This window comes from Pristis pectinata, chromosome 15 (assembly GCF_009764475.1).
Source record: "Pristis pectinata isolate sPriPec2 chromosome 15, sPriPec2.1.pri, whole genome shotgun sequence".
Lineage (NCBI taxonomy): Eukaryota > Metazoa > Chordata > Chondrichthyes > Rhinopristiformes > Pristidae > Pristis > Pristis pectinata.
Genome location: NC_067419.1, coordinates 37,327,966 through 37,904,681, shown reverse-complemented (window position 1 = coordinate 37,904,681; position 576,716 = coordinate 37,327,966). Strand labels below are relative to the sequence as shown.

Below are 576,716 nucleotides of genomic sequence, written 5' to 3'. Positions count from 1 at the left end.
GGGACTTGGTGTGAGTCAAGACATTGGCATTGATTTCAAGTTTCCGGAGAGCAGAAAGAAGGTTGGCCTGAGAGGATGTTGGAGAGACTCAGAACAGCATGTGATTATACACATAGGATAATGTTTAGCATGGGGTTGTCAGCTGATGGTTGTCAGAAATGACAGGATCCTGCAGTAACAGTGCATGCACTTTCCAGATGCCTAAAGATAGCTCAGCTTTGGGAACCAATCACTGAAACAGTCTTAAAGAAAAATTACTTTTATTTATCAATTATTAGGAAGCGTTGTATCACTATTACTTTGGTTTTACACCAGAGAACGGGTGAAGTAAAATTGCTAGCTTTTGAGCTGCACACTCCTTACAGTTTCCAAACATGTCATTCATATCTAACATCTAATTTAAGGTGATTGGTGTTGAAGAGGTTAATAGAAACCAAATTATTTGGGAATGGCTACAATAGGGAGCAGCCAGTCCATGAGCTGCTTCAGTATTATATCTCCCAGATAAAAGTGTAGCACCATATTTCAATACAACATTTGAAAGATTCCAGACCTTGCAAATGCACTGAAGGATAACAATAGACAAACCCTATTCTGTTTTTGACCCACAGTGGAACTGCAGAGTTATTAATGGAGACACAAGAGACTGCAGATGATGAAATCCAGAGCAAAAAAAAAGCTGTTGGAGAGAGACAGCAAGTTGAGCAGCATCTGTAGGGGGAAAGGAATTGTCAATGCGCAAGGACTGGTCCTCATACCTGAAACATCAACAATTCCTTTCCCTCAACAGATGCTGCTCAACCCACTGAATTCCTCCAGCAGTCTGTTTTTTTGCTGTAGAGTTATAAGTGTTCTATTGATCAAAAGGTTTTGGCTCATTTTCATATTATCGGCATTTCCCCAAAACAACCCAGATTATACTTTTAATTTATAACTACATTTTAATCCAGACACTTGACAATGACAGTTGCTGAAGTTTAAAATGAAACCTTCACTTTTGAGGTCTCTTCATCGTTGAATGTTTTTTTTTGAGTTGCAATCAGAGCCGGCAGTAGAGTGATTGAACAGAACATGAGAAACAGAAGCAGGAGTAAGCTATTCGGCTTCTCGTGCCTGCACTGCCATGCATTAAGATAATGGATGATCTTAAGCACCACTTTCCTGCACCAGTCTCATATCCTTTGCTTCCCTTGATATCCAAAAATCTTTCGAGTTGCAGGTGAGTTACAGCACGAGAATGAGGGAGGGCAGTGTGAGGCACAATGGTCATATTTCTGAGGCCAGAGAGGCAATTTCAAATCCCAAATGGGAAATGAGGAATTTAAATCTGGTTAATTAAATAAATCTGAAATTTAAAAAAAAGGTTGGCCATAAACAAATCATTGTTCATTCATTCCCTTTAGGGAAGGAAATCTATCATCCTGTCTGTGATTTCCATTGAATCTTAATTGGTCTTTGAAATGCCACTCAGTTTGGGCTGGCAATCCCACGTCCCACCAGTGAATAAACCAAAACTGTCTCCAGTTTCTGCAACATTTGTGATCCATCTGACACCGGAACAAGAATGTAAAAGGTAGGTTTTGGGGATAAATGGTTACTGGAAGGTGGGACTGCTCAGGGAACCAAATAGTCCACTCCTGTTCCTGTTGTGTTCTTATGTTACTTGACACTGTATGTTAACTAGTTAAAATTATATTTGTTATATACACCAGGAAGAGACTCTTTGAAGGACCTATATAAGTAAACACCACAAATATTGAAAATCTCAAATAAATAAATAGCAGGAATATTAAGATTGGACACAGTTTATGATAATTCAGAATACTTTCCATCAAAACTCAGAACTGTAGGGATTTAGTTTGCAGCTACAGACCCAAGACATCATAACCTCCTTCTCTCTTTACAGATGTTGATTGGCAATCTTATCACTCCACCCATTTTCTATCCCCATCTAAGTATTGTTTGCTTACTCTGCTACATCCTTCAATATGTCAGCGTTCCCAAAACTCAGCTCTTTTTCTTTCCTTAGATGGATATAATTCATCACTACACCTTCTGTTGAAAGCTGTGCTGGTAAAATTGGACTGTAAAAGGTTCCTGTTCAATTTGAAGATGGTGGTGGAAGGATTTACTTTATAATGCATTAATCATAGGAAAATCAGGTTGGTACTGGATCCCAAGAGAAGGAATTTGTAGAATGCCTATGAAATGGCTTTTCAAAGCAGCTTGTGGTTGAGCCCTCCAGGGAGAAGACAATTCTGAATTTGGTGTTGTGCAATGAACCAGATTTAATGAGGGAGCTGAAGGTAAAGGAACCTTGAGGAGGCAGTGATCATAACATAATGGAATTCACCCTGCAGTTTGAGAGGGAGAAGGTAAAATCGGATATATTGATGGAGTAAAGGTAACTACAGAGGCTTGAGAGAGGAGCTGGCCAAAGTTGATTGGAAGGGGACCCCAGCAGGGATGATGGTAGTGCAGCAAGGGCAGGAGTTTCTGGGAATAATTTCCAAGACACAGGATCAGTTCATCCCAAACAACAAGCATTCTAAAGGGAGGATGAGACAACCATGGTTGACAAGGGAAATCAAAGACAGCATAAAAGCAAAAGAGGGCATACAATATTGCAAAAATTAGTGGGAAGCTAGAGGATTGGGAAGATTTAAAAACCAACAGAAGGCAACTAAAAAGCAATAAGGGGAGAAAAAATGAAATATGAAGGTAAGCTAGCCAATAATATAGAAGAGGATTCCAAAAGTTTTTTTCAGATATATAAAGAGTAAAAGAGAGGCAAGAGTGAACATTGGACTGCTGGAAAATGACACTGGAGAGGTAGTGATGGGGAACAAAGAAATGGTAGACGAACTGAATAAATATTTTGTGTCAGTCTTCTCTGTGGAAGACACCAGCAACATGCCAGAAATTTGAGAGAGTCAGGGGGCAGAAGTGAGTGCAGTTGCTATAACTAAAGAGAAGGTGCTTGGGAAGCTGAAAGTTCCTAAGGTGGATAAGTCACCTGGACCAGATGGACTACACCCCAGGGTTCTGAAAGAGGAAGCTGAAGAGATTGTGGAGGCATTAGTAGTGATATTTCAAGAATCACTAGAGTCAGTAATGGTTCCGGAGGACTGGAAAATGGCAAATGTCACTCCACTCTTTAAGAAGGGAAGGAGGCAAAAGACAGGAAATTATAGGTCAGTTAGCCTGACTTCAGTAGTTGGTAAGATGTTAGAGTCCATTATTAAGAATGAGGTTTCGGGGTACTTGGAAGCACATGATAAAATAGGCCAAAGTCAGCATGGATTCCTTCAGAGGAAATCTTGTCTGACAAATCTGTTGGAATTCATTGAAGTAGTAACAGGCAGGATAGACAAAGGAGAGTCAGTGGATGTTGTTTACTTGGATTTTCAGAAGACCTTTGACAAGGTGCCGCACATGAGGCTGCTAAACAAGATAAGAGCCCATGGTATTACAGGAAAGGTACTAGCATGCTAGCATGGATAGAAGATTGGCTGATTGACAGAAGGCAAAGAGTAGGAATAAAGGGGGCCTTTTCTGGTTGGCTGCTGGTGATAGGTGGTGTTCCACAGGGGTCAGTGTTGGGTCCACTAAATTTCATGTTATATGTTAATGATCTGGATGATAGAATTGATGGCTTTGTGGCCAAGTTTGCAAATGATACAAAGATAGGTGGAGGGACAGGTAGTGTTGAGGAAGCAGGGAGTCTGCAGAAGGACTTAGACAGGTTGGGAGAATGGGCAAAGAAGTGGTAGATGAAATACAGCGTAGGCACAGCCTCAGAATAGAAGGACATCCCTTGAGGAGGAATTTCTTTAGACAGAGGGTGGTGAATCTGTGGAATTCATTGCCACAGACGGCTGTGGAGGCCAAGTCATTTAAAGCGGTGGTTGAAAGGTTCTTGATTAGTAAGGCTGTCAAAGGTTATGGGGAGAAGGCAGGCGAATGGGGTTGAGAGGGAAAAATAAATCAGCCATGATCAAATGGTGGAGCAGACTCAATGGGCTGAATGGCCTAATTCTGCTCTCATGTCTTATGATTTTGTTTATTTGTCTAGTAAACCAGATCCTGAAGCTGATTAGGAAACATCATTTAACTTTACAAATGAAAATTTTACTTTCCTATGGTTTATAAAACTCTAGTAGCAAGATTTTCTTTAAACGAATATACGACTGAAAATCATTAATATGTTTCTTAAATCTGTTAATAGCAAAATGGAGGTGTTGTAGGATTTTATCACAACTGCAGGTAGAGTGGGGAACTATAATTTCTTGTGCAAAATACCAAAAGTAATGAGGGATACCCTCTGTTACCTCTGAGTACCCATCACCTCTGCCTGTGTGAGTTTAATCTTCCACTGGGAGCCCAGCTCAGTGACAATACGCAGCGCAGTGTGGTGTCTGTCCAAGGAAGGCTCTGATTGCTGGTGAGGGTCTGCTGCCGGGCTCACCAGCTGTTAAAACTGTCACTGATATTGAATGCTTTCGACATTCACAAACATTCAAAGCCTGTTAGAAAAAATATTTCCAAACTTAAAACCACAAGCACACACGGTTGATTAGGTCAATGAAAAACTTTAGTTCCCTTGCTCCCAGTGGCAGATTTCTCCCATTTGTTTCATAGACCCATTATATTTGGGTTCACTGGGGGAGCTTCCCAGCCTGAGGGCTGGGAAAGCTGTGGGAAATTCCCCTACCTCCTCAGATTTCATGAGGAATTCAGCAGCTTAGCGCAGGTATCCCAGGGCAGTGAGTGTAAGGTTATGCAGCATCCTCTGCTTGACGTCTCTTCACCAACAGACCCACATGGATCTCAGAAGGAAAATGAAGTCCATTCTCTTGTACTGCAATTTCTGTGTTAGTGACAGTATCACGTGTACCCCTGTATTTTATCATAACCTAACTGGCTGGTGAAATCCCTCAGAGGTGATCCTGATGTATCGCTGCCATTTCACTGAAGTATGCATGAAAACCCACTCACCCAATCCTGGGTGGTGCAGTGGCACAGCTAGTAGAGCTGCTGCCTAACAGCGCCGCAGACCCCAGTTCAATCCTGACCTCCGCTACTATATTTGTGGAATTGGCACTTTCTCCCTGTAACCGTGTGGGTTTCCTCTAGGTGCCCTGGTTTCCTCCCACATTCCAAAGTTATGCTGGTTGGTAAGTTAACTGACCACTGTCAATTGCCCCTAGTGTGTAGATGAGTAGTAGAATCTGGGAGTTGGTGAGACTGTGGGGAGAATAAATAATGGGATTAATGTAAGATTTCAGTAAATCGGTGGTTGATGGTCGGTGTGGACTTGCTGGGTCAAAGAGCCTGTTTCTGTGTGTATGAGATTCCTAATGCTGCCCTTCTAACGCTATCAATAATGGACAAAGGATTCACTACTGTTCTTGTAAATTGTGAATAAACGTTCAGACTCCTTTGTAAAAGAGAATGCAACTGATATAAGGTGCCTTAACATTGCTTCTAACTTTGTAGACAACTACAGCTGGAAACATGAAACACAGCTATGTATGTGTATGGACCATAGAGTTTAGACCATACTTCAATCAAATTGGTACAGGAACATCAGATGGATGCAGCAGGTTCCAAGTAAACCCCTACTTCTATCTCATCACAAGTCCCCATTCCTGTTTAGAGCAAACATATGTCAATCATTGATTGATTGCCACTCTTAAATAAGGGGTAGGCCATTTAGAATTGGAAGTAGGAGAAACGTCTTCGCTCAGAGAATGATTAATGCTTAGCATTTCCCTGCCCCAGAGGACTGAAGAGGCTCCGTCACTGATTGCACTCAAGACTGAGATTGAGATTTTTGGATATTAGAGAAATTAAGAGATAAGAGGATAGAGCAGGAAAATAGTGCTTGAGATTGAAGATTGTTCTTATTGAAAAGTGGAGTAGACTCAAGGAGCTGAATGGCCTACTCCTATTTCTTATGTTCCTATAATCACAGCACTTTACATGCTTTTATCATGTTCCAATCCTGAGTTCCCAATGCTGTTCCTTATAAAACAATCAATAAAAGACAACAGATCTAATTCATTTCCCTATTGTTTCAGGTAAACAGTCAGACTGCTTTATATCCAGAGAATGAAATTGATATAAGTGGCCTCAATATTGATTTTAACTTTGTAATTGAATGCAATTGGAAACATAAAACACAATGGAAAACTAAATTATCAACCTAAACTGTGTGTAGGAAGAGCCATCATTTAAAAAAATCTAAGAGGAAGCAGTAAAGGATAGAGGGAGAGATGAAATAGTCTCATGGGGAATATAAACAGCAACAGAGACCAGCGGGGCTGAATGCTCCAAGTAAGATCACAAAAAAAATTTAAGAAGTAAGAGCAGAAGTTGGCCTTTTGAACCTGCCTGGCCTTCAATAAGGCCAATGGTTGATATGATCTTGGTCTCAGCCCTATTTTCTGCCTGTACCCCAAGACTATTAACTCCCTGACAGTCCAATGGTCTCTCTATCTCTCTGTTAAATATATTCCATGATTCATCCTCTACAGCTCCAAAGATCAGGGAATTCCAAAGAAGTTCCTTCCCATTTCTGCCTTATATGGGTGACTCCTTATTCTGTTAGTTGTAGATTCTCTAACAAAAGGAAATATCATCTCAGCATCTACCCTGTCAAGCCCCCTCTGAATCAATACCTCTCATTCCTTAGTGTCTTCCTCACAACTTGCAATCCCACTTATCTTTGTACTATCAGCAAATATGACTTGGCCATTTTATCTAACTCATTATTAAGCTTTGTAAATATTTGAGGCCCCAGCACTGATCCCTGAGGCATCCCACAAGCACAGCTTGCCAACCTGAAAATTACCCATTTATTACAACTCTTTTCCAACAGGTAAACAATCCTTTACCCACAGGATCAGGAAGCATCTATGGAGGGAAATGGACAGTCAACGTTTTGGGTCAAGACCCTTCATCTGGACTGATGACGAATCCATTTCCTTCCATAGATGCTGACTGACCCATTGAGTTCCTCCAGCTCCTTTGTGTGTTGCTCCACATTCCAGCATCTGAAGTCTCCTTTGTCTCAATCCGTTATCTATGTAAACACAATCCCCTCAATGACATGAACTCTTACCTTGTGCAGTATTCTTTCATATGACACCTCATCAAATGCCTACTCGAAGTCTAAAAACACAACAAATAGTGGAGACACAAGAAACTGCTGATGCTGGAAACTGGAACAAAAACGAGCTGCTAGAGGAACTCAGTGGGTCAAGCAGCATCTGTGGAGGCAAGGAGATGATCGACATTTCAGGTCGTGATCCTGTATCTTTACATTAGCTCATATCTCAAAGCAGTGACCATGCCTTTGCCTCCACAGATGCTGCTTGACCCACTGAGTTTCTCTATCAGTTTGTTTTAACTACAAATACTGGTTTTCCTTAGTGCCATTAGTTTGTCTTTTCCCTTTTCCCTAGTGACTGTAATTGTTTTCAGTTCCTCCCTCCGTTCTCTGCCCCTTCTCCCCAATTTTCAAATATTATTGTGATGCATTTGTCATCTTTTGCCATGAAGCCAGATACAAAATATTTTTCCAAGATCTCTTCCATTTCCTTATTTCCCATTATTAACTCCGCAGTCTTATCTCTAAGACACCAACGTTCACTTGTAAATGCTCTTATATAATAACCTGCTCCATCACGGGCACAACCCTCCCCATCATAGAGGACATCTTCAAGAGGCAGTGCCTCAAGAAGGCGGCATCCATCATAAAGGACCCTCACCATTTGGGACATGCCCTCTTCTCTTTACTACTATTGGGGAGGAGGTACAGGAGCCTGAAGACCCACACTCAACAATTCAGAAACAGCTTCTTCCTCTCTGCTCTCAGATTTCTCAACAGTCCATGAACCCATGAACACTACCTCGTTATTCCATTTTTTGTTGCACAAATTATTTATTTCTGTAATTTATGCCTTTGCACTGTACTGCTGCCACAAAACAACAAATTTTACATCATTTAAGGTAGTGATATTCTGATTCTGACTTATTTATTTCTATTCCTGCTATCAATTCATCTATCTTTTTGTCTTTTTACCATTTTCCCCTACTGATTCTATCTGGATGTTATGTCCTTCATGATACACTCTTGTTACCATTGTCCATTTTCCCACCTTGGAACTTCATAAATTTTCCCTCACCCAACCACTCCTCCACTGCTTAATTTAAAGCCCCATCTTTACCGGTACTTATTCCATTTACCACAACATTGGTTCCAACACAATCCTAATGAAGCCCGTCCCAAAAGAACAGCTCTGTCTCCAGTTATGGTATCTGTGCCCCATGAATTGAAACCAATTTCACCCACACCAGGTTTTAAGCCTTCAACTTTCGGATCTTCTGGACCCTTTTCCAATCTGCATATGGTTCAGGCAGTAATCTGGAAATTAATACTTTGATAGTTATGGTTTTGTTTAAATTTGGACCTAGCTGCTGATATTCTCTGAGCAGAATCTTTTTCTTAGGTACAGACACCATAGGTAGGACAACATGAACCATGACAACTGACATTTCCTGTTTAACTCTGTTCCTCTCCAGCCCTGAAGAGATGTCTTTAAATTCCCTATTAAATAAATCCAATTGAGTGAATTCTACCTTCTCACTTCAGATAATGATAGCTTTACTGAATTCCCTGTTTGATGTCCTGATGACTATATCATATTGATTATCTCTAGTTTCTGCTCTTCTTATAGTAAGAACACCACCCTTTTCCTGCAGTATGAAAACCTTTCATAATTTTAATAATCTTAGTATCAGGTCCTGGGAAACTGCAGCTTGCCTGCTAGATTTCCAATCTTATCAGCTACTGTCATCCCTGTGACTGATGACACCAGGTAGTTGGTAGGATCAATTAGAAATGAAGGAACAATTCAGAAACTCATACAGACAAAAATTTTAAATACTGAAGCGTCAACTTCACTCCTTTCTTCATGGATAGTGCCTGACCTGCTGTGTATTTCCAGAGCTTGTTTTATTTCAGTTTTCCAGCATTTTGCTTTTAAATACTGGAATTGTAGGACTGTAGGGATGAATATATAAATAGTTGGGAGTGGGACAGAGGGAGTATTTTTGGGAGGAGGCTCCTTTACAGAAAATAATGAAACAGATTCCCTCTATGCATCAAGAAGTAGTTTAGTTTAAAGTTCTTTGGATATTCCTAAAGACAGTTTACACATTCTGTTAAGCAGATCAATGAAATATTGAAAACAAACACTTGAAAACTAGAGTTGTGTAGCTGATTCACAGAGTGCAATTAGTAGCCTGCAGATGTACTGAATAAACAATTTAAATAATCTTTCCTTCAGGCACTGACCTCATCAGTTCTGTCAAAGCAGCTCTTTGTGCATTATTCTCTTATGTCTTTCTGTCTTTTGCTAATAACAAGTTTAAAGGAGTAAATGACCAAGTGTTGAAATTCAGCATTGTTATGGTTTCTATAACACAATTACATGTAGTGACAATCCTTCAAAGCTGGAAATGATTGGGTAATTTCCCCTGTCAATCAAGCCTGGTATCTACATTACTACATAAGAAATAGAGTGATTTTGCGTGCAAAAGTTATATCAAACTATCCTCCACTCACTGTATTTTTCTGGAGAAATTACCCTCCTTTTACTGAGAGATGTTGCTGCAGTTTGTTTTGTCTGATCTCTAAGTAGACTGTTCACTTTGCCTACTGTGTCAAATGATTCTCTTCCTCCCAGTTCACTTGTTGACATGTGTTGACAATAAGTTTTGTGACTTTATAAATCTCTGCTGTTAGTGGGAAGTCTTGCTTGTCAGTGGAGCAAATCGGAAGTTCAGATGTATACGTATATGCCCTGCTGGCCTGCGTTAATAGCCTAGACTTGAGAGGATAAGGCAGAAACTGTTAGATTGCAAGCTGCTTTGAGAGAGCAAAGGGTAAAGCTCTCTGGTCAAAGCCCACCCTGAATGATGTATGGAGTACTAGCCACATAATTATAAAACATCATTAAAAATATCTACTCAGCTGATATTGATCTGTCACCATTGATTTGGTGGAAGAGAACTGGAATAACCAAATAGACCTATCCCTCTTCTGTTCTCATATATCTTTCTTCATGATTTCCTAATACATAGAATGAGGCCATTCAGCCCATTGAATGTATGCCAGCTCTCAGAGCATCCCCATCACTCCATTCCTTCATATTTCCCTGTAAACTTCTGTCTCACAGGCCAATAATTCCCTTTAGATCCCCCTGCCAACTACTAGGGTAGTTTACAGTGGCCTGTTAACCTACCAGCCTCTATGCCTTTGGGATGTGGGAGGAATCCAGAGGGCCTGGGAGAAACCCACATAGTCAAAGGGAGAACATGGAAACTCCACGCAAATAGCACCGGAGATCAGGATTGAACTTGAGCTGATGGAGCTGCATGGCAACATTATAGTTATGCACTGTGGCTCAGAGGAATGCATAAAGTAATTCCCAAGTATTGGCAGTTCTTTATCTTCTGGTCCATGGATTGGATCCTGTTGTTATAAGACTATTGAACTAACCCCTTGTACGCTAAAATGGACTCTTGACCTCACAAGCTACCACTTCATGGCCCTTGTACCTTTTTGTCTAGCTGCACTGCACTTTCTCTGTAACTGTAACACTATATTCTGCATTCTGTTCTTGTATTTCCTTTTTGTAGTACTTTGATGTACTTATGTTTGGAATGATCTGTCTGGATGGCATGCAAAGAAAGCTTTTCACTGTATCTTGGTACATGTGACAATAATAAACCAATTACCAGTGGATATTGGCAAAGCAGAGTGCTGTGTACATGAAATTGTTTCAAGCATATTTTCAGCACTTCATCTCAGATTATTGAGAATAATGGAAGGAAGAGCCGTCAATTATTACCAATTTCGTCTGCCTTTCAAGGTCAGCCAATAAATGTCACAATAAGAAATAAGGCTTGGACCCGGCTGGGAAATGCTGGTAACTCTGCATGGAACTGCTAGCATTTCTCAGGGTAAGTGTTTCCACTCCTGCATGATCACAGAAGACAAAAATTTACTGGCAGAGTTTTGATAGCATTTCCCAGTTGCACTCCATGGCATCGAGCAAATGAGTGGAGGCCTGCTGACAATTTCCCATCTATACACTGGGGATTCTGCCCTCAGATCCTGTGCAAGTGGGATCTCACAGGATCTACGAGCCCACTGATAGAAATGGGGGCTCTCAGGCTGCAAGGAAAAAAATGGGAAATTAAGTTAAAAAAAACAAAAAGCAAAAAAAACCCGGCAGAATCTGAAACAAAATCTGCAACTGCTATAACACTCAGCAGATCAGATAGTTGCCGTGGAAAGAGAAAAAGAGTTAATGTTTCAGAATGAAGACCGTTCTTTTTTAACTAATTGTATTTTGCTTAATATTCATAATTGTTTAAGTGTCGAAGTGTTTTCAGTTGACTTGAATTATTTGATTTATTTTTAATTACATTTTATTTTTTAATTATGTTTTTAATTTCTTAGATTTCTTTACTAATATTTTCAAATTATTCTGAATGCCCAATTCAGAAATATTGTTAAAGCACATACAAGTTTGACAGCAGGCAATACTGGGGCAGGACATTGTTGACTGTTAAGTAATTCCAAAGTAGCTTTATGGTTGTGGCTTCCTCTGTTCCTCTATCATCACTCCATTACACTGTTTGGGCCCTGTCGTCACTCAAGGCCTCATTGCTTAATGCTGGGACCAACTGGCCAACAAAGTCAGTCACCTTGATCTAGTTGAGGTAAGATCTAGTAAATAGTGACAGAGATTGTGATAAATTAATCTAGAGTGGTCTTAGTCATGAGTGATAGAGAGCTTAGGAAACAATAGATCAAAATATCTTTCTTCCAAACATGCTACACTTTGCATATGTCATAAATCAAACAACTTATACTTTATCCAAAATTATAATTTTTGAATGCAATCCATTTAATATGTATTTGATTGAGTGACCCTATTCTGAGAGTTGAAAAACTTTTGGATTCTGAGTATTAAAAGATGGGTTGAGGATGATTTGACCAAACAACTTCTTGAGCCTGGTCCAACATTCGTGTAGATCTGATCTTGACCCCAATTTCACTTTCCTGCCTCTTTCCAAAAACCCTTGATACCTGTAAAGACTAAAACTGTGTCTCATCCATAAATGTACCGAATAACTCAGCATTTACAGTTCTCTGGGGTGCAGAGTTCCAAAGATGCACAACCCTTTGAGAGATGAAATTCTTCCACACCTCAATCTTAAATGGATAACCCTTATTTGCCACAATGCTCCCTAATCCTAGATTCCCACACAAAGGGAAACATCCTCTCACCATCCATCCTGTCAAGCCCCTCAGGAATTAACATGCTTCAAAATAATCATTCTTCTGAACTCCAGTGAGTATAAAACTAATCTGCTTAATCTTAGAACATAAATCCTTCATATCCAGAATCAATCAAGACAATCTTTGGTACAGTTTCTCCTGGGCAAATAAGAGGACAGAAGCTGTGCAAAGCACTTCAGGTTTGGTCTCACCTTTGCCCTGTATTTTTGCAGGAAAGGAACATTTGGGATGGTACTGAGAACCATGAGGCAATCTACTGGGAGCACGCAGAAGCCACCTGAATGACTGAAGGAGCACACCACCTCACAAACTATACTCGCCCACAATCCCCACCAAACCTAAGACCTGTCACCTCCTCCTGCCCCACCAATGGGAAGAGTCTGCAGTTCCCACATTGGCCTTGCTAGCTACCTTAGAATCCACAAATTTAGAGTGGATGAAGTCCTCCTCAATCCTCCCTATGCAGAAGGAAAAAGTATTGTAGCAAAGCTTTCTTCCATTTGTGCTTCACTCCCTTCACAGTGAAGGCAGAATTATAATCTTCCAAGTTTGACAAAGTGGGAAGAATGGCACCAAAGGACTCTGGTAATTTAAAAGAAGAACATGTACCCTAAAGAACAATTCACTCCTTGCTGTAGAGAGAATCCACACTTCTGTTGTTTACTTATTGGGCTGTGAGTGATAGTCTTTCAGTAGCTTTGAATCTCATTAGTACCACAATAGCCTACAACATTAGACATCATTCTAAATGGCTGCAGTGGAAATAATTTGCAATAGTGTTGTCATACTGTCACTTTCACAAGTCCAACAGAAAGCCTGAACTCTCATTAATTCCTAGAAGACTAAAAGTGAAGCCATGCCAATAATCCATCATTTGACATAGGACTGCAACTCTTGGTACATTTCTCCATCTCTGCAATTTCCAGGATTTTTTTTCCCCAAGTGAATAATAGGAGCAATGTTAATGTGTAATAATGACATGACTTCCTGACACTCAGTTGCTCCCAGGTCACAACATCTGCTGTGTATGTGAAAGTCTGGCAGATGTAAACATGAATCACAGCTTTTGTTTTCCACCAGAAAACCATCAGAGTTCAGATATTATCCCAATATCAGCTCCTTGATCCAAAGACGGTATTCTTTGGGGTCTTGATAGAGTAAGTGTGCTGGGAGGACGTTTTCCTTCCTCAGAGAGTCTCGGAATAAGGGGAGGGCTGAACACATTTAATACTGAGACGAGGAAGAATTTCTTCTCTTGTAATTGCTTTACCCAGAAAGCTATGGTGGCCAAATCCCTGACTTCAAAACTGAGATAAAGATATTTTTAATCCATAAGGGAATCAAGGGTTATGCAGCTAGAACAGGAACCTAAATCAGCCATGATCTTATTGAATGGCCAAGCAGCTGAATGGCCTATTCCCATTCCTACTTCTTTTGGCAGAATATGCTGCCACACAAGGTTTTAGCTTTCTTTGATCCTTCCCATTTTCTGGGATCGTAAACCTTGGGAGAACAGAGCAGGATATGTTGATGTTATGACCCTTAACTTGCAAAGGTGTTTAAGTGGGAAAAAGTCTGGGCTTATCAGTACTTTGAAAAAACTTGAATGGGATCCATTTGCAACAATTTTAGCACTAATATTTCCAAATGTTTTTGTGGATAAATATGGACTTGGTGGAACCAAGGTTGTTGCTCCTCTGTGGATTTGTAAGTCCCATGGACAAAGAAAGCACAGGGATTCAGAAAGGGAAACAGTTCATTTCTGAGAGCACATAATCTCTTTTAAAAGTTAATTTAAAATCATTTGGATTCGGTATGGTGTGCAGAGTTAGCAAGCTTTGTTGATTTTTAGTCAGTCCTGATTTATCACGAGTTAAATGCATTCATGCTGCAAATTTGGCTACACCCCTGAGTTTTCAGAAATACATCGTAATTTGTGTAATTTTTCCTCATGATTTGATTTGTGTACTTCAATTTAAATTTCTCAGCTGCCATGGTAGGATCCAAGCCCAAGTCTCTGGATCAATAGTCTGGAATTCTGGCTGCAAGTCCAGGAATTTAAATACTATGCCTGAAGTAAATCAAGCCAACATATCATTCCTAGGCCCAGAAATTCCCCACAATATTTTAGGTGTACCCAAACACAGTCTGACTACATCTTCATAGCTTCTATCCATTTATATTATAGAATTACAACACAACATTCCATTGGCCTTTTTTTCCTGTACCTGTTCATGTCAGTTTAATGATCTATGAGCTCCCTTTTTGACCTCCATTGTTTCTAACATCACCATTTAGGAACTATTCTGCTCTGTTCTTTTTATGTCCAAGGTGGATGACATTACATTTGCCTACATTAAAATTCTCTTACACAGTTTGACTTCATTATAACTCCTCTCTCTTTATAATTTTATGCTTCCATATACACTGCTGCCTATTTTTGCATCATCAGTCAACTTGGCTGTCTATCCATCATGAAAATTGTTTATAAATATGATGGAAATTTACAGCTGGAATATAAATCTTTGTGATGTTCCACTACTCACATCCTGCCAGTCTGAGTGCCTCCCCATCATTCCCATTCTATGCTTCCTGCTCCTCACCCACTTTCCTAGTCAAGTCAATAATTTACCTTCAATTCCATGAGTGCCAAGCTAGATGGCTTTTTAAAATGGACATAAGTAACTTCCTGTGCTCAAATTTCAACCATATTCATCAGGCAAGATCTTCCCATTATGAATACAAGCTGGCTCTCTTTGATAAATTGAAAAGTTTTCAAGCTGTCAGTCACAATATCCTGAATAATAGACTCCAGTAATTTACTGGCAATAGTTCTTAGTCTAACCGATCTATGATTCCTTGATCCTGTTCTTTCAGCTAGTGTAAATAGCAGAATAACAGGAACAATTGTACAATCAAAAACAATAATTCCCTGGTGGAGGGAACTTTTGAAAGTTATAAGGAAAGATACTACAATCTTCTCACTTACTTTAAAACTCTGTGATAGAAACCATCTGGTCATGTGGATTTTCCACACTGCACTACTCATTATTATATTCATTATTATTTTTCTTACATTAATTTGGCAGTTCTTGAACCTGATTCAATGTTGACTGCCTCAAGGTGCCTGTCCTCCATATTTTACTGTTTCTCTGTTGGTACAAATTAACCATTCAACATAATCTTTATTTGCTTTTTTAAAATATCAGTGTTATTCATATGTAAGTGATATACATGATTCCTTACCACCCTCTATGCTTTTTTGTTTTGATAGGATACTTAGTTTAGCTAATATTCATTTAGCTAGTGCCATTTAAAATATAAAAGAACCATAACCAGTTGCCAAATAACAGTCATTTACCTAAAAATAAATGACTTAAATTTATACAATACATTTACAACTGTAAAATAACCCAAAGCATTGAGACTCAAATGAGTTCTTTTGAAGTGTCTCATTGTTATATGAGGAATACACACAGCAAGATCCAATGATGGTGTCTGGACAATCTGCTTCAGTGATCTTGGCTGTGATTTAAATATTGTCCAGAATACCAGGAAGAACTTCCTTTTTTTTTCATTGCTGCAATCCCATTGCTTTTTCTAGAACACCCTCAAAGGGCGAAGACTTGTTTTAATAACATCAATAAAAATCTGGCAGTACTCTCTCAGTGCTTCACTGGACTATCCGCCTAGATTTTGAGTGTGGGTCTTGACGCAGAAAAAGAAAAGCTACCTTGTGTGAGAGGCCATTAGTAAAGGTACCTTCCATGCCTAGAAGAGAACAAGTCTGTGATCACAGCATCTACTGTGCTTGGTTAATGACTCAATATCACCAGGAAACCATCACATCCCAGAAAAGCTCCTGGCAGCAAATCCTTGATTTTACTTTTTTTCTAGATTTGCAGCTCCACCTGCTTCAGTGTTTGCTTCTTATTCCCTATTAGTGTGAACAACAAGTTGCCTTTAAGTAGGATCTTTAATGCAGCAGCTTCCCCAGGATGCAGCATAGGTGCATTATGAACCAATATTTGACACTGACTCACAGGAGGAGAGTTGACAGATAGCATAGAGGTGGGTCTTAAGAAGCATCTGAATAAATCAGAGATGATACATTTTGGTAAGGGAAACAATACAAGAAAGTACATGATAAGTAAGAGGGTAGAAAGAGATGTAGATGAAGAGAGGTATTGCATTGAGTTTAGGTAAATGAGAAGAAATTTCATTAAAACATATATAACTATGACAGCCCTTTATCATAATTGTGTACATGCCATCTGACTGAGAGCTCTAGAAGCTGAGGTCACTGTCTCAGGATGTGGTGCAAGTTATCTAGGCCTGAGATGAGATGAAATTTCTTCACTCAGATGGCGGTGAAATTCTCAACCACAGAAGGCCAAATCACCAAATATATTGACATATAAGATAGACTTTTACATACGTTCCAAAAAAAAATACACAGCAAGTAGTGAGTGTCTGGAACTCAGTGTGTGGAAAGGTGCTGGAGGCAGAAAACCTTGCCATAACAGTACCTAGATGAATCTTGAAGAGAGCTGTGAACTGAAGCCTGGGAATTAGGATTCCCTAAATTCTACATGTATCCAGCATGGACACAGTGGGCTAAATACCCTCCTTCCAAGGCAAAAACCTATATTAGTATTGGCTTATTATTGTCACTTGTTCCAAGATACAGTAATGCTGCTATGATTAAGAGAGGAGACCAATATACAGAGGCTTAGAGGCTAAAATATAGTTGTCAACAGAATAGAGCTCCAAAGCTGAGCAATTTACAAGTCTCTGTGTATCAAAGTAGTCTCTCAGTTAAGTTTCATGAAGGAAGACTTTCACTAACACCGTCAAGAAAGCAGCTCTGAGGTGTCACTGTTCATTAGCATGTTGCCCTGTCACGCTCCAACTCCCTCTTTCACTTATCACCTTGATTTCCCTGGAAATATCTGGGGATCCCAGAAAACTCATGACGATGCAGTTAACTGGAAACTCCTTGTCAATTTTGCCTTATTTGAAGAACTGAAATTGACAAACTGCCTTGCCTGAGGGTATTCCTCTCCTGCAGCCCTTAGCTGATTGAAGTTAGGTGCAGAGATTAGCAGGTGGGACTGCTTTCCGATATGCTATCAATTTCCCCGGATTTAACCTCTGCTCCTGCTCTCTCATGAGCCCATGCACACCTGAGCATTAATATTCACCTCACACCCCTCTCCCACTGACATCTTTCTTTCGAACAACCTTCTCCCCTCACTTCACAACCTTCTTCCAAATCACACATTGATCCAAGAATGAAATGCTACAGATGGAGAAAAATAGAAATAAAAAACAAAATAAAATGTCGTAGGTACCCAGCAGGTCAAACAGTACCTGCAGCAAGAGAAACAGAGTTAACATTTCAGTGTCAAGGACAGATGCAATTAAAGGTGGCTTACTTTTCATTTCTTTTCATATTTTGATGTAATATCAGACAGAAAGGTCGGTGGATCTGCTCTGTACTCTCGATTGTCTCACACTTCTCCCTTCACGTGACTTACATATACTGCCAACCTTTTAAATACTATTGTTTCACCTCTTTTAATTGGACTGTTTAACACCGTGGATAGAATTTTACTCAAATTTGAAGAATGGGATCTCATTTGCTCAGCTGATTCGTAAAGTAACCAATCCGTGAAAATAACATGGCTTCCCTAATGCTATCTAAATGGCTGAGAGGTAAAAGCCAGACACAGTACAAATCAGGTTCCTGAGATTTTCTGAGCTGGAGCTCTTACTAATGGTACAAGTACAGGTGTTACCCAAATGCCTGCAAGAGAGAACATGATTATAGCTTTCTCTTTGAGTAGGAAGAGAAAAAGTCCATTGCCACTTAAAAGTAATGTCACAGTATCTTCTCTGAGCCTGAGCTATTGGCTGTTTCAAGTAAATGAATCACTCTTACCGGAAGGCTATCATGAATCAGGAAATTGAGTTGCCTTACTGGATATGATGTTCTACATGTTTCAGATTTCTTTGTATTTTACTAATTTTTTTCAGTCTAATGTAATGAAGCAGCAAATACAACTTGCATTGACTTTGTTCAGAAAAAAAAGTCAGAAGCCCTACAGCATAGAAGCTGGTTGACATTACAATACCAAGGAAGTTCAAGGTTGAGTTTTTTGTCATAGGCATACATACCTAGGGTATAAATGCCACAAAAATTAGCTTTTTGCAGCAACAGTACTGTACATCACAAATGTAAGTAAACATAAATTAACATAAATTATATGACTAAATAGACATAACGACACCAGTGCAAGTTGAGAGAGAGTAAAAGAAATATCATCCGAGGAGGTGTTAGGATTTTTCAGGTCGGTTCAAGAACCTTATGGCAACATGTCAGGTACACACAGCCCCATAACGAGGTCCAAATCACTGAGTTATAAAATTAGATGCCCAAAAACATCCTGGCCTCAGCTCACCTCACCTCTAAATCTCTAACCCATGCCTTGGTTACCTCCATATCTGACAACTCCAATGCTCTCCTACCCTTTTATCCTCCTTCTGCTTTCTCTAAATGAGGCCATCTTTTCTTTATGCTCCAACTCACATCAAGTCCAAGATTAGCATGTACATGCTGTGACGTCTTCCTCGTTAAGCAATACCTCAATTTTAGCATTCTCATCTCTGTTTCCAAATCCTCTGCAACATTGTCCCTCCCTATTTCAGTAATCTTTTCCATCCTTGCAACCCTCTGATTCATCAGTGTACTTCCAGTTCTGGTTCAGTCTCATTCCTAGATTAATCACTTCAACATTTACTGCCCATGGCTTCAGCTGCTAAGGGGCAAAATTCTGAAACTCTTCCCCTATAGCTATCCCACTCTCTACCTCTCTTTTCTGGTTTAAGATGGTAATTAAAACCTGTCTCTTTGACCAGTCTTCTGTTCTAATGTCAACTAACGTTTCAATTGTTCACTTTCTGATGAATCTTCTAGGGATGCACCAAAACATCCTAAGAATGGAGCAACATACAAGGCACTGGAGGAACCCAGCAGGTCAGGCAGCACCTATGGAAAGAAATAGACAGTTGATGTTTCCGGTCGAGACCCTTCTTCTGGATTCATCCCTCCATAGATGCTGCCTGACCCGGTGAGTTCCTCCTGCGCTTTGTATGTTGCTCCAGATTCCAGCATCTGAAGTCTCTTGTGCCTCTATTTTAAGGAATGGGATTAGATGGATTGCTCTTACACAAAGCAGGCATGAACTCGATGGACCAAATGACCTCCTGAGCTGTAACTATTCTGTGATGCTGCAGTCAGCACTCCATCACAGATGGTCCATTTATTCTCTCCACCCTTTTGTTTGAAACAGGGAGCTCATCTGACATTCCAGGGGAATTACATTCAAAATCCCTCCCTACTGGGGAGTGACCTCTCATTCTCCCTTTTAGAAAATGGGGTGCACATGGCTTACAGAAATCATAGAATCAATGGCATAGAAAGTCGGTGCTGATTGAAGTCCTATTTCTCAGCTCTCCATCCTCTCTCATGTAAGCAACAGTATATCAAAGGCTCTTCCAGGTGCTTCCTAAATATGGAGGTGGCCTTTCCTTCCAATAAAAACACAGAATGCTGGAAGAACCTAACAGGTCAAGCAGAATTAATGAAGCAAAAGGTGCACGTCAAGATTTCAGGTCGAGACCCTATATCAGGACTGACCCAATGAATTCTTCCAGCATTGTTTTTGTTCCAGATTCCAGCATCTGCAGTTTCTTTTGTCTTCATACTCTGCCTCCAACACCCTTTCAGGAAGTGAATTCCTGACCCTCACTACCCTTTGTGTGAGAAAGAGGATTTCCCTCTAATCCTTCCATGAAATTGCCTTTATCTATGTCTTCTAGTTAATGACTTCTACGCAAAGGGAAATTAGTCTTCCTAATTTATCTGACCTTGGCCTCATAACTTTATAGATCTGGACAGGCATGTTAGTGTAGCGGTTAGTGTAACACTTTACTGCGCCAGCGACCCGGGTTCAATTCCGGCCGCTGTCTGTAAGGAGCTTATATGTTCTCCCTTTGTCTGTGTGGGTTTCCTCCGGGTGCTCCAGTTTCCTCCCACATTCCAAAGACGTACGGGTTAGGAAGTTGTGAGCATGCTACGTTAGCGCCGGAAGTGTGGCGACATTGCGGACTGCCCCCAGAACACTCTTTGCAAAAGATGCATTTCACTGTGTGTTTCGATGTACATGTGACTGATAAAGATATCTGATCTGATCTGATTAAATCTCTCCTCAGCTTCCTCTGTTCTGAAGGAAATAGCCTCAGCCTCATCAGTTATTGATAAAGTCTCCAACCCCAGTAAATCCTCATAGATCTTCCTGCATCCTTTCTTACTGCCAAGTCATGGAGTCATACAGCACAGAAACAGGCCTTTTGGCTCACTGAATCCACTCCAAACTTCAAGCACCCATCTCAGTTTATTCTCCCAACAACTGGCCATCCCTCCAGATTCCACCACTCACCTGCATGCTAGGGGCAATTTGCAGTGGCCAATTAACCTACCAAACTGTGCATCTTTGGGATGTGGAAGGAATTCTGAGCACCTGGAGGCAACCTGCACCATCACAATGAGAATGCGCAAACTCCACACAAACAGCACTGGAGGTCAGGATTGAACCTGGGTCATTGGAGTTGTGAGGCAGCAATTCTACTAGCTGCAACATTGTGTCACCGTACTCTAGCTGCAAGACTCCCCATTCAAATATTTGGCTCCTCAGCCAATAAAGTATCTGATATGCCTCCTTAATCACATCACCTATCTGCTCCACTAGCTTCTGTAATCTATAGATAGCAACTTTGTGGCACTTCAGTTCATCTGCACCTCGCCATTACTAACCATTTACTGTGTAGTCACTTGTTTACAATCTCCAAACAGATTAACTCACATTTCCAAAATTACTGTTGTTATTAATGAAAGAGAAATGAAGGTAAGTTCTAAAATTAGATCAAAGTCATATTTGATCACGTGTAGCCTCTCAGTTTCTTTAAATCAGGTTTGTTCCTATAAATAAAAAATAACCTTAATTAAGTTATTGCACACAACAGGAAGTATGGCCTCTTCTAGTCATTCTAGCATTCATAACAAGGAAATAATCGCTAAGGTGCGGCTCTTGAAATTACTGTGGCACAGTAATCTATTTAATTATCGATTCGAGAAAGGTTTCAGGGCCCTTGCACAGCATACATTTCAATTTTTGCCACTGAACAACAAGTACGTGTACTTGCATATCAGCTTTAACTCTGAAAAATACCCCGGAATGCTTTGTTGAAAGCATAATTACAAATAAATTGATGGGGAGGTATTTGGAGGGGAGTTAGGATGTTGTCTGGTCCCAAAGTTTTTGTTATATTCCAGTGGTTTTTTTTTGTTATATTCCAGTGTTTTGAGCTATTTTGTGATATCACATGGAGTAAGTCAACTTGATTGACTTCTGTGATAGTGGAGAGGCCAGGAGGAATCCATGATGGATCATTCACTCAGTACTTCTGGCTGAACCTGGTTGCTTCAGCCTCATCTTTAGCACTCACATGCTGGGTCCTGCCAGTGCTGAGGATGTGGATGTCCTTAGGGCCTCCTCCTGTGAACTGCCCCATTGACCACTATCATTCATGATTAGATGTGGCACGACAGCAGATATTTGATCTGATCTGCTGGTTGCTTAGCTCTGCCTATAACATGCTTTTTGTGAACAAATCATACCTAAGCAATCTTCCACTTTCTCAAATGTGTTGTAATTGTACTCAAATAGCTTGGCTGGAGCTACAAATAGTTGTGATGCCATCTGATGTGGAAACCATGTTGGATATAGAAACATGAATCATAGCCAGCAGTCTCTGGTTGAAATTCTAGAATGGCACAATTCAACAAGGAAATGGTTGCAATAATGTAACACAACAGGAAAAGAAATTACAAACCATCAATGCAGAAAAATATGTTGCTTTCCCTCTGAATTTCTAGGCCCGTAAATCTTATAGGTAAAATTAATTCTAATGGCAATGAACTGTGAAGATGAAATAATATTAGACTGAAACAGACCACTATTATCTCACTGTGAAATAAAAACCATGATTCACAGGATTGTGCAGTATATAAAATTAAAGAGTGGTTTGGAGAGAGTAGGTGGTTGCAACTTATAGAGCATTACAGAGGATTTCAAAGTCTAATAGGAAATTATTTCTATGTTAGCATGAAATGATTGGGATCTCTAAATCTCCACTGAAAATGTTCTCATTAGTTAGACAAAACTGTCATGATCATTCATGTCTGTATTTCTTTCCTTAATACACTCTCAGTTCCACGCATTGAAGGCTAAGGCAACATTTATTGTCAATCCCAGATTGACACTGAAATGTCAAACTTGCTAGGCCACTGTATTGGCCATTTAATAGCCAATTGCGTCGTTGAGAGTCTTGGTTACATATGTGTCCCTTGAACACCTGGAATGGTGATTTCCATCCCTGAAAGTCATTAATGAACTAGGTGAGTTACTAATAATAATTCAATGGTTTCATGGTCACTATCGCTGAGACTAGGTTCTATACCAGATTTGATTAATTACTTGAATTCTCCAGCTTCCATGGAGGGATTTGAAACCATGTCTCCAGATCAATAGTCCAGGGCTTCAGTCTAGTAATTTTAACACCTTGCCACCATATCCCATGCTGCAGCATTGCTGAGATAAAGTTCAGGCTAATTGAGAACAAGCAATAGCAGTCACCTCCCAGAATTCTCTCACCACACTTTGTATATTCAACAATAGACACAAGATTTCTAGCAAAATATTATTTTTCACGAGCAGAATCAAAGTTTCTTTCAGGAAGAAAGACAAATTTGCCAATCATAATTGTACTTAATAGTAAATCATTAAGGAAGTTCCAGTTCCTGATTGTAATTCCCCTGATTCCCCACAATGGGGAGATACTCACAGGGACCAATGATACCTATAAAGTAGGACTGAGCTATGAAAGGTGGTGAAGTTGCAGGCTCAATTGCTGGCCTTTGTTGCTATTTGTCCCAATTTTGGCTACAGTCTTGGGTGTCTGAACTCACATTATGTCCTATTTACTACCACACCTCATTTTGCTAATCTGATTCCAGGACAAGGAGCGATCACCTCTAGTAGGGAGAGAAGAGGAAGTAAAAAGAGATGAGGGAGAAGAGAGGAGACAGAGAATAGGGAAGGGGACGAGGGGGAGAGAATAGGAGGGAGAAAGAGGGAAGGGGAAGAGGAGGTGGCAGGGGAAGAAAACACCAGGTTTGAGACAATTCTCCAAACATTAGGAATGGGTGGAAGTCAGTTTCACTCTGGATATGCATCTTGGCCTGGATCCAGATGTGATCCAGCACACACCCAAATCCTTTGCATTGCCCTAAAACTGATCACAGTTCATCTCAACCTGGCTTGCTCTTGATGCTCAGGAGCAAAGAGGAGTCAAAACTAAACTGGACCCATCCTCACTAACCACGTCTCCTCACTTGTCTCACCAAGCTCCTCAATCTTCATCTCTTATAGTATTTTATTCAGAAAAGCAAATCTCTCAGCTTGAATGCCAAGCAGCGAGTTTAACCAAGTTATCTGATAACTGGCCACATATTTGCCCACGGTGGGATGAGCAAATTAGGAATGTGCAGACATTGAAAGAATACAGGAATTCAAAGGTCACAGGACTGTGGCCAATTGCAGGGATAGTGGGAAACCCACAGTGAGATTGGTAAATTAATTGCATGTTGTAAATTGCCCATAGTATGCAGGTGAGTGGTGGAATCTGTAAGGGAGTTGATAGAAATGTTAGGAGAATAGGTGAGTGCAAAATTAGTGGAGGATGGAATTACTCTGAAATATCCTCCTTCTATTTCTTAAGGAAATATGGCAAAACACAAACACAATGCACATTTTATATCATAAATATAAATGTATTAATTAAAGGTATAGGCTTATTATCCTCCACTGAACCATTCAAAAATATCGGTACATTGAGTCCCCATTTTCCTCTCACTGTCTGTGAATCCACATACTCATGAGGTCAGCTGTGTACTATTGGGAATGTTGCCAAACATCACATGTTCCACTGGATTCCTTTCTTGTGGTGTCCATTGAACCATGTTTGTCATGAGATGGATTGAATTTCATCGAATTTGATGCCTTATTCTGGCAAATAATGAAATGCAGTAGTGAGTGTGAGACCGGAGGCAGAGCAGGGTCAGGAACACTGGGAGTGCAGGTGTGCGGAGTGGTAAAGTCAGACTAGGGTTTTTCCTTCCCCTCTTGGGTGTTGCTGGTAAAGTTGCATTTACTGCCCATTTCTGAAGATTCTTGTGCACAGTCAGGGTGGGGATTGGGAACTCCAGGGTCTAAAATGCAGGCTGGGTGAGTGGCTGGACTTGGGATCAGGAATTAGAACATAGAACCATACAGCACAGGAATAGGCCCTTCAGCCCACAATGTCTGTGCCAACCATTATGCCAACCTAAGCTAATCTCATTTGCCTGCTCATGGTCCATATCCCTGCCTATTCAAGTACCTGTCTAAATGTTGCTGTCATATCTGCTTCCACCACCTGCCCTGGCAGTGCATTCCAGGCACCTACTGTACCCTGTGTAAAGAAACTTGCCTCGTAAATCTCCTTTAAATAATTCTTATATGCGTCAGTTTGTTTTGAAAAGCTGAAACGCCAATTGAAACTTCCAAAGAAGTTGTTATATTCTTGGACTGTTATTGAAGCTCAGTGTTCTTAGTGGTATCCACATATCTATTGATCAGTGCCCCTTTCCCTTGCAAATAATTATGCCTTAGTGTGTTCTATTATTGTGTAACAGTGCAATCAAAACCATCAAAAGCTCATGATCCTTTTAGTTGCATGATTAATTGCAATTGAGTATTTTTAGTTGCTCAACACCTCTTCATAACACATTTTGGTCAACCTGCCTTAATATCTCCTTTAGCATGGCATCAATTTTTGTTTGATAACCATCTCCTGAAGCACCGTGGGGAGTTTTGTTACGTTCAAAGCATTAAATAAATGCAAGCCATTTTATTTTGTTGATGAAATACATTTGACCTCTATGTCACTGTAGGGAGTGCAAAAATCCATCAGCATGCATACAGCTCCCTCTGTCATATGCTTCACTTGGGTCTCCTCCCATCCTACATCTAACTCAGTACTGTCTTAAGTATTTGACATGATATCATCAAATCTTCCTCTTATTGGGCAGGAAAGAAGGAATGATATTCTGACTCAGAAATCTGTTTTATTTTGTTCTCCCGATCTGCTCATTTATATCTGAAGTGTCAGAATGTCCTTTGTGCATTGTGGTTGTATTAGCTCTTTACCAGATGATGATTGTTTTGTGGGTAGTGGGGCTGAATTCAAACTTGTGTTACAGCTACAAACTGAATCTGTTAAGCTACTTATTGGAGTGTGTAATTCTTATATGAGCTTTTGAATACGTAGATTGACAATTAATGTGCTTAATCACTGCTGTTACTTCTTCTGTCTGTGCATAACAGAATGATTTTCCTTTAAATGTATCTTAGCTGTTGAAGTTTTAAGAATTTGTTCTCAAACAGGCTCAGGATAAACTACACAATTTATTGCCTGTAGACTGCATCTTGTAATGCAGGAATTTAAAGTTAGTGAAAATGAACAATTGTAATTGCTTACTTAGCACTCCAAAATGGCTGGCTATTTGTTTGTGCTTGAGAGGGCTCGCACAGTTTTCAAATGACAACCAAAAGAAATGGATAGATAAGTAATTTTCCTAAATTAAGCATACGTGCATTAAAATAAAGAGAAGGTCCTAACAATATATATATCCATGGTAAGATTGGTAGATGGTAGGACTTGGGATTGACAATAATGAACAACAGCAAATTATAATATAAAAATAAGGATGAAATTCTGTTGATAAGCTCTAGGGTTAATGTTAGTGGTCCACATTCCAAACTTCTGATTTGTCTAGGTTAACCTATTACAATACCATTCAGGCTTGCATCAATTTTGTTTTATTCACACTGTTATATGGTGGTTATGTGGAATGAGCTGCTAGAGAAAGTGGTAGACGCAGATACAGCGTTTAAAAGGCATTTGGATAGGTATTTGGTTAGGAAGGGAAGAAAAGGAGTAAAGGGATATCGGCCTAATGCAGGCAAATGGGATTGTCTTAGACAGGCCTCACCATTGACATGGACGAGTTTGGCTGAAGGGCCCATTCCTGTGCTGTACAAATCTATGACTGTTCCTATATGTTGCCTCCAACTCTGATGTGATATTTTCTCTATTCTCACAATGAAACAGGAAAACTAAATAAACAGCAGGAAAATGGAGACCTTTAACTTCATGTACTGCCTGCAAAAACAAAGAGCTGTTATGGTAAAGGTAGAATATTCCTTGCAAGCGACTGGCTGATCTTTTATGTCTTTCCTGTTTTCAACATCTTGTCAGATCAGGAAAATACAAAGTTTGTGGGGGATGAATACCAGTTCGTTCACCCTCACTTCTCATGGCAGTAAAGTGAGTAGAGAAACTCTGGCAAGGCAGTGTTTAAAAATTAAATGGATAGAAGAAAGAATAAACTTCTATATATCACCTTTCACAGCATCTGGCCTTCCTGAGGTGCTAAACAGCTAATGAAGTAATTTTCCCCGGTCCTCACCTTCTATTTTACCACCCTCCGCATTCAAAGGATCTTCCTGCACAGCTTTGGAGTACAGGAAGGAGATAGAGAGCTTAGTGACATGGTGCCATGACAACAACATTTCCCTCAATGTCAGCAAAACAAAACAGCTGGTCATTGACTTCAGGAAAGGGGGCGGTGTACATGCATCTGTCTACATCAATGGTGCTGAGGTCAAGAGGGTTGACAGCTTCAAGTTCCTAGGAATGAACATCATCAATAGCCTGTCCTGGTCCAACCACATAGATGCCACGGCCAAGAAAGCTCACCAGTGCTCTACATCCTCAGGAGGCTAAAGAAATTTGGCATGTCCCCTTTGACACTCACCAACATTTATCGATGCACCATTGAAGCATCCTATCTGGATGCATCATGGTTTGGTATGGCAACTGCTCTGCCAAGACCATAAGAAACTGTAAAAAGTTGTGGACACAGCCCAGCACATCACGGAAACCAGCCTCCCCTCCATGGACTCTGTCTATACCTCTCACTGCCTTGGTGAAGCAGCCAGCATAATCAAAGACCCCACCCACCCGGGTCATTCTCTCTTCTCCCCTCTCCCATCAGGCAGAAGATACAGGAACCTGAGGGCACATACCACCAGCCTCAAGGACAGCTTCTATCCCACTGTGATAAGACTATTGAACAGTTCCCTTATACAATAAGATGGACTCTTGACCTCACAATCTACCCTGTTATGACCTTATTGTCTACCTGCAATGCACTTCCCTGTAGCTGTGACACTTTACTCTGCATTCTGTTATTGTTTACCTTGTACTACCTCAATGCACTGTGTAATGAATTGATGTGTATGAACGATATGCAAGACAAGTTTTTCACTGTACCTCGGTATTAGTGACAATAATAAACCAATTCCAGTTTCTGCCACCTTCAATGAGATTTCATCATTATCTTCCTCTCCCATTCAGTTTTCTGAAGCCACTGTTCCCTGTGCCACTCCCTGGTCTGATCTTCCATCTTCACTAACCTCTCTTCTTTTCACGGTACCTTCCCATGTAACCACAGGAGATCCAACACCTGCTCTTTTACCTTGTCCATCCACACTATCCAGGGACCCAAGCAGTCCTTCCAGGTGCAGCACAGGTTGCATTTCTTCCAAACTAGTGCATTGTGCTCACAATGTGGTCTCCTCTACATTGGAGAAACCAAATGTAGAATGGTTCAGTCTGCAGAGGCAAACCTGACCTTCCAATTACTTGTCACTTTAGTTAGCTATTCCACTCCCATTCTCTCCCTGTCTGTGGCATCCTGCACTGTTCCAATGAGGCTCAATGTAAACTTAAGAAACAGCACCTCATCTTCTATCTGGGCACATTGCAGACTTCAGGATTTAGTATCGAATTCAACAATTTCAGTTAACACATATTTTCTGTGTGTATCAGAATTGGCCAGTTTTGCTGAGAGATTATCCATCCGTGACATTATCTCAGTTTTTCTCTTTCCAAAGACACTGCTTGATCTGCTGGGCATTTCCAGCATTCTTTTGGTTTCTGGCTCAGCGTTAGCTCTGACCTGCATTTCACAGTTTTAACATGTCCCTTTGTTTTCTGGCTCTCTCTCTCTAATCACACTCATTAACCTATCAACTGGATGATTTCATCTACAATTTGTCACCACAATAATCCTGGTTTTATCCTATGAAGATATTCACTTTGTCCCATCCATTCCTACAATCTAAAACTAACTTGCTTTTTCACTTTCCCAGTTCTGACGAAGCATCTTCGACCGCAAACATTAACTCTCTTTCTTGTTCTACAGATGTTTCCTGACTTGCTGAGCATTTCCAGGTTTTTCTGTTTTTATTTAAATATCACTAGAGTTGTAGGTCCAGCAAAGTTGCACAAACATTAAGTAATAATAGTGGAATTGTTGGAGGAAGGCACGTTGAACAGAACACTGGGCAAACTTCAATGCTCTTCTTTAAAATAGTACTGTGGGATCCTCTGCACGTACCTGAGAGGATAGATGGAATCCTGGCTTAACGTCTCATCTGAAAGACAATACCACTGGCTGTGCAGAATTCCCCTAGTGTCAGCCTGGATTATGGCCTTATTTCTCTAGAGTGGGACAAACCCACAATCTCCAGACTCCTAAGCAACTGTGTGACATTGGTATCACACTTGATGTAACACATTTCAGGTTGTTAGTCCAGACCACATTTTAGAACATTCCACCAATTTTACCACAAAGGGTGCATTTACATGGTTTGTGATGATGACTTTGATCATACATTTCAGGGAGGTGCAGTAGTGTTGAGGAATTTGGGGTTATGCTGCCTCACTTATTTGACCTCAGTGACATATGTTGTCAGTCCCTTATCCCAATTACTTTGTTTATTTAACTCAGTCGCTTGCAAGATCTCTTCAGAAGAGTTGGTTTAGAGTTACATGTACAGTAGATGAAACTGAGCAAGAGTGACATTAGAGAAACAGAAGGGATTATCTGGTAAGCAGCAATTCAGTCTCCCATTTTCTTAGTTTGTTGTCATGAGATGATGAATCTGTAATATCTGGTCACAAATATAGTAAAATAATCTCCATTGCACCACATAATTTTAATCCTAGTTTTTTTGCGGAAATCCTACCATAGGCTCCCATACCAATGAGCCTATGCCCCTGTATCCTGTGTCATCATTTATCTTTCTTGCAATCCCATCATCAGTGTTGTGGACTAAATCATTCCTTTGAATATTACCATCAGGTTTACTGGTTTATTCACACCTCTGAGGAAAGTGTCAAATGCACTCCTTATGAATGTGCAACATAAAAATTATAGATTTCTAATTTATAAGATACCTATTGTATCCCATCAGTGGGTCTGCTTACATCACTAATGCAACAAAGAGCACAGTCCAGAGCATGTGTTTCCTAGTAAAACACTTCAGGTGAGGACTTTGTTACAGTGAAAGTGATTTTGTGGTTTGCCTTAAAGTGAAGCTATTAAGCAGGATTGTCCTTGACCTTACCTGCTGCTCAGACTGGTCACCCACAGTACCCATCTCCCTGCACTTGCCCTTTCTGGATGCAGAGGGCAGAATGAGCAGATCTTTTCCACCTGAGACTTGACGGATGAGGTGAAGCAGGCTCTAAGAGTCGAGTAGTCCTCAGACAGAGTCAGAAGGAGACCTATTCAAATAGATACAAATGATTCAAAAATAAGATTTATTAAGAACATTTAAAAAAAATTCAAACACCATAGAATATAACAAAAAACACTGAAACAAAATAAAGTAAAATAATACAAACACTGAACTAATAGAACCATAGAACAATAGAGCACAATACAGGCCCTTCAGCCCACCATGTTGTGCTGACCTTTAAACCATGCCTAAGACTATCTAACCCCTTCCTCCCACATATCGCCCTACTTTAAATTCCTCCATATGCACTTATTTTTCCTCATACAGGTTGGTCCACAAACCAGCCCTCCCTGGTGTAAAGCTGAAGGGCAATGCAAACTGCATCCAGACCTTCTCTTCATTGCTCCACTGCTGAGCTCAGTGTTGTAGTACCAGCTTCTGACCAGCCGTTTTACTTCTGGTCAACAGAGTTGCTCAGTTTTGGAGGATGCCAACTGCCTTTTACACGGTTTGTGGCAAAACCCATAGTAATGCACTGATTGTACACCTTAGCAAGGTAAAGCTTTGCTGAAGACACTTGTTTAAGATTCTTCTCCCTGTCCAGCTCCTAATGCTAGTGTCAATTCCCTGTTGACATGACCCCAATTGACTCAAACCCAGAAATTTATTTACATTCTGCTTCACTCCAAAAACAGCAACAAGGGCAGTGAAGGGGCAAAGGCAGGAATAAAAATTAAACCTGTGCTTCAGAACCTGCTGTGCCCTTAGCCCAGCAGTTTCAGTATAACTACAACACTAACCTTTACCTAAAATTATGCAAAAGTGCCTGTTATGTTCTGTACACAAAAAGAATAAACTTAATTAGCCATTCACTACCTCACCAGCATCCTCCCAATTATCAGCAACTGCTGGAAAGTGTAATAGATTGTGCTATCAACCAACACCCACTCATTAAAAACCTTTGATGTTCCCTTTGGATTCGAGGAGCACCACTTGACTCTGACTCCAATTACAGAGGACAAAAGATTTACATTCCAAAAGCAGTTGAGAGTGACTGCCCTAAATGATCAAGCAAGGAGCCAAGGACTCCTTGTAAAACTGGTGTCAGAGGAAATGAGGAGAAAAGCACTCCATCGACTGGAATCAAACCTTGAACAAAGGAAGGTGGTTTTGTTTTTTGACATCAGTCATTCTGGCCCAAGACATCACTGTAGGGGTCTTTTATGGAAATGTTTGAGGTCCAACCATCTTCCGTAGAATTCCCCCTATCATATTAGAACTGAGGATATTCGTTGATGATTCCATAGTACTCAATTCCATTTGCAAGTTTTCAGATGATATACCCAGACGCAACAAGACCAGAAATGTTGCTGGATCAGTGACAAATACATTGCAGTTGTAAGATCAGGCAAGATGTTGTCGATGCAGGGAGTGACACAATTCCTCACTCTCTAGATGCCTTTTATCATCTACAAGGCGCAAGTCAGGAACGCAATGGAGTATGCTCAACTTTCCTGGATGTGCACAGTTCCAAAACACGTAAAGTCAACACCATCCAGGATAACCCCAGCGTTAACAATCCGTTCACCACTATACATCTGCTCCCTACATGACCAGCACAATTTAACTATAATCGTCAATGGGATGGGCTATTGCCACTAATCTGGTCAGGGAGAAGTGCTTCCCATGAAGGGAAATAACTGACAACCTGCTGACCCTTATCTCCAAGGTTTCTCTCATTGTTTCCCACACCTATTATAAGTTGTAGACCTATCCAGGAGCAGCTCACATAAGGGACACCCAAAGGGAAAGGAAATGAGCCAGAATGGGAAATAAAAATCTTCTTTGTTAAAACTCATCTCCAAACTTCTAGACCTGGGACTCAACACTTCCTTTTGCAAATGGATCCTTGACTTCTTGACCAACAGACTGCAATCAGTGAGGATAGGCAGCAATACCTCCAGCACAATTATTCTCAACACTGGTGCCCCTCAAGGCTGCATCCTCAGCCCTCTACTCTACTCCCTATACACTCATGACTGTGTGGCTAGATTCTGTTCTAACTCAATCTGCAAGTTTGCAGAAGATACCAATGTAGTAGGCCATATCTCAAATAACGATGAGTCGGAGCACAGGAAGGAGATAGAGTCATGAAAACAACATTTCCCTTAATGTTAGCAAAACAAAAGAGCTGGTCATTGACTTCAGGAAGGGGGGGTGGAGGGCGGTGCATATGTTCCTGTTTACATCAACGGTGCTGAGGTCGAGAGGATTGAGAAATTCAAGTTCCTTGGAGTGAACATCATCAATAGCTTGTCCTGGTCCAACCACGTAGAAGCCACAGCCAAGGAAGCTCACTAATGCCTCTACTTCCTCAGGAGGCTTAAGAAATTTGGCATGTCCGCTTTGACCCTCACCAATTTTTTCGATGCACCATAGAAAGCATCCTATCTGGATGCATCACAGCTTGGTATGGCAACTTTTCTACCTGTGACTGCAAGAAACTGCTGAGAGTTGTGGATACAGCTCAGCACATCACAGAAACCAGCCTCCCCACCTCCCCATAGACAACTTCCCACTGCCTCGGTAAAGCAACCAACATAACCAAAGACCCCACCCACCCCGGACATTCTCTCTTCTCCCCCCTCCCATAGGGCAGAAGATAGAGAAGCCTGAAATCACATACCACCAGGCTCAAGGACTGCTTCTATCCCGCTGTTATAAGTCTATTGAACGGTTCCCTGGTATGATAAGATGGACCCTTGACCTCACAATCTACCTCATTATGACCTTGCACCTTATTGTCTACCTGCACCATACTTATTCTGTAGCTGTGACACTTTATTCTGCATTCTGTTATTGTTTTACCTTGTACTACCTCAATGCACTGTTGTAATGAATTGATCTGTATGAACAGTATGCAAGACAAGTTTTTCACTGTACCTTGGTACATATGACAATAATAAACCAATTTACCAATTTAAATTATTCAGCCCAATGTGAGGACAGGTTTAAAATTTTAAAAAATCTGCCTATTAAATCATAGCTTTTACAATCTTTTAACACAGCATTCCTAAAACACCTATAGATCTTTAGATTTTCTCAGAATCAAGATCTCTGAAAAACGTGGGCAGTAATACCTCAATCAAATGCTGGATAAGAATGGAAACATTAAACTGAAGGTGGTGTTAGAGCTCATTGTTTATGGAGAAATTAAATAGCGTGAATAGTGAGGTGGATCATCTGTTTCTGCACAATAATGAACTTTGACTCCAAAATCCTGTTGTACATAAAACACAACAGCAATCATTGGAAGAGTGAAAACTGCAAATGCACCAAATGGCTTTGGAAATAAAATAAATTGCAACCAATACTGATTGACAAGAGGAAAATCAGTTTAAGATGCTTTAAGACTTGGGAAAACTCATCTCTCCAGACAATTTACAGACTGTCTTTTCATGGTGAATCTAGTTCAAAAGCTGATATTGAACAAGTAGAGTGCAGCAAGTTGATTGAATTCACTTCAACAACATTTTCATTTGTTCTGTGTTTGAGAAGATAGCATCAGAGAGAGGCAATATTTTCAATATCAAAACCACCATTGCCATGAGATATTAACTTATGTTTCCTTTTGTAATTGTTGTAAAAAGCACAAGGCTCAAAATTCTGAACATCATGTACAGTATTACATCTATCTATAAACAGATAAGCTTGTGCTTATGAAACATGCTTCTGAATTATATTAGGTACACAAAGTTCTTTCAGGAATAACTCTTTTAAATTTGGAATCTCCTGAGATTCTGCACAAATGCAACTTTATTTAGATTGCATTTCTCTGGTATTACAGAGGTTCATGTGGATGATCCAAATGATTAAAAATAAACATTCCTTCCAAGACCTCAAGAGGCTGCGGGAACAATGCAGGGCCTGCAATGGATCAAATCTATTGTGTTCTTCTGGGTGGAAATTTCCATAACAGGCAATTGTATCAGAAGTAACTCCAGAAACAACTCCCACTCCAAGTTTGTCAAATTCCATGCAAAGAACGTAATTGAGTCAGAACATTAACTTACGTGTTATTCTAAATTTTATTGCGTCATTTTATGGTGAACAGCTAGAGATATCTATTCCCATATGCTTTAAAAAATTCCAGTATCAGAACCAACTGGTATATTTCCATTCTGAATATGACACACACTGGGGAGTATAATTCACAGTGCAAGTCCAGAATGTGTTCTGCAGTTCCATTTCATAATTCTTTAGTGTAATTAATATTAGTGCAACAAAATCAAAATAGATTAAAAGAAAAATTTACAAAAGAGATGGCTCAGTTTAATATTTTTAATTCTAATGCAAAATGTACAACAAAGTTGTCTCTTGAAACATGTGTTTCAAATTTAATGTTCTTCCTGAATGCCTCCTTTATTACAGTCATTGACTCATTTCTGCCATGTGACAAAGATGCACAATGGAATTTGACACAAATATGTTTGGTTATATCTGACCAGGTGAAATTAAAACCTTCAAAGCAGAGCAACTCCAATTCTCTATTTATTGATCCATCCACCTAACTGATCTATTTATGATATTCCCTCTGGTACATTTTTTTCAGCTGAGGTTGGTATGACATCCTGTTCCCAGCTCAATGAGTGCATCTCTATAGCTAGAAAATGCAACTAAAATATACACAATGAGTTTACCCTTATTTACCTCATCTCAGCAAGTTAACCTGCTGATCAATAACAGGGAGAAAGTAAAGGAATAAACCTATAATTCAATAAATTGCACTCTTGTAGTTTTATATTTTGCAAGTATTAGAGCAATTTAGCAACAATCTATTTAAAACTTAAGCTAGAGGTTACTAACAGCAAATTACTGACCTAGTTAAGTGACTTGTTAGGAAGAAAACGATAGAGGATAATAGAATGTGTGGTAGAATTGGAAAGAAATGATTAGCGGAGTCTCATAAGAATCTGTGCTGATGTCTCATCTATTTACTCTGTTTATTAATGACTTGGGTAACACAATAGAGAACCATAAATCCTAGCTGTCAATGACACAAATTTTGGTAGTTTATTAATTAGTGTGGACAGAGCTATAAAATTATAGGGCAAGATTAATAGTTTAATTGATTGGGTGAACTGCAGCAGATTTCAGTACACTTGACCTCATCCCTTTTTGTTCAAAAAGAAAGGATCAATCCAAGCGGTGTTTAAGTGGCAGTAAACTATGAGCAGCGGATATCCAAAGTGGTTTATGCATACAAATACACTGGTTACAAGAACGCTGTAACCGTGTATAAACAGATCTAATGGAATGTGATCCTTTTTAACCAAAGGGCAGAGTTATAATAGAAAGGAACATTTATTACAGTTATACATTGCTAGACCACATGCAGAGTGGCACTTATAGTGCATCCTAGAATGAATACACTGGGCTTGGAAATGGAGTTTCATGTTAAAAGGGCTCCAGCAAATAGATGGAAGACTACATACACCAGGCTTGCATTTTCAAAAACATGGAAGGTTTGATCAGTTTCAAGAATTTTCAAAGGAAATAATAGGGTACATAGAAATAAACCTGTTTCTGCTGGTGAAAGGGAAAATAGTCTTAAAATCAGTCAAGCTGTTCAGGAAAAAAATAAGTTGTACTTCATCATGCAAAGGATGATGGAAGTGTGGAATTCTCTCCCACAAAAAAACACTAAATGCTAGCTCAATTAAATCAGAGGTGGATGAATTTTGCTATTCAAAGGGGTAAAAGGATATGAAGCCAAACTGGGTGGATTGGTGAATTTCAGATACAGATCACTCATGTGGGAGGAGATCAAGAAAGTAAGAGTTAAGGAGGAGATAGTTGTGGCTCAGGATATGTTAAAAATTGTTAGTATTGAGGTATTAGAAATGTTGGCTGAAGTTAAAGTAGGTAAATCACCAGGATAGGATGGATGCATCCTTGGATTTTGAGAAAAATACAGGAGTAAATCTTCCAATGCTGTTTGGATATGGGATGGTTCCAGAGAGTAGCAAGCATTACTCCCTTGCTCAAAAAGGGGAGAAAGGATAGGCCTGGTAACTATAAGCCAGTTAGATTCACCTCAGTGGTAGAAAAACTTTTAGAAGCATTGATTTAGGACAAGACAAATTGTTGCCTGCAGGATTATGAATTAATCAAGGCAAGGCACATAAATGTTTTAAAGAGAAATTGTGATTAAACAATTTGTTAGAATATCTTGTTGAGTTGATGAGGGTAATGCAGTTGATGTGGTGTATTTGGATTTCCAGAAGGCTTTTGATAAGGTGCCACATAACAGGTTTATCAGCAAAGTTGAAACACATGGCATAATGGGACACTGATAGCAAAACTGAAAAAGTAATGGACAGTAGAGACCATGCTGGATATTGTATCTCAGACTGGAGGAAGGGTGAACTGTGGTGTTCCCCAGGGTTAGTGTTAGATCTGTATTAATGACCTAGATTTGGGAGCACAAGCCACAATGTCTAAATTTGCAGATGACACACAATTTGACAGACTAATGAACCATGAAAGGGAACACAGATAGATTGCAGCAGGGTAAAAACAAGCCACTAGAATTGGCAGACACAGGGCTGATGAAGTTTAATGTGGAGAAATGTGAGGTGATGCATTTTAGTAGGAAGGATGAGGAGAGGCAATAAAGAATAAAGGATGCTGCTTTAAAAGGGGTGTAGGAGCAGAGAGATGGGCATGGGGTATTGGTCTGAGTGCACATGTTGTTGGAAGTGCTAGGACAGGCTGAAAAAGTGGTTAGTAGGGCATGTATCATGGCAACCTTTATCAATAAAGGCTTAGAGTATAAAAGCATAAAATTATAAAATACTGGAATATTGTGATCAATTCTTGTAGTTATGTTATAGGAAAGATGTGAAGGCATTAACAAGGGTCCGGAAAAGATTTATGAGAATGGTTCCTGGGTTGAAGGACTACACTTACAGGAGTAGATTACTGATGCTAGAATTGTTCTGGGGGAAAAAGAAGGCTGGTAATAATAATTCAACTTGCCTTTTTATTAAGTAGTTCCATCCTAAAGCCACCATGTTTCTGGAAAGAGTCCTGAATCAGGCATCCAATCTTTCATTAGCATATGCAAGGGACCTAACATCTCTTTTAGCTGTCTACTCTAGTAGCCTGAAAGATGACCGAACAAAGTTTTTCAGGCATTTTTGAGCCACTGAAAATCACACTTAATATCCTACCCTATTTGTATTTGCCTTATGCCAATGTATAGGTACAGTAATGTCCAAATTTTACCCATCTGTGAGAACCATACAGGTTATTCTGAATTCACACAATTGTGTAACCCAACTTTTGATGAAACAGGATGAATGATACATCATTCAGCACCGATGTAACTGCAGATGTGAGTTGCTAAGCTTTTAACCTGTGTGTGTACCAGACTCAATTCTGTTCAGTTTATTTTTTTTTCAATAATAGCTTATAGATGATCATAGATTAGGGAATCTTACAAACTTTCAAGTGTAAAGGAACTTATCATGACTGTGCCAATCAAGTAATACCTGGAGTATCTCTTTCATAAACAGTGCCAATATTTTCTCCCAAAATTAAAGTGAAAATCAAAGCTTTAAATCTTCTGGAAGCCAAAGTGTAATCCTATATCATAACTAATTGCACCAGGTAATGGTTGAACTTACTTCATTATTAGGCTGGATGAGCCTTGCAGAAAGGTATGTTTCCAGATAATCTTTCAAAAGCTGCATAAGTACCTTGGAGAACTGTTAAAATATAACTTGGGTCCTCGCAGTCTCAGGTAATTGCATGCCACCTTTTAATCTGCATCGTGATAAGAAAAATTATAACTTTTTACATGCTTCCTGGGATTTGATACAAGTGCTGAAACAATATTGCAGTAAAACTCCAGTAATTGAGCACCCTTGGGAATTGGTGGGACTTGCCAGACTATTGGCTGTCACTCCTATTAATACCCCAACTCACTTTTAATTCATATTTTTTATATGTTGCACAGCAGTATAATAATTATTTTAGTGAACAAGGTGATTTTAAAGAGTGCAAGAAACAGGACTGTATTTAAAAGGAGGGTGGAAATGGGGCCCCAGTGAGTTTAAAAGGAGCATGGAAATGGGGCCCCAGTGAGTTTAAAGGAAGCAGGGGAAAACACCCAATGAATGAAATGTTGACACATCAGGATTCCTGATCAATCAAATAACAGATTATTAGAGTTTTACTGCACCTAGAAATTGGGCGTGGTAGCCCAAGTTTGTCATGACATAAAATTGATTTCATGCAAGTCAAATTGCTCTTGTGATCATTTCAGAGCTTATGAGTGGCCATTAGGAAATGGTTGTAATTCAGCTGAGCACAATAAACATTTGCCCAACTTTGGACGCTGATCAAGTGATGTCATCTGGTGCACCATGCCCATTTCTGCGATAGCTGAGAGAAACTGTCTGTTAAGGATATGATCACTCACAGGTAGGCAAGGAGCAAACCCTGCCACAAGTTGGCAAAGAGAAACAAATTATCCTCACTGAAACGTCAATGTTTTACCCTCAGTCTCTGCTGGAGTCATTTTCCTGCTCTCCACTTCTATCCACAATCAACACATACAGCATCTTGGTTGTAAGCCGTGCAGTACAAGATGCTGCAATCACTAATCACTAGCAGTACAGGAGTCTGTCAAGCCAGACCATTGTGTGGAGGATGCCCAGGTGTTCCCCCTCCCCTTCAACCCCATTTTTCCCTCATGTCCATGGCAGCATTCTATGCTGCTGTACTGCGGCTGCCATCAGAAGTGTTCTTTGAGGTTTGACTCACTTCCCAGCAGTCAGTATGGCAGTGCTTCAGCAGTGAGTAGCACTGCCAGCAGCTGCCATCAGGACCAGTGCAGGTGAAGGTTCTAACATCTAGCACCATTTTAATTGGGCTTTCTTGATTTTTTGCAAATCACTCAGATGGGAGGTGGTGCCTCACATGGTACAATGTAATGCAATAAAATTCTAAGTATTAGGCAAATATCTTCAAAATACAAGATGCCTCTATTAACTGGCAGGAAATTTGGCAATAAATCTTCCCATGGGATTTTAAGAAACATCCTCCTCGAATTCAACCAGGATCATAACCTCTGATGAAATGGGAATGTCTGCAATCAGATATTTTTTGAAGTTGTCTGCAAAAAATATGCATGTTTGGCTCTATTTATACTGGTTTGAGTTTTATATATCTTGGTAACTACAGTGATATTGTTACCTGGCAAAACTCCAGGGTCAAAATATAAAAATGCTACTTGAGTGCAAAAATAGAATTAAACTGTAGAGTCTTTTTAAAAAATGCTGAAAACCAATGGGGATGATCTGAAGAGCGAAACATTTTACAAACATTAAGATCTTTATTGGCTATAAATAAAGCTGTGGGAATGGTGTTGTTGCTTATTATGTGTACCCATGAATCCCAGAACTGAAATATAAATGGGAAGATGTACATCTAGATGTAGTAGGATTCAAAGGAAGACGTTCCAATATCGTTACACATATGTGAACAATGAATAACCCCCAGAGTGAAGTTATAATTACATTGAAGGTTAGAATAAATGGTTCATGATGCTTCACAATACCTCTGATTCATAAGTAAAGGATGTAAACGTTTAGGTGTGGGAGCAGACTAGCACTAACAAAGTTTATTGCAAGGAAATGGATGACAATTATTATTGTGTGTCTAATTGTTAGTGCATGGGTTACCACACTCCAGTCTGGTTACAACTCTCTTTACTTTCTTTCTGAAGCTTAAAGAGAAGTGTTTTTCATCTGGAGAGAATAATTAACAAAAATCAGGGCAATAGATTGCTTTATTTTCTGCTTCATTAACCCTGACACTCAGGAAAATAAAATGAACAGCAAGATGTGATGGGTAAAGAGTGAGATGTGAGAGGGTGGGGGCTAACAAAGACCAGAGTGGCAGTAGGAGGAATGATGAGTAAAAAAACTGGAGCTGAGCTAAAGGGAAGCAGAAATAAAAGGAATAGCAGGGGAATGAGGGAGGGTGAGAGAGACATCATGATAAGCCATTTCAATAATCAGATCAGGGATTCAATCAGGTAGAGTGGCACGGTGACATAGAAGGCAGTGTTGCCAACCTGAGTTCAATCCTGACCTCCAGTGCTGTCTATGTGGAGTTTACACATTCCCCCTGTAACATAGGTAGGTTTCCTTCCACATCCCAAAGATGTGGTAGTTGGTCAAGTTAGTTGACTACTGTAAATGGCCCCTGGTGTAGGAGGGCAGTAGGGGAATCAGGGTGGAGTTAATGGTAATTGAGAGAAAATAGGTAACAGGGAAGTAAGCGATGGAATTGGATTGATGGATTCCTCTGTGAGCTGACACAGACTTGATAGGCTGAGTGACTCCTTCTATGACGTAAGGAAATATGAATATATGAATAGGAAGAATATATGAATAATCTGAAAATTGGATGTGTTATACCTATGCATGGACTTTCAAAGCAGTGTATGAGGAATAATTATTTGATATCTGGCCTCCCTCACCTGAATACTGTATTATATTGTTGTAATTGGAGTGTTGTAAGTCACTTGGTTTGTTTGGGGAATATTATTTTTCAGGCTGCTTGTGAAATTTGTCTCTCCATTCGAGATTTCCTTTTATCCTGCATGACCAATGCCAACCTCCTGTACATAACTGGGAGATGAGGCAGTGGATGCTGAACAGGGACAAGTTCCCAGGAAGGCTTCTTCAATCTCCAGCTCCCCTTGCTCCTGCTCACTCAGGCCTCAGCATCCAAGTCTCCTCACTGCTCTTCCTCTGCCACGGGCTGCTTCCTTCAATTGGCGAGGTTGTACAGCATGTGGTGCATGATAACCAAATCTCTGCTGGGGCAGGCAACAGCTATGAAGGGAGAAAGATTTGATATTTCAGGAAGATGACCTTTCATCAGATACTACCTTTCAGCATTTCCTGTTGTGATTTCAGATTTCCAGCATTTGCTTACTTTTTGATGATGCCTCCACATCTCCAGACCAATGCAGGCAACGAAATTTAATCTTCAGGAGGCACGTGGCATTTTCCACTGCTACCCTGGTACCTGTGTGGATCTCACTGTATCTGTGCCCTGTCACTGTTGTCAATGAGCACAGTGGTGTGAGCAGGCAGAGCAGTGGAGGGTATCCCTTGACCCCGGTCCATCCCGCTGGCAGTGCAAGCTGCTGGAAGTGTCTGGCAGAGCAGAGTGCCTCAGAATGAAGGTCCCATGTGGTTCCTGAAAATATGGCAATCACCACAACAAAATGCTTCCAGTCGTCCACAATAACCTGTGCATTCAGGAAGTGGAAATCTGTGCTGTTCTTGGAAAGGTTCATGTTATTGAAGGGGAGCCCTTATGGGCACAAGAATGTGGATAATGAGTGCCTGCTTTTGGGAAGCCAGAGAGATGGAAATGCTAATGTCTGAGATGCTATTTTGGAGGCGTGATAGAAATATGCTGCAGCTACCTTATAATTATGCATTTGGAAAGCTGAGAGTCAATGTGACCTTGACCTGGTCCTCTTATATCTACCTCCCTTGATTATTCTGCTATTGTCACTTTAGTATTTTGTTGCACTATTTCAGATTGCAGTACTGGCTTTTTGCCTTCAGCTGCTTTGCACTCTTTGTCGTATTTATTGTTGTATTTATTACTACCATGTTCAGTTTACTCTGTGAGCTTCATGCGAACAAAGAACTTCATTGCACCCTGATGTAAATGACAATAAACTAATTTAATCTAACATAATTCAGGCATGAGAGTGCAGCCACAAATCTTCCCTAACCATGTCACAGATCTCAGCCTTGGAAAACGTGAACCTGCAAGTACATTGCTCATCAAAGAGGTCCAGGTTAGGATGCAGAAGACTCTTTGAGAGTAGGCTCTTTGAAAATGGACATTTCTTTGTCTTCTGCCCTGAGGTCCCCAATCCACCCTGAGTGGCCAGTCATGACCATAGCCATGCCTCCAGTAATGGAGAGCTGCCAGAATTATCACGACTGAAGCATCCATGCAACAAATATCTCTGTGCTAAATGCTGGAGAAAATACTCACTGTTTGTTGCAGCATGCTTGGTGGACTTTGGAAAGTGCTTGATCAGTCTGCAGTTAGTTCTGAGGTTGTCCAGTCAGGTATCCCGACATCAGCTGAGTGTCTTGGTAAATAGCCTGAAAAGCAGTAACACGGTGTTTCACAAATAGTAACATCATTCGGTAGGCATCTGATGCCAGGGAAAAGTCAGATGCTATAGCAGCCAGAAATGGCCAGTGCAGTTTTGCAGATGAAATACTTCCATCCAGAAAATTGAATTTGGATTAATTCCTTCTTAATAACAGGGCTGTGGGTTTTATGAAACCATACTTAAATGTCTTGGCAACTAGGACCTCCAGGTGGTCGCCATGCACATGATTGATTGGTTGGCTGGTTGATTTCACTGGCAAAATAAGGAAGGAGAAGTTGTTTCCACCTGCAGAAGGGATGATAAATTGAGGACTCAGCAGTCTGACAATTGCAAATCAGATGAGAAAACATTGTTTCGATCCAGATTGTAATTTTCAAAAGTGAGTTGTATACAGTACAGGCATCCCCAGCTTATGAACACCCATCTTGTGGATATTCCTACATACAAAGAAGCTCCCATAATACTATTAAATTCAAAAGCCTGATGTACATACATACATTCTTTCCTATTAATGGCAGAACTAGTTTCCACTCTCTCGCCACTTGTAGTAATTGTTCTTCCTTAACAATTTTATGTGTTTTTGATACCATTCATTGCAATACTGTGGAGGTACGGTTACTGTATCAAGTGATTTTTGTGTACTTTCCGACTTACGGACAAAATCGTATCAGTTTGTTACCGAAAGATGGCCTGTATGTAGAAAATAATTGCAGAGCCATAAGGAAATATTGGCAATGTTGGATTCATTTGATATCATTTTCAAGGACCTGTTACAAGCTAAATGACATATTTGTATGCTGTAAAACTTTCCAGCCTTGCTTTGCTCTGAAAGCAGTGTCTCAAAGAAGGTACCTGTCATTGTCACTGTCTCCTCTAGTACAATGCTCCTGTTCGTAGCTGACAGTGGTGTCATTGACAATGGATCATCCAGAACTTTTGACTAGAATCTGCCATTCACATCCAAGCCTAGCTTTCAATCATCCTGGTAGAGTTCTGCCAAAGTTATGGTCAGAGTATACAAGAATATGTGAGAATCTTAGGTCCCATCCCTTTCTGGATGAGGAAAGGAGTTAAATGCATGTAACTGGCTGTGAAGTGTTTTGGGAGTGATTGATTGTTATCTTTATTTATTCATATTTCTCACTTCTTTTATTCCTCTGCTCTCTCTCCCTCTCTTCCACCAACTTTACTTCTTTCTTTTTTAAATGAATTATTTTACAATTTAAATTTTACAAAGCATGCAATAGTAAAGTCATACTCATCCTTCAACTACAAATAGATGAAGACAAACCCAAAATCCAAGGTTGCTGGAAGTCTGAAAATATGAACAGAAAATGCTTTATTCTGTTTATATTTTTAATTAAGTAAACTAACCAATCATTTGTTGTTGGCAGGACCTCGCTATATGTGAATTGCTTACATTTGCCAACGTAACATGCTTCAAAATGATTAACATGGTTTGGAATATCCTGAGGAGCTGAAAGCTGCTATAAAAATTCAAATTCTTTGTTTCTGTAGATCACTAAATTGGACAGAGTCTGAAAAGACCATCACACTATAAATATAGGACATGTTCTATTGTTCTGCCAATAGAAATTCACTCATTTGGAAGTAGTCTCAGGTGCAGAAACCGCATCAGATTAAGGGCATTGGTTCCTTACAATGAACTCCAATGGCAATAACTAATAATGAAAGTAAAAGTCAAATGATACTATAGGCTAAAACAAAATTGACGGCTGCTTAATTATTTATGTTTGAAATAAGTGCTTCTCAGCAATTTTTAGGACAGAGGTGGTGTTTATTTTCTTACTGAATATACTTAGCCACTTCGTTAAACTGGATTACATATTTACAGTGGAGAAATAAACCTACATGTACTAAATATTTTCAAGATATTTCCAATAAATCAAGTCCAACCAGTAACTTAAGTAACTTAGTATGCCTGAAAGCATAGAGATTGCAAAAGTATGTTCTTAAATAGGCATTTGTCTTTACAGGAAGTTAATACGTATGGTCAACTTGGAAACAAATGAAAGCATTAACTGCAAGTCATGGACAACCATCTTGCAACTTTATCGAGTTGCATTTAATGCTTACCTGGAATCAGCTCTGAAATTTTTGTGAAAACGGAAGGGGAGGTAGCAACTCAATACTCTCGAATGATGTGTTTTATTTCATCTAATAACGTAGAGCAGAAAAATAAGGTAAAGAGAGAGGATAAATATCCTTTATTTTTAGAATTGATTAAATATTCATTGTTTGACAAACAACCAATGTCAGCAAAGGTGTTATTATCAAATTGAACATAGAACATAACTGCACAGTACAGGCCCTTCAGCCCACAATGTTGTGCTGACATTTTATTCTGTTCTAATATCTATCTAACCCTTTCCTCCCACATAGCCCTCCATTTCTCTATCATTCATGTGTCTATCTAAGAGTCTCTTAAATGTCCCTAATGTATCCCCCCCACAACCTCTGCCGACAGTGTGTTCCATGCACCCACCACTCTCTGTGTAAAAAACTTACCTCTGACATTCCCCTTATACCTTCCTCCAGTCACCTTAAAATTATGCCCCCTCGTGTTAGCCATTTTCGCCCTGGGAAAAAGTCTCTGATTGTCCACTCGATCTATGCCTCATCATCTTGTAGACCTCTATCAAGTCACCTCTCATCCTCCTTCTCTCCAAAGAGAAAAGCCCTAGCTTGCTCAACCTATCCTCATAAGACATGCTCTCCAATCCAAGCAGCATCCTGGTAAATCTCCTCTGCGCCCTCTCTAAAGCTTCCACATCCTTCCTATAATGAGGCAACCAGAACTGAACACAATACTCCAAGTGTGGTCTAACCAGAGTTCTATAAAGCTGGAACATTACCTCATGGCTCTTGAACTCAATACCTCAATGAAGGCCAACACACCATATGCCTTCTTAACAACCCTATCAACCTGTCTGGCAACATTAAGGGATCTATGGACATGGAACCCAAGATCCCTCTGTTCCTCCACACTGCTAAGAGTCCTGGTATTAACCTCGTATTCTGCCTTCAAATTCGATCTCCCGAAGTGTATCACTTCACGCTTTTCTGGGTTGAAATTCATCTGCCATTTCTCAGCCCAGGTTTGCATTCTATCAATAACCTGTTGTAATCTACAGCAACCTTCTACACTATCCACAACACCACCAACCTTTGTATCATCAGCAAACTTACTAACCCACCCTTCCACATCCTCATCCAAGTCATTTATAAAAATCACTAAGTCCCAGAACAGATCCCTGCGGAACGCCACTGGTCACAGACAAGACCTGGGGATTGATTGATTGAAAAGTCACCCTGCAATATTATCTCTGTTCTCTCACCATAGATACTGCCTGACCTGCAGAGCATCCCTTTCTGTTTCGAGTTAAGAATGATGAGAATTTACTGCCGAGAGAATGGGTATGCCTGTACAGTCTTAACACTCTTACCACTGAGCCACAGATTGCATGTCTGCCCCATTCCAGAGATTTGTCCAGGTGATCCAGACATTTTAATGAGGCACTAAACTGAGGCTTTGTTTAGGTAAACGAATAAGATGCCACAACACCAACAAAGAAAGTTGGAATTTCTGGTCAACATTAATCACTCAACCAACATCTCAGATAGACGATCTGGACATTTATTTCAGAGTGCTTTGAGCTTCTCCTTCATTACAACAGCACTTAGGGTCTCCTCAGATCATGAAATGATCTATTTTAATATTCCTTTTACCAAGAGAACCGAAAATTTTGCATCGGTAAAGTTGTACCAGAAGGGAAAACTTGTGCTTCCTTTGTTTACTTACATGCAAGCAGTGAGTGTATTGTGAATGGTCAGATCCAGTCATCTCCTCAGGATACAATTCAGTTTCAAAAAAGGGTTTTAAAGATGTGAAAATATGTTAGCATTTTTGTTTAATCTATTTAGGAAATGGTGTTTAGTCTCAAATCCATTTTTCAGGAAATGGTGGTTTAGCTCTGAATCTTTGGCTGATTTCTGCAAAGAAATGAAATTCATAAAAAAACGTTGAAAGGAAAGCATTCCTTAGATACCATTCTATACAGATCAGAGGGTGTGTTGCAATGCATTCAGTGAAAAAATATCTTTATTGTGGTATTCTGCATCTGGGATGTCATTCATTCATAACGTGAAAATAGAGCATGAAGATTTTTCATTCAGAAATCTGGGTTTCATTACCTGCAGCTGGCTCAGTTTATTTCAATTATAACATCTGGGTTAGGATCACCTGGCAATTGTTTATCTGAAGAGAAAAGCCACCCTCTTGTTCTAGTCATTGCCTTCCATATTTATTGTTTTAATTTCCGTTCAGTAAGCATGTTGGCTCAAATTTGCTTGCAAGTTCTGGCAATGTTGGGAATTAAAAGAAGATTACCAACATTTTTCAAAGTGGTTTTTGCTTCCACTGGGTATTCACTGCAATGATGTCCCAGTCATAGAGTCATGCAGCACAGAAACAAGCCCTATGGCTCACCTTGTCCATAATCCATTGCACTAATCTATACTTGTTGGTTTTACCTGCATTTTGTCCGCAGCATTCTATGCCGTGGTAATTCAAGTATTTGTCTAAATGCTTCTTAAGTGTTGCGAAAATTTTCATCACTCCCTGGAGCTTCTGTCAAGAGTGCACAGATACTCCTAGTAAGTTACTAATATCATTGATAATATAGTTATATAGAACATAGAACAGTACAGCACAGGAACAAGCCCTTCAGCTCAAGATGTCATGCCAAACTAATCAAATGCTCAGCTAAACTAATCCCTTCTGCCTACACAATGTTCATATTCCTCCATTTCCTGCACATTCATGTGCCTATCTAAGAGCCTCTTGAATGCCTTTATTGTATCTGCCTCCACCACCACCCCTGGCAGTACATTCCAGGCACCCACCACTCTCTGTGTAAAAAACTTGCCCCTCACATCTCTTTTGAACTTGTCCCCTCTCACCTTAAGTGCATGTCCTCTGGTATGAGACATTTCAACCCTGAGAAAAAGATACCGGCTGTCTACTCTGTCTATGCCTCTCATAATCTTATAAACCTCTATTGGATCTCCCCTGAGCCTTCGCCGTTCCAAAAAAACCCAAGTTTGTCCAACCTCTCCTTATAGCACATGCCCTCTAATCCAGGCAGCATCCTGGTAAACCTCTTCTGCACCCTCTCCAAAGCCTCCACATCCTCTCTGTAATGGGGTGACAAGAACTGAATGCAATAGTCCAGATGCGGTCTAACTACAGTTTTATAAAGCTGCAACATAACTTCCTGGCTCTGGAACTCAATTCCTTGACTAATGAAGGCAAACATGCCATATGCCTTCTTTATTGCTCTATCAACCTGTGCAGCCACATTTTGGTAGCTATGGACTTGGGCCTCAAGATCCCTCTGCACATCAACACTGTTAAGGGTCTTGCCATTAACAGTGTACTGTTCCTTTACATTTGATCTCCCAAATTGCAACCCATCATATTTGGCTGGGTTAAACTCCATCTGCCATTTCTCCACCCATATCTGCAACTGATTTATATATCCTACTGTTTCCTTTGGCAGTCTTCTACACTATCCACAACGCCACCAACCTTCGTATCGTCTGCAAACTTACTAACCCACCTATCTACACTTTCATCTAGGTCACGTATATACAGTATATCACAAACAGCAGAGGTCCCAGTACAGATCCCTGCGGAACACCACTAGCCACAGACCTCCAGCCAGAATAAGTCCCATCGACCACTACCCTTGTCTTCTACGAGCAAGCCAGTTCTGAATCCAAATGGCCAATTCACCATGGATCCCATACACCTTAATCTTCTGGATGAGCCTTTCATGAGGGACTTTGTCAAACGCCTTTCTAAATCCATGTGGACAACATCCACTGTTCATCAAATAGAACTATTATCAGTTATATTAATAAAATGCTTATATATGATCAGAGTGCCATAAAGCTTAGATGTGCTCCCAATCCATCCAAGCTAATTAGTAGCTAGATAAAAGAGGCATTGCTTTTGACAATTGCTACCGGCATCAGACAAGTTTGGGGGAAATAATTTAGAGCTTGCAGCTATAGAATCTCTGTGAGCTGTGGGTTTGTTACCATGCATATTATTGCCAGATCATCAAGCACTTTTCAGCAGAAATTATCCTGATGTATTGCATCTCAGCCTGGTGTGACAACTGCTCTGGAGCGATGGATCCTGCAGAGAGTGGTAAATATAGCCCAGTCTATCTCACTTCCTTCTATCCAGTCCCTATTCACTGTGCATTGCTTGAGGAACACTAATAGTATCATCAGGGATGCCTGCCACCTTGGCTATTCCCTGTTCTCTCTTCTACCTTCTGGATCAAGATACAGGACCTTGAAAGCCCAGATGTCCAGACTGAAGAACAGCTACTTCCCCACTGCTATCAGACTTCTGAACCAATCACCTCTTTCACATCCCCTTCCTGGTAGTACAACCACATTCTTGGGTTCTTAATTCTAACTCTCTTGTTTAGCATTTCTTTTTGCACTACTTCAGATTGCACTACAATCTTTACACCATTCTACTGTTTTGCACTCATTACTGTATTTATTGCTGTGTTTATTATTACCATATATACTCTGTGAGCTTCATGCAAGCAAGGGATTTTATTGCACCCTGGTGTATATGACAATAAACTGATCTGATCTGACCTGACCTGGTTTTCAATTCTTGGAATGAAAGAGCTCTGGCTCCACAGGATATGCAATGCAACCTTCTGTACTTTTCCATTAAATCAGAGTGTGGTTTTTATTTAAAGCTGTACAACAAACTATCTATTGTTTCCAAAGGGAGTTTGCATCTGTAATAAGAGTATCCATGACTGCACGCACTATTCATTCAGCAGTGGCCTTGTCATAATCATGTGCCTTCTTTCCAATAACAAAAGAGTGAGTGCATCATTCTGAAAAACAGTGATATTGGATGCAACCCTTTAAAATCACCTCTGCCAACTAGTTATTTTCCATCCATTCACCCAGTTTTCCCTGCCTCTGAAAGCTCTCAATAATGCCAGCCAATCCTTTGATATGTCACCAAGGTGCTGGCTTCTGCACTTATCTAAACATTGGCTGTCAGTTTGATAGGAGGGGCGCCACTGAGATCAATCCTGCCCGTGTCCATTGTGCACTGGATAATGTTAAGAAGCAGGCTAATCGCCTTTATCTGTTCATGATCCCTGAAGCTTTTTGCAACATATCTTTCACCTCTTTTGCAAAGATCAGCTTATGGGCAATATGTTTAACAATTTTATTACAAATTATATTTTCTTTAATCAAAAATTATCCTCACAGAACATCCAGTTGACTCACAAATCCTGTTCAATAACCAATATGTGTATATTCTTTAATAAAACTCAGCTAATTTGTAGAATAATTTAACAATAATGCCCAGATATTTTTCCCACATCAGCAGCTCTAGACTTTCTATATAGTGATGGCGCAGAGTTGTATTCTAACTCCAAATTCCAACAGAATTGTGTTTCAAAGGCAGTTTACGATATATGGTGTTTTATAAAGCCACCAGGGATAAATTAATATGTATAAATATCACATGATGAATATTTCCAGAGTATGCAAAGTTTATTTAGTCAGTGTAAAAGTTATGAGAAATGAAACTGTGGTTGACTCTACACTTGTCTTAAATAAATATTACCTTTAACTCGGTGCCAATGGTTTCCAATTCATTCTCCACAGATTATCATAACATGCCAAATTAACAGTAAAAAAAGAAAGGAAGTAATGCATTTATATAGTGCCTTTGTAAGTATTTCTTGGCCACAAAACACTTTGGTATACTTGAAAGGGATTAAAAAGTATATTCACTTTTTAGACAATCTGCATTAAACACACACACCTACAAACTGTAGTTTCATAACCAAATCATTTGTGATATTGGTTGATGGTAAATATTGACCGACATACAGGGCATAATACCTTTGCCTTTGGAAAAAATGCCAAGTAGTATTTTACATCCATTTGACTGAAGTGTTGGCCCAGATTCTTTGCTGTGAAGACTCTGGAATGCTCTTTTGCTCTCAGATCTTGCCCTTGGAATCTTCTGACTAAGAGTGTTAGCAACTGAGCTGCAGCTGACACGTTTTAACTTGGTCCAACAACAAGTAGGTTGGGCAATTTTAAATCTACATGTGTTTGCATGCAGATTACCATGAGTACTGAAGAAAACTATTCACGATAAAGGAGTGGCACAGTTGCTCAATATTCTGGGTTTCCTCCAGGTGCTCCGGTTTCCTCCCACATTCCAAAGACATACAGGTTAGGAAGTTGTGGGCATGCTATGTTGGCACCGGAAGCATGACGACACTTGCAGGCTGCCCCCAGAACACTCTATGCAAAAGATGCATTTCACTATGTGTTTCGATGTACATGTGACTTTCAACTGCTCTGCCCAGGACCGCAAGAAACTGCAGAGAGTTGTGGACACAGCCCAGTGCATCATGGACACCAGCCTCCCCTCCTTGGACTCTGTCTTTACCTCTCGTTGTCTTGGTGAAGCAGCCAGCATAATCAAAGACCCCACCCATCCGGGTCATTCTCTCTTCTCTCCTCTTCCATCGGGTAGAAGATACAGGAGTCTGGGGGCACGTACCACCAGACTTAAGGACAGCTTCTACCCCACTGTGATAAGACTATTGAACAGTTCCCTTATACGATGAGATGGACTATGACTTCACGATCTACCTTGTGACCTTGCACCTTATTGCACTGCACTTTCTCTGTAGCTGTGACACTTTACTCTGTACTGTTATTGTTTTTACCTGTGCTACCTCAATGCACTCTGTACTAACCCAATGTAACTGTACTGTGTAATGAATTGGCCTGTACGATTGGTATGCAAGACAAATTTTTCACTGTACCTTGGTACAAGTGACAATAATAAACCAGTACCAATACCAACACCAATATTCTACATAAGATGAAAAGATAGGCATGCCAAGTAAATGTTTCATGTGTCATAGAACATAGAACAGTACAGCACAGAACAGGCCCTTCAGCCCACAATGTTGTGCCGACATAGCTAATCTCGTCTACTTACAGAATGCCCATATCCCTCCATTTTCCTCTTTCATGGGCCCATCTAAGCCTCTCTTAAAAGACCCCAATGAATTTGCCTCTACCACCCTATCAGGCAATGCATTCCAGGCATCCACCACTCTCTGAGTAAAAAATGTACCCCTCACGTCTGTTCTGATCCTACCCCCCCTCACCTTAAATGCATGCCCTCTGGTAGTGGATCGCTCATTAATGGGAAAAAGATATTGCTTGTCCACCATATGCCCCTCATAATTTTATACACTTCCAACAGATCACCCCTCAGCCTCCACCGCTCCAGAGTAAAGAGCTCAAGTTTGTCCAGCCTCTCCTGATAGCACATGCCCTCTAATCCAGGCAGCATCCTAGTAAACCTCCTCTGCACCCTCTCTAAAGCCTCAACATCCTTCCTCTAGTAAGGTGACCAGAAGTGTACGCAATACTCTAAATGCAGCCTAACCAGAGTTGTATAGAGTTGCATCATAACTTCTTGACTCCTGTACTCAATGCCTCGATTATTGAAAGCAAGCATTCCATAAGCCTTCTTTACCATCCTATCTACCTGTGTAGCCACTTTCAGCGAGCCATGGATTTGCACCCCCCCCCCCCAAGGTCTCTCTGCTCTTCAACACTGTTCAGGGTCTTGCTCTTTAGAGTGTACGGCCTCTTGACAGTAGTACCACCAAGGTGCAACACCTCACATTTACCCGTGTTAAACTCATCTGCCATTTCTCTGCCCACATCTGCAAATGAGCTATATTACGCTGTATCCGTCACAATTCACAATTCCACCAATCTTGGTATCATCTGCAAACTTACTAACCCATCCATCAACATACTCATCCAGGTCATTTATGTACATCACAAACAGCAGAGGTCCCAGTACAGATCCCTATGGAACACCACTACTCACAGGCCTCCAGCCAGAATAAGTCCCTTCAACCACCACCTTCTGTCTTCTGTAGGCAAGCAAGTTCTGGATCCATACTGCCAATTCTCCACTGACCCCATGCATCCGAACTTTCTAGATTAACCAACGATGTGGGACCTTGTCAAATGCCTTACTGAAGTCCATATAGATGATATCCACAGCTCTACCTTCATCAATCTCTCTCATCACCTTGTCAAAACACTTAACCAGGTTAGTGAGACACAACTTGCCCTACATAAAGCCATGCTGGCTTTCCCTAATCAAGCCATGGGATTCCAGATGCTCGTATATCCCATCTCAAAGAATTTTCTCCAGCAATTTCCCTACAACTGATGTGAGACTCACCAGTCTATAGCTCCCCGTATTTTCCCTTGTCCCTTTCTTAAATAGAGGAAAAACATTAGCCACTCACCAGTCCCCTGGGACCTCACCCATGGTCAAAGAGGACACAAAGATACTGGTCAAGGCCCCAACTCTCTCGCCTCCCTCAGTAACCTGGGGTATATCCCATTGGGCCCTGGGGACTTATCCACCTTAATACTATTTAGGAGACCTAACACTACCTTCTCCTTGACATCAAAATGCCCGAACATGTTTACGTTCTCAGTTCCAATTTCTGCATCCTGCATGTCCCTTTCCTGGGTTGATACTAAAGAGAAATACTCACTCAGAACCTCACCCACATCCTCTGCCTCCAAACATAGATTCCCTTCTTTATCCTTAAGTGGTCCTACCCTCTCCCTCATTATCCTCTTATTCCTTACATAGGTATAGAATCCTTAATCCTACTTGCTAAGGACTTTTCATGGCCCCTCCTGGCTTTCCTAATTCCTTTCTTGAGTACATTTCTAGCTTCTTTATAGTCCTCATGTGTTCTATCTGATCCTAACTTCCGAAGCTCTACATACTTGTCCTGTTTCTTCTTGACTCAGTTCATCACTTCTCTGGACATCCACGGTTCCCTTATTTTGCTATTCATGTCTGTCCTTCTAATCGGGACATACCTAGGCTGTACCCTTAAACACTTTCCACATGTTCAATGTGGACTTGCCAGCAAAAAGGTGTTCTCAGTTTACTCTGCCTAGTTCCTGCCTTATACCTTCATAATTAGCCTTACTACTATTTAAAACCCTCCTGCTAGCCCCATACCTATTCTTACCTATAGCTATCCTGAAAGTTAATGAACTGTGGTCACTGTTCTCTAATTGCTCACCCACTGACAGGTGAGTTACCTGACCAGGCTCATTATCCAACACCAGGTCCAAAGTAGCCTCTCCCCTTGTTGGACTGTCAACATATTGATTTAAAAACCCCTCCTGGATACAGCTAACCCATCTACCCCATCTAACCCCCTTGCACTAAAAAGGTCCCAATCTATATTCAGGAAGTTGAAGTCCCCCATGACCACAACCCTGTAATTTTTACACATTTCCCTAATCTGTTTGTATATCCATTCCTCAGTGTCACAGTGGCTATTGGGAGGTCTATAGTACACCCCCAAGAGAGTGATTGCACCCTTCCTATTCCTGAGTTCTACCTATATAGACTCTGTATCCGAGCCCTCCTTAATGTCTCCCCGGAATGCAGCTGATATATTATCTCTAATTAGCATTGCAACTCCTCCCCCACTTTTACACCCCCCTTCTTCGTAAAACTTCGAAACCCTGTTACATCGGTCACCCATTCCTTCCCCTCCCTCAACCAAGTCTCTGTAGTGACCACGACATCATAGTTCCATGTACTGATCCATGCTCTGTTCATCACTCTTGCCCACAATACTCCTAACATTAAATGTGTCCTTAAATGTTCTTGGATATAATCAGGAAGATTATATTCTGACGCTCATGTTATTTCATGCCATACATGTTAGGCACTGCAAGCATATTAAATGCCTGTGCAAACAAATTAATGTAGCCTGAGACCAAAACTTTAGTTTGACTCCAGTGCAGAGTTAATCATTGCTACAGCTCAGAGAACCAGCTATCTAAATTCACATCAAATTCTTCCCCTTAATTTGAGTCATCACATGAAAGCTTGCCTCAAAATATTCCCTGTGGTACACTTATCTGGAATCTGAGAAAAGCAGTGATTGAACTATTTAAAGGGCAAACAAATACCATGCCTAGAGGCAGGAGAAGGAGGAATGTGGTGATCGACTGATGGCTCACAATGGTCCCTTTGACATGAAAGTACTAGGGATCCTGAAGAAGAAGTAGTGCCATATGAGGAGCTGAAACCACCAAGCGGTAGAAGTGCAGTTCAAGCTGCATGGAATAAGGTCACCAACCAAATCAATGCTGCCACTCTGGCAGCTCACAAGTGAAAATGAATAAGGAAGAAATCTACTGATAATCAGAAGAATTTACAGTATATGTTTTCGCACCTCACATTTTGCCCATCCAGTTCTGCGGATCTCATCCAGCAAAGAACAAACCAAAATTAGCATCGGGAACATTTTCTAGAGAAACATTTCAAGAATGCAAACTCTATTGTCATAATTATGGACTCTGCCAAACTCAACAGTGAGTGAACCCAAGACCAGTTAATTATAAAATTATAAGACTTACATTTTTATAAGCAGCTAATGTTTGGTAAGTATAGATCTATTATCTTTAATAAAAAGTATTTCAGTCCTCTGAAAGTTTGATCATTTTTTCCATGCAAAGTTACTGATATTTAAAATTAAATTCTGCCCTTATTATTCTCCACCTCAATACATTTTTCTTGAGGTGAAAAATAATCAGATTTCCACCCAGATGCACTCATCTCCTGTCCTTAAACCATTCTTGCCTTTACACCCCACCCTCATTTTCAACAGGTGTGATGTGCTATGTTGGCGCTGGAAGCATGGTGACACTTGCGGGCTGCCCCCAGAACATTCTATGCAAAAGATGCATTTCACTGTGTGTTTCGATGTACACGTGACTAATAAAGATATCTTGTCTATCTTATCTTATGAACTTTAAGGTTCAAAGCAAACTTTTATGCAGGTTTGCCTCTCATGCTTCCCTCTCCCTCTAAGACAATCCTTCCCCAGACTCATTCTGCCTTAGCTCTAAACTTGCACCTCCCTCCAGTTTGTTTCTCCCGTTTCCCTTCAGCCTTGTGAAGCTTATTCTATCCATGAGATATCCATCTGTTGCTTCCATGATTCCACTAATCTACTGACCACACAACTTCCTTCCTCTCTGCCATGCTCAAAGACATTATATTTTCTCCTCAGACACCAACCATCTCTGTCAACACTACAGTTATCACCCTCTCCTCAGTCAAATGATATTCAGTGCTCTTACTTCATTTCATCTATATGGCTACACTCTTAATCTGCATCAGATGATTTTCAGCCAACTCAGTACTATACATAATTCCCACAGATTTCAATTTAGCCTCAGGAAGATGTCAGGGGATTAGTGCAGACAATAATTTTGTCAACCACCTCAAAGTCAAATCTGCCATTGCTGTCATTTGAAGATCAGAATTAAGGTGAGAATGGAACGGATTGGAGGCATACTCTAAGTGATCTTGACCATATCTGATCAGTTATGATCTTCAAACTCTCACTGCTGCAGTCAGAGGTTCCCACCTGCTTCAAAAGGGCATCAATCACACTGGTACCCAAGAAGAGAAGGGTGAGCTGCCTCAATTACTATCGCCCGGTACCACTCACATCTACTGTGATGAAGCATTTAGAGAGGTTGGTCATGGCTAGAATTAACTCCTGCCTGAGCAAGGACCTGGACCCGCTGCAACTTGCCTACCACCACAACAGATCAATCTCACTGGCTCACCACTTGGCTTTGGAGCACCTAGACAACAGCAAAACATACGTCAGGCTGCTGTTTATTGATTACAGCTTGGCGTTCAACACCATCATCCCCTCAGTACTAATCAACAAGCTTCAAAATCTGGGCCCCTGTACCTCCCTCTGCAACTGGATCCTTGACTTCCTTATCGAGAGACCACAGTCAGTGCGGATCAGTAATAACATGTCACCCTCACCTACAATCAACACAGGCGCACCTCAAGGATGTGTGCTTAGCCCACTGCTCTACTCTCTCGACACTTATAACCGTGTGGCTAGGCACAGCTCAAATGCCATCTATACATTCGCCAATGACACTACTGTTGTTGGCAGAATATCAGATGGCAATGAGGAGGCGTACAGGAATGAGATAGATTGGCTGGTTGAGTGGTGTCACAACAACAACCTCGCACTCAACATCAGCAAGACCAAGGAATTGATTGTGGACTTCAGGAAGGGAAGTCAGGAGAACACACACCAGTCTTCATTGAGGGGTCAGCGGTGGAAAGGGTGAGCAGCTTCAAGTTCCTGGGTTTCAACATCTCAGAGAATCTATCTTAGGTCCAACACATTGATGCAATCATGAAGAAGGCATGCCAGTGGTTCTACTTCATTAGGAGTTTGAGGAGATTTTGTATGTCAGCAAAAACTCTTGCAAATTTCTACAGATGTACAGAGCACTCTGACTAGTTGCATCACTGCTTGGTATGGAGGCTCCAATGCGCAGGATCCACAGAGGCTGCAGAGGGTTGTAGGCTCAGCCAGATCCATCACGGACACAACCCTCCCCACCATCGAGGACATCTTCAGGAGGTGGTGCCTCAAGAAGGCGGCATCCATTATTATGGACCCTCACTACCCAGGACGTGCCCTCTTCAAGTTACTACCATCAGGGAGGAGGTACAGGAACCTGAGTACCCACACTCAATGTTTTAGGAACAGCTTCTTCCCCTCCACCATCAGATTTCTGAATGGTCCACGAACCCATGAACTCATTATTCCCCTTTTGCATTATTTATTTATTTTTGTAACTTATAGTAATTTTTATGTCTTGTACTGTACTGCTGCCACAAAACAACAAATTTCACGACATATAAGATAAGATAAGATATCTTTATTAGTCACATGTACATCGAAACACAGTGAAATGCATCTTTTTTATAGAGTATTGCGTAGGGCAGCCCACAAGTGTTGCCACGCTTCTGACGCCAACATAGCATGCCCACAACTTCCTAACCTGTAAGTCTTTGGAATGTGGGAGGAAACTGGAGCACCTGGAGGAAACCCACGCAGACACAGGGAGAATGTAAAAACTCCTTACAGACAGTGACCAGAATTAAACCCCGGTCGCTGTCACTGTAAAGCGTTACGCTAACTGCTACACTACCGTGCCTGTCAGTGATAATAAACCTGATTCTGATTCTGACCTCTGGAATATTCATGGTTATGTATTGCCAAGACTGCCAACCTCTGATGACTTTACACAATCGATTCCCTTGTTCCCCTGTTTGATACAAAATTAACAGGAAAGATTGGAGTATTATTAGTTAGTGACTTAGTGATACTTATCTAGTCTGTGGTTCTTCAAGGTGCTACCTTGAATCTGTTTACTAAAACTTTTCATATTTCCTCTTATCCTTGTTATATCAGTTAAACACAGTATGCAATCTAAGCAGAGTGCCAAACAGTTGCTTCCTCTGTCTCCCTTCCAGATTTGTTTTAAATGTGCACACATAATGTGCTTGCATAAACAGCAACAGATAATCAGATAAACTGAAGGCTGCAGACGGCAGCAGTGCAGGTGTTGCAGCTGCCTCACAGCTCCAGTGACCAAGGTTCAATTCTGACCTCTGGTGCTGGCTGTACGGAGTTTGCACATCCTCCCTACACCAACATATGTTTCCTTAGTTTCCAATATTGATAGACTTTCCAGATATCACCTCTGCTAAAACCTTACCAAGTCTTCCAATGTTTTTGGATTGTTTTCTTTTGGGAATCTTCAGCCAATGTTATGTTCAAATGCCTTATTAGCTAAGTCTGAATGAATCATGATTGATGACAGATCAGGACCAGACGATACTTTACTTTTGTTGCTTCGATAACTTCAAGGACAGTTCTAGTAGCCAGTGAAGGAATTAAGAGGTGGGAGTTGCAGTTCTACGTCCCTTCTTCATGCCTCCTCAGAATTCCCTCGTCTTTTTGCATGAGCAGACGTAAGCTTGGGGCTAACCTCGTGAACAGTTTGTTCCTTTCACCTCAGTAACTGAAGTTTTGGGCCTGCCCCATTTGGTAGCATTCTTGTCAAAAGTTTGAGTCCAGTTTTAAAGACCAATCTAGGCTGACTCACCAGTGCAATACTGAGAGCATGTTCAGGTGACCATTGAAGATAAGGCTCTCTCAGCTGAGTTGAAAAAGATCTCATGGCAATAGATTTCTCATACTTTCATACAACATAGAGGGGGGCTATTTGGCCCATTGAGTCTATTCCAGGTCTCAGTACAATTTCATGAATCCTAGTTCCCTGCTTATTTCCCTGTAACTTATTACCTCACACATTCATATTAACACCCCCCTCCTCACAGATTCCTCCAGCAATCGTCCAAGAGAGTGGTGGGTATATGGAATGAGCTGCCAGAATAGGTGGTAGAGGCAGGAACAGTTACAAGACTTAGAAGTCATTTGGACAAATACATGGCCTGGAAAGGTTTAGAGGGATAAGTGTCAAACATAGGCCAACAGGATTAGCATAGGTAGGCATCTTGGTCGGCATGGACAAGTTGGGCCGAAGGGCCTGTTTCCATGCTGTATAACTCTATGAATCTATGAATCTACGGCACCAGTGGTCAGAATCAAACCTTTGGCATTGGAGCTGTCAGGCAGCTTCAGGACCTGCACTACCGCCATCTGTTGCTCTTCAGGCGAGCTCACTGTGTGCATGTTCATGGCTGGACTGTCCTTTGGGATGTCCAGAGACAATGAAAGGTGCTTTACATATGCAACTCCTAACTTTTATTTCTCCACCTACATCAATGTGAGAGTTTGAAAAGACACTTGCACTGGAGTAGCCCTCAGATGGGCGATCTGACTCAAAATGGCGCAATGCAACTGATAAGTAAATTGTTGACCTTGTCCAGTTAGATTCTTGATCCACAGCCAGAGGGTCAAGAACAGGACCGTAATCAGAGGAATCTGAGGGGCTGAGGAAAAGGTGCAGCCTAGGCTATGCTAATGTATATACTGTAGCTTATAATAAAGGAATAAATTTGAAAAGGAGTTGAGATAAAAATCTGACCTTTGTCTCTTGTGCTGAACTATCTATGCAAGCTGACTTTTTCTTTTAAAATTCAGTTTCATTTAAAATTCAAAGAAATCATGCCTTGGAAGCCCACATATGCACCAATATAATATAACCAAGGACACATTCCTACCTGGATATGTCTTAAAAGAGTGGCTGCCACATTAAAGTGGTTGGATAATTCAGCAACCCCAGTTTGCAAAACATAGACCATCACATCTTCACCTTGGAGTTTTCACAACTTAAAGCAGAGGGTCTTTATATTTCTGGAATTTAAAATGAGCAATTTTAGACTGTCATTGTATACGAATGAGTATTTCCTTTCTCGTTGTATCTAAAAAGATTGTGGAGGGCCCAGGATAAGTTTCTTGAACCATCAGATGGGAGGCATAACTGGAAGGATGTGTGCAGTGCAGGAAAAATTTCGCTGACGTTACCCAATGAACAAAAGTATAAATGATTTCTCTATTTGTCTTTTCCACAGATCAATGCCATGCTGTGCCAGACTGCTAAACCCAGCAGTCAAAACCTTTGCCTCCAAAACTGCAAATACTTCTCTTCCAATCAAACCACTGCACCAGTCCTCCTCCTGCTTTTGGACACATGGTAATGACCTGCCATTGTCCCTGGGATTGACACACACTGTGTTCTGCCTTTACTTGCCTATAACCAAAATACATTTTATTGTTCACACTCCGTATTGAATGTTTTTCTTTTCTCACACTCTGTCACTGCCCATTGTTCTTCACATAAGCTTGCTGTGTGTACATTCATTAGCAGGACTGTCCTTTTGGATGTCCCCTTATTATGTCACCTAACTATATCCCTTTATTCAAGACTCTCCCACTCATGGAAACATCTCAATATCTACTTGTCATGTCCCCTCAGGATCTTGGCCACTTAGGCCAACTATCATGTCTATCTATGCTAATCCCACTTGCCTGCATTAATTCCACATCCCTCCATGCCTTGCTCATTCAAGTTGGACACGTTGTCACTGTTCCTGCCTCCACCACCTCCTCTGACCACTCATTCCAGATACCAACTACTCTTTACGTGGAAAATTTACCCCTCAGATCCCCTTCAAGATAAGATTATCTTTATTAGTCACATGTACATCAAAACACACGGTGAAATGCATCTTTTTGCGCAGAGTGTTCTGGGGGCACCCTGTAAGTGTCGCCACGCTTCCGGCTCCAACATAGCATGCCCACAACGTCTTTGGAAACTGGAGCACCCGGAGGAAACCCACGCAGACACGGGGAGAACATACAAACTCCTTATAGACGGCGGCCGCAATTGAACCCAGGTCGCTGGCACTGCAATAGCGTTACACTAACCGCTACACTACGATGCCTGCTAAAAGCCTCTTCCCACTCACCTTAAACCTAATGCCCTTTAGTTTTAGACCCCACTATCTTGGGAAACAGACTCTGGCTTTCTACCCTGTCTACGCCTCTCATAATTTTATATACCTCTATCTGTCATCCCTCAGCCTCCAGGGAAAATGGACTATCCAATCTCTCCTTATAACCCATGCCCTATATTCCAGGCCCCATCCTTGTGAATCTTTTTTTGTATCCTCTCTAGCTTAGGCACATCATTCCCATAGCGTGGTGACCAGAACTGCACAAAATAAGATAAGATCTTTATTAGTCACATGTACATCGAAACACACAGTGAAATACACCTTTTGCGTAGTGATTTTGGAGGGCAGCCCGCAAGTGTTGCCATGCTTCCGGTGCCAACATGGCATGACCATAACTTCCTAACCCGTACGTCTTTGGAATGTGGGAGGAAACCAGAGCACCCATACTCCAAGTGTGGCTTAACCAACATTCTGTACAACTGTAACATGAGTCCAAACTCTAATACCCAAAACTTCAGCCTATGAAGGCAAGCATATCATATGCCTTCTTCACCACCCTGTCTACCTGCGTTTCCACTTTCAGGGAACTATGTATTTGTAACCCTAGGTCTCTCTATTTAACAACACTTCCCAGGGCCCTGTCGTTTACGGTGTACATCCTGTCCCAGTTTAACTTCCCAAAATGCATCACTTCACGTTTGTCTGAGTTAAATTCCTTTGCCTATTTTCGCTGTTGATCAATATCTTGTTGTAACCTTAGACGACCTCCTTCACTGTCCACTATACCATCAATTTTGGTGTCATCTGCAAACTTACTGATCATGGCACCTATGTTCTCATCCAAATTATTAACATTTGTGATAAACAAAAGAGGACCCAGCCCTGATCCCTGCAGTACTCTCTCAGTACAGTGTTAACAGGTCAGACCAAGTTTTAGTGCTAAACAATGCAGTAGTTAATTGCAGTAGCGGTGAAATCAATGACTTTTTTTTTCCTGATTTTTATTAGTGGAAGTGAATCCCTGCCAAACCACAGTTCCTTAAAAATGGGAACTAAAGTGGGTTGAAAATCAAAATAGCTGCAAAGGTCAGATATCTGAAATAAAAACAGCAAACACTATAAACATTCAGTCGGTAAGGCAGCATCTGTCAAAGAGAAACAACGTTAACGTTTCAGTTCAAAGATCTTTCATCAGAACTGAAGTGGGTACTCTGCAACCTCATCTGGCAAAGAGAGCCTGTTGCCTAAGGCATTTGGGGCTGCTTAATTTAGTTGACCGCTTAACAATCTTCAGAACTCCATTGAATTCTGCAGCAAGCACAGGAGGAACTGTATAAGGAATGTTAATAAAATGAATCTCAGTTGGTCTATAAACAAATTAACTGCAAAGACGTGCAAATATTCATATTTACATTTGAAGAATACAGCTCTTGTGCTTCTGCTAGTGCTGACCCATACCTGTGGGCGATAAAGTCGCATAGTGGTTGTATTATTGATTGAACAGGCACGGTAGCATAGTGGTTAGCATAATGCTTTACAGTGCCAGAGACCCGGGTTCAAATCCGGCCACTGTCTGTAAGGAGTTTGTACGTTCTCCCCGTGTCCGTGTGGGTTTCCTCCGGGTGCTCCGGTTTCCTCCTACATTCCAAAGACGTACGGGTTAGGAAGTTATGGTCATGCTATGTTGGCGCCGGAAGCGTGGCGACACTTGTGGGCTGCCCCCCAGTATCACTACACAAAAGATGTATTTCACTGTGTGTTTCAATGTACATGTGACTAATAAAGATCTTATATCCATTACCCTGGATAGATCACACTGCACACAACCAGTCAAATATTTAGCCACAGTTTGAAGCAGATAGTATTGGTATATTAAACAGACAGCCTGATGCATTGGAAGAGATCATGAGAGTGAAATAAGACTCATGTGGAGTACAAATGTTGACAAGGACAAGTTGGTTGCATAGCCCTATTCTGTGCAAGGAATTCAAGTATGTAATGTCATGTAAACAAAGACTCTGGAACATTGCCAGAACCCCTGGCTATATGTTTGACAAGTAGAGCTAAGTTGGAATCTGTGCACCCATTCTCCCCAAGTCTGAATCTCTATTCCAATTTATGAGGTTTTCTTTCCATTCATAAATAAGTAAATGCTTTAATATAGTGAAATGTTTTGTCATTCCTTCAACTCTCTTGTTAAGACCGGGTAATTCTCTTTTAAGCTTGTGCCTGTTCTCTCACCAATCAGAAGCAGAAGGGAAAACCTTAAAGTAAATAAACATTTGCATTTCTCTTTTCAAATTATCAAGTAGAGTAGAAGACTGAAAAAGAACTCAGTCACTAAGATGCTTTAAAATAAAGAAACTAGTTTGTAAAAAATCATTTATTTGATTTATAAAGTTAAAGTACTTTTATTTCTATAATCACAAGAAGTAGCATTATGGCAAAACCCTACCTTTTATTACCCTGGATACTTGTCCAGAGGCAGGATCATCAGAAGCAATGGCCAATCAACCTGGACCCTCAAAAGCACTTTGGTAGGAGGGACAAAGTGATGCATAAGAATTTAGATGAGAATGTGCCTGCTTTTCCTTGCTACCAATCAGCAATTCTCCTGCTACTATTGGAGAGCAGTGTCCAACATTGGTTTGCTTCTGTGTATGTTCTTTTGCAACAAGGATGTCCATTGAGTGAGTTAGCACCTGAAGTGTGACTTGACACAGCCTATGAAATATGGATGCCTGGACATGCCAACCACAACGTGTCTGTCCAACACTAGCAGCAGAGGCTAAGAACATTAGAATCTTTAGACTTGCCATCTGAGTTAGTTGGTTTCCCTGTACATTATTTTGTTCCGTGCTATTTGTTGCATGTTTATGGTAACAGCGAGTGAAGATGTGGCCGTTATTTATTATGTCATGCGGCAGGATTGTTGATATGAGGTTATGCTGTTTATTCATGGCCCTTCTTTTTAACCTCCATTCCCCAAACCATCTGTGTAATTCACACTTTTGCATGATTCATAGAAGTAGTTTGCAACGAAAAGTTTGAGCACAAAAGCATATTAAAAGAACTGAAATTAATGTGCTGGGGCATTTACATTCACGTTCTAGAAACATACAAGAACAGTGCATTTTAATTATCTTAGAGCAGATAGTTCCTATCCATCCCACGTTGATAAAATTCTGTCTTTTCACCGCTAAGCTTGATGGCTCTGACCTTAATATCCCACTGAGAAACATAATCAATATTCTGTTCAAGTTTTGCATTGTCATTGATGCTGAAGACATTAGATTGAAGATCCATCTGCATGATTGTTTCTTTAATTCATTCATTTTTCAGGTTACGACATCAGTGGCAAGGCCGCCATTTATTGCTTGATTGCTCTGAAGAAGAGTGAGCAGGCTTCCTGAACCACTGCAGTAAATCAGGAGAAAGTGCTGTTGTTGGGAAGAAAGTTCCAGGATTTAGACTATCACAGTATAGAAATGGCAGTTTATTTCTAAGTCGGGATGGTGGGGAAGTGAATATGGAGGTGGGGGTGTCTGGGTGCATCTGAAGGTCTCATTATTCATGGCATACATGCAGCAGATCTGTGAGGTGCTATCAATATAGTCTAACCAATGAGTTAGCCAGTGATTGGGGGATTGAATGTTTACGAAGGGGTACCATTCACATTGACTGCTTTTTAAATTCAGGTAAAGTTCATGAGGTTTGTTGGTCTATAGGGGCAATCAAGAGTTTGGGGGAACAAGCAGGAAACCAGAGCAAAGGCTGTGATCAGATTAGGTAGGATTTTGTCGAATGGCAGAACAGAGTTGAGGACCCACAAGGCCTTTGCTCTTATTTCCTTTATTCTTCCATTTTATAATAGCAGTTCAACAGATTTTTGGTTACCCTTCCTTCTGCCAGCTTTTTTGTTGCAGATTTATTTAATCAATTGGATTTTATTTTCCTGAAATTCATGGTGGAGTTTAAACACAAATTGAACAAATAATTAATCACCCATTTGCAGAAATAAACAGCATTTATCCTTGTGCAGTCATCTAATTCCTGAGCTTCAGGTTACTTCCTCTATAGTTTGAGAGGTGAGAGATTGCTGAGGACACTCTAGACCTCTAGACCACCTTGATCACCTGTGGATCTAGAGTCACAGAGACATAGAGTAATACAGCATGGAAACAGGACCTTCAGCCCAACTCATCCATGCCAACCAAGATGCCAATCTAAGCTAGTCCCATTTGCCAGCATTTGACCTGGAGGACTCTAGTGCAGATAACACCATTGTAGTCCAGACTGAGGCAGTTGAAACCACAAAGATGAGGAGTTGGCAAGTAAACAGTCTTGTTATTCAAAGTGCGAGCAGCAAATTCTTCTCCCATCCAGTCAAGCCCACGGCCCTGGAGGACAGTGTTTTTCTCCTTCTTCTGGAGAATAAAGTGCTGTTGATGTGTTGACCCACAAGCCATCAAGCCCTTGGACATCAGATGACAGTGTCTGAACCCCTGGGACAACACTAGCCCATCAAGATCTGCACCCAGATCCTCTGGAGCAGAGTCAATATGAAGCCTTGTCTTCCAAGCAACTGGAACCTGTGCCCTCCCATTGAATTGCCTTAGATCCTGCACGGACCCCTCCTCTAACTTAATGCCAAGTCAATGTCAAAGCCGATAGTTTTGAAGGTAAAGTAAAGTGACAATGAATCTCTATGTTACCTCCACTCCTCTACCTCCACTGACTGAGGACATCTGCTTCCTCAATTAAAAATGGGATGTTGTTGTATGAGGGAGAGCAAAGACGAAGGAATGTCCGTTGAAAGCAACAGCAGTTTGTCAGGCAGATTGTGTAAGGTGTGGAAAACGTTGAAAGCAAGCAGGAAGGTTTGGTTTAACGTTACAGATTAGGTTACTATTGGTGAATGTCCCTTTAAGACATTGCATGGTAGTGTGTGTGTGTGTGTTTGTGTGTGTGTGTGTGTGTGTGTGTGTGTGTGTGTGTGTGTGTGTGTGTGTGTGTCGTGATTATGATGTTTTTTTGGCCCAGTCAGTCAGAGAGAAGGAGAGAGAGAGACACTGCCTTCTGGTCTCTGTATCGATGGATGAAAAACAATAACAGTGTCTGTCACTACAATCCACATATGGATTTTTGGAATAATCCAGTGGAGTCCACTTTGTCATTAACCTGTGGAGGGAAACAGGTATTTGTGTGGACGGCCACGTCTCGAATGTCTTTCGGGGTGGCAGATACTTCGGAACAAAGGAATGGAGATCATCAGTGATTGAGGTGTCGTATGGGTTCCACTGTGGAACATTTGGATTTCGTAATTACTCTCTATTTTCTCTCTACATTTCCTCTTCAGTCAACGGCGGTTTTGCAGAAGCCTTTGCTCACGTTTCACCTTACGGCTTGCTGAACTGAACTCTGAGAACAATTCCTGGACTTGGAGTTTGGGAATTTGCCACACACTTCGAGTTTAGTTTTTGGTGTTAATGCTTAAGATCTAACATTTTTACTTCTAACATTCTAACATTTCTACTTTTATTTTTCTTATTATCATAAGTAGTTATTAATAAAATAGTTTTTAATACCTATCCATGACTCGGTGTGTTTCTTTTGTTGCTGGTACGTGACATTAAATAAAGTTGTTCAGCACATCCTCCAGTATTGGAAGTGGCCATGGCCTTCTCTCTTGCTCAGTGTGGTGGGCATGGTCAGAGGGAAGGCTGTTCTAAGATAGAAGAGCATAAGAAGTGGGAGCAGGAGTAGGGTTGTATGAGCCTGTCCAGCATTCCATATGTTCATGGCTGATTGGACCTTGTCCTCAGCATTACTTCCCTGTCCTTGATCCCCATAGTTTCCAAAAATCTGTCTATCCCATTTGTATACTTAATGACTCAGCAGTGCTGGTTCACTAGGTAGAGAATTCCAAAGATTCACTGACCTCTGAGAGAAGAAATTCCTTCTCATCTCCATCTTAAATGGGTGTCACTTGATCCTGAGGCTATGCCCCTGAGTTCTAGACTTCCCAGCAGGGGAAGCGTTCTCATATCTGCCCTGCTAAGTCCCTCAGACATACAGTATATGTTTCAATAAATTCATCTCTCATTCTTCTGAGCTCCAGAAAAAAATTAGACCCAATCTGCTCAATCCTTGCCTATCAGACAGCCTTTCATCCCAAGGTGAAAAGAGGAGACAGAGAGGTTGAACTCTTCAGCCGTGATGAATAGGCACTTGAACAACACATCAGTGTTACCTTGACGACTCCAATCAAATCACTGAGAACTCTTTTTGGCATTGTAGCCAGGACATTATTCCTGGCATTGACTTCATTTGGAATCCCCTTTCATTGTTTCCTCATCTGAAGCCAGAAATACTTCCTGCTCTCTGCAAGGGAAGAGAATGTCCTAATTCCTCTCTATATAACTCTGGCCTTAGTTCCTAAAGCCACTTCAATACCTGGAAATAAAGCACTCAAAATACACTTGCCTTTAAGAACATCTTGCTGCCTGAAAGTAACACTGCAGTGTTCTAGTACTGCACCTCACTCCCCAGTCCTAAACCTGCTTCCACTGCCCTCCAACTTCATACATGCAGCCAATGAACAGTGTGTAGGTGACTGCACACAGCAGTAATGAAAGTAAGCATGCATCAGAGATTTTTCTCAGTTGTTGTGAATTAACTACAATCCAGTTTCCAAGCCTGTACCTCAGAATTCCTTTGACAAACGGCATCACACAAATCTGCTACACTAAGCTGAATTTTATTGATGGATTCATGACTCTAGTATTGCCTTAGAACAAAGTAGGGTCAAGAGGTCCAAACAAGAGCAGTGCGTCAGGATGTTAGCAAATAATCCGCCCCTCTTCCCAATTCAATAACCCATTGATTCCCTAAGGGATACTCTGCTAGCTCATGAAAAACAATTTTCACAGCAAAACAAGCACTGACGTCTATTAACATCGTGAATATGGAATACACAGATCAAAGAAATAATCCATCAGTAGTGGCTTTCAATAGTTGAACCCTGCTACTGATCTCCATGTAAATGATTCAAAGGAGAAAAAACAGGGCATATAATGCAAGATGTTGAATTTCACGCTCTCACAGTGTACTTCTGTATCTTATTGAGGTCAGACAGGATCTTCAAGGATAATTTTCTGGGTGAAAAAACTGTTGTTTACTAATATCTTTCTAAATGGAGCAGACTTGAGGTATTGAATGAGCTTTCCTTTCCCACCTTCCTAACAGGGGCATCTCCACAATACTTGTGGACATAGCAGGTTGTGCTTTAAAGGACAGTCAGATTGGAATAAATTCTGTTCTATTTACCTTATGTCAAAAAGAAAATTGCCTTCTATTTGAAAATCTATTTTCCTCCTGCATAAACGTTGACTAAAAGTCAGGAATAAGAATACTAAATATCAAATGAGAGACAAAAGAGAGACTGAAGATGCTGGAAACCTGGAGCAATGCACATAAAATACTGGAGGAACTCAGCAGGTCAGACAGCATCTATGGAGGGAAATGAACAGTCAACTTTTCGGGCCAAGACCCTTCATCAGGACAGTCCAGCATTTTGTGTGCATTGCTACATATCAAATAATTTCTGTTAGTTCAACCTCACTGGGAGCATGATTTTTATGAACCGAATCATTCAGCCCACACAGATCACATAGATTGACCTGAATCGATGGAAGGTATATCGAGTTACATTTGGACAGAAGCCCATAGGCAGGCTAGAGGCACTCCTACAGAAAGAATCACATTCACTGTACTGTATCTGGTAAATTACTCATTGATTTTTTGGATTCAACAAACTACTTTTTGATGGTGGAGTGCATTTTTTTGGGAACAGCCCAAAACATGAAGGAAATAGTGCTCACCGACTATTGCTGAGTCTGTGGTTGTAGAAGATGGGGATAGCATCAAGCCTGATCGTCCTCCTCTCATCTCCCTTCCTCCTCTCACAATCTCTTTTGATTTACAAGATATGGATTGTGTAAGCAGGCATCACTTAATTTCCCATCACCACCTCACCACACACTTGTGTCTTTCCCCTTTCACACAGACAAGAGCTACAAGTTAGCCAAACGTGTTTTTACACGTACTTATTTTGAGGATACAGGCATTTCTGGCAAAAGAATTTAATGCCCATCCCTAAGTATCCTGAGGAGGTGATGATGAGCCAGCTCCTTGAACTGTGGCATTTCTACAAGTGAAAGTGCTTCTACAGTACCATTGGGCAAAACATCATGGGCGAGGTGTCAAAATCAGGGTCACAGTCTCAAGGCAGTGAGTCAGTCATTCAGGACAGAGATGAGTAGAAATGTCTTCAAGCAGTGGGTGGTGAATCTTTGGAATTCTCTATCCCACCTAAGAGGTCGTGGAGTCTCAGCCACTAAGTATATTTAAGACAGAGATCAGACGAATTTTCAGTATTAAGGTAATCAAGTGAAATGAGGTTAATGGAGGAAGAGGTTGTAGGGGCAGATACATTAGGGACATTTAAGAGACTGTTAGACACATGTATGATAGATAAATGGAGGGCTATGTGGGAGGGAAGGGTTAGATAGATCCTAGAGCAAAATAAAATGTCGGCACAACATTGTGGTCCGAAGGGCCTGTACTGTGCTGTAATGTTCTATCTTCTATGTTCTATGAAAGTGGCACTGAGGTAAAAGATTTGCCATGATCTCATTGACTGGCAGAGCAGCCACAAGGAGCAGTATGGCCTAATACTGCTTCTATCTCTTCTGTTCCAGGATTAGGCCCAGTGGAATTGAAGGTGTGGTGATATACTGCAAGTCACACTGTACGGCTTGGAGTGGAACCTGCAAGTGCTGGCGTTCCCGTGCCCTGATCCTTTCTGGAGGTGTCAGTGTAGCCTGGGTAAGTAACAATGGTGCATTTTGTAGACAACACACAATGCAGCCCAGATGCACCAGTGCTGGATAGGATGCCAATCAAGCGGGCTGCTTTTTCCAGGTGAACGTTGATCCCCTTGTGTTTTGTTAGCTGAGTGCTAATGAAACTACGTGGTCATTTGTTACATCAACGACAGCCACCAGCTCAGATCTGACACTTTTCATTCTGCAGAGGTTAACTAAGAGATGGAAGCTGCATATGCTGAATCATAGAGAATAATTGGCCTGCAGCCATGGTAGGATAGGTTAGCGGAAGTACCTGATTCTCACAGGGTGTGGGCATATTTGAGTTTGAAGACTCAGATAAGAATTTCAGTGAAGCAGCTGGCATAATAAACCTGATGCGTATACAAGATGAAAAACTTGACAGACCTGTCAGAAGGTCTATTCAATATCACAGAATGTGGAGGTGCCCAATACTAAGCTTACACAAGGCTTTTTCCAGAGCAATGAGCCCAATCTTTCTGGCCAGGCGATGGTGGGTAAATCTAATCGCCTAATTTGGAAGCAAGCCATGATGCAGTACTTTTTGGGGATATCTCAGTTTCGAAGAAGCAAATCATGAAGGCAGCTGATTAATGGTCTCAATCTTTGTGACAAATAATGCGGATAATTTCATTATATTTCATTCCTGATAATCCCACTAATCAATGGTTCCTCTGTACATTTTCTTGTATTACTGCAAAAAGCTGGTTATTAAATTATTGTTTGTTTAATACAGACAAGTGCAAGGTGATGCATTTTGGGAGGTCAAATGCAAGAGACAAGTGTCCATTAAGTGACAGGACCCTTTGGAGCATTGATGTACAGAGGGATCTTGGCGCAAGTCCATAGTCCTTGAAAGTAGCAACACTAGTTGATAGGGGGCAAAGAAGACAGCCTGCTTGCTTTCATTGGTCAGGGCATTATAAAGGTTGGCAAGTCATGTTGCAGCTGAATAAATTTTGCTTAGGCCACGTCGTGTGCAGTGCTGGTCATCATACTTAGAAAGGATGTGGAGACTTTGGAGAGGGTGCAGAAGAGATTCACCAAGATGTTGCCTAGATTGGAGTGCATTAGCTATAAGGAGAGGTTGGACAAACTCAGATTGTTTTCTCTGGAGTTTTGGAGGCTGAGGGGTGACCTGAGAGAAGTATATAATATTGTGATAGATAGCCAAGATCTTTTTTCCCAGGGTGGAAATGTCAAATACTAGAGGGCATAGGTTTAAGGTAAGAGGGGAAAGTTTAAAGGAGATATGCAGATCAAGTTTTCTACACAGACAGCGGGAGGCGCCTGGGATGCTTTGCCAGGGAAGGTGGTAGAAACAGCAATGTTTAAGAGGCATCTAGGCAGATGCCTAGCAGGGAATAGGGGAATACAGACCATATTCAGGCAGATGGGATCAGTTAGATTGGAATCACGGTCAGCACAGACATGGTGGGCTGAAGGGCTTGTTCCTGTGCTGCACTGTTCCAAGTTCTATATTTTATGTTCTCTGTTCTAAATTGAAAACTAGTTTGATATAATTACACATTCCTTTCAAGTCCCTTTAACAAGTCCAGAATTAAATCAACCCCCTTTATTTACACAAGACTTTTGTCAGTAGTGATCTGGCATATTGTTTTTTTTTCTAGAAAACATGGAAACTCAATGTACTGTTGACATTAAGCAGCATTATTGTTTGCTAATACTTGAAAGCCTCAGAAATTGTGCCAAAGCTAGAGTTAGTGCCCGTCAAAATGATGCAGATAAACTTAATCAGTGTTTAATCGAAGGTTGTACTAGTTATGTGTTTTTATGATGTGTAGGAGTATAATAAAGAATGAGAAGGAAATGTAACTGCATAAAGTTCAAACAACAAATAAAACCGGATCATGGTATGGTATGCATTGTTTGCACGGCTTTCCTGTCTAATGATATGGCTACTGGTGTTCTGTTATTATCTCAAAAGTCCATTGCTGTAAAACAAGGAAAACTTTGACAAGCCAAATGAAACATGCAACATAGTTTTTTATGAATTAAGTCAACATATCTGTGAATATTCATATAAACACAGTGAGGAGAAAGGGGAGTATGTAGAATTAGGTGATAGATCAACTCTGATGTCATGAAGAGTGAACAGGGTCAGTATGTTGAATCACCTACATCAAAGTTTCTGGACAGAAGGGCATAACTTCACACCAAACTGTTTAACTTACTCAATGAACAAAAAGTGCTGGAGGAACTCAGCAGGTCAGGCAGCATCCATGGAGGGAATTAAACAGTCGACGTTTCGGGCCGAGACCCTTCATCAGGACAGGAAAGGAAGAGGGCAGAAGCCAGAATAAGAATGTGGGGGGAGGGGGAGGAGCAAACACAGACAGGGGATAGGTGAGTTCAGGTGATAGGCAAGTCCAGGTGAGAGGGGGAAGGTAGGTGGGTGGGGGAGGGGGCGGAGATGTAATAAGCTGAGAGGTGATGGGTAGAAGAGGCAAAGGACTGAAGAAGAAGGAATCCGGTAGGAGAGGGCAGTGGACCATGGAATAAAGGATGGGGGAGGTGAGGAAAGGAGATGGGCAGGTCATCAAGGTGGGGGAAGGGAGCCGTGGAATAAGGGGTCGGATGGAGGGGAAAGAAAAAGAAGGGGTGGGGTTACCGGAAGTTAGAGAAATTGATGTTGAGGCCATCAGGATGGAGACTCCCAAGACGGAATATGAGGTGTTGTTCCTCCAACCTGCATCTGGCCTCAACGTGGCAGTAGAGGAGGCCATGGATAGACATGTGAGCATGGGAGTAGGATGTGGAATTGAAGTGGGTGGCCACCAGGAGGTCCTGGCTGTTGCGGCGGATGGAGCAAATGTGCTCAACGAAGTGGTCACCCAATCTGCGTCGGGTCTCACCGATGTACAGGAGGCCGCACTGGGAGCACCGGATGCAATAAATGACATCCTCAGACTCACAGGTGAAGTGCTGCCACACCTGGAAGGATTGTCTGGGACCCTGAATGGTGGTAATGGAGGAGGTGTAGGGACAGGTGTCGCACTTGGTGTGGTTGCAGGCATAAATGCCAGGGGTTTATCAGTGGGGAGGGACGAGTGGACAAGGGAATCACGAAGAGAGCAATCCCTGCAGAAAGCAGAGAGAGGGGGTGAGGGGAAGGTGTTCTTGGTGGTGGGATCCCATTGGAGGTGGCGGAAGTTGCAGAGAATAATGTGTTGGATACAGAGGCTCATGGGGTGGTAGGTGAAGTCAAGAGGAACCCTGTCCCTGTTATGTCGATGGGGGGAGGGGGTGAGGGCAGACATGTGGGAAGTGGAGGAGATACGGGTAAGGGCAGCATTGATGGTGATGGAAGGGAAACTGCGGTCACTGAAGAAGGAGGTCATCTCTGATGTCCTAGAATGGAAAGCCTCATCATGGGAACAGATGCGGCGGAGGCAAAGGAACTGGGAGAAGGGGGATGGCGTCCTTACAAGTTTCAGGGTGAGGAAGAGGTGTAGTCAATGCAACTGTGGGAGTCAGTGGGTTTGTGGAAGATGTCTGTGTTAACCTGTCTCCAGAGATGGAGACGGAGAGATCCAGAAAGGGGAGAGAGGTGTCGGAGACAGACCAAAGTGAATCTGAGGGCGGGCTGGAAGTTGTGGGCAAAGTTGATGAAATTGACGAGCTCAGCACGGGGTGCAGGAAGCAGCCCCAATGCAGTCAGCAATGTAGCGGAGAAAGAGTTGGCCGGGGGGTGGGGGGGGATGGTGGTGGTGAGGAGGTGGTTACCGGTGTAGGCTTGGAACATGGATTGTTCCACGTAGCCGACAAAAAGGCAGGCATAGCTGGGGCTCATCCAAGGTACCCATGGCAAACACTTTTAGTTTGGAGGAAGTGGGAGGAGCCGAAAGGAGAAGTTGTTAATGGTGAGAGTACCAGTTTCTGCCAGACACAGGAGGGTGGTGGTGGAGGGGAACTGGTTAGGATCTGTTATCAAGAAAGAAACAGAGAGCCTTAAGGCCTTCCTGATGGGGGACGGAAGTGATACAGAGACTCGCATCAGTGGTGAATAGTGAGGCGGTCAGGGCCGGGGAACTGGAAGTTGTTAACTTACTCAACGTTATGTGGTCAGTTGACCCAGTTGTTACTCTTCTCCATCCCCATATCAGCGAGGAAAATCTTTGTTCGCATTTATGAAGATTTTTCAGGCATGTCTAACACTTCCGGCTTATTGAAGGAACACTCTTTATTTTATTTGAATTGTTTACATGCTCCAGGACATAATTTCTTTTATTTTTCATTAACATTTGGGATGAGGATAGCATTCTTCGTCCATCTATAATTACTCTGAGAAGATTGGCCATTAACCTATTTCTTGAACCCCTGGAGAGTGGTGAAGGAAGTTTTTACTGGCAAAGAATTGCAATGTAAATCCAAAGTCAAGATGGGGTGTGTTGAAGGGAACTTGAAAATAATGGTGTTCCTGTTGTCTTGTTCTCCATAATGGTGACGTTGAAGACCAGGTGATGGCTGTAGCTTATCCTGATGATTGTATATACTGTGACAATGGTGTTCACAGGGAGGAGTTATGGGTGGGGAGTATCGGAATGGGGTAGTTGGTGGGATAGTGATGGGAGGAAATTGTTTAGCCCAATCAAGGAATCTGCATTGTCCTAAAATTATAGAAGACATTTTATCGTGTATGTGATATGATACACGTTTCACAATACATAGAATATTACAAAGATCATGCATAGATCTTACAATATATTACAATCTTTGTAATAGAATATTACAAAAATATCACAATTTAACTCATTTATAAACACAAGCCAGTGTCTAGCCCTGATTAGAAGATACCAAACTAAATAGATCAACAAGATAATTATCATTTTAGTCAAACTTATAAGGGTGTTTTGATGTATATATAGTTTTATTCTTTACTGAACACTAATATTGTAATATAAATTCTGTAAATACTGTAAAGACTTGTAAATATAGAAGTGTGGAGTATCGTATTGGTGCAAGTTGAGAAGAACCATCACTCTGCACTGAAGATCAATTGCCCTGAAAACTAAGCAAATACTTCCTCAGGTTTCTCTTACAAGCCAACTCCATTCCCACTTCCTCTCCTCCCTACAAGCATTTACCGTCCTGCATAGTGTTAAATTCAGTAGGTGATTTCTGAGAGGGCCATTCATTATCTGTGGCCAGTGGCAATCAGTGTTGGCAAGTTAAGATCCTGTGATGACTGAACAGTCTGCTGGCAATAACAAGAACATAAGAAATGGAAGTGAGATCAGAGTCAGAATCAGATTCATTATCACTGACATATGTCGTGAAATTTGTTGCTTTGTGGCAGCAGTACAGTGCAAGACATAAGTACATGAAAAATATAAGTTACAAAAGTAAATAAATAGTGCAAAAGAGGAATAATGAAGTAGTGTTCATGGACTATTCAGAAATCTGAGATACAATACAGTAGTGGTTAAATTAGTAGATTTTTTTATTGATGCAAGGGATGTGGGCTTCACAGGATGATCCAGCTTTTAATTGCCCATCCCTAATTGTCCTTGAGAAGGTTGTGGTGAGCTGCCTTCTTGAACTGCTGCAGTCCTTAAGATGTAGGTATACAAAAATGCTGTCGGGGAGAGAATTCCAGGATCTTAACCCAGCAATAATGAAGGAACAGCGATATGTTTCCAGGCTTTTGCTGCTCTTGTCCTTCTTGCTGGTACAGGCCCTGGGTTTGGAAGGTGCTGTCCAAGGCGTCCTGGTGAGTTGCTGCAGTGTATCTTGTAGATGTACAAACTGCTGCTATAATGCGTCAGGGTGGAGTGCGTGAATGGTTGTGGATGACATGCCTACCAACCGGACTGCTATATCCTGTAAGTTGCTGAGCTTCTTGAGTGCTGTTGAAGCTGCACTCATCCAGGCAAGTAGAGAGTGTCCCTTCACACTCCTGCCTTGATCCATGTAGATGGTGTGTAGATTTTGGGGAGTTAGGAGGTGAGTTACTCACTGCAGAATTCCTCGCCTCTGACCTGCTCTTGTAGCCACATTGTGTATATGGCTACTCCAGCTCACTTCTTGGTGAATGGCAACCCCCCAGATTATTGATATTGGCGGATTCAGTGATAGTAATGTCTTTGAATGTCAGGGGACAATGGCTGGATTTTCTCTTGTTGAAGATCATCATTGTCTGGCACTTGTGTGGCCTGAATGTTATTTGCCACCTACCAGCCCAGGTCTGGATATTGTCCAGGACTTGATGCATTTGGATGTGGGCCGATTCATTAACTGTGCAATCATCAGTGAACCTACCTTTGACCTTACGATTGAAGGAAGGTCATTGATAGTGCAGCTGATGACGGTTGGGCCTAGGACACGAACCAAGGATTTCCTGCAGGGATGTCCTGTGGCTGAGATGATTGACCTCCAACCACCACAGACACCTTCCTTTGCACTAGGTATGACTCCAACCAGCAGAGGGTTTTCCCCTGATTCCCATTGACTCCAGTTTAGCTAGGTCTCCTTGATGCCATACTCTATCAAATGCTGCTTTGATATCAAGGGCAGTTACTGTCACTTTACCTCTGGGGTTCAGCTCTTTTGGACCAAGGCTGTAATGAGGTCACAAACTGAGTGACTACCAGTTATTGTCCTAGATTGTTGATCTAAGGATGTAAGTTCAAATCCAGACATAACTGGTGAGGAATTTAACTCCAAGTAGTAAAATAAATCTGGAATTTTAGAAAAATGCTAGCCTCAGGAAAAGTAACCCTGAAACTATCAGATGTTTTAGAAACCTATCTGGTTTGATAATACTCTTCAAGAAAGGAAATTAGCTATCCTTACACAATCTAGCCTTTCTGTGGCCCCAGACCCATCAAAATGATTGGCCCTTAACTACAACTATCAAAGAACAGTAACTGCCAGCCTTGCCAATGATGTCCACATCACATAAATGAATAAAAATCAGTTGGCCTCATAAATCTTCTAGCTTGATCCTCCATTCAATGCCATGGCTGATTCTGAAGTTCAAGTTCACCTTCCCCCTAATTTTGTTTGCATTCTTGAATCTATTCAAAAGAATTAAAACTACAGACCTTTGAGCTTGAGAAATCCAAAGATTTACAGCTCTGTGTGTTAAGAAATGGCTGACCCCTTCTCTTGAGGCAGTTTCTCAGCTGGGGCTTCTGTCCCAGTATGTGTGTATGTTGTCGGGGTTGATATCTGAGAGTAGTACTTGACGAACAAGTGCCATGCTGTCAGTGGTGCTGCTTTTCAAGTAAAGTATTCAACTGAAGCTCCATCAGTTCTTGCTGGTGGATGCAAACTTATCCAATGGCACTATATGGACATATGGGCGGCACAGTGGAACAGCTAGTAGACCTGCTGCCTCACAACACCAGAGACCTAGGTTCAATCCTGACATTCTGACTGGTTGCATCACAGCTCAGTATGGAGGCTCTGATGCACAGGATTGTAAGAGGCTGCAGAGGGTTGTAGACTCAGCCAGCTCCATCACAGGCACAACCCTCCCCACCATCAAGGACATCTTCAAGAGACGGTGCTTCAAGAAGGTGGCATCCATCATTAAGGACCCTCACCACCCGGGACATGCCCTCTTCTCATTATTACCATCAGGGAGGAGGTACAGGAGCCTGAAGACCTACACTCAACGATTCAGAAACAGCTTCTTCACCATCAGATTTCTGAACAGTCCCATGAACCCATAAACCTGACCTTATTATTCCTTTTTTTTTGCTCTATTTATTTATTTTGTAATTTCCAGTAATTTTCTGCTTTTGCACTGTACTGCTGCCACAAAACAACAAATTTCACATCATAAGACAGTGATAATAAACATGATTCCGATTCCGATCAAGCACCTGCCTAAATGAAGTTTATGCATTTTCTCTGTGACTTCATAGGTCTCCTCAGGGTGTTCCAGTTTCCTCCCCCAAACCAGAGACATGTGTACTGGTAGGTTAGCGAGCCGCTCTAAGTTGCCCAAGTATGTAGGTGAGTGGTAGAACTTGAAGTTAATGAGAATGTTGGAAGAATATAAAAAAATGAGATTTATGTAGGATTAATATAAACGTATGGTTAATGGTTGGCATGGTGTCAGTGGGCCGAAGGGTCCGTCTCTATGTTGTATCTCTCCATGACTCTATGAGCTAGTGAAATGCAAAGTCGCCTACTACTACTAACCTGAAAAGAGAAGGTGCATGTCTTATTTCTCATGACTATAGAATATTTCCAAATGGCTCTTGTGTATTGATGCTGAAGTTAAATGTTTGACCTAACTAATCAGCTGGCACTGAAACGTTAATAATACGCTTTAAATTACATAACCTTTCTTTCAATAAATCCATATTACATGATAGAAAAAAAGAACTCGCAATTACTTTTGAGAATTAGTCAATTATAACAATTTGACACCATCAAAAATTTCCATCATTGGAAAGGCTTATACTACAGACCTAACATCACATTTATGCAACAGAAATTTCCTGCATACTGCTTTATTGTTTAGTTGCAATAAATTGTTTAGTTTTAAAATAAATTACATGATTGGAGAAGATTTGCAATATTAACTTGATCTCTCTAGCAAAATAAACACAGCCAATAGATATATCATTAGGACATGTGTTATAATACATCATTTTTCCCCAGATGTTTGGGAGAAAAGGCGCTACAAAATATCACACTAAAGGAATTCCAAATAAAGAAAGGAAGTTAAAAGCATCACAGTAATTTGCAGTCACAGCACACATCTTTGCAAGAGTACCTGTGAAATCTATTGTAAGAGTCCTTGTTATCATTTTTCTTTTATAACAAGTACATTCCTTTGTTCTTGAAGAGCACAAACCTTCCTGAGATGGATGTCTAATAAGAACTAGTTAGCTAGCCTCAGTAGGTTTGCATTGATTTGGCATGACCACACATTAATGTTAAGCAATGTAATATTTGGTGGCAATGGAGTAATATATCGCAATGGAAATAATACTTCATTGATGCAAGGTTAAGCTTATGGAGGCAGGATAACATTGTTCTGATCAGAGGCTCCTTGTGGGGTTTCATCCAGGATGAAGGAAGGGGCTTTAATACTCACAAATTGAGCTGTGGCCTGACTTGATTGAATTGGCAAATTAACTTTACGTAGTTTGCATTAAGCAGAATATAGACATACTGTTGCCAGCTGAGTATCATAAAATTACAGTTGCATTTGCATTAATAGTTAGACTTCTTTAACATGATGAGTTGCAATACCCAAGTGAACTGTTGGGCATCACACTGAAGTGCTTCACTGAAAGAAATGCTGAGAACCTGCAAGTGTTTTGCCTTGGGTTCCAGTTTACACCCATCGAAGTTAGAGTGGCCAATGGCAGAAGCTGTAAAGATTTTGTAAATTGTGTTCTTACAGAAATTAAGATTTTGGGAAACAGTGTATGATTATTTGAAACATAATATATGAGTGCAACTTGTTTGGCAGGAAACAAAAATGACTTTGGACATTTAGAATGAAAAGAAAGGAAAACAGCAGCTTTTATATCTCCACTGGAACATCCCAAAGCACTTATACCCAGTGAAGAATTTTTGAAGTGTAATCACTGCTGCATTGCAGGAAACTCAGAAGCCAATGTGTTCCCTTCCAGCTCCCACAAAGACAAATTCAATAATAATCTGATAATGATTTGAAGATAAATATTGGTCAGGAACCCAGAGATAACTTTTTTTCAAAATGGCATAGAAATTTTTATATCTATCCAATTGAGTAAACAAAGTTTAATGTATGATTGAAAAGACTATACCTTCAACAGCACAGACAACTCAAGTATCAGCCTAGGTTTTTTGTGCTCTTTTCTCTGGAGCAGCACTTAAACAAGGGACCTTCTGACTCAACAGCAAAAGTACTACCCATTGAGCCTTGGATGATGCTCCATGAAACTAAAAGTTGATCGCCACTTGTTGTACACTAAGTGATGGAGATTGATAGCTATGATTAGATACCAATGTTATTATCATTGCATCATATGACAGCCAGAAGCATTTTTCTTCTGTCAAACAATTCCCATGTATCTGTGTTTAAATACCTTTGTTCTAAGAAAGTATGGAGCAAAACAGGAAACATAAGATATATAGGTCATAAGCACCTACTTCACAAAATACCCACCACTTGGAAAGTTTCTTGGTAACCATAAGATACAATAAGCTGAGGAGCTCTGTTTGATTTTAACAAGAGGATTGTTCTAGAAAAATTGTTTTTCCAACTATTACCTGCAACATAGGTAAAGGTAGGAGGTAACTCTGAAGAAGTTTTCACGTATGCATGACCAATTTAACCAGATTATGATTGCATAAATTGCCAAAAGCACTGCAGCTATGCCGAAAGCTATGTTCTTTTCCCTTGCTGAGGTACAATTGGTGCCTGTGGCATTAACAGTGGATTGTTGCTCTTTTACAGTCTATTTACCACTGTGTCACATGATAACTGAAAGGACTAAGTTCTCCCACTGGCACAGTTAAAATAGTTAAGAATAGTTGGACTGTTTCATTATATTAAAAGTAAAAAAATGGCTTTGCTTATTAAAAAGGTCACCAATAAGGTTGGGGTAGGCAAGTTCAGCCAAAATGTGCAGGAGTGAAAGAAAACGTGAAAGCTATTTTCAGACTTCCAAACTGTTGTCACCCTCTGCTTATATCAATACTTTCACCTCTGCTCTACCAATAGTATCTTACGTTTTATATAAAATGTCTTAGAAAGTTTTTCAGTTTAATTAACATAGAGAAACATAGAAACATAGAAAACCTACAGCACAATTCAGGCCCTTCGGCCCACAATGTTGTGCTAAACATGTCCCTACATTTCCCCAAATTACTTTGAGGAAATTGAATGGTAAAGGTATGTTTAGGGAGGGGAGACAAGAAAGGTTCTTAAAGTATATGATGGTTTTACTTTATTGAGATTGACTAAAAAGATCTCTGTTTAATGTGGACTGAGTTCAACAAGTCTCTTAACATACTTTCAGTGACTAAATTCAACAAGATCAGACAATTAGATATATGCGATTTGATCTGAGGGTTTTGAATTAGTATTAAGACATAGAAAGGATATCTTTAACAATAGAAACATTGTCTAAGTTGTTCAATTTATAGAGAGTCAAAATGACAGTTTTATACAAATGTCCTCCGTCCCCTTCCATACTGCCATGTGACTTACACAACAGATGCCTGAATCATTAGTGTTTTCACTCCCACATCATTCTCAAATCCCAAGTGTACATTCCTGTGTGGTTTACAACTAGATTTATGCATAATACATCCCCCACACTTCCAGAAATATGTTCATTAACAGTCTGGAGTTTTGTTATTGTTTTACCGCTGTTTAAGTTTTTCAGTGGTTAACTCGGGTGCAGAAACTGATTGACACTTTACCAGCTAATCCAAAGTATGTGCTAAAAAGACAAATAATCCTCAACCCACTCATTTTGGAAAGGGTGTTGCCACAATGAGAGGAATCTTGTGATTAGTTGACTAGTGCAGCAGAAAATAAAATGTCACAATAAACACTTGAGAGAAAAAATTTGCACTACTTTTTTTTTACAAAGTGGAAGGAAGTAGATGTCAGCCCCCTTTTCCAAAGGTCCCCAATATTAGTTGGGTCAGTTACCTCTTGTAGCAGCAAACTTCCATCACTAAACTAAAAAGCCTACTCCTTTTATGTTTAAAGCACATTTATATGCCTTTATTTTTTTTTGTGTACATCAAGCTAAGGAAGAGATTCTTCCCATTGTAAGGACCTACTCACTACATTTGGAATTTGCAGTCTATTTAAATCGATATTTAAATAAATTTAATTCATTCATAGGATATGGCCTTGTTCAGCAAATAATTATTGCCATCCCTAATTGCTCTTAAGGTGGTGGAGAGTCAGCACTTGACTTGTTCTGTCCATGGGCTGAAGGTTCTCCTGTAACGCCATTGGGCAGGAATTTTGAGCCAGTGAAGGTAAAGTATTTTTATATTAGGAGGGTAACTTGCATTTGGTGGTGTTACCATCTTTGGGATATCCTAACAAAAAATGTTGGTAAACTGCATCTCATAGGTGCACCCTGCACTTCTAATGTGGAGGGTGTGAACTTCTAAGATGGTGGATAGGGTGTTAATCAAGTCAACTGTTTTGTCCTGCATGTTTCAAGCTTCCAGGGTATTGCACTTATTCAGCCGGGTGGAAAGGATTCCATAAGAGCATAAGAACATGAGAAAAAAGGAGTTGGAGTAGGCCCCTCAGCCCATCAAGCCTGCCCCACCATTCAACATGATCATGCTGATCTGCCGATGTCTTATCTCCTTTTATATGCCAGTTCCCTCAGTTCCATGACCTGTCAAAAAGGTATCCACTTCCTCTTTAAATACCCCCAATGATCTATCTCCACAACCTTCTGGGGTAGAGAATTCTAGAGATTTACTACCATCTACGAGAAGAAGTTCCAACACACCTCATAACCTTGTAACCATGTCCCCCTGTTTGAGGTTCTCCCACTAGTGGAAACATCACAATATCTATCCTGTCATGTCCCCTAAGAATTTCAACACAATCACCCCTCATTCTTCTGAACTCCAATGAATATATGTCTAATTTCTTAGCTGCTCATTTCCAGTTATCACTGAAGAGGACTTTGGAGGGAGAACTGTTTTGGGAATGCCTTTGTCATATTAGTGCCTAGAATGATTTTGGGTGGGATATCTCACTTTATTCTTATTTTAGTTTACAATAGAGGTTTGATACAACAAAGCAACCACTTTAGAGAGCAGTTTGGAGGAAGCCACATTGCAGTGCATCTGGGATCATACAAAACCCAGACCCAATAAAGGTTTCCTTTACTAAAGAGCATCAATAACAGAGATGACCTTTTTTTTCAACAATCCAATAGTTCCATAGTCTCCATCATTGACAGCTACCAATGAATTCCAAAATAAAATTAACTCAGTTTGAATTCCACAATTCCATTAATGAAGTATGGAATGCACATTACATGTCTAATAATGTAACCACTATGCTACAATCAGAAATATTCCTTCAACAAGTTCCTTTAGCCCTCGACTTTAGAAAAGCTCTCCTAACTACATCAGTATGATAGATGAGGGGAGGCTTGGAGGAGGCTCATGTAGAGCATGAACATGGTCATGGGCCTTTCAGGATAAATGGTTTGCTTCTTTTCTGTAAACTTTATGCAATTCCATAGACTGTGGTAATTTCACTTTCTTCATATTGGCCTGTTCTAAGCTCAACTGTCAGTGTGCACTAACTTAGGAACAATTCTTTGTCAAGGGAGTACCCTCACTAGAAGTTGGATTCAGGGTCATTTTACATAGGACCTTTAGAAAACGCTAATAAGAGATGTTGATTGGTCCAGGCAGAATGACAATTTAGAAGACACTTGGATCGGTATATGGATGGGAAAGGTTGAGAGGGATATGGGCCAAATGCGAGCAATTAGGATGAGCTTAGAAGGGCATATTGGTCAGCATTGATGAGTTAGGCCAAAAGGCCTCTTTCTATGCTGTATTACTCTATGACTCTATGATAACAGATTCAGACTCCCAGGGCTGCTGTAGCTGGCTAGAAGAAAACTCTAAACTGGATTTGAAACTAAAGTTCTAACATCAGTGTATAACCCAATGCAACAGGTACTTCCACAGCCATTCTTCCAATGAGCCTTGCAATAATCAGTTTCACTGCAGAGATCACTACTTGCATTAACCTCTCCTAGTTTTGTGTTCTCCTGCATTTTCCAGTGAGGATCACTGAATCAGGAATGTGAATTCTTGGTAAATGTTTTGTCCCTCCTTGAGTCAGTGATCTGAAACTGATTACGCTCTGCCTCCCAGCTATTGGCCCAGTTTAGACCACTTAACTTAATATTCAGATCTAGGCCCATCTGGTCTGTCTTTTCCACATAGCCCATCTGGAATTCAGAGTGCTCACTATATCTTTTACCTTTCAGTTTAAGTTCAAGTGTTTCCATTTGCATGCAGCCAAAGTGATTCAGAAGGCAGCTGATCACAATCTCCTCAATGGCAACAATTCATGTTAAGTAATGCGAACCTGGCCAGATATTCCCAAATCCGATAGATAGATAGTAAACATTTCAAAAATAGAAATCATTCTACGTCATTCCTATCAGCAGGCTACATATAGTTAGGTCAGAAATAGAATTAGACTGTTAAATATAATAAATTAAATGTTATGGTAATCAAGAAGTTCTGACTGTCCCACTGGTTATATTTTTATGGCAATGCACACAAACCACAATTTTGCAAAGTAGGAAAAAAACTGCAGCTTCTTGAAATCTGAAATAAAATCAGAAAATGCTGAAAATACTCAGTAGGTCTGGCAGCATCTGTGGAAAGAGAAATAGTTAACGTTTCAAGTCGAAGACCCTTCATCAGAACCACAGTTTTGCAGTTTATCTATGTGTGCTCATTTGTCTACTTTTAAATAGAAAAATAGGATCAAAAGAAAGGACTTTCATTACCAATGAAACAAATTCAGAAAAGCAAAGTGACTTATTTAATGAATTAGAATATCAAAAATATTTGAGCACGAATGTTGAGCTAAGGACGGATCTAGAAACATTCTTACATTGAGTTAAACACAAAGAACAATTTTCTTCAACCAAATGTAAATCCAAATATTTCTTAAGGTCACACAACAGTAAGATCATGAGACCAATACAAATCAAAGCAATTGTTAAAATGATCATGTCAGCTAAAGATACTCACTTCTGTTAAAACTGTCCTCTACTGGCAAATTTAGTAACACACAGTTGAAAAGAATAAATTTGATCTTCATCGAATTTATAGATCATTAGTTCTGTGGTAAAATATATAGTCTTTAAATATTATGTCTCTGCTCGTGTATATATGAAGTGAAACATTTTACCAATCATAATTTAATGCTTCGAAATAATTGACAAAGTGTACAACTTCACTTTAACAATCCCTAAGATCTCGTCAATATCACTTTATTCCACATCCCTGATCATTCTTATATTTATCTTTTTTCTGTTCAGAATGTCGACTGAAATCACTTTCCCACCAGTAAGAGGATTACAATGTAATACTTCATATTGAATTATGGTCTAGTAAATCTGAACTATGGAAGATTAAATAATGTAGCAGTTCATGTAGAAAATTGATGCAGTGACTTTCCCCTATAGAAAAGTTTACTCTTAACCAGAATTATGCTGGAAATTGAGATATTGTTCAGTAAGAAAGAACTGAACTGTACATTGTAAGCAGAATTGTGGAATTGTTATGAAACAGAAGAGTTTATTAGGTCCATCTAGTTTGATCCAGCTCTTTTTCTGAACAATACTGTTAGTCTCATAGGCAACCTCATTGCAAACAGTGACACTCAAATTCTATGTGACCTTCAAATGCTTCCCCAACCCATAAATTCCTCGGCATTCTGATTTTAATGACAACTATTTATGCGACCATTTCAGTGTCTTTTTTTTTGCATTGCTTTAAATAATGTTTTTCCTCAGCCCATCTACACCTAAAGCTGGAGTGTCTAGTGATGAGAAGGCACAGTATGTATCATTTTCTACAATTGGATGTTATGACCATGGATTAGATGCATCTTTTGGTTCTGTGCGTCTTTGGCAGGATTTTTTCAAACCTTCCAAATTCAATCATTGCGCATATGACTTTGGATTTTGTTTTATTTACTTACAGGGTCTGGACATTGCTGGCAAAGCCACCATTTATTGCCCATTCCTAAATGCCCTTGAGAAGACGATAACATTCTTATTTGGAAAGGTAAACAATACCAAGCAAGAGAACCCCAAAATAAAATGAAATTGGTGAAAATTACCTTTAAAAAAATCATCAGGGTGATTCACCAATGTTTCCTCAATGCCATTTTTCAGCGTTAAAATAGGGCCTGCACGATTCCCAGCCACAGCGACCGGACCATTGTTGCCAAGACCCATGGGAAGTGATAACCTTAAAGAAGCATCTCCACGGCAACCACAGTAGTTGAACAAAAGGTTGCCATTGAAATGAAGGAAAAGAGGGAGGATACACAAGACAGATGCTGGAACCTAGAGCAATAAACAATCTGCTGGAGGAACTCAGCGGGTCGAGAAGCATCCGTGGAGGGGGGCAAGGAATTGTCGATGTTTCGGGTCGAAAACCTGCATCCAGGTTTCGACCTGAAGCGTTGAAAATTCCTTTCCTCCCATAGATGCTGCTCGACCCACTGAGTTCCTCCAGCAGATTATGTGTGACACATGGATGGAGAAGACATGTAGTCAGGGTGCATGACAATACCCATTTTACCCAGAACCCCTTTAGTATTATTACTGATCTTTCCTTGTGCTGCAGAACACAGACCCATAAGGGTGCAGAGATCAGAACATGTAGTAGGTTGTGATTATGAGCATTTATTACAATGATTGTTTTTCAATATAAGGAGCTGCTCCAAATCAAGCAGACAAATGCATAGATTCAAATTAGTGATGTCTCATTATTAACATTAACTTGTCAACTTTCTACATGGACATGGTTTGATCCTTGATTTATTAGGGGTTAAAAGTACAGGTCTGAGGATGCATAGACCTGCCCCACTAAAATTGGTAAGGTAGAAAGGAGCGTTATGTTGTCAGCACATCATGAAAATATCACTTGCTCCTGGGAAAATTGCACAGGGAAGGTTCTGGTCCAATTTCCCAATGGGCACAACTGGTTTAAAACACTTACAAAACAATTTCCAACTACATTTTTCACATTAAAAAATAACGTAAATGTATCCAATTCTTTCTTTGATCTGTTGTGAGTTTTATCACAGCCTTCAATGCAAAATAAATTTAAGAAGAATTTGAATAATGCAATACTAATGCCTTATCATTTGCAATGTAATGAAACTGTTTCAATGAGCATTAAACCTAATAGATCCTTGCGTAGTAGTGTCTGTAAATGTAGCCTCATAAATACTCCAGTAAATTATGGTTGAATTATTGCCACCTCTTTCATAATGATGTTAATGTTTTTGTATATGATATGAAAAATAGAATAATGGTGAACTCAGATCCAGATCCAAAATTTATTTCATACAGTTCTAAATCCACCATACAAATTTCCAACTATACCAGATGCATCATTAGTGTGGGGCCAGTGGTTAGTAATTTAAAGGTCAGATCTATGTTATTAACCTGAGGTATTTCCCATTTTAATCTTAACAGCTGTGTGTCGAGAACTCAATAGTATTTCCTCCGGATGTCACTGTAACTGTGTTTCTACTTCACATTAATGGTGTTTCCTGATGGCATCTAGCATCAATAAATTCTTTTAATTAGCTTTTCATACACATATTGAATGATAACAGTATGAAAAACAAGGAAATACAAGTCATCAGACTTTAGGTCAGTCTCAGATAACACAAAAAATTATGCATTTGCCGTGATATTCTAAGAAGGAGCTATTTGATCAGATCATTGGAATTGTAACCAAAACAACCAGCATTCTCCTTTATGGCTACCGCACTGAAAACTATATTTTATTGCTTTGACAGAGATTCTGTCATGTATTTCAATTATTCTCCATAGATAGTCATGTACTTATTGTCGGATTTATTAAATTCACTCTGGGGCTCTGTAGCGGAGGCAGCTTTGAGAAACCAAGCACAGACTAGGCGACAGCTTTGCCAAGCACTTGCACTCTATCCACCCTGGCCTTCTGGAGCTCCCAGTTGCTAGGTCTTTTAACTCCCCTCCCCATTCCCACACCGACCTGTCTGTCCTCAGCCTCCTCCATTGCCAGGATGAGGCCAAATTCAAACTAGAGTAACAGCACCTCATAATCCACCTGGGTAGTCTACAACCCAATTGCATGAACATTGATTTCTCCAATTTCAGGTAACCTGCTCCCCCTCTCTCTCCTCTTCCAATCTACCTAGTTCTTCTCATACCCTTCTTTCCAAACCACTCCCCCCCAAGACCCCACCACCCAGTTTCCTTCCCCTCCCTCACCCCACTCCATTGGCCCATCACCCACTACTCCTCTCCCACTGGGTCCTCTCCTGTGACTATTCCCATCTACCCACCCTTCCTCCCTCACTGGTTCCATGCTCCACCTTTCTTTCCTATTGGATTCCATCATCTGCAACCCTCTGTTGACTCCACCTATCACCTCCCAGCCTGTCACTATTTTCACCACCTGACTCCCTCGACCAATCAACCCCTCCTCACCTGGATCCACCTATCACTTGCCATTCCTTGCTCTAACCCCTCCCTTCACCTTTTTATACTGGCTATCTCCCCTCAACTCTTTCAGTCTACAGATGCTGCCTGACCTGCAAGATTCCTCCAGAGGTTTGTTTTATATTCCTGCTGCCTTCTTGACTAAATGTTCCACATCTGCAACCTTCTAGATCTGTGGAGAGTGAAGATGTAATATCCCCTGTGAGGGCCCCAGCAATCTCCTTCCTTGCCTCATAACAGCCTGGGGGTACATCTCATCAGGCCCTAGGAAGTTATCCACCTTTAAGCAGGCACGGTAGTGTAGCAGTTAGTGTAACCCTTTACAGCGCCAGTGACCCAGGTTCAATTCCGGCCACTGTCTGTAAGAAGTTTGTACGTTCTCCCAGTGTCTGTGTGGGTTTCCTCCGGGTGCTCCAGTTTCCTCCCACATTCCAAAGTCGTATGGGTTAGGAAGTTGTGGGCATGCTATGTTGGCGCTGGAAGTGTGGCAACACTTGCAGGCTGCCCCCAGAACACTCTACGCAAAAGATGCATTTCACTGTGTGTTTTGATGTACATGTGACTAATAAAGATATCTTATCTGATCTAAAACATCTAATATCATATTTTTAATTACATATTCTAGAATTACACTGTTCACCTTCCGGAATTCTTCAACTATAATGTCCTTCTCCTTTGTAAGAACAGATGAGAAGTTTTCATTTAAGACCTCATCTATGTCCTCTGGCTCCAAGTACAGATTGCCCTTTGGGTGTCTAATGGACCTGCTCGTTCCCTGTTTACCCTCTTGCATGTGCTTAAAAAAATGCTATGGGATTTTGCTTAATGTTGTCCACCAGTGATGTTTCATGCCCCCTCTTGGTTCTCCTATTTATATTTACATACCTGCCCCTGTACTTTTTATACAACTGATGGGTCTCCTCCATTTTCAGTTGCTTCCTTTCTGTTCCTTATCCAGCCATGAGTATCATGTGACATCAGTGTTCCTTAAACTTACTGCCCTTACCTTTCATCCTTCTGGCTACTCTCACTATTTTACTTTTAAATAACTCCCACTTGTCTGAAGTAGACTTACCTGAAAGTAGCTGCTCCCATTCATGCCTTATGATACTGAAATTGGCCTTCTCCCAATTCAGAACTTTAATTTCCGACCATCCTTATCCCTTACTATAACTACCTTAAAGCTTACAAAGTTACAGTCACAATTTCCAAAATGGTCTCACTCTGACATTTCAACCACTTTCCCAGTTATATATCCTGAAGATTAGATCCAATGCTGCCCCTTCCCTCGTAGTACTATCTATCTCTGTACTGCATGAAAAAGCTCTTCTAGATTCTCTTTAAAAATTCCAACCCATCAAAAGGCAATCCCACTTAACATAGGGGGAAGTTGAAATCCCATATTGATAAAACCCTATTATTTTTACACTTCCATGCAATTTGCCTATATATCTGCTCCTCTGTCTCTTGTTGGCTGATAGGAGGCTTGTAGTACATGTCCAGCAATGTGATTGCCCCCATTTTGTTTGTAATGAGAAGACATTGGGTCAACCAATCTCATATTAACTGGAGTTAAGAGGAATGAGAGGGATTTCATTTGAACAAAATTCTAACAGAGTTAGCCACAATGGTCACAAGCTGAGGGGTCAAGAACAAGGGGTTACAGTCTTGGGGATACAGGGTACAATATTTAGGAATGAGTCAAGGAGAAATTTCTTCACTCAGAGAGTGAACTTTTGGAACTCCGTACCACAGAATCAGTGTCAGCCAGGTCACCAAAAATATTAAAGGAAGAAGTAAATAGATTTACAGATACATGGGAAAAGAACAGGAAAATAGGTTCAACCATAATCACACTGAGTGGCAGAGCAGGCTCAGGGATGGAATGTTTCACTCCTTCTCCTATATTCTATATTTCTGTTTCATCCAAATCATTATTAAAGATTGCAAAAAGCTGGGTCCCAAGCACCAATCTGTGTGGCACCCCACCAGTTTCCCACCCAAAAATGAACAGTTTATTCTTACTCTGTGACTTCTGACCATCAACCAATCCACAATCCAAGTCACTCTATTGCTCCAAAACCCAGTGCGCTCTAGGTTTATAAGACGTGCAGATAGGATAGGTGAATTGGCCACTGTAAATTGCATCTAGTGTGGAGGTGAGTGGTAAAATCTGGGATGTTAATGATACCGTGGGAAAATAAAAAGGAATTAGTATAGAATATGTGTAAGTGGGTGTTTGATAGCACAGACTCGATGGGCAAGAGCTCTGTTTCCGTGCTGGGTACCAACATAAATCTATGAACCTCTTGTATGCCATTTTATCAAATACTTTCTGAAAATCCAAATTCACCACGTTTACTGATTCCTTTTGCTAGCTACATCCTTTAGATTTTACTATTCTAACTTACTCTTGGCCTGCTTCAATCATTCCATTCTCTGTAAAGTTATGCTCATCCAAAATTTTGCTGCCCATATTCTAAATCACATTGTTCACTCATCACACTATGCTTTCTGACCCATGTGGTCTTTGTACTATGTGAAACCTTGATTTAAAAATGATCACCCTTTTCTCCTGGCTTCACCCCTTCCCGTTTCTGTAATCTTCTCCAACTTTTGGCTTCTTGATCATCCCTGAATTTAAGAAATCCATCAATAGTAGCTATGTCTTCATCTGCCAAAACATCAGTCTCTGGAGATCCTTCCTAAATCTCTCCTTCCCTTTATTCTTACTCTTTTAAGATGCTCTTTCAAATCTAACATTGGAACAAATTTTTGGTTACCGGTCATCTTCCCTCATGGATTTGGTATGAAATTTTAGGAGGTTTTTCTAAGTCAGAAAGGCTGCATAAATATTAAGTTTTGTTGCTGTTGTTGTTTAGTTATTGCCTCTACAAATGTGACACCTCTGTGAAAATCCTTTTCAAACAGGCAGAAGGAAAACAGAGCTAAATTTTCCAGCTGCACCTGGTACAGATATGAAAGAGACAAATTATCAGAAATGTGTCTATGTTTTGACTGTAATGTCTTGTCCACAATTTCTGTGGGTGCATGCAGTGCATCTGGTATTTTCCAATAACTTGCTTGCAGAGTGTAAGAAATTTCCTCACAATAAAACTGCCTGTTGAAGCAATTACCATGTTTTCCACTCAGTCTTCTGGTATCAGAAGTCTAAACTCCAGTTTTTCCTGCTACCCAGTTGCCATTATCCACCCATTACTGATCAAGTACATACAGGATAAACCCAGGGATTAAAGTAGCATAAATCTCAAAAGAATGCATTTTGCATTTGCTCTATCACCTCCACATTTCAAGGCTTCTCCCAGTCCTATGTGAAAGCAGAACTTTCACCTGATGAACCACTGTCTTTCAACTCAATCTATCACATTACCTACAACTTACAAAGAACACTTTTAAATCTTATTTGTAATTAAATAAAATCATCCATTTTCTGCTATCTTAAATCACATGGGATCCATGGTGAATTGGTAAGTTGGATAAAAAATTGGCTTGGTCATAGATGACAGAGGGTAGTGGTAGAGTGTTTTTCTGACAGGACATTGGTGACCAGTGGTGATCCACAAGGATCAGTGCTGGGACCTTTGTTGTTTGTATTGTATGTAAATGATTTGACGGAAAATGCAGGTGGTCTGATTAATAAGTTTGCAGACAACATGAAAATTGGTGAAGTTGTGGATCATGAAGAAGGTTATCAAAAGATACAGCAGGATATAAATCAGTTGGAAATTTGGGCAGAGAAATGGCACTTATGGAGTTTAATCCATACAAGTGTGAGGTAATGCATTTTCGGAGGTTAAGTCCAATATGAAAGTATACGGTAAATGGCAGGATCCTTAGAAACATTGATGTACAGATGGATCTTGGGGTACAAGTCCAAAGCTCCCTGAAAGTGGCAACACAAGTAGATAGGGTGCTAAACAAGGCATGCAGCATGCTTGCCTTCATCATTTGGGACATCGAGTACAAAAGTTGGCAAGTCAGCTGTATAAAACTTTGGTTAGGCAACATTTGGAGTATTATGTGCTGTACTACCTCTAGTGTAAGAATCACACTAGAGGATGCAGAAGAGGTTCACCAGGATGTTGCATGGATTGGAGAGTAATAGCTACATGGAAAGGTTGGACAAACTTAGATTGTTTATTCTGGAGCGTCAGAGGCTGAGGGGTTGACATGATAGATGTATATAAAATTATGAGAGGCAGAGATAGGGTAGATAGTCGGAGTCTTTTTCCCAGGGTAGAAATGTCAAATAAAAGAGGGCATAGTTTTAAGATGAGAGGGGAAAGTTCAACGGAGATGTACAAGGCAAGTTTTTTTTACACAGAGAGTGGTAGGTTCCTGGAATGAGCTGCCAGGGAAGCTGGTAGAAGCAGATAGATTAGGCAAATTAGGGAAAGGTGTAAAAACAATAAGGTTGTTGTAGTGGGTGACTTCAACATCCCTTATATAGACTGGGACCTCCTTAGTGCAAGAGGTTTAAACGCGGCAGAATCTGTTAGGTGCATCCAGGAGGGTTTCGTAAATCAATATGTAGATAGTCCAACAAGAAGAAAGGCCATACTGGACTGGCATTGGGTAAGAAGCCTGGCCAGGTGACTGACCTGTCAGTGGGAGAACTGCTATGGAAGTGATCACAACTCCTTAAGTTTTAAAATAGCTATAGATAAGGATAAGTATGGACCTTGTGGGAGAGTACTAAATTAGAGCAGGGCAAATTACAAGAGTATTAGACAGGAACTAAGGAGAATCAACTGGGAACAGCTGTTTCTGAGCAAATCCACATCTGACATGTGGAGGGTGTTTAAAGACCAACTGTACCAAGTACAGGACAGGTATGTTCCAGGAAGAAGGAAGGACAAGGATGGCAAGGTAAGTGAACCTTAGATGATAAGAGAGGTGGTGAATTTAGTCAAGAAGAAAAAGGAAGCTTGTGTAAGCTTTAGGAAGCTAAAACCAGACAGAGCATTGACACATATGTTTTGGTCCTGTCCTCTTTTGGAAAAATATTAGAAAGATATTTTTAACATTATTTCAAATGTATTGAAGATTGATTTACAACCTCATCCTATCACTGCAATTTTTGGATTACCAAGGATAGAGTCTGGCCATCTATCTGCCTCTGCTAACCATATGATTGCCTTTGTTACCTTAATGGCCAAACGATCCATTTTGCTTAAATGGAAGGATCCAATATCCCCTACTACTTTTCAATGGTTCTCTCAAACTATATCATGTTTAAGCTTGGAAAAAATTAGGAGTGGTACTGTTGATCCTTCGCTTAAATTTGAGGAAGTTTGGAGTCCATTTATTCAATATTTTCACATGATATAGATCCCCTTGTAATAACCTTTCAACTTAGAGGAACGGAGTTGATGACATAATATTGCTCCGTTTCTACTGAGAAATTTTAGTCCTGTTTTTTTTTCTTTAGCTTAGTTTGGTTTGATATACTGTTTGTAAATTTTCTTATTGTTTTGGGGATTTTTTTTTCTTTCTTTTATATTTTATAATAAATCTTTTTCTTTCCTTTCTTTTATATTATATTAATTCACAAAGAGATTGTTGGATCTACAGATTTTTTTTATATACTTTATTGTTTTTTGTGATTATCCATGCCATGATTGTTCTTCTGATCTCTTTGTATTACATGTACAAACATTGATGTTATATATTAATCTGTATTAATTTGAAAACTAATAAAAAGATTGAAAAAGTAAAATCAAATGGAACCCTTGAGGGTTATAAAGAAGCCAGAAAAGAACTGAAGAAGGGAATTAGGAGAGCCAGGAGGGGCCATGAAAAGCCTTTGGCAAGTAGGATTAAAGAAAATCCTAAGGCATTCTATACATACATCAATAGCAAGAGGATAACTAGGGAGTGGGTAGGACCACTTAAGGATAAAAGAGGGAACATGTGCTTGGGGGTGGAAGATGTGAGAGAGGTCTTAAATGAGTACTTTACATCAATATTTACCAAGGAGAAAATCGTGGAAGTTAGAGAGATCAGTGTGGAGCATACTAATATGCTAGGGCATTTTGAGATAACAAAGGAGGTAGTGTTGGGTCTCTTAAAGAATATTAAGGTGGATAAGTCCCCATGGCCTGATGGGATGTTCCCCAGGTTATTGAGAGAGGCAAGAGATGAGATTGCTGGGGAATTGCCCAAGATCCTCATATCCTCTCTCTAGCCACAGACGAGGCCCCAGAGGACTGGTGAGTAGCTAAGGTTGTTCCTTTATTCAAGAAGGGAAATAGGGATAATCCTGGAAACTATAGACCGGTGAGCCTCACGTCAGTGGTTGGGAAGTTACCAGAGAGGATTCTTAGGGATAGGACTTATGAGCATTTGGAAAACTATAACCTAATTAGGGACAGTCAGCATGCTTTGTGCAGGGCATGTCGTGTCTCACTAACTTGATTGTGTTTTTCAAGGAGGTGACAAAGGTGATTGATGAAGGTGGAGCTGTGGATGTTGTCCACATGGATTTAAACAAGATCCCTCATGGGAGGCTCATCCAGAAGATTAAGATGTATGGGATCCATGGCGAACTAGCCATTTGGATTCAGAACTGGCTTGCCCATAGAAGACAAATGGTAGTGGGAGATGGGACTTATTCTGGCTGGAGGTCTGTGACCAGTGCTGTTCTGCAGGGATCCGTACTGGGACCTCTGTTCTTTGTGATATATATAAATAACCTGGATGAAAACATAGATGGTTGGGTTAGTAAGTTTGCAGACGATACAAAGATTGGTGGTGTTGTGGATAGTGTAGAAGATTGGCAAAGGATACAGCAGGATATAGATCAGTTGCAGATGCAGGCAAATAGATGACAGATGGCGTTCAACCCAGCCAAATGTGAAGTGTTGCACTTTGGGTGATCAAATGTAAAGGGACGGTACACCTATAGTGGTAAGACTCTTAACAGTGTTGATGTGCAGAAGTCCATAGCTCTCTGAAAGTGGTTACGCAAGTTGATAGGGTGTTAAGAAGGTGTATGGTGTGCTTGCCTTTATTAGTTGAGGGACTGAATTCAAGAGTCAGGAAGTTCTGTTGCAGATTTATAAAACTCTAGTTAGGCTGCATCTGGAGTATTATATTCAATTCTGGTTGCCCTATTACAGGAAGGATGTGGAGGCCTTAGGGAGGATGCAGTAGAGGTTTACCAGGATGCTGTCTAGATTAGAAAGCATGTGCTATAAGGAGAGGTTGGACAAACTTGGGTTTTTTTTGGAGCGGCAGAGGCTGAGGGGAGATCCCATAGAGGTTTATAAGATTATGAGAGGCATAGATAGTGTGGACAGCCGGTATCTTTTTCCCAGGGTTGAAATATCTAAGACCAGAAGGCATGTATTTAAGGTAAGAGGGGGTAAGTTCAGAGGAGATGTGCAGGCCAAGTTTTTTACACAGAGTGTGGTGGATGCCTGGAATGTGCTGCCAGGGGTGGTGGAGGCAGATACGACAGAGGCATTCAAGATGCTTTTAGATAGGCACATGAATGGAGGGATATGGACATTGAGTAAGCAGTAGAGAATAGTTTAGTTTGACATTTGATTATTAATTTAATTAGTTCTGCACAACGTCGTGGGCCCAAGGGCCTGTTTCTGTGCTGTACTGTTCTGTGTTCTATATGATAGCAACATTTAAGAGGCATTTAGGCAGACACATGAACAAGCAGGGAATGGAGGGATACAGACCATATGCAGGCAGATGGGATTAGTTAGACTGGCATCATGGTCGGTACAGACATGGATGGCCCAAGGGCCTCTTCCTGTGTTGTACTTTCCCATGTGTCTATGTATGTTCCATGTTACACAGTATTTTCACGAGCATGCAAATTAATTTTTATTTCAATAAACCAGACAACCCAGGGCAACTTGTCTTTGCACAAACATACTCAGATATTAAATCAGTAAGACTATTTGCTCATTATGATAGGCAGTTCAGGTAGCCGAGTTTTAATCTCATTCAGATGGATTAATTGAAACTACTAAATATAATTAACTTATAATCATGTTATGGAAAGACAGTGCCTTGATAATTTCCAACAGATTTATGTGTGTTGAATAGTTGACTGTGAATTCAGTTAATAGGCATGCTCAACCACTTCACAGAACACTTTGATCCCTTGTGCCCCAGCAGCCAAGAATTTACTTTTGTCTGCAGTGTAAGGTCATCATTTAAAGCAGAGATTAGAAGCAGAGCAAAGTTAAGCCCATGTGGCAGGTTTTAGTGTCAGAGAAGCCTATCCCCATGTTTGTATTTGAGCAGAAACAAAGGGCACCGGACCACAAAATCAGGCAGCATCAGTTCTGCCTAATTCTAGTCCATCTTAACTATTCAGTCGGAGCCTTCTTCTCTTAAAGGCATATGGAATGCTTGCTTTCATTAATTGAGGTATAGGAGTCAAGAATTTGTGGTGCACCTCTATAGAACTCTGGTTGGGCCGCATTTAGAGTATAGCATGCAATTCTGGTCACCAAACTATAGGAAGGATGTCAAGGCTTTAGGGAGGGTGCAGAGGAGGTTTACTAGGATGCTGCCTGGATTAGAGGGCATGTGCTATCAGGAGAGACTGGACAAACTTGGGCTCTTTTCTCTGGAGTGACGAAGCATGAGGGGTGATCTGTTGGAAGTGTATAAAATTATGAGGGGCATAGATAGGGTGGACAAGCAATATCTTTTTCCCATTATTGAGCGATCCGATACCAGAGGGCATGCATTTAAGGTGAGGGGGGTAGGTTCAGAACAGACGTAAGGGGTAAGTTTTTTTACTGAGAGAGTGGTGAATGCCTGGAATGTGTTGCCTGATAGGGTGGTGGAGGCAAATTCATTGGGGGCTTTTAAGAGGGGCTTGGATAGGCACATGAATGAGAGGAAAATGGAGGGATATGGGCATTCTGTAGGTAGGAGGGATTAGCTATGTTGGCACAACATTGTGGGCTGAAGGGCCTGTTCTGTGCTGTACAGTTCTATGTTCTATGTTCTAAAGCAACACTCAAATTCAGAAGAAGGGCTTGCAGGACATAACTCCACGCTATAGTCAGGATGTAAACTGAAGTGTTCGGACTGATTTTTCTTCAATCTAATTTATCTAACATGGGATCTATCACACAGCCAAACAGGCCCTTCAGCCTATTGAGTACATGTGGACCATCAAGCACCCCTTTATACTAATCCTACACTAATTCCATTCTCCCTACTTTCCTGTCCACTCCGCACCCCCCCCTCCACCCCACCACGCCCCCTTTAGAACAGAGATGAGGAGAAATTTCTTTAGCCAGAGGGTGGTGAATTTGTGGAATTCATTGCCACAGACAGCTGTGGATGCTATGTCATTGGGTATATTTAAGGCGGGGGTTGATAAGTTCTTGATTAGTAAGGGCATCAAAGGCTATGGGGAGAAGGCAGGAGAATGGGGTTGAGAGGGAAAAATAAATCAGCCATGATCAAATGGCAGAGCAGCCTTGATGGGCCAAACGGCCTAATTCTGCTCTTATGTTTTATGGTCTAATTCACTCTGCTCACATCCAACTGTATTTTGAATGCTCCTGGTATATCTGTCCTTATTTTATCTGTCAGGTTGTTTCAAATGTTTATTGCCTTTAAATTTTTAGCATACATTACAATGTTAAATTTCCTTTCCATGTTTTGCTGTGCTCTCTGTCTGATTAATATTTAAGTATTTTTCGTGGCATACATTATCCATATTATTTAATATTTACCCAAACCAATGAGGCCACATTTTGGTCACCATCTTTCGCTACACTAAATGCTTTAGTCCCTTGTCATAGCTAATCCTTTTTAGCTTCTTGTTCTTCATCGATTCAGGTGGGGTCTTTTTTATAATGTGGTAACCGAGCTTGTCTGTCCTACTCCAGGGCTATGTTCTCTTAAGAACTTGAATCAGCAAGATGACATTAGGAAAAGGGGAGGTGCGGGTCTAAGCCTTCATAGTGCACAAAAGCTAATGAAACAGGAACTGGAGTCAGCCACTCAGCCCTTCTAATACCCTCCTATGTTCTGTAAGATCATGGCTAATCTTATATTTCGACTCCTCATTTCTGTATTATTCATAGTCTTTGATTTTTAAAAACCTACCAGCTCCTCTCTTAAACTTCAATGATTGAGCATCTACATCCTTTTGGGGTAGAAAATTCCAAACATTCAGTGCTAAATGGTGAAGCCCTTAATCCGGACTTGGAATTTGGAATTTGGAATTGCTTTATTATCGCCACATGTACCGAGGTACAGTGAAAAACTTGTCTTAGGGAAAACTTGTCTGATGACATGACCCACAGTTCTTCCGGGTCAAGGGAAATACCCACCCAGCATCTATCTTATCAAAACACAATTGGAATTTTATGTATTTCAAGCAGATGTCTTCTTTCTCTTCTAAACTCGAGGAAATAAAGCCCTGGTGTTCTCAACACACCCCCAGTGTTCTCCTCCCACACACACTGCCCTATCCACCTAGTTTGCTTCTCCCTTTGTTAGCCTTTCCCATTCACACACCCTCCAAACCTGGTTCCATCTGTCCATCATCCCTTCCCCATTCAGTTCCACCTATCACCTCCCAGCCTCTATCCGAAACCCATCCCCCCTCCCCTAATATTTCCGTACACTGGCAATTTTTCCTATTCCTCTCAGTCCTGACACAGGGTCTCGACCCGAAGAATTGACTTGTTTATACCTTTCGTCTCCACAAATGCTGCTTGACTTGCTGAGTTCTTCCAGTGTCTCATTTTCTGGTCTAGTCAATCTCTCTTTATAAGACAATCCTCCACATCCCAAGAATCAGTCCACTGAACCTTAGTTGCAGCCCCTCTAAGGCAAGTTCTCTACGTAAAGAGATCAAAACTGTGTAGATTGTTCTAGGTGTGGTAGCATTGAGGTCTTTTGAGGAGTCATATCTTGGTCTATTTAGTTAGTTTGGGTCCTGTATTCAGGGTTAATCTGTTTTGTGAAAAATGGAATTCCTTGCATCAATATGCCAGTTTCAGTATAAGCAAGCCAAGTGTGGTCTAAACAGATTTTATGAAGTCTTGGCACAACCCAGAAGAACATGGATTTCCTCTTCATGTCCAAGATAAACATTGCTTCGCAGGCACAAAGGAAGAAAAAGAGCAGAAATGAATTATATGTGGCACCTCCTCACTCCTGCATCCCCACACATCCCACTCTCTCCTACACCACCCCAAGCTCTCAATCCACCATCGACACTAACTTTTCTGTGGATTTCTAAATGTAACTGCTCCTATTTTTCAGACGATAAGGAGATGGGAGAGTGCAATTTATTTTGCATTATATTACTGAACAAATATTCCTTATCTAACCTCATGGGAGATCTCTGAAAGAAATTCTGCCGAGCAGTTAAATTTCACCTACTTTTGTTGTGGCTTTTAGTGCAAACACCCATTTGGATCCCTAGACGAAAAGTCATGAAATTGGCTAACAAGACATTTGAAGCAGTGCTAGGGTGGTTGTATGTAGAAGCATGTGCTAAAAGTAGACTTGTGTGGTTCCCAACGGAACTACACTCAACTGAATGATTGAATGATGAATGATTCACTGCAGCTGCCACCAGTTTGCAGCACAACAATCTGCCAGAGAGGAGCAGCACACATTATAGCAGAGAAAGGCTACAAGGGAGAGGGAGAGGAAATCAAAATTCACTGAGAGGTACTTGAAAGTTCTGGTTATTGAAATGTATGCCTGGGGGAAATTCTGGTGCATTGAGTCATGTGTATGTGTGAGTGTGCGTTTATGCATGTGAATATGTTTGCTTCTGTATGTGTGTGTATATATGAGTGTGTGTTAATATCCGTATGTGTGTATAAAGTTTTTGTGTGTGTATGTGCTTGTGTCTGTATCTGCATGTGTATTAGTATCCATATGTGTATAACTATATATATATATAGAAAGTATGTGTGTGTGTGTGTGTGTATATATATATATATGAGCATGTGTTTGTATGTCTGTATCTATGTGTGTACATATGAGAGTGTGTGTATGTTTGTGTGTGTGATGAGGAGAGGAAGGTGGGAGATGGAGATTCACCAGGATCATAATTAGAAGAGCCATACAGGAATTGGGTCATTTTATAACTTCCAGGAGTGAGAATTCACATAGAACGAAGCAAAGTTGTAGGAAATGTCATGCTCTCATAGGGTGTATTATGGTGAGCTGCTCAGCACTAGAAGTCTGGACTTTTATCCACTTATATACACACTCACACACATACACTCACACACGCACACACACACTCACACACACACACACACACACACACACACACACACACACACACACAAACACTCACACACATACACACTTTCAATCACACAACTTGTCAATCCATCCACACCACGTATACCCCACCTTCAGCCCACCATTACCATTGTACCTCACACAGATGTCAAGTCTCCAAATTTAGATTCTTAAAAAGGTCACTCAGACATGGTAGTGTAGCGATTAGCGCGACACTATTACAGCGCCAGCGATCGGGGTTCAATTCCCGTCACTGTCTGTAAGGAGTTTGTATGTTCTTCCGTGTTTGCGTGGGTTTTCTCTGGGTGCTCCAGTTTCCTCCCACATTGCAAAGATGTACAGGTAGGTTAATTTGTGTTTAAATTGGGTGGTGCGGACTCTTTGGGCCGGAAGGGCCTGTTACCAAGCTGTAAATAAATTTTTTTTTTAATTTTAAAAATTTAAAAAGATTATCATCTCCTCTATTGAGGTTAAGGCAACAATGAATAGGATAGAGGTCATGATTGGTTCTTGAGTTCAGTCTCACAAGGCTGGAAATCACAAATTCTCCTCCACTTGGGCAGAGGGGCCAGCTATGTCCAAGCCTCCTCGAGTGCAAGTGAGAAAGGCAAACTGCCAGGTATGCTCACTATCATTATTTAATTGTGATTGCTATATTCACTTTGATTTAATCAACAGTAAACACTGTATTTACCAACTGCACTGCTGCATGACTAGAAAGATGTTATGTCCATAGCTTCCATTTGCAACCAACTACTGCTTGTCTTTGCGTGGCATCATTAACTACATTCTCTGGTCTCCACTGCTGCACCTAGATTTGATGACAGGTGAGTGACTGCTCAGGGTAACACTGCGTTCCATACAGAGTGGGCAGGGCAGAGAATTCAAGAGCAAAGACAAAGTTCAGAGGGCCAAGCAACACTAACCTTACATTGCTGCCAACACAACTCACACCTACAATTTCCATGGCTACTTCATCTAATGGGAACAGAGTATGGATAGATGGTATCCCTCCTCCTCTCCATGCTTGCTCCCTGTTTATAGTGTGCAAGCTTTTCCTGGAAAAGTGAAGGGAGAGTGTGCTTCAAGCTTATGAGTAACTGTGGATCAAGTATAATAACGTAGTACATCTGTGACAAACTGAAGTATTGTGAGGACTGTAGTGAACAGTGTTAGTTTGTGATTGTCGTAAAGCTGTTGTGAGAACAGTAGTGTAGCAAGTAATAGTGAGGAGAGAAATGGAGGTTATTGTGAAGGCATTGTGAAGGAAGCTGTGTAAGGACACAATGAAGAGATTTTCTGAGGACAGTAGTGAAGAATTAATTGTGATGACAACACTGAAGAGGTTGCTGTGTGTCAGTAGTAAGGAGGTCATTCTGAGGACAGTAATGGGAGCTTGGAAGGATTGTTTATAAGATTTACTTCCAAAAGATATGGAATTTCATTGCAATGATGTATTGTTCATGAACTACATCATTGCCAGTGAGAGGGCTTTCCTTGCCTGACTCAACAAGGTCATAATAGCAAGGTTTTGCAAAGAAGTGTAATTTAAAGCTTTTGCCACATGTTCTAGGAGTAGTTCGTTTCAGTTGCAATGGTTTAGTTGACTGAGGAAAGATGGAGATACTGGGGATATTCAACAGCTCCCGAAAATTAGCGGGAGGACGGCAAATAACCCTGGCCCATTCACTGAAGTGCAGGCAGCATGTCTACTTTGTCTTGCCTGCTCAATTCAATGACAGTAGCACAAGCCAGCATTAACTGCCCTGACTATTAGGTGGACACATCCTCATTGAGGCAACGTTGTGAATGGCCAGCACCAATTAGACTGCATTACTTTATGCCAGCCTGGATCTTGTGCATTAAGTCTGGAACTGGTGCTTCAAGCATTCAGGAACTGAAGCTGTTGGGTGATGATGCAAACTACCCCATCATGAGAAAATGTGAGCTCTACAGTTTTCAGACTCTTTACTGGAGGCCTTGATGGAGGAGACTGAAAGGAGGATATCTAATTACTTTTTTTAACTTTCTTTCCCAGTTCTGGTGAAGGGTCTCTGACCTGGAAAATTAACACTGTTTCTCTTTCCACTGATGCTACCTGACCTGCTGAGTGTTTCCAGCATCTTCTGTTTATTATTTCAGAATGTGTCTGCAGTTTCTTTGATTTTCTGATATCCAAGGAGGCTCTCAAGACACACACTCAGAAGGCAGTGGGAACAAACAGCCATTGTGGTAAATGATCTGAGTCAAACCTGAGGAACTGTATACAGTGATACAAGACCTCACATAAACAGACAAGGCCAATAAACCAGTCACCAACAAATGTTATACCCAGCCACTATACCATTAATCTTAGTCACTGCTTCATTCATCACAACCCCATCATTCAAATACTGACAATCGCACACTGAAACACTGGGAAGTCTGTCAGAAAGCTTCCATTCTCTGTCAAGAACATGGAAGGGTCCAGCACTGACCTGTCATGGGGCTTTTAATGATGATGAGGTACATGAGCAATGATAATATTTTGGAACGTTGAGAAAAGAAGGATGAAGCAGAGACCTTAAGGAGTTTTAAAATAATTCAGCAGGGGGTTGAGCACAGCAACATAGCATTAAAAAGGGAAAAATAACTTGTGGAAAGGATTGGGAGAAATAAATAGCACCAGAACAAGAAAATGAGAACTATTGGACAAAGACTGACTTTGACAGAGCAGATGAAATTCAGTGATAGGTTGACAGTGCATATATGACACAGGAAATATAATTATCAAGGTTGTTGAACCACAGATACAATTAACCATGTGAGATTACGATGTATTGGCAATAGCGGAGATCTGACTGAAAACAAGGGCAGGAATAGGAATAGGTAAGGAGTATAATGTGGAAAAACATGATACGTTCCATTTTGGTAAAAGTTAAATAATAAGTATATTGTCCAAATGGTGAAAGAATGCAGAGCTCTGAGATGCAAAGGAAACTGTCGTTCCCAGTGCATAATTTATATTATGTATGTATGTATGTATGTAAGAGATAAGATTTCTTTATGGGCAAGTATAGCAAGTAATTGGGAAAGCTAACAGAATATTATTGCTTATTTCTAGAGGAACTAAATATAAAAGTTGGGAGGTTATGTAGGTCACTGGTGAGACTACATCTGGAAGGCTGTGTACCATCTTGGTCTCCTCATTTAAAGAAGAATATTAATCAATCAGAAGCGATTTAGAGAAGGATTACTAGACTGATATTTGGAATGGGCAAGTTATCTTATGAGGAAACATTAAACAGACTAGGCTTGCATCTGCTGGGGTTCGTTGAAGTGTGTGAGATCCTGATGGACTTGATGGGGGAGATGTGGAGAAGATGTGATCCATAGAACCAGGAGAGAGGCAGTTTAAAAATAAAGGGTTGCTCATTTATTCAAGATAGGGTTGAGGTGCAAATTTTTCTCTCAGAGGGTCATGAATCCGTGGAACTCTCTTAAAGGGCAGTGGAAGCAGAGTTTTTGAATCTTTTTTCTTGATAAGCGAGTGAGTAAAAGATTACCAAGAATGGAGAGGAAAGTGGAGTTGAGATTATAACAAATCAGTTTATCAAATGGTTAAGGGATCTCAAAGTGCTGAGTGGCCTATTCTGTTCCTTATTTGTATATTCATATGTAAGGGAGGAAAGAAAGGGGAGTGGCTGCATTGCTTATGGTGAAGAGGGAATGTCCTGGGACAATCAAAGATAGAATCTCACTGTCTGGAATTCAGAAGCAATAGGCATGCAGTACTGGGACTACTGGGACTATTCTATAAGTCACCAGTTGCAGGAATGATATTGAGGAGGAAACTTTCAGGGAAATTGCATGGGTGTGTAAATACCATACAGTAGGAGATAATCAGGAACCTTAACTGTCCTAATAGAGACTGGAATAGCAATAATATTAGAGTCAAAAAGGAAGAGAAGTTTCTGAAGTATGTTAAGGGGAATTTAATTGATCAATAGGTTTCTTACCTGAGAAGGAAGGACAACTTGTTGAAATTTGTTCTGGGAATTTACACACAAATATCAATAGGGGAACATAGAGGAAACAGCAATTATCATATCAAAAGGTTGAGAATAGTCAAGAAAAGGGTGTAGACCACTCCAAGGTGAAAATTGGAGAAGGGTGAGTTTCAATTGATGAGGAGAGGTATATTGAATTCAGATCTTTACAGGCAAAAATATTTTAAAAATAGGAGGCTTTTAAAGTGGAGATGTTTAAGCTACAACCATGAGGAACAAGAGTAGGGAAATTGAAACATGACCTGAACCACCTGTATTACAGAGAGTAAAGCAGAGTAGAAAGAATGAGCACATGACAGATGCCAACATGTTAACATATGTGATAAACAGGCTCATTACAGAAAGTTCAAAGGGGAAATAAGAGAAACTTGGGGAAACCACGAGGAAGATTGGCAGCAAACGTAAAAGGAAATGCAGAAATATTCCACAGGCACGTGAATAGGAAAGGATTTCTAAGGGAAGAAGTGAGGCTGATCAGGGACCAAAAGCAAATATACCTGTGGAGGCAGAAGGCGTGGCTGAAGTACCAAATGAATATCTTACGTCAGTCTTTAACAAGAAGGGAGATGCTGCTGGAGTCTCAGCAAAGGAAGGTGCAGGTGAGCTTCTGGATGGGCTAAAAATTGATGAAGAGGACATAATAGAAAGGCTAAAATAAAAATAGAAAAAGCTGCAAATACTCAGTAGGTCAGGTCACATCTGTGGGGAGAGAAACAGAGTTAACACTTCAGGTGGAAAACCCTTCATCAGAAAGGCTAGATACACTTAATGTCTTCAGCCAGACAATAGTGAATCTACAGAGTTCATTGCCACAGAGGCCTGTGGAGGCGAATTCACTGAGTATATTTAAGGCAGAGATTGATTTGTTCTTGATTGGTAAAGGGGCTAAAGGTTACAGGGAGAAGGTAGGAGAATTGGGTTAAAAAAAATCAACCATGAATGAATGGTGGAGTAGACTCAATGGACCAAATGGCCTAATTCTGCTCCTATATCTTATAGTCTTCTAAATCACCAGATGATACGCGTCCCAGGTTGCTGAGGGGAGGAAATTGCAGGGGCCCTGACTGTAACCCCAGACATCTATAGATTCAGGGTGGAGCCAGATAATTAGAACATGAACAGAAAATACCAGAAATATTCAGCAAATCAGGTAGCAGCAGAGCAGAACTTCTTCAGGGTTGGCGTTCCTGGAAGAGAATTGGCAGTGAACTTAACAGTAAATGAAAATCAAAAAAAATGTAAATGTTGGAAATCAGAAATAGAAGCAAAAGGTGCAGGAAACATTCAGCAGGTCAGACAGGATTGGAAATTACAAACGTTATACACTTATTCAAAAAAGAGTACAGGTCCCCCCAAGTTACAGCAGGGTTCTGTTCCTGTGAACCATTCGTAACCCAGACAATTTGCAAGTCAGAAAAGTGGCCGCAAATTGGGTTTCCAAGCAGCAGATGTTGTCTGCAGTCCTGCAGCAGCCGGCAAGTTCATCCCACTGGTCTTCCAAATGCTCATTTGTATATACAGAATGTACATACATTGGGCATTCGTAACCTGGGGTGGGCCTGTATATGGATAAACCCAGCTACTACAGACTAGTCAGTTCATTAATCAAGAATCAGGAGAATAATTAGCAATCACTTTGTATTGGTATTGGTTTATTATTGTCACTTGTATCGAAGTACAGTGAAAACCTTGTCTTGCATACTCTTTGTACAGATCAATTCATTACACAGTGCATTGAGGTAGTACAGGGTAAAAACAATAACAGAATACAGAGTAAAGTGTCACAGCTACAGGGAAGTGCATTGCAGGTAGACAGTAAGGTACAAGGTCATAACAAGGTAAATTGTGAGGTCAAGAGTCCATCTCATCGTATAAGGGAACCATTCAATAGTCATCACAGCTGTCCTTGAGCCTTGTGGTTTGTGCCCTCAGGCTCCTGTATCTTCTGCCTGATGGGAGAGGGGAGAAGAGAGAATGACCCGGGCGGGTGGGGTCTTTGATTATGCTGGCTGCTTCACCAAGGCAGCGAGAGGTATAGACAGAGTCCATGGAGGGGAGGCTGGTTTCCGTGATGTGCTGGGCTGTGTCCACAACTCTGCAGTTTCTTGCGGTCCCGGGCAGAGCGATTTCCATACCAAGCCATGATGCATCCAGATAGGGTGCTTTCTATGGTGCATCGATAAAAGTTGGTGAGTGTCAAAGGGGACATACCGAATTTCTTTAGCCTCCTGAGGAAGTAGAGGTGCAGGTGACCTTTCTTAGATATGTGTGGATTGATTCAAGAAAGTCAGCATGGAATTGTTAAAGGAAATTGTACCAAACTAACTTTATAGAACTTTTTGGTCAAATTTAATGAAATTTAATGCTGAAAGATGTGAAATGCTACATTTTGGTGAGAAAAATGAAAAGAAGCAATGTATAGTAGAGGACGCATTTTTCAAAGGGATATGTGAACAGAAAATTCTGGGCACATATGTGCATCATTCATTCAAAGAGCCTGGGCAGTTGAGAAAGTGGTTCAAAAACATACAAGATGTTGAACTTTATGGAAAGAGACAAAGAGCAAAGAAGTCATGATGAACTTATTTAAAACAGAGAACATATATCATAGAACATAGAACACAGAAACAGGACGGCACAGGAACAGGCTCATCAGCTCACTATGTCTGTGCCACCCATGATGTCAGTCTAACTAATCCCATCTGCCTGTATGTGGTCTGCACCCCTCCATTCCTTGCCTGTGCATATGTCTGTCTAAATAGCTCTTAAACGTAGCCATCATATCTGTTTCTACCACCTCTCCTGGCAGCCCATTCCAGGCACACACTACTCTCTGTGTAAAAAAACTTGCCTTGCACAACTCCTTTAAACTTTCACTCTCTCACCTTAAACTTACGCCCCCTAGTATTTGACATTTCCACCCTGAGAAAAAGAATCTGACTATCCAACTTATCTACGTCTCTCATAAGAACATTGAACATTACAGCACAGTACAGGCCCTTTGGCCCATGATGTTGTGCCAACATTTTATCCTGTTCTAAGGTCTATCTAAGACCCTTCCCTCCCACATAGCCCTCCATTTTTCTATCATATCATTTCTATCATAACCAAAAGTGAGAACCAAAAGAGACACAAGGAAAAATGTTTTACACAGTGACTGGTTAGGGTCTGGAATTCACTGCCAGGAGCAAGTAGTGGAGGCAGATTCAATTGCACTGTTGAAAAGAGATCTGGACAAATAGCTGAAAGGAAAGAATTTGCAAACTCATGTGGAGAAAGCAGGAGGAGTGGAACTAGCTCAAATGCTCCCACATGGAGCTAGTATTGATTCCTTTCATGTTGGAATCATCCTGTGGTTCACACAAAGGGAAATGAATGTGCAGAACACAGCGTAGGATATCAAAGGTGACAAATAGTTTTGGCAAATTCAAAATCGAGCTAACTTTGTTTTTAGACAGATGAACCAATTGGCATTATGAAATAGGATATGGTATCAATGTGTGACTAGTTAAATAAACTACAATAGCCTTTTCTGATCCTATATATTCTCATGTACCTATTAGAAACAAGCTCTCCTGCAAATAAAATTTTGTTTCAGCTAGTTCATTCACAGAGAAGAAAAAGTTTTTTATTATTTTAATGCCTTGGCACTAATCAATGAGAGTGGACTTTGATCCACACGTTTCAAAGAAATGAAATGTGTGCAGATTCTGCAATGGACTTGGAAATCAGTCCATCATTGTATGGCAACAGGTAAAGCTGCTGCCTCACAGCTTCAGCGATTTGGGTTCAAGCCTTACCCCCGGTGCTGTGCATGTGGAGTTTGGGTTTCCTCTGGGGGCTCTGGTTTCCTCTCACATCCTGAAGAATCGCAGGCTAGTAAATTAATTTGCAGTCATAAATTACGCCAATATGTTGAAGAGTGATAGACTCTGGAGGCAGCTGATGGGAATATGGGGAGAGTAGTGTAGGATAAGTGTAAATAGGTGCTCGTTAAATGGCAAGGACTCTGTAGGCCATGAGGCCTGATGCTCAACTGCAGATTTAACCCTCAAAAGTACTCCATTTGCTATGGGAAATCTGTGTCTTCTTCCTTGATACTTAATTTCTGTTTAGTTAGTTTGTATTGCCAAGAAACACCAGCATTAAATACGTGACACAAGTTGCTTGCTAATTGTCTCTTCCTGCATCTGGCTGTATAGCAGAATAAATATGTGGGTAAATTGAGTTGATTTTCTCAGTTAATCCAAAGCCAAACAAAACTTAACATCACTCATGTTCAACTGTTTAATGGGTAATAGGATAACTGATAAATCCTCTTTAATTTAAAAACAATTTCAAGCTGGGTTTAAATGAATGGCAATTCTGTTGAAAATATGATGGTTTCAAATGATCTTGTGGTGCCTTTAAATATGATTACTTGTACCAAGAAAGACCAGATTAGGCTGTAAGATATATTGTTCCATCAATTAAATCAGTGACAGGTAAAATACTGTTTCTCTTAGAGTTTTGTGAGCATCTTTAATTTTTTTAAAAGTCACTAACTTTTATGTACTTTGTATTAATCAAGGAAAAATCATCTGTAGAAATAAAATCATAATTGCTGGAAATGCACAGTAGGTCAGGCAGCATCTGTGGAGAAAGAAGTAGAGTTGATGTTTCAGGTCTGAAACTGGAGAAGCAAAAAAATGTGTTTTAAGGTGCAGAGGGGGAAGCAGAATTTCAATGATTGGGAGAAGGGAGGAGACTAGGGTTGTCTGGGAGGCACAATGCTTTTGGAGCTGCCTAAATAATAGATGGATAAGAGCAGTTACAAAGAGAATTAGGATAAGATAAGATATCTTTATTAGTCACATGTACATCAAAACACACAGTGAAATGCATCTTTTGCATAGATTGTTCTGGGGGCAGCCCACAAGTGTTGCCACGTTTCCAGCGCCAACATAGCATGCCCACAACTTCCTAACCCGTCCGTCTTTGGAATGTGGGAGGAAACTGGGAGCACCCAGAGGAGAGACACAGGGAGAACTTACAAACTCCTTACAGACAGTGGCCGGAATTGAACCCGGGTCGCTGGTGCTGTAAAGCATTAAGCTAACCGCTACACTACCGTGCCTCATGTGGTAAAGTAAAGAACATGCTGCAACAATGAGAGGCAGAACATAGCAACCTGAAACATAAGAGAATGCTGGAAAAACTCAGCAAGTCAGGCGGCGTCTGTGGTGAGAGAAAAAAGGATAACCTTACATCAGAAATGGCCTCTTCTGAAAGAAACAGGAAGATCTGATTATGTGAAGTTGTTGAATTCAATATTGAATCCCAAGGACTGCAACCAAGATGAATGTGTTGTTCCAAAGGGCTTTGTTGGCCACAACACAAGAAAATAGGAATAAGAGTAGGCCTTCAAGCCCTTCAAACCTTCCCCGCTATTTAATACGATCATGGCTGATCTATGCTGATCTCAACTCCTGTTCTATGCCATTTCTCTATGCCCCTCTATTCCTCAACCTGTCAAATATTTATCCACCTCTGCTTCAAACACTTCTAATAATCAAGCTTCCTCCAGCCGCCATGGCAGAGAATTCTAAAGATCTGCCACCTTATGTCAGAAGAAATCTTTATATCCCTCAGTCTTAAATGGCTGGCCCCTTATCTTGTAATTATGTTGCCTATTTTGAGACTTACTCGCTAATGGAATCATCCCAGCATCTACCCTGTCAAGCCCTCTTCGGATCTTATATATTTGAATAAGATCACCCCTCATTCTTATAAACTCCAAGGAATACAGGCTCCAACTATTTAGTCTTTCTTGGCAGGACAACCCTCTCATCCCAGGAATCAGCCTGGTGAATCTCCTTGGCAATGCGTCCAATGTTAATGTATGTTTTTAGGTAAGCAGGCGAAAACTGTATGCTGTATTCCAGGTGAGACCTCACCAACACCCTGTCCAACTGCAACAAGATTTCCCTATTTTTAAATACCAATCCCTTTGAAAAATGCCATTTTCCTTCCAGCTTTTAGTGGTGTGTGCACCGGAACACTTAGATCCCTCAGTACTTCACTGATTTGCAGTCTCCCTCCAGTTAGATAATAATCTGCCCTTTGATTTCACTTACCAAAATGCATGACCTCACACTTCCCCACATTAAACTCCATTTGCCAGTCTTTTGCCCACTCACTCAAACTATCTCTATTTTGTTGAAGCATCTCAGTATCCTTATCACAACATGCCCTTCCACCTCCTGTTGTATCATCGGCACATTTGGATATCTTACATACTGTTCCTTCCTCCAGGTCATTAATGTAAATAGTGAACAACTGCAGGCCAAGAACTGATCCCTGCAGTATTCCACCAGCTACCTCCTTCCAGTCTAAAAAGGACCCATTTATTCCAACTCTCTGTCTTCTATGAAACAGCCAGTTTTCAATCCATTCCTCTAATACTATGGGATTTTAATTTATGCACCAGACTCTTATTCAGCACTTTGCAAATGTCTTTCGGAAATCTAAGTGCACTACATCTACAGGTTCCCTACCTACAGTCTCCCTGTTATATTCTCAAAGAATTCGAGCTAATTTGTCAACCATGATTTACCTTTCATAAAACCATGCTGACTAGGTTTAATCATATGCAACATTCTTAAGTGATTAGTTATTTCCTCTATGATTCTTGACTCTAGCAAATTTCCACTAATAGCTGTTAAACCAACTAGCCTGTAGTTTCCTGTTTTCTGCCTATCTCTTTTTTTGAACATGGGAGTCTCATCAGCTGTTTGCTGATCTTCTGGTACCCTCCTGGAGTTCGACAATTTATGAAAATTTTCAACCAATGGGTGCGCTGTCTCTGAAGCCACTTCCATTAAAACCCTAAATTGCAGTCCACCGGCTCCTGGCAACTTGTCCACCTTTAGCCCCCTGAATTTGTCTAATAATTTATCCCTTGTAATTGGGATTTTTGTGAATTCTACCATGTTATTTGAAGTTCGCTGGTTTGATATCTTAGGGATATCAGCAATGCTTGCCATGGTGAAGAATGATGCAAAAAATTCATTCAACATATCTGCCATTTCCTTGTTTCTTGGTTATTAATTCACCAGCATCACTCGCTGCTTGTTTTTGTGTTACATGCAAGTTTTCTCTCAAAATTCAATTTCTCCCTTCTTATGAGCTTTTTAGACTTCTGCTTCTGGATCCTAAAATCTTCCAGTCCTCTGGTCTACCACTAGCCTTTGCCACTTTGTATAACCTACTTTTCTATTTAACATTATTCTTTATCTCCTTCATTAACCATGGACTGTGTATCTTTCTCATGAAATCCCTCTTTTTGATTGGGATAAACTCTTGCTGAGCATAATAGACCAGCCGTTCGAATATCTGCCACTGTTCATCTACTGACCTGTCATTGAGCTTGTTTACACAGTTCACCGTAGAATCAGTGTGGAAGACAGAGAGGTCAGAGTAGGAGTGGGATGCAGAATTAAAGTGACAGGTGACTGGAAGCTGATGGTCACCCTTTGGAACATTGTACAAATTGTACAAGGCTCTTACAAACTTGGGTGCATACTATTACCAGTTGAAAATATTTACATTTTAGTATCTTATTGCTTATCAAGTGAAACACCAAGACTTGATCATCATTACCAAATGTTTCTAATACATTTTCAATTATCAGCCAGCAAAACACACATAGTGGTCTAACAAGCCAATCATAAGTTTATCATTGACAGAAATGGTGTTAATTTATCATGTGTATAGTCTGAATCATTGAGACATGCAAGGCATTGCATCCTTTTTTAAATGTTTATGATACCAGATACAATAAACACTTCTATCAAAGACCTCAATGCTCTCTAACACTTGGTGCAACAACCCACCCTGGTATATCAAAATACCACCAAAATAACTATAAAATAAAGAGAGTTCTTGACTAAAGTTGTAAACCTGCTTCTCTCATTCCCTTTGTTTCCTCCTGAAGTTCTTCTGTGTTCTCAGATACATGAATATTAATCGCATTCATCAATACGTCTCTCACTGGCTGGCAGCTCTTTCAACATTTTCCTTTTCATAATCTTGACCACAAATCCCACTAACTAGACATTCATTATCTTAGAAAAGCCTTTAATTTTCTTTTCTCTTTTGTCCCACACATAATATTATATAATTGGGTTTTAATGAAGTTATTCTCTGCCTTTGACCTCTTGGACAAAGAGCATAATTCATCCCAAATGTTGAAAGTCTCTTCATTATTGGATCCATGGAAGATTCTTGGTAACCAGCAATAATACAACAAATAATCAAATTTCATGAATTTGATTATTAAGCTTAGATTACTACAGTAGACCTAAGTACAAACAAAATGTCAAATGTATAAAGATTCTGTAGTTGTTTTTGTATATTTTTAATATACTGTATATTAGGTGTATTTCATTAGATAATTGTATTTTGATATAAATAATATTTAGAACTGGACCCATGCCAAAGCATTCACCTTCACCCTTACCCCACAACCATCCTGCATTGGGAGCCAGGGTAATTATGACAATCTCACTGTCTCTCTATATATACTGTGTAGGAAGTGCAGTCAAATTTAATTGGCTCACATTGTCCACCTCTTTAATCTACTGATCTGCAAAATGATAGTCTACTGTGGGATGGCATTAAGTTTTACTTCCAAGTGTATCTGGTTAATTATCAGATTTCTTTTGTTTGCTATAGAACCAGAGTACCTGCAAAAGGAAAACAAAAAGATGACTCTGGATTCTACATTCAAAATTAGAAGAATCCATATATTGAGATTTACTTAAGAAAAATAATTTACCTTCCAATATATGAAATAACACTATGAGGCATATTATGCCTTGCTGTATGCCTCTATCTCTACTGGGCAATTCATTTTGATTAGATTTTAAATTACTGGTTTAATATAATTTATTGATCATAATATAACAGTGCTCCAACAAAGTTACTGACGTTAAATTGAATTAGATATTATGGGGTTACTGGAATTACATTATTGTGGGCTTCCAAACACTGTCAGTCCATATGAAATTGTTAACGCAAAATACCACACTGTGAAAATCGTTGAATTATCAACATACCTGCTATTGAATTTGGCAGATCAGCTTTTTCTTGTTTATTTATGAATAGGTTACAAACATGTTGTGAAACTTTTGTTTAGAGACTATAGGTTCACTAGTAGGTCAGTAAAACCTTAGCTTGCAGGACAAATGAAGCCATTGACACCTTACATCCCCAATGTTTGCATTTAAATTTAAAAAAGAACTGCAACAACAACTAACGTGTCCCAACAAAACAATATAATTCATGTGAGTGGCAGAAGCGTCCATTCTTTAGTTTAGAACTTTGGCTTTTCATCTAAAAGTTATCCGATTATTTCTGTCCCATAAACAACCATCAGCATTTTGTGCTGATTTGCATGAAAAAGAACAAACTTTCCACTATACAGTTCATAGCAATCAATGGTGTGTGTCTGATAGGCCAGGTTTGTTCTGGTTTGCTTTAAGGCTTCTCCCTTCTTACCTGTAAAGTCTTGCTTACTGTGCCTTCTTCATGTCTTTTGATTTTATCCAGATCTTCAGAAATGTAAAGTCACAAAAAATTACTGTTTTACTTGCCTTGCTTACTGTTACTAGCTGACACTACTTGACCTGTACTTTGATGAACATCTAATAAAACAGCTGTAACCATAAGGTTTGCGCCTCATTCTTGACTTCTGAAGAACCTTCTGGACAACATAATCTCCAGATCTAACAGAGGACATTATAAAAGACAAAAACAGAGATACAGAGTTTGGAAAATACGATCAGGACAGCATAAGCAATTCAATGGTTTTTTATATTTTATAATTATGGATCATAGAGTTAAATGTACAAATCTTAAATATTCAAATATTTCCAAACGCAAATTTAGATCTGTTGGTTAGCTAGTAAAACTGTCTCTCATGGGACTGTTACATTTAACTTCACCTTATTAAAAGCAGTAAAATAATGAAAGAGATTTAATAACTGTTAAGTCAGCTTCACCAGTTATTAACATCACAGAGAGACACAAGGGACTGCAGACACTGGAATCTGGAGCAACAAACAATCTGCTGGAGGAACTCAGTGGGTTGAGCAGCATCTGAGGGAGGAAAGGAATCATCAACGTTTCGGGTCGAAACCCTGCATTACAACCTCAGTTTTTCCTCCAGTCTTCCAAAATTTTATTTTTTTTATTTGATCCTTCTTTATTTATAGATTCCTAAAGTATTGTAAAGATGAATAGTTGAACACATTAGATTATAAAGAGCAAATATAAGCAAACAAATAAAAAACTGCCAGTCAAGTATAAAGACACTGGTCTATTTTGCAAAATTATGAAATACATTTCCAGCCAACAATCTATCCAGGTCCTTATGTGGAACTAAACAACATATACACAATAATTTTTTATATTATTTTCAAAGATATTAATTAACCTAATGAAATATTTACATACTTAATTACATGCATTTAGTCCCAGGTGGGAATTCCAGCATTTTTATTAAATGACAATGTTCATGAGTTTGAAGACAAACCTTCCACTAAGTAGAGGAACAAGAAGAGGAATAGATGGTGGACTGTAAAACGAAGGGACTTTAACTGCACGAGGGAATGCGTCTGTGATTAAAACTGGTCCTCAGGAGTCTGGAAATCCACACAGACTCTCTGCCATAATAATTATACATCCAATGACATTTACAATGTGGTATAGCATTATAGCCATACAGAGTGCTGGTGTATAAGACCTTCTTAATTAATGTAATGAAAACACAAGAGTTGCACCTGAAGATGGAAAACTTAGTGTTGTATTGCACATTTTTTTTAGAATGTACACTTGTCAAATTGCTGCACCTGTGAAAACCATGAGTTTTACTGGACTTGTGGTTTGGAATACTTTAGTGTTGCTGAGCTAATCTTGCCAGAGAGAAGATTGAGTTTGCAGGATAGAAGTCTGAACTTGCATTGCATCATCGGCCTCTACTTGTATTGCACTGGAGAATGAAGCGTCACCCATTAGACTATGCATTATGGTCGGATGGGTACTAATGAAGCTGGTCACCACTTACAGGTTGAAAAGAACGGGTTTGCTCTCACTTAAAACCCTGCTTGTCATTGGTATTGGTATTGGTATTGGTTTATTATTGTCACTTGTACCGCGGTACAGTGAAAAGCTTGTCTTACAAACTGACCGTACAGGTCAATTCATTACACAGTGCAGTTACATTGAGTTAGTACAGAGTGCATTGATGTAGTACAGGTAAAAACAATAACAGTGCAGAGTAAAGTGTCACAGCTACAGAGAAAGCGCAGTGCAATAAGGTGCAAGGTCACAACAAGGTAGATCATGAGGTCAGAGGCCATCTCATTGTATAAGGGAACCGTTCAATAGTCTTATCACAGTGGGGTAGAAGCTGTCCTTAAGTCTGGTGGTACGTACCCTCAGGCTCCTGTATCTCCTACCCAATGGAAAAGAGAGAATGTCCTGGGTGGTTGGGGTCTTTGATTATGCTAGCTGCTTCACCAAGACAACGAGAGGTAAAGACAGAGTCCAAGGAGGGGAGGCTGGTCTCCGTGATGCGCTGGGCTTTTAGCACAACTCTCTAAAGTTTCTTGTGGTTCTGGGCAGAGCAGTTGCCATACCAAGCTGTGATACATCCAGATAGGATGCTTTCTATGGTGCATCCGTAAAAGTTAGTGAGAGTCAAAGGGGACAAACCAAATTTCTTTAGCCCCCTGAGGAAGTAGAGGTACTGGTGAGCTTTCTTGGCTGTGGCATCTACGTGATTTGACCAGGACAGGCTGTTGGTGATGTTCACTCCCAGGAACTTGAAGCTCTCAACCCTCTCGACCTCAGCACCATTGATGTAGACAGGCACATGTACACCACCTCCTTTCCTGAAGTCAATGACTAGCTCTTTTGTTTTGTTGACATTGAGGGCAAGGTTGTTGTCATGACACCATTCCACTAAGCTCTCTATCTCCTTCCTGTACTCCAACTCATCGCTGTTTTAGATAAAGCCTACAACAGTGGTATCATCTGCAAACTTATAGATGGAGTTAGAGCAGAATCTGGCCACACAGTCATGAGTGCATAGGGAGTAGAGGGCTGAGGACACAGCCTTGTGGGGCACCAGTGTTGAGAATAATCGTGCCGGAGGTATTGCTGCCTATCCTCACTGATTGCGGTCTGTTTATTAGAAAGTCAAGGATCCAGTTACAGAGGGAGATGTTGAGTCCTAGGTCTCATAGTTTGGTGACAAGCTTGTTTGGGATTATTGTATTGAAGGCAGAGCTGTAGTTAATAAACAATAGTCTAATGTATGTGTCTTTACTATCCAGATGCTCCAGAGCTGAGTGTAGGGCCAGGGAGATGGTATCCACTGTAGACTTGTTTCGGCAACCTATTGGACCTGTTGGACACACCCATGTTCCTTGTCAATGCACATAAGTTTTACACCAAAGATTTAATGATACATACAGTATCAATCAACCATCTTCCGTCGCCTACCCTATCAAAGTTCTTGTGTGAGTCATCTGTAGAAAATCTCATTTCCAAATTTGCCTCAGGAGAAATGTCACTTGTGTTACATTTTCCTCCACCCTTGCTGCAGACTATTCATGTCCAGTGTCTCAACATGTGCCAACTACGAAATTATGTGCAACATAAGTATGTGAGTGGAGGGCTATGATGTGTATGCACCTTCAACACCTTCCACATTGCTTTATCACTGCTAAGAGTGCTTAGCTATCTAAAAGGAGAAATATTCAAGAGTAAGTTTGTGGTGATAGCACATGGCATACCCTACACATCAGATTGTGCAGGAAGTATAAATGGTTCTGAGAAGGAAAATTAGCAATAAGATTGCTGTAAACTTCTATGGTTTCAGTTCCCCTGTTCACCACAGTGATCACACTAAAGATGTAAATAATGTTACATCAAACTGCATTTGCCTCAATTATCAGTGAGAACTGCATAATGTATCAGGCGACCTGACTGCCATAAATGAATTGTCACCAATGTGCGATGTTAATATAAGAATTCCATCTGTGTTAACTGTGTAAGTTGAGTTAGTCCAATGAATATTTGGTATGAATCCTGATTGATCAAGATTATCGAGCACATGTTGAGACACTGACCATGAATAGTCTGCAGCAAGCATGAAGGAAAATGTAGCAGAAGTGACATTTCTCCTGAGGCATGTTTGGAAATGAGTTTTTCTGCAGATGACTCAGACAAGCACTTTGACAGGGCAGGCTACAGAGGACGGTTCATGCAAATATACAATGAAAGTCTTGGTGCAGCAGCACACCTGGCGCAAAGCTTGCACGCAATGTCAAAAAGCATGGGGTAGTCCAGCATCAACTTTAAGCTCAGTTCTTATAGAGTTCAGAGCTCAGTCTTTCCAGCCTGTAAGTGGTGAGAAGCTTCAGTAGTTGATGGGAAGGAGAGGTGGTATATTTTCTTTATTATTCATTCATTTTTCAGAGGTGGGGATTGCTGGCATCTGTTAGTCTTGAGAAGATGTTGATGAGCCATCTTCTTAAATTGCTGCAGTTCATTGATCTCTCCCATCCCATGCCAACTCAACTACAGAAGGTGCACCACCTATGCTTTTACCTCCTCTTTTCTTGCCATTCAGGTCCCCACTCTTTCCAGTTGATGATGCAATTTACAATTCAGCCTTCCAATTTAGTGTATATGGCTCACTATGTGGTCACTTATGTTGGAGAAACCAAACTCAGATTGGGTGACTATTTTGCAGACAACTTTGATTTAGTCTGCAAAGGTGACTCTGAGCACCCAGTTACCCTTTATTTTAATTCTTCAGCAAAAAACTGCGGATGCTTGAAATTAAAAACAGAAAATGCTGGAAACATTCAGCAGATCAGGCAGCATTTGTGGAGAGAGAAAAGAAGTTAAAATCTAAGGTCAATAATCATTTATCAGATACAGGAAAAGTTAGAAAAGAAGTATGTTTCAAGTTAAAACCATGTTTTAACTTAAAATATTGACTCAATTTCTCTTTCCACAGATACTGCCTGACAATAAGACCATAATATATAGGAGCAGAATTAAACCCTTTGGTCTTTTGAGTCTGCTCTGCCATTCAATTGTCTGATTTTTTGAGTGTTTCCAAAATGTTGCTTTTATTGCAAATTTTCATCATCTGCATTACTTTTATGCTTTTCTATTCCAGTTTTGTATCTCACATCCCAGCATTATTTCTCTGTGTTTTTATCGTAATTTCAGATTTGAATCATACTTTCCTTATTCATTAGCTTTCTCCACTGACCTCCAGCCACTCCACCACCACTTCTGTTGTTCAATCTCCACCCTATCGTAGCCCTCCCCTTTTGTACTTACTGTCACTTCCACTTTCTCAGCAACTTAAAACCATTTTTCATCTCTAACTTTCCCAGTGCTGTTGAAGCCTTGTTTCTCCATCCACAAGTTCTGACTTGTTTCACCATTTCCAGCCCTCCCAGTTGTTCTTTCTGGAATTTGGCTTCTGACAGTTTAAACCAGTTTCTCCTTGTTCTGCTCCCAGTAATTAAAATAATGTCCTGGTTTATGTCTTTCTAGAACCCTACAAAATCACCTCTTAGATCCATTCTGTCCCTGTTAACAATCCTGGTTCTCCATTCTTTCATCATAGCTCAGATCACAGACAGCAGACACAACTTTATGACATCTCTTATACTGGCTCATGTGTTTAAATTTCTCTTGTTTCATGGCAACTACATCAGCATACAAGCTGATAAAAGATCAACAATGTTTAACCTCAGCTAAGCACAGAATAATATTGTTTCCGTTACGCAGACCAAATGTCTGTTGGGTTTATTGACATTGATCTGGGTGGCTGATTTATCACAGTATTTCATAAAGTTGCCATGTCTTTTCCTATTGCCAACTACTAATATCTATGGAGAGAACATCACCTGTCATTGACTTATGCAATTACATATTTTTGGTCTCAGAAGGCACTGGTAATGCCAGCACAGAGCACTCATAGCATTTGTAGATATATGAAGATTTTAATAGTTGTTTCAGAGATTCTAGCAGGTACAATGCAGTTCAGGGCTCCTGGCTTAATCTGAATTATACTCTGATAGTGAATAAAGGGAGAATTTCATAGCAATTGCAATTAAACTATTTCATTTCCTCCTAACTGTGCATTATTATTTCCAACAATTCAATTTCTTAAAATTTGCTATTGAGAAGTGGCATAAATTGTCCCATGAAATGAATACGACAAGGAACTGTGTTATACAATGAGTGGGCCATGCAGAAAGCAGCATGGATTAATGCTCACAAAGCCAGCAATAATAGGTGGCTGAGATTAATCCAATTCATTGAGAACATGTGATTGCTGCACAGTTTCTAAGGCAAGGTACTTATCACCTGAGTTATGCTGGTACAGTGCCCATCAGCAGAAAATCACATGCACAATGTTATGGGGCAGTCTAGACATAGCCAAGTTCTGTATGTCTTTGAAGTCCTGATATTATTCTTAAGTGCATACCACCATGAAGTGTTAGGATAGTACTTAATGGAATTATGCCATTCTAAATAAGGCTCAGAATATTGACAATTCCAACTAACCATGATCCTAATAAGGAACAAATTGTTCTGCAATGCAGAAAAGGTAGTAATCAGCAATAAACTAAAATATGAGTGACCTACAACATTCCGAAGGGACCATTATCTCCGGGATGCTCAAGGTCACTCTTCCATCTCCACTATTACCTACTCCACTTCCAATGGCAGCTTGCTATGCAACCACTGGCCTAACCCCTACCCTTTTACTTCCTTCCTCTACACCATCCATTGTCCCAAATATTCTTTCCACATTAGCCAACAATTTACCTCTTTCAATTTACTATACTGTGTCCATTGCTCACAATCTGGTCCTCTCTACACTGGAGGGACTCAAGGCAAATTGGATGACTCTTTATGGAGCTGCTTCATTCAATCCACAGTCATGACCCCAAGCCTCCAGTTGCATGTCACTTTAATTTTCCATCTCTCTGTTATTCTGACCTGGCTGTCCTCAGCCTCAAACACCATTCCAATGAAGTGCAATATTACCCCTAGGAACAGTAACTTATCTTGCAACAAGGCAATCTGGATCCAGCACTGAGTTCTGTAATTTCAAATAATCGGTATTTCTAGCATTTTTATTTCACATTGCTGATATTTACTTTACATTCCTTTAGAATTTTCAAAAAATTGTTCTGCACTTTCCCCTGCTTCAAGCTTTTGTTCCATACAACCCACCTTCTTTCATTTTAAACCCTCACTACTTTTGTCCTTCCTGCCTTCTGTTTTTTAATTCACACATTTTGTTCCCTTCACCCATCACTTCTCTCTCTGGATCTTAAAACTTGTTTTACCTTTCACTTTTCCCAGTTCTGAATCTTCTTCTTCCTCTCTCACTGTTCCTCATCGGCTGGCATTTCCAAATTTTATCAAATTTTGAAAAATCTGACTCAAAATGCAGCTGGTTTATAAAGTCCTGATGAAGGATCTCAGCCCGAAACGTCGACTGTTTATTTCCCTCCATGGATGCTGCCTGACCTGCTGAGTTCCTCCAGAACTTTTCGTGTATTGCTCCAGATTCCAGCATCTGCAGAATTTCTTGTGTCTCTAGATTATAAAGAACTGCTTTTGGATTCATGATGATTGTGCCAACATTTGTAAAAGCTTCTGTGAGCCATGCTAACATGACCCAGGTATTTTCTTTTCTATGGAGCACAAAAACTAAAGCATGAAAATAGGAGACAGACCTGAGTCATTTCCAAAACTGTGATTTATTTAGGAAAATACTTCCATTCTTAGCATTAAAAAAACCATAGCAACAAACAATCTGCTGGAAGAGCTCAACAGGTGAGCAGTAGCTCTAGGGGAAAAGGAATTGTTGATGTTTCCGTTCGAAACCCTGCATCAGGATTTATTTTCCTTTCAGGGATTCCTTGCCCCCCACAGATGCTGCTCGGCCTGCTGAGTTCCTCCAGCAAATAATTTGTTGCTCCAGATTCCAGCATCTGCTGTCTCTTGTGTCTCCAAAAGTAACTATATCCTGGCCATCAGGTGTGATGGAATGAATTTTGCAACCATTTCAAATCTGAATTAAGTCATTTGTGATCACACGAAATAGGAATAGCTAGATATCAAATGACCAAGCTCCAATAATTGGTCTTGTGGTAGTCATACAATACAATAATAATGTAGCTGTGACACTTTACTCTGTATTCTGTTATTGTTTTTACCCTGTACTACCTCAATGCACTCTGCGCTACCTCAATGCACTGTGTTGATCAATTGACCTCAATTGACCTGTATGAACGGTATGCAAGACAAGTTTTTCACTGTACCTCGGTACAAGTGATAATAATAAACAATACCAATGTCAATACCAATGATAATGCAGTTGCTGCCTATCCATGGCTATAAATTTAGTCTATATACATGGACTACATTACACAAAGAGACTCAACATGGTGTTAAGTTTGAAAACCATAAGACAGCATAGTGTGTGACTTGGATGCAACTAAATGAGGTCCAGAACCAATAATGAGAATTTTACAGTAAATGAAAAATCAGAACAAAATGTAGATGCTGGAATTCGGAAATGAAGACAGAAAATGCTGTAAAAATTCAGCAGGTGAGGTTTTTGTAGGAAGAAAAACAGAGTTAACAGCTGTCCGAGGATAGGTTTGGTAAAGATCACCCGGGAACCTTGATGAAGGAGTCTATTGATTGAGTTATCTGCCGTAATTTTGTCCCAACTTAATATTACAGAAACCAGTGTCACAATGGTTAAGTCATCGACTGATGTGGAGCTGTGGAATTTAAAATCAGGTAATTAAATAAATCTGAAATTAGTAAGCTATTACTAACAATGGTGACCATGAAACTATGAGATTGTTGTAAGAGTCCCCTGGTTCACTAATGCCCTTCAGGGTCTGTAACTCTGGTACAAAATAAGGGGCCAGTCATTTAAAACTGAGGTGTGTGGAAATTTCTTCTCTCAGAGGGGAGTGAATCTCTGGAACTCTCTGCCCCAAAGGTGGTGGAGGCCAAATTGTTAGATATATTCAAGGTGGGGGTAGATAAATATTTGAAAGATTGAGGAATTAAAGATTATGGGGAACTGGCACAGAAGAGGAGTTGAGGCCAGCATAGATTAGCCATGATGATATTGAATGGTGGGGCAGGTTTGAGGGGCCGAGTGGACCACTATTGCTCCTATTTTCTTGTATTCCTGTGTTGTTGTGTGTTCTCTGCTGTTGTTACCTGCTCTGGCATGTATAAGACTTCAGTCTGACCAAAATGGTTAACTCCTAAGTTAGACTACTTTGGTGAATTGGGGGTGAGGAATAAATAGCAGTTATGTCAGTGGTGCCCAATGAATAAACTGAAGAGTAGTTTGCAGAGTTGACCAACCTGACATTGCCTAAGTCTTGTCCTGGTATGGGGTCAAGGCTGATGACCTATGGCCGTGGTGAGACACAATTCAAATTATATCAAGAGATAAGCAATTGTTTCTGTAACAGCCATGATTGAAGTGACCATCACGAAAGGCAAATTTTCACCAAAGGATGTTCAACTAGTAAGGAGGTGGTCAAACTGAGTTTGTGAATTAAAACATTAGTTAGCCAGCGTTTAATCTTTGATGCCGTCTTGGTAAAGGAGTTGAAGTCAGTACCAGTAACGGGTGCTTGTGAGCTTCTAAACTTAGTCACCAAAACATGTCCTTGCTACTAAACAAGAAACCACATGGAATTTTGCTAGCTAGTGCTCCAAGCATTTCCTTCTCTCAACTGTGACCAGCAACATGCATTATTGTCAACTCCAAGTACTACTGAAAGGGATATGCTCTGATTAAAGGGATGCTCACCATTGTCATTGTTTCTGGAGCTGTGAAGAAGACGTTTGAAACACGTCATAAGAGTTTCTAGGACACATATCAAGACTTGAGTAAAACTTATTCTTGAAATTCTGAGGGCTTCATCAAACACTTCACATTATAGGTCATCTAGTAGGTGATAATGTAAGAAAGGAATTGCTTGGCCTGAATGAGGAATGGGAAGAGGAAATTAGACCTATCAGACAGCACCAACTACAAGGGGAAATGAGGGCAATAAGGCAAGGAAGGAGAGATGTTGCCCATCCTCTTTATGATTACAGGACAGCACCTCACCACCAGAAGTCTTTCTAGTGCCATATCTGGGAACCCCTGATCCAGCCTGCAATGTGCCTACTGCTTACCACCTAGAGCACTCCACTTCAGTGGAGGTGAGTGCAGAGAGCTCACATACACTCTTCCACTTATTGGCTTGAGTGTAAGACCTGCAGGTGTGAGAAGCTGGGATCATTAGCATGTTTCCTCGGGTGCTTCAAATGACAGAGCTCCAAGATGTCATCTGTTCCACACATGCAGATTTGTGGGGTGAATCATGCAGACGCCAGTCTGGCAAGAATTATTCCTGCAGTGAATATCCACCAGAAGTGTTTACATCAGGCAGGTGATATGTCAGGCACAATGTGGATTTGACATCATCACTGCCATTTCAGAGAGTAATGTTCCAGTAAATGGTGACAAAATCAAGGCTTGAATCTACAGGCTTTTGTTTTAGTCTATCTGAGTGTCAAGTTATGAAACTTAGTAATTAGGATGGGTGATGGAAGGACAGCTCTAGATGAACTGCCAGATATCATACAGTTTTAATTTGTGTCCAAGCCAAGATTGAACTTTATTCTCAGTAGTTCATCCCTCTACCTCTATGACCCAAAAGCCTTTGGTATATGTCATTTGGTAAATGGCACTTTATCGAGTCAGATTGTTTTTGTTGTAACTGCTTGGACAATAGCAAATGAATTTAAAGCAGGAACGATCCTTAGTGTACAGTACAAATGTATTTGTTTTAATACAGTAAGCACTTCCTTTCACATCAACAGCTTACTTTTGCATAGATTCCATCCAAAAGCTGGTGATAGAATTATGCCCCATCCCCTGCCTTATAATACATTAGGGGTTTCGCAATGACCTTTAATGTGTTGTGTTATGCATCACAAGCTTGGGAATAGAATAGCTGGCAGTGAATGGAATACCAGGCTATCTCTAAAGTTCATGGCTGATTTCTGAAACATTTGATATTTTTGATATGTCTGAACTAATAATTTAGGATTAGCTGGGATTAAACCCTTCATTAAAATAGCACTTTACGTTTCAGTTTGTATTTCTATTCTCAACTAATAAAGCTATTACTTTAAAGAAAATTATAAAATGAAACCTTTCCAAAAGCATGATTACAGTGATTAAAGGGGTCTTACATAACTGATGCCTTCATTAGTTTTGAGGCTCTGAATTATCAGTCTGGGTTGCATGTAGCTTTCACCATGGTCACTCTGCCTTTCTAAGTGTCAGTCTTGTGGAAATGAAAATGCTTGGTGTTTCAGTAATTAGGAGAGGGGGATCTTAAGGAAGTGAGGGTTTAGGGGAGGGGGCTGAGTGAGACTGATTGAGGGTGCACATTCTTATCTGAGTGTGGTTAGTGTGTGCATGTGTATGTTGAGTGGGCATCTGTGTCTGCATCCATTATACAGTATGTGTGTGCGTGTGTGTGTGTGTGTGTGTGTGTGTGTGTGTGTGTGTGTGTGTGTGTGTGTGTGTGTGTGTGTGTGTGTGTGTGTTCCATTCAAGCAGAGCCTACATCTCCTTGCCACTGGACCAAGACCTCATGCGTTCACGTCTGTATGGTAGCTGCTCCTTAAAGTCACCCCACACTAAAAGGCATCACACACAGGTGTCTTGCACTGTTAAATATGACGACTGAGACATGGAACATCAACATTAACACCATCATGGACAGTTCCAACAGCCTCAGACATGAACGTCACACTGCTGTCATAGCCCTATTTCTGGCAAACAGTTTCTTGGCATTTGTTAATTAACAATTGCCCAAGATTTCAACGTAACACAAAAGAGCTTGCCACTAGCATGCAAATGAAAGAAATCTCCAAATTAATCCAGATTCACTGGAAGGCCTCTGTGCACTTACTCTATAATTCTTGCTGATCTTTAGTTACTATGTCTTTAAACCTGCGTTATTTGTCAGCCATTGATCAGTTTGCAACATTCTTGTCTTAGAGTCAGAAGGTTGCTGATTCTAGTCTCACTCTCGAGAACTGAGCACAAAACTCCAGGATAACACTCCAGTGTAGCACTGAGGGTATGGACAGAAGAGAAGAAAATCCAAGGGCTTTGCTGAATGCAAAAGAACCAAGGCTGGGGAGTTAACCATGATGTCTAGGCCAATACTTCATTTTCAACCAATGGGTCTAAAATATAAAATAGCAAGTCAGTATTTCAAATTCCAACTGTCTTAGCTTTTCTATTTCGGATTAATTATACAGATTTACAACTGAGCACAATGGTAATATGGTTATTTCTTTATTCAATGCCTTGATTGCACTTAAAAATGGCAATGCTGCAATACAGAACTATTTTTATGCTATACAACAAAATCAGCATGCAATAGACAGAGCTAAGTGATTCCAAAACCAATAGATCAGGTCAGAGTTCCCACCACAACTAATCTTGAATGGTGGTGAACTATTAAACAGCTAACAGGGGAGGAAAGCTTTGAGTACATCACCACTTTTATTGATGCTGGGGGCCAGCTTGTGAGTGCCAAAGACAAGACTGAAGCATCTGCAGACACATTCTGTCAGAAAATGCCAGGTGGGTGATCCATCTCACCTTCCTCCTGATAATACCACCAATCTAGAACCTAGGCTAAGGCAAATTTGATCCACTGCACATGTTATCAAGAAACAGATAAGGACCCTGGATACAGACAACATCTTGGTTGGAGTGCTCAAGATTTGCAGTCTGAAAGTACAATGCCTCCAACCAACCTATTCCAAAATTATTCCAATGCTGGCATCTACCTGATAACATGGAAAATTGCCCAGTTATTTCCAGTCCAAACCAAGCAAAGCAAATCCAGCCTGGTTAATTACTACCCAATCAGTCCACTCTCAATCATCAATAAAGTGCTCATCGATGACAACGGAGCTATTAGGGGTACATATTCATCATAGCCCACTCACCTCTGCACAGTTTAGATTTCACCAAGACCATTTTACTCCAAACCTCAGCCTTGGATCAGTCATGGATAGATATCTGAACTCCAGAGGTTAGGCAAGAGTGACTAACTACCCTTGCCGTCAAAGCATCATTTGATTTGAGTGCAACATCAAGAAATCCTGTAAAACTGAAGTTAATGAGCTTCAAGGGGAAAACTCCAATAGTTGGAATCACATCTGGCTTGAAGATAGTTCTGATTATTTGAAGTTAATCTCCTCAGCTCCAAGATATTGCTCAGGGCCAGTCCACCAAGTGAAGCTGTACATACTTGCAGAGAGAGAGAAAGTAAACTATCAGGCATGGGCTAATAAATGGCAAGTAAGATTTGTGCCACAAGCAATGACCATGTCCAACAACAACCACCTACACTTAACATTCTATGGCATTAACATCATTGACTCTCTGACCATCAACCTCCTAGGGAATCATCATTGACTGGGAACTCAACTGAACCAACCACATAAAAACTATGCCTACAGTAGCAAGTCAGAGGCTGGGTTTCCTGCAGTGATTGACTCACTTCCTGACATTCAAAGCCTTTCCACTATCCACATGACACAAGCCAGGAATGTGATGGAATATTCTTCACTGCCCTGAATGAGTGCAGCTCCAATGGTAATCATGGCGGGAGGGGAATCATCACTCGGGGATGATTGGGACCTCTCTTGATCGGTTTCATTGGAGAGGGGTAGTATTGTCAGAGATGTGATCAGAGTAGGGAGGGTGTCAGCCATGGTGAGATCACATTGAGGATCAGGACAAAGGCCTGGTTTTGGGGAAGGCCTGAGAAGAGCTGCCATGGGGGGAAAGTTTTTAACTTAAAGCAAGATCCCAGATCTGAACTCTGACCTTTGAATTTTCAGGCAGGTCCCTTGATGTTATGATATGTTATTCATGGATGTGACATCTGTCCACCATTGGATTGTGCAGGTTCAGGGACACTGGGGCTTCCAGGACATGGAAGGGAAAATCATGGCTATCGAAGAAGGCATGTTTATCACTATTAACATCTCATAATGGATTTTCCAACAAAATTGTATCACATAAAAGTTGTGTAATACGACACAATTTCTAGGCCAGTATCTTTAGAAAGAATAGGGCGAATAAAAGAACCTAGTAGAGAAATAACGGAATGAATTAGAATGATCAAAACGTAAAAGATGACGATTATTGGTAGAGCAGATGCCAATGTTATTAGTTTTGTCCACTTCCTTCCCCGCCTGTTCCCTGGTACCATATCACAAGCTCCTTTTCCTGTTTTCTGTTCTTGCTTCCTGAGCCTAGGTTGTAAACGCTAACTGGAAGTGGTGGGACATAACAACCTCATTTTATCCTGTTCTCATCTGAACTCCTTTCCAGCAATGTCACTTTTAGGTCAATCAAAGGGAAATATCCCTGCCTGCACTTCACAGGGTGAAATTGTCTTTTTTTTTACCAACAGGTTTTACTACTTTGACAATTGCAGAGCACAGAATGTTATCTCCCCCTCTCCCAGGGATAGGAACTCTTCCTTTCACCTCTCCTCCAGCTAAAGGAACTGATGCCTATTGCTTACTGCCTGTGATCTCATCACACACCAGACAGCAGGCTTCCCATTTGATTGTTTTCACCAACCAAATGTGAGCTAATCCGATTCATTTAATTGGGTTTATTATCTGCATCCTTGTTTGCACTTGTTTCTGCTTTTGTACAGAGATTAGCATTAGAGTTGATTCTCAGGCCTCTGTCATTACCAAGATTTTGCTAATAAGTGAGAGCAGACTGAAATGTTTCTCCTGTGTTCTTCTTTCTATGCGGTGAGATGCAATAATTTCCTCTCAGTCCAATGATTAATGCTCTGGAACTCATTAATATAGGCATTGTGAGTGTGAATCATAGCCCAGTTCACTATCGCTGTCATGCCTCATTTTGCACTGTCAAGTCGTTGCCTAGTTAATGCAACTCTGTTGATGCAAACTAGCTTGCATGCTCAAAAGGATTAAGTACAACAGTCAAACAGAACTGTGAGCTCTCACAGCAGAAGGGCCATGGGACCAACATCTGTCTCCCTCAGTAGCTCTAGGTCTTCATCTGGAGTCACAATCTGCCTCTTGGATTCTCAAAATGGAAGACCCAGCTGCAAGGGAGAAGCAGCTTTGCAGGAGGCACTGCTGTCAAAGCCAGCTGCACTGATTTATCTGGTTACTTTTACTCTCCATCAGCAGATCAAATGCACTTGTCGGTTGGCTTCTTGAGGGTGAGGCACTCATCACTCACATGTTTCTGTACAGTGAACAAGAGAGAGAGCTGGATTAGGATTTAAAGAGACCACCATGCAGTGACACAAAAAATTACAAGGAATGCAGTAGAATTTCTGATCCCGTGCTTGCTCAAATACAGCCAGCAGCATGTTTGTGGAAAAACTTTCTGGTATCAGTTCTGAAAGGGGTATGAGAATAGAGTAATCTGGGGATATATGTCCAGAGTTTGTTCAAAACAAAGTAGGTTGGGAAAGTGGTTAAAAAAAGCAAAGGAGATCCTGAGTTTTAACAATAGAAACAGATTCTTTTCAAATTTCAAAATATAGTTTATTCATAATTTGCACAATGAATATTGGCATTGGTTTATTGGTATTGGTTTATTATTGTCACTTGTACCGAGGTACAGTGAAAAACTTGTCTTGAATACCAAAACTTGTCTTGCATACATACAAATGCATATAATCAATGCATGTCTTGCTATAAACACTTTGTACCATCAATTCAATGCATCCTCCTACAATGCATCAATGCCACTCATTTTCACTCCTTAAACAATATTCCACAGCTAGGAAGTAATGATGAACTGTTATAAAACACTGGCTCAGCCAAAACTGTAGTACTTGTGTCCAGTTCTAGGTGCTACACTTAACAAAAGATGGTGTTAGAGAGTGTATAGAACATAGAACATTACAGCATAGTACAGGCCCTTCGGGCCACAATGTTGTGCCGATATTTTATCCTGCTCTAAGATCTATCTAACCCTTCTCTCCCACATAGCCCTCCATTTTTCTATCATTCATGTGTCTATCTAAGAGTCTCTTAAATGTCCCGAATGTATCTGCCCCCACAACCTCTGCCGGCAGTGCGTTCCATGCACCTACCACTCTCTGTGTAAAAAACTTACCCCTGACATCCCCTTTATATCTTCCTCCAACCACCTTAAAATGATGTCCCCTCGTGTTGCAGAGTTACTAAAGGAGCAACACCAGGACAAGAATCAGGCAGAAGATACAGGAGCCTGAAAGCACTTATCACCAGACTCAAGGACAGCTTCTATCCCGCTGTTATAAGACTATTGAACAGTCCCCTAGTACAATAAGATGGACTCTTGACCTCACAATCTACCTCATTATCACCTTGCATCTTATTTTCTACTTGCACTGAACATTCTCTGCAACACTTTATTCTGCATCCTGTTATTGTTTTACCCTGTACTACCTCAATGCACTGTGTAATGAATTGATCTATATGAACAGTATGCAAGACAAGTTTTTCACTGTGCCTTGGAACACCTGACAATAATAAACTAATTTGACCAATTTGATATGGATAGACTGGAGAAACTAGGCTCACTTTTCTTCGAGCATTGGATGTTGGGAGGGGTACTTGATTGAGGTATTTAAAATCATGAAGGATAGAGAGAAACTGCTGTCATTGATGGAAAGGTCAAAAACTGGAGGGCACAGAACAAAGGTGATTGAACCAAAAGTCACATTAGGAAACCTTTCTTCACACAGTGACTGGTTAGGATTTGGAATGTTCTGCCAGGGTTAGTTGTGGAAGAAGATTTAATTGTATTCTTTGAAAGGGAGCTAGATGGGCATCTAAAAGAAAAAAAAATTGGTAGGGTCATGGGAGAGGCCAAGTAGATTGGACTAGCTGTATTACTCTTGCATAGAACCAATACAGACACGATGGGCTCAGTGTCATTCATCCATGCAATAACCATGTGTGAATCAGCCCTAGAATTGCTTACATGGCTTAATCCTGTGTTCCTCATGGATTAGTATACTGTAATTTTCCAAATCTATCTTTCCATACAAGTTATAACTTCCATAAATCCATAAGGTCCCCTTTCAATTGGCTGCTTTCAAGGCTGATTTTTTTTCATACTCTTTATCTTCATTTTAAAGCTGAAAATCCACACTGCAGCTCCTCAAGTGTTTGAATATTGTCTTTGTTTTATTCTCTTAACTCTTTAGTATAGTTAGAAACAAAATCATCCAAAACTTTAAAACTTTTCTAATGGTTTTATTAACATTAATACAGTACATGTATAGATAGAGAGAAATATACAATCTTTAAATCAGTTCTACAGTTTGAAACTCAGAAGGGCTGTTACCTAAGGTCAATTTTCTGCTAATATTTTCCAAAGTAAGAGGTTAATAATCCACCGACATCTTGCAACACATTTTACTAACATGTCTGTGCGTTGAGCACTGGTCTGTCTCTTTTTTTCATTTTAGCTGATCAACCTCTCAGTAAATTTCCACTGTCCCTTTTCCATGGCCACATATACTAAAACAGCACCAAACTGTGCCTAGTGTCTGTGATGGATTTAAACAGTTTCTCTTTCTCCCTCCTTTATCTGTAGCCTTCCAGACAATCTGCAGAGCATGCCTGGAGTTTGTTCAAGCTTTCCAGCATGTCCTTTTGACTGGTCACTTTAAAATTACTTTTAACTAAACCCCCATTCCTTAACAAGTGATTAATCCACGTAAGGTTCACAAATCTTGTATTTCATTGTGTCTCAGTACCAGAAGTGGGCAGAGCACTCAAGATACATTCTAGTCAGTACCAAGTTCTGTTTGTTCACACAGTTCTTTGCTATTACTCTTCTATCCTGGCTATAGTTCTAACTTTACCTAAAAGACTTGCCCATTCTGCTGTTACTTTCCACTATTTTTAGTTTTTGTTAACTTCCATCATTTACAGAATATTTTAAAAATATGTGTATAAAAATACAAGGAAAATCTATATTATTCAGAAAGCAGTTATGATCTAGGACTCATGGTCTGCAGGAGTATCATTAATAGGGAATTAGACAGGCAGGGGAGAGAGAATAGTTTGCAGCATTAACAGGATTAGTGAAGGATTAGTGTAAATGGGTGCAGACTTGGTGGGCTAAGGGTCTGTTTCCATGCTGTATGACTCTCTGACTCAAACTGGTGAATGGGACTGACAGAATTATTTAACTAGGAGCCACCATTGTGTCAAAGGGCTGAATGGTCCAAGTCAAAACTGTAAAAATACAACGATTCCAATCCTCATTTTTGTTTGAGATATTGAACGTTGCCAATACTTCAGGCTTGACCAGGCATTAATCTAAGAAAAAGAAAATCATATGGTCATTAAAATAAATTATCTTAGCTCCTATTAATTATATCAAATTATTGGAGATGAAGGAGATGGAGGAAGGCTCCCCATATGGTTTGGCCTTACTAAGTGGTTGGAGATGGGAGATCATCTCCTAACACTTTGCAACAGATGCAGTCTTCTCCTAAAAGTTGTACACACCTAATCCACTGTGTTGCACATTCCAAGGTGATTGTACCAGATCTTCAGTTTTGGGTTTATGGTTTCAAACCTGGTGCATGTTTTGGTTAGATAAATATGCCCATATAATTGGTGAGGGAAATAAAATCCCTCAATGATTTTCACTTCAAAATTGAGACCAAAAGCAAGCCACACCTCCAATCCATTTCCAACCAACAAGGTTTGCTAGAAAATTTTTGCAAGATGATGACGCGTTGTTAAACCTGTCAAATCACTCTGAATTGGAGTAAGATTCATTTCTCTCTCTGTATGGCAGGTCCACATGATTCAATGGGTTTAAAACTTCTAAGAATTTATTTACAACACGGTAACAGGCCCTTCCGGCCCAACGAGCCTACGCCACCCATTTAAACCCATGTTAACCTACTAACCCGTACGTCTTTGGAATGTGGGAGGAAACCAGAGCACACAGAGGAAACCCATGCAGACACAGGGAGAATGTACAAACTCCTTACAGACAGCGGCGGGAATCGAACCCCAATCACTGGTGTTGTAATAATGTCATGCTAACAGTTGCACTAATGAATTTTGTTTGATTTCACTCCCTCCCAACATTTCCCTGATGAGTTCATTCTGGTACATACAAAAACAGAATGTTGAAAGAACTCAGTGGGTAAAGCAGCATCTGTGGAGGCAATAGTTGTACATTGATGTTTCCAGCTGAGACTGGGAAGAAACAGGAAAGATTGCCAGTATGTAGCAGTATTAAGGGGGGGGGGGGTGAAGAGGGGGCAGAGGCTGACAGGTGATAGGTGGAACCAGATGGGGAGGGGATGATGTACAGATGGAACCAGGTGGGACAGAATCTGGTAGGTGATAGGTGGAACCAGATAGGAAGGGGATGATGTACAGATGGAACCAGGTGGAGGAGGGGAGGGGAGGTATGAACAAAAGGAAAAGAAAACTAGGTGGACAAGTGTGTGTGTGTGGAGAATACTAGGGGCGTGGGATACCTTAAACGCATATCCATAGCATTGGGTTGTACCACTACCATCCTCTGTCCCACCCTTCTACCTGAAACGTCACCTTGCACGTTTTATCTCCACAGATGCTGCTCGACCCGCTGAGTTCTTCCAGCATTGTTCTTTATCCCCCCTCGGTTCCAACGTCTGAAGTGTCTTTGGTTTAACACTCTTACTCAGGTCTCTGACACAGTATCAGGTGCGTAAGATCACACACACACACACACACACACACACATAAACGTTCACACCCTCCGGCGGGGTTTGGCACAGTTCCCAGTTACGGGAAGAGCCAGGACAAGGAGTGAAGAGGCTTGTGTGTCATGATTACGTATTAGATGTTCCAAGGGAATCATTTTGGCATTTTTGTTTTGAGTGTATGACTTATAATGCAAGAGTTCATATTCCTAATAGCAGATTAAACAAAAACTTTAAGGTTAGATCCCATTTCTCCCAGGCAAAACAAAAATAACCCTAATTCAAATTCCTCGCAGCAAAACTAATCGTGGTGCCTTTGATAGGAATATTTCTGTTGTGTTATTGCTGCCTAGTTACAATGTTACGCTGGAAAATCATTTGCATTATCGATGTACGAGCAGTACGAGTTGTGCGACCCCTCACTCGGTTACAATTATTATAAATGTCAGGCAGTTGAACGCCTTGCTTTGCTAGTTCGGCGTGTTTTTTTAAAAAAAGAAAACCTTTTTTCATCTCTGGTATATTTAAAGACTTTTACACTTGACCAGATGTACACGACTCCGCACCGTTGTATATATTATAATTTGCGTCACCCGTTCCAATGAAAGATTTGCTCATATCCGGATCAACCTTGATGATTCAATCTACCTTGTTCCTGTCGTTTGGTTCGGTCCGGTGGGGATTTAATGTAAATTTTCGTATATTTTTTTCAAATCTCTGGAAGGATATATAGAAATAACAAAAAAACTAAATCCACTCTCAAAGAACTGCCTTTTCAATAACTAAAGCAGAGCTTGCATTCAGTTGTAACCCTTTCGTGCTGAACTCTGAAACGCCGCTTGCATCAGAAATTAACATAAGGGTATTCTTATTAAAGAAGTGAGATGGAACTATTACCTAAATTTGATATTTACACATACAAAGTCCCAACGTTTACCTTTCTAGTCGCAACCTATACGTATCACATTTTATATACAAAATATATATGGATGGATTTATTTACAAACATTGAAATTAGACGTGCTCGATTTACAGTGGGTGGGCGGTGGCAGTTCCCGCTCTAACGATGGCGAAAAGAAAGCGCCTCCCCCTTCCTCCCTCCCCTTTCTGATGCAACATGAACTACTCATATATCAGTGGAAACACATTTCAAATCGAGACGGCATACACAGAGGAGTGGGATAGGTCGAGTTATCGTTCTGTGAATTATTGGGATATAATCTCAGTTTAATAAAAATATATCTGTACAAGCATATATATATATATAAATATATATATTTCAGTTGGACGAGTATTCAAAGGAGGCTACTTTAGAGTTAATCTTCTCAAAACAAGCCTCTTGAAATATATCGACCTCTGCTGAATTCTGCCTTCTTTTCTACTCGACCTTTTTGGATGTAAATAACGATCTGTTATTTTAAACGTCGGACTGAATTGTGATTGAAGATCAAAAATAAACCACGTCGGGAGATTATCGTCTGGGAAGAGGTGAGCGATATATTGAAGCCACTGTCTATGTAACGCGTTTTTTCCTCTCATTTTATTATCGTAGAAATGATTTGGTGTATTATCGACATTTAATATGGATATTTAATTTAGATAATATTTTATTCGTGGTGAATTCCCAACGAACATGTATTGTGATCGCCAGCACAAGGAAGATGATGCAACTGTCTCAATGACGCCTGTGCATTATCCAAATATTAGAATTTCCCATCAATGATCAGACTGCTTTTGTTTGAGATAATAATTCCATTTCGTATTTAAGATGAATGAACAAATAATCCGATTTTACTTCAGTCTGTACATCCGTTGTTTTAAGTAAATTGGAGCTTTAATCGGGCATGTAGAAAAATTGCATTCGATTCGTGTTGTCGTCTCATGACTCATTCAAATGTCGCCCTTTCCCTGGCGGGATTAACAGGGCATAGCAGAAGCGATACTGTTTTGGTCGCAGTGTATAGCTATCCCCCCTCTCGTCAGAAATTAAGAGCAATGTGAAGAATAGTATAAGATTTTAATTTATATAACACATATACAGGTTGTGACTGGAAAGATAAACGTTTGGGACAAATGAAAATGGAATTATCAGATTTGGGCAATAGTTCTAACACATATATAAAATAAGAATGTCCTTTTATTAATGTTTAATGCGGGCTACTCTGGTTTGAATGCATTCAAGGTTTTTGCTGTATCTGGTGATGGTACTGTCGTGCGTTGACAGAGACGACAGTATTTTTCCATTCGAAATCAGTGGGTAGCCGATACCCACGGCAGGTCACGTGAGGAGAGACAATTAAGGAGGATATTCTGCCAGTTGCATGGTTATTGACATTTCACTATTTCCTTAGGGACCACCCGGATAAAGCTCGGGGAAAAGGCACATCACTGGCAGGAGGCAGGCGGAACGTACACACTGCCGGCCGGCTACAACAAAAAAACAACCAAACACAAAATTAGAAGTGTTTCACTAAAATCGTCTGACCATGACGATAACGGAGATGAACAGATTTAACATCACTCCTGATGATGACACCAGCAGCACCAACAGTAATGACTATCCTCCCAGTAAAAAGATACCCATCAATAGGTAAGGAATATCTGCTAATTTCTGATGATGAGAAATATTAGTTTAATTGAATAACATGCTCTAATTAATAGAAAGCTGTTTTGTACCATTCTTACTGCATTATAGTGCATCACATGGTTTAATGAATAATTCAAATCTCTCAACTCGTGATCCGAACCATTAAAAATTAATGATTTGCATTTAGTATAAAAGAGTATACCAGCAATTCAGCTTTGTATAATCCGCAATTTTATTTTACTTTTGCAGTCAATATGCCGATAATGATGCAGAAAGTCAGAATTTTCTGCCAAATTTATACTATGGGAAAAAGAAATTTGAAGAAGAATATGTAAGTACTCTATACTCTTATTCTGTTTTGTGTCTCCATTTAGAAATCTGCTCCAGCAGCTGTGACTCTCTTAATATGTTTATTATTTTCTTTCTCCAGAGGACGGGAAATACCTCATTTGGAATTTCTGCATTTAACCTCAGCAATGCTATTATGGGCAGTGGGATTCTTGGACTGGCATATGCCATGGCTAACACTGGAATCGTACTTTTTGTGTAAGTGTTTAAAAGATGGCAAAACAAAGAGCATGTGCTTTGTAGGATGCAGTTCCTAACCTGCTGACACTGCAGTGCAGCACTGACTGCAGCAGAACCTAATGCGGTCCTTTGCTGTATGCCTTACCTACTGTTTAATCACGTGACAAAGGGGGAGGAGTCAGAGCAGGTTTTTAAACTGTAATTTTAAAAAAATTGTGCACTTTCAATATACACATGCGAATTGACATTTGAAATCATCGCAGATAAATACACTAGCAACTGCAAATGTGGGATTGAGTATATCTTGGGGTGGAATTAATCATTGGTAGCTTGGTATAAAACAGCTGATAAAAGCTTCCACACCATTAGTATCTGCAGACAGTGAAGTAACAATTCAGTACGGGGCTGCAATTGAATGTGAAAACTGCAGGCTTTATCTTAGTACATGAGAAAGACAAGGCATTTTCATCATTCTTTTACTTTAACCTCTCTGGGTCTTAGATAGCTTCAGTCTTTTAATTTATCCTGAACTGGCACCTTAACAGAACAGACTCACTAACATAATGAGTGAGGGATCATCTACATCTGTTGCGAAAAATAGGCTGAAGGAGCATGGAACAGTTCAGATTAGATTGTTTGAGATAAATATTTATGGGCCAGCGAATGGTTTCCTTCTGTACTCTCAGTCACTGGTGAAGATGACCTTGAGTAATAGTGCAGTACGGGCTGAGAGAGGCCTTGTAATGCTTTCATAGAAAGGGAGGGTGCTAAAGGGATGTTTACAAACAAAGGATTTAGTGGCAACCAGTTGGATTCAGTTTTCAAGCCTAAGGAGTATAGATATGTGGAATATGATATGATTATCATGCTGCAGATCTTAATCTTCATGCAGCAGATTATATTGTAAAAATGTGTTTATCATGTGACACAGAACAGCCAGCAAATGAAAATGTGCAGGCCTTGTGTGATTTACATGATGTCTTTCTAAGCCATAAATGTGTTTCATATACTGCTTGTTAACAAGGGAGACTATTTAGAATGATTTCCATATAACCAATTTACAACGAAGAGGCATTTAAAATATTTGGCCCTGGGCAGCTGCTTATTTAAGAAAGGTTGTGTTTCTTTGATGAATCAAAAAAAATAAGGGCACTCTTAAACTTCCAGATTAAGGCAAATAATCTTGTGACTAACTGAATGAAAAGGATTGTTTCTCCCATAGATCTAGTCATGCCCACATAGCAACAAGGGTGTTGATTAATACAATGCAGTGAGTCATCAGTGAAAAGAACTACATTTTTGTGACAGTGATGTGCATCTGTCCTCAATAAAGCAAAATGAAAGTTTAGAAACTGTAAGTGATGCTGCTGTCTCAGTGTGCTGGTATATTGCAACATTTGCTTAGAATGAGTTCAAGGAGATGTAAAGGGCTGTTCTTGCAATATGGGAATAAAAGTAAAACAAAAAGAGACATTTATTTACATGTTCTTATTAATGTTATTACCTTGTAAATCTAGGGTTTTCTTTACATTTAATAGCCTTCTTATAATGCAATGTTGTACAGTTCTACTGCTTAACCTGAAATGCAATCAGGGTCGCAACAGAAAAGGTTAACGTAGATTTAAAATGGAGTAAGTCATCAATGAAGGAGGTAGATAGGATTTTTGTGTGTTCCTGCAGTGACTTGATAATATAATGAGTAGTTGCTATAATGATCACTTACTGAAATTTTATTCCTACAAAGCATCTGAGTAAGCAATGTGATTAATCTTGGTATGATGTACATAGTTGCCATACCATCAGGAAAGAATAAAAAGTGTGTGTAACATTGGATGGAAATGCAATGAGATTACAGTACAGTGTAATTACTAAAATAGATACTTATTGTGAATGTGCAGCATTAGTTGATTTAGGTTAGAAGCTGCTCTGAGGGATTGATCTTGCATTGTTTAAAACAACAGAAACCAGGAAAAGATTGTGAAGGAAGTATCTTTTGATGTGTGGAAACTCAGCACTGCACCCAAATAGTTAACCTCATGGTGAAATGATGGAAGTCAAACAAAGAGATCACTTCAGCATTTTAGGCACAACCGACAATTTCAAATGGAAAAAAAACTGCTGAGGCTGGAAGTCTAATATTTCATATATAGTGGATTCTGCTACAAAAGCTATTCCATTCTCAATGACATTTCGATTATTTAAAGAAAAGCTAGCTTACAAAACTTGTTTTCTACCCAAAGCTAAACAGTTAACATTTTAAATTAATATGGAATTTTTAAGTTTTTAACTAGCCAACCAATTTGTTTTTAAAACAAAATGATGGCAGTTTACAATAACTTGATTCTCTGACAACCAAAGACTTATTTGTTAATGGTCAGGTGCTTTGATTTTAATGTAAATTATATTCTAAAACATTATTGAAAAAAATGTATAATTCATTGTAAAGCATCAAGTAACAGCAATGTTACCACTTTACATTTTTCCAGGATCCTTTTGAGTGCTGTATCAATCTTTTCACTGTATTCTATACATCTCTTATTGAAGACTGCAAAAGAAGGAGGTAATGAACAAGCTTATTTGCTTAAGTGCATATTTTAATCTACGAATTGGAATTAACCATTTTCATATTCGTGTTTATTAAACTTTTCTTTTGTTCCAGGGTCACTGGTGTACGAACAACTTGGACTGAGAGCATTTGGGTTGCCTGGTAAATTGGCAGCATCATTTTCAATCACAATGCAGAATTTTGGAGGTAAGGTACCAGTACCTCCATAAAGTAGTATTTCACTTAGAAGAATAAAGCATCAAGGTGTAGAGGGTCTAAGTTATTTATTTTTCTTATCAGTTTTTTCTTTACCTTTTCTCTTACTACAGCTACATCAAGCTACCTTTACATAGTGAAATATGAGCTACCAATTGTTATTCAAGCTTTCCTGGGACTTGAGGAAAAGACTGGGTATGTTGACTTATATTTTAGGTATAATATGCTAAAACGTGTGCCAGGGATTTCAAAACATTTCCAGAAACATTCATCTTTTTTCGTAATCCCTTTAGTATTGATAATCACCACTGCAGTTAAAAGCATTGCGTTAAATGACAGAAAAACACACAGGCATGGATTAGTACACAAAGTGACAGTATTTAGGGATGTTCAAAGTCCATTGCAGAAGGCAGCTTTGTAACAATTACTTGTGTCAGTAGAATGCTACATTTGACTAAAGATAATAAATATTTGATGACTTATATTCTGTTGGCTATCACTATTCTAAGTACTTTAATCCATTCTAATGTGGAGTTTTTCCAGCATTTTCTATTTTTTTGTATCAAAGTCCCATTTCATATCTTACGGAGCCCATGCTTTGTGAAAGGCTAATTTTAGTTTGTGTGTTTCTAGCCACACTATTCGGCTGTGATGTGCACCCATCTTTGAATTTATCACCCAATGGTTAGTTTCCATGAAAGTTATTAGTCAGCCAAAACATATTTTAAATAGAGTAGTTGGAGGGCATGGCATGTTCATTTCTCTATTATAGTTTGCATGTGCAATGCCACACACATTGTTTTGATCTTGCTGCAGGAAGTGGGAGTAAACAGTGTGTCTTTGTACAGTTGGCATATACAAAACAGAATGCTGGAATCATCCTGTATAGTGGACAGCTTTTGCAGATTGAACAGACATGCTTACACTTAAGGTGTAAAGCTTTCATTAGAATGTTCCCAATAAGGTCATTTATGATTTCCTCCCACATCCCAAATAAATCCTGGTAGATTAATTGTCCAAATTACCCCTAATGTAGGTAAATGGAAAAGGAATCAAAGAGGTGTAGGATGGCCATGTGAACTTCAGGTAAAAGTAACAGCAGGACTAACAGTGATATGCATTATTAAAGTGTAATTGGCCAGCAACTTCAGGAGACCAGTTGCTCTGCTACTCCAGAAACTGAACCACTACAGTATCTGATCCAGAGCCTCTGCATGGTAATACATGGTGGTATAAAATTGGTATACTTTCATGAAATATACCCAGTTGATTCCTGAAAAAGTTAGGACTTGTCCATTTCAGAACACGTACCTTTTTATAGTTACACCAAGTTGTATTACTTTAATTCAATCTTACTGGTAAGGAAAATTTACTCCAATCTGTATGGAGACATTTTCCTTCAGATTTGAATTATTCTTGGAGATTAAAAGGAACGTATTTTTTAAACTTTTCCTGCAGTTATATCTCTTAATCTCATCTTTCATTCCCTTTATTTTGAGTCATTTGAATGATGTGTCATTTATTTAAATATTTACGTTAGTGTTCCTGGTTCAGACTCAGTGTTACTTGGCAACAGTTCTTCAATCTGATTGGTACAGGAGATAAACAGGTGCTTAGCCTGTTCACACAAGTTCCAGATGCCATTTTGAGCCTCCCGCACTGAAATAGTTTTCTAATCACCATAAGCTGCAATGCAAATATCCAGAGGAAGTAAGAACAAAAGTAATAATCAATTGGTACCATTAGTTTACCTCACTGATTGTAAAATCCAGTACATTGTGCCATCAACCTGGAAGTCATTCTACAACGCAAACAGCAAAGAGAAACTTGCAAACAATTTAAGCAATATAGGGTTACATAATGCAGAAGTACAGCAATGACTGGGAAAGCCACATTACACAGCATACTCTTGTTTCCAAAGTTTTTTCTATGTGGCATCATCTAATTACTTTAGAAAAGAAAAGCTAAGAATAGAAATGAAAGCTACGTTTAGTTTTCAATAAATACTTATAATTGTTTTACAAAAAAGCTGTCAAACAGTAAAGAGTGACATTGAAAAATTTTATTAAATAGTTTACTTTTTCATTTTATTCACAACATGACAAAATCTGTTCACCTCCCCAACTCCAATTCCCTTCACTCCATTTACAGAGATGACTAAGTTCTGTAAATACATTTTACTTCTGAGTTATTTGATGTACCCTGCTACAATGATGAACTAGTCAGTTGACACAAAACATGACAAACAAGCACACATGAATATAAATTATATCTCAGATCAAATAAGATGATAGTTTGCACTTGATAGTTTTTGAAAAATAAAACTTGCCTCAATAGATTAAAAATATTGTATCTCTGTATAAAGTTCTGTAGTTTGAGAACATGCATTGTCATATCACCCAGAAGCAAAAATTAGAAATTAGAAATTAAACTCAGAATACAAAAAAGACCACTTTTAAGTAATTTTAGTGGAAGGATTAGTATAGAAATATACATGCATAAACAATACCAGTAATTAATAATCTATACCTGGTTCAAAATAACATGCAGCACAGTGAAATTCTTTAATTGTATAATTTAGGTGTATAAAATAATTGCTGCACTGACAACAGATCAAGGAAGGCCTCAAGCAAACCTATGGATCTCTTGTGACCTTTATTTATGGTTAGATGGCAATGTCACCAATGATGAGTGCCCTTTGCCATTAAGGAGTGTGCCACTGGTAACGGACCTATAAACTTGAATCAATGAAACAATCTTTACGGCAGATATATGTGACAGGCATTGATTAGAATCAAGCCAAATAAAACCTGTTTCTTGTTTTAATGCAGCTTTGTAGCTACCTTTGTACAAATATTTAAATATATTCAGACCGTATGTTTTAATAATAAGATGCAACTGTTGAGGTAAATAGGAGCGGTGAGATGTATTTATTTTAGGATTGAGAAAAGATGGTGGAGTCTTTCAACTCCATCAGGATTGGTTACAACTTGTTTTCCCAGCTTGTTCCAGTTGGTCTCAGGTGTCATGTGGCTAATGAATGTTTTGAACGGGTTTTATCTAGTTCCATGTTGTGTGTAATTTTGTTTGGGGTAAACCAACAATCTGGTTCTAACTGGTTCCATGCTCCAACACTTTTCCTTTCTTGGAATTTAAAGAAACCTAATCACAGCTGAATAGCTGGGCACTAACATGAAATTTAAATTGCAAAATCAACTTCAGCCTCTAAGCAATTAACAATTCTCAATTTATCTTACAGGTGTAAGACTCTACCATGTTTGTAAGCAAGATGTTCAATAATAAAATTAAGAAGTCTCAGTTCTAATGTTCAAAATAAGACTAATGGCATTTGTTTTCTTTTTCAGACAATGGTATCTGAATGGTGACTACTTGGTCCTTTTGGTGTCTTTTTTCATAATTCTTCCTTTATCCCTGCTGAAGAATTTAGGTAAGCTATTTACACTAAAAGCAGATGACAATAAGAATATACTTTAAAAATCCAATACTTCTTATAGGCATCACCTATTCAGTTTTGAAGTAGGAAGTTTGGTTTTGTGAAAGTAATTTGCCTAGAAATGTCAAAGTTTAATTTTCACAGCAAAATTAAACTTTGAAAAACCAAAATCCCTATTTTTTCTCTTTATTCAATGTGTTGTGATTATACAGCACCTAGTTATTAAGAATAGGGTTGCCTAAGATGATTCATCATCAGGAAAGTGAACAGCAGAATCTATATCATGTACATCCAGATCTTCCCACCCCCTCACCATACTGCCCGCTATTTAAATTTGAACTTGATACAAGGCTGTCATTGAATATCACACAACTTGGGGCTACAGAATTGCACAGTTAAAGTTAAGGATTGATGTTACTAGTCAATTAGTTTTTTCAGACCTGTCTCTATCTGTTCAACGTTGTAGGGACTATGTGAATGTAGATATATTAAGACCATATTTCCTTTCTTGCAATGTATAACTAAATTGAAAATACCTCTAGGAAGAATAAACTTCCAATTTTACTGTCAAATAATTAATGCAAAAGTAATTGAAGATTGTTATTGACACCTACAAATTTCTTCTCTTATTTTTCAGGTTACTTAGGCTATACCAGCGGGCTGTCTCTTCTCTGTATGCTTTTCTTCCTAATAGTTGTAAGTATGAAATTGGACTTGTGTTGTTAGAAAGAACTACAGAAAAAGTATAAAAGTATTGAATGCCACAATTACTTTTTCAAAGTCTGTTACTGGCTTTGATTTTATCCTCATTGTCCTACAACTTAGCTTTCTTTTAATGAAGTGGGAGGTAGGTGTTAACCCATGAGTGGTCACATTGCAGAGGTTATTCCCTTTCTCAAAAACTCAAGATCCCATCTCCCCTAAGTGCACCGTTGATTCTCCAGCCCACTAGTGTTTTTCTATTTTAATCCAGTGACTGCCAAGAGGCTGATTGACTATGGCAGAACCAGTCATATTGGCATACTATACTTTGATGTATCCCTGGGCTTTGTTAGCTGAGATAACTCATACAGCAGATGTGGAAATTTCATGTTCTGAATGTTAATGTTAGGTAGCAATGCTAAACCAGCGAGTAACATTGGATATGGTTTCATGCGAATGTTACCATTCACAGTTAACTACAGCTTTTTAAATTCATTTTGAGTAAAGGGCATTGCTGGCAAACAACATAACATTTTTTCCCCATGGTGGGAGGTAGATGTTTGCCCATTTAGTGTCCATCCCTAATTGCCCTTGAAAATTTGGTGGTGAGCCAGCATCTCTATCAGCTGCAGAGCTCCTGTTGAGGGTACTCCCAGGATGTGTTGGATAGAGCTCCAGGACCTAGATCCAGTGACAACAAAGGGCTGATAGGTCCCAGGTTAACCTTGAGAATGAGCCTCTTGTGGCTATTTTCTGACAGAAATGTGCATTGTTCTCATAAGAATTCCAACATTTAAATGATTTTGGTAGCTATTTTCTTTTCTCCAAGTAATGTCAATGTCAGTTGTTGTAGCCCTCTGGTCCATTTTTGAGGTCCATTAGACACGAGATACATTGAACTTGTAACCTTTCTGGCATAGGTCACATTAAATAGACCATCACTGACACTTGAGGTTGTGAAGGGCAGGAGAATTAAAATGGTTTATAATGTATTTTTTGACTTCAAGGAAATGTGTTTACTGTTAACAATAAACACATTTCCTTGAAGTTTCTCAGCTGTGGTTATCCATTTTTATTTTTCTCTGTCTTAATTCTCACTTTACAAATACTTGCAGGTAATTATTAAGCACTCTCAGATCCCTTGTCCATTGCCACTTCTGGACCAGGAGCTAGGGAATGCAACACTGAATTTGACCATAATGATGACTGCAACGTCTGCATATGAAGCAGTTGCCAGCGTATCAGAGCCCAGTTTAGTGCACAATGTAACAGATGAAAACATCTGTAAACCACAGTACTTTGTCTTCAATTCACAGGTAAGAATGATTCAATTGTAAAAATGTGCTTTAACATCGACACAAAGGATCATAGTTTTTTTTATGAGATTCATTACATATTTGTGACACTGTTAATCATGATACCTTGCAGTACAATGATTTTACTGGCAAGAGGTAAAGCGAAAATCGCCAATGCCTGATTTTTATTCTGATAATTAACAATGTTCCTGCCTTTGAATAGTTCTGCTATGATAAATATAGTCCATAAGTGTAAATTGTTGATATTGATCTTTCCATTTTCCTTTGTATTTCAGACCGTTTATGCCGTACCAATTCTGACATTTGCATTTGTGTGTCATCCAGCTGTACTTCCCATCTATGAAGAACTCAAAGAGTAAGAACCCATTTTTATTATATTGCACGTAGCATGTCAGGGATTAGAGACTTTTTCTGATTCAGCAGATGAATGCTCCATTACATAAGTTGGAGGCAGTTCTGATCCAGTTCATAGACTGTAGTTGTCTGCAGGTAAAATAGTTACTTACAGCTAATGAGAACAGAATATGTTCAAAAGAGACTTTTCAGCAGTTAGTATTGAAGCATGTCACTGGGGCAGATGAGAATGTACTTTTCTCTCTGTTTGCACCAAACCTTGCGCTATCTGATGCTAACACTAGGTTCCAAGATTGGAAAAAAAACATTCTGTTCCCCAGCATGCTATTACTCATCAAAATCACCAGTAAAATTCACTAGAAATGTGATGCTCCTGTTGATTTCCTAGATAAAATATTCAGTGTCATATCTTGAAGCAGAAACTTGCTAATAAGTTGTTGAAATTGATTATGGTGAATTTATTAATTTCTGTCTTTTTTGTGTTGTGCACTGGAATGAACTAATCAAAACAATATTTTCTTTCTCTTTTAGCCGATCGCGCAAGAAAATGCAGAGAGTTTCCAATGTTTCATTCTTTTTTATATTTATTATGTACCTGTTGGCTGCTCTTTTTGGTTACCTGACCTTCCTTGGTAAGTTTCACTTGACATTGTTTGCCTTTCATCCCCTTACCCTTTATTTTGTTGAACCAGTGTCTGCTCCTCATTTACAGTTCCCTAGGCATGAGAGCATCATTGGAGTTAAATAGCCATTCTCATGTAAGGATAGTGCTTAAATCCATAACCTCCTAATTCCAGCTGTGCCATCTTGAAAACTATTTGTTTTATTTGAGAAGAATCAGTATACAACTTCAGAAGAATTGAATTTTCACAAGATTTGGGTAATCTAAAAGTCTGAAACATAACATTCAATAATGATATTTGTTGTGGTTTCAAAATTTATCATTAATACTTTAGATATGTGCCATGACTCAGTTGGAAGTACTTTTGCCTCTGAATCAGAAAGCTATGGGTCAAGAGGTTGGAGCACATACTGATGCTATTATGGTATCAAGAGAGTGCTGCATTGTAAGCTGTCTGTCGATTTTTTTTTTTTGAGACCTTAAAGCTAAAACACATCTGGTTTCCAAGGTAGATGTGAAAGATGGTTGCAGTATTTTGATGAACTGGGGAATTATCACCAATTGAAATGGAAAAAAGACTGCAAATGCTTGAATTATGAAGTAAAAACAAAGTGCTGGGAATACTCAGCAGGTCAGGCCGCATCTATGGAGAAAGAAATAGAGTTAATATTCATTAACTCAGTTATTCATTATTATTCATTAATTCAGTTCATTAATATTCATTAATTCAGTTCATTAACCCTTGATGAGGCATTTTTCTGAATGTCTGCTAATTACTCCAATTTAATATAACAAAATGACTCGATTTTTTTTTAGGATTTTAGACCAAGGTATTTCTTTCATTATAGATTTAAAAAGAAAGTAAATCGGATTTTAAATGAAAACTCATGATCTTTTCCTTTTCTACAGGGGAAGTTGAGCCAGAGTTACTTCACACATACTCAAAAGTGTACCGATTTGATATTATCCTCCTTATTGTTCGTCTGGCAGTACTTATAGCTGTTACGCTGACAGTTCCAGTTGTTCTTTTTCCAGTAAGTATACTCAATACCAAGAAATCAATGTCAGAGTAGAAATATGCCTTCGGTTACACATGCTAAATGTGTGATTTTGTAGCTTGTGTGCATTGCTCTCTGCTTCCCAAATATGGTTTTGTGGAAACCCATGGAATCAAATTTCAGAAGCAAAGCATAAAATGTGTGGTGCACATACAACCAAGGACAAATTTCTATCACTACTTTATCCCTGATTGTTTACTTAATAAGTATTTCTCATAGTGTAGTTATGCATGATGTTAGTTCCTGCTTTAGTTCAATAGATTGTTCTAAATACAATGAATCACATATCATTTAAGTAAATCAAAAATGTATGAACCTGTTTGATTGTCAGTCAAAATTATTCCACAATCTAATGTAGATATAGGTTAATAAAGCTTTATCTGTATTAGATTGTGGTATACATTTCCACCCCTTGTCTGAATTGAAGCCTGGTTAAAAACTTACATCCTTTTATTTTATAAGTATGGATCTCTATTGCAGGAAATATTTATTTTGGTTCCCTTGGGTAATCACACTCAATGAACTCTCTGCTTTGCTCCCAAATTTCCATCATCCACAGAAATGAAAGGAAAATATCATTAATAGAAATACAAAATTATTGTTCAAAGAGTTGCATCCAAAGTATACAGATGCACTTCTTTACCCTATCATGATCAGACAGCCCTCTTATTCCAGGACTTAGGCTGGTGAATCTTTTTTGGACTGCCTCCAACGCTACTGTATCCTTTCCTAAATAAGAGTAACAAAACCGTGTAGGATATTCTTAGTGTGGTCTCACCAACACCCTCTATAATTTTAACAATACTCCTATCTCCAACCCTCTTAAAATAAAGACCAAAGTGCCATTTCCCTTCTTAACCACTTGCTGCACCTGCTTGCAGACTTAGCGCGATTCATAGAAATCTTCCATCTGGTCACTTACAGGTCAGGTCTGATAACATGGCTTAGATGAAAGACAAACCTTGTTATGTCCCAAATTGAGAAGAAAAACACTTATTGCATCATTGTGATGCTTTTATTTTTAAGGCTATCTGTCTTTGTGACCTGAATGAGCCTTAAAAATAAATGTGATGGTGTGGTGTAATGTCAAGAGTGATTAATTTAAGTCTGTCAAGTTAGCCTTCCTTTGAGCTACTATTACTTTAGGGAAGTATCTTGGATAGCTAGTTTTATCTATCCATCACTTCTTCATGGCATAAAATTTACTATCTCCATTTGTTAATGCTTTAGTAAATGTGGTATTGGATGAACAATGTGAAATAATGTTACCTTTTTCCCATAGATTCGTACCTCTGTTCAGCAGCTGCTTTTCCCCAGCAAAGAATTTAACTGGATACGTCACATTATAATTACTTTTGTGATTCTGGGCTGCATTAACTGCCTGGTCATCTTTGTTCCTACCATCCGAGATATCTTTGGGTTCATAGGTGAGTGTGTGCATAAAATAAAATGCTTTCTGTAATGCCCGCACGTGTTAAGCAAATGGATGGTACTTAATGGAAATTAATCTTTCTTTCCGTATTTCTTTTAGGTTCCTCCGCCGCTGCTATGTTAATCTTTATCCTGCCTTCTGCATTTTACCTCAGACTTGTAAAGAAAGAGCCAATGAAATCAATGCAGAAAATTGGGGTATGTTGATAACCTAATTTTAAAGTGCAATAAATAAAATGTTGATAAGGACAGACTTCTATCATTTCAGCTCATACTTAGAGACATGTAAATTCCCCAAAGCTTAAATTTTTGTTTTGTTTTATCAACTTAATATATAATCATGTAGTGATTATTTTGGTGCATGATGTATCCTCATATTTTCTATGTACAAAGAGTCCAGTTGGATTTTATAGCTTCTCTAATAATATACTGAAAGATACTGGAAATAACAACACTTCATTGAAAAAGTAAATAAGACAGGCTGCATAGTGGGAGGCTGTTTGTACTCCCCTGCCAAGATTAAACCTCTTCAGCCAACTTCACAAGCACACACGGTTTCATCCAACCGCACTTAAAGTGATTTAATGTCCTTCCCTTTTTAAATGGTTCTGAATTGGAGAAGGATATTTTACAGAACACACCGATATAAATCATGTGAAAGGAAATACCATATTAACTAGTTTTCTTTTCTCTCCCAGGCATTAATTTTCCTGATCAGCGGCATCTTTGTTATGTTTGGAAGCATGACGCTTATCGTTCTCGACTGGACCCACAATGCATCAACGAATGATGGCCACTAAACTGCTACTGAAGTAAACCACATACTCAGCTGAACAGAAATGACCATTCTTCTGAAGAACACTATTTATTTTCCCCGGCTTCAAATTTCTAAGAACTTGGAAAGGCATTCATGTTTGCTGTCTTCCTAGAAGTTAGGAATAGTTGTCCAAAAGATTAAACTATTTATATTGTAATCGATTATTGAGTAATGTTGGTCCGTGCAGTAATAATACCATTCCTAGAGAATGGACTAATGGGTGTACAGTATGTATTTATAAGGCCACTTATGTGGTGGAACAAAATGTTATAAACCCTTAGAAAATTGACTCTTGTAGATACTGAATCTAAATTCCTAGGGTGTGGCCATATATTTTACTGTATATTAATAGATTTAACAAATAGCATGTCAATATTCAGTATTTTTTGACCTTTTTTTTAAACAGAACTCTGTTGTGGATACAGACTTGATTATTTAATTTCAAGAGAGCAATCTGAATTTTTAGTTGAGAGTTGTGTAAAATCCTGTTCAAAATATAATGTTGATAAAGATAACACATTGTCAGATGAGACAGGGTGGAACGTTTCTACTCTAAAGTAGCCCAGTTTACCTTACAAAAGAATAGTGTAGGTAAGCATCAGAGTCAGCATGGATGAGGTAGGCCAAAAGGGCCCTTTTCTGAGCTGTATGATTCTATTCCATATTATTTATTTTGCCTTAACTTTGAAATTTTGAAAATATTCAATATATTCTGGATAAAAGGACTTTGGATAAAGAAAATGACATCCAGTGGGATAAAGAAATCATGCAGAACAGAGGTCAGTTCTTGGCTGGAGTTTGTGTGTCTCAGTAAAAGCATCAGTTGAGATTTGCAGTTGTCCTTCACATCCCTAGAACAGTGGAACCAGTCAACTACAGGTTTGGTCTCCTTTTATCTGGAGTGTTGGATGAATGAAGGATGAGATTCAGCCCTGATATACCTTATTCCAAAACTGTTGAAAGAAAAGGTGATATTGGGCAGATTTCAGTGTGGATTTGACACTAGTCTAATTGTAAAGTACCTCTGGCACAAGGGGAACAAAGGGTGACAAAAAAAAGCATCTTCACCAGCTCCGCAGCTTTAAGGGTTATTACCTGTTTGCTGAGAATGTCTCCGATTGTTGTCAAGGGAAGGTGTAAAATGATTGGAGGACAGGGCGGTTACACAAGTAGAGGCACTAGCTCACAGTACCAGAGACTCAGCTTCAATCCTGACCCCGGGTGCTGTCTGTGTGGAGTTTGCACATTCTCCCTGTGACCATGTGGATTTACTCCAAGCGCTCCAGTTGTCTCCCACATCCCAAGGACATGCAGGTTGGTGGGTTAGTTAGTCATTGTAAATTGTCACTAATGTGTTGGTGAGAGGTAGAATCAGGGAGGAAAATGAAAATGGGATTAATATTGGATTAGTGTAAATGGGTGGTTAATGGTCAGCACAGAGTCAGTGGGTCAAAGGGCCTGCTTCCATGCTGTATCTCTCTCTTATTGTAACATAGCGTAATTGGCTGATCACAGGTATTTGGAGATTTAGGAAACTTCACACTAAACTTGCAACTGCGTCTTGTCAAAGAATTTAGCATGTTTAAAGCATTTCTTTGAAACTGGGTTTTCTTGTATAATAATGCTGTTTTTAGTGATGTATAATAATTGAGAATATTGCATCGGAAACCATTTCATAGATAATGAGCCGATTGAAGTAGATTTTACAATTTTTGGGATGTTTTGTACCATGTGTTGATTACAGTTATGGCATTTGTTCACATCTGCCAGCTGTTCCACTTCTTGAAGCCTAATCTGTGAATGTGCAGTGTAAACAGGAGAGCAGTGTCTATTTTGTTTTTGCAGAGCCATTTTCTTTTCTGCTAGTAAACATCAATAGTACACTTTGTAGTGGCTGCATTGAACTCTTCACAAAGTGCACTCATGATGATTCATGAGCAGAAAACAAAACACCATTACATTGTCCCTTCTGTATCACATGTCTGAAGCCAAGCAGCAGTTGTTGGGAGCTGAATTTGTGTGATTGTAATGAACAATATGGTACTTAGAACTAACACTAAAAAAACCAACTAAACTACTTCCTTTGTGTCCCTTTGCCATCTGTTGCCACTACAGAGAATTGCTGTAGTTTTCAATGCTGTTGTCAGTTATCTAAGTGACAACAAGTAGTGGAATATGACAATAACAGAATTGAGAAAAGGAGATCTGAAAGGAAAATATGACATTGCTTTAAAAGTAGTGTGCATTCAGTATTTACCTACCAAATTTTACTGATGTTCTGCCTCCTGGAATTAAAGTGTTATTTTCTGCTGTTCCCACTTGGTTACTTGAAAGAAAACTTATATATTGTGCTTCCTACGACAGTTCAACCTGCTGCAAAATGTTTTGTTTTAATTTGCTCTTTGTCATGGAATATTTATAACCTGGAGGAAATCAGTATAATTTAACATATTTATGATGTAAATAAATGTACATAATCTTGGATTAATTGTAAATACATTGTCAATATTTAAGAGGTATTATTGTTCCTTTAAGTCCTTCTGAGACAATTGCTGGACTTTCTTCAAAGTCAGAGTTAAAAGCTGCAACAATGGCTGTTTGAAGAATTTCCACTGACTACTGGTAGTAAGAACTCTGTTTCAGTGCTTTGTGTTTACTTTGTCCAATATAACTTGTGTAACACAATATCAAGTGCTAAAACAGTGTGGCATTGCCAAACCAGTAAATGAACTGGCACAATATAATTATTTGTACTGAGTGACTGAACATTCATCAGTTCTGGATTACTGGTTGTTGCTGTCAAACAGAACCTCAGTTGTTCAACCTTGAAACCATATCTAATTTGATGCAAATTTTGTTAATTATTAAAAATCAATAATATTTTAAGAGTTCACTACTAGAGAAAGCTTGAATCATTGCTGGTTGTAAAATTGCAAAACAATTATAATTTTTAATTCGCTTTTTCGTAACATTTTTACAAAGAATTATGATAAACTGTGACTTACAACTGAAGTTCATGTTTCAAAAACAATCACCAGAGCTTTAAAAAAAGCTTGTGCATTGATACTACTTGTATAATTCACTCTAAATATTTGTACCAGTGAAAGCATGCAGTACAGGAAGCTTATAAAGCATGACTGCAGCCTTTAGCATATCCTTTTAATTAATGTGGGTAGAATGCCTTCATGTTTCATGTATTTTCTGATACTATTAAAAAGGCTTTCCCTGACATTATGTAAAAGTTATCATGTATGTATATTTCTATACCGTTAACTGTGAAAGGCTGACAAGTTGGATGGAGAGATTTTGGTTGTTAGCAAAGAGAGTGCATTATTAGCAATGCTACACTCTTGTTTCAATGAAACATTCATTGTATTGTACATATTGTAAATAAAGTTATACTCTTAAAACAGTTCTTCCATCGATGTGTTTAGATATTGCTACAAATTCCAGTCTGCTCTGGTTTAGTGACCTCACTTACTCTTTGAAATATCTTATATACAAGATACCAAGGGGTGTAAGAGCATTGCCCGCGATGGCTTGTACAAAGTAGCACTTGCATTTCTCAAAATGTTCAAAGGCAGATCTAGCACATTAAAAAGACAAATATGACACAAATCATTAAGTTATGCTTGTGAGCTAAATTTCACTGGAAACATACAAACAAAACAAAACAGGAGCAAAATAGAACTTTCAGCCCTTTAAGCCACAACTGATCATCTGTCCCAGTACAATATTCCCACTTTCTCCCATACCTCTTACTGTCTTTTGCATCTAAAAATCTATCTGTCTCTTTCCTAAAAATACTAAATAACTTGGCCTCTACTGCCTTCTGTGGTAGAGAGTTCCATGGTTCAGATACTCCGAGTGAAGGCATGTCTCCTAATCTCGGTAGTAAATCCCTTGCCCTGTGACTCCCTATTCTACATCCCTCAGCCAAGGGAAACATCCTCCCCACATTTTACATTGTTCAATTAAATTCCCTCTTGATATTCTAAGCTCTCGTGAATAAAAACCCAGTTAACCTCTCATCCCAGGAATAAGTTTGTGAACCTTCACAGCACTCCCTCTGTGGTTATATATGTATTTTTAGTGAAGGAGGACAAAACTGCACACAATACTCCAAATGTGGTCTTACCTAAACCCAACATAATTGTGGCAAAATATCCTTGGTCTTGTATTCAAATCCTTTTGCTGCGAAGGCCAATGTACCATCTGCCTTCATAACCATGTGCTGTATCTGCATGTTTGCTTTCAGTGGCTGGTGTACAAGGAGACCCATGTTTCTTTGTACATCAACACTTTCTAACCTGTCACCACTTAAATAATATACCACCTTTCTGTTTTACCTACTTCACATTTATCCACATTAGACTGCACATGCTATGTTTTTGCCAACTCAATCCAAATTGCCTCTCACAATTTACATTCCCACCCAGTTTAGCATCTATGGAAAACTTTGAAATGTTACATTTGGTTCCTTCATCCAAATTATTGTCAATAGCTGATGCCCAAACTCTGATTCCTGCTGTACTCCACCTGTTACCGCCTGCCACTGCTCCTGGAAGTCACATAAGTAAGGGTTTTAAAATACAGGCATGTTCAATATCTAACAAATACGTGGTGCAGACAGAACATGGTGTAAAACTATCAGCCCCGGTTTGGAACTCAGTGCTCTGAATAATGTCCAAACATTGACCCAGTACAATAAATAGCATTGTGGCTCAGTAATTCGACAAGCAATCAAACTTCTAGCCTATTGACACAAATACAGAAAATACTGGAAGATCTCAGCCAATCAAACAGCATCTGTGGAAAGAGAAACCAATTAACGTCTCAGGTCAGAGACCATCAGAACTGGACTATGAGAATGAGGCATGTAGATAAATGGGATTAGTGTAGGCAGGTACAATGGGTGGCATGGGCATTTTTGGGCTGAAGGGCCTGTTTCTGTGCTGTTTGACTTTTTGAGTTCAAATCCCACCATGGTAGCTGGGGAGCATAAATTCAAGTGATTAAATAAATTTGGAGTTAAGAAGCCATGAAACTTCCAAATTGTCACTTGATAATGATCTGGTTCACAAATGCCCTTCAGAGTAGGAAAACCCTCCTTACATAGTATGGCCAACATGTTACTCCTGTCTCATCAATGTCACAGCCTTTTAACTGCCTTATGACATGGTCTAGCAAGACAGGGCTGGTGTGGTAGGGACAATTATGGAAGAACAATAAATACTAGCCGGGCCATTGGTTTCCACATCTTGTGAATATATATATAAAAACACAATTTCTCTTTAAAGAGAATATGAACTGCTTACAAGTCAGTTGCTAACAGATTCATTCTGGTTGCTGCTGTTATATTTTCCACAGTTGTTTCAAATTGCAAAATCTATATGGAGTGATGCGGTACCTACTGAAGGGATTTTGTATCACCTCAGACCATCTGCATTAATGAATGTTCCCAGTCACAGATGTCAGTAGGCATTCTACTTAGAATGCCTCATATCTGGGAGAAGGAACAGTGGGCATGCAGAGCTGGACGTATGGTTGGAAGAGAGGGGTGGATGAATGTTAGGCGGATGGTTAAATCCACCCAACATATTCAGAGAGCAATTCCGCTGCCTAAATTTCGTCAAAGAACCTGTGAGACTGAACTCACTTAAGAAATTTGTGAGGTGTGACAGCTTTTGATGCAATCTTCAAGCACGGCAATGTTATCAAAGTGACAATGGCAATCAACTTATGACTGTGGGGAGCTGTACTTGTCGTATCTCAAAGTTTGCTATCCATCGTTAATCACTGGTCACTGGGTCTCCATAATCAAATCAGCTCCCTTGCTGTTCTCCCTTACTAAGGAACAGGAAACTAGCCCACTTCTTTCCAAAGGCCACAGGATGACACCAAGTGCAAGCACACCACTTTGTGAGTAACTCATGCCAACATTGTACCCCATTAGCAGTCCGAAGAGATTTCTACACACAAAGTCATTGAGTTATAAAGCATGTAAACAGGCCCTTTGGCCCAACTCATCCATGCTGACCGAATTGTCTACCTGAGCTAGGTGGTGTGCAGTGTTAGGTCAATGCCCAGTATGCTGGTAACCAACATGATATAGCAATCCATTTTGACAACCACATTGGGGTTGACAAGACAAATCAAGCGTGGCTACTGGATGACAAGGGCAATCCACTCAAGACATGATCAATAACCTCCTACACAAGTAATTACACCCTGGCACATGCTTCCAAGCAATGAAAGCCATGTTGCCATGTGAAATGAGATAGAGCAGACCACTGGTGTACCAAAACAATTCTGTCACCTGCAGAGTTCCTGTCAAGATTCACGATACAATGCCTCATGCTGCAGAACCACAATATCATTAGAGTGCAGCCCTTTCCATCAGGATAATGAGGAAGAAGGGTGGAAGGAGAAAGCGAGGAGGAGGAGGAAGGGACGAGATAAACTAGAGATATTGTAGTCATCACATTGTCGCTAAGGTGCAAATCCTTAAGAATGATCTCCTGTAGCAGCAGAAAAGACTGTCATGGAGATGAGGATAAACACAGGGAAATGGGGACATGTGCATCCAGAGAGTGTGGCCTCAGAAGGGGTCATTCAGTCATGCCTACAATGTGCCAGCTCTAAGTGGTGGCTCAGTGAGACATTCAAAAAAGGAGGGAGACCGGAAGTAAGACACTGCTAGGCCTATTTGCCCCTGTGGCCATTCCCCTCGAAAGTAAGTATACCATTTTGGATACTTTTGGGGGGAATGACCATTCAGAAGACAGCAGCAGCAGCAGCCAGGTCTATGGCACCTAGCAGGAAAAGTTGAAGGCAGACAGGACTATAATGATAGGAGACTCAATAGTCAAGGGGCAGACAGGAGATTCTGTGGCCGCAAAAGGGATTATAGGATGCTGTGTTGCCTCCCTGGCGCCGGTGTCAAGGATGTCTCAGAGCGGTTGCAGAACATCCTCAAGGAGGAGGGGGAGCAGCCAGAAGTCATTGTGCACACTGGCACAAATGACATAGATAGAAAAAGGGATGAGGTCCCGCAGACTGAATTTAGGGAGGTTTACTGCATTTTCTGGGAAGGTTATAAGCCCTTTCCAGCAATTTAACACCACCTTTAGCTTCACAACACCCTTGGCTGGACCACTTTTCCTGGCTTATAAAAGAAGTTAAGGATAGTATTAGAACCAAGGAAGAGGCACACAAATTTGTGATAAAAAGTAGTAGGCCTGAGGATTAGGAACAGTTTAAAATTCAGCAAAAAAGGTCCAAATATTTGATTAAGAGAGAAGAGGTGAGAGGATCAAAGTAAACTTGCAAGGAACATAAAAGTGGATTGTAAAAGCTTTTACTAGTGTGTAAAAGGAAAAGAAAATTAGTGACGACAATTGTTGGTCTCTCACAGTCAAAAATAGGAAAATTTATTACAGGAAACAAAGAATTTGTAAATCAGTTATATAAATACTTCAGATCCACCTTTGCAGAAGAGGACACAAATCACTTCACAGAAGTGTTTTGGAACCTGATGCCTAATTGAAAAGAGGAATTAAAAGAAATTAGTATTTTTTTAAGATAGAAGTCCTGGAGAAATTAGTAGGACAGAAAACCAGTAAATCTGCAGAGTCTAATAATCTGCATCCCTGAGAAGTAGAAGACATAGCTATAGAAATAGTGGATGTATTGGTTATCAGCTTCCAAAATTCTATAGGTTATGGAACAGTTCCTGCAGTTCAGAAGGTGGTAAAAGTAAGCCCACTATTTTAAAAAAGGATGGAGAGAGAAAGCAGGGAACTGTGGACTGGTTGGCCCAATATCAGTAATAGGGGAAATGTAATAGAGTCCATTATAAGAGATATGACAACCAGAGATTTGGAAAGTTTGAACTGGCTTACAAAAAGGCAATGTAGATTTACGAAAGGGAGATCATGTTTGAGAAACCTATTGAGGTTTTTATAGTTGTAACTGGTAGAATAGATAAGGAAGAACTGTAGATGTGTTACATTTGGATTTTCAGAGGGCCTTTGATAAAGTTCCACTTAAGAATTTAGCATGCAAAATTAAAGTACATGGGATTGGGTGTAATGTACTCGCTTGGATTAAAAATTGGTTGAGAGACAGGAAACAGAGGGAAGGAATAAATGGGACTTTCTCCGGTGACTGGTGAAGTACTTTAGTGGTTGGTGCTCAGCCCCAAGTAATTCAAAATATGTGATTTGGATGAGGGAAACAAATATAATATTTCTGTTTGCCAACAGCACTACAGTGGGTGGGATTGTGATTTATGAAGATTGAAAGAGGCTTCTACATCATTTAGACAGGTTGAGTGAGTGGACAAATACATGGCAAAGACAGGTTAACATGGTTAAATGTGAAATAAGTAAGTGCTGGAACACCTCAGGCAGTATTTGTGGAAAGGGAAACAAAGTTAATACTGTAGGTTAAAGACCCTTTCTCAAAGCACTTCTGTTTCTCGTTCCACAGATGCTGCCTGACCTGCTGAGTGTTTTGAGCATTTTTCTGCTTTTCTTTCAAGCTTCCAATATCTGCAGTTTTTTTTGGATTTTCATTTATGGTTAAGTGAGAAATTGTCCACTTTGAAAGGAAAATCAGAAAGGCAAATTGTTATTTAAATGATGAGAGATTAGGAGGTATTGACGTGCAAAGGACTCTTGATGTCTTATATGCCAGTCACTGAAAGCAAACGGGTGTGGCAAGCAGTTAAGAACGCAAATAGTATGTTCGCCTTCATGTAGCAAGAGGTTTTGAATATGAAATCAAGGACCTGTTTCTACAATCATACAGGACCATGCCTGGAATATTGCATGCAGTTTTGTTTTCTTTACCAAAGACAATGCTTGTCAGAAAACACAGCAGGAAATGTTCACCAGATGGATTCCTGGGATGTAGAAATGTCATATGAGGAAAGATTGGGTCAACTAGGTCCGTACTCACTGGAGTTCAGAAGAAAGAGAAGGGATATTATTGAAACTCACAAAGTTCTAACAGAGCAGACAGGACGGATGTGAGAAGGATGTTTCCCCGGCTGGAGAATCTGCTACAAGAAGTCACAGTCTCGCAATATGGGTAAGCCATTTAGAGCTGAGATGAGGAGAAATTTCTTCACTTAGTGGATAGTGAACCAGTGGAATTTTCTTCTGCAGAAGTGGTGGAGGCCAAGTTGCTAAGCATATTTAAGAAGGAGGATGTATAGATTTCTAGACACAAAAGATATTATGGAATATGGCAAGAGAGAGCATAAGATCATGAGATATAAGAGCAGAATTAGGCCATTCAGCCCATCGAGTCTGCTCTGCCATTCATTGCTGATTTTTAACCCCATTCTCCAGCCTTCTCCCCGTAACTCAACCCCCTTACTAATCAAGAATCTATCAATCTCTTCCTTAAATACACACAATGACTTGGCCTCCACAGCCCTTTGGGGCAAAGAATTTCACAGATCCAACACCCAATGCCTGAAAAAGCTCCTCCTCATCTCAGTTTTAAAGAGATTTCCCTTTATTCTGAGACTCTGCCCTTGGACCCTCGTCTTTCCTGGTAATGGCAGCATCCTCTCCATGTCCACTCTTTCCAGGCCTTTCAGTATTTGCAGGAATATGCTAACGAAATAGAAGACCAGCCACGATCGTATTGAATGGTAAAACAGGCTCTCAGGGCTGAATAGCTCATTCCTGTTCCTATTCTCCATGTTTCCAACTCTGATACATTCCATGGATTCATCCTCCACAATATAGTTTGCTCAGTCTATGTGTTGATTAAAGTGCTCCATGATCATTGCATCACGCTTGTTACATGCATCTCTAATTTCTCGATTTATTTAAAGGCTGGAAGTCTACCTCAAACTGCCATCACTATGACCTCGCCCCGTTGCTTCTTACTTCCACCCCAACTATAAGTAGTTCGTTTTTCAACCTAAAATTATTTCTCTCAACTGCCTTTATCCTATTGGCTAAAATCAGATCCACTCCCCCTCATTTTCCAGTTTGCTTTCATCTTCAAAGTAACTTCCAACTTCAGTCTCTTCACAAAATTTTCCCTTGTGTGCTGGGGGATGCCGACCGACGTGACGAGAGCTTTGCATTGGGTGACTGTGTGTGGTTCTGCTATCGCGAGTTCCATTGAGTTAGTTGCATAGAGAAACTTGAACAACGACTGAAGACTTTTATTCATCTACACAACCTAACGGCACATCCGAAAGTAACCGTCCCGCCAACATCTGATTGGAGTTTCATTCCCTTCACTCAGTGCAGTTGGTTCAGACAGAACCACACAACCATTTTACAACGTGTTCGCACCCATCAAAACGTGTTCTGGGGGTGTGGAGTCGGGGTTTCTTTACCCTTCAAAGGTAAATGTCTTAGCTTTTTACATGCTATCTTGAAGTCTGAGTGTTTGATTGTACTGTGTATAAAATCTAAGGAGTGTCTGGTTGCAATGATAGATTGTGAATTAAATTATTGCTTTTCAATGGAAGTCTGCAACTCGGGGAGAAAATTGTAGCATTTTAGAAAATAGACGCTGGTTTTTTGCCACATGTTGTTTTGATGTGTATTTCTAGGAATACATTTGGTTAACGTGCAATAAATCAAAACCAATATATTAAGAATATATCTGTTGTAAGAGGCGGGCTTTTTTTTGTCTGAATACCAAGAAACTACGTCTTTCCGGAGGTTGTGGCATCTTTTGACACGCTAAAGCATGTTTTAAGTGGATTGTTTGAGGGAGACTCGGCTGTTTTAACATTGGGCATCACAGCCAAGTGTATAGCGGAATATTCCGTGGGTACCCGAGAATGGGGGAAATTCAATTCATCAGACAGGCTTTGCTCGGTAATTCCAGTTACTCATAGATTATTTTTTAAATTCTCTTGAGGACTTTTTTTTTTGTAAGCAGATCGCCATTTAACGTTTACAAACGTCTGGGTCTCACTGCTCCCTATTATGAAGGGATTCACTGCAGTGTTACCAGGGATAAAAATCTGGAGAACATAAGAAGCAGGAGCAGATGTGAACCAGACTGATTCCCCCCAATTCACTAAGATCATGGCTGATCCAGAGTTGGCCTCAGCACCATTTTCCCCACTCTCTCCCCATTCTCCTTTGCTCCCTTGTATTTCAACTGTCAGTCTCTACCTTGAATATATTCATTGATTCCAATTCCACGTTGCTGTGAGGTAGAGAATATCAGTGTCATGACCTACTGAGAGAGTTAATTCCTCCTCGTATCCATGTTACATTGGCAGTCCTTTATTCTGAAACAACACCCCTTGGTTCTAGATACCCCCTTTGGGGGAAATTTCCTCTTTACATTCACTTTGTTAGTCCTCCTCACAATCTTTTTTGTTTCAATACGATTACCAACATTCTTTTAAATTCCACTATTGGCTCAACCTCTCTTCATAAATCAACCCCTTCATCTCAGGAGCCAACCAAGTGAACCTTCTCTGCAGTGCCTCCACTGCAAGTATATTCTTCCTTAAATATAGAGAACAACATTGTGCACAGTTCTCTAATTCTAGTTCAACCAACACACTGTGAGGTTGCATCAAAACTTCCCTAATTTTATACTCTGTACCCCTTGCAATAACGGGTTACCATTTCATTAGCCATCCTAAATACTTGCTGTATCTGCATGCTCTAGTTTTGTGTCTCATATACAAGGACCTCCGGATCCCTTGGTACCACAACATTTGTCGTCTCACTGTATTTCACTAGTAATTTCCTTCTCATTCTTTTTTGTTCCAAAATTTCCCATTTTATATTCCATCTGCAAATTTCTTGACCTCAGACTTAACCCACCTTTATCCATTTGCAGGATTTTTGTGTCCTCTCACAACTTACAAAATCACCCATCTTTATATCATTGGCAAATTTGGCTAAGTATACACACAGCTCCTTCATTCAAGTCGCTCATGTAGATTGTAAATAATTGAGGCCTCAACATTGATTCCTGTGGCACCTCAGTAGTTACTGATTGCCAATCTGAAAATAAACCATTAATCCCAATTCTCCGTTTTCCATTAGTTAGTCAATGTTTTGCCCATTCCAATATACTATCCCCATTCTCACCTTATTAAGTAACCTTCGATGATGGTAGTTTATCAAACACCACCTAGGAATTTAAATACACCACATCCGCCTTTATTCCATCCTGTTTGCTACATTCTAGCTAGCCTAGTGATTTCCCAAAGTGAATAGGATAAATGACTGAAAGGAAAGAATTCTCAGCACTGTGAAGAAATGCAACATGAAAGAGATGGGTTAAGTGACCTCTTTCTACATCGCTTCATTCTACGATGCAGTAGTCAGCAGTCAGGTTTAATTTTGCTTTGCGTTGACGAGGAATTAGATTTCATTTGAAATGTGTTGCAGTGTTCTTTATGAGAAGGCAGGTAGATAAGTATAACTTGTCATCTCACTGAGGGATGTTGTGCTTTGATGCCGAAGTAGCTTTAGATTTCATAATGGCAAATTGCACGTGTTTCTTGCTGAACTCTGCAATGGATACAAAATTACCCGGATTTCCCCCCTCGTGTGAAAATCCGGAAATTGCTGATGTTAATATGGGGGTGTTGCAGTCTTCCGTGTTGCAATGGTACATCGCGGGCAGGGGAAAGTCAGGGCGGGAGATTTCCACAACAAGGCTGACAACAACTTTGACCGGCACCTGAGCCACCTTTCCTGGCTGAATGCTTCCCAATCTTGAATAAGTTCAACAAAGAAATCCTGAAACACTCAAACACACGAATATAAGATCTACATTGGTTAGTAAATGATCCAGCGTTAAAATGAGCAGGGGTAAGTTGCTCGCTGTGTCCAGCCTAGAGGGGAATCTGTGGGTGGGTGCTCCACAGTAAATGACGGGGAATCTGTGCCCCCACACTGAACTCTGGCGATCTCAGCATCCAGGGGTGAGCCCAGTGTGTTCAGTTTTGGTCACCCTGCTATAAGAAAGATGCCATTAAGCTGGAAAAAGTGCAGAAAAGCTTTACCAGAATGTTGCCAGGACTCAAGAGGCAGGGTTAAAGGGTTATAAGAGGTTGGTCAGGCCAGGACTATGTTCCTTGGAACACAGGAGACCGAGGAGTGATCATATAGAGGTGTATCAAATCATGCGGGACACAGACAGGGCAAATGCACACAGTCTTTTTCCCAGGGTTGGGGAATCAAGAACTAGAAGGCACAAGTTTAAGATGAGAGGGGAAAGATTTAACAGGAACCTGAGGAGCAACTTTTTCACACAGAGGGTGGTACATATATATAAAGAGCTGCCAGAGGAAATGGTTGAAGCAGTTACAATAACAACATTTAAAAAACATTTGGACAGGTGCATGGATAGGAAAGATTTAGAGGGATGTGGGTCAAAAGCAGGCAAGTGGGATTAGTTTAGATGGACATCTTGGTTGGCATGGATGAGTTGGGCTGAAGGGCCTGTTTCAGTGCTGCATAAATCTATGACTCAGTGCAAACTGCTGACAGCAACCTCCCAATCACAGGGACCTTTGGTTTCATGGGAAACACAAGTTAGCTTGAACAGGTTTAGACAATAGACAATAGGAGCAGAAGTAGACCATTCGGCCCTTCGAGTCTGCACCACCATTTTGAGATCATGGCTGATCCTCAACAATCAATATCCTGGTCCCGCCTTGTCCCTATATCCATTGATTCCCCTACCTATAAGAAACCTATCTAGCTCCTTCTTGAAAGTGCCCAGAGAATTGGCCTCCACTGCCCTCTGAGGCAGTGCATTCCACAAATTCACAACCCTCTGGGAGAAGAAGTTTTCTTCACCTCTGTCCTAAATGGCCTAGCCCTTATTCTTAAATCATGCCCCCTGGTCCTGGACTTCCCCAACATCTGGAACATATTTCCTGTCTCTATTTTGTCCAATCCCTTAATAATCCTGTATGTTTCAATCAGATCCCCTCTCAATCTTCTCAATTCCAGCGTGTACAATCCCAGTCTCTCCAACCTCTCAGCATAAGACAGTCCCGACATCCCCGGAATTAACCTCGTAAACCTACGCTGCACGCCCTCTATAGCCAGGATATCCTTCCTTAACCCTGGAGACCAAAACTGTACACAATACTCCAGGAGTGGTCTCGCCAGGGCCCTGTACAAATGCAAGAGAATCTCTTTGCTTTTGTACTCAATTCCCCTTGTAATACAGGCCAACATTCCATTAGCCTTCATCACTGCCTGCTGCACTTGCTCATTCACTTTCAGTGACTGATGAACAAGGACTCCTAGATCCCTTTGTATTTCCCCCTTACCTAACTCCACACCATTCAGATAATAATCTGCCTACCTGTTCCTGCTCCCAAAGTGGATAACCTCACACTTATCTACATTAAACTTCATCTGCCAAGTATCTGCCCACTTACCCAACCTATCCAAATCACCTTGAATTCTCCTAACCTCCTCTATACATGTCGCACTGCCACCCAACTTTGTATCATCAGCAAACTTGCTAATGTTATTCACAATGCCTTCAATGTTTGCCAACATTTCACTCAACAACTGATCCATGATCTGTATACGTCAACATTTTCAAGTCATCCAATTTTTGCTTATTTGTTAAATATGAAAATTCTTCCCCCTTCCTCCTTGAAAGAAGTGGACACTCTGCGTCTATTCTATTTCCTTTGGAGACCACTTTTCTCTGCACAATGGAGACACAAGAGACTGCAGATGCTGGAATCTGGAGCAACAAACAATCTGCCGGAAGAATCCACCAGTGCAGTCACCTGTTGTACACATAGTGACACACTCACTGGCATCCTTTTCTCCCTCATGTATGAGAAAGCAAGTGCATAGGCCAATTGTAGGAGATCCCTTCCAGTCTCAGAGACTGCCTTGGCTAGTCATGACGGACTCGCAACATTCCTATGGATGGGTGGAAACCATTCATCCTAACGGTTTGAACAACAGCTACCAGCCTGATCATCTTCCATCTCACCTCATTCCACCCTGTCCACTACCTGTGTCCACTGACATCCATCATCAGTTGTACTCGCCCTCCCTTCAACATTATCATAGTTACGAGACACAAGAGACTGCAGCTGCTGGAATGTGGCGCAAAAAAACAAACTGCTGGAAGAACTCAGCTGATCAAGCAGCATCTCTGGAGGCAAAAGGCTGGTCAAAGTTTCGGGTTGATACCCTGCATCAGGACTGAAAGTGTAGAGCAAGATAGCCGATATATGGAAGTGAGAGGGATGTTGAGACAGAGGCTGGTAGGTGATACGTGGAGACAGATCAGACAAAAATAGGCAGATGGAGCTGGGTGGGGGAGGGGAGAGGGAAGGATCGAGACAGGTCGGGAGGTGATGGGTGGAACAAGAAAAGGGAGGGGCGATGGGCAGATGTAATCAGGTGGGGGAGGGGATAGGAAAGGTGAACCAAGGGAGAAGAAGCCCAGGTAGATAGGTATGTGGGTGATGGGCAGGTGGATCAGTGGGGGGAGGGTAAAAAGGAGGAGGAGGGATGGAAAAAGTGAACAAACAGAGATCCTGCATGGACTGGTGGGAGTGGGAAAGGGACCCAGGGGGAGTAGGTCACCTGAAAATAGAAAACTCATTGTTCATTTCATTCCATTGAGCTGTAAGTGGGATATGAGGTGCTGTTCTTCTAGTTTGCATTTGACATCACTGTGAGAATGGAGAAGGCCAAGGACAGACAGGTCAGTGTGAGACGGGGAATTGAAATGCAATAGCCCAGGTGGGAGGCGTGAGAGGTACCCTGGATGTAGGCGGGAAGGGACGAAACAAAGGAAGACAGGATAGAGTCAAGGTATGAAGAGGTAAGTTCAATGGGGCAAGAGCAGGCAGTAATAATGAGTCTACCAAGTCAGTCCTGTTTGTGGATCTTGGGTAAGAGATGGAAAAGAGCAGAGGGGTTGGGATACTATCAGGTTGGATGCTGTGGAGAGGAGATTTCCTGATGTAATGGTCCAGGAGATAGTGGCCTGGTGTTTATCCAGGGGAAGATATGAGGAGGTGTCCTAGAGCTGCTGTAATTTGCTCCTTTATCAATGGAGATTCATAGGATATTCCAGCTGCCAATCACGCTGCTTTGCCCCACCTCCACCTCCAAACTGCCATGAAGACTGACTCAGTCTATTTCACGAGGAAGGCGCTCTATCACTACATTTGTCATTCCCACCCACAACTTCAGATCTTGGCTCCTCATGAATTGTAGGGGACATGGGAGAAACTCAGGGTTCACATTGTGGGATACTTGGCACCAGTACAATGGGGCCAGATGCAGGGGCTGGTGTGCCAGTTTCCCAAAGGGTAAGGTTATACACCAATTCTGTTCCATAAAACTCAAGTGAAGACAACAATAGAACAGCCTACAAGAAAAGGCTTAAGCTGCTACATGTGGAGATCCTTTGCGCAATGTCCAGCCTGCCAGAAAACAAGCGAGGGATGTTAGGAAGCATGGGGTGATCTTTCTCCAATCTTTCAAAGGGCTGAGTCTAGAGCCCATCGTTCACAGCTTGGAAGCAGTGGGAGCTCCATGGGGAGGAGTGGACCCAGATATCACAGATCTTAACAGTGCTGCTGTGGAAACAACTAACGCTTGTTTCCTATGAATTACCAACAGAGAGGTGAAGCAAAAATTTCTCTTTGTGCACAATACACACAATCCAACTGCTTCTGGTCAATTTTTACTCACTTGACTCGTAAGCAGGTTGCACTTGAGTTAGTAAACTTTTAGGTAAAAATTTCTTCCACAAAGAAGGTAGTATTGAATGGAACATTTTTAAAGTAAGACACTGAAACAAGGTCAAAGAACTGCTTTTCTTGGATTTATAGTTAGAGCTGTGACTTCATATATAGGCTATGCAAACATAGAGAGGTGAGATACTAGGATTACTACACTGGAGCAGAGAAGGAGAAAAGAAAGATTTGATGAAGATATTTTTAAATGCAGAATTTTGATAGGATAAAGAAGGAATGATTATTTTCTTTAGTAAATGAGACAATGACAAAAGGGTGATATATTTAAAAGGTTAACAAAATTTGATGTTAGATGAAGTTTATGCAGCCTTGTTAAGAGCAAAGGAAGAAGTGAAGCAGAGGAACTCGGGGAAAAGGAATACAAATGTTTAAAGTAAAGGCTCTGGAAACAACATTTAGTTTTAGTTTTCGTTAGTTGCAGCAATGAGCTTCTGTATTTATGCTGTTAACATCTGGGATTCTACACTTAATACCACAGCAACTCTTCAGTTTGTCTCTTCAAAATGTAATTCCCCATTGCCAGTGCAGAATAAATGGCTCGTGCTTGTGAGCATTGTAGTTTCAGTGAAAATTTCCATACCCCTCCACACAGTACAGTCCCCTGCACTTGACTTAATAAACAGTTATTACACAATCAAATAACACATTTGGCTCAGACGAAAGTCTTTCATCTAGCTTGTTTCCAGTACACATCAGTGTGTCGTGTACCAGTGTAGGCGCAAACTGGAGAAAAGAAGCCAAATGATTTCTGCTTTCTTGGATCCTGATAACCCTCATTCACTCCCCAGGGAAAACACCATTGATTTTCAAGGAATAGTCAATCAGTAGGAAATTCCTTCAAACTCATAATGTGTATATTTTCCCACAGATAGTCCCTAAAGTGTGATTTTTAAAGAGGCAGTCTTCAACTTTCCAGTTGAACATCATAAATAGGATACAGACTAATGACTCTTTGTGAACAGTTCCTCTGGAAAGTACTGTTTAAACTCAGATCCAATCTCCTGGGATCCCCACCATCATAGAAGCCAGTTAATTTGATTCACTGCATGTGATGTTAAGAAATGACTGGCAGCACTGAATACAGCAAAGACGATGAGATCAGACGACATCTGCAGTACTGAAGATTTGAACTCCAGAACTAACTATGACTCTGACCAAGCTGTTATACCATGATGCAGCCAACAATATAGAAAATTAGTCAGGTATGTCCTGTTCACAAAAAGCAGAACAAATCCAATCTAGCAAAGTCTTAGCCAATAAGTATACTCTTAATCACTAGCAAAGTGATGGAAGATAAGATATCTTTATTAGTTACATGTACATCGAAACATACAGTGAAATACATCTTTTGCGTAGAGTGTTCTGGAGGAAGCCCACAAGTATCACCACGCTTCCGGTGCCAACATAGCGTGCCCACAGCTCCTAACCTGTATGTCTTTGGAATGTGGGAGGAAACCGGAGCACCCGGAGGTACCGGAGCACACGTAGACACGAGGAGAACGTACAAACTCCTTACAGTCACCCGTGGGAATTGAACTCGGGTTGCTGGCATTGTAATAGCGTTATGCTAACCACTACATTACAGTGCCTCAAGCACCACTTATTCATCAGCAACCTGTCCGCTGTTGCCCAGTTTGGACCCTGCCAAAACTACTTGGCTCCAGACCTCATCACAGCCTTGGTGCAAACATGGACCAGAGGACTACATTCCAGAGGTGAGGAAAGAGTGACTGACTTTGGTACCAAGACATTATTTGACCAAGTATGATATCAAGTATGCTTGTTTCAACTGAGGTCAATGAGCATGAAGGGGTTGGAGTCATACTTCACACACAGGAATGTAGTTGTGTGGCTGTCGGAGATCAACCATCCCAGCCTAGGACTTCATAAGAGGGCAGTGTCCTAGGCCCAATCACCTTCAGCTGCATTTTAAGTCAGAAGTGGGGATATTTTCTGATGACTGTACGATGCTCTAAATTCCATTAATAGCTCCTCAGCAATGAAGCAGTCCAAGCCTTCATGAGGCAAGACCTGGACTACATGCAACAGGAGCTGATGTGGCATGAAACTGTCACACCACAAAAGTGCCAGGCAATGACCATCTCCCAACAATAGAAGGTCTAACCACCTACCTTCTGTATTCAATGGCATTACCATCACCAAGTCCCCCTTCATTAAAATCTTGAGTGTCACCGTTGATCAGAAATTCAACTGGAAAAGGTTGGGAGTTCTGCTGTGAATAGTTCATCTCCTGGCATTGTTAAACCTTCCCATCATCTACAAAACATGTCAGGAGTGTGATAGAACCGTCTCCACTTGTCTACATGATGGTAGCGCCAACATCACACAGCACCATCCAGGACAAAGACCCATCAAGTAAAGCAGCTACCTGATTGGCCTTCTATCCACCACCCTAAGCATTCATTTTCTCCACCATCTACAAAATGCACTTCTGGTACTTACCTGGGCTGCTCCAATAGCACCTTCCAAACCCACATCCTCTACCACCAAGAAGGATGAGGGCAGCATGTGCCCAGGAATACCACCATTTGCAGGTCCTCTTCCATGTCACACACCATTCTGTCTTGAAAATATTGACATTCCTTCCTTCCTCTGGGTCTAAATCATGGAACTTCCTAACTAAGAGCATTTTGAGAGTACCTTCACTCAAAGGACTGCAATTGTTCAAGAATATGGAGCATCACCAATTTAGGATAGGCAATAAATGCTGGCCTAATCTGCAATATTCACATTCTGAAAAATTAATTGAAAAATCAGTCATGAAATTTATTTTGTTCACTTGTGCAATTATTCATATATTGGAAATTTAAAATTCACTATTAACATTTTTCCAAGTTGGCTCTTAATTTTTCACTAATTTTTCCCAATAATTACTTGATCCACTGTGAAGCTGCATAATAGTCATTCAGTATTTAGCTGATCAGGCAGCATTGATGAAGAAAACTAGTGAGTTGAATCATGCTCACTTTGGTCCACTGTCTGAACTTGTCTCTGTATTCCCACAACCCTGTACTAATCTACTACGGACATGGAGGTTCAATCATCCTCTGCTTCCCGATTCCAGAGTTGGGGAGTGAGATGTAGTTTGGCTGCAGCAGCAACTAGGACCCAGCTAGTGTACCACTGAGGACTCATCCCCCAGAGCACTTTAATGGCCTTCACAGTAGTGTAGTGATTAGCATACGCTATTACAGTACCAGCAACCCAGGTTCAATTCCTGCTACTGTCTGTAAGGAGTTTGTACGTTCTCCCCGTGTCTGCATGGGTTTCCTCCGGGTGCTCCGGTTTCCTCCCACACTACAAAAAGACGTATGGGTTAGGAAGTTGTGGACATGCTATGTTGGCGCTGGAAGCGTGGTGACACTTGCAGACTGTCCCCCCCAGAACACTATGAAAAAGATGCATTTCACTGTGTATTTTGATGTACATGTGACTAACAAAGATAACTTAAAATCTTTATCTCTGTCAAAAACTTTGGTACAATTTAGAAATTTGCACACTGTTGGACATGAATGAGTATATGTAGGCACCCTTGTGTGTTAGTACATCACATGCATAGCAGACCTGGAAGCAAAATCATAAACTTTGACATTACTATGGAAGTCCCAAGTTATGTTTAGTGATCAATCCTTCAATGACTTTCTGGGGCATATCACATTACAAAATGTTGCAACACATGATGGAATTTCTAACTCAATGTATTTAATTATTTTGACTGTGGAAAAACCATTAAAATGTCACACTTTGTTACATTAGGTGTGAATGAGATTTTAATGGCTTCTTGAAACATAATTAATGCTTATCAGGATCTCAAAGGTTTCTAAAAGTTTTGTCTATGATACTTCAGTTTCAACTATAATTACAGTGTATGTTCTGATCTTGATCTTGTGCTTTGTAAAATGTTCACAATCATAAAATGGAATCAGGAGTAGGCATTATAACCCTTCAAACCTCACCTCACCATTCAATATCATCGCTGACCCTATGCCTCCAGTCCAATTTCCCCGTATCGTCTGACTCCCTTAACATCCAAAAAAGATCAGTCTCGATTTTGAATAAACTCTGAGCATGCAGAACCTTCTGAGGTGGAGAACTCCGAATATTTACAACCCTTTGCTTCAAGAAATTCATCCTCACCTCAGTCTTAAGTGGCCAGTTCCTTCCTTGAGAAGAATCAACATGGATTTAAGAAAGAATAATTATATTTGACTAATCTGCTGGATTCTTTGAGGATGTGACTTATAGAGTAGACAAGGAGGAACCGGTGGATGTAATGTATTTGGATTTACTGAAGGCTTCTGATTGCTCCTACATAGAAGACTGGTCAATAAGGTTAGTTCATGTGAAATCAGGGGTAATATACTAACATGGATTGAGAATTGGTTATTGGAAAGGAAACAAAGTGGGAACAAATGGATCATTTTTGGGTTGGCAGGCTGTGATCAGTGGAGCACCACAGGGATCAATGCAGTGAGCCTGAGCTATTGATGATCTATAGCAACGGTTTGGCTGAGGGGATCAAAAGTCATATTTCCAAGTTTGCTGGCCATATTAATCTCAGTGGGATTGTGAGTATGGAAGAGGATGTAAGGAGATTATGGAAAATCTGAATGAGTGGGTGAGAACATTGCAGATGCAATATGTGGAAAGCCATAATGTCATCCACTTTGGTGCACATAACAGAAAGGCAGAATATGTGTTAAGTAGTGAGAGATTGGGTGGTGCTGATGTTCAAAGGGACCTGGCTGTGCTTGTACACAAGTTACTGAAGGCCAACATACAGATGCAGCAAGTGATTAGGAGGGTAAATGGTATATTAGCCTTTATTGGAAGAGAAGTTGAATACAAGAATTAGGGAGACACGTGAGACTGCGGATGCTGGAATCTGGAGCAACTAACCAAATGCCAGAGGAATTCAGTGGGTCAGCATCTATGGAGGGCAATAGGCAGTGAACATTCCGAGTTGAGACCCTACATCAGGACCACACGAAGGGTCTTGATCTGAAATGTCGACGGTCCATTTCCCTCCGCAGGAATTGTGGAGTCTTATTGCAATAGTATAAGGCCGTGCTGACACCTGCTGTAGTGTGTAGTTTTGGCTTCCTTCCCTAAGAAATGATATAGTGCCATAGAGGGAATGCAGTGAAGATTCACTAGACTCAAAGGACTGAATAGTCTACACCTGTTACATTTTCCCATGTTCTTATTCTGGGATGGCAATCCCCAATTCTAGACTCTCCAAGGTAGTGAAAATAATCTCGTAGATTCTTATACATATCAAGGAGATCATGCTCATTGTACTACTCATCAATGTGTACAGGGCGATCTTAACCTTATGTCATTAGACTATTCCCCCACCACTGCTCCAATCAATGTAGTTCCTTGTTGCAGCACTGACTCCAAGGCAAGCATACCCTTCCCTAGGTGCAGCGATAGAAACTGCACACCTGTACTCCAAGTATGTCTCACTAAAGCCTTGGAAAATAACAGTAAACCTCTCTACTTCTGCACTCCAACATCCATAAAATAAGGGCCAAATAAAAGTTAAATATATTTATTGAAGTATAAAATGTCAGCTGAAATCAATGGATTTTCTAACCAATTTTGCAGATTGTGGGCATTTTTCAATGTGATTATCTGCTTAGGCAGCTTCCCAGTAGACCCCCTGAACTGATGACTGCCAGCAGTCAAACAGAATAGAAGTTTACTATCACAGACTTTGTTGAATATGCAGCTTTCTTTGAGATTAGTGGTAATTTGCATCATTTCACAACTGACCACCAAGTCCAGGATGTTAACTTGTTTTTTCTCTACAGATGCTCTGAGATTTGCTGACTGTGTCGGCATTTCCTGACTTCATTTTCAGTGTTTGTTATCTACAACATCTTGTTTTTATTTCAGGCCGGAGATTGTGCATTCTAAGTTTTATCATGATCCCATTATAAATGTGACAGTGTTTTGCCCTTTTGTCCAATATTGTTCCCTAAGTGCAACAGAAAACCCTTAAGCACTTCACAAAACTACGCATGAACAATTAAAAGCAACATATTTGATAGTAATATATCTCACACAAATAATCAGCTGAATGACTTCCTTTTGCAATTTATGATATCTCCCCCATCTCATGTTAGGGGGAAGTTATTGTAACTATTGACAGGAATATAAAATGTGAGGTATCTATTGAACTATCCATTATACATTCCACTTGAAATTTACATTCAATGATTTGAATATTCAGGTGTATATTAGTGCTGGTGCATCTTTTAAGAACAAGTTAACATGTAATATGATTTTGACACATTGTTGTACCAGACAATGTTGTTGGTTGAGAGTTATAGAGTCATAGAGTCATGCAGCAGGGAAACAGGCCCTTTGACCCAACTGGAGCTGTGATGGCCTTCAATAAAGGATGTTTAGTTGGGAGCTTATCCCCGATACTTGCCTTAATAAGTCACAATATTGAACAACCTATAGACACTAAAAATACATTTCCCTTCCTTATTTTCCGTGGTAGATTTGTACTTTCAGTACCAATGCAGCAGGCATGTTGCACTTGTGGGTCTCTGAGACTGCAGTTTTGAAGTGGGAAAGTCAGTGTTTTAAGATCTGATGATGGAGACCACCATCATTGAGACATAAAGCATGAACCATTTCTGTGCCAACTGCCATGTAGCCATCTACACTAATCCCATTGGACAATCTAGTGCAGCACACTTCACGATCCATGACAACATTGGTAGAAGTGACCACTGGACAGTTCTTGTGGAAACAAAGTCCTATCATACAGTGGACATACTCTATCGTTCTAATGTGTTGGTACCATGATCTTGCTAAATGGGATAGACTCATAACAAATCTGACAGCTCAGAACTGGCCAGCCATGAGATGCTGTGGACCCTTGGCAACAGCAGAAATGTACATCCCTACAATCTGTAAACTCTGGCCCAGCATATTCCTCGCGCGATCATTATTATCAACTCGGGCAACCGTTTCAATAAGGATTGCAGAACAGTATGATAGGAGGAACACCAAGTGTACCTAAAAATGATGAGATGCAGTCCAGTGAAGCTGAAACAAGGACTGTGTGTGTGCTAAGTAGCATGCCATAGGCCAAGCTGAGTGATCCCAGAACCAATGGATTAGATCAAAGCTTTGCAGCCTCACCACATCTGCTCATGAATAGTGGTGAATTATTAAACAGATGTAATTACTCAGCCAAGCCACTCCAACACCTCCCAAACCTATGCCCTCGATCCCATGAAAAACAATGGCAGCAAACACTTGGGAACACCATTGCCTGCAGGTCACCTGTCCTTCTTTGTCACTGGGTCTAAATTTTGGAACTCCTTCCTCAACGGCACTGTGGGAGCACCTTCACCCGAAGGTCTACAGCAGTTCAAGAAGGTGGCCCACCACTGCCTTCAAGAACAATTAGAGCTGGAAAACAAATGCTGGATTACCAGATACTAAATAAATTAAATTTTTTAAAAAACCTGACTGACTCTAGATGTAATGGCTGAGCTCTGTAAAAGTAACACCAGGCACTGAATTTTTATCAATAGTGTCACACTGCATATAATGTTGAATCAAATGAAATGCTTTTGCTCTATGTATTTTTTTTCTGTTGTAAATATTGCTAGTTGCAGACTGATATTGATATGGGTATCATCATTCATCCTGGATAATGAAGTTCTCCAGGAGTAGAGTGAAACTGGGTATCTATTCATGTATTTATCTATCATAAACAGTTGGTAGCAAGAGCAATAACGCAACGTCTTTCTGCACTGGTTCAGTAGCCAACACAGGCTGTCACATTTTTTTTTGGATACTGACAGAGGCAGGGTAAAGATTAATGCTCCTATGATATGACTCTTTCTCACATGTTTTTTTAGAGGTTGAATATTCCCTACAGTCAATGCTCAGATGAATTGTCTAAAACAAGTCTCCTACCCCCAGCAGAATGGTGACCTGTGCCAGGAAATTTTTTTGCAGGAAATAAGTAATTTGAGCAAGATAATATCATCTAGATTTCACTGCTGATTCTGGTTTGCTGAGTTTGAAAACAATGGTGATATGACTGAATAGAATTATAGAGACATACAGCATGGAAGCAGGCCCTTTGGCCCAACTCGTCCATGCCGATTTGTTGCCCAGTGAACAAGTCCCATCTGCCCGTGTTTGGCCCATAGCCCTCTAAACCTCTCCCATTCATGACCTTATCTAGATGGCTTTTAAATGTTGCTAATCTGCCCACCTCAACCACTATTTCTGGCAGCTCATTGAGCATGGTATAATTTGTGGAACAAGCTTTAATTTGCTTGACTTTGCGTTTTTTGCATTGTGGATATATTAGCTTAGAATTTACAATTGTAATGTCAGGATTCACCATCATTACTTTGTAAGACAGACAGCAACCGTTCCGTTAATTTTGAAAATTCTGAGATTGCAGTAAGTGATCCCATCCTCTATCACAGAATGGATTTTCACAGTCTTTGCAGAGGTAATCAACACAGAATCCATGGATTGACATGAATATCAACTTCCATTGACTTCAATAGAATGATTTTCAGAAGCTGTGTATAATGCTGATATTACTGAACAACCTTTCTGACTCTCAAAATCTAATTTGATATATATGGGCTTTTACCTCACATTTGAAAATTTCATACTTTTTAAAACAGTATATATTAACTATGCTTTTAAAATCACTTTATGATATTTAACCTTATTCCAAGTATATGTTCCAATTGTTATTTAACTTTAAGATACTTAAAAGGTTATAAAAATAGTCCTTTATAAGATAAGATATCTTTATTAGTCACGTGTAGATCAAAACACAGTGAAATGCATCTTTGCGTAGAATGTTCTGGGGGCAGCCTGCAAGTTTCATCACACTTCCAACGCCAACATAGCATGCCCACAGCTCCTAACCTGTACGTCTTTGGAATGTGGGAGGAAACCAGAGCACCCGGAGGAAACCCACGCAGTCACAGGGAGAACGTACAAACTCCTTACAGACAGCGGCCGGAATTGAACCCAGGTCGCTGGCGCTGTAATAGCGTCACACTAACTGCTACACTTGACCAATTAACTAGATTACCTCACTGTTGCTGGATAAGGCCCATCGCTTCCAGATAATGCCAGATCATAGATCTCCTCAGAACAGTGGAAAACCATGCTGTTCATCCTGTTTAATCTCTGTCTGAAGCCTTTTCAGTGTCAGTAGCAGACATCTACCCTTCATTGTTAACTGGAAAATCTTTGTGGTACGTCATCTTTGAAGGCTGTAGTAGTGCCTACAAGCTGGATGCTAGAATTTGTTTTGGTCTCTATACCAAAAGACGAGGTATGGAGATTTGTAAACCCAGCTCAATCCATCACGAAAATCAGCCTCCCCTCCAATGACTCTACACTTCCTGCTACCTTGGGAAAGCAGCCAACATAATCAAAGACTCCTCTCACCCTGGTCATTCTCTCTTCTCCCCCTTCCATCAGGCGGAAGACATAAAAGCTTGAAAACATGTACCACCAAGCTCAAGGACAGCTTCTATCATGTTGTTATAAGACTCTTGAATGGATCTCTTAAGAGTTCAAAAGATGAACTCTTGATCTCTTAATCTACCTTGTTGTGGCCCTTGCATCTTACTTGTCTACCTGCACTGCACTTCCTCTGTAACTGTAACACTATATTCTGCATTTTGTTATTGCTTTGTACTACCTCGATGTACTGATGCTTTGGAATGATGGATGGCACACAAAACAAAGTTTTTCACTGTATCCCAGTACATGTGACCAATTACCATACTTGGAATCAGTGCAGCACATTTCTATCAGATTTCTTCCTGGGATGAGATGGTTGTCTTAATAAGAATGAGCCAGTAAGATTGGTTCATGCTCACTGAAAGTTAGAAGAATGAGAGGTTATCTCATTGAGACATGCAAGTTCTGAAAGGGATTGACAGGATAGGCATAGAATCAATGTTTCCTGTTGAAGAAGAGCCCAGACTGTGGTGTATAGTCTCAAGATAGGGATCAGCCATCTTGTAAGATGATGAGGAGAAAATTCTTTTCAAGGAGGGTCATAAATGGCCAGAATTCTCTAGCTCTGAAGGCTGTGGCTACTCAATCATAGAGTATATTCACAGCTGGGAATGATGACTATTTAGGCACTAAAAGAATCGCAGCATTTCAGAATCAAGCAGCACAGTAATAGAACATGTAGAACAGTACAGCACAGAACAGGCCCTTCGGCCCACAATGTTGTGCTGACATAGCTATTCCCTCCTGCCTACAGAATGCCCATATCCTTCTATTTTCCTCTCATTCATGTGCCCATCCAAGCCCTTCTTGAAGGCCCCCAATGAGTTTGCCTCCATTACCCTATCAGGCAATGCAGTCTAGGCATCCTCCACTCTCTCAGTAAAAAATGTACCCCTCACATCTGTTCTGAACCCACTCCCTCTCACCTTCAATGTATGCCTTGAGGCATTGGATCTCGAGGCAATGGATCAGCTATGATCTTACTGAATGACAGAAAAGATTAAAGGGGCCATCAGCCCAGTCCTGCATCTAAATATTATGTTCTTAAATCAATTTGTTTCTAAAGACTAGTTGCTATGTATCCTTTATCCAGTAGCATCACTGAGATTATTTTTCCTTCATATCTGTTAACTCCGCAATGTCAATATCCATAACATCTCACTCCTCTTTGCCATCTTGATTATTGTTTTGTTAACTGCAGACCTTCCTCTCATCCAAAATCTGATCTAATCCCAACACATCTGCGGTGTCCAGGTCTGACAAAGTGTCTTTAACCTGAAACGTTAACTGTTTTTCTTTCCATAGATGTTGTCCAACCTGCTGATTGTTTCCGGCATTTTCTGATTTTACTTCAAATATCCAGCATCTGTATTTTTTTCTATTCTTTGCTAGGCAATATGTTTCTTAGTGATAACAACTCTGAACAATAAATGCAATGGTGAATCCTGTTTTAATGTTTTAAGGGAAATTTTGCTTGTGTTGGAAAGTAAAATTGTAATATGCAATAGGTCAAAAGAATTCTTAATATTACAGATATGAATTCCTAATGGAAAATCAAATGCAAAGGATTCATCCAATTCAGATACACAAGAGTAAAAAGTATGCGGCATGGAATCAGTTGACATTCAACTGTGGGCATACAAAGAAACATTGGTCCCATGGCAACACTTGCTTTGACTGTGGATGGGAGTGTTTCCATGCTACTATTGGTTGTTTATGAATATATTTACAGCCTAAAATGAGGAGACTCTTATCTTCCTTGCTGCCTATACTGTACATATACATAAGCTAAGGAATTGCCTGCATCTGCAAAATTCATTTATATTTTATGATTCATGAGTCAGAATTTCCTATACAAACATGGACATGATTGCACTTTACTAAGGTGGCAAATAGAAAGAAATTTTGAACTCTGCTAATAGCTTGATACAAATCACACACTAGCAGCCACATTTGAATCCTAAAGCAAAGTATGCTAATTTTTGGTACTGAATCAGCATCAGAATCAGGTTTATTATCACTGAACTATGTCGCGAAATTTGTTGTTTTGCGGTAACAGTGCAGTGCAAGACATAAAAATGACTGTAAGTTACAAAAATAAATAAATAGTGCAAAAGAGGAATAACAAGCTAGTGTTCATGGGTTCCTGGACCATTCAGAAATCTGATGGTGGAGGGGAAGAAGCTGTTCCTAAAACATTGAGTGTGGGTCTTCAGGCTCCCGTACCTCCTCCCTGATGGTAGTAACAAGAAGAGGGCATGTCCCAGGTGGTGAGGATCCTTAATGATGGATTCTGCCATCGTGAGGCTCCGCCTCTTGAAGATGTCCTCAATGACGGGGGGGGGGGGGGGGGGGGGGGTGGTTGTACCTGTGATGGAGCTGGCTGAGTCTACTATCCTCTGCAGCCTCTTTCAATTCTGTGCATTGGAGCCTCCATACCAGGTGATGATGCAACCAGTCAGAATGCTCTACGCCATACATCTGTAGATATTTGCAAGAGTCTCTGGTGATGTACCAAATCTCCCCAAACTCCTAATGAAGTAGAGCTGCTGGCGTGCCTTCTTCATGATTGCATCAATGTGATGGATAGATCCTCTGAGATATAGACACCCAGGAACTTGAAGCTGCTCACCCTTTCCACTGCTGACCCCTCAATGAAGACTGGTGTGTGTTCTCCCAACTTCCCCTTCCTGAAGTCCACAATCAGTTCCTTGGTCTTGCTGACATTGTTGTTGCGACACCACTCAACCAGTCGATCTATTGTATTTCTGCCTCCATATTTAATATAACAAACAAATAATCCAAGAGTAAGTGTTGACTATATTCAGGTATCTAAATAAGAGAACATACATTTGTATATAATGCTTTACTTCATCTCTGACAAGCCCAACTATGGAGACTCAAACTGAATAGAGTATACCACATGTGACTGAACCAATGTTTAGATAAATATAACATCACTTCCTGCCTTGGTATTCTGTTTCTCAAAAGTAAATCCTTATTCTGTTCCCATCACCCAATGTGTTCCTATTAATCACAGCCCTGGCCATTTTTATTACTGTAGCCATCAATTACCAGGATGCTACTTAAAATATATTAATAGCAGTGACTATTTTGTGTGGTTCAATACGTAACAATTTAAAAGCTCTGCTGATTTCACATAAAGTTGGGTCTAAATGGCAGTTTCAATTAGCTTTGGAATTGTTAACAACTGTGGCAGTTATTCTTCATTAGAGCTTATTTTACTTTAAATGTATTTCGAGGGTAAATGACATTATCATGAATACAAAGCAGTGGACAGCACGGCAATACTTTGTCGATGATGCAGGGTTTCATCACAAAATGTCAGCAATTCCTTGCACCCCCCCCGCCCCCACAGATGCTGCTCGACCCCACCCGCTGAGTTCCTCCAGCAGACTAGTTGTTGCTCCAGATTCTAGCAGTTACAGTCTCTTCTGATACATTGATGCATGGCCAGAAATTTTTGGTACTGTGTTGACTTAAAGATTTTTAAACTTCTGCACACCAATTTTCTTCGGTGAAGCATGTTACTCGCATGCCTATTTGTGAAAGGTTGAAGTCAGTATGACTAAGCAGTCATGTTTTAACGATCAGTCCATCTCTTCTAAGTGCGTCATTTTTGCTTTCAATAATTAAATGTACCCTTTTGGCTCTTACAGGCATACTTGATACATTTGATATTTGAGATAACATTTGAAGAATTTTTCTGACTACTTCCGCCAATCACTGAACTGGAACTTGCGATGGCAGATCTGGAACTTAAGGCCAGCACCAAATTTAATGGACCTGAAACTGAAGCTGTAGAAGGTGGAATGAAAGGGTATGTGGAAAATATCAATTCCATACATTGCAATATAATGTCCACATGTTAGAGAATCATTAAAACTATTACATGCTCTACATTAAAAAAGCTGTCTATCAAGTAATATTTTGTAAGGAAGAAATCTGATGTCCAGAATTATGAAAATCCACCTTTGATTTTCAAGAAAATTAATTTCACAAATTGGAAGCTTTAGTGAAACCACTTTGTTACTATATCAGGAGATTATTCATGGTAAGTGCCTCCCCTGGAAAACACATTGGGCCAGATTGCACAGATAGCTAGCTGATATTTCTATAGGGAGCTGGCTGCATGCATTAAAGGGACACAGTGGTACAACAGGTAGTGCTGCTGCCTCACAGCTCTGCAACCCAGGTCCGATCCTGACCTCTAGTGCAGTCTATGTAGAGGTTGCACATTCACCCTGTCACTGTGTGGGGTTTCTCCTGGGTGCTCTGGTTTCAACCCAAAGCTGTGCTGTATGATATGTTAATTGGCTACTATAAATTGCTGCTTGTAAAAGGGTGGCAGAAGAATGGGGGAGTTGGCATGTGAAAGAGTAGGTTACAGGGAAATGTGAGACTGGGATGGATGGGATTGTTCACAGGGCTAACATATACTCATTGGACCAAATAGCCACTGCCTATGTTTCTAAAGAAATATGAGAAATCTGATCTCTGGAAATACGCATCTGTGCACTGCACCTCAGTATTAGGAAGAGCACTAAAGGTCAGAGGAAGGCACATCCAACCTCTCACTCTACCAGGGAACTCAAGTCCAAAAGCATTTCATAATTTACTAAGTGGAGATGCCAGACAAGGTTTGCATCTGCCCCTGGGCTTTATGCTAGCTATTGCTGGCACCCCTAGCATGATCCCAATCATTTGAATGGGGTCACCAGCCTTCACTTGAAAGATATTTAGGTTATTTCATTGTGTATTTATGATTTTAATTAAGGGTAGTTTAAAGTGTTTTTATATCTTTCTATGTTTTAAATTTTTTGTTTCATAATTTGATTTTTTTAAAAACTATCCAAATTGATTTCAGCTGTTTTGAATGTCACCGGACAGGTGTCAGAGCAGAGCTGGGTGGGGGCCTCAGGATGTGACACAGGCTAGGTCACTACTCATGACCTCATAGACATGAGGAAAGGACACAGAACTGGAGCACAATAGGCCCAGTAGTTTAATTGATGTTGAGGATTAGAAAATGGGCCACAAATTGAATGATGCTTTATACTATTTCATAGGCATTTTTTTACTCTTAGTGATAAAGAGTATTTACATTGATGATGTAAATATATTTATGAGAATTGACAATTTTAAAGTAAATAATGTTACACAGTTCTTATTAGTCACTTAATATGTAACGAGGAAACAACATCGGATGTTGAAATAAAGCAAAGAATAATCCCAATAAAGTTATAAAAGTGGATTTAAATGATACTTGTATTCTTGTTTTCCAGAAAAAGCATTCATAATGATGCCGTTGAGAGCACGAGTTCCCTTCCAAACAAGGGGGAGGTAAGTAGCCGCTGGTTTAATGATGCTGAATATCAGAATGTATTTATAACCCTACATATACATATGTAAGGTTATAAATGTTTATACATATACATTCTATATGTATATGTATAGAGTGTATCTATAATGTATTTATAGAGGAGGTAAGATGTAAAGATGGGTTGGAAAGAAATTGGGAGATGGTTATGTAGCCCAGAAATAAGCAGAGTGGGGATAAGGGAGCAGGCGATGAACCCAGGTGAATGACCCACATGAGACCAGAGCTGTAGATATAAAAGGTCTTAATTCAGCACAAGCAGATCATCAAGAGGAGACCTGGTGGATGAATCTCCTGGAAGAATCTCTCTGCACTCAAGGTACACCAAGGTTCTATACTCTTGAAGCATAAAGATGATAGCAGGTGATTAAATATAGTTTCAATAATTACAGTTACATAGTTTACTTCAATATTTTTGGGTGTAGACAAGTGGTTCCATAGAATTACATGTTAACAATCGGAGCACATCTCAACTGACAGAACACCTCTGAATATTCAAACAGCTTTGTTGGGAATCAAGGCACCCAAAACAGCCTTCTTTAACTACTGTATTTTGAGGGATATACAAACACTCTAAATATTAATTGACAGAACAAATATGATAATAACCATGTGTTAAGTGGCAAGATAGCCATTCTGGATCGCTTGTTCTCATCCTGGGGGCTTTCAATGTAATCCAATTAACATAGACATTTATCTATTGCTTCCCCATATGATTTACAATGGTGCAAAATTCAGGATGTCACATGTCTTACAGTTACAGTTGAATAGTCTGAAGATTGATTCTTGTTTGTATTACTGGCTGCTACCTCCATAATGCTTGATTAAAGTTGCCTGACAAGCCCTAACACCAGGGAAGTTCTGCTCATCATAACAGCAAAGGATCATTTAAATAAAAGCATATAGAATCCCACTCAACAGTTGGTCAGGTTGACAGGCAGTCATGGGTGGGAGGCCATAGCAGACACATAAGGGTTATGACCCTAGTAGTTAGTGGGAGATTAACAGGGCAGCATCTAGCCACAAACAAGCTCTGTGTAAGTTTAAAGGTCCAGGCTGCTTTCTCCATGGTAGAAAGTAAAAGTGGTAGAGTGGGAGGCTCTCTATGTGATCCCAGGGATGCATGATCAGGGAGAAGGGGAGGATTTGTGTGTGGTCAGAGGTAATGAAGGAGCCTCTGTACCTGACTGGGGAGGAGGATGCTCTCTACACAATCCTAGGGTGGAGGAAGACAAACCTTATTCATGGGAGAGGGAAAGACTGAGTCACCCCGGGAAGATGGTTCGAGAACAGTCAGCCAGTAACATAACCTGTATGCTACTCTACCCCCTATACACTAATATTATGACAATTGGATTGCTTTAAAAAGACTTATTTAGTTATATGTTAAATGTGTAGCCATTTAAAATTCTGATGATCACTAGCTTTGCATGCAAGGTGACACCACTGAGCTAAAGGCTTATGAAATAATTCCAAAACTATCTGTTATGCCTGATTGTCAAAGTAACATTATTTCTCTATTTTGTTCAGCATTCTGGATCTACCTCCATGAAGATGTCCGTCTTTAACCTGAGCAATGCCATCATGGGCAGTGGGCTCTTGGGTTTATCATATGCCATGGCCAACACTGGGATTATACCATTTATGTAAGTTTCGAAGGCAGTTATGACAGTAGTGTTATGATTCATTGCTTTCTGCTGTGAATGCCATCAAAATCGAAGCCTATCCCCTTCAAATATAATATCTCGCAGCCTTGTCCAGTAAAGAGGTAATTGTTTAGGAGGAAGGATTTTCAAATCTATGTAGTGGCTTTCACAACCTTGCAACATCCCAAAGTACCATAGAGCCACTAAAGTACTTTAGAAATATATCACCATTCTATTATAGCAAATGCAGCAGATGGTTACTTTGCACCTCTCAAAATTCCACAAGTAACAATGTAGCATTGACAAGTTAGTCTGTTCCAGTGATGTTGATTAAAGGATTTAGGCTGGAACACCAGCGATAACTGTCTGCCTGTTCAGTTTAGTCCCATTGGATCTTTTGCATTCACTAGGAGTACAGATATTGTATTACAGATGCTCCCAAAAGTATAATAGGGTTCCGTTCCTGTGAACTGTTCATAACCCGAACAGTTCACAAGTCATAAATGTTGCAATGAACCAAGTTCCCACATGGCAGAAGATGCCTGCAGCAGCCGACAATTCCATCCCCATCCGTCCCGCAGGTCTCCCAGACACTTAATCATATGAACAGACTGTATGTAAGTTGAGTGTTCATAAGCTGGGGAGTGTCTGTATTTGGTTTAACATCTCATAGTGCAGGCCTCCTTCTGCTCTGCGATGGAGTGCCAGCCAAGGTTGTTCTTCCCAATCACCAAAGTGAGATTTGAACCAACAATCCTCTTTGTCAGAGGCACAAAGGCTACCAACTGAACCACGGCTGATGTTGTCGCCTGATTTCTGGTGCATTTTTATGTGTTTGAAACTTTCAAAATTTGCTTATGCATTTTCAGATAATAATACAATGACTAACACATTCACAACTGCATACTGAATTTATCCTTTTACTGCACTTGTATTTAATGAGAGAACGTTGTGCAGTGATAAAAATTAAGTATTGGGAGTAATCAACAGGTTGGGCAGCACCTGTGGAGGGAGAAACAGGGTTACTATTTCAGATCTTCAGAACTGGAAAACTGAGAAAGTGACTGTGTTTTACGTTGCAGAAGCGGAGAGGTGGAGAGAACAGAGGGAATATCTGTGGCAAGTCACACAATGCTTTAAAAGACTTCAGTCAATAGATGAATGAGGGCATTTATAGAACATGGAACATTACAGCACAATACAGGCCCTTCGGCCCACGATGTTGTGCCGATATTTTATCCTGCTCTGAGATCTATCTAACCCTTTACTCCCACATAGCCCTCCATTTTCCTATTATTTATGTGTTTATCTAAGAGTCTCTTAAATGTCCCTAAGGTATCTGCCTCCACCACCTCTGCTGGCCGTGCGTTCCACGCACCCACCACTCTCTGTGTAAAAAGAATTTACCTCTGACATCCTCTCTATATCTTCCTCCAATCACCTTAAAATTATGCCCCCTCATGTTAGCCATTTTTGCACTGGGAAGAAGTCTCTGACTGTCCATCCGATCGATGCCTCTTATCATCTTGTATCACCTCTCATCTTCCTTTGCTCCAATGAGAAAAGCCCTAGCTCGCTCAGCCTATCCTCATAAGATATGCTCTCCAAACCAGGTAATATCCTGGTAAATCTCATCTGCACCCTCTCTAAAGCTTCCACATCCTTTCTATAATGAGGTGACCAGAACTGAACACAAGTGCCGTCTAACCAGAGTTTTATAGAGCCGCAACATTACCTCATGGCTCTTGAACTCAATACCCCAACACACCATACGCCTTCTTAACAACCCTATCAACCTGTGCGGCAACCTTGCAGGATCTATAGACGTGGATCCCAAGATCCCTCTGCTCCTCCACACTGCTAAGAGTCCTGCCATTAACCTTGTATTCTGCCTTCAAATTCAATCTTCCAAGGTGAATCATGTCACACTTTTCCTGATTGAACTCCATCTGCCACTTCTCAGCCCAGTTCTGCATCCTATTAATGTCCTTTAGTAACCTACAGCAACCTTCTGCACTATCTACAACGTCACCAACCTTCGTGTCATCTGCAAACTTACTAACCCACCCTTCACCGCCCTTATCCAAGTCACGTATACAAATCACAAAGAGCAGAGGTCCCAAAACAGATCCCTGCAGAACACCACTGGCCACTGACCTCCAGGCAGAATACACTCTATCTACAACTACCCTCTGTCTTCTATAGGTGAGCCATTTCTGAATCCAAACAACCAAGTTTCCCTCGATCCCATGCCTCCTGACTTTCTGAATGAGCCTTCCATGAGGAACCATATCAAACACCTTACAAAAATTCATGTGCACCACATCCACTGCTCTACCTTCATCAATGTGCTTTGTCACATCCTCAGAGAAGACAAAATAACAGAACACACTGGATTTGTGAGTTGCAGAACACAGCAGTTTCTGAAAATTTGAAACAAAACAGAATGCTAGGAATACCTAACATGCAGCATCTGTGGATTGAGAAAAGCTGAGTTAATGTTTCAGGTGGATGACTTTACATCAGAAGGGTCATTTAACCTAAAATGTTAACTCTATTTCTTGTTCCATTGGTGCTGTCTGACCTGCTTAGTATTTCTACTACTTTATGTTTTTATTTCAGATTTCCAACATCAGCAAATTTTTTTTTAGAATTTCTACTTCTGCTGTTTGGGGAGTAATTCTATATGCATGGGAATATAGAAGTGTCTTAGATATGAGCATATACTGCTTATATAAAGGGTAAAGTAGCATTATTTTTTATAACTTAAAATTAGCAATAAAAAAAACAAGAAAGATATATAAATGCAAAGATTCAACATTGGTGAATTATATGATGCGCCACACAGTACATCAGAAATCCAACTAAACTGAGGTAATTAAATATAAAAAAAATGAGATTAAGATGAATTGAAGGTATGAATTTTGATTTGCATGTTGAGTCATTCAATCAAAACTGATATTTGAAATTTGCTGAATTGATCTGTTGGTGTTGGTTTCATTTATAAAATGTTCATTAATTGAATAAAATGACAGGAATGCCTGTAAGCATATAGGAATCAAATGGAGATTAATGGACACTTCTAAGTTAAATGAATATTGAACAGCTCATTATGTAGCATTAAACTCAAGACCAGACTCCATTCAGGCTCTCAAATTTAGCAGGTGCATAAAATGAAATCGAGAGGCTGAAGTCAATATTTGCCATATGCCCAAGCAATTGATGTTCAATGCTCTTAATCATTCACAAGGAAGCTGGATTTTTTTTTCAAGAATTATGGAAATTCAAAGGAGAGTTTAATATCTTTTCACTTTACAAAGGTGCTTAATCCCCGATTGGAACTAATCTCTTAAAGTTACTGCAGGGTTGTTGCTTTAACAGTGAGAAATGACAGGTGGAAAGGACTATTCAACAAATCTATTTTGGTTCCTGGAAGACCTGCACTGAGCAGTTTTTAAATATCCATATCCTAGTGAGTATCCCACTATTTTGAAGAACCAAAAGATAACCTGCTTTCCTTTTAATTTTTTGCCAAGTGCTATTAAACTGCAGTTAATTCAATAAATGATAGAATCAAGAACTTAAATCCTTTTAGTAATTTCTGTTCCTGATCAGTTTGCAATTTTGATCCATCGTTTGTCCACTATAATGTTGCACAAAACATTGTGGTACACTCTCAGCTCTGTGCCAGTATAATAACATAATCGTCAGGTTACTGGATTAGCATCCAGAAACATGAGTTCAAATCCCACCATGGCAGCTGATAAATTTACATTCAGGTAATTATATAAATCTGGAATTAAAAATGTAGTATAAGTAAAAATGACTATGAAACTACTGGTCTATTGTAAAAGCTCATCTGGCTTGCTAATGTCCTTTAGGGAAGAAAATCTGATATTATTACCTGGTCTAGCCTATAAGTGATGTCAGGCCCATCAGTGTTGATGTTTAGCTGTATTTAGGGATGGACAGAAAATGTTGGCTTTGTTAGTGATTTTCCACAGCCTGTGAATGAATACATTTAAACAAACCATTACATTTCTTCATGACTTAGTGATCATAAGCCTAATATAAATCTCATTGCACAATTCCTTGGTTGCTCTTTTGTGAACTGGTTTCATATAATTTAAGAATGTAGACCGTACTTGCTCTCACTACTATGACTTCACTGCTATCTAAGGCAAAAAAAGCCTGCCCATCATTTATTCTTGAATCTAAGTACATGCCCCTTTATTATCCGCCTTTGCATCAGTGGTTTTATTTGATGACAACAATTGTGCAAAGTATTGAAACTAGATAACTTTCTTGTCCGGAATAAACATTATAAAAATGTTCCATTTGGCTTTGCTATTTCTATGTAAGTACAAGTCTGTTGCCTTTCATATCTTTAATTACTGTTATGATTTTCCTGCCTCATTGCTAAGTGATAAGGAGTTTATGAATGTTCTACTGAACGTTTTGCATACAGTCTAAAGTTAGGTGTTGTACTTTTAGTACCTTTATCAATATTATTTATTATTATGCTTCAAGAGATTACTGTTACCATTATCAACTATCACTTTCACTGGTTTTGGTCACTAATCCCATTTTTGCTATGCTCTTTAAATGTTGAATTGCTTGTTTATATGGTCCATGGCCTTTGTCCTACAAGTGTTCATCTAAATAGTTAACAGCTCTGTGGAAGTGACTTTACACAAAATTAATACTTTCAATCATGTGCAGTTCCACTGTAAATTGATTGCAAATCTGACTGCCCCAGTGAGCAACAAACACTGGAAGGAATATTTCTTAATAAATTCTGCATGCTCACCCATAGATTTCTGAAGATAAGCCTGACATGATGCAACATTTGTCCCTCCCTTCTTGGTGTCAGATCATATAGTCACCTCTAATTGATAAACTGCACTTCCTTGCTTCCTTCATTCAGGCATGCAAACCAACTGCTATTTTGTTATTAACCTCTACATCCACAGCTATCTTTCTCACATCTGCTATTAAAAGATTTTGCGTTGAATACTTTTAACTTGAAGTTTCTGTCTTCCTACTTTTAAAATATTCTGTTTTCCCTTTTTTATTTCTTTATTTCATCTCAAGGTGATTAAATAAAGGTACAAGGTGTTGATATTCACCAGTTACATTTTAGGACACATTTAATTTATGTTCCAACATATTCTTGTAAGTTGGAGAAACTCAGAGCTGTGTCTGTGGAGAGAGGAACGGAGTTAATATTTCAGGTTAAAGACCTTTGATGAAACATTTATGAAAGGTGAAAATCAAAAAAAAAGTCTAGAAATAGCAAATAAAAACAGAAAATGCTGGAGCACTCAGCAGATCTGGCACCTTTCTGGAAAGAGAAACAAAACTGTAAAGTTAACTCTTCTGCCACGGATTGCTGCCTAACTTGTCGTACTTCAGCATTTTCTGTTTTTATTATTTATGAAAGTTATTTGAGGATTTTAATGAGATCAGCATTTGACGGAATGCTTTTCGCTATTTTGCTAAAGACGGAAGTCTTTTTCACTATTCACAGAAATACTGGTCCAGGCAGGTTAACATAGGTTGGCTATCTGGGAATAAGTGACATACCTCCTGACTCCCAAAGCCTTTCCATCTACAATGCTCAAGTCTGGAATACTGTCCAGTCGCCTGGATGAATACAACTCCTACAATACACAAGAAGTTCAAAACCATCCAAACAAAGAACCCTGCTTGACTGGCACCCAGTCTATCATCTTAATTATTAAATTCCCCACCATGGATGAACCATCTATAAAACCGCAGTGCAGTAACTCAGCGATGCTACTCCGACAGCTGTTCCCAAACTTCCGATCTCTTCCACCTGGAAGGGCAAGGGAAGCAGGTGAATGGGAACACCCCATCAACGTGTTCCTCTCCAAGTCACACACCACTTTGAATTAGAAATGTATCGCCATTCCTTCATCTTTGCCAGATCTAAATCCTGGATTTCCCTCTGTGGGAGTCCCTTCACCAGAAGGACAGTAATGGTTCAAGAAGGTGGTTCAAGAAGTTGGCTCACCACTACCTTCCCAAGAGCAGTTAGAGATGGAGAATAAATGATGTACTTGCTGGTAGTACCCAGATCCCAAATAATAACAATAGTGTCTGATACTCAGTAGATCTACTGAAACCCAGACTGAGCATTGGTGAGCAGGTTATTGGTGAGTAAATGCAACTTGGTTGCACTGTGAATAATACTTTTCACTGCTTCTCAAGGACAATTATTGATGGGCAATACTTGCTGGCCTTGTTGGTGTGCCCAAATCCCATAAGTAGATTAAAAAAAAACATTTGACTTGCACACTTCCAGTTAGTGAACATGCATTACTGGAAGGTGTTGCTGCTTCTGACCCTGTTTATAATGTTTGTCCGTGTCTGTTCAGTTTTCTTCTTTATAATCCTTTGCCACTTAATGAGAGTTGTTAAACCACAGTTAGAAAACCAGTCTCAGCTATTATTTCACAACAGAAAATTGACCCCTGGCATAGTAGGCCTCGGGGAGACTTCTTTAGCATAAAAATTTTGATCATTTTGTGCAGCCCTGACCCATGATATTTCGGTTCCCATCTCCACCCTGGAATTCATTTTGAAAAAGAGTTGGCAGATGAGTTTAAGGTCTGACTTTGATTCGCAAATTTGCTGCTTTCTCTCTGGGGAAGAGGTTTCCAATTAATTATAGTATTTATTCCACTGAAATGAGTGTACAATAAATCTTTGTGCTTTACCACTTATGTGGTGAGGATTAAAATTTAACCTGCTATTTCCATATTTAAAGACCTTAATGTTGCACTGCAATTAACATGGTGACTACCAGCAGTTTATGGGATTTAAGATATTCAGGTCATTTGTCCCATTACCCCAGGGAAGATACCAGTATTTCCTCTTAATCATAGGAAGAACCTGGTCATCAGGTGTGAAGTGCTCTCAGTGTTGCTATACTTCGCTCAGGTGAGGCACATATCCCGCAACTGCACCCTGACAGTCATCCGGTTACCTTTCCCACTTTATCTGGAGCTCAAAAGGGATCAGGCTTGCAGAATCTCAATGTGCAGTCTCCAGAAAATAACTAGAATCTGTGCTAAAAGCCTCATAGACTGTTTTCTGCAGGTTGTACATGCATGATAAACTGACGTTATGCTAACATTTAGTAATTGAAATAATATGAATTGTGATGAAAACATTGACATGAGTGCTCTCATATGAAATTATATGTGAATAAAGTATATTTGAAAAAAATGCCAAGTTCTTACCTGAAAATTATAAAACATAAACAAAGCATCAGATTTTATCATTGTTTCTTATCATGTATAATATAAATTCTTAAGGAAAAAACATCTGAATATAGCTTTGTGACAATAAGTAAAACACTTTGCCTAATAATACTTCCATTTTTTGATGAAGTTAATTAATAGATATGCATGAAGACATTCAAATTCACATGAAAATACAATTTGGCTTCATTGCTGGTTACTTCATATGGTGATTAGGCAGATTGTTAAAAGTTCACAAGAGCGCATAATAAGTCATTTTAGAATCATCAAGATAAAAATTTATTGGCTTCGTATGATAATGTAAAGGAACCAATAACAATTCACCTGTGTGTCATTTGATTTGATCTCTTTTGATTTTCATTTCAGACAGATGTAAAACAAGCTGCTGAATTGATGGCTCTGGTTTTACACTTTTCACCCAAACTTACACTTATTCTGCAAGTCTTTCTCCACAGCTATGTCTTTTTTTTTTCCAAACCTTAAATAAAAATTAGGCAGAATAAATCTGACAAAGAACAATGTTGCTATTTTCAGCATAGATTACATTTCTTTTATTTTTTGCAGATTCCTTTTAGTTGCCATTGCACTGATGTCACTGGTATTCAATTCACCTTTTGCTGCAACACTTCAGTTGAAACGGGTAGATAGCATGTTTTTTTCAGAAGCACCTGAATTCATTGTCAAATTGTCCAGTCCTTTTAATGCTTCACACTTAAGTAAACAACCAACAAACTAATTTTACTTCTGCATTTGAAACTAATAGTTGATCTTAGTCACACTATCCATGTTCACATATTGTCAAAGAACACATTGCGTGTACATTAGATTTGCAAACTTCTGGTATTTTTAAAATCAGAGCCTAACCGTCTTAATACTTTCAAATATTGCTGTCAGTGGTTTTCCTATTTTAGCTAGACATTATTTTGTTTTTAAACAGAAGAGTTTAATGTACAGCAATAAATACTTAATTTTACAAAAACCAACCAATTAAATTTACCTGTTGAAGGAAAGAAAAAAGCAAAAACTAAACAGAAGCTAGAGGAATGATAGGAGTGATCTGTGTTAAATTATTCATTTGTTTTAACATGGCTTAAAATAGTAAGTAGTAACTGAATGACCAGAAATAGTAGCATAGTGATTAAGTTTCCAAACTAATATCTTGAGGCCTAACTATTATTGATCCAGAGACAACGGCTTAAGTCCCACCACAGCAGCTGGGGAATTTAATTTAACATAATTCAAGTGAGTGAATATCAGTAACCATGAAACTATTAAATTGACTCTGACACCATCTGGTTCACTTGAACAATATGTAACTTCAGACGCTTGATTGTTTTATTAAATAGTGTAGCTCAAGGGCCAACCAAGGATGGGTTATAAATGTGGTAACATCTACTTTTGAACAAATAATGAAACATAGGTGTGGACAGTATCAGTTTTATGTATTTTAAAAACCTATCAATTACGTTTCTTCAAGCCTGTGGTTTTCTTAGTACTTTATCCACAACTTACTTGGAATATCAGGATCCAGATCAATAATCCAAGACAAAAATACTCTTTCAGTACAGTCCTCAGATATTGATGAGAAACTTATAAGATCAAACAATTGAATTGAAAGTCAGGAACTTGGATATCAATTACACAACACCGTTTAAGTGATATATAGCAAGACATTTAAGTAAACAGAAAACCCAATATTAAAATAGAGCCAATTTAATTACTTGTTATATTTTTCCATGCAATCCTGGGTATATATTTGTTTTCTAAAAAATGTGTAAAGGCTTGCTTTCCACTGATATTGATGAAACTGTCAATATTCCATCAGTAAAGATATATGGAATATTAATCTTTCATAGTTTTTCAAATCAGATATTATTAGTGTAAATGAAAGTGCAGCAAATCTATCAACAATTTCACAGCATTTTAAGCAGAGAAAGTATCTGAGCATATTGAACTTTTAAATTAAAAGCTTAATGTTTTAATCTGTAAAGCTGTTCTTGCATTTAGGTTCCATGGTTTATGAAACACTTGGTCAGCTAGCATTTGGTAAACTGGGGAAATTTGCAGTTTTCGGATCAACATCTTTGCAGAACATTGGAGGTAATGTGCCTTGAATTTAGGACTTTATTCTCTCAAGTATAAAACTGGTATTCAGTTCATTTAGTTTTGTTTAGGGTTCAGGCTGTGAAAAGCATGACTGGACAGCTTGTGGAGTAGTGAACGAGCATGAGAGAAACAATAAAATAAAGTGAAATAGATGGCAGTGAATGATGTTTAAAAACTTTCCTCTATGTTTTACAAATGTATTTCTGACAAATATCAAAAAATGTCACTAAATTAAATACTGATTTAAAACTTCCAATTTCTTTTGATACAACATTGAACATTTGTCTTGATAAAACAAAAATCTCATTCTTTGTGCTACTGGTTTCAAAGAGTCTGCAACAAGCAGAATCAAACATGCACATCTACTGATATAGAATACCTTTCCTGTGAACGTCACACTTAATTTCCAGTAATTCTCACTTGGTCACGCTTCGCTGAAGCCTCTTCTACTATAGTAATTGGCAACTCATTATGAACAGTTCCACAGAAGATTAGTTGGAACATTGTTTACATTGGGTGGCATTCTTGAAGGAAGGTCAAATATTTGTTCAGAAGAAAAGAAAGAATGCATGTTAAAGTCGTCTTCTCTTTATTTTAGCTATCTTGAGTTATCTTTTAATTGTCAAGAATCAACTGCCACATGTCATCCAGTCCTTTACATACCAAGAAAATTCTGAGTAAGTGTCATTATTTTGTGAAAGTATTTGTCCATAATATTGAAAGATTCCAGAATGTCCATCACAACTATTGTGGAAAAAAATCTAGAATCATTGTAGAGCTTTCACTCATAATTTATTTTGGCAAATAAATTAACATAAATTCATACAAAAACATGATAATTGGCATATTAAATGGGGATCTAATAACTATAGGGTCTCATTTTGTTCACATCTTGTAATCAAAGGATGGGTAGGATTTTCTTCCTGTGCAGAAAAATACCAGTCAAATAATTCTATTTCAAAATTTATCTTTTAAAATACATTGATACATCTCTTTAGAGTGCCACAACACAAGTGCTTTTCTCCATATGAGCCACCTGGTTTAATTCCACACTTGCTCATTCTTCATATTACACAATTTTGTCAAGTAAATGCTCAAAATTCTTTTATAAAATAATTTATAGATTCTACTCCAAAAATGATGTTGTGCGGAGAATTCCCTACACCAACCATCATAGGATCTTAGAATAATGCAGCACAGAAGAAAGCCATTTGGCCCATTGGATCTATGCCAGCTCTTTGCTGGAGGTGTCCAATCAATCCAACTTGTAATTGCTTTCCCTTCAAGTATGTATCTAAATCTTTTTGAATGATGCCACTGAATATATTTCCATTTAGACTGTGCATCCTGAATCACAACAAGTTGCTGCTTCAAAAAGCATGTCTCTTTCTTTAGCCAATTCCATTAAATCAGGATCTTTTGGTTTCTGCCTTTCTGACACTGAAGTTGGCTTCTCCTTATTCATACACTGAAATCTGATCATTAATTTGAACATCCTATGAAAATAGTTTAAGTGCAAACGAGCTACTAGGAGACATAAGAGACTGCAGATGCTGGAATCTGGAGCAAAAAATAAATGGCTGGAAGAACTCAGTGAGTCAAGCAGCACCTGTGGAGGCAAAGGGATAGTCAACATTTCAGATCAAGACCCTACATCAGGACTGAGAGTGTAGAGGGAAGATGGTCAGTATATAGAAGTGAGAGGGAGGGGTGAGACAGAAGCTGGTAGGTGATGTGTGGAGCCAGATAAGGTGGGGGGAGGGAATGATGAACAGATGGAGGCACGTGAGGAAGGGGCAGGCCATAGTGTTGAGGTAAGAGGATAGGAGGTAATAGGTGGAATTAGGCAGATGCAGCTGTATGGGGGAGGGGAGAGGCATGGGGAGAGACAAAGGTTGATAGGTGATGGGTGGAACCAGATAAGGGAGGGGTGATGGGCGGATGGAACCATGTGGGAGATTCTAGGTAACGTGAGGGGGACAGATGGAAAAGGTGAACAAAGGTAGAGAGACCCTGGGTGGACTGGTGGGAGTGGGGAAGGAACACAGGGGGATTGGGTTACTTGAAATTGGAAAATTTAATGTTCATACCATTGGGCTGTAGGCTACCCAAGCGGAATATGGGGTGCTGTTCTTCTAGTTTGTGTATGGTCTCACTTTGGCAGTGGAAAAGGCCGAGGACAAGTGGTGGGAAGCTCAAATGGCCATTGTGGACAGAAGCAGGTGCTCTGCAAGTGGCCCCCTCATTACCCTCCCCCATCCTCGCTTCTATATCCTGGCAATCTTCCCTCTATACTCTCATTCCTGATGCAGAGTCTCCACCTGAAACATCCACCATCCCTTTGCCTCCACAGATGCTGCTTGACCCACCAGTTATTTTTTGGTCCAGATTTCAGCATCTATAGTTTTGAGTGTCTTCTAGCTACCAACTGTTCTCACGTCTATCTCAGTATGTTTTCTAAAGAATAAAGGGTTGTAGTTGATTCTTCTTCAGTTGTAATTCATTTTTCATCAGTACAGATAATAAAGCACATTTCCCATTTCTTTTCAGAGTGTGGTATTTAAATGGCAACAGCCTTGTTATATGTGTGACTTTAGCCATCATCCTGCCTCTGTGTCTTTTCAAGAACTTAGGTGGAGTATCTAATGTTATTTAAGCAATATACCCTAAGAGATGTCAGCAATCATAAATACCTTATATTGTTTAATTCATTGTTTGGGATCTGGGCAGCACCAAACCAGAACAGCATCAGCCACTCATTGCCCATTTCTAACTTCTCTTAAGAAGGTGGTGGTGAGCCACCTTCTCAACCATTACAGTCTTTCCGGTCAAGGTATTCTCAAAGTGCTGTTGGGGAGAGAGTTCCAGGATTTAGACTCAGTTTGATTATTGGCAATTGGTTTATTATTGTCACATGTACTGAGATACAGTGAAAATCTTTGTTTTGCATGCCCATCCACACAGATCATTTGACAACATAAGTACATCTAGTTAGTGCAAGAGTAAAGCAATAACAGAATGCAGAATATAGTGTTACAGTTACAGAGAAAGTGCAGGGTTCAGGTAGAACAATAAGGTGAAAGAGCCATGACAGGTAGGACTGTGAGGTCAAGAGTTCATCTTATTGTACTAGAGGTCCATTCAATAGTCTTGTAACAGTGGGATAGAAGCTGTCCTTGAGCCTGGCAGTGAGCGTTTTCAAGCTTTACTATTCTTTATGGAGGGGGGAGAAGAGAGAATATGTGGGATGGGTGGGGGTCTTTGAGTTATGCTGGCTGCTTTACCGAGGGCAGCGAGAAGTGTAGACAGAGTCCATGGAGGGGAGGCTGGTTTCCACGATGGACCGAGCTGTGTCCACAACTCTCTGAAATTTCTTGCAGTCTTGGGCAGAACAGTTGCCATACCAAACTAAAGTGTATCTGGATAGGATGCTTTCTAAGGTGTATCTGTAAAAATTGGTGAGGGTCAACGGGGAGATGCCAAATAAAGGACTGAGATTATTTCCAACTCAGGATGGATGTGTAAGTTGAAGGGGAACCTGCAGGCGCTGATGACCCCATGCAACTGCTGCCCTTGTCCTTCATGATAATTGGAAGTCATGAGTTTTGAGAGGTGCCATAAGATGCGCCCGGGAAGTAGTTAGTGTGCATTTTGTACTTGATATACACTGCAGCCACAGTAATACTGGTGGTGGAGGGAATAGTTGTGTAGAGTGATGGATGGAATTCTTGTCAAGTGCATTGTTTTTGCCTTGAATGGTGTCAGTTTTCTTTGAGCATTTATGGGGCTGTATTAATCCAGTGGAAAATATCCATCACACTCCTGACACTGTACCTTGTAGATGGCGGAAAGGCTTTGAGGTTACATAAGATGAGTCACTCACCTGCTCTAAGTAGCCACAGTATTTATGTGGCTGGTCCAGTGGAGTTTCTGGCCAGTGGTGACCCCCTAGGATATTTGTTGCTGGGGTACTCGGGTGATGGTAGTGCCACAGAGTGTCAAGGGTAGGTAGTTAGACTCTCTCTTGTTGGAGGTGGTTATTGCCTGGGTAGTTTTCTGGTGTGAATGTTTGCTTGCCACTTAACAGCCTCTGCCTAGATGTTGCTTAGACTCGGCTGCATGCAGCATGGTCTGCTTCACTTGTTGAGAGGTTGCACATGGAATTAGACTTTGAGCAGCCATCAGCCAAACATCCCCCACTCCTGACTTTATGATGGAGCAGCTAAAACTGATTGGATCTTAGTCATTGCCCTGACCAATTCTGCTGCAATATCCTGGGGCTGAGAGGATTGATCTCCAACCACCCACAGCCATTTCCTTTGCGTGATTGTATTTTCTTTGCCCATTGGCTTCAGTTTTACAAGAGTTCCTTGATGCCATACACTAAGTAAAATGCTGCCTTGATGTCAGGGCAGTCACGTTAACCTCCCCTCTGAACTTCAGTTCTTGCTCTGTATCTCAGCAAAGCTGTGATCATATCCGGAGTTGTCTTCTCCGGCACACCCAAACTGGGCATTGCTGAGCAGGTTATTTGTGGAAATAGTTCCCCTTGACTTCATTGTCAACTACATCTTCCATCACTTTAGTGACGATTGAGAGTGGAACTGATTGACAGTAATACCCCAGACTAGATTTTTTCTGCTTTTGCAGAAAGAGGACGGTGGCCCATCTGGTAGTGTTGCCTGCCTCACAGTTCCAGTAATCAGGGTTCAATCCTGACCTACAGTACTGTCTGTGTGGAGCTCACACATTCCCCTGTGACTGTGTGGGTTTCCTCCGATTGCTCCCATTTCCTCCCACATCCAAAAAGTTAACTGGCCACTAAAATTGCCCTTAGTGTGAAGGGGAGGGAGTAGAATCTGAGGGGAGTTGATGGGAACATTGGTAGAAAAAATAGGACTCAGTGTAAATGGCTGCTTGATTGTCAGGATAGGCTCGATGGGCCAAAAGTCCTGTTTCCATTCTCTCTGAGGATACAATGGCTAACTTTCCATTTTATATGTTAAGGCCAGTGTTGTACTGGAACAGCTTGGCTAGAGGCTAGAGTTCTAGAGCACAGGTCTTCTGTATTACAGTTGGAAATTTGTCTGGTCCCATATCCCATTTGCATCCAATGCTTTCAACCATTTCTTGATATCATGTGGTGCGAATCTTGTTGCCTGGAGACTAGATTCTGTGATGGGGATCTCAGGAGGAAGCCTAAGATGGATCATCCATGTTTTCTCAGGATAGCATGTATATGGAAAAGGAGGTTTCTTTTAGCCACAGTGGATAAACAACGGTTCAAAATCTAGCTCTTGTTAGCAGAGCAGCTGGGAGCACAGCCTCACTAATCTCAGTCCCACAGAGTAGAGAAAATTAACTCAGATTGCTACTCAGTAACATGAGCTAGATTTAGTGTAACTGCATTAGCTGTAATATTCTGGTCAACCTCTTCATTATCAATCGCTTGTTAGTTTATTAGGATAACTTTCAGTTGATATTGGAATTAGAATTGGAATTGGAATTAGTTTATTATTGTCACTTGTACCGAGGTACAGTGAAAAACTTGTCTTGCATACCGTTCATACAGATTAATTCAGTGTATTGAGGTAGTACAGGTAAAACATACAGAGTGCAGAGTAAAGTATCACAGCTACAGAGAAAGTGCAGTGCAGGTAGACATAAGGTGCAAGGTCATAACGGGTTAGATTAATGAGGTTAAGAGTCCATTTTATCATACTAGGAAACATTCAATAGTCTTATAACAGCAGAATAGAAGCTGTCCTTGAGCCTGGTGGTACCTGCTTTCAGGCTTTTGTATCTTCTGCCTGGTGGGGGAGGGGAGAAAAGAGAATGTCCTGGATGGATGGACTCTTTAATTATACTGGCTGCTTTACCGAGGCAGCAAGAAGTATAGACAGAGTCCCATGGAGGGGAGGCTGGTTTCTGTGATGTGCTTAGCTGTGTGCATAACTCTCTGCAGTTTTCTTGCAGTCCTGGGCAGAGCAGTTGCCATACCAAGCTGTCATGCATCCAGGTAGGATGCTTTCTATGGTGCATCGATAAAAGTTGGTGAGTGTCAAGAGGGACATGCCAAATTTCTTAATCCTCCTGAGGAAGTAGGGGAACTAGTGAGCTTTCTTGGCTGTGGTGTCTAGGACAGGCTATTGATGATGTTCACATCCTAGGAAATTGAAGATCTTAACCCTCTCAACTTCAGAAGGGGTACGAACACAGTGCTTAGTCTGATATCAGATACTGCCTTCAAAAGAGGAAGTTGGCAGAGAAATGAAGCTGACCAGTTAATTGGTTAAGAATGGAAGTGATGATACTTGGGTTCCTGAACACACCACAGGAATATGTGCAGTCTTGTATTTGCTTCAAAATGATCTCTGTCCAATTCAACAAACTTAAGGAATTTCAAAGGGAGAAATTCAACATCAATTTGATGAACACTTAAGGCTGGAGGATAACTTTCAGATTGTGATTTGAGCAACTGAGGGTCATGGCCCAATTCTAAGTGTATTCCTCAGGTGTGTATCTCACTGCACTACTAACTGCATGCTAAAGGCTGATGGAAGTTTACACCTCCCCATGAGAAGAAATGGCAAACAAGATGGTGCACCTCACTTAGTAAGAACTAAAAGAGGAAGTGTTTGTTATTGTGTTAAGCATGACTAAAGATCTGAAGATCTAAAAGGGACCTGAGGGGCAACTTTGTCATGCAGAGGGTGGTGAGTGTGTGGAACGAGCTACCAGAGGAAGTGGTTGAGGCAGGTACAATAGTATCATTTAAGAAGCACTTGAATAGGTACATGGAGGAGTGGGGCTTAGAGGGATACGGGCCGAATGCAGGAAATTAGGATTAGCTGGGGGGGACCATGGTTGGCACGGGCTGGTTGGGCTGAAGGACCTGTATCCGTGCTGTATTGCTCTATGACTCTATGACTTTGAGGTCAAGTGTGTGGATAAAATATTGAGTAAACATGCCAATGAAAGAGCAAAGACACCCATCAAAATTAGAATGACAGTGAACCAAGAGCATTCTGGTCAAATGATCCCAACATTCTTTATTTTAGATTTTATTTTATATTTTGTAATTGTTTTTGTAAAGGCTATTATATGGTTCTATTATGAGAGGACATGGCTTTAGGGTGAAAGGGGAAAGGTTTAGGGGGAACACTAGGGGAACTTCTTCACTCAAAGAGTGGTGGGAGTGCCATCTGATGTGGTAAATGCAGGCTCACTCTTAAGTTTTAAGAATAAATTGGATAGATACGTGGACGGGAGAGGTCTGGAGGGTTATGGACTGGGTGCAGGGAAATGGGGTGAGCGGAATAAAGTTACGGCACAGACTAGAAGGGCCGAATGACCTGTTTTCTGTGCTGTAGTGTTCTATGGTTCTATATTCTTTATTCCCAATCCCCATCTCTGAAAATATAAATTGTGCTTAACTAATTAGTCTTAAACTTCCGCCAGTGTGCTTATACAGCTTTACCTATTTATTATGGTGACAACTTTTCTGGTTTTAATTTCCTCTGAGCGGAGCTGATTATTCACTTTGGAGGTAAACGGACAGACCATGTTTTCTTTTTGTATTGCTGTTCTTACCACTGTGATTGTACTATTTCAGTAAGGGTACACTTTCAATCAGTGCCAAGGAATCTTTCTGAGCTGACTGTGGAAATCCCCTCTCGTCTCTTTCTAAAATAAACCACCAGCCTAGCTCTTCTGCTATGAGTCAGATATGTACGTTTTCATGTTCCACTCTTGTTTTGAGAAATGCACTGGCAGACAGAGAGGTGCAGTACTGAGAGAGCTCTTCTGTTGAAGGGGCTACCTTTCGGATGAGGTGTCAGATAAAATGGGCTTACAAGATCTCATAGATGTGCTGCACAGCATAATATGTAGTTCTCAAGATGTTGTAAATTATAATAATACTTTCACTTAATGAAGGATAACTTTATTCAATTCATTATCTTCTCTGAGGTTACGCTGTGAGGAAATAGCTGCTGAATCGGAACTGCGTTTATCAATTCTTCTGTCCTTTGACATGAAGCTTTCAGTTGACACTTCAGATCTGAGCTCACTGTGTCGTCTTTTCATTTCCTCCTGACTCCTGCCAGATCTTTTCTCCCTTCTGTCTCTTGTCCTGTCTTTGCTTGATGTGATCTGGCCAGGTCGACTCATGGAAGACTAAAGCAGCTGTGCAACAAATACACTCCAATTTAAAGAAATGAACATGAAAAACACGCTGATGCTGGAGGAACTCAGCAGGCCAGGCAGCATCCAGAAAGGCTGCCTGGCTTGCTGAGTTCCTCCAGCATCAGCGTGTTTTTCATCTAGATTCCAACATCTGCAGTCCTTTGTTTCTAAAGAAATGAACACATTGGCCAAAGCAATGGAACAGATTTAGTAGGCTAGAGTAAATATATTTTTGGTAATGAATCCATCAACGGTGTGAGAGTGGAAGTGATTAAGCAGACTAACAGATCATAAGCAGCAAATGCTGTTTTTTGCAAAGCAGTGCCATTGGCTGGATGCAGGGAGGATACTTCTCCCTGCTGAAGGTCCAGAACCAGAATTCACAGGTTCAGGATACAGGATAGGCATGAGATGAGGAGAAATTCCTTCACTCAGGGAATGGTGAAGCTTTGGAAATTTCTACCACAGAAGGCTGTGGAGCCAAGTTGCTGAATATATTGAAGAAAGAGACAGATTTCTAGACACAAAAGGATCAAAGGGTATGAGTAGGAATATGGTATTGAAAAAGAAGATGAGGTATGATGACTAGGTGGCAGAGCAGGCTTCAAGGTCAGAATGGCCTACTCCTGCTCCTATTTTTTGCTGCTTCTATGTATTCAATAACTTCAAATATCAAAATACTGGAAACGCTCAGCAGATCAGGCAGAATCTGTGGAGAGGGAAAAAGATAATGTTTCAGTTTGAAGATCCTTCATCAGAACTGAAATGGGGAGAAGATAAGTTAGTGTTAGGAGCAAAAAACAAGCTGCTGAAGGAAATCAACAGGTCAGAAAGCATCTGTGGAGGGAAATGGACAGTCGATGTTTCGGGTCAAGACCCTGCATCAGGACTGAGAGTGCAGAGGGGAGATGGCCAACATAAAGGGCAGGCAGGCAATACATAGGACCAGGTGAGGAGGGAAATGATGGGCAGATGGAGCCAAGTGGGGGGAGGGGAGGGTGAAGGTAGATCCAGAGGCTGGCAGGTGATATATGGAGGCACAAGAGGTCGCAGGTGCTGGAAACTGATAAGAAATGAAGGTGATGAGTGGAACCAGATAAGGGAGGGATAACAGGCAGATGAAACCAGGTGGCGGAGGGGAATGAAACTGGTGGGGAGGGAGTGGAACCAGAAGGAGAGGGAAAGGAATGCAGGGAGTGTGAGATACCTGAAATTGGACCATTCAATGTGCATATAAGTTAGTATTAGGTTGCAGGGAGGGGGTTATACTCAATAATTTCAAAACCACTTGAGATTTCTTAAGGTTAAGATTTGATTAATTGAAAAAGGACATTGAGGTGCAAAGGATGAAGGTCAACGATTCCGCTTCATCCAAGCTGAAGGAAATAGCATCAATATTCAAGGTAACAGTTTACTCATCCCTTTTACAGGATACCTTGGATATACCAGCGGATTATCACTTTTCTGTATGATCTTCTTTCTAATTGTAGTAAGTATTCTTCATTTATCTTTCAGTCAAAACAACTGCATTGCTATAAATATAAGCGTCATTGTGTGGTGAAAATAAACAAGTGCCTAGAAATTGGATAAGGTGGTGTCATGTTTTTCTGCACTATGTAATTTAGTTTCAATGAAAATCAAAACATAACTGAAAGTCAGGGTCTTCATGCAAGTTGAACAAAGACTGTGATTTTCCTTTCAGGTCCTCCATACATCTGATGCATGAGAGTGTAGAGGAAGCCATGCATGTGCAGTGACATGCATCCAGATGCAATGCAGGCAGAGATATCACCTCTGGAATTTTCAGTTGTATAGTTCTTCACAGTGCTTGAGTGGCTTTCTTTGGCTTCTTTAAGGTTGGGCAGTTCCCTGTCCAGCTCTCAGAACCCAATTCAGGCAGGTTACCCCAATCCGATGACCCAATTTTTCCCACCCAAATTTTCAATTTGACAATCTGATCTGCCATCACTTGATCACAAACACACAACCCCAACAACTGACCACACCCCTTCACTACAAATCATGTCCTCCACAACCAAAAATTTCCCCCCTCACCCATCTACCAATCCCACCCCTGACTGCCAACCTTGCTGGGCTACTAACCCAACAGCCGACCAATCACCACCAGCCGAGCTCCATCCTGACGATGCTGCTCATCACTCAGCCCCAGTCTCTTACACTTCCGATTTCCAACCTTGTGCCTCCCCAACACCAGGGATCCGTTCCCTGCACTGAATCTACCACCACCCCCTCCCCACCCCAGACCCAGACCCACACTTACATGATCTGCTTTGTGCAACTGTAAAGGAAAGGGCTGGAGCTTGCAAGGCCATCTCAGTGGGATTTAAACCCTTGGATCTCACAATTAATTTCACTGCAGCAACCTGATGAAAAAAATTGCTTGTTAGCCTTCCACAAACCAAATGCTTTTGTCCCTTTATAGATGGTGCACAATTTCTAGGCACAATGTTTGCCAGTTTTCATATAATAGATAAATGTGGATTAATGGCATGTAGATTTGAGTGATAATGTTTGTAAATGATTAAGGAGAGAAATGGAAATTGCAGTTTTTGCTTGTCTTTATTTCAGGTCATCTATAAAATGACACAACTTCCCTGTCCTTTGATATCAACTAATCCTTCAAACTTTTCTTGCACAGACATGTGCTCACCCAAGTACTTTGTCTGGAATAATAAGGTACCAATCTATGTTTCATTAGTAAACGATATTGTTTTAAATTGCAGATGCTGGAAATCTAAAATGAAAACAGAAAATGTTAGAAACACTCAGCAAATCAGCAGAGAAACAGAGGTAGCACTATATGTGTTTATCTGCCTACCTGCTGAGCGTTTCCAGCATTTTCCTTTTTTATTTGTTTCAATATCAGTGTTCTATATGCCAACTGTTTTACCGAAATACTCACATGTTATAAGGCATTCCCAATTCTATTAACAAGGGATAGAAATTTGTCCTCAGTTGCATGCTATAAATCTGCAATATAATAGCCTAGGTGTTGTAATGTGCTTCCATTGAAGTCAAAGGAAATGAATTTTCAAAGTCATGTGTAATGCAGATATGCCACTGTATTGCATATGCAACCAGAGACAAATGTGTAACTCTACACCTCTGTGTCAGGAAGTTTTGATTTAATAGATGTGATTGTAAAATTTAATTCTACATATACAGTGATATAGAGACGGAGAAAAATGAATAAGTACTAATTCATGCCCTTTAGCCATCGGCTGGAAACACCCAGGGACTAAAAATAATATGTCATGCAATAAAACCCTCCTAGGGAGAGTAGTTTTAGAAAAAAAAGATGAATGTAATAACATAACCACATAGACTGTTGTGTTTTATTTTCTTTTTGTAATCGTATATGTCCCTGACTCTTCAACCACTGAAAATAGTCTGCCTGCCTTGTCCAATCCTAATTTTCAAATTACCCTATAATCTCTTCTACTTTAAGGAAAACAGTCTTCAAGTCTTTTCTTTCTTCAGCTATTTCTTAATTTTGGTTACATCCTAGTGAATCTGTATAGTATCCTTTCTCGTGCCCAACCTTCTTCCAAAAGAGTTGTGAATAGATCTTCAACTGCAGATTTATTAAACTTTTGTATAGATTCACCATTACATCTCAGTATCTACTCTCTGTTTTTGATAATAAATCCTAGCATTTCATTAGAGTTTAAATGACAAACATTTGAAATCTTGGTTTTATTGTCTTGTGGACCTGAAATGCAAATCACTCTTTTCTTCAACAACACTCATTCAATGAATAACCACTATGAACCTTTAACCAAAATGGACCATTGTCTCAGCCCTGCAACCATTTATATGCAAATGTACTTGCTAGTTTTAGCACTACCTGACCACACTTCCATCTCTCTTCAGATCTTTTGGCCTCTCAGAGAAATGGTACAGTTTCCATTTCGCATTCCTGCGCAGAGCAGTTCTGAATGGCAGTGGAAACTGAAACTCTCATATCATCTTGCTGTCACCTGCTATGCATTTGTATATGTATGATAACACATACAAACTCAATGAATTTGTTATTGCAAGCATAATCAGTAAAGAAGAAGTTAATCCAGCTCCATTTTTCCATGTGGTGAGAGTAACTGTAAAGCCAATCTCACTGTTAGATTTATTTTCTAATCAACAAATCTGTAATAGAAACCCCAGCAGTCTGTAGAATTCTAAAGTAGAATTCTGGAGTAATTGTCATGTAACTTCCTTTTCCCCATTTGTTTTAACACACAGACTCACTTTTGGCCAGTTATGTACATAAATTTGGAATGAAAAACAATGCTTGTGTCATCCAAGGGACTATGAAACCACTGAATGTCATAAAATTCCATTTTGTTAACATTAGGAATAAAAACCTGCTAAATCTAGTCTCGATATGATTCCAGTTTTACAGCTTTGTGGTTGCCACTTAACTGCCCTCTGAAATGACCCAGTAAACCACCTGATTCAGGGGCAGATAGAGATGGGCAATAAATGTTGGTCTTACCATCAATCACTGCATCCTGTGAATGAAACAAATTAAATCTGATTGACTCTGAGCTGTTGACTCCTTCTACAGACTGTCTATGCATTGCCCACTGTGGCCTTTGCTTTTGTGTGCCATCCATCAGTATTGCCCATTTACAGTGAACTTAAGAAGTAAGTATGCTCATTTTAAAACATTATATACAGCATATTTGCAGCTGTTGTGAGTTTGAGTTCAAACTGAACAATCTTTCTCTTTCAGTCACACCTGCAAGAAAATGCGGCTGGTTTCAGTTTATTCCTTTGGATCAATGTTTATCATGTACCTGTTGACAGCAATCTTTGGATACCTTACTTTCTTTGGTAAGTGTAAAGAATATTTAATCCTTTTCTGTCCAGGTTCGGGTCCCTGATCTTAAGTTGCTTTGCAGCTTATTGTTGCTATCTCATGAGGTTTAGTAAGGTAGTAAACACTAGCAGGAATTACCGCCACCAATATGATAAGTATACTACAGGCCTCCTGTCAGTGTTAGAGGAGTCAAAGAGGGGTGTAAGAATAACAGGGTTGTATATGGGATTCAACTTTCCCAATATTAACTGGAATTACCTTAGCGTGAAAGGGGAAGAATTTTTAAAGTGTGTCCAGGAAAGTTTTTAAAGTCAGTATGTACCAGTGAAAAGGCAGCACTGTACATAATCATCAGGAATGGTAAAGAAGGCATATGGCATGCTTGCCTTCATTGATCAGGGCATTGAGTATAAGAGTGATGAAGTCATGTTGCAGCTATATAAAACTTAAGTTAGGCCATACTTGGAGTATTGTGTGCAATCCTGGTCATCCTATTACAGGAAGGATGTGGAAGCTTTAGAAAGGGTACAGAAGAGGTTTACCATGATGTTGCCTAGATTAGAGATAAGGTATCTTTATTAGTCATATGTACATCGAAACACACAATGAAATGTATCTTTTGCGTTGAGTGTTCTGGGAGCAGCCTGCAAGTGTCGCTATGTTTCCGGCGCCAACATAGCATGCCCACAACTTCCTAACCCATATGTCTTTGGAATGTGGGAGGAAACTGGAGCACCCAGAGGAAACCCACGCAGACAGGCAGAGAACGTACAAACATCTCACAGACAGCAGCTGGAATTGAACCCGGGTCACTGGCACTGTAATAGCATTACACTAACTGCTACACGGCTATGAGCTATAAGGAGAGGTTGGACATAGTTGGGTTTTTTCTCTGGAGCATCGTAGGCTGAGGGGAGACCTGACAGATGTTTATAAAATTATGAGAGACATAAACAGGGTAGACAGTCAGAATCTTTTTCTCAGGGTAGAAATGTCAACTACTAGAGGGCATGTATTTAAAGTGAGAGGGGGAAAGTTTAACATAGATGTGCTGGGCAAGTTTTTTACAGAATGAGTGGTAGGTGCTTGGAACGAGCTGCCAGGGATAGTGGTAGAAGCAGATACCATAGTTACATGAACATGCAGGGAATGGAGGGATGTGAATCACGTGCAGGCAGAAGAGATTTAGTTTAATTTGGCACTGTATTTGGCACAGACATTGTGGGTGGAATTGTCTGTTCCTGTGCTGTACTGTTCCATGTTCCATGAATGCAACTGTGCAAGCGTCAGTTGGAGGTGGTGACCATAACTCTGTAAGTTTCAAGTCAGTTATGGAAAAGGTTGAGGATGGACTGGAAAATAAGGTCCTAAATCAAGGAAAGGCTAATTTCAATTTCATGAGACAGGAATTGGGAAAATAGAATACTTGCAGTTAAGTCTATATCTGACAAATGGAAGTCATTCAGAAGTGAAATCTTGAGAATTTAAGGCCAACATATTCCCATAAGGATAAAAGGTAAGAGCCACAAGACCAAGAAAGCCTGGATGTCAAGGGACACTGAGGGTTTGCATAAAGGAAGAAACGAAATATGTGGCCGATATAAAGAACTGAAAACTGGGGAAGGCCAACCGGAGTATAGAAAATGTATGACGTACCTGAAAAAGCAATCAGGAGGGAAAAGAGGAGACATGAAATATTACTGGCAGACAAGATTAAGGAAAGTCCCAAAGAATTTTATAAGTATATCAAGGCCAAGAGGGAAAAGAGTATGGCCCATTGGAGACCAAAGAACCTGTGTTTGGAGCCAGAGGATACAGGTGAAGCCTCAAATGAATACTCCTTGTCAATAATCATTAAGGAGGATAACATTGTGGTTGAAATATTCAGGGAGGGTGATGGACAAATTCTAGAAAAACTTACCATTAAAAAGGAGAAGGTTTTAGATATCTCAGTGGGCATATATATGGATAAAGCCCCAAGATCTGATGACATAATATCCCAGCTACTAGTGGAGGGAACGGAAGAGATTGCTGGAGACCTGAAAGAAAGTTTAAAATCCTCACTAGCCACAAGTGAGGTGCCAGATGACTGGAGGACAGCATATGCAGTACCTGAATTTAAGAAGGGCAGCAAGAATAAGCCAGGTAATTAGAGGTCTGTGTGTCTAACATCAGTGGTGGGGAAGTCATTAAAAAAAAATCTGAGAGAAAGAATTAGGGATAAGTGAAAGACTGGGAGTTTGATTACATTTTTTCAAGAGGTAACAAAGTGTACCAATGAGAGCAGTGCAGTTGATATAATCTACATGGACTTCAGTAAAGTCTTTGACATGGTCATACTAGGGTGACTGGTCCAAAGGTTAGAGCTCATGGGATAAAAGAAAAGTTGGTTTAGTGATCAGAGGTTGAGGCTGATAGTGGAGGATTTTTTTAGTTGGACTATTGGTGTACAATGGGGATTGATGCTGCGATCCTTACTGTTTGTTATGTAGATTAACAATTTGGATGTTAGCTGAGGAGATATAATTAGTAAATTTGCAGATAACATGAAAATTGGGAGTGTTGTTGAGAGTGAGGAGGATAATCTTAAACTACAAGACAATGCTGATCGGTTGGTAAGACTGGCAGAACAATGGCCGATGGAATTTAATCCTGACAAGTGTGAGGTGCTGCATTTTGGCAGGATTAATAAGGTTTGGACATCCAGAATCAATGGTAGAGCCCTAGGGCGTGTTAAGGAACACAAGAACCTTGGCAAAAAGTCCAAAGGTCCCTGAATGTGGCAACACAGGTGGAAAAGGCAGTGAAGAAGGCATATGAGATAGCTGGGATATAGAATATGAGAACAGTGAGGTTAAGGTACAACTTTAATAAACATTGGTTCAGCCACATCTGGAGGACTGTGTGCCAGTGTGGTCACCACACTATGGGAAGAAAGTGATTGCACTAGAGAGGACACAGAGAAGGATCATCAGGATCTAGGATGGAGTATTTCAGTTAAAAGGAGAGACTGAATAGGCTGCATGGAGGGGGACCCGATTGAGGTATACAAAATTAAGGGGACAGATAGAGTGATAGTAAGAAACCTCTCCCTGTGGCAGAGGTAGGTGAAGCAGAGAGCAAAGGTTTGACGTTAGGAGTAAGAGGCTCGGGGGGGATCTGATGAAGAATCTTGGGTAGTTTGAATCTGGAACCACTAGCTGAGGGGGTGGTGGAGGCAGAGACTCACAATATTTAAAAAGTATCTAGATGACTACATGAATCACTAATAGCATGGAAGGCTTTGGACCAAATGCTGGAAATGGGATTGGTATAAAATAGGTATCAGTAGTCAGCATGGACATAGTGGGCTGAAGGAACAGTCTCTGTGCTGTATGATTCCATATCAGGGATTGATAGATTTTTAGATATTAAGGAAATCAAGGGAATTGGGTAGGTGTAGGGATGTGGTGCTGAGGCAGTAGATTAACCATAGTGTTATTGCATGGTGGAGTATGCCCAACTTTTGCTTCTGTTGGTTAGGTTCTTATCTACTATTGGTCAAAGTCAATTCAGCGATAGTCAAGATGACAATTTACCTTCCAGAGAGAAATTGGAGCAGAATCAGCAGTAGCCAGAGAGCAAGCACTAATATAATTCATTACTATCTCCACCTATATTATATTCACTTATTTTGTTGAATGATTCAATCTTTCAAGTGGTGAATTCTGCAGATTTTAACCAAAAGCACATGCCTTTTACTGAAACCAAATACTACAAAGCAAAACCAGATTTAGCATCAAAATTCAGATGCTATTGTGCTCATTCATTCGGGGTTAGAGAGAAGAAATATTAAGATATATGAATATGCTATAACTGGGTTTGGGGAGGCCAATGCATTAAATAAGAAATGTTGCAATTAGAAAATAGTCATTTATCTTCAAACAACAGTTTTAAATTGAACATTCTTTAATATCCCCAAATGAATGCTTCAAGCATCAGATCTGTTATTGAACCAAATTACTTTATATTTTTGTATTGTAAAGGGAATTAGTAATTAAGTTAGATGACAGTGATAACCAGAAACATAGTCAAGAGTTTTCAATGGGCTGCCTAATTGAGCTGCAAGTCTCAGTGAGTTCTGGGCTTCCACTCTTATGCACTGCAACATGGAAGTATTGAATGAGCTGGAAGTCAGATGCCAGTGCGTTTGACCTCCCACTGCACCACTGGGTCCAGGAGTGGGGTCCTACGTTGTCTTGAGCTGAGGATCCAGATGAACTTTGTGTATGGTGTATCAGCTTTACAACACTTAATGCTGCCGCATCTAATATGTCTCCTTTAATCTGAATGAGGGCACCTACCTTTGGTAACAAGGTAAGTGAAGCTAAATAGTTGCTTTCCTTTTCCTTTATATTTATGTTAATGTTAAGGCTTTTAAATAATTTACAAAAATTAAATGTTTAAGTTTTTTAAATGTAATTTATTCAAATATGTCCAATGATCAGAGATATTTCTGGACAGTGCATGAGCTGCCAAAGAACTATCATGATGGTCCATTGGTGGAGCCCCATGTTCCACTTCCTGAGGCCGAGCCGTCCTTCAAAGCCCACTCCAGTTCATGAAGCGGCTTTGGAAACTGCACAGAGAACATACTCAAGACTTAGGCTGTCTTAAGTACAATATGGGTCTATATTTCTTTGAAAATTGATCAAATGCTAATGAAAAAAATGACAACTTCTGATTACTTTTTCCTTTCTTCACACAGGCAATGTTAAAGAAGAGCTGCTTCACTCTTACACTGATCCCAATGACAGACTTATTTTGCTAATTCGTTTGGCTGTAATTGTAGCAGTAATACTGACTGTGCCTGTCCTTCTGTTCACTGTGAGTATCGCGATTAATCTTGAGTCCGTTAGTCAATTTGTTTTACACGTTTGCTGCAAAATCAATAGAATATACACCATTGCATATCCTCCAATCCAATAGTTTTGCCCCTGCATTTTAACAGAAATCTGTTTCATGAGATGAGTTTAGACTGAGGTAGTTCAGTTCATTAAATGGCACCACTTCATGCATTTTCACAGTTGGTAAATTTACCACCTCCATTGCAACAGAGTGGAGACAAAAGAGAGTGAAGATTCTGGTATCTGGTTTTCTATGTTTTCTATAATAATTTCATGTTCGGCACAGCTTTGTGGGCCGAAGGGCCTGAATTGTGCTGTAGGTTTTCTATGTTTTCTAAAAGATAGAACACCGGAAGCATTGACACACTGAGTTTTTCCAGCATTCCATTTGTTGCTGTGGATATTGATAGCCGACAGGTCTGCTCTTGGAAGAGGGGACAATCCAGGGCAAAGTCAGGCCAGGCCACTTTTCCAGCTCTTAGCAGCCAGTAAATGCATGGCCAGATGTTAGTAATTTACGTAGCACTCCTTGAGAAGGCACACTAGATTTTCTGCTGTACAGATCTAAGTGCCAGCAGTTATCTGGTTCCTTGTGTTTTGTGTACTTGTCTGTTATGACATTCTCTATTGGAATGTAATAAGAAAGTAAGCATCTACATTTAATGGAGTTTGTTTTAAAGTAGTAATTGGATAAAAGGAACATTTAATTCCAATAAAGAGAATATGTCCATGTTCTGTTTAGATCCAAGTTATCTGCTTCTGTAATTGTCAAACTCAAGATATTGTCTGACAAATATAATAGTGAAGGTTTCACCTCCATTTAATGGTGTTAGTTTAAAAGTAGCAATGTGATAAAAGGCAGTCCTAATGAAGAAACTATATGTGCGCTCTATTTAGATTTTCTATCTTACATATTTATTCAAGTCATTCTAGTTTTGAGCTTGGGAATAAAAGCACTTTTTAAAATTATTGTAGGTTAATTATCAGCATTGTATAAACATGCTGAATATGTTTATACAACGAGTACAACACACTGAGCTTGTATTTCTCTTGTCCAACTCGGTTTTGCACTAACTCTGCACTAAATTTGTATTTTGTATATACTGTTTTTTGCACTATTTGTACTTGCACTATTTTTTTTTGATTTTTTGCTTTTTTGTTGTGTTTATTGTATGTCTTCTGTTCTATGTACGTCCTCTGTTGTGTGAGTCTGGGGGAATCGACATTTCGTTCCGCCATATGTTTTTATAGCATGGATGAATGACAATAAAGTAACTTGAACTTGAAGGTAGCTTGGTGGAGGAAATTGGTTATTAGGTTTGCCATTTGCTTATGCCTTTCTCATTGGGTACCTCTATATATTAGACAGAGCCATCAGGGCTGAGTAATTACTTGGTGCTGGAAAGGCGAGCTCAATTGGCAGTGCACAGCAAGCCAATGATTGATTTTCACAGGAGCCCACCACAGCAAAATTCTGTAGCAAACAGGGTCCAAGATATTGTGCACTATAGAAAATCCTTGAAGTATAAATCTGGTGCAAGCTTTTCCCGACTCCTTCTGCTACTGTGGGGCCTGTGAAGGGAAACAAATAGATCATGGATCTGATTTGCCCCTGGATGGAGCCGTATTGGGGTAGCAGCCATGGGAGGGGAGTGAGTGAATGGGATGGTGGTGGGGATTTCAAGGATTGAGTGGGGCACTGGGAGTTCCTATGATTAGATGCCTGTGAGAGAGTTGAGGTAGAGATACGGAGTCATAGAGTCGTACAGCATGGAAACAGGCTCTTCGGCCCAACTCATCCATGTCAACTGTATCGCCTAGCGAGCTAGTCCCATCTGCCCATGTTTGACCCATAGCCCTCTAAACCTCTCCTGTCCATGTACTTATCTAGATGGCTTTTAAATGTTGCTAATGTGCCCTCCACAACCACTATTTCTAGCAGTTCATTCCAAATATGCACCACATGAAGAAGCTGCCCCTGATGTCCCTTTTAAATCTCCCGCCTCTGATCTTAAACCTATGCTCCCTTGTTTTTAGCACCCCCTCCCTGGGAAAAAGACTATGTGCTTCCACCCTGTCTATGCCCCTCATGATCTTGTATACATCTATCAGGTCACCCCTCAATCTCCTATGTTCCAGGGAATAAAGTCCTAGTCTACGCAACCGCTCCCTGTAACTCAGGCCCCCAAGTCCAGGCAACATCCTGGTAAATCTTTGCTGTGTCGGGGGGGGGGGGGGGGGGAGCAAAGTCCTGAGGACTACCGTAAGTTTTTTTTTAATATATACTTCATATATTAAATTTATAGTAATATAATACAGTAACCTCCGTTCCTGTAACAAGAAATTTAATCCATTTCCTTATAATATGTTGATATCACTGATGTTTCATTCCCAAATTATGCATCAATGAAACATTTGAGAGGCTATTCCACAGGCCTCATCACTCACGTCCGCTGCCACCAGGCTCTAGACTGTAGTCTTTCCCCTATAGTTTTTGCGGTGGCTGCATCAGATTTCAGTTCCTCTCTCAGAACATGTTCATCTTAACGTTAGTTGGTTTATTATTGTCACATGTACCAAGATACAGTGAAAAACTTTGTTTAGCATGCCATCCATACAGATCCTTTCAAAACAATCAGTATATCGAGGTAGTACAAAGGGAAAAGCAATAACAGAATGCAGAATATAGTGTTACAGTTACAGATAAAATGCAGTGCAGGCAGACAGATAAGGTACAAGGACCATGATGAGGTAGACTGGGGAATCAAGAGTCCATCTTTATTGTACAAGAGGTCCGTTCAAGAGTCTTATAACAGTGGGATAAAAGTTGTCCCAACAATGTGTGTTTTCAAGCTTTTGTATCTTCTTCCCCATGGAAGGGGGGGAGAAGAGAGAATGTCTGGGTAGGAGGGGATCTTTGATTATGTTGGCTGCTTTCCCAAGGCAGCAGGAAGCGTTGACAGAGTCCATGGACGGGAGCTGGTTTTTGTGATAGACTGAGCTGAGGATACCCTTTAGATGGGTTTCCAAAGCTGGGCACGGCCACATACAGTAAGCCCCCTTAACTAACAGTGGAAGCAAACCTTCTTGTGGACTGTGCATTTGTCAAGAAGAAAAGGATGCAGTGATCCTTGTCGAGGTTCATCCAGATCAGCTGCATAACAGAGGACTCCGGGATCTTTGGCTGTTCCCAAGGATGCACATTAAGGCAAACAAGTTGCTAGAAGATCATCAACTGTGTGAAAGACACATTTTGATCTGCCCAAAACTTGTTGGTCTTCCAGTGTGAGGAGATATCCACAAACGACTGACAAGTTCCAAGGTGCAAGAGCATGTGCTGAGGGACGCACTGAGCTCAGTGTAGCCACTGCAAAGGCTCTGTTGGGAAGGAAAACAGTCTAGGGTCCTGCTACCAGTGGACACTGAGGGGCTGGATCCTGTGTAACACTCTCAAGCACTTCATGGGTGCATTATTTAAGGAGAAAACGTGAGCTGGGCTGATGCATGATAAGGGAATGCTATGAATTGATGGTCAACTGAATATAGAGAAAGACGTGTACCAATAGTACTTCTGTATATATTATGAATAAAATATATTTTTGAAATAACAAAGGATGCAACACATAAGTACTGTGAAAGCTTTCTGCCGCTTTATCAGCTCCCACTGTCCATGGGATACTCAAGCAGGGACAACAATCATGTAAAACACTGGCACAGATGCAATGGGCTGAGGTGAATTATTGGTATAGGATCTTTTCCAAGGAGACAAATGAGCATAAAGGAAAAGTATCAAGAAGGGTTTATATCGCATTTGATGATAACCAGTCATTCACAGACAAGTTATTATCCCCAGGTAGATTAGGAAGGCCAATGATCCGGTGGCCTTTTTTATGACACAATTTCAGTGCAGGTGTAAAATGTCTTAATGCAGTTCTACAGGGCCTTGGTGAGACTGCAGATGGAACAGTGTGTACAGTTTTGGTCGCCTTACCTTAAAAAGTAAATACTTGCTATAGAGGGAATGCAGTGAAGATTCACTAGACTGGTTCCAGGGATGGCAGGTTTACTGTATGTGGAAAGATTGAGTAGACTAGGCCTATATTAACTAGAGTTTAGAAGAATAAGACATGATGTCACTGAAATTTACAAAAATCATACAAGACTCAACAGGGTGAATGCAGAGAGATGTTTCCTGAGCAGTCTGGAAACAAAAGCCACAGTCTCAAAATATGAGGTAGGTGACTTTGAAAGGAAATAAGAGTAATTTCTTCACATAATGGGTGGGATTCCCTACCCTGGAAGCTCAGTCATTGAAGTTATTCAAAGCAGACATCAATCGATTCAGGATTTAAAGGAATCAAGGAATATGGGGATAGTCCAGGAAATCAGCACTGAGGTAGCAGATCAGCCATGACCTAAGTGAATGGAGGAGCAGACTCGAAAAGCCAGATGGCCCACCTCTTATTCAATTTCTTATGTTCTTGCATCCAATGGAACTGAATTTCAGAAGCACAATAGGCTGATGTGGTTACATAATGCAGTTAACACTGTCAATCAGGGATGCATTTTTAGGCATTAATGGGAACAATTTTTTTAAATCAAAAATTAATTTTATTTATTTGAACTTCTAAGGAAGATCTTTTGTACATCTGGTCTTTCTTGAAGTTGTGTGTGTATGTGTATGTGTTTGTGAACTTGTCATATTTGTATAATTGCCTGAACTATTCACATTGAAAATTATTATGAAATATGCACTCTAAGGTAGATTTGTGTGTAGTTATAGTGTGGTGGTGATTAACAACTGTAAGATTTGTTAAATACATGTTTGTGACTTTTATTTGTATAGGTCCGCTCTTCAATTGTCTTGTTGTTGTTCAAGGCACAATTCAGCTGGATTCAACACATTATAGTCACAGGCAGTCTGCTGTTTGTTGCTAATCTTTTGGTAATATACATCCCAACGATAAAGGATGTATTTGCTGTCATCGGTAGGTTGCAGTATTATTTCTGTTAAATATTTGTTACAATATCCTTTCCATTTAATTTTTGTTGTGCTGTGATCAGCATCAATTTCAACTGTGTATACCTCTGTGTTACAGGCTCCACTTCTGCTAATATGCTGATCTTCATTCTTCCTGCCTTATTATACTTAAAGCTCGTAAAGAATGAGTCTCAAGGAAAATGGCAAAAAATAGGCGTAGGTACCTTTTTATTACATCTAATCAATGTTATTAATTCTGAATGTGAACTTTAAAATCTAGTTTTGTGTTGAAGGATAACACATTTTTATGACTTAAAAAAAATTCTTTTCTGTGTGTCCTATGCAAAAATTGATAATAATCGACAAAGACTGTTCCAAAGCTGGAAATTATGCAAGACTGGGCAATTTATTCAGAACTACATATCTTGTTTATATGTCCTTGACCCAGCTTGTTTATCTTCTTCGTGCATTACGTCAGAATGATGCACTGACCAGCAGGCCTGTTTATTATGCCTTTCAAACAAGGTAGTTGCATAGGGAAAAGAAGTGCTCAAAGAGTAAAATGAAACACCAAATTTATGTGAATTGATTGGTGGAATTCTTCTCTGAGTTAGAAGGTTGTAGGGTTCATATGTCAGTTCAGACATTTAAACACAAAAATATAAATTGACATATTAGGGCTTTAAGGACAACAATCCCATTTTTCAAGCCATTTTTGCTATACTTCTGACAGCATGCTACTAAATCTGCAATGTGTCATTATTGTTTGAAATCTTTGAAGTGAACTGCAGATAGTAACTGTGGATTTAGGAAGATTTGATATAAATTCATCATTATTTCAGAAAGTTTTATTTTGCATTTCTCGACATAAAAGCCCTGTATTTCATGAGATCTTTATCAATGCCTTTGACCATTTGCAATTGTATTTCTAATGTCCTGTGAAACTGAATCCCTGAATCAATCTGCTCTCCTACATCACTCATTCAGAAAATAATTATTACTAATATTAACCAAAATGCTCTGCTGTGATCCTTTACTGTTAACATTTACTCTGATCCTTTTATCCACATTCCACTGAATATCGCTTTTTCCTTGTAGCATCATTTAGCATTCAGAATTATTTATTGGACTTCCTATTTTAGTTTTGCCTTGAAATTTGTCTACTGCTGCTTCTGACCAAATAATTGAATATATTTCTGTTGTATGGTCTGAGCAACAGAGGTACCTGCACAGTGCTCCACTCTTCACTTCATAAATATCTTTGCCATGTCCGTTCATCACAGTCTCACCTTTATATGTGGGTTCAAGGCTAGAGTCTTGATCACAAAATCTCAGTCGAAACTTCCACGCTAGCACTAAGAGAGGTCCATCATTCAGGTGAGATATTAAACCAAGGCCTTATTTGGTCTCCCATGATCTCATGGCACTACTTTGAAGAAGATTTAGGGAATTATCCCGACTATCTGGACCAATATTCAGCCCTCAAGTCCGTTTCAGAAGCAGATTGCAACATAATATTTTTGAAAGCTTGGTGGGTGAAAGTGTCTGCTTCATTTCCCAATCTCCAGTCAAATGCTTTGGAATATCCTGAGGTTGGGAAAAGCAATACGTATTGCAATATTTTTAGAAAATATTTCCACACTTGGTGCAATAAACACTGTTATATAATTAGTGATAACTTATATTGTCTTTTTCACATGTTTCCAGTACTCAGGAAACTTGTTGTTTAGGCCAAGATATGTAAAAGTTGCAATTTTTAGCATTTTGAAACAACTGAGTGTTTTGTCTTTGTCTCTATCAATAGAGGTGCCTAGAAATTCACCTGTGGCCAGCAGCGCTGTAGACAATATCAACATGTTGTATATTGCTTCCAAGCTTCATTCCATTGACTTCAATGGACTGAACTTTGGAGGCAGAGAATTAACTTACTTATTACGACACAGGAGACTATTCGCCCAATTTGGTCCATGTCGTCCGCAAGCAGAGCAATCCTAGCAGTCTTATGCACCTCTCCTTAATTCCCTGTACCACTACAACTTATTTTCTCTCATGCCCCTTTGATTCAATTTGCCAGTTACCTACACTAAATGTTAATTTACAGTGGCCAATTACCAGCACATCTTTGGAATGTAGGAGGAAACCAGGGCACCCAGTGGAAGCCCTCACAATCACAGGGAGCATATGCAAACTACATAGACAGCACTCAAGATCAAGATCAAACCCTGGTTCTTGCAGCAGTGAGGCACCAGTGTTAACTACTGAGCCACGCTACAATGAACCACTGCTACTATTGAGCACTTTTAGCCCTATTGATCAGGGATAAATTTCTAGGCATCTCTTTACAAAAATATCTGTCAAATCCCACCAAACTGAAATCACCTGTAGTTTTCACTTATTCTACTAACAGAGGGGTAACTCATCTTCTAATTTATTTTTTTCAGGCTGTAGCATTTCTCATTGTTGGGATAATGTTTATAATGTTTACTGTACCACTGATCTTTGTTGAATGGAATGAAAGACGTGGCAATTACACAATCATGAAAAGCTGCTCAGAATGATGGTGACACTGGTAACAGTCTGAAGAAAATGACAAGGTTTGTTTGCCAGTCCAGAGTGTTCAGTGAAGCATTATTCAGTCAGAAATTTGTCTCGTTAACCAAGAAGTGTCGCACCTGGTAGCTTACCTGCTACAATTTTTATGATAATACAAACAGACCGCTTTGGACCACAATGAAGCTGCAACCTTAACGGATGTATAATCATAACTAGATTGTTTTAAAATTTTCTCTATTTTAAACAAAACTAGTAACTATTTGTCCATAATTACTGATAGATAAAAATTTCTGGCAATTTTTTGGTACTGAAATTCTAGCTTTTGATTACTTAAAGCATTTTTCATCCATTTTGCAAATTATTCCATTTTAATTATTTAAAAGACAATTACGTTCCATAAACCACTCCATACCTTATAATCTTTTCCCCAATCTTCTTTGAAACCTATTGTAAAATGGCATATTGTCATCCATCAAGGTAATTACTTCTACCTCAATTATCAAAGGTCTCAGTTATAAAATTTAATATGAACAGGGTTTGAAATATCGTCATGCAATGCAAACAAATGAGCACTTAATGTATTCCTTTTACTCGTTTCAATGTTGATAAATATAAGTAGTGCAGGAATGACCTTGTTGCTATATTATACAGGTAAAAATGTGTATCAAAAGTATGTAATTTGAGATTGTTATTTGATTATTATGTATATACCCCAATGTTCCAAGGCCCACTACCTCACTTAAAACAAGTATTATAGTGCAGACACAGCCACAAAATGTTATCTCTAAGGTTACATGATATTTTAATATAGTTGTACCTTGCTACAAATAGTCCAGGCTGATGGTTCATGGCAGCACTTGAGGCATGCTACATTCTCAAAGATGCTTAATCAAAGTCTTCCTATTTGATTATAAGTGATGTTATGCACTTGTGTGTAGATTTTGTGAGCTTGTTATGAGCTATAGGACTTTGAGCATGGAATGCAGAGGATCCTGTAATAGTGAGCTCTTTGCCCAAATTTCAATGATATCTTCTCCTTGTCAAACATTTTTAAAATGGAGGACGCAATGGGGCTATCTTTGACTTTTTGTACAATATAAAATGAGCAACTGCAGATCCAATGGTCGGTTTTACATCTGTTCCAAACTCCATTTCTTTTGGAGGATGGAAAACAATCTGTTCATTTGCTATCAACAAAAACAACTTGTATTTATATAGCACTTTTCGTGTGACAAAGCATCCCAAGGCATTTCCCAGGTATATTGCCAAACAACATGTGGCATCATAGCATCTCACAGTAGAAAAGAGATATGTGGAGATTGAGGAAGGGAGTTCCAGAAATTGGACCCTTGACTGCTGAAGGCACAACTGCAATGGAGAACTACAAAGATCTTGGATGGTTGTAATGGGGAGAAGATTACAAAGATAAAATGGGGGAAGACAATGAAAGGATTTTAAATCAAGGGTGAGAATTTGAAAGTCAAACTACTGCTTAACCAGGATCCAACATAGGTCAGCAAGGACAAGGAAGATGAGTGAATGGGACTTAGTGCAAATTAGGACTTGAGCAGCATGGTTTGGATGACCTCAAATGTATGGAAGTTTGAATAAGTGGTTGGCAAGGAATGCATTAGGATGATAAATTGTACTGATAACAAAGGGACAAAGGTAGGTTTCAGCAAGAGATGAGGTGATGGAGAGACAGAATTTAATAAGTACCCTTCCAACTCACCAGGGCCTCATGTCCCATGCTCCTTCCACTCACCGCAGCCCCATTTGCTGCCTTCCCTTTAAACTCACCAGATTCACATTATAACCCAATGTAACATCTAAAACAAATGAATTAAATATGTGTTGGTGTATTAATGTACATAACATCCAATAGTCTGGAAAAGCTGCTAGTCCAGCACCCACCAAAGTCCCAAGCATGCCAAATTATCATAGCTTTACAGTCCTAATCTTGCACTTTCTTGCTGGTAGATTTTTTTTCAAAAAATTACGCAAAATGGCTCCGGTATAGCAAGAAAATACTTTGTTTTTGAGAGTAGGCAAGCTTTCTGCAAATGATTTAATGAGATACAATTTGAATGAATTTCTATTGGTAGCAGATTTGTAACTGAAACCAGTACATCCCGCAGTTTTCAATCTGTACGTATCTTACAATAGGAAATAGAATTTTGATCTCTTTTAATGGTATATAAATTTGCTTCTGTGAAATGCTTTCATTTATTTTAGTTTGGATTACTGCTTTGTAAGTCTGAATGCTTTCTTTTAATAAAGTTGGAATGTTGTCATATACTTGCAATTCAGGAAACAATTGCACTGATTATAGACAAAAATTCTGGAATTTTGCATCCACAATCATGTTAAAAAATTTGCTTTGCTGTTAAAAATACCGTTTCCATTATCTATGGAAAGGAAAATGTACTGCACATATCAACTACACTAATTTTAATATTTGAACTTTTTGGACATATATCAGAATCAGATCTATTATCACTGACACATGTCGTAAAATTTGTTGTTCTGTGGCACCAGTACAGTGCAAGACATAAAGACATAAAATTACTTTAAGTTACAGAAATAAATAAATAGTGCAAAAGAGGAATAATGAGGTAATGTTCATAGGTTCATAGACTGTTCAGAAATCTGATGGTGGAGGGGAAGAATCTGTTCCTGAAACATTATGTGTGGGTCTTCAGGCTCCTGTACCTCCTCCCCGATAGTAGTAACGTGAAGAGGGCATGTCCCGGGTGGTGAGGGTCCTTAATGTTGGATGCTACCTTCTTGAGGCACCACCCCTTGAAGATGTCCTCAAAGGCGAGGGGGTGTTGTGCCCATGATGGAGCTGGCTGAGTCTACAACTCTCTGCAGCATCTTTTGATCCTGCACATTGGAGCCACCATACCAGGTGGTGATGCAACCAGTCAGAATTCTCCCCACTGTACATCTGTAGAAATTTACAAGAGTCTTTGGTGACATACCAAATCTCCTCAAACTCCTAATGAAGTAGAGCCACTGGTGTGCCTTCTTCATGACGGCATCAATGTATTGGGCCCAAGATAGATCCAAGAGATGTTGACGCCCAGGACCTTGAAGCTGCTCACCCTTTCCACCACTGACCCCTCAATGAAGACTGGTATGTGTTCTCCCAACCTCCCCTTTCTGAAGTCCACAATCATTTTCTTGGTCTTGCTGGTGTCGAGTACAAGGTTGTTGTTGTGACACCACCCAACCAGCCGATCTATCTCACTCCCGTACACATCCTCATTGCCATCTGAGATTCTACCAACAACAGTGGTGTCATCGGTGAATTTATAGATGACGTTTGAGCTGTGCTAAGCCACACAGTCATGAATGTAGAGAGAGTAAAGCAGTGGGCTAAGCATGCATCCTTAAGGTGTGCCTGTGTTGATTGTCAGCGAGAAGGAGATGTTATTACCAATCTACACTGATTGTGGTCTCCCCGATAAGGAAGTCGAGGATCCAGTTGCAGAGGGAGGTACAGAGGTTCAGATTTTGAAGCTTGTTAATTAGTACTGAGGGGATGATGGTGTTGAACACCGAGCTGTAATCAATAAACAGCAGCCTGACATATATTTTGCTGTTGTCTAGGTGCTCTAAAGCCGAGTGGAGAGCCAGTGAGATTGTGTCCGCTGTAGGTTTGTTGTGGCGGTAGGCAAATTGCCGTGGGCCCAGGTCCTTGCTCAGGCAGGAGCCATGACCAACCTCTCAAAGCACTTCATCACAGTAGATGTGAGTGCTACTGGGTGATAGTTGTTGAGGCAGCTCACCCTGCTCTTCTTGGGCACCAGTATGATTGATGCCCTTTTGAAGCAAGTGGGAACCTCTGACTGCAGCAGTGAGAGGTTGAAGATGTCCTTGAACACTCCAGCCAGTTGGTCAGCACAGATTTTCAGTACCCTGCCAGGTACACCGTCGGGGCCTGATGCCTTACGAGGGTTCACCCTCTTGAAGGACATTCTGACGTCAGCCTCCGAGACAGACATCACAGGGTCATGAGATGTTGTGGGGATTTGCACAGGTGTGTTATTCTCCCTTTCAAAGGAGATGGGCAGCACGGTAGTGTAGCAGTTAGCATAACGCTATTACTACGCCAGCGACCCGGGTTCGATTCCGACCACTGTCTGTTGGGAGTTTGTACGTTCTCCCCATGTCTCCGTGGGTTTCCTCCCGCATTCCAAAGACATACATGTTAAGAGTTGTGGGCATGCTATATTGGCACCAGAAGTGTGGCGACTCTTGCAGGCTGCCCCCAGAACATTCAACGCAAAGATGTACATGTGACTAATTAAGAAATCTTATCTTATACATGCATGTACAATAAAGAAATATTGTGTATTTCAATTGTATAAAGATCTTTTTTTTCTCGTAATAAAATTGCCTTACTGTTGTCTTGCTGTGTTCTTAGACACATTTCTGTCATGTGATGGGTTACCTTGATGGTGGGCCGAAGGGCCTGTTTTGTGCTGTATGGTTCTGTGGTTGACTGTTTATCTTTGAATTTTTGATGAAGCTACTTATATTTTTTCATGTCCCCCCTTTGGGTTCACAAAGCTATCTCAAGGTGATTGAGAGGGCAGTCAGATTAATGATCTTGTTTCTACATCACTAAAAGTGGAAACACTGCAAGGTACTGAAATAGCACTGTCATGTTTTAGTGCAGTAAGTGATCCAGCTTCAATGAAATGTAATTGAAAATTGGAGATTTCATGCAGGTTGTATAAAGTACTCATCCTCCGTGTCCTCCATGTATCTGACACACTAAAGCATTTCCATAATTTTCTGGTACACATATGTGGCCACTGCTGTCTATAGAACACTTGTGAAGAAGCAAACATCCATGCAACCTTGAAGCTTCCCTCAGTGTGATTTAAAGGGGATCTGCCTGACTAGGTCCTAGGCTGGCCCTATTCAAGTAAAACTCCTTCCAGGTAGCCGCTTACTGGTTCTTCTCTGGGCTACCTGTCAACTCCTGCCCATGGGGCAGCCAACATCACCTCACCAGATTTGCTATGCTTCGGGGAAAGAGGTCAAATAATAATGTGGTGCTATTTTATGGAAGCGGGGTTGCAGTTCATGTCCCAGTCATACCTTTCTCTTAGACAGTCCCACCGGATCAAGGATGTCTATCTTCCACTTGAGGTTCGTGGATTCTGACGTGACTGATGAGCCCAATGTAGGAACAGCAGACTCTTTCACAGATAGATCAAGAGGTGTAAGGCCTATCCCCTCATATGCTTCAGTGAGAGAGTCAGCACTGGAGCTAGGTCTCTGAGCATGTGGACACAGGCATCATCTACATACTGCAGCTCAATGACTGGGGTTCAGGTGACCTTGACACTAGGGAGTAGTTACTGTCGGTTGAAAAGTTTCCCATTATTTCTGAAGATTAGCTACACTGCTGTGGGAAGTTTATTGGAGATGTGGTGCAACATTATTGCAAGAAAGACTGAGATTAGTGTCAGGACATTGACGCAGCCCTTTTTGATGCCAGCCTTTATTGAGATTGGCTTTGTTGTAAACCCATTAGTTGTGATCATCACTTGTGTGAACCAAATGGAAGATAGAGATGAACTTCTATGGGCAGCCAAACTCAAAGAGGGTGCACCATAATGTCTCCCAGCAGATAGAATCAAAGGCTTTAGTATGGTCGGAAAATAGATAGTGGTTAGGGCTACTTACTACATTTCTCTTGTCATGTTGTGATGATTTTTGATGCACATCTAGAGGAATGGAGTCAGAATATAGTCCATACCATGATTGCAGGAACAATGCTTCAGCCACTAGGGAAAGGCAGCTAAAGTGGACCTAATAATGGCAGATGACAGGGAGACCCCTCTACAGACTTGTCTTCTTTTTAGAAGATGGTTATGACTTCAGTACCTCTGAAGTTCCCCTGTATATCCTCCTCTTCCCAGATGTGAAGGTTAAGATTGTGGATTCTTGGCTGAAGAATCCACAAGAAGTGCTGATGTTTTTTCAAGAGTGACTTCAGCGAAGAGGATGAGCAGTGGTAAGGTAAGATAAAGTAAGATCTTTTACTTGTTTGTGGAAGTTGAGCTCCAAATCTTCATCAACTCAGTCACTAAAGTGAACAAGGCAACAGACCATGCACTTAACATTTATAAAATAAGGGCCACTTACCAACCTGCCTTATTGTACAACTGATTCTGGCTTCTGCCCTCTTCCTTTCCATTCTGATGAAGGGTCTCAACTCAAAATATCGACTGTTTATTTCCCTCCATAGATGCTGCCTGACAGTAGGTCAGCAAAATGCTGAGTTCCTCCAGCATTTTGTGTGTGTTGCTCCAGATTCCAGCATCTGCAGAATCTCTTGTGTCTCCATTTAATTGTACAACTCTATCCTCCAACTATTAAAGTCCATAATAAGACTGGAAAACATGGACCATATCCCAGACATCAGCAGTGCTTAGTGAAGACAGACACCAATAATGAAATCTATCAGAGGACCAACATAGCCTTTGGCCACTTGAAGAAAAGAACATTTGAAGATCAAGACCTCAAACCTGGCACAAAGCTCATGGTCTTTCCGATATTTACAATCTGCCTTCATGCTTCTGATACAAGGCATCTCAAAGCAATGGGTAGATACCAGCACCTCTGCCTCTGTAAATTCCTTCAAATCCATGGGCAGAGTAAGCTAACAAACATCACCATCATCTCCCAGGCCAACATCCCTAACACGAAAGTCCTAATTACCCTCAATTGACTCCATTGGCCAGTCTGCATTTTTGCCCAACACCAGATTCCCAAAACATATATTCTATTCCAAGGTCAGTAAAAGCAAAAGGTTATTAGGTAGACAGAGGAAAAGATTCGAAGATCTCCTCAAAACCTCCATGAAAAAATGCAGCATTCCCACAAATCCACAGGAATCCCTGTCACATGACTGCTCAAAATGGAGAAGGACCATTTGGGTTATTACTGAGAACCACAAGACCACAGGTTGGGAGCATACAGAAGCCCATTGTAAATGGAGCGCATGGCCTCCCAAACTTAGCACCCACCTCTCCCATCAACTACTCCTACACCACATGTGGTTGGACTTACACATCTCATAGGCACCTCAGAGCCCACAGAGCTGGAGTGGAAGCAAGTCCTCCTCAATCCTGAGGGACTGTCTGAGAAGAAGAAATAATTGCACTCAACTGAGGAGGTTTGGGTTCATTTGTTAGCAGCTGCACAAACTCATTGTCAAAGTTCACATTAAATAGCTGCCAGTTGTTCAAGGTAGTAGCAAGTGACTGGCTTTTGTGGAATTATTACCCAGCAAGTAGGTACCCCTTTCAAGTCAAGACACTGCTATGACTATTCGCCTGTCTTATATGGAGCACAAACCATTCTCCAGCCTACTCTATGCTCAGTTTGCTTTGTTGACCCTGGTCTAGACCAATCTGATGTACCACTAGCTGCAGTGGTTTGTATTGGAGGCAATCTTTCAGGCTCACAGGAAGCACATCCACTCTTTGACAAGCCGTGTCTCCAGTCCTGCTGGATGCCCATATATTAACCTAACCCAGCCAGCCCAGCTAGGGGCATTGGTTTAGTTACTGGCAACCCTACCATGTAGTAGACTTACTGGTTTACATGGAGCCACATACCAGACCAAGAGAGGCCTGGCCTGAAACCTTTCCCTTCTGGGACAAAGATGCAGTCTGAGAAACTAAAATGTGAAATACAATTATCATCAACCTACATTTGACTTGGATGAAATGCCCACAAAAAATAGTGCAGTCTGTAGTAAGAATTTATGTACTGCGACAGGCCAGAACAATATGAAATTAATGGGTCAACAAGCATGATTGTTTCTTACAATCTAATGAAGGTAATTTGCAAACCTTTCACTTACACTATCTCAACCACTCCCTTAGACTGCAAAACCTTATAAAACACTGCGATTGTCAAATAGGTTTCTGAGCATTCGTTGCAGGCAATGTTAAAATATCAGTGCTGTATTAAATATTCAGTTATCTATCCAAAGCAATCTTACCTTCATTCATCCTAAGGGTATTTTTTTTTTAATCATTGATCAATGGTTACAACAGCACAGCCACAACCCAACTGTTCATCTCTCCTGGTCAAGTACAATGACAGACATGGGAGTCTCCCCATCTTTCCCAAAGCAAATGTTGCCTAGGAAACAGAAATAGATATTGGGTAAGTGAAAAAAAATGGTGGAGTCGATTGTTTTAAGTAGTAGGGATGTTGGAGAGTAAGGAGTACATTTTAAGGAAGACTCTGTTTATCAATTGATGGATTCTTTTCCAGGGCCATCAGTTTTTTTACTGCAAATCCATCAGATCCTAGAAAAACAACCAGCTGGACTAACAAGGAGCAGTCAATATCTTAGTTCTTCCTGTCTCAGTCTCAAAAAACCTTGCTAAAGTCTGAAGGTCTCATGACCCTTTAAGTGGCATCTTGGGGCCCAAGTCCCTAGCTCTCTGAAAGTGGCCAGACAGGTAGATAGGATGGTAAAGAAGGCATATGGCATGATTGCCTTTATTGGCAGGGGCATTGAGAATAAGAGTAAGGAAGTCATGTTACATTTTGGTTAGGCCACATCTGGAGTATTGTGTCCAATTCTGGTCCATGTACTGTGTGCCCCATTACAGGAAGGATGTGGAGGCTTTGGAAAGGGGGCAGAAGGATGCTACCTGGATTAGAGGGTATGAGCTATAAGGAGATGTTGGACAAACTCAGGTTGTTTTCTCTGGAGTATTGGAGACTGAGGGGAGAGCTGACAGAAGTTTAGAGTCATAGATAGGGTAGACAGTCAGAATGTTTTTCCCAGGGTAGAAATATGAAGTACTAGAGGACATGCATTTAAGATGAGATGGGGAAAGATTAAGGGAGATGTATGGGGCAAGTATTTTATAAAGATAGTGGTAGGTGCCTGGAATTGTCTGCCTGTAGTAGTGGTGGAAGCAAATATGATAGTGGCATTTAAAAGGCTTTTAGATAGACACATGAATATACAGGGAATGGAGAGATATAGACCATGTGTAGGCGGGAGACGAGGTTTAAATTGGCATCATGTTCGGCACAGACATCATGAGCTGAAGGGCCTGTTCCTGTGCTGTACTGTTCTATGTTCTAGGTTCTATGTAAGTAGCTCCCTCCTGTTCTGTAGCACTCCTGGGATTTCCTTGGTTGGAGTCATCCATTTACTTCTTTGGCACCAGTTCTTCCAAGGTGAACCACCCATTGAATTTAGGACAAACCATTTGAAAAGATTTACTACAATTGTTACTATTGATGTGCTACTGAAGATTTTGTTTAGTCTAGATTTCATGAGACATGTTTGTGTGATTCCTCGTTTTCCAGTGAAAGCGGCTGAACATCATGACATCTCACTGGGAATGTGGTGGCACACTGGTGCTGCAGGTCATGCTTCTCCACAGCTCCAGGGATCTGAGTTTGATCCTGACTTACAGTGCTCTCTGTGTGGAGTTTGTTCATTTTCCCTGTGACCATTTGCGCTTCCCCCATGTGCTCTGGTTTCTCTCCACATCCCAAAATCATTCTGATGAGGAAGTTAGAATCATTAAACCATAGAAAACTACAGCACAGAAAAACAGGCCATTCGGCCCTTCTAGTCTGTGCCGAAACATTATTCTGCTAGTCCTATTTACCTGCCCGCAGCCCATATCCCTGCAGACCTGCATGTATCTATCCAATTTACTCTTAAAAGTTAAGCGCGATCCTGCATTTACCACATCAGATGGCAGTCCATTCCACATTCCCATCACTCTTTGAGTGAAGAAGTTCCCTCTAATGTTCCCCCTAAACCTTTCCCCTTTCACCCTAAAGCCATGTCCTCTCATACTTATCTCTCCTAATCTAAGTGGAAAGAGCCTACTTGCATTAACTCTGTATATGCACCTCATCATTTTGTAAACCTCTATCATATCTCCCCTCATTCTTCTCCGCTCCAAGGAATAAAGTCCTAACGTGCTCAATCTTTCCCTGTAACTCAACTCCTGAAGACCCAGCAACATTCTAGTAAATCTCCTCTGCACTCTTTCAATCTTACTGACATCCTTCCTGTAGTTCGACGACCAGAACTGCACACAATATTCCAAATTTGGTCTCACCAATGACTTATACAACCTCATCAAAACATTCCAACTCCTATACTCAATACTTTGATTTATAAATGCCAGGATGCCAAAAGCCTTCTTTACAACCCTGTCTACCTGTGACTCTACTTTCAGGGAATTATGTATCTGAACTCCCAGATCTATTTGTTCCTCCACACTCCTCAGTGCCCTACCATTTACTGTGTATGTCCTCCCTTGATTTGTCCTTCCAAGTTAATTGCCCACTGTAAAATACCCCTAGTGTAGGTGAGCGGTAGGGAATTAGGGGAGTTGTTGGGCATGTGGGAGAGAATAGGTTACAGGGAAATAAGTGAGGGAATGAGATCAATGGGATTGCTCCGAGAACCAACCTAAACTTGATGGGCCAAGTGGCCTGCTTCTATGTTGTTACGAACTATGATCTGTTAAAACTAGGTCAGCACTGCCAGGTACCTCAAAGTAACAAAACAACAGAGCTGAGGTTCTCCGACATGAAAGGTCTGATGTTTCTCATCAGCACATGTTGTCTAACAGCTGGATCAGTTAGAAGATGAAAGGTTCAGGCCAGGACATACGGGGAATGATAATTGCTGCAGTAGAATGGTATCATAGAACAGGGAGATAAAATGCATAAAACAGGGAGATAAGAGTCAATTGCATGCTTGCAAAGTCTCCTCAATCTTTTGCCTCAGTGTCTCTGGTTTCCCTTTGGGGTGTGGATAGTCCTAGCAGGCTGCAGCTATCACTTAAACCAACATCGACGAATGGCTCTTTTCAAAAGAGCCTTGCAGAATTAGGAAGTGACAAAGGTAAAAATAAACCAGTTGGACAGCATGACTAAAATAAGGTGCTCTATTTAACTGTATTAGAAATTTTCTGATTCTGTAAAATGTAGTTTCTTAAAATAAGTGTCTGCACAGAATAAGTGTCAATAAAAGTGCAATGTTGTCATATCAAGAGCCGTTAAAGATTCAAAACTTACAATGGCATAAGGCTTTTTTATATCAGAAGGTATGATTTAAGTTCATACTTTCTAGCAAACATCAATAATACTGTGAACACAAGGGAACTGAATGGTGGTTGCAACTTTTCAATCATTTGAAATAGACTTAAAGTTTACAGCTCATAACGGTTTTTAGCTGTACAGAGGTATGTGATATCTGTGGTAGGATATGCAGGAAGTTTGACATGTGAGGGTTGACAAGCTTTAACCAGTTGGGTTCCTAGTAAAACCATTGATTTCAAAGAAGTGACAAATATTCCTCTAAACGCAAATCTTGTTTTCCAGCCAAAATACGGAGGTACCTTTTTTTTATTCTGAGAATTAAAAGGCTGAGGGGAAAAGTGTTAGCCTCATGATACTGCTAAGCCACTGAAATGCATAATAGGTGATCCATATTCCAAATCTGTTTGCCTCCCTTTGCTCTTTATGCACTGTTCCTGACGGATAGCCAACAGTTTTGAAGGCAACCATTGCTGTCAACCATTCACACTTCAGGAGATCTTGTAATTCCAGAGCTACGCAGTCAAACACGGGAGTCCAGGACATGCTGAAGGTCAGACACTGATGCAGATGTCTGTTGAGTTGTTTAACTCACCATTGAGCCCAGGGCCAGAGCAGTGACATGCTGAGGCAAGGCTCCAGATGGGCTTTGCAGCCACCTCTCAGCCTCTTATCAAAAAGAGCTGATGAATGAATAGAGACTTCATTCATTTGAATGGGGTCATGACTGTGTTCAAAAAGGTAAGCATGGCTAAACGCTTTACTTATTTTGTTTTAATATAAATGTTTTTAATTATGCAATAGTGCATTTTAATAATAGTTTTTAATCATTTAAATCTACTTGAATTATATTTCAATGCCTCCAATCATTGGAGACATTGAACTACTGTTATAAAGCCAGTGACAGCTATCAAAGTCTGTCCTGTTGTTCTGGGGCAGGGCCTCAAGGTATTTCATCTGAGGCCAACTCACCATTCCACCCCATTTTGTCACACATGCTGCCTCCTGAGTGTGAGGATTCAGCTCAAAAGGTCTTCTGTGTCCAGATGAAGTAAGTGACACGTAGGATCTGCAGGCTCCAAGTTTGAATCCACGATGAACTGGTACATTAATTACAATTTTAACTTGCTCTGCCTGCAGCCGCTTTTTTGAAGGAGATAGTTTCAGATTTCCATTGCCCTTTATGTGATGATGCTTGCTGATATCACACCAGTGAACAAGCCTAATTTGACAATAATATCCCTTTCTTCTGGAAACACCTCCATGAGCTTCTTTACCTATCAAATCCTTTAACCATTTTGAACTCCAGCTGTGGCCAGACCAGGGTTTTGTGGAGTTGTACCATGGCCTCCCTGCTCTTACTATGCCCCAAAGGCTCTTTCAGATTGAGTCATCAAAGGCTGGTAAGAAAAGATTCACAAATATGTTGCCTAGACTGGAGGGCTTGAGTTATAATGAGAGAGTGGATAGGCTGGGAATATTTTCCCTGGAATGAAGGAAGCTGAGGAGCGACCTTATAGAGGTTTATAAAATTACGAGGGCCATAGATAGGGTAGATGGTCATAGCCTTTTTTCCCCAGGGTAGGGGAGTCTAAAACTAGAGGGCATAGGTTTAAGGGAGAAATTTAAAGGAGATCTGAAGGGGTAAACCTTTCTCACAGAGGGCAGTGTATATATGGAACAAGCTGCCAGAGGAAGTGGTAGAGGCAGGTACAATTACAGTGTTTGGACAGATACATGGATAGGAAAGGTTTAGACGGATATGGGCCAAACACAGGCAAATGGGATTAGCGTTGATGGACATCTTGGTCAGCATGGACGAGTTGGGCCGAAGGGCCTGTTTCAATGATGTATAACTCTAAGAGTCTATAACTCATTTAGATCACTCTATAATCTGCTCTATTCCAACACATACAACCCCTGTCAACACATCCTATTCTAATCATACAGCCCTGGCATGCTTCTAGCTGATCTGCACTTCCTCTGAAACCAGTATTTCCTTTAATTCTGCATGGTACCTAGAATTGAAAACAGTACTTTGGTCACAGTCTTTTATTACATCAATCATGTAAATTTAACCCATTTGCATTCCAGTGCACTTGATTTAAAACTAAGAATTAATTTGTAAATTGCTTTTTTAATGACTATTCACCAGTTTTTGGTGGTTTCTGTACATGGGCCCTCAAAACTCTTTGCTCTGCCACAGACCCTAGCTTCTTATCTTAAGAAAATACATTGACCTCTTCTTAGGTGCAGAATGATTGATCTCACACTTCCCCACATTGAAAACCAACTCTGCTAGAATTCCCCACATGCTTAATCAGATACGGTCTCTTTGTAATTTTAGTCTCCACTCTATACTACCAATTCAGCTTCAACAATAAACTTGGTTCTAAGGTCCTCCATTCCTTCACCTCTGTTATTGAAAAACTGAAGGTCTGCTGCCAATTTCTGGAAGGCACCACTGCCTAGAAACTGGATTGCTCCTGTTTTTGGTGGACTACAACATGTTTACAATGTGTAATGCAATGCAATGAAAAGAAAATCACTAAATTAACCAATATACATAGAACATAGAACAGTACAGCACAGGAACGGGCCCTTTAGCCCACGATGTCTGTGCTAAGCATGATGTCAAATTGAACTAATCTCTTCTGCCTGCACATGATCCATATCCCTCCATTCCCTGTGTATTCATGTGCCTATCCAAAAGCCTCTTGAATGCCACTATTGCATGCAGTGTTAGGATGGTGTACACCCAGAAACAGCCTGTGCAATTTCTGATGGGACCTCATTCATCTCCAACAGTTAACTACACAGTATCTAAAGAAGGGTGTCAGCCCTTAAAGGCACACTCCCTCCAGTAGTCACACAGCAGCAACATGCGTTTTGGTTGCTATGGAATAATGAGAGCCCACAGGAAAAACGCGGACAGCTCCCACATTTACTTAAAGGACTATGCAAGTTGTAGTCAACAAGGTATGTGTCACAAGGAGGGTCCTGTGTGCCAGAGGAGCCAGGAAACCCACTAGGCCTACCATAAGAAGAGCCTGACCAGAGATGGCTACAATGGTCTCTTCTAGGAGGTTCCCACACCATGGAAAGAAACCTCATGATTTCACAAAGTATGACAAAGTGATTTGTACACCACTATTTACACCAGCACAGTGACACAGCGAGTAGACCTGCTACCTCAGAGACCGGAGTTCACACCTGTTGTCTGCGTGGAATTTACATGTTCTCTGTGACCGCCTAGGTTTTCTCTAGTTGCTCTGGTTTTCTCCCACATCACAGAGACATAAGGTTGGTAAGTTAATTGACCACTATAAATTGCCCCTATTGAGTAGGTGAGTGGTAGAAACTGGAGGGGAGTTAATGAGAATTTAGGAAGAATAAAAAATGGGATTAATGTAGGATTGGTGTAAATGTATGGTTTATGGTTGGCATGGACTCAGTGGGCTGAAGGGCCTGTTTCCATGCTGTAACTGTCTATGATTCTCTGCCTATGACCTTCAGAATGGATATTCTCACAGAAGATGTATTTTATACAGCAGTCTGAATTCTTTAAGCGAGAGGCTACTTATCAGGAAATACAGAGATGTAGTAACATATCATTTAAGTAATTGGAGCAAGGATTCATTCAGTGATTCAAGTGTTATATTCAGTACAGGTAGACCTCCATAGAAGGATGTCAAGGAGTTTTATCCATTATCTGACCACTCTCAGCTGACTATTGGTATACTGCATCAGTGTTAAAGTTTGAAGAAGAGAAAACAATCATTTTGTTCACACTGAGGAATTTTAGTTTGCTATCTCATTATGAAAATTGTCCCTTATATTCCATGAGGCCAAGATCTGCCTTCTCAGCTGGGAATAGGAATTTGTTGCTGAGCATGAGACACCCTTAGATGTATTCATAGAACATAGAACATACAACAGAGGAAGCGGTCCTTCTTCCCACGATGTCTGTGCCAACCATCAGGACAATTTTAACTGGGCATCTGCCTCACATGGTCTATATCCATCAGTTCCCCACCTGTTCATGTGCCTGTCTGAATGCCTCTTAAACATGGCTTTCGTATCTGCTTCCACACCTCCTGTGGCAGCCTGTTCTAGTCACCTACCACTCTCTGCCTTAAAAACTTGCCTCGAAAATCTCTTTTAAACCTACTTCCTCTCACCTTAAAGCAATGTCTTCTAGTATTTGACATTTCAACCCTATCTGCCCGATCTATGCCTCTCATAATTTGATAAACCTCAGCCTCCGACGCTCCAGAGAAAACAACCCAAGTTTGTCCATCCTCTCCTTATAGTTAATACCCTCTAATCTTCTTGCTCCTGCTTTTCAAGCTCCATCTCATGGCCCTCAGACTCCAGGTCTTCCCACTGCTCTTCCTCCAGCAGTGGCTGCTGTCTTTAGTTAGCAAGATGGGTGCAACCTACTGCAGAAGAGAATAAAGTCTCCACATCTCCAGGGCATGTACTGCAAGGCATCCCCAGACTGATGCGAGCATTGAAATCTCATCTTCAAGAAATCTCATCCGTCTGCTATAACAGCCAAGATCTCCCGGTGGCCAGCCATTTTAATTCCACTTCCCATTCCCACACTGACATGTCTGTCCACGGCCTCCTCTACTGCCAAGTTGAGTCTAGATGCAGATTAGAGGAACCACACCTCATATTCCACCTTGGTAGCCTCCAACCTGACAGCATCAACATCGATTTCTATAACTTCCAGTAACCACTCTCTTCTGCCCCCCCCACTTTGTTTTCCCGTATCCCTCTGGCCCCATTACCCCTTCTCTTTCCCCTCTCCAGTCCTCATGAGCTGTCCATCACCCACACCTTCGTCCCTCTAGTTCCCCACCTTCCCTTTATTCCATGGTCTATTGTCCTCTCCTATCAGATTCCACTTTCTTCAGCCCTTTGCCTCTTCTACTTATCACCTCCCGGATTCTCACATCATTCCCACTTACCCTCTCCCCCACCTACCTATCTTCCCCTTCTCACCTGGATTCACCTATTACCCACCAGCTCGTGCTCCTCCCCACCCCCCATCCTTTTATTCTGGATTCTGCCTTCTTGCTTTCCAGTCCTGATGAAGTGTCTCGTCCTGAAACGTCAAATGTTCATTTGCCTTCAGAGACGCTGAATTCCTCCAGCATTTTTTTTGTGTGTTGCATTTTTCCTGTAGTCTTTCTTGTGTCTTCAAGAGATCTATGAAGTTTTCCACTACTGTCCTGGTACATCAGTGCCTCTCCTTGTAATTGTACTGGTTGCAGAGAACATTAGTGTGAGGAGCCAGGAAACCCTTCCAGGCAGTTCCAGCCACTGAAAATGTCTGGTAGTGTGGACTCCCTCGGGAGTTCCTCAGTTCCGAAGGTGTCTTGTCTCCCAATGTCAGCAGAATGTCCCTTTAAATGGCACGCAGGAGCAACAAACTAGCACTTGGATGATGGTCATGGTGCTCCAACATCTGTTAGTAGGATGAAAATATTTTGACGTAAACAGAGGATATCAGTCGCCAGGGTTCCCCAACACAATCTATTCCAGGCAGTACACAATCCAGTTTGTATGCTCACAAGTCACATATTGTTAATTGGATTGCCTACCCATTATCTTGGTCAAATACTTTCTAACTCTTAACCAATTTCCTAATCACATCAATAAATTGACTCCAGTTTCATTCACTTCAACTGTTTTCTAATAGCTCCTCCTATATGACATCTGTAGTTTTCCTCCCAAATAATATCTGTTGACACTACCTTATCTGCTGCATTAGCTAACTTGGCAAGGTTAGTTCAACATGACTTTCTCATTGCTAATCCCTGTTGGCTCTTCCAGATCAGTTCCTATTTGTCCAGTGTTCAGTCACCCTGTCAGATTGAATCTTCGTTCTGTATTCTTCTGTTGCTTAGCAATAATAATGTAAAGTCAATCAGTTCCACATGTGTTATGGAAATCACAAGTTTATTTTGAAAGGTGTTAAATGATTGGGGCAGGCATTTCTGTTCCAGTGCCTGAGACTTTTGAAATTCATTGAAGTGGCAAATGTAGGTAAATCATAGAGGAACACAAGCCCATGAGAAGACTTGCTATTGTTTTAGATTTCTGTGGAGGTAAACCAGGTTATTTCTATAGAGTGTTTTTTCCAGAATGATTTTTCCTGTATTGATTATACAAAAGCAATTAAATAATTCAGGGAAAATCAACATGGTAATTCAGGTAATCCCTTTGCAACTGCTCTCTCCATACCACCTTTAGCCTTCATTATCATGTGATTTCTACCCATCGCCACCCTGTGCCACCCCGCCTCCCCTCTTCTGTCCACCTATCACTGCTCTGCTTTTCCCTCCTATTTATTGAGCTTCCCCTTTTCCTATCTTCAGTCCTGAAGAAGGGTCCTGACCCGAAACATTGACCGCCTGCTTTTCTCCACGGATGCTGCCTGGCCTGCTGAGTTCCTCCAGCATCATCGTGTTTTTCATTGTCACTGAGTTTGTTGGCGCCTGTTCATCCTTTCCACATCTTTTCTGCCCTAACCCAAGCCAAGTTCCCTGGTTATCTGTGCCCCAGGTAACAGTGAAGTTGCACCTTCTTCTTGTTCCTCTCCTGTTTTATCGCTTGCCACTCCTCAGTCTATTTGTTCATGACATCCACATTCTGCTCCCCGTCCTTTTACCCACTAACTCATGAGTGTTGCTGGCAAGGCCAGCATTTATTGCCCCTCCCTAATTTCCCTTGAGAAGATGATAGTGATCAGCCTCTTTCAAAGGCTGCACTGTATTCTCACACCATAGTTGGCGAGGGAGTTTCCAGGATTTGTTGATACTTAAGGTGCTGTGACAGGATCGATGCAGAGTTGATCCTTCCTTTGGCGGGGTGTCCAGAATCTGAAGTCACAGTCTTAAAATGAGGGATCAAAATTGAGATCTGAGTTGGGGGGAGGGGGTGGCGAGGAAGCGGCAGCAACAGGTAGTGCCACTGCCGTACAGCTCCAGTGACCCAGGTTTGATCTTGACCATGTGGAGTTTGCACATTCTCCCTGAGACCAAAGAGGTGCTCTGATATCTACCCACATCCCAATGAGGTATTGGTAGGTTAACTGGCTACTGTGAGTTGCCGCTATAGTAAGGAGGATGGCAAGAAAATTAGGGAAGAGTTGATGGGCATGTGAGAGGTTATCGGGAAATAAGTGGGAGAATGGGGCTGACGGGATTGCTTTGAGAGCCAGAATGATCCTGAGGAGCTGAATGTCCTCCTTCCATGTCATAAGAAAAGATGAGGTGGGAAGAAGTTTCATTGCTCAGAAGGTAATGGATCTTTGGACATCTTCACCCAAGAGACTCAGTTACATCAGTGATCGAGATTGATTAATCCTTGGATATTAAGGGAATTGAGTGCTACAGGGTTAGAGCAGAAAAGTTGCACTGAGGTAAAAGATCATTCATGATCTTATTTAGTAGTGGAACAGGCACAAGGGACCTCATTATTTCTTGTGTTTCCACGTCTCACTACTAACTTACGTGAACGTGAGCACATCCAGAATTCTGCTGCTGAAATCCAACTTGCCCAAAATTCCGTCAGACTGTCTCTCTTGCTGCCCCTGATCTACAGTGTCTCCCAATCTATTATTGTGACGGTTATAAAATCCTGATCATCATTTTAACCAACCCCACCAGAATGTTCTGCAAACACTCAGTGATATCCAGGGCCCTAACACCAGGGAATTAAACTATCAGTCACATCTTTAATCACAGAAACCTCAGCCTGCTCCCCTTACAAAAGAATCCCCCATAGCCATTACTCTCTTGACCTCAGTCCTCCCTCTATGTATAGCTGAACTATTCATGGTGATATGGTTTTTGGTTTGGCTGCACTCCTCAGGAATGCCCTCTCTCTCATTAGCATTTAGATCCAAGTACTAGTTATAAAGCAAGAGGCCCTCAGTGGTTTCCTGAACTACCCACTTGTCCTTTTTCTGCACATCTGGAAGTCACCCAGGTCCTCTTTTCCCCCAGTGCTATCAGATGCAAGGAGAAAGTTTCAGCCTTGCAGTTGGATTGCACTAATGTTAGCTGTTGCTCGAACTCCAAACCCAAAGCTTATGCTCCTCTGTCTGAAGACTTTGCACTTGTGGTTGTCAAGAACATAGGAAGTATCCTGGAGTTTCTACATGCACAAGATTCCACCACTCTGAGGTTCCCTGCCAATTCTCTATTTATTGGGTTAATTCACTTGGCAGAAACAAAAGGAATTTACAAAATAAAAGCACTCTCAAACAGCCCACCAGTCATCTCCTTCCCCTATGCCATCCTTGAAGCCCATAACCACAAGGATGGATCTTGAAGTTAATTTGCCCTGAATGATCAAACTGAGAGTGTTTAAGAGGCTCTTAGATAGGCACATGAATATGCAGAAAAACCAGAAGGGATTAGTTGTCATTAGCTTAATTAGTTTGGCACAACATCGTGGGCCGAAGGGCCCGTTCCTGTGCTGTATGTTCTATGTTCTATGGTCTGACTATCCAAAGGTATGTTCAGGAGATATAAGCAAAGGGGTGAAATCTGATTTGGGAGCTGCATTCCCCCAGTGTGCACTGCACCCTCCCACCTGTAACTGAACCCTGAGAGAGTGGATGAAATTAATATAATAACTTGTGTGAGAATTTAGCAGTTCGTAACAACCATGTATGGGTATTGATGTGACATGAGACAGCTTTCTCTCCGCTGCAGAAGGAAGGGCAGTCATCTGTTTACAAACCTGCACCTGCTAGTACTGAGACAGTGAGAAACTTTAATGTTGTAAGCTACTGCTAAAGCCATTCTGATGGACTTTAATTGCAGTAAAGCCATTGTAACTATATTGACACAGCTAACCATCCCAAATAACATTCTCTCTTCTCTCCTCTTCCATCAGGTAGAAGATACAGAAGCCTGAGGGCACGTACCACCAGACTCAAGGACAGCTTCTACCCCACTGTGATAAGACTACTGAACGGTTCCCTAATACAATGAGATGGACTATGACCTCGCGATCTACCTTGTTGTGACCTTGCACCTTATTGCACTGCACTTTCCCTGTAGCTGTGACACTTTACTCTGTACTGTTATTGTTTTTACCTGTACTACCTCAATGCACTCTGTACTAACTCAATGTAACTGCACTGTGTAATGAATTGACCTGTATGATCGGTTTGTAAGACAAGTTTTTCACTGTACCTCAGTACAAGTGACAATAATAAACCAATACCAACAGATAAATCCTTACTCTCTGTTTTCTGTCTTGTAACCATTTTGCTCTCTGTCCCACTTCTTGTCCTTAACTCTGTGTGTTCAGAGCTTACTTGTGAATGTACTGTACAATTCCGAGTTGAACGTCTTTTAAAAATCCAAACACATTACATCCACTGTATAACAGTCTATTGTCTATCCAAACTTCTCTTCTGAAATCCATGTTATCTCCTTAATATTATAATTTCATCTTCCTTATCTATGAAATTCAGCTAATTGGTCCGTGATTCCCCAGACGTTTTTCACTTCCCTTTTTAAAGATACAAATCACATTAGCTCTTCTTTTAATTCCTTAATTATTTGGTTCATGTAAAATTGTGCTTCTGCTATGTCTCATCATCTTCAAAATTCACAGATGTTATGCAGTTGGATTGGGATTTCTCACATCTCTCCATGTAGTTCGCTCATAGAACATAGAACATAGAACACTACAGCACAGTACAGGCCCTTCAGCCCACGATGTTGTGCCGACATTTTATCCTGCTCTAAGGTCTATCTAACCCTTCCCTCCCACATAGCCCTCCATTTCTTCATCATTCATGTGGCTACCTAAGAGTCTCTTAAATGTCCCCAATGTATCTACCCCCACAACCTCTGCCGGCAGTGCATTCCATGCACCCACCACTCTCTGCGTAAAAAACTTACCTCTGACATCCCCCTTCCTCCAATCACTTTAAAATTATGTACCCTTGTGTTAGCCATTTTCACCCTGGGAAAAAGTCTCTGTCCACTCGATCTATGCCTCTTATCATCTTGTGGACCTCTATCACGTGACCTCTCATCCTCCTCCTTTCCAAAGAGAAAAGCCCTCGCTCATTCAACAATCTCTAGTTAAAGTTAGTTAAACTCCTCTGCATCTTCTCCAAGGCTTCAATCCCTCTGAAGCATGTTGCTTAGAACTGGAGATGATACTGCAACCAAAACCCAAACGGTCAGTGATTTACATATTGGTAATGCCTTTGCATTGACTTTAAAATGACTTCACATTAACCTGAGCACAGCAATGTTATTACATTGCATTAGTTTGGCGGTGCCAAAGGCAAAAATAATTTTGCTTGCACACTGTTTCCTCATTTTGCACATATGAACGGAATTTTAAAAGTAATTTAAATCAAGATAATAACTACCATATTGTAAAAGCTAGGTTAGATTTTGATTTTCACAGCTGATGTATGCATTGTTTCCCATTTTTTAAGATATCAATATTTTATGAAAGCATTTAAGTTAATTCAACATTGGATAACATATACACAATAAAAATATAATTATATAAAATGAATCATCATAAAGTAATATCACCAATGCTAATGACCAATATACTGTATTTACACAAATTGAAACAGAAAGACTTGAAGAGTTGTCAGGATATGGTGGAGAAAAGGGTTTAACCCTTGTCACAATTCAGTACATACTCTCAACAGATCCTATTTTCATTGCACGGTAGTGTAGCGGTTAGCGCGACGTTATTACAGCGCCAGCGATCGGGGTTCGACTCCTGTCATTGCCTGACACGTTCTCCCCGTGTCTGCGTGGCTTTCCTCTGGGTGCTCCGGTTTCCTCCCACATTGCAAAGACGTACGGGTAGGTTAATTTGGGTTTAAAACAGGCGGCGCGGACTCTTTGGGCGGAGGGGCCTGTTACCATGCTGTAAATAATTTTTTTTTAATTTAAATTTTCCAGAGAGAGTCTGGGATATAAACAAATTAATGAGGTTTGTCAACACTGCCAAATCTCATCAAAGCACTTGCCTTTCTAAAGTTTTTGCCATTTCAAGGACACTTTGATCAATTGCTCCATTTTGCCATATGAAAGACCCTATTCTGAACTATTGTTTTGTTCTGTAGGTTTCACCATGAGCTTCAATAACTTTAAAAGTTGCTCAGTTTTGCAGAATATCTGGTTACAATTAATTTAATTAATATAATTAATATGCCTTATGGAACTGTAGATTGACTTGCACTTAAATGGTTTGATATTTAATGAAGCTTTTACATTGGGTTAAAATTTGCACAAACTAAATGGCATCACTTTTGGTGTCTACATTTTAACAGTTATAACAATTCCTCCCTCGAATTGCAGCTAATTTCCAAACATAAACTTTTTTTCTGATATTGCTATGGACGTTAGCATTGAGGCTGTTTGAAGTTGTTACGTTGATGTTAATGTTCAATTGTGTACCTGCAAGTAAGTTGACATTTGTTTGATGTTTTCATTTGTCTGGACAAAATTATTCTGCTGAAACAGGACAATATTACAAGAGTAAATTGAAACAGAATTTCCTTTTTAACTCTTACTGATGGATGATTAGGAAATGGAGGGTAGCATTGTTAACTGTACAATTATCATTTCTGGTCTTGCCATCAAATTAATACTCTAAACAAATTTGGAAGCAAGCTCTGTTCTGATTTTTGTGGCTATGGCGGGAAAAAGAGACATAAAATGACTGGCTATCCCTGGGTAATGAACAGTTTCCATTGTTGCAGGCATCCATAAGTCAATTTTGTCCATAAGTCGGAAAGTACACAAAAATCGCTCGATACAGTAACCGTACCTCAACAGTGTTGTAATGAATGGCTTCAAAAGCATATAGGGCTGATAAGAAAGAACAATTACTAGACTAGAGAGAGGAAACTTATTCTGCTGTTCGTAGGAAAGAAGGTGTATGCACGTACCACAAAGACACAAGAGACTGCAGATGCTGGAATCTGGAGCAACAGGCAAGACGCTGGAGGAACTCAGTGGGTCGAGCAGCATCTGTGAAGGGAACCGGACAGCCGACGTTTCGGGTCGAGACCCTTCATCTGGACTGAAGGATAGAGGGGAGATAGCCAGTATAAAGAGGTAAAGGGAAGGGTGGAGCAAGAGCTGGGAAGTGATAAGTGGATCTACATGAGGAGAGGTGATAGGCACATGGAGGAGGGGAGAGTGGAAATAGCGGCAGAGGCTGGGAGGAGATAGCTGAGGGCAACAGAGGGCTGCAGATGATGGAATCCGATAGGGAAGGAAGGTGGAGCATGGAACCAAATAAGAGAGGTGGGGAGGGCAGATGGGACCCAGTGGGTGGAATATGTGGGTGATGGGAAGATGGTGTGGGTGGGGGAGGGGAAAGACATGTTTGTCCATCAGACTTTTGAATTTCATAATATTATGGGAGCTCATTCATACCGACAGGTGTCCATATGTTGGACATTGGCAACCCAGGCAGAGCTTTTAATGTAAACCAAGCTTCAGAGTAGCAGAAGTGTAGGTTCTAAATGTGGCAAATTAAAATTGATGCTTTGGTAAGTTGGTGTATTATTGTCACATGTACCGAGGTACAGTGAAAACTTTGTTTTGCATGCCATTCATACAGAGCATTTCATCACATCAGTACATTGAAGTAGTACAAGGGAAAAGCAATAACAGAATGCAGAATATAGTGTTACAGTTACAGAGAAAGTGCAGTGCTGGTAGACATTAAGGTGCAAGGCCATAACGAGGTAGATTGTGAAGTCAGGAATCCATTTTATCGTACTAGGGGGCTGTTCAATAGTCTTATACATTGGGATAGAAGCTGTCCTTGAGCCTGGTGATACATGCTTACAGGCTTTTGCATCTTCTACCCAATGGGAGGGGGGAGAAGAGAGAATGTCCGGGGTGGGAGGGGTCTTTGATTATGTTGGTTGCTTTACCGAGGCAGCGAGACGTGTAGACAGAGTCCATGGAAGGGAGTCTGGTTTTTGTGATGTGCTGAACTGTGTCCACAACTCTCTGCAGTTTCTTGCCGTCTTGGTTAATGTTGGGTTGATAAGGAAGATATATTTGGAGCTCTCAGGAATGTGTGGCAAAAAAAAGATTTTCCACAGCCTCTGTGGGAAAAAAACCCAAAAATAAATGTTTTCAAATGATGACTGTTTGGCTGACTCAAACATTGTTTTTGGGAGTAGATTCTAATGATAAGATGGGTATCCAACTTCTGAAAGCAGGTATTAATCTGTCCTCAAGATCATGCCCACAGCACAGTAGCTCATCAGTTTGGAAGGAAAGCAACATATATAGTAACCCAAAAATCCTGGTCACACACTGCCATTATGATTATTGCACCATAATTTCAGATGCAATTCTGATGCTTAGAAAACATATTTAGAAACAAATGACACTTAATTGATGCCTCCAGAAAGCTCAGAATTTGAGGTCATAAGTAATTCAACAAGAATTCACAGTATCAGTAATAGAATGAAACACTTTTGTTATTTGTAATCCACACAGAATCACAAAGCTGTTTGGAACAATTTATAGTCTCAAATGTTCTTGCTGCTATAATGCAAGAGAAGGCAACAACCAAGTTTCCTGGATTAGCAAATGAAATTTAGGAGAACTTTTCTTTATAGAGTGAACTGAAGTGCTTGAACTCAAGGCTGAGTCTCAAGGGCAGTTGCTGATTGGGCTGAGGACTGTTTTGACTTGAGTTAAAATGGACTTAACATCATCTGGTCTCTGTCGTTGTATCTGAGACTCCCAACTTCTTCCAGGTCGGTCCTCTTCCAAGTGGTTTCCTCAGATGATTTTGCTAAAATCCCTCAACTTCACAACAGGTCATCAGAATGCGGAGTGAGCACTGTACACTGTGTGATGGACCACTGGAGTGAACACATAGTCTGGGCTGTAGACTACCAGAGTGAATGCTTAGTCTCATAATGAACCACTAGAACAAATACACAGGTTGTGCAATGGACCACCAATGGACAGCCATTGCAATGGAACAAACATACTGACTTCACTGTGGACTGCCAGGATGAATGCATAGTCATGAGGGTCGACCAGAATGAATACACATTTCATGCTATGGAACAACAAAGTGAACAAATCATTGTGTCCAGATGAAGGATTTCAACCTGAAATGTTGACTGTCCATTTCACTTGACAGTTGCTGCCTGACCCACTGAGTTCCTCCAGCAGATTGTTTGCCACTCCAGACTGTAGCACCTGCAGCCCCGTGTGTCTTCATTAACATAATTGATTGTCAGAATGAGCACATAGTCTGTGTAATGGCCACCAGAGCAAACTGACTGCTCCACAATGGCCAGCCAACACAAACACATCGACTGCACAACAGACATTGTGGAGACTGCAGAATGCAGACTACAAAACACGTGCATAGTCTGTGCAATGAAATGCCAGTGTGAAAGCAGAGGCAGTGTGATGGACCACCAGAGCAAATGCTTACACCTTCAGAGTAAATGCAATGTCTGTGCAATAGATTACCAGAGTTAATGAATAACCAGCACGACGGCCATCAGTTTGAACACGTCCGACTGGTGTAGTGAGTGCACACTTGGTGGAATGGACCTCCAGAGGAAGTTCATTGCCTGTAAAATCGGCTGCCAGAGAGAAGGCATAGACGAGGTGAGGGATCACCAGAGTCAACGCCATGGACCACCAAAGCAAATACATATCCTATGTGACAGCCCACCAGGGCAGGTGACTGACCACCAGTCCCCATTATGGATTGCCAACGTGAATGCAAAGTCTGCACTGAGGACAGCCAGAATGAACCATAGGCCAGAGGATGGACAATGAATGGTTGGTGCAATGGGCCACCTACACTAATACAAGTGGACAACCAGAGCAGGGCAATGTCTGGACGATGTACTGCCAGAGCAAACTCATCTTCAGCATGACTTATTGTTGGAGTAAATGCTTACTCCATGTGATGGACCAGCAGTGTGAACGTGTGGTCCACACAATGCACCATCAGAGCAAATGCATAGACCTTCGATGGCTCGCCAACTCAAACACATTGTCAACATGACGAACCACCATTGTTTACATGGTTGATCACCAAGGCGAGTGCAATAGCTGGCATGAAGGGCAGCTAGAGCAAACCTATGGTCTGCTGGAAGTTCTGCCAGAGTGAATGCATGGTCCAGAGGATAGATTGTCACTGAATGTGTCGCCCACAGAATAGACCACCTGAGAGAGTGCCTAATCCACGTGATGAGCTATCAGAGTGAATGCACAATCTGTGGGGCAGAACGATAGTGAAATCATAGCTGGCACAGCAGACTGTCGATGTGTACTCATTGGCTCTGCGCTGAACCATGAGAGAGAATAGAATGTTTGCTTGATTGAATTTGTGAATTGCCGTATCCTGGCTGGTTGCATCATGGTCTGGGATGGCAATTCGAATGTGCAGGAACATAAGAAGCTGCAGAGAGTAGTGGACTCAGCCCAATACATCATGGGCACCTCCCTCCCCACCATCGGTAGTATCTACAGGAGGCGCTGCCTCAAGAAGGCAACATCCATCACCAAAGATCCCCACCATCTGGGCCACGCCATCTTCTCGCAGCTACCATCGGGCAGGAGGTACAGAAGCCTGAAGTCCCACACCCCCAGGCTCAAGAACAGCTACTTCCCTTCAACCATTCGATTCTTGAACCAACCGGCACAACCCTAGTCACTGCCTCAGTACAGCAACATTATGACCACTTTGATCACTTTGCACTACAATGGACTTTTTTGTTTGTTCTAATTGTGTTCTTTCTTGTAAAATTTGTGTATAATTTATGTTTTTTCTTGCAAATGCTGCTCATGTGATACCATGTGCCTGTGATACTGCTGCAAGTAAATTTTTCATTGTACCTGTGATACATGTACTTGTACATGTGACAATAAACATGACTAAGACTTTAGATGGACCTTTATAGTGAACACACACCTTGGTAAGCACAGACGATTTGGGTCGATGGGCCTATTTCCGTGCTGTATAACTCTTTGACTGTATGACACCTTTGGGTGCGGTCAGTGTGAACACATTATTCTAGTGATTGACTAGCAGTGTGAATGGATAGTCAACATGATGGACTGCCAGAGTGAATACAGAGTCTGTGTGATGCAGCACCAGACCAAACACAATACCTGCTTGATAGACCACCAGAGGAAATGCACCGTCTATATGATGAACCAACAGAACAAATGCATAGCCTGTGCTACAGACTGACAGAGTGGGCACATCATCAGCACATTGCAGCAGCAGCAGCATCAATGCAGAGTCAAGGCAACCAACCAGCAAACCAAGAATCTACTCTGCATGATGGAATCCGAGAGTGAATGCACCATTAGAGCAAAGGACTACAGGTAAAATGCATTGTCCATGTGATGGATCAGCAGATTGCTTGCATGGTGCATGTGTTGGGTTGTCAGAGGGAATGCATAGTCCATGTAGTGGACAGCCTAACCAGCTCAGTGCAGCAGCTCTGCTCGGTCCCCCTCAACCCAGGTAGTAATGCGTCAGCAGCCCCAGGCAGGCTTGCAGTTATCTAATGCGCAAGTGCGGTTACCTGTGCATGCAGTACTTCCAAGGCCCCAACCAAGTACATGCACCACATCTAGAGACTGCAGCTGGAGGTCAGACATTCTGGCCCACTTTCTTTGTCTGACACAGTTCCCTTTCAGACTTTTGTGCTGAGTTGTTTAAAAAGGATTTCTTAAAATCAGCAGCTTGGGAGGATGAATTTCAATGCCATTGTGTCATTTTCAATTGGTTTTGTTTCTTTGCCAGCTTTCCTCAGGGATTCTTTGCATGTAGGCACAGTAGCATAGTAGTTAGCATAATGCTTTACAGTGCCAGTGAACAGGGTTCAAATCCGGCCACTGTCTGTAAGGAGTTTGTATGTTCTCCCCATGTCTGTGTGGGTTTCCTCCGGGTTCTCCGGTTTCCTCCCACATTCCACAAGATGTACAGGTTAGGAAGTTGTGGGCATGCTATGTTGCCGCTGGAAGCGTGGCGACACTTGCGGGCTGCCCCCCAAATCACTACACAGAAAGATGTATTTCACTGTGTTTCGATGTACATGTGACTAATAAAGAAATCTTACATAGAAATCTTATGTTTGCTGGTGTTTGGCACCATCTGGTGGTCATTTAAATTAATTACAGAATTTACAATACCTCAAGTTGGTTGCTTGAATCGTGTTTCAGATCATAGAACATAGAACGTAGAACAGTACAGCACAGAACAGGCCCTTCGGCCCACAATGTTGTGCTGACATAGCTAATCCCTCCTACCTACAGAATGCCCATATCCCTCCATTTTCCTCTCATTCATGGGCCCATCTAAGCCCCTCTTAAAAGCCCCCAATGAATTTGCCTCCACCACCCTATCAGGCAACACATTCCAGGTCTCCACCACTTTCTCAGTAAAAAACTTACCCCTCATGTCTGTTCTGAACCTAACCCCTCTCACCTTAAATGCATACCCTCTGGTACTGGATCGCTCAATAATACGTTATCAAGAACCAACTAAGATGGAGCGGTCATGTTGTTCGCATGAAAGACAAACGTCTGCCGAAACAAATCTTCTACTCCCAGCTTAAAGTAGGCAAACATAAAAGAAGTGGACAACAGAAGAGATTCAAAGACGTCTTAAAAGCCAACATGAAGAAATGTAACATCGTCATCAACAATTGGGAAACCAATGCCAAGGACAGGAAGCTCTGGCAAACTGTCATCCGAGAAGGAACAGCAACTTTCGAAGCCGACAGATGTGCAGAATTAGAAGAAAAGAGAAGAAAATGGAAAGAGGCAGCAACAACCAGAGCCCGATCTGCCATCTGGAACTACCTGTCCTGAATGCGGAAGAACTTTCAGAGCCAAGGTTGGACTCATAAGCCACATGAGAGCCCATAAATAGATCAACGGAACAAAGACCATCATCCTCGACCTCGAGAGATAGCCACCACGAATGGGAAAAAGATATTGCTTGTCCACCCTATCTATGCCCCTCGTAATTTTATACATTTCCAACAGATCACCCCTCAGCTTCCGCCGCTCCAGGGAAAAGAGCCCAAGTTTGTCCAGCCTCTCCTGATAGCACATGCCCTCTAATCATATCTGCTTTTTGGCATTCCCTCAGGATCAAGGATAATTTGCCTGCACTCCATTTCTGTGGGTTTTGAGGTGACTTAATGGAGACCTGCAGACTCTGCCAGAGATGAAGTGTTTGACAGCTAGTTAGTGCCTCTGTTTTCCCTGGGTGTCTGTCTGCTCCCAACACATGGACTCAAGTTTCTCAATACTATCTCAAATGTTCCTTCCCCATTTGAAGTGGTCATGGGCCCAAGGTTTCCATGATTCAGTGAGGGTGTTAAACTTTTTCAAGCAAGCTTTGAGGACATCCTTGGATCTTTTCCCCCCAACAGTCTTCATCTTGGAATACTGTAGCTGCTTTGGGAGTCTGGTGTCAGGTGGGTGAATGACTCAGGCTACCCATCAGAAACAACTCAATATAATTTGGGTCTCAGTTGACCTGGGAGTAGACACTCACCTTGGTTCGCTTGTCCTGCCAGTGGATTTGAAGGAGTTTGCACAGACAGTGCTGGTGGTACCTCTCTGGCACTTTGAGAGACGCGCTGTAGGTAGTCCATAGTTTACAACCACGCAGGAGGGCAGGGATCACTGCTACCCAAGAGCCTTTGCTGAGAAGTAGTACCCAACACATGGGCACTGCTCTGTGTTTCATCGTGGACCTTTATTGTCATTGAGCACAGTTGCCCTGCAGGAGCAGGTTGCGTTGAGGTTAGCGTAATGCTATTACAGTGCCAGTGACCCGGGTTCAATTCCGGCCACTGTCTGTAAGGAGTTTGTACGTCCTCCCCGTGTGTGCGTGGGTTTCCTCCGGGTGCTCCGGTTTCCTCCCACATTCCTAAGACGTACAGGTTAGGAAGTTGTGGGCATGCTACGTTGGTGCCGGAAGCGTGGCGACACTTGCAGGCTGCCCCCAGAAATCTCTACGCAACAAGGTGCATTTCACTGTGTGTTTTGATCTGCATGGGACTAATAAAGATATCTTTGTTTTGCAGATGTTAAGTGTGAGGCCATCCTCTCGTATGCTTCAGTGAACAGCTTGGAGCTCAGCCTCTGAACATGTGCACCCACAAATAGTATCTCTGTAATCCATCTTTATGGCTGGGGTTGTACTTACTCTGGTTCTGGAACAGAGGTGACAAAGGTTGGATAGTTTCCCATTACTCCAGTGGGAAACTTGTTTTGGGTGAAGTGCAGCATTGCCCTAAGGGAGACTGAGAAAAATATTGATGATATCATGTATGCTTGCTTGATCCCATTCTGCACTGTGGTTGGGAAGGCTGTGGATCTGTTGGTTAAGACCATGGCTTCCACACCATCAGGTAGCAGAAGTAAGATGGGATTAAATGATGCTCCACAAACCCTCGCAGTTAATGTTTTCAAAGTCTTTTGAAAGGTTGGAAATGACCAGGTACAGCATTTGAGGTCACTCACGACAATTCTCTCGGAGTGGTCACACAGTGAAGGTCGTGTCCACTGAACCTCCAGGTGGATGGAATTCGCACTGCAATTTGGAAAGCTGCTCGTCTGCCAGTGGGAGGAGGTGGTTGAAAGGAACTCTGGAAATGACGTTCCCCATGACTGACAACAGGGAGGCCCCTCTGTGGTTCCTGAGGCGGGAATTGTCTCCTTTCTTGAAGCCATCGCAATAATGTTGTCTCTGAGGTACCTTGGCATGTCCTCCTCTCTTCTGATATGGGACAAATAGTTGCGAGATTGTGAGTGAAGCTCCGCTCTGCCAAAGTTTAGAATTTCTGCAGGGGTTCCATCTGCTTCAGGGGCCTTCAGCTGGTTTGTGGCCTTTTTGACTGCTAGCTGGACAAGGGTGGTGGTGAGGCTGGACTGGATACTTTGGTGTGGGATGAAGTTAAGGACACTTGTGTCAAGGACAGAGTCACAGTTGAAGAGATTGCGGGCACTGACTGCCTGTTTTGTCCTTGATGAGTTTGCCTCTGTAGTTGGCTCACAGTGGGGTGGGTTTAACAGCACTGAAGGCTCCACCCAAGTGGTGGTTACCAGCAGTCTACAGGACCTCCTGCCCTCTCTCTGCCCATCACCTGTTCTTTAGGCAATGGATCTCCATTGGTGTGGTCAGGGAGGGTGGGTAAGAGTGAGGCTGGGAGCAGGGAGGGGAGGGAGACCGGAAATGGGAGCTGGAGGTGGGGGGGGGGGGGGGTGGGGGGTGGTGCAAGGGGCAAGAGTGGGCCTTGAGGTATGACGGGTGGAAGCCAGGGCAGGAGATCAGCTGGGGGCAGGGGCAGCAGACCATTCGGGGTGGGAACAGAATTGCGGTCGGGAGCAAGGGGACAGAGAGTGATTGGATTGAGGGCAGATACATGGCAGGGAGGCAGGGTCAAGAGAGCAGACAGGAGGGAATCAGGATGGCAGCCGGGAACACACTGATTTGTTCGCTGATCCAAGGTCACTGCCAATTGTGGGCCTGGTGCAATGTCACTCAGCAACAGCAGGCAGTGGGGGGGGGGGGGAGGGGTACAGCGGAGGGGGGTGGACAGTGAGGTGGAAAATGTTTCCTTTTGCTCCACTTCAAATTCACAATGAGAACAAATAAAATCCAGCAATAAATCAGAAAATACTTAGCAGATCAGGTGGCATTGTGCAGAGGGAGACCGAGATAATGACCTTTCATCTGCCTTTGAAACAAAACTCAATAGATTCCCTTTACATTCAGTAATTCAATATATCTAAAAGATTAAAACATTGCAAATAACTCGATTTACCATAACACAGTTGTTGTTTCATCAGTATGGATGAATTTAGCAATGCCAGTGCCTTTTATAAGTCCTTCCAGAGCAGTAAGAATTCCTTACATTCTGGAGGAAAATTAATGTGATGTTAAAATTGCCGGCAAATGAAATAGGCTGCATTGTTTTGTACTTTTCTCCCCAGTTTTAACATATCTACCAATTTCTGTGAACTTCTGCCTGCAGTATTTTGCTTTACATTGGCTGCCTGAATGATCTCCCTTCTTTCTACTGTGCTTCAGAGTTCATAAACTCACAAATAGCAACATTCTTCAAATGGCATCATAGGTTAATTAGTAATCGGGGCACTGAGTCATACAGAGATGCATAGACAGCCCACCTTTAACCACCCAGTTACGCTAATCCTGTAATAATCCTTTTTTTTATTCTCCGCACTTTCTCATCAGCCCCCCCCCCCCCCCAGATTCTACCACTCACTTACACGCCGGGGTCAATTTACAGTGGACAATTAACCTACCCACGTGTTTTTGGGATGTGGGAGGAAACCAGAGCACCCGGAGGAACCCCACGCGGTCACAGGGAGAACGTGAAAACTCCACACAGAGAGCACTGGAGCTCAGGATTGAACCCGGGTCCCTGGCGCTGGGAGACAGTAACTCTGTGAGATACACTGCTTGACCTAAACCAGGAATACTGCATCCAGAGAAAAAAATCTGCAGGGGCTAGAAATCCAAAACAAAACCAGGAAATGCTTGAAGCATTGGGTCAAACTGCATCCATGCTGAGATAGACTGAGTTGAAGTTTCAGGTCAGTGACTCTGTTTCTCCCTCTACAGACATTGCCTGATGTGGAATACTGCACACAGCTTGGTTCCCCTACTTAAGGCAGGAAGAAGTACAAAATAAAGGTTAATTAGATTAGTTCCAGTGATGAAAGGTTTGTCTTAGATTGCTTAGATTGAACCTTCTGTCTCGATCTTCAAGATTCAATCTTCATTCTCCTACAACACAGGAGACTCAAGGTTAAGTCTCCTGAGCCCTGAGTTCAAGACTCCTGAACTCTCCGTGGGGCCTCTAATTGTTATATCTGAGCCCTATGATTTTGTGGCTGAGCTTGCTATGTGTGCTGATTGTGTCTGCACTCCCTGTGTGCTTTTGACGGCAAGGTGTATAATTTTAATAGCTGAGCTCATTGTGTCCGGTGATTGTGACTGAGCTTGGTACAGAAATAGAACATAGAACAGTACGGTACAGGGACAGGCCCTTTGGCCCATCATGTCTGTGCTGACCATGATGCCAATCGAACTAATCTCATTTGCCTGTACACGGTCCTCACTGCGCTTTCTCTGTAGCTGTTACACTTTACTCTGCATTCTGTATTGTTTTACATTGTACAACCTCAATGCACTGTGTAATGAATTGATCTGTATGAACGGGATGCAAGACAAGTTTTTCACTGTTCCTCGGTACAAGTGACAATAATAAACAAATTCAATTCAATGGTCCATATCCCTCTGTTCCCTGCCTGTTTATGCACCTAAGTACTTCTTAAACGTTGCTATCGTGTCCAGTTCCACCGATTTCCCCTGGCAGTGAGTTCCGGGCACTCCCTATGTAAAAGATGTGGGTGAATTGGACTGTACCATCCACCTGTCCTCCAGCGCTTTCAAATATCTCTTGCCAGTGGGGAAATTTTACACCAGGCCCACATTTGATTAGCGAGCAAATCAGAGTGTTTCCGGCTGCAATCCTGATTCCCTCCTGTCTGGTCTCCTGACCATGCCTCCCTGCCATGTGTCTGCCCTCAATCCAATCGCTCTCCGGCCCCTTGCTCCCATCCGCAATTCTGTTCCCACCCCGAATGGTCTGCTGCCCCTTCCGCCCAGTTGATCTCCTACCCTGGCTTCCAGCCACACATTCATCACACCTCAAGGCCCACTCTTGCCCCCCGCCCCCACCCCCCCAGCTCCCATTTGGGTGGGAAAGTTGTACTGAAATCATGTTTGGAACAGTGCTGACCTTGGTACAGCTGTGTGCTCCTCTGTATCTGTGCTGGCTGCCTCTAGTTGGAGCGATGCAGTGATAGTCACATCTGGCCCTACACCGCTTTAAGATAAGGTATTCGGTGGCTGCATTTGGTACATTCCACATTGAATCCTTGATCCAGTGGGAAGGAAAACCAAGACAGCTGGAGACGGGACAGTGTTGTATGGTTACTTATGCTCACACACAGCATAGATACATATCCTAGGACTGGTTCGCTTATGTTCACAACAGGCCAGGAATTGAATCGAGACACAAGAGACTGCAAACGCTGGAATCTGGAGCAACAAACAATCTGCTGGAGGAATTCAGTGGGTCGAGCAGCATCTGTGGGGGGGAATGGACAGCCGGTGTTCGGGTCAAGAATTTTCATCCAGACTGCTGAATTTGAAAGTACCGTCACCTGTCCACAAGTCCCGGGTTGGAATTTTCGGTAAACGTCAAACATTCTGGGGTGAGATCCCTTTACTTGAGGTTTAGAGATTACGGTTACGTTAATGCAATGGCTGACAGCAGGATACTCTTCCTGCCTTCTCTACCCTTCCTTATGATGAGCTAAACCCTGCATTTACTCTCCATGTTGTCCACAGGCTCACTCTCTCAATGATCCAAATGGGCTACAACTTCCACAGGATAGCCAGTTCACTCTTCCTGCTCAGTAACTCTTGAAAAGTCTTACTTTTAAGATAAACTCTACCTCATTATTCCTCTTTTGCACTATTTTATTTCTTTATTTTTTGTAACATAGTAATTTTTATGTCTTGCACTGTACAACAAATTTCATGGTGTATGTCAGTGATAATAAACCTGATTCTGATTCTGAAATCTGTTTCCACTCCCCTTCTCTCCCACTTACCTGAATAAACAGTATGTCAACTATTTACCACTCTGGTATCTGTGTCAGCAAGCTTTTAAATGTTAAAATGTCATTATTCCTCAACTGGTGGTTAAAGACAAACTCTGCAGTTACAATGTGGTAAACTACTTCAATATTATTGCGGGTGTGAAGACGATTCAGTAGAATTGCACGTTCATAATGAGCTGCATTTTAGGTGGGAGTACTATACACTGTACTATTCTGTTGTTTTTACAACCAATGCTGTATTTATTGCTGTATTTATTATTACCACGCATATCGTTTACTCTGTGAGCTTCACACGAGCAAGGAATTTCGTTGCATCCTGGTGTATATGTCAATAAACTAATCTGATATGATATAAAATCTTTAAACTTCCCAGTACCTGCTTTCTACAAGACCATTTATAAATAGGTAAGTCCTACAGGTCAAAATTTCTGAAAGCTTCTGAGGACAAAACTCAGCGGTAAAACCTCACATTTGCAGCAGTGTTGTGAGTGTTACACCTCAAAGGATAATGAAGGGGATCAGACCCATGTCCCTCCCTGGCTCTTGTTTGTACACCCACTGAGATAATAAACTGTTGGTCAGTTTCTGAAACTGTGGGCACAAACTTTCTCTTGTGATTCAGCACCTGTCACTCGAGCCAGTTAACACACGCACAGTTGGCCACTCTTCCTGAAGGCATCGCTGCAGCGCACAATCTCACACAAGTACGTGTGTACGCAAACACACACACACACACATGCACACACACACGCGCGCACACACACACACATGCACACACATAAACACATGCGCACATACACAAGCAAACACACATGCACACACACACACAAACACACACATGCAAATACACACACACGCACACACATGCAAACACACAAGCAAATGCACACACGTGCACACACACACACACACATGCCTCAGGCACAGGTGCATTCACCCTCTGTCTTCACTCCTCACTCTCCGACCTTCCCCTCGACTGTTTTCACCCTCAATCCTCTCATCTCCTTGGGTGTCAACCCCCAATTTCTGACCTCCTTCCACCCTCCCTCAGATGCTCTCCATCCATGCCCTCCACCACCTTCCCACCCAAAATCTTATTGAAGTTGAGTGCTCCCCATGTTAACTGCAGAATGTTCTGACAAATTCACTGATAAAGGTTCTTTGACCTGAAGCATTAACTCTGTTTCACCTAATGAGCACTCTTAGCATTTTCTGTTTTTTTTCCAGCAGGGAATTGATTTTAACACGTGGTTCTTCGCTTCTCGAGGTCTGATGAAGGGTCATTGACCTGGAAAGCAGCTTCTCTCCTGCAGAAAGCTGTCTGACCAAGTGAACATTTCCAACACTTTTTTATTATCACGTTGTTCTCCTGGGAGAGTTGCTATGTGCAGGCTAGCTGCTGAGTTTACCATCTTACAATTATGACTGCATTTCAATAGGACCTCAGTGATGTAAACCTCTTTGTAAAGTTCTTCTTAAAGGGATGTGATAGGTGATACAAAATAGCAGATGTTTGTTTTTCTATATCTGCAGCAGACTTCCTACATTTCCAGTCAAGCATTGTATCAATTAAAATCAGCTAGAGTTTTCAAAAATGTTTGTTACATAGGGACGATGACATATTGGTGCATTGCAATTAAGTTCCCATTCTTTACATTAAAAATGTTACATTTGTCTACCAATCCAAATAGTTAGCAGACAAATCAACCACCACCTCTGTGTACAGTTTGCCAATTACATATGATCATTGATCAATTGAACTTCATTTTAATAAACAACTCTGTCATCCTCAAGGTGACAATTACTGTAGCTGTGATTTTTGATTGTTCTGCTGCTGTACTTTCCTACTTTATCCTCAAGTTTCAGATAAAAGCATAACAATTATATAAATGCAGTTTATGATAAGAAAAAATGTTTACAGAGCTCCATTTTCTTTAATGGGAAAATGTCAATATTTCCATTAAAGGAGTTGTATACTGTGTAAATTGTACAGCAGATATTCACTACATTTTGATCAGTAAAATATTTAATTAGTAATTTTAAAACTTCAAGGCCATACTCCACTGAAGGACTGCATTGTTGGAAGTGCCATTTTCGGATGAGACCGTAAAACTGGGCATTAAACATGACGCTGTTCAAACAGAAGGGGAGTTTTCACCAGCAATTTTAAGTAAGCATTACAATGAAAGGTTTAAACAGTGGGCTCAGACTCGATTTACGTTAATTGATAAGATTAACAGAGATACATTAACTTTGGGATGTTTTGATGACATGCTTAACAAGGCAAATGCAGTTTCCACAAGAATCTATATCACAGGATTTCTATCAAAGGATGAAAGAGGGAATCCAATTCGTAGCCATAGAGTGAATTGCAATATATTGAATATCATGGAATGTATTGGAAGCTCCAACCTAAGTACTAATGATGGTTTGTGTTCTCTTGTGGTATATCTCTAATATCAATGGTTTTCTAATCATTCAATTGCAATCATGCCCAGTTTCCCTACTCCAGTGTGCAGAGTGTGCACTTTAATTCGGTGCCAGTCTTGCACAGGGCCAATACAACATTGCACCGTGGAACCGGCAGGAGTTGCAGGCTGAATGAAGCGCCGCCCTGCGACTGGCCGGGAACTTCAGGGTGACGGCGGCACCACCGGGCGGTCGGTGTCGAGCTGCAGGACGAAGACAGCGCTGCCCAGCGGCCGGTCCGGAACTGCAGGCCGGGCGGGAGGACCGCAGGGTGACGGCAGCGCTGCCCAGCGGCCGGTCCGGAACTGCAGGCCGGGGAGGGGACCGCAGGGTGACGGCAGCGCTGCCCAGCGGCCGGGCTGGAACTGCAGGCCGGGCGGGAGGACCGCAGGGTGACGGCAGCGCCGCTGTGTGGCCGGTCTGGAACTGCAGGCCGGGGAGGGGACCGCAGGGTGACGGCAGCGCCGCACGGCGGCCGGGCTGGAACTGCAGGCCGGGCGGGAGGACCGCAGGGTGACGGCAGCGCCGCTGTGTGGCCGGTCCGGAACTGCAGGCCGGGGAGGGGACCGCAGGGTGACGGCAGCGCCGCTGTGTGGCGGGCCCGGAGCCGCCGCTCCGCTCCCCTCCCCTCCCCCACCCCACCCACAGCGACATGTGGACGTGAGGCTCGGGCCCGGCGCTTCCGCAGTCAGAGTGTGGCTTTGCCGGGCGTTCGGCTGGTGACGGGCTTCAACTCAGAGCCGAGTCGGCGGCGAGGATGATCACATGAGCCCGGGGCCTGTGCTGAAGCGGAGAGAGCGCGGCCCGGACCGAGGTGGGTGAGAGCGGGCGGGCGGGAGGGAGGGAGGCCTCGGCGTTTACAAAAGTGCGTGAGCGGCCGCCTTCGGGCCTGCGGCCTCGGCGAGCTGTGGCCCGCGGGCTCGGAGCCTGCTGCCCCACCGCCCCGGGGTTTGCCGGTGTCGCCGACGGCAGGAGGCTCCCGTTTGTCCTGGTTCCGCCCAGGGCGAAGGAGGGCGGGGATCGGACGGCGGGCCGGGGACTGGGCCCGGGCCTGGGCCCGGGCCTGGGCCTGGGCGGGAGGAAACCCCGGGGTCCCTGGGAGGGGGCAGGGCCGAGGCCGGGGGCTGTGGAAACTGGGGGTTGAGGCCGAATAAAGACGCTGAGAGCAATAATCTACCCCGGGGAGTGAGCAATAATGAGTATTGTGCACAGTGCCGGGCAACACACTGCAGGAAGTGTTTGGTAACACTTGGCTGGTTGTTACCAGGACTGGGGGATTATAACTACTTATGTGCAAAGTGCTTCTTAACTGGGGTTGTGTCCTTTAGGGAGGAAAAAAAAAGATTGAAGGGAGTTTTAATTCAAGTGTTTTGAAAATAATGCAAGGCCTGGACTAGGTGGACGACTGTGACCTATTTTTCTTGGTGATGTCAGTCACTGGAGGGCACAGATTTAATTGGTAAAAGGATTGCAAGGGTGTTGGGTTAAAATATTTCATTCTATGACTGGTGGAGGCTGAAATCCTCATTGGGTTTTTAAATAAAGTACGTGGATGAACACTTTGAAGAGTTGTAACCGGCTGTGAGGAGTTGAGGAATGGGATTAACCTGGTCTGTTTTGGCCACTGTGTGGTGCCATCTGTTTTTTTTTATGATTGTATAATAATAAAGATAGAGAAAGTAACGATCATACTGGTGGGGACGAATGTTCTCTGCAAGACTGAGGAGAAATTGACACAGTTTCAGAGTATCAATTGATGAGGCGGCTGAGTGTATGTAGGCCCAAACTTGCTTAATTTCTCCTTGTAGGGTAAAACCAGCTATCCAAGAAAGCAATCTGGCAAACCATTCTGCAGTTCCTCTATCACCAGTATACCCCTCCTTGGATTGGTGGACCATTCCTGTACATGATATTGAATTTGCAGTCCAAGGAGAGCCTTATATAATAGCAATAAGTTTATACTCTTGCATTTAAATCTTTATGCAATAAAGACCAACACACACTTTTTTCCCGAATTCCTGCTACAATCTTTGTGTGAGGATACTTCAGTCTCTCTGAACTCACTTTTCTACCTTTCACTGTTTTAAAACTACTCTGCTTTTCTATTTTTTCCTACCAAAATGGATGGTTTTATATTTCTCCACCTTTCCATCTACTCATTTATTCACTTAACTTGCCTATATTCCCTTGAAGGCTCCTTGCACATCTTCACAAGTAGGGTTGCCATCTATCTTTGTATCATGAGCAAATTTGGATATATTAGTCTTGCTTCCCTGGGTCCCAGTTTTTTCTTACAATACCTGCTATATCCCACCATTCCCCAGTAGTGGGGAAAATGTTAGAATCTATTATTAAGCCACTTGCTTAATAATAGATTCTAACATTTTCCCCACTACTGATATCAGGCTAAAAGGTTTATAAGTTCCCTATTTTCTTTCTGGCGCTTCTTAAATCCTATATTTGACACCTTCCATTCTATGGGAATTGTTCTATAATCAGTGGAAATTTGGAAAATGACACTTGTGTATCCACAACTATTTCAAAACTTTGGGATGCAGTTATCTGGTCCTGCAAAGTACTGTCTTTCAGTCCTATTAATTTGTCCATATCTATCTTTTCCATTAACCATAAATTCTTTCAGCTCCTCAGTGTCTCCAGGTATGTTCTCCACTATTTCAGGAATGTTTTCTATATCTTTTGTCATCTCGCACAATCTTTCCTTATTTCCAAGTATAATTTCTCCTGTCTCAGTTTATAAGGGACCCACATTAACTGTTGCTTTTTTTTTCATAACTGTAGAAACTTTTATGTGCTTTTCATGTTGCTCACCAGATCAATTTCATAGTCTGCTTCTCCTTATCAATTTTTTTAGTGTTGAATTCTGGTATTTTCCCAATCCTCGCTTACTGCTCTCTCACTATTATGTCTTTTCCTTTGACCGAATACTCTTTAACTTGTCCTATTCACAATGGTTGTACCAGCACCACTTCCAGCTCAGTTTTTGCAAAGTTACAGGGTCACTGTTCTGGGGACAGTCCCACCTTTTAGAATAAGCAGTCCGGAGTTGGTCAGTCAGAAGGGATAGGAGAGTGTGACTATCAGTGAGGCTATATGGGGATCCAGAAAGACCTTCAGCCCTTGCAGTTGTTCACCAGGTACAAAATTCTTGTAGCCTGTGTGTATAAGAGCGGAATGCAGGAAGAATGAGTATACTGAGCATGGCATTGTCACATGAGGGCCACTCACAGTGTAGTTAATGGGGGGAGGGGTGGTGGTAAGATATTATGCTATGAATATGAGTCCATAGGGTTGAGCCTGCCTAGTGCCACCATTTAGGACATCTCGTTGGGGTTGGAGAGTAATATGGAGTGGGAGGGGGAAGTGGGGACCAACGATGTACCTTTGAGTTTTGAGAAATTTTGGATTGAACTAATCACTTTTAGTCTTAATGTAAAATAATTACCATACTCTTCTACTAATAATTACCATTACCATCACTCTTCTCTTAAGATCACTTAACCAAAAGATTATTAGTTCCATTCAACATATGGATCTAGAAAACCAACTTGTATGCATTCTATAAATTTGTCCTCCACACTATTAATGCACATTTTGTTTTCCCAATCAAAGTTACCCATGGATACTGTGTTGCTATTGTCATGTTTGTTTCTAATTTGTTGTTTTAACTACTACCTTACATTATCGCTACTGTTTGGGTCCTTCAGAGAGCTCCCACAAATGCTTTTTGCTGTTATCGTTTCTTAACTCTGCCCAAACTGATCTCACTTCTTGTTTTTGCAAGCTAAAATCTTTTCTCTGTACTGCTTCTATCCCTGCCCTCTGTTCCACTTCTTAAAAATTAAGTATTCTGCAATATTTAGATCCCAATCTTGGGCCACTTTGCAACCATGGCTATTAGATTGTATCCATTTATTTGTATTGGTGTCATCAGTTTGTCTTTCCTGCAGTGAATGCTGTGTGTAATCAGAGAAGTTTAATCTTGTCTTTTTATCATTATTCCCTGTTCTGACTGTAATTGTAGGTATGGTCTTATGTTTGTATCTTCTGTCCCTTCCTGAAACCTTTGGGTTAGTATTACTTATTTCCCTACCCAGTATTACTACCATACTGTTTCTCTAACTTTTTAAATTTCCCCTTACCTGAGCCTCCCCTACATTGATTAGTTTAATATCTTATTTACACCCCTAGTTATTTGACTTGCTAGGGCACTTGTGCTAGCAGAAGTCAGTACTGGTGGAATAGCTCCCTTCTTCACCAGCATTGGTGTCAGTATCCCATGAATTGAAACGCATATCCCCCATACCAACCTTTGAGCCATGTATTCAACTCTCTGATGTTACTGACCTTGTATCGGTTTAGAGGTGGCTCAGGTAACAATTCAGAGATGATTACCTTTGTGGTTCTACTTCTTTGAATCCTACCAGCTCATACACCTTCAGCCGAACCTGCTCAGCCTTTGTCTCGCCAACACTGCCCTCTTGCTTACAGCATTAGAAGGAGGTCATTCAACCCATCAGGTACATGCTGGCTCCCAACAGAGCAATTCCATCAATCCAGTTTCCCCCCCCTCTCATTTCCCTGCATCTCTTCTGCATGCCCTTTTTACTCTTTTGGCACTTACCTACACCTAAGGGTAATTTACAGGACCCAGCTAACCTTGAAACACATCTTTTGGTTTGGGACAAAACTGAAGCACCCATTGGGAATTTGCACGGTTATGGCGATAACGTTCCAACTTCACACAGGCGGCACCTGAGGTCATGTAAATTTCTGGGTCCCTGGAACTGTGAGGTAACAGAACTCACTGCTGCATTGCCATGCAGCCACTCAGTGCAATAGCAATCAGAGATTAATAGTTGACCTGAAGACTGAAAGAAATGATTGACCTGGGATTGAGTAATAATAATCCCAGAGACTGAAAATAGTAAACAGCCTGGTGACTGATGAATAACCGACCTGAAGACGGAAGGTGATAAGTGGCCAGCAGACCTGGGTGTAAGAAGGGGACCGGGGATGTTGAGCAATAGAAGACTAGTTGTTAACCTCTGGTTTGAGTAATAGTCAGTGGGGAGCCTGAGTAATAATTATCAGGGAAACTGGGTATAGTAATTGTATTCTTCTTGGTGGTAGAATTTCCATGGGTCTATTGAAAAAAAATCAAACTGTTGTGTTTGTTGTAACTTACTGTAAATTGTAAAGGGATATTTGCCAAAGGAAACATTTGAAAGGGCAGATTAATGATCTGAGTGAAGAGCTCTGCCATTTAACTAGCATAGACGTAATGTACTGAGTGTTGTCTTTCTATATTCCCAATTGCTGGGCCACGTTGCATCATTGATTCCTTGATATACCAAAGGGTTGTGTTCCTAGAAAATATTTTAAGTGAAAATACATAAATCAAAAAGGCTTTTCCTATTAGTATAAATTGAGAATTTCTTATTGCATTCCAGGGGTCAACAATTTTGGTCAAAATTTAAATCTACATCAATACAAGAATCAAAACTAATAAAATACAGTTTTATTAATAATTAAATTTTAAATTAAGATAATAGAAACATACAAGGTCCTGAGCGGATGGACGGGGGGGATAGGAACAGAATGTGTCCTCTTGTGGGAACATCTCGAACTCAGAGTCACTGAGATGAGGTGCAACTTTTTCTCCAAGGATCATGAGTCTTTAGAATTCTGTTCCTCAAAGGCTGGTAGAGACATGTTCTTTGGATATTTTAAGGCAGAAGTAGGTAGTTTTCTTGATAAGCAAATGGATAAAAAGTTATCATAGGTAGGAATGTGCAGTTGAGGTTGCAATCACATCAGCCATGATCTTGCAGCATAGTGAAAGACCCTCAGTAGCTAGGGGGTTTATTCCTATTTCTATTTGTTGTCTATCTGTAAGTGGTAGCAGTGGCTTTGTAGGTCAAATTGGTGATGGGTAAGGTGAAAGGCTGAGTTATTACTGGTGTTTGGATGATGGTAGCAATGAACTGAGCTTGATGGAGTTTGCAAAGTTGATGGCTTAGGGTTTCTTTTGGTGACTGTTACTGGGTGGCCGATGAATCATTAGAAATCCGGAGCGCACTCATAACAAAGCATGATATTTTCTATCGTGTGGCCACATCAACTGCTGCACTTTGTATTGGGATTGTCACATTTAAAGTTGACTATTGCTTGCTTAGTGTACAAGAACGCCAAAAGCCTTTTAGTAGTAGTCAGTTTTGGTGGCAGTGGTGTTGAGGGCTTTTTATTCCTTTTACAACCTTCATTGCTCAAGTTCAAACAGATGCTTGTTTCTAAGCTCTTCACCATGACATTGCAATTACTCTTTCATGTCATCCTAGTCTACTTCATCAAACTCAGCTTAATTTGCCAACTTAACAATGTCTCTTTTGAGTTTTTTCAGCTTTATACATTTGATTAGGAGAGAACCCACCTTCCTAGATGATTTATTTTAGCTGCTTGGGTAAATATTTTGCAACCACAGGATCTGTACTTGCTGCCTTCCCAGAGTATAGATAGCTGTTAGGTAATTGAATTGCCATTCATGAATCAGGGTGCTGGAAATGCACAGCTGGCGAGTTGGCATCTGAATAGAAAAAAGGCAAGTTGGGGTTTGATTATTCAGAATTAAGAGATGGACGTTCATCAATTAATGGGGCTTGGAGAGGAGTCACCATGAGGAATATGAATGAAGAGCTGTTGTATTGGCTTACAATTTGCTTCCCTTATTCTATTGTCCTGATGTAACCTTCAAGGAGACAGTACATCATCAAGCACCCTGCTCTGTCTAGTAGTTCTCTGCGGTGTCAAGCTATCTTAACAGAGGATTTCAGTGAACTGGCTGTTTTGATGCGTGTGCAGCAGAAAATATCCATCAGATCATGCTTTACCATTTGACATAATGAAATTGTGCTGCTTGTTAAATTGTTCCATTCAATTAGACTGGCCTTTTCCCTGGGGTTTTTCTTTAATGATGGGCAGGGTACTTGTTTGACTTCCCTGACAGCTGGTTGTATGTGCTTGAATGTTATAAAAATGTGCCCATAAGGAAGGTATGACTGGGCTGGAGACAAAGTAATGCTTTTTTTTTCCAATATCATTAGGGTACAGTAGTGACCATTTATAATATCATTAGACTGTCAGAAGTACTGATTGATTGTCTAGACCACCTGAATAGAACCTAGTTCCTCCTGTGTACTTTTGTTTACAATGAGTAAGGATTTCGGTACTTCAGTATTCTGTTTCTGAAAGCAGCTATAATTATGGAGGATAAGTGTGAAATACTGGCTGGGATAAACATTTTAAAAGGCTTACTATTAAGGGGTTCAGCATCTTCCAGTTCTGCTTGCCATATTGCAGGAAAAATGTGATTTCTCTGCAGAAATTACACAAATTTATGAGCTTGTTGGCAGGGCTGGAAGAGGACAGCTGAAAAAAATTGAATAAGCAAAGGATAGTTTCTTTGGAAAAGGAGGCTGAGGAGAGACTTAATTGAGATGTATAAAATGATGAAGGGCCTAAATAGAGTAAATGAGAAAGATCTATGTCCCTAGGAGAGGGATCAAAAACCTGGGGGGGGTGGGGGGGCATAATAGGATCAGAGGGGAGATGAGGAAAATGTTTCAGCCAGAGGATGGTAGCAGTTTGAAAGGGTGACAGGAAGGGCCAATTGGAGGCCCAGTATAGAACATGCATAAAAAGATATTACACAGCTCTTGACCTTTTGATATCTACTATTGCTTATTAACTTTATTTTTCTTTAACTTCCTCATCTTTGTTTGGCATCCTTTAGTTACAAGGTGGTGCTCTACATCTATGCTTAAATACCTTTCTTGGACAGATAAACTGTCTGACTGTTTTTATTGGGATCTGAAATTCCCAATGCAGGTACATTGCAGCCTCAGGAATGTGTTTGTGTTCTTTCTGTAGCTCTATAACGTGGAGGTGATTCTTTGAGAATACTTAACTATCATGTATATAATGTTTTGATCTGTGAGCTCATTTAAGTTTTGTTTCATTCACAGTTTTGTACTGTCAACTAAATGTAAAAGATGGGAGGCAGGAAATTAAGAGAAGCTACGTCATTTTCAGATAATGAAGAAGATTTTGAAGGTAAACTTCATGTTTTCACATTTCGTTCAGTATTAACTATGAAAACATTTGATTGCTAGAAAGCAATAGTTTTAGTAATATCAAATTTACAGTTTATTAGCAATTAAAAGGAGTAGAAATTTGACTCTGACCACGTGCTGTATGTATGATATTGCTGTAAATGCATGCTGAAATTTGGCATGGTAATTAATAATTAGTTTATTATTGTCACATGTACAGTGAAAAGCTCTTTTTTTGGTTTCATCTTCCCATCTTGTTACCATACTCCTGAGCTAGTTAGTACTTTTGTTCAATGCTTGGGCCTCAAGATACAGATGGTAGAGGACTCTGAAGTGGAAAATTGGCTGATCAACTGATTTGGTTGTCTCATCTTCTTGGCAAGATAATGTTTGCAGAAAATGGTCATGGCGGGTGAAAGATTAGCTGACCAGTAAGCTGCATACAGTAATTTGGGCTTCCTCTCCTTTATCATGAATAATCACAATTCTGCCCAAGACCAGGGAATGGTTAGATCGCTTGTTCTTTTCTTCAAAGGTGCAGCAGAAGTTGATTTGACAGTGGAGTTTATGAAAAGACTTTATGCTCTCGGTCAAATTTACTTTTTGTTGGAAGCAAATATTTGATTGTGAACTTTTGTAGAGTCATAGAATCATATAGCACAGATAAAGATCCTTTGTTCCACCATGTTTACATTGACTATTATGTACATATTCTAGACTAATCTCATTTGGCAGCACCTGGTCCTTAGCCTTCTGTGCCTTGGTGATTCACGTATCTATGCAGAGGTTGCTTAAATGTTGTGAGAGTGCCTGCCTCCACCACTTTGGGGCAATGTATTCCAGATTGTGATCAATTCTGGGTGAAAAAAGTTCTTCTCAGATTCCCAAATATTCTTCCTCTCTACCCCACCCCCACTCCTTCCCCCTCCTTATATTTCTTGTGACATCTTTTTCATAATGAACAGTTGCATCTAAGGACATCTTAGGATGTGTGTGATGCCCATCCCTTATCACCTGGAGATGGCACTTCTCAGCCCTTTTGAAGCACCAGTGTGTTGGTACTCCCATGATAGGTTGAGCTGAAGCCACTGATGTGGAATTAAGATGATATGGTTAGCAGCTTAACTTTCATGTTTAGAGGGTTTTCAGACAAATTAAGGAGATTAAAAAATAAAGGGGGTGGCAACATTAGTTCAAGAATGAATTACAGTTGTGAAGAGGGATGATGTATTAGAAGGATCATTAAGCTGTTTATTCACAGAGTGTGGGTGCCTCTGGCAATACTAGCATTTATTGCCTGTCCCTAATTGCCCATGCATAAAAGAAGCACTTAAGAGTTGATCATATTGGTGGATCCTTAGTCTCGTATTTGGCCAGAACCTTCCCTGGAGGATATTAGTAAACCAGATGAGTTTTTACGGCAATCTGGTAGATTCAGGGTTATTGTTACTGATACCAGCTTTTCATTTGGATGCTTGAATTTAAATTCTTCGATTGTCATGCTGGGATTTGAACTTGTTTTTCCAGATCACTGGTGCAGGTCTTTGGATTCTCGTCCAGTAATTACAGCACATTACTGTACCCACAATAGCATGAAAGTAAGGCAATGTAAGTCGAAGAGCAAAAGGATAGCACTAAAAAGGAAGTGGACTATGGATTCCAAATAGTCTGGGGGAAATTGAAAAGAAAGTTTGTTGGTGTATTTCAGACAGGTGAGGAAATGCTAGGGCAGTAATAATTGGGCATTTTAATTAACGAAGTATTTACTGAGATACAGCCAAGCGAAGGTTGCAGAGGATATAGAATTCCTAAATTGCATACACAGCAATTGAACCAGTGTGTAGCACTTCCAATGAGGTACATTGGGGGTGGGGGGCGGGTGCGTGGGGGGAGCGGGGGGCGGGTGCGTGGGGGGAGCAGGGGGCACGGTTCTGGATTTAATTTTTATAGAAGGAAGTTGCATTAGGGTTAGGAGAGCACTTTTTTGATTGCGATCATAATTCAGTCAGATTAAGCATGATTATTTAAAAGGACAAAGGTAAGATAGGATTAAAAGTTGTACATTTTGGATAGACTAATTTTACTAGAATGAGATAATATTAGAAATAGAATGGAAATTCCTACTTGGGCTTAAATCATTTTCAGAGCAATGGGAGGCAACCAAGAAGGAGATTCAGTACGGCTTGAGGTAAACATGCCTGCAAGGAAAAAGAAAGTTAGGGTCAAAATTGTTACCCTCTGGATGATAAAGCCTTTGGAGGGGAAGATAAGACAATACAGGAATGGTTATGTTGGAAAGCAAGAACAATACTACGGAAAGCAAGAACAATACTACAGAAAGCCTAGGAGACTATAGAAAGTACAGAAGTGAAATTAAAAGAGAGGGTAAGGATAAAAAGAGAGGACAAGGAAAGTTGCTGGCAAGTAAAATCAGGAAAAATCCAAAGATGTTATATAATGAGCAAGAGAATTACTAAGGCCTATTAGGGACCAAAACGTAACCTACATGTTGAATATTTTGCAGCCATCTTCATGAAAAAGGGAGACGATGCTGATATAGTTAAAGAGGGCATATATGAAATAATGGAAAGAATAAAGGAGTCAAAGAGGAAGCATTACGGGGTTTATCATCTTTGAAAGAGGTTAAATTGACAGGTCTGGATGAAATCTATCTGAGGCAATTAAAAGAAGCACTGGAGGAAATTACAGGAACTCTCCTCGCCATTAGGACCTGCATGATTGGAGTACACCTTGGGTACATTTGCATTATGGGACAATCTCACCAGTCTCACGTGACAGGGTTAGTGGAGAACCTGCACATTCTCCACCATCCCTATCATGTGGTAGGATTACCACCCCCATCCTACCACATGCAGTCCAGATTGACAATTAGACAACAGGTGAGCTTTCACTAAATGCTGTCACTTGTGTTTCGTGGAACTACATCCTTGAGATTCACTGACAGCATCGTGACTACAGTTTGCCATTGACATTCTTGGTATTCTTGGTTGAGTGACTTCCTGAACCCTAAAAACTTGTGACATTGACAAGGCTCAGTTAACTTGTATGAATGATTACACCATTTATACCACTTTGATTGAACTGCTGCAACAGCACTAATGAGGTTTATCACCCAAAAGGCAGCATTGTGCTTAATCAACATCCCTATAACTGGACTCTATTTGCATCCTTCTACTGTGGCTGCAGGAAATATTAACATTGTAGAAACTCAGCAAGCTTACTTTGGCAGTATCTATATAGCTCCATAGTCAAAGACAAAAGCAGTTAGATCACAATAAATATCATGTGCAAAGTCACTTCCAACTTATAACCTATCCTAATTCATCGACCAAATATAGAATCATAAGACATTCTGACAAGGCCATTCAGTCCATGTGTCGATTCCAGTTGAAAAAGAGCTACCCAACTTAATCCCATGTTCCAGCATTTGATCCATAGCCCTGTAGACTACAGCTTTTCAGGTACACAGCTTTAAAAATATAGTGAGGGTTTCAGCCTCTACCACCTTTTCGGGCAGTGGGTTCCTTACACCAACCGTCCACTGGGTGAAGTATTTTCCTCATATCCCCAATAACACTCTTAAGTCCATTTCCCTGGTTTTTCATCACTTAGTTAAGGAAATTAGGTATTTTTCTGTTTACTACTTCTGGGTCCTTCATAATTTCATACACTTCAGTTAAGTCTCCCCGCACCCTACTCTGCTCCAAAGAAAACCGTGACTTATCCAATCTTTCTTCATAGATACAATTTTCCAGTACTGGCAACACCATGTGAATTTCCTCTGCACTTCCTCCAGTACAATCACGTCTTTCCTGTTAAGTAATAACTAGAACTGGACACAGTGTTCAAGCTGTGGTCTAATAAGCATTCTATACAGTTCTAGCTTAATCTTTCTGTTCTATTCTCTGTTCCTCAGCTAACAAAATAAAGCATCCTACATTCCTTTTTAACCATCTTATCTACCTCTCCTATCTTCAAGGACCCATGGACATGCATCAAGGCCCCTTTGTTTCTCCTCACTTCTCAATATCCTCCTAATTTTCATTCCCTTAATTTGTTGTATTTTCTTAAATACATGTATCCTTGGATTAAATTCCATAGCTTTTCTTCTCAACTGACAAGACCATCTTCTTGAAGTCAAAAGTGTTCCTCCTGCCTGTCAACTGCACAACAATTTGTATATGATCTGCAAATTTCTTTACCATACTCTCTATACTTGTGTCTAAATCATTAATACTGTATAAACAACTAAAAGCAAGGGACTGAGTATGGAGCCTTTTGGAACCCATTGGTAACATGGGGACATAATAAATAAAAGCAAGAGTAGGCTATTCTCCTGTTCATGCCTGCACCATCATTCAATAGGATCAAGACTGATCTTTTATCTCAGCATCACTTGCCTGCACTATCCCCATATCTGATGATTTCAATAATATCTAAAGATCTATCAATCTCCTGATAACAGCCAACATCATCCTTTACTTCCTTAGACAATTTAAAGTCCAATTTGCCACTTTCTCTCTTTCTCTCTGAGCCCAGGCATGAAAATCCATGCAGACTACATCAACTACACTGCTCTCATTAACCCATCTTATTATCTTCTCAAAAAATCTTAACCAAGTTAGTCAGATATTTTCCCTTAACAAATCCATGGCAATTTGTTTTTTATTAATTTGTGTCTTTCTTTGTTAAGAATATACTGTCCTCAGAATTAATTGCAATGAATTGTTCACTGCTACTCCACTAGTTACATCCTTCCGCTCTGTGGCACACCTGCATTCAGCCCGTAGGGGCAACCCTGAGCTTCCCGTTGCCTGCCACTTTAATTCTCTATCCTGCTTCCATTCTGACCTCCTAGTCTGTGGTATCTGTATTGTTACAAGGAGACCCAATGTAAGCTTGAGGGACAGCACCTGGTCTTCCACATGGGCAAGTTGCAGCCTTCTGAACTCAATATTGAATTCTGCAACTTCAGGTAACTTCATGTCTCTGTCTGTATGAGTCACTCATCTGTGATATTAGCTCAGCTTGTTTGTTTCTCCCTCTGGAAGTGGAGGGCATGTCCAGCCTGATCTGCTGAGCATGTCTTCCTGCTCTGCATTTTGCAACTCCTACATTATTTTGTCTACGTTCTCGCGCTCGAACTGCTTCCATTCATTCATTGTCCAGATAAACTTGTTTACAGCTTATCCCCATGGTCACCTTGGTTTTAACCCATGAGTAACATGCTCCCTCCCACCTTCCCTGCAGCTTAACAAACTTCTTTTGTCTCCATCCCAGTTCTGACAAGGCGTCTTCAACCTGAAACATTAACTCTGTTTTGCTTCCCGCAGATGCAGCCTGACCTGCATTTTCTGTCTTTATTTTACATCCTTCTGGCCTGAAAAGGACACATTTATTCCAAATATTTTCTACGTGACAGCCAGTTTTCAATCCATGCTAATGCACTTCCTCCAATACCTTGAGCTCTTAATTTGTGCACCAGCGTTTTATGTGGCACCTTGTCAAATGCCTTTTGGAAATCTAAATACACTACTTCTATGGGTTCTCTTTTTTATCAACTCTATTACATCCTCAAAAAATTTGAGTAAATTTGTCGAGCATTAATTTCCCTTTCACGTTGACTAGATACAATGTATTCAGTTTTTCCAGATGATTAGTTATTTCCTCTTTGATTATTGACTCTAGCATCTTGCCAACAATAGCTGTTAAACTAACTGGCCTATGATATCCCACTTTTTGTTTTCCTCCCTTTTTGAACTCGGGAGTCACATTCACTGTTTTCTAATCTTCTAGTATCGTCCTGGAATTTAGCGAGTTTTGAAAATTTCAGCCAATGGATCCTCCTTTAAAATCCTTGGGTACAGGCCTTCGGGTCCCAGCGATTTTGTCCACCTTTAGCCTCGTGGTTTTTTTCTAATCCCTTATTCCTTGTGAGTAGAATTTTTACAATTTCCTCCCTCTTGTTTAAAATTTCCACATTGTTATCTGAGGGATATTTGTAATGTTATCCACAGTAAAGACTGATACAAAAAAAATTGATTCAATATATCTGCTGTTCCTTTGTTTCCAGTTATTAGTTCACCAGCCTCATTCTTAATGTCTCACACTTGCCTTAGCTTCCTCCTTCCTATTTATGCATTCATGGAAACTATTTTTGTACTACATGCAAGTTTTCTCTCAAAATTAATTTTGTCTCCTTTTTGTGAGCTTTTTAGTCTTTTGCTGCTGGATCCTAAAAAGTTCCCAGTCCTTTAGCCTACTACCAGCCCTTGCCCTACTTTCAATTTAACATTATTCTTGACCTCCTTTGTTAACCACAGATTGTGCCTCTTTCTCATAGACTATCTTTCTCTAACTGATAAATTTCTACTGAGCATTATGGACCAGCTGTTTGGACGTCTGCCACTCTTCAGCTACTGACCTGTCTCTTGGCATAGATTCACAGTCCACCTTAGACAATTTCACATTCATAGCCATTATAATTGCCCTTATTTAAGTTGAAGGTATTAGTTTAGGTCCTCAGGTGTTCATCCTCAAACTGCATCTGAAATTCTATCATATTGTAGCCACTTCCTCCTAGGGAATCTTTAACCATGAGATCTCTTACTAATCCTTCCTCATTACATGTGACCAAATCTAAACTAGCCTTGTTCCTGGGTAGGTTTTTGTATGGAACAGTACAGAATAGAACAGGCCCCTTGGCCCATGATGTCTGTGCCGACCAGATGGCAATCCAAACTAATTCCATCTTGCCTGCACGTGGCCTATATTACTCCATTCCTTGAGTGTTCCATAACATACTGCTCTAGGAAGCAATCCCTGACATACTTCTCAAATTCTTCCTTATCGGTTTGCTTTGTCCAATCAATATGTACAAACTAAAATCTCCTATGGCACATGTAGTTCCCTTCAAACATGCTCTAGATATTTCTCCATTTATCTAGAGGTCACATTGTGGGGGCTTATAGACTACTGCCATCCATGTGGTGTTTCCCCTCCTATTCATGATTTCAACCCAAACTGATTCTACGTTACTATTCCCTACCTTCATATCACGACTCAACAGTGCTCTGATACCTTTCTTGATTAACAATGTTTCCCCAACTCCTTTCCCCTTTGACCTTTTCTTTTGGAACATTGTATAATCTCGAATATTGAGCCCCCAGTCCTGGTCACCTTGCAACCATGTTATTAAATCATACTTGCACGTTGCTTTCTGTGCAGTCAGCTCATCTACCTTATTGGAAATGCTGTGTGGATTCATATAAAGATGCATAAGCTTTGATTTTTTTTTTGCAAGTTTTTATTAATTCTGAATTTGCTTTATGCTGCATACTTCAGTTTACATTTTCTGCCTCAGCCTGTCATACTTCGCTTGTCAATTTCCCCCTCACTGTCCTGTGCAACTGCTCTTTTATTTCCTCTTGATATATTAAGCATCCTGTTCTTAGTGCCCTCCTTCCTCCTGTTTAATTTGAAACCCTGTTTATTCCATCCCTCCTGACTTGTGCCTTGCAGGTGGTGGACACACTTTGGGATGCCAGGAGGTGACTCATGCCATTAGAATAGCCAGCCTCTGACCCATTCTTGTAGCCACAATGTTTATGTGGCTGGACTACTGAGTGTTTCTGGTCATCGCTGACCACCCCAGGATGTTGATAGCAGGGGACTCGGCAATAGTGGTGCCATTGAGTATCAAGGGTAGGTAATTAGACTCTCTCTTGTTGGAGATGGTCACTTATGTGGCACAAACATTACTTGCCACTTACCAGCCCATGTCTGAATGTTGTCTAGGTCTTGCTGCATGCAGACGTGGACTACTTCATTTGCTGAGGAGTTGCAAATAGAATTGGACATAATGCAATCATCAGCGAACTTCCCCACTTCTAACCTTGTGATGGAAGAAAAGGTCATTGAAGCAACTGAAGATGGTTGGGCCTAAGACACTACTTTGAGGAACTCCTGCAGGGATATCCTGGGGCTGGGATGATTGATTGACCTGCAACTACACAGTCATCCTCCTTTGTGCAAGGTACGATTCCAGCCATTGGAGTGTATTCCCCTTGATACCTATTGACTACTGTTTTACAATTAGTCAATTGTTGCTTTGATGTCAAGGGCAGTTATTCTCGCCTAACTTCTGGAATTTAGCTCTTTGGTCTTCGTTTGGACCAAGGCAGTGAGGTCTGAACAGCATTAGTTGGACTGGATATTCCACACTGACAGGTAGAAGTCAGCATTATAACTCAGTGGGATAGCTTGGCCAGAAATGCAGAATATTTCTGGAGTACAGGTCTTCAGTACCATAACAAGGTGGTTGTCTGGTCCCACAGCCTTTGTTGTATCCAGTGGCCTCAGCGATTTCTTGAAATCAGGTGAAGTGAATTCAACTGGCTGATGGCTGGCTTCTGCGATAGTGCGGGTTCTTGGACAGAAGTTAAAATAGATCATCCATTTGAGATTTCTGTGATATTTGGTTGAGGTGTTGTGTGTAGTGCTAAGCAGAGGCTTTTCTTGATTTTATTTAGCATGACCTTGTGACTCTTCATGGGGTTGGGAAAATTTCCAGAGACCTTTACCAGAGTGAATATTCCTGTGTCCATCATGGATCTATTTTGTGATGAATATAACAAAACTGCTCCTAACTATATTAAAGCTCCCATGATCATAGTGACTTTTGATGACATCTCGGATAGTGAGGAATTTCCAAAATGGTGGGTTGCTATTGTTTATTGTATAATTGAGTAGCTTTCTGGACTGCTTCATAGAGTTATTTTAGTATGGGAGGTGTGGTGGGAACATAAAAATTCTGAGTGGTATCATCGTTAGAACCTACTCCTCAATTAACTTGCATTAGAAACTTAACCTGGACTGATCAAACTTAGATTGGTAGCTACTTGAGTTTGGTTTGTCATCTCTTTGGAAAATAGTTTGATTATTTCCAACATCCCAGAATCTAGTAAGTTTTTCATTGACAGTCGGTGTGTCTAATTTCTGCATTCTAGGGATTTGTTGTGTATCCTCCCTAATGTATAGTTGAAGGAAGTAGTAATAGTTTATATATTAGCTAAATTGTACTTATTCTCATCTTCTGTTTTGTACACATTTCATTTTTTGGACTCCCATTTTTTTTCTCTGATCTCTTAAACTTTTAACATTATTTATTACTACTTTTGTCTCCATTTTTCTGCTCTGTCTCAATCCTTTTGCCCTGTGAAAGTGTTGGTTCTGCTGCTGTTTTCTAATTGTTAATGGCATATTCTTATAAATCTTGGATGTGCATTTAAAACCTACTGGGATCTACTTTAAAAGGGCCTACTTGATCACTGCTGAAATGTTGTTAATCAAATGTCCCAAGAGCTGGGGTCTTACCAACATAGTATAACTGGTATAGTTTTACAGAAGATAAATACAGCATATAGATAATCTGGAACGCACTGCCTGAGGAGGCAGGTACTCTCACAACATTTAAAAAGTATCTGGATGAATTCTTGAATTGCCATGGCATAGGTAACCAAGGGCCATGTACAGGTAAATGGGCTTAGTACAGCTGGATGCTTGATGGTTGGCATGAACATGGTGGACTGAAGGGCCTGTTTCTGTGGTGCATAACTCAATATATGAAACAAAAATGCACAGATTGTTGAAATATACATTAAAATATATTTGTATCCTGTTTTATTGTCTTCAAAGCCCAGATTTTGAACATTTCCTGAATATTATTGAAGTGACTTATTACCAGATCAATGTGCTATAGTTTCACTGACATAGCGTGTAATGACGGCCATCTGCTATTTTTATCAGCCTGCACAAGGAACTACGTGGTAGCCAAATGAATACCTTGCATTCTGATAGTCTGTTTTGTAGATTCTTTGTGGAATTTGAACAATTTGCTATGTACAAGAAAATATTAAAACTAGTTGCTTCCAATAATGTATTTTGCGCATGTTTCTCATGCTGCTAGAAATCTGAATATTAATGCATAATTTTTTAAGATAAGATTTCTTTATCAATCACATGTACATGGAAACACACAGTGAAATATATCTTTTTGCGTAATGTTCTGGGGGCAGCCTGCAAGTGTTGCCACGCTTCTGGCGCCAACATAGAATGCCCACAACTTCCTAACAACTTCCTAACCTGTACGTCTTTGGAATGTGGGAGGAAACTGGAGCACCCGGAGGAAACCCACGCAGACACGGGGAGAATGTACAGACTTCTTACAGACAGTAGCCAGATTTGAACCCGGGTCACTGGCGCTGTAAAGCGTTACGCTAACCACTACACTACCATGCCTGCCCAGTAGTGTACCGTGTACAAGATATTGCTGTGTTTGCTCATAGAACAGAAGTAATAAAATACCTATTTTGACTTGTGTTTTACTGCAATTCAAAAATAGTTCTAAAGGCTTCAAATGGTTCAGAGATTAAATTTGGATGTATTAAAATTATTGCTGAAAATACAAACGTCATAAAAGCTCATTTGAAAGATACTGTACAAAACTTTTTTGTTCAGAATATCATGCAAGATTTATGGTTGTCTCTGGATGTGCCTGTGCTTCTGATGTTGAGATCATCATGTAATGAACCAAAACACTCCAGAACAAATGAACCTTTAACCCTGTGAAGTATGTGCATTTGGGCTATATATTCTGTTGTAATAATCAACCAAAAATAAAAACGAGCTAATGTTGAAAAGATTTCCCAATAGGAAAGAATATTTTAACTTTAAATCAGTTAGTAGCTGTAACAATTAAACAGTCAGCTGCAGTATGATAGAAATGTCGTCTTTTGACACATTGATGTGTCTTTTGAAATGTGATATGCACGGTTGATGTAAGACAATGTGGAAAATCTACGTTCATTACTGGAATTGTCAATCATACTAAAGTATCCATTATTTTCCACTGATCTGCATTATTCTCTGTGTCAAAGTATTCATAAATTTGCTGTAATTTGTAAAATATTGAAATTGGTATATTATTTAGGGTAAACTCACTGAATAGAAAAGCTTCTATAGTTGATGCACTTAGTAGGTACCTGCTGTGCTGATCTGTTATGGCAGGGAAACTGACTTACTATTATAAAATGCAGCTAACCTATATGAGGAGAGGTGTAGAGAAAGCATCTTGTTTCATTTTGAAAAGTTACTTTATAAACATTGCTTGTAAACTTGCTAGAATGAAACTAAATGCTTTAATGAATCAGAATAGGGAAACATTTCACAGATTGTATTCCTTGCCCCTTTGTTGGACTCTTATCGTTCAAACATTGTAAACTGATTTCTAGTTACTGCAACGTGAAGGTGACTGAATACTGAATCTGCAAAGTGAAGATGGCCGAATACTGATTCTGCACTACGCAAGACTTTCATTTGAAACACTGAACACAAATGGCCTAAAATCCTTTTAACATGGAATCGGCAACATGACTGAACTGTCATCTGGGGCCATATGTGTTCTGATGTCATTATGAATGCTTCTGTTAGAGAGCTGCCTTAAGCTACTCTAGTCAGCACACACTGAGTTTGAAACAAGGTCTTTCTAGTGTGGGATAGCCTTTTAAGTGTTTCCATACATTAAGGAACTTTGTTTCCCAGGGTTTCTAAATAAAAACAATTTTAAGACAGCAAATCTGGGATTATTTACTTTGCATTTGTTTCTATAGAAAACATTGTGAATTTGCTGTGAGCTACGAATTGATGGTCCTCACCACTGATCTCAAAGAAAATGACCAACAAAGATCATGATCCCTGTGGTTTGGAATCCTCCTTACTTGCTGTACATATGTGGTTAGGTGTCAGTTTAAGGGAAACCCCTGGTGTCCACCAATAGTGATATCACCAAACTGGCCGAGCAGCCCAAAATCCTCACCGATGTCAAACTAAAAAGTGAAAGGCATAATTGTTAGCTAATATTTCCAAACATTTTCCAGTGATGAACAATGATTGAAACATGAGATTAAGATAGAAGCTGAAATACAAACCTTTGCTACTTTGTTTTTAAAAATGGAATACACTATCCCTTGAAATGTTTATCTGGAAGATTTATAACCTACACATGCAAAATTGATTATTTAGACTTTGTGTTTTAAGGATAATAATGTTTTCAAGTGGTTGATAGTTGGCATGGACACTTGAAAATTTGCAACAGGCTGTTTTTTTTTAACTTTTTGGCATCATCCTCTTCATTAAAGGAATGTAACTGATCACAATTTTACAACAGGGTGAACGCAAGCCTTTTTTGAATCCACATGAAAAGTTAAAACTGTACAAATTGGTATTTGATTTCTGAGTTTCATTATTTTGTTCTGGAGCTGAGACTTGTTTGTTAATTTTTTATTTTTTTTCTTGGGACATGGACAATTTTGACAAAACCCTAGGGAGTTTTGTCCCACGGGGAGATGGTCCTCGTGGTTGTGGTCCTACTCTTGTGTTTATTAACAAATTCCATGGTATTAGTTTGTTTTTATTCCAATGATATTGCTCTTTAGGCTATGGTCAGAACCAGCAATACACTTTAAAGTAAGCTTGGGGAATTGTTACAGTTCATCGTGGATTAATGTACATATGGTTACTATAGTGTGCCTGTAGTTGAGTGGTAATAACCAAATAACTACTTTGGTCTGGGTATTGTAGAGCTTCTGAATTATTACATATGCACTTATTTAGTCTTTTGAAACTTCAGCCTCACTCATAAAATGAATCTGGTAAAGAATTGAGATTTTGAGGAGTCCCACAGTAGCCCACATGTCCCACATTATTGGGAACAGCCTTTCTGCATATAGTCCACAAGAGATTTTGTAAAGTTCAATGAGTTCCTATCTCATTCTTCTAAACCGTAGCAAATACTAGTCCAGTTGCCCTAATTGCTCTTCATTTGTCCTTCTTGCCAACCCAGGAATTGGTCTGGTGAACCTTTGTTGCACTCCCTCAATAGAAAGAACATCCTTCCTTGGATAAGGAGACAAAATTGCATGTGTGGTATCACCAAGGCACTGTACAATTGTTCGATGATTTCTTTGTTCCTTTACTCTAATCCTGTCACTGTGAAGGCTAACAGACCATTCAGCTTTTTAACCACCTGCTGTACCTCCATGCTTGTTGCATGTGGACACCGAAGTCTCGTATCTCCCCCTTTGCTAATCTATTGTTATTCAGATAATCTGCCTTCCTGCTTTTGCCACCAAAGTGGATTACCTCACATTTATCCTCTTTGGACTGAATTTGTATTGCATTTACTCACTTGCTCCACCTGTCCAAATTACACTGGGGACACTCTGCTCCCTCTTCACAGTTCCCTGAAAGTAGTGTCACAGGTAGACTGGGTGGTGAAGAAGGTGCTTGGCATGCTGGCCTTCATCAGTTAGGACATTGAGTATGGGAATTGGGACATTATCTTGCAGTGGTACAAGACCTTGGTGAGGCCGCACCTGGAGTATTGTGTACAGTTTTGGTTACCCTGTTTATAGGAAAGATGTCATTAAGCTGGAAGGGTGCAAAGAAGATTTGAGTATGTGGCCAGGACTCAAGGGCCTGAGTTATAGGGAGAGATTGGCCTAGAACTAGGACTTTATCCCTTGGAGCGTAGGAGACTGAGGAGAGACTATTTAGAGGTATATAAAATCATGAGGGACATAGATAGTGTGAATGTACCTAGACTTTTTCCCAGGGACAAGAAATCAAAAAGTAGAGGGCATAGGTCTAAGGTTCTTCAATTCCTCCCTCTACTAGGCCCTAGGTTCTCTAATGTTTTTGGAAGGTGATTTGTGTCCTCCATGCAGAAAGAAGCAAAGTTTTGGTTCAATTGGTCTGTCATTTCTTTAGTTTCTCACTATAAATTTTGGGTGTACAGGACCTCCATTTGTTTTCATTAATCATATTCCCTCCAAATATCTATGGAAGATTTTACAGTAATTACTTTGGTTTACTCCAAACTCTCATATTCTATTTTTCCCCTCAGAATTAGCCCTTGGTCCTGCTTTGCTCAGTTCTAAACTCTGCCCAGTCCTCGGGTTTGCTGATTTTTTTCACGCAAATTTATGTCTTCTTGGATCTAATACTGTCACAAATATCTATTGTTAGCCATCCTTCCAATTGTGCCAAATAGGAGCGAACAATTGTAATTCATTTATGCACTATTTAAATGTTTGCCATTGCCACTCCACCACCAATCCCAGATGTAATATTGCTCATTTAAAGCCAGCTTTCGCCTCATACCACTATAGTTGTTCTATTTGCATTCAGGGCATTAGTCTTAGAATCAAATACGTCACAATCCATATGAAGAATTCCATTATGTTATAGTCGCTCCAAGGGGCATAGCACGACAAGGTTTCTAATTAATCCTTTTTCATTACACATGATTCATTCTAAGATGGCCTGCTCTCTAGTTGGTCCCTTGATGTACTGGTCCAATAAACCATCCTGTATGCACTCCAGGAATTCCTCCTCCACAGTATTGTTATTAATTTGATGTACATGTAGATTAGAGTCATCCATGATTATATTTGTTTCTTTATTGGATGAGCTTCTAATTTCCTGTTTTATGCCATCCCCAACATCATCACTACTGTTTGAAAATAGTGGCCCCACTGCTGTCCTCTTGAAGTTGCTTTGTCAATGCATCAATGATATCGAAGCCTAAAATAATTGTATTTATATGAGAGGTGTTATTGTGGTTAAGGTAAGAGTTCTTATTGAATCAATTTTTATTATAAATTCCTTGTCTTTTCTATGATTATTTATAGCCTACCAACAAGTTTGTACACTTGGAGTCAACCACTTTTCTGATTTTGTTAACAGGTGAAGAAAATGAACAAGAACAAGCTGATAATGGGCTGTTTGTTCCAACAAATCAAATTGACTGGTGCCCTATCTGCCTGAATATCTTTGTGGAACAAGAAGTGGCTGTTCCTGAGAGCTGTTCCCACATTTTTTGTCTGAGGTGCATTCTTGCATGGGCTGAAGTAAGCAAATTGTTAATTGAACAGTTTTATAAATAATTTTATTGGGGAGAGAAAAACTGGTTATATTTGGAAATGAGTTGGAAATAGAATAATGAATTAATGTTTATGTAACTTAGTCATGCAAGGCAAAACAGTAGATATAACTGAAGCAGTTAAGAAGTGTCAAAAGATTTACTTAGCAAGACTGGGGGGAAAATACAAGCAATAGACTTATTCACCAAATTTAAAGTGTGACAGTTTAATTGAATGCTCTTACTCTACACTGGAGGAGTTTAGCAATTCAAGCACTGTATATGCTAAGTCTGCTTGTTATTCATGATGGACAGGGACATAGACTTCCTGTGGAATGTCTGTAAGGCCACTGGCAATGACACCAAAGCTTCAGTATGTGTGTTTCAGTATGCCAAAACAAGTATGGTTTGCTTTAGATTTACTGCAACTACTCCCCAGCACCACCACCACCACCCGCACCCCCCCCCCTCCCCCGTCTTACTTATTAGTTGAAATCTCAGTATGAAGGTACAGTTGGCTGCTTCAGCAGGACACTGGTCTCATCCCATACAAGAGGTGTGCTTCTGCTTGTCCTATGTATCAAATAGCCTTTGAAACACAATGAATGTTGGCATCATTAGCAAGACTGGCATTTGCTGTCCATGCCTGGTTGCTCTTGAGAAGATAATGTGAGCCACTACAGTCCATCTACTATCCTGAAGAGTGTTTCAGAATTTTGACCTGCTAAGGAGTAGAAGTATACAACTGTCAGATGCTATGTGACCTAGAAGTGTGCTCTCATGATCACTTTGTCTATGTCCTTCTGGATAGTCTCGGTTTGGGAGATGGTGCTGAAAAGCATTGATGTGTTGCCACAGTGATCTTTTATGCAGTGTACACTGCAGCCACAGAGGTGGAAGGCATCATTATTTATAATAATGAAATACCAAACAAGCAGCTGCTTTATTTTGGATGGTCTTATAATTCTTTTGCATTGTAACTCCACTCATCCAAGCAGGCAGAAAATATTTTACCTCATTCCTGACTTGAGCCATGTTGATATTCTCTTGGAGCACAAGGCATGAGTCATATCCTGCAGAAAACTCTACCTGACCTCTGTTAGCCACAGTATTTATGCTGTTTGCTCCAATTATGTTCCTGGTGATTGGTTTGATGGTGGGAGATATGACAATGATAATCATGGTTACTATGCCATATGAAGGATGTGGTTGTTGACTAGGATGGGGCATTACAGTTAGGAGGAGAAACAGTGGACTGGGTTTGTTTTCCTTCGAGCAAAAGAGGCTGAAGTGGGTCTTAATAGAGATGCACAAAATTATGGGGAGCATTAATAGAGTAGATAGGAGCAAACTAGAGAGTGGTGGTTTTGGGTAATGGTTTAGAGGGGATCTGAGAAAGAAGTTTTTCACCCAGAAGCTAGTTGCAATCTGAAGTACACTGCCTGAATGGGTGGTGGAACCTGCTTCCACCACAGTTAGTGAGAGTAACTAAATCGCCATGGCATAGAAGGCTACAGACCAAGTGTTGGTAAATTGGATTAGTATGGATAGGTTGGTTGGCATGAATATGATTCTGAATGATTCTATGACTAATCTAGCAACTTGTCTGAGAATAATTTGGGAAAAAGTACTGCAGCTGAAATTAGAAAACTGTTGGCCATTCCCCACTATCCATTCTGTGATGAAATTTGTAATGACAGTTTTCCAGTTAATTTGGTTTCATTGCTTGAATGTTCCATAGAAACTGATCATGCCATTAGAAAGTAGAAGTGTGGCTTAAACTTACATTTGTAATTTTTGTAATGTTTTACAGAAACTCAGTTCCTGCCCAATAGATAGAAAGCCTTTCAGTGTGGTTTATAAACAAGACAATATAAAGAGTAACACAAAGGTATGGTATATAATTTTTGATAATTGGTAAATACAGATATGTTGAATATTGAAAATAAAATGAACCCAAGCAGTTAAATATTATTGAAGTAAGGTACAAGAATGCCCATTCATAGTTTTGCCAAAACTTGTATTGTCTGCCTTCACTCTGTGAAATAGAAAACAAATCGTATTTTAAATTCAATTTCTGTTTTTTTCCTCCATATTTCAGATTCCAGTGAAGACATGCTTCAGTAAAAAGTCAGGAGAACAGAAGGATGGCAGCAGTGGACATTATATTGGTGTCACAAGGTTTGTAGTGACAAAGTCCTCTGAGGTTATCCAAATGTATCTTTTGCAGTAATTGGTTGTCGTTCACAATACTCTCTGCTTGCGGAAGACTTTCATTAATGGGTCTGGAACATTTGACTTTCTGGCTTCATACCTTACAGAATGCACCACTTTGGCATTCCTGCAGAACTCCTAACCAAGTTCACAAGAAATGAGGAGCAGAAGTAGGCCTGTCCAAGCTTGCCCTGCCATTCAATATGATCATGGTTGATCTGCTCCAGGCCTCAACTCCTCCACGTTACCCTCAATTCTGCGATCTTTCAAAATTATTTCTAACTCCTCTTTAAGTACCTTGTGATCTAACCTCCATAACCCTTTAGTTTGCAAAATTCTAGCAATGTACCACCATCAGTTACGAGATTGGGGCAGAGTAATTTCTTTTCATAATGTCCTTTCATTTGAGACTCTCCCACTTGTGGAAACATCTCAACATTTATCCTGTTATATCCTGTATGTTATAATAAGATCCCTCCCTTCTTCCAACCCCCCCCCCCCCCCCAACGCCTGTACCCCTGTCCCATTCCACTAAACGTTAAAGAATGCAGATCTAACTTCTTTAGCTGTTCATGGTAAGACAGCAAACCATCCCACCAGTAATCAGTGATTCCTGTGGGGTGCACATGTTCAGCAATGCAGGTTCAAAACTTACTGAACGTTTAGCTCCTGAGAGTTGGTGGTTCTAAGCTGAATCTTCAGTCCAGCAAGTTTCATCCCATTTGTATTTCTGTACAGCCAGACAATGTTTCCAAAGAGTTGAATTGAAGGCATGCTACACACCATGGCATAATGAATTCATTGTATTTTCTTGTGTTATTGGAGCTAAAAATAGTAACTTAATTTCACTAGCACAAGGGAACTTGCCATTACTAACATGCATATCCACAAGTCAGTAATTTTTGAAAATATAATTAAACTAATGTTTGCATTTCCCCCTGGACTTTGTAAAAGATTGTGTTGTTGCTTACTGTAATTAGAGGGTTAATATGCTCTGCATCATTTTTGAGTAATCTTGGAACTGTGTGAACAAGGAAAGCAATCATGTGTCTCCTTAACCAATCAATTTGATGAATTATTAATAATCCAGAGATTCTGAATCAGGAAGTATTAGCTAGGCTACTGAATTCAATACCTAACTGGGTACAGAATGTAAAATGAGAAGGAAAGAACTATGGGATCAAAGAAGTGCCTGAAAGTTTAATGACAAAGAAAAGTAAACACAAAATTGTTTAGTTTTTAAAATCTAGGAAAATGAAGTTCCATACTTGTTCGAAGTTGGTTTTCATCATCAAAGAGGTGGTCGAGCCCTGGTTAGGACCCATTGTGCTGTTAAAGAAAATGCTTACACTGGAAATATCCCAAGTTTATCCAGTAGAATTTAGTGGACATAAATTCCAAAGGTACGGCAAATCCATGCCATTGCATTTATTTCAATGCTAACTCTCTTAGTGAAACAATAAAGGGCCATGCCAACTTGTACAGCACCTTCCACTGAAGGAACATTGCAACTTGTATGGCATTTTCCTGATCACCATATTTAAACACAGTCCTCAAATGCTTCTGTCCGATTTATGCTTCAGTAACAGTGCAGTTAGACTCTGTTAATTCTACAGTACCATCTAGCTAACTATCTGTTTAGATAATGAGGATTTTATGAAAATGTCTCAAAAAAACCTTATTTGTCTATTTCTTCTGAAAATTTCAGAGAATGTAATATTTTGAATGATGGAGTATGCACGTGCTTAAAGGGAAAATGCAAAAGTAAGTAAAAAAAAAAATTATCTTTATTTTGATGTTATAAGCTAGAAGAAAGACAACATTTTTAAATAGTATAGTTATTTTTGTCTTCTCTGGAAAGGTTCTTTATTTTTGTTTAAGGGTTATTCGAGATGCATAAAACTCAGCATCCATGTACCATCATTCTATCATTTCACAACTTCTCACTCTTGCTGTTTGTCAAATGTGAGAGTGGTGTTATAGATAGTCATATGTGGGGGGTGGGGAGAAACAATATCTGTATGAAACGTTTGCTTCCTGTGATGGAGAGGACTGGGTCTGAGATGATATGCAGCATTAAAAATGTTTTTGACAGGGCACTATGATGATTGGCAACAAACTGAATTTTGTGAAACTCAAAGCAGACCGATCATTGCTTACAACAAAAGGAGCAGGAGTTCCAAGAAGACTACAAATAAGGTTAGTTTAAATGTTGTGTAAAATTTTACAAATCTACAAAGTTTTGGAAAGCTGTTTTGTTAGCGTAGGCATTAACCATCTTTTGGGGGATTTGTTATAAAGCAAAACCTTTGTAAAACATCACTTTGTTTTGAACAACCACATATCTGTGCAGTCTTGATATATAATATTTAATATACATATATAGTGCTTTAACTTAACAAGAATCTTGACTTTTTATGCAATGGCAAATTAAGCACTTCAGTTCTCTCAGTAGCCACCTACCAAGATACCAGTAAATAAAGCATACTGCAGTTGCATGTTCCTGACTACCTCCCAGCATTTCCTAATGAATGTTTCATACAATCACATGAATGGTAGTAACTGGAGGGGTAAGGTTCTGCAATATCAGGTTACAACAATATATACATGAATATGTTTGTAAAATTCCTGTGGCATACATTTTAATGTCTCCTCTTTGGTTTTTCTCAGTACTGGGATGCACACCGCACAGTTTTGTGAGGATAAGTGCATTTATGATTGTCTATCAAATAGTAAAAAGTGGTGATGGGTAGTCACAAATGCTAGTTCTGAAATATACAAGAAATATTTTGAGCAGAGTGTTCAGTAGTGTGTAGCACATTCTCAAATGCTATATCTTAACATCTTTGATGGTTTTTTGTATACTGTATATTCAGTCATGGGATGTTGCCCTGAAAAAGTGGGTTTGGACTGTTTCTTGAGCTACCAACAGAAATGATTTGATTCAACACGAACTAATCCATCCAGCTGTTAAGTGTCAAGAGTGGCTCAGTGGTATAGTCGATAGAACTAGTGCCTCGTAGCTTCATTGACCTGTGTTCAATCCTGAGCTGTGATGCTATCTGTGTAGCTTGCACACTCTCCCTATGACTGCGTGGTTTCGCCAGCACGTTCCTTGCTTCTACATCCAAAAGACGTGTGGGTTGTTAGGTTAATTGGTCACTCTAAATTCCCCCATTATGTGTAGGTGAGTGGTAGAATCTGGTGGGAATTAATGAGAATGTGAGGGGAATGGGATTGCTCTGTGGGCCGGCATAGAGTCAATGGGACAAAATAGCCTCCTTTGTCATAAGGAAATAGGAGCTATGCTTTTGTAGGACTGGTATCATGTATAAGCCTGACCAGGTAAGAAAAACTGATTTGCTTTTCTAAAATTAATGTACTAGTTTTGTTTAATATCAATCTGAGAGCAAAATGACAACAAACCTATTTTGCTGGTCTATGTCATTTTAATTTGAAAACATATATTGCTGCCATAAAGCAAGTTGCTATTTAACCTCATTGACCCACTGTTTCCTTTTGTGTTTTTGAACTGAGTGTTTGATTTTTCTATCAACATGGTTATTTCAAGTCTTGAAAATTTCTTTATTTACCCATTCATTGGTACTAATGTTCCAGTGTGATCCACTATTATTTATGGGCACTTTAGAAGGAATAGGTACCAGAAAAATAAGCATCTTATTTTGCTGTATTGCCACAATTTTTGATAGGAAGGTAACACATTTCAGATGACAAGTGACAACTGGTTTGACACAGATTCAGCTTTTCTTCCTGTAACATCCACCAACACCCCCCCCCCCCCCCCCCCAATGTCCTAGCAGAAAGTTGAGAGTTCATACTTGCCAACAATTGTTCATGTTGTGCACTGGCAGCAGAGTTTTTGTGCTGTACATGTATGATGTTTCAGAGTGTGTACACCATAGGCAAGTTTGTGCTTTCAGATGTAGTTCCGGCAACTGCTAGAGGAGAAGCTGAGAAAGTGCCTTCGCCCTATTTGAGTCTGTACTCACCCTTAGTTTTACCTTTCCAAAAGAATGAAATAAAACTGATTTGTCTATTTGCACTTTTCATTTTACATGAAACAGTAAAGTACTTTTTTATTTTCATAAAGTTATTCTTTTATTTTAATAGGTCAACAGAAAAAAATGTCATCAGCCATGCGTGAGGAATGATCCGAACAGTTTCTCTCCACATTATGGGAAATTGGAAATGTCTGTTTCCCAGGCTGAAAACTGGTAAATCTCAGTACTTAAGTTTATGCAGCCCAATAATATTTCAGAACTATTGAATGAAAGAAAATGGCCTTGTTGAGCATTCCATAGGTCATTTTAAGTTGTGTTAATGGTGCAGAACTTTTTTGGTGTTAAGTTTGCTCGAACTCTAATTTGCGCCATTTGTATGTTAGAAAGTAATGATCAGAGCAACCATGCAACGTGTGGACCTGGAGCTACATGAAGATCCAAATAACTTTGCATAAAAGCATGAAAGCTGGCAATTATTAAGTGAAGTGTAACATTTATGATTAGTGTCTTTTAACATTTTAAAGTCTTAATGGAATAAAAATCATTTTTATGTTGCTTTCCTAAGGGAAACTATAAAGATCAATCTCCTGTTTAGATTCAGGGCGTGGTTATTGGAACATTATATGTACCCGATTGGTATTGGTTTATTATTGTCACTTGTACTGAGGTACAGTGAAAAGCTTGTCTTACAAACCAATCATACAGGTCAATTCATTACACACAAGTTTGTCTTTGTAACATCTGTAAATTACTGAAACCACTTTCTACAGGAATAACACTAGAGTATGTAAAAAAAAAAAGATGAAAATTAAGTGCAATTGTGTAGTTAGGTTATATGTAAATGAAATTAAGGAGGAGTGTATCAATATCACTTGCATGTGTATACAAACTGTTCATTAACAAAACATCTGAAGGTGCTTTGGAGGAGCAAATTTCATAAAAGAATGGTCCTCAATATCTATCAGATTGGTAGATGTTAAAGAATAACTTGTGTATTGAGTTGTAAGTAAAATATGTTAAGGTGGAATTTATCGTCTCCATTTAATGTAATAAAGTACCACATATGCTTTACGGTAGCACATTTGACATCGGGCCAAAAGGGTGGTGATTAATGGTCAGTTTGGTAGATATTTAAAAACAAAATTATGAAAGAGGACAGGATCGAAGGGAGGTAAGGTTCAGGATGGGAACCCAAGATCAGAGACTAGGTAGTTGAAGGCATTGCTGCAAATATGGTGCATAGGAAAGTGGGGATGCCCATGAAGCCAAAACTGGAGGAGAACATGGTTGAGGCAAGTCCTGGAGGGTTTGAACACAAGGAAGGGAATTGTATATCAAAGCATTTCAAGTCATCTTCCATGGACTAAAATGGAACACTTGCATTAAGGAATAAATTATGATGTGGTCATTTTTAGCAGGGAAGCTTATGTTGGCAACTATTTCTATAAAAGTTTGCAAAATCTGACTGTATAATGGTGAACACGTATTTTGTCATTGCCATTCAGAAAGTTCTTTTTTTTTTGTAGCACTGAGTTTGTTGACGTGTGTGAAATTGCACCACTAATCAGACAGAAGAGAAGAGGACCTGAGTCATTTAGATTGCCATGGCGAAATGCTCTCACTGCCCTTACAACAGAAATGTTGAGGTACTGACTCAGGATGAAGTTAAAGCTTAAATTTGTGCATTAGATGTTTTAAAATGTGCGGAGCAACATCACTTTAAAGACCAATATTGATAAGCTAACACCAATGACTTTGCTTGTTGGGTGCAACCTTGCTGGCATCAGATAAAACGTAATGGGCAGAATATTTTAATGTTTTAGATTCAATAAAAAATTGTGTTTGTATTATGTTTTTACTATGTTTGTAATCAATTCTCCAAAATATGTTTCACTTTTTTAATGCATCTAAATTGACTTTTGTCCAGGCAGACTGCCCCTTGCAAGACTTTTAACCTCTTGATCTGTTGTTAATGTAGCAGTTTTCATGTCTCCTATCCATTTTTTCTAAAAGACGAATCATAGTGCAGTACAAACACAGTTATAAGTTCTCTCATTATCAATTTTCTGGATTGTCCATAAGATTTTATACAGAAAATAAGAAATTGGAGGGCCTCAGGGGTATCAGCTCACTTCCTTATTCACCTGTGGACATAGTTGCTGCTTTGTCAGCCAATTTTCCCTGAAACAGTATCACTAAAAGGTATTATTGGATTAGTCATCTAGCTAATAATTCAATTTGCTAAATAACTTTGGTTCTAAAACTTTTGAGCTAAAAAGCCTTGAATTATGCAAATTAAATATTTTATGAAAGCCATAATGTGTAACACCCAGCAATCCTAGTGATTTTGTTTAACTTACCATTGTTAACTGTATCTTTGAATAATTTTTTTGTCTTTACCTATGCTTGATACTAAAATAGATCATTTGCCTCATGAAAATTGAATAATTTACATCTCTTTATATAAGTGGAGTGTAATTCAACTATATCAAATGTAGTACTTCAGTTTTTCATGCAGTATATCCTGTTTTCCTTGCTCAAAATAGAACAAGAAAGCAGAATGTTTTGATGAGATCTTTATTCTTTTACAGGCACGAAATAGACTTAATTTCTGTTGGAAATGATGAAGCAGCAACTGCTTTACCCCTGCGAGATCTGACGTCAGGAACTCCTTTTCTATCGAACCCACGCGGATTGGGGCGTTCTGGTGAGATAATTATTTCCAACTCAAAGACAGCCTCCATCTAGGTACTTTCTGATTTTAAAACCTTTATGGTTTGCAATGTTCAGCATTTTTGCTGCTTAATTATACACCCAAAGTTGTGAGGATTTGTTTAAACATTTAAAATAAATTTTCCAGTTTTTGTTCTTTAGCCAATTATTTTGCTTAAAATTCCTTAGGATATTTTTATTCACAACCTTGTTTTAAAAAATATTGTAAAAGGTCGCATGTTGAATAGATGTTTTTTTCATTTCCTTTGCTCCTTGTCGGCATCAATTTTAGAAAATCTGTTCATTACAGTAGAAAGAAAAAACAGTGGAAAAATCCCATTTTTGTTCACCAAGTTTAAAAATTACCTTTAAGTCAATGCTATTGTTTTACTTGTGTTAACAACTGGGCTGGTACTGTGAACACTGGATGTACTGTATGCATTGCTTCTCACCAAATGGAGCAATTGAAGCAATATTACAAGTACACTAACCACAGCTTGCTAGAGTAAAGGATGATCTTCACCCAGCTAAAGCTTCAAACATTGAGTCAGGTTTACTGATGTTATCTTGAAAGCGATAGAAATATTGATGCTATTTAAATATAGCAGACTACCTGTTAAAACTGTTTTCAGTGAAATTGTAGAGTGGTGCAGTAAGCGATGTATAACAAGTACTTTTTGAATTTCTAGATAACGCACATTTAGTATCCAATGACAAAAGTATTTTTACATTAACCCCATTGGTAAAAGGACCTAGTGTATTTATACAGCACTTTATCACATCTTCTAGTTTAACAAAAATGTTTTCCATACTATGCATTTTTTGAACTGGTGCTTTTAACATAGACAAATAAGACAGCTGTTTAGGGTCATGCACTACAAAATTCCACCTATAGGAACAAGGAAATCTGCCAAAGATGATTAAAGGGCAGATGGAGGCCAGGATACAGAAAACTCCATGATCCTTTACAAATTAGCACCATGTTATCCTAATCCTTCACTTGAAAGGTACTCTGGACTTCAATTTGGCATATCTGATGGGTGCAGGACACGCTCTGTATCAGAGTGGCACCCTAGGTTATACTAAAGTATTATTTTGATATTTAAATCTGCATCCTTGCTACCTAGAGAAATGAATTCAATTCTAAATGAATGCAATCGTATTTAGAGGCAAACTTAAAAAAAAGAAGATAAATAAGTATTTCTTTTATTAGTAATTGTTTTAGGGTATGATGTGGTGCATTAAGTCAGCAAGTAAGGATATTTTACCTTAAGACATGGACCCTCTTACTCAGTTTAGATTGAGAGTTTCCTATTTGTTAGATGTATTTCTCCAAGGTGAATGTTTGATAGTTCCTCATGTTTTTGTTCTTGCAGTGAGCATGTTGTTCTGCCATTGTTTAAAATCTTCTGGATTTAAAATGAACCGATAGAGATCCTTACCATTATGCATTATATAATCTGGAGAATTTAAAGTAAACTGTTTATCTCTTAGCATTGAAGCACCATGCTCCATTAACTGTGAACGCCTGCACCCTAGTTATCTGAAGCTCTCCTTAGTGTGGAAAAAGGAAGAGAACTTCAGGAAACTATTTATGAAACTAATTGAAAAGTTTACTTAAAAAGATAAAGAATTAGATGTATAGCAGATGGTACTTTGTTAAAATATCTTTCAGTGAAGTGGTAATATTATGTTTTGCAATGTTCCCATCAGATCATTATTGATTAAATATTATTATATTTATCCAGTTAATTTTCCTGGCAAGAAGTGTGCACTTGCAGGCACCAGAGGAGGTGGAGAGAAAAAAAATAAGTCTGGCGCATCAGGTAGTACTAATGCAAGCACCTCTGAAACTTCACAAGGCAGAAGAAGATCGATGCGCATCAGCAAAGCAGAAAACTTGGACAAATCTGCCAGCTCATCTCAGAGGGCTCAGTCAAGCTCGGGTGCATCCATTTCAAAAGTATCTATGGAATGTGCACAAACTCCACCTAAAAAGGCAGGAAAGCAAAAGACCAAGAGGAAATTAGAGAATGAACAAAGTAAAATTCCTTCTGATAAAAAGAAAACCAGAGTTACCCGTAGTTCCTACAAGAAATCTGATTCTAGCAGTTCCGACCCAAATGATAGTCCATTTGTCAGTGAAACTGAGCCTCAACCTCCTACACCTCTCTCCAATGAAAAGCAGTTGACAAATTTAGATAATAGTAGTCCAAGCCATTTATCAGCTAATGGCTGTAGTGAAACCGTTATTTCAATAGAAAAAGATAAAGAGGAAGAAGTTATTGAAAAAGAGCATAGTCATGTTGAGAATACAAACCCATCTGTTGAGGAAGAGGACTGTAAACCAATTACTGACCCAATTAATAGTGAAGACTCAGGAAATTCAAATCTTCCTCCATCTACTGAAGATGAAAATTTTATGGAACTTAACTCAGGAAATGCAACAGGACATGCTGACAAAGAAATGGTTAAAATGGAACAGCATCATTTGAAAGATGAAATGTATTCTCTCAGTGCAGATGTGCCCTGTGCCAGTCTATCTAATAGTGATCAAGCTATTGGTCCCACAAGATATCCTGAAAGTCCCTCAAATAAAGGTTGTGACGAGGTAGAAAATAAGGCACCAGCAGAAGATCAATATTCTGAGCAATATAAAGAGGCAGAATTTACAGAGAACATGGGAAGTCCTGAACAAGTACCTTCATGTTGGGGTGTTACTGAAAAGCAATCAACTGCTGAAAGTACAGGAATACATGATGATGATACCCTCTCTGAGAGAAAAATGTCATTGGATAGTATTGATGCTGAGTATCCTAATAGAGCCGAACCTGCAGAGGTTAAGGAAATTCCAGGTGAGGGAGACCGTACATCAGGCTATAAAAGTGATATTAGTAAAGAGTTATCAGTTGAAGTTCCTGGAAGAATTGCAGTAAATAGTGGCCTGATGAATGAAATGTCTTTGGAGAATATCAAACCAGAGCAGCTGAAAAACATGGAAACTCCGGAAATTTTAGGTGCTGAGAAGGAATCTGATTGTAGAAGTATTAGCCAGCAGTATGCTGAGGCACCTGGAACATACATGGAAGAGGACAGCCTGAAGCATGAATTGACCTCAGAGCATCTAAAGCTGGAGCAGTTTGACATGGGTTCAATGAAAGCTTTAAATGCATCGGAACACATGTCTGATAGTAAAATAGGTATTGGTCAGCAGTTATCAATCGAAAACCATAAAGAGATTATGGAGAATATTAGCTCTAAGTCCGAACTGGGCCCCGGGAGTATTGGACCTCAAGATGAGATGGAGCTGGGTGGAGTTTTAAACAATCTTAATCAAGCATCTGATCCTAAAAGTGGCTTTGATCAGCAGTCATCTGATGAAAGTCCTGGAAAAGCAGTGGAGAGTGAATGTCTAAAAATCGAAACCTCTTCAGAAATACTGAGCTATGTTCAAATAACTACGGAGGCACATGAAGATAAAGCTAAAACTGAATTGTTTATTGATAGGACCTGCAGTAGTGGTCCTGAGGACTTTAATGTGGATAACAATGAGGTAGTGGCTATGGAATGTGATTCACCTATCAATGACCACCAAATGCCTGAAACCGAACCAGAATCTGAAAAAAAACTCAAAAGAAAGTGAAGTAAATTCTTCTTTATCCCTCGGTTCAAGTTATGAGCAACTGCTGCCAAATTCTTCTGTTGAAACTATCAATAAGGAAGGACCTCCTGAGAATGAACGTGAGAAAAAGTCGGAACAGAAAGAAAAAGACGTTCCACGTCGCAAATCTAGATTCCACGCAGCATCCACAACTTGGTCTCCAGAAAGGGAAAGAAAACGTGAACCTAAGAGATCTAGATCAAAGTCACAGGGAAGATCCATGCCCGCAGCTCAAGGAAGGTCCATGCCCATGCCTGAAGGAAGATCTGGGTCACGGGGGAGATCTGGCTCCAAGTCGAGGGCAAGGTCCCGGTCACGCTCCAGGTCACGGGGAAGGTCACGCTCCCGGTCGCGGGGACGGTCTCGGTCCCGGGGACGGTCTCGGTCCCGATCACGGGGAAGATCAAGATCTAGGTCTAGAACGCAGGGAAGATCCAGGTCACGGTCACTGGGAAGGTCCAGATCCAGGGGTAGGTCCAGGTCCCGGTCATGGGGGAAAGACCATCATAGTCACTCGGACAGACCTGCACATGAACGAATTCGTTCATGGGGGGATGATGGTGACCGAAACATCCAGACATCTCCATCTTGCAGGAAAAGATCCAGGTCTCTAAGTAAAGAGAGAGGCAAGGAAGAACCTCCAAGTGAAAGTGGGAAGAGGGAAGCTGAAGCAGACAGGGGAAGAAAAGGTAGGCAGCGTTCTAGATCGAGGTCTAGGTCCAGAAAGAGGTATTATTCTGGAGACAAAGAGGATAAGCCCGGTTTTTCTCCAGGCAGAAGAGACAGAAATGTGGATGACAGCTGGAGAAGTGCTCGAGGAAAGGATAGATTCAGAATGAATGATTGGGATAGACCGAGGGGGTTTGACAGATTCAGAAAAGATAATAGGAATAGGGAATTTCAGCAAATGTCCAGATACCCAAATGAGCAGTTAGCTGGGGATACAAATGAGTATTTAGATGACAGGAACCCTGAATGGATAATGGAACAAATGCAGCCATCATCTGATGTTCGTATGAGAGAAAATGAATACAGGAATGATGCCAAGTGGGAAGAAAATAGATATGAAAGGGATGATTCTTGGACGAATAGGAACTTTGTCCCTGGCTGGAAGCGTGGTCGTGGACGTTTTCGGGGAGGACCATTTCGTGGTGACCAAAGTGAAATTCCATGGCAAAACCGAAGGTCAAATTTCTCAGGCGAGCAGAATAATTCGGGAAAATACCAAGGGACTGGACCGCGCAGGTATAATGACCATCAACCCAACAGATGGAGAGGTGACTCAAATCCATCTTCTGATGTCCGTGACCGTTCTGGATGGTCTTCTTTCTCTAGTTGGAATGCGAGGAAAACTCTGCCAGCAGATGTCCAAAATTATTATGCAAATAGGGGAAGGCAGGCTTCAGGCACACAGTCAAGCTGGCAGGGTTCAGAGGAGGAACAGTACCAGAGTTCATCAGAGCAAGGTTTGTATTTTTGCTCTCACTTCCTTTCATAAAAATGTTTTAGAGGACTTTTTTATGAAAACCTATGTGATAATGCTTGATGTTGTAATGGGTGAATGGTCATTGAAGGATATTCTTAAAAATGTAAATGCTAGAAATATTCAGTCCATATTTCCAGAGTGTTGTGTTTTATTTAGGATTTCCAGCATTTGTTTACAACTATGCCTAAGTAAAAATACTCTATATGACATTTTGGGAATACTAACCTGCTGAATATTTCCAGCACTTTTTTAATTACAAGGAGAAAAAGAGAATTGAAATCCAGTAATTTGCTTTTGTAAACAGCAATAGCTTTTTATTAGATGGTGGATTGCCTATTTTTAATTCCTGACTCTGAATTACTAGTGAAATTGAAATATGCAAGCCATTCAATCAAGGAATGGATTCCAAGTTTATAAAACCCTCACTAGCAAAACAGAAGATTGCTAACCTTAGTAGCTAAATACCACCTGAATTACTTTAAAGAAAGGAATGCCTGTCTCATGATCACTAAAATGGCTTAATTTCATGGATTCCATTCCTTTTGGGCTGTCAAAGAGCTACAGATCAAAATTCAAATTAAAATATCATAAAATCTTGAAGTGCCTAGACAAAGTAGATAAAGAGAAACTGTTTCTGTTGCTCACGGATTAAGAACCAGGAAACATAAATGAACCAAAACTGACGTGAGGGAAAACTTGTAAACATCAGGTGATGTGGGTTGGGAATGCACTGCCACAGGATTAGTGGAAGCAAATTCAACTGTAGCATTCAGAATGGAACAGGATGAGTATTTGAAAGAACAGAAATAGCAAGGCTATGGGAAGGGAGTGAGGACTAGCCAGATTGCTCATACCCAAAAAAACTAAATGCTCTTCACCCATGTTGTAACCTTTGATTTTGTAATCATTAAGTTATACAAAGGCAGAGCTATTTCCAGAGTGTAATTTCTGAATTTTATAATTTGTTTGGGGTAGTTTTTCTTTCCAAGGCCAGTCATACTGTTGATTTTGGGGCTGCAATGGATCTGTCATGCCTGGGACAACACACGCTAGATGGGCCAAATGGCCTCCTGTTCTGTGATTGTGTGAAAACGTCATTCACTCCGTACTCACCAAGCATGAAGGGAGCCAATACAAAAATAATTAGCTGATAATACATTAGAACATTTAGGGTTTGAATTAAAAAGGTGCCCAGATTGATCGGATGATAGTTATAGAAAGAGCAATTGAGCAACAACTTGAATATATATGACATTTTATCATATTAAAGATGTCACAAGGCACTATACACCTGTACATCCAATGGTGCTATGTTGTAAATTTTTACCAGAGGCATTCTGATCAATTCCTTTGTTGTGATAAATGAGGCATTTGCTTTAATATACAAAGTCTACTAGCACTTTCAAGTACATTGCATAAACCCTGGGACAGCGTGAACTGCAATCCTCACTCTTAAATCACTAGATGATTTTCCTGTGTTTCCTTCCAAGATTCAAAACCTCTGTGGAACTCCAGGTGTTAATATAACGCACCACCCTGTGTGCCAGGTCATCTAGTTTCAGACAGTCTCTGAGTGAGAGTTTTGAGATGGGAAGCCTTTAGTTGACTTGAGGGCTCGGCTGTTTCATTTATCTCTACTGCAGTTGTATGGTCTGCATTTTCTGTCTTAATGTTTCATACTTGCAATAGCCAGGATTTCACTTTTCTTTTGATTGCAAATAATCCAAAATGTAGATGTGCACATCTTTAACATAGGATATTGTTAGTGTACTAAGTTACTGCAGAATGTGTTAAGAGTATCAGACCAAAGTTCTCGGATTAAACTTATCAATAAAATTTTATGGAATTCCTCAAAGCTCATATCAGGAAATGTTTACGCCTGTATCTCTACCTCTTTTTTTTGTCATTTAGCAGATTCATCGCAAGGGACATCAGCCTTCAGTGACCAGGCAAATCAACAAATGAATGGCTCTCAGCAACCTGTTAATATGCTGCATCAGCCTGTTTTACCACAACCACTGAATCCGCCACCCCAACCAATGAATGTCTTTCCCTATCCAATGAATGTCCATCCTCCTCTAATGCATTTCCACAATCCATATATCCACCCTCCTCCTCCATTGAATGTGCATGCAGGAATGTCAGCCGTGCCACCAACTGCTGCTGGAAATCTGCCTAACAGCCCACCCCCACCACCACCTCCACCTCCACCATCCCAGTCAGTGAACTACGCAGTCCAACAGCTTGACCTGACACAACCTCAGGTAAGTTCTTGGCCAGAAAGAATATGAAAATCATGTTGCTGTGTTTGTGTTTAGCAGGGAAATGGGAAGGAAGTTCATTCTGTGCTTCCAGGAACTCTCCTGGTTGGTCATCTGAAGACTAGGTTAAATGCTCACACTGATTACAACACATTTGTTTGCACAGTTACAAAATTTTTTTCTCTGGGAAATTGGTTATTTTTCTTATGAACATATCTCCCAGGATAACTTATTCTTTTTGATATATTTTATTTCTCTACACTTAATCCAGGCTTCTGCTGTGTTCAAGGGCATTATTCTAACTTCGCAGTGCTGTTTAAGCCATCTCATTTTGTCTGGCGTCCTGTATCATAGTACCTGACTAAAATTCAAAAGTTGTTAAGGTGTAGCTGAAGCTATTTGTAGCATAGTGTTGCTGTTTGGAATAGTCCAGTCAGTGGACTAGTAACACATGGTTGGGTTAACTTCCACTGTTACAACTTTTAAATCAGGTAATTAAGATGCCCATGATGGAAAAAAAACTTTTTCAATACTGCCCTTAAAACAAGACCACTTTGTTTAGAAGATGCATAACTTATTTTACTATGTGGTTAATTCTTTATTCTATCTAAAGCAATCTATCAATGAATCTCACTTTACAGCATCTAATGGGAAATAAATATGGCCTTAACAGTGTCATCCATATCCAGAGAATTTTTTAAAAAGGTTATATTTGCCTCTAACTGGATATGAAAATTAGAAACTCTACTTCAGTTCAAGCATAGAACTTAGAACAATACAGGAACAGGCCCTTCAGTCCACGATGTCTGTGCTGACCATGATGCCAAATTAAACGAAACCTATCTACCTGCGCATTATCCGTATCCCTCCATTCCTTGCCTGTTCATGTGTCTGTCTAATTGTCTCTTAGATGTTGCTATCCTATCTGCTTCTACCACCACCCCTGGCAGCACATTCCAGGTACCCACCACGCTCTTTGTGAAAATAAAACTTGCCACGAAAATCTCTTGTAACTTTCACCCTGTCACCTAGTATTTGACATTTCCACCCTGGAGACTGTCATCAAACCCTATATAATCCTCTCATAATTTTATATACTTCTATCAGGTTGCCCCTCAGCCTCTGACTCTCCAGGGGGAAAAAATCCAGGTTTGTTCAATCTCTCCTACAGCTAACTTCAATCCATTTACTGTATATTTCCCCCTTGCATTTGACCTCCCAAAATTCATCACCTCACACTTGTGCAGATTAAACTCCATCTGCCATTTCTCTGCCCAAACTTCCAGTTTATCTATATCATGCTCTATCCTTTGACAACCTTCCTCGCAACCCACAACTCCACTGATTTTTATATCATCTGCAGACTTAAACAGAGAACTGAGCATTGATCCTTGCGAAACACCAGTGGTCACAGACCTTCAGTGAGGAAATCAAAAACCTCCGTCACTACCCTTTGTCTTTCGTGACCAAGCCAATTTTGTATTGAACTTACCACCTCACTGTGGATTCCGTGTGACTTGATCTTCTGTACCAGTCTACCAGGAGGGACCCTGTCAGATACTTCGATCTTTCGATATTAATACTTTATAGTATTTGGGATAAATAAACCATTACACTGTTTGTATTTGATTTGCAATACACTCGTAACAAGATTTTGTCTACGTGTATTCTTTAGCCATTAGTATGGGTGAAAGGCTGGCCTACAGTAAGTCTGTTGTGAAAATGAATAACTGATTTGTGGCAAAAGCTGAATTCCAGATATTAACTTACTTGTGGAATTAGTGGTACAAAATCCTTTGACTCTCGGGTACAAAAATATTTCTCACTTAAGGCATGATATGAAGTGATTTCTGAATCAGTTGCACAGTATTTTATTTTTAATTGTCATCTTCAAAGCCAGAAAGGTCCATCAGTGTTGATTAAACATTTGAGTCGTATTTAAGACTGAAGTTTAAGCTCTGTTCATCACTCAACATTGCATGCTATCTTTAAATACCGACTTCCTCCTTATCTAATAGTTCTCTGTTGCTTTGCATACTTCTGTGGTTTGTAGAGTATAACTTGCCATAAAACCAGCCAGTTCATATTTGGTCATTTTCATAATAGGAAGACAAACGTTCACCTTCTAGCAGTGCTGTTGTTATATTTCTGATGATGACATTGGCTCTACTATTTTGAGCACCTGTGATAGACCTGACAAGCTATTGAAGAATGTCCAGACTTGCTATTTTGTCAAACGTTTTCCAGAAGATAGAATCTACGCTAACTTTTGGGTGGTCACACGAACAACAGATGAATAGGCGGCTCACGTTATGTCATTTCAGATTGGATAACTTTTAACAAAAAATGGTGTCAACCAGCTGTGTACTCAGGTCTTGTGAGGATCTCTGTTCCAGAACTGATGTGTAATACATTTAACTGCATTATCAGAAGAAACCAGATATGTGGAATGCAGCTGGTGACACTAAATCACACCTGATTTAACTGCATAGTTATATTATGGGCAGCCCTAAAATGTTGGAATGAAAGTTGGCTGTGGTATATTTCTTGAGCTTTTGGCAGCTATTAAGCGACCACCAACTTGTGTTTTTCTAAAATTTATTTGCGGAAGTAAATGTTTCATTAAATACTGTAATTTTGCTTAAATGTTTGGTTTTATGGATAACTATAAATACTTCATATTTTGCTTCACTTTTATTTTAGATCATACCTCCTCCCTGTAATGCTCCTGAGGTGGATTTGCAGACCAGTGCTGCTAGTGTACCCATTCCAGCTGGAGGTTCAGGCAAGGCAGTGCCTGTTTCACTTCCTGTAGATGTTTCTTCTTCTGCCTTTCAGTCTGTCCAACAGGTCTTTGCAACTCTTTCAACTCCAAAGACTACAGTAGAAAAAGAGAGCCTGAAGGAAGAATTTGAAATGGAAAAGCCCAAAAAGGACAAGGCAAGTCAAGAAGAATCAGTGAATTAATTACATTTATTGAATTACGTATCTTCACATCAGAAATCAGGAGGAGGCAATTCAGCCTGTCACGTCTATCCATCTAATCTTAGGTTTTAATCATTTTAAAGCTTTTGAACCTGTGGATTAAATAATGGTGCATATGGTTATGTAAGGCAATTTTATTGTTCCTTGATCCACATTAGTTTAATGCTGCCAACCGTTGTTGATTTTGTTAATGTTTTTAAGCCTTGTTCTGGGTTTGGGGTGATACCTTGATTGAAGCTGGTTAATACAGAACATACAACATTTTTTTTCCAATACATAGAAATGTACTATTCAGGAAAGAGCCGTAGAAGAGGTAAAACTAGCCATCAAGCCTTATTACCAGAAGAAGGACATTACCAAGGACGAATACAAAGAAATTGTCCGCAAGGCAGTGGATAAGGTAAAATTTTGAAGTGCATTTTAACTGTACTGTGATTATTTATGGTGGCTGAAGAAAAATCAGAACAGAATACTTTGCAGAGTACTGTGCACCTTGGATTTCCACATTTGGTTACTTTTGTTTAATTATCAGGTTTTTTTTTAGGTTGCTAGTCAGTAAGCCAGAGAGGAATAAGTAAGTGTAAATTATCAATCACATATAAAATTGTCCTTCCATTAGATTATATTAGTTCTTGGTATTTGGCCTAAAATTACATCAATATTAGGGCAATTTCTAAAGAGTATAATAATTGTACTATTGAGATTAAAAATATTGATTAAAACAAGGACTGTCACAAGTAAAGACTGCAACATGTTGGGATATACAGAAGGAATTTATTGTTATATATTTGATAAAAGGTCTAGATAAGAGCTTTAAAGTGTTACAGAAATTGGCATTGTACCTTCAGTAGAGGCTGGTGGATGGAAAACAGAACATTTAATGGACTTAAATTCACAAAATGTCAATTGTTGCATGTGCTGAGAAGTGTTGTAAATAGTCAAATATGTTTCCATAAGACATAAGAGAATTAGGCCATTTGGCACACATTATCTGCTCCGCCATTCGATCATGGCTGATTTATTTTTCCCTCTCGATCCCATTCTCCTGCCTTCACCCCGTAACCTCTGACGCCCTTACTAATCAAGAACCTATCAACCTTTGCTTTAAATATACCCAATGACTTGGCCTCCACAGCCATCTGTGGCAATGAATTCCACAGACTCACCACCCTCTGGCTAAAGAAATTCCTCCTCTTCTCTGTTCTAAAGGGACGTCCATTTATTCTGAGGCTGTGCCCTCTGGTCCTAGACTCTCCCACTACTGGAAACATCCTCTCCACATCCACTCTATCCAGGCCTTTCAATACTCAGTAGGTTTCAATGAGATTTCCTCCCCGTTCTTCTAAACTCCAGTGAGTACAGGCCCAGAGCCATCAAATGGTCCTCGTACATTAACCCTTTTGTCGCTGGGATCATTCTTGTAAACCACCTTTGGACCCTCTCCAATGCCAGCACATCCATCCTTAGATATGGGGCACAAAACTGCTCACAATACTACAAATGTGGTCTGACCAATACCTTATATAGCCACAGCATTGAATCCGTGCTTTTATATTCTAGTCCTCTCGAAATGAATGCTAACATTGCATTTGCCTTCCTTGCTATTGACTCAATCTGCAAGTTAACCGTTAGGAATCCTGCAGTAGAACTGCCAAGTCCCTTTGCACCTCCAATTTCTGAATTTTCTCCCCATTTAGAAAATAGTCTGTCTTTTATTCCTTCTACCAAAGTGCGTGACCATACGTTTTCCTATGCTGTATTCCATCAGCCACTTCTTTGCCTAAGTCCTTCTGCAGACTTCCTGCTTCCTCAACACCACTTGCCCCTCCACCTATCTTTGTATCATCTGCAAATTTGGCCACAAAGCCATCATTTCCATCATCCAGATCTTTAACATATAATGAGAAAAGTAGTGGACTCAACACCGACCCCTGAGGAACACCACTAGTCGCCGGCAGCCAACCAGAAAAGGCCCCCTTTATTCCCACTCTTTACCTTCTACCAGTCAGCCAATCTTCTATCCGTGCTAGTATCTTTCCTGTAATACCATGGGCTCCTATCTTGTTTAGCAGCCTCACGTGCGGCACCCTAAAGGCCTTCTGAAAATCCAAGTTAACAACATCCACAGACTTTCCTTTGTCTATCCTGCATTTACTTCCTCAGAATTCCAACAGATTTGTCAGGCAAGTGCTCTCCTTAAGGAAACCATGCTGACTTCAGCCTATTTTATGTGCTTCCAAGTACCCCGAAACCTCATCCTTAATAATGGACTCCAACATCTTACCAACCACTGAAGTCAGGCTAACTGGCCTATAATTTCCTGCCTCATTCCTCCCTCCCTTCTTAAAGAGTGGAGTGATGTTTATGATTTTTCCAATCTCTAGAACTATTCCTGAATCTAGTGATTCTTGAAAGATCACTACTAATGCCACCAGAGCCCTGCGGTATAGTTTATCCGGTCCAGGTGACTTATCCACCTTCAAACCTTTCAGCTTCCCAAGCACCTTCTCCTTAGTTATAGCAACTACACTCACTTTTGCCACCTGACTCTCTTGAATTTCTGGCATGTTTTTGGTGTCTTCCACAGTGAAAACTGACGCAAAATACTTATTCAGTTCATCTGCCATTTCTTTGTTCCCCATCACTACTTCTCCAGCATCATTTTCCAGTAGTCTGATGTCCACTCTTGCCTCTCTTATACCCTTTATATATCCGAATAAACTTCTTGTATCCTCTTTTATCTTATTGGCTAGCTTACATTTATATTTCATCTTTTCTCCCCTTATTGCTTTTTTGTCTTCTGTTGGTTTTTAAAAGCTTCCCACTAATTTTTGCAATATTGTATGCCCTCGCTTTTGCTTTTATGCTGTCTTTGACTTCCCTTGTCAGCCACTGTTGCCTCATCCTCCCTTTAGAATGTTTCTTCGTCTTTGGGATGGAATGATCCTGTGTCTTCTGAATTACTCCCAGAAACTCCTGCCATTGCTGTACCACCGTCATCCCTGCTAGGGTCCCCTTCCAATCAACTTTGGCCAGCTCCTCTCTCATGTCTCTGTAGTTACCTTTACTCAACTGTAATACCAATACATTCTCTTCTAGTTTCTCCCTCTCAAACTGCAGGGCGAATTCTATCTTATTAGCTCTTAAGAGTTCCCTTACCTTAAGCTCCCTAATCAGATCTGGTTCATTGCACAACACCAAATCCAGAATTGCCTTTTCCCTGGTGGGCTCAACTACAAGCTGCTCTTAAAAAGCCATTTTGTAGGCATTCTACAAATTCCTTCTCTTGGAATCCGGTGCTATCCTGATTTTCCCAGTTTACTTGCATATTGAAGTCCCCCATGACCACTGTAACATTGCCTCTCTTGCATGCCTTTTCTATCTCCTGTTGTACCCCTCATCCTGGCTACTATTTGGAGGCCTGTATACAGTTCCCATCAGGGTCTTTTTACCCTTGCAGTTTCTTAACTCTACCCGCAAGGATTCTACATCTTCTGATCCAATGTCACTTCTTGCTAAGGATTTCATTTCATATTTTACCAACAGAGCCACCCCAACGCCTCTGCCCACCTGCCTGTCTTTTCGATAGGATGTGTATCCTTGGATGTTTAGCTTCCAGCTGTGATCTTCTTCCAGCCATGACTCTGTGATGCCCACAATGTCGAACCAGCTAATTTCTAACTGCGCTATAAGCTCATCTACCTTATTTCATATACTGTGTGCATTCAAATATAACAGCTTCAGTCCTGTATTCACCACCCTTCTCAAATTTGTCTCCATGTTGCCTGAAGTTAAATTCTTATCCCTTTCTAAATCTTCTGTCTTATTCTTTATTCTGGAGACTTCAGTAACCTCTCCTGCGCTCTCCTTCCCTTTTGATTTATCCATACTTTTCCAATCTGTTGAACCCACCCCCCTACTATTTAGTGCTTTGGACAATGCTTTTGACAGGATTTGGTTCAGGATAAATAGTAAAATTTGTAGAACTCGGGTTATGTGGCACTGCAGAACTTGCAGAGCATTGCAGGAAACGTGCAGGAGGACATCAATGGGTTAGGAACCATGCTTTTGTATTAAAAGTATACTAAAGATGAATGTGGATCTGCACAATTGATAAAAGAAAGTGGAGATATCTCATAACCAGCATAGTGATGACATTACTGGACAAGTAGTCCAGGGGCTTGAATTAATGAAGTGGATTCAAGTTTAAATCCACCAAAACATCTGGAGAATTTAAATTTAATAATTAACTAAATAAATCTGGAATGGTAATGATGAAATTATTGGAATACTTACCAAAAAAAGTTTGATTTCCTAATGCTTCTTAGGGAGTGAAGTGGTTATCCTTATTTGGTATTCAGACCCACTAATGCGGTTAACTTTTAACTGCATTCTGAAATGGCTTTGAAAACCTTGCAATTCAAATGGAGCTTGGAACAAGTGCTTGCTATTAGCACTGATACATAGAAATGAATGAAAGATGATATTCCAATCTATTTGCTACTCTCAGCAGATGAACCAGTCTGTCCCTTGTCTGATCAATGGCAAGTAACATGTGTGCCACAGAAGTCTAAGCAACAATTATCTCCAGCTAGAGATATTTGATGGGATTTCTATCACTGAGCCTCCCACCATTAACATCCTTCAGGGGAGAGCAGCTCAGAGGCTGGGCATCCTGCAGCGAATGACTTGCCTCCTGACACCCCGCCATCGACAAGCGACAAATGAAGTGCGTTATGGAATGCTTTCCACTTGCCTGGACAAATGCAGCTCTAACAACTCTGAAGAAGCTTGACATCATTCCAGAAAAAAGCAACCTGTTTGATTGGTACCCCATCCGCCACCCTAAACATTTGTTGCGTATGCCACCCGTGCACAGTACAGTGACTAACCTAGTTTACTCCAACAGCATCTCCCAAACCCATGACCTTTAACACCAAGAATGTCTAGGGTTTCAGACACGTGGAAACACTGTCAAATTGAAAATTGACATTTCCATTGCTGAATCTGAATCCTGGAACAAACTTCGTAACAACACTGTGGCAGTAACTTCACGTATGGACTACATGAATTCAAAAAGGTGGCTCACGGCAATGGGCAATAAATACTGAACTCTCCACTGCCACCAGGGTCCCAAGCATGAATTAATAAGATTTCAGCTTCATGAGCAACAGGTCATGGCTGAGCCATGGTAGTTAAGTAAAATCATCCATAGTTTTAGTATGAAATTTCTGGTTTTGCCCAGGTCCTTTAAAATGAAAAATAATTTTACTTTGAACAATTGAACAGGAAACTGTATAGCACAGATTTAGGATATTTACTAAAAGCATACAGGAGGTTAAAATTATTTTCATGCAAATACGGAGTATGTGACAATCTATTTTCATGTCAGTATTAAGGGAGAAGGTTAAACAACAGGAAAAATAGTAAAAGATGCCAGAATGAACAGGAAATGGTAGTGGGGAGATGGTTGGTTTGCCCTCTATTCATGAAATAAATGCAGCAAGGTATCTCAGATTCAAATATTACAAAACAGATTGGAAACAGTTAGCCACCACCTGACATGAGATAACAAGGCAAAGAACATTTTGAATGAAGCCTCAAATGAATAAAGGAACTGGATGGGAAGAAAATATCAATAAAAATAAATGATTTCATCTGATTTCAGCCTCCAAAGAAGAAGAGCTAGTGGCAAACACTGTAAAGGAAATTCTGCAACTCATTTACACAAACTCATCAAACAGAAGTGTTTCCACACTTTCCCCCCCCCCCCCCATATTGTGTGTTGTGTGGATAATTGTTTGTGACCTTCATTTTTACTCCATCCTGCCCTCCTTATTCTCCACCCCCACCTAACTGCCCCCTGGCCTCGCACACACCCACAACAAATTTTTGGATTCTCCCATCTTTGTGAAATATTTGATACCACAGGTTTTTTTAGGTTGGTGATAGGTAGGCAGCAATTGTTTGGTACTGAAGGAAATTTTGCATTAAATGGGGAGTACAGAAAGTCCCAAATCTGTGCCCTACTCTTTCCCCAACTTCATTGTTTCAGACTCAAATTGGGGAGGGAATTGTGATCCCTCAGTGAGGGGTGGGTTTCAACTTGTACTTCCTTCCACATTGATCACCTGTTCATGCTGAAAACTTGTTGATCCTTGCTGACCTAAATTTCCCTACCTCAATATTCTTTTTAACCTAGTGTCTAATTTTTGTAGGTGTGCGCTAACTTTATCAGGCAGAGACCTAGTCACGTGAAGTTCGTGTCCCTTTTCTCCTACCCCTCAACTGCCTCATTTCTCCCTCCGCACATTTAGTCCCCCTCAACCTTCTTTACCTTCCCTTCACCTGGCCCACCATCTGACCATCTCACCCCAAACCAGTCACCCTTCCCTCCCCCTCGCCTCCCAGCTCCTTGCTCTCGACACCCTTTAGCTACCTTCTGATTCCATCTGTTTCCTTGCCTGACTCCCTCTACTGCTTCCAACTTCAGTCTTTTATTTATTTTAATGTTCATGATCTTTTATATAATCATCCTTTACCTTTAAATTTTGCTTTACAAGTAGAAATTCTAACCCGAAAATTACTCATCAAATCAGATGGTATTTTTGAGAGTTTTATTGGTCTTTTTATATTGCATTCATCAAACTGAATAAACTATTTCAGATTTTAAACTGTCCAACTTAAAAGCAAAATTATGGTACAGCTTCTACCTTTCATACTTGCACTTCATAACTGCACATTTATTACATTGATCCACTGAAATATGTCTGTTTATTTCTAAGGTTTGCCATAGCAAGAGTGGTGAAGTAATCCCAGGAAAAGTAGCGAACTTGGTAAAAGCATACGTAGAGAAATATAAACATGCAAGGAAAGGGAACCCAAAGCAAAATCCTGAAGAATGCAGTATCATTGGGAACAAATCTTTTTAAATGATATAAAGATATAGCAGATTAATTACCAGTGTTAAAATGAACCCAAAATAGAATGATGAGTAGGAAATTTGTTTTCCATTGGTTCATATAATTTTTTCCTACAGAGATTGTTTTTTTTTTAAATGGAAGCATTTGGGACACCACAATAACATGAAATGAAAAGCATGCTGTTGTTAGTTATATGGAGTTGCAAAGATAATATGATCTGTCCTGGCCCCTCCTGCGGGCTGTCAGTAGATCAGCTGTATAAATGTGATATTTGTTTAGATGATTTCCTAATGTATCAAATTATCTCTTACTGATTTTTTTTGTTAACTCTAGTTAGTGTTTTTGTAAACAGTTTGTATGCTGTACAAATGCCTCCAGGTTTAACTGGAAGGATCTGGATCATGTAGTTGCACTAAAGACTGGCAACTGAGGCTGATCAGCTATTTTAGTGCATTTAGGATCTCAACAAAAATGATTGCTTAATTCTGCTAGGACTGTTGCTCAGTGGGAAAATGTTTGATAAAAGATTTGATTCTATAGTTTCATTTTTGAAAAAAGCAGAAAAGAATGGTTCAGAATGTGATAGGAGTATTCTGTAATACTTAACCTACACACCGAAATAAATTTTCTGCTGCTTGTCAAAACAGTTTCTGGGTCTTGATGAACATGTATATGGGTTTACGTTTGTTGAAGATCAGATGAGAAATTTGTATTTCTACTCCAAAAGTGGAATCCTTTGTAAAAGTATTTTTGTTTGATGTCCTGGTGATGGCATTATAGTAGTACATTCCATTAGGTGCTGACGTTGTTCTGTTATCTTTAAACACAATAAATTAGTATGGCAATAGATAATTTAAATACCAGGGAGGATCTTGTAAATGCCTATATAACTTAAATATCGAATGAAGCTCAATTTTTTTGGTATTATCAAAGGCTTGAGTTCTGTATTTCTAACAGCTTCCAAAACACTATTGCCAGCAGTGCTTCGTCATATTTTTTATATTATCGCTAACAATCATATCACCTGCCTGCTAGTTATTATTTAATGGAATTTTGTAATAGAACATCAAACCAAGTTGTTGCCGCCCTTCTCTTTTCCAGTCATTGGGTTTTTGAATGTTCCTGCAGTGGGATTTCCTCTTAATCCATTTGGTTATATTGCAAAGAACCTTGACGCTTTTAACGATGGAACATACTTTCATTTTTGAGAAGAAGGCTAGCACATTTTATGTTGGAAATAAATCCAGTTTACTGAAAAGACTCATACTTAGAGCAAAAATGTACTAATGAAAGGAATAAGTGTGAGAAATTCATTAATTCCAGGAAGATAAGGTTAATAAATTTTAATGTGGTTCAATAATATTGAAAGTGCCATATTAACATGTACTTAAACAGTGGAATAATCCTGAAAGTTAAATGTGTACATCCAAAGTTGCTTACCATTTTAACTATCGCATGTTCTTCATTAATATTCATAGGCTATCTATACAGGGCAGAAAAACATTTGAACAGATTCTTAGAAAATAAGTGTTTGGACTCCAAATACAACTGACGCTCCTCAAGTCTCCAAACTTCCAGTGTTGCTTTTGTAAAAATCCCTTAACAAAACTGTTTATTCTCAGTGGGCTTTGAATATATTTATATTTCTTGTGACCCTGGTATTGGTCTCTTTAGCTGAATGATTCAATAAGAGATGGGGCCTTTTAATTTTCCTTGAATGGAAGAGAAACAAGGCCTCTTGTATTGAGGAGACTGTTGGTCGTAATTTAAAATTACAGAACACTGTGGTTCGTTGTCCTATTGGATGAGGGCCAGCTTTGCATCCAGTTCTCAAAGCATGCGTCCTTAATCTACATATCTAAAATGTATCTCTCTGGCAAGAAAATTAAATCAATTACTGAACCCTAATGTGTATTACATCTTGGGACTAATGGACAATCATCATTCCAGGATGCTTATTCTCCTCTCTGGTGCCCAGCAAATGGTCAAAATATACTTCAATAATGGGAGTAGGGTAATGGATAGGGCAGGGCAAGTGTAATTTTGCCACTAAGTACATTTTGGCATAGTATTTGACCATTGGATCCTGTTCTTATGCAAAATTTCCAACAGGGTTATCAGATAAGAATCATGTATTCTTTCCCCGTGCCCCCCCCCCCCCCAAAACCCCTGCCTGTGTAATTAAGGTGTGCTAGGACCAGTTGTTCACTTTGCTGCCATTGTAATTGAGATCAGATTGTCAACAATAGCCAGAAATTAATCTGGGCCCTCTGGTTTGGCGGCTCAACCTCACACCTTTTACTAACTGGTCCACTAGGGAAGGATGCCAGTTCCCACGTTAAGCAGGATTAGCATTTGCAAGTCATTGGCACAGTTCACCTCTGTAGGATTCAGTATTATTAATTATCTGCAAGTGATTGTTGTGCATTTTGGAATCTCAAAATGTAATTGCCTGGTACCAAAGGATGCTTGAGTTTACCTTTGTAGCTAGTTTAGAGAAAGAAGTGGTTTCTTGTGAACCTGTTGTTAAATTATGTTTATTGAGCCAGAATTTTAAATTAGACTAATCAGGATAAATCTTTAAATGTATTTCAGTGTCTCAATAGGCAAGACAGTTTTGTAACTATAAAATCAGAAATATTGATGACATTTGCCATCGCTGATCCAAGTCATTTTGTACAATTCTTTCAGCTGGATCTAAATGGCTCTCTAGACATAACACCTTTGTACCAACAGGTGGAATCCACTGACGTGGCTTATTATTGTCTCACTGATACACAGATGATCCATTTTTGTCACTGCTAATCAAAATACATTGGTCATGCATTTACATGCATTGTGGTTTATTAGAAGTTGAATTTGCAGTCACAAGGCTGGTAATGCATTTCACGTGGGTACATCCAGGATGTTATCAAAGGCCAAGCATCTGCTTAATATTTTGAAAACTAAGTACCAGATTTTCTCAGCAGTGTATTTTTAACCTGATGGATATTGGTACTGATCAAGCTTTAGCCCCTTAGCACATCCTAATCAGATACTCCTTCATTTTTAAGTACCCTCTTTTCATACTATATGGAGTAAAATAAATTTTTCAAAAGCTTACATTGATTTAGCTGTGAACAAAGATTTGTTGACTCTGGCATGGTGATTTGAGTTTCTTTTCAGTATGGTAGATTGGTGCAGGTATTTCAGTCTCCTGGATTGCTCAAATTAATGTATTTTACCTATTTTGTAAAATAGTTCTGTTGTGTGATGTACATAGTTTAAACTAATAAAACCCTTTTGGTTTGCGTTGTAAATAATTCATTTACAAATGTTTTACTGATCCCTTCAATCTTAAGGCATTGGATTAAACAGACTAATTTCTAACCAAATGCTAAACTCCCCATACAATTGGTGAGGGTGGATAAGAGAATTATCTTTGCAGGCTTTGGCAGGTACAGTTATCTACACCACCTGTTACATATTTTGTTTTCTTAAGTTTACTATGAACTGTATTGTATTTATTTCCAAACTGAGAAGAATCTTTAAGTACCTTAACCACTGTAGTATTTGCCAGAATAGTACAGAAAAACAAGATGCTAATAGGGGAACCTCTGTGTTCATACAACAAAGCATTAGATAGTTTAGCAAACAACATAGAATGACATTGTCCAATATTAGGTACAGTAATACATTGCTGAAACATCAGCTTCACACAATGGGTCAAAATACCAACAGGCAAAACTAGAATTTTCACTAGTGTAGAAGGAATCAAGGATAATATTTAGCAAAATTGCAGATCAGTGTGTCGGTATTTGGATCTTCAGGCAGTTCCATGGGGTCAAGATGACTTGATTCCACTTGAATTCTGTGGGTGCTGAGGTGACAGATGACTCAGCCAGGATAGTGTGATGCCCTCATTTTGTTTTTTATGCTATGCTTCTGTGCTTTCCCAATGCATGAACTCTCAGTTCTTAATGCCATCCCAAGTGATCCTCTGTTTTGAGTGGGGATGTTAATTCAAAGGTTCCTTTTTCCATTTCCTGCTATAACAGAGCTTTAAGTGTTTGTTTCAGGGGCCTCATGTCTGGCATGCAGCTATGTGGCCTGCTCATCAGGGCTGATTACGTCTCACCGATTAGGGTCTTAATGCTGGTGATGTTGGTCTGGGAGAGGACATTGAATTGTTCATCTTGCCAGTGGATTGGAGAATTTTGCAGCCTTAGGTGGAGCTCTGCAGTGATTTGAGTTGTGTGCTATGGTTAGTCCTTACCTCACGTGCAAAAGCTGGATTAGAGTTTGTATTTGAACCAGACAAGTGCAATAACTGGTAGGAAAACATTAAAAAGAAACTGAAGCACACAGTTGGTTGACAAGATAATTTATCTATTTCCCTTGACGTAGTATAGGGAGCAGATTCATTAATAAAAAAACAAAAAATGATGTATTCATGACTGAGCCTTATTTGATTGTACAAGTTCAAATAGAAGGCAAAATATTTAGGAAGGATACTTATTACTTGAAAGGGAAGTCTAAATGTGAACAAAATGATTTCAGCATACAAATATACCAATAACAAAGTTGACCCAGATTAATAAGGCCTTACTCTAGTGCTTGGGTTGCTTTTTTTTTCCCCCAAGAGGTATAGAATTGGATAGTGAAGTCATACTAAACTTGTCTCAAAGCTTATTACGGTCCTGTGTACAGTTCTGGCCATTTGAAACAGGCACTGGACTGGGTATGGAGTTTGTTTACAAGGTTAATACTAAAAATGCAAGGGATTATGTTATTGAGAAAGCATGAAAAAAGTATATTCTTTCAGGGCAATCCAATTGAAGTCTCTACATAATTTAAGCTTTGATTGAATGTATAGACAGTCTATCCAAAAGCCATCAATATAATGGGTTGCAGAGTAGTAGGGAATAAGAAACTTTAGTCAACATTTGCTGAGATTATGAAACTTGCTATCTTAGTGTTTGAAGCAAATATATAAATGCAAAATATGGGTATTTATGTAATGGCATCAGTGTCCCATTTATTGACTCAGGTATACTTAATTAGGAAAAATTGAATTCTGTGTCAACACTTGGGTTTAGTTGGAATTTAGTGGAGTCCTGAGCTCCAGCCTAGAATGCAGTAAATTGTTTGCAGACCCACATTATGAGCCATGTGTGACATTGTCATGCCTAATGCATAGCTACACATGCAAATCTAGTTAAATAGGGAAAAGTGTTTTGATATATTTACAAAAAAGTAAACTGTCAAGGCACATTCTTTGGGATAATCACTTCTATTGGGGGATGATACAAACAGCAATAGCTGATTGATGGTTAAGCGCTTTGGAACTTTGAAGAGTTCAAAACTGCAGGACAAGCAGAAAGATCATTAATACATCCAATAAAGAAGCAGCTTTTTTACTCAAAAGATTGGCAAGAATATGCTAGTAAGACCAACAAATAACTGGAAACTTCATATCCCAAGCAGCATTGTGGATAAGGAGTGTGGATGTGCAGGGGACCTGGTCCTCTTAGTGAATGTTACATGTCAGATGATTGGCCTGATACCAAGTTATATGTCACTTGGCAATAAAATATCCTAAAACAGGATACCAGAAGAGCATAGGAGCTTCTTTTATCAGAAGCATTATTCTAGTTTTTTCCATCAGTTAAAACATTCCAAGGTAGGGTAAATCATCTCCTTTAGTTAAACGTATCATTATACTCGTCATCGGTTCCAATAATTAACTCTTTTAGACAGCTTCCAGTGCCAATTAAAATAATTCAAGCAGCAACTATATATCAGTCATAATTATGATTTTTTTTCTGGTTTCACACTTCCTATAGACTACTTGAAATAAATAAGTGAAAACATAAATGAAAGTGTCCAGTCTTTTATTTAAAACTATAAACAGTCAAAGTAATTAAAGTTATCTAATGTAAAACTGTTGTATGTCTTTACTGCACATTCTACAGACACAGCAGGAAATGGGAAAATGTTCCCTCCTTTGGATGCTAATACACCAGGCAAGAGGCAGTTATGAAAATCACATAACACACCATTCAGGACACAACCATGAACAGGTTCTGAATAGGAATGTGATATGGTACAATATTGAAGATGGAAGAACAAACACTAAAATACTGCACTATAATTGGATTGGGGGAAAAAATCATTATGAATAGTGGAGAAAATACCATGCCTGCACCTAAGGTAAATATAATACATGGAGAAAAACCTGTATAAAATTCCTTGTATTTAAATCAATTTACAAATACAAAAAATCCTGTACAAGCACCGAGCTTGTACAAAGTGATATCTTTCAGTGGGTCCAAGTTAGGGTAAACCAAAAATACCTTCAATAGTTTTTTTTTCTACAAAATGACATGAGATATATTATTCCATACTCTTTCAACCAGCAAATGAGTTCTACAAGGTGTATAATACAAAAAAATCAGTTCCACAAAACTGCTCTTGACTTTACAGCATTGGTACCATTACAGAATTATTTACAAAGAATTAAAGAACATTCATCCACTGCAGACAATATATCACAATTACTTACAATTGGCAGGAAACACAAAGTCCTATAACCTAACAATAATGCTATTATGACACCACATTGTGTTTCCAGTGATTGCAGTGGCATGAAAGTTGGTTAATTTTATTCACAAATATTTACAATTGATCATATGATAATAAATAAGTGAAAATATATTGGCTCAAGTATGAAAAAACAAGCTACTGATTTCTAAACAAGAAAGCACATCACTAGAAATAAACTGCAACCTCTCGGATGGCAGGGATTACATCCAGTGTGTCAATTTCTGTTCTATTAAACCCAGCTTAGTCACTAATTCCGAAATATAAAAATGTGCTCATAGGGGGTGCAGGGTAAAAATATTTAATGCTATTATTCTGTGTTGCTACTCTTTCAGAATTTACTATTTCCAACTTTTAAAAAAAAAATTGGTAGTGGATTCTGATCACGCAGTTGGTACTCCTATTAAAAGCTTGTCAACACTTGACTCCATTTGTGATCAATATGTTAAGCTTCATGGAAAAAAAGGATTTTTAAAAAAACTGTCCACAATGGTCATTTCTCATTAAGACTTCTTGCTTGCTTCAGAACCCTGTAAACGATATTTCAGAATACATAATATTTCAATTCACCCTTTCAGAGTTTATTTTCTGGTTGTTGTAATTGCTCTAGATGGACAAGTTCGAAAAGGCATTTGGCAAGAGTGCTGGAAGCTTCCATGTTACTAAGGGCTAGTACAGACAATTGGTTTTCATGTCTTTTTAGTAGTCTGCAGAAGAAACAAAACACAAATCAAGAGATTTTAAATATTTATATTTTGGCTAGGCTTACTCAAATATATGCAAAGTTGTTGTGCTGATCAAAAAGTGTATAATTATGCCTGCCAGAAATCCTGAATTAAACTGAACAATCATGTTGTTCTCACAGCCTTATAATTTTATTAAGCATCTCTAGGAAAAGTATCCACTGGTAAGATCCCCGTTCTAATAACAGTCAACACTCAGTTATCTGGGGGAATGAGTCCAAGGATAATGCAAAATGTTAAAACTTCAGTCTTATTGTTCATTAAAATACATAATCATGTTTCTTTTGAGAATTCTTTTACCCAGCTTCTCAAGCATTCCAATTCTTTTTTATGGTCAACACCAATTTCCATTTACCTGGCTGGATAAATATTCACAATGTGGTATGACACTCTGGGATACAGTACCGATATGTAAATAAGCTTGAAGGGTTTAATCACTGTGTTATTGCAGTTAACACATTGCTGTGTAGAAAGGCTTCTTAAACATGTTGCAGGCCTTTGAAACCTCACACGATTAGCTGCTTGTTAATCGCTCGTCCCCTGCTTTTGCAAGGAGCCATTTTCTGTCCATCCTTGCATTCATATATTGAAAATTACTGATGTAGCCTACCTACTCCATCCACAAAATTATCCAGCTTTGAAATTGGGCTGATTATACAACAATCATATTGTTCACTTTTTCAGGCTACCTGTTAATGCAAGGGGAATTAAAAAGGTGCTCAAGTGCTCTCTCATGTTGTAAATAGCCTCCCTTAAATCAGAATGTAATGAATAGATGAATGGAAAGACTAGCACAAAATCGAACGTCAGAATACTGATCTTTGTACAAAGTAGAACATATTAAATGCTGCTTTTCTTGGCCTATCCACAAACTCTAAACTACAGAGAAATAAACTGCCAGCAGCATGTTCTGCCTGGTATCCATCCTGATTGATCGTGCTTCCCAGTAACCAAATGCACACTCGTTGTACTTTACAAAGTCTCCATGGAGTTGCATCATCTTAATTAGGAAATTCATTCAATAATGTGTCCCAGATAGTCCTCAAGCTCCAGTCTTTTTTCTACTTCAAGATACCCTCCCCAGATTAATACTTTAAGGTTTTATTCTACTTCTGCTGAGTACATTTTCTCACATATGAACAGCACCATACAAATTCAATTTGTAAGAATGGTAACTTCATACTAATTTATGAAGCCAAATAGCTGGACTTCTTGCCTGCCTTACTGACTCGCTTATCTTGATATTGTCTAGCATGCAAATAAAAAAAAATTCTTACCTGCGACCATATTCTGAATACTTAGCAACATTTTTTAAGATTAAGGCAGCTGTTAGCCGGATGTGTTTTGTAATTGGGCCTTCTTTTTCATCCTGGAAACAAGAATTGAAAAAATTAAATTGGTTTTGGCAAAGAAAATATGCTAACTTGTAGGAAGCAAATTATATTAAATGCTTAACTAATACTTTTTTATTTTGCTCACCATATAGTCTCTAAATGCAAGGTTCCTTGATCCTCTCCTCAGTGCCACTAGAGCAGCACTGGGATGATTCACAATAGTCTTCTGTGCTTTAGGAGTGGAAGTCACCCCAGCAGGTGTCTGCCTGTGGAAATAATGAAAGATTAATGAAGCAAATTCAAAAGATGTTAAACATTTGCATTCCCTCACTCAGATTCTATTATGTTTGTGGAAAACTTAGGCAAATTACTCCTTTAAAACCTGACTAGCACAACTTGCATTTATATAGCATCTTTTGCAGATAAATACCCCAACGTTCTTCACAGTGGTGTAAACAAAAAAAGCCCAGTTACAATGTGTGGTAGGCAGGAAAGTAAGACCAGCGTTCAACAATTTAGTGAAACTGGGTCAGGAAAAGTGATGGGAGAGGGCACAAGGAGAGAGAGAGAAAAGAAACAGGGGAAAAAAAAAAGTGGTTTCACATGGATGGTGGGGAGCAGCAGCACAAGATGCATACGTAGGTCTTAAGCCACTCAGCTACAGCTGGACTAAATGAATAAATATGAAGTTGCATAAGTTGGTTAATTTAACATCTCAACTGACTTTAGTAGCATTGTAGAAGCAAATCAAACAATTTTTCCATATTTAAATATTAGTGCCTTCTTACTTGTTAGAAGATTGGTGGTTTCCATTGTGTGGTTGCTCTTCAAGCTTCTTCAGTCCTGCGAGGAGTGCTTCTTTTGTGCAATGTTTATCCTATATAAACATATAGGAAATTGGACGATGTCAGATACAGCATTAAAACCAAAAACAAAAAAAAAACACTTAACAAATTTCTGCCATTATCTACCTGTAAGTGAGTAATGAAGGAAAATCTTTGCCGTGGGAATTGTTCACAGGCTTCCCACATACATGCCCCAGGATACACATCCTTCCCTCCATGCTCAGTTGCTGCATGGTAGTACACCTGGGATGGAGAATCAAACCATCTAAAATTGTAAAGAAAAACATTTAGTTTCCCCAACCTCAAATGCAATGTTTCTATTTGCTCTCAGCATTCAGAAGCTAGAGAACTGATCGTATCCCAGCAAAGCTCTTCCAAAAGTCTCTGCCCAAAGCACCACCATTCTGAGCATTACATTATTTTATCTGTTTCTATCTACTGCCTGGATGTATACTGCTTATTTTTTGTTTCGTCTATTTGAGGGGAACGTTAAGGTGCAATACCTTCATCCATCAATAAGCATGAATTGTTTTGGTAAAATAAAAGGACAGACAATCAGAAAAACTATTATAATGAAGAACAACTATGAATAAGTGTTAAAAAAAAATTACAAGTCACTAATTTGAAGAGGATATGATTTCAATGATTATATTTTATGCTGTCCCCGAGAATCTAGAGGGTTTTTGTTTTCTCAATAGTCCTAGTCAGAGAATCTACTACAATGGCTTTGCTTCCCAGTCCCACAGGAGTTATCTCTGGTATGTCCTTGAGGTCTACCTCAATATTTAATCTACATCTACCCCTCAATGGCATTGTCCAAAGTCAAGGCCCATGTGTGCTTTTGATGATCTCAAACTTCATCTATCACTCAATCCCACTGCATTGCTCATCTATTGTACAGTACTCTATAAGCACAATTTTCTTTAATATTCAAAAGTCTAGTCCATTGCTTTGGTACTCTTAACATTCCATTTCCTTCCACAGTCACTCCCAGAGGCTGAACTAGAGCATTCATAGCCTATCCTATTTGGACCAGAATCAAGCTTCCATCTACAAATATATGCAATCACCCAGACCAACTATTTGACAACTTCTATAGCATTGCTCACCTCTGTTCCAGAAACACTCAACTATTCCTTTATATAGTCAGTTCTAGGAAAACAAACTTCTACCTGTTCTTCCACTTTCCAGCCTCTATAAATTGGAACATAAATCAAAAATCTGCTGCCTATACCCAAACTCGTTTTGTTATTTGTCAATAAATTCGGTGCACTTAAACCCATACTGGTTCTTCACCAACCTACATTAACATCCCAATCTGGCTATGCTTTTATTTTAATATGCTTATCCTTATCTACAAATGGTATCATGACTCATTCTTCCCTAGCTCTCTAATCCTCAGATCGCTACACTCCTCCAATGCTGATCTCTTCATCTTCAATTTTGGTGATCTATTACCAAGAGCCATGTCTTCAGTTGTCAAAGATGTTATTTCAATACAAGTCATCTTGCTCCTTTCTGACAGATATTTTCAATGCTTAAAACATAATGGCATAGAAATTCATTAATGCCAAATGAATGCAACTTTCCAGGCAATGCCTAGTCACCCAAGGTGTATTTTGTAAGCCTAACAGTGGAAATTCTATGATGCATAAAGCACAGCCAAAAACAGCTAAGTAAAGGGTCTGGTTTGCGGGATGCAAGGGAGAGAGACCTGACTGATGGAGACAGAGAATGCAACCAGAGTGTCAGGTAGGGGCAGCTGTATTTGCTGAGCTGGGGCAGAAGGGTGATGGTGGTTAGGTGATGGGTGATGGTGGTGGTGTACATCATGGCATTGGTGGGGAGGAGGTGCAGGGATTGCAACTGAGAAATTAACACGAAGTGACCCAATACCTTACCACAATAGTACTTCAAAATTATGTGGTCATTCAAGTTATCCAGAAAGGAGCAAAATCAGATAGTGGACTGCCTAAGATTACTGGTTATAAAACCTTGCCTTCTAACGGGCATCTAACAGAGTGGCTCAAAAGTTTCTCCAAACAGAAAATACAAGAGCAACACTGCACACCTCTTGATAATCTGTCATTAATAAATGTGCAACTTTTATAGAATCAATTTCAGAATCAGAATCAATTTTATAGAATCAAAAAAAGTGGATCACCTCCTGCATGCTTGCCACAAGCACATGAAATTCTGTCCTGGTTTTCGTGTTAGCTCTCCATTTTGTTGCAGTGATGGAATTTGAGGCTGGAGGGACTGGGAACTGTTTTGCTGGATTGCTGCTGGTGGTGTTGATGATACTGCTAAAGGAGAAGACTAAAGGAACATTCATAATTTGTAAATCATTACAAATAATGTAGGCACATTACTACTACTGAAATATACAGTAAGAGTTCAATTAAGATTAGCATAGTTTAGAATGTAGTGCTCAAACAGATAACTTCTGCACCATAATGATACAGGATTAAAATGTGCCAAGAATTTGAGAACATCAGGCCAGACTTTGCTGGAGTAGGATGTTTTGTAGTACACCAAGTTTAGACATTCAATTATTGCACAATGTTCCCTGAAAGTGTTGAAGTAGCTTACTTAATCATCGATATATTTTGTTCTTTATACCTTTTCCGATCTTACATACCAGCTACAAAATAATACCATTTCACTAAAACCATTTATCTCAACAGTAAGGACTTTGAAACTGCAAGTTTGAACAAAGCAGTATGAAATTAGGTTCAAAGTTGTATTTAACCTAAACATTACTATTATACCTAAATTTCATAAAACATTGTCATGCTTACTTGATTCATTTGAGAACAATATGAAAAGTCAGCCACAGTACAGTAGTAAATTCAAATTCACACCAATTTAAACATTTCATTTATTCAAATAAGATGAAACACAAAAGGCTAAACTGTAAAAGGTACAGGTCACTGATGCAGCAAGGTACTTAAGTGATTAGCTGAGTAATACACCACACCCCAGTATTTGCTGAGTTAGCTGGAGTCAGCAGTGGTAATGGCAGGGATGTTGAATTGATTTCCACGCTCCTCAATCATAGAGTGAAAAATTGACCAGATACCTCATTCCTTATAATTCTTCAGCAATTCCCATTGCATGTATAATGACAGATTCTGATATTGAAGATGCTAAGGACCATTACTGATGACAGTGTTAAAGGAGTCCACTGCAGAAACCTTTGTCATATAAGTGTCATATTGGATGACCTTTGCTGAGCACGTTTTCCTGAGCACGTTTTCCTTGTACCCAGTCTAACAAATTTAAAAATGGATCTTGCCTTCACTCCAACTTTTTCAACTCTATTGATTACACACCAATTTAGACAGATTGTCCTCATTAGCTGGCCCTCAATTCCTGGTACCATTCTGGTAAACCTATAATAGAGCTCCTCCTACACGTCTTTACTACTGCGCCCAAAACTTAATGTAATACTCTGGACAGAATCTGACCAAGATGCTATATAACAAGTACAGCTGACTCACTTTGCATTACAGCCACTCTGATATAAAGGAAAGTATTCGATTATCTTTTTGATTGCTGGTATATTGACTTTTGGGTGTTTATACACATAATACCAAAATCCCTTTGCTCTTCCACACCTCCACCATCTAGAAAATATTCCAATTCGGCTTTCTTGGATCCAATTAGACGACCTTGCCCTTCTCCACACCAAATTTACCAGTTTAGCCAACATTTACTCTGTTCTAACTGGTGGCATCTTTCAATAAAACTTGGTACTTTGTTTAATAACTAATGCAAACTTAAAAATGCAGCTCTCTAGTTCTTTATTCAATCATTAATATCTCTAATGATAAGCAGAGAACCCAGTACTGAATCCCAGAAAAAACCTTTTGTTTTAAATCCCTGTTCTGACTCCAACCAAATACCAATCCATATCCCCAAATTCCACCCAATCTAATTTTTGCTAATTATCTACTGTCAAAATGTTGTCTTATCAAATGTCTTAGGGAAATCCATATAGATGTCATCCATAGACATTTCCCTGTCCATTATGTTACTGGCCTCCTCAAAAATTCATCTAAATTAGTCAGACATGACCTACCTTTCACAAATCCATGCAAATCTTTGATCAGCTCAGACTTGTTCAAGTGCTCAGTCACTCTGTCCCTGGTGATAGATTCCAGTAATAACTATACTTCAACTGACATTAAATATCAGTGCTTTCATTAATTAATGAGAAAGCATCACAATTCCTAGACATTGACTCACACAAGATTTGGAGCTTTCTAAAAAGACATTGGAAATCCCGAAAGTTGAAGTGGCTGATGCAAACAGGTGTTATTTACAATATCTGTTAAGCAGCTAGAAAATTCAATGTGAACAATCCACTAATCTAAAAACAACCATGTGCATCCCTAACCAAAAGAATACATGTCACTATTGCCATTGTGGAGCAGCTGATAGAAAGTACAATTATACAGCAGTGGATGCCTGATCCACTTGTCAAGCAGTTCATATGGTATAATTTATCACTGCAATTACTGAAAACATCATACTCCATATTTAATCAAACATGGAAGGGTGATCTTTAAGCTTAACCATCTCCCAGTAGATTCTTAGTCAGGCAACTGAATAAGCTATGTATTGAAATGGAACTTTAAAATCTACTTTTCATAAAAAATATCATGTAAATAAGACCACAACTCGCCTTGTATATCAGTATTATAAATGATGAGGAAAAAAAAATAATTGCCAGGCCAAACAGCAGCAAAGAAAGCAGCAGCAAGTGGCCCAAAAAGGCAGGCCTGGACAGGACTAATCAAAACCCACACCAAATACTTGAAGGTGGTCCTTCCTCACATTAGCAAATGTGAAAAATGCCATTTTATAATTGTTTAAAATGAAGTCTGACATGATGATCTGCACACAAATGGTTTCTGGTACGGCAATTACATAAGATGCAAAAATACCATTTAAAGCATATGAAACATAAAAAACAGCATCTAGTATATACTTAAAGTATCTTAGATTACAAAATTTGTATTTGTAACACAATCTTGGAATTGCTGCCAAATTGATATGCAGAACTTCAGATGTTGAACTACTTTCTAAGTTTCCTTCTAAATGAGTTCATTTTTTGGCCGATTGGTAGAAAATGAGTGAGAACATGGTAATTGGATCTAGTACTGAAAAGACAATGAAAATTAGATTAAGTGCCATTAGGTCAATTCAGTGGACATGTTGAAACTTTTAAGAACGTGGATCAGAAAGCTCTCGCTGATGTTATTTCCTGGGCATGCCACACTTGCTTTTGCTTGGAAGTTATTCAATGTTAAATTTTACAATTATCAGGAATCTTTATACCTACAAAGCTTAGTACAAGGCCCCATATTCTTTTTAACACCTTAGATATACGGGAATTTTGCATTTCTCCAGTAACAAATTCTGTAAAAGCAGTCAGAAAATTACAAAGGTCACAAAGTCTGATTCTGAAACAAAATGTCAGCTTATACTAAACAGGAATTGGACAATCCTCTACCAATTTAAATTTACAATTTTGTAACAATGATAAAGAAAGCACAAATGAACAGCAATTTTTGACACGTTGCTTACCTGATTAACTATAGCCTGTGTAAGAACAGGTGGATGCTGATTTTGCTGTGTTACACTGTCCATTGCTACTTTAGCTATACTATTGGAATCAGCTCCTACTGGCACAGCCACCATTGTTGAACTGCAGCCAGCATTGTTAGGGTCACTGATGGTAACAATCCTTACTCCCACTTTATTTGGAATTCCTGATATATTGTCTTTGCATTCAGCTGACCTTTTCACAGGTTGACATTCAGTTGAACCATTGGTTGTTGGAGTCTGATAAAGTTGGACTGAATGTACAGCTACAGGTCCAGTTTGGTGTGAAGCTGGAGAGTAATGCACCTGGGCAGAGTTAGAAACTGAAGACACAGCTGAACTTGGACATTGCTGAAGCTGAGGCACCACTGAATTTATGCCGGCTGTCACAGGTCCATTGGATAATCCTGAGTTTGTACCACTGATTTGCTGGTCGATAGAGTTTGAAACCACTGCACAGCTAGCGCTAGAATTTCCTACTGAAACAGGTCCATTATGTATTTTGGTCAGTTGAACACTTTTGGCAGAATTTTGCTGATTACTGTCCATATTGCCCCATTGCTCCTGTGCAACAATATCACCATTTTCCACGTGTTTGGAAGCTCTATGATTTGGAATGTTTTTGCTTAAGTGTGAACCATCCCCTTTGTCAAAGTCACAGATCCCATTTACCATGGGTAGCTTCAAAGGATCTTTTTTAATTTCCTGCACCCCTGCACAGTCTGTATTTAGCTTCCCATTGATAACATTTTGACTTGCTCCTGTCAGAGGTCCATTTGAAGCCAATGTACACTGCATGGGCTGAGAGTGAGCAATCCCTGAGTTAGGTGGAGGTAGACGTGAACTATCATGTTCTTTTCCATTTACAAGTTTTGCTGCCTGCATATCACTTTCCTTTAAGCCACCATTGGTTGTACCAGCAGCTCCCTCAGCACAAGATGGGTTCTCCATGATTTCTATTTTACGTTCATGTAGATGTAAATCTGTGGTATCTTTTGCTTCTTCCTCCTTCTGACAAATAATTTTATCCCCTGTGAATGCAGTTTCAGATTCTGAGCTTTTTCCCTGTCCACTCAATGGCGTCACAATAGGTGACGGTGTTTGCATTTGGAGGCCAACTCCTGCTTGTGACCCACTAACGGAAATTCCTGTAGGGGCCAGGATCTGCGTTCCACTGCAATGACTTCCAGCTGGAGAAGCAAAGGTGGTATTTGGCACAACAGTTATGGTTACCTGGTTGCCTGTTGATCCCTGGAGAAGAGCAGCAGTGTTACTAGCAGAGATCAACTGACCTGGTAAGATCTGCATATGAGGAATTGCGACTGTTTGCACTGACCCCTGTGAGTGGATGGGACTTTGAACAAGCTGCACGTTTTGCTGCCCAACTACTAATTGCTGACCTGGGGCTTGAACTCCAATACTTGTTGCCTGACTATGAGTCACTTGGTAGACTACCTGAGGACTAGGAGCTCTAGCAGGGGAAGGGGGAGGCATTTGAGGAGCAGGTAATATAAGTTTACCGCCTGGAGTTTGGGGGCCCCTTTTTGGAAGAAGTAACTGTTTTATTAAACTAGACTCTCCAGCGGGTGGTTGATTAGAACCAGTACCTGTTTGCTGAGACTGGAGCTGCACCTGGAACTGCTTTTGAGGATGTTGTTGCTGCTGTTGCTGCCGTTTCACAGACAGCATCTTACTCACAGTTTGAGGCCCCTGCACTTGAGGGGCGGAAGGCTGTGTAACCAACCCCATTTGTACCTGATTGCTGTTGACAGGTACAGGAGATGGCGAGGATGAAGGGGTCACATTTGCATTCCCAGCCAAATGAATAGCTTGGCCGGCTTGAACAGAAGCTGGATTTGTCAATAATATCTGATGAATCGCAGGTGCAAAATTCTGTCCCTGTGAAGCTGGCTGACTAACAATCATATGTACACTTTGCTGGGGTTGCTGCTGCATTAGAGTAGACTGAACATGCTGTGGTGCCATTCCTGTTGGTTTTGGTGCTATATTCTGGAAACTCATCCTGGGGACTGGAGAGCTTTGAACACCAGTAAATGCAACCACTTGACCTGTTGAGACTTGGAAATTTTGTACTGCAGCGCCAGATACAACAGCAGAACTGGGGGTGGTTGAATAGTGTTGAGGTGCTAACAGAACATTGTCTTGTTGGTTACTTGTTTTTGGCTGGTGACAGGATGTCTGTACAGGGTGGGTTGCTGTACCCGATAACAATTGTCCTTGTGAAACAATGACAGTGTTGGCTGATAAATTTGGAGCTCTGTCAATTGCTGAATGGCTGTGAGAGACAGCCTGCTGTATCACAGTAACAGTTGTTGTTGCAGAGGTATTCACCTGATTAGAAGATACAACTGGTATAGAGAGCTGGTGACCAGGAAGCTGCTGTTGAAAGAACTGTGGCTGGTGAAGCAATTGTTGAGAAGTTGTCATTGCAACTGATGACTGTGTCATTGTTGTTGTGGCTTGGTTTTGGATCAATGTTCCCTGGGGAATGTTGGTTCCTGTCAATGAATATGGTGCAGGAGCTGGGGTTTGAGTATTAAAGGTTGAAGATTGCACAAATGAACATCTTGCTGCTTCACTTGTAACTGCAGTTCTGCTTTGTATGACAGTCACAGTAGCATTTTGGTGTGGTTGTGCCAGACCAGTTTGGTCTTGTATTTTATTTGTAATATGTGGAGCTGGGACACTTTGTTGAAATGTATAGACCATTTGAGATCCTGGTTGAGCAGTAGAAAGGTTAGCTGCAGGGACCCGTTGTAAGTGGTTTACCATTGCCTGTGCTGAAAAGGTAAAAAGGTAAAATAAGTTCAATGGATACCACTGTTCTTTCCAAACTGTCAATTTTCAACAGAGCCTTTACAGATTAATACCCTCTTACAATTCATTTGAGTTTATTCAGAAACTAATACAGCTTATCTATCATCTTCAGAATAAACCAAACATCTAGTATTAGGAAGGCCAGCCTCACTGAAAGCAAGATCATCCTTTGTGTGAAAATCAAAAAAAACTATAGATGCTGGAAAACTGAAAATAAAACAAAATTCTATAAACACTCAGCAAGTCAGACAGCATCTGCAGAAAGAGAAACAAGGGTACTGACGAAGATTCCTTGGCCTGAAATGTGAATTGCTTCTCTTTCCACAGAAGCTGCCTGACCTATTGTTTGTCTCATGCTTTTATTTTGATTTTCTCATGTTACATATCAGCTGATCGTCCCTGCTAACCTACACTCTCATGTCTCTACCACCACCCCATAATGATTAGTTGCTAAATGAATAACAATTTATCCTTTTTAATGCTGTATTATGAAAGTGATGAAACTGCAGCCAAATAAATCTTTTGAAGAGATGACCAAGAGTCAATAATAACCCAATCAACCAGAGTAGCCAAAATTGTTACAGCCATAAATATTTTGTTAACAAGCGCAAGCAATGTGTAAATGATATTACATCTGTACATAGTAAAATGCCTCAAGGTGCAACACAGATGTTTTATTAACAAAATTTGACTCTGAACCAATTAAGAAAACATGAGGGAAGGTGTCCAAAAGAGCTAGTTCAAAGACATAGGTTTTAAACAGTTCTTTACAAACAGGTGAAAAGGTGTAGGGAGGGTTTTCAAAAAGTGGCCCTTCGTTGCCGATGGAAGCAATTCATAGTTGTTCAAGGAATTTGTAAAAATAAAACAACTGCTCAGCTTGTGTCCATAAGATTGTGAAATGTTGACATCAAAGACAGTGGAAGTATTCCTGAAGCAACACACACACAAAATGCTGGAGGAACTCAGCATGTCAGGCAGCATCTGTGAAGAGAAATGAATAGTCGACATTTCGGGCTGAGACCCTTCATCAGGACTGGAAAGAGGGCAGAAGCCAGAATAAAAGGATGGGGGGAGAAGCACGAGTTGGTGGGTGATAGATGAATCCAGGTGGGGGGGGGAAGGTAGGTTGGTGGGAGGGAGAAGGTAGGTTGGTGGGGGGGGGGGGGGGGGGGGGGGGGAGGGAGGGAAGTGGGAAAGATGCGAGAAGCTGGGAGGTGATAGGTGAAAGAGGCAAAGGACTGAACAAGATGGAATCTGATAGGAAAGGATAGTCGACCATGGAATAAAGGGAAGGTGGGGAACCAGGGGGATGAAGGTGTGGGTGAAAGGCAGGTTGTGAGGGTGGGGGTGGGGAAGATGAAGGGGCCAGAGGGATAAGGGAAAACCAAAGGGGTGGGGGGTGGGGGGGGAAGGAAACCGTGATTACCAGAAGTTAGAGAAATCGATGGTATTTCTATAAAGTATTTCTGATGATGAGAGGTATTGATAGGGTAGATAGTCAGAAGCTTTTCCCCAGGGCTGAATTGGTGGCCACAAGAGGACATAGGTTTAAGGTGCTGGGGAGCTGATATAGAGGAGATGTCAGGGGTAAGTTTTTTTTTACTCAGAGAGTGGTGAGTGCGTGGAATGGGCTACCGGAAATGGTGGTGGAGGCTGAAACGATAGGGTCTTTCAAGAGACTGTCAGATAGGTACACGGAGCTGAGTAAAATAGAGGGCTATGGGTAAGCCTAGTAATTTCTAGGGTAGGGACATGTTCGGCACAGCTTTGTGGGCCGAAGGGCCTGAATTGTGCTGTAATTGTTCGATGTTCTATCTTCAGTGAATTGAAATTCATGGTTAAGCCAGAAGGAAAAATGGAATGAATTATCATCCCTATTTGGGTCAAGAGCTTCAAGGGGCTGGTATCTGAAATTACATGAATATCACTATTGAGAGCTTTAGGAATCACTTGGAAGTTAACCGTAACAAGGAGACAGAGGAAAACTGTACAAATCAAACTCAGAAATCTGGTAATTTCTATTGAAAAAACACAAAAACCAACCAATTAACACTTCACGTCAGAATGACAAAGTTTCCGTTTATTGGCACTGAGAGAAAAATGATACATCCAAGGAGGGGAGGTATCTTACACAGTGCAAGAGAAACAAATCCTGTAGATCCACTCAATCTCCTCCATTCTGGTTTGCATTCATTTTTGCTGCACCCTTGTCTCAAGTGTTTAGGTTCAATTATTCTTCCATATTAAATCTGCTATAAACATGGAAGTCATTCTTGATGCGTGCCAAGCAATTCTCAACATACCAAAAGGTGTATATTTCAGGTTGCCAACACAACACAACCGAGTGAAGAAAAATTGTATGCTAGGTTTAGCATTAGGAACAGGCATGAACAGCAATATTCTCACTACTGGGGGCTGCATTCCATATATCGATTAATTTACCAACTGTACAATTAGAACATAGAACATAGAACAATTACAGCACAATTCAGGCCCTTCGGGCCACAAAGCTGTGCCGAACATGTCCCTACCCTAGAAATTACTAGGCTAATTATTTAAAGATTTGTCACAAAGCAAAACTTGTTGCTTACTCAACAGAAAAGATAAAGTTCAAATAATGTTAACCCTCAGAACATGTTACTATTAACATTTTTGACATTGTGAAGGAAGATAGATCAATGAAGCATAACTTTATCACTGAAATGCTTGTGGAAACATCTAATGGTACTAATTTTCATAAAGTTCTTTGTAACTGCTCAAATGAATAAGTAACTTCTTACCTGAAGGAGGTGGGCTTTGTGTTAGCTCTGGTGTGGCAGAGTGAACAGTTGGTGACTGCTGGTAGTGTGTCTGCATCGGAAGCGGTGTAGCCCTTCTCTGGATCCCTACTATGTGTATTTGCGCTTGCCCATTATTTTCTTCTATTCGTTTTATTGTGTGTGTTGGAAACAGAGTCCTTGCAAAGGAAAAAATGTCAAGTCTCATTAAGCACCCATGTTAGTCTTTAACCAAAGCTATTCAGACTGAAAAATGTAGCTGTTAAAGTTTAGCAAATGGATATTTTGGGATGTTTTAAAATCACTTCCTTTCGATACCCGTTTCCCTACAGATAAAAAATCAGCAAGGGGTAGGCAGGGATTTTAAGGCAAGCTCAGTGATGAGCAGACCAAATATCCCTATGTAAAAATAAAACAGAAATACCACAAAGGAAACTTCTCAAGTTGTACATTTGTTCTTTAGGAACTTATTTTATTTATTTTGGAATTGGTAAGATAGGAAAAAATTACAGAAAGCTACTGACAAGAGCACTGACTTTCAATTAGTAAATAAGAGGAACAAATCTTAATTTTTTTTTAAAAAGTTGTTCTTGGAATGTTTACCATCAAAGCTAACGCTTAAACTGGGTGCTCTTAAAAATAATATTGCACTATTTTATCAAATTGATTTAAAAACTTAGGCAAGGCAAACTATTCTATAAAGAAAACAAATTTACTCCCTTTTTGTTTTGACTTACCTGAGGCATTTGTTAAATCCTGTTGATGTTAGAATTCCACCCCGAGCCAATTTACTGCATACAGAAAGGTACTCCGAGTATAGGTCCATTCGTGAGATAGAGCCTTCTAAATAGCTCTCAAAATGTGTGCTTAACCTGTAAAAAGCAAAAGACAAGTTCACTGGTTTTATATACCAAACTTGGGTGGGTAAAAGACCAACGTTTATAATCTGGACAACATTGCCAGAAAAGGACGTCCTACCTATATAAACTCCAAACAAGAGGAAAAAATGTTTAAATTAGTTGACTTAAACAACTCAATGCCAAAACTGTGACATTTTATTCAGTTTTAGAAAGGCTATTTTTAAACTATTGGGTGCTGTGGGCCTTTTATTGATTGGGCAGCAATGTAGATGTATATTCAAAAATAAGTGATGGCATTTATGTATTAAACTACTGCCAACAAAAAGCCAAGATGAAAAAATTGTCAGCTGAAATGTTGAGTGGAAATAATTGTTTGTGGCCAACGGTGACCCTGCAGCACATCAATGGTACTCAGACAACTCAGCCAAATGTTAAAAAGGGATGCTTAGGCTTTCTGTTGCTGGTAATGATCACTGCATGCCATTTTTCTATCCTTCTGTGCAAAATTAGTTAAATCATTGTGCAAATAGCATATAGCTCACTGGATTGTAGAACACATTTTGCTCTGCCATAATAGATTGTCAAAGGGTAGTTTTGAAGACTTAACCTCACATTCCTGCAAAGCAGCTTGGATCTTAATCATGTTCCATTATATTACCTTACAGGTTGCTACATATACATATTAACATACTGTAAAGCATTTGAAATTAGTCATTAGGTTTGACAACTATCCAGAAACTTGCACTTTAGGCAGCTCTGTATTCTCAGCCTGTACTACAATGTCACTGTATCCATTTTCCTTCTGTAGTAGCTACCCATCTATAGACCATTGTCCAAACGACTCTGGTCCTTGTCTGAATGAGCTTCAGAAGTACTTTTATTGATGCAGTAACAGTGATAGCAATACATAATCAAGATTAATCTCAAGTCTGAGAGAAATTACTGCACGCTGACTTTGATGGCTTTGTAATTTTTCAGCTGAATAAAGTCAATGTATAAACATACATTAGTCAAATATCAGGATAGGCTTTATTGATGTACTAGTACCCTGATTAGCATTACCCTGCAGAGCGCTGAATCATTATACCATTCTCGGTCCTAGTATCCAAACATTCACACAATGCCTGTGTACTTTCAAAAAAAAAGAGACATGCGCTAAGAAACTGTGTGAATGGCTGTGTTCACAGCTGCTGTGCTGGGAACCTGGGTGGTGCAAATCACTGCCCTTTGCGGGACTTCTCCAGCAATGAATCACCGCACAACTCAGCACCAAGGACGAGGGGCTCAGGCGTGGAGAGTGTGTGCCACTACTGGGAACAGAGAGCACCTGCTCCATGTGTTAATGGATCTTGACGGAAAATGCTGTTTCCTTTTCTCTTCATTTGCCTGCACATCTCTCACCAGCCTGAAGACTTCTCTATGGCTACAGGATCAACAGCAGTCACTGGCTGAGCTCCTTACTACAGACAATTATGCAGCCAAATAAAGAGGGAGATAGCAGCTTCCGTCACATTCAACTGGTGGTGACGAGGAAGACCAGAGCAACCAGGCGGTCAGTCAACACGTGTAGCAGGTGCTGCCAGTGCCCGATAATGGACCCTACACTCACCGTGGTGGCCAGGGTGCAGCCATGAGCCCTACATCAGTGCTGAGCATCCACAGCACTCACCCCTGCCCGTCTAATACCACCGCACACAAGCAGCCTCTCCTTATCAAGCTGTGGGAGACTCAGTGTTGCTGGAGTGTCAGCGAAGGATTAGGTTTTGCACCAAGTTCCCAGCGCAACAGCACACAGCAAGAGGGCAGAGGTTCGTGCCAAGTTCTCGGTACAGCACTACGCAGCAGTGGAAACTACAGGAGTTTGCATCAGGATCCTAATAGTGTCAGTAATGCACCTCTGACAGCTTTTAGCACTGATTCCATTAGCACTCTCATTCCTGGGAATGCATCCTGCACGCTACTGTGACACAAGTGAAGAGTACTAAAAGTCCACACACCTGGAATAAATATGTAACCAAAAAATTAAAACATCAATTCAACTTCTCATCATCTATTTGACCCTCTCTTATTCCATCTGACATTTTATTTTGACTTTTACTGCATTGTCATTTTGAAGAGTGAAAAGATGCCTGTGCCAGATTTCTTTTGATGTGGAATGATCAGTGCACACCAGCTATCACACAAGAGTTGGTTCAAAGTGGTTGAAAAAGAGGCTGGAACACACAAAGGATATAAATGTCCACATCCATTCCTTGCTTAATGCAAATGCCCCTTCCCCTGAGCCCTGCTGATCCTCTCCTTCCTGCCCTGGTCCCACCATTCATATTCTGCTCGAGGACTGTTGTCTAGCACAAAGCCACACATCACCCAACGAATCTCTTAACAAAACTTCAGCCAGCTTCTCAATATCCACAGGCTATGGTCGAGCAAAGCACTGCATGTGGATTAGTGTGCCCCAATGTGTCCGACTGGTCAATTACGGTGAACTTATTCTGCAGCCATGGGAGTATCTTGCTTGACTGCTGCCATGATGGGGAGTGGTAAACCAAGTCTTTAATTGTACTTTTTAATCAAAAAAATCTAATTTCTGTGCATTACATTTACTAGAAAAAACAAATAAAACTTTGCCATGTTCTTCTGGCTCCATCCTTCCTTTCTGCAAATGGGAGCAATTTTTCAAAAAAATAATTTGGACTGCATGGGCTAAATAATGGCCCAAGACTAATTTTCCAGTCTATTATCAGCCAAAATATGTAAAAATATAAAGATACAAAGACCAGTCACTTGACCATTTCAATTACTGACACGCTATCATCCATCAAAAAGAATTATCAATCTAAAAATAACCTGCAATGTCCTAGACAGGAATAGCAAATCAAGATTAATAAAATTTTCTCAGACTAATACACAATGTCTCCATGTACCTCACTACTGCATGCACGTTTTATACACATTGTAACGCTAAAGAAACAATTTAAATTAGGCCAGCTTGTTTTCTGAAGAATAAATTTTGGTGGATCTGTGCATTCTGTCAAGGCTAACGATCTCAGCCAAAGAACATGAACACAAACACTTATACCATGACACTCCAAGATCAGTTAGCCACACAACCTTTATTTTTTTGTTAATAAGATTGGCAATTTGAATACAATTTACAGCACAGAAACTAGTGTTCACATAAGCCTCCTCCACTCTACTTACTGCATCTTTCACTATCAACCCATCCTTTCATTCATTTCTCACTAATGTACTACAGCTTAACTGCTGACTTAAGTCAACTCCAGGGCTAAATCTATGTTCAGTACATGAATTGCTTTGGTCTTAATGCCAGCTCATTTTCTAAAAACAGTAGTAAGTAGGCTAAAGGTTACAGAATCCAAATGCAGAACCTATAGATCTTAAGTGCTTTATCCGAACCATTGTGACAGAACTCAACTTTTATTTTAAAATATTAAATCACCATGGTTGTTAAGGCTATAGCACTTTAATCCAATATTTAGTTGCTTTATAAATCATATGCTCCAGCCAATGGGAAAACCAATAAGGAGAAAATTGCTGCTTAATATATATTTTAACATTATGTGGATCAACTGAAGTTTTGTGCTACAAATGCATCTTCTCATTTGCCCCTTGAAATTGCATTTCCTATATTCCTGGAGAGTATAAATATTTAGCTGTAACTGAGCAGTAGCAGTTATATAAAATATAGCATACATGCTTCAATGGCTACGGTTGAAATACACAATATTAATTAAACAGTATTTGTCACGAGAATTTACACTTACCACTGGCAGCAAAACTTTTCACTGTCAACTTCCATTCCTGCTGGGGTTACCACTGCAGGGCCAACTCTTGGTGCTGTGCAAGTGAGAAAAAAAGGATCAATAATGGAGGAGGCAAGGTGGTGGAATAACATAATATACAATGAAGCCATATGGGGCAGTTTGTTTAAAAGTAATTTGAACAACTGTTGATAAATAGCTATTTACCCTTTTATTTTATTCATATTCTTTCAAACTACAAAATAAAGGGAAATTACCCCTCATTGTAAGTTCTGTTCTCCAAACACAACTATGCATATAAACACTTGGGTTTACCTAACTGTATGCATGCTGGCAAAAGCTTATAAAAGTCACCACATGCTCTTATGTCACCATCTGCATAGTAAGTGGCACTGTTTCCTTGCAATGCTAGAAAAGAATCTGAAGTTGCTTACGGAGGTGACATGTTCTCAGCACCAGGAGGTGGTGCCACAGGGTAGCTTCTGAACTTCACTAGCCAATTTGAGAAGATGCAGGGACTAGAGGCAATTTAAAAAAAAGTCAGAAATGACTCTCTGCTTTCATTCAGTCCACTGCTACTTGGCCAATATGACACTGGGAAAACGCTGCTAAGAAGATGGCCATCACCATGCACTTAATGATGGCAAAAGCCCAGAGAGAATGAGGATCTCATGACTTCAGAAAAAAGTTATTTGCCTCAGAACACACAAAGTTATATTCTCATTTGGGAGGGGGGGGGGGGGTGGGGGGGAGGTAAATTACTATTGCCTGAAGATTAATGGTGAGATAAATAAATCACAATTCTAGGAGGTATTAAATGCACCTTCAGTAGCTTTTGGTGGTGAGGGTAAAGCTGAAACAAGCCACAAAATAAATCAGTAAGAAAGCAGAGGAAGAAACAAAGATTGGAGATGAAGGGATAGACAATGATGTTATCTGTAAATGGTCCAGTGCTTTTCTCTTCATCTTACCAAAGACAAAAACTTGCTCCATTATAGCTGGCGGCTGTTTCTTTTTTAGCTTAATCATCATTAAAGGAATTACCAATCCTTTTCCTTCACCACTGCCCCCATCCCACTCACCTATCCCTACCACCATGGCCGCATCAAGAAGTTTTGTCAAGAGAGGATTAACAGATTTTGTCAAAAACCATTCTTTGGAGAACAGAAATTACAGTGGGCAACTTCCATTTCTCCTTCAAAAGCAGACCTTCCATCCACGGAAGCTTCTAAAAGGTAGATTAACAGGGACAGAGATATGCATATCTAAAAAAAAAATCAAAGTATACAGCAACCACAGTGAACAAATCCCTACTGCCTACTTTAAGGCTACAATGCTTCTAAATTTTGTCATAAGTTTATATTTTCTCCCCTTACACTTTTTCAGGTCTCCCCACGCCACAGACCATTCTCCAAGTCACGAGGAAGTGCATGAACATGGCCCCGGGGAAAACATCCCTCCAAATTTTCCTTCCTCTCTTGTGAGAATATGCCTGGTCTCTGCTGTTAAACAAAGAAAGATGGCAGTCATTTTCCAGCAGCCGTACCATGTTCATGTTGGTTAGGAATAAAGGCCAAATGACTGGCCTAGCATGGAGCCAAATGATTTGTTGGAAGGTTAAAAATTCTGGAGGTGTAAAGGAAGTTGACAAGCAAGTTTAGAGAATATCTAGGGACTGAACTTTAATTAACCAGTTGCCCAAATGACATTTACTAGCTGCTACCCAAGATGGCCTGGTATCGACAGAGTTATTTTGTAAAAATTATTGTGGCCAAAAGCCATCAATTTTATGATGAAGTACTAATAATGCAAAGAAATGTGGAAATTCCTATTAGATAAATCTAGAGCAAGTAGCTTGTAACTGGATCGCTTTGATGTCTTTGCTATTATAGGTTATTTTAAATTTAGCTTCTCTGAGGCACCACGTTAATTTCCTCAGGCTGAACCAGCAGCAGACATATCCAGAACTTTACTATAGCCATCTGAAGATAAACTACCCTGCCAAGGACATGGAAGTTCCTGCTGTTTACTTGGTTTGTAACAAGTGAAATGATTAAATCTACTTGGAATCATTCACAGCACAAAGTTATGATCATAAAGGAAAAAAGTAGAGAAGGATGAAATGTTAGAAAGAAGAAAATGGGCAACGTGGGTTTAAAATCTAAGTCAATGGTGAGGTTAAAACCAATGCCATGCAGGGGGTCCTGTGGAGAAGACTGTGTAAACCATTCATCATTGTAATCATTGTACAATTACAGTTAGGGAGACCCAAGTGTTTGTATGTGGAAGATATAATCTGAAAAGAAAACCTTTAAATAAAAATAGCATGGAAACAAAATAGTTCACTCAAGATTTACGCACGTCACACAGGCAAATTCATGTTTTTTTTAAAAAGACACAGGGAAAGTACTTCCCAATTTAATATTTAAAAACAATTTCTATTCGTCTGGATGTTATAAATTCAGTTAAGATATTTTCCTTCTCAGTCGTGATTGTAGATCAACTGGATTCCAAGATGAATTACTGATGGGTTTTGGACAGAGTTCATAAATGGTAGATAAGTGGTAGAGAAGGAAACACTTTAAGGGCATGCTGTAAGTGTCAGATAAAATTAGACAGAGTGTGCAGTCTGTCAATTCTTGCTAAGCTAACAGCAGTTCAGTGGCATGGGCTTGCGGCCACAAGTAAGGGGTCATTTCAAAGCTTAATTCTTGCAAGGTCCATGTAGCCAAGAGAGGAAACACTATATCTGACTCTTCTCTCCACCATAACACTCAAATTAATTTCTCATATTTCTTTAGAAGGTGAAATAGTTTTAAAGATTCTATTTTCATCCTCATTGTGTAAAAGAATTCTCATTATTGAGATTTTTTTTAAATAGTCACAGCATTTTACATCCGAATAATAAGCTTCTGGCTTTTGATTTTCTTGGTAAAAGTCTTAACTGTTTGGAAGTTTCTGTTTAACAAGTAGTACTATCAGGAGTATTAACACAGATAATATTGCCGTCACAAAGCTTGAGTATGCTGAATTAACTTCAGTACACTCCTGTGGTTATGACCATTTGCTTAACATTCTTCTGTTCTATATTCCAAATATCATTAGCAGTTCATTTTAAACTCGCCCAAGTTTCTCCACTGCAGCACAGGTTCTACACATTTCTAGCATTTTCTGTTTATATCATATATCCTACAGATGCTCAAAGTCTGTAAGTGACCATTCACCACATACATTAAAAGATTATTAGGCTGTAATGAGACAACATAAAACCCGATAGTCCACTCAGCCAAAATCAGTTTTCCAGCATGCAAGCCAAAAGAGAAACCAAAAGTACTGCAGTACAAAATATTCAATTTAGGGTTTGATTTTTTCCAAAGAGTTCTGGATTTTAGATTTCCAACACTCGAAATGTATTTATTTTAAATCACTGCTGATCACATACCTGAAGCTGGTGCACTCTGGGTTGGTGCTTGTTGCAAGTGCTCCATTGCTTGTGGTCTGATCTCAGAGATTACTTGGTGGCTGGAACTTTGATATTCTATTAGTTTGACGGTAGTAGGTATATCAGACCCAAATGACTGGATATCCACTGACACAAGACACACCAATATATCTGATAAGAGAAAATAAATTGCTTATCGAAAATATCCAAAACTAAATTGGCATTTAACTATTAGCATATGATTTAACATTTTTTTCATTTAAATTTACAGGTTTTGAATTAAAGTATTTATTAATTTCATTTGTCAATGAAGTTGATGCTCTCTTGCCACATTAAACTGATATGAAAACAAAAGTGAAAATTTTCTTGGAAGTGTGAAACTCAATGACATTTATCACGAATATTGCCCAAAAGCATCATTCCAGGAATCTGTGATAGCTCATGTGTAAAGTGTGCAGCTGTGTTTGGATCTTCCATATCGGCAATGACGGCGAAAAAGGGTCTTAAAAGCCATTCTTTTCTTTAGTAACCATATCCTGCTGGATTTCCTTAACAGAATCCAACAATTCCTTTAACTATTACCCAAATACATATTTCTTGTGTATGGACAATTGGAATTATTGCTCATGTGATCTGTACAGCAGCAATGCTCAAATCAGTTCAAAGTAATACACAAAGATTCAGAACTTTATTCCCCACTCCTGCACTTGCTACTGAATAAATGCATTTAGTTAACCAGGAAAATAAAAGACCTGAAGATTGTCCAATTCATCTCGTCAACTAACGAAATTGAGCAAAAGAGGGGAGGTGTGCCATTCCAGCTACTTAAGACTCTTAGAAATAAATTTATCATCCAAATGGTAGCTATTCATTTAGAATGGGACCGGAAGCTCAAACTTTTTTTTTCCCCCACAGTGAATTTCATACATTAGGAAAAGAACTGAAATACAACCATTAAGCCTATTGTCTCAGGAAGGATCTACTGAGCATTTGTGGTCCTCTTGTTGTTGGTATATTATTGACATAGAACTTTTAGCTTATAAAATAACAATGCTATCACCTTTAGTGAAGCACTACCATGATTTTATCATAAAATTTGTAATATTCAGCACAATTTCTCCAAAACCAAAATGTTAACCATAATTGCATACTATGAGATACATACAGTGAAGAATGTATTGACTACCGTGTTTTAACTTGCAACATCAGATTTCATTGAAATATTTTACTCTATGGGTAAAATTTTAACTACTATTCAAGAGTTTGAATGAACGCTGTTGAACAATGAATTGGTTACATTTCTGACAGGACGCTTTCCCCTCTCATATTCGTTATCAGTCATGCCACAATGACAGAAAAGGCTTTATCGATTTAATAACCAATCATTAACAATTTGCTCTGCATCATCTAACCCAATGATTTTACAGAAGCAAACGTGAAGTCATTGAATTGTAAATAAATAATTACAAGCAAAACAGTTTCATGAGAATTTGAACCTTATGCAACAAAATAATTTCCATTCATATGCCACTGAACAAATTTCCAGTCTAGGAGAGTCAGAGTCATACTACACGGAAACAGGGCCTTCGGCCCAACTGGTCCATGCCGACCAAGATGCCCCATGCCATCTAGTCGCATTTGCTAGCATTTGGACCATAACTTCTAAACCTCTCCTATCCATGGACCTGTCCAACTGTCTGTTAAAAGTTGTTATTGTACCTGCCTCAATCACTTCCTCCTAGCAGCTCATTCCACAGAGATACCACCCTTTGTGTAACAAAAGAAGTTGCTTCTCAAGTTCCTATTAAATTTTTTCCCCCTCGCCTTAAACCTATGCCCTCTAGTTCTTGACTTCCCAAACCTGGGGGAAAAAAACTGAGTGCTTTCACCCTATCTATGCCTTCATGATTTTATACACCTCTAAGATCACCTCTCAGTCTCTTACGTTTAATGGCTATTCTTTATATATTAGAAATTTGCATGGGAAAAGAAAAAGTTACTTTCTCTTTTTCATCCATTGCTTATTCCAAACAGTCATCTTTTGAATCATCGGGGTGGATTCAATGTCATCCACTTAACAATCCATGATTTTCTTTGAAGCCCCAGAATACAGACTCTCAGACGTAACTGTGTGTGTAGTCTATTTTTATTAATACACATCATTTTCTTTCACAACTTGAATCTTCTTTCACAAGAATAAGGGTGATGAACTCAGAGCATGAATCACTACGTGGAATTAGGATGTTGTGACCAGTACAGAGACTTGGCTGTCGCATGGGCAGGATTGGCTGCTTAATGTTCAGGGGTTTAAGTGTTTCAAAAAGGATAGGGAAGGAGGTAAAAGAGGGGGGAGCTGCATTGCTAATCAAGGATAGTGTCACAGCTGCAGAAAGGGAGGACATCATGGAGGGATCATCTACTGAGTCAGTGTGGGTGAAAGTTAGAAACAGGGAGGGAGCAATCACTCTATAGGCCCCCCAACAGGCACCAGGACACTGAGGAGCAGATAAGTAGGCAGATTTTGGAGAGGTGCAAAAATAACAGGGTTGTTGTCATGGAAGAATTCAACTTCCCTAATATTGATTGGCACCTCCTTAGTTGAAAAGGTTTAGATGGGACAGAATTTGATAGGTGTTTCCAGGAAGGACTCCTGACACAGTATGTGGATTGGCCAACTACAGAGGCCATACTGGATCTAGCATTAGGCAATGAACCTGGTCAGGTGACAGACCCCTCAGTGGACAAGCATTTCCGGGATAGTGACAACTCCCTGACCTTTAGCATAGCCATGGACAGAGACGGGCAGACAATATGGGAAAGTATTTAATTGGGGGAAGGCTAATTACCACAATATTAGGCAGGATCTTGGGAAGGTAAATTGGGGACATATCTTCTCAGGGAAATGCACAAGAAATGTGGAGGCCGTTTAGGGAACACTTGCATGGGGTTCTGGATAGGTTTGTCCCACAGCAACAGGGAAAGGATGGTAGGGTAAAGGAACCATGGTTGACAAGAGAGGTGAAACATTTAGACAAGAGAAAGGAGAAAGCATACTTAAGCTTTAGGAAGCAAAAATCAGGCAGGGGTCTTGAGAATTATAAGATAGCCTAAGAAGGGACTTAGGAGAGCTAGAAGGGGACATGAGAAGGCCTTGGCGAGTAGAATTAAGGAAAACCCCAAGGTGTTCTATAAATATGCGAGGAACAGGAGGATGACTAGAATAAGGATAGGCCTGCTCAGGGATAAAGGGGGAAATGTGCCTTAAGGCAGAGAAGGTAGGGGAGATCCTTAATGGATTCTTTGCTTCAGTGTTCACTAGGGAGATGGACTTTGACGAATGTGAGGTCAGTGTAGAACAGGCTAATGTGCTGGAGCACGTTGAGGTTAAGAAAGTAGTAGTGTTGGAGCTTCTGAAACGCATTTGGATAGATAAGTCTCCGGGACAGGACACGAATTACCCCAGGTTACTACAGGAGGCTAGGGAAGAGATTGCTGGGATGTTGACAATGATATTTGCATCCTTCCTGGCCACAGGAGTGGTACCAGAGAATTGGAGGATGTCAAATGTTGTTCCCTTGTTCAAGAAAGATAATAGGGATAATCCTGGGAATTATAAACCAGTGAGTCTTATGTCAGTGGTGGGCAAACTATTGGGAGAGGATTCTTAGGGACAGGATTTGGGAGCATTTGGAAAAGCATTGTCTTATTAGGGATAGTCTTATTAGTCTTATCAGCATGGCTTTGTGAGGAGCTGGTCGTGCCTCATGAGCCTAATCGAGTTTGTCAAGGAGATGACAATACAGATATTTGAAGTTAGAGTGGTGGATGTGGTGTATATGGACTTTAGTAAGGCGTTTGACAAGATTCCCCATGGTAGGTTCATCCAGAAAGTCATGAGGCATGGGATCCATGGAGGTTTGGTTGTGTGGATTCGGAATTGGCTTGCCCACAGAAGGCAGAGGGTGCTAGTAGATGGAGAATATTCTGCCTGGAGGTCGGTGACTTGTGCTGTTCTGCAGGGATCTGTTCTGGAACCCCTACTCTTTGTGATTTTTATAAATGGTTTGGATGAGGAAGTGGAGGGATGGGTTAGTAAGTTTGCGAATGACACAAAGGATGGAGGGGTTGTGGATAGTGTAGAACGTTGTCGTAGGGCATAGAATGCAGAGTTGGGTGAAGAAGTGGCAGATGGAGTTCAATCCGAAAAAGTGCAAAATAATACATTTTGGAAGAAAGAACATGAAGGTGGAGTACAAGGTTAATGGCAGGATTCTGAGCAGTGTGCAGGAACAGAGGGATTTTGGGGTCCAAGTCCATAGATTCTTCAAAGTTGCCATGCAAGTTAATAGGCATATGGTGTTCTGGCTTCATTAGTCGGGAGGTTGAGTTCAAGAGCCATGAGGTAATACTGCAGCTCTATAAAAGTCTAGTTAGACCACACTTAGAGTATCGTGTTCAGTTCTGGTCACCTCATTATACGAAGGATGTGGAAGCTTTAGAGAGGGTGCAGAGGAGATTTACCAGGATGCTTGCTGCCTGGATTAGAAAACATGTCTTATGAGGAAAGGTTGAGTGAGCTAGGGCTTTTCTCTTTGGAGCGACACAGGATGAGAGGCGACTTAATAGAGGTGTATAAGATTATGAGGGATATAGATAGAGTGGACAGCCAGCACCTTTTCCCCAGGGCGGTAATAGCCAATACCAGAGGGCATCTGTTTAAGGTAAGAGGAGGAACGTTCAGGGGAGATGTCAGAGGTAGGTTCTTTACGCAGAGTGGTGGGTGCATGGAACGCACTGCTGGGGGTGGTTGTAGAGCCTGATACAATAGGGACATTTAAAAGGCTCTTAGATAGGCACTTGGATGTAAGAAAAATAGAGGGTTATGGGCTGTGCAGGAGGGAAGGGTTAGATTGATCATGCAGGAGGTGTTCATATAGTTCGGCACAACATTGTGGGCTGAAGGGCCCGTACTGTGCTGTTCTGTTCTATGTTCTAACTTGCTTCAAACAAACTTCCATATTTTCACAACATTACAAGCTGTCCAGTCTCTGACCATGCTTTGGATCACTTGCCTTAATCTCCTCAAAAGGACTGAAACTTATGACTATATGAAGCATTTGAAAATGTGTGTCCAAGTTAAAAGGCACCAAATAAATGTAAATTGCTGTAGATTCATTTATAATCAATCTGAATTTACCATCCAGGTATACTTTTAGACCTTCTACATTTCCTCACTGTAAAAGAACTCAATTAATCCGACACTACTATCATTTCCTGTCATCCTCATCCATTTTGCAGACTTACTTGTCTATTACGGCATGCAGAAAAGAAATCTTACAATTTTTATTGGGCCCTTCATGCTTTCATTGCCCCCCACCACTCTCCCAAAATTACTCTCCCCTCTAATCTAACTTTTCTCACTTCCCCAATGTACTCTCTAATACTTAAAATCTTCAAAGTAAGATAACTTTATAATGTACAAAATTAAAAGAGCAGCATGAATTGATTTCTTAAAGCAGCTTCAGTTTCTCAATAGTTCAAAAACATGGCTGAAACAACACAAAAAAGGGGAAATGTAGCCAATTTAAGTACATCTACAGTTTGTTGCCTCATTTGGGAATTCAAATTAACAAGCATTTCAAACAAAAGTACAGATGTTCCAAAATATATCAATTTCAGGTAAAGCATAATAAACCACCAATTAATAACTAAACTTAACTAAATAACTTGCCTAGCTTGTCTTTCTCCTATAGCTACTACAAAGCAGTGTTTTTTGTATGATGATTTTTTTTGTTCCCCCTTTTAATTGCTCTTTTAATTAATTAATACCCCTTTCATTTGAGAACAATGGCATCTTTATAATAGCTTATCTCCATTTTAAATCCAAGAAATATTTTTGATTTTTTAGCAATGTACATGTTGTTTTCATTGCTAAAGGCTAGGAGGCATATTAAAAGCTAATGTCCCACAAAACAGGGAACATCCAAAGCCTATTGAACCTGATTTCTATAAAGTCAGTGGAGCAAAACAAAAATGCTAGAAATCCAAAACAAAAAAAAATATCGAATGATGAAACCACTCCTTGGGCAGCACCAGTGGAGAGAGAAACAAAGTTGACATTTTGGGTCAATGGCCCTTCATCATAACTCGAAAAGTGAGAAAACAAACTTAGTCCTAAGATAGCAGGACAGTTTCATGAAGAGACTGGGTTGACTAGATTTGTGTTCACTAGAACTTAATAGAATAAAAGGGGATCTCATTAAAACACACCAAATTCCAACAGGGCTCGAGATTCAGGATGAGGGGAGGATATTTCCCCTGGACGGGGGTATGGAGTGTGAAATAAGGGTATTGATATGTTATTGTCATGTGGACCAAATTACAGTGAAAAGCTTTTGTGTTGCATGCTATCCAGACATATCATGCCTTGCATAATGACACTGAGGTGATTAAAAAAAAACAAAATGCAGAATATTGTGTTGTAGCTACAGAGAAAGTGTACTGCAGGTAGACAAAGAAAGTACAAGGGCCAAGATGAGGTAGATTGGAAGATCAAGAGTTGAAGAGGTTACTTTTTAGCATACGAGAGGTCCCTTCAAGAGTCTGGTAACAGTAGGATAGAAACTGTACATGCTCTCAAGCTTTTGTATCTTCTGCCCAATGGGAAAAGGGAGAAGAGAGAATGACTGGGGTGGGAGGGGTCCTTGATTTTGTTAGCTGCTTTTTCGAGGCAACACAATCTCAGGCCATAGGGCAAGTAATTGAGGACCGAGAAGAGAAATTTCTTCACTCAAAGGGTGCTAAATCTGTGGAGTTTTCTACCACAGAAGGCTTTTAAGATCGTCACCAAATACGTTTAAGGTGATAGATAGACAAAAAAAGGCAGCAAGGGGTATAGAGAGAGTAGGAATACAGTATTGAGATAGAGGATTGGCCATGCTCATTCTGAATGATGAAGCAGGCTCAAAGGGCCAAATGGCCTGCTCCTATTTTCAACGTTTTTATGTTAGGTTGCAGAGAGGAAAGGGGTAGAAAGAAGAAGAGAGAATGTCTGTGAAGGGGGCAGACCAAAATGGTCAAGATGACTACCCTAAAAAAAAATGGCAGCTGAAGACAGAAAACAAAAACGAACTGAACAAATAATACACTTGTGGACAGAGAGATACTGAAATTCTTTAATTCAATATTAAGTCTCAAGGGCTTCAATGTACCCAGATGGAAGATGAGGTGCCATTCTTCAAGCTTATACTGGGCATCATAGTCAGTCAAAGTGACAGTGTATGGAGAATTAAAGTGACAGATGGCCAGAAGTTTTCCAGACCAAAATTGTCAAAGTAGCAATTACTTTAAAATTTACATACTGATATTGTTTCAATTTTTCTTTTTTTCTTTTCTCTATCCAAATGCTGGTTCTTAAAGTAATTGTAACCTTGACAACTTTATTCTGTAAAGCTTCCAGGCACCTGTCACATTAATTCTCCACCTCACTCTAACCTCAACCGCTTACATTGGTCCAACAATACCCAAAATAAGCTTGAAGGCCTGAAGGCTCTCCGCCTCTTTCTTGATAACAGACCCAACCAGTTCCACTCCACCACCACCCTCCTCCATCTGGCAGAACTGGTACTCACCCATAACAACTTCTTTCAGCTCCTTCCACTTTCTGCAGACCAAAGGTGTAGCCACGGGCACTCGCATGGGCCCCAGCTATGCCTGCCTTTTTGTTGGCTATGTGGAACAATCCATGTTCCAAGCCTACATTGGTAACACTCACCAACTCTTTCTCTGCTGCAATGACAACTGCATTGATGCTGCTTTCTGCAGCCATGTGGAGCTCATCAATTTCATCAACTTTGTCACCAACTTCCACCCCGCCCTCAAATTCACTTGGTCCATCTCCTGGTGACCAGCCATTTTAATTCCACTTCCCATTCCCACAATGATGTGTCTGTCCACGGCCTCCTCTACTGCCAAGTTGAGGCTAGACACAGATTAGAGGAACAATTCAATCTTGGTAGTCTCCAACCTGACAGCATCAACATCGATTTCTCTAACTTCCAGTAACCATACCCCTCTGCTGCCTACCCCCCATTTTGTTTTCCCTTATTCCTCTGGCTCCCTTACTCCTCACTTGCCCTCAGACCTGCCCATCATCCACACCTTCCTCCCGCTGGTTCCCCATCTCTTTCCCTTTATTCCATGGTCAACTGTCCTCTCCTATCAGATTCCATCTTCTTAAGCCCTTTGCCTATTCCATCTATCACCTTCCAGCTTCTCACATCATTCCCACTTCTCCCCCCCCTCCACCCATCTATCTTTCCTCCTCACCTGATTCATTTATCACCTGCCAGCTCGTGCTCCTCCCCCTCTCCCCACCCCTTTATTCTGACTTCTGACCTTTTTCTTTCCAGTCCTGATGAAGGGTCTCGACCCAAAACTTCGACTGCTGATTTATCTCCTTAGATGCTGCCTGACCTGCTGAATTTCTCTCGCATTTTTTTGTGTTGCTCCAGATTTCCAGCATCTGCAGTCTTTCTCGTGTGTCTTGAAGAACAGCATCTCACCTTCCATTTGTGTATGCTGAAACCCTTGGGACTTAATACTGAACTTAATAATTTCAAGCAAGCACTCTGTTTTTGCCCTCCTCTACAATTGTGACTATCTCAAATTTGTTTCATTTTTCTTTTCCATCGCCAAGAGCCAGTTTATAAAAGTAATTGTTACCTTAATAACTTTAATCTACACCCTATCACAGACATCGCCTGTTCTCCCTACCCTCCCTCCTTTTATCATATTTATCACTTCTCCAGTTTTGCTGAATGGTCTTTGACCCAAAACATTGGCTTTTTCTCTCCATTGATGCTGCTTGGGCTGCTGGGTCTTTTCAGTGTTTTCAGGTGTTGTTCCATAAAATCATGATCTGTAATTTGCACGTGCACAGGATATTATAATCATCATTCTGTAATGTGATGCCTTGTCAGTTATTTTTCCCAGATAGATGAACATCACAGTGGCATAGCCGGTTGTGCAGATGCCTCACAGCTCTAGCCACCTACGTTCGATCCCAACCTCTGTTGCTGTCTGGAGTTTGCATGTTCTCCTTGGTGTAGGTGCATGTGTAGGTGTCCCCCGAGTGCTCCAGATTACTTCCACATCCCAAAGAGACATTATTTGATAGATTAATTGTTTACTTTAAATTACTTGCAATGTACATGGGTAGTAGTAAAATCATACTGAAATTAATAGGCACGTGATAGAAAATAGCTTGAGAAGGAAAAGTGTGATTGTTATGAGAGTCAGCATCAACCTGATGGGCTGAGTAGCCTCCTTTTTGTTGTAAGGCAATATGAAAAAGTGCCACAAAAACACAATTCTCTTCAAAAGTACATGCTTAATTCTCTTCAGAAGTAGAAGCTGCAATTTACTTTGCTTTACTCAAATCTATAGTGAAAAATCAAGTTCCAAGGATGCTTAAGTAATGAAATTCCTATTTTTACCTGAAGTTCTTTAAACTTACCTACACTTTTTTCCACACTAACTATCTTTGCACAGGGTACTTCTCCTAGTTCAGTGAGCATGTATAGCACTTCTAATGCAGAGATTACCAGCAGCATATCAGGTAACGTTAGATGGCATATGATCTCCTTATAGGACTCCTGATCCACATATTCACATATCAAGTCTGCATTATCTTCAGCTCTACACAGGTTTCCTAGTATTTCCATACCTAGAAATTTTTTATAAGAGATATCTTTATTAGTCACATGTACATCGAAACACACAGTGAAATGCATCTTTTGATTATAGGGTTCTGGGGGCAGCCCGCAAGTGTCGCCACGCTTCGGGCACCAACAAAGCATGCCCACAACTTCCTAACCCGTATGTCTTTGGAATGTGGGAGGAAACCGGAACACCCGGAGGAAGCCCACACAGACACGGGGAGAATGTACAAACTCCTTACAGACAGTGGCCAGAATTGAACCTGGGTCGCTGGTGCTGTAATAGCATATGCTAACCGCTACACTACCAATTACACAAAAAAACAATAGGTTTGAGGGTAATGTACAAAACTAAAAAAAAATTATGAAACTTTTATTGAAATTGTTTACCTCTTATCTTCAAACACTTGTCACAGGAAAAGAGACATTTTGTTACTGTATGAAAAATTAGATGTGTACTTTTAAAATCAATAGGATCCAACTGAAGCTGTAAGATTAAAAACAAAAAAGTCAAATTAATATGCTGTAATATTAATATGTAATCTTTTATCTATCTATTTCCAATTGTACATGTGATGTGGGTGTCACATGACTGATTGTAAATGCCATACTTAATTGCCGTTGGGCTTCAAACATTGTTAAGCAACAGCAAGAATAGAAAAAACATACCTCAAAAGTGAATCAGAACTTCGTCATCAAATTAAAGTTTAAAAGAAAAGTTATATTTGTTCTGGTGCTTGCCAGAATTAAACCACAGACAACACTGTTGTCTTCAATCACTTGCTGAAATCATCTGACACTGCTTTAAAAAAAATAACAATACTTAATGCAAGAGGCCAGACTACCATGAGCTGAGAAGAGTTCAGTGTAATGGGATGGATACTGCTGCAGTTAATAACACTCACCATTAATTATGTGGGAATGGGACAGCAAATGCAGCCAAGGAGCTCTGCATTTTAATGCCAACATCCAAAATGCCATCCAAGTTGTTTTTTTGCTTTGCAGAAAGGCCATTTCACTTCCTCGATTTATTGTAGCATTTGTTGGATGCATAAACTCACATAAATGACATCAAGACCCATTAACCATATGATCAATCCCAATCACTACAAGTGGAATTTCAATGATTAAGCAAATGGTTGGTATCATAACCATATTTGATGGTGTTGGATATTAAGTAAGCAGTCTTATTTGTTCACTGTGCTACCATTCACATTTACACCAACTTTCCAGGCAAAGAAAAGTTATAAACTAAACAATGAAGTACACACTTAACAATAAATGCTGTTAGATGCCCTGCTATTGCAAAATGTATATTGTTAGACTGTAACTTTTGATGTCACAATATATGATTCTATAATCAAACAAAACAAGATCAAGGACATTACTGCTAGAAGGCCATGTCATACTGCAGTGACGTAGACATCCTTGTCTGCAGTTTTTGGGATGCTAATAAATTAGAATTTTGCTGAAAGGCTCTTTTCCATTTGGTAATCACTCATTTAGATGGTGGCATTCAACCTTAAACTCGAGCTTCCAGTTCAACATCAGGATTTGTCGGAAAAGTCAAAATGTTCTTAAAGCACAACGCTATTGCTTGGTTCTTTTTCTCAGTTCCTTTAGCCCATCTTACTAACAATAAATGCAAGGAACCCATGGACTTGTCACCACAGCCAAAAGCACCTGTTCAGCTGGCATTACTTCCAATATCTTCATTTTCCAATCAAAACCACTTTTCCTGCCAGCCTTCACCTGGTTCCACTCGATCTAAATCATTCCTGTTGTGTGTTAGTTTCCCTCAATCTCAAAGCTGATGTAATCAATCATTCTCACCACCAAAACAACTCCTGTTCTGTCCTTGAAAGTGGCACATCTCATATTTCCACTTTTTTTTATTCAAAGCTTTTAGCATCTTGCTATTTCCCAAATGTCCCAATTTCCATCAACCCCATTCCACAAGTGCTAAAACTATGTGATCAAAACAGACCTAACCAAGGTCACAAATTACAGTATATTCCCTGTAAATGCAACAATGATACATTAGCACCACATATCAAAAATGGCAAAGAGGGTAAGAATAATCATGCCTGGAATTTTTTTTTCATATTAAAAACAATATACAAGTGTAAATAGTTTGTGTTGTATGCCCTTCGCTGTCAGGTACATTTTAATGTAAATAAAAGCAAGAAGAACACAACAAACTCCTACAATTATTGATATAGATGGCTTTATATTTATTCTAGCTCTCCACCTGACTGCTAGCCAAAACTGCATTTGGCTGGACAGCACAAGTTCCAGACTATAGGCTACAAAGGCATATGGGTGGATTAAGTGAGTGGGCAAAGATCTGACAAATGGAGTATAATTGGATAAAGACGAAATTATCTATATCAGCAAGAAAAATTTTTAAAAGAAGTTTTTTCTCTAAATGGTAACCATCAAGATGCAGAGAGATCTGGATGTCCTAGTGTAGAATTCGCTAAAGGCTGATATGCCAGTACACCAAGTAATTAGAAAAGTTAATGGATCATTTATTGAGAGAGGAATTCGATACAAAAGTACGGAGATTATGCTCAAGTTATACATGACATTCTTGAGAGCACATCTGGAGCACTTACTAAAGTACAGGGGGCCAATTCAAAGGTGGTTTATTTGATTGATACCTGGAACTGAAGGAATTGTCTCATTAGGAGAGGTTGGACTGGATAGGCAAATATCCACTGGAGTTGAGAAAGATGAGGCACAACTTAATAGAAACATACAAGAAACTGAGAGGCACAAGAGACTGCAGATGCTAGAATCTGAAGCAAAAATCAAAATGCTGGAATGAATAGCCAACATTTAGGATGGAGATCCTTCATCTGTACTGACGAAGGGTCTTCACCCAAAGCATCAACTGTCCATTTCCCTCCACAGATGCTGCCTGACCAACTGAGGTCCTGAGAGATCTTAACAGAGTGGATGTGGAGACTATGTTTCATATTGTGGGAGAACTTAGAAAGAGGGTCACAGTTTCAAATACAGGGTCACCCATTTGAGATAGTTTTTAATTCTCCGAGGGTTGAAAGTCTTTGAAATACTTTTCCTCAAAGGGTGCTGGAAAAAGCTTTTCAAAATATCTTAAAGCAGAGATAGATAGATTCCTGATAAGCAAGGGTCAGAGTCATAGAGCACTACAGCACAGACACAGGCCCTTTTGCCCACCTTGTCCATGACAGCCTGGTTTTCTGCCTAATCCCATCTACCTGCATCCAGACCATAGCCCTCCATACCCCTCTCATCCGTGCACCTATCCAAACTTCTCTTAAATGTTACAATTGAACCTGCATCCACCACTTCCACTGGCAGCTCATTCCACACTCACACCACCCTCTGAGTGAAGTAGTTCCCCTTTAGATTTCCCTTAAATATTTAATCTTTCACCTTAAACCTATGACCTCTAGTTCTAGGTTGAAAAGTTTTTCATGGTTAGGCAGGTATGCAGGCCTTAGGTTGTTCGACAGCAAGAGTCGAATTAATTTTATGCAAGCTACTAAAGGAGAAAGCAAAGGCATTGGCTGATTAGAGACATTTATGGCATGACAAGGGCAGGATCCAAGGTATTCAACTGTTGGTGAAGGTTTGAACAAATTCTTTAATGAAGCCTAAGTCACATGCTCATTAAGTAGAAATGAAGGAAGCCTGCTATTCTTTTTAAATAAAAACTACTTTTGCTCTGGGTTGACCATAAAAAGTGCAAAATGTTTTAAGGCAAGGAAATGTAAAACCTCCCATTATTGGCATCCGTTTTTATCTGAAAAATATTTTTAGCATTTTGCAATTTTAAATTACATTTTATAAGAGCAAAGAATGTATACAACCTTAATAACTGAAATATATTAGTCCAAATAAGTTCATACCTCAGCTGCAACGTTACCCAATGTGTCTAGCCCCAGTTGCTTGAGAGAAGCATACTGACAATGGGAACACAACAACAGAAAGCGGATGCACGTGCGGTGAGCTGCCAATAACTTCACATTTCCTTCTTCAAATGACAAATTGCGAAGGATTATTGCTATCTGAAGCACCCGTTGTCCCTCAACATCATTAATGCCAAGTTTATGAGAAGGGTGGAATAAAGACATCCCCACGTCCATTTCTATATCTGTACCTAAATTGGAAAAAAGTTCATAGATATTAATGACAAATCTGGTTACATAGCCAAAATGAAAACTTGTACCAAAAGAGAAACAATTTCTTGATGTTCCTTCAGTCTCTTTGGGAATAGTCATTGATTTGCTCAGCATTCCCCTCAATAATGCAACAGATTAGGAAATGAAAATGAAGGAAAGACATTTATAAGTGAATTGATTATTTCTTCCCGCACATCCATAAAAATATACAGCTGAATTGACTACTCACAATAAATAACATAATTTTTTCAGACAAACATTTGTTTCAGCTGTTGAGCCTTTAAAAATGGTTTCACTAACCTTGTGATCCATTGTTCCTAAAAATAATGAGCTCTCGTATTTCATTATCTTCAATATTGTCTTTCCAAAACTATGGAAGTCAAGACACAAGAGGGATTTTTAATTATACTTTTCTAAACAAATTTCTAATTAGAATTTAATTAAACTGTACACACAGTGAAAATGCATATAAGAGCTAAGCCACAAATTCATGAGTCTGCCTAAGAATTACATATCTTGCTCAGGTATTTAATTTGACATTTTGGAAGCTTTCCTTTTAAAAAGTATAGAAGGATCATCTAGCAATGCAGCTGCTTAATTCTGCATGACTGCCGATAGTTATCATTCCCCAGATTAAATCAATAATCTATGTTTACCTGTTGTAGTTTAGGGTTTTAAATGTATTATGTTAACAGAAGCATTTATGGTAAATTATTAAAAATTTCAGGAAGCCTAGAAACCCAGAACTCAATTAGATTCCTTCTAATTGGAACTACTAGAAGTGTGAAACATTGCTCATAGCATTGGCCAAATAAATACATTCATATCCCACCTAATCACCAGGGAAAAGTCTGCAGTGTTTAAAAAAAAACGGTCATTGTTGTAAAATCTAGCAAACAATATGTGCAACATTCCAGTGGAAATAGAGTTTTACTAAATTTTTTTTTAAACAAAACTCACTTCCATTAACGAGCAATGAATGTACAATGGCCTTACAAAGATCTTTTTGGACACTTTGGAATTGGAAAAGGCTTCCCTGTTGCACGCTGAAACAAAATAAATTCTTTTTCAAGAAAGAAATGGGGCCCTTCTCAATTAATTAGCATTGCAAAACATTAAATTGCCAAGGTACCCCAGCAAGATACAATTTTCAAATACTTTCAAATTTTCAAACTATGTAGCATAAATACCATGGCTCACAAAACAAAATTCACCATTACTATTAACTTTGGACTAATCAAGATTGTTCTCACTTGTACTTATTCTGAATTTTGCACTTGATTCAATTTGATAATTTAAATCCAGGAAAATCTATAAGGAAGGATAATTTCTAAAATAATTCAGAGAACAAAATATCCCAAATTGAAGGCCGCACTCAGTGACAAAATCTCAAGTCAGTTGATTGTTCCAGCAGAATGCAAGATATTGATCGCCAATTCCAGATCAAATATAATCTTGCATTTTCCCAATCTTGAATTGAACTGGTTGTTAATGCACATCCTAATAATCTCATTCATGCTCTGCCACAATTAACTGAGTTTAGTCATTTCTATTGAAAGGGAATTCAAAATGAGGTAAACAATACAAGAATGGCAACGAGGTTATGAAAAAATATTACGTTCTAATTTTATTATTTGCTTAACCTTTCTGTCTTTTCTAACATTTAATTCTAAACTAATAACTTTGTTTTATCACTACCATTTAATCAAGGTCTACATGTCAAATATTTCACCTGACATTAATTAGTCATGGAGTAATGAAAAACAAATTGTAGATATCTACTCTGAAATCTTAGCTCAATGCAAGACATTTGACAGAAAGTGTTAGGATTTGTTTTATATCTGTTTATGAGAAATCAAAATAAATCAGTAGCTCTTAAAGAAAAATACTATCCATATCCTGTCAAATAAAGTGAAACCTAACTTCTGCTTCAAACAATCAGAAGTTAAACAAGTCAATTGATAACATTTGACTGATGGGTCCTGAAACAGATTCAAATTTAGCTTAGTATTCATTTTAAAAAGGTCAGTATTTTATATATGCGTGTACATCATTATAAATGCATGGAAAGCTTTCCAAATTGCTTTTCAGGGACGAGTTTAAAAAAAAATGGAGGGTCATCAATCCTTCAATTAAATGTTTAAAAAAAAGGCACATCTACTGTGAAAGCAAAAGTGCAAAACTAATAAGGTAATGGAGAGCCAATATGAACAATGAAGAAATCAGGTATTTTCTGAATATTTAAAATTACTAAAGTGAGGCTTAAACCCTAGTTTCAAGTTTACACAAAATCTGCACCACCCAGAAACAATGCCCACCATGCAGGAATTTCTAAAACATCGGTACACATAAAACCCAGCTGGCGAATGCCGCTAACTGAAGAAAACTCGGTGGCAAGTTCAAAATTATGGGGAATTACTTGAAATGCACAAATCAAATATAATTCCATTACACTGCATTTAAGTTTGTCAAAGTTAGCTAACAAAACTCGCAGGTAAAGATGTGCCAAACACATTAAATATTAAAACCATATACATTGGTTGGAACCAGCTGAGCTCAAAATTTTGTTACAGAAGTTCAAAATACATTACTTTTGCACATGTACCATTCCAAATAAAATCTTGTGTTTTATATTTAATAAAAAAGCTTAAGAGCAAGAAATCCTGCTGGCAGGCAAACCTTCATAGATAGCACACGTTATTTAGAAGACATGATCTTTGGGAGACATTTTCAGTTCCCCCACCACCACCACCCACTTATGAAACAGGATGATGAATGTTATGCAAAACTTTGTTACTTATCTGCAATGAAAGTTAACAGAAAGTAGACAGCAAAATGAATGGAAACGTCAATCTTTTTTGCCCTTACCATAATTTAAATAAGTAGTATAATGTCTTAATAATTCTGTTGTTTTAAAGTTTATTCCATTGAAATTTATGAAAATTTTACTTGGAATGGGCAAGCAACAACATCAAATTAGGTATTTTGAATTCCTGTAAAAAAAAATTCTGTGCCTAACATGTTCAGGCAATTAATTTTAATTTTAAAGTGTTTGGTTGAGTGATTGAACACCTCATCTCTAGCTACATCATTTAGTTATTGAATAAAATAACACATTATGGAAAATTAAATCAGTCAACTTGTATTACTAATGAACTGATGCGAAATTAAATTGAAGACATTGTACACGGAATCTATTAATCAGGTCATACTAAAGTTTATATTCTACAAGAGCCACCACCTACTCATCCTCATTTAATACACCCTTTATTTAACATAACTTTTCAATTCTTTCTCAACCATTCTGTGTGACAGCAAGTTTTACATATCAACTATACTCGGTGACAACAGCTTCTTCTAAAATTCCTCACCAAATTTCTCTCTTGCCTTTCCTAGAGAAAAAACTAGTTTGTTGAAACTTCCAATCAGAATAATCTATCAACTGCTCCATGATAAACACTTTCTGCATCTCTCTCATTCCTCCATACTGGTTTTTATAATATGGAGATCAAAAACGTTCACACAATGCCTTGTGTATGGCAGTTCAATACAAGTTGAACATTTTTTTTATTTCATGAAATAATGCCCTGTGCATTGAATGACTTGAAAAAAACATTAACTAGTAAGAGATGCAACTATATACTCAGACCTCCCTGCTCTTCAAGCTATCTAGGCACTTTCATAGCCTTGCCATACTTTTCTATAGTTCATTTGCCAATTATATGCCCTTTTCCCAAGTTCACAAATTTTATTTCATGTTATAAGCCGTTCACAATTTAAATTGTTCCTGTACAAATCTATTATTTTTTTTACCTTAGTAAAATTTCTGCCTGTTCTTTCTTTCCACTCTGTTCCAAATACAGAAGACAAGGTTCCCAAAGCTGTGAATATAGTAATATTAGGACAAGTAAGTACAAATTACAGTTAGTAGTTATAGTAGGTTAATGCTAAGCATCACTTTGTTGGGCATCAAATAGGCCTGTGTTGTTAGGTAAACTAATAAAACTTTGATTTTTTTTAATACAAATTTGCTATTTTTGCTAAATGAAAATTTATCAAGGCATTTGTTCAAAGAATCTGTCACAAATGTTAGCCAGAGAAAACTACCACAAGTTATGCACAATGCTAAAACATAGCTAAAATATTTAAACTAATCGAAGTGTGCAAATCCTTAAACACCATATTGCTGAGTTGCATTTCTCATGGTATAATATTTCTTTAAAGTAATTGGATTCTTTTTGTTATTTAAATAATTGGGCTGTAAGAGTCAAAGATAATCCTCAAAACAAAACAATGGAAATTGCTTCTAAATGTTCTTCATGTATAAAAAGTAATTAAATTACCTGAAAGCAATTTGAATTTCTAAATCAAATCTGTAGCAAGTCTAAAGCAGTAACAATTAAAGTAGTAACCACAATCTAAGCAGAAAATGCTGGAAGTTGAAGGAAAAGTAAAATCCAAAATGATTTCTTCCTTTATTCCAATTTGTCGTCTTCATTTAGCTTCTGTCAATGTAATTTTTAAAAATTTTATATTAATTCCACTACTTTCCTCCAAAGCTTTGAGTTATGGATTTTTCAAAATCAATTTCAGACAGGCTTCTACCGAAACCACATAATTAGTAGTAAATTGAAAGGCAATAGATAAATCCAGATGCCTTTTGTTTTTAAATTCCACTACAATAATCAAAACTAAAAATACATTATTTATCATTCATGATGTCGAGACAACCCAAAATGCTTTTCAGCCAACTAAGTATTTGCAAAGGTTGGCCACAATTGTAATGCTGGAAATATAGGAACCACTTTACACACAGCAAACTCCTAGGAGCACAAATTTGATGGATTTATTTTGGTTTATCAATAAATACCAGCCACTACACCATGGAGAATATCACTTCCGAAATATAAACAAATTGCAGGAAATAAGTCATACTGCATCTATGGAATTAAAATCTTGGGTCTTCATCAGAATATGATAATACAAGTAATTACCACATATATTTATTACATTTATTGATCAGTTTAAAACATTAGCCTTCAAAGTCAACAAAATTAATCTAGAAGGGTCTTTGACCTGAAACATTATCCATTTCTCTTGCCATATATGCTGCCTGACCTGCTGAGCATTTCTAGCATCTTTTCTTTCACATTTCCAGCCTCAGCTGTTTTTCCTGCCTTTCAGAATATCCCTTCCTATTATTTGACACACAATAAAGTGACTAATATTGATCAATCTAACAATGAAATGTTTAATAAATGGTATAACCAGTGTTATCACCAATTTGGCAGGGTGAGGAGAATTCAATTCAATATTTATCCCAGTGTGTAAAAAAACAGTTGTATAGCAAATGAGAAGAAGGAAAGGTCCCACAAACAATGAGAAATGTGGTCAGTAAGAACCCAAGACAGAAATGTTAGACTGGATTGAAAGAGATCTCACCTGCCCTTCAAATAAAAAAAGATCTGTTTTAATAGATGATAAATAGCCACCTCCTGTGCAGTGCTGTGATTCTTTTTTTAAAATGCATTTCAAATGCAGACTGATAAAGGATTACACATTACTGTATGATTCAGGTAAAATATTCTCAATTCTAGGAAGTTAATTTTCTCCTTGAACTTCTAACTTAACATGTATGCATGTGGAGCATTTAATGACCGAATAAAATTTTTAGCATTTGTTGCTTATCTCAAACACTTACTCTTTAATAAAACAGTCATCTGTAGATCAAAGAGGTGAGATAACAAAACTAAGGGACTTCAGGGTTCAAATAGCACAAATCAAAGGAATTGGGAAACAAAGTACAGCAAAGGCAAAAAGAATCATGGAATGTTTACAGCATAAGAGGCCAGTCAGCCCATCGTGTTCATGCCAGTTCTCTACCAGGGCAAATCTCCACACTGCCCAGCCACTTCTCCACAGCCTTATAAATTTCTCACCATATGTTTATCCATTTCTTTTTTTTTGAAGGCCACAACAGAACCTGCTTCCACTGTACCTACATGCAGTGCATTCCAGATTCCAAACATACAATGCAAGAAAGCTTTCCTTTATTTCACGTCTAATTCTTTTCCCCTTTACTATAACTGTCTCTAGTTTGCAACCCTGCTGCCAATGGGAACAACCTTCCACTATCCACTTTGCCCAACACAAGATTTTATACACTTCTGTTAGATCTCCCCTCACCTCTTTTATCCCCCCCCCCAAAAGAAAACAGTCCCAGCCTCTCCAATCCATATTTCTAGCCATCATCCCTCATCCCAGAAATCATTCTTTTCTCTCTCCTCTGGGACCTGTCCACTGCCTTGACATCCTTCCTATTATGAGGTGACCAGAAGTGAACAAAATATAACAGACAAGGCCACACCAGTGTTTTCCAAAATTAAAATTAGAGTCATACAACACGGAAATAGGCCTTTCAGCCCAACTGGTCCATGTCAACCGAGATTCCAATCTAAGCTAGTCCCATATCCTCTGAACCCTTCCAATCCATGTACCTGTCAAAGTACCTTTCAAATGCTGTTAATGTACCTGCCTCAACCACTTTCTCTGGCAGCTTATTCCATATACCGACCGCTCTCTGGGGGCGGGGGGGGGGGGACATTGCCCCTCAGGTTCCTGTTAAGCCTCTCACCTTAAATCTATGCCCTCTAGTTCTTCATTCCCCAACCCTGGGAAAAAGACTATGCGCATTTACCCTATCTATGCCCCTCATAATTTTATACACCTCAATTAGATCACCCCTCATTCTCTTATGCTCCAATGAAAAAAGTCCCAACCTGCTTAACCTCTCTTCATAACTCAGTTTCTCGAGTCCTGGCAACATCCTTGTAAATCTCTTCTCCATTTTTTCCAGCTTAATGGCACATTTCCTACAGCAGGGTGGCCAAAACTGAGTACGATAATTCCAAATGCGTTTTATAAAGTTTCAACATGACTTGCCTCTTTCTATTCTCTATGCCTTGATTGAAAAAGCCCAGAATTATCTGTGCCTTATGAACTGCTTTCTCAATCTGTCTGCTACTTTCAATGATTTGTGTGCCCATACCACCAGGTCTCTCTGCTCCTGTGCCCTATTAATAACTGTATTCTTTATCCTACATTACCTCTCCTCGCTCATCCTACCAAACTTTATCTTCCATACATTTGCCCATTCTACCAGCCTGTTGATATCCTGCTGCAAAAAGATTATCAACACTAATTTTTTTAACAAATAATTAGAAAGAAGAGTAGTCAAATATCAAATAGGCTCTGAAAAGAACAGGGTCGATATTTTGAAAGGAAAGTAAGAAAAAGGAAGACCTTTTATATTAATTACATTGCAACAAACTTCACTACAGAGTGTTGAGGAAAATATTCCAGACACTGACAATAAGCTAGAATAAAGTAATTACAGAAAACAAAAACTCACAAAAAAAGACTGATACATTTCCTGAACCTAATAGATTTATACACAAGGTTTTATGAACTGTTAAAACTGAAGATGCTTTAACTTTAACCTTTTTCAGGAATTGTCCAATTAGATTGGAAATTTGTAACCTGCTACAAGGAAGTTACTTAAATCTAAAACTACGGATACAGTGAACAAGCACTTATTCAAAATTGGATTGATTAGGGAAAGCCAATATGTATTAGTAAGTGGCAAATCAAGTCCATTGAACCCAACCTGAATGAATAGATTTATGTCTGTAACATCAAGATTTATTTTAGCATCATCCGAAAACTGTCTCCATTTAAAAATGAAATAAAAATAACAAGTTTCCTGATTCCAAGTCTCATCATTATATTCAATTCACTTTACACACAAGAACATTGACGAAAATAGTAGAAAGAGAAAACAGGCTAATAGGCACCTTCAAAAAGTTAACTCTAAAATCCTATTAAAGACTGAATTCTTGCACGATTAGTACAGAAATAGTAAAATCATGTAGATCTGTTGCCTTGATGTTATCAGCATCTGCATAAAAATGAATACATTAATCACTAAAATAGGGAAAGAAGAAAGAAAGCAACAGTTGGATAAGAAAGTTTACACTTTACTGGCCATTTATCTTAAGGTAAGAAGGCAAAGAAGAATAATCTATGGAATTTATTAATAATTTGAACAGTTACAACACTTTTGAACAAAATTACCACACAAGTGAGTACAGGCAACACTCAACATACACAGAGATACTTTTCTTTAAAAAAATACACATAATACCACAGCAGACCATTATAATTAATTCCCAAGACAAGGGCATGATTAGCGATACCAGTATTTATTTCCCCTCCCATAATTCCGAGAAGGCTTTAGTACTCTTAAAAAAAATTACTAATAGATTTAACAAACAAAATTTTGAAAAAAATCCATCAGGCTCTTAATGAAGCAAATAGCATAGGCTCTCACCATCATTTACTAGTGTTCCTTGGTAGGTCTGTCCTGGAAGACAGGAAGATGGCTCATTTGGTATTAATGGTTTAAAGAAAAAGGGATAAAGGGAAAAGAAGCATCTACATGCCAGTCAGCCTAATTATTTGAAAAAAAAATCTGGAAGGACAGCATAAAATCTACATTTAGAAATTCACCAAGGACGGTCATCATTAAGGAGAAACAGCAGGACTTCTAGAAATTCACAAAACCATCAAGCAGAGTCATTGTGGTTTTATGAAAGAGAAATCATGTTTGACAAATATGTAGAGCTCTTTGAGGATGTAACATGGTGGATAAAATGGAACCAGAGGTGCAACTGGATTTCCAGAAGGTATTTGATAAAGTGCAACATAAAAGTTTACTACACAAGAGCACGTAGGAATGGGGATTGGGTCATTTTCCAATTACTAATCAGTAACTAGTGGGGTGCTGCAAGGATAAATTCAGGGGTCTCAACTATTTACAAATCTTTATTAAAGACTTGGACAAATGGACTGAGTGTACTGTAGTCAAGTATGTTGACAGTACTAAATAGAAGCATTAGCAAGTTGTGAGGAGGACCCTTAGAGGCTGAAAGGGGATATAGATAAGGCCAGTGATGGGGCAAGAGGTTGGCAGATGGAATATAATGTGGGAAAATGAGGTCATCTACTTTGGAAGGAAGAATGAAGGAAAACAATTTCAAAAGAGTGAAATTACAAAATGTGTTACAAAGGGATCTGGGAATTCCAGTGCATGAAACATAAAGGGTACGCATGCAGGTACAGCAACTAACTAGGGTGACAATTGGAACATTGGTCTTTATGGCAAGGGGTATGAAATAAAAGAGCAGAGAAGCTTTGATACAAGTTTACAGGGCACTGGAGAGATTGCAACCCACAAGATTCTGTAAGGATTTCCACTCTAATAGGGGTATCTAGAACTGTGGGACAGAGTTTCAAAGTAAAGGATGTTGATTGAAGAATGAGACGAAAAGGAATTTCTTCTCGCAGAGGGTCATGATTCTTTGGCATTCTCTATCCCAGCGAGCTGCAGGGGCTGAGTCATTAAATATATTCAAGGCAGAGATTGACAAATAATGAAATGACAAGGAAGTCAAGTATGGGGGATAAAAATAAAACGGAAAAGTGTTGAGACCAAGATTGGATTATGCAGAGCATCTACATTCAGTCCAAAGGAGCAACCAGAGCTCCCTGTACCAGCCACTTTAATTCTCCATTCCCACCCTGACCCTATCCAATGTGTCTATGCCCTCCTGTTCCATTATAATGAAACACAACATAGGCTTAAGAAACAGCACACGTCTTCCATCTAGGCACTTTGCAGCCTTCTAGACTCTATATCAAATTCCACATTTTCAGGTAACTCACTCTCCATCTACATCAGTATCATCTGTATCATCGGCTCACCTTTCCTCTCTCAAAAGCAGAGCCTGACTCATTGGGCTTATTCTACAGCCCTGCGTTTGCAACTTTTATGTTCCTTTGTGTTCTCATTCTCCTATCTAACCTCATTTCAGCACTTTTATGTTCCTTTGTTCAAGTTTCCCCTTTCTAACTACCCACATTAAACCCATCATCCTTGTTTACAGTGTATCCCTATGACAGCACAGACCTCTCCTTAGAGATATTCCCTTTGTCCTATTCATCCCTCCCTAATCCTCTCTGCCATTTAAAACCAAATTTGTTTTCCCTTTTCCAGTTGTGACAAGACTCTTTAAGCTGAAACACCAACTCCATTTCTCTTTACACAGTTATTGCCTGACTTAGTGAGTGTTTCCAATATTTTCTGTTTTGATTACATTAGCCAAGTATTTTCTCAAAGGATAATCATTTTCCCCAAGTCAGAAAGCAGCACATTTCCTCACTGTTCAACATCAAGTATCATTTTATCTTTTAACAACACTGGTTTTATCTAGGAAACTATCGTTTTTTTAATCTTCGTGGCTTGACAGAGATTTTCAAATCTTCATAGCCACAGATGAGATGCCAGATGACTGGAGGACAACAAATATGGTATCTTTATTCAAGAAGGACAGCAAGATGAACAAAGTAATTATAGACTTGAGTCTAATATTAGTGGTAGGGAAAAATTATTGGAAAATTTCTGAGGGACAGGGTTTATCTAAACTTGGAAAGGCAGGGATTAATCAGAGATAGATTGTTTTGTTAGGAGAAGAATCGAGCTGAACAATTTGACTGACTTTTTCAAAGAGCTAACAAAATGTATTGATGAGGACAGCGTGATTGATGTAGTCTACATGGATTTCAGTGAGCGCTTTGACAACTACGTACATGGAACACTGGTCTAGAAGGTTTGAGTCAATGGGATCCAAAATTGGCTTGGTAATAGGAAAGGGTGAAGATGGAAGTTTGTTTTTGTGATTACATTCCTGTGACTAGTGGTGCACCACAGGGATTGGTGCTGGGACCCTGCTGTTTGTTATGTACATTAATGATTTGAATATAAATGCAAGAAGTTTGCAGACAACATGAAAATTGATGGTGTTATTGAATTTGAGAATTGCTATAGGTGACAGAATGTTGGTAAGAGCAGTGGCAGAATGAAATTTAACTCTGGGAAGACAAACTAATGGTAGGTCAAACACAATGAATGGTAGGGCCTTAAGAACTATTGAGGAACCTTGGTATACCGATCCAAGGCACAGGCTGATAAGGCGGCATATAGAATATATTCTCTGCCAATGTAGTGAAGTATGAGCAAAGAGGTTATAGTACAACTTTATATAATATTGGTTACAGCAAAGCTGGAAGTAATGAATGCAGTTTTGATTGCCACGCTGTAAGATGGATGTAATTGCACTGGAGATTCACTGGGAATGTTCCTGGGATGGAGCACTTCAGTTTTAAGGAAAGAGGTTTTAAAAGCTGGGTTTGTTTTCCTTGGAGCAGGGGATACCAAGGTGGAAATCCAAAATAAGTATACAACATTATGAAGGGCACAGATAAGGTAAATAGTAGGAAACATTTCCCTATAGCAGATATATTTAAAACTAGAGGGGAAATTTTTAGGGGCAAGAAGTTTGGAGGGGATCTGAAGAAGAATTTCTTTCAACCAAAGGTTGTTTGAAATCCAGAACATACTCGTGAGGGAATGGTGGAGGAAGGTATTCTCACAACATTCAAGTATCTACACAAGCACTTAAATCACCAAGGCATAGAAGGCTACGGACTAAGTGCTGGGTAATGGCCTACTTCTGTTCTATAAATATCCATTGCTCTACAGATATAAATTAGCATTAAATACTGCTTTAACTTGGTGGCTTTGAATGGTTTTCCTATTGTTCTAAAAATAACAGGAAATCTTGCTGATAAAAAGAAAGAAATGATCAACTATTCCAGAACAACACCTATATACTCTTCAGGGAAGAAGTGTGCAAGAACACCTCATGCATAATGTATCACATTTTGCTTCAAACTTTAAAAATACAGAAATGCAGAATATAAACTAGTACATTTATAAAAAAACTCATTTAACTCACATCTCCTAATGTTTACAATCCCATATTTGAATTAAAATTAGCAACACCAACCATTTTTCAGTATTAAATAAAATAACTTACTGTCATCAAAAACTCCAGCATGTGCAAGTAGTATGGTGGTGATTCTGGGGTCCTTTTCAAGTTGCATTATGTGCTTACTCTCATTTGAGAGAAGAGTGCAAACATTAATTGCAAAATCTACTTCATTAGGGAGTCCAGACATAAGGGAAAGCACCACTTTATTGTAGACACTAACTGTGACAAACTCTGTATTAAGTCCATAGCTTTGCCGAATATAATCTAAGAGAAAAAGAAACAAAAACAATAATAGTGTAAACACATCAAAGCAAAATACAGAATGAGTAAATTTTACAAGTTCAATATAATTGTCTCAATTCAAATGAATTGATATGTTAAACAGCTGAAATACATTCCTTCCATGCATTTTAAACTGAACGAGGGGGGAGAAATTCAATTCAAATTTCTTTTAAACCCGAGGTAATGATTTTACAAAATAATTACTGGCAACATCTTCAAATAGTTACATACATTGGTTGAATATCACTACAACTACTACCATATGTATAAGCCCGCCCTACTATGCACCACTATTTCAGAACCTCAACAGAGCTTTAAAATAAGAGAGATCAGAAAAAAGCCAAACCAAAAGAATAGGCTGACTTTGGCAATTACTACTTTTCAATTTTAAAACTGTTATTGGAAACAGTTATCCATGATATTTATAAAATATACATAAATATTCCAAATTTCCTGTGTGGAAACACATTACTTCTTTCATTTGTCAAGTTACTTTCTAATTTTTTTTGTCAGCTTGAAATAATTTCCTAATGTAATAGGCATGTCTCAGTATATGAAAATATATCTTCATAGTGCCAAAACTGGCAGGAAAGAGCATGATCATGAGATTGTAATTCCAGCTACTGTCAAATGAAAACAGCAAAAGCACAACCACATGTTGAACCAGCAAACCTACATTCAGGCTACTCCTACATATTTATTGGCAAACCACAGACTGAAATTTACTTTGCATTTCAAGATTGCAAACTTAAAATTGAAGGTTAGATCCATAAACTGACATGACAGCCTGCAGAGAAACTCATATTGATTGGTGGATGGACAAGAACAATCAGTTCCACATCCATCCATCTATTACAATGTATTACACAGATAAGACCCACTGTATTTTCAAACTGAAAAGCAAAAAAGGTCCAAGTTATTTTGTTTCTGCTGTCAGTAAAATGATACTGCCCTCCAAAGGCCAAATAAATTAATTCACCCACAACAAAAGTAGAGCAAGTTAGGTAGGAATTTAATTTTGTCACACCCATCTGTCAGAATGCTTTCCACTGTACATCTGACAACTTTCTATAGATGTACAGTGGAAAGCATTCTGACTGGTTGCATCACAGCCTGGTAATGAAAACTCCAATGCACAGGAATGCAAAAGGTGACAGAAAGTGGTGAACTTGGCCAGTTCCATCATAGGTACAGCTCTTTCCACCAAGAGGCACTGTCTCAGGAAGGCAGCATGCATCATCAAGGATCCCCACCATCTGGGCCATGCCTTCTTCTCATTGCTGCCTTCAGCAAGAGGTACAGGAACCTGAAAACCCACAACTCAAGGTTCAACAACAGCTTCTTCCTCACTGCCATCAGGTTCATGAACTGACCTGAAAAACCCTAACATTACCTCAGACTATACATTTTTTTCTCTCTCAATTTTGCACTGGTGGTGTTATGTTTATTTTACACACATGCAAATTATGTATAATTTATATTAATTTAAGTTTGTGAACTTATGTTTGTCTTCATCTTGAAATGTACTGTGCTGCTGCTGCAGAAAGCGAATTTTCATGGCATTTATACCCTGGGTATGTACCCATGAAATGAACTTGAAATTTGAACTTGAACCCACCTTAGAGGTGTACAAGGAGCAACTACAACCAATTTTGCAGAACAAATGTCTGCATCTAATCTGCTTAGGTTTCAACTTAACGCCAAACTGGTTTGAGCTTTTCTTTACACAACTAGATATGATGCAAAACCTCACTGCAATATTAAAATGAAAGCACAATAATCATTACCAACGTGGATTTGCAATTTAGTCTGTCTTATTCATAAATTTCTTAATGTCCAATAGCCTACTCTTGCTGCCCTTATGATTCATCTTCTCCATCCCTCCAATTACAACTCCACCTTAGCACCCAGTGTGTCAAAGTCAAAATTGAGTTTATTGTCATATGCACAAGTACACATATGTACAGGCGGAATGAGAAACTTACTTGCAGCAGCATCACAGGCACAAAGTATCATTCACAAGAAAAACATAAATTGAACATATATTGAACATAATTTGTTTTATATAAAAGAACACAATTAGAAAAAAAAAGTCCATTTTAGTGCAAAGTGATCATAGTGTTGCTAAATTGTAGTGATTAGGGTTGTGCCGATTGGTTCAAGAACCAAACTGCTGAAGGGAAGTAGCTGTTCTTGAATTTGGTGGTGTGGGGCTTCAGGCTTCTGTACCTCCTGCCCGATGGTAGCTGTAGGAAGATGGCATGGCCCAAATGGTGGGGATCTTTGATGATGGATGTTGCCTTCTTGAGGCAGCGCCTCCTCCAAATATTACCGATACTGGGGAGGGATGTACCAGTGACGTATTGGGCTGGGTCCACTATTCTCCTCAGTTTCTTACGTTCCCGTGCATTCGAATTGCCTTACCAGACCATGATGCAATCCGTCAACATCTGTAGAAGTTTGTTAAAAGTGTTCAGTGACAAGCTGAACCTCCATAACCTCCTAAGAAAGTAAAGACGCTGGCGCACCTTCCTTGTGATTGCATCTATGTACTGTACCCAGGACAGGTCATTCGATATGTTAATGCCCAGGAATTTAAAGCTGTTGACTCTCTCCACTGTCGATCCCCCAATGTGGAATGGCGCATGTTTTCCCTCCTTCGCCCCTCCCCACCCTGAAGTCAAAAATCAAGCTCTTTAGTTTTACTGACTTTGAGCAAGAAGTTGTTGTTGTGGCACCACTCAACCAGGTGTCGCATCTCACTCCTGTACTATATAGTCTAGTCACAAAATACAAAGCTATTCAGCACAGGAGACACCAATCAGCCTATCATGTCTGAGCTGGCCAAAAAACAGGTTTCTAGGGTAATCCTAATTTCCAGATCTTGGTCCATAACCTTGTACACTTTGCAAATATTTCCTAAAGGCAGCAAGGTTTCCTGCCTCCATTGCCCATTCAGGCAGAGTGTCCCAAGACGGGGAGGGGAAAACAAATTCTCCTCAGGTTTCCTGAAATCCTTCATCCATTTGTTCATCGTTTACCCCAGCTTGTAGAAGAATCATCCTGTCAGACTTTTCTCTCTAAGTTCCAATCCAATTCCCTTTTAAAGCCACTGACTGATTTTGTATCCACCACCCTGAGGCAGTGAATTTTAGTTGTCCCAGTTACTATTGCTTACATAGGAAAAAGATTGGTTTCATCTGTTCTAAAGCCCATAATCTTATTCTCTTAAGTTTTCTTTCATCCTCCTCCATTCCCAAAAGAACACACTGCAGCCTATCTACTTCTTTCCTAAAACTAATGTTTTAGACATTTCTAGCACGACCTGTCTGATATATTGTATATCCTAATTAAAAGGGAAGTAACCACATTTGTGCATGTATCCAGTGACTTCAGAGATTGGTGGACATCCATTCCGTCCCTCAACAATTCTATCCTACCACTTCTCATAATTCTTCACCTTGTTTGCAATCCCCATCCCAGTAACTGCATTATCTCTTTCTTGAATTGAATTTCAATTGCCATTTTCCTATCTGACCAGTCCAATATTTTCTTGCAGCTGCAGGCTTTTTCAAAATCAACCTCATTTTTGTACTTATTCCTGGGTGTATTGGTAAAGGTCAAAATAACCAGTACCCTGTTGGATAAATTATATTGAGAGCATCTAATTGGGTACCTGCAGTGATTTATTCTGCTGAAACTAAAGAAAAAATTTGATCTGGGAGCCTGCCCATTCCAGGACACTATTACAGTCCACCTTGCAGTTACATCTGGTTTGGCAGCATAAGGAATTCATGATCCTACAAATTTTTTTTCCAAGGTACACTAAAGGAAACTGTAAGAGATTTCCCACAAAATGTTGTGCGCTCAATTCCAAAGCAAAATAAAGAGTCAGGAGTCTAGAAATGAGATTTCGTCACATTTTGGTGCATTAAAACATCATATAATTTAGTGCTAACACCAAAGTGTTATCCTTGAAAAACAAAATGTTGGCCAAGAAGACTTAAAACCGCACAGGGTGGTTTACAACCTGAAAGGTGTGCTAAAAATTAATTCTATTGTAGGTTACAGTTCTACTACTGTTCATCCTGACGGTAACACACTCAGTTTACTGCAGCAGTGACAGAGGACATCATTGTGTGTTGTTGGTGCCGGACTGTTAAAGGCACACTACCCATGACAGTCAGGCACCAGCAACACGTACAATGGCTGCATGGAGGAAACAGAGGCTACGAAGGAGAGAATTCCCAGGCAGCTGGGGTAGTGACAGCTACCACTGAGACTGTTCAAAATACAAAGAATTGTCAGAAAGTTTTTTGAAGAGCTTTCCAGATCGACAACACCCAGACATACACCACATAAAGACAGTGCCTTCCTTGATAAAGGAGACCACAATGTACCTAATGGGCAGAGGGGCCACCAAGAATAAACTATCACAAAAGTGCGAAACACAATTTCAAGGTATCTGTTAACCATCATTACCTACCATGCTGCTGCATCATTGTAAAGCTATTTCAGCCCCAGCTTACAAGTCTAACTAATTTTCCTCTTTTGCACTATTAAAATATTTTTGTAACTTAGAGTAATTTTTAGGTCTTTGTCTTGTACTGTACTGCTGCCACAAAACAACAAATTTCACAACATATTTCAGTGATAATAAACCTGATTCTGATTTCAGGACTGGTTATCCATTTCCCTCTGCTGAGAAGAGGCAAACACAAAATAGGATGGAGGAGGCATGATCATGACAATAGACAACAATATACTGTGCCCAACAGCCCCTAAACCACCTCAGTCTGACTTTGTAGGGGATAACCAAATTAGATCAGGGGGGTTACATCTTACAGGCACTATCCAATCGCAATCTGGCAACAAGTGTAGGGAATCTCGTGCAGGGCCTCGCCAGTGGGAAGGTGTACTGCCCGGAAGACTTGGATGAGAGTCGCAATTGGGATGTTTTCATGACAAAGCTGAAGCAGATGCACAGCAAGATGCAGTGAAATATTGTCAGGCCTACCTGGCCAAATGCACAAGATAACAAGTACGAAGGAGTCCATCTCTATACTCTAACAGGAGGTGTGCGGAACCAGGAGACCATGATCTATTCCTGAAGGCCATTCATACTTCTTTGCAAGGCTCAGTACAAATTCCACCACACAGCACTTACTGGTACAGGTGACATCTGCGGTATAAAATGCACAGATGATTGCCACACCATATTTTTCAGCCTCTGTGCAGTGTCCCCATGATCTAGCTAGATGTCTGATCTCTGCCACAGGGGAGCAGTTTGAAGCTCTGAAGGGAACACTGATTTGCTACCAGGGAGCAGCTTCTTGTCATTACTGAACATGGAGACACCACCCAGGAATAGATAGCCATACTCAATGCACAGCAAAATTTCATTCATAAGCAGATTGGGTGCTCTCACTGGACTCAGGTTGCAAACAAGGAGCAGCTTGCAGCCGTCCAAGAGCAAAGGTATACTGCTTGTTAGTAGCGAGCTGGTCTACAAGAACAAAGGCCCTGTAATCCTATGAAAAATGAGTCTCTTGTGGGAGCAGAAACTCACCTGCAGGAGCAGCAACATTCTTTCCCTCTTTCTCCATCTCCACACCTAACACAGCTCTTCATACGAGCAGAGAGCTAACTCAAAGAGCAAAAACAACAAGATCTTTCAACTAGATCAGTTCCAGGTATGGAAATAATGATCTTGCAATCTGAATGTACCTTCAGGACACTGATGCTCCCCCTCACAAGGGCACTTCATCTCCTACCATGATTTCTCAGACACCAATCCCAGACTACCTGGGCAGCAGTCCAAAACTAGGGCAAGTAGTCCTCTGAGTCATCACAGACATCTGTGCAGACTCAGAAGTGGGCCAATCTTCCAGCAGCCATACAGGGGTCCCTGTGAAAGTCCTAGTCATTGAAACCCAAGCATGCACCTCAACTAGTATATTTATGCTCCACCCTCTCCTGATCTAACTATCAGTAAAACTGTATTTCCTTAGAACCATAGAACCATACAGCACAAAACAGGCCCTTCGGCCCACCGTGTCATTAATGTCCTCACCCAGCTTTCCTTTCAATGCATCACTACTGTACAGGCTAATTCCCGAGATGAGAGGATTGTCCTCGTAAGAAAGGCGAAGCAGTTTAGCTCTGTATCCCCTGAAGTTTAGAAGAATGAGGGGTGACATTATCAAACATATAAAATCCTAAGGGGGCTTGACAGAATAGATGTTGAGATGTTTTCACTAATGAGAGAATCACAAAAAAGGGAACAAAGTTACAAAATAAGGGGCTGATCACTTAAAACTAAGGTGCACAGAAATTAATTCCCTCGGAAGATAGTGAATCACTGGAATTCTCTGCCCCAAAGGATGGTCGAGGCCCGATCATTAGATATATTTATATTGTAGATATATAAATACCTGAAAGATTGGGGGATTGAATGAGGGAGTAGGTTTGAAGAGCCTGGTGGCCTACTCTTGCTCCCATTTTCTTGTGTTTGCTTGTAGTAACAAGTTTTGTATTATCAATGACAAATAGAAAAAGATGTTTCCTCCAAATTCCTAATTTGATTTCTTAGCCATTATCACTTAATGATGTCTCTAATTTTGCTCTCCCCCTCAATGGAAACACAGTGTCTATTAAAACCTTCATAATTTTAAAGAACACTATTAACTCACTTCTCACCTTTTCCTAATAAATTGCAAAACAACAAAATGTTACACATCTGTAAATCCTTTCTTGTACTTCTCCACTATTTTTTGTAATGAGAATACTCAGTGCTCTACTACAGGTTTGATCCTAACTTTATCCCGCTAGAGAAAAAGAGCATGTATGAATTACCAAAGACAAGGTATTTGCGATCCTAGAGTACATTAAAGGTGATAAATCCCCACGGCCTGACCAAGTGCATCCTTTTGGGAAGCTTAGGATGAAATTGTGGAGGCCCTTACATCATCTTTAGCCACAGGTGAAGTTCCAGAAGACTGGAGGGTAGCTAATGATGTACCATTATTTAAGAAGGGAAGCAAAGAGATGCCAGGGAGCTACAGGCCAGTGGGCGTGACATCAGTCGTGGGGTATGTTACTGGAGGGGATTCTGAGGTAACAGGATTTACCAACATTTGAATAGACACAGATGAATTAGGGATAGTCAGCATGGCTTTGTGTGTGGGAAATTCTCTCACAAATCTGTCAGACTTTTTTTTTGAAGAGGTAATCAAGAGGGTTGATTAGGGCAGGACAATGGACATTGCCTATATGGACTTCAGCAAGGCCTGTGACAAAGTCCTGTATGGAAGGCAATATCACATTGAACCCAGGGAGAGCTAGCCAAGTGGATACATAAATGGCTTGATGGCAGGAAGCTGAGGAAGATGGTAGAAGGCTGTTTTTCATACTGGAGGCCTGTGACTAGTGGTCTGCCACAGGGATCAGTGCTGGGCCCATTGCTGTTTGCCAATTACATAAATGATTTGGATGAAAATGTACAAGGCATGCTTACTAAGTTTGCAGATTGCACTAAAGTAGGTGGTATCATAGACAGTGAAGAACGTTATCAAAAATTACAAGGGGGATCTTGATCAGCTAGGTAAGTGGGCCAAGGAATGCCAAATGGTGTTCAATCAGATAAGTACGAAATATTGCCTTTTGGGAAATCAACCCAGGGACCTAGGAGTACAAGTACAAAGATCCCTGAAAGTGGTATCACAGGCAGACAGGGTGTTGAAGAAGGTGTCTGGCATGCTGGCCTTCATCAGTCAGGGCAATGAGCGTAGGAGTTGGGACATTATGTTGCAGTTGTACAGGATGCTGGTGAGGCCGCACCTGGAGTAGTGTGCAGTTTTGGTTACCCTGTTATAGGAAGGATATCATTAAGCTGGAAAGAGTGCAAAGAAAATTTATGAGAATGTTGCCAGGTCTTGAGGCCTTGAGTTACAGGGAGAGGTTTTATAGGTTAGGACTTTAATCATCAAGAGCGTCGGAGACTGAGGGGTGACCTTACAGAGCTGTATAAAATCATGAGGGACATAGATAGGGTGAATGCACACAGACTTTATCCCAGAGAAAGGGAATCAAGAACTAGAGGGCATTTGTTCAAGGTGAGAGGGGAAAGATTTAAAAGGACCCGAGGAGCAACTTCTTCACAGAGAGGGTGGTGCACATATAGAATGAGCTGCCAGAGGAAGTGTAGAGACAGGTACAATAATAACATTTAAAAGACACGTGGACAAGTATATGGATAGGAAAGGTTTAGAGGGATATTGGCCAAACATGGGCAAATGGGACTAGCGTAGATGGGCATCTTGATAGGCATGGATCTGTTGGGCCTGTTTACCTGCAGTATGACTCTGAAAAGTAAACCCAATAGGCATTAAAGCATTACACTGCATCACTACTTTCAATAATGCAATTTTATATTTGCAGATCCTTTTGATCTCCTACACAATATTTATGTTATTCTATAGGCAATATTTGATTTCTACAGTGCATAGCAAAATACAGCAGCTCATATTTATTACTGGAGGCACATCAGCAGTAGTAGTTTCTATCCATGCTACAGTGCAAGGATTGTTTGAAAGGAGATACAAGTTAACTAGATTGCAAAGTCAAATGATGACTTTGATACTACCATCCTCTCTTGCACTTCAGTTTGAATCTGATCAGCATAGTTTAAGTAAAAAATCTTAACTGAGATCTGAATATATTTGATATAATCCCTCAATTGGTCCATGTAATTTCCAAAGTAAATGCCTACAGTAAGGTGGCTTGCACCATAACCATCTAGGTTGCAATCCTTGTGTAATATTGCAATCCATTTAACATTCAAGAGGTTCTTCCAGTCTTGGTTCTTGAATTCCTATCTGGCAACAATCCTGCTGTTTTCTATGCAATCTTCTATTTAATAACGTTTTTCAATCTCTGTTCAGCACATCGCAGTGATTTCTGAACTGTTTGAATGAATTTTCCAGGTTTCACACAATAAATCAATGGAAAGGAAAAAAATAAACTATTTGTTAAACCTCTCATAAGCTGTGATTACATTCTTCAAACAAGTTTAAAGCCAAAAATTCAGCTCCAAATTGATTTTGATCATTATTACAATTAACATGTTCATATTAGCTAGACTTAAACTGGACTAAATAATACTATGCTTTGTTATACTATGAGGAAAGACAAGCAAAAATCAATGCCTTAAGCCACAGTCTGTGGTTCAATTGGGATTGTGGTCATTTAGCCTCAAGAGAACTATACTTTTTTCCTGCATGGACATTCTCCTAATTACAAGATGATTAATTTAATCCCACGTGGAATGATCTTGAAATTTTCAGCTACAACACTAATCAAGAATGAACAACTGACAATAAGCTACAATGCAGAGTATTGCTTAAAACTCTTTATTGTTCTGAGCAATTCAATACAACTGTGTGGCACTTCATTCTCATGTGGTTAACCTCTGTCTTCTTTTCACCCATAGAAGACAGAGGGTGGTAGTAAATGGAGAATATTCTGCCTGGAGGTCGGTGACCAGTGGTGTTCTGGGACCCCTGCTCTTTGTGATTTTTATAAATGACTTGGAGGAGGATGTGGAAGGGTGGGTTATTAAGTTTGCAGATGACATGAAGGTTGGTGGTGTTGTGGAGAGTGTAGAAGATTGCTGTAGGTTACAACAGGACACTGATAGAATGCAGAGCTGGGCTGAGAAGTGGCAGATGGAGTTCAGCCCAGAAAAGTGTAAAGTGGTACACTTTGGAAGATCGAATTTGAAGGCAGAATACAAGGTTAATGGCAGGACTCTTAGCAGTGTGGAGCAACAGAGGGATCTTGGGGTCCAAGTCCATAGATCCCTCAAGGTTGCCACTCAGGTTGATAGGGTTGTTAAGGCGACGTGTGGTGTGTTGGCTTTCATTAGTCAGGGTATTGAGTTGAAGAGCCACCAGGCAATGTTGCAGCTCTATAAAACTCTGGTTAGACCACACTTGGAATATTGTGTTCAGTTCTGGTTGCCTCATTATAGGAAGGATGTGGAAGCTTTAGAGAGGATGCAGAGGAGATTTACCAGGAAGTTGTCTGGATTGGAGAGCATGTCTTATGAGGATAGGTTGAGTGAGCTAGGGATTTTCTCTTTGGAGTGAAGGAGGATGAGAGGTGACTTGATAGAGGTGTACAAGATGATAAGAGGCATAGATCGAGTGGACAGTCAGTGGCATTTTCCCCAGGGTGAAAATGGCTAACACAAGGGGGCATAATTTTAAGGTGATTGGAGGAAGGTATGGGGGGGGATGTCAGAGGCAAGCTTTTTTTTTAAACAAAGTGTGGAACGCACTGCCGGCAGAGCTGGAGGAGGCAGATACATTGGGGACTTTTAAGAAACTCTTAGATAGGCACACGAATGATAGAAAAATGGAGGGCTATGTGGGAGAGAACCCTGAAGGGCCTGTACTGTATTGTAATGTTCTATGTTAACTTGATAGATTTGAAGACACAACTGAAGCATCAGATAAGGTGGACTAGTTTGGGGGGAGGGGAATTAACATACATCACCAGAACAGTAAAAGAAATTTATGTATCTCAACCAAAAAAAAGCATTTGGAAATAATTTATAAAGTACTATAGAAAATAGTGGCAGGGAAATCTAAATTTTAGAACTTCAGAGGAGCCACAACAATAAGCTCACCACATGAAGCTTCCAAATTCATGCTGAACAGACACAAGGCCTACAAGAATTATACACTCTTTATTAGAAATGTAGCTGAAACTTCAGGAGTGATTTATCAACAACTGATGAGACTAAATGACTTCAAATTAGAGATTAACCAGTATTTGTAAACTAAGTGAAATTGCACATCATGCTGGTAAATCAAGGTTGAGCAGTAAATTAAAGATGATGTTGAATTTCAACTGAATTTAAAAAATGGTGGCACTGAAGAAATAATGAAATAATTCACTTTTCCAAATATGTTCCTCAAAATTAAACACACTTGCCAACTCCCTAACTATGAAGGCCTTCTTACATAAATTGTAATACCTAAATGTACGTGACTATATAGATGGAGATATGGTTGGAAAAATACAAATGAATTTAAGTTCACCACATTCAAATCATTTTTTTGATTATGTACCAGGCTAAAGGCACCACAAACTAAATTTCTGGAGATGGAATTCACAAGCTCTTTACTGACATCAAGAAGTTCTAGCCATTTCTTCATCTTGTAAATTCAAATTCCTCTCTAAAAACTGTTAAGGGTATTGCTAGGCAATTCTCCAGCAAATTTCCTGTAAGATCATTGGCGAGGGTGTTCTCCAAGTTTGCCACAATAATTAAACATATTTGTTATTATTTCTAAACTGCCAAAATAAAATTCAAGACATTTTAGTTGTTTTTTATATATATAAAGAAAGCATTATGGCAGGCAAACAATTTATTCAAAATTAAGAAGCCCTACACCATGCACAAGAAAGTTGCAGCCCTACCTAATTCAGCAATATATCTGCTGATTATATATCCATGAAGTACTTGTTACCTACATAACAAAACAACTGAGACACGCAAAGAATACTGGTTTAAAGCAAAAGCAGTGGATTACAAAGGATAATGCACAAATTAATTATGCAATTAAAAACATTTGTTCCATTTCCAGATAACAGATAAACATGGGTTCATAAAGGCATTTTATTATTTACAATTTATTACTATTATCTTTGAACCCCACTAAAGGGCAAATTAATCAGAAACTGACATCTGTAATATTGCAAATGACTTAAAGCCTATAAACCCCCATCTTTTTACCAGCTGAAAATAATGTTCTGAAGATTCCAGTGACTGGTGTTAAGCAATGAAATTAGATATTTCATAAAATATGTAAGGTTGTTATACTTCTACCTTTGGTGCAGCAGCACTAAACCAGTAATACGATTTAATAATCATTTACCTGACAAGATATGCTGCTGGTAACTGTATGATGAAGGTACCCCACCAACAGGAACCGGTCCCCGTTGACCGCCTGAACTAAGCTCGTCATCGTCTTCCCCGAAGTGATGTACCTTTTCATAAGCTTCAAGGTAACTGCAATAAATCAAAATATTATCAATGCACAGCACCAAATATCATGATTATCAGCAACTAAGGATATTGATTTTAGAACTTAAAACCAAGCAACACATTTGCCAGTTTCAAAATCAATGTTCTCCTTTGCTGTCAAGATTGTACCTTTAAATTAATTTGAATAATAAACAGGGAATAAATACCTCATTATTTACTACAAATTCTCCTTTGGTGTTAAACCAACAGAATAAATTTACAAACTTTGTAATTAACATGCACTTAAAATACAACTATCATCGGAATCGGCACAGTCCATTATTTTACAATTTCACCAACGCCAGAGGATAACTGCATTATAGAAATCTCAGAAATACTATTATTGTGGATATTTAGCTTTCACAATGGTTCCCAAAAAGCCATCAGACCATAACATTTAATAGACAATGAATTGCACTTGGAGTATACTAAGAAAATTTATATTTCTTTTAAGCCATAACCGACACACATGGAGGAAGGGAGAGGAAATGTAATCAGTTCTATTTATATTTTTAAATTTCAAATTCAATTCAATGATCTTTAAAAAAAACATTTCTGTAAGTGGTTAATGATTGGTGATAGAGGGTGACAGGAGACAGAATTTGTTCTTTTGCAGCCACAACCAAGATGAAGAATAGAAATTGCTGAACACACCAAACAATTTCATATACTACGGTTCTATTGTAAATCAATTACAATGGTATGTCATGTTAGGATGATTCCATATAGAATTTATTCCATTCATCTCCCATAAATATGGCAAGATTTTAATCATGTCCTGGCTAAATGGTTAAAATTTTAATTGAAAATATGCTTCATGTTGAAAGCCAAGACATTTAAGGGATTACATGATCAACAAAATCACTGTGGTTATCAAACTTAACAACAAATTAAATACAGCCAATAGACTATGAGAAATTCAAAGCCTAATCAATCATGTTATTTAATAGCTGAAAGAAATCTCTCACCAACTTGGAAAACTCTTCCCCCCCCCCCCCCCCCCCCGGCCAAAAAAAATGAAGAGAAACTCTAGCCATTATGTCGAAATTGGGGTTCGGAATAGATCAACCTTTACCCCCAACGATCTGTTGTATTAAGCAAATTACAGAACACCAAGGGAGAGTGCAGAAGAAATTCACTAGGTTGTTGCCTGGGATGGAATATTTCAGTTAGGAGGAGAGACTGAATAGGCTAGGTTTGCTTTCCTTGGAACAGGAGACTAACAGGGTCCTGATAGAGGCAAACAAAATTATGAGACATAGATTGGGTGAATAGTAAGATACATTTCCCCATGGCAGTGGGATCCAAGGCCAGAAGGCACAGGTTTAAGATGAGGTTTAGAGGGGATCTAGTAAAGAAATTTTTCACCCAGAAGGTGGTTGAAATATGGATGCACTGCCCTAGAAGGTGGTGGAGGCAGATATTCTCACATTTAAGCAGCATCTGGAAGAATACTTGAATCACCAAGATATTGCAGGCTACCCACCAAATACTGGTAAGCTCAGCGGATCATGGCTCTTCAAGTACACATCCAAGTACTGTTTAAGGTTTCTCCATCCCTCAGGCAGAGTGCTCCAGACTCCCTCTACTCTCTGGGTGAAAACATTTCTTCCTCACCTCCCCCTAATCCTTCTATCAGTTACTTTAAACTTATGACCCCCTGGGCTTTAACCCCTCTGCCAAGTGTAATAGATCCTTCCTATTTGCTCTTTCTACATACCTAAACTATTTAATCTCATGCTTCTTCATGTTTCAGTTTTTCCCTGTTATGGTCATTTTGTAGAGAAGCAAAAAAAATGAAGCATTAATGATCATTTTGTGAATGAGGCTTTCACTTAGCATACTTCTGCATAAATTTCTTTAACTAACCAAGCAGCAAGCAGCCATCAGGATCAATTTACTAAGACATCAATTCTTTTTAGTTGCAGCTGCTATGCCATTTAATGATAAAGCTTACAATGCTGAATGTAGATGTTTATATTCTAAGACAACTAGTCACCAAGCTAAAACTTACCACACTCTTAATGAAAAATTTACTGGTTCAATATTGAAGTTTATCCAAGATTTGAAAGACACTTTAAAATCTTTAAATCTGCCAAAGTATTTTTTTAAAAGAGCTAATGGGGTCTAAACCTCATTTTTCATAAACTCATATCTGGCCTATTTACAGCATGGTGACTTTAATCCCATGATTGACTGATTATTGAAATCAGATTTTGTTTAACCTACATTTATTCATTTCATACCCAGAGGTTTCTGCCCAAAAATCACAATTTCTCCAGAAAGTTACAAACACAAACGCACCTGGAGAAAGTTGATGTTTACTTTACAATTAATGTAAAAATCATAAAGTGAATGAGAGGAATAAGATCAATTAAATTTTCAAAGTGCGAACTGTCTGCATGTGTGACAAAAATTGTTATTTATGATGCCATTCCATTGACTGCACTAAATTAAGGAGACTCAGGATACCACTTTAAATATTCTCAATAAATACAAGAATATGGGTTCCATGCATCTTTTTAAAATTTGCATAATTAGTTTTAAAATCTTGTGTCTGATGAAAATGCTGACCTTTTATTCAGGCTTATCTAAGATAGATTCATAGAGAAATGGAGCAAGGAAACAGGCCCTTTGGCTCACTGGGTCCACACTGACCATCAACTACCCATTTAATGACCTCTTTTCAACAAATTGGAGAGAAGTTTTCCATTCATGAAAAATACCATGATAGTGCATTAAATGTCCCACAATGCCACTCAAAGTCCTGCAGTGAAATCATCCTTCTATGATAATTTTTGCTCATCATTTCTCATAACTAACTGACTGCATGATTATTTGCTGCAAAAGCTGCTTATGCTACTCTTGGCAGCAAAAGTAACTGCAAGTACAGACTGTACAGAAGAAACATTCCAGTGCTTGAAATTTAAGATCCCAAGATTGATGATACAAATAGAAAGTAGATTTACAAATATCTCTAAGAAGATGTAGAGAATAATACCCAAAATTGTACTTACAGACACTGGAGCTACCCAATTTTCTTATGATTTGAGTTTGGGGTGGGGAAAACAGGAGAGCAAAAGTGAAGCAACAACTTTTAAATTTTTTTTTTAATTTTATTTACAGCGTGGTAACAGGCCCTTCAGGCCCAACGAGTCCACGCCGCCCATTTTAAACCCAAATTAACCTTCCCGTACGTCTTTGGAATATGGAAGGAAACCGAAGCACCCGGAGGAAACCCACACAGACACGGGAGAACGTACAAACTCCTTACAGACAGCATGAAACATAACTTACAGCTGCAAACTTTAGACTACCAGATAAGGGTCATAGTTACTTGAAACTTCTTGTGACCTTTTACTAAAACATTCCCATTTTAATTCTTAAGCTTGCTTAACTAGCATTTCTTATGTTGCACACAGATACACACATCTGCATTTTAGTCAAAAGAAAAGTTTGGCAACATGTGTGTAAATGTCAACAAAAGCACAAGTTGTTTGAAATAATACAGATATACACCAATAGAATAGCTACTACATGAAAGTATAAATTTCACTGTTTTAGTTTTTTGTAATACAACTAAAGAGCATACTGGTAATAACAGTAGAAAAATATATACATGGAAATGAGCAAGTAAGAAAATTCATTTTCTTCAGCAAAAATCTACTATTTTACATACACTTCTGAATATCTGCTTAAATTACATCACTTAAATTCATTGGTATTGGTTTATTATTGTCACTTGTACCGGGGTACAGTGAAAAACTTGTCTTGCATACCGATCGTACAGGTCAATTCACTACACAGTGCAGTTTCATTGAGTTAGTCCAGAGTCCACTGATGTAGTACAGAGTAAAGTGTCACAGCTACAGAGAAAGTGCAGTGCAATAAGGTGCAAACTGGTGTTTAACTGCTGTTACCCATATTCAAAATTATTTTATACTGTGTGTGCAATTTGTGTCTTATTTAGTAACATCTATTTCAAACAGTTCTTCATCCATACACTGCATTATCCAGGGCTTCCATGTAGGCACTGCATAAGGATATGCAAATATACTAAACAATTTGAACAAGTTGATCATTCTGCCGCATTTTTTGAAAATTCCACATCTCTATATACTTATCACTGAGGTTTTCCAATAATTTAGCATGTTGAAGTCAGATTCCTTTTGTACCTGCAACATCCACATACTAGTCATGAAAGGAATGAACAGTTAGGATTTAATTGCAGAAGCTGACTGATCTTTCCCATAATCTGTATGTGTAACATTCAGACCTTACAAACTGCAATTCTGCATCTCCGATATCAAACATATAATCTGACATCAGCCACCATATACCTACATTTTTCTTAAATCAAATCAAATCCAACAACAGCATCTACTATTCACAAAACTGAAAAAGGAAATGAATCCCTTCTGTACATGATAACAGAACAATCCTCACTTTGGGATATTCTTTTTAATTTTTACTGGATCCTGGGAGATTGAAGACAAGAGAGGAGAAGCATTGGCCCAATTTTTAGAGTAATAATAGCCTCACTTCTATCAGCATTCGCCATTATTATGAGGCAAATCAATCAACTATCTCGAGTCTTGTGCAATAGTTAAACACACAAATCTGGAACCTGCTGTCAAGTAGTACCTGGCTCCTCCAAAAGGTACAATGAATGTAATAGCTGAATTTGCTCACTAGCCCTGCATGAACAGAAGCCATGAAAGTTAGGATTAGTGCATTCAGGATTAAGTGAGAGTTTAAAATGGCACAATACAATGTTAAACTATTGATAAACCTGCCTGGCCTAGACACTTAATTTTCCCAAGTGTGGAATTTCAAGTACTCAAAAAAATAAATTACAGGTAAAGGCTTTTTAATTTTTTTTAAACTTTCCCATCTGTCCGATTTTTCTCTCAATCTCATTTGTAATTTCCCACAGGTTTCAGTGTTTTCACAAGTTAAATTTCATATTTGTTTTAACTTCCCAATTTGAACTCTGTGTATCTTAGAAAGGATTCTTAAATCTGATTGGCTGAAGAGCTTTGCTGTTCTGCACACTGCTCAGAAACAGCACAAGTACTGTGCAGGGTGTCCCATTCTGGAGTATCTGCAGAGAAAGTCTGCACCCCAATATCAGTCATACCCTTGGGCAGCAGTCAGCAATATAAACAGCAAGTACAGTTCCTTCATAGTAGAACTAGTCTGAACTTTATTTTTCCTTTTAATGCTATGTTTACATAAAGAGAAAAGGAAAACTATACTATAATTAATAGCAGATACACTTATTTTAAATCTGAAAACCTAGAACTCAACACACCAAGCACTGAATGAGGAATCAATGTGCAACAAAAAAACTGACAAAACAGTACAAGTTTCTGGTAAATTCTGACCATTAGTTTTAAGTTTACTACATCATAAAAGTACACCTCCCAGAGAAAATGATCTGACTTGGATGTAAACAAGATTTTTTTTTAACCACAACCCTTTTACCTAGATTAATTATTTTTTTAAAAAATGAGTAATAGCAGAATGGATAGTACTTGATATACAAGTTTTAAAAAACTACTAAAACACAAACTTTTCAAGTAAGTATCTCAATTTGGCAATCCTAACGGTATGCATAATAGAAAACCACTTTACTGTCTTTGCTACAGTTGTCAATTTATTAATTATAAATTATGTCATCATCCAGTGAAAACATTGCAATCTTTCTGTTGATTCAGAAAACAGGTAACTCAGAAAACTGATTTGTTCTTCCATCAAAAATGGCCAAATCATATGCAAATAAAAGGCATTTATTATAATGTGGTTGCTTTATCATGAATATAGTAGGGGCAACATCATACATCCATTCATATGGATGGATACACAAACAATGGTTATATAAAACACAAGACAAAGAACATAACTGATTTGGTGAGGGAGCCAGGGTGGAGTTGGGAGATGAAGAGTTATTTGGCTTCTACACATCTCCAAGTTAAAGCCTAAATGGATGGCAGGTAATGAAAGGAGAAAAACAGAAAAAAAAATCTTGAATGATTTTAATCATATTAAGACTCTCTCCTTTAACTCCACAATTTTACAGAAAGATATAGCAATCTTTACCACAAGGTGAGGAGAGGAACAAAATATTTTACTAGTTATCCAATTTCTCTTTGAAGATTATCAAGAACTTTGTCTTTTTTAAATCAGATAAATGAATTATAAAGGAAGATTTTCAGAAATTATTCAGGAATCTTTCTTCTGAATAGGATAAATGGCATTTGCAGATGTCTGGAAGTGGCAAGGGATGATACAGCAGCCTATCCTACAATATTAAAAGCAATTCCTCTTCTGAAAATGTGCCATTTAAGGCAATTGTATTAGAATGTAATGAACCCACACTGCTTTTTGTATATGTATGTCCAAGTCTTTTAGCACAATATATATCATTGTGAAATAGATAACATTGAGCTTATGAAATCATCCTGACTTTGCCAACCATTAAGGATTGTTTCTATATTTTATCCCGAGACAGACATCATTCCCCACGATACAAAAGCAAAAACTACCAACTGTGAAGTAGTACAGGCTGTCCCCCAAGTACCTGACTTATGGACACCTGTAAATACCAATGAGCTCCCATAATATTATTAAATTCAGAAGTCCGATGCATGTACATACATTCATTCTTATGAATGGCAGAACTAGTTTCCTCTTTCACTTTTAGTAATTGTGCTTTCTTAATAGTCATAAAAACAAGTGATTTTGATGCCATTCATTACAATAGTGTTGAGGTATGGTTACCACATCCAGTGATTTTTGTGTATTTTCCGACATGAACAAAATCAACAAAAGGATATCTGTAAAAATGGAACCAGTCTGTGACCTAGGGACAGCTGTATATTCACTATGTACCAGGAGGGAAGGTCATACATGAGCACAGAAGGCATGTATATCTGATGCTGAAAGACTTGAGTGCTGAGACAGAACAAAAGAAAAAAATGAATCTTTACATTTTCTGCTGCAATTGGTGAACTGAACAATTATTCATCAAAACGTGAGCTGTAGGCTTTTCCTCTGTAAAAGCTCCGAGTTCCACTAGTGCTGATTTACTTCACTGAGGGAATTTAAGAACTATGAAAGAATATAATTATGAATTTTACATATGGCTTGCTGAAAAAGCAAAAAAAAATCAAAAGCATTTTTTAACTAGTGAGATTTGGAGATAATATATTGAATTAGCTGAATGAAGTTAAAGAGTAAAATCTTGTTTCAAAGTATTCTTTAGTTCCTGCATCAAACCTATTCAGATAATACTGCAAAATATGAATCCAAGTAAATTATTTAATTTTCCAAAATATCTAAATTTCTCTGAAACATTAACCTAGATTTGTGAATGCCAAGTGGATACGAACATTTATCTATAAAACCTAAACAAGACAAATCAAAAATGCCTATTTCCTGGTACTTCAATTAAAATTTTATTTTTAGGTGTTGAAAATTCTTATGGCCCCAAAGTACAAATTATCTTAAGCAGCAAAATATTTCTACTACACAAACCTGATTTCATTAAAGCAGGAGAATCAGACTGAGTCCTTGACAAAAAGGTGTCAGGAACTCAATGGACTGAGTGGCCTCTTCCTGCACCATAATGATTCTATGGTTCCATTTGGTTCATGGGAAATTATATTGCAAACTCATAACCAATCATTTTTTCCTATTGTGGCATTCTGATAACCTGTATGGCTATGAACCAAGTGCTATAATTGGGAGAAAGTTGGAGAGAGGTATCAAATTATCTATGCACAAACAAGCTCAGCTGAATGGGCTCCTGTGTTTCTATGATTCTGATGTGAAATGGCCCCTAAAGAAGTTTGGGACCCTTCTCCTAGCCTCTATTCTTTATCTAATGCAACCAGCAGACCCAAGTGCTCAAGACTTTGTCCCCAAATCTTATCACACAACAGGATCAGTTTCTTTCAAAATTCCTTCCACAGTTTACTCATAATGTTTTCCTCATTACAAGACCACATTTTCAGTGTTTACTAATCCCATAATCCACCTCTGTTGCTCTCTAATGCACATCATGTCCCAGGATCAGTTCTGCATTAATTCCATATTCCGTCCAAATGTTCCTTGAATCTCTTTTCATTTTTGTGCTTTTAGAGCCTGGGGTAAAGCCTGCCAATAGTCCCAGAGGAACAGATTCACAACTAAAGCAATGCATGTTAATAAGGCCATAATATTGCAAAGCACTGCAGTTCATTTCTAGAGCAATAGAATCAAAACAAAATCAGGAAGTATGTTAATCCTATACAGAACTTTACTTAGATCACAATTCTCTCCACAGCTCTGATCTTCTCAAATGGAAATATAAGCTCTGCAAACAGGACTAAATGATTCTACCACGATGATGCCAAAATGACAGGGTTTAACCATTAGGGATGGCTGAGCAGGTACCCTCCACCTCTAGAAAGAATGCTGAAGTCAACTTAAAAGATTTAATAGAACACAGAACAGTACAGCACAGGAACAAGCCCTTCAGCCCCACAATGTTGTGCCAAACTAATTAAGCTAGTAATTAAATGCCTGACTAAACTAATCCCTTCTGCCATATCTATCCATTCTCTGCACATTCATGTGCCTATCTGAGAGCTTCTTAAACATCTCTATCATATTTGCCTCCACCACCACCCATGGCAGAGCATTCCAGGCACCCACCAATCTGTGTTTAAAAAAAATTAGCCCTTACATCTCTTTTGAACTTATCCCCTCTCACCTTAAATGCATGCCCTCTAGTATTAGACATTTCAACCCTGGGTAAAAGATACCAGCTGTCTATCTATGCCTTGCATAATCTCACGAACCTCTATCAGGTCTTCCCTCAGCCTCCGCCGCTCCAGAGAAAACCCAAGTTTGTCCAACCTCTCCTTAATAGCACATACTCTCTAATTCAGGCAACATCCTGGTAAACCTCTTCTGCATCTTCTCCAAAGCCTCCACATCCTTCTTCTAATGGGGCAACCAGAAGTGAATGCAATACTCCAGATGAGGCCTAACTATAGTTTTATAAAGCTGCAACATAACTTCCCGACTCTTGAACTCAATACCTTGACTAATAAAGGCAAGCATGCCATATGCCTTCTTTACCACCCTATCACCCTGTGCAGCCACTTTCAGGGAGCTAGGGACTTGGACTCCAAGATCCCTCTGTACATCAACACTGTTAAGTGTACTGTCCCTTTACATTTGATCTCCCAAAGTGCAACACCTTACATTTGGCTGGATTAAATTCCATCTGCCATTTCTCCACCCATATCTACAACTGATCTATATCCAGCTGTATCCTTTGGCATTCTCCTACACTATCCACAACACCAGCAATCTTTGTATCGTTTGTGAACTTACTAACCCTGGGCTTAGTGAAGTGGATATGGCAAAGATATTTCCAATTGCAGAGGACAGTCCCACATCAGGGTATAGATACATGGCAAACCTTAAAAAATTTACAACAAAATATTTGCAAACATTGTTTCCAGAAAATGGAAATCACTACCATACAGTATATTTGAAGCAAATGGGACAGATGTACTTAAAGGTGTAATTAAAGGTGTACGTAAACAAGGAGGAGGTAACCAAACGATGATGGGATTAGATGGGGTAGCCTGAATGATGGCTCATGTAGGCTACAAACACTATAAACCAGAGGCCAGTTGGACTGAATTGGTAAGATAGGCAAATGAAAAAAAAGATGTGGAAATTGATTAGGCATAAGCCTCAGCAGCTATTAACTTTTTCAAAAATTAACAAGTGACAACCAGACCACGTCAATATCACCCCCTCAATGTAATTCTCTGCAACTGACACAAAGTTTTACCACCCAACAAGTTACCTGCAGAATCTGCCCTGCTTTATCTTTATCATTAGGTTCTTTCTTAAGTTATGTCTTCCCCACCACACTGCCTTCCCCTGTGGCTTTTCACTGAGATTTCCAATTGGTCCTCAAGTTTCCTATAGGGTTGTAACCAACTAAACATCTTTCCATGCGATATTAAAAAGAACATTTTTAAATAACGAATGACCACTTGGTTCTTTGTCTTGTTGAGACTAATTATCAATACCGCAGCCCCAAATTGTCCCCTTCTGCTGAAACATGTATAAAATCTCTTGGCTTCTAACATGTCCACAAACATATCTGACATCCCTTTTTTTTTCCCCAATCCACACCCTCCAACATTTTTCACACCATTGCTCATACAATCTCCTACAACCCCTCAGCTGTCTTCCTTCGTGCACATTAGCTGACTTTCCCACCAAATTCCTGCCAACATGTATGGCAGGGCTAACCTTTCCCCACCTGCTTGACACCATCCTCCTCTTTTCCCAATTCACATCTTCTTCTCTCCAAATTTATAAAATTCTCCAATCCAGTTAGTCCCTGACACCATTTTTAAGTCTACTTGACCCAATAGTTCCCCAGGCCTCAACTCCAAATGGAACATCAATGGGCTAGATTTTGAAGTTAGTGGCAAAGCAACAGCATTCACCACTCTCCAAAGATGGCTGTTCTTGAAGCTCTATGTATTGACTTCCCCTTTTCCAAAGTTGGTTCCTGTCAAGCATCAGTTCCATAGAATCCCCATGGTCCAGCAATAAAGAGGTCATCAGGTTTTCTGAGCATCCAATTGCAATGAATTATTCATTAATCCAAGAACTAATGGGTACTACTTTTAACTACTATTTTAAACACTTCATACATAAAGCTAAAGCTGAAATAGCAAACTAACCTTTGAAAACAAAAACAGTAAAATTATTATATTGTTAAAATATTTCATTTAAAATTATCTCTGTCAGGACTAGAGTTTGCCAAAAAGTAATCGTGGTTTATTACACACATTAAAAAAAATCACATAACATTTCCAGGGCATTTCATAAAGACAATGCTTCAGAAATACCTGACTCTATTAGCTATTATTTTCACAGTGTAATGACAGTAAAGGTTAACTATTTCACCATCCTTGCCACCATAAAATCTAAGAGATAAGCTATGAAAAGACAAGACAAGCAAATGAATAAATGAAGCAGCACTGCAGTACCCCAACTTCTGCTACACAAAAACCGAAGAAAACTGAAATTTCAAACTGAAGTTATGGATAGAAATTATTATTAGTCCCACAAAAAAAATGTTTTAAAGACAAAGAAACCCATTAAGTGCCAAATTTTCACAATATGGTAACAGGAAACCACTTTCCTCGGTTGTCAGGAGATTGAATTGAATACAGTTTCTGCTCTCCAGTGACCCGATGCAAATAGCTTCAATTATCACACAACATAATGTGCTCTCAAGTCAACTGTAGATCCAGCACATCACATATTCAGGCTCAATTTATTGTCCTGATAATTACTGTAAACATTTTTGAACAAATGTAGTTCAATTTAAAATAATTTAATTAATTTATCAAAGAATAAACTTTGCAGGTTATTTTGAAATTTTCATCACAAACAATGTTGCATACATCACCATATGCCAACTATTTGATGTGGCAAATATTCTTTCCAGCAAACAACAATAACGGAATAAGACTTTTTTTATTTATGTCTTTCATAAAATTATAACGGTAGAAATCCTTCAAAAGTACTGTAATGGCTATAAAACAGTTTAGGATAACTCAGGGTTGTGAAAGGCACTGTATAAATGCAAGTCTTTTTCCCCCCAATTACATTTTTCTAAATGTTTTCCAAGACAAAAATTGATCACAGGTATAGTCAACTTCCAAAATATTTACTAGTAGAAAGGACACAACCATAAAAGAATATACAATATTTATAGTTTTAGGGTGCCATGGGGAAAGGACTACACAAACTAACAACGCAGTTCTTTATAGTTGTTGTCTTACAGAACAAAATGGTTTTTACATTTTTTTTATATATTAGTATTAGATGCAGGTCATTTTAGAAATGGAATACTGATGCTACAAGTTTAGTTCTGGAATTGCAATTGTCATCTCATTAGATTAGTCCAGAAGCAACTTTATTCTGCATTCAGTTGAACTGCAAGAGCTCAATGCTGGCACTGGGTACCCAAAATGGGAAGAGATGGCAGCTAAGATAACTCATCTTTTTCCCTTTTTCAGGTTTTACTTGAGGCAAAATGTCAATCAATCTCATCCCTAATGATTCAGCACCAAATAAGGATCAACAATTTTAATGACACTCTTCAATAATAGGTCAAAATAGTTTGCATTATTCTTTCTATTGATATTCATAGCACCATAAAATTTTTCAGCATGCAAAACTACAAATACTCATTAACTCTTTACTAAAATAACTCAACAATAATCCCACAATTCTCTCTATGGCCCTTTCTAGTACTTATCAAAACCTTCCTTAAAAGGATATAATAGCCTCTCCCACAACTACTTTCTTTGAAAAAACACACTTTAGCAAATGGGTGAAATAAATAAGAACTTTACCACACTGGAATTGGTTCATTATTGTGACTTGTACCGAGGCACAGTGGAAAAACTTGGTCTTCCATACCATTTATACAGATCAATTTTTCACACAGTGCACTGAGATAGTGCAAGGTAAAACAATACGGAATGCAGAGTAAATTGTAACACCTACAGAGAAAGTGCATGCAGGTGAACAATAAGGTGCCAGGTCATAACGAGGTAGATTGTGAGATCAAGAGTCCATCTTATTCTACTAGGGAACCATTCAATAGTCTTATAACAGTGGAATAGAAGCTATCCTCGAATCTCATAGGACGTGTTTTCAGGCTTTTGTATCTTCTGCTCGGGGGGGGGGGGGAAGAGAGAAGAGAGAATGTCCGGGGTGGGCGGGTCTTTGTCTATACTTTGCACTGCCTCATTAAAACAGCCAGCATAATCAGAGTCCATGGAGGGGAGGCTGATTTCCGTGATGTGCTGAGCCGAGTCTACAACTCTCTGCAGTTTCTTGCAGTCCTGGGCAGAGCAGTTGCCATACCAAGCCATCATGCATCCAGAAAGGATGCTTTCTATGATGCATCGATAAAAATTGATGAGTGTCAAAGGGGACATGCCAAATTTCTCTACCCTCCTGAGGAAGTAGAGGCACTAGTGAGCTTTCTTGGCCATGCATCTACATGGTTGGACCAGGACAGGCAATTGGTGATGCTCACTCCGAGGAACCTGAAGCTCTCAACCCTCTCGACCTCAGCACCATTAATGTAGACAGGAACATGTGCACTGCTCCCCCTTCCTGAAGTGAATGACCAGCTCTTTTGTTTTGCTGACATTGAGGGTAAAGTTGTTGTCATGACACCATATCACTAGGCGCTCTATCTCCTTCCTGTACTCTGACTCATCGTTATTTGAGATACGGCGCACTACAGTGGTATCATCTTCAAACTTATAGATGGAGTTAGAGCTGAATCTAACAACGCAGTCATGAGTGTATAGGGAGTAGAGTAGGGGGCCGAGGACACAGACTTGTGGGGCACCAGTGTGAGAATAGTCGTGCCGGAGGTGCTGCTGCCTTTCCTTACTGATTGGAGTCTGTTGGCCAGGAAGTAAAGGATCCTTTCGCAAAGGGAGGTGTTGAGTCCCAGGTCTCTGAGTTTGGTGATGAGTTTGCTTGGAATTATAGTTTTGAAGGCGGAGCTGTAGTCAATAAACAATAACCTAATGTAAGTGTCTTTACTGTCCAGATGCTCCAGAGATGAGTGTAGGGCCAGGGAGATGGTGTCCACTGTAGACCTGCTTCGGCGGTAGGCAAATTGCAGTGGGCCAAGCTTGTCTGGGAGGCTGGAGTTAATGCATGCCATGAACAGCCTCTCGAAACAATTCATGATGGTGGATGTCAGAGCCACCATGCAGTTGTCATTAAGGCACATTACCTTGCTTTTCTTAGGTACTGGGATGATTGTGGTCTTCTTAAAGCAGGCGAGAACCTCAGATTGAAACCGAGAGAGGTTAATAATATCCGCAAATACCCCCTGCAGGCTGATCTGCACAAGATCACAAGGACATGGCCAGGAGCACCATCTGAGCCAGATTCTTTCCACGGGTTCACTCTCCAGAAGACTGATCTTACGTCCTCAACGATGACCATAGGTTCAGATACATTGAAGGCTGTCAGGGTGGGTGGTGACATACTAATCCCCTTCTGTTCAAAATGTGCATAGAATGCATTAAGCTTATCAGGAAGGGATGCACTGTTGTTGGCGATGCTGCCCGACTTTGTTTTGTAACCTGTTATAGCATGCAAGCCCTGCCACAACTGACGGCTGGTCTGGGACTCAATTTTGAACTGGTATTGTATCCTGGCACGTCTGAGAGCTTTACAGAGGTTGTATTTCAATTTCTTGTATAGGTTAGGGTCACCTGATTTGAATGCTGCAGTCCTAAACTTCAGTAGGGAGTGAATCTCCTGGATCATCCATGGTTTTCAGTTTGGGAACACCCGGACTGTCTTCTTTGGTACAGTCCTCAACACACTTGCTGATAAAGTCCGTGATGGTGGTGACATACTCATCCAGCCTGGCAGCTGAGTCTCTGACATGGACCAGTCTACTGACTCAAAACAGCCACATATGAGCTCATCTATTTCCTCAGACTAGCACTGTATGATTTTCTGTACTGGATCCTCCTGTTTCAGCTTCTGTTTGTATTCAGGGAGAAGGAGCACAGCCTGGTGGTCTGACTTACCAAAGTGAAGGTGGGCTGGGGGTGGGGGGTGGGTGGTGGTGACTCGTTAGGCATTTTTGATGGTTGTATAGCAATGGTCAAGTGTATTTGAGGCCCTGGTGAGACAGGACATGCTGGTTGTATTTTGGTAACACACTCTCCAAGTTGGCCTGGTTGAAGTCACCGGCAATGATGAAGAGGGCCTCAGGGTATCCCATTTCAAGGCTGTTGACCAGAGAGTATAGTTCATTGAGTGCAGGCTTCATGTCCGTCTGGGGTGGGATGTAACTGCCGTCAGGATAGCTGAAGTGAACTCCCGTGACAGGTAGTATGGGTGACATTTCACTGTTAGATATTCCAAGTTGGGTGAGCAAGAACTTGCCAGGACCATCACACCTGAGCAGTGCAAGTTGTTGATTACATTTAACATTTTATTTTTATTTATATTTTACACTTAACAAGATTCTCAAACCATACTTTCAAGGATGATGTACAAGCAAGGGTCCCAATTTCAGAGGTCAGTGTTGTAATAGGAATTTGAGGCCCTGAACATTATTTGAAAGCAATAATTATATAAACTAAATACAATGATTTTAGTTGAGGCAAGTCACAAACAACATGACCACTAGAGATCCAGTGCACATGCGTGAACAAGAAATGTTTCCTCATACTAATTAGTGCCTTTTGGCAAACTTCATCTTGAAAAATTCTGAAATTAAATAGTAAGCAAGGTACAGCAATGGTTAAGCCCACTTATAAATAATCCAAGGAGTTCAAATTCTACCATGGTAGAGTGCAAAGTAAAATGTATTAAATTTACACTTGAAAAATAACTACAGAACCTGCCAGACTAATAAAAATCCACATTCATTAATTTACTGCAGAAAAGGGAACCAGTCACCCCTGGCTAATCAGGCCTACACACAACCCCATTTAAACATACAGTTAACTACTAATATCCTCTGAAGTTGCCAAGACCGTCAATCAGTTGTGAAAATAACCACAATGCCCACCTCCAACACATTCTCAGGATAAGGGGTGAACAATGAAAGTGGCATTACCAGTGTCACCTGTATCCTAAAAGTCATAAAAACATTCATGGTGATTTATGACATCATGTTATTCATTTCAGAATACTTCCACTCTACTGATGATACCTCATCTAACTTTGCACACACGACCACTGTCTGATGGAAGAAGATCCCAAAACAACTAGAACAAGGGAATTTGAAAGTTTACATTTCTAATTAGTACTCATTAGTCTTTGATGGCAATTAAAAAACTTAAAAAGCAACCCATATAGCAATAGGTTTTGCCTATATTGATCAGAGAAACAATATATATGTCCAATCAGTTTATTGCTCTAAACAGAAAAGAATATTATATATGAGCTGTTATCCCAACAACCAAATACTTACACTGCATAAAGTTTAACAGGATGTTATCAAACAAAATCTGATATCAAGTCATGCAAGGAGATATTAGAGCAGATGATCAAATACTTGGCATAACAGGCAGCTTAAGAATCATCTTAAAAGGAAGAGAAAGTCAGAGGTAAAGAGATTTAGGGTAAAATTCCAGAGCCCAATGCCTCTGCAGCTGAAGGCACAACTGCCAATGATGGCTCAATTAAAATGTGTAGGAGACTAGGTACTCTTGGAAAGCAACATTACCAGACAAAATTACTACAGTATCAAGAGGCAAGGCCATAAAGGAATTTTTAAAAAAAGAATCAAATTTTAAAATGGGGGCAATGTTTAAGCCAAACCTAATGTAAATATAGCGAGCACTAGGTGATGGGCAACAGGACTTTAGAAAGTTAAGACGCAGGCAAGGGATCTGTATGACTTGGGTGTGAGGAGTAGGAGGGGAGAAATAACCACACTTGCTCCAAGACCAGCACCTATGTTTAAAATATTCCTTAACCAAGGTGTTGCTGAAAGCACTTGCGGATTCTTACATTGATTATATTCAGATGGTTAGAGGATATTATTGAATGAAATGCCAATTATTCACTAGGAGATGGAATATAAGCTTGCTTTTAACTTGCATTTGAGTGAACTTTTATGCCCAGATGACAATAAAATTGATGATCAATTTCAAACTACACTTTCCTCTTTGTCCAACTAATTATCTCCACTAGCGAAAAAGGGAAGACAGAATAGAAAAGATGGAATGTGCTCCTTGGCAACTTCTGATTCTTGCTTAAGAGATATTCAGTTGCTCTTCTATCCCTGCTTATTTTTTGTCTAAATTGTCACCAAGTCACATAACTGAAGAACAAATCTCAACCTTTAGCTTCTATAAAACAAAAAAGACTTTCACTGACTCAAAATTTCTATTTTTACTTGCATTGTGTTTTAAAATTCTATATTTCCAAAATGCCACAGTATATTATATAGGTCAAACAAACAAACACAGTTTTGTTATTTATTAGAATACTTCTAAGTATACACGAAAAGCTAAGTGAAGCATTGGTTTCTTTCCTACTGCAGGCTACAACAAGCCTGTTCTCAGAAATATTTCAGCGGTTTGCCAACTTTGGACTTTGTAAAGATCATCATTGATTAAAAATATCCTCAAATGAAATGCAACTGCATATTTCTTTAGAACAGCTACATAATGTACCCTAAGCTTGAATGACGACCATTTACAAAAATGTGGTATAACAATAGTACTAAACAAAGGCAAAGCAATTTTATCTTTCAAACTACCTGATGCATTTTGAATAAAAACCCAAATATGTTACAGGTAATGAGAAACAAAACTGCAAATGTTGTAAACCAAGTCAGACAGCACTTGGAGAGAGAATTGGAATCAATGTTTTCGGTCAATGGACCTTCAACTAAAAATATTATCAACCTTAATATTATATACTACACTTATTAGCTAGACTAGAAACAATAGCTCTCAATGTCATATTTAAGTTTTCCCCACAAGGTAGAACCGTCACAGATATGAAACATATTTAATTTCTGACATATATTTAAACTTTAACCTTTATTTATACAGCACGGTAACAGGCCCTTCTGGCCCAACGAGCCCACACCGCCCAATTACACCCTTGTTAACCTACTAACCCGTACGTCTTTGGAATATGGGAGGAAACCGGAGCACCCGGAGGAAACCCACGCAGTCACGGAGAGAACATACAAACTCCTTACAGACAGCGACAGGAATTGAACCCTGATCGCTGACACTGTAATCCTAACAGATCTTATTTTTGTATGCAGAAGTGGAGGCCAATCTCCACTGCACTGGATTTCCCCTATTGTTCAAAATCCTCATCTTGAATATACTTAATGGCTCAGTAACCACAGCCCAATAGAGTAGAAAATTCCAAAGACGACCTATTCTGAGATCATGCCCAGATTTCTAGACTCATTCGGAGGCAACATCCTCATAGCATCTATGCCACTCAATGTGATCTTCTAAACTCTGCATCCAGGCCCATTCTATTCATTCCTTACTCGTGAGACAACTCCCTCATTCCAAGTCAATCCAGTGAACCTTTGCTGCACTTTAAAAGGCATAAATATAGAATAGTACAGCACAGAGCAGGCCCTTCAGCCCACAATGTTGTGCTGACATAGCTAATCCCTTCTTCCTACAGAATGCCCATATCCCTCCATTTTCCTCTCATTCATGTGCCCATCCAAGCTCCTCTTAAAAGCCCCCAATGAATTTGCCTCCACCACATTCCAGGCATCCACCACTCTCCGAATAAAAAACATACCCCTGACGTCTGTTCTGATCCTACCCCCCCCCCCCCAACTTAAATGCAAGCCCTTACAGTGGAAAATTGTACAGAGTACTCCAGATGTGGTCCTACTCCACCTCCTCTTCAATAAAGGCCAATGAATATTTGCCTAATTGCTTGTTTTAACTATATACGGTACAATAATCTAGCATACTTGGACTTGTGGTGACAGACTTTCATGTTTTCCAGAGTATTGGATGGCATTCCTATTAATCCCACCCCTATACACTTTTAATTCAAAGTTTTTGATAAAGATGTTGCACAGTATTATAATAAATTTCCCACTGAACCCAACAAGTTTAAAGATAGCACAGAAAAGTGGACTCCAACGAGTCACAAGGGAGTGTGGCAAACATCACGTGATGAGCTAGATGACAAACCATCAGGATTTTAATACAGTTAGAAAGAGGATTACCAGGGTTTTACGGTGCTGTGTTTTTCTTAAAAAGGACAATAGAAATTCTCTAACATCAACATTTAACAATCTCATATTTTTTACGTTTTACCTCTTCTTCCCAACAGTGTGGATAACCTCAGCATTTGCTCATACTGTTCTCCCACCCACCATCATGAATCTCACTTAGCCAGTTTACATCCCTTAGCAGACCCTAAACTCAGATTCCTTTCACCACCGTCTTGGTATTGTCAACAAACTGGATACACCACACTGAGTTCCTCCCTCCAAGTCAATCCAGAGTGCAAATAACCAAGGCCCCATTATTGACACCCCACTAGTTAAAGCTTGCTGGGCAGAAAAGTGACTTATTTATCCCAATTCTCAGCTTCCTGTCCAATTATCTCAATCCCATGAGCCCTAATCTCGTAAACTTTTGTATAATGCTTTAATCAAATGCCTCCTAGATATGCAAAAGTGGTTGGTGCATGGAATGCGCTACCTGGGGTGGTGGTGGAGGCTGATACATTGCGCAAGTTCAAGAGATTGTTAGATAAGCATATGGAGGAATTTAAGATAGAGGAATATGTGGGAGAAAGGGGTTAGATAGCCTTAGGGATGGTTTGAAGGTTGGCACAACATGGTGGGCCAAAGGGCCTGTATTGTTCTGTGGTATATCCAAATATATCATGCCCACTGGTTCCCCTTAGCTATATCCTAAATGCCAAATGCAATTTCCCTTTCACAAAACCCATGCTTATTCAGAAATAATAACGACTAGGCAAAGAGTCATTCAGAAATAATAACGACTAGGCAAAGAGTCTGTTGCTACCTTGTTACTTTCTTAACTAACAGAGATTCCAGCATTTTATCAATGAAAATGTAATTTCTTCTTTGAGCAAAACATTACAAATATTGTTTGCTTGAATGCTAACAAAACCAAACACAACCAAAGGCATGCACCGAGTCGGCAAGCCATTAGGTGCAAGTCTTTAGCTCCACTGGATTACCTAATAATTTTACCCTCCAGTGATAATGTTTTGTTACTCTCTGTTTGATGGTCATCCACTATTCTGGTATACTTGTAGTGTCTTCCTGTGAAGACAGATGCAAATATTTGTTAAATTCCCTTTCCTCTTTCTTCCATCACCCCCCCCCCCCCCACAATTATCAATTCCCATTTCAGTTTCTAAAGGGAACAACATTTATGTTTGCTGCTCTCTTATTATACAGTAGCTGTGACAGATCTTATAATCTGCATAAAAAAATAAAAGAGTAAAGTAGCAAAACAGAAATGTACCCTTTCTTATTTTTGCTAGCTTGCTATATTTAATGTTTCTCCCCACTTTTTTTTTCAAAAAAACATTTTTACTGGTCCCTAAAATTAACCCAATTCTTCGGGCCTATAACTTTTCTACACAACTATGTACTTTCAATCTAATACCAGCTTTAACCTTAGTTAGCAAAACATGGATTATTTTTTAGCCAGTAGTTCTTTATTTCCCAATACATGCTTAATAAGAATTATTGGTATTGGTTTATTATTGTCACTTGTACCAAGGTACAGTGAAAAATTTGTACACCGATCGTACAGGTCAATTCATTACACAGTGCAGTTACATCAAGTTAGTACAGAGTGCATTGATGTAGTACAGGTAAAAACAATAACAGCACAGAGTAAAGTGTCACAGCTACAGAGAAAGTGCAGTGCAATAAGGTGCAAGGTCACAACAAGGTAGATTGTGAGGTCAGAGTCCATCTCATTGTACAAGGGAACTGTTCAATAGTCTTATCACAGTGGGGTAGAAGCTGTCCTTAAGTCTGGTGGTACGTGCCCTCAGGCTCCTGCATCTTCTACCTGACGGAAGAGAGAATAGAGAATGACCCGGGTGGGTGGCGTCTTTGACTATGCTGGCTGCTTCACCAAGGCAGCGAGAGGTAAAGACAGAGTCCAAGGAGGGGAGGCTGGTGTCCATGATGCGCTGGGCTGTGTCCACAATTCTCTGCAGTTTCTTGATGTCCTGGACAGAGCAGATGCCATACCAAGCCGTGATACATCCAGATACGATGCTTTCTATGGTGCATTGGTAAAAGTTGGTGAGAATCAAAGGGGACAAACCGAATTTCTTTAGCCTCCTGAGGAAGTAGAGGCACTGGTGAGCTTTCTTGGCCGTGGCATCTACGTGATTTGACCAGGACAGGCTGTTGGTGATGTTCACTCCCAGGAACTTGAAGCTCTCAACCTCAGCACCATTGATGTAGACAGTTGGATGTACACCGCCCCCTTTCCTAAAGTCAATGACCAGCTCTTTTGTTTTGTTGATATTGAGGGAAAGGTTGTCGTCACGACACCATTCCACTAAGCTCTCTATCTCCTTCCTGTACTCCGACTCATCGCTGTTTGAGATACAGCCTACAACAGTGGTATCATCTGTAAACTTGTAGATGGAGTTAGAGCAGAATCTGGCCACACAGTCATGAGTGCATAGGGAGCAGAGGGTTGAGGATGCAGCCTTGTGGGGCACCAGCGTTGAGAATAATCGTGCCGTAGGTATTGCTGCCTATCCTCACTGATTGCGGTCTGTTGGTTAGAAAGTCAAGGATCCAGTTACAGAGGGAGGTGTTGAGTCCTAGGTCTCGGAGTTTGGTGACAAGCTTGCTTGGGATTATTGTACCGAAGGCAGAGCTGTAGTCAATAAACAATAGTCTAACGTAGGTGTCTTTACTGTCCAGACGCTCCAGAGCTGAGTGTAGGGCCAGGGAGATGGAAATTTATTTGAATGTCTGTCATGTTTATCTACCACCATAGTTTTTAATGTGAATTTCCTTGATCTACCTCAGCCAACTTGTCTCTTACATCTATGGATTTTCTTCAAGCACAAGATTCTAGATTCAGACTTAGAATTTCACATTCAGCAAAAAGCGACAACCCCGTCATCTTTCCATCATTCTTCCCCAGAGGATTCTTTAAATATGAGATTGCTAATGAAACATGTGTCGTTGCACATACCCAGATCCAAAACATCCTGTTCACTAGTTGGATCTACTAGTATTTTCCAAGAGAGTTGTCTTGAATGCATTCCAGAAACTATTCTTTAAAACTACTTTGGAAAATTGATTTGCTAGGTCTGCGTGAAGCCTAAAATCACTCACAATCGTCTTTGACATATGCACCCATTATTCTTCTTCAATTGATACTCTGCACAAAAGTATTGTTAGCGTTTTGTGACCTATAGATCTTACAATTCAAACTGTTCCTACTTTCCAATCTGTGCAAAGGCCCTTTCTCAGTTGTACTCCAACACTATCTTTCATTAAAAAAGCTAATCACTATTTCCTCTAACTCCATCACCTCCTCAATTTGTCTCCCTATCCAAAATGCCAAGTACCCTGAAAATAGCCAGTTTCTGGCCTGGGTCATCTTCCAACCACTATTCTTTTGTATTATACTAATAATTCATTCACCTTATTACAAACTATGTGCATTCAGATAAAGTACCTTAATTTTGACTTTATACCATTTTTCCTGACTTTGCCCTTATTCGTTGCTGTGTCCCTTCATACCACCCTTGCACAATTTCCCTTTACAAGAGTGCTTGGGATCCAGAAAGAGCTAGCTAACTGGTTGCACAATTGGCTTTATGGTAAGAAGCAAAAGGCAATGGTGGAAGGTTGCTTTTTTTGGACTGGATGCCTATGACTAGTGGTATTCCCCAGGGGTCAGTAGGCCCATTGCTATTTGTCATCTATCTCAATGATTTGGATGAGAATGTACAAGGCACGGTTAGCAAGTTTGCAGATGACACTAAAATAGCTGGTGTCATTGACAGTGAAGATGATTATCAGGATTTACAGAGGGATTTTGATCAACTGGGTAAGTGGGTCAAAGAATGGCAACTGGAGTTTAATTCGGATAAGTGCAAAGTGTTACATTTTGGGAAGACAACTGAGGGTAGAACTTTCAAAGTGAACGGCAGTGTCCTGGGGAGTGTTATAAGAACAGAAGGACCTTGGAGTACAAGTACATGATTCCCTGAAAGTGGCACAGGTAGACAGGGTGGTGAAGGCAGCTTTTGGCACATTGACCTTCAAGGCATTGAGTACTGAAGTTGGGAGATCATGGTGCATGTGTACAAGACAGTGATGAGGCCATATTTGGAATATTATGTTCAGTTTTGGTCATCCTGCTACAGGAAAGACGCCATTAAGCTAGAAAGAGTGCAAAGGAGATTTACAAGGATGTTGCCAGTACTCGAAGGACTGAGTTAAGGATGAGGTTGAGCAGGTTGGGACATTTTTCCATTGGCACAATGAAAGTTGATCTTATGGAGGTGTATAAAAACATGAGGGGGCATAGATGGGGCGAATGCACATAATCTTTCTCCCCAGGGTTAGGGAATCAAGGACTAGAGGGCATAGTTTTAAGGTGAGAGGGGAGAGATTTAATAGGAACCTGAGGGACAACTTTTTCACCCAGAGGGTGGTCAGTATATGGAATGAGCTGCCAGAGGAAGTGGTTGAGGCAGGTACATTAACAACTTCTAAAATGTAATTGCACAAATACACGATTAGGAAAGGTTTAGAGGAATAAGAGCCAAACACAGGCAAATGGGACTACCTTAGATGGGAATCTTGGTCGGCAGGGACCAGTTGGGCTAAAGGGTCTGTTTCTCTATTGTGTGACTCTACAACTCTAACCCAAATTCAGCATCAGAAGTAAAACACAATGAAAACTGCAATGCTCTCATAAACATCAATCCTTTATTTTATTTAAATTGTCTTGAACATCTAGATAACTATAGGCATAGAGCCTTATAAAAACCTTGAGCCTTGTAGATCAGCCACAACTGATCCTTGAAGCAGCCTCAAGGGTCTAAATGCTCTATGTCTGTTCCTAAATATGTCAAGTTTACATGGAGTTTTGAACCAAAGTTATTCATTGTATACTTTTAAAAGTACATAATTCCCTGAAACTAGCAAAACAAGTGGACAACGTGGTGAAGGCAGCATATGGTACATTCACCTACATCAGTCAGGGCACCGAGTACAAGAGTTGGGACATCATATTACAGCTGTACAAGACATGGGTGAGACTGTACCTGGAATATTGTGTGCAATCTGGTCACCATACTATAGGAAGCTAGAGAGGGTGCAAAAAAGATTCACAAAAATGTTGCCAGGCCTGGAGGACTAGAATTATAAAGGAGAGACTGGATAGGTTAGGACTGTTTTCCCTGGAACGAAGGAGGCTAAGAGGTAATCTTAGAGGTTTATAAGATCATGAGAGGCATGGATAAGATGGATTGTCAGTCTTTTTCCCCCAGGGTGGGGGAGTCTAGAACTAGAGGGCCTAGGGTTAAGCTGAGAGGGGATTTAAAGGGGACCTGAGAGGCAAGATTTTCCCACACAGAGGGTGGTGGGTATATGGAACAAACTGCCAGAAGTGGTAGAGGTGCGATTAATTACATTTAAAAGACATTTGGACAGGTACATGGATAGCAAAGGTTTAGAGGAATATGGGCCAAATGCAGACAAATGGGAGTAGCTCAGGAAGACACTATGGTCATCAGGGATGAGTTCGGCCAAAATGCCAGTTTCCTTGCTGTATAACTCTATGATTATTCAAAATTATAAACAGCAAAAGTCAATACCAATTACACAAGTACTCACTCAGCACTTACTCAGCCCATCATTTACCTAACTACCATCTACTGCTTTTGACCCATCAGTTAAATTGCAATCCTTTTCCAGGTTTCATCTTAAATTCTTATCACTTTAAACCCAAGTATTTGACTTTAATTGGGCACCTTTGCCAAAAGGATCTATTACATGTTTTACGGAATGCAGGAAATATAGCAAACACTCACAAATAGTAACATAGTTATGCCCAGATTACCTATTATAGAAGAAAAGTTGAAGTATAATGCGGACAGGATACCAGGAAAGAAAGTCCATTGTTTCCTTCAAGTCATCCAGAGGTCTCTTATGTCTACCTGAGAATCCAAACATGGCTTCTGTTCAACATCTCCCCCAAATGTCAATTCCAACAATAGCAGTATTGTACTGGAATATCAATCTAGATTTTAATGCTAATTTTTGGTGAGGGATTTCTGAGAGATGCAAGACTGCCAAAGTTCATCTTTTGAAATGAAATGAAAGGTCAGTAGAAATTTCAAATCCAACTTACTCTGATCAGTTTCAGAATCTACTATCCAGTTTCATGTTCTTGTATCTATTTGGTTTTCTTTGTTTCTCCCTTCAAGGGGGATAAATCTAGCCTCCCCGCGCCCCCATGCAATGGCTTAGCTCAAATTTTCCAATATCTAGAAAAGTGTTTCGGCTGAAGAATTTGTTGAGGACACTGTTGAGCTTAAATGATCAAGTGCTTGATTTTAATTAAGGTTGTTGTCAGAACAAAACTCTTGTCAACTGACAAGTTACTTTTAACACTAAATCAATTACTAAACTAAGTAGTGAAGTGACACAGAATGAAAATTCAGAAAACATTCTGAAGAAACGTATTCAACAAGAGACTGAATGCCAGGTTCGAAATTTGCAAATCAATAAGTCACTCCCTTACAGAGCATTTGATCGGTAAGATTTATTATTCTAATATACTGTTTAAACTTACTGGTTTAGTTCAAATGAATGACATAATTGAGAACTACCATGTACAGCAGAATTTCTTTTAAATGTAGATTTTATATTAAAGTAACAATCCGCTGCTGCCTGTCACATGTGGTTGAAATATCAAAGATGCGATGAGTAGTATAAATTGTCAACAAAAAAAGCTGCAAACATTCATCAGGTCAAGCAGCATCTATCCAGGAAAAAAAAAATTTCACATTGATGACTTTTCATTAGAATATGGATCTGAAATATTAACTGTGTGATCTGCTGAATATTTCCAGCATTTTCTGTTTTTATTTTGATTTACTGCATCTGCTGTTCCTTGCTTTCTGACCACAAGTTGACAGATAACCTTATTAAAATATACAAAATCATAATTGGCTATTTATAACATTTTAATCTGAATATGCCTTTGGGATACCGAAGTGTACCTAAGAATACAAGTACCTCAACTGCTCTGCTAACTACAAACAATGAGGAACTTAACCTGACCAAAGCAACCAGGTAATTTTCTGCTTATAACCTCATTTATATATTCCAAGAAACAGTCTTAACATCAATGAAGGAATGATCCGTCAAACGTTATTCACCAGTTTCAATTAACAGTTTGGATTTTGCAATATTCTCCAGTTTCAAACATTGTACAAAAAGGTGAGTTCCACAAGATACTTGGAATTGCAGAAGATTTGGATTCATTATTTCAAAGTCCATTTTCGGAATCTGGGCATCGCTGGCAATGTTAGCATTATTAACACCACTAATTCCCCTTGAGAAGATGTTAATAAACTGCCTTCTTGAACTGCTGCAGTCTTTCTGATAGGGGACTCAGTGATGGTCATACCATTGAATGGCAAGGATAGGAGGTCAGAATCTCTCTCACTGGAAATAGTTATTGCCTTGCAATTTTGTGGTGCTAAGTTATTTGCCACTTATCAGCCCATGCCCGAATGTTGTCTGGGTCTTGCTGCATGCAGATACACACTACTTCATTTGCTAAGCGGCTGCAAATTACTTGCAATGATAAACTAATAGTTATCATAAGATATTAAGCAGTATGTAATAGACAAAGAAAGATTAAAATATCACATATTTGAATTGTTGCAAGTTTTTTCTGAAGAAGTGTTTCATGGCATACTTCTTATTCTCAGTCCAGTTAATTAGCTAATGACTATAACCAATACCCTCAGTCAGGACATCAAAAATACTATCATATCCTTTCAATTTTGTTAGGTACTGCGCTTGTAATATGATTTTTTTAATACCTTGGTCTATATTTAAGAAAGCTCTAATGACAGAAGTGTTGCAGCTAACTCACAATATACAAACTCATTGAAAATATTGTTTTGTGCTACTTTCTTCAGTTATTACCAACTGACAATGTAACCAAATTGTACTCACAAATTCAATTAAGGATCATAATTATGTAAACATATACAAGATGGAATTACAGATGACAATTTTTCTGTATATAGATAGCTGAATGATCTGATAAGCCAAAAGTAAATAACCAGAGACTGAAATATATGACCTTATGGGAGATAGGGTCATATGCTGTTTCACATTATGCAATTCTACTTTATAAACCATACTTTATCTTTGATTAAGTAACTTTCATACTGTCTTTTCTGCATTATACAAGTCTAAGTAAAAGGAGACAGATCTTTTACAGAAAAATTCATAATTATAGTGATAATTATATAACTCTCTGCACAAAATTGGATGCTATGATCTATAAACCCCTTTATAATGGAGCACAGTTTTGCAAAAGAAAATTAAGTACTTGTAGCATATATCCAAAAATATTGTGCTGACTTCATGTCCACTTGACTTTAGAACTCCAAAATATATTAGGGACCTAGTGTTGCAGCTTGGCCCACATGGTTTATGAAAAATGTGGATACGATACTGCATTAGGTTAGGATGAACATCCACCTGAGTAGCCGTCCATGAGATATCTCACACATCTGTCTTAGGACAGGTTGATTGACTGTCAATGTAAAAAGCTGCTGTTAATGCAACACATCAATTGTGCAATAAAATTTCCTAGAAAGACCAATCGTGCAAAATCCTTCATCATTTACGAAGGTAGTGTAATTATAAAATGTGCAGACACAATTTGGATTTGCCACGTTTTTACCGGCTTTAAACTGTTGAGATAACACATCAAAATCACAAGCGTGACAGTTCGAACCAAGCATACACTATGCAAATCAAATGTACGAAGTGTATAGCCATTGATTCAAGCTCAAAGTCATCAACAGAAATTAGTTTAAAATTTTGCCATCTTTATGTTGATTTTTGCAATGCTGCTTTGAATGATGAAACAAATTAAGCACACATCCTTTTCTCAAAGGCTAAACTCAATGTAAAGTTTAGTCTGAAACAGCAGCAATTCAGCATTCCTCTTTAAGAATAAAATTACTATACAAAAAACACTTTGCAAAGTCCATTACCTCGAACCAGGAGGCATAAGCAAGTACATTGCTAGGGCCCTTTCGAGTCTGGTAATTACAATACTGGTCAGGTCAAAAAATCCATCCTGCTGTTTTAAAATAAACAGCAAACAAAAATACTTTAAAGATTCTTCTCAATACTGTAAATATGGCTATCATATGAAAATTCACCAAAGTGCTTCAATATTGCATCGTGGTGTTAAGCAGATTTACTGCTGATCATGACTGTTTGCATTTCATGAAAAAAAGTGCATTCTAATTTTTGCTTGCATTTTTTCCCTCTTTTTTTAAGCCACACTCATTCAGCTGAAAATTAAAGGGTTAGTACTACAATAATAACATACAAATTTCTATTTGCACCTCATAAACGTGTAATTGATATTCATTTTGGAACCTTCCAAAGAAGCTTTGATGAAATATTACAATTATAAATGACTGCTTAATCCATAAACTATTAGTGTTTTTCAGGCACTCTTAAATGAATGTCCATAGGGAACATTTAACCACTTTTACAAATTAAAATTTGTTAACACATGAAAACATACATGTCATATGGCCTGTCAAAAAGATTGGGAGAAAAATATTTGGTTTTATGTTTCTACAATAGCTTGAAAATGTGGAAATATATTAATTGATCAAATCCTATAATTTTAATAACAAAACTATTACAAAAACTAGTACAGCAAAAAGTGATGTATCCAATTTAACAAATTCTTCCTAAATCATCCAGGGATAGTATCATAGCAAAGGTAAACCACAGGGAATAAGTCTTAAAACACAGCTTGTATGCAAGAACATCGTAGTTCTAATGTTTTGCACATGAAATTGAATATTCATTGAAATACATGGCAATTTGATAAATGAGGTGATTTCATCATTGCTAATGCTCCCAACTTAATTTGAGTGATTGTTTGTGCAGTACTACTCAATTACTGGACACAAGTTACTGACGGAAACCAGTCAGAAGTTTAATGTCTTGAATTCAACAGCTACACCTATGGCATAAGTTTAGTTCATATCTTATAAAATGATTAAAATAATTTTAACTTGAACCTTAGCCAGCAGATTTCAATACCCTAACATGCACAATCAAAACAGTTTTTTGCACAGCTTGCTTTAAAAATCTCAATATTATATTTTCTTTAAAGCCAGGGTACACTACACTATTGTCCGGAACTAATGCTTAAATGACAGTTACCCAATAGCGTACATACCTGACTACTTGAAAATCTGAGTATTCCTAAAGTACAATTCCATCTTTTGACCTTTAAACAGAAATTGCCTCCTTCCCACCATAGCTCCCCCATCACCATTCAATTGGCCAATGGAAATTTTTCAAAGCCATGAAACTGATTTGCTCAGTGACTATTGTTGAATTGTTCCATATGTTTGAAAGGTAGAACAATCAACATCATTTTCCCCCCATCGTGGGACATGCCATAAGTGGCCTAGCATGTCATAATAGTCTAAAATATGGACATTTACACAGAACTTGCTACAATACCAACTGAAAGCCTTAAAAATGTTATAGTACCAAAAATATACCATATACCACAACAAGCATTAATATGGAATTAGAGATTTCTACTAAAATGTGAATGTTTATCCAGATTTTTTTAAAAAATTAAGATATGGTGTCACAGGAATTCTTGGTTCAGCTTTGTCAACAAAATTCACTAACAGGCAGCACCTGCAATTTTTCGTTAGCATAATCAGGGTATCTACGTCCTTCTAGGTAGTTTATATACTAGCTGTAAATATACAGAATTGCACAACTGCAAACTGTTACCATAAAAGTGGGTCACACACCTGTACAGTATTTGTACAGCACGTTCAACAAGTTTGCTCAACTCTTCAAAATACACTTGAACGAAACACAGAGTGAACCACAAATCAGACATCAAAATCCTTAACGTTTTTGCATTTTGGAAATGACCATTTTACAAAAGTCCTTGCACTTTCAAAAAGAACAAAATGAGGAAAAAGCATATAATTGTTGAGGACATTTCAAATATCGAAATCACTTACCCTAATTTAATAGAAATAACGAATATTAAACATAACGAATACACAATAATAATCTTACCGTAAGTAATATTGCTTTAAGGCAAACGCTGCATTTGGACAACCTTTAGGAAAATTTAACTCCTCTGTTATTTGTGACCATTTGTTCTTATCGGTTACCTGCACCAAAAACAATAATCCTGATTAATATGCGCACACATATTATCAGATATCACTATACACCATATGTTCCTTTACCCGTTTAAATAACGCGACCGGCACTATTTTACAACCACCGAGCTCCTAAACCTAAATAATCTTGTCTACTTTGCTTGTTTCATGGGACTACAAAACGATAAAGATATTACATTTTCTCCGTCCTAATCATCCTATGGGCCTAATATGAGGCCTACAATTTTCCCTTGAACCACGAAGCCTGACACGACGAAGAAATACGAAGGTCCATTTCACCCGATCCGTCCAGGATAAAGGCAAACAAATGGTGCGAGCCGGTCCCCTGAAGAGTATTTCCTACCCCAGGCACACTCACGATTATCGATGTTAAACATGCCCGCTAATTTTGACTTCGCGAAGTGCGCTCCGAGAAGCAGCAGCTCAGCCCCCACGCACCAGGCCAGGCAGGCAGCCTTACATGCAACAAATGCCATTTACATCGCTCTGCCACACAACCTTTATTCTTTGCCAACAGAAACTAATTAAAAATATAAATCAATGCAGATCCTTCACCAAGGAGAAAGAAAATAAAATTACATCCCACTAAATATGATCACCTTGGCGAATCCACCTAGACTGGTGACTCTGGTATAGAGAGCGTGAAGATCCAGCTCCTTGCCACCCACTATTGGGATCTTTTTAAAAGGCGTCCTGTAAAAAGGCAGAGGATAATAGCCAAGTGTTTACCATTTCAAAAAAGTTTTATGCTCCCCCCCAGCCAGGTATAAAATGCCTCTGTAGTATTTCTTACCCTCTGTTATGGTGAAATTGCCGCAGCTCCTCCAAGAACGCCAGTCTTTTTCTCCGTGGCTCTGAAGGCTGCAATTTCCCCCGTCGGATTTGCCATCTTTTTCATTGTTATTGTTGTTGTTATTGTGTATGTGTGTGTGTGGCGTATGTGCAAAAACAAACGAAAAAAAAATAAACCTCTTAAACAAACTTCCTTCAATATCTAAACGAGAGAGCCATTCCACTGCCGCTCAGTCATTGATGGTGGAGCGAGTGCGAAAGTTTTAAGAAGGAATGAAAAAAAGAGAAAAAAAAGGAGTAAACGACCCGGTTCGGGACTCTTTCGATCGCCAGATGAAGAATAAAAGAGATACAGAAAAGGAAAACTTACATCTTGTTCTCTATTGTGTGATACTGTTGTGGTTTGTGTGTGTATGTGTGTGTGTGTTTTGCTGCTGCTTTTTGACGCTGTTACACGGGCTGCGGTGTTGTAAGCGGCTCCATGCAGTCACTCGACTCAACACTCTCGCACAGAAAAAGGAGGGGGGGGGGGAGGGAAAAAAGCGCACACACACACACACACGAAAGAGAGGGAGACAGAAAGACACACAGAGGGATAAAACCACCCCGGCGGCGCTATGTGCTGGCGGCGGCGGCAGCCAAGGCACCGAACAACAGCGGCCCGAGCCTCCCTCCGAGAAGCGAGACAATAGCGCCTCGTCTCAAGCAAACCGGCCACCACAGCCTGGGCCCCGGGAGGGGGTGCCCCTATTCAACCATTACACGACACCCCTCCCCCCTCCCCTCGCACACCGGCCGAGCCTCGCCTCGCACAAAATGGCGGCTGCTCGCATCCTGCTGCTCGGGGAGAGGGGGGCGGGGGAATCCATGCTGGTGTGTTTTTTTTAAATATATACGTATTATCGTTTTCGATTTATATTCTTTACGAAGCAGCAACATGGCCGGCGAACGGTCGAGTTCGACCTGGGATTTGTATTTTGTCAGTAACGTCGCAGATTGCGCCCGAGGAGCAGCGTCGTGACTCTGGTTTGTTTTAGGAAACAAACATGGTGGCCGCGGTGGAAGAGAGACTCCCCCATTTGTGTGTGAGAGGAGTGTTTCTTTCCTTCGGGGAGTTCAGGGAAACAGGGTGAAACAGACATTAAATGAGAAAACTGGTAGTTAACGGGCACTTGCTGATGAATGTTATGTTCGCTGCGTGCAGTTACTAAACTTGAAGGCATCCCAAGCTGTTGTCATCACTAGTCAATGCTGCTCGCTCGCCAACGGGTATCCCAGCTCCTGAACACTTCTAACTGTATAAGTCGTTTGTTAAATTATAAAATTTGCACAATTAAGCAAAATAATTAATTATTGCTTTTTAAACAGTTTAACACACTACCATTGTTTAGGGCTTGGTGATGCTCCCATTTTAAATGTCATATAAAACTGTTTTATTTCCCTAATTAGCGTCCAGAAATGTTACTTAGTATTGGTGGATGTATTAACAATCATTTAAGAGCGGTTTTGAATCCTCACAATGATATTGAGATAGATTTTTAGCAGTGTCAGTAACTTGCATTTGTATAGCATCTTTCATGTTATATAAATGGGAGTTGTGGTTTAACCAGAGATTATCAAATAATATTTGACACAGCCCTCAGAAATGTATTTAAAGGTGTGATAATGGGCAAAGATTAATATTTCAACTGTAAATTGGCATAGATAGGGTAGATAGTCTTTTTTCCAGGGTAGAAATGTCAAATACTAGAGGGTATAGTTTCAAGGTGAGAGGAAAAAGTTTGAAGGAGATATGAGGTGTGTATTTTTACACAGATGTGATTAGGGTTACACGTGTACCTGGAAATGTGCTGTCTGGTGGGGTGGTGGAAGTAGACATGAAAAGTGACATTTAAGAGGCAGGGAATGGAGGGATATGGAATTAGTTTATTTTGGCATCATGGTCTGCACAGATCTTGTGGGCTAAAGGGCCTGTTCCTGTGCTATGCTGTTTCTATGTTTTTAAACTTTAAGATAATGGTGTTTTTAATAATTTTTAGAGCTATTTCCTGTGAAGTCATAACCCAATTTGCTAAAATTATGCACTTGTTTACCTTGCACAGCATGGCAGAAGATTTGGTGAAATGTAATGAGATGAAAATTAAAGTTGGAATATTTTAAGTCATACACATGATTATAACTTCCCTGAATCCACTAAAAGTTTAAGGTATGTCAAAGCCTTGAAGCAGAGGAAACTTAAATGCATTTTCTCACAGGTATAATTCTAGTATGTGCAGAAACAAGAAGGTGCAGTTGTTTTCCATTGAGCAGAGAAAGTGAAGGGAAGATTTGATAAGAGTTTAAGATTATAAAGGATTTTGATTAAATGCTTTCACTGATGAGAAGGATGATGGCTAATTTAAGGTAGTTGTTACCTGAAAGAGTGGTGGAATCAGATTTATTAGAAATCATTAAAAAAAATATTGGAATGAAAGTATTTGTTGAACTGTGGAGAAAAAGGAGTGAAATGAACCTAATAGGCATGCTCTTTCAAATAGCCAGCACAAACACAATGGGCGAAAATGCCTCCTCCTATGCCATTTTTCTAGCCTGCTAATTTGTAATTTAATAAAAAATCCAAAGATGCATAATAGTAGTATCAGACAATGGACAAATGGGAAGGAGATATCAAAAGTATGATCAAAGGGCTGAGTTTTACAAGTAGGCCTTAAAGTTGAAAATGAAGGGTGAATGAATCTCATGTCGCAGCTGAGGCATTGCCACCAAAGAGAAAAAGTGAATGCATGAAAACCTAGACAAAAGAAAGGAGATTTTGGCTGGTGGTGTAGCATTGTCAGCAGTAGGTTACAGAGATAATGGGTACCAAGGCAGTGAAGTGATTTAAGCACAAGGATAAGCATTTTCAAGAGATTGTGGTGCGCAGAGCCAATACAGACAAGTAATGTGTGAGTGAACGGAACATGGTGCAGGACAGGATACAAGAAGCAGAGTTTTGGGTGAACTAGTTTTAGAGCAGGGATCTTAATGTTCCATGTGCATTGAAATAGCTTAACTGGTGGATGCAGACAGTCTTTGTGATGTTGAAAGAGGGTCAGAATTACGAAGAACACTGATATTGTGAACAGTCTGATTCAGCCTGCAACAGTAGTTGGGACAATGAATGGAGTGAGTAACCAACAATAGTTTGTGGCAAAAATTTAAGATGTACTGTAAGTCTACCCACGTTTTAATTTGAAGGAAACTGCATCTCATCTAAGAGTGGATGCTGCCTGAGGGGACTTGTGTAGGGTTGAGGGTAAGTCAAGAAAAATGGTAGAGAAGTAGTAAGATAAGATACGATCTCTTTATTAGTCACATGTACATCACAGTGGGCATCTGAAAGCCAGTCCATGTCCTTGGATGATGTTGTTAATAGGTATTGTGTAAATTAGAAATCAAAGTGCTGTAAGGATAGATCCTTGGGGGAACTTGATGATCACTGCTGAGCTGAAAAGAGAAGTCATTGTTGGAGGTGCTGTGAGTTTAGTTGAATAAAAGGAAATTAAACCAAGCTGAGGCAGTTACTGAGAGAGATATTCAGGGAGACTGGTGTGGTCATGTATGCCAAAGGTTGCAGCAAAGGTGAGGAGGGAAAAATACATTAAAGTTGCCTTCCAAAGCGGGTATCATTTGTGACATAGAATTGGATTATTTAGTAATCAAAGAGATCAAGCAGGGACTTGCAAGAAAAATGGCTTTTGATTTGAGTGATTCAAGTATTGGAGAAGAAATGGCAGTTTGTGATGAATAGTAATTTGCAAGGAAATTGGAACCTGGGTGGGTTGTTCAGATGAGGATGATTGTTTACCCGTTCTAAGTCACCCACAATATTCTACAAAAGTGAGTAAATTACATTAAATTCATTTGTTTTTGTAACTTGTGAACTGCACATATTGGTTCTTGAAACCATGTTTGATGGCTACATTTACACAGCTTAGGTTTATGTAACACGGTTTCCACACCTGTGCAGTGTTTTTCCAACTGGCCAGTTCAGAACAATAAGTAGCGGAATCCCCCAGCCAATTATCCAGTGGTTAACTAAGCCATGGATCATATTGGTCATAGGCCCAATCTTCATTCGACTTTGAGGTAACTGACAGTAGTTATGGTGTGAGTCAGAAATGTTACATTTGGGTTTAGCAGCCATTTTTAAGCAGAAAAAAATCAGAGTTCCCATTCTTAATTCCAGTCTAGTGACCAATGCTGGAAGTGTTTTTGTAAGCTTTGGTGTTTGCTGTAAAAGCAGCATTTACTGTGAATACACAAATAATGTGTATTTGAATAAGTACTGAAGGATGTTAGTGGAACAGTAAGGAATCAACATCTTCTGGGATTAAAGGAAGGAAATTTGCAGTTGGAATAAAAAGCTATCAAGATTTTAAATTTAGGGCTTTTCTTTATCCATAATAGTTTATTTTCACCTGAGTAGAGGCCCAGTGAATTAATTTACCATGATGCTTCTTTTGCATGTGTCATTCAGAACAGAAGCACATGGAATGCCAGTTGTTAAGTTCCTTTCCCATGAGAGAGTGGGAAATTAGTAGATAAATCAGCTCGTGGGTACTCTTATGTCATTTCCAGCAGCTGGCTTAGAAGTAATGTTGGCAGTTGTCAGCCTGCCTTTTCAACAAGAGACTAATCCCCCAAACTACATTTTAAACATTTCACCCTTTTAATCAATTTTCATGTTTACTCTGATTTAGTTTGGAGTGTGAGGAGACTATTCTGTGGTAAGGTTATCAAAACTGAGGCTTATCTTTTTTTCCCATTTTGCCTGCTTATTTTAGTACCTTCAAGGATTACTTTATTGCAAAGTGAAACAGGAAACCCTATGTATAGGTTCCTTTGCCACCCTGAGGTGGTGGACTTGTTCCAATGATCTATCTGGATTCTGTGTGTCAAGTTAATGGTCCAGTGACCATGTGACAGACTAACATAACTACTTGAGTCAATGGGTTAGCCTTTTAAAATGGTTTGCATAATACCTGGGGATGCCTTCTAAGTTGGGGATGGCCATAAAGATGACGTTGGTATGTTATGGACCAAATTGTTCTGCGCTCATTGTCTTAATTCAACATATAGTCCTGTTTTAAAAAAAACACTCCTTCCAATCAGCTGGGCACATGGCAAATTACAATCTCTTTAATTTTCAAGGGAGCTAATAATTAACACTAGTACACACTGTTTGAACACAGCTTGACCACTTTATATAGTTCTGGTCACCACAGTACATGGAAAATGTGATTGCGCTGGAGACGATGAAGAGGAAACTTCCAAGGATGTTTCCAGGACTACAAAATTGTAGCCAAGTGGAACGATTGGATGAGCTAGGTTTGTTTTCTTTGGAACAGAGGCTGAGGTGAGGGGAAACTTAATTAAGATGTAGAAAATTATGAGGGGCCTAACTAGGAAGGATTTATTTCTCTTAGAGGGTTCAAAACCAGGGGGCATGGATTTAAAATAATTGATAGAAGGATTAGAGGGGAGATGAGGAAAATTATTTTTATCCAGAGGGTGGTGGAATCTGGAACTGACTGCATAATAGGGCGGTAGAGGCAGAAGCCCTCATTACACTTTAAAATGTACTTGGATGTGTAATTGAATAGCCTTGATTTCTGGAGCTATGGACCTAATGCTGGATGGTGGGATTATGTTGGCCAACCTTATCAACAGGTAAAAATGAGCCAAATGACTTTTTGTGTCATTAATTTTCTGTGATTCTAAATGAGTCCCTTTTTTTAAAAAAAATGTTAAGAAGTGACTCACATAAAGCTGTTCATAATTTAGAGATAACCGCTGTGATTCATATTCCATGACATCAACTACCTTCTGTTGCTTGCGAATTGTTTGGCTACTCTAGTACATTGGTCATCTCAATTGTAGTTTTTAAAAAAAATGATTTTAAGATTATATAAAAATGTCCATGGCATGCAAAAGGTTGGCATTTATTGCATTGCCATCCAATTATCTAGAAAATGTTTACTCTATCAAGAATTCCATTGCAGAATCTGTTGATATTTTGAGTAGATTCCAATGTACAATGAGATTTTTTTTAATTTATTAATTCACAGAGTGTGGACATCCCCGGGTTGGCCAACATTGACTGTTAATCTCTAATTGCCCCCCTGCTGGCCATTTTAAAGCTATGAGTCAACCATATTGGGGGTCTGGATTTTTGTACCTCAGAGTGTTGAAGGGTGGCAGATTTTTTTTTAACCTCAGTCTGATTTCATAGCTGCATAACAAATGAGAGCTTTTTCAAATTCCAGTCTTATTTAGTTAATTGCATTTTAACATTTTCTTAAATAAAGAGAACCAATTGTTCTGATGGAGTTTGAACTTTTATCTGGTCTAGTTACTTATGCCTACATGGAGGATGGTAGCATAATGTTTGTGTTACGTTTCTTGTTACAGTTCCAATTCAATATTTGTGCTATCAGCAAATTTCCATAATTTGCCCATTGTACCCTTAAAAAAAAGACAGAAATTCTATATTGGGAATAGTAATGGTTCTAATACTGAGCTCTAGAGAACACTACCATTTATATCATTGCATTCTAAAAGTATTCATTAATCATGTACATTTTTTGTTCTTTAGCCAACCATCTCTGACACAATTTGTTCATTCAAGGATATTTGAAAGATTATGAAAGTAACTACTATATGTACATCCATTTCTCTAAGCATTGTTAGGTGCTTGGTATCAGCCTGGTACTCCTGGAAGTTGCATTAGCTTTTCAAGTATCTTATCTGTAGTTAGTCTAATTACCCCATTACTTGCACAGTTGTCCACAACCTCAGACTTCCATGAAAACTGAGAGATGTGCCATCTTTCTTCCTCCTTGGTACATGTCCATTCTTTGCTCAGTTTATCAGTTTAATCTGTGCCCTTGGAGTGAGAAATGTAATGTAAATCATGGTTAAACAGCACAGTTTTGCACAGATTACAGCAATTCTATATCTTTGAAAATATAAAAATTAATCATTATGGTCATAATGAATTTATATATTCTACAGTCTTATCAGCTTGGCATAGTTTTGGATAAATTCACATTTATAACCCTTGTGTCTAAGATGAATTTATAATACTTAAAGTATCCAAAATACCAGAGAGAAAGAGATATGGCCTCCTTTGACCCAGAGTAAATGGCAATACATAGGTATCCCAATTTATAGCATCTAACTTCAGACTAATGTAGTTACAGTATTTGCCCTTGTAAACTTAAAGGAAAGTTAGATTAAACAGGGATTCACTGCAGCAATGAAATTATATAATATATTTTAGATGGTATGTTTTATCATAAAGCATTGCATGAGCAGATCTACTAAGAGCAATGATACATCATAGCCAATGAAAATATCTTTCATTAAATATTCAAAATGATCTGCTGAATTTTCACTTGGGGTGGGATGGTTTGAAAGCACATGACTTTACTTGATTGGTTTGCCTTAAGATTGGCTCTAATCAAGTAAAGAGGGTAATTTTACACAAGGCCACTCTCCTTTCAAGATTCTATGAAGAATTGTTGAAGTAACTCTCCTATTTATTGACAACCATCTAGAATTTTGTACCTGCAGGTTAGCAAGTTGACTTCTTTCAAGCCTTGGTACTTGAGTGCAATCTTTTGCATGTTCCTGGAATGATCAGTTATATGAAATCAACCTCATGAGATTGTCCAGAAATGTAGATGATTATGAATAGTTGCAATAAAAGTAACCAATACCACCTTGTAGGTTTTGTCTGTTTCTTAGTAGGTATATTTATGCTGTAATCAAAAAGTGAAAAGAAACTAAATGCTGGAAATCTGCAAAAGAAAGTACAAAATGCTGGAGTTATTCAGCAGGTTGTGTCTCATTTGTAGAGAAAGAAACAGTTAACATTTGAGGTTGATGACTTTGATGAAATAAAGGTCATCAACCTCAAATGTTAACTTTTTCTCTCCCTCTACAGATGTTCCCTGACCTGTTGAGTGTCTCCAACATTTTCTGCCTTTTTGTTCCATTTTGTTTCACCAAGAGTTCTCCTAAGGTACTTCACGGAGACCAAAGTGACAATACCCTACAAATTATATGTTGATATTTGTATTTGATAATGTTTGGCAACATTACACAAAACACAGAATCAGTTTCCACATGTGTACTGATGGCAACCAGTTCTATCTGCTCGCCACCTCTCATGACCTCTACCACTTGTTCTAAATTGTTGAAATTGCCTTTCTGAATGGTTCTGGAGCAGAAAAAAATAATCCTCCCAAGTGTTAAGCAGGCTGTAATTATTGTCTTTAATCATCAACTCTATTACTTAAGAACTAACACTACCCCTCCACCTGGTGTTTTAATCCCAAAAACACTATATTTAATCTTGATGTTACATATAACCCAAGATGACAATTTTTGAACCACATCATAATCCCATCACGAAGACTGCATATTTCCACATCTCAGCTCACCTGCTACTCAAGCTTTCACCCATGCCTTAGTTACTCTAGATATTCCAACTTGCTCCATGCTAGCCTATTTCATTGTACCCTCTATAAACTTGAGATTATCCAAAATTTGATGTTCTTAGTGTAACTGGAATCCTGTTCACTCATAATCCATTTAAATGCTGATCTACCTTGGCCTCCAGTTAAACAGTTTTAAATTTCTCTTCAATTTCACCATTCCCTATCTCACTTCTCTCCTCCCAACTCCACCAAGACATCTACAATCCTTCAATTTGTGGATCCACAATTGTCTGTTGTGTTTTCAGCTGCTTAGGCCTTAGCTCTGGAATACCTTTTCTGAATGACTTCACCACTTTTCTTCCTAATCTGTGATGCTCCTTCAATCTACCTCTTTGGAATTGAGGCTAATAAACTTGTGTGGATTGAAAATTGGTTGACAGGCAGGGAACAGAATTAGAATAAATGCATCTTTTTCAAGGTGGCGGGTGGTGACTAGTGGGGTTCCATGGCAATCAGTGCTTGGGTCCCAGTTAGTCACAATATCAATGAATTGAACAAGGAGACAGAATGTAAAATTTCTAAGATTTCCAACAGCACTAAACATGGTAGAATTGTGAGTTGTTAAAGTGATGAGGCTTCAATGTGATATAGACACTTTGAGTAAGTGGGCAGATATATGATGGATACAGTACAATGTGCATAAATTTGAAGTTATCCACTTCGGTAGGAAAATAAAAAGGCATAGAATAGTATTAAAATGGTGAGAGATTGGGAAATCCTGATGTAGGAAGGACCTGGGTGGTCTAGTACACCTGTAACTGACAACAAATATACGGGTGCAACAATCAGTTGAGAAGGCATAGGGTTCCTTGGCCTAGATTACAAGACGTTTTGAGTACAGGAACAAAGATGTTATACTACTGTTATAGAGGTCCTTTGTGAGAACGCACCTGGAGTTGTGTGCAGTTTTGTTGGTCTTACCCAAGATATAGTTGCCACAAAGGGTGTAAGTTAAAGGTTCACCTGACTGATTTCTAGAATGGCACAACTGATTGGGTTGACAGGGCCTGTGTTCACTAGAGTTTTGAAGAATAAGTGAGGATCTCATTGAAACATACAAAATTCTGACAGGTCTGGACAGATTGGATGCAGGGAGGATGTTCCCTGCTGAAGCAACACACACAAAGTGCTGGAGGGACTCAGCAGGTCAGGCAGCATCTGTGGAGGGATATAAACACTCAATGTTTTGGATCGAGACCCTTCGACAGGACTGGAAAGGAAGAGGGCAGAAACCAGAATAAGAAGGTCAGGGGAGGGAGATGAGCACAGGCTGGCAGGTGATAGGTGAGTCCTGGTGAGAGGAGGGTGGGTGGGGGAGGGGGAGAAGTGAGAAGCTGAGAGATGATAGGTAGAAGAGGCAAAGGGCCGAAGAAGGAGGAATCTGGTAGGAGGGGGCAGTGGACCATGGAATAAAGGGAAGGTGGGGAATAGAGGGGCAGGTCATGAGGGTGGGGGAAGGGGAAAGAAGAGGGGTGAGGGGGCCACGGGAATGAGGAAAGACAAAGGAGGGAAGAAGAGGGGAGGGGTTACAGGAAGTTAGAGAAATTGTTGAGGCTGTCAGGTTGGAGACTACCAAGGTGGAATATGAGGCATTCCCTACTGAGGTCTCTAGAACAAGGCATCAGCCTCTGGACACAGCTAAAGCATTTCCTCACTCAGTGGTGAACTTGTGGAGTTCTCTACTATAGAAGGTGGTGGAGGCCAAGTTGCTAAATATATTTGAGAAGAAGATAGATTGATTTTTGAACACAAAAGGTGTTGGTGGATATTGAGAAAGATCAGCAATATGCTAGTAATATGGAGGATAAGCTATGATAATATTGAATAATGATTAGGCTAGAAGGGCTGATTGACCTTTATCTCTTTTTGTGTTTCTTTGACCAAGCTTTTGATCATTTGGCCTAATGTCTCCTAATGTCAAACTTTGTTGAAAACCTTGGGTCCTATTGCTATGGTAAATGTAGCAGAGAAATGTGCTGTTGCACAAAAAATAGTTTTAAGATAAAATCTGAACTTCAGAAATCAATATTTGCACCATCACAATGCCCACAATTATGTCTCCTATTCCTAAATGTAAATTTAAAAAAAAATTGAATCAATGTTTGGCTAATGCCTCCAATTCATGTGTGTGGTAAAGATAAGAAAGCTAAATTTCTTTTCAGTAGCTTGAAACATTTTGTTTTTGCACCTTGTTTCAAAATGTTTTGCTTCTCAGTGAAAAATGAAAATATTAAGATTTGAATTTATTCCATTCTTTTTCACTAAGTACCTGCCTAACTTTATCATGTTGGATGTAATGTGAATTAAAAGTCCTTGTATTTTGCATTTATTGTCAAAAGTAAATATTCTTACTGCACTATTTTCCATAGTGAACATGGTTTTGATTAAATTGACATTATTTATGTTTGCTCATACTGTAAATACTTGAGAAGCAGGTTGAAATTACCCAAGTGTCTTCTGTCACTTAGAGGTGGCATGGAGAACAGATGCCACTACTGAAACTGAACTTGAGTACTGAAGGTAAACATAATTGAATCCATGCATTACTCAGTTTTCATCGCATATTCTTTGAAGTTTGTCATGTTGTTATTTTGCTTCAAAGAAAATTAGGTATTTTTTTATATGGGGCTTGTTTTAATATAGACAAGATTTTTTAAATCTCTATTTGGACGATAAATTTCTAAATTTGTTCTTTTCCAATTATACTGGTAGTCACCTCAAATGGAAATAAACTAAAATAAACCTTTAGAATCTGCAAATATGACATAAATGACTTAATGTCAATAGAGTTAACAGAAGATTACATTTGACAGATGCTCTGTGATGAAATATAAAAAATCTGCAGCAACAAATTCAAATTGGTGAAGCTTAAAATTAAAGAAATTTTTAAAACTTTTTTTCATTGCCTGATTGAATGCAGAGGGTTAAAATTAGATAATACTTGATTTTTCAAGCTATAAAAATATAATGGTAGCATATGCTATTTCCTCTCCTGTTAAAAATGCAGAGCTAAAAGCTTATTATATCCAGCAGTGTTCTGATAACTGTGTTAATTTCCTGTGGTCATGGGTTGAGCTAATTAATACAGAAGATCTATGATGTATTGGAATGTGGTCAATCCATTCTATTCAAATATTCTATGTGATTGCAATCCTAGGGATATTTTCAAGGTAGTAGATTTGAGTGAAGTAAGATCCTGTTAGAGGTTTTCTGTCAGGACCCTTTGTATTCTTTGAAAGATCTGTACCTTTAGTGCTACAGATTTTGGGAGATATATATCTGACTCCATTTACTCAATGTGTTGGTTTATATGGACCTAACCAAGTTACAGGGCTGGTCAGAGGACTTAACTGCCTTCTACTACACAAGAAGAAGCATTTCTCAAAGTTCATCTGATGCTCCATCCAAAAGCTGGAAGAACATTAATGTTTTGACAAAGAGTAAACACTCCAAATATTTTGTATAGTGTTTTTTTTATGTTTTTATTAACAGTGAATTTTTCTAAAAATCAGTGGACAACAGTCATATAGTTATATGCTTCCATCTATTGAAATTAAAGAAATTGTCCAAAATCACATAATATATCCAGTAAACAGGAATACATCAATAACCTCCCTTTTGCCTCTAGGTCTCGTTAGGTTTACCTAGAAATTGTATGTACAAAGGTACATCAATTCACCGAGGAAGTGTATTGTTCTGACAATGATGCTGAATATAAGGAGAACTGAGTTTAGATGATCCTTTTTTTTTGTCAGAGACCAATTGCATTGACTTCATTACCTAAGCAAGCATGCTTTCTGGGAATTAAGCCAAGAAATCAGGCAGGATATATGAGAAGTAGAGTGTTTATCAGCCTGGAATGGCAAGCTCCAGAAAGAATCCTTTAACCATTTTTGATCTGTGCCAGGGACCTACAAAATTCACACCAATGTTGTTGACCTCACTTTTTTCAACATTATATTCTATCTGCTAGGTTCTTGACTATTTGTTCAACCTGTCTATATCCTCCTGTTGCCTCTCTATATCATCTTCCCCATAATGTCACACAGTTTTATCATCAGAAAATTTGGATATATTACATATGATCACCTCATCCAAATTATTGATAGAGATTATGAACATCTAGAGCACAAATTCCAGCACTGCTCTGCTTGTCACTGCCTCCTAACCTGAAACTGACCCATTTATTCCTACAAATTTTTTTGACCGTGAACCAGTCTTCAATATAGGCCAATATGTTACCCCCAATGCCATACACTGTAATTTTGTTTAATAAGCTCTTGTGTGGCACCTTAGTGAAGACCTTCTGAAAGTCCAAATACATCACACTAACTGGTTTTGCTCTTACCTGTTGTGATGATTAAAATCGCAAAATAAATTATTACACACTTGTAAAACATGATTTCCCTGTCATAAATCTATGTGCACGGCCTGATCCTTTTATTATCTTGTAAGTGCCCTGTTACCACTTCCTTAATAACATTCCAAGATTTTCCCTACTACTGCTGTCAGGCTAAATGGGGATCTACAGTTCTGTTTTTCTTTTGCTCTACTTAATTAGTGGAGTTCAAATTGCTGGTATCCAATCTGCCCCCATCAATCTGGAATCTATAGAATTTTGGAAGATGAAAACCAGTGAATTTGACATTTCCATAGCAGATCTTTAAAACCCTAGGATGTAGGCCATCAGGTCCCATTGACTGTAGACCCATGGCTCTGCAATATTCACAAGAAGTTTTGTGTCACCTTCCATAAAGAGACAATTGTTTAATATAGTATCTCTTTTTTCCCTTTCATTGTCTTGTATAGTTTACGTTCTGTGTGTTTGAATCTACGTGCCTGTGATGCTGCTGCAAGTTTTTCATTGTACCTGTACCTCACCGTACTTGTGATTATGATGATAAACTCAACTTGTCTTAGTTGAAATGGATACACATTAACCTTAGCTATCCTATTATTATACATATCTATAAGTTTGTAAAGATTTTTTTCTTGTTTTTTTCCTAACCTATTCTTTCCTTTTGCTTATCAATGCCTTAGTCTGCCTTCGCTGAATTCTGAAATTTTCCTGGTCCTATTTATGTTTGGAAGCATTATATGCATTTCCTTTAATCTATTGGGATATTTAACTTCTCTTGAATCCCACGGCTACTGTATTCACCTTAAAGAGATGTATATTACTTATTAACTATTATTAGATGTTAGTTATCACTTATTTACTGTTTTACTATTTGAGTTTCCTAATCTACATAGCAAACTCATGCCTCCATTTGTTGCTTTATTCAGATTTAAGATCCATTTTTAAGATTCAATTGAATCACTTTCAACCTTTATGTAAAACTCTTAAAACTGTTCGCTAAAGGCCCCTTAATTACCAGATCATCAATTAACCATTTCTCATGACACAATCCTAGATCTAAAATAACCTGTTCCTACCTCAGTTGCTCAAGTACTTACCTATCACTAATTTATCATTTTTTATCACTATATTGATTTTATCCAAATTTATCACTATACACCATTTTGACCCAGAGGACAATGAAGGAAAGGCAATATATTTCCAAGTCAGGATGGGGTTTAGCTTTGAGAAACTTGGAAGGGGGGGGGGGGGGGGTAGTGGTTTTCCCATGAATCTACTGCCCAGGTCTTTCGTGACAATCCAGGTCATAAAGTTTGGACTGCTGTTGAAGCAACATTTGTAAGTTGCTCCAGTGCATTTTGCAGCTGGTATCATTAGCCATGATACACTTCTGGTGGTGGAGTGAATGTTTCTTGGTGCTGAGCTTTGAATGTTTGAAAGGCATTGGCAGAGTCAGAGGATGAATCACTGCAGAATGGAGAGTTCCTGACGTACTGTTTTAGTATACTGATTCACACAGGACACTGACATGAGAATGTTTCCAATTGTAGTATTCTATGTCAGAGAGGTGAGTGGGGATGGTAGCCTTGTCTAGTATATGGTTTTTGCCCTGATCTTGTTGCAAAAAGGCATGAATGACATAACGAGATTCTGAATGGAACTGAATATTGTGCACTTTTGTACCCAGTGATGGAAGGAAAGTTATTGAGGCAACTGAAAATGCTCAGGTTTAACACTGTTGTGGAGCTGCTGTGCCAGTGTCCTGAGGCTGAAATGATTGGCTTCCTGCATCATAACTATCTTCCTTTGTGCAAGGTAGGCTTCAACTGATGACTTCAAAGTTTTTAAATCAGACTGGATTGCTCAAAATTTTTCACACCTCCACTTGCATGTGCCAAATGTGAAACATTATAGGAACTCAACAAAATGTAGGGCATAAACACACTTTTAAATAAGTTTACTTTCACGGTGTTCATTTTTTTTTCAGAGATATTCTTTCTTTATAATGTCTCAACATTATATGTCGTCATATTCATTGTAAAACATCAAATAATGTAGCATAGATTTTAACAGGACACACTATTCCGTTAGATATAAAATGTTCATTTCTCAGCCCTTCAATTATGGTAGATCACTGAATTCCAAGCAGCTAAAAGTAGATCAATCATACCCAAGGTTTTGTATGGATTTATGTGACGTGTTCAAGAGCTCGAACCTGATTGTACAGCTTCTAAAATAAGCTATTCTTTAAATATTAAAATAGATATATTTTAATGTCTTATTGAATGCTCCACATTAATAAACAATTCAATTTTACCAATGAGCAATCCTGTTGTATCCTATTTTCTCTTTTTAACCATAATTAGATATGATGGGAAAACTTAGATTGACTCCTGCACTCAGATATCACAAGATCCTTTACCAAAAATGTAATTTTCTTCCTTGTTTTTGTTAAAAATGCATAAGCTATTTGGATAGATCTTTGTAGGAAGTAAACCAAATTTCTTATTAATGTGTTAGTTATAAAATAAAATCTTTGCACAGGAGTGGAGAAATATATATAGGCCTGAAAGGTCTGTGAAAGTTTGTTTTTCTCTCTCCACGAATGTGGCCTGACTTACTGAGTATTTCCAGCATTTTCTATTTTAATTTTAGATGTCCAACATCTGGTATATTTGTTTGTATTTTCTTTAATACTGCTTAACCACCCCTGCATCAGATCATTGGCTGTTGAGACCCCCATAAGTGATTATTGTTCCCACCAGATATGACTTTTTCCATGCTCTCCTGGTGAGCCATCCACCTTAAACTCGAATTGAAAAGCAACAACCTGCAAATACTGGCTATTAGAAACAAAAACAGAAAATAGTGGAAATATTCAGGCAATCTGGCAGCATCTGTGTAGAGAGAAACAAAATTAATGTTCCCATTGTTCTCACCTTCCACCCTACTAGCCTCAAAATTCAATGGATGATACTCCATAATTTCATCAGACACAACTTGCATTCCTGTCTTCTTTCAGCATTCTGGAGATGATTTCCCTCAGCAACTCCCTTGTTCGTTCTTCCATCTCTATCAATATCCAGTCCTTTCCTGCAGCACCTGGCTTTTATCTCTACCGTGTCCAGTGAACCAAACACTCTTCCAGGTGAAGCTTTGATTAAAGCACTTCTTGTTGGGCAGTGCAGCTTGCAGGGTGGCTGCCTCAGAGCTCCATGGAGCTGGGTTCAATCATGACATCTGGTGGTGTCGGTATGGAGTTTGCACATTCTCCCTGTGACTATCTGGGTTTCCTCCGATACTCTGGTTTCTTATTGCATCCCAAAAATGTACAAGTTGTGGGTTAAGTAGGCCACTGTACCAAAAAAAATAAATTGCTGGAGGATCTCAGCAGGTTGGGCAACCTCTGGAGGCAAAGGGATTATCAACATTTCAGGTCAAGACCCTGCATCAGAATTGAGAGTGTAAAGGGGAGGTAGCCAGTATAGAGAAATGAGGGCAGGAGCTGGCAAGTGATGGTGGATCCAGGTGAGGAGAGGTTGATGGGCAGATGGAGCCATGTGGGAAGGGAAGGGTGGTGATAGTGACAGAGGCTGGGAGGTAAGTGGAGACAACAAAGGGCTGCAGATTATGGAATCTGATTTTATATTTAAAAAAAGGAAGGTGATGAGTGGAACTGGATAAAGGAGGGATGGTGGGCAGATGGCAACAGTAGGGGGAGGGAATGGGGGATCCAGTGGGTTGAGTGTGTCAGTGATAGGCATATGCAATCAAGTGGGGAGGGGAAAGAGACTCACTAACTTGGGGGAGGGGGTAGGGGGAGATCTTGGAAAGAAGGTAGAGTGTGAAAGGGCCTGGGTGGATCAGGAGAGAGGAGCAGAAGGGGTGCGGGTTACCTGAAATCAGAGAATTCAATGTTCATGCTGTTGTAGACTACCCAGGTGGAATATAAGGTGCTGTTGTACCCACACCGCTTCTGTTCCTTTCTCCTTCTGATACACACAGGCTTTCTCACATGCACGCTTCTTTCCAAAACCACCCCACCATCCCTCTATGTGGTTCTACTCACCACATTACTTTCTTACCAGATTCCATAATCTTGTTGTCTCCACTTATCACCTCCCAGCCTCTGTCACTATCTCCAACCTTCCCTCCCTCACATGGCTCCATTTGCCCATCAATGCCTCATCACCTGGATCTACCTATCACTTGCCTGCTCCTGCCTCATCCCTTCACCTCTTTTGCTGGCTATCTCCCCTTTATACTCTCAGTCCTGATGCAAGGCCTTGACAGATGTTACCTGACCTGCTGAGTTCCTCCAGCAGCCTATTTTTGCTCCAGTTTCTATCATCTGCTGTCTTTTGTGTCTCTAATTGGCCACTGTAAATTGCCCCTTGTGGGTAGATAAGTGGTAGAATCTGAGAGTTAATGGAAATGTGGGGAGAATAAAATGGTTTGGGGAGGATTAATATAGGAGTGTGTGCTTGAATGTAGAGAATACCATGAGCACGGAATGTAGTACACTGAATTGGAAGAAGCCTTGAAGAGTTATAGACAGATACAGTGTGTATTCAGTGGGTCAAAGTGTTTCCACGCTGTATCTCCTTAATCTTGAGCTCATCCAAAACTCTGCTGTCCATATTCAAATATCACATCTGTATTGGATCATATATCTCCAACATATCAATTTTAAAATCTATTACTTCGCCCTAACTCTACAATATCTTCCTGGTTTGTAACTGTCATCTTGTATGCCTCTTACTCTCATCTTTTTGGCCATGCAGCCTTCTGCTATATGGACCCCAGCCTCCTTGAAACCTATTGTTCAAACTAAGCTTTTGTCACCTGAGTTAATATCTCTGCTTCAATGTTAAATTTTACGCCCAAGTACACTTCTGTTGACATTCACAGTTGGGCATTCAAAATGTTAAGCACCCCCTAATGGATAGTTATGGAATACCATTGAAAGAAGTACTCAGTCAAGAAATAGTAGGCAAGAGAAAATGTTTAAAGAGCAGATGGATTTATAGATGAACCAGAAACCATATTTTGTTTTTTTAACTAGAAAGTAAATGATATTTAAGTTTACACTAGTATTTCCCTGTCATTTTGTATAATAAACACAAGAGATCCGTTTTACCTTTACAGACTTTGTAAAACATGGTTTTTATTATGTTTTTTCTTGTGTCCTTTGAAGGTTTGATAACAAAGAAAAAAAATTAGTCATAGAAATATGAAAAAATTACAAAATAGCTAAAGACTGTTCAATCAATCAGGTCTACACTAGTCAAAAAAAAAGTCACCAGTCTAATACCTGCTTCCTGATCTGCAAGTCACACCTCCAAATACACATCCAAGTACTTTTCAGATGATGAGCTTTTCAGCTTCCATTACCCTTTCAGGCAATGCATCGCAGACCACCAATACCCTCTGGTCAAAAAATCTTTAAAAACCCTGGTTAAATAATAAGGTTGAGGGGAGACAGAATTGATCATTTACAATTTTTTTTATTTTCATTTTCCTTCAGCGTTCTCTGTTCCTTAGAAAATAACACCGCTTATCCAATCTTAAAACTGACATTTTCCAGTCCTGGCAACATTCTTGTAAATCCCTGCACCTTCTCCAAAGCAATCATCTTTTCTGTGATATGCTGACTAGAACTGTACACTGTGATCTAAGTGGTGTGTACAGCTCTTGCTCTTGTATGCCTCAGTTAATAATGGGATTTTACCCACTTTTTTGACCACCTACTAAGGATCTGTGAGTATACATTCCAATGTATCTCTGTTTCTCCATATTTCTCAGTGTCCTCCTGTTTATTGTGTATTCACTTGTCTCATTGCCCCTCCTCAAATGTACTACCTCGCAGTTCCCTGATTTAAATACCATTTGCCAGAGAAGTGGCACTTCATCTGGCAAATGATCAGACCATCTCTATCTTTCTGCAATTATAAAGCTTTCCTCATCACTGTCAATCACATCAAAATTTTTGCTGTAAGCTTTTACCATGCCTCCTATATTTATGATTATTAGTATACATTACAAAAGGCAAAGAACTGAGAATGGAACACTTTTTTTGACCAGCCTGCCACACAGGACGTTAGCAAAAGCCTCACTAAAATCAATGTAGACTACATCAAACACATTGCACTCGTGGACTCTCCTTGTTAGCTACTTCAAAATTTCAGTGTTCTTTCACTTCCCTTGTGTAGTGATGCACATACATACACATGTACACCATTTACACAGGTACACACTGCTATCCCGCTAGACAATTATGCAAAGCAAGTCTAGGGTCTGTCCAGTAAGTAGACATACCCCAACCACTACCATGCTAATGAACTTCCTAAGTCTCCACATGCCTTGTTACATAGGGATACATACTCTGCTGTAAGTATCCTGCTAAACATGTATTCACTTCACGCCTGGGGTCCTGTCCAAGTATACAACCTCCAACCAGTATTCCTGATGTTTCTATGTTACCTGGTGTCTTTAGCAACAAACCCTTATACAGTCTACACACAATTACCTGTTATATCTATCTCTTGTTCTTTGTTCCGTTGTTATTGATCTGTCAGGAAACCATGGCCACAGACCCAAAAAAGACCTGACTAAATTTAGTCTGTTTGGGTCCATGATCAGTAAATTAAGTCTACTCGCCCCTTTTGGTTCCTGACTGGATTTTGGATTGTTGTGGATTAGACAGAAACCTTAGGAGCATCGATTTACAGAGAGACCTTGGGGTGCAAGTCCATAGCTCTCCGAAAGTGGTGACACAGGTGGATAGGGAGTGATAAAGGCATTTGGTATGCTTGCCTTTGTAGGCCAAGGCATTGAGTATAAGAGTTGGGACATTGTGCTGCAGTGGTACAAAACATTGGTTAGACTGCACTTAAAGTATTCTGTATAGTTCTGGTTACCTCAATACAGGAAGGATGTGTTAGCAATAGAGAGAGTGCAGAAGTAATTTGCCAGGATCACAAGACAAGGAAGCAGAAGTAGGCCATTCAGCCCATCGAGTCTGCTCCAAAGAAAATGGGACCAAGAAAAGAGAAGTGTGGGGGGAGTCTGCTCCATGAGCAAACAAAAACTATTCTAACTCCAGTTTCTGGCCTTATCCCCATATCCCTTGATACCTTGACTAATTAGATATCTATCTATCTCCTCCTTAAACACCTCCAATGAGCTAGCCTCCACTACTGTATGTGGCAAGGACTTCCATAAATTCACTACCCTCTGGCTAAAGAAATTTCTCCTCATCTCTGTTTTAAACCTGTACCCTCTAATTCTAAGATTGTGCCCTCTGGTCCTGGACTCACCCACCAAGGGAAACAGCTTGGCCACATCTGCTCTGTCCAGTCCTTTCAACAGTTTAAATGTTTCTATGAGGTCCCCTCTCATTCTTCTGTACTCCAGTGAGTACAGTCCAAGAGCCGACAAATGCTCGTCATATGTAAGCCCTTTCATTCCGGGAATCATCCTCGTAAATCTCTGAACCCTCTCCAACATCAGCACGTCCTTCCTAAGATATGGGGCCCAAAACTGTACACAGTATTCCAAATGAGGCCTCACTAGTACCCCGTAGAGCCTCATCAACACTTCCTTACTTTTATACACTATACCTCTCGAAATGAATGCCAACATAGCATTCGCTTTCCTTACCACCGATCCGACCTGGTGGTTAACCTTCAGGGTATCCTGCACGAGTACCCCCAAGTCCCTTTGTACTTCTGTACTTTGAATTTTATCCCCTTCTAGATAATAATCTGCCTGTTTATTTGTGTTTCCAAAGTGTACAACTGCACATTTCTCAACATTGAATTTCATCTGCCATTTCCTTGCCCATTCTCCTAAACTATCTAGGTCTCTCTGCAACCTTCCTATCTCCTCAATACTCTCTACTCCTCCACCTATCTTGGTGTCATCTGCAAACTTAGCCACCAAACCATTTACTCCATCATCCAAATCGTTAATATACAGGGTAAAAAGTGTCTGCCAACTTCCTTTTATAATTCATCTTTTCTTTCCTAATGACCCTCTTAGTTTCTTTCTGCATCTTTTTTAAAAGTTTCCCAGTCTTCTGTTTTCCCACTAATTTTTGCTTCCTTCTATGCCCTCCCTTTTGCTTTTATTTTAGCCTTCACCTCTCTCATTATCCACATTTGTACCTTTTTTTCCATTCAAAACCTTTTTTTCTTGGAATATATCTATCCTGCATTTTCCTTATTTCTTGTAGAAATTCCATCCATTTCTGCTCCGCTGTCCCTCCAGCTAGCTTAATCTTCCAATCAATTTGGGCCAGCTCCTCTCTCATGCCACTGTAATTTCCTTTGTTCTACTTAAATATTGATACACCAGTTATCAGCTTCTCCTTCTCAAATTTGAAACTGAACTCAATCATATTGTGATCGCTGGTTCCCAATGGTTCCCTTACCTTTAGTTCCCTAATCACCTCCGGTTTGTTACACAGCACCCAATCCAAAACAGCCGATGCCCTGGTGGGGTCATCAACAAGTTGCTCCAAAAAGCCGTCCCGTAGACATTCCACAAACTCACTCTCCTGAGACCTACTGCCTTGCTGGATTTCCCAGTCCACCTTCATGTTAAAATCCCCCATAATTATCTTAACGTTGTCACTCTGACACGCTTTTTCTATTTCTAACTACAACTTATAGTCCACTTCCTGACGGCTATTATGGGGCCTATATATAGCTGCTACTATTGTCCTTTTACCCTTGCTATTTCTTAGCTCCACCCATAAGGATTCCACCTCTTCTGACCCAATGTCCTTCCTTTCTATTGATTTTATATCATTACTAACCATCATGATCACACCACCCACTCTGCCTACCCGCCTATCCTTCCTATACACTGTGTGCTCCTGGACATTTAGTTCCCAATCACATCCGTCATAAAGTCATGACTCAGTGATTGCCACAATGTCATATTTATTAATCTGTAGGTCATCTACTTTATTCCTAATGCTATGTGCATTTAAATATAGTACACTTAGTCCAGTATCTGCTATTAATTTTGTTGTACTTCTATTGTTCAGCAAATTATCCTGACTTTTCACCTGCCTGTCCTTCTTACCATCCTCACTACACACTATCATGGACTTGTTTCTATATACCTCATCCTCTATCCTAACATCTTGAGATGTGTCTATTTTAACGCAAGGAGTGTTGTGAACAAGGCGGATGAGCTTAGAACTTGGATTGATACTTGGAGCTATGATGTGGTGGCCATTACAGAGACTTGGATGGCTCCGGGGCTGGAATGGTTGATTCAAGTGCCGGGTTTTAGATGTTTCAGGAAGGACAGGGAGGGAGGCAAGAGAGGTGGGGGAGTGGCACTGTTGATCAGAGATAGTATCATGGCTGCGGAAAAGCTGGACGTTGTGGAGGGATATTCTACGGCGTCTCTGTGGGTGGAGGTTAGGAACAGGAAGGGGTCGATAACTGTGCTGGGCGTTTTTTATAGGCCACCCAACAGTGACAGGGTTATTGAGGAGCAGATAGGGAAGCAGATCCTAGAAAGGTGTGAGAATAACAGATAGGGTCTTTCAAGAGACTGTTAGGTTGGTACATGGAGCTGAGCAAAATAGAGGGCTATGGGTAAGCCTAGTAATTTCTAGGGTAGGGACATGTTCGGCACAGCTTTGTGGGCTGAAGAGCCTGAATTATGCTGTAGTTTTTCTATGTTCTATCCTGTATCCTAACATCCTGGTTTGGTGTACTTCTATTGTTCAGCAAATTATCCTGACTTTTCACCTGCCTGTCCTCCTTGTTGCCTGGAATGGAAGTGGGTTTATTCTCCCTGGAACATAGGAGACTGAGAGGTGACCTTATAAAGGTTAACAAAATTATGAGAGGCATAGATGGAATCTTTCTCCCAGCATGTGTGTGTGTGGGGGGGGGAGGTCTAGAACTAGAGGGCACAGGTTTAAGGTGAGAAGGATGAAATTTAAAGAAGATCTGAAGGGTGAGTTTTTCAGCAGAGGGTGGAGAATATTTGGAATTAGCTGCCAGAGGAGATATGGAGGCAGATACCATTACAATGTTTAATAGGCATTTGGGAAGGTAGTTGATAGGAAAGGAGTAGAGAAATAAGGGCCTAATGTGACCAAATGTGATTAGCTTAGATAGGTATTGTGGTTGGCATGAACCAAGTGGGCCGTAAAGGCCTGTTTCTGTGTTGTACATTTCTATGCTTCTGTTATAAGAAACCACACAGAGTTCAGAGATGTATATTTTAAGGTGAGAGAGGAGAAATTGAAAGGAGTTCTGAGGAGCAAGTTTTTCCACACAGAAGGTAGTGGTTATATGGATCGAGCTGCCAGAGGAAGTGGTAGATTACAATTACAACATTTAAAAGGCATTGGGACAGGTACTTGGATTGGAAAGAAGTAGAGGGATATGGCATTAATGTAGATAGGCATGGATGAGTTGGACTGAAGGGGCTGTTTCTGTGCTGTACAGCTCTAACTCTATGTAGATGCAACAAACCTTTACACAATTGATACAAGCACGCAGGGGATGCATTGACAAGAATCCCCCTGAGAGTTAGAATTCTATACACTAAAAAAACAAAGATAATGATTGACAATTGGTCAGATACAGATATGGCCATTTGTGGTACTAGGAGTGGAAAGGTCACCATTTGGCCCATCCCATTGCCTTGAGACAGCTCCCTCTATTCTCTCCCCTGTCACCCATCCCCTAAGTTATCTTGATGTCTCAACAGTACCAGACGTCCCCATTTTCACATGCATTGTGATTATGCTACCCAATCCCTCCACCTAGTCACAGCCCATCCACCTATTGCCCCTCATCTTTATCTGTGATCCTGGTCTTCAAGTCTCTGATGCAGATTACCACAATTATGTTGACTGCCACCTTGAATTCTCTCACAAATGAGGTGCTGATCCCTCTGTCTCAGACAGGGCTGATGTTTCTTATTTTTGGTCATATCCCATTATGTGCAATTTTTATGTCACATTCATCGTGTATTTTGATGCAAAGTATTTAAAATAGATTTTAAATATCAATAAGTACAATTCGCAGTAATCACAGAAAAGATTGGAGGCTGGTGTTTTACAATTGATATGTTTCTTATGCCAACACCATTAAACTATATCTATAACCTGTGTTTGCCCCGAACATCTTCTCTTAGTGGACTTGGCTGAAAAAATTCTCCTGAATGTAGTTTAGGAATTCTGTGGCCCCTAAACTTTTTACGCCCTCTACATCCCTGGTAATGTTAGGATAATTGAAATCCCCCACTTTTACTACCCGTGTTTTTGGTTTTTTTGCATACAGATTTGCCCTTCGATTGTCTGGAGGTGCTTAGCACCTTCACAACAGTGTGACTGCCCCTGTTTTGTTCTCTAGTTGAACCCATATAGTATCTTAAAGAGGCGGTGCCTCAAGAAGGTGGCATCCATCATTAAGGAACCTCACCACCTGGAAATTGCCCTCTTCATGTTACTACCATTGGGGAGGAGGTACAGGAGCCTGAAGACCCACCCTCAACATTCCAGGAAAAGATCTTTCCCCTCCACCATCAGATTTCTGAATGGTCCATGAACCCATAAACACTACCTCGATATTCCTTTTTTGCACTGTTTATTTATTTTTGTAACCTAGAGTAATTTTTATGTCTTCATGTCTTATACTGTACTGCTGCCGCAAAACAACAAATTTCACAACATATGTCAGTGATAATAAAACTGATTCTGATTCTTTTAATGATGCTTCTAACACCATCATTTCTCACACCTCTGATTGTTTCTTTACCAATATTGTCACTTTTTTTTTAAATCTCCCTCTCTATTTAGTGCCCACATCCTATAACCAGGAACATTAGCTCTCATCCTGCCTCTATTTAAGTCATTGCTGAAAGATCATACTTCCACCTGTCTATCTGTACCTCGGCTTAATTGCCTTAGAAACTATCCTCCTTGTGTTTTAGGTATTTCACATCTCAGAACAGCCAAACTACTTTTTTGTGTGTTTTCCAGCCTTTGTTTCCTCTGCTTCCCAAACTCTTTCATTCATTTTCTGTCTTTCATTTTCAATTCTGCTTTTCTCCTTCTGAGTCTGTGTTCAGATTCCCAATATCCTGGCCAAAATTCTTCTCAACAGCACAAGGAAACCTTACAGTGAGTATGTGGTCACAGCCCTGTTGAGGTGCAATGTGTCTGATCTGAATGGCTCCCATCTTCTCCAGAACCCATCCCAAAGCCCCAGGGATCTAAAACTACTTTGTCTGGCAATATTATATGACTTCTCTTTATCATTTTATTTTTTATTATCATCTTTATCTTTTATTATCCATGAATGGGTTGTTTTTTTCCTTCTGTATTTTTACTCCAGGCTGGAATGTTTAACTGCTGTAGTTCCGGCATTTGTTCCTCAGATGTTATCTATTGCCAATCCAATGAGGTTCCCTATCTACCACAGCCAACTCAATTCAATTTCCTTTATTTAGATTTAGGACCCTAGTTTTAGATTGAACTATTTCACATTCCATCTTAATGAAGATTTCTAAAATGTTATAGTCACTCTTCCCTAATAGACCCTACATGACAAGATTATTAACTAATCCTTTCTCATTACACAGTACCCAGTCTAGGATAGCCTTTTCATCCATTGGCTGCTCTACATACTGGTCCAGATCTTACACTAGACTGATTTTAAATAAAATTAAACGCATTCTTCAGTCTATATAAAACCAATAAAGGATGTAATAGACATAATCCCCTAACATGCAGTAAGTAATGTCAGTGCTACTATATAATTAAATCCTCCAAGCCCAGCTTTATTCATCTATCCAGAGAAATATGCACATCCTTTTAATTTGTCAGTTCTATCCAGCTCTTGTTCATTTTTGTTATAAAACTCAAGAACATAGGGGCAATACTGCACATTGTTAGGAAGAGATATAGAGGTGCTAATGCAAGAGATGTATCAGAGAATGATAATCTTCTTTGAATATAACACCACCTTCCAGTGAAACCAATGGTACAAACCTCAGGGATGGAGATAGTGAAAGAGGATGACTGAAATCTCACAGATGAAGAGTTACAATTGATTCATAAGTAGCAATGTTTATGTGCCTTCACATATGTGTTAATATGGGAATAGATATGTGATCATAAACCAAAATTATAAATTGCAGCAGTAATAAGGGACTTGGCATTAAAAACAATTAAAGCTCACATCCACTTCAAGCAATTTAAATATAGGAAGATTGCCTTTGGTTTATTTACCTCTAATTTTATGTAAAAATGGGTACCTTTGTTTTTCTCAATTTATCCTTAGCCACCCACTTTCGGCATAATACGCTTGATATTCGGGATGATAATATTTCTCTTTTCCAAGGTATTCTGTCTTAAAATTATTGTTCTTTCTTCCACCTGCAAACTTCACATGGTGGGGCAGAACCTGCATGTATAGTCAGCAACAGAGCATTACAGAATCTCAACTAGCCATAGTATGGTTGCAGATTTAAGCATCTCAAGAACATTTAGGGTCACAGAGCACAGAAACAGGCTCTTCAGCTCACTGAAACCACAACCATGAAAAACCCATTTACACTGATCCCTCTCTAATCCCATTTTACTCTCCATCAACTCCCCCCATCCCCCTGAACTATACCCTAGGGGTAACTTACAGTGGCCAATTAACCTAACAACCCACAAATCTTTGGGATGTGGGAGAAAATGGGAGTGGACTGAGCAAACATGCGAACTCAACACAGCACTGGAGGTCAGGAATAAACCTGAGTTGCTGGAGTTGTGAGGCAGCAGGTCTACTAGCTGCCACTTTATATAGTAAATTTGAAGAAGAACAGTAGGTAAGCATTAGTTCCAGTCATTTCGAGTAAGTAAATGTGACTTGGGAGGAAAAGCAAGCAGCTACCCAGGACTCCACCCTTGAAAGTGCTCAAACAGCTTGCAAAATAAATTGGTAGATTCCCAAATGGGAGTTGGGGGAGCGGCTAATTGATGATTGATGAGCAAGAGCAAAATGTTTTTGTGAACATCTTCCTCCAGAGTTATCTTACTTGCACCACTGAACTTCTCAAAATGTAGTGAGCGTACAAGGGAGCAAGTGGCATTTATTCAGAATCCAAAAGAAGGACATGAATAGTTTTATTTCTAAACACTATAACCAGAGCTGTCCAGAAATCGGATTTCAAAGATGTCCATCACTGTTCAAGAAAGTTTTGTTGAGTTTCCCATTCTTCACAAATGGTCTGTTGAAAACATCATGTAACTTACTTAGCATACAGCTATAGTATGAGAAGGAATAGCTGATGCAACTTGCTGCCTTTGATGTCTGTGCCCTGACCAAATTACCTGTTATCTTCTGCACTTATCACTGCACTAATTTAGTTTTCATCAGGGACTGAGCTTTTTCTGGTCAGATGTATACAACCAGCCTGGTAATCAATTGTATGTGCATAAAGCATTAGTCTGCTCTATTTTCCTCAGTGAAATCACTTATCATTTCAGGATATTACTGGAAAGCAATCATAGGCTTATCAACAGCATGTAGCTTCCTTAAGTTCTCCCCATTCCCTCCACAATCATCTCTAATTCAAAACTATTTAGTGTTAGCATAAAGCGTTTTTCAGATAGCTAAATCTATTTACAGAATGCAAAATAAAAGCTCTGAAGAAACACCTGAGAATCACCTCTCAGCCTAAAAGGACAAGCCCCAGATGTAAACTGGCGGAGTAGATTTGCTCTTTAAGTAGTGCTTCTGCAGGATCTGTGCACATTGTTGCACCTTGCTTTGGTGGGTTTATTTGTGATTGGTTGGTGGTTGGATCAGACAAATTTGACAAGGGTTGAAAAGACCGTGGTATGTGCTTTTGCATTCCATCCGTTTAAAAAAAACTTGACGTTTCGGATTGGAAACGTAAAGCTATAGCATATTGGACATGAACAATGGGTAGAAAAACAATATCTATATTTGGTGAGGGGGGCATGAAATATAGAATATAGAACAGCACAGGAACAGGCCCTTTGGCCCACCATGTCTGTGCTGATGATGATGTTGATCTAACTAATCCCATTTGTCTGCACATGATCCCTATTCCTCTATTCCCTGCCTGTTCATGTTTAACTGTGCTGATGAAAATAAAACTTAGTTGTCCTTCTTTAATTAGCTCAGATAGATATTGCTAATGTGATTCATGCCGGGGTACAGACACAGCAATCAAATCATAAAAAAAGTGTTTCTGATTTTGACTGTCTGCATTCTCTCCTCGGCCACCTTTGCATCTGACTGTTACATTTCATTTTGGTATCATTGGCCTTCATTGCAATTTTAATGTTTTTCCTGGTGTTTTTGCAGCCTAAATCACTACCATCTGTTTCACATCTTGACCACCTGCATGGACTGACCCAAGTATGTGGTCCATTCCTATTAGTTTTGAGTCTTAGTGCATTACCTGGCTCTAGCTTATGAGTTCCAGCACTTTTGTTAGCAACCATTCAAGAATTAGCAAGTCAAGGTGAGAGGGAACCAAATAACAACTGTTTAAAAAAAAATTAAGAAAGAAGTTCAAACTCAGAGTTCAAGTAGCTTATTGTAAATTACCACAGGTTTGGCCTTTGAGTTAATAATGTCATCTGAGCTCATCAATTAAATTACCAACTGTGTGGTTAAATGGAGCACAGTTTAGTGTTGTCATCTACTTGCTATCTGATTGTATTTCATTGCAGTATGAATTTGACAAATGCAATGTTTGCTGTCTAAGTGCCCTGTGACTGATCTGGTCTAAGTGACCGGGTTATCATGCAACAGACCAACATGAAAATATCTCTTGAAACATGAAAGAACACACTCCTTTAAATGAATGCATTGTGCATTTCTAGCCTATTACGTTCACGACAGAATCTTCACAAATATGATTGTCAACAAAATTGTTGTTTATTTTGATAATGCATTTTCTCACAGTCATCCTACTTCTGCAAGTAGATGAAAGTATCTTCTGTACTTGTTTTTCATAGTTACTGCAGACACCAAAGCACTATAATACCTTCTGTAACCAGAGTGTGGAGCTGATGCACTGGGCAAAAGCACAACTGAGTAATTGGGCTCATTTAACCACCTTTCTGGTTTCTACATGCACCCCCTAGAGTTCAAACAGGCACCTGCTGTTCATACACACATTTTGTGAGGTAAATCATACTGGATGCCGTTATAAATGATGGGTTCAGTATAGTGCAGTAAACATCCAGCAGATGTACACAGTACTTGACAGTCAGTAAAAACTGACTTGTCAACGGCACTACCATTTTGGAGCTCAGTGGTTCAGCTAAAGCCCTCTTTTCTTCTCTTAACTGATGAATTAGCAGTAGAAAGGAAAACCTCACCTACCATCATTGCTATGTAAAGGCATTGCCTATTCATGGGCTTATAGATCAGTTGCTGATTGTTCTGCTTACTTAGTACAATATTACAAGTGTCAGGTGCTTTATGCAGTTGTTTCAAGTTATAGAAGTCCAGAGGGAGTGATGTACTAGATGCTGAAACACTCTTTGGTGACATGCGCACAACCAGTTGCTTCCAGTTATAGGTGTTCCCTTTGGTATATATCATTATGGAAGAATGAGCAGGGGGAATGGAGAGGAGGGGAAGCTGTTGAAAAAGGAAAACTGGGAGAAGGGGAAAGAAGGCTCTCATAAAGATTAGCACCACTGTTTTACCAGATGTCTTTCCCTACTAATAAAACATTTTCTTTAAAGTACAATTAGTCCATCAGGACATTTACAGCTACAAAGCAACTGAAGTAAAACTGTTCATTTTTAATGAAGCAAGTGTTTTCAAAAAAAAGACAAATAAAAAAATGTAAATATTTTATTCCTAATTATTGATGTTCTTTGGTGAATGATGAAGTATGTTCAATAATTGTACATATAATACTAGAACAAAATAGATTCTATCTATGGCTTCATGACAAGATTTAAAAGAGAAATTACTTATCAAGATATGTTAATCATTCTTAACAAAATTAACATGCTTCAGCTATATATTTGTTCAGCCATACATTGAATTCTAACTCATTCAACTAAAATCATAGCCACTTGACAACTTTATCGGTATATCATTTTGCTTAAACAATAAATACGTTCTCTTAAAAGTTGGATGCAAACTCATAAAACTAAAAAATGATATAGTTACTCATCAGAGTTTAACGCACATGAATATTAGATTAAAATTATGCACAAATGAATCGATTGCTCTCCCAATAACACAAATATATTGTGGAGTTTCCCTTTCAATCAATGCTTTTATGGTGAGAAAGAGTTAGCTGTAAAAATAACTAGTTTATGCATTAACAATCCACAATTTCTTCCCATCTTTTAATCTATAGTTGTAACAGATGTGGTCCAAAAAGAATTTGATATTGTTTCAATTTTGAACCAGAAGTTATGTCACAGCCAAGGATGATATTTTCTTCTTATCATATTCTAGGGATTTTCATAAAATATCTGCATTGTGCAATTCCAGCTTTGTGTAAAATTGCACATTTCAATGAGAGCACAATATAAGGTTAATAGTTGTGTACGACTCCTATATCAGTCAGTCTTCTGACTTCAAAGGATAAATATGAAAAGAAATCTGCATTTGTGTTATGTTTTGCAGCCACTGAGTACTTTATGGCCAATTAAGTACCTTTCAAATATTAGAACTGTTGTAATACAGGAAACGTGATGGCCAATTTAAATCATGAGCTCCCACAAACAGCATTGTGATATTGACTGGAAAATCCACTTTGGCAATGCTGAGTGAGGGGTAAATATTGACCTGGAAACCAGGGATAACTCCCATGCATTTGTACAGAATAGTGTCATGATAGGCCTTGGGTTTAATGTTTCATCCAAAAGACAAAATGAAAAATGCATTCTATTTTGATAAATGTGTAATACAAATTGATTACAGGAATGAAGATAAAGTCAACCAATCAGAAGTCATCACTGGGCCAAATTCTGCAGTTAATGGTGAACAATGTCACTTATTACATTTTGCCTTTCCCAAGACTTTATAATCAAAGTTCCTATTAGTCAACTATCCAAAATGGCACAGTGCCCCCTGCGTAGGATCTGAAACTTGTGTAAACAATGCAACATATTGCACACCTCCATAACCAATTAAACTGAAGAGCTGTTAATGAATATTGCATAGGCTGAACCAGGAAGTATAAAAGTATTGAATTCTATGTCATCAGATACAGAAATGAGAAGGAAAGTAAGATTGGCTCAAGAAGAAAAAGATAGAAATAAAAAATACGTTAAGATTCCATTAATTAAAATCAGAAGTAATGAGACTCCACACTTGTTGGATTTTAATTTTAGTACCAGAGTGATTATTTGGCAGCAACTAAGATGAAACATTATTAAAAGAGTACTCACTCTTTCAATAGTGAATGGACAAACCTAAACTTTTCTAGTGATTTTGGCATGCATGCATTTGGTGAGTTTGAAGTGTATGCTTCTGTTAAGTAAAGCTACTTCTTGTCAATCCATTTATTTGAATGATGAATCTCTTGGCAGCACTGGATTTATCCACTTATCTGTGAATGTGTGGTAGCTGGAAGTTGCTGTCCAATTTACATAATCATAATGGTGAGCTCAGTACTAAGGTCTCATTAGGATTTTTATCATAAAATCTGGTGCAGCAATTATATCTCTTCATGCTGCTAAATTGGCACTTAAAAACAGAACTGACAAAAAAATCTTTAATCCAGCTATTGTAAGGTATAATTGCACCTAATAGATTACAAAATGCAAAAATGCCAATTTACCTACAAGTTGCAGCGTTCATAAGGGAGGACTCAGAACTAAAGAGATGACCACTTCTGAACTATGTTCTTCAAATGTCGCACTTATAAACAACAGAAACCCCCATGGACTCAGGTTTGAATAGTTAATTCTACTAAACATTTATATGAGTTATGTTATGAACTTGCTTTTAAATAATTTAATGGTAAGTGGAATTCTTGAGCTGATACAAAAGAAGTGCTCTGAAGAATTGATAACCATTGATCATTTAAAGGGACAATCAGATACTATTTCTGTTGAATTAAAACTGGATTGAACCTATTTTTAGAATGTTAATATATCTTTAAATATGAAACAGTACACTTTACAGTAGCTTATTAGTGAAAGATTATCCTGTGCTTCACACTCATCAATGACATTCATAAAGTATGTTTCAGAGACCAATAGAATATAAGACCCCCTTGTGTTCAAACCACCCATTTAGTATTTTACAAAATTCTGCTCCCCCAATCCATTTGATGGTAACAACAATAAATTTGGCCTCTGAAAGATTCTCCTTAATAGATAGAAAATTATTAGTTTTAATTAACATATAAAATTATAAAAATACAAATTATAATGTTGTTGTTGCCTAACAGTAATATCAATGATGGCATATATACCTGTATCTATGCCATTACATGTTTAATGATGTAGGCAGTACATCTGTAGTGATTTGCCTTTATTAACTTTTATTTATTTAAGAACATGATTTTATAATGACAACGGAAATGTGTTATTTTGCAGTCTATGTAAAATGTTTTAAGTTGGAGAAATTTACAGATGTTATTTCATTATGATATAAAAGTTATGTACAAAGGGCATACAGTGCACAGATAAGGTTATATATTCTGACATTCAAAGCAAAAGCATGTGCTGAAAATTATTCACAGATAACTTCCTTTCTGGTAAATATTTCATAGGATGATTTCTCAGTTTTTTTGAACAGATGTGTGATTGTACCCATTACAATTAACATTAACCATGATTAAAGAGAGTGAACTGATTAACTTCCTGAGTGAAGTTTGGTTGTCCCCAAGCAACCAAGGAATAGTAGCCTTTTATAAAATGGGTGTGTTGGAAGTGATGTATTGAAAGTGATGCGTTGAAACTTCCATTGTCTTGAATAGTATCCAGTCATCTGACAGGAAGTGCACATATTTCCTTGGAGTCACTTTTTGTTTTGGATGGAATCTCTGTTTTGTTCTGGAAGCCATTAATTATATTTCTCTATTGTCCCATAATCAGCTTCATGTCAAATGGCTTTTTGTTAGCGTTATACAGTGGCTCTGAGATATTTATTGATCATCTATCATCATGGTTATCAATCCTTAATCAACGCACATAGCACAAAGATAACATGGTCAGTGAAACACAGCCACCACTATTGGTAGTATAATATTGCAAAGCTCTTCAAATTCTCCTTTGAAGGAATAGTACTGAAGATTACTTTCCCTCGAGCTTATCATGCATAATTTGCTCAAGCATAATTTTGGCAAATTATCTGCAGAAACCCTGAAAAAAACATCTGTAAACTTTCTGCCAAGTTATGACAGACAAGCTAAAGCATCTACAGAAATCCATTCCCATTGCTCTGATCACTTCTTTGATTAGGTTCTTTTAAAATTATTTGCTCTGAAGTAATTATTACAGTCCAATCTAGTACTTCAACATGTTAAAATTGAAGTCAATAGGAATTGGGGGGTAGGGATAAACTCTCCAGTCACTGTTCATACCTTTTCTGCAGGAGTTCCACTATACCACATTCCAGGTCTTATCATCTTCAACTGGTTTGTCAATGGCCATTATATTGTCAGGAGTGGATACCTTCACTCCATTTGTAAGTACAGGAGTGGGAATGTTTATTGATGATTGTACAGCATTCAGTTCCATTTGTCACTCTTCAGAAAATGATGCAGTTTGTACCTGCATGCAGCAAACCTGGACAACATTCAGATTTGTCCTGATACTGTAAGTGTAAATAGCATTCATACCTTACACAATGCAATCAATAATACTCCAAGAGCGAACCAGCCTTTTTTTCCTGGAATTAAAGGGCATTCCCATTGTGATATCTGGGAATCACCACTGATCAGAACCTTGACAGGATCAGATACATAAAAGACTGACTCCAAGAACAGGTCACAGCTTGGGTGATGTATGGTAAGTGACTCATCTCCTGAGTCTCAAAGCCTTTCCACCATTTGTAAGACACAAGTCAGGAGTGTGGTGGAGCATTTCCCCCTTTGCCCAAATAAGCACAGCTGTAACATATTAAGGCAGTTCAACCATACAGGGCAAAGCAACCCCTTGATCAGTACCCAATCCAGCACATTAAGCATTTGCTTATTTTGCTACTGGGGTATCATGACTGCAGAATGTAACATCTGCAAGACAAGCTGCAGAATCTCACCTAACCTTTAACAGCATCTCCAAAATCTGTGATCTGTACTATCTAGAAGAACAAGAGAAAATGGTGCATTGGAGTATTGCTATCTGCAGATTCCCCTCCCAACTTATCTACCATCCTGACTATTTCTTCATTATCGATGGGTCCAACAACCTACCAAACAGCATCTTTGCCACAAGTACTGCAACATTTCAAAAGGATGGCTCACTATTGCCTTCTCAAGGGTAAATGGTGACTTTGTTGATGAGTACCAGATGAATGAATAAAACAAAACTAACTACCAGCAAACAAAAAAATACATCATTCCTTGCTTATGTCTCCATCCACCACCCAATTTTATAAGGTTTCCTCATGATTTTAAAATGTTTAAACATCTTTTAATGGACATATTTTACTCCTGTTTTTCACAAACATATTTTTACATTAGGAGCAGGACATGGTATATAAAAATGCTTTCATATTGTTTTGCTTTCTCCTTAGGCTTTTCACATAAAGGACAATATGGCTTTTATTTAGTTTACATTGTTAATTAAAAATTTTAAAAAAACACATCAGGCATATACTGAACTCCCTTTGTTGCTGGACTGTCAGGACCAGCAGACAAAACTAAAAAGTCTATTGATCCCTGCCAAGTCATCAGTACACAGAATGATGCACAGACCATCATAATGGGAGGACATTATTATAAAAATGATATATTGTGTATATATAATATTTATATACATATGAAAAGAACAGTTATTAGCAAGAGGACTTCAGAATGCAAAGTATTACCCTCCAGAATACTGTGCTGCTTTAATATCATTGCAACACCACCAGACTTATCACTGCTGGTCACTGAAAGTTTAAATCCCATCACATCCAAATAGATTTAGATAATAGCCTATATCTTACAACCATAGACACCACAGCTAGGAGCATGGACTCAGAATAAGGGGACAACCACTTGGAAAAGAAATGAGAAGGAATTCCTTTACTCAGAGGATTGTAACTATATTGAATTCTCTATCCTATAGGTTGGTGGATAATCAGTCACTGAGTATATTCAAGACTCAAACTGATAGATCTTTAGACACTTAAGGTAAATCAAGGAACATGAGGATTCAATCTGAAAGTGAAGCTGAGGTAGAATTTCAGCCATGATTTCATTGAATAATAGAGGTGGTTTAAGAAGTTCCTGCTCCTATTCCTAATGCCTTGTAGTTTGGACATAAACTTGACTGAAAGTTTTAATAAAAGCCCCAACCTGATCTATAGTACACTGATCCAACTTTCAGGGGTAACCCATTGAACTCTTGGTGCTGTTTGGCATGACTGGAAATCAAATGTTGACTCCAGAGTGGCTTAAAAGTGCAACCATTGTGGTTTAAAACTCTTTAGGGTCTCACAATTCCCTAGGCAAATGGCACGAATAGAATGGTAATAATCTTAAATGCCATGACCATATTGTTAACTAGATTCTGAATGACCAAATGGTCAAAATAGGAGAAACCACTTATATCATCCATTCAGTTAGCATATCAAATATCTGGAATTATACTTTACTCATGCACTCAGTAATTTCTACATATGACAGGATTGCTGGTAGAGTGCAGACTTCAAAAAATATCATCAGTCTTCTCCCAGAACTGTTCCTTCACTTAGAAAATCCTCCTATATCTGCTGGGACACATTATCCTACCAGCTGTGGAACATCTGGCAACATGGCAATGTCATTCATTTTTTCCCAATTTTCAGTTGAAAATTATCAGAAAATATGGAACTACTTTCCATATTTGTTCACAGCCTTCTTATTTGTACAAGAATTTCCCCGATTATAAAAGAGTTCTAAAATTCTGTTTTCCATTAAGTGCAATAATAGTAAAATAACTTTTCTATGGACTACTGAAACAGCTTGAACAATTGTATAGTCTAAATGTAACAAGATAAAATTCAGTGGAACAAATAGAAAACGAACCATAAGGTATTTACAGATAACTAAAAAAGATTCTCTCTTAGGAATCAAACAGATTAGAATTTAAAGAAATTCCCAGTTAAAAAAATGTACATTAAAGAAAACAATTTTGCGCAACAGTTATTTATACGTCCATGTCTTGGCCTTTCAGGCTTATTGAACCTTTTATTAAGTTTCTGGTTGCATCTGTCATTTTGTTGTGCCAAGCTGTAAGGTGAGATTCATGCAGAATCTTCTGTGTTAAATACTTCTCACGCTTAATTTTCTCTTTAATATGTTCTGGAACATCAGGAATCCAGTACGACACAAGGAATTTCACCCCAAATACAATGTGCTGAAAAATAGTAAAAACGAATCACGATTAAAAACTGTTTCTTGCTTTGTAATAATGTAGCAAAGCTGCCTGCAACATAAACTGCTTCATACATGGAACCTTATGATCATGTATTTACTCAACATTGTTTTTTTCCACGTACTACTTTTTAAATTTTGTCCTGATGTTTTCACACCAAATATTCCTCCTCCCAAATAGTTAGTCCAAGATCCACATAGGCATTATATCCTGTCAAACCTAAATGAAATTTTGCCTTGAAAATAGCCCAATAGGAAGATCTATAGGGCTTCTCTGCTCTCTCAACTCACTCCTTCCCTCTCTCTAACCAACAAAGGAAAGGAAGAGCAAGAATGCTGACAGATAAATTCAAATCTATACAAAAGCCTTAAAAATAGGCCCCAGTTCCACCATGAACCATTAGCATTATCTATGTAATGGCAAGCATATCTAGGAGTTTAACATACATACACCTGAATGAAAGAATTCCCAAATTTCCTCATGAATCTTTGTCACCTTGCTCTGCACAGAGTCCAGGAGAAGTGAATGAACTTGAGTTACCTAGGATTTGAGCCGGGGAAAATGGCTCGTGGATCCTAAACCTGTTTAAAGCATGTGAATGGAGATTTTATAATTGCAAGGAAGAATAAGTAATATAGAACATAAAACAGTACTGCACAGGAACAGGCCCTTTGGCCCATGATGATGTGACAAACTAATTAAGCTAACAACATCTAATCCCTTCTGCCTAAACATGGTCCATCTCCCTCCATTTTCTGCACATTCATGTGCTTGTCTAAGATACTCTTAAATGCCTCTATTGTATCTGTCTCCACCACCACCCCTGGCAGTGCATTCCAGTCGCCCACCACTCTGTGTAAAAAAAAATTGCTCTACACATCCCCTTTGAACTTTCCCCCTCTCATCTTAAATGCATGGTCTCTAGTATCTGACATTTTGACCCTGGGAAAAAGATACCGCCTGTCTCCTCATCTATTGCCTCTCTATCAGGTCTCCCCTTAGCCTCTGCCGCTCCAGAGAAAACAACCCTAGATTATCCAACCTCTCCTTATAGGACGTGCCCTCTAATCCAGGCGGCATCCAGGTAAACCTCTTCTGCACCTTCTCCAAAGCCTCCACATCCTTCCTATAATGGGCAACCAGAACTGAATGCAATACTCCAGATGTGGCCTAACCAGAGTTTTATAAAGTTGCAGTTTTATTAATTATTTGTGTTTGCAGTAATGCTTTCAATGGTTTAAAAGTGTTTTCAGGTGGGTTTATTTTTTACTTGTTTATTTCACTTTTAATGCTTTTTGAATGTTTCTGAATGTCACATATTCAGAAGCACTGAACAAAACCATTGCTTTGACAGGTGGGAGAGCTGGGGTGTGACTTGGCTGTCAAAAGGTTCCTCAGCAGTTCTTTCAACAGTGCTTGCTGTGGCCTGCCATTGTCACCTGATTATGCCGCATAAGGTCCTGGCACCTTATGCTGTTCTTTGCAAACAACACATTTAGGTGCAGGACTATTGTGTATCTCAGCAGCAAGTGTGGATGGTGATCTTTGGTCCAGAAAGAAGACAACAAAAGAATAAGTGAAAGAGGGATATAAAGTGTTGCAGCATGTGTGAGAAGGACTTTTAGAGATATATTCAGAGATGACGAGGAAGTGTGGTAATTTTCCAATTAATCCTCCCATCAGTCACTATTTGGAGGGTGTGCAGTTATCATTCCTCACTCAACTTGGCAGGCAGTGTGGAAAAACTTATAACAGTGCATGATACTATGCATTCTGAAAGAGCTAACAAGAACTGACAGCTTCCCTTTTTATCCCCCCGCTTCTTCCCTTTGCTTTCTCTACCTCTTTCCCTTCTATCACTTGCTCCTTTCGTGTTTTCTGATTTTTCTCTCAACATTCTGTTCCTTTGTGTCGTCTTGCACTTCCTTTTCTTTCACCGTCATATTTATTTTCTGCCACTGTCCTTTCACTCTCACTCCTGCAGCATATTTCTTTGATTTCAATGAAATGAATTTTTATCTCTCACATTAGTTTTTTTTCTTATCTTTCTCACTCTTGGTTAGCTTTATTTGGAGAGAAATTTGTCACTGAAGCAAGCAAAGACACAAAAACTGGAGGGACCAGATGACAAAATAAAAATGGACATTGCCGCCAACAACTGAATGTGCGTAAGAGGCAGGAGCTGACAAAGTCAAAATCTATGCATGTCCAGAATAGCTCCCACGAAGTAAGATGATATGGTTTAGAAACCATGAGATGCTCTTAAGTCATTGCTGCACTTTCCAGTGGATAGCATTACAAATTACATACCAGTCAGGTCCTTAAGCAACTGAAACTCAGATCTGAATATCAAATAGGCTAATTTGCTTCAGGGAAAATAACGTGGGTGTATCACTCTCTCTTAAGATCTCTAATGCCAGTTGCATGTCACATGTATTTCAACATTCAATATTTTCTCCAAATAATACACAAACAGCAATTCAATAAGTTGGCAAACTTTGAACAAGAATTCAGATGAATGCTTGGCGATTTGAATATAAAAGTAGGGAGATTATACTTCAGTAATATGAAGCATTAGTGTGAGATCACATCTGGAGTACTGTGCAGAGTACTGGTCTTTTTGAAGGAAGGATATTAACACGGTTCAGAGAAGGTTTACTCAACTAATATCTTGAATGGGTCTTACAATCATAAATCTCACCAAAATGCTTTGAGAGAAGGTTAAGCTAAACCCTGGTGCTGAACCAGCTGTTATAGCTGTCACACAACTTGAATTTAAATACATTCAAGAACTACTAAAAATTAAATACATTTAAATTGAAAATTAAATAAGTTAAACAAGTAAATACTTAAGCAATTTAAAATAACTCAATTAAATGAGTGAGCAAATGGGAGTAGCTCTGATGGGAATCATGGTCAGCAGGGCCTGTTTCTGTTCTGTACGATTCTATGACTCTAAATACAATAGACATACAAGATCCTGGGGACTTGATTGACAGGGTGTATGTGAAGAGGATGTTTCCTCTTGTGGGAGAATCTACAGCTAGGGGTCACTGTTTAAAAATAAGTAATCACACACTTAAGACAGATAAAGCAAATCTTTTTCTCTCAGAAGTTCATGATCCTTTGGAACTCTCCCTCCAAGGGTGAGTCTTTGAATCTTCTTAAGGCAGAGCTAGACAGGTTCATGATAAACAAGGGGGTGTAAGGTTACCTTGCAAAGACTGGAATGTTGAGTTGAAGTAGCTATCAGATCAGCCATGAAGTTTTAATATTGGCGCAGCCTCAAGAGGCTCGTGATCCACTCCTGCTCCTAATTCATACATTCATAATTACTTTGGGAAAATCAGGATGTGCACCATCAGGATCATTGACCCTGATCCTGATCGTGCGCATCTCCTAGCATGGGTTATTAAGAAAAGCTTGAATAACCCATCAATGCATTTTTCCATAAAATGTCCATTTCACCTCTATTCAAATAAAAACATATGCTTTCTATGCTATACTTAAGCATACCATATTGAAATAATATTTTATTGTGATGAATCAAATTATATTTATTTCCACAATGCACATCCAGTCTTCATGAATCACCACTCATTTAGGGCTGATGGTGACCGTGCAAATCTGTTAAAAAATTTGCATGTCAAAGATTATAATTCAAATGTAAAATAATATTTATTGCTCAAAAAAGGAATAATTTATTCCAGAACTTAATCATTATATATTCCAGAACTTAGTCATGATGCAACCAAGAGGACAAGAATACTCTTGTCATGACAGGCAGACACAAGTATTCCTTCCTGTATATGAAAGGTTCTTACTTGCAACAGTATTCCACTTATTGACACTGGAGCAACATCATCCATTAAACTACATTCATTACACTTGTAAATATAAGCCAAAATAATCCTCACCTCTGTAACAATAATAAATGCTAGCTTGGCAGCCATTATATGCCAGAAATAAAGGCTATGGTGATACTCCAGAGGATGTCCGGGAGGATATCTGAGGTCACGGTACCTGCCAGAGAATGAAAACCACTGGGTCAGTTGAAACGCTTTCAAAATGTTACACATATAAACCTCTTTCCATCTGAAAACTGCATAATATCAAAGATTGTTAATAATACAATTATGGTTAAAGCCATTGAGGTGTCTGCCCAATCAAACTGTTATGGGAAACAAAATCCAAACTCCCTCCAATTTTGCTTGCAGCATCTATACGTTTTTTTTGGTTTAGATTTGCGGTAATGTGCATTGTAAGTTTGTTTGCTATTGTGGCTGCCAAAAAGCACGAAAATAATGACATGAAATTTCTGCAAATTTCCTTACTGCCCACAGTCACCAGTTGACTACCTGCTACATCCAATCTTAGCCGGAGGAGGTTCTCTGCCATGAACACCTGGACAGAAGCCAGCTCCCCATTTGATCAATAAGACCCGACAAATATCCATCCTATCAAAATGCTTTGAGAGATTTAAACACACCCCCAGGTTGAACTTGATGTAAAGACTATCAAACAGTTTGAATACAAACACATTTAACATATTAAAAATTAAATATTTTAAAATTAATAAAAAAACATTTAAAATTAAATTCAAACAATTGGAGAGGGTGCAGAAGAGGTTTACCAGGATGTTGCCTGGATGAAAGAGTATTAGCTATAAGGAGAGGTTAGACATACTTGAATTGTTTTCTCTGGAGCATTGGAAGCTGCAGTGAGACTTGATCTAAGTTTATAAAATTATGAAAGGCATAGATAGGGTAGATAGTCAAAGTCTCTTTCCTAGGGTAGAAATGTCAAAGACTTGAGGGCATAGCTTTAGTGAGAGAGGGGGAACGTTTAAGGGAGATGTGTGGGGCAAGTTTTGTTTTTACCCAGAGAGTGATGGGTGCCTGGAATGGGCTGCCAGGAGTGGTGGTGGAAGCAGACAAGATAGTGGTACTTAAGAGGCATTTAGACAGACACAAAAACATGAAGGGAATGGAGGGATATTTATTTATGTACAGGCAGATAGGATTAGTTTCATTTGACATCATGGTTGACACAGATATCATGGGCTGAAGGGCCTGTTCCTGTGCTGCACTGTTCAATTAAAACAGTTAAATAAATACAAATTGTCTGCAAGTTTGAATCTCACTCACTGAAATGGAGTCACTGAACCTGTACAATATCAAGTCCAGTGTCAGAGCACAGTGGGTGTGACAGCAGCACCCAGCTGGGCAGAAGCTTGGGACTTTTGCTCCCATGCATATGTGGGTGGGAGTCCCAAACTGCAGGCTGTTCAACAGAAATTTTAGGACATTGTTTTGATAGCAATACTGTAAAGCATTTTTGAACATGTCAAAATTTGACCTCTTCTGACTTATGTGACTCAATGTTACAGTAATGTAACAATCTGATTATCCTACAGGACTCATTCTATCACCTGGCTTTCCTGAAGTAGAGCCTTCCATAAGAATTCCCAATATGCCTTCCTGTTATCTGGAGGTCAGCAAGTGTCTCAGGATCACTTGCCTACAATGAAAGTCGAATCAAGCTGACAGAATCTCAGATCTATTCTTCTGTCACCTAGAAGTATTCTCTTTGCTGTTACTTCATAACATTTACACGTGTATTCTGAGCACAGGTTGCTTGGATAAAAGAGAGTCCACCACATTGCAACTTCATTAGTACCTGAATACTTAACCATTTTAATTATTCCACTTATTAAATAGTAAATTGACGTAGTAAGCTTCAGACATTCAATATTCAACCTCAACCTTGAAAATTGACTAGTTGATGTTAGCACCTCTTGTGGCATGAGTTGCAATCACTGGAAGAGGAAGAGCAATTTGCTAGAGATTTAGAGGTGAAAATCAAAGGGATAAGAAATCACCTTTCTTGATTGCACAACTGCATTACAACGGCTTTAATTTTCACACAGGTCAAGTACATAGCTATCTGTTTAAAAACAGTAGTTTAGTTTTGAATATTTTGGAGGGAGGCCAGCTGAGTGTCTGACACACTAGGAAACCTAACACCATGATCAGGAAGTACCTTAGAGCAGTCTGCTATGTAACTTTATTAGAAGTGTAGTGGTAGCCCCATTTAGGTGTGCTTGCTTTGATATTTTAGTGGTCTAATGGTGTTGAGAAATTGCTATTGATCAGAAAGAATAAGGCATCCTTTGAATCTTACCTTCTTAACTTTTACTAACAAAGAAGGAGGCCATTCAGCCCAATAGGTCCATTCCAGCTCATGAGGAGCAGTCCCAAATAAGTTGCAGGAGTACATAGAAGTAAGAAGGGGAGTGGTTCACTTCATTAGTACCTGAATACTTAACCATTTTAATTATTTTCAACATTCAAATGAATGTTGTTGGTTTAATGAGAGGTCAAAGTGATAAAAAATCTGAAATAGGAATCTATCTAATTCAAAGGAGGCAGAATTGAGGCCAATGGACTAATTGGGGTAGGTCAGGCATTGAAATCTTTGAAAGGATCTGTGAGCTTCTATTTTTTTTAAAAGTGTTTCTATTTTTTTTAAAAGTGTTTCTATTTTAACCCATGTTGTCCAGATTCTTGGGCCTTGGGAAACCCAGTAAGTAAAAGGAGATAAAAAAGCTAAATCTATCAGGCAAATGAAAAACCATCATGGGACTCAGGAAATGCTTCCTCTAGGTTAAAGAAGCTTACCTGGAAACATCCCAACCCCTCCATGATCTTCCTTCAACCCCAGTGCCCCCATCACTGACACAGAACATCTGACCCACCACTAACATATGTCAGTGATAATAAACCTGATTCTGATTTACCTCTGAACTACACTGTGATCACTCCTAATTCTTCAAAGCATGTTCCATCCCCTACAACCCTGTTACCTCATTCAATCTCCGTCTCCCACAACCACGAAACTCAGTTTCTCTTGAGCTGGTTCCTTCATTGCCAGAGGAGATCAGTCCTGGGGCAGATCAGTTGAGGAGCCAAATGGCCTACTCCTGTTTATATTTTCTTATGTTCTTGTGCCAGCGAAGTTGTCAATATGGCTGGCCTCCAGACAGGGAAACTTGCATGTGCAGTTTTACAGCCTTAACCCCTCTCCCCTATTCTGAAACCTCAACTTAATGAATATCAGGGTCCAAACTTCCATCAAAAGAGATATAAACTTGGAGCCATCTCAACCCTGGAAAATTTCAATGGTTCATGTGATAGATGATTTGACCTGATGTGCAGGGGATCACAGACATTTCAAAGTCATCATCACATCATTACCAATTCACTTTTCAGCAAAAGTAAAGCTGGCCAGAGATTTAGACAATTCACAGTGTGTACTGTGAGATGTGCTCCTGCAATTTGTGGGGGATTTGTTTATTATAGTAATAGGAGTACTAACCTGCAGGTGGTATCGTTTTCAGGGTCAAACCATGAAGGTAAGTTGATGGGTTTGCTGATATTACTGAAGTCAGCGATTCTGAAAACAGAGAGAGTACTATTGATGTAACCACGCATCGTTGGGCTGCTATACTCGCCATAGGGCTGTACTGATAGTGTCCAGTAGTAAACAAGCCTGGGTATCATATCAGAAGTAAATGCAATGATCAATGCCTATAAACAAAAAAAAACTATGTATCACTTTAAATGATCAACTACAAAACAAATCAATGCAAAACATAAATGGCTTACCTATATTCTTCTTCTATAAAACTTGCTTAGCTCTTATTAAATATAAAGCAATGAATACCTCAAAGAGAGTCACATTTTAGTTATAATCCCTAGTCTCAATTGCATCTGTAAGGAAACTTTACAGTTTTGTGCAGTGTAGTTAACAATGTTTCGTTTTCCTACAATTTTATTTCCTTTTCTCCTAAACATAGAAACATATGCTGGGGTTCTGAAAACAACAGCCGCCCTTCAGAATCTTGCCCAAGTACTGATGTGGAATTTACATGCTCCCTTTCCAGAAAATATCACAAGAATAGGATGGGCCATTTTTAGAATCATGGAAATATACAGAAAAGAAACGAACCCTTAGAGCCCACCTCGTCCATGTCGACTGTGATGCTGTCTACCCTAATCCCACTTGCCCACATTAAACCCATATCCCTCTACTCCTTTCCTATCCAAGTACCTGTTATAATAGTATCTGCCTTCACTACCTCCTCTGGCAGCTCGTTCAAAATATTCACCACCTTCTGTGTGAAAAAACCTATCCCTCAGATCTTCTTTAAATTTCTCCCATCTTGTCTTAAACCTTTGCCCTCTAGTTCTAGACTCCCCTACCCTGGGAAAAAGATTCTAATTATATATCCCCCTATTTATGGCCCCCATAATTTTATAAATCTCTCTTAAGGTCATCCTTCCTACATTCTAGTGAGAATACACCCACCTATCCAATCTTTCCTTATAACTACAGCCCTCCATCCTGGTGAATGTCTTCTACATTCTCCCTACTGCTACCATATCCTCTCTATATCGTAACAACCAGAACTGTACACGATACTCCAAGTGCAGTCTAACTAATGTTTTGAACAGCTGCAATATGACATCCCAACTCTCTTCTACAATGCTTCAGCCTATGAAGGCAAGCATACCAAATGCCTTTTTCACTACCCTATCCACCTGTGTTGCCACTTTCAGGGAGTTATGGACTTGCAACCTAACGTCTCTCTCTGTACATCAATGCTCATGTCCCTGCCATTTACTGTTCTGTACCTATCAATGATATTTTAATGATCTGTGGACATGGACCTCAAGTAGCTTTGGTTCTACACACCACACCCAGGGGAGATATTATCCCTGCCTCCACCTCTTGAGCTCTGAAAGAAGCTTGCATGTTTCAATGAGATCACCAATCATTTATCTAAACCCCAGAAAGTATAAACTCAGTCTGTTTAATCTTCTCTCATAGAACAATCCCTCCCATCCTGGGGATTTAGTCCACTATTTTCTTCATTACAATCATTTTGCTTGCATTAAATGTTGGTAAGTTCCCATCACAGATTCAGTATTAATTTTCTGAAGGAATCTGCCATGCTATCCTCTTCCACTAAGACAAATAAGACAAAATAATTGTTCAACATATCCACCATTTCCTCATCCTGACTCAAAGACTCCACTCACATTTGTCACAGCAGCAAAAATAGCCACTCCGTTTAGGATTGGCAGCCAGGCTCCAATGTCTTGTGCTTTGACTGGGAGAATGCGTCGAAACTGAGTGGTTATTTTCCATGCATCTACTCGAATTTCAATGATGTTATTGATCAGTGCCAGCAGGGGTGCCAGGGGAAATGATGCCACAAAGATTGTGGCAAATCCAAACTGTATCACTGTAAAAGGAACAAAAATCTAAAGTGAATTCTTACTGCCCAAACAAATGTTTGCAGTTTTCTTATATCTCTGTTTGGTAGAGAATGCCAGGAAATGTTCTGATAGTCCAGAACCAAAATAACAGATTCATGGCACATGACTGTCTTGCATTTAAATCCTATTCTTGGTTAATCTGGACAGTCCTGGAATTAAACGTGTATAGGGAGTTCCCCACTCTGCTGTGCAAGGCTGGATTTGGGATCATTTAGAAAAATAGTAAAACAGTACTTCTATAGCCCACAGATTTTGCAGAGCTAATAGATTCTGTCTATTTAATCTTTTGAAAATGTTAGTTATAGGTGGAATTTTATCTATATCCAAAATATTCTATATAAAAATTCAACAACTTGACCTGAGAAATTATATTTGAAAAGACTGTCCATAATTCACCAACATTCCACTTTAAAATCAACTGCACACTTCAAAGAACTTATGGCATTATGGGTACAGTTGTACAGTGGAATTTTACTAGATTGGTAATCCAGAGGCTTGGACTAACAATCCCAAGAGTTCAAATCTCATCCTTTAACAATTGGAGAATTTTAAATTTAGATAACTAAATGAAAATTATAATGTAATATCAGTTAAGGTAACAATGAATCTGTCAATTTGCTATATAAAAGCATCTGCCCACACCCTTCATATACAACCCCCACTCCATGTGCCATGCTTATTTTTATGGAAACAAATTGTAAAAGTGGAATTCACAACATTTTTCAAAATTATCAGTAGTAAAATGTTACTGAGAGTGTGACAATGCTCAGAAACAATTCTAGCACAATGTGCGGAGAGAGCAGCATGCACAATAAGAATGCAAACCCTCACACAGTTAAATGAAATTGGGAAGAGCTCCTACTTAGACTATTCTTGCTATTTAAAACAAAATATAATCTGCAAAACTTGTAACTATCATTTTGCAGTTGTTACATATTTTCTATGTTTCTTATTTTATAAAGTTGTTTGGAAATTTAATATGTTAAGGCAAGGCAAGTATATTTAAAAGATTAATAAAATAAGCTTCGTGTGATTTCAATTTTTTTCACCATGAAAACCAATCTCTACAGGCTTACAGAAAAATTTAATAGGGCATTTAAAATTTAAGGTTGCATTTCTTTTACCTTTTACATGGACATGCAAGATAAAACATCTTGTACCTCCCAGTGCTGCAAATTGGGAGGTATGTTCTGTATATTCATTGATAGCATGGTAGTGCTGTTGATAGTGAGGAGGGTGGAATTTGCTAAAGAATGATATTGATCAGTTGGTAAGATGGGCAGAGACATGGCAGATGGAGTTTAATCCTGAAGAAAGCAGAGTGATAGATTTTGGGAGGACAAATAAAGCTAAGATAAACACAAGGATCCTAGGAATGTGTAGGGTTTGCATGTTCTCCCTGTGGCCATGTGGGTTTCCCATAGGTGCTTTGGTTTTCTTCTGCATCCTAAGAATGTGTAGATTGGTGCATTGAATGGCTGCTGTGGATTGTCCCTGGTGTGTGTGGGTGGTAGAATCTGGGGTGATCTGATAGGAAAATGGGGAGAAAAAAATAGGATTGGTGTACTTGATGGTCAGCATGTTCTCAGTGGGCCAAAGGATTCCTGAAGACAACAATACAAATAGATAAGGTGGTTAAGAAGGCATACAAGATATACAGGTATATCTTCATATACAAACACCTTCATTAGGCAGGGCACAGAATATAAGAGCAGGAGGTTATGGTACAATTAGATAAATCATTAGTTAGGTCACAGCTGAAGTACTGTGTGCAGTTCTGGTCACTGTGTTATAAAAGGATAGGATTGAACCGAAGGTGAAGAAGAGAGGATACACCAGGATGTTGACTGGGATGGAGCATTTCAGCTATGAGGAGAGGCTGAGAGGTGGGGTCTGTTTTCTATGAAGTGCAGAAGTGAGAGGATGTGCTGAGGTAAAGATATTTGGAGTCTGTAACACAATATAGACAAGTGTTGCAGAATTTAGTAAATGGAGTCTAATGTAGAAAAGAGTGAGGTCATGCACTTTGGTGGGGAAAATCAAAAGGCAGTTATTATCCAAATAGAGAGAGGGACCACTAATGAGTGGAGTTCAGATGGATCTAGATTCTGGTGCATGAAAAACAAAAAAGTTAGCATACAATTGCAGCAAGTATTTAAGAAGACAAATTGCATCTTGCCCTTTATTGCTATGTGTTTAGAGTTTAAAAGTAGAATAAACTACAGTTTTGGTCCCTTTGTTTAAGAAAGACCATACTAATATTGGAGGCAGTCCAGAAGTGATTCACTTGGCTAACTCCTAGGGTGAGAGAGTTATCCTATCACAAACGGATAAAAACAGATCTATAATTTTTGGCATTTACAAGAACTAGGAGTAATATTATTAAAATATATGAGGTCCAAAGGAGGGTAAAACAAAGTAGATGTTGAGATGTTCCTCCTAATGGGAGATTCTTGAACAAGGGAGCATAGGTACAAAGGTGCAGTCATTTAAAACTGAGGTGTGCAGCAATTTATTCTCACACAGGATGGTGAATCTCTGGAATTCTCTTCCCCACCGGGCTGTGGAGGCCAGATCATTGGGGTTATTTAAAGGGAAGGTGGCTAAATTTTTGAGAGATTGGGGAATTGAGGGCTATGTGGAACTGGCACTGAAGGGGAGTTGAGGCCTGGGTCAGATCAGCCTTGATCAAAGTGAACAATGGTGCCATCTTAAGGAGCAAGTGTCTACACCCGTTTCTCCTTTCTTGTGAGAAGGCTGAAGGTTGACCTGATTGAGGAATACAAAATGATGAGGGGCATGGATAGGGTAGGGAGAAACTTTTCCCTTTAGCGACATGTCTACGAGTAGACGGTAAGTTTTAAGGTAAGAGTAGGAGATTTAGAGGGGATTTGAGGAAATATCTGTTTCACTTGGATGGTGGTTGAAAACTGGAATGCATTACTTGAGGGGGTGGTGTACACTCTCACATTTAAGAATCATTTAGATGAGCATTTAAAATTCCAAGAATTATAGAAGGCTACAGGCCAAGTGCTGGAAAATGGGATTAATATAGATAGGTACTTGATGACCAGTAAGGACATGGTGGGCCATGTTTCTGTGCTGTATAACTCAAGGACTCCAACTGTTAATGGAACAGCTTTGAAAATTATTATACTTAGATCAATGTTGTCATCTGCTGGCAGAAACATGGCACTACACTAATCATTAAAATAAGTCAATGGAGGCCAAAAGTTCTCTGCATGGTCTTCCTTTGATAAATGTCAGTATTTTTGTTCATGATATAATAATTATAAGAGACATCGTCTACCTGAATGTTTCTATCAGATATCAAAGAAACACATGGAGGAATTGTTCACACCCAGCCCTGGGTTGCCTATCATTAAAGTTAATGCGTGAGACATCATGGATTGGAAGCGTTTAGATTTCAACATCACTTCCAGATACATGGGGAATGTAGAAGCATAAAACTTACTCGGATTTGAGAGACTTGTGAAATGGAAGAATTACCTGAGCATTATTAAGTAAAATGCACAAGCAGATTAAATTCTTTTAAGAGAACAATCCATTTGAATATTCCTTGTGGGTTTCCATATAATTGCTTTCATCTGACTCACAGGTAGAGGAGCTGACTTGGACAAGTGTTCCCTATGGTTATTCAATCTCATCTCCTACACACCAATATATGATATTTGATCTCAGGTTCAAATGGTGGAACCTATCAATGACGCTTAATGTAAATGAACCAGCTCTAAGCGTTATGCATTATCTTTAATTACCCCAAAGCAGCAATAAGTGGGAATAATTCAAATGGAAGTTGTTATTATTGTAACTCACTCTTGAAGGTGAAACAATTCAATGAAAAAAAGGCTTAAAGTAACGGAAGAAGTATTTCAGTTGATGCCAATTAAATATGAAGCTTTTTAGTAATTATGACATTTATAAAAACGCACCCATTTCAAGGTATTCGTAAAACAAGCCCAACTTCGATATGGGCTGCAGCTGATAGTCTTGTTCCCATCTGGGGATTACATTTTCAGAACTTTTTGTCTGGCAACGACTTATAAGATTCTTTAACCACCTGTACAAAGAACAATAAGGAGTTGGTAACTAGTTAAAGTTTTCAGACGAATAAATTGGTAAATTGGTATATTATTGTCACATGTACCCAGGTACAGTGAAAAACTTGTCTTGCATACTGTCTATACAGATCATTTCATTACAACAATGCATTGAGGTAGTACAAAATAAAATAACAGAATGCAGAATAGTGTTACAGTTACAGAGAAAGTCCAGTGCAGGCAGACAATAAGGTGTAAGGCCATAACGAGGTAGATTGTGAGGTCAAGAGTCCATTTTATCATACTAGAAGACTGTTCAATAGTCTTATAACAGTGGGATAGGAGCTGTCCTTGAGCCTGGTGGTACATGCTTTCAGGCTTTTCTGCCCAATGAGGGCAGAGAAGAGAGAATGTCCAGGGTGGGTGGGGTCTTTGATTATGTTGGCTGCTTTACCAAGGCAGCAAGATGTGCAGACAGAGTCCATGGAGTCCATGAGCTGTGTCCACAAATCTCTGCAGTTTCTAGTGGTCATGGGCAGAGCAGTTGCCATACCAAGCCATGAAGCATCTGAATAAGATGCTTTCTATGGTGCATTGATAAAAATTGGTGAGGGTCATAGGGGACATGCCAAATTTCTTTAGCCTCCTGAGGAAGTAGAGGCACCAATGAGCTTTCTTGGCTCTGGTATCTATGTGGTTGGACTAGGACAGGCTATTAGTGATGTTCACTCCTAGGAACTTGAAGTTGTCAACCCAGGTTTAATTAGTATAGATTTAAAACAGGAAGCCATAGGGGTTTAGGTAGCAAAATCATTGTTTTCAGTAATGCCAAAGGCCTGTTCCAGTACATTTCAGTTAGTTGCTGACCACTATGACCAATATGACAGCATGCACCACAAATGCGTGAAGGTTTTTGGATCTGAAACTGCAACAACAATGTTCAAAAAAATGTGTATCGCTGTGACAAATTTCACAGCATATGATTCAAACCAGGAAGCTTCCTATTCTGGAATTCATTTGTTATTCATTACACAGGTTTGATAATGCACAGGGAAGACCCACATAACTAAATTTTACTTCTGAATTTAGGAATAAAAAATGGTCATAAGTACCCACACTATAAGAAACTTCAGTTAAAAATACTTGGATGAGGACTTTGGTCCGTACACAAAACCTCTGTCCAGCAGTCATTTACATGCAGAAAAGGGGAAATTTGATTTTATACAATCTGACTGATCTGTGCAGTATTAACACACTGGGCTTTGATGACCAGAAACCAGAGTGTGTGGAGCAATGATGGACAAGACAGAATAGACAAGAGAATAGTACTGGATCTACAAGAGATTAATGGTTTCCAGAAGGAGGTGAGGTACATGCAAAGTGATTTCCCCATACTTCCAACACAAAAACGGTCGTCAAGCTTCTCAAATATGCGTATTTACAGACACTAAGGATTTTTGAAACCAGAGTAAAGGGAATTAAAGCAGATTTTTGTTTCATTGAAATATTTTGTTCAGTTGGAAATGTCAATCACTTTTTGAAGCTAATAATTCATTGACTTACGGAATGAGAACTTCTTGAATGTTGTTCCATATTGCTTTTCCTCCCATCACTATCAGCAGCTGGGTTGATAGTTCTATGAGGCAGCCACCAGGATCACACTGTAAATTTAGCAAAGCAAGAGTTAACTCTCTCCTTGCTGAGCAGCTTTCAGAAATAGCATAATAACATAAATATATACGTCATCAGGAAAAATACTTTCAACTTCTGCAGCTGACAGAAAATGAATAGCCCCTTTATGCAGTTTATAGATGTTTCAAAATATCTTACCAACAAAAAAAAGACAGTGATAAAGGAATGAAGTGGAATATCAGCAAAGAGGATAGGAGACAAAGCGTCAGGATCAAAAGAAATTTCCCTGGACAGAGATTGTGGTGGTTGATGCTTCAATGGTATCTTGGATTGGTGTATTACTGTAATTAAATAGTTTAAACAGAAATTGAGGATATGTTAGCAAACTCTGCTGAAGAATTAAGCAGTGTGGCATAAGGTGGCAATTCAAGAACTTCAGAATGACAGTTCAGCTGGCAAAATGGCTATTTGAAGACAAATATAATTTAATGAGGAAAAATGTAAAATAATTAAATTAAGACAAGTAAAGGAAATGCGATTTTAAAGGAGAATGAAACCAATTTGCTCAAACACAAAGGCTTTTAAAAAAGATGGTAGGAGCAATGCTTATTCTTCATGGATTTTGCCTCTCTCTTTCTGAGTCTTTTATTTATAGAATCAGGTGTTTCCACATCAAAGGGCAGCCTTAGACATCACCTGACATATCAGAAGGTGGTTTCCTAGATTCCAAAACTCCAATTGAAAATCCTGGGACAAATACAATCAAAATACCTAGTCCTATCAGATAGCAGAGCATGTTAATTACAAATGAATTATGGTAATGGATTGTAGAACATTGATTCAACTTAAGTAGTCCATATATAGCATATCCTTAATTGTGTTTATGCTGTTAATTGAAGACTTCAGTTCCATCATGGTGCATTTCCCCAGACAGAAAAATTGGCAGCTGAGACATTGTAAAGAGATTTTCACACACTCCTGTGATTGGCACAACAACCCTGTTACAAAAGTCTATTTTGGTGTATATCATATTTTCATTTGGATGCCTTATGGTTAGAAACACAATATTCTGGGAGCCAAGTGGGTGAGAAGAATTGGTGTGCTATCACAAATCTAAGAGCATCAATACAGTGTGTTAAGATTTTCATTCCTTTCCCTGCCAGGTTTATCCCATCTGTTGGTAAGCAAGTTTACAGAATTATCTGGAGCAGAAAGAAATTCACCCTTCCAGGTCCCATTAATGAACCAATGATCAACTATTCTGAGATAGAGCTGACTCACTAATTGGATAATATTGATATCATTCAGATACAAAACAATGCTTTGTTTTAAAATTATTTATCATTATCAATATGTGAATAATCACTTATGATACAGTGGAACATGCGATTTTGCAATTCACTTCCTCAATGTGGGTGCTGCTGGCGAGGACAGCATTTGTTTCAAATCCCTGATTGCCAAGGTGGACCCTCTTCTCGAACCAGTGAGAGTTTGATATAACACAGTAGCTTTCTGGCTCACTACTGAGGAATTAAGAGTCAATCACATTGGCATAGACTCAAGTATAGTCCAAACCAGGCAAATCTTCAGCATTTCTACTCCGAGGTCATTTGTGAACCAAAAGGGTATTTATAAACAGCTTCATAATCAATTTTATAACTATTGACTTTTATTTCTTTCTATATATTTAAAAATGAATTCATATTTGTAAACTTTCAAACCTCCATGGTGGACTATTCATTGATAATCCATGGAATACAAGAACAGTAACATAACTAATGCACTTCCATATCCTAAATACAAAATGAATAGTAATAACAAACACATGTTTTGATATACAAGCTAAGACAGTTGATTAAGCACTTTGTTGTGTGAAAATTATTACCTCTTCATTTCTGAATCGCCCCAACCAATAAACTGGATCTCCAGGATAACCTACAACTTTGCCTTTAAAGAAAGCTATGTAGAAGCAGGAGGAATAGTAGTTGACAAATTGGAAGAGAAACATCTTCAAGGTCAAACTGTTTTCATAATCTGTTTGTGTTCTTGGAAGCTCTGAATTAAAAATGAGAAATAATTCAACAATTACTAAAATTTTGATTATCTGCAATTTGATTCCATCCTTCCAAAATATGAAACCTACCATCTTCCCACTGCAACTTTACCATACAACTACATAGGCAGCTTTGACATCAGTATTGCATGACTGTGTCAGGCTACCTTGTGTATGGAAATTCTGCTAAACTTATTGAAGCCACACTCTACTGATCCAGTCACTGAATGATACTAAGGCAGAACAGCAGTCAATAAAGCACACATTTAAGTATCAACACAATAACTATGCAGAATTGCTGGTTTGTATTGTTAAACATGAAAAGTTACAATGAAAACGTACAGTGTTTCAGCTAATGGCTCCGTATAGCCGGTGACTACCGCACTTGTACAATAATCATGGTGGTATGTTGATGATTAAATGCAGCAGTTATGCAAAAAAACATTTAAAGCAGCTGACTTTGCCAATTAAAAAGACCGATTTAGCCTATATTTTAATAAGTTTTTGTTTTGATTCATTGTTATGGGTATCTAGAAATTAACTTACCAAAATCTGTAATCATTATTGCTACTCTTTCATAGATTATGTTCAAAATCATAATGAACACAAAATTAATGAGAGAAGCTGTGACAGAAGTGGCCATCTGAGGAGTTAAATAGTCTTTGAGAGGCTCCAGGTCATCATCAATTGCTTTAGGGAGGTTGACAGAAAACTCAAAGAAGACAGCCAGCCGATAGACAATGATGGCAACTACTGAGGCAATAATCAGAGAAATCTGGAAGAGCATAGATAGAAAACATTTAGGTATATTTAAATCTTAAGAAACGTAATCATGAGAATCACTCATAGGTCTTGATACAACACCAGCATCTATCTGACAATGTGGAAAATTGGCTTGGTATGTCCTATTCACAAAAAGCAAGGCAAATTCAATCTGGATAATTACCACCCACTATGATCTCAATAATCAGCAATGTGGTGGAAGGTGTGGTTCACAGTACTAGCAAGTAGCAATTACTCAGTGACCAATGGCCACTTTGGGTGTTGACAGAACTACTTGGTTTCAGACCACATCTCAACCATTGTCCAAATATGGACCAAAGAGCTAAATGTGAGGGGTGCCCTCCACTCTATCACAGATATTCCCTTTGTTCTCTCCACCCCTCACCATCCCTGCACTTTAAATACATTCATTTTCTCACTTATCCAATTCTGATAAAAGGTTATCTTTATTTCTGTTTCTCTCCCTGCAGATGTTGACTGGCCTGCTGAGTATCCCCCACAGTTTCTGCTTTTATCTCAGATTTCTATCAACTGCAGTTTTTTTGCCTTTCAAGTATTGGGAAGGAACTTTTCCACAGTTGCCTGATGTGGCAGGAACTTCATTATCTTAAACAACAGGATATATTTTAAAAGAAGTAAAAAAAAACAAAATATACAAGAATGAACTGGAAAATAGCATTAGGGTATTCCTGTTGAAAAATGAGCACAGTAATGATGAGGTGTATGGCTTTCTTCTCCATAATTAACTCTGATTTTATGGTTTGTTATCTTTGCTTTTCCTGCCTCTGATTTTGTATGATTGATGTAATAAATATATTTGACCTTTAGGAGGCTAGTTTTTCCTAATAAAATGTCATGAGTGTTATGGCTACATTTACCAGCTTTTTCCAAGAGGTACTTTAAAAACAATTATCTTCTTTACAGGATAATCATGGGATAGATTTGCTGAGCTTCATGTTCTTAAATACTTTTGGCTCCTTGTCATCAATGAAAATGAGTAAACAACCAGTTGTAAAAGAGAACCACAGCCATCTCACCCAGAAAAGGACTGTACTTCCACCACAAAATAATCGCATACATTTTCCACAGGCCGAGTAAGGAACCAACTCCTCTTCCTGTAAATAAATAAATCATAGGATTATGCATAATCCTATTTAATTCTCTTACATTTAAAAGTTTTACTTATAGCATGCTATTTGCCAGATAGATCATAACCTAGATTTGAAACCTCAGCATTATTTTCTAATGACCATTCTCAGTTAACTTAATCAGGCTTGATAAAATGTCTTCTATTGCCTAGCTTTGCTTAGTAGACTGGCAAGCTGAAAGTTTTCTTCTTGCAAGTTACCATATGTCAAAAAGAAAATGAAATCTAAATATTTCTACTTGAGAGTTTGCATTGACATGTTTTTAAGAATGCAAGCACTGAAATTGCCTGGATTCTTTGGTGACGGTTCTTTTTCTTATTACATCAATCTTGGGTAGAGCAAAAGGTAGTAAATTTCTTTTTGTAGGAATATTGACAATGTCTGTGGGAGTTACCTTGTTTTTCAAGGCCTGACGGGCCTACCGAACTGATTCATTTACCTGTGTGACTGGATTCTTCTTCGGAATTGTGCACTTTGCTTCATATTCTGGCCGGCGAGGCTCTTCCTGCTCTAATTCCACAGTGTCCCACTCATACTCCAGTTCCGCCTGACGGCGTTTCCAGAATTCCAAAAAGACAGTCACTGTAAGGCATCATTTATTGTTACAATAGCTGCCAAAACATCAGTGAATATGCATTAGCACAATTTTCAAAAGGTGACCAATTCAAGCAGCAGGGTTCAAATCAATCAGCAATGTTAAGACTGGAGAGTCGTATGCTTCATGATCTTAAAATGACTGTTATTGTATGAAGATGCATACTAGAAGCAGCTATCACTGCTACAATACAAAAATATTTTACATAAGTACACTACAGTACAACTCTGATAATCCACTATCTGACCATTTGGAAATCCCAATGGTTTGACATCTGGCCCACCATATGATGTTTATCATCCTCCATTCACACTTACTGAGGCCTTTACTCACGCACCAGAGCTCTGGTTCCCGCACTCTCGTCTCGCTCACTCGGTTCCTGGTTCTCACTCTTCCCATCCACACACCAGGATCCTATTGCCATGCTCCCTTTCAACTCACCGGGTCCCAGTTCCTGCACTCCCTTTTCTTTCACTGAGGCTATGGTCCAGTGTTCCCATTAATTTTACCTGGTTCACTACAAGACTTATAACATTTATGATAATTGAATTTAAGGTTTGTTGGGGTATTAATAAAAATAACATCCAATAGTCCAGAAAATATGCCAGTTTGGTACCAGCAAAGTCCCTGAGGGTGCCAGATTATCGGAGTTTTACTAACACTGCAGTAAAATAAGGAAGGTTGTTTTTTGATCAAGATCCTTCTCTGTCAGCAAAATTCATGATTACGGCAAATGGATTATGGCAAAGATAAAAAAAATCTGCCACATGAGATACATTATGTGGGAAAACAATGGACACATGGCAGTGATAAGGCTGTATAGGCAAAGCTATAACATGTATATTAAAAAAAATAACCAATTTTTTGAAAGGTGGATCATTGTGGCCTGATTATAATAGTTAGAAATTGGTTTGTATAGTCCAGCTAATTAGGGAAGGGAAAGGAATCTGTTAGTGTGCAAGTGCATGAAGTTATAGGCTATACAGACAGAAATCCAGGAGTAAGTACCATTAAGCACAAAATAAGATGCATCATACTTAGCAGACACAAAGTCTAAAGTAAGTCTTGTGTAGAACTGTAGTTTTTCATGGGGAGGGATTTTGAGGTTCTAAGAAGGAGTGACAAATGAAAGCTAACCATTGGGTTCTAAATTAGTAGGATAGGCTCTATAAGTTTGTATTATCGACTTTAGAGCGATAAAAGGTAAAGGGAATATGACTTAAAATAATGACAGGTTACATTCAGTCTGGTTGAATAGTTTAATTAAAGGGACCAGAAGGCACACATGTAATGCCTTAGATACCCACTTCCACAAAGTGTCTTGGAACAAAAACATTGGTCAACATGCCTTTGTTGCAGTCTTTGAAAGGACCCTAAAAGTACTCAAAAAATGAGGACATTTCCACCATAGAAGCAAAGTTGTTGTTTGGATGAAATAGTGTAAAATGGAATATTGTATAATTGCCTTGTGAAGGCAGGTGGGAGATAGAGTAACGCGGAAATATTTCGCTTTTCCTCCTCTCCCGCAGGTATCAGTTATGATATGCGACAGACAGTCTTTAATAGCATTTGCTTATCTTTCTCATAACTACTTGTATTATTATGACAAGCAACGAGTCATTAAAGCTTTCTTTTGTATTTTGTTATAGCAACTGATACCTAAAACACATTTGAATCTTGTCTTAAATTCTAAGCCACCATTTACTTTCTCTTCAAACATCTGATTATACAGAAATCATGATTAGAAAGAATTTAACCAACATTATTTCTACTGCAAAGTAACAACTGCAATCCACTTACCCCAAATTGCCATAAATACTGCATATGCTAGTGTTCCATAGTTGTCAAATATGGATAATTTCTGTGGATTATATATAAAAATGCAATAAACCTGTGCACAATGGTATACTAAATGTAAACAGAGCTTGAAACATTATTCACTGTGACATTCTAATAGAATATTCTTCTTTCATGCATAATTTCTGATGCTATATTCCATTTCATTTCTGAAATTCTATTAACACAGATGTTACCTATGCCTTTTGTGGAATTATATCTAATCATAACGTGTGTCATGGGGTCTGACAAAAGCTGCAGCAACTGACAAAAATTATAATCTCACATTTCTTAAAAGGGCAGAAAATGGAGATGAATATCTGAGACAGAGAATTTGAAGGAAAATGTAATTATGCTTTATTCTAATTCTAACTACCACGTTTGAAATTGAAATAAGCTGTTTTAATTTTGCATTTCCTGTAAAAATATAAATCTTAAAAAGGTGTCTCAATCTATAAAGGTCCTTCTATTGCTTTCATGGGTAATTATACTCTACTGAAATATTGAAAATATCAATGGCAACAGAACTCTTTCACTCCTAGATCTGACAGGGAAACTTTTCTGAAGTGTTTCATGAAATTACTGATATCATATTGATCATCTCACACGCTAAAGTTATACCATGAATCCATCTGCAAGGTTTGATCCTACTAAAATAGTTCATAAGCTAAAAATCTTATGTTTAGTTAAATTTAGATACATTATCTTGTTTTTACTGTCTTTACAGCTGAACCTAAATAGGCAGCAATAACTTAAGATAAGATTTCTTTATTAGTCACATGTACATCGAAACACACAGTGAAATGCATCTTTGCGTGTTCTGGGGGCAACCCGCAAGTGTCGCCACGCTTCCGGCGCCAACATAGCATGCCCACAACTTCCTAACCTGTATGTCTTTGGAATGTGGGAGGAAACCGGAGCACCCAGAGGAAACCCACGCAGTCACGGGAGAACGTACAGACTCCTTACAGACAGCGGCCGGAATTGAACCTGGATCACTGGTGCTGTAATAGCGTCATGCTAGCCGCTACACTACTGTGCCTGACATAACTTGTGTGAACTTAATAGTTCCTTACTCACTGGGGCTTTAGTAGGACTAATCAAAAAGTTATTTGTCTTAAACTGTATTTCAATTCTGTAATTCATAAATACACTAAGAAAAAATCTGCCATTTAGGACTGAACAATTAATATATATCTCTCTTGTTAAATTCAGGCAAGTAAGGCCATCAGAGATAAATTCCAATTTTCACTATATTTAGATCATTGATTATTTTAACAATACTGCAGGAGTATCACAATATTTATATAGACATATATGATGCAAGATGTTATGAGTGTACATACCCTTGAAGACTGACAAGTAATATTGAGTCTCCAATATAGACAATCTCTGTCACACTGGGGACACATGATAATACGACCACCAATCTCAGGATCACACACTTCTTGACTTTAGGACAGAAACAGGGCAAAAATAAAAAATCCAATTGTTATAATGTAGCACAGCACTTTATACATGTTTAGGTTGCTAAAATACGAAGTATTATTTAAACTACATCCAACTACAAACTATAATAAAAAAGCAATAGTTAAGGTAGTGCACTACATAACTAATAATGATATTACTGGTAATGAATAACTGTCTGCTGTAAAACTCTAAGACATCAATAAATAGCCCACATTTTATGCTCTGAATTAGAAACATACATGGCCTATTGCTGGATTAATGTAAATGGGGATGATTTTTATCCTGTCTCAAAACAGACATCAAGAAAAATTGCAACACTTATCCAATGCCATGGTCAGTGACCTAGAATCATAGAAGTATTATGACGAAAGAGGAGACCACTTGCTCCTTGAGTGCAATCCACCACATTTTCCCCATACCTAAAAACTTATTTTACCTTTTGAAGCTCCAATCGACTTTGTATCCTCTACTCTTAAGTTCCAGATCATTACCACACTCTTGTGTTAAAAGTTTGGAAAGGGGCAACTTCTGCACAGAACTAAGTGGTATGCAGGAACTGTTGGGTGTGTGGTAGAGAATGCATGGTTTTGAGTTATTCCCGAAGAAGATAATAAGTGGGTCCACAACTCAGAATTTTTTTCATGAGAGAGCATGAATATTTTAAAAGTTCAAAAGTTTAACTGAATAGAACAGCTTAGAGATGTCCCTTTAAAAGCTGCTGGTTTAGGCCTCAAATCCACCCAGGACAAAGCAGTCTACCTGGCTGACGACCCATCCACCCGTTGCCAGCACACAATGCTGCAACATGTACCGTCTACAAAATGCACAGCAATTACTCACACAGGCTACTCTGTCAGTACCTCCTAAACCTATGAACTCTACCATGAAGGAGAACAAGGGCAGCAGGTGCAAGAGAACACCACCATCTGCAGGTTCCCCTCCACATTACACATCAATCCCGACTTGGAAATATATTGCTGGTCCTTCATTGTCGCTGGGTCTAAGTGCTGGAACTCCTTACCCAGATCGCAAAGATGAATAAAAATAAAACTTTGACTAAGGCGTTGGCTCTAGCCAGTTGATGAAAATTGATAGGAAGATTTGGAAGCAGTATGTCAAAGACAGCATTCTCGGCATTATTCCCTGTAGGAGAACAGCACAGATGAATGCGTGGCTCAGGAAATGGTGCAGGAGGAAGGGTTTCAGATTCCTAGTGGACTAGCAAGTATTTCAAGTGGATAAATGAAAAAAAAAGCACTAACCTAACCTCACCAAATTAAATGGCTTTCAATATGTAGTTCTGTATCACTTAACAAGCTAATTTTCTTTATTTTGATATCTGACAATGATACAAAAGAGAGAGGGGAATACACAGCTGATCCACAGCTGAGAGATCACTGTCAACTAAACTCTTAAACAAAGCAGCTGTAACAATATTTGCCAGTGGGAAGTACATGCTGTAGGCTTGAAGCAGTTTGACTGCCATCAATTCACTGCATCATAATGGTCCACAAATAAAACTTGAATTATTGTTTCTACTTTTTGCTTACCTGAGTGGGAGAGGTTTGTCTTTTTCACTCTCTTTCAAATTTGGCCATTTTTGATTATTAAAAATGCTTTGCTCGAATACATCAACTATATATTACAACTAGGTCGGTCGTGACAATAATACCTGCACATTCAAAGCTGCTCTAAAGCCTGCCATGTAACCACTGTTCCAGGCTTTTGCTCACCAACTTAATCAGTCCAAAACCCTGAATAAAATTTCCTATTATGTATCCATAATCAAATATGATTGGCCAGTTCTTTGTTCATGATATCTCCATTTTAAAATTCAAATTGTTAAAGAAAAATGTAATATTGGCAATACTTAAAATATATTGCCTTTACTTAATTTTTATTGGTTGTGGAAAAAAAGAACAAAACAAATTTTCTGGCCTGGAGTTTGCTGTGTTGGAGCCACAATGCAAACTCACCAATCAGATATCCAATTGTTCCATAGACACCAGGTTCAGATCACAAATCAGGAGCATCTTGAGACCAATCAGCAAAGCCTAGAGTGACACCTGGCCCACAAGTCCCATAATCAGGTCACATGGATGGGCTACAGTAAGCCCTGCCCAAAGAACTGACAGATAGCAAAGCTATCCTCACCACCCTGCTACCAGTCAGAAGCATTTAAAAACTATTGACAATGAAATAAAAAAACAAAAAATATTTTTAAACCATTATTGTCACCTAAAAGCAGTTACATGATTATCAAAATTACAACAAACACAAAATGTTAAAAAAATGTAAATTCCTTTCTTCTTCCATTCCTTCCTCTCAGCTGTAAAATCTCTCCTGAACTGAATGGGTTTCTGGATCCTGCACCCTTCAAACCTAGCTCAGGACCTGATAGCAAAAAAAGTTTGTGCTCTGCCACTGGACTCCATGTATGGAGGAGTGTACTGATGGTTTCCAGCCGGTGAACCTGTCAGCCTGTTTGAGGCTGGGACTTCTGCTTTAGAAAGTCCTGACATGCTCACACTGCCAGGGGTAAACTCTGTCAGTTCACCACAGAACTGCTGGCATTTTCCAACAACATTTAGCCTTCTACAATGGTGTTCAGGAGGGCTTCTTCAGTTTTTATTGTTTAAAACTGAAAAATTTAAACCCAATTATTTAAGACACAACTGTAAAACAAAATAATACATAAAATGTTTTACCATTTTGTCAGGAAATAGCTTCCTGAGCCACTTGAGTGAATCATTCAGTGGGATAAAGGGAAACTAAAATCTGTAGATATTTTCATAAATGCTCCTAAAAGTTCCAGCATATTTTCACAAACATTCCATAGATATAGAACTGCCATCAGAAAACTGTACAACATCAATTAACAGCAACTGTCAGTATATAGCACACCTCAAAGTTTCACCAAATTAGTTTGGCACACTGAAATTCAAACATTTTGGCAATTTCCATCTTATTTATTCAGACAAACTTCTTCACTTGCCTCCAAGTACTGTCATCCATTGTTAGTATTCCAAAAATAAAGCACAGGAGACCAGCAAACCCAGCAATGGCCAGCATGCCTGTATAGAAACCAAGCCAAGCAAAATATATTCCAATCTTCTCTCCATAATACTTCCTGCAATAAAGAATTAAAAAAGGAATTGGCAAGGAGTACAATCTTCCAGTTAACTAAAGCAATTTCAAGTGTACAATGAAAGAGCAGAACTAGCATAGAAAGAACAGAAATTGCAAGTTTCTGATCGCAGTATGGAGAAGTGCTATGGTAGAAAGTTGAGGCTGAAGATTTGCACTCAGTTTCCCGTTCATTAAAATTAACGTCCAGTAGACTAAACACGAGGTGCAGTTAATGAGGTGCATTACATTATTCATTTAATGGGACGTAGACATTGCCGGCAAGGCCAACATTTATTCCAGATCGCCAGTTGCCCTCAAGAAGGTGGTGCTTTGAAGTGTTTCGGTCTTTCTGGTGAATATACAACCACATTGTTGGGTTAAATCACTATGGTTATTCATTTAGTTTTTTTATTTGAAAGGTCAGAAATATTTTATGATATTAATTTCTGATGTTTGAATATTCTCTCGAACAATCTGGATTTAGATTATATTTTGTGGAATAGAGCTTCCATATACTTACCACTGTTACAAATGACGATGCCCTATCAACTGTTGATACTGAGCATCACTGCATTTTTACTTTATGTTTCATTCATTTCCATAACTTTTAAAGCAGCAGCACACACAACCTAAAATCTTGGATTAGGATCTACCAGAGCAGGTAGTCATTCACATCCAAAGCACACATTACTACTGAACAAGAGGCAAAATAAGTGTTTTGCTTATGACAGACAAATTATAATTTTTTAAATTCATTTTTGGGATCTGGCATTGCCGGCAAGATCAGCATTTATTGCCCATTCCAAACAGGTGATGATTAGCTGCCTCCCTCCCACTTCAACATCAAAGGTAAATGTGTAACAAACAACTGGTTAAAATGTACAGGTTGAAATAAGGAAAAAAATGCATTTATCAGCAGCAGTGAAAACAAGGGTGCGACTTTTCATCTTATGAAAGAGTCACTTTTAAGTTGCGTTTTCAAGTCCTGTTCTGTACAAGTCACGCACACATGCACAATGACATTGATTAATATATCAGTATAATCAACGGTAGCATAGTGGTTAGCATAACGCTATAAACGCAAATTCATTGGGGGCTTTTAAGAACGGCTTGGATAGGCACATGAATGAGAGGAAAATGGAGGAATATGGGCATTCTGTAGGCATATGTCGGCACAACAGTGTGGGCCGTAGGGCCTGTTATGTGCTGTACTGTTCTATGTACTATGTTCTACAGCATCAGTGATCGGGGTTTAATTCCCGCCGCTGTCTGTAAGGAATTTGTACCTTCTCCCCCTGACTGTGGGGTTTCCTCCCACATTCCAAAGACATATGGGTTAGTAGGTTAACTTGGGTGTAATTGGGTAGTGCAGGCTCGTTGGGCTGGAAGGGCCTGTTACAGTGCTGTATAAGTAATGTTTTAGACAAGAGATGATGCCTTATATTCCCCCTTTCCTCTCATATAGATACAGAAAGAGAGAAGTACTTAATTTATTTCCAATCAATTTCCTTTTCAGCTGAGCTCGGAGTATTTTTCTGCATTAACTCAGTAAATGTAAAAGGATTTTATGGCAAAAATTTGCCTCCATGCTGTAACATGTGTAAAAGCATAATACCATAAGCTCATTAATATCAACATGAGATTCACTCCCTGAAGGTCTTACACCAAACTGCACACAATATAAATTTATTCATTCATAAGTAAATCTGCTGGAACCAATTGGCTAAATAGCATTGGAAATCTAATTGAAAAAGCAGATAAAAATTATAAATGGTAATACATTTAAACAAGGTGCTGTTCTATATCTCCTCTGCACAGCTTAACTATAATGTATAGATGTGGAAGCAAAGATATTCGTAAAGTGAAAATTTACAGATATAAATGGATTGTTCTGATATTCTTAGTATTAAGCTTAAGCTGATTAATTCAAACATTTGCATAATTAATTTATGGAACGTCGGCACTACCAGCAAGTGCAGCATTTATTGCCTATTCCTATTTTCCTTTGAAAAAGCGATGGTTAGCCATCTTTTTGAATTGCTGCAGGTTGATAAGTGCATGTATTGGCAGAGTGTGATTAAGAGTTGGTTCTATGACTCTAGCTCAGTGACAATGAGGAAGAATATTATCACAAGATCACAAGACAAGGGAGCAGAAGCAGGCCATTTGGCCCATCGAGTCTGCTCCAAGGAAAAAGGGAAAAAAGAAATGAGAAATGGGGAATGGGGGGGGGGGGGGGGGGGGGGAACCTATTCTAATCCCAATTTCTGGCCTTATCCCCGTATCCCTTGATACCCTGACTATTTAGATATCTATCTATCTCCTCCTTGAATGCCCCCACTGATCTGGCCTCCACTACTGTACGTGGCAAGGAGTTCCACAAATTCACCACCCTCTGGCTAAAGAAATTTCTCCTCATCTCTGTTTTGAAACTGTACCCTCTAATTCTAAGATTGTGCCCTCTGGTCCTGGACTCACCCACTAAGGGAAACAGCCTAGCCACATCTACTCTGTCCTTTCCTATCAACATTTTAAATGTCGCTATGAGGTCCCCTCTCATTCTTCTGTACTCCAGTGAGTACAGTCCAAGAGCCGACAAACGCTCATCATACGTAAGCCCTTTCATTCCTGGAATCATCCTCATAAATCTCCTCTGAACCCTCTCCAACGTCAGCACATCCTTCCTAAGATGTGGGGCCCAAAACTGTGCACAGTATTCCAAATGACGCCTCACTAGTGCCCCGTAGAGCCTCATCAACACTTCCTTACTTTACACTATACCTCTCAAAATGAATGCCAACATAGCATTCGCTTTCTTTACCACCGATCCGACCTGGTGGTTAACCTTTAAGGTATCCTGCACGAATACCCCCAAGTCCCTTTGTACTTCCGTACTTTGAATTTTATCCCCTTCTAGATAATAATCTGCCCGCTTATTTCTGTTTCCAAAGTGTACAACTGCACATTTCTCAACATTGAATCTCATCTGCCATTTCCTTGCCCATTCTCTTAAACTGTCTAGGTCTCTCTGCAACCTTCCTATCTCCTCAATACTCCCTACTTCTCCACCTATCTTGGTGTCATCCGCAAACTTAGCCACAAAACCATTTACTCCATCATCCAAATCGTTAATGTACAAGGTAAAAAGGAGCGGTCCCATCACCGACCCCTGCGGCACACCACTAGTAACCGGTAGCCAACCAGAACTAGATCCTTTTATTTCCACCCTTTGCTTCCTGCCAACCAGCCAATGCTCCACCCATTCTGTTATCCTACCCATAATTCCATGACCTCTCATCTTATTAATCAGTCTCTTATGAGGAACCTTATCGAAGGCCTTTTGAAAGTCTAAATACACAACATCTACCGCCTCTCCCTTATCCACCCTACCTGTGATTTCTTCAAAAAACTCCAATAGGTTGGTCAGGCAGGATCTTCCCTTCGCAAAACCGTGTTGGCTAGGACCTATCTTGCCTTGCGCCTCTAGGTATTCCGTAACCCCATTCTTGAGGATAGATTCCAATAACTTTCCCACCACTGACGTCAGATTAATAGGTCTGTAATTTCCTTTATGCTGCCTCCCTCCTTTCTTATACAGCGGAACTACATTTGCGACCCTCCAGTCCTCCGGAACCATGCCGAAATCTATCGATTCCTGGAAAATTATCACCAATGCCTCCGCTATCTCTAAAGCCACCACCTTCAGAACCCAGGGATGCACCTCATCCGATCCCGGAGACTTATCAGTCTTTAGCCCATTTAGTTTCCCTAGCACCTTCTCCCTAGTAATCTTAACTGAACTCGGTTCCATTTTGTGAGACTCCTGACTAACTGGCACATTGCTGATGTCCTCCACGGTGAAGACCGATGCAAAATATTCATTCAATTCCTCTGCCATCTCTCTATCGTCCATTATAATATCTCCTGCACTGTTATCAATTGGTCCTCTCTCAACCCGTGTCTCTCTTTTACTCCTTATATATTTAAAAAAACTCTTAGTATCCTTTCGAATGTTATCCGCCAACTTCCTTTCATAATTCATCTTTTCTTTCCTAATGATCTTCTTAGTTTCTCTCTGCAGGTTTTTAAAAGCTTCCCAGTCTTCTGTTTTCCCACTAATTTTTGCTTCTTTGTACGCCGCCCCTTTTGCTTTTATTTTAGCCTTCACCTCTCTCGTTATCCACATTTGTGCCTTTTTTCCATTCAAAACCTTTTTTCTTGGAAAGCAACACAAAAAGTGCTGGAGTAACTCAATGGGTCAGGCTGCATCTATGGAGGGAAATGCACAGTTGACGTTTCAAGTTGAGACCGTTCATCTGTCCATTTCCCTCTATAGATGCTGCTCGATCTGCTGAGTCCCTCCAGCTCTTTTTATGTTGCTCCAGATTTCCAGCATCTGCAGTCTCTATTATATGCCCAAAATCAGGATAGTGTGCATCTTGGGAGAACCAGTACTTTTATGTGCCCAGTATCCTTCATTCCCTAAGTGGTAGAATGCACACTCAGAAGCCGAAAATGTGACTTGAATAAAAGCAAGTAGTTATCTCGAATGCACTATGAGGGATAAATTTGGAGGCAGACGCATTGTAGCATTCAAAATGGAACCAGCTAAATGTCTAATAGGAAAGAATTTGCAGGGAAATAGGGAGTGGGTAGGGGAGTGGAACCAGCTGGATGTCCCTTTTCTTTGTTCAAACTCTGTTCTTTCTTGTAAAAATTGTGTTTAATTTATGTTTTTCTTGTGAATGCTGCTTATCTGATGCAATGTGCCTGTGTTGCTGCTGCAGGTAGGTTTTTCATTGCACCTGCATACACATATACTTGTGCATATTACAATAAACTCGACTTTGACTTTATACAGGCCAATTTTGACTCAACAGGGAAAGTGACCTTATTCCCTCCTGTAAATATTGTGATCTTGTGAAATGAGCCATGATGAAAGAAGTGGACATTTAAGGTCAAGCTGGTTGTTTTATCTTAGACGCTACTGAGTGTCTTAATTGTTTTTAGAGCTGCAGTCATCCAGAGAAGTGGTGGGCATTTCAGAACACTCCTGACTTTTGCCTTTCACTGGAAAATGTTGGGGAAATCAGGAGCTGAGTTACATGCTGCAGAGTATCAGTTTCAAATCAGTTTCATGCTCAGGATATTGATGTGGGGGGAGTTTTACAATGGTAATGCCATTGCATGGCAAGGGAATGTGGTTAGAAATGCTTTTGTTGAAGCTGATTGTTGCTTGGCACCTTAAGAGCACAAATATTGCTAATTACCTATCTGTGCAAGCCTGTATACTATAGAGTTGTTGTATGCACATCATCTCAGCCCCAAACCTTAGAATGACTTGAGCTCCATGTAGGCAGATATTGCAACACTCTCTGAGGAGTTATTAATGGAACTGAATCTTGTGCAATCATCAGCAAACTACTTCAATAAATAAAGTAATTGAAGTTGGCTGGGCTTAGTAAACTACCCTGAAGAACTCGAAAACAATGCGTAGAGCTGAAATGATTGGCCTCAAAAAGCAACATCTAACTTCCTCTATGCTAAGCATGATACCAGCCATTTTATTGGAATTGGTTTATTATTGTCACATGTACTGAGGTATAGTGAAAAACATGTGTTGCATACTGTTCATACAGATCAATTCGTTACACAGTGCATTGAGGTAGCACAAGGTCAAACATTAATAGAAGGCAGAATAAAGTGTAACAGTTACAGAGAAAGTGCAGTGCAGGTAGACAATAAGGTGCAAGGGCCATGACAAGGTAGATTGTGAGGTCAAGAGTCCATCTTATCATATTGGGGAACTGTTCAATAGTTTTATAACAGCAGAATAGAAGCCGTCCTTGAGCCTGGTGGTACGTGCTTTCAGGCTTTTGTATAATCTACCCGATGGGAAAGGGGAGAAGAGAGAATGTGTGGGATGGGTGGGGTCTTTGATTATGCCGGCTGCTTTACCGAGGCAGCGAGAAGTAAAGACAGAGTTCATGAAGAGGAGGCTGGTCTCCATGATGTGCTGAGCTGTGTCTACAACTTTCTACAATTTCTTGCAATATGGCAGAGCAGTTGCCATACCAAGCCATGATGCATCCAGATAGGATGCTTTCTTTGATGCATTAATAAAAATTGGTGAGCTTTCTTGGTCATGGCGTCTATGTGGTGGGACCAGGACAGGCTGTTGGTGATGTTCACTCCTTAGAACTTGAGTCTCTCAACCCTCTCGACCTCAGCTCCGTGGATGCAGACAGTGCTACCCCCTTCCTAAAGTCAATGACCAACTCTTTTGTTTTGCTGACATTGAGGGAAAGGTTGTTGTCATGACACCATATCACTAGGCTCTCTATCTCCTTCCTGTACTCTGACTCATCATTAATGAGTGTTCATCATTAATGAACACACTCAATTGTGTTCATTTCTGGTCGTCTCATTATAGGAAGGATGTGGAAGCTTTAGAGAGGGTGCAGAGGAGATTTACCAGGATGTTGCCCGGATTGGAGAGCAAGTCTTATGAGGATAGGTTGAGCGAGCTAGGGCTTTTCTCTTTGGAGAGAAGGAGAATGAGAGGTGACTTGATAGAGGTGTACAAGATGATAAGAGGCATAGATTGAGTGGACTGTCAGAGACTTTTTCCCCAGTGCGACAATGGCTAACACGAGGGAACATAATTTTAAGATGATTGGAGGAAGGTATAAGGGGGGTGTCAGGGGTAAGTTTTTTTTACACAGAGGGTGGTGGGTGCGTGGAACACACTGCCTGCAGAGATTGTGGGGGCAGATACATTAGGGACATTTAAGAGACTCTTAGATAGACACATGAATGATAAAAAAATAGGGGGCTATGTGGGAGGGAAGGGTTAGATAGATCTTACAGTAGGATAAAATGTCGGCACAACACTGTGGGTTGTATGGCCTTTACTGTGCTGTATAATGTTCGATGTTCTATTACTTGAGATACAGCCCACTATGATGGTATCATCTACCAACTTGTAGATGGAGTTAGAGCAGAATCTGGCCAGGCATTCATGAGTGTGTAGGGAGTAGAGTAGAAGGCTGAGGATGCAGCCTTGTGGGCACCAGTGTGAGAGGTGTTGCTGCCTATCCTCACTGATTGCGGTCTGATTGAGCTCCTTCACCTCCCTCCTGCTCCCTACTTCCCACCGACTTCAATTTTACCAAAGCTCTTTAATGCCAGATTAAGCCAAATGTTATCCAGATGTCAAGCACAATCAAACACTTCAAATCTGGAATTCAGCTCTCTTGACCTTGTTCAGATCAAAACTGTAATAAGGTCAGAAACCATATGTGTATCTTGTGGAACTCAAACTCAACATTAATAAACAGATGATCTATTGCTCATCTCTTGATGCACTGTTGAATGCCCTTCCAATACTTTGTACAGAGCTTAACAACAAACATAATGGTTTCCTCACCCTTATGGCATTGGTACTGAAAGATTGCCTAATTTTTAGATTTTATTATATTCATATTATAAATTATTTTTACAGTAGGTATACTCCTGGATCAGAATAATTTTATTATTATTTATCAAAATATTTTTTTACAAACAAAAACAAGATTGAATGAGATCATGAGCAAGAATTAACCTGTATTTATCAAAAGTATTAAGTCGAGCAATTCTGGGAAGGCTGAGGTCCTGCTGAATTTGGAAATTCAGGGCAAACCTGCAGTTCAAAGTAACAGCAATCAGAAAATATTGTGGGCTAATAGTTGTGGGTTGGGGGGGAAGGCATGTTGAAGTAGCAATCAGAAGGGAGGGAAGGATTGTTGACTGAAGGGGAGGGGAAGTGCATCATGGGGCAAACATGGACCGAAGGCTTGGGATCATCAAGTTTGGATAGGACTTGGGGGTAAGGTTGGCCAACAGCAGCACAAGGAGAGGACATGATTAGTTGAAGGTTCACTGCATTGGGTGCATTGTTGGGGAGATGGGGAAGCATCCTGTTCCTCCTGTCACACAATCAGTGTTGGTGGAGTACATTAACTACTAGATCCATCTGCTCCTTTCTCTTTTCAGTTGCTGGGATCCTGAGGAGTGGAAAAACCTGGCTGGTCAGAGTTAAGATTAAGATATATTTATCAGTCACATATATTTATCGAAACACACAGTGAAATGCATCTTTGCATAGTGTTATGGGGGTAGCCCGCAAATGTCGCCACGCTTCCAGCGCCAATATAGCACGCCCACAGCACCTAACCCGTATGTCCTTGGTATGTGGAAGGAAACCGGAGCACCTGGAGGAAACCCACGCAGACACAGGGACAACATACAAATCCTTTATAGACAGTGGCCGGAATTGAACATGGGTTGCTGGTGCTGCAATAGTGTCATACTAACCTCTATACCACTGTGCCTGGGAGGTCAACTCCCAGCTGCATAGCTTTAAATGTTATTTTTAAAAAATTTTCTGTCAATTTAAAGTTGCTCAGGAATAGCCACCTTTGCTGTAAAAATAGTATCTGGCATTTTAAATGGGGATTGAAGTTGAACTTTTTCTTTTAAATCTTTGATAGTCTCCTGCTCTTTGTTGGTTGCTTGAAATGATCCCAAATGAAACAGGACAAACAGGTTATTTTCTACTACAAAGGTGGGGTTTAACATGTTAGTACAATAACTCTCAATGATCTGGCAGAAGATTAGGCTGCTCTGAGTTCCACTGAATTCATTTGCTGCCTGAGTCATGGGAAGAGCACTGTGCTGAGCAGAGGCCATGGCACCTACATGCTGAAAGCAGGGAAAATTACAATAATGAACTCAGTGAAGGAGCTCCTGGTGACTTCCAGAGGTGAGTTCCAAGGAGCATGGAGATGAACTGGGTAAGTCTGTCAGCTGAAAGGCACTAGCTGCATAAAGACAGTGGGTATAAACAATTAAAAATTATACAAATCACAATTTTCCTATATCCTTAAATATTAATATTTGTGGGAATTAACTGTACTGAATTTCTGTTGAATCCTGACAGCTTTTTGTGAAATTAAAATGATTAGTTATTCCTTCAAAGGCATAATTATTCAATTCTTGATCACGGTCAAAATATTCCCCAGCTCAACACAAATCTTTCACTTTATGTCCTTGCAATTCTTAAAACATGCCTTCCCACTTATGAGTGAACTCTGGTGCAAATCAGATGATAGTCCTAACTTTTCTCCCCCCTCATTCTTACCATGTTAAATCTCAATGGTCATCTAACAAAGTAAGACTGAAGGAGAAAAAAAGTTAAGAATATCATCTGATTTTCGCTAGAATTCATTTATAAGTGGAAAGGCATCATGTTTTAAGACAGCATTTCATTTTTCTCTCCAGCCTCAACTTCCCCTGAGATCTTCACTGAACTTAACAAATAATAATGGGAACCCCATCAAATCAAAAGATGTGGTTGCATTATTGGAAGAAGAAGCCAGTCTTGAAAATGCATTAGTACCCCCACTTATTGCACTGAAATCATACACAGCAGATGGATGATTCACAAGAGACTGCAGATGCTGGAATATGGAGCAAAGAACAAACTGGTAGAAGAATTCAGCAGGTTGAGCATCATTTGTGGGGCGGAAAGGAATTATTAATATTTTGGGTTGAGTTTCTGCATCAGGATTGAGAGTAGAGAGAGAAGATAGCCAGTGTAAAGGGGACGGGGATGGGTTAGACAGGGGGCAGTAGGTGAAAGGTGGACTGAGGAGGGGTGAAGGATGACAAGCAGATGGGGCAAGGTGGAGGGAGGGGAAGGGGTGGAGTTGGAAGACAGAGGCAGGTGGATGATTGGTGAAAGCAGGCAAGTAAAACAAAAAGGCAGGTGGTGGTAGGTGGGGGAAGTGGAGGAGAGGGGGAAGGTGGAGACAGCTGCTGGAGAGTGTTGAGTGGGAACCCAAAGGCTACAAAGTGCTGGAATCTGATAAATAAGGAAGGTGATAATGGGAATCATTAAGGGAGAGATGAAGGGCCAATGGAATCAGGTGGGGAATGGGACCTGGAGGGTGAAATGTGTGGGTGGATGGAACCAGGAGGGGGAGGGGATGAAAATGGGTGATGGGGGTCTGGAAGTGGTGCGAGGACCAGAGGTAGATCAGAAGGGGACAGAGAGAGGGAGACAGAGAGAAGGAGACAGAGACAGACAGACAGAGACAGAGAGACAGAAGGTAAGGTTTACCTGAAATTGGAAAAATCGATGTTCGTACCATTGGGATATAGACTATGCAAGTGAAATATGAGATGTTGTTCTTCCAGCTTGCACTGGGCCTCACCCTGGCAGTGGAAAAGGCCGAGGATGAACAGGTCAGTGTGGAAACGGGAAGGGAAATTAAAATGGCATACAACCAGGAGCTCAGGATGGCCATTGCGGACAGGTGATTTGCAAATTGGTCGCCTAGTCTGAACTTGGTCTCCCCAGTGTAGAGGAGGCCACATCAGGAGCACCAAATGCAGTAGATGAAGTTGGAGGAGGTGCACCTGAATCTTCCTCCTAGTGAGTCCCTTGGGAATGAAGATGACTTGCCTCCACTCTAGTTTTGTGGGTTCTGAGGTGACTAATAAGGTTAATGTTGGAAGGGCACACTCTTGCACAGATGGGGCAGGAGGTGACTCATGGGACAGGTGGGTGCAGAGTTTGTGTGGTGCTCTGCTTCTTCTGCTACTTACTCAGTGTTGACACAAAGGAATGCAGATGCTGGGATCTTGAGCAACAAACGATTTGCTGGAGGAACTCAACGGGTCATGCAGCACCCGTGGGAGGCAAGGAATTGTCAATGTTTTGGGACAAAACCCTGCCTCAGGACTGAGGCGGGGTTTTGACCCAAAATGTTAACAACTCATGTCCTCCCAGAGGTGCTGCATGACTCACTGAATCCCTCCAGCAGACTGCTTGTCGCTCCTTATTCAGTGTTTCTGCGTGCTCTCATGTATGGCAACAAGGTTTTCAATACCATCCTGAATGCTCATTCTCCATTTTGAGCACTCATGGGCAAAGGTTTGTAGGAATGCAAGGGGGCTGCAGAGAGTAGTGGACACAGTCCGATCCATTATGGGCACAGTCCTCCCCACCATTAACAGTACCTACAGGAGGCACTGCCTCAAGAAGGTGGCATCCATCATCAAGGATCCCCACCATCCGGGCCGTGCCCTCTTCTCACTGCTACCGTCAGACAGGAGGTACAGAAGCCTGAAATCCCACACCACCAGGTTCAGGAACAGATACTTTCCTACAACCATCAATTTCTTGAACCGACCTGCACAACCCTAACCCTACCTCAGCTATGGAACACTATGGACCACCTCTTGCACCAACATCGACTTGCCACTGATTGTATTTTGTACTCATGTCTTGTTTTGCATAGTCTTTACTTTTTCTCTTCACTGCCTTGATAGTTTATGTACAATTTATATTCTGCGAGTTGTCTGTATCTATGTGCCTGTCATGCTGCTTAAGTAAGTTTTGCATTGCACCTGTACCTCACTGCACTTGACAATAAACTTGACTTGAATCAGTGGTGATGTTGCACCACTTCAGGAAAGTTCTGAGCACATCCTTGAATATTTTTCTCTGTCCAGCTGGCAATCTCCACCCACAACAAAGTTTAGAATAGAGGGTCTCCTTCAGGATACACGTTGTTAAAAAAAACTAATATTTGAGCTGACTGACAAGCACTGTATCTTTTCATTGTTGGGTCTCAGTGTTATCCAAAGACACTCTGGACAGCCTTGAAATGGTTGCTGGTGGGTACGGATGTAATACTCTTAAGTGTAGTGCTTTAAGTTACAGATGAAGGAATGAGTACCTGATAAGATCCAAAGGCTGCAGTTTGTAAAAGTTCTTGGGATGAGCCCATTCCTGGTAAAGAAGGTATCTTTCATTGGGGCACGCAGGGTCCGATGATTTCTGGTTGAATTTACACTGGAAGAAGTAAGTATGTACCAATCTTTATTCACAAACTTGAATATAAGGTTTAGTTGTGTTTGTTGACACGCTCTTCTGAAATATCTTTTAGTATATAACAACAGGACTAAAACAGAATATACTGCTAAATTGTTTACTTATACTTTAGAATAGATTTTAATTGACAGGGAATTGGGCAGGCTCTGTCTTGGGCTGGTAAACTTTATAGTCTGACTTTCCTTTTTAGAAAGAAAAAAATTGTTCCTACTGCTTCACACTCCAATACAAGATACCGTCCAATTATACATACAATGCTTTACAAACAGTGTATATAAACAACTTTCTATGTCAATATAATCAGACAAGTTCTGTCCAATGTACAAATATCTAAGAATATGAAGTTCTTTTCTATGTATTCATTCAAATAATAATCAGCTGACAAGTGTTGAGAAACAATTAACCATCTAAAATTACTTACATCATGGAGTGTATAAGCTGCCTTGTATGTATTTGAGCCCAGAAGTTTAGCGATACCAAACTTGTTGGGTTTTCCTTTTTTATATTCACAACGATTCAAAATATAATTGACCTGCAAAATAAGGTGAAAATTGATTACTTGATACTTAGTTTGAGAACGGTCAAATTGTTCATTTAAAACCAAAACCAGAAACGCTGATAATCCCCTTTTGTTCACAATTAAAATGAGTTATTCGCCGAAAGGATAAAATATCTTCACTGAACGTGGAATTCTGTCATGCATGTGCAGATATTAGCACGTATTTGTTAATACAAACAGAGCCTGAGGGATGGTGGTCAATGACTTACTATTCTGCTTCGAGTTGCTGGTGTGAAGAAGGCATCGCGATCTTCAGTGTGGAAACTTTTAATACGGTCCATCTCAAATGGTGCAGTGAAAAATTCATCCTCTGGTGGAATTTTGTCTTCAGACACTGAAAAAAGCTTAGTGATGCAATTAAATGTGGAGGTCTTCTGTTTTAAATCATTGCTTTGTAGAGGTAGTTTTATGTGAAGGACTTCAGCATAACGACAGAGAACTTCCCAGGGTGCATGGAGCTTCAGGAAAATTGTCTTGAAATCTAAAACCTAAGATGGCAGACAGAACAACATGAAATACTGAGCAAAACATACACTTATTTCACAGTTCAGTTAACTAATTTGAAAGCACAAATAAATGAAGTATAATGAAATAGATATCAATCCAGGATATATAGACAAACATATATAGAGTCAAATAGAAATTATGACATATAAACAGGCCCTTTGATTCACCTTGAAAGTGGCCATCACAGGTAGATAGGGTCTAAGAGAGCTTTGGCACATTGGCCTTCATAATCAGAGCATTGAGTACAGGAGTCGGGAGTTATTATTGAAGTTGTATAAGATGTTGGTTGAGGCCAAATTTAGAGTATGTGTGCAGTTCTGGTCACCTACCTACAGGAAGATATCAATAAGCTTGAAAGAGTGCAGAGAAAATTTATATGGATGTTGCCGGGATTGAGGGCGTGAGTTACAGGGATAGATTGAATAGGTTGGGACTTTATTCCCTGGAGTGCATGAGAATGAGGGGAGATCTTATAGAGGTATCGAAAATTATGAGGGGTATAGATAGCGTGATGCATGCAGGCTTTTTCCTCTCAGGTTGGGTGACACTAGAACTAGAGGTCATAGGTTTAGGGTGAAGCTGAAATATTTAAGGGGAATCTGAGGGAGAAACTACTTCACTCAGAGGGTGTTGCAAGGTGGAATGAGCTGCCAGCGGAAGTGGCGGACGTAGGTTCAATTGTAATACTTAGAGAAGTTTGGATAGGTACATGAATGAGAGAGGTATGGAGGGCTATTGTCCGTATGCAGGTAGATGGCATGGACTAGATGGGCGAAGGGCCTTGTTTCTGAAGCTGTTGTGCTCTATGACTCTATCAAAACCAACCATCAAATACCCATTTATAAACTAATCCCACACTAACCTATTTTATTCTTCCCACATTCCCATCAATTCCCATCAGATTCTACCACTAATCTGTACAGTAGGGGCAATTTACAGCTGCCAATTAACCTACCAATCTGCCCATTCTTGGGATGTGGGAGGAAACTGGAGCACCCAGAAGAAACACATGTAGTCACAGGGAGAACATGCAAACTGTACACAGATAGCACTGGAGGCCAGGATTGGACCTGGGTTGTTGGATGTGAAGCAGCAGCTCTCCTAGCTGTGCCACTGTGCCGCCTGATACATTTCCACTCTTAACCTCAAACGAGTTTGAAATCTATTGAAAACATTCTTAATACTGAAAAATAGGAGATAACTTGGCTTCCAAAATATTCACCTGTATTTACCTATAACTAAGGGTGAACCACGCAAGTGAAAATAGAAATGTGAAGGTTTTAGATCTGGAAGTTATGATCTGGTCAACTACCTAAAGGGATGATAGAAGATTTTATGGAAGCTTTCAAACTGGAAATGTGTAAGTAATTGAGTTAAAAAATGAACAGTTGTAGGAAAGAAGTCAGGAAATGGGGTTAAGTATTTCTGCTGTTACACATAGCTGGCATAAATTTGATGGGCTAATTCACCTCCTCTGTTCTGCAACAAGCTCCCAAGGTACTGTTCACAATGAGTCAAAGGACATCCACTTTTACAAGGCAGTTGTTTTTAACAAAGTGTGTGTGTGTGTGTGTCTAAAATTGTATAGGAAATAGACGTGTGAATGAAAGGTATTTAATAAATGATACACCAGAGTGTATAATTGGATAATGGATACATTACTGTCTCATATACAGTATATTGGCAGTAATAACATTTTATTCCATTTTATGTTCCACTCCTTACCTTTTATTCCAGTTTGCTAGTTTCCACCGATATTGCTGCTGGCCCTACCTATTACCTAACTTGATGTCTGTGCAGCAATTATGCTTCTTTGTTCATGCCTATGTTAATTTGTTCCACCTGAAACTCCTGCAATTCCCATGCACATCTTATTCTGTTTATCTTTACTGTTGCCTTTTACATTCTCTCATTGCTAATGCTAATATCTTACTAACTTTTACTTGCCCCCCTCCCCACACTCTACCCCTCCCTTCCCTTGTCTTCTGTTCACCTACATCACCATTTGGACTTTTTTTGTGAAATTCTCCCCACCTTCCAAAATCATTGTTTCTCTTTAAGCAAGTTAACCTCAAAAACACAAGCAATTCCGTGCTGTTCTATGCTACCCCTTGATCTTGCGCTACACTTTCCCTTCATGCTCTCTTCAAATCTTTTTTTCCATTTTGGCTCATGTTAACATTAACTTCATTGAAAGAAACTTGCTCCAAAGCCCTATGCACTTCCCACCAGTGGGAAAACAAGCTGTTACAATTTAAATCCCTGCATGTCAGCAGATACATTATAAAAATGAGCACCTTAAACTTAAAAAATCATGTTTGAAGCATAGGATAATCACGTTTGTAACACAGAAAGCCAGCATTTGGCCCACCTTCTTCATGCCAGCCAGAAAAAGGAGTTATTTATGTCATTCCCATTTTACAATTCTCAGTCTGTAGCTTTGTAGATTACAGCTCTTTAAATGCGCATTCACCTTCTGAATTTGATGAGACTTTCTGCCACCCACCAGGCATCTAGTTCCGGACTCCTAGTACTTTCTAGGTGAAAAGATTTTTCCTCAGCTCCTTGGTAAGTTCTTAAATCTTTTCTCCAGTTGCAGCAGAGGGGAGGAGACAGCAGCTTTTTTTTAAAAGTTGTCTGATTGGCTAAGTATATGGCAACTTAGCCAATAAAAGGAAGGTAGGGTAAAGTGGACTGGCCATTTTGAGAGTGGACCAGTGTAGGTGTGAGAATCTGAGGCTTTGGCAAGGAGGCATAGGTGAGCAGACGGTAAGGTTTTCATAGTAGTTAAATAAAAAGGCACCAAATTACAAATTAGATAAAGTATGGATGCAGGATCAGGTGATGAGTTGTAGCTACATGATGTGGGACCCCATTGTGGTTTCTGGTGACCACATCTGCAGCAAGTGTTGGTTGCTTGAGGAACTCTGGCTCAAAGTTGATGACCTGGAATTGGCACTTCAAACACTGATTTATCAGGGAGGGGGAGAGTTACCTGGATGCTGTGTTTAGCCACACCCATTAGAGTAACTACTTCAGATTTGATCTGTAGTCAGAGACAAGTGGGTATGACTGTGAGTGAAGCTGGTAGGGGGATCTAAGAGGTAGTGCTGGAGGAGCCTCAGCCCTTGAGCTTGGCCAACAGGTCTGAGATTCTTGTTCCCTGTGTGGATGAGGGGGGGGGGGGGGGGGGCTGTAGGAAGGAAGAGCAACTGAACTGTGGCACTGTGGTTCAGGGAGCCATTCAAGAGGGGGCAGAGAAGTGTAGTTGCAGTTGGGGATAGTGTAGCCAGGGGAATAGACACAATTCTCTGTCGCAAAGATTGAGAGTTCTGAAGGCTGTGTTGCCTGCCTGGGTTTGGGACATCTCATCTGACCTGCAGAGGAATTTGGACTAGGAGGGGAAAGATCCAGTTATCATGGTCCATGTAGGTACCAATAATGCAGGTAGAGCAAGGAAAGAGGTTCTGCTAACAGAATTTGAGCAGCTAGGGACTAAATTAGAAAGCAGAACCAAAAAGATAATAATTTCTGGACTGCTACCTGAGCCATGTGCAAATTGGCACTGGGTCAATAAGATCAGAGAGTTAAATTTATGGCTCAAAGATTGGTGTAAATTTGTGGGACATTGGCACCAGTGTTGGGGAAGGGGGGGAAGCTGTTCTGATGTGATGGGCTCCACCTGAACCATGCTGGGACCAGGGTCCTGGCGAATCGTATAAATAGGGCTGCAGAGGGCTTTAAACTAAATTGTAGGGGGATGGGTTTAACAGACTGGAAAAGTATAGATAACGTAAAAGGGAAGGAGAGTGCAGGAGAGATTACTGAAGTCTCCAATATAGAGAATAAGACAAAATTTAGAAAAGGATAAGAAATTAACTTCAGGGAACATGGAGAGAAATTTGAGAAGAAGAGTGGTGAATACAGGACTGAAGGTGTTATATTTGAATACACACAGTATACCAAATAAGGTAGATGACCTTGTAGCGCAGTTAGAAATTGGCAGGTATGACATTGTGGGCATCAGAGTTGTGGCTAAAAGAAGATCACAGCTGGAAGCTAAACATCCAAGGATACACATCCTATTGAAAAGACAGGCAGGTGGGCAGAGGAGTGTGGTGGCTCTATTAGTAAAAAATGAAATCTAATCCTTAACAATAAGTGACGTGATCAGAAGATGTAGAATCCTTGTGGGTAGAGTTAAGAAATTGTCAGGATAAAAACTCCCTGTTGGGAGTTATATACAGGCCTTCGAATAGTAGCCAGGATGTGGGGTAAAAATTACAACAGGAGATAGAAAAGGTATGTAAGAGAGACAATGTTACGGTGGTCATGGGGGACTTCAATATGCAGGTAGATTGGGGAAAATTGGGTTGGCACCAGATCCTAAGAGAAGGAATTTGTACAATGCCTATGAGACGGCTTTTCAGAGCAGCTTGTGGTTGAGCCCACTAGGGAAAAGGCAATTCTGGATTTGGCGTTGTGCAATGAACCATACTTGATTAGGGACCTTAAGGTAAAGGAACCCTTAGGAGGCAGTGATCATAATATGATAGAATTCATCCTGCAGTTTGAGAGGGAGAAGCTAAAATTGGATGTATTGGTATTACAATTGAGGAAAGGTAACTACAGAGGCATGAGAGAGGAGCTGGCCAAAGTTGATTGGAAGGGGACCCTAGCAGGGATGACAGTAGAGCAGCAATGGCAGGAATTTCTGGGAGTAATCAGAAGACACAGGATCACTTCATCCCAAAGAAGATGCAGCATTCTAAAGGGAGGATGAGGAAACTGGCTGACAAGTGAAGTCAAAGAGGGCATAAAATATTGCAAAAATTATTGGGAAGCTTTTAAAAACCAACTGAAGGCAACTTAAAAAAAAAACAATAAGGGGAGAAAAGATGAAATTGTGTAGGGAAGTTAGCCAATAATATAGAGGATACCAAAAGTTTCTTCAGATATATAAAGAGTAAAAGAGGCAAGAATTGACATTGGACTGCTGGAGAAGTAGTAATGAGCAACAAAAATGGTGGATGAACTGAATAAGTATTTTGCATCAATCTTCACTTTACATCAGTCTTCACCCACCAGCAATGTGCCAGAAATTCAAGAGTGTTGGGGGCAGAAGTGAGTGTAGTCACTATTACTAAGGAGAAGGTGCTTGGGAAGCTGAAGGGTCTGAAAGTGGATAAGTCACCTGGACAGGATGGACTACACCCCAGGGCTCTGAAAGAGGAAACTGAAGAGATTGTGGAGGCATTAGTAGTGATCTTTCAAGAATCACTGGATTCAGGAATGGTTCCAAAGAACTGGAAAATTGTATATGTCACTCCACTCTTTAAGAAGGGAGGGAGGCAAAAGACAGGAAATTGTAGGCCAGTTAGCCTGACTTCAGTGGTTGGTAAGTTGTTAGTCTGTTATTAAGGGTGAGGTTTCAGGGTATTTGGAAGCACATGATAAAATAGGCCAAAGTCAGCATAGTTTCCTTAAGGAGAGATTTTGCCTGATAAATCTGTTGGAATTCTTTGAGGAAGTAACAGGCAGGATAGACAAAGGAGAGTCAGTGGATGTTGTTTACTTGGACTTTCAGAAGGCCTTTGATAAAGTGCTGCTCATGAGGCTGCTAAACAAGATGGGAGCCCGTTGTATTACAGGAAAGGTACTAGCATGGATAGCAGATTGGCTGACTAGCAGAAGGCAAAGTGTGGGAATAAAGGGGGCCTTTTCTGGTTGGCTGCCAGTGACTAGTGGTGTTCTGCAGGGGTTGGTGTTTAGTCTGCTACTTTACATGTTATATGTTAATGATCTGGATGATGGAATTGATGGCTTTGTGGCCAAGCTTGTGGATGATACAAAGGTAGGTGGAGGGGCAGGTGGTGTTGAGGAAACAGGGAGTCTGCAGAAGGACTTGGACAGGTTGGGAGAGTGTGCAAAGTGGCAGATGGAATACAGTGTAGGGAAGAGTACAGTCATGCACTTTGGTGGAAGGAATAAAAGCATAGACTATTTTCTAGACAGGGAGTGAATTCAGAAATTGGAGGTGCAAAGGGGCTTGGGAATCCTAGTGCAGGATTCCCTGAAGGTCAACTTGCAGGTTAAGTCAGTAGTAAGGAAGGCAAATGCAATTTTAGCATTCATTTCAGGAGAACTAGAATATAAAAGCAAAGATGTAATGCTGAGGCTTTATAAAGTGTTGGTCAGACCACATTTGGAGTATTGTGGGCAGTTTTGCACCCCATATCTAAGGATGTGCTGGCATTGGAGAGGGTCCAGAGGAGGTTTATGAGAATGATCCCAGGGATGAAAGGGTTAACACGAGAAGCATTTGATGGCTCTGGGCTGGAGTTTAGCAGAATGAGGGGGGATCTCATTGAAACCTACCAAATATTGAAAGGCCTGGATAGAGTGGACGTGGAGAGGATGTTTCCAGTAGTGGGAGAGTCTACGACCAGAGAGCACAGCCTCAGAATAAAAGGACGTCACTTTAGAACTGAGATGAGGAGGAATTTCTTTAGCCAGAATGGTGGTGAATCTGGAATTCATTGCCACTGATGGCTGTGGAGGCCAAGTCATTGGGTATATTTAAAGTGGAGGTTGATGCATTCTTGATTAGTAAGGGTGTCAAAGGTTATAGGGAGAAGGCAGGAGAATAGGGTTGAGGGGGGGGAAAAATCAGCCATGATTGAATGGCAGAGCAGACTCAATGGGCTGAATGGCCTAATTCTGCTCCTACATCTAATGGTCTAGTGTTTCCTAGTTATCAACTGCTTTGTTAAAGGAAAATTGCTTCTTCCTGTTCACCCTATCTAGGTCTCTAATAATCTTGTACATATCATATAAACCTTCCTCCCACCCTAATCCCTGGTTTCCTTTGAGCACACACACCGGTGGCATTATTGTGATCATCCCATTCACCCTTTGTAGTGCTACCACATTGTTCCTCTGGTGTGGTGACTAGAGCTGCATACAATATCTCTTGGTGACTTTATCCACTATTACCTGCAGTTTTACACAGTTCTAGCATTACCTTACTATGTTTAAATTCTATGCCTTGGCTGATAAAGGCAAGTGTCCCAGTTCAATGTAGAAGGCAGCAAAAGATATTGGGAACAGAGGCTGGCCAGAAAGCGGGAACAGGGATATAAAACCAAAGAAACAGAAGTACAAGGCTGGTGGCACATGAGACAACATTGGGTTGGAATAACGTGCAAGTTGGGACTGGAAGTTAAGTGTCAAGTCCGTGAGGAAAGATACAGGCAGGGGACTGGTGTCAAGAATCAGATCACTTAGCAGGTAGAAAAGCAACACCCTACTTCTAATAACCTTGAACCTCTAATGTTGCTCCAGTCACCATTAAAACCAGTGCTCCCACTACTGATTGGTGTTAAGTGACTCTTGCTAAAAAATGTGTCAACATAGATTACAAATTTAGAATCTTCCAATAGAATAACTCACCAACATTTGTTATTCATGTGAGGAACAATAATTTGTTACTGAAGGATAACCATTCCCATGAAAATGTACTACAAAAGCAATGTCTTCAGCTGAAGAAAGAGCAAGAATAAACTGACAGAAAAAGGCAACAGTTTAAAAACTCGTGTTAATCAATGCTTCCTGTAAACCTAGGTGCCTTCTAGAGATACAATGAAACTTTCAGCTGAATTTTTTGTCAACACCCTTTCAGCAAAGAGTATAACATTTGAATGAGTACTCACTGATCTTGTAGCTTCAATCTCCAGCCCAGCTTCCTTTAAGTTTTCTTGAAAGAAAGCTCTTTTCCTCTGCACATAAAACACAGAAAATATCAAGAGGCTCCCCTGATTTCACAGTCAGGGTCAGTTTAAAAATATCCATGCTCCCATCCCACTGATTCAACAAGATAGGAACAGAGAATCTTTTGTCCTAGAGCTGAACTTTCAAATGCTTATAACATAGTCATCTCTAATATTGTAGTCCACAGTCGAGTAAAATCTGCAGGGAAATTGATTCCAAGTCATGTATATTTGCTCCTTACTTCAAGTAGATTCATTTTACTTCTGCATAACCACAGAGTTGTTGTTATGCACAAGAACATTTTGGAATTTAGCCCAATTCTAACTTATGAATACGTTGACAGACCTGTATAACCTCACCCATTGACACCCAGAGCATTTAACACGAGCATGAGTGATAATTCATACTTGATGCAAAATTACATGTTACCAACAGATAGCCCATTACATCCTGGAGGAGACTTTTTAAATGCACCCTTTTAATGTTATGAGAATCCAAAGACTGCTGCCTTTGCTCTTATAAGGTTAAAGATCAACCACTCGGGGAGCAAAGTTCTATGTTTGCATTCACTCACACATATACAGTGCTTCTTTCAAGATGATCTCAGTGTGACTTGAAATCAGAAGGTTTAAACTTGATCCACAGAGAAGCTGGAGTAAGATAGGTTACTGGTTAATAACCAGAGTGAAATTCAAAGCAGGCCATGGAACAATAGGGTCATTAAAGCATTTTGATGGACATGGTGTTGCAAGTGGGGGAAAAAAAGCAACAGAAGGTTTACTATAAATAAGAAGTCTCATTATAATTTTCAGTCTGCAAATACACAACTGTAAATGTGTCATTCCAGCCATTACAGATCTTTACAACAGAAGGGAAACAATTTAAGATTTCCATTTAAAATATTACGCAAAGTGTATTTTCATTTAGGAATTGGTACTAAGCAAAGGCTGACAAAGTCCCCAAGTCCTGATGGACCTCATCCTCGGGTTTTAAAGAAGTGGCTAGTGGGATAGTTCATGCATTGGTTTTAATTTTCTCAAATTCCCTAGATTCAAGGGGAGGTTCCCTTAGACTGGAAAACAACAAATGTATATGTATTTATCAAGATCATTGGAAAGTGTACATTTAAGACCAACAAATTCCAAATGTATCTCCTTTATTCAGAGAGGAAGACAGAAAGCAGGAAACCATAAGCCAGTTAGCTTCACATCAGTCAAAGGGAAAACATTAGGAGGTATTATTAAAGATATTATGACAGAAAACTTCAAAAAATTCAAGGCAGTGAGGCAAAACCATCATGGTTGTTTTCACACTGGAAAAGTACAATGGAATCTGTTTGTCTTAATGTACATTTTTGCAATGATCTTGATAAATTTAGATTCCACTAATAAGTATTAAAAATACAAATGATTTTTAACAAACTATGTATCGCAATTAAATAAACAAATTATGCAATCATTTAGAATTAACAAACTCCAAGGATGTACACTTCCAGGTGCAGTTTGATTCAGTCGAAAAAGGAAAATGCATACAGAAATAAGGAAGGGGATATCAAGGGAATTTCAGCAGTGTCTGAAAATTATGGCTTTGGTCTTTCTGGTGTCCAGCATGATTTTATCAGGCACTAATGTGGTCATGATTTGGGAGATATGACGGGGAGTTGGAACTGGGTATTGTCTGCATGTGTGCAGAAGCTAAATCTATGAACGTTCTCCACTTGAAACCTGAGCATATTTCTTCTCTTTGCATACGCAGTTTCCACCAGCTGTCAGCATTATCTGTTTTTATTCCAGGTTTTTTTTTTACCTCTTGCAGTTTCTCTATTTTATCACATTAATCGCTGTCATTTACTGCTATGCACCACTTCTGGCAAAACCATAAGCTGTAAAACTTTGTTAACCTGGCATGCTCAGGACTTTGGTGTCGGAAGAGCCCATTTTCCAGAATATCCGATGTTATTCTATTAATACCCTCTATCATACTTTTAAAGGTCAATTTTTAAAAGGTTACATATTAGAATAATAAAATTTCCATTGAAGCCAGTCAGTTTAAAGGGATTATAGGAAACAAGATCCCAGTAAGTTTCAAGGAAATGTGGGAAACAGAACCAGGTGATTTTAAAGAGAGTGCATGAACCGGGAATTCAATAAGTGAAAGGGACTGCAGGAACTAAGGCCTCAGTGAGTGAAAGGGAGCATGGAACTGGGCCCAAGTGAGTGGAAAAGAGCACAGGAATCAGCACCCAGTAAGCCAGATGCCAAACCATTGGGATTTCTGAATGATCAGAAAACGGATTATCGGCTTAACTGAACAGGCTTTTAAAAAATTAGTTAATAAAGTGGGTAATCTTCCTAGCAATGTGAACTATTTCGGTCCAAATAAAAAATTCTTCTTTAAATCATATTATAACATGTATCCACCGAAAGATAATATAACCTAGAAAGCAAGCAAAAGAATACACAGGCTTCAAATGTAGCACTTTCAAAATTAATCACTTTCATTGGAAAATAGCATTAGTTAATTTACTCTAGTCAAATACATGTTTAATTGTTTTCTCTAAACCAATGTATAGAAAGTGCTGTGGTTGCTCTAATAACCAGAACATCATCTATTCTAATGACAACATCAGATTTTTGAGCTACCACAACTCCCTGTTATGATAGTCATTTAAAATTAAGGTTTATTTTAATGGATTTTCAGGGACAAAGTGTGACACAACCATGATTTCTCCTGATGAATGCCTAGCAGACGAGACTCCTGCTACTGACATAATATTGGAAAATCACTTTCCAAATTTTCCACTGAGTGGTTTTTGTAGCACTCTCCAATCCTCCGAGAGACAGCAATCATCTTACCATGTTGGCTTCAAAACACAAACACCACAACTTCAAAACAAAACACAAACTCTATGCATCAATGACTCTATACACTAAGAGAATTTTCACTTGAAGCTAAACTGCTGAGTTCAGAAGAACACAAGAAAGGAGTAGGCCACTCGCTCCCTCAAGTCTGCCCTGCCATTCAATTTGATTATGGCTGATTGATGCTGGCCTCAACTCCTCTTCTGCGCCAGTTCCCCTTAACCCTTAATTCCCCGATCTTTCAAATATTTATCTGTCTTCACCTTAAGTACATCTAATGATCTGGTCTCCACCACTTTCAGAAGCAGAGAATTCCAAAGATTCACTACCCTCTGAGAGAAGAAGTTTCTACATAGCTCAGTTTTAAATGATCAGTCCATTATTTTGTAGCCATGTCCCCTTATTGGTGACTTGCCCACTAGTGGAAAGAACTCAGCATCTCACAGGGTGCAGTGTTGGTGAATAATATCTGCCTCAAAGATGAGGAAATTGGCTTCAAGAGATAAGGGATAAGGAACAGGAACCGAACCATGTGCATCCTACCAGTATGAACATTATGGTATGAGAATGGAATCAAATATTTAAGGAACTGTGGTTCACCCACTCAAGTGGCTGCCTATTTTTATGCACGTCATTCTCAGAGAATGAGGAAGGACACGCCTACAACTGATAATCTAAAAATAATGTGGACAGTTTCAAAGATGCAACCATTATATATATCCAGAAACATAACTTCAGCATATGGAAAATAGGAGCAGGAGAACCCTTTCAGCCTGCTCTGCCATTCAATATGATCCTGGCTGACCATTCAAATTCAGTATCCTGTTTCGCCTTTCTCCCCATATCCCTTGATCCCTCTGGTCCCAAGAAACATATCCAGCTCCTTCTTAACCACATTTAATGATTATATTTTTATATGAAAGTGCTAATTTGAAATGGTTGTTACTGTATATTAATAATACCAAAGGGCTGGACAAACATCAGTAGACAAGAGTTCAAATGCCATCAAATTGGCAAGGAAATTCAGTTAATTCATTAATTACAGGAAAAGGGCCAGTTTTAGAAGTGTTGGCAATGCTAATCATAAAACTATTCGATTATCTTATAAATCCACCTGGCCCACTCATGGCTGTTAGAGAAGGAAAGCTATTCTTCTGACCGGAATATGATTGCAGACCCACAAAAAGTGGTTGAATCTTAAATGTCTTCCAAAAAGATTTTATAAACAAACCACATATCCATCTATGGAAAACTTAAGGAATAATGAAACTGGATGTACTCATTGACATCAACCCAGGCACCAGGTATGGCATAGGCTCTTGAAAGTCCTTCTCATGAGTACCTGGTGATGTGCCTAAACCGGGAGAGCCTTGTGCAGGCTAGTTCAGCAATCACCCAACATAACTGTGCTTACAGAATGTTCCAGAGTACATCACAAACCCTGCTGGCAGCACAACAGTGTGCAGTTAAGAAAGAGTGGCTTTAGCAGTCCTCAGCATCGACTTCAGACCCCATGAGGTCTCATGGCTTCAGGTCAAGCATAGAATACTACAGCACAGTACAGGCCCTTCGGCCCACAACGTTGTGCCGACATTTTATCCTGCTCTAAGATCTATCTAACCCTTCCCTCCCACATAAGCCCCTATTTTTCTATCATTCATGTGTCCAGGGGTGGCATGGTAGTGTAGTGGTTAGCATAATGCTATTACAGCACCAGCGACCCGGGTTCAATTCCCACTGCTGTCTGCAAGGAGTTTGTACATTCTCCCTGTGTCTGCGTGGGTTTCCTTCAGGTGCTCCAGTTTCCTCCCACATTCCAAAGGCGTACGAGTTAGGAAGTTGTGGGCATGCTATGTTGGTGCCAGAAGCATGGCGACACTTGTGGGCTGCCCCCAGAACACTCTGTGCAAAAAGATGCATTTCACTGTGTGTTTCGATGTACATGTGACTAATAAATAAATATCATCAATATCATCATCATCATCATCATCAATCTAAGAGTCTCTTAAATGTCCCTAATGTATCTGCCCCCACAACCTCTGCAGGCAGTGCATTCCACGCACCCACCACTCTCTGTGTAAAAAATTTACCCCTGACAATCCCCTTATACCTTCCTCCAATCACCTTAAAATTATGTCCCCTTGTGTTAGCCATTGTCACATTGGGAAAAAGTCTCTGACTGTCCACTTGATCTATGCCTCTTATCATCTTGTACACCTCTATCAAGTCACCTCTCATCCTCCATCACTCCAAAGAGAAAAGCCCTAGCTTAATCAACCTATCCTCATAAGACATGCTCTCCAATCCAGGCAACATCCTGGTAAATCTCCTCTGCACCCTCTCTAAAGCTTCCACATCCCTCCTATAATGAGGCGACCAGAACTGAACACAATACTCCAAGTGTGGTCTGACCAGAGTTCTATAGATCTGCAACATCATCTCACGGCTCTTGAACTCAATACCCCGACTAATGAAGGCCAACACACCATATGCCCTCTTAACAACCCTATCGACTTGCGTGGCAACCTTGAGGGATCTATGGATGTGAACCCCAAGATCCCTCTGTTCCTCCACACTGCTAAGAGTCCTGCCATTAACCTTGTATTCTGCCTTCAAATTTGATCTCCCAAAGTGTATCACTTCACACTTATCAGGGTTGAACAAGGAAACTTTGTACTGATTATCACCTAATACCCTTCTTTAGTTGAGAAATCACTGCTCCTCCCTAAATTGAACATGAGTTAGAAGAACCACCAGAGGCAAAGAATGTATTCCAGGTAAGAGGTTGCAGCAACACCAGCACAGATGTAGCTGTTGATGCATAAAAGCCCCAGCTACCAGATTGAGCCTGCTGCAGGTGATTAGACAATCAATGGATCTTCCAAACAGGCTTGCACTCGTGACAATCCTGACATCCATGACTGACCATTTTCATGGAGATGAAGTCCCATTCACACATGGAGTGGAAATTGGATTGATTCTGAACAGATTTAGCAGGTCAATACTGCATGTCTACTGTCTGAAAATGGGCACAGAGGTATAATTCCAGATTTGGGTTAGAGAGCAACTGGTGGTATCCATTTCAGCATGACATCAACAAGCTATAGAAACATTGAAGCCAATAGGGAGGAGGGAAACTTGGCTCTGGTTGGTATCATAGTTAGCACAAAGAAAATGTTGTTTGTAGTTGTTGCTCACCAATCATCTCGACTGCACTAAAGTAACATTCCAGGCTTCAATACTATTGGTGTTTGAGACAGTTTCTACAGAGGTTTTGTATTGCTCAGAACCCAAACATTTTGAAGTACTGTAGTGAAGAACTCATGAAATGCACATTACCACAAATAATGAAATTATAATGTTCAACTAACATTCTATTCAAACTCTATTTCAATACATTTCGTATTACACAATTGATCCTAGAGGTCATGTTGTTGAATCTCAGGCTTCTGTTTCCATTGAATTCAGTCTATTATTCATCAATTTAAATTTGAAAACCTTTAATTATCATCAGTGCCACCATACGTAGCAGGGATTATACAAGACAATGGATTCAAGAAATTTCTACCTTTTTTGCAAACTATCGAATGTGTTAAGTTATTCATGGTTGTTGGATCTAAGGATTTTCAAAAGGTGCACAAAACTGTACATGTGCAAAAGCAATTTCTGCCATCTGTTTCTTTTAAATGGAAAAATACATTCTCATTTCTTGATTACAATTAAAGATGCTCTGAACAAGTAGCCTGGAAAGATATTACGGATGAGAGAAAGCCACAGGTCCGCAGGGAAAATTCAATGAAAATGCACCCAGGTGTGAAGAAGGGGAAGTAACAATTAAGCTGTGGTGAAGAGAACGCAACACACTTCTTCAATGATAGTCATTTTAGTTCTGTACTGGATCGGAGCAAAAAAAACTAGCTTGCAACCTAGGAGTGCAAGTACATAGTTCACTGAAAGTGGCATCACAAGTAGATAGGGTGATGAAGAAGGCATTTGACACACTGGCCTTCATCAGTCAGGGCACTTGAGTACAGGAGTGGGAAGTAATGTTACAGTTATATAAGACGTTGGTGAGGCCGCACTTGGAGTATTGTGCACAGTTTTGATCACCCTGTTATAGGAAAGATGCTATTAAACTAGAAAGTGCAGAGAAGTCCAGATGTTGCCTGGACTTGGGGGCCTGAGATACAAGGAAAAGTTGTGTAGACTAGGACTTTATTCCCTGGAATGTAGGAGATTGAGGGATGACCTGATAGAGGTGCATAAGATCATGAGGGGCATAGACAGGGTGAAAGCACATAGTCTTTTTCCCAGGGAGGGGGTGCTAAAAACAAGAGGACATAGGTTTAAGATCTGAGACACGGGATTTAAAAGAGACATCAGGGGCAGCTTCTTCATGCAAAGGGTGGTGAGTATTTGGAATGAGCTGCCAGAAATAGTGGTTGAGGCAGGCACATTAGCAACATTTAAAAGCCATCTAGATAAGTACGTGGTTAGGAGAGGTTCAGAGGGCTATGGGCCAAATGCAGGCAGATGGGTCTAGTTTGTTGGGCAACACAGTCAGCATGGATGAGTTGGGCCAAAGGGCCTGTCTTCATGCTGTACGAGTCTGTGAATCTGTGAGTCTATAACTTAACTGTGAAGGAAAATCTATTGAAGTATCAGCAGAGATAGCAGGTCATACCTTTTTGCTTAGAATTGATCGCATTCTCTTTTGATCTCCTTGTTTCCTCGGCTCTTCTTCGTAAACCAATATAAAGTCAATTCGACGTTGACCATCAGCAAAAAACACAGAGTCTTCATTACCATCAAAGTCAACCTGTATTGAGCAAACCACAGCATATTTCATTTCAAAGCATGTGACAGAAACAATGAGAGGGTTACAATCCGAACTCACCACAATCAAGTATGTGCACAATAGCCGGAGTTTGATAGAATCAATGACCGGGAAACAAGGGCAATAAGTGACTAAACAACAAGACTGTTTGCTCAGGTATAAAAGATATCATTTCTGGTTTCCACGTGCCAGAGAAATTACTAATACAATCAAGGTCCACCTACACTAAATGGTAAACACCCAAGAAGTCTATTTGGTTAATAGAAAAATTATCTAAGCCAAATAATTACATAGGAAAGGACTTGCAGCATACACACCTTGATTGATCAAAACTCCCAAGTGTGTATTCATACAATATTGTGTGGAAAGTCAACGTTACAAATGATTCTTTGTCACCTTCTTATGAAGAATGGCAGCAGGTGATAGCGCGAGCTGAAATATTTCCAATTGTTTAAAGCATTTTCTCTCCCATTTATTACTTTATTACTTACCTTTAGGAAAGAATGCATCTTTCTGAGCTATGTTTCATTGATTTTTTTTTCCATTTTACTAGTTTCCACTTTTCTCATGATCTATCTGGTGCTATGGAACTACATGGCTGGATTCTGTACAGGTGAGTAATTTACAACTGTTACAGCATAATGTAACAGTACATAATTTTGAGTCACAGGTTATGTTTAATGCTTGTGTAAAGTATAAACCAAAAGTAGCTACGGGGACTGAAAATAATTGCTTTGCAGAACTAAGTTATGATTTTTGTGAAAATTGTGGATCGGGCTAAGTGTTCGGGTGCACCTCTCCCAACTGGGTGTAAGAGAGAGGAAGGCCACCAAACTGACAAACCGATCCTCACTGAAGAATGCTGATTGACAGCTAAAGAGTCAACAGACTACATCATTATTAGGAGGTACCATTTTTTAAATAAGTGTTCATGTGGTTTAAACCTACCAGAAAATAATTATCAAGCGGAAGCAGTACTGTGCATGTGAAACTGCTCCCGCTGTTTAACATGCTCTCTGTAGAGGTCCATATCTTTGAACGATAGAGGAGAGACGTTAGAACCACTACACAGGATGGTGCATTTGGCACTGGTTGGGGAATTTTGTCCAGCAATGGCCATTTTTCTATATTACAACCATTACAATAATTTAGAAATTTATGAAGTCATGAGGGGTACAGATAGGGTAGATAGTCACAGTATTTTTACCAGGGGAGGGGAGTCTAAAACTAGATGTCATAGATTTAAGGCGAGAGGGGGAAAGATTTAAAGCGGTTTTGAGGGGAAGGTTTAACACACCAAGGAGGGTGAATATATGAAACAAGCTGCCAGAGGAAGTGGTAGAAGCAGGTACAATTATAATATCTAAAAGACATTTGGACAGGTGCTGGGATAGGAAAGGTTTAGAGGGTTAGGGGTCAAATGCAGGCAAATGGGACTAGCTTTAGAAATGGTAACTTTATCAGCATGAATGAGTTGCGGCTGAAGGGCCTGTTCCCATGCTGTATAATTCTATGACAATATCACTCTGTGAAATACTTCAATAATGTGAAATGTTTACGGATGTCATGAAATTTGCTACTTAAATGTACCTTCTTCAGTGCAATACACTCTTATCTAAACTGTTTATTAGCTGACACATATGAGATAAATTATCTTGCACTTGTTGGCCAAGCCTGAATGCTAATCAAGTAGTTTAGTGGTCTGGCTGAGCTGTTTAGCAACAGAGAAGTTGAGAAAGGAGTTTTATCACCAGAACTGTCAGTGAGCAGCCTGACTCCTGACTTTTGTGATGCACGGTAGGTCACTGATGAATCAGTTGCAGTTGACTGGATCATGAATAATTCTGAGGCTTAGGGTGGTTAGATCCTTTAAAAAATTGTCACAAGATTTTTCTTCTATAACCTAGCACACTCACTACATCACTATAAGCCCTTCTGCTGTAATGACTGACGATACTTTCATCCTTCAGGGGAAACCATAGCAACAAAGCTAAATCATTTTACATAAGTAAACCACCAGCTGGTTATATAATGAAAGAAGGGGCAACATCTGATTTCCAACAACAGTCCACTCAATTACTGGCTATTCTGTCAGAAATAAGTGTGGGTGTCTCACATTTCTGTGTCCCAAAATGCTGCAACACAGAATCAGTCAACGCTCCACCTGTGTCCCTCCCCCCACCCCCAAAATTGAGCCTTGGTTCCCGGCAGCAGACTTCCAAAATCAAAAATATGCAAAGTCCACTTAATTTATCCAAATTTACAGCAGGGTGGGGTGGTTTGGAAGGAGGAAAACCCATGATCAAAGTAATCACTAGTCCCAGTTCAACACCAATCAAGTGCATACAATTAGATGCAATAGGATACTTAAGTAAATATGGTTTGACACATTGTGGCTTGGGCTAATAGAAGACTAATTAAAGATGCACATGTTGAAACCAACATAGGTTTCCTAACTCTTTGATTTAGTACAGTTCACTTCTGAATTTAAATATTAAAGATGTCACTTTGAAAACACAGTTCCTATTCTTAGCATAAGAGGAAGTATGAGATGCATGATTACTGCTGAACAGAGGTACACTTATGCAATGCAAAGCATGTGATAGAGAGACCACTCCCATCCCACTTTATTGCATGTTACTTCATCTCTCTGATCTCTACTTCACAACTGACTTTGTATGAAATACCTTTCTTTAAGTGACAGATTGCGTCTTTAGAGATATACTGCACCAATGTGTCATTTCCCAATTATGTCTTAAAACTTTGGCAAGCAATTGAAGTACAAAACTGTTAGAAGTTTTATGATATGGTTGTGGATTTAAAGGTGGCCATACTGTATAGTTATTTTGTTCACTGTTGTCACTAGTATTTTAAGTTGAATGAATATTAAATCATTCATTTTTAATTTCTTATTAATGTTAACTTTTTACAAGAAAAGTAATATTGTGAATATTGAAAGAATATTATCTTTCAAAAATATTAATCTTTTTGGCAGCTGATACTGTTACATATTTCATCCAATAATGTAATCTTACATGTATAACCCAAAGACAAATGTTTCTCCTGGATCAAAGTCACATACAGCGACCTGCTGTGGACACGGTAAAGACAGCTTGACAAACTATGGTCAGGGCAACAAAAGATATAAACTCCAGAGAAACAAAGGACTGCAGGTGCTGGAATCTAGATGAAAAACACTATGATGCTGGAGGAACTCAGCAGGCCAGGCAGCATCCGTGGAGAAGAGCAGGCGGTCAACGTTTTGGGTCAGGACCCTTCTTCAGGACTGAAGATAGAAAAAGGGTAAGCCCAATATATAGGAGGGAAAAGCAGAGGAGTGATAGGTGGACAAAACAGGGGAGGCAGGGTAGGGACAAGTGGTGATAGGTAGACGCAGATAAAAGCCAGTGATAGGCAGGTGCGGGGGAGGAGGGGAGAGCAGATCCACCCGGGAATCGGTCAAAGGTAAAGAGAGAAAAAAAAGGGGATAGAAAAAATAGAGATGGGCTAGGAAAGGGAAGAGAGAAGAAGCATGTTGGGGGGGGGGTGGTTGTGGGGAGGGGGGTGGGGATTACTTAAAATGGGAGAATTCAATGTTCATGCCAGACCTAGAAGCCACGTGGAACAAGATGGCGGTGCAGACACAGAGCGAGGAAGGTCACATGGCTGTGGAACAAGATGGCGGACACAGAGCGAGGAAGGTCACACGGCTGTGGAACCAAGTCTGAGCGAGCACGTGGTTGAGGAGCCGAAAAGCAGAAGAGATCACAGAGGAGGAGCAGTGAGAGGGGGACTCACGAAGCTCCCGTCAAAGAGAGGAAAACTTCTTCAAAGTGGGCATCCTTGAAGAGACTTCGCAGTGGAGCAGTAATACTAAAAAAACAAAGGACTGCAGATGCTGGAATCTAGAGGAAAAACACGATGATGCTGGAGGAAGTCAGCAGGCCAGGCAGCATCCGTGGCTAGTGCAAGACAAACTCCAGGCTTGTTAACAAAATAAAAAGTAAGCTGAAATATATTCCAGCTTTTCCTGGGAGATAAATTGTTTATCTTTCAAAAACAGCCACAGGGATCACAATGCACAATTAACGTTTGCCCATTCACTGTGATGCAGACAGCACATTAGATTTGTGTAACTCGCTGTTTGAACGGGTGCTGCCAGCACTAGACTTTAGCTGCTACCATCAGCAGTGGGCTTCAATACCATATGCTCTGTAGTATCTAATGGCTACACAGACTCTTAAAAAGTAAGTGTAGAGTGGCTGTGATAAGTGCCAGGAGTCATTTTGGAAGTAGATCTCTGAAAGAGGGAAGAATGGATGGCTGTGGTAGACAACATACAGGCTTTCTGATAATATGCTGAAGATCTTGAAGAGGTGGAGAGATGTTCCATATCTCTAAGGACTGAGGAGGTCCAATGGCATAGGGTTGGGGGTGGGGGGTTGGTGGGCGATAGTGCAGAAGTCTTCTGGACACATATTCAGGAGGCAACAGGAAGAGAGAGTGGAAGGCTTCACATCAGCAGTGCTGCTCCTCAAACATGGACACTGGAAGAAGTTTAATGATCCATCAAGAGTATGTTCACCTGGCATATCCAAGCAACTCCTCACCTACTTCATCCACTTCCCAGTTCACTTCCACCTTACCACACTCCTAAGAATCATCTGGGACTTGTATCACACATTTACAAACTTTATAAATTCCTCGTAAACTCAGCATTGCTCTAAGTTTCTCAGGGTCAGTTCACAGTTTGTAAACAATATCAGCTATTCAATCACGATGCCCACATCACACTCATCAGTCAATTACTCACGTGGGTGCATGGAGCAGGAAAGAACCAGAGAAGGACAAGTGTGCCTGCGTGGCTTAACCACTTTGAAGACAGTGGGCAGTATGGTGGTACAGCTAGCAGAGCTGCTGTCTTACAGCTCCAGCAATCTGTGTTCAATCCTGACCTCTGATGCTGTCTGTGTGGAGTTTGCACATTCTCACATTCTCCCTGTGATTGTGTGGCTCTCCTCCCTCATCCTAAAGATATGCAGGCTGGTAGGTCACTTGGCCACTATAAATTACTCCTAGTGTGTATATGACTGGTAGAATCTGGGGGGTGGGGTTGATGGAAATGTGGGGGAAAAAATGTAAAAAAAAATCAAAGTAATGGGTGCTTGATGGTTACCCTGGACCTGGTGGGCTGCAGAGCTTGTTTCCAAGCTGTATGACTATTACTGTTCTAGCTATCATGGGGAAGAACAATGTTGAGGATGTGGGCACTTGCAGTGATGATGCAATTCGTGATGCAATTCATGATGCATAGATCTCTGTCATCTAAGCTAATCCTCTTTTATTATTCCTCATTCTCTTCTGAGTGAGCAGCAGAAGTGGGTGTAAGGCAGGTATAGTTTACTTTCTTCCATCCCTTCACAACAATCCAATCTTTGACTCCATTTCAGTGGAACCTGCCCAATCACTGGAGGAATTGTCAGGAGAAAGTAAAGAGACAACTGCTTAATCTCACAAGTCAGCTCAGTTAAATGACATGCCACATAGTTTGGGAACAGTAGAAAAGGGATCTGTATGTGGTAATAGATCAGGGAGACACAAGAGACTGCAGATGCTGGAATCTTTGGAGCAAAGAGCAAACTGCTGTAGGAACTCAGTGGGCCAGGGTGCATCTGTGGAGGGAAATGGACAGTTGACGCTTTGGGTTGAGACCCTTCATCTGGACTGATAAACATATCTGGACTGGTGATTCATCGGGGACAAGATAAACCAAGTTATGGAAGGAACATTATAGGTGCCATCTTATTATTGTTGGACTTTGCAGACTAATTATACTGCAGGGGATTTGGATGCAAACTTTGAAGAGCCAGGCTGCTGGAGTTTGATGGGATTTAGTGAGACTATTCTTGCTTGTCCTATTCCAGAAACCTGTCCTGCACTCTATGGTCTGAATTCATTCTCCCAGCCATGCAGTTCCATGAACATCTACAAGGGAATCCATGTCTGGAAGTAACTTGCTCTTTTCCACTTCTTTCTTGCCCTGTGCACCCACTTGTATGCCTTAAGGAGAGATCGGTAATATGTTTGGGTGATGTAGCGTCATAGCTGAACAGCTGGTATTGTTTACAGGCTGTGAATTGTACATGAGAAAATTGCAACAAGTGCCAAGTTTTTGAGGGTGTGGTGAAGCTTACGGATACAAGGTACAAGTTCTGGATACAACCTGTTCCAGCACAAGCTTTTAAATCGGATGAGGTTGGGGTGTCCTTCATACTGCTTTACATTCTGTTCAGAAATACAGGTTTAAGCCAGGGCACAAGTGGCTTGATATTCAGAAGAGATGATGGTGAAACAAATAATGATGTATCTATCTGTATCCTAATCCTTACTAATCAGACAGCCTATATTTTCCAAATCATTTATATATATTCCAACAACAAATATCCCAGCATTGATCCCTGCAGTACACCACTTCTTACAGATTTCCAGTCAGAAAAACATCTTTCCACTACTATCCTCTGCCTCCTATCAACCAGCCAAATTTGGATCCAGTTTGCCAATATCCCTTGTGCTTTAACCTTCTGGACCAGCCTACCATGCAGAACTTTGTCAAAAGCCTGACTGAAGTCCATGTAAACCACTTCTACTGTACTACCTTACCTTCTCAAAATACTCAATCAGATTTGAAAGTCATGATCTCCCCTGCACAAACCATGCTGATTCCTCCTAATCAGTCCCTGCCTTTCCAATTGAACATAGATCCTGTTCCTCTGAATCTTCTCCAACAACTTTCCTACCTGTGATGTATGGCTCACTGGCCTGTAGTTTCCAGGCTGTTCCCTATTGCCCCTTTTGAATAAGAGGACATCCATGGCTAATGGGGATGCAAAAATCTCTGTCAGAGCCCCAGCATTCTTCTCCCTTGCTTCCCTTAGCAAACTGGGATAGATCCCATCAGGCCCTGGGGACCTATCCACCCTAATGTGCTCCAGTATTTCTACCTCTTCTTTCTTCCTTATACAGACATAGTCCAGAATATTACCATACCATCCCCTTCCTGCTGTAATTGGTCAGGGCATTGAATATAAGAGTGAGGAAGTTGTTTCAGCTACATAACTTTGATTAGGCTGCAGTTGGAGTATTGTGTGCAATTCTGGTCGCCACATTACAGGAAGAATATGAAGGCTTTGGAAAAGGTGTATAAGAGGTTTACCAGAATGCTGCCCGGATTAGAGCATATGAGCTATCAGGAGAGGTTTGAGAAACTTGGATTGTTTTCTCTGGAGCGTCGGAGGCTGAGGGAGACCTGATAGAAGTTTATAAGATTACGAGAGGCATAGTTAGGGCAGACAGTCAGAATCTTTTCTCAGGGTAGAAATAAGTACTATAGGAGATGCATTTAAGATGAAGGGGGAAAGTTTAAAGGAGACGTATGGGGCAAGTTATTTTTCACACAGAGAGTGGGGGTGCCTGGAATGGACTGCCCGGGATAGTGGTGGAAGCCGATATGATAGTGGTGGAAGCCGATATGGTAGTGGTGTTTAAGAGGCTGTTAGACAGACAGATGACTATGCAGGGAATGGAGGGATATGGATCATGTACAATCTGAAGAGATTTAGTTTAATTTGGCATTATGTTCGGCACAAACACTGGGGGCGAAGAACTTGTTGTGCTGTACTGTTCTATGTTAACCTTTCAGCCTCCACATCCTCCCCCCAGTGAACACATGAAAAATATTAATCTAGGACCTCACTCATTTCCCCTGGCTCCTCATATAGATTACCCATTTGAGTTTTGAGGAGACCTACTCTTTCCTTAGCTAACCTCTCGCTTCCAATATACTTATAGAAGATTTTGGGATTCTCCTTAATCTTACTTGTCAAGGTCATTTCACAACTGCTGCTTGCCCACCTAATTTCATTTTTCTCTCCGTTATCCCCTATAAACCTCAGAAGACATGTTGGTGATGGGGAATCCTTCATGCTGTTTCACAGTGTTCAAAAATGCAAGACTGGGGCAGTGCACAAATGGGAGCATAATATTCAGAAATGGCAGAGTCAGTGTAAAAATCCCTGCTTGGTAAAATTATCTACCTGCTTAGCATGCTGACCAGTGATCACAAGACCCTTTCCAAGATGTCGCTGGCACACTTTCTTTATGAGGTGAACTCAATTTTCTCAGATGACTTTTGAACGTTCAATAAATTTTCTCTTAAAATCAAGGCATTCAAAGTCCAATTTCCCTCCTATGCATTTAAGGTAAAACACTTGCTCTGCTATCTTATATATTACAATTCCTTGATTATATTATAATTTAATAAAATATTCCCAACCAATTGTTAATCTCTGTAAAGAACACTACTGATTACATAATTAATGTAAACATTGGCAATAGATACGTACATGGGAGCAGGGTTTGTTTTAAACTCGAGAAACAAAGGACTGCAGATGCTGGAATCTAGACGAAAAACACGATGATGCTGGAGGAACTCAGCAGGCCAGGCAGCATCTGTGGGGAAAAGCAGGCGGTCAACATTTCGGGTCGTTGACCGCCTGCTTTTCCCCACAGATGCTGCCTGGCCTGCTGAGTTCCTCCAGCATCATCGTGTTTTTCATTTGTTTTAAACTCACGTGATTAAGAATGTTTGCACTCTTTTCACTTATAAGCTGCTTACATAGTCTTGCACTGTAGCTGCAAAGAATTATACTGTTGCTCATTGTCAGAATGTTTCAGGGTATGAATGATATAAAGCAAGAAAAGGCCTTAACAGCTACGAGTCTTTTATTAATGAGGATTATTAAATAATGGGCCCATGGTCTCCCAGATAATAGAGCAGCTTGTATTACAAACAATCAGCATGATTAACAAATTAGTTAAGAAGACTGAGAAATAATTTCTATCATGCCATGATAAATCATCAAATTTACAAGGGTGGCTGTTTGTAACGACAGCCATTTAAAAAAAATTAAGCTTTCTTTCACATTCACAGAAAGATAAAAAACACAGCAACATTAGTTACTCTTGAGCAAATCATGAGCAGATGATATTGTTTATTGTTTATTTATTCTAAATATATAGGCCCTTTGTCAAGGCTGGTTTGAATTCAGTACAGATATCTGTAACCAAGATTGGCATTAAATTTATAAACCTTACCAAGTATCTACAATGTCAGAACCTAACAAATATTAACGTGACAGAGTATATACCAAATGAGCTAAAGCTACCCATAAGGAGAGGAAACAATGCTGACAGACAGATGGTGTTGATTCCATTATTACAAGGTACCGCAGCACCTATTAAGGAAGCTCATCAAAAGAAACCAAGTGACAAAGCCAGAACCAGCATTATTGGTGACCATAATGGCCAAAAGAGATGTCCTCTAAATGACCCACATAGTGTGTCTGGTTAAAGAAAAGAAATGTTATACTAAAAGCAAGAAAAATCTTGATTAAGAAGCAAGAAAAATGGAAAGAAATGGGCTGGCCAAAGTATTACGTACAAAGGAGAATATAATGAAATCCCTCTCTTGAAGAGATGAGGGCTTTTAGAAGATCTTGCCAAAGGATAGTGAAAAGCCACTTAAGAACTGCAAAATATTGTATGGACTATGTGATTGAGAGTTCTTGATAGAGACAGTGTAGAAACAGTTCAGGTACACAGTTCACTTCTGTGTGAAAGGTGTGACAAAGGGAAGGTTACAAATGATAGAATTCCTAGGAGTAAAAGAGTACATAGGGCAGGAAAAAGTCCTGCTGGAACACTATGGCCCAGAGCTGGTCCGGTGTTGAAATTTGCTCTGGAGATTTTAAGTAGAGAGATCTTATCCGAGGATACAAAGTTAAATAGCAGAGTTAATAATAGGCATTCCACACCAAACATATTTACATCTTCTTTGGTTTTTATTTAGGGAAGTTTTGTTTACATTCTCTAAATGTATGCATAATGTTTGAAAGTTGTTGCAGGCTAGATGACCTTGAATACTAAGTGAGATTATGGGATAATAATCTGTTTAGCAGAAGCTGCTGCTGTTTTTTGTCTGACTTTTGATCTGAAGTAATTGACAGTTTGAGTGTCTAATTACTATCAAACTATTGTCCGTGTTGACCATTTGAGAGCGAGTATTGTAAATTGTATAAAAGGTCCCTTGCTATGCACTAGAATTTGTGTGTTATGTCACAAGAAGTTATCAGGATTTGATTGCTCACACTCATCACACATCTCACTAGTTTGTTAGATAATAGCAATCTGTTATTATTAATGGGTTAAGGTTAAAGATGAGAAATTTATATCTAAAATTTTGAGATATAAGAAACCAGTGCAGGTGAAGATGGTGGACATGGGAATTGGACTAGGTGTGGTTCTAGATACAACTGCTGAGCTTTGGTAAATTGTTGGAATTTATGGAGTATGTAAAATATATGGATTGCAATAGACTGGTGAAAATGAACCTGGGGTAACAAAGAATATATTAGATACAGAGACTGAGGTGAGGGACACTGCATCTTGATATAGGAAATTTGGAAAGGACACCTAATTTCACATAGCAAAGTATTATATTTAAATCCTGAATGGATGAAATAAGGGTGAACACACAGACCATGACACAACAACACTTAATCTTCACCTATAGAAGAACAGAAACATGCAGCATTACTTCCTTTAGTCGCTAGTTTACTTTAACATTTTAAACCTTTGTAATTCTGCAATTTTTCAGATGTTGAGCTCTTCCTTCTCATCTTAAAATGGGCAGGAAGTTGTCCTCTATTTCTTCTGGTTAAAACTAAGGTGTGACCATAATGAAGTGCAAGCAGCAACACGTCTCACCAGCTCACCTCCCTGCTCAAAATGCAAATTAGTTTCTAGCACATACACAAAACATCCACCTTGCTACAGAGATGTAGGTGTTAATTGCTTTGAAGGGAATTGTCATTGCTGCTGCTACTCAGAATCTGATGTTGATGCTTAAAATTGATTTAAGCTTTAAGGTTTCTATTTTCCTCAGACACTAATAATGAGAAATAATAAGTTATTACACACAGTACTGTGTAAGAAGATCTATTTAAAGTACACTATTTGTGTAGGGTTCCCACACCCCAATGAGTTAGCCTCACATTCCAATCTGAAACCCAACTCTTGTGTCCTTTTCTAAAGGTCAATGATGAATTTCTACCACTGTGCCAGGGAGATTGACTGGATGAATTGGTGCTTATCTTATTTTGAGGCAATTATCAAACTGACAAATATGGTGGCTGAAGAATGACAAGATATAACTAGCATATCTAAACAGATTATGTAAGATATTCTGTTTATTGTTTACATGTAACATTGAAATGGTGTTTTCTGTAAAATGAAGCCAGGAAGATGCAAGGAACAGATCCTCATTTTTATACCTTCCACAATACTTATCCCCATGCTACTCACATAAGCTAGAGAGTTATTTAATAAAAAACAATCTGATATAATTATATGAACACAATACTGGAGACACTGGGAATACTAAACAAAAATATAAAATGCTGAAACACTCAGCAAGTCGGTACCTGTGGTCGGAGAAACTGAGTTAATGTGTCAGTCAATAGTTTTTCATCAGAACCACAAAAGGTTACATGTTACAAGTTCCAAGCAACTGGAGTTAGCTGAAGAGTGGAAATGACAGAAATGAAAAGAAGTGAGGGGGGGGGGGGGGGCGAGGCAGCGGCTGGCAGATGATAGGTGGAACCAGATGAGGAGGGGGATGATGGGCAGATGAAGGCAGGTCGGGAGGGAGGGAGGGGGGTAGAATTGGGAGACAGCGACTGGTGGGTGACAAGCAGAGACAGGTAAGGAGAGAGAATAAAAAGCAGGGAGAGATGGGGGCAGATGGGGGAAGATGATGGTGGTGGTGGTAGAGGCAAAGGCTGGAAGGTGATAAATTGAACCGGTTGGGGGAGTGGAATGAAACTGGGTGACAGGGTCAGGATGCTGGGAGAAGCCACGTGGATCCGAATAAGATTGAAAGGAGCACAGGGAGTGTGTGCTACCTGAAAATGGAAAATTCAATGTTCATATCATTGGATTGTAGACTACCCAGGTAGAATATGAGGTGTTGTTCTAGCTTCTCCATTTTACTACTACCTGTGTTATTGTGGCACCCTAAATGACAGGCAAGCAGAAACTAAGAAGGTCATGCTCAAGAAATGAGTGGAGGTGTTCCACAAATTTAGTCACTTAGTCTGTATTAGTAGAGGTAACTGCACCCTGGGTAGCAATTATAATCTGTTAAAGGCAAATAAATTGGTGTTTAACCTGGAAGGAGTGTTTGGAGTCCCAGTTATGGACAGCCAGGAAGTAAAAGGGAAGGTGATACATTTCCTCCGTTCTCTGAGGAAGTTGCTGCTGGAAGAAGTGGAACAGAGGTGACATCAGCTTTACTTATAATTTCTGCCCTTCTCCTGTCATCAGATCTCCATCTCGTTCTTTTCTTTCCTTTGGGGATAGAAGATTATCCTATTACCGACTACAACTCAGCTCCCTTGACTGCTGTTCTTCCCAATCCTATAGGAACATCATTCCATTCTCCTAATACCTTCACCCCATCTATTCCATCACTGTCACTTTCCAATAGAAGCAGCTCAACCGAGGATTCCCCTCCGCTACTGGATCCCTCAACCGTTTCCGTCCAATCTCCCAAACTTGTGCACTCAAACTTTCCCTTCACCCCTGAAGCATGACAAGGTCCTCATCTTCCATCCCACCAGCTTCCACATGCAATGGGTCAACCGGTGCCATTTCCATGCCCTCCATGGTGAAACCAGCGCCAAATACATCTGCACAAGTGTGACTCTCAATTTGCCAACTGAGTTTTTCTGCCACGCACCCAGTCTGGTCTCTCCATCCTTGCCTTTTCACGTTGTTACAAAGGAGCTCACTGGAAGGTCATCATACTTGTAGGAACTTTATAGCCCTTGGACTCAGTTCAAGAATTTCACATCATAACAATGCTCTTATTTTCCCAGACACTAGCTGTGGATAATGATTCTGCTTTTTCCATGTAGGCCTCCTCTAGACCTACCATTTTGTTTCTGGTTACCTTCCCATTCTAGTTTTCTTAACATTTTCTAATTCTAATGATATGACAGCAGCCTGACACATTAATGCTGTTTCTCTCCACACACTTATTGTTTAATCTCATGAGTATCTCCAGCATTTTCTATTTTCATTTCTGTCATTAGTATGACCGGTTAGAACAAAAAGGAGAACCTGTAATTGTACGAAGGCTTCTGGAATCGTAGGTTGTCCAAGCTTTAAAGAGATAAAACATTCCAGAAAGAAAAATATTCTGAAATAATAGGAGTACTCTGATTTGATTCTTCATGTTACATAATAAACTAGCATTGGCAATCTTCCACATATCACTTCCTGGAATTTTAGAACCAAAGTGTGAAGATTACTTGGAGGCACAAGAGACTGCAAATGCTGGAATCTGGAGCAAAAAATGAGCTGCTGGAGAAACTCAGTGGGTCAGGCAGCATCCGTAGAGGGAAACAGACATTTAACGCTTTGAGTTGAGACCCCTCCTCAACTAGGTACACCTATTGCTTGCCAGTTCGTGCCCCACACCCCACCCCTCCACTTCTTTATACTGGCTATCTCCCCTCTTCTCTTTCAGTCCAGATGAAGAGTCTCAACCCCAACCCAAAATATTGACTGTCCATTTCCCTCTACAGATGCTGCCTGACCCGCTGAGCCAGTTCCCCCAGCAGCTCGTTTTTTGCTGCATGAGATTACTCATTTTTACAAAGATTAACATTGGTAATAAATGGGAAATGTGTTTGTGGACATGCGTTTAACAACTAGCTTGAAGAAGCATTACTCTAATCTCACTGTCAGCAGATTCCATTAACTGAGAACAAAAGACATATTTATACAGAGCCTTCAACATAGCAAAATGTCCAATGGCATTTCACAGATGTATGTAGCAAACAATAAAATCTAACACCAAGCCACATATTAGGGGAGATAACCAAAAGGTTGTTCAGGATGTCTTAAAGAAGGAATAACGTAGCGAGCTGGAGAGGTATAGGGGTGGAATTCCATCGCTTAGGGCCTTGACATCAGAAAGTATTGCTGCCAAAGATGATCTGGAGGCCAGTTTTCGAAGCAGCACAGTTGTAAAGAATGGAGAGATGGAGGACTCTGCAGATTCAAGTAAGAAAGAGGGAGGTCAGGGAGGGATTTGAAAACAATGATGGGAATTTCAAAACTGCAGCTTTGCTTAACTGGCAGCCACAACAGGTAGAGTAGTGATGTTCGGAATGGACTGTGCAAGTTAGATCATGTCCAGCAGAATGCTGGATGATCTTAACTTTACAGCATGCAACAAAGGGAGGTTAGCCTCGAGCGGCTTGGAACAGTCAAATATAAAGTTAACAATGCTGAAGATGAGGGATTTAACAGAAATGAGCTGGGATGGACTGGATAATGGAGAAGGAAAAGAGCTGGCTTTGCCATTTCTCTTAACACATATACACAAAGCCAACATTTCTAAATGAAATTTCCATTAGCAAATAGAGAGAAGCAAAGCTAAGTTCCATGGTTAATATGATAGGTTCTTTTTCATATTTCCTTATGATATAAAAGGAGGAATTTTGACCCATCGAGTCTATGCCAGCTAACTCAGCAATCCTATTCCCCAATAATTTTTTTAAATGTAACCTATTTTCCTTAACTCCCCTCAGATTCTACCACTCAGCTACACTAGAGGAAATTTACAAGAACCCACATACCTGTGTATGTGGGAGGAAATTTGCATGATCACAGGAAGAACACGCAAGCTCCCCACAGACAGCACTGGAAGTCAGGATTGAAATTGGGTCACTGGAGCTCTGAGGCAGCAGCTCTACTAGCTGTGCCACTATGCTGCCCACAAGTAGTTGGTTTTGCTTAAAGCAATTCTACATTTGTAATTACTGCAAGATACTCAAACCAGGCTCTTAAATACACATCCTCATTAAACTGATTGAAGAAAAAATTAAAATACTTGGGTTTGAACACCCAAAATTAATAAAAAGTTCCACAATTCTTTATTTAATCAGTTCTTCAAATGCAACAGTAATGGGCGTAGGAAATGTCAGTAAATAGTTGCACAGATTTGACAAATTAATTTATAAGAAGATGTAATTTGTTAATTTATAAGAATGTTATAATTTAACTTGAGGATTTTTTTCTTTAATTAAAGCAGAACTTCAAAATATAATTTTCTTCCAAATACCTATGAAAGCAATTTAGAACATAGACCATTACAGCACCGCACAGGCCCTTTGGCTCACGATGTTGTACCAACCTTTTAGCCTACTCTAAGATCAATCAAACCATTCCCTCCCATATACTCCTCCATTTTTCTATCATGCGTATGCCTTTCTGAGAGTCTCTTAAATGTCCTCAATGTATCTGCCTCTACCAGCACCCCTGGCAGCACGTTCCATGTACCCACCACTCTCTGTGTAAAAAACTTACCTCTGATATCCCCCCTGTACTTTCCTCCAATAAAATTATGCCCCCTCGTGTTAGCCATTTCCGTCCTGGGGAAAAGTCTCTGGCTGTCCACTCGAGCACTAGATTTGAGCACTAAAAAGCCCATTGATTAATGAACAGTTTAATGCCAATAAAAGCTTTGAAAAAGATATTTAAAGGAAGTAGTAGTTTGATTTCTCAGTGTAAAAATGTAAGTTTGCCCCTGTGCTTTTTCATTTAAACCATTTGTATCTGATAAAGGCTTAGCAGAAGAGGAATTCTCCATTGGAAGAGCAGAAACTGCAGTTTAAGTTCATCCACTAAGTTCATTTATCTTCATGAAAGAGCTTGTTGAAACTTAATAACTACTTGTCCTTGAGGTAGAATTCTTCACCACTCACCCTCATTCACAGTACATTCACCCCACTTCATTCACTTGCTAACTACAAAGTATGGATTACAGCCAATCAGATATAAAAAGACTAGAAAATCATATATGTCTACCTGTATTAACGAGAGACAATTATAATATTGGGTATGTCACCAATATTGGATATTGTCTGTAAGCCTGACAGCTCTGGATTACCACCACTTATCTTGCTGGAGAAAATCAAAGATTAGATGCTGCCATCAGATAAGTCATTGAAAGGGACTGGGAAGTAAGATGATGGTCAGAAGTAGATCATTAAGAATGATTTGAGAAAAGTGAGTAGTGATCAATGGTACTCAGAAGTAAAGAGGTCAGGATCGGGAGTGTACAGAGGGCATTCAGGTGATGGAAACAGTGGTAGATTGTAGCTCACTGTTTGAACATGGAGGCATAGAGTCATGCAGCACAGAAACAGGCCCTTTGGCCCACCAAGTCCACACCAACCATCAAGCACCCATTAAATTAATCCCATGCTAATCCCATTTTATTCTCCCACATTCACATCCACTCCCCCCAATTCTATCACGCACCTACACATTAGCGGTTATTGACAGTCAATTAACCTACTAACTTGCACATCTTTGGGATATGAGAAGAAAACAGAGCACCCAGAGGAACATCACACAGTCACAGGGAGAATGGACAAGCTCTACACATTGGAGCATAGAAGAATGAGGGGTGACCTTATAGAGGTGTATGAAATAATGAGGGGCATAGATAAGGTAAATGAACACAGCCTTTTTCCCCAGTGTTGGGGAATCAAGAACTAGAGGGCATAGGTTTAAGGTGAAAGGGGAAGGATTTAATAAGAACCCGAGAGGCAACTTTTTCACCCAGAGAGTGGTCCATATGTAGAATGAGCTGCCAGAGGAAGTGGTTGAGGCAGGTACATTAAAAACATTAAAAGACACTTGGATAGGTATATGGATAGGAAAGCTTTAGAGGGATATGGGCCAAACATGGGCAAATGGAACTAGCCTAGACAGGTGTCTTTGTCAGCATGGACCAGTTGGGCCAAAGGGCCTACTTCTGTGCTGTATTACTCTGTGACTCTATAACAGCACCAGAAGGTTAGGATTGAACCCGGATCACTGGAGCTGTGAGGCAGCAGCTCCACTCACTGTGGCACTGTTCTGGCTCAAAATCAAAAGTGCAGCCCTGCCTCTCTCAATACTTCAATGACTTGTTGAATGCAGCCTTCAGCAATCCCTTTAAGGACAGGGTGCTAACTCACATTTGGTCTTGGTTTTCCTAAAGGCAGCCAGCCCAGTGCAGAATTTGTTAATAGTAACTCAGTATTGCAGAGAAAGTTAATAAGCATTAAGTCCTTATTTCAATATGCAAAAAAACTTATGTCTGTTTGCAGGGTGTACTCTGGAAGCCTTTTTTTTTGCCTACATTAACATTGTGGGTAGATCAGTCACAGCTGGTAGTCACCAGATGCTTCCTGTCTGTGACATTGTGGGTTTAGGATGTTATTTAGTGACTGAAAATGGGTTATTGTGACAGGGAACTGAAAGAATAAAATAATTTTCAAATAATGTGGCTGAAAAACACTATGAGTGAAGTATTACCTTTTCTATGAGAAAGTCACAGCCAACTAGATAGTAAATTGTACATTTACTTAGATAATGACCAAATGCTTTTAAATTTCTTCAAAAGCAAATAGCTTTAAACAAAAAGAAACATGAGAGGTTCAACTAACGCATTAAGCAAACAAAAATGCAAAATGTAAGAAGGCATCCTGGCAGAAAGCAGCATACCATGCACTTGCTCATGAGTCCAGCACCATTCGCAGTGAGTAGCTGTGGGATAGTTAGAAATAGATTAATTGACAGCATGAAACAAAAATAAAACGATTCCATCACTGGGCGGGAGTATTGCAGTTTTAGGACCAGCAACATCCATATTTTGAAAACAACTTCTCTTAGCAATATTTAAACAGGCAAGAATTTCTGATTTTGATGATCTTATGCTACACCTAATCAATAAACAACGAACCAGATATAATTAATTATGTGCATTCATATTAGATATAATACATTAGCATTCATGGTATCAAAACATTGCTCACAAATACAAACTTAATTACATTTGTTTCCAGCATTTTCATGAAATAATGTACAATTCATAAAGTGGTATTTTCATTTTGCTATAATCTTATTGATTAAGTAAAATTGATTGACAATATTTAATAATCCAATGTATGAAAGATTCAATCAGACTGTAAAATATATTATTAGTACCGATCATAAGAAATGGGATAAGGCCAGATCTTACAAGGTTCCAATTCTTCTGCTTTAATTAGTTTGTCTGCATTCTTTCTAAATCAGGAATGCCCAAATCCTTGGGCTTGGTGGCCCATTTTTAGGTGGGGCAGCATGGGCTAGTATGATTGCTTGGGGCCCAGTGCTTAGAACACGCTAGCATGCTCAGTGACATCAAACTAGACACATGGCTCATTTGTGCAAAGTTTAATTGCAGGAAGAAAAATGAAGCAGATCCTAACTAGTTAAGGGGTATGACCTATCTTGGGCAGCTTCTGGAGAGTCCAAGGCATCCATCTTCTTCCAGGTCGGTGCTTTCTTTAACTGTTCATCATTACTGAATGACTTAAAACCAACCAACTCATAGCCAATGTCCCCGTAGACCCTGATCATCACAACTGCCCCGGTTGATTCACACAACACCTCTGCCTCTCTCGTTCTGATCATTATTCGCAATCTGATCCTGCCCCCCCTCACCCATCCAAATATCTGCCTAATCTGTCCCAATATTATCTGCTCAGTTCTCTCTTTGACTATCCCCATCCTTGCCATGATCTCCAAATGCAAGGAGTTGGGAGATCAGAGAAGAATGGCCCATTCTACTGTTCAGCATTCCTGATTCTTGTTTCTGGTAGAATCTCCCTTTTAGAGCTGCTCCCCTTTAGTGGGAGAAGCCAAGAATTGCCACAGGAGGCCATACATTGGCCAACCCTCCCCTAAATCCACAGTAGTACACAATGAAAACAAGTCAGTCATAATGACTGTCATTAAAGCATTACTTTTAGTTGTTAATTAGGAAAAACAATGGTTGCCATGTAAAATAAACATGAACGCTTTGCATGCTCTTAGCCGAGGGCATTCTATTTCAACTCACCTTCTATTCCACGCAATTTTATAGAGACAACAGACTAATTTTATCTGGCCTTATCTGAATATGAGTAATAATGACTTTGTGATGTTAGTTTGCATGTAGTTTGTGACCACTTCACCAATTTATTGTTGTTATAATATTTTGATATTTTGCTGCAATAATAATGAAACAAATGCTACACAGTACAATCAATAAGTATAACCGGTCTTTGTGTACATATTTTTAGACTCACATGTTTGCATTGAACCTGCTTGAAATTTAAAATTTGTTTACTTAATTAAATTAATCATCAGACCTCCTTTAAATAGCTTGCTGAAGTATAAATCCAGTTTTCTAATGGTGGTAACTGTGGGGAACCTTGAATGATGAACTAATATGAGCCAGGTAGTCTTTTCTATCTGTGATCTTGTGATTTATCATCATGACTTCAAGGTTGATATTCACAGCAGCTTGATTGTAAGTCAAAATTTATTAACTACACATAGTGTGCTTCGAGGGGAGGAGAAACTGAGGCTGGAGTAACAACCTCAGTTACTGAACAAAATTTGAACACAGTTGCTGTGAAGCACTCTTGATATTTTTAATTAATTCTTTATACTTGAGTTATTATTGGTGTTATTCAGATTCACAGATAGGGGCAAGTTATTAGCATTGTCTGCTGTCAACATTCTGTAACACTGCTTTCAATTTAACATTTGGATTCCTTCACTTATTTAAGGATATTCTAGATCAACATTTTTGATCAAATATCAACAGACTTAAATGAATCACTTTGTTTACTGCTCCACTGTATAGAAGCATACATATGGGACTAATATCTGATGATGTGAAATGTATGGTGCAGGGGGAATCTGTTTTGTTAATAGCAGCAAGGCTAAATTTAATCCCAATTATTGAGCAATGGAAAGATTTATGGATCTGTGAGAGAACTTGTCGCATAGACACCAATAATGAATGTCAGTTATGAGCATTCTGAATCCTTTTGTGTGTTGTAGTGATGGAAATTTTAACTAAGTTTCCTGCAAAAGTTTTAACTGCTATGTATCAACAACAATGGTAAGCCTTCCTTCTCTTTCTTTAACTGGGATTCATCATAAGACAAGAGAACTCCCACTTGCCTCAGATCCACCAATGAATTTTCAATCCTTCTGTAATTTACACATGGGAAATGAACTACCCAAGTTAAGTGAGCTGGTATGGTGCCAGAAAATTGCTGTGATTAAAAAAAGAATATTAAGTTGCCTTAACAGAAAAGCTGGTCTTAAATTAGGCCTTTGCAAAGGTAGGTGATAGGCCTAATTGCTTATTCCTCAGGCACCTCTCTCAACAACATTCTTTAAATGCTAGTTGCCAGGACAACATTCCTTTCATTCCCAAATCTTTAGCATGCATCTGAATGCACAAAAACAAAGTGTAGTTACCTCTTTGGAAAAGGGAAATTGAAAGGAGTTTGCATGCTATATGCATAGACATATAGTGTACTGTGTGTCTGTGTATGTGAACAAACAATGATCCTGTTGCACAGGGGAATCATATGGTATGCCTGCTTTGTAAAACTGTAGCATTCCTCCTGGTAGATCTTTAAGGATTCAGAATGTGTAAGTATTTTGCTTTGCAAATGAACCACCAGCTGTTAATTGTATGTAAATTATGCTGTAATCCTTGTGGAAAAGACTTTACAAATTGGAGATAAAGATGAGATCATAGACAGTTTTTCTTCAGCATTTTTGAAGGACATTGATGACTCTCAAAGGGCAAATTCTAGGTGAGATCATGGCACCTTAGGTAAATTCGTAGCATTTTTCTGTAAAATACGTGGATGCAATCTTGTCCAAGACTTCTTCATGTCTCAGAAGGATACATAACTCAACAATCCATAGTGGCAAGGAACAGAGGTGTTGAGTTATCACTGGACTGCTGCACCAAGGAGGTTTATCAGTGTCATTGTTGGATAGGAGTAGGATAATATGGTTGCCCTGACTGGCCACATCTGGAGCCTCAGCAATGTATGACTGAACTTGAGATCCATTCAGTGCATAGATTGAATGAATAGACATGTTCTTTAAAGCAAACAATATTGTGGAGGTTGAATAAGACAATATTATGAGAGCATAATATCATGTGATATGCGAGTGTACAACTCTCCATCCAAATCCTTTGGCACGCTGACCAATCTTCCTGGGGCACACAAGGCACAAGACATCTTCTTCAAGGAATTAGAAGATTAATTCAAATGATTAGAAGTAACTGAAAAGTATAAACTTGAGACAAAAACCCAGAAGTCAGGTGAGATGACTTTTACATTAAAGAACATATCCTCATGTTGCAATTCTGATGATCTTAAGCTTGTACCTTACACAATAGATTTGTGTGTGGGCTGGCAGAAGAATGGATTCAGTCCAGGGCACATTCCAAAACCGTGAAACCTAGTCTAATGCATGAGACCATATCAATCAGTTGCTATCAGTTCAAGGCCATCATTCACCTCAGTCTTGTCTGTTTAGGATAGCCAAGTGCCTCAGTCACCAAAAGAAAGGTCACTTTTTGACAGCTTGCAGATCCAAGGCCAGGACAACCAAGAAAAGCAGTTTCAGTGGTAATTTGAAACAACAGTAGAAAGGAGACGTTCATTCAGTCAATGAGGAACTGGGATTGTGCAATATCTATTCCACAAGCATTGTTAGCAGGGATACTCTTTTACAATGAAGTTGCTGACCAACAACCAGTGCATTAGCATGTGAATTGGTACTGCCACAGACTGATACTGAGTCAAACTTCAAGCAGATACCATGGTGCAACTGGAAACCTGTCCTGATAAAGCTTTACAGATACTAGGGCAAAAGGAGAGTGTAACACAACAGACCAGCACATACAGCTATCCAATTCATGAAAACAGGGCAACTTTAATGGGGTAGTACTAGTTAGGACAACTTTTCTAAATTGGAGGAATATTTTCAGCCTTCAGAGTTACAATTTGACCTTGACCTTTCAGGAAAGCTATGACAATATGGCTGAAGACAAGCTACTCAGTTGCAACAGGGCCCAGTCCATACTTTTTCATTAGATCAGGGCTACTATCATCTGGTAAACTATCCGTGATATGAGTGTATTTAATTTTTCTATTGTTTGGGCCTAGGATGATACATTAAACAAACCCTTGTAGTATATTAGGTTAGTAAAATTATTATTCCTGCAAGCCAAGACCAGTCCTGTAAGTTTTAAAGCATCATTGAGAAGGAACTGGAAAATCTGTAATAAAATGGTGTGCTTGTCAAACACAACCAAATTGAGCAGGCCACATCAAAACTGTTTGTGCGTAAAGCAGGTTACCTAACCAACAGATGTGCTGAGCGTTCACACCCTACGTATAGGCTGATTGTTTGAATTATTGTTGCAAAGCAGGGAAATTACATTTTTCTCCTGACCAATAGGATCACAATATGTCTCCAAAAGTAGATTACAATAACAATATGCCCGTTTACATAGACGCACATCAGGTGTGAAGATGATGCAGTTATTTCCCACCTCTACCTTCTTTCATACAGTAAACCTATCCGGGGAGTCGATGTTTACAAGGTAGATGAAGACACAAATAATGCATCAGCAGACAATCCTTATGATAACTGATCTACAATATTCCAAACATTAACTGAGTACCAATGTGCTGTTCAAACTTGCCTTAATGTTGATGCACAGGAAATTGATGCTCTTTTGGTTATGTCTGTAGAAAAGCATTCAAACAGTTTTCATTACTTCCTGTAAAATTCAAACCATGGGCATTTCTGGATATGAGCTCAGCATTCACTTGCATTGAGAAAGAAAGAACATCACACCATATTGTGGTATAGTTCTTATAGTAAGGCTAGAAACTGCGCTTCAATTACAACTGTAATCACCCCAGGGATACAATTGAAAGCATAATGAAGATCACAACTTCGGTAGATGATAAGGAATAACTTGTATATTGTCAAGAAGGCAAATGAACTAATGTTTTCTCAAGTGCTGCAAGTCGATATCAAAAACATTCTTCAGCCCTTTAAAGGATCCTCTCTTCAAAAGAAAGGATTGGCAAGGCTCCTGTTCTTAGTCATTGGGGCTGTGGGTCACAGAAAACTTGTTCCTTCTTGCCAGATAAATGGATTAGTAGTACAATAGATTTTAAAATATATAATTTATGAGGGGGCATATTCCCTAATACATTTTCTTTAAGGCACTGAAGTGTTGCCATTTTTCTGCTTTTAAATAGTCACAAAGGAATAATAATTTTGCTAATCTTTCATACTACAGTGGTTTGTTTAATGAATCATCCTAAGGCCAAACAATAGAAAATTTAAATGCACTTGCTAGTCACAGATAGTTTACCAGATGATAGTGAAAACTGTACAGTTTGCATACAGTTTACTTCAGCACTTTTTCTTTTATTTTCACTTGACATTTACTTCAGAACTTTTTTATTTTCACTCGACTTTTTTATAATGATGTGGGAGCATTGAGCTAGAAGTGGACTAAAAAATAATATGCCAATGGATTTTAGTGTATATTTTCTCAAAATCAGGCCTATATTTCTTCATGAATGCTCATGCATTAACAAACATCAAATCAGATACTTGTGACTTTACATGATTATGTGTATTATGCTGTGCTACTGTCTAAAGTCATAATGTTATATTGTGCTGATGATTCAGAAATTTCTGGGATGTATTGCAAGTTCCTTAGTAAATTGGTGAAGTGGTCATCTCATGCATGCACTTAAAAAAATTAAACCTTAATGTAATTTTCATTTATTTCATCATTTGTAAAGGTTTAGCACATTAATTTTTAAAGATGTTCCAGATGAGTCCCACAGCAATTGCCAAACACATAAAAACTGAATTTAAAATTGTTCCTGGCGATGAAGTTAAACACAAATTGTAATCAAAGAGTAAAATTACTTTAGGTTTGTACTAAATAAAGCTTAATTAGTATACCCAAGCTCTGTATGACATGTGCTCATTTCACAAAAGGTTTTGAAAAAGACCTGTGAAGACTTTCAAGCAAGCTTATCTTATTTTCCAGCATTTTAGACATCCAACATTTGTAGCTCTACTTTTTTTTAATCTATAGCTTGTTGTGGTAGGGAAACTGGTGTTTTAAAAAATAAACTGGAAAAAATATTCCAGCGATATAGCCATAGGAACTAGGTAGATTTTTAACATCTGGCAATTACAAGTATTTAATCATAAACATTTGGAGTATGCAAGAGATCAAAATTTAGGATTCCTGTGTTGAAGGATTTTAAGGAGTATAATTTTTGGCATAAGGCCCAAATTAATATTCCTTTCTCTGTCAATTGAGAGTTTCTGATCAAGCTTGAAGTAATTTGTTCAATATAATAATATTGTTATAAAAGGCTAGGGAAAAAAAAATTGAAGGATTCAGAACTTACTACAGAATGATCAAACAGGTTGGCCATTTTGGGTTTCTCTGCACTTGGATACTTAAGAGTTTAATCTGATCCTTTCAAAATAAATATGAGTTTACTATGTGTAGTTATGAATCTAATTTAACTTCTGGAAGAACAAACAAATCTCTAAACCTATTTTTTCTTTCTTTAACTTAGTCCACTGAAGTGACTAATGTTGAAATAAAGCTTCACTGGCTGGAGTAGATTATTGATACCTCACAAAAGCCACTGCTTCTCATACATCATGTATGCCAGTGTCAATGAACTGTCCTGCAATGAGATTTGTTACAATTGTGCACAATCCCATCCACTGTTTTTGCCCACTTAAGTGCAATTCCAACAGGAATGAATGGATCTCAAACCAGGTCAGAAATTTGTTATTCTTCTGCTCTGCAGGCTGATGAGCCAGGATTAATCCTGATACATGCTTCGCCCAGTTTGCCCAAGACTGTTCAATTTAACTAGACCAGCGGCTTAACTTGCATGCTGTGTCCACAGTTTTTTTCTTGACAAAATATCCAAGTATAAGGTTTAAATTCAGAAGAATTCCTTTTTGCACTGATCGTAGGTTTAAAATGCCACTTCAAATGCAGCAAAATCTTATCAATCTGATCTGGGACCTTCCAGTAACAGGTGTCCATCTATTTCTGTAGGGTGGAAATATTGAATACACAGACAGAATAAGTTTGCTTAATTGTTTTGTCCCACAATTTCAGTGCTATGAAACTGATATCAATTTTGTCTATACAACTCTGCTGCAAAAATTTAGATCTTCAGCATTTTGGTATACAAAATTGCTGCTATTAGACATCCAATTAAAACATATTCACAAACACACTTTAACTTTTGTTGCTATCATGAAACATTAACAATAATGATTGCATGAGTTTTGTGAATATAGAAGGAAAAGATATTATGGTCGTTTTTCCGATGAGAAGGAATGTAATAACTGCTTGAATATACAAAAACTTGGAAAATGAAAGATTTGCACTTTACACAGAGGGCATAGAGTATCAGGGAGCCAAAATGTTGTTGATGGAAAAACTTCCATGGCCAACATTTGAGAGTAAAAACCTTTAACAGGTAGGTGAATTCTCCTCAAGTTTTTGAGAACAAGATAGATGGATAAGAATAATCTCCTTCAGACCTACTTTTTCCTAAGCTATGCAATATTTTTCAGCATGACTTTCGCCAATTTCAAGAAGGCAGTCTGTACTGTACAAATATTGTAACATCATAAGATAGAATTATTTAGATTTTTGAACTGAAAAAGTGTTGCAAACTTACAGAAAGTAATATTCACAGTTTTCCATCAGACCTAATGCAAAATAAAGACTGACCAGAGCAAGGATTTTCAGTAAGTTCAGTGTTTAATGTTGTTTGGCAACTACTTAATGTACAAGTATTCATCTTACAATCTAAGAACCGAGAATTCCATTTCCCAGAAACTTCCACCGGAAGACATGTGCGCATGCAGTACTACCTTACCCCATATTTGGTACCAACTAAGCAAGTTGACTCTTTATGAAATGGACCCTGTTAATGGTATGGGGGAAAGGGTTACATATATTCAACATTACAAATAATTTATATGCTGCTTATTAAGAAGTGACATTGGTAATCTGCTGGATTTGTGCACATTTTTATTTGATAAACACGTGTACTGTAGAATTCTTTTAATATCACCTTTGGTTAAGTTCAGAACCTGCTTCAGAAAAGCATTATGATAAATTGAGGTTAAGAACTGTTAATGCCATCACTGGTTATATTCAACAATATTCAATATGTGATTATATTATTTAAAGTCAGTTTAATAAACAATGGTCTTTTTAAAGCCAGGCTTTGAGCAATATGTACCATTTCTTGACAACTAGATTCTATGGCTATGGTTGAGAGAGCGAGAGAGAGAGCGAGAGAGAGAGCGAGAGAGAGAGGGAGAGAGCGAGGGAGAGAGCGAGGGAGAGAGAGAGGGAGAGAGAGAGGGAGCGAGAGAGAGAGGGAGAGAGAGAGAGCGAGAGAGGGAGAGAGAGAGAGAGCGAGAGAGAGAGCGAGAGAGAGAGGGAGAGAGAGAGGGAGAGAGCGAGGGAGAGAGAGGGAGAGAGAGAGGGAGCGAGAGAGAGAGAGGGAGAGAGAGAGAGCGAGAGAGGGAGAGAGAGAGCGAGAGAGAGAGCGAGAGAGAGAGCGAGAGAGCGAGGGAGAGAGAGAGGGACAAAAGTAATGTTAACTTCCATCTGCTTTCATTTCCTCTTGTGTTAATATCAGGAGGAAATACAAGATATCATTCTATCTAGTTTCACCAGTCACGGGAAATAGTGAAAGACTGTCAACAGTTGATCTTCTGTAGAAACGAAAAAGAGAAAAGTACTGTCTGCATCATCACACTCTGCAGAAGTATTAAAAATTGTGGTTTTCACATCAAACTTTGCTGTGATCCTCACAGTTACCAGAGGCACATAGTGGAATATAGTACCAAGCAAGTGATCGATGTGGTATACAATAACCATGCTATTTGTTAGAAATCAATAAATATTTTGGATAATACACATTTTATTCCATATCCTACAACTACTCTCCAAAGAGGTCACTGGAAAATAAAGACTCTCCTAGCTATTCTCTACTGCTTTTCCCAGGGTTCCCAAGTTGCCTTACCAGATCAGATGCATGTTGCTCTTGTTCATACATCGTTCCATAGTTGGGAGTGTATCTTTGTACACAAAGCTCCTCATCTCCTAAAGCAAAAACAAAGACACAATATTTATGATATGCTCAACACTGGTAAATTAATAAAAAACACTGCTGAATTTGCATGCAGCCGTAAAGAATGAGAGAAGTTTTGTGTTTACTTAGTATGTGTTTTCATGTAAAACAATTTTTAAAACCACCATGGATTTATGTCTGAAGATACCTAAATAGCAATATGTACAACATTTAACCAATGCACAAAGCCGATCCCTATAAATGTTGTGCAACATTTTGGTTTGCAAGAAATTTGACAGCACAAAGGTGCTTAATAGTTCTTTTTGTTTTAAACATCCTTGTGCACATTGATAAAATGATTAACTGAAGTGAACTAGAACAGAGGCTAAGCAATGAATTAATAATCCAATTGTGCATTCCAAGTGTAATTTTGCCTGCTTTTCCAACCTGATCCAGTTCTTCAATGAAATAAAGGAAACTTAGGTAACAGTAGTTGATATGTACACGCATAATAAAAAGATGTTTGATAACATAATACTGTATAATAAATCTATTGGCAGGATGGAAGACCAAAAGATTAGGGAATAATGATAGTGTCGATTCAAAATTGGCTAAAAGTGGTTGAATTTTGTGTTCAGTGACAGTTCTTGCTGCTACCTTGAAGTGGGCAGCACCATGAACTTGTGCTCTTTCTGGAGCAAGCTTTCATTGCTGTGTAGCAGCAGTCCAAAGGACCCTAGACATCCAGCAATGTTACGTTCGCAAGATAGCTGAGCAGCCATTCAAAGGGTGTGTACAATTATTATGTACAATTATTAGCTGATATTTCAATCATTTTATAGAATGATAGATAAAAGTTGGAACATTCACATGTGGTTAAAGGATAGGAGCTGAAATATCAGAAGCTAAAACAAAACAAATTACTATTTTAAAATCTAGTTAGCATTCTGGAAGAAAATCTTTTCTCTAATAATTACATTTTGTGTCGATTTCACCAGAAGCAATTGCAAGAATATATGTGGTAGGGTGCCTGATTGTAATAAACTTGTCAAGGACAGCAAGCTACTAAGATTTGCTGATAAATAATTCTTGACATTTGGATAGTATTTATATTCCTTTAGTTAACCTCATGGGGCCAGTGCCTGGTGGAAGCTTATCTCTTAAAATTGAAAAGATTCTGAAGTGCATTCATGCCACCAAAAGACATCATTGTTCATGTGATTACAACATAATATTAACAGATTCTGAAGTTGTTAGGGAGACAGATTCTGAAGTTGCCAGAGAGACTATAATTTTTACATTACATAGAGTGTCTGTGGAGAGATAAACAGAATCAACTTTTCATTTGTTGGCAGTTCATCAGGTGAATGTTTCTGACATAAAGATCTTTGGCCTAAAATACTGCCTGTTTCTCTTCCCACAGATGCTGCATGACATATTGAGCATTTTCAGTGTTTTCTGTTTTTATTTCAGATTTCTAGCATCTGCAGTTTTTTTTGCTTTTCTATGATGTTTACATTGGTGGAAGCTATAAATGGCAATGCGAAAGCTATCAGAAACTGAAATAAAAACAGAAAATGCTGAAAATACTCAGTAGGCCAGGCAGCATCTATGAAGAGAGAAACTGTTAACGTTTCAAGTCTGAGACCCTTTGACAGAACTGTTATTTTCTTTCTTTACACAAGTAACATGCATATGTGCACATCTCTAAAATACTTGATTAGTGTAGTGTAGTTAACCATGCTTCTGCACATGCCCCTTTATGGCTTTAGTTAATTTGTAGTGCACTAATGATAAATGTTGTGATGTTTCTTTTAAAGAGATATTGACTTTGACATAAGTCCTTAAATGTTAAACTGTGTAGAAATAGGTACCAGCAGTAATGAGCAACGCACAAAGTATGAAATAACTCAACAGGTCAGGCAGCATCTATGGAGGGAAATGGACAGTTGGCATTTTGGGTCGAGACCCTTCGTCTAGACCAGAGTCCAGACAAAGGGTCTCGACCCAAAATGTCTACTGTTCATTTCCCTCTGTAGATGCTGCCTGGCCTGCTGAGTTATCCAACACTTTACGTGTTGCTCCAGATTCCAGCATCTGGAGTCTCTTTTTTGTCACCAGCATTAATGATTGATTAATGGTTTCAGAGCTTTGGTCCCTCATTATTATTGCTGTTATTTATTATGAACAGAAAAATATGATAAAGGGAAGGTTGAAATGTGCCAAAAGGCTTACAGGATGAAACAAATAAAAAGGTAAAAGATATAGATGATTACAAAAATGGAATTGACAACAAGCAAAAAAAAACAGAATAAACAAATTGAAAGTAAGTACAAAGAATCAACCTAGGTGGTTCCTAAAATTCAATTCAATGGTCTGGAATACAGCCTGACAATCCAATCCAAGCCCGAGAGAACCTGATTACACATCTCTGATTTAATTCAAGTCAAGTGTATATCCTGATAACATCCACATATATTGTGCTTTACGGTCCCGACTCAGCACACAATAAAGTGCAGTCTAACCAGTGCTTCACCATTCTATCCATCTATGTTGCTTGATCAAAGAATTGTAATTATCTAGTTGAAAGTGACAAGTGGGTTCAAGACAAGACTTTAAAGAAGAGCTTCATAGTAAAAAGAAACCTAACAAAACTCAAATCCAAATTATGGTAAAATGCTTGTTAATGTGGCTTGAAAATTATATAGTTTGGCTACTCTGGTCAAAATAATTTCTGCTCTACTGTTAACCCAGCAATCATTGCAAAACCTATGGAATTCTTATGTGCAGATGTGAAATTGGAACACCAATACTAAAATAAAAATCTTTTCACAATTTCATTTAGTCTTGTGCAATTGTGATCATATTATTATTCACTTTTGGCATATAGGCATTGAGCAAAAGGCTCGCATTTATTGTCCATCCTTAATTTCCCTTCAGATGTTGGTGGTGGGCCATGATTTTGATACAGTCCTTCTGGTGCCCCCAGTGCTGTAGGGGTGAATTGTTCCAGGATTCAGGCCCATCAACTTTGAAGGAATGTCTATATAGTTACGAGTCAAGATGGTTTGTGATTATGAAGGGAAACGGTAGGTGGTGGTGATCTTGTGAACCTGCTGCCCTTGTCTTTCTTGGATCAAAGTCACAGGTTTGAGAGGTGCTGATAGAGTAGTCTTGATGAGTAACTATGGTGCATTTAGTAAATGGAACACAGAGAAGCCACGATACATAGATGTATGAAGGAATAAATGTTTGGGGAATCAAGCGGGTCTGGATGGCATCAAGCTTCTTGAGTGTTGTGGAGCTGCACTCATGCATGTAAGTGGACTATGTCCCACTGCAAGCCTTTCCCACCATACCTACATCCAACAAAATGGAAAATAAAATAAAACACAATTGCACAAGGCTAAATGAAATTGTAAAAGAAGATCTTTGTTCAAATAAAATCTCAGTGTTCCAAATTCCCATCAGTATATTAGAATTAGATAAGTTTTGCAATAATACCTTGTAAATAATGGAAAGGTTTTGGTGCATCAGGAGGTGATCCATGAACCTTAGGGTTCTCGCCTTTAACTTGTTTCCGAGCCACAACATTTATGAAGCTGGTCCATTGATTTCTGCTCAATGGTGACTCCCAAGAAGTTGATGGTAGAGGACCTGCTGATGGTAATTATCCTAAATTTCAAGACAAGTGGTTTACATAACACACTTAACTCAGTGGTTCATTCCGTCTTACAAACCTGAAACAGGCCTTAACATATTGGCCTGCATTTTGCATTGAGAATATCAGTGCTAACCATTGTAGAGTACATTACATATCTGGATAGCATGTCCGCAACAATTTTTTAAAAATTTTTTACATTTTATTTACAGTGTGGTAACAGGCACTTCTGGCCCAACGAGTCCGCGCCGCCCATTTTAAACCCAAATTAACCTACCCATACGTCTTTGGAATGTGGGAGGAAACCGGAGCACCCGGAGGAAACCCACGCAGACACGGGAGAACGTACAAACTCCTTACAGACAGCGATGGGAATCGAACCCCGATCGCTGGCGCTGTAATAGCATCGCACTAACTGCTACGCTACCGTACAAAAATCCTTCTAGTCCACTCCCACCACCAGCTTTCCCCAATTACAAAAGCTCCAATTAACACCTGGGTCTGTCCATCTTCAATTTGATTGTCTGAGGCACTTTAGTGTACCGGTTAGCATAATGCTATTACAGTGCCAGCGATCCAGGTTCAATTCCAGCAGCTGTCTGTAAGGAGTTCATGTGTTCTCCCCGTGTCTGTACGAATTTCCTCCGGGTGATCTGGTTTCCTCCCACACTCCAAAGGCGTACGGGTTAGGAAGTTGTAGGCATGCTATGTTGGTGGCAGAAGCATGGCGACACTTGTGGGCTGCCCCCAGAACACTCTACGCAAAAGGTGCATTTCTCTGTGTGTTTCGATGTACATGTGACTAATAAAGATATCTTATCTTATCTATTACTGCCCAATTCACGATCTCACAGACCTTGGTTTCTAGGATCTGTGAGTTAGGAAATTAACTTCTTCGCCAGTCCCTCAGGATTGAGGATGACTTGCTTCTATTCCAGTTTGAGTAGTAGAAGATGCGTGTGCAGGACTATTTAAACATGGGATGGCTGTTTCACACCAGCTACCACACAGACTTGTTGGAGTGAGGTCTTGGTCCAAAGGCAAGGGGATTCAAGACAACTGGAGACCAAGCTTTGCTGCAGAGACTTGGCACATGTACAAACACATGTATTTTCACACACATTGACTAAGCATACACTGACTGTGCACATTCACCCAAAAATACATAAACATAAATGTTCTTTCCCCACAACCTTTCCCTTTGAATCCCTCCCTCACCCTATCTCCCCCTACCCTGATCCCGCCTTCTTCATTACCTCCTCCTTCAGTCTCCCTACTTGCTGTCCTCAGTGTCCTCCCACCCCGAGAACCCACCTTCTCAACAACTTCTCCCTTCACTAACCTTCTTCCCTCAAAGTTCCTTCCCCTTTTAATAAATGAGATGCAACTCACTCTGTGGATGGAACAATTTTGACTTTTTTTGATAGATTCTCCTTTTGGGGAGTGCCGTTCTAATAGACGTTTTAGGTCTTGAAATTTGGGTGGTGCACAAATAGTCCCATTGTTCTTTAACTGGGATCATTCCAAGCTTGCAGTTGAGAAACAAGCAGCATGAGATCGTCAGACAGTAATTGAAATCAGATGTCCTTGAGCCAATGCACTTTCCACCCTCACTTGCATAACACTGGGTTATTATAACATTATTCCTACTAAAAGGCAGTTTTTTTCAGTTATAATATTTTGGAATTCCACATAGCCACATTAACAACAACAAAAATCCTTGGCTTTCAATGTCCATAAATTTCATAGCCTGGAAGAAAAAATATTTTATCTTGATTGTTTTTATTTTTGGAAGGGCAGGAAGAGAACAGAAAGAAGTTGAATTGAATTGAAATGTGATCACCTTCACTAATCTCCCACAACAACTATTAATTAGAAAGGCATTAGCTGAGCAACCTGTGAACAGGTTATCTTATCCTCTTCTCAGCCAGCTAATAACTGTGATTTCCACAGCAGGATATACCCTCAGAGATGTGAGAGAGAAAGGTTGTAAATGAGAAATAAAACATTAAATCCAAGAGGCCAAAACTGTGAGTTGAACAAGAGTGAGAGAACTGACTAAAACCTTTGGGGCTAGGATTCTGCTACTTTGTATAGAAACACAGAAATTAGGAGCAGGAGTAGGCCATTTGGCCCATCAAACCTGCTGCAACATTCAATATGATCATGGCTGATTGCCTATCTCAATACCAGTTTCCTGCTCTCTCCCCATACCCTTCATGTATTTTACATCAAGGAATTTATCTTTCTCCGACTCGGCATCTACAGCTTTCCGTGGTAGAGAATTCCACCAAATTTCTCCTCATCTTGGTCCTAAATCTCTTGCCCTGTAACATGCATCTATGAGAGGAAACATCCTCCTGTATCCAAATCTGTCTAGTCCCATCAGAATTTTGGAAGTTTCAATTAGATTCCCACTCATTCTTCTAAACCTTAGTGAATCTAATACCATTTAGATAATATGCCACCTTTCCATTTTTCCTACCCAAGTGCATAACTTGACATTTATTCATATTATATCAGAATCAGATTTATTATCACTGACTTATATGATGTGAAATTTGTTGTTTTGTTGCAACAGTATAGTGCAAAGACATAAAATTACTATAAATTACAAAAATAAATAGATAGTTCCAAAAATAATGGAATAACAAGGTAGTGTTCATGACCATTCAGCAATCTGATGGCAGAGGGGAAGAAGCTGTTTCTGAATCATTGAGTGTGGGTCTTCAGGCTCCTGTACCTCCTCCTGGATGGTAGTAACGAGAAGAGGGCATGTCCCAGATGGTGAAGGTCCTTAGTGATGGATGCCACCTTCCTGAGGCACCGCCTCTTGAAGATGTCCTTGATGGCGGGAAGTGTTATGTCTGTGATGGAGCTGGCCTCTGCAGCCTCTTGTGATCCTGTGCATTGGAATCTCCATACCAGGCACCTGCCATGCTTTTGCCCAAGCTTGAAGCCTCTTTGCATGCTCCTCACAATTTAATGTCATCAAAAAATTTTGAAATATTACATTTGGGTCCCTCATCAAGTCATTAATACATATTATGATTGCCTGAGGCCCAAGCACTTATCCCTGCAGTACCCCACAAGATAAAAAGATCAATTTATTCCTACCCTCTGGCTTCTGCCTGTTGACTAATTTTCAAACTGTGCTAATACATTATCCCAATATCAAGCAATTTAGTTTTAATACACCATATCCACTGATCTTCGCTCATCTATTCTATCAGTTACCTCCTCAACAAGCTCTAGTAAGTTTCTCTTCCAGAGATCTGTGGTGACTTTGGCTAATCTCATTGATATTTTCTTAGTTCTTTTCTGTTATCCCCTCCTTTATAATAGCCTCCAGAATTTTCCCCCACTATTGATCATAAAAGACTTTGTATAAGGTTTTATTCAGCAAAATCTAGAACAGAATATGCTTTTGATTTCATTAGATATATGATTTTCAACCTACTACTCAGGCATTGATACAAGTACTAAGATTATCTGTTTATCAGAAAAAGGATGACAGATTTTTTTATATGGTATTTTGTCACAACCTGAGGGTAACTCAAATTATTAAATGACTTAGAAGAAAATGGAAATAGGAGGAGGTGAGTATAGAGAGAAATGAAGTGCTATGTCTTTACCATGATATCATAACTTAGCTTTGAACAGGGTGCATGGTAACTGCTAGCATGCATGAGGTAAATTGAATCCAACTTAGATCCAAATAAACTTATAATCAGGAGGTTTTTTTCCATTAAAAATAGGAAGTTTTTCGACAAATGATTCTTCAGTTCCTCTAAGTGCCACAATAGACATTGAATTTGATAGATTAGGTTTCTACAATTAATGTGCTTACATAAGTTTGCTTCTGCATTAGTCAAATACTGAATAAACCTGCAGGCAAGATTATTCTCAATTGGTAACATGTCTTCTATTCATTGGGGTAGACTCTTAGCTCTATATCCGAGGATAAATCTACCAATGCAAATCATCCACCCAATAGAGAATATGATCAATTTTCAGTCTCATTAATTTTAATGAACTGAAAATTTATTATTATACACAGCAACCAGGGAAATGTTACTTGTGTGCCTGTCCAAAAGGTTGAGAGAATCCTTAAGGTATTACTTAAAATTATATCAGCTCATCAACTCACTACCTACCATTGAATGTTATGGATAAAGTTTAATGTGCAGTATACCAATCAGAAAATCTGGCATCTTATTATAATGCCTCAATATCTAGCAAGGCAATCCAGATTTGTATAAAGAAAGAAAATATAGTCTGGCCAAATTTAGATAATGATTTGTCAATTCCAACAGCCTATAATCTTAGTCAAATGCGGCAAATCAAAAGATGAATTACCAATTTATACTTCAGAAGCTATTGAATATAATATTTCATTCCCCAATACTTGAATGAATCATAATGGAGTTCCAGAGAATTGATCCAGGGAGCTTCAGCTAAGTGTGATAATTAATTTTTTGCTGTCTCTTCTTATGATGTAGGAGTATTTAGTCAAGTTATTCTGCAGACCATTGCAACCTTTCATTGAGGGCTAGACTAAACTCTAATAGTTGTGAGGTTACTGTTGCAATTAACTGTTGAATGCTTATCAAGGATGACAGGGATATTCTGCTTAAGTACAACGTTGAACTGTGTAGTTACATTCACAAATTCTGTAATTCCTCTCTGCAAATTTCTGCAGAGCAGTTCTTGACATAATTTTCTAAACACATTCATCACATTAGCTAAAAAAACATAATTCTGTTAAACTAACACTGAAGGTGTCTCTGGGTTCTCAAAATTTCATATTTGCAACTGGTGACAATACTTCTTTGAAACTAAAATTTAGGCTTTAAAAAAAGTTAGTGGCAAGAATAAAGGATAATGTCATGGTTGCATATTTGTTTAGATGGGATCATCTTCAGTTTTTCAATGTCTTTTTGGATTGGGAAAAAAAATTTAAAGATAACAAAAATGCAAACATGACATTATCCTCAATCACAGCAAGAGTGAGGCCATGTTCTTTAGTAACTGGTCCAACCGATCCTCTAGTCCCTTCACTGTTATGTCTGACTCTTTGAAGGTGCTGGGAATCTGGTTTAGGAGAGCCAAGGCGTGTGACATTAATTGGCTACAGCTATAGTGAAACAGAAATTGGGGCTGTGGGAGTTGTGCTCTCTTTTGATAGTGGGCAAGAATATGGTCATTAGCTGCAAGATGCTCTTGGTGTTGCTGTTCCTGCACCATGGCAATCACCTGAGCTACCTCCAGGATGGATCGTGTCCGTTGGGTCATGGTGTACAGACCTCTAGAGAAAGGGGGAGAGGAAATGTACTCAACATATCCCTCATCCTGATGGCCACCTTTGTGTGTGGCTGCATCAAGCTATGCCTAGAACCAAAGTATGCAAAGACCAAGTGTCACTAACAGCTGAGGTTCCAGTTGTCAAGCAAAACATCAAAGTCATTTGGAAGAATGCCTCATCGCTGGAACTCACAAACAAGTACTGTCCTCACTTGGCTGGCAGTGAGTGTCTCTCCCCATCATATCCTTCCTGCACAGATGAAGTCTTACTCTTGCTGCACGCTGCCCTTGAGGTCGCTGTAGTGCAGATGAGTTGCTCGTCCATCTCCTTGTTGACTGTGCATTTGCCAAGATTTGGTAAACGATGCAATGGTCCTTGTCACAGTTCACCTCAAGCAGTGGCATAACAGAGGTCTCAGTGATCTACAGACTGTTCTCTGGTTTGCACACCGAGACAAATATCAACTGCTCCTGGAAAATCATCAACTTGGTGAAAGACCCACTTTGGTCTGCCTGAAACCTGTTGGTCTTCCAATGTGAGGAGATGTCTGCAAATGAATGCCTCTGACTAGCATATTCCAAGGTGCATGAGTACATGCCGAGGGATGCACTGAAGCTCGATGCAGCCGCCACAAAGGCTTTGTGGGAAAGGACCACAGTCTAGAGTCCTGCTTCTACTAGACACTGAGGGACGGGGTCCAGGCTAACAGCCTCTCAAAGGCCTCAAGGGTGCATCCTTTAAAGAATAAATGCGAGCTGTATCGGTGTATTGCAAGAGAATGTATTGCATTGCTGACACAAAGAATACAGAGAAAGACGTATCGATTATATTCACTCTTCATACATTATGAACAAAGTATATTTTTTTAAATATAAAAAATCCAAATTTACTTAGGGAGACTTTGTTAAACGTTTTCATTTTCTGATTTTAACTTTTATTTGATCTATTTGCAAATTGTTCTTGCATTCTGGAATGCTCTTGTAAAAAAAAATCAAAGCAATGATTAAACAGGAAACTGTAATAGAGGTCGACATTTTCTGCTGAGAAGTCTGTCTCAGATATCTGGAGTGCTGCCAATGAAAAGTTAACCCTTCATCATGCAGCTGTTTAAAGCAAAGTAGTAGAATTCAATACTGTTCATGCAATTAAAGAAAGAGTTATTTTAAATAATTCAGACCCATGTGTGAATTGTGGGCGTAGATTCTGAAGATGGGATGATGTTAGCAGCTTCCTGAGCTAGGCTCTTTGAGATAAGAACTCTCAATTTGAAGAACACTCCCATTCTGTCACTAGCAGAAAACAAAACTACTGGAGGAACTCAGCAAGACAAGCAGCAGATGTAGAAGTCAAGGGATGGTCAATGTTCCGTGTTGGAACCTCCATTAGGATCCTGATAAGGAGTCCCGACCTAATAACATTGACCATCCCTTGGCCTCCACAGATGCAGCCTCACTTATTGAGTTCCACCAGCAGTTTTTGCTCCATATTCCAGCATCTGCAGTGTTCTGTGTCCTCATTCTGTCACTGGTTTGCACAATGCATTTACGAGAACTTTCAATAGAGCAGAGAGAAAAACTATACCCTCTGGAGAGTGGGTGAATAACCAGAAATCAGATTTAAAATTATTGGCAAAATAGCTAGAGGGATGGGGAGGAGAAATATTTCCACTCAGAGGATCTGTTGGGATCTGGAACACTTTACCTAAAGTAGTGGAAGCCAGCTCCATGAATAGACTGCTCTGCCAACAGCTACTAAGCCTTATTTTATTGTACCATTGCAGACTTGAACTATTTTCCTAACCCAACCTGATACGTTGAAAGATCCTGTACCTGAAATGTTACCCATTTCTCTTTCCACAGATGTGGCCTGAGCTGCTGAGTGTTTCCAGCATTTTCTGGTTTTATTTCAGATATCTAGCATCTGCAGGTTTTTTGACTTTCAAAACCCTCAAGTTCAACTCCTCAGTCTTTCTCAACATATCTCCCAGTTCCTACAGAATCAGATTTATTACCATTGACCTATATGACATGAAACTTGTTGTTTTCTGGCAGCAGTGCAGTGCAGACATAAAATTACTATAAATTACAGAAATAAATAAATAGTGCAAAAAAAAAGGAATAACGAGATAGTCTTCATGCGTTCATGGATCATTCAGAAATCTGATTGTAGTGGGGAAGAAGCTGTTTCTGAATCATTGTGTGTGGGTCTTCAGGCTCCTGTACCTTCTCCCCAATGGTAGTAATGAGAAGAGGCATGTCCCGGATGGTGAGGGTCCTTAGTGATGGATACTGCCTCTTGAAGATGCCCTTGATGATGGGGAGAGTTGTGCCTGTGATGGAGCTGGCTGAGTCTACAACCCTCTGTAGCCTCTCGTGATCCTGTGCATTGGAGCCTCCATACCATAATGTGATGCAACCAGTCAGAACGCTCTCCACCGTACATCTGTAGAAATTTGTAAGACTCTTTGGTGACATACCGAATCTCCTCAAAGTCTTAACAACGTAGAGCCGCTGGTGTGCCTTCTTCATAACTGCATCAATGTGTTGGGCCCAGGATGGATCTTCCGAGATGTTGATGCACAGGAACTTGAAGCTGCTCATACTTTCCACCGCTGACCCCTCAATGAGGATTAGTTCTCCCGACTTCCCCTTCCTGAAGTCCACAATCAATTCCTTACACAATACATACATGGCTTCCAATTTGAAATGCCTTGGTAAAAGCATTAAATCAGAACTAGTTGGTACCAAGTTGCATTGAACCATGGGTTGTCCAGATAACTAAGGCGTATCCTGCCTCAGTTATGCTCAGAAGCCATTTTGTAGCAGCAGCCAGGACAGCTGGAACATGAGACCTGAGCCCAGACCCATACAAATGAAAGGAACTGAAAAATGACAGGAAGCAAGAAAGTAGAGCAAGGGAAAAGATGAGCAGGCTTGTTTTCATGATTTCACACCATCTTCGCTCCTAAAGGTTTTCTGGTGTTGGTTTTAAATAGCAGCCAGAAGAACTTGCAGGTACTAGTAGATTTAAGTCAGATCAGCTCTAGTCTGTGGGTCCGTGAAGTTGAGGATGCAAGACTGGGGGAGAAAAATGTGATCAGGTTTTCCGCCTAGCCTCAGCATTTGAGTACTTCTTGTCTTTGTTTGTGTCCAGTACATGAACAGCTGGAAAGATGCACAATATTATGCTCTGACATGTTGCTTCTTCTTTGGTAATAATGGCTTATGTACATAATCATCAAAAATACTTAGCACTTAAAATTGAAAAGACTGCTTCTTATTTACCTCACAGAAAAGCTGAACTTGGAAATAATAGGTCAGTAACTTGTCTTTATATTCTAAACAGTGGATTACATTCTATTATTTTGCAAAGAATGGATTTTTGGTGTAAAGAAATATGAAATATAAAATATAAAGCACAGACTTATCATTATTGATGGGGCGAACTCAAATAGTAGCGTTAAGGCAGTCAGTGTTGGTTACAATTGTCAAAGACCACCTTTTAACACTTTACAGTGCCAGCGACCCAGGTTCAATTCCCACCGCTGTCTGTAAGGAGTTTGTACGTTCTCCCCATGTCTGCGTGGGTTTCCTCTGGGTGCTCCAATTTCCTCCCACATTCTAACGACGTACAGGTTAGGAAGTTGTGGGCATGCTATGTTGGCGCCGGAAGCATGGCGACACTTGCGGGCTGCCCCCAGAACACTCTACGCGAAAGATGTATTTCACTGTGTGTTTCGATGTACATGTGACTAATAAAGATATCTTATCTTATCTGCATCTCCAGCAATAAGGAAACAGTTAAAACTTCATAAAGTCACATGTCTTGCAAAGCCAATGAGTCACATGAACAGTAGATTCAAACTTTCCACAGAAATAACCAGGGAATATGCAGCAGAAACTGATTTGGCTCCTGCAACAAAACTGTTAAAAGCAATACCTAATTCATTTGCCAGCATTACAGCTGCTTGAGGATTAGGGAATGTGATGGCTATGATGGGTAAACCATGCCAGCTGTGTAATCTGATGGGATTTCCAACTCTGATCATGGGTGGGGCATGGACTGTGAAACAATGCATCTGAATCACTAAACTTCCCTTAATATTAGGCACTTACCAAAACTACACTCCATAGAAATTAGGGCATTTTAACAACCTTTTAAAAAATCCATATTGATCAGAATATAAACTTCTTTTACTGAAGATATCAGAGAACATAATGACACACAGCAGAAATGATGCCCCCCCCCCCCCCCAAGTGCTGCAGAGACTGGTAGACTTGCAGAATGATGTATGTGTCACAAGTTTCTCAGAACTTATTGCACCATGAAATGGGGTTCAGCAAGCAATGGCAAGCTTGTCCTGAATTAAACTGCAGCACTTCAGAGAGAGGACACTGTTGCTAACAACAGTGCTTGGAAAAAATTCTACAGCCAGAGAATGTGGTGTGCAAAGTTTTGTAATATTCCAGAGGGACATCTTTTTTATATTGTTACAGAATGTTGAAGTGCAGCTGCAACCCTTGAACTTCCAAAGGCCAAACTTTTGTGAAGCTGCTCAGACCAGTTCTATCTTTCTAATGCAGCATAGAGTGCTTTTTTGTAGGTAATGTGGGTCTGCCTGGCTTCATATTTTACTGGGCCCACACACAAGTAGATTTCCTCTGCAGCAAAATATATAAAAATACAATAGTTTATTGCTTTGCATATTCAGACTTGGCGAAACAATGATAGCTCTGAAATGAAAACAGAAATATACTCAGAAGGTAATGCAGCATCTGTGGAGAAAGAAACAAAGTCAGTATTTCAAATTGATAAAAGTCCTCACTCAATCATCACCAAAACTGGCCATCTTGTTGTTTGTGGGATCTTGACTTTTCACGACACAACGACAATGCTTATTCCAAAACTAATTCACTATCTGCACCTAGCTATGCTTTGAATAGATTATTTGGATATTAGGTTCATCTTCACTCATCTTCATTGCGAATGTAAGTAAAGATTTTTATTAGCAATTCTTCTTAGCCAGTCCCTCAGGACTGACAATAATCAGCCATGATATTAGTAAAGGGAGACACAGGCCTGATGGGCAAGCCTTCCAGTAGTAATTTGCTTTATGATATGATGCATTAACTTTTCTCCACTACGACCAGCTCTGGGCCTCTCCCCATCTCTTTTCATTTCCAAAAACTTCTCAAATTTACATTACCTACATCTTCATATCTAAATTCCTCTTTTACGTACCATTTTCCCTCTTATCTTTTGTACTAAACAGGGTGCAAACTATTTGCTCCACCGTCCAGTGCGATCACAACTGAGCATAGAAACCAGGAGCATAAGGAGGAGCCTGTATCTGCTCTACCATTCAGTCACAATTAGCTGATCTGATCTCTGGTTCTTGTCATTGTCGTAGAGTCATGCAGCACGGAAACTGGCCCTTTGGCCCACTGAGTCTGCATCAAGCATGAAAATGAATACAATACCTCCAACAGCTCAATGACTTCATAAAAATGTCTGCGATCAGTGATCGTATCTTCAAATGCCATTTCCAACCAAACACAGCTGATTTTCAGTTGCAATTCACCATATTCCCATCACCCATCCACTAAAAACTGGAACCTGGAGCAAAATAAAACAAACTGCTGGAGGAACTCCGCAAGTCAGGAAGTATCTGTGGCACCATCAGGCCCTGATACATTGTCCCAGCCCAAAATGTTAACTATCCCCCGGCCTCCACAGATGCTGTCTGACCTGCTGAGTTCCTCCAGCAGTTTTGTTTTTTGCACTATAAACGCATGTCAATCAGGATCTGCACATAAAATCCAGATGCAACAATACCTCTTATATCACCAAACAAACTTCATGATATTTAGTGTTTCACTTCCTTTGTCTTGCAGGACAGGATGACACACACCCAGCTACAGTGAGAACTACCCAGAGGATGTTTCCATATCCTAAATGCAACGAAGGAGACTGTACTGGATGTTATTGGATTGGCCATTGTTGAATCCATGGCGAGTGCCCACTCAGAGGGCACAGCCTCAGAATAGAAGAACGTCTCTTTAGAACAGAGATGAGGAGGAATTTCTTTAGCCAGATGGTGGTGAATTTGTGGAATTCATTGTCACAGATGGCTGTGGAGGCCAAGTGATTGGATATATTTAAAGCGGAGGTTGATAGGTTCTTGATTAGCAAGGTTGTCAAAGGTTATGGGGAGAAGGCAGGAGAATGGGGTTGAGAGGGGAAAATAAATCAGCCATGATCGAATAGCGGAGCAGACTTGAAGGGCCGAATGGTCTAATTCTACTCCTATGTCTGATGGTCTTATGATTTTCAGATGCACACCTTACTTTCCCCCTTTCACTGCACCACTATCTAGCCCTTGTGTATTTTCCATGTAGATACGATCTGCAAAAACACCCAGGCTATAGCGGTTTCGGAAATAAAGACACACACTTTGAAAATATCTTTCACATTTGCAGCACATCTCAATGCACTTCACACCCACTTAAATACCTCAGACATATTGATTGTTGTCATGCACAAGGCAACCAATATGCCAAGGCAGTCACAAAAATCAATGTAGCAATGATCAAGTGAAGTGTTCTTTGGTATTCTATGAGAGATAAATTCAGATTGACAGCTTGTCTGGACCTCAGAGAGATGAGTATTTCTTCAATACTGCAGTGGAGAATCAGATGGGATCCTTATACTCAAAGTTCTGAAGTAGAATACAAGAGCACTAGAAAGTAGGAGGAGGAGTAGACCTATTTGGCCCCTCAAGGCTGCCCTGCATTCAATACAATCATGGCTGATCTGTCCCAGGTTTCAACTTCTCCTGTGCCTCTTCCATATAGCCCTCAATTCCTTAAAAATTCAACTACTTCCTTTCCAAATACCTCCAGTGATTTAACCTCCACAACCCTCTGGAATGAAGAATTCCAGAGATTCAACACCCCTTGAGAGAAGAAATTCCTAGGCATCTCATGACAGCCTCCACATCTTGTGACTATGTCCCTTCATTTGAGACCCTCTCCCACTCATGGAAACATCTCAGCATCGACCAATTGAACCAGTTGATTTGGCATGAAGACAGAGATGGAGGCATAAAGTCAATCTAGCAACCACCAGCTCAGAAAGTAACAATGCATTTGATTTTTTTTTGGAATAACATAGAGGTGGGATCTGAATGTGGCGAAAAACCAACCTTGACAGGACTGCAACACAAGCTGGGAGAAAAGTATAGCGAATGTTCTTGCTTACTGGAGGGCACATTCGCACAGAAGTGCCCCGACAGAGGATGCAGGTGAGAACATCAGTGGAACCACCATCGAGGGTGGCTAATGGGATGCACAATGATACGCCTGTTGCATTAGGTATCCTGCATTCAATATCAAGCAGCATGGAAGGCTTTGACACCAATGGGTTATAATGCCGATCTTATAACCCTTTCCCACATAGTGGCCAACTCCATTAGAAGACTTGTGGCCTCAATCACATTGTAGTTCCTGATGGCAGATGCACAACTTCCATTGTAACAATCAGCAGTCAGCCATGCAAGATCAACTTGCTACCACCACAGACATGATGCACAGCGTGCAAAGGAATTTGCAGGACATCAAAGCTGATAAGATCCCTTCACAATGACAAGAACATAAGAACATAAACACAGGAGCAGGTGTAGGTGATATGGCCCTTCAAGCATGTTCCTCCATTCATAAGATCATGGTTGATCATCTCCCTCAGCACTATTTTCCAGCATTACAATCACACTCCTTGATGTCCAGAAATCTATTGAACTCTCTTTTGAATGAACACATTGACTGAGCTTCCACAGCCCTCCAGAGCAGAAAATCCCAAGGGTTCACACTCTCCGAGTGAAGACATTTCTCCTCATCTCATTCCTAAATGGACTATTCCTTAAAGTGCTCGCTGGTGCAAGACTCCTCAGTCAGTGGAAACATCCTCCCTGCACCTGGCCTGTCAAGGCCTTTAAGAATTTTATGTATGTTATAACAGTGAAGCTGTATTGAAGACCTGAACTTGCAGATGATCATATAGGTCATGGTGTATTTATGTATGGAATGATGTGTCTGGATGACACGCAAACAAAAGCTTTTCACTATATCTCAGTACACGTGACAACAATAGATCAATTACCAATAAACTTCTGGTGTCGAGGTAAAACAAAATTAAGGGTTTGACGTCTGCTTCCCAATCACTAAGATTACAAGAAAAAAAGACTGAAGTATAATTTGATGCAGGTGGGCACAATGCAAATGCCAAGCACTTGTAGGCCAGCGAATCAAGGTATCAAAAACGATGAAAGACAATATGCATTCCCATATTGAGAACACCTGGCTGCCAATGAATCTATCAATCACAACTCTACGATGCAATGGGAAAAGGAGATTTTTATGTTTTGGTTCAGACATCTTGTTAGCATAGACTACCATTTCAACAACCTTAAATGTGAAGTATCATACATGCTTATACTGGATCTGATGCATAAAATAGTTATGACAACAATACCATAACATAGTTCTATTTCACAGAAGAATAAAGGCTATAACAGTCACTTCAATGAACAGGACACTATGATGGAATGGGAAGAGGTTTAACGTTTTAGGTTGTACATCTAGTTAGCATTTCTACATGGCGCATGGACCTTGATTTTGCTCAAACCGTAACTCTATGGTCCAAGGATAATGTATGAAGTGGCTGAGATTCTGAGAAACTATAACAAAAATAACAAACAAAAATATAAACACACAGAAAAATGGTACATTAGACAGCAGACTTGGGATACTGATTAAAACTCATACCCTCCAACAGGGCACAGAATTATTCAGAGTTGAGGACTAAGTGCAACCAGACACTGGAGATATTGATCTGCATGTATACTTGCAGGTATATATCTGCAAATGGGACAGTAATAAGACTCTGGTCCAGCTGTGGTTAAAGCCACATTAGTTCTAGCAGGATCCTGTCTGTTGAAAATGTTTACAAGAAATCAGACTTGGTTGGCTGCAAATCAAAAAATTAATCCAACTGGCTACCTGCCCATGGATGAGAGCAGTTAAGTGCTCCATCTGAATGAAATTAGCAGGGCCACAGACATTTTGAGATAAAATGTTAATGAAAAGGAAAATTGTTGGAGTGTATGAAAAGCCCCAGATTCAGTATTGCCTGTTTCCCTAACCCCACCTGAAGTTAATTATCTATATTTTAAACAAAAAGTGAAAAACCTTAATCCAAATCAACTGAGGAAGTTTAAAGGTGGCGTGTGAATTTTCCTGTTTATACTCTGCGGAGGTAGAAGTAAAGAGAACGCCTATAGAATTGGGTTTGCAAAGTCAGAAAGCTATAATTGCCAAGATAAAAGAAAAGGCTTGATGTAAAAATATTCTCTTTTTAACCAGTTACATAGCAATAGTTAAAAAAAACATAGATCATGCATGCAAAATAATGTTTCCACACAATGTTTTAATCCACAATTTTACAGCTTTATCAAAATTGCTTGGTTATTTCTTGAGATGTTGGTTTCTTTGTGCATTAAACAATAAACAATTCCTTTCTAAACAAATGCAGAAAATTGACATCATAAACAATAACCATTTTATTTCTATTTCTGTTTTTAAGCACTTTTTGATTACATTAATAAATTCTTTCAATAATTGTCAACAACTATTAGGGTTAGGTTGTTAGTTAGCGGGCAGTGGGAAAATGATCCCTCTTGTGTTCACTGATCTTGTTACTGGATATTCAGTCTCACTGGACTCTTCAACTTTGATCTGGCCCACACCTTCACTAGCCTGGTCCCGCTCCACTCGTCTTTACTGGGATCTGTGCCTTATTCTTTATTCCATATCTTATTAGGGGGGGTTAGGGGTCCCAGGTATTGTAGTCGTGTATGTGAGGTGGGGGGGTGGTTTATTGGGTTTGTGAGGGGGTTTGGTTTGTAGGAATTTTGGCTAGGGTTGGTGGGGGTGATTCAGTGTTGTGGGGTATTAGGGTCAGGTGAAGGGCTGGAGGTGGTGGTGAATTTTGGACATGTGGGAGTGTTTGTGGTGTGAAGGTGGAGGAGGTGCTTTGGGTTGGTGGGGGTGTCGTCTGGGGTTGGTGATATCCTGGCCTGTGTGAGGGGAAGGTGTGCACAGCACCAGTGTAAGTATATAGACATGTATGTAGGATTTGGAGGTCGGGGGGGGTGGGGTGGGGGTTGGTACGTGTAATATGCTGTATAGAGGGAGCTCCCTGGGACTCGGGTGTAGGTGTCGAGGGGGAATGCATGGGAGTGTATGTGGGATCAGAAGGGGTGCCTATTGCCTGGCCTGTGTGAAGGGAAAGTGTCTCAGACCCCAGTTTGCATGTATTGGGATGTGTGCAAGAAAGTTGGAGGGGGGGGGGGTGATAATATGTGTACTGATCTGTGTTGGATCTGTGTTGGGTAAGCTGTTTGGGACCTGGGTAAATGTACAGGGGAAATGTATGAGAGTGCATGTAGGGCAAAGGGGGTGCATGTTGCCTAGTCTTTGTAAGGGTAAAGGTGTCTTTGGTCCCGGTGAAAGTGTATGGGGATGTGTGTGGTATGAGTCGGGGTGGAACATGTAATGTGCTATGTTGGGGGAGCAGACAGGGACCTGGGTTTAAGTGTTTAGGGGGAGCGTACAGGAGTGCATGTGGGGTCAGAAGGGGTGTGTGTTGCTTGGTCTGTGTTAGGGTTAGGTACAATCAATTAAATGACCTTCCCAACTTATTATGGGTGGATCTTTAAATTACTTTGATTGGCACTTGCCATCAAAAACTAACCATCTCACAGCAACACTTTTTGATTGTCTAGTCACATTTGCTTCAATTACAATGCAGAGTTTGGTTCTAATTGTCCATAAGAACATTGGAGTAAGAGTAGGCCACTCAGCCCCTCAAGCCTGCCCCGTCATTCAATATACTCATGGATGATCTGCCCAGGCCTCATCTCCTCTTCTGTTCCATCTTCAGAATGTCACAATTCCCTGATCTTTTCAAAACACTTTTTCTGATTTGTCGTCAAGAACACCTAGATCCCTATGGAATTTGTTCATCTGCAATTTCCATTTCACATTCTCCTGATTCAATTGGTGTGATCATAGGAATGGAACCCTGCCGTGACCTGGGGAGGATCTGTAGTCCTTCCAGATTCCATACTCATAATCTGGTCTCCTCCTACTTTAAAGGCACCCAACTATTTCTGAGATGCAGTATCCACTGGTAACCACGCACTTCCATTTGCCTGTCTCTTTAATTCTCCATCCACTCCCATTCTGACCTTTTCATCTTGGGCCTCCCACACCATTCCAACATAGTCAGAGTGCAAGCTTGAAGGACAACGCCTCATTATTCACTGAGAACGTTACATCTCTTATTGGTATTGGTTTATTATTGTCACTTGTACCGAGGTACTGTGAAAAACTTGTCTTGCATACCGTTCGTACAGTTCACTGCACGGTACATTGAGGTAGTACAGGGTAAAAACAATAACAGAATACAGAGTAAAGTGTCACAGCTACAGGGAAGTGCATTGCAGGTAGACCACAAAGTGTAAGGTCATAACAAGTGAGCATTCAACAGATTCAGAGAACCAGCCTTCTCAGTTGTCTCGGAGCTGGAAACATTTACTGGGTTTTACTGACCGACTGAGTACTTCCAGTGTTTGTCTCTGAACAGTTCATACAAGGCGGGGATGCTTTTCCACACCCCGTGCTACAGATTCCCACTGGAGATGAGCAGCTGGAAATGGTCAGCACTGAATTTACTCCAACGCTTTGTCTTGCAACATTAGAATAACACAAAATTGCGAAATTGTAACCATTCAACCAGCGATGACTCACCGTCAGGAAATTCGTCCATTTCCAGCTGCTCCTCGTCCGAATCAAAACTGCTCATCTTCGCAACTTTGTTGGTAACTTAATGTGGGCCGAACAATCAGTCTGACAAAAAATAAAACAGAAAGAGAAAACACCTTCCGCCCTTCGCCCTACAAACAAGAGCAGAGCTTCGGCCTCGGCAGTGAGCGCTCGATCTCCAGGTAACTCCAGGAGACTCAGATACTAAATCAAGACCAGCCTCTTGGATTCCATCTTCGTCCAGAGAAAACGCCTCGCTTTGCGAGGACTGAGTTAAACAGAACAAAAAGTGAAATCCACACCTACAACAAGAAGTTCAAGAGGAAATGGTTCCACAAGTTTGAAGCGCTCGGTACTAAATAACCGCACTGCCGAGTACCAGCGCCTTCTGTGAGCCTGCCTCTCTGTGGGTGTGTTCTTTTTCCTTGTGTGCTGCTTGCATTGTTCCCTCCTATCCAGTAGAGCAAAAAAAAGTTTGCAGGAGAGTCAGAGCCGACCTCTTGTGGGAAACGCAGTAAACCTGGTATATGCTATCAAACACCTTGTCAGGGAACACAGTAAAGTTGGTGCCAATGTTTTGTAGAAATCAAGAGTAAACTTACTGCTAACTTCGACGAAGGAGGGCACAGTAAACCTCTATTTGGATAACAAACAAACAGGGTGTTATCAGCTTGTGGTAGAACATAGTAAACGTAGACCAAACACCTTGTGGAGAACACAATAGAGGCAAACTCTTTGAGGGAACATGGTAAACTTCAAGCCAACTTCCAGTTGGGGAACACTGTTAATACCAACACCTGAGATTGAGTCACCTGGGACTATACTCGCTGGAATTCAGGGCATCTTATAGAATGATATAAAATTATGAAAGGGATAGTTGAAGCAGGGAGGTTGTTTCCACTGGTAGGTGTAACTAGAACCAGGGGACATAGCCTCAAGATTCGGGGGAATAGGTTTAGGATGGAGATGAGGAGAAACTGCTTTTCCCAGAGAGCAGTGGACCTGTGAATTCTTTGCCCAGGGAAGCAGTAGAGGCTACCTCATTAAATATATTTAAGACACAGTTAGATAGATTTTTGCATAGTGGGGAATTAGTGGTTATGGGGAAAAGGCAGGTAGGTGGATCTGAGTCCACAGCCAGATCAGCCTTGATCTTATTGAATGGCGGAGCAGGCTCGATGGGTCAGATGGCCTACTCCTGCTCCTATTTCTTATGTTCTTGTGGGGGAACACGGTAAACAGTGTGCCAGCCTGTTGCGGAGATCATAGTAAATTTCGACTCAACCTCTTTTGAGGGAAGCAGAATAAATTTAGGGTCAACTTCTAGTCAGGGAACACAGTCACTTTAATCCAAACCTCTCATAAGGAATACAGTAGACTTAGACCCAACTTCCAATAAGAGGCACAGTAAACTTCATACCAACCACTTGCTGGGCAAACTTAGTGCCAATCTTTTGTGGGGAATGCACTTACAGTAAGCTTAGACCCAGCTTCTAGTAGGAGAACACGGTTAAGTTAGAACTATGCCATGATGGAAATACTCAGTAATGTCAGTATCAACCCCTGGGTAGGGACTGTAAATTTAGTGTAAACTTGTGGAGGATTACTAAACTTAGAGTCACCCCTTGTGGTAGAACAAAATAAACTTGATGACAATTCTTGTTAAAAGGAACACAATAAGTCTTTTGGAGGAACAAAAATTCAGTATCAATTTCTAACGAGTAATGGAGTAAGGTTTGTCCCACCCCACTGTAAAGTTAGAGCCACCATCTTTTGGTGAACAGATTAAAGTTAGAGTCAACCCCTTGTGGAGAGCACAGTAAACTTGGAGCCAAAATCTTGTGGGGACACAATAAACAGTGCCAGCTTGAGGGGACAGAGCGGACTGAGACCAGCTTCCAATGAGGGAACACTGTTCAGTTCATGTCAACCTCCTGTGTGGGAACGTAGGAAACGTAGTGCTGACCTATTGTTGGGGGGGTGGGGGTTGGTTGGTGGGGGGGGGAGAGACATAGGAAACATAGTGCTAACCTCTTACAGTGAATACAGTAAACTTAATCCCAGTTCCAGTGAAGGAACACAGTGATGGTTGGAGTCTGTGCATTGTGGGGTAATGGTGTCAACTGTATGGAGAAACAGAAAACGTAGAGCCAGCCTCCTGTGGAGACTCGCAAATCTTAGATCCTCCCCTTGTGGCAAAGCTCAGTAAACTTAGAGATGATCCTTGTAGAGAACACTAAAAGTAGAGCCAACTGCATATGGGGGGAATACAGTAAAGTTTGAGACAACCTAGTGCCAACACCCTGTGGGTAACATAGTTGATCTCATGTGGGAGGAACACAATAAACTTAAGTGACAATGCCTTGTGGGGTGGGTTACACAGTAAAATTAGTGTTAACCCCTTGTGGGGGAAGCACATCAAAACCCTTATAGGGGAATAAGTACACCTCTTGTGGGAGAATATAGTAAAATTAGTGAAAACTTCTTGGGGGGGGGGAGGAACACAGTAAAAGTCATGACAATCTTTTGTGGGGGAAAACATAGAAATCTTTTGTAGAACAGGTAAATCTCTTGTAGGGAAATACTTAGTAACAACCCCTTGTGGGAGAAACACATCAGACCAAACCTCTTATAAGGGACCACAGTAAACACAAATAGGGTGTTGGCAATCTGAAATAATAAAAGAACAGTAAAAGCTGGGAAATGCTTGGTGGGCCAGACAGTTTCTGTGCAGAGAGAAACAGGACTAATTTGTCTTTGGTTATTTCTCCTTGATATGCATAACAATGGTCTTTCTATATTGTACTCTGAATTTCTATTCTCTTACAATCCTTGTAATTTATAGCACAGAAGAAGGGCATTCAGCCCATTAATGTTCAGCAGTTACAAATAGAGCTATTTAGATTATTCCTCTTCCTACCTCCCAGGTCATGGTCTTGAGGACTATGGCTCTACATACACACATACCTTTTAAATGTCACGGAGTCACAGAGCATGGAAACAGGTCTTTCAGCTGACCCAATCCATGCTGATCGCCAAGCACCCAACTCTGCACAAGTCTTATTTTATTCTTACATATTCCTTCAACTCCCTCCATATTCTACCACTCCCCTACATACTAGGGGTAATTTACAGTGACCGATTTACCTTCCAATCCACATGTCTTTGGGATGTGGGAAGAAACGGAGCAGCTGTAGGAAACTGACATGATGACAGGGAGAACATAAACTCCACACAGACAGCACCAGGGGTCAAGGTTGGGCACGGATCATCAGAGCTATGAGGCAGCAGCTCTACCAGCTGAACCACTGTTTTGTCTGTGATGAGGGTTTCTGCCTCTATCACCCTTTCAGCTTGTCAATGGAATTGAATTTTAGAGTTGGAGCACAATTCATACACCCACGACTATGTAGAACATTTAGCACAAGCAATCAGGAATGTTAGTTCTACTCTAATCCTTCAGGTCAATGATTTACATTAGAATCTTTGAGAATATTCACATGAATATTCATGAGAATTTCCATTTCACTTGTAAGCAACAACCAGCAGATTCCTGTTTTCCTGGAGATATTGCCTGACCAGCTGAGCATCTCCAGCATTTTCTGGTTTTATTTCTGGCTTCTTGTGAATCTCTTCCTTTGTCCCACTAGCAGTCACCATGGACTCACACAGGATTTAATTGCCCAAAGCACTCTAACTTTCCAACTAACCTCATTTGGTATATTGCTTAAAATATAACTATGACCAAGCATTTGGTTACTTGTCCTAATGTCTCCTTTTTTTCTAGCTTAGGTTAAATTTTCATCTATGCTCCTTTGATGCATCCTAACATATTTTGTCGCTGTAAAGATGCTGTATAATTGAAATATGTTGTTGAAATAGTGCTAAATTCTATGCCATGCCAGTCTCAATGATTAGGTTTATGAACAGTGCTGTTTGGCATTGAGTCTCTGGAGAAACATATTTATTCAACAGCAATAACCAAATCCAGCTGAGACCACCATACTTCAGCTGTGGTTTAGCCTTTGATATGAGCAGCCTGAACTCTATCCCACAGTCTTTCCACCATTCCAACATTGAGATCTCCCTGCTATTTGCCACAGAGAATGACATCACCAGGTTTCCCCTCAACTGCCTCATGCTAGTGGATGAAGAGCTGCCACCTGATATGAGGTGTGGATTATGTCTTCTGGACAAACAGAGATGAGTAGTTTTGATTCGGATGAGGAGCAGTTGGAAATGGAAGAATTTCCTGACGGTGAGTCATCGCTGGTTGAATGGTTACAATTTTGTGTCATTCTAATGCCGCAAGACAAAGCGTTGGAGTAAGTTCAGTGCTGACCATTTCCAGCTGCTCATCTCCTGCAGGAATCTGCAATAAGGAATGTGGACCTGATGTTCACTCTGTGACAACTCCAAGAGAAATACAGAGAGCAGCTCTAACCATCACACGTGGCCTTTCATGCCCTTGTTAAAGCCTTTAACACCGTCAATTAGAAAGGACTGGGGAGTACCCTTCTCAAATTTGGTTGACTGCAGATATTTATCTTCATCTTACATTTGCTTCATGACAACATGCAAACCACAACTGTAAGCAATAAGTCTACATGGCAGCGAATCTCAGTGCAGACTGGAGTCAAGCAATTCCTGTGTCATTATTGCAACACTTCTTTCAATCTTTCTCGCCACTCTGCTGTACATCAGCTCCATTGTTGTCGGGAATCAGAACCAAAATCAGGTTTATTATCACCGACATATGTTGTGAAATTTGTTGTTTTGTACAGTGCAAAACATAAAGACATAAAAATTACTGTAGGTTACAAAAATAAATAAATAGTGCAAAAGAGGAGTAGTGAGTTCATGGCTTCATGGACCATTCAGAAATCTGATGGCAGAAGGGAAGAAGCTGTTCCTGAAATGTTGAGTGTCGATCTTCAAGCTCCTGTACCTCCTCCCTGATGGTAGCAACATGAAGAGGGCATGTCCTAGGTGGTGAGGGTCCTTAGTGGATGCTGCCTTCTTGAGGCACCACCTCTTGAAGATGTCCTCGATGGCGGGGAGGGTGGTGCTCGTGATGGAGCTGGCTGAGTCTACAACCCTCTGCAGCCTCTTTCGATCCTGCACATTGGAGCCTCCATACCAAGCTGTGATGCAACCAGTCAGAATGCTCTCCGCTGTACATCTGTAGAAATTTGCAAGAGTCTTTGGTGACATACCAAATCTTCTCGAACTCCGAATGAACTAGAGCCACTGGCATGCCTTCTTCATAATTGCATCAATGTGTTGGACCCAATATAGATCCTCTGAGATGTTGACACCTTGGAACTTGAAGCTGCTCACCTTTTCCACCGCTGATTCCTCAATGAGGACTGGTGTGTGTTCTCCTGACTTCCCCTTCCTGATGTCCACAATCAATTCCTTGGTCTTGGTGATGTTGAGTGCGAGGTTGTTGCGACACCACTCAACCAGCCGATCTATCTTAAAAACTAGTAAAATAGGATGTAGCTTGTGCTGATGTGGTAACAGGGAACCACTGATAAGGTTCAACAATAGAGAGATGGGATGCAGCTGTAACTGCACCAAGATACAGAGGCTTGATGATTATGTTATAACACGCCACTATTGATGTGGCCAAACTCAGGTTTACTGTTAACTAAGTTAGACTTACGGATACTTAAGCGTTTATTCTGCAACGAAAACCTAGTTTTACTGTAATTAAGTTTGTGTAATGACGCGATCGGAGAAATGTAACAATCAACACTTAGTTAAGTTTTCTGTGTAATCAAGTACGCAAGAGGTGTATAAAGCTGTTCCGAAATAGTGTTCAGGGAGATCAGCTTTGTCTAGTCTCCTGGTGCATTCCAGCTTTCAATAAATTGCTTGTTGTTCAGACACCAGTTCAGTGTTGCCTTTGTCGTTTGCTCCTACAAGCTCCAAGAAGCTTCTTGCTGGAATGGAACTAATCTGTGCAACTAATCGGAAATTGTTTTACTTCCACTCCAGTACCGAGGTCGCCCCTAACCACAACAGCTGAACTGCAGTAGACAGAAGAAAATCAAAAAGACTGCAGACACTGGAAACCTGAAAAAAAATACAGAAAATGTTGGAAATAACCAGTGGATCAGGCAGCATCGTCAGACAAAGGACCTGGGATCCGAAATGTTAACTCGGTTTCTCCTTCCACAAATGCTGCCTGACCTGCTGCGTGTATACAGAGGACACTTTGAGTATGTTACAGACTCAGTGAAAGTCCCTTTAAGATAGAGAGTGTGTGTGTTTGTGTGTGTGGGGCGTGCTTACGTCGATAGAAGATAAAGGACGTAATGACGTTGTTGAAGAGGTCAGAAGAAGAAGGAGAGAGAGAGAGAGAGAGAAGGGAGAGAGACACCAGCCTGCTAGTTTTCTCTATCGATGGATGAGAAACTATAACTGTGTCTGCCACTGAAATCCATGTATGGAAGTTGGAAGTAATCCAGTGGAGTTCACTTTGTTGCTGACCTGTAGAACGAAACAGGTATTTGTGTGTGGACGACCACGATTCGGATGCTTTTCGGGGTGAGGAAGTCACTACCGAGTAAACACTGAAGTGTCGCTTGGGTTCCATCGTGGAACATTTGGATTTCGTATTTACTCTCTCCCTATGTTTCTCTACGTCTACGTCTTATCTTCAGACAACGGTGGTTGTTGAAGAAGCCCTTGCTCATGTTTCACCTTATGGCTTGCGGAACTGAACTTTAAGAACCATTCCTGAACTTGGAGTTTTGGACTTTGTCACACACACACGAAGAGTTTAGTTTTGGGGTTAATGTTCAAAGTTTAACATTTTTGAATTCTAACATACTAACATTTTTACTTTTATTTTACATATTATCATAAGTAGTGATTAATAAAATAGTTTTTAACACTGAATCATGCTCAGTGTGTTTCTTTTGTTGCTGGTTCGTGACAAGTACAAGAGTTGGGACGTCATGTTACAACTGTACAAGACATTGGTGAGACCACACTTGGAGTATTCTGCGCAGTTCTAACTATAAGAAGGATGTCATTAAGCTGGAAAGGGTGCAGAAAAGATTCAGAAGGATGTTACTGGGACTGGAGAGCTTGAGTTATAAGGAGAGACTGGATAGGCTGGGGCTTTTGTCTGCCGGACCGTAAGAGGCTGAGGGGTGACTTTATAGAGATATATAAAATCATGATAAGGTGAACTGAGACAGTCTTTTTCCAAAAGTAGGGGAGTCTAAAACCAGAGGACATAGATTCAAGGTGAGAGGGGAAAGATTTAAAGAGAACCTGAGGGGCAACTTAGGGTGGTATGAGGAATGAGCTATCAGAGGAAGTGGTAGAGGTGGGTATAGTTACAACATTTAAAAGACATTCGGACAGGTTCATGGATAGGAAAGGTTTAGAGGGATATGGGGCAACTGTAGGCAAATGGGACTAGCTGAGGTGGGAATCTTGGTCTGCATGGAAGAGTTGGGCCGAAGGGTCTGTTCCTATGCTGTATAGCTCTATAACCTTATGACTGTATGACACCAGAGCCTGTGTGTGTTCTGAGGCCAAGCTCCAGGTCAGCATTGATGCATTCACTGAAGCATATAAGAAGATGGACCTTACACTCAGCATCCGTAAAACTAAGATTCACTACTAACCTGTCTACGCTTTTCAAAACCAACCTCTGAGAATGAAGGTTCACAGCAAGACCTTCGAAAATCTGGACTACTTCCCCTCTGCTGGAAGCCATTCTCAGCGAAGGTAAAAAATAAATAATGAGATTCACCATCTCCTTCAGTGTATCAGCACGGCCTTTGGCTGTCTGAGGGAAAGGGGTGTTGAAGACCTCAAACCTGGCAGAAAACTCACGGGTTTACCGGGCAGTGTGACTCTGCCCTTCATGTATGCTTCTAAGACTGGGACTACTTACAGCAGGCACCTCAAGACAATGTAGCTATGTCACCAACACTGGTTCCACCAAATCCACTGGAAGGATAAGTGAATCAACATCAGCATCATCTCTCAGGCCGACACTGAGACGTAATTACACTGTTGGTTCTTTTAGATAGGTCACATCATTTGACACAGACTCCCTAAATGGGTCATCCACTCTGAGCTCTATCACAGTTTAGAAACATAGAAACATAGAAAAACTACAGCACAATTCAGGCCCTTCGGACCACAAAGCTGTGCCGAACATGTCCCTACTCTAGAAATTACTAGGCTTACCCATAGCCCTCTATTTTAATAGAAAGACAGAGGAAAAGGTTCAAAGATGTCCTCAGAACATCCTTGAAAAATTACAGCATCCCCTCTGGCACTTGGGGATCCCTAACCCTTCACCACTCAATGTGGAGAAGGACTATTCAGGATGGCACTGATAACCTAAAGTCCATGCATTGAGAGTACACAGAATCCCAGCTTAAACTGGAGCACACCTATCTCACAAACTAGCCACACTCTTGGTCCTGTCAAGCACCTCTTGCCCCATCTGTGGTAGAGTCTGAGGGTCTCACATTGGCTTCATTATCCTCTCAAGAATCCCCAGAGCTGGAGTGGAAACAGGTCATTCTCAATTTCTAAGGATTGCTTAAGGTGAAGAAGACAACATTTCCTGATTGTGGTCACTACATCGTGGGGGAATATTGCTTCTATTGGTTCTAAGATCCCCTGTGGTTGGTTGTAAGTGACCATTTGAAAAGCTGGATGACTTTTCCATTCAAAGCTTCCATAACTCATGCTTCAGAAGCAATAATCTATCCTCTAGCACATTTTCTCTGCTTCTGCCAGAATTGTGGAACCATAGGACATTAGAGATGATAATTCTGCCAATGGAATGAGGGTCAAAATAAATATGGGGGGTGCACTTATGCACAGGTATTACTCTCCTGGGAACACAGCTATAGAAGCACTAAATGGAAAAGTATCTTTAATGTCTGCTTGCTCAGCTCTAGCTGATCATAGCTGTTTATCAGGAAAAAGTAAAAGAGAAGGATATTGATATTGAAGAATGAATGTTTTCCATTTCCATTATCTGGTGTTAGCAGCAAGCAAACATTTTAATTCAGAGTAAAGCTCTTTCCTCCCTTCGACAAAATATCTCTGTTTCAACTTCAGGAGAACTGTTGCCTGTGCTCTCTGGGTGAGCCAGTTATGTTCATCCTTATCTGTCTCCGATATTGACTGGTGAACATGACTTGTGATTAACTGGAATGTCAAAGTAATATTTTAAGTCTCCACGTTCATTTAAGATGTACCAGCTTTCTGCTCACACCTTTTAGTCTTGTTCAGAGTTTGATCCTCGTCACATTCCATTTTATCATCATAATATTAACCATAATGTCATTTTATTTTCATTTTCACGCATGTTTTGAATCACTTGTTTACGGATGTTTGTCCTCAAAGTAATCTTGCTTGGAACTCACTTCCTTGGTAAATTTAAACCAAGAAAGTGAGTTCCAAGCAAGGACCATTGTGCAAGAGCTGTGCTATGCTCTGACAAGAGTTTAGTAAACTAAATGTTTTGCTATGCACAGATGGTAATCCAAACCATATACTGTACATAATTTAAAATGATGTGGTCATACATAGATGAAAAGCAAATTCACTTCAAGATATTTAAACAGACAATCAGATCTATAAGTCATTGCTTTCATACATGACTCTTTTACTCTATCATGATTGCTATGAAGTCTACCTTGCTATATTTTAGAATTGTTTTGTAGCCAGTAGTAGCTACAGCTTCAAGGCAATGCTGTGAATAGATAGCCAAGTAAATGAATGGACGATTGCAGATTTACTATTGGTGGGCTGAAATTGCACTGTAATATTTTACTGGATCACAACTCTTCCTTTAGTATGTCCCTGACAGAGTGAGTAAAATATTCACCATTCAATGGATCTTGCATTATGTCTTCGTCTAACAAAGCATGGTAATAGATCTCCCAGAAGAGAATTCAGACTATCAAGATTGAAGACAGAATTCCAAAGACATCTCTGTACTATGAAAAACACTTAGGATAATATTTCTTACAATTTTACAATCCCCTCCCTTCGTGACTCCCTGGTTCCCTCTTCTGTCCAGGATTATTAGAAAAACATTTACATCTTTTGAGATGCAAATGAAATTTCCCTAATCAATTGCAGCAGTGCAGTTCATGGGTGAAGACTAGATTAAACTGAAAAACCTATCCAGAAATGAATCTTTCTCCTGAATATTATTGCATTTATTTTCCAGATGATAACATTGGATGGGACGTAAGTTAAACCGATAATAATCCTCATTTGCTTTCCTTTTTTGGAGTCTTAATGAAAGCGCACTGTATCCAAATAAAATGTCTTCAAACAAAATATAATTTTAAGAATATTAATTGTTGTAGAAAACATTGGTGAAACCACAGTTGAAGAAATGTGTACAGTTCTGGTCGCCATGCTAAAGGAAGGATGTGATTGAGCTGGAGAGGGTACAGAAAAGGTTCACAGCAATGTTGCTGGGACTGGAGGACTGGAGTTATAAGGAGCAACTGGATGGGCTGGGACTGTTTTCCCTGGAGCAAAGGAGGCAGAGTAGCGACCTTATAGAGGTTTATAAATCAAGAGGGGCATGGATAGGGTATATTCACAGTCTCATTCTCAAGTTAGTGGAGTTTAAAATGAGAGGGCATAGGTTTAAGGTGAGGGGGAAAAAGTGAACTTGAGGGGCAAGTTTTTCATACAGAGGGTGGAGCGTATGTGGAACAAGTTGCCAGGGGAAGTGGTTGAGGCGGGTACAGTAACAGCATTTAAAAGACACTTGGACAGGTGCGTGGATGGGAGAGGTTTGGAGGGATATAGGCTAGACGTGGGAAATGGGACTAGCTTAGACGGGCATTCTGGTCGGCATGGACGGGTTGGGCCGAAGGGCCTGTTTCCATGCAGTATAATTCTGTGACTCTATAATTGAAGTGGGAGTAATGATATGGTCCCTCATACTTGTTCCACCATTCATTAATGCCTCAAGTACACTTTGCAACCAATCTCCATTTCCTCTAATTTCCTTCGTGTTCAAAAATCTATTGAACCCAGTTTTGCATTTCCATTTGTTAAGGTATTTGCATGTCACAGATTAATAAACCCAATGAAAATGCTTGAGATTTGTCTTCAAAGTGTCTGTTTGAGTACTTCAACTTTAAATGAACGTAAAAAAACTGCTGATGCTGGAAATGTGAAAATAAAAACAGAAAATGCTGGAAATATTCAGCAGGTCAGGTAACATCTGCGGAAAAAGGAACAGATCTTGCATTTCAGTCATGCACTGTTTCTTTTTCCACAGATGCTGCCTGACCTGCTGAGCGTTTCCAGCATTTTCTGTTTCTATTTCAACTATAAAACTGACGGGGTCAAATTTTCACTTAAACTGTACAACAGAAGCCCTTTACTTTGGGAGTTGTTCTGATTGCTTGTTGTACAATGAAGTCTCACTTGTTTAGAGGGTAGAGAAGATTATTTTTTTGTGAATTGTGTTTACATCATTGTGAGACAGATTAATTTACATACTGATGTAATGTTTTTGTGGCTGTAATTGTATGTAATATGAAAAAACCCACAGAATCAGACATTACAAATGTGAATTACTGGTTTTCTGAACTAAAGAGATGCTACATTTGTTGACCTTATTGTCCTTTCAATGTTTCAAAATGCTCACCGAGACACTCACAGCCACTTTGTGCCACTAGGCGGCAGTGTAATTCAATTAAATAGCTAACCATTCTTTGTAGTTGTAGCAGAACCATATCAAATAAACTGGTAGGAAAAAAACAATTATGTAACATGGAACTCTGAAATGCAAAAGCAAATCACTTATAGAAACACAAAGCATGCACCAGAATTTTGAAAGAGATCTTTGAATTAAATTTGAACCATATCGCAAAACCAATAAATGGCAAAACCATTTCTTTGAGGCTTGTATATCCTTGGAATTCTCTATATCTGAGTATTGTGGATCCTCAGTCAGTGAGTATATTCAAAATGGGGTCACCAGAAGTGGAGACTAGTCGCAAAGTGAATTTGAGGCACAGATATTACTGAATGGTGGAGCAGGTATGAGCAGGTACAACTCCCACTTCAATTAATGTTCTTAAAATCATATCTTGTTTAGAGAAATTTTATTTGGATACAGTGCCCTTTCATTACAGAATTAATATACCCATGACTCCAAAAAAGGAAAAGGAAGGATTATTATTATCTGTTTAAGTTACATCCAATTTAATCATCTGGAAAATAAATGCAATATTATTCTGGAGAAAGGTTCATGTCTGGATAGGTTTTTCAGTTTGATCTGGTCTTCACCCATGAACTGCACTGCTGCAATTGATTAATGTAAGTTCATTTGCATCCCAGGGGGTGTAAATGTTTTTCTAATAATCCTGCTTTCAATTGCTTCTTTTTGGGCAACCCCTCAATGTGTTTTCAACTTAGTCGTCAATCATGTTATCGCTTGCTACTGCGACAGTCTGGGTGCACAAAGCAACTTCATTTCAAATGGGTTACAGTTTTGGCATTTTCATCAAGCCAGTTGGTGAAATGAGAATTAATCCACAGAACAACCCTTTAAATTTTTATTCTAGGTAGTGTGTAATGTAAAGTCTCTGAGTTAAGTCTCTGCCAGTTCTGCTTGGATTGGACTTCCCAAATTCCCCTAGGCTGCTTCATTCTAATTGACTCTCTGCAAATGATTTCCCCACACACTTCTAAATTTCTCATAATAACTACAGCACACATTTTGCCCCCTGACAGTTTAGTTCCTGACCAGTTGATGAAATTCATGTCCCTGCACAATATTGTTAGTATCCACTATAACTGGTCAAATTAATGGTCCTACCTTTGCTTTTCATAACTGCAAAAGCTACCAGGAAGCAAACAGTCAAATCATTTCTTTTGCTATACTGATACGAGAGTGTGAATCTTACAGCTGGTGTTATTATAGTGATGGAGTTACTCTTTTTTAAATTAATCCCAATCAAATTCCAGGTTATAAACTATTTATTGGTTGCTTGGCTATAATAGGCAATGAAACCACTTTTTGTTGATTCAAGGAAAGCAAATTCCTGGATACTTTTTTATGTGTTGTGGGTGTACTTAATTTATTCTCACCTTGCTTCATCTAATCAATCATTTTGATGTAAGATTATATGTTTCTTCCCTATTTATAATATAGTATTTGGCATCTGGTTCTGTTATTAAGATAAGATATCTTTATTAGTCATATGTACATTGAAACATACAGTGAAATGCAACTTTTTGCATAGAGTGTTCTGGGGGCAGCCCGCAAGTGTCGCCACACTTCTGGCGCCAACATAGCGTGCCCACAACTTCCTAACCCATATGTCTTTGGAATGTGGGAGGAAACCGGAGCACCCAGAGGAAACCCATTCAGTCACAGAGAGAACGTACAATCTCCTTACAGACAGCGGTGGGCATTGAACCCGGGTTACTGGCGCTGTAATAGCTAACCGCTACACTACCGTGCCTGGGAGTTTTTATATAAAGATTGATATAAAGATTAGTTTTTTAACAGCTTCCTCATATGCCACAGCTTTCTTCATTTTAGTGTCTTCCCTTAATGAAACATGTTTATAATTGGCTACCTGGCTGATACAAGAATTCCTGTGCTTCTGGATCATGCTTTTTTAAAAGTTCATTCAAGGGCTGTGGGCTTTGCAGACTGAGTCAGCGTTTAATTACCCATCCCTAATTGCCCTTGAGAAGGTGGTGGTGAAAGAATGGCTATATATTTCCAAGCCAGAATGGTGTGGTGATCTCACCAATGGGAATCTAGAGTAAACTTGAGGTATAGTGACATTGAGTCCTGATGAAGGGTCTCGACCTGAAATGTTGACTGTTTATTTCCCTCCATAGATGCTGCCTGACCTGCTGAATTCCTCCAGCATTTTGTGTGTGTTGCTCCAGATTCCAGCATCTGCAGAATCTCTTGTGTCTTCATATAGTGGTATAATGATTAAACTACCAGATTAGCAGCAGATTTTTTCTAGAGATGTGAGCTCAAATCCCACCATGGCATTGTGGAATTTAAAATTAAGCAGCTGAATAACTCAGGTATTTTATTAAAATTAATGTTGGTAATAGTAAGCATGAAACCACTGGATTGTCATAAAAATCCATTGGGTTTACCAATGTCCTTCAAGGAATAAAGTCTGCCATTCCATTTCAGTTTGACCTGTATGTGACTCCAGGCATTACAATTGCCTCTCAGTTCAGCAGCAACTAGGGATGGACAATAAATGCAGGTAGTTCCACCAATGCTCACTGTAGCTTAAAATCCCTGCATAAAACAAGTGTAAAACCAATATCACAGATAGGGATCATTTTGTGTGTTCTGCCCTTGTCTGCTGAGCTGCCTCAGAACTTGAATCTCCCGCCTCAGTTGCCCCTTCTACTACTATGCAGAATATGCCCAAACCACATTACCGAAGGCTATTCCAGCTCCTTTGAGCATGTAAAGCTGGGTAGCTGGAAGCCAAGGGTTTTACAAATGTAATGTGCTCTTAGACTTATAGGGATCTTGTTCAGCTTAGTAAGAAGTCTTCCTCAGTAAGAAGTTTAAAAAAAATACTAAGAAAATCATCATTAAACTCTGGAAATCTCAAAACCAAAGTACAATGGATGCTGGAAACCAGACCTTTACAATTATCCTCACAAATGTTGTTGTGAAAATCCATTTTTCCCCACTCTTATCTGGAAATCTCACTGTACCATAACTTGTGATTTTAGGCTAAAGAATTTAGGCTGAATTTTAAAATTATGTACCTAGAATTTTGGACATAAATCCATGCTATCTCATCATTTAAGTCAGAGCCAATGTTTTGATTTAGTACATGGCTCTCTAAATGAGAAGTAGAGGGCAACAATACTGACGTGATACAATTGCCATTTGCACATAATAATATTTCAGTATAAAAACCAGAGTAAATTGATCAAGCACAAATCTAGTAAAGGTTTTTCCAGGAAATTCCAAGTGGTAGAATTCTGAGTTGTTCTCTCTGCTTCCCTTATTTAATTTAAATTATTATCCAATGACACAAATGTAGTCAAATTCCTATCATGCATCCTAGGTTTTCCATGGAAGTTAGATTGCCAAATCACCATCAGGGAGATGAAGATCTTTTTTAAATGCTGTGTGTTGTCATCGTTTGACAGAGCTGCATGGGATAGTAGTGGAAGCAGATTTAACTGCAACTTTCAAAAGGGAAATGGATAAACACTTGGAAAGAAAATATTTGCAGGGCAATAGGAAAAAACAGGACTAGGACTAACAGAGTAGCTTGTTCAATGAGCTAGCCTAAGCACAATGGGCTGATTGGCCTCACATGCTATAAAATTGTGAGTTGATTCCACTATTTCACTGTCACTTTCCATTGTGTCACACTGTTTCTAAAGCCCCTTTTTGGATTATCTATACCCATTTTCTTACAACGTCACATTGTTTGTTAATTCTCATCATTTTCTTCAAAAGGCGAAGATAATGTCCTGCAATAGAGGATCTTCATTCCATTCGCCAATCTATGTGGATAATGTTAAAATGCCTGCAGAATATCAATGATATTTGCGGCAAACAGGGGACTATCTGTTACAAAATAACTTATTTTGAACATTTCTCTCAGGAAAGTGGCCTCATATTAGAGTGAATCCCCCTTATTGTCACTTCATGCCTATTGACTCTTTATGGACTGGCAAATTGAAAGCAACAATAACAGGAGTCATCTGTATTATAATAGAAATGTTCTTTTTCTAAAAGGATAACGTTTGCATCCAAAACAGGGTAATTCTTATGTTTTCTTTTTTTTTAAGAAACTTTGCGGTTAGTGACATTCTCATCCCTTGTGTTAATGCAAGGTCTATTGAGCTTCAGCTCATGCTCCATTACCCTCAGTCTGTGACTGAATGTGCATAAGGTTCAGGGGTCTTGAGCACAGTGTGAAAAGGCAAGAGGTTTCACTCTCACCCTCGGAGCTCATTGGAACTCCATCTAAACACAATAAATACTCGCACATTACCAGCAGTTGCACTTGAGAATATTTGCCAGATTAACAGCCTGGTGTCACTGGGAATTCCATGCATCATTACTCCCATCCCACACAGTGAATCATTCAAATAAATGACAGATCCATCGATTGTTGTTCCACGTTAAATAGTGTAAAGCTATCACTTTTCTGGACTGCAGATTGCAATTTGTTGGTAATGCTCTTCAGTTATAGATAAAGCAGAGGCAAGAAAGAAAAAATATAGTTTCTTGAGCAGAAGACTAAATAACTGCAATATCATGGTATTTGACACAGAAACGATTATGTGTTGAATTCTGATGTGGTTGTGTGACTATTTTCAAAGCCAAAAGTTAGCGCTAGTAGCAAACATAAGTGAGCAATATCACCAGATCATCATTCTCAAGGAGTAACTGAAATGTCCACCAGATTGTGATGCCTAAAACATCAACAAAAACCCCATACCGCTGAGATTTACTCAGATATCATTGAGAACACATGGCCCAGAAAATGAATGGAACTGCAATTTGATGTCATTTTTCTATAATATTTTCTCAAATTTAGTATGTGAGAGCAGTTAAAAAAATCCTCTCAACACAAAGCCATGTCAATTTATTTTGTTGCAGTCCAATTAAAGCAGAAACAAATTCTCATTTCAGATACTTTCAAAGTGTAGTCAGTCACTTGTTAAAAGCAAAAGTCTTTTTGGTACATTATAATCTCAATCAGTTCAACTTCTTTTATGTTAAAACTCAGTGTATGGTTCACATACTTTAATCCAAGACACCGCTGACTTTTAACACAGAAGAAGGCAGTTGCTGTAGTTAGATAATACAGACGTCCTGGCTTATGAATTATCAGACACTGTGTGGTGTAAGTATCTAATTTTAGCTTGATTTACCAGCTTCCATCTACTTTCATCACTATCTATTTTAGAATAAGAATGATTGCACACTTTCTACAAATGTAAACTCTCATTGAGTCCTGTTGCATCACCATTCATTAGAGAAAGACTTCCCTGACAGATCCCACTAAACAAAGCACCATAGAAAATTTCCTTGCACTACCACAGGCAATAGGCATGGAAAGTGATTTTTCACATTAGCAGTAGCCTGTTAAAAAATTTAGGCAGGGCAGTGTCACTTTATTTTTCTCTCAGTATCTTTAGCTGTAGGCAACTTTTAAATGAGCCTACATGCAACCTTTGGCTTCCTATCACTTTAACAATGGAGCAATTTGTTAAGGACAATTTTACTACACAGCATGTGGCTTCCAATTTTTTTCCGTTACTATGTGGCCACTGGCTGCTCAAGGCAAAACTTCTATGGGACAGAATTGCCTGATTCATACAGCATCATTAACTGATTCACCTGTGGAGTTGACTCTTCTGTGTCACACAGCATCAAATAGACGTTTGGTAAATTGTTAGACCACAATATAACAAGGGAAATATATGAATTCCTTTGCTCCTAATTGACTGCCCCATCTCCTACCTCAACTTTCTCACTGCAATGCTGCATTTCACCTCAACAGGCTTCTCAAAGGAGTGAAGCTATTCTACAGGGCAAATGGGAAACTGTTCAACCTAAGTTGTCCCTACTTCAGAACTGAGGTTATAGAGATGCACTTGACGATTGCAAATGTGCATGTCTGAAGGTAAACCGAATGTCCCTTACAAATCCAATTCTGCTAGCCCGCCCCCACTACACAACACTGCCTTCAACAATAAAGGTCCATGATCAGACCCAAGAAAAAGTGGGCCATTTCTCATATTTCAGGAGGCACCTTCTCTACAAAGATAGATGCTGAAATTCACTATTGCCTGAAGTGTACCAGCATAGTCTTAGACCATATGGTGGAAAGTTGGTGTTTGAAGATCAAGGCATCAAATCCCAACACAAAAGCCATGGTCTACCCAGACAGTAATGTTCTCTGGTCTCCTGCCTCAGAGACATGTACTTCCCTGCAGCTGTGACACTTTACTCTGTACTCTGTTATTGTTTTTACCTGTACTACCTCAATGCACTCTGTACTAACTCAATGTATCTGCACTGTGTAATGAATTGATCTGTACGAACGGTATGCAAGGCAAGGTTTCCACTATACCTCGGTACAAGTGACAGTAATAAACCAATACCAATACCCATAGCAACCTTAGGATTATTGTATTACCCTTGTTAGCTGCACATCTGATTTCCTAACATGTACAACGTATTACATTACAACTACTGTTCAGGGGCTTAAAGACATCGCCCAACAATATTTTCTGCCTTTTGCTGTTTATCTCCACTCAACCTATTCCATTTCTTGATTCTCCAAGCTAAAATCCTTTATTATCCACTTTTTGTATTCTTCTAAGAATTAAGTAGCCTGGAATATTTCATTCTGAACCTTGATCATTTTGCAACCACTCCTATCTAATAGCTGTTAGGTATACCCATTTATTTCTATTTATGCCATCAATTAGTTTATTGTCTTATGAATGCTAAATGCATTGAAGCAATGAGCCTTCAATTTTAACTTTATACCATTTTTCCCTGATCTGACTGTAAAAGGAGATATAATATTATTATTGTATACCTTGTCTGTCTGATATTTTAGCCTTTATTGCTGGAGGATTTGATGCAAGACTAAAGACCATCTTGCTCACACTATATAGAGCCCTGGTGTGATCACATCTGGAATATTGTGTTCTGATGTCCCTAACTAAGGAAGGATATGGTTGTGATGGAGGGAGTCCAGTGAAGGTTCACTGGATTGTTTATTGGAGTGGCCAGTTTGTCATACGAGGGGAGTTGAAGTAGACTGGGCTTATATTTTAGAGAGCCACCTGTCCACAAAGGCAGACATAGAATTCACCATTGTCGTTTGCCATCTGAGAGAAACAGTGTGTTAGAAGTTCAAGGCTTCAACCCAGCACAAAACTTATGGTGTACCAGGCAGTAGTGATTGCTGGCCCCTGCTTCTGAGACGGTTTGTGACCCTGCACTCTCTCATGCCTTCAACATGGTTAATTTCCCCTCTCTGAACTTAGAAGGATGAGAGGCGATCTCATTGAAATATGTAAAATTCTTAAGAGGCTCGACAGGGTAGATACAGAGTTAAAAACAAACTGCTGGAAGAACTCAGTGGGTTAGGCCATATCTGTAGAGGGAAACTTACAATCGACTTTTCAGGCTGAGATGCTTCATCTGCCCAGACTGTTGAAGGACTGAGGTTCCTTCAACTATACCTTCTTTCCACATTTTACTCACTCATTGGCACACACTGCAGTCCATTTGACTGATCAGTTTTGCTATACTTAATCTAGCTTTGTGATTGTATTGGAATACAGTTTCTGGGTAACTTTCCTCCTTTCCAATGCATTACAGTATCTAAATCCCAGAAGTTTCTCAAACTTGAGACGTTTACTGCATGTACAATCTCAATTATGAGGAGAGACTGGATAGGCTGGGTTTTGTTTTCTTTGGGGTGGAGAAAGCCGAGGGGGGACCTGATAGAGATGTACAAAATTATGAGGGGCATAGATAGGGTAGACAGTAGTAAAGGTTTCTCCATAGCAGAGATGTATGTAACCAGAGGATACAGGTTTAAGGTTAGGAGTAAGAAGTTTAAAGGGGTTATAAGGAAGAATTTTTTCACCCAAAGGGTGATTGGAGTTTGAAATGCACTGCCTGAAAGGGTTGTGGAGGGAAAGACGCTCACAAGAAGTGTCTAGGTGAGCACTTGAATCACCAAGGAAGAGAAACCTACAGACCAATGGTGGTAAATGGGATTATTATAGATGGGTGCTCAATGGTTGGTGTGGACAGGGTTAGCCGAAGGGCCTGTTTCTATGCTGTACGACTCTATGACTCTATATGGTCACCACGGATCCCGGTTTCCTGTCGCTCAATTATAAAGCAACTACTTTGCCACTGGCTCAGCAAAATTCCTGAAATGCTGAAATCCACAATCCATAGACATTGCCCTCAGAGAGCACCACTTCCACAGAAGTCATAGATTTATATTCACAGGTGTCACAGATTCTGAATCAACTAACAATACCTTCAGTTAACCAGTTCTAGCTAGTCACCGAATTAACTGGGAGACTGGCAGGCTACTTGTGAATCACTTCTTACTAGTTGCTTACCACTAAAACTAAAATTTATAAGGTTAAGAAAATCTAAAAGTTGCAAAACTAAATTGAACAATAAATATTTAAAATGAAATCACAGCCCCTTTACTCAGACTTTGCACTCATTTGACAAGACATACTGTGCCAAAATATAATGTGGTTTAGTAGAAACCGCAGATTTAAATTCCCACCTTCCACAGGTTCTAGGTCAGCTGACAGTAACTTCGACTAATCCGTTCTCGCTGGTCACCTAATTAACTAGGGGGTTGGCAGGCCACTGACATCCAACTTTTATGATTGCTTGCCACTGCAAATGGAAAACATAAGGTTAAGAAAATCTAATAACAAAATGGAATTAAACAAATAAATATTTGAAATGAAGTCACCTTCTTACTTGCCAAAGTCTGCACTCTGTAGACTCAGCACTCAATGGGCACTTCCTGCTATGCTGGAAAAAAAGGGTTGGGTTAACAGGAGTGAAGTCTCCTAGATAAGGTGAGTTCAGAAATGGGATGAGGCAAAATAGGTGATAAAGGACTGGAAGGTTATGGACACAAAGCACATTGTGTAGAAATTATTAGGAAACAAATTTGATTTCTTTATTAGTCACGTGTACATCGAAACACATAGTGAAATGCATCTTTTGCGTAGAGTGTTCTGGGGGCAGCCTGTAAGTGTCACCACACTTCCGGTGCCGACATAGCATGCCCACAACTTCCTAACCTGTACGTCTTTGGAATGTGGGAGGAAACCGGAGCACCCGGAAGAAACCCACGCAGACACGGGGAGAACGTACAAACTTCTCACAGACAGCAGCTGGAATTGAACCCGGGTCGCTGGCGCTGTAATAGCGTCATACTAACTGCTACATTAGAGAACAGAGACCCTGTGGTGAAATAAGTTGATCTAGGTGGAATGCAGCCTTCATGGAGCACTGAGGCCCAAGCTTAGAGACAAGTGCGGCAGGCAGGTACATTTGTTTGAAGGGTACAGTTTCAGAGAATGAATCAACAGTGGCATTTCCATGGGATTCAAGATTGAAAATCATGGAACTGGTTGCAGTAAAATAAAGAACGGTGGCAATTTTGTAAGTCACCATGAGATTTGGAAGTAGCAGAGAACTATATTTTGGCCAAGAAATACTGTATATTTTGGCTGAGAGGCGTGAAACTCCAGTCAGAAACCAAACGGTGGCTAAAGCTGCTCTTATGAGACACATGCCCTAATCCTGGGTCTGGTGACAACTTCATTAGTGGTTGAACTGAACTACATTAAATATTATGATAACATGAAGGCCATTAAGGGTACCAAGTGGAACTTCATTTCAGTGGTAGGACGACACTAATCTTGTACATATAATAGTAACAATACCCTTTGCATGAGATATACTGTGGGGCAATTCTGTGGATCCCTGAAATATATCATAGCTTCTTACTGTGACTCCGGGTTTATTAGCAATTAAATTAGATTAGTAATTCAGATTTAGGGCAGCACATTAAAAATTAATTAGTTTGCCGTAGACATTAACATTAGCAGCTGCTTTCTTTCACGTTCCATTGAATGAAGGAGTGCTGGACCCTACAAGCGATTAATTATTCTACTTTCCTGTAGTGTGAGAACAAAAACAAAACTGAAAAATAATACTTTATAAAAGATTTTGGCAAAACATTTCCCATGCTAAGCTAAGCATTATTTCTCAATAAATCTTAAGTAATTGCACTACAGTTCTTCTTCCTATTTACATGTTGAGGATATTATCTGCATTTATAATTGTCATTTATACTCTTAGCTGCTCGTTGGTACAGATAATTTCAAAAGACAGATTAAAATCCTCATATACAATTAAAATTTCATATATTGTCAATAATTTAATGTACAGAGATTTCAAAGTGTCAACCTGATCTCAGAGTTCAGTTAATGGTTAGAACCTGTAAATGATTCACTTCCACAGTTTACAATATGATGTGCATTTCTTAATTAAAGTTACTGCCTGTAATCATTCTATCTGGAATAACTTTGGTTTTACTTTATTGTTGCCAGCAGAGTCATAGGTGACCAGGAAGATTGATGAGGGTAGTGCAGTAGATGTGGTCTACATGGATTTTAGTAAGGCGTTTGACAAGGTTCCACATGGTAGGCTTCTTCAGAAGGTGAGAGGCCGAGGGATCCAGGGAGGCTTGGCCGTGTGGATTCAGAATTGGCTTGCCTGTAGAAAGCAGAGGGTTGTGGTGGAGGGAATGCATTCGAATTGGAGGGCTGTGACTGGTGGTGTCCCACAGGGATCGGTTCTGGGACCTCTACTTCTTGTGATATTTATTTATGACTTAGATGAGGGGGTGGAAGGCTGGGTTAGCAAGTTTGCAGATGACACAAAGATTGGTGGTGTTGTGGATAGTGTGGAGGGCTGTCGAAGCTTACAAAGGGATATTGATAGGATGCAGAGCTGGGCTGAGAAGTGGCAGATGGAGTTCAATCTGGAGAAGTGTGAGGTGGTACACTTTGGAAGGACTAACTCCAAGGCGGAGTACAAGGTTAATGGCAGGATTCTGGGCAGTGTGGAGGAGCAGAGGGATCTGTGGGTTCATATCCACAGATCACTGAAAATTGCCTCACAGGTGGATAGGGTAGTTAAGAAAGCTTATGGGATGGTAGTTTTCATAAGTCGTGGGATCGAGTTTAAGAGCCGTGAAGTAATGATGCAGCTTTACAAAGCTCTGGTTAGACCACACTTAGAGTACTGTGTCCAGTTCTGGTCGCCTCATTATAGGAAGGATGTGGAGGCATTGGAAAGGGTGCAGAGGAGATTTACCAGGATGCTATCTGGGTTAGAGAGGAGAGACTAAAGGAGCTAGGGCTTTACTCATTGGAGAGAAGGAGGATGAGAGGAGACATGATAGAGGTATACAAAATATTAAGAGAAATAGATAGAGTGGACAGCCAGTGCCTCTTTCCCAGGGCACCAATGCTCAATACAAGAGGGCATGGCTTTAAGGTAATGGGTGGGAAGTTCAAGGGAGATGTCAGAGGGAGGTTTTTCCACCCAGAGAGTGGTTGGTGCATGGAATGCACTGCCTGGGGTGGTGGTGGAGGCTGATACGTTGGTCAAGTTCAAGGGATTGTTAGATAAGCATATGGAGGAATTTAAAATAGAGGGATATGTGGGAGGAAGGGATTAGATAGTCTTCGGCATGGTTTGAAGGTCAGCACAGCATGGTGGGCCGAAGGGCCTGTATTGTGCTGTATTGTTCTATGGTTCTATCATCTTAATTCAACATTTTCCACATGGTATGGTATAATTTAATATATTTCAGGTGTTTAAAGAAGTAATTAGTATTCTAAACACAGGTGAAATGAAGAGCGCAAATAATCAACAACAATTCTAAATAGAATCAGATCATATAAACTGTTTAATAATATGTTAATCATGTACTATTGTATCACAGAATGAGGGGATTTTGGTTATGACTCTTGTCATGGCTTTTTAAAGGGCTTTTCAACTGCTCCAGTCTGTTTCCCAAGCTTAATTTTTCCAGTATTTATCATCCCTTTTAAAACTTATCATGGGATTGCCCCCACCATAACTTCTGGTAATACTTTCCATTATCTTAATCTAAGTAAAAACATAACACTTCCTTCATTCTCTTGATGATTTTTAACCTTATGCCCTTTAAGATAACTGCATTAAAATGTAATGCTGTATTTTCTTAATTTTGTAAGCCACAGAGAAAATATTTTAAGGCCATTCACAAAGTCTCCTTGAAAACAGCAACATCCTCATCAACTCATGTGAATCCCTGGCTTGTGTCTGCTAGAAGCGGAGAAGGACTATTTGGGAAGGACTCACCAGTGAGTGGAAATCTCTAATTTAATTGTTCAAAACTTTAAATAATCCCAGGTGTCTCCAGTTGATCTATTAATCCACAGAGTAATTTCTCTGTCGATGATCTTATAACTGAACAGACCCAATAAGAGGGCAGTTAACATGAAGTATTTTGTTTTCCTTTCCTCACAAGGGCCTGACCTGCAGCATCTGCGTATTTTAGAACATAGAACACTACAGCACAGTACAGGCCCTTTGGTCCACAATGCTGTGCCGCATTTTATCCTGCTCCCAGATCTATCTAACCCTTCCCTCCCACATAGTCCCCTATTTTTCTATCATTCATGTGTCTATCTAAGAGTCTCTTAAGTGTCCCTAATGTGTCTGCCCCCAACAACCTCTGCCGGCAGTGCGTTCCACACGCCCACCACTTCTGTTTTCGTGAGAATTTAATTTTTTTTAAAGAGAAGTACAACCTTGATTTCCGAAGAAATTGCTAGGCAGCACTCTTTCAAAGTCAAACTAATTATCATTTAGCAGGATCTACATGATGACATCACACTGAGAAAACGACATGTTCCGAAAAAAAATAGTGCAGAGGAAAATAAAAGCAAAATCCAGAAAAGCTACAGGGGTTGCATAAGAACATAGAATCATAAAATGATAACAGCACAGAGGGAGACCATTCAGACTATTATGTCCCTGCTGGCTCTCAACCACGGCAACTCTTTAGTCCCACCCTTGTTATTCTCCACTATATATTTATCCATTTCCCTCTTGAAGGACACATTGGAAGCACACCTGCAGGCTGTGCATCCCAGATTCCAACCACAGATTGCATTCAAAAGATTTTCTTCATGTCACTCATAATTCTCTTCCCTTTTATTTTATACCTGCAACCTCCAGTCCTCCACCTGTCTGCCAAAGGGACTAGCCTCTCACTATCTAATCTCACCAGAAACCTCATCACTTTACACACCAAATCCATCAAATCTTCCCTCAGCCTTCTCTTCAAAGAAAACAGTGCCAGCCTCTCTAATATATTCTTTTAACTGTAGTCCCTCTTCCCAGGAACCGTTCTTGTCAATCTTTTCTGGACCCTCGGAATCTTTCCTATAATGTGGTGCCCAGAACCGAACACAATACTCCAGTTGAGGCTGGATCATTATTTTATCACAATTAAAGTTCTGCTTTTATATGAATAAAGCCCAGAATTCTGCATGCTTTCTCAACCTACCCTGCCACTATCAGTCATTTAAGCACACATACCCCTCCGTCCTACTGCTCTGGCCCTGTAGTTAGTGCTGGTGCCTCACAGCTGCAGAGATCTAGGTTCATTTCCAAGTCCAGTGCTCCCTGTATGGAGTTTGCATGTTCTCCCTGTGAAGACATGGGTTTCCTCCAGGGTACTTGCATTTCCTCTGACGTACCAAATACATGCTGGTTGGTTTGTTAATTGGCCACTGTAAATTGTCCCTAATGTGGGTGAGTGGCAGGAGCATTTGAGGGGGCAGGCAGCCAATGGAGATGTGGAATTTAATGGGTGCTGGATGGTCAGCATGGATACCTTGGGCTGAAAGGTCTGTTTCCAAGTGATATGGTTCCATAACTCTGGTTTTAATGCAGTGCATGTTTGCAATTATTTAAATAGCTCTATTTGATATTTGTTTTTTTTAAAGAACAGACAGATATCTGCAGTGAACAGCAAATCTCAGAAGACAACCCCAGCCATTTCTAAGAATTTAATATCCCCCTCATAAATTTAGAATAAAACAGAATTGGTGGATGTACTTAGATTTGCAGAAGTCATGTGTTAATATGCCACATATTAGGTTATTGTGAAAAATAAGTGTTTGGTGCAGTAGGTAACATACTGGCATTGGTAGAAGATTGGCTAACAGGAAAAAGAGTTGGCAGAAATTGGTCTTTATCAGGCTGGCAAGATGTAATGAGTGGTGTGCCACAGGGATTGGTGCTGGGGCTTCAACGTTTTACTGTTTATATAAATGATTTGGATGAGGAGATGAGCATGGTTGCTAACTTTGATGACACAAAGATAGGAAGGGAAGTAGGACATAAGGGATACAACTAGATTAAGTGAATGGGCAAAGATAAGGTAAGTCAAATATAATTTGTGAAAATGTGAAATTGTCCATTTTGGCAGGAAAAGTGAAAAAAAGAAAGATATCATGTAAATGTTGAGAGTTTGCAGAGCTTTGAGATGCAGAGGATCCAGGTGTCTAAGTGCAGTTATAGGAATTAATTATGAAAGTTAACAGAATGTTGCTGGGCAAATTAAATACAAAGGAAGGTAAGTTATACTTCAGTTAGATGTGGCATTTATCACAAGATCACAAGACAAGGGAGCAGAAGCAGGCCATTCGGCCCATCGAGTCTGCTCCAAGGAAAGGGAAAAAAAATGAGAAATGGGGAATGGGGGAAAGAAAAAAAACCTATTCTAATCCCAATTTCCGGCCTTATCCCCATATCCCTTGATATCCTGACTATTTAGATATCTATCTATCTCCTCCTTGAACGCCCCCACTGATCTGGCCTCCACTGCTGTACGTGGCAAGGAGTTCCACAAATGAGACCTTAACAGGGGTACTATGTGCAGTATTGGTCTCCTTATTTAAGGAAGCATGTTAATGCTTTGGAAACAACTGAGAGAAGGTTTACTAGTGTTTAAAATATTGTACAGGATGGGCTTGCATCTGCAAGAGTTTAGAAGAGTGAGAGTTGTCTTGATTGAAACTTAGAGATTCTGAGGGGTTTGACTGGATTAGTGTGGGAGAATCTAGAAGTAGAGTCTGTTTAAAAATAAAAGTTTGCCCAACTTAAATGAGGGATGAGGTGAATTTTTTTCTCTCAGAGCGCTATAAGGCAAAGGGAGAGGAAATAGAATCTTTGAATATTTTATAAGCAGAGGCAGGCGGTGAATATTTACTGGGATTAGCTGTGAATGTGGACTTGAAGCTACAATCAGATCAGCCAAGGCAGAGTCAGGCTGAAAGGGATGAGTGGCCTATAACTGCTCCTGATTTATATTTAAAGCCACTTTGTTATTTTCTTCTCGGATAGTAATTGGATTAGTACTTTATTAAGGTACCAAATATACATTTCACGAACTAAATAAAACAACAAATGTTCTCTTGACTGTTGCAAGAATTAACAAAAAATTTTAGCCCTTGTGCCCTGTAATAATGAGTCAAATAGATTCTCATAGTGTACACTGTAAACCAAAGGATTGGTTCATCTGACAGATCAAATAGTGTGAACTGGTAAAGATCTGATTCAGACTCTGAAAAACATTCATCATCTTGAAGGATGAAAGGAAACCTGACAAAGTCAGTCAGTCAGTCAGTGGTGCTTTGCAACAATTTAGGAGAAAAGCTTGATGCATGAGCCACAAACCTTTCAACAGTGATTTCAGGTCCATCTGTTAGATGGAACTCAAACTCTGGTTTCTATCTCACCTGGTGACTGCACAAACTTTGACTCAGTTTCTCTACACTGACCAATTGCGGACAAGACCTCCCAGTTGTCAGTGGAACCTGAATGTCTTCAGCCCTGACTTGATTCTGCTGCTGAATCAGACCCTTGAATTTTCTCTATTATGGGTAGTCTCTAGAGTGATAGAATCCCACAACACTGAAACAGGACCTGCGACCCACCAGGTCAGTGCTGACCATCAAGCATCCATTCGCACTAATCCTACATAAATCTCAATTTTCATTCTCCCCACATTCTCATCACCTTCCCTCCAGATTCTACACTCACCTAAACAGCAATTTAGAGCGCCCAATTTACTTACCAACCAGCACATCCTTGGGGTGTAGGAGGAAACTGGAGTACTCGGGGAAACTCATATGGTCAGAATCAGAATCAGGTTTATTATCACTGACATATATTGTGAAATTTGTTGTTTTGCAGCAGCAGTACAGTGCGAGACATAAAGACATAAAATTACAAGTTACAAAAATAAATAAATAGTGCAAAAGAGGAATAATGAGGTAGTGTTCACGGGTTCATGGACTGTTCAGAAATCTGATGGCGGAGGGGAAGAAGCTGTTCCTGAAATGTTGAGTGTGGGTCTTCAGGCTCCTGTACCTCCTTCCCGATGGTAGTAATGTGAAGAGGGCATGTCCTGGATGGCGAGGATCCTTAATGATGGATGCTGCCTTCTTGCGGCACCAAACTCCACACAGACAGTAGCTGAGGTCAGTATTGAACTTGAGTCTCTGGCACGTGAGCAGCAGCTCTACTAGCTGCACCACTCTGCCACCCCAAATAATTTAGAACTCCCTGTCGGGAAATCGAACCCTGGTATCCCACATGACAGGTGGGGTACTAAGTATTTTACTTCGGAAGTAACGAGTTGGCCATAGAGCATAACTTCTGTCAGAAGATTGTGAGGTATGGGCTTCACATATCCTGGACAAAAAAGACCACAAGCATCAAATTTCATCTGCTGATCATCCATTGGTGTTGAATAACTTCAAAGACTTTTTCTCAGATGTTGAAGATGGAAATTGTCCAGCTTTCATTCTCCCATGGAGCACCTGATCTGCTTTCATAACCAGAAAGGATACTGAGTACGCATGCCTTATGACAGACACCTTTGGTCTTAGAGCCATCAGCTTGTTGTTCCAGAGTACAAGGCAAATCTGCCAAAGGTAACAGAGGCTTCGCTGATTTTTACATTGGGTTTTTTGTCAAGGCTTAGTGAACTGGTAAGGGTTAAAGCAGGATAGCAAGCAGGAAGCAAGTGAACATTTAACACGACACTACTTTTTTACTACTCTGACAAGTAAGATAGATACCTAAGTTTTTGGCTTTATTTACAGATCATTATGAGTCTGTGCTGACCATCAAAAGTCCATTGATACTTTGTACAAAATAGTATTATACTTGTATTTTTTTTAAATCACAGGATGTGCTCAACAAGTCAGGTGGCATCTGAGGAGGAAGAAGCAGAGTTAACCTTGTAGGGCAAATTTTCTTCAGCCACAGGGTGGTGAATCTGTAGAATTCTTTGTCTTGGTGGGCTGTGGAGGCCAAGTCATTGGGTGTATTTAAGGCAGAGATCGATAGGTTCTTGACTGGTAAAGGGGTTAAGGATTACAGGGAAAAGGCGGGTGAATGAAGTTGAGAAAAAAAATCAGCCATGATTGAATGGTGGAGCAGACAATGGGCCGAATGGCCTAATTCTACTCCTATACCTGATGGTCTTAAGGTTCATATCCGAACGTGGTCTTCCCACCGATGCTATCTGACCTGCTGAGCATTTTCAGTCTTATTTCAGATTTACAGCATCTACAGTACTTTGCTATTGGATTTATCTCATACTTGTAATTGTTCTAGTAATACAATATAGAATAATGCACAGGTTTAATGATAAAACTGTGCCCCATATTAAATAATACACAAGCTTTCTTTCCCCGGGGTATTTACTTACGCAAGTTTGCCTGCATGTTTATTGTTCCATTGGCTTCAACAGGGGGGCTTTGCAGCAATTTGCCTAGTAAACTAACCCTAACCCGTTTGTTCGTACCTTGGGTAGGATCCGTGGATGCCTGCATTCTGTACCTGAATTAGATAAACTGTACCAGCTACAGTAATCCAACGTGTTTCTTTGCTCCATCTGCAAATGAGAAACTTCACTCACACTGGTAGCTCTTACATTGATTGGGAATGGGCAAATACTTCGGCAAGAAAAATAATCAAAGAGAAAATTGATATTGCAATTATTTACATTGCCAATTCATCTGAAATTTCTAAAGAATACAACTCTTCAGTGTCCATATACATTCCTCGAAAAATCGGATCACAGACACATACATAACGTTAGCATTAAACTACCTTATACATATAAATTATCGTGAAGCAACAATCAGAACTATTAAAAAATAGGCAGCACATATTCTCTGAAAGTCGTCGACGCAAAGGGAACAGAAGAGCGGAAATAACTCAAGCAAATAAAGCGAATGTTGAGTAAAATTGGCTTAAATGCAACCAGCAAATTAAACGTGAATCTCACTTCAAAACTGAACAACTTTAAAACTTCCATCGAGCATTGTATCAGCACAAATAACATGATTTTACAAAAACATATGTACAGCCTGCCTTCCAAGAAAATGTGAAAATCTTTTGACCATAACTGAACATTAAACAATTATTCTTAAAATAAAATGATGGAAATATAACATGAAGTTTTTCGATGACTGTAGAACAATCCCAGCCAAACTTCCGTCTCTGCGGTTTATCATTTTCTCCGATTATCACATGCTGTCGCCGAGACAGAATTTTGGAGTTTTACCCTGGAATACTCCCAAATCTAGCACAGCATGTAGACCTCTTAGACTCAGCCTCATCTATCTGCACGTTGAGAACCATTTAAAGCGGGTGAATTGGCCCACTATACGGTCGGACTATATATTCCCAATAATTATTCGTTTGTGAAAAAGTACTATCCACCAGATTCTACACAGAAATATCTTGAATTGTTAACGACTAAAAGACAGATGTCACACAAGAATAAACCATCGACTTAGATCAGACTTTATACACAGCTTGCAGAGTTAATGTTAAAGAAATCCAAACAGAAGCCATCAAAACCCAAGGCACATTCTACTTGTATCCAGCTATACCGTTATGTTTGTTTGTGTAATAATTTCAAGATAGTGTGCTTTTTCGGCTGTCGGTTTTTGTTTTGTTCATCAGGATTCCCCACTCCGATTCACTCTTAAAAAGATCGGCTCCAATAAAGACCGCTATATGCCAAAACACCGTAGCAGCGCAGTTAATTCATTTTTGTTAGTTCGCTGAATTAATTCACTTCGTTGAGGGACCGGGTCATGCAATTAAAAAACACTATCCGTAAATCCCCAAAATGATTTACATCAGACAACTTTTGACGAACACACATTCTCTGTATCCTTGTAAGTATAAAACCGAAGAACTGAATCAACTCAATATTTGGAACTAGTTTGTGGGGCGGGATCTTTTTAAAGTAGCATTTCAAACTTGTTTGGCCTTCAAACTAATACCGAATTGTGAATAATGAACCGTCACACCCCCGGGATATTTTACAGATAATACTGAAATCGCACTGATTTTGTTTATTACATATCTACATGGAAATTGTGAGATGCAGAATTAAAACATTGCAGATTGACATTTAACATCCGATTCTGAAATTATTTACCAAGTATATTTGCCGAATGTATCTAACTGGCGTTATGGTTAAAATCATAACGGCATTCATATCGCTGTCAGATAATTCAAAAGGAATTAATGTTGATTGTGTTAGTATTGGTGGCATGCATAGAACGGTCGTCACACGGGTTACTGATGGTGTTAAGTTGGCGCCAAAGAAAACAGAAATGATGCCTCAATATAGTTTTCCTTTACAGGTCAATTTTATTTACAATTTTCGAAGGATTTAATGTCATTTGACGAAAATGATTTCGGTTCTACTAAGAGAAAGAGCCAATTAGATTGCCTTTCTGGAGTTAGAAACTGATGAATTGCTAGAGTGAGTCCAACAGGTGAGCACTGCGAAGTGTGAATGGCTCCCATTCCCCAGCACTCCCGACCAAACTCCGAAATGTTGCTGATGTTCAATTCATCAGCATCGAACAATCTGCATTTTCACCAGAAATAGTACTGGCTAAACACTTGGATTTTATTTTGCTCTGGCTTTAAGTTTTATTTTCTTTTGCTTTTAGTTATTAGAAATCGGAATAACAAATTGTAAAATATGTTTATGGATATAAGTATAAATAGAATCATATAGGTCACTTTTTATAATGACGCTAGCCCTATTCAAACAATGGTTAGAAACTTGTTCCCGGAGACTGTAAAAAAGTGTTCATTAACGATGAAAATCGCATTGGATTTTAATCCATCGGGTATTATTTATTAAAGCTAATAATATTTGACATGGTTCTCCATACAGTTGAAATTTGTCTCTACATGGAGTAAAGTGGACACACCTCCCATCCCTATATAATTATATTACTAATCCCAGTGCAGAATCACATGTAAACCTTCGGGCCAATCACATCACACTGCACTGAGAAAGGAAGGCTCCAGACTTTTGCAAAAGTTATAACATTTAGAAGAGTCGTTCTTTAACAAGGGACGTCCGTTTTCAGCTGCGTTCGTCTTCGAAATTAAGTGGAGCGAGTAAAAGTAGTCTCAGTACCACATTGTTATTTTGTTCTTCATCATGCTTCCTAGTCTGATTCCAACACCCTCAGTGTCCTGGGAGGTGCTCGACCCATCTCCTTCTCTCAACTCACCTCAGCTCCCTGCTTTCCACAACTTGGGCAAAAGTTTTCTAATTGACAATTTGCTTCGGATAAATGGTCCCTTGAATCCACCGCTTCGACCGATTCCTGCAAACCCTGTGCCAGTGAAAGTGCCCCAAACTGCGGAACAAATCGACCCATCGGGAGGTCCACATCCTACAAGATCCTCCTTTCAGCTCGTTAACCCCTCAGACAACCAGTCGGCTCCAGTCACCTCCACCAGCCAAACAGTCACATACCCTGAAATAGGTAAGGTTTCACACCATTTCCACTTTATGAAGGAGATCATATTATATTCGGAGGCTTTAATATTTGATATATGTCATGGTTTTAACATCCCTTTTTTAAACGCGCCTTGTGTCAGCCCTTGACTTTTTAAAGTCTTCATTTATTAATGTTCCTTTTTTTGTTGCTACCTATTTAACACAGTTAATCCTAAACTTTTTGGACAGTGTTATCAATTAGTAATAAATTTCCCATCTGTAATTCTGCAATTCGCCCAATATCCTAAATGCTTTTCTGATCGATACTATTTTATTTGTCCACTTAACACTTAAAACTGAATGAAATTGCTCATCCTTTTAGACGTTACCCTTTAAGCTGCAAAGTATAGTGTGAACTTGGCACCAATGTAAAGCAGATTAACATAAAACTGGTACTATACTATGATACTATATCATGACCATACTACACTAATTCCGAACTGATGACAGTTCTGTTGTAGGAGGCTGCATTGCACAATTTGAGTTTACACTGAATAATGTATTTGTCTAGTCCTGGGACATTCACAAACATTCAAAAAATGTTCAGAAGAAACAATAAGAAGCAAAAGAACGGTGGAAGAGTTAGATGCACACATTGGATCTCTCAGCTTCTGTGGTCAGCCTCTCTCCTTTGCTTAGGTTGAAGCATTCACCTGACTGCTTATCCCATGGGCACAAAATTAATTGCTGTCTGTTTTCAGCATTTTCTGTTTGTGTTTTAAACACTAGCTTAGCACTGAGCCTGCGCCTCATTGATCTACGACAATGTGCATCTGGTAGTATGACTTGGGCTTGATGGTTGCACATTTTACACTTTGGACATACATTAAATTTAGACTGGTGGCCAGATGTCATTTGCATTTACCACATTAAAACATAATAAAAAAAATAACAAATTCACCACTTCATAAGTTCTGATAATACATTTTATGTTCAATGCCATGTGACCAGAGGTATTTCAAATAGATGACTTACAGCCTAATTCTGCTATGTATTTTCAATAGACGAGAAACTGGCTTCATTTCCAATGAATGTGGCCTTGTGAAATTGGCAATAATAAATGTTGCTAAGTAATGTGAAGTAATTTCTTGAAAAGTACCAGACTAGTTTGGTTCCGTAAAGACTGGAGACATTTTTAAGGATATTTTAGAATATATGTTGAACTCAGGACTTATAAATTGTTAACTTTACCCTCCCCCTACAATTCACAATGCCACTCATATATTTTAATTCTGTTTAAGCGAATTCTAATGAAATTAAAATTCCGAAGGAAGTCTGAGTTAAAGGAAACTTTGTAATTAAACAGCAGACTCACAAGCAGACACTAAATAATTTTCTGTTTCCTGCTGCTGATCAATCTTTTTTTATTGTCTTATTTTGCATAACTCAACAAAGCTTCTTAGTTGCAATTCTTGCTCTTCATGTTATCATTCAAAGGAAAGTGTGAACTATCTAGAACTGGGATTAATTGAAAATTCATCTGGTGTTGAACGGCCAATTTTGCATCAACATAATATGAGTTTAAACAGAAAAGACCTAAGTGTGGTAAAGTGAAGCAGCCTGTGATTCCCACTGGAAGCATCTTGCATCAGCTTGAGTTTGCATCGGTTAAAACAAAATACAAGATTTCTGTAAAGCCACATTTAAAAGGAGCCAGATGCCCATTTTGTTATTTGTTAAGGATTTTTTTGACATTTTAGGAAAAGGAGACAGTCCCATTTGACTCCTGCTCTTACTTCCATGGTAAGAATTAAACCAAAGAACTCCATATCTAAAATGCTGAAAGAAGTTTTGCAGTTCTGTGGTCTAAAGCAAGCAACCTTAAGAGGTTTATTACTTCTGTTATATGCAGAACAAAAAGGGAATCAACCTTTTTGTGCTGACTTTGAGTAAAACAAAGTTCAAGCCACACCTAAACCTTCAAAAATACAGAACATTTGATTTTGCATTCTAAAATATGTTTAAAAGCCATGTCTTTGACTCTTTAGAATGTAGATTGCTTTAGCACTACTTTAAGAGATAATAGTTTTTCATTTAGATTGGTTGAAATACACAATACAACTGCTGATCTTATATTTTTGTTTTATTTTTATAGCTTTATCGAAGTGCTTTCTGCCAAGTTTCCCGCAGGTCCTCTTGGCTTGCTGTGGTGGGTCCTGTCAGCAGCGGGTCTCCCCCACTGATTTTCCAAGTAAGTTTTTGTGCTGCATCAGTAATGCCTGATTTGTTTTGTATACCGTAGCAATACGATTTCATGTGGTCTGAAAATGGTTCCATGTCAAATGCCACGTTACAGCTGGACAGTTAATGTATTGTCATTTCAATGTATAGCCTTCTCAATGACATTTTGCAAATTTCCACAGTGACTTGCATGGCTTAAAAAGTCATTAACATCAGGTATACATTATTTAGAATGCATGATAGTTTATAATTGTGGCTAACACTCAATTTATCACAATGTTCTTTGCAGAATTACTTGCCCTTGAGGAAAATTACATTTATTTATAAATCATCTTCACAAATTATAAACAAATTTGATTCAGTGCAATTATAAAGGAAAGCATCAATGTTTTCCAAATATCAAATATACTAATAGGCATTGGTGGCACTTTTGAGGGATTACATTTGATTTCGAAAGGCAATGTCACTTTAAGTCACACAGGCTGTTTAGCAAATTCAGATTTGCAGTGACTAAATAGACTTAGGAAAAAAAACCTTCGGAAAGCTGAGTTGCAAACCTGAATGCTTCTTGACAAGTGATGCAGCAAATTCTGGCTGTTTAATGAGCTGAGACTCTTTGAAATGTTTTCACGGGACTGCCGCTTTCCCACAGAGCGTTTTACATGGCTGTGGCGCCCACACAATAGGCAACAGGGCCATGACCAATCACCACTTTCACTTTCTTCATCCACACGCGACCTCGCCACTATTTTTCACGGTAGAGATGAACTTTCCAAATCAGCCTGTGTTAAGAAAGTACTGGATGGGGGTCAGGTGCCCTTTCGTCCGGCCATAAATAAAGCTCTGTTTGCAAGTCTTAGCTCCTGTCTCTCACATTCCATTGGGGGATCCTGCAAAGCACCATCATTGGGATCTGTTCATTGAGACATAAATGAAATCGACTTTTATAGACTTTCTTTAACTGATTGGGGTACAGCCTCCTGTCTTCCTGAATAGAAATCAGTTGATCAACAGAGCAAGAATCTGCTAGTTTTTTTGTTTGTTAATATGATTAAATCTCCAGCCATTTAAAAATCCAAGTTTTT

At 39.7% G+C, this 576,716-nt stretch overlaps 7 protein-coding genes across 9 annotated transcripts in view; 5 read left to right on the top strand and 2 right to left on the bottom strand.

The window, feature by feature from the left end:
* Positions 1-134,494: 134,494 nt before the first annotated feature.
* Positions 134,495-152,387, top strand: LOC127578208 (sodium-coupled neutral amino acid symporter 2-like). Its single transcript, XM_052029936.1, has 16 exons — positions 134,495-134,830; positions 135,694-135,932; positions 136,179-136,260; positions 136,360-136,475; positions 138,944-139,017; positions 139,117-139,209; positions 139,332-139,413; positions 142,584-142,666; positions 143,310-143,368; positions 144,490-144,690; positions 144,966-145,045; positions 145,576-145,676; positions 146,576-146,700; positions 148,007-148,151; positions 148,256-148,353; positions 148,854-152,387. Exons 2-16 carry the CDS (start codon positions 135,829-135,831, stop codon positions 148,953-148,955), a joined length of 1,545 nt encoding a protein of 514 aa, XP_051885896.1. The 5' UTR covers positions 134,495-134,830; positions 135,694-135,828; the 3' UTR covers positions 148,956-152,387.
* Positions 152,388-159,067: 6,680 nt separating this feature from the next.
* Positions 159,068-221,581, top strand: LOC127578572 (sodium-coupled neutral amino acid symporter 1-like). Its single transcript, XM_052030721.1, has 16 exons — positions 159,068-159,350; positions 178,988-179,148; positions 180,614-180,671; positions 182,239-182,354; positions 190,208-190,359; positions 191,651-191,743; positions 192,348-192,426; positions 194,300-194,382; positions 201,367-201,425; positions 202,526-202,633; positions 204,522-204,601; positions 204,690-204,790; positions 209,524-209,642; positions 214,509-214,650; positions 214,762-214,859; positions 217,085-221,581. Exons 2-16 carry the CDS (start codon positions 179,072-179,074, stop codon positions 217,199-217,201), a joined length of 1,482 nt encoding a protein of 493 aa, XP_051886681.1. The 5' UTR covers positions 159,068-159,350; positions 178,988-179,071; the 3' UTR covers positions 217,202-221,581.
* A 33,618-nt stretch (positions 221,582-255,199) lies between these two features.
* scaf11 (SR-related CTD-associated factor 11) lies at positions 255,200-307,253 on the top strand. Its single transcript, XM_052030170.1, has 16 exons — positions 255,200-255,377; positions 262,606-262,693; positions 277,519-277,682; positions 279,507-279,584; positions 279,795-279,874; positions 281,616-281,671; positions 282,003-282,106; positions 284,039-284,142; positions 285,456-285,575; positions 286,521-286,636; positions 288,390-290,280; positions 290,315-291,768; positions 293,700-294,052; positions 296,753-296,989; positions 297,315-297,434; positions 303,820-307,253. Exons 2-16 carry the CDS (start codon positions 262,633-262,635, stop codon positions 303,964-303,966), a joined length of 5,085 nt encoding a protein of 1,694 aa, XP_051886130.1. The 5' UTR covers positions 255,200-255,377; positions 262,606-262,632; the 3' UTR covers positions 303,967-307,253.
* A 2,556-nt stretch (positions 307,254-309,809) lies between these two features.
* Positions 309,810-402,108, bottom strand: arid2 (AT rich interactive domain 2 (ARID, RFX-like)). The gene is made up of 22 exons (XM_052030720.1): positions 402,095-402,108; positions 401,872-401,967; positions 401,678-401,771; positions 400,969-401,066; positions 370,846-370,979; positions 358,664-358,882; positions 350,481-350,548; positions 346,968-347,037; positions 346,395-346,645; positions 342,886-342,982; positions 342,294-342,503; positions 332,777-332,947; positions 329,338-329,410; positions 325,430-325,564; positions 324,696-324,871; positions 319,057-321,875; positions 315,626-315,780; positions 313,588-313,726; positions 313,405-313,493; positions 312,762-312,882; positions 312,560-312,651; positions 309,810-311,246 (listed from the first exon to the last, which is right to left on the bottom strand). The coding sequence occupies exons 1-22, from the start codon at positions 402,106-402,108 to the stop codon at positions 311,114-311,116; spliced, it is 5,454 nt and encodes a 1,817-aa protein (XP_051886680.1). The 3' UTR covers positions 309,810-311,113.
* On the top strand, positions 401,887-456,856 carry LOC127578633 (uncharacterized). Its single transcript, XM_052030821.1, has 2 exons — positions 401,887-402,743; positions 456,677-456,856. The coding sequence occupies exons 1-2, from the start codon at positions 402,144-402,146 to the stop codon at positions 456,815-456,817; spliced, it is 741 nt and encodes a 246-aa protein (XP_051886781.1). The 5' UTR covers positions 401,887-402,143; the 3' UTR covers positions 456,818-456,856.
* On the bottom strand, positions 434,290-541,299 carry ano6 (anoctamin 6). Of its 3 annotated transcripts, XM_052030818.1 has the most exons (22): positions 540,893-541,283; positions 520,012-520,091; positions 518,851-518,898; positions 510,545-510,586; positions 492,707-492,841; positions 485,104-485,169; positions 477,094-477,372; positions 476,747-476,857; positions 476,171-476,286; positions 464,251-464,385; positions 461,132-461,237; positions 459,750-459,810; positions 457,794-457,936; positions 457,244-457,321; positions 455,970-456,198; positions 455,256-455,425; positions 453,302-453,399; positions 451,631-451,758; positions 447,438-447,643; positions 445,711-445,922; positions 442,251-442,356; positions 434,290-438,315 (listed from the first exon to the last, which is right to left on the bottom strand). In XM_052030818.1, the coding sequence occupies exons 1-22, from the start codon at positions 540,945-540,947 to the stop codon at positions 438,106-438,108; spliced, it is 2,814 nt and encodes a 937-aa protein (XP_051886778.1). In that variant the 5' UTR covers positions 540,948-541,283; the 3' UTR covers positions 434,290-438,105. The 3 variants fall into 3 exon arrangements, with proteins under 3 accessions (XP_051886778.1, XP_051886779.1, XP_051886780.1); XM_052030819.1 differs by lacking the exon at positions 510,545-510,586; XM_052030820.1 differs by lacking the exons at positions 510,545-510,586; positions 518,851-518,898 and having other exon boundaries at positions 540,893-541,299.
* A 31,806-nt stretch (positions 541,300-573,105) lies between these two features.
* The window catches only part of LOC127578570 (homeobox protein DBX2-like), a 10,047-nt gene continuing 6,436 nt past the window's right edge, over positions 573,106-576,716 (top strand). The window contains exons 1-2 of the mRNA XM_052030718.1: positions 573,106-573,436; positions 575,546-575,641. Coding sequence (XP_051886678.1) covers positions 573,106-573,436; positions 575,546-575,641 — 427 coding nt within the window. The remainder of the gene's footprint in view (positions 573,437-575,545; positions 575,642-576,716) is intronic.

Coding starts and splice junctions, on each gene's coding strand:
- LOC127578208 (XM_052029936.1), top strand. CDS start 135,829: ATGACGATAACGGAGATGAACAGATTTAACATCACTCCTGATGATGAC. Junction 139,210..139,331: donor CACAATGCAGAATTTTGGAG/GTAAGGTACCAG, acceptor CTCTTACTACAG/CTACATCAAGCTACCTTTAC. Junction 148,354..148,853: donor AATCAATGCAGAAAATTGGG/GTATGTTGATAA, acceptor TTTCTCTCCCAG/GCATTAATTTTCCTGATCAG.
- LOC127578572 (XM_052030721.1), top strand. CDS start 179,072: ATGGCAGATCTGGAACTTAAGGCCAGCACCAAATTTAATGGACCTGAA. Junction 180,672..182,238: donor CCCTTCCAAACAAGGGGGAG/GTAAGTAGCCGC, acceptor TATTTTGTTCAG/CATTCTGGATCTACCTCCAT. Junction 209,643..214,508: donor TGCCTGTCCTTCTGTTCACT/GTGAGTATCGCG, acceptor TTATTTGTATAG/GTCCGCTCTTCAATTGTCTT.
- scaf11 (XM_052030170.1), top strand. CDS start 262,633: ATGGGAGGCAGGAAATTAAGAGAAGCTACGTCATTTTCAGATAATGAA. Junction 284,143..285,455: donor GTTTCCCAGGCTGAAAACTG/GTAAATCTCAGT, acceptor TTTTTTTTGTAG/CACTGAGTTTGTTGACGTGT. Junction 297,435..303,819: donor TCCGCAAGGCAGTGGATAAG/GTAAAATTTTGA, acceptor TTTATTTCTAAG/GTTTGCCATAGCAAGAGTGG.
- arid2 (XM_052030720.1), bottom strand. Junction 325,565..329,337: donor GAAAAGTTTTGCTGCCAGTG/GTAAGTGTAAAT, acceptor TGCTTTTTACAG/GTTAAGCACACATTTTGAGA. Junction 324,872..325,429: donor GGATTTAACAAATGCCTCAG/GTAAGTCAAAAC, acceptor TTCCTTTGCAAG/GACTCTGTTTCCAACACACA.
- LOC127578633 (XM_052030821.1), top strand. CDS start 402,144: ATGAAAAAAAGAGAAAAAAAAGGAGTAAACGACCCGGTTCGGGACTCT. Junction 402,744..456,676: donor GGGCGGGGGAATCCATGCTG/GTGTGTTTTTTT, acceptor CTCTCCCTGCAG/ATGTTGACTGGCCTGCTGAG.
- ano6 (XM_052030818.1), bottom strand. CDS start 540,947: ATGAGCAGTTTTGATTCGGACGAGGAGCAGCTGGAAATGGACGAATTT. Junction 457,937..459,749: donor AGTATTTATGGCAATTTGGG/GTAAGTGGATTG, acceptor GATGCCTTACAG/TGACTGTCTTTTTGGAATTC. Junction 453,400..455,255: donor GGCGATTCAGAAATGAAGAG/GTAATAATTTTC, acceptor CTAAATTTACAG/TGTGATCCTGGTGGCTGCCT.